Below are 576,716 nucleotides of genomic sequence, written 5' to 3' on the forward strand. Positions count from 1 at the left end.
CAGCTGGCCAGTATACAATATTCCATGCTCTATCCTGCCAGGTTACGGGTTCTCCATCGTGGTAAGTCCCATGTTTTCCACAACAAGCCCAAGACTTTTTGAAAACTGCCCTGCGGCGCACACCTACGCCTCGAGATGAGAGTAGGTGATCTGGAGGGTCATCTCCATTTCTGGACGAAGAGTGAGAGTAAAATGCAACCAAGAAATAACTGTTTTGTATAATTGATTGGTTAGTACGAGTTGCTGAACTGCACGACGACACACATGGGGGCATATGTATCAAAATCTCCATTTGCGATTCTCAAATAGCGATTTTTTGAGAATCGCTATTTGAGAATTGCAAAACGGGATGTATCTAAAATTTCGCACAAATTTTGCGAATTCTTAAAATTCCTTAATTGCGATCAGCAAATTGCGAAATCGCAATTAAGGAATACCTTCCCATTCATTCCTATGGGCCAGGAGGCCCATAGCAATGAATGGGAAGTCTTTCTCAATTTGCGAATCGCAATTTGCTAATCGCAAATTGAGAATATTTTCAAAGGTGCAAGGGTGTCATGATGACACCCTGATGCACCCCTGAAATCAGCATGTGTGCGCATATGGCGCACATACATGCCCTCAGGGCATGTATGTGCGCCACATGGCACTTTGAAAAATGCCAATAAGGTGCATTTTTCAAAAAAATCGCAAATTACCACCAACTTGAAGTTGGTGGTAAGTTGCGATTTCTTAAGGAGAAATCGCACAACTTGGGTGCGTGTTACATAGCATTTAAGGAATCGCAATTTGCGATTTCTTAAATGCTTACGCAAACTTAAGAAATCGCAAAATTAGTGATTCCTTAAGAATGCGCTGCTGAAATGCCTCATACATCTCATATTGCGATTTTGTATTCGCAAACGCTGTTTTTTTGCGATTCGTAGCGTTTGCGAATACAAAATCGTTTGATACATATGGCCCATGGATTCTTGGACATATATGATCTTGTGCATGTACATGATGATATGCCAGGCATGATTACCAATTGATATGCTATGTGTGTCTTATAATAACGATCTCCCGGGCTCCCTCGCTACTGCGAGGTGCGATTACGGTCCCTCTGGCGTACATCCCTTGTGGGAATGTCCCCCCCATGTTTGAGGTCAATTTACTATAATATGTCACCTTTAGTGGCAATTTGTATCTTGGTGGGTGTCTTTTTCAGACTTAACAATGTTGGGAAGTGTGGGTATGTATTCACCTGTGGGGTTGGGTTGTAGGTGTGGGTTGAGGGTGGGGTAAGGTTTCTTGTTTTTAATGGGAAGGTACTGCACTGCAGAGCACTAAATGTATATGACTGTATATGCTTGATTTCACTGTCTAGTTATAACACATTGTGGCTATTAAATGTGTTCTCGTCCCCACTGTAATTCCCAAGGGGTGAAGGCCGCTGATGTTCCAGACAAGGTTCCCATAATTCACTGTCTGACATAGAATGTGCGCGGACTCTGGGACCCACGTAAGCAAAGGTTGGTACTAGGATATTTAGAAATGCACAAGGTGCAAATAGCTATGATACAAGAGACGCATCTCAACCTGCGGGTTCCGGCTACATTTGGGAAAAAATGGGCCGTTCATGGCTGCTTTTCTTCTTTCTCCACATACGCCTGGGGTCTGGCTATACTTATTAGATCAGGAGACTATTGTCCACTAGGTCAAATGCAGGACGCCCAAGGTGGATACAACATTATGTGGGGTAGGCTAGCTGGTCACACAGCTACATAAGAAACTGGCTCTATATATACTGCACCAAAGTGAGGTACAGTGTGTATAGAGTCCAAGGGTCTCCAGAGGTTTGGCAGAGGTTAAAGTTAGATAGAACCTTACTCTCTAAAATGGTAGCTTGGTCGAGCAGTAAAGCAGTATCAGAGGACAGTGTAAAGCATTTGATGTACACACTCAGTCAGCCAATGAATTCACACACTCAAGAACTGAACTCTAGGCCAATTGTTTTGTATAAAAAATATACTGTTTTATTTCTAGAACCAAGCAAGCCTGGCACAGGTAAGCATATAAATACTTTGCAGTAGTAATTGACTTGTTTGAACACAGTTCAGAATTGCAGTATAACTGGTACTCGTTTTAGTTACAGTTTTAAGTAAGCAGTTTGCAACACATTGCAGGTATAGAACATTCAATTGAATGGGCTTTTGAAGTAAAATGCAGTTAATTACTTTTTAGATTACTTTTGCTACCACAGGACTGGATCCTAGATTCAGCCTTGGGACATTTCCTGAAAACAGATGAGTAAATGCATTTTGGTTAAAGGTACGATTTTTAAGGAATATTATTGCATTTCAAAAGTTGACAGACACTTTTTCACATAGAATAACCAATGTCATCCTATGGGAGGAAATTCACTTAGCAGGTAAGTTATGTTATTGTTACTTTTTCTTACTCAGTGCTGGGTCCTGGATTCAGCACTGGGATATTTCCTGAAAACAGTTGAGAAAATGCATTTTGGTTAATCTGCTGGTTTTTAAGGAATATTTGCAGTTTTCAAAAGTCGACACTTAGAAACTTTTTGGGAGAAAAAGTGTCAATGTTATCCTATGAGGAAAAATGAGTTATCGGTTTCAAGGTAAGTAATCGGTCTTTTGAGATAGGGTTCTGGGGTTAGACTCAGGGGTCTCCCAGGGTCAGTGATGCACTGTTGTTGCAGCTTGGAAAGTGAATGCAGGCAGGTCCTCCGGGGTTTTTGAGGTTGCTGGCCGCTGGACACGCTGGGGTTTCGCAGGAGCAGGTTCGAGGGGAGACTGGCCTGTAGGGCTGGGGCCAAATCAGTGGGCATCGTCCTCTTGTTAGCTCTGTACGGCGTCTCGTCCTTCTTCCTCTTTTCTTGTGGTTGCTGGATCTGAGGAAGGAAGGTTCAGGGTGCCCCTAAATACAAAATTTAGGGGCGTTACAGGTAGGTAAAGGGCAAGGACTAATGGGTCCCTTCCCTGGAGTGGGTACACCCCCTACTCTGCCACTCTCCAGTGGGAGGGGGGCAGGAGCCTGTCCCTGGTTGGCTGGGTCCCCCATCCTCAAGATGGCGGGCACTCGAGGTTGTGCTGCACCTCGCCTCCCCCACCTTAGGGGTGGAGTTGGCAGAGGTGGGCACACCTCTCTTCCTCACTTGTTTTTCCCGCCGGTTCTCCCGTCCAAAGTGGGGGGTAGAACCAGTGGGGACCAGTTGCTGAAAACAGCAATTGGTCTGGAGAAGCTCACAAAGGCTGCATGCCTTTGAAGCTTCTCCTTCGTGAAACCTGCCCATCCTGGGGGAGGAGGCATGGCACCTCGTTCCAGGATGTGCATTGTTTCAGGCCCCCGAGAGCAGAAGGCTCTCGACCCAGGGGTCCAGAAACATGTCTGGTGGTGGCAGCCTGCGCAGCCACTCAGTCAGGTCACTGGGAGTTGATCGAGTTTCAGGGGGCATCTCTAAGATGCCCTCTTTCGTGCATTTTACATTAAATCCCACACTGGCATCAGTGTGGGTTTAATGTGCTGAGAAGTTTGACACCAAACATCCCAGTCTTCAGTGTAGCCATTATGGTGCTGTGGAGTTCGTAATGACAACCTCCCAGCACCATACACTCTTAATGGCAGCACTGCCCTTACAGGGCCCAGGAATGCACCTGGGCACTGTAGGGGTACAGGGCTCATGCACCTGTACCCTCACCACTGGCATAGAGCACCCAGCTAGAGGGGTGACTGATGTATGCCAGGGCAGTGGTTTGTGGGCATGGCACACAGGGATGTGTGCCATGTTGTCTCTTTGTTTTGTTCTGCACCCAAACACTCAGCCTGCAAAGGCAATGTGTGTGTGTCAGAGTACAGGGCCTCTAAGGGTGGCACAATAAGTGCTGCAGTCCTTAGGGGTCTTCTCTGGTCACAGTGCCCTGGATTTACCAGGGGCTGACATGTGGTCAGAGATAACAATGAAAAGATATCTCAAAAATAGAGTAGGGGGTCTAGGGGACATAAGTTTAAAGACTCAAACAGTAAATAATCCCAATCCTACATATCAATACAAAGAAAACTGTGAGTCTGAGACAATAAGTGACCTTAGAAAAGCTACACCATCAATACTAAACAACGAAAGTGTTTATACCAAAATATCACACTGAATATATACATGCATTAAAGATCTACAAATGCATCAAAGGTTCCCATCACCCACTTGAGGTGGCTTGCTTCATCATTTGGGAAACCAGGGACTTGTCTGAGAACCAGACACCACCAGGTGAACGTGGATCAGGGTTCAAAGTTTGTCCCGGATGCAACTGTGAAAATGTTGCTCCAATGGAAGAAACCACTCTGGAAAATGATATGGGGTGATGTGTGCAGTGCGAATAAAAATAAATGTGATGCGATAAAATTGGAAAACAAGGCACAGAAAAATTTATTAAAGTGCTGCCTTGATACCAAATTAAAACAGTGCTTGTGACAGTTTTAACAAATAACTGTGTTGCAACTGGTCTACATGTTTCAGCTATGGGTAAGTTGTGCCCCAGCTTTCGTCAGGACCATTATGAGCTACTGCATCTTATACGTGAAAAAAAACAGGTAGATCATACAACCTGAACCTGTAATAGGTATGGGAGAAATTACCCGAACAAGTCTGGGTATGCGCCTCGCCTCACCTGGCAACTGCTCAGGCTTCAGGAGGCACCGCTCTCTCCGTCGGTACCTCAGACGGCTGCTGAGCCAGAAGGGGTATTTTCTCCCATACCTATTACAGGTTCAGGTTGTATGATCTACCTGTTTTTTTTTTTTCACGTATAAGATGCAGTAGCTCATAATGGTCCTGACGAAAGCTGGGGCACAACTTACCCATAGCTGAAACATGTAGACCAGTTCCAACACAGTTATTTGTTAAAACTGTCACAAGCACTGTTTTAATTTGGTATCAAGGCAGCACTTTAATACATTTTTCTGTGCCTTGTTTTCCAATTTTATCGCATCACATTTATTTTTATTCGCACTGCACACATCACCCCATATCATTTTCCAGAGTGGTTTCTTCCATTGGAGCAACATTTTCACAGTTGCATCCGGGACAAACTTTGAACCCTGATCCACGTTCACCTGGTGGTGTCTGGTTCTCAGACAAGTCCCTGGTTTCCCAAATGATGAAGCAAGCCACCTCAAGTGGGTGTTGGGAACCTTTGATGCATTTGTAGATCTTTAATGCATGTATATATTCAGTGTGATATTTTGGTATGAACACTTTCGTTGTTTAGTATTGATCATGTGGTCAGAGATGCCAATTGGGTTTAGGCTTCAATGCAGTTTTATGGAAGGAACACAGGCCCTGGGTACCTGATTGGCAGGAGCCCAGGGCACACTCAGTCAAAGTACATCAGCTATTCAGCAAAATGTGGGGGCATACCATGCAAGAAAGAGGGCACTTTCTCACACATTGGTCTGCTGCTATGCACCCAACATTGACGATTCAGACTTTTTTGAGAATATCTGGGGGCGCATCTTAGAAATAGGACCCACGTTCATTATATGGGGTGGGGATTTCAACTTGACATTGGACCCCGGGCTGGATCGCTCCCCTACACCAACACATTCACATCCCCAGGTGACCAAACACCTCTCGGACCTCATGGTCGATCACCAATTATTTGAAGCATGTAGGGTCCTCCATCCTGCCCACAGAGAGGGCACTTTTGTATCCAGTGTACTTCCAGCTGGTTGAGGCTGGACTTCGGACTGCTCTCGGCGGGGCTAAACATGTGGCTCAGGGAGGTAACGCATCTCGCACGGACCCTCTCCGATCACTCCCCGGTTCTTTTGAAACTTTCCCCACCGGGTGTTGCCTCCCCTTATCGGTCATGGAGGCTCCTGCCCACGGCCTTGCTTATAACAGCTTTTTGTGAGGAGATACATCAGGAGATCATTGAATTCTTTCAGCGCAATGTTTTTTTGATAATCAGATTTTTATTGTTTTTAAAACACATAAAACAATTCAGCAGATACACGGAAATCATTAGTTTGGATCCATTCGCAAAAGCAATGTAACCCCCAATCACGAACCCCATTTAATCTTACACAGACGGGATATGGAACCAGGTTACCCGGGACCCTTCGCATTCCCCAACCACTTCTACTCTACGGTATTTCTTAACGCACCCCTTGGCCTTGTAAAGGGCTTTCTCCTGGGTCGTGCACCAGTCCACCCCTCTACGCCACTTCTCCAGGTCAGGTGAGTCTGGGCTTTTCCAAGCCGCTGCCATGTCCCGCTTGGCCACCATCATAGTTGTATTAAAAAATAACTTTTTGTTTCTGCACACATCCATCCCGTCTGTGATCCCCAGCAATGAGTGATGTGGATCGTGAGGAACCTCCCAGCCCAATACCTCCGTTAGCTCCACTTCAATAGATACCCAGAATTGCTGCAAGTGGGGGTACAACCAGACCATGTAGAAAGTCAGCCGTGGCATGGGTACATCTCGCACATGATGCATCTGGGCGCAAGCCCGCTCGATAAAGGCGCAGGGGAGTGAGATACGCAGCATGTAGATAGTAGAGCTGAATCAGCATGAGTTTGGCGGAGACAGTGACTATTCTGGGGGACATAAGGGAATCGCGCCAATCCACATCGTCGAGGGGGCCAACTCAATCCACCCATTGATCCCTCAACTTATCTAGGGATGTGGGGGTGTTGTTAACTAGGGTGCGATAAATGCAGGAGACCCCCCCTTACCTAAGTCTTCCATCATCGTCTGAGCCTCAGTGGGGCTATATTCGTCCGCAATATGCATATGGAGGGCATGTCTCAACTGCAAATATTTATAAAACTGGGACGAATGTAGGGAGTAGCGGGTTTGGAGCTCCGGGAATGACAGCATATGGCCTGTGGCCCATACATCCCCCAGCTGAGAGATGCCAATAAGGTCCCAAGTTTTAAACCCCCTGTAGTCCACTAACCTCCCGGAGCCAGGCCCCATGCCAGAGGGGAGTACATTGGGTCAGCTCGCCCGTCCATCCAGTGTGTTGCACCGAGGCCTGCCATGCCAATAACACGGCGCGCGTCACATCAGGCAGTCGGGTTGGAATGGGCCCCCCCTACATCATGGCCTGGATGTCAGTGAGACCTAGTTCGCTCAGTTCAAGCCTGTAGGCTGGGTCAGACCAGCCCCCATTGACCCAGTCATGGACTACCAAGAGACGTTCCGCCAAGAAATACAGATACAAGTGCATCATCCCCATACCCCCATCATATGAGGGAATCTGGCAAGCAGACAGAGCCACGCGGGCCCTTCCTCCGCTCCAGAGAAACTTGGTGATTAGACTGTCCAGTTCCCGGAACCTAGTCCTGGGAAAACAGAAAGGTTCAGCGCAATGTTGATAGCGTTGCGACACTGTCATGTGTGTGAGAGAGCTTCAAAGTGACGATGAGGGGACTGTGCATGGCCAAAAGCGGGGGGAGTCTTAGATCTATACGGGCACTCTACACAAAATAGAGACGGATATAAAAAACAACAGAAGAGGCAATTGCATCCTCCCCTTATCGATCGCTTAGTGCTAGGCTCAGGGAACTCCTTACAGAATATGCAGACGAAGCAGAGCGTGAATTCAAGTTTCGTTTGAAATACCATGTGGCCCGGGCTTATGGAGAGGGGGAGCACCCCGGCAGGGCTCTCGCAGCAGCTACCAGGGCTCCTAGATTTGTCAACCAAGTATTGGAGGTAACAGATAATGAGGGTAACAGGCTTACCGACTATAAAAACAAGCATTGGGATAGCCAATAGGTCTCGCTTTTGGGACCTTATAAGTATTTAGTTATGCAACTGTTGCATGGCTAAACACTTATAAGGTCCCAAAGGCGAGACCTATTGGCTATGCCAATGCTTGTTGTAACTGTTTTTTGTTACTACGTTCAACACGTTCTAGACTGCGTTGTAGAATTTTGAATACTGATTTGCTGGCAGACAATATGGTAGATGTTTTAATCAAGAAACTTGTAATAGATATACATAATATTAGTGTTTTTTTTCTCTTAGAAAAACAAAAGTCTTTCTCCTTATATTGATAAACGTGTGTCCGCGAAGGAGAAATCTTCTAGTTTTAGGAGGGTTGTGTTGCTCGCAGAGCGAAATATAGTCTCTTTTCTCTCTCTATCAGAGACAGGGGTGTGTGTGCTGTGTAGGTGGCGCCGACGCTTCTTTCATGTTCACGGATCTGAGTCTCTGGAATTGAATGGTATGGAGTTGCTTTACAGAATCCCGTTTGCGGTGCTAGAATGCCCCAACATGAAGCTCAACAAGGAAGAGTGTTCAACATGGGAAAGCGAGGCAGGGTTGAGGAGCAAAGGAGAGCTGACACCAGCATCAAAGAGAGAAGAGCAAGGCGGGAGAGCAGGGGCGAGGTAAAGAGCAGAGAATAACAAGCCTGGGAGTTGTGGAAGATGCGCGGCCGCGAGGCACACTCTGTGGTGGGGGAGAAACGTTGAAGCGCGCGCTAGGGATAGACAGCTCCTCGCGCTATAACTAAAACAAGCAGGAAGTGGGATGAGGGAGGGGGTGGCAAATGGTGTGCACTTTCGCGGCCGCTTTGATGTTCTCAGTAGCCGCGAAAGCTCACTGAGAACATCAAAGCGGCCGCAAAATGATCACGCAGGCTGCCAAATGGTGCGCGCGCCCGGCACACATGCACTGTAGTTGGCGGCCTGAAAGCACTAGTTTGCACTTCTAAATCCCCCATTTACAAAAGCTCATGCGAGAGCAGCGCTAAAGCGCTGGCTCAGGCGAGACCTAAAAATACTTGAGGTATTTTCCAACTACTACATGACGCTCTATTGCACTAGGAAAAGTGGCACACCTGATGTAGAATCCTATTTTGAGGTCACCGCGCTGGGGTGGATAAGTGACTCTCGCAGAGAGTTTCTATATGCTGAGATTGAAGAAGATGAAATACGTGTAGCCATAATGGGTCTGCGCTCGGGCAGGGCCCCTGGGCCTGATGGGCTGCCTGTAAACTTTTATAAATGCTATATCGAGCAGCTGGTCCCGATACTTAAACAAGTTTTTGAAGAGGCTAGGGAGTTAGACGTCCTCCACCCGTCTATGCGCCAGGCCATGATCGTATCGCTACTCAAACTGGGTAAAGAAGCCTCCAATTGCGGCACCTATAGGTCATTATCGTTAATTAACTCCGACACCAAAATTCTGGCCAAGGTCATTGTCAATAGGCTATCATTGCTTATGGAAGGACTGGTCCTCCCGGACCAGTTGGGATTTGTGCCGGGGAGGGCCACCCGACATAAATTAAGAACCACCTTCGCACTGTTACATGACATAGACTCAGGTATCTCGGCAGTGGGAATTTTCTTGGATGCTACGAAAGCGTTTAATTCCCTTGAATGGGGATACATGTTTGCCATATTGAGCAGGATGGGGCTTCCCCTGCCTATGCTGAAATGGATAAGGCTACTATATACTAAGCCTGAGGCAAAAGTTCAGGTTCACGGATTATACTCCGATCCGATCAGCATTACGCTGGGCACGTGGCAGAGATGCTGGTTGTCCCCGCTGATTTTCGCTTTAGCCATTGAACCTCTAGCGGCCAAAATCAGACAACGTCATACGGATTATGTCGTCCAGTATCCTTCGCGGCAGATTTTGATATCGCTATATGCTGATGATATCACTTTATATCTATGGAATCCCAGCATCAGCCTCAACCCGATTCATCGGGAATTTATAAAGTTTGGTAATATTTCGGGTGTAAGACTGAAATGGAATAAATCTCAAATATTTCCACTCACTCCCACTACTGTACAATTTACCTCTGATTTTCTGCTGAGCTGGTGTGCTCAGGAAATAAAATACCTAGGTGTGGGCATCACCAGAGACAGAGAAACAACCCTCCGAGCCAATTACGGCACAGCGATTGAGACTATTACCTCATGGATTGATGGTGGGTCACGTTGCCACGGTCTCTGGCAGGAAGGGTGGCGCTAATGAAAATGAACATCTTACCCAAACTTTTAGACTTGTTCGTCAACATTCCCTATAATCCTGGCCGTCCTTTTTTCAATACTCTCGGATCATTGCTCATTAAACTTGCATGGGGTGGAAAGCAACCCCGGGTATGATGGAAAGTTCTGACACAACCATTCTCTAGAGGGGGTTTTGAGGGTCCGGACATGCTGCTTATTGGCTTCATCCCTCCCCTTTCATGCCGCACTTGGCTATTAAACAGGGGTACATGTGACCCAAGCCTCTAAATTCTTTTTGGGAAACACAGTTCCAGGTGAGGATGTCGCTAACTATACTGTCAGCTGCACCAACCTTTTGTGGAAGAGATTGTCCAAAATGATGGAGAAATCGGGGATGTATGACGTTACAACGCATGCTTTTACACCGCATGCCGTTACAACGCATTTTTTACACCGCAAGATCTGTTACAACGCCAGCCTTTACAACGCATGCTTTTACAACGACGTACACTAGATGGAGTGCTGACATTAGAAATGTATAATTTACTATTCTAACTCCAGTCCACGTTGCAGTAGGGAAGGTGTTTGGATAGTAAAACTACACTATTTCTAATGTTAGCACGCCATCTAGTGCATTTCGTTGTAATAGCATGCGTTGTAATGGCATGCGTTGTAACAGATTTCGCGTTGTAATAGTTTCGTTGTAATGGTAGTGCGGTGTAAAAGTTGCGTTGTAAAGGTTGTTCACCGAAATCGGTGCTATACTCTCTATTGTTGCCCCTCCCATACTTGTACGCTGTGCCGGTCACTCAGGAAGCTGTATGCCGCGAAATGTTTCAAAAGTGAAATCTTATAGTATGGTGGGACCTATACCATGAGGGGCAATTTAAATCCCAGCAGGAACTGCTATTCGGGGAAAGGATTACTTCCTTGGAAGTGTTTCTATATATAAGACTCAAAAACGAGATCAGGGCCAGTGTCTCTGGTTTCCCATTGGTACTGTCCACACTTGAGGTCCTCCGTTCGGCGTTGAAAATGTCGGGGCTGGTACATGCCGTATCCCATATTTTCCCAACAGCGCTGACTGAACGGCCACAAACGTTGCATGGTGTCAGAGAGGAATGGGATTTTTACTTTGGGGAGCCACTTGGTACTCCTGGGATTCACATCTAACATACAACAATTCTGTAGGAAATTCGTTGCATTGGGTTTGCTATTAGCTAAGCGCAGACTCGCGTGCTGGTGGGTCAGGGGGTGAGCTCCTAAGTTTAAAGAATGGCTCTCCGACTTCATATACTGCAGAGATCAACTTACGACATATGCTGATCTCCTGCCGGCATCATCCAGTCCTAGAGACATATGGGAACCATTAATGGAGTACTTAAAGGACACTACTGAATGATGTAATGTATAGTCGTATATACCTATGTCTACATACTGGGGTATGAGCAGACCTAGAAGGTGAAATGGGCGTGGGACAGATAAGAGCCCCCACACTGCTTTATGTTCCATGTATTATTAGGCATAATAGCCAAAGGTAGATGCCCTGTGTTCAGTCCAGTGGAAATCAATGCTAACCTATGATTCCGATTTACAATATGTGTCATTACCTTGGCTTGGGCCAATGTATAACCAGCAAACAACTGTGTCATCGTATATTATGCTCCAACCTTTGTATTACTTCTTCAATATGTAATATGCATGTATGTTTGTTTGAAAATTTAATAAATAAATTAAACAAAAACCTGATAAAACTACATTCCAACTGATGCATTCTGGGTGACCTCAGCATTTGGTTTGACAAACTCAATGCGCCCCATCCAAAAACCGTCATCACTGGCCTTGACACACTGAACCTACATCAGATCGTCTAAAAACCCACACACATCTCTGGACACATCCGAAATGTCATTTTTGCAAATCCAGAACTAGTTACCTTTCAAACCATTACTCCATTCATATGATCATACCACCATTTGCTAGCTTTTCAACATAAGACCCCACAAAGCAACACATCTAAAACCACCATACATGCATCCACCTATCGACCGTAGAACAAACTCAATTTTGAATACTTAGAAATGCAACTAGCATCCAACACAGACCTAGACGCAATAAATTCCATTAAAAAACCACATGAATGGCCACAGGAAGCTTTTAATATCCTGATACCACTCAGAGTAACAAAAAAAGGACCAAAAAAACAGGCACCTTGGAGAAATACAGAACTTAAAAAGATAAAACAGCCCATTAGAAAGCTGCAACGCATCTGGCTCAAAACAAAGAGCAATCCAGACAAACCTCACCTACAGAAACTTAATAGATTATACAAGTCAGCTATCAAAAAAGCTTTTTTAAAAAGTGCTATTTAAACAGAATTAAAAATGCTAAATGTGCAAATAAAGAATTTTGCCAAATTCTCACAGAATTTTGTAATCCTAAATACATGTTATGTTAATTTGGATTGATTGAGCGCTTAATACCGAAAGGTCTCTAAGCGCTGCAAGAAGAACAGTGATGGATCCAGGCAATTAGGCGACAGTTATGCCCAAGCTTCTGTGAAAATAATGGTTTTTAGTTGTTTTCTGAAAGGAAGAAGGCGGCTTTCCGCGCGCAGTTGGCTTGGCAGCCTGTTCCAAAGAATGGGTAGGAGGGTGGAGAAGGCTTGTCCTCCTTTGGTGACGTAGTTGGAACATGGGCATTGTAGGCTCCCCGTTGAGCCGTGACTGGCTTTGTGAACGATACATAGGCCCTTAAATTTGGCCCTTTGTTTTATGGGCAGCCAATGGAGGCGTTGCAGGAGAGGTGATGCTCGCGTGTGCCTGGGTAGTTTGAAGATGAGCCTGGCGGCATCATTCATAACTATCTGGAGTTTTCCCACTAGGGAGTCTGGTAGTCCAATGTAAAGTGAGTTGGCATAGTCAAGGCGGGCCAGGATCATGACGGTAACAACTGTTCTCATAGTGGAGAATGAGAGGATAGGGGAGAGTCTCCTTAGTAGCCTAAGTAGGCCCACGCAGGTACCAAATACCGTGGAAACTTGATTGGCCAATGTAAGCTTGGCGTCCACTTTGATTCCCAGACTTTTATCCACTGGAAACGGGGCTGGAGTGTCGCCCAGCTCCTGAGGCCAAATGAGGGTGTTCCAGGGGTTGTGAACATCAGTCATCGCTAGGACCTCGTTTTTTTCTGGGTTAATCTTAAGTGAGTTGGCCGTCATCCAGTTGACTGTGAATCGTAGAACCTCTTTCGCCCGGGAGTGTGCTTGAGGGGAGTTTTCAATTTGCAGGATGATCTGTGTATCATCTGCATAATTGAAGACTTGGCACTCCATAGCCGTGAGGGCATTAATTAAAGGACTGAGGTAAATGTTAAATAGGAAGGGTGAGAGCGCTGACCCTTGTGGGACTCCACAGGGAATAGACCCCTTCTCTGAGACCCAGTCACGCATCTGAATTCTTTGGGTGCGGTTCGTCAAAAATGAGGTGATCCATTGTATGACAGATACCCCAATTCCAAATGTTTGTAATCTTTCCAGGAGTAGGGCATGGTTGACCGTGTCGAACGCTGCCGACAGGTCAAGGAGGACCAGCACACAGGGTTTTTTGTTGTCAGCAGTCAGCCTGATATCGTCCAGCACCGATAGCATCACCAATTCAGTGCTATGGTGAGCTCGGAAACTGGCTTGCCTGTCCCCCTGGAGATGGTGATCCTCTAAGCACCTGGAGAGATTTTGCAAGACATGCTGCTCTAAGATTTTTGCGAGAAAGGGGAGTTGGGAGATGGGTCGATAATTTTTCATATTGGATTTATCCGCACCGGCCTTTTTGAGTAGGGGGATAATTCTGGCTTCCTTAAAATAGCTTGGGACCTCCCCAGTCTCTAGGGAGGAGTTCAGTAGGGTGAGGATTTCCTCCTCGATTTCTGGGAGAGCTAGGTTGAAAATTCTGGGGGGGCAGGGGTCGGCCGGTGAGCCAGATTGGATCTTCTTGGCCAAGCGTCAGAGGGTTTCCAAGTCGAGGAATTGGAAGGATGAGAGGATTTCTACTCTCTTTCCCTGAGAGGCCTCATCTACGTTGGGTGGTTGCTTAAATGGGGAATTGTCAATCTCAGTCAGTATGTCCTGGATTTTATTGGAGAAATATGAAAGAAAGTGATCGCATTGTTCTTGGCTGGATGGCGTTGACAGTGATTGTTTTTGGCTTAGTTCTTTCAGGATTTTAAACGTTTCTTTTTGTTTGTTGGTTGCTACTAATATCCTGTTTTCATAATATTCCGCCTTCCTGCAGAGCAGCGCTTTTTTATAGATGGCTATTTTTACTTTATATTCTGCAAGGGCCTGAGGTTCATAGTTTTTGCGCCACTGTCGTTCGTGATGGCGGAGCACACATTTTAAGGCCCTGAGTTCTTCCGTAAACCATGGGGCACCTTTACCTTTATTGCCAGTTTTTATTTTCCTTTCTGGGGTGATTTTATTGATGGCAGAACAAAGCCGTCTGGAAATGGCTTTGGACCCACTCTTCAATGTCTGCTGTCTCTGGCTTCTTGAGTGGGCAGTCACGGCGGGAGCTTATTAGTGGCGGGCCCCCTATTTTTGATCACATATGAATGTGTTTCCAGTCCGAGGGGGGTTGAGCGTTGCGCTTGGTGAAGGGAAGTATCAGATTGATACAGAAGTGGTCAGACCAGGCACAAGGGGTGATGTCTTTTAGTGTCATAAGGGGGGTGGTGGAGGAGACCAGGTCTAGGGTATGTCCTCGCACATGTGTGGGAGTTGTTACTAACTGGGAAAGCCCAAGATTGGTGAACGTCTCCTCCAGTTGTCAGGCCTGAGCCTCTTTGGGTTGTTGATCCCAGTAGAAGTTGAAATCTCCCACCACCAGGAGTTGTTGGAAGCGTGAACAGAGGTTGATATGCATTCTGTCAGGAGATCTATAAAGTGTGGGGAGCATTTAGGTGGGCGATATACAATGGTGATAGTTACACTTGATGAGTGGTGACATACCTTGATAGTCAGAGTGTCTGCCCCTTCTAGAGATTCACCAGACACTTTTTCCATGGTCAGGTGCTTTTTGAATAGGAACGCTACCCCACCTCCTCTTTTTCCCGCTGGTCTGTTATGCCAGAAGGCGTCAGCCATCGGCATAGCAGCCAGTATAGTGGGGCCGGAGTCTTCCTGCAGCCAAGTTTCAGACAGGGCTAGTATGTCTGGGGCCTCATCTTGTAGGAGCGTGAGGATCTCAATGGCGTGCTTATGAAGTGAGCGAGTATTCAGGACCCCCAGTTTCAAGGTATCAGTGCTGTTGGGGAGAGGAAGGCCAGGGATGTGAGCTGCGTTGGAATCAGGCGTATTACCCTTCAGAGGGATAAGGAGACCTTCTCTCTTGAGTGCCGTTATTGTCTCGGTTTTTAAGGGGCAAGGGCTGTGATTGAAGGATCTAAGTTCGATACTTGTGTAAGCCAGTAGTTGGCCAGGGGGTCTGACCCCTGGGCCCGTTTGGGCGTGGACGGGCGCAGATGATCTCGCCTTAGGCGCACATTCGGCACGCCAACGTGCGACTTTTGTGCCCCCGTGACCTCTGGCTCCTCCCTGCCAATCAGCCCTGCTGTGCAGCAGCTGGCACCCTCACGGTCGCTAGACCACATGAGAGCGTGCGGGGAGGAGATCAGGACCGGTCAGGAGAGGCGGACGTGACTCCGTGAGTAGCGCGGCAAAGATATGAACACTCAAATGTTAGAACATTGAAATGACTCATCCTATTACTCCAGAATTCACAGACAAACTGGCAAATCATTATACAACCAAAGCAGACATGTTGAAAGCAAAGGAAAACCAACATCAACCCATTTGCACAATACCCTCCAAGACTAGGCTAACCCAGCCTCTCCATTCCTTCAAATAAATATCACATAGTGAATTTATGGATCTGGTCAAAGCAAGCAGGCCTCCTGCCAACACTTTCTGATCCTTGTCCACCACAGATATTCAAGAACATTCTTCTAACTACCTTTGCTGCCACACCAGTAAGAACAATCATCAATAATTCCTGAACTACGAGAATCTTTCCAGAAGACCTAAAAAAGGCATACATATGGTCCATTATTAACGTAAACTAACCTGAACCTGCTTGACCCCAACAGCTACAGGATGATTACAAATGGACCTTTCCTGGGCAAAATGATAGAAAGAGCAGCATTCGCCCAGATGTCAACATTCATTGAAGATAACTCCATACTTCCTGACTTCAAACAGGATTCTGTCCAGAATGAGGCACAGAATCTGCCCTCATCGCCATCTGGGATGACCTTAAAAACACACTACACCCCCACAGGGTTGCTGCACTACTCCTCTTGGACCTCTCAGCTGCCTTCAATATGGTTGACCATGACACTCCCATCCAAAGACCCTACGAACCCGTCATAGAGGGTGGCTGCCTTTGACCGGATCACATCCTACCTTCAAAACAGAACAAATGTCATCCTTTCTCCACCCTTCACATCCAACTGTACTTTACAAAAGCAGGGGTGACTCAAGGCTTTATCATCTAACGCATGCATTTCAACATCTACATGAAGTCATTACCGGCACTGATCAATTAATTTCATCTCACCTGCTATAACTATGCAGATAACACACAAATACTCCTTAAACTGGAAAGCCCCAAAGATATTGAAAACTCACAAATCTTCAGTTGCCACTGAGCTCTTGATCAGTGGATGACATGACGCCATCTGAAATTGAATGCTTCTAAAACAGAAATACTCACATGTGGCGACTGAAAAAATTATGATTCACTTTGCACCTGGCCTGAATATCTGGGACCACCTTCTAAAATATTGAAAAAAGTAAGAAACCTTGAAATCACCATGGGCTCCAAGTTATCAATGAATGCCCATGTGTGCAAATTAACAAGATCCAGCTTCATTACTAGAAAATTCTGCAACACACCTTCCACCCCACCTGGGATTTCCACTCAAGGTCCAGGCCACTATCTCTCTTGTACTGTCTAAACTTGGTTACACCAATGGCCTCCACCATGGATCACCTTTATCAACTATGAAAAGACTACAACAGATTCAGAACTCGGCTGCCAGACTCCTCTTACATATAAACCCACAAGCCAACATCGCCCCTGCCCTGAAGGCCCTGCATTGGTTTCCAGTTGCCAGAAGATCCACATTCAAACTGCTTTGTATCACCCACAAAGCGATACATGGAACAGGATGGCTCTTCATCAGGAATAAAATCACCAAATACATTGAACAAAGGAACTTCCGGTCCAGATTGGGACCTCGCCTCAAAATCCCACCATACAAGAAAAGTACCATAGGTGGCACATCCATCACTGTTCAAGCAGCCAAACATAAGATCCACCGATAACTATCTTATCTTCAGAAGACTACTCAAGAGTTGGCTCTTTCCTACATAGCTACCATACGCAAACACAAATGTACAACATATCCCTGTGTATATAGCCATTTAATTTGATTATATGTACGTATCTAGATATGTGCATCTCTTGATATAAATATGTATAATAATATGTACTTATGCATCTGTATGTTTCTTACTTTACTCCTACTGTAAAACAAAAAAAACTTTGACTTCCTCCAATGCACCACCCTATACCTCTCTCAACAGATCCTCTACCTCCACTCTGACTCATCCCAAACCTCATTCTACTACTATTATCTCCAAAATAACCCTTTCTAGTCTCTTCCCTCCTCTATCCCCCTCCTTGGATTACTCCAAACCTCATTGTAATACTATGATCTCCCAAACAACTCTTCTAAATTCTTCCCTCACCTATCCCTCCTATGACTCATCCCAGAACTCATTTTACTACTATGATCGCCCTAATCCATTTCTGGAGATTCTTACCTCCTCCATCTTTCCTTATACTTATCCCAAACTTAATCTTACTGCTATGATTTCCCCATTAAAACTTTCTAGACTCCTCCCTCTTCTAGCCCCCAATTATCCTTTTAAATCCAACTAACGGACTCACATGTCATGGACACTTCACCCCTCCCCCACCACCCATCCGAGCTGAGTGCCTTCTGCATGTTAGTAATTTGTTCACTCTTTTGCTACCCCTGTCTCAAGAGGCTCCATCCACAGGTTGAAAGGTTGAGCTCAGTCATGTTTGTAGGGCGTAGCAGGGTACAATATGGTAGCATAGGTCACCGTGACCTGCCAGAGGGTGGCTACCAAGTCCTCTGCCCATATCTCCCACTATGGTATTTCTACAAAGTATGTGTCAAGTCGCAAGTGCAATTTTCGTAGGCATAAATATGAAATGCTGGGTTTTGTATATCATATGAATACTACGCAGGCATTAATATTGTGTGGTGGGGGTTGGCTCGGTGGGATCATGGTACCGCAAAGGACCGGTTTCAGAGGTCAAGATTGCTCAGTAATTCCTTGTTCAACAGGATTCTGTACTCCCCAGACTAAAAGCTTTTAGTGGGTTTTCTGAGTGACGTCACATGCTCTTTGGGGGTGTGAGAGGCTTAGGATATTTCAAACTTGAGGACCTCCACAGCAGTGCAGCACCTTCAGTGCCCTTCTCCCCCCCCCCCCACACACACACAATAGATGAGTAACTTTCTGAACAAGGGAACGTCCCACTGGAGATGAAGCTTTACTTAGAAGCAGCTTCTGTTTTGTGGGTCTGAGCCAAAGCAGCATTCCACACACTGGAATGGGTGAACCCACCAACAGAGCATAGTGCACTAGAAACTGGGCTGACCCCATAGAACCTTGTCTATCTGGTGCAGGAACTCAAGATGCCAGCTACACCGGCCTCTGGAAAACCCTTTCCTTTATTAAAGCCTGAAATGCTATCATACGATTCAAGGTTTACTCAAACTCAGCAGCAATGCATATATTTATCACCCCATCAACCAGCCAACTCCCCCTCGTTGCAGACAGTCCCCCTTGAAATGAATGGTCTTCACCCCATGAACTGGTCTTCTCAAGGAGGAGGGAGAACCCCAAGTGACCATTGACCAAGTCCACGGATGCAGTTTAGAATAAATCTGCTCCCTCCGCTCCTCCATGGGCACAGCGATGACCGCTCGCCTCATACCCAATGCAGCAATCCCATCCCTTGAGGGGACCCTAGTAGAGACGAGCCCAGAGTAGGGATGTGTGGGGGCGATATTGATAAAATATTCCCTCACACAACATCCCTGATCCATTCTTCTGATGTGCTGTTCTCAGACTCCAAAATAGGGGTTCAGACATGGCCCCCAACAGGTTTCTGAACCTCCACTGCACCCTAGTAGTGAGGACTCTGACAGCGGAACAGGGCGATGAGGTTGAGTGCTTCCTTGACTTCATAGATATGTTTTCGCCCTCAATCATGGAGGCCTTGTCCCATGTCAAACCCCAGGAGTTCAAGGGTCTGACACTACACCTCCAGCAAACGCCCAGAGGCGCATGCTGTTACCAACAGACCAGAAAGGGCTGCCTGGAACCCACAGCCGTGAGGACGCTCCAGCCCCCTGGAGTTGTGGGGGTGGGGGAATCTCTTCCTTCAGATCCATTACTGGAAGACTTGCAGCACAGACCCTTTGGCAGAAGCTAGTGTTGCCACATTTTTCAGGAAAAAAAGTTGAAAAATGTGCTTATCTTTTGCTACTCTGGAAGGGAGAACAGCTGGTGGTGATAAAGAGTTGTGGAAGCATGGTGAAGCTGAGATTGCTGATGGTGGACTGTGCTATGTAAGCTGGAGTGTTGAGATGGCCTTAGACTGGAGGAAAGGGGGCTTGGAAGTGGCCACTACTGGAGAGGAGCCGACCTGGTAGCAGCTGTGCTGGTTTGCTCTTTTACCTGGAACTTTGAATGATCAGGATTACCACCACATTTGATGTGTGCGTCCTCCTTACAATAATGGCGACGAGGGTGAACATGGAGCAACCAGCAGTGCGCGTAGGAAGTGTGAGCTCACACAACTTCTCCTTCGATGTCCACCACCCTTTAAAACTAGAGGCGATGTTGGGGCTTCCGTCAACGTGACGATGATGTCACGTACATTCTGCAGTGTTGTAGTGGGCAATTCATGGTGGCACCTTTTGAAGAGAACTTTCTTCACATCGCAACATGCCTACACAAGAACACTAGTCCGATTTAATACAAATAATGGTGATCCCTAGGGAATAAAGCGCGTGATCAATCCATGGATGCTTGTCGTTTCAGGTGACAAACCCTAACTGGGTACATTATCCAGCCCTAACTCTGGAACAAGTGCTGTGCATGTTTTTATGTGAGTTATGGACACCATAGCTGGCGAGGAGGTTTTCTATTTACTGAATTGATGTCACGCTCGTTCATTGACATAGCTCCATTATGTTGTCTTGGGACCCATTGTGGAGAACGTCTTTAGGTTTCACAGTAGTGATTTAAAATGCTTAGTGTACCACCATTCTTACCAGAGCCTCCATTAAAAGGGATATGTGGATTGATTTATTTCAGGCGTATGTTACGTTTTAGAGGGTGGCGAGTGTACTCCGTAAAGACAATTAACTCTAATATCACCGTTGTCCCTTGGAGAGGTTTGAAAGAATGTAAGAATTTACCAGCTTTGGAAAATGTTACAAATTTGAATGTGTCGGATTGCTACTAAGCAATTGCAGGAAAGATATTGAAAAAAAGTGAACATTGTATTGGAAAGATTCGAATTATTTTCCAGAAGTCAGAGGGAGGGGCAGGCTATGGGCCTGTGTGTGGCTGCATTTTATCTTGTAATTTTGAGCATATGACGTATGTGCAAGTCTTACGTGATCAAGTAATACTGAAGACTAAATCTAAACAAGCATTGGCATAGCCAATAGGTCTCACCTTTTGGACCTTATAAGTGTTTAGGCATGCAACAGTTGCATAACTAAACACTTATGATGTCCCAAAAGCGAGACCTATTGGCTATGCCAATGCTTGTTTTAACTGCTGCAATCTTTTGAAGCCTCACAAGAACATCAAAGCGGCCGTGAAAGTGATCGCGATCAAAGCGGCCGCGAAAGTGAAAGTAATCGAGATCAAGCGCGGCGCGCGCCCGCGCACATGCACTGTAGCTCAAGGCTGGCCTGGTAGCACTTTTTGGAGCCCTCACAAAAAAGGTCAGCACCGGTTGTAGGCAGGCACTGATGTGACAACTTTGAAGGGTGCAATTAATGCGCCAAGAGCGATTGAACTCTCAGAGAAATGCGTTCTCTCAGTAACTAACAGGAAGAGAATTCTAACTCACTGTGGGGTCACTTTCCTGTCGCTGGACCTGTCAGTCAATGGGTACGTTATAATGAACTGTTTGAATCAGTAAAGTTTTAAATTACGAAACAAAACCCTTTTTAATTAGAAACCTCGAGAAGTGCAAAATCCGTTCTTATGGCATGTGTACCATTTTCAAGGAATGTCAGAGTTGTTGGTGAGGCTGTGCCTCTGTTACCCTACAACAGTTACTCTGTCAGCCATGACTATAGTCAGACCACTGACCTTATTTTTACTAAAGGTTTGGGTTAGGGTTGGGGCATGGGTGGTTTACCTAAATGTTGTACTAATGATTTCAAGCTGTTGCTAAATCTCTACGAAGGTATTTCATTGTCATGTGTTTAATGAACAATTTGAAATGAACCGAACTGTAGGTGCACCTGGTGAATATGAACCACAAGGGAAAAATGACTCCACTTCCAAGGCACTAGGTTCTGGGCAACCTTTGTGCCACCTTGAAGGAGGCTCCTGAAGGCTTGGGCAAGAGCTGTAAGTCCACCTATTAAGGCGGGCTCGTGGTCTAGACTCCTATCAGGTGACCCCCTTACTACATACATTCAATAAATAACAAGCATTGGCATAGCCCATAGGTCTCGCCTTTGGGACCTTATAAGTGTTTAGCCATGCAACAGTTGCATAACTAGATAATTATAAAGTCCGAAAAGCGAGACCTATTGGCTATGCCAAGCGGCCGTGCGGCCGCGAAAGTGAAAGTAATCGCGGTAAAGCGCGGCGCGCGAGCCCGCGCACATGCACTGTAGCTCTAGGCTGGCCTGGTAGCACTTTTTGGAGCCCTCTCAATAAGTCTCGCCAGACCAGCGCATGCGCTGGGTCAGGCGAGACCTAAAAAGAGGGATAGCTCTGCACCTATATCCGTTCTCAGCACTGCACAATGGGGTTGTGGATTCTTCACTGGATCCTGTCTGATGTGTATCACAAATAGGTGTGTGTGTGTTGTAATGTGTGTAATACATGTATTCATTTGTATCCAATAATCTTATTGTTCCTGTTTGAACAATCTTTCTTTCAGTGTTTTAACCGCCAGGTTTTATCGCCCTTGTATCTTCCTCTTTAAACTATTTTTCACTGTCCAGGAAAAAAAGGTAATTTTATTGAATTTGTGGATGACAGAAACTCATAAAAATGTTGACCATTACCTCTGATTAATGTACAACAATCTGTACGAGCTGCAGCGTTTGATGAGGATGTTGAAGTCCTAGAAAGGCTTAAATGTAATTTTACTGAATCACCACACATTATAATTGAGGGATTCAATTTCTTTTCCTGAATCGAGTTTTCCATCAAACCCACTGAAAACAATCTTGCTGTCTTATGTGTTTTAGCTGCCAATTGTGAATGTGGAGCCCTTGTGGACAGATATATCTGATAGAGACTTCTAGCCGCAGATTTCTTACCATAGAATATTCCCATTGAGTCAGACTGGTTCTGGAAACTTTTGACGAGCAATAACCCTGTGTGCCAGTAGGTGGTGTTGTTTGGCTCTGCGTGGCGACGTCCGCGCCGGAAGTGACGTGTGTGGTGCCTATATAGGCGCGACCTCAGCACGCTAACGTCAGTTCTTTTCTTTCCAGGTCAGTCAGTGAAAATCCGGAGAGCACCTATTGAGACACAACAATCTACTTTGGCCAAGGTTATCGACCTGGACAAAAGAACTGCAAGGTATATGTAGTGTAGCGCTCTAGCATTCCTGCCGCGTCACGCAGGGAATGCTGGGAGCGCTAGCGGCCATGTTGGCCAGCGGGGCGAATAGCGCCGGAGTTGTGTGCATGTTGCTCCCGGCGCTCTGTGGAGCTTACAGTTTATATATAAATAATTTATAATATCACGGCGTCCGTCTCTATATACCCGCCGCAACACTATAAATTGGCGACGAGGTTGGGTAGAGGCGGACGCACCGGCAGCGACATCCGCTACGTGGTCTGCCTGCACACGCGGACCGGAGTAAGCGCGCACACAGAGCGCGGCAGAGGAGCGGCTGCAGCGCCCCGCCCCCGGAGCAGAGATCGGCCAGGAAGGGGCGAAATCGTACTCGAGGGGCCTGGAGGCGGTGGACACCACCCAGAAGGAGTGAGAAGCGCCAAGAAACCGTGCGTGAGGCGTCGCTGCTCCTCCTCCCCCCAAGTGAGACTAAGCACCAGGAGGCAGGGGCTGATAAAGGAGCTCAGTCAACAGAGAGGCAGCAGGAAGGGGTCCTACAGAGGGTTTCCCACACCTCCAACCCCAGACAGAGTGTCCAGCAACCAGGGGACCAAGCCCTTGAACTAAACAGTTCCTAGCCCCGCAATCAAGCACCACATTGAGGCCAGAGCAGGGTGCTGCAGGACTCGAGCCCAAAAAGCACGGGGAGCACTGCGGCCAGCCTTTCCTCACCGGCTTACCCTGAATACCCCAGTGGGCAGTAGGGCCACGCGCCTCACAAGAAGCGACTCTACACCCAGTACTGGTGGAGCAGCGAACTGAAGGAAGTATTGACCTTGGCGCATCAATGACAGGCCAAGGGGGGAGAGGATTTTGTGTCTCCGGCAGGGCTGCAGGCTCGCGCGAGCATAGTGCACCAGGGAGTCCACCGCCCAGGACAGACGAGGAGCCACAGAGATGGCAAGCGACCATGTGCGCCCAAACCTTCTCCCTCACAAATCCAGTTCCCTTCTTACCAAAACCGGGAGAACCAGCCATGACATGGGAAGACTGGAAGGAGTACTTCCGGAACTACCTATCGGCGCTGGAGGACGAAGGAGATGAGTTCTTTCCGAGCAAGCGGAAGAAAAAGATCCTGCTACACAACTTGGGACCAGAAGGCATCAGGGTGTACATGAACCTGGTAAAAAAGACAAGACCCGCAGATGACGACGATGTATTCCAACATGCCATAGAAGACCTGGATAGCCACTATCAACCAGTAGTGTGCACGGCGATCGACCGCTTCAACTTCTTCCAATGGAAACAGAACGTAGGAGAATCGGTGGACGAGTATGTGGCGGCGCTGAAGAAGTTAGCGACCACATGTAAGTTTGGGGTGCTCCATGACGACCTCATAAGAGACCAAATCATCGTGCACACGGTGAACACATCCATACAGGAGAAGCTATGAGTCAGCGGCGGCGCACCACTGAAGGAGATAGTGGCAATGGTCAAGAAAGCGGAACTGTCCAAGAGGTGTGCGGAGGCCGCCAAAATAGGAAAGCGCTAGTAGAGCCACAGTGAGCAATGTTACGGAAGCCAGCACCCAAGAGCGGAGGCCGCCTACACAGGGAGGATCAAGACAGCCCCAGAGAAACAACACGAGAACGGCCACGAATCACAGACCCCAAGGTGAGGACAAGAAAGGCTGCTACAGGTGTGGAAGCGGGACACACGCGGCCAACGACAAAAGGTGTCCAGCCTTCAGAGCAAAGTGTTCATACTGCGGAGTGATGGGGCACTTTGAGAAAGTGTGTAGGCGAAAACCCCGTAAGATGGCAGTCAAATATGTTGCGCAAGACTCAGAAACAGAAGAAGGAGATGAAGAAGACGAAGACAGTGTCCTCTGCATCGATGACCAAGTCTTAGGCATAGACTGTGGCAGGAGACGCAAACCGTTGTGTGAACTGTCGATCGGGGTAGTTCAGGTCTCCATGGTTGCCGACTCTGGGTCCCCATACACCATCATACAACGCAGTATTTGGGACAAAGACTTCGCGGAAATCATAGACACGCACCTCCTTCCTCCGGACATACATCTGGTCACCTTCACAGGTGAACCCATCCCCATGGTGGGGTATTGTCAACTACAGTTTGAATTCAAGGGGCGCAAAGCGGAAGGGAAGCTATACGTGGCGGAGAAGGGACCCTCAGTGCTAGGGTGGGTGGATCAAGGAGAACTAGGGATCCAACTCAACCCAGGAGGCAACACGTAAGTGTTGATGACAGGTGACCCGCGAATGGAGGAAAGCAAAAAGTGGAAGACGAGCTTTCCAAGAGTCTTCGGAGGCAACATCGGCAAATTGACAAAGTTTACTCACAAGATATGCCTCAAAGAGGGAGCCCAGCCAGTGAGCCACAAAGTACGGAATATACCGTTCAACTGTAGGGAGGCAGTGCAACAAGAACTGCAGAGGTTGGAGGACAATGGAGTGATTGAACCCATAGAAAGCGCAGAATGGCTGGCCCCCCTGGTGATAGCCCGGAAACCAAATGGGAAGGTGCGCCTATGCATAGACTTGAGGGAGCTCAACAAAAACATAAAAATTGATAAGTTCCCGCTGCCCAAGATAAACAAAATGTTAGTCCTCACGAAAGGGGTCAAATGGTTTTTCACCATAGACTTAACCTCAGCATATCACCAAATCGCGTTACACCCTACATGCAAGAAATTAACCGCATTCATCACGCCGTTCGGGTGCTACCGATTCAGACGCATGCCCTTCGGTCTAGCCTCCGCTGCAGTGGTATTCCAAAAACTGATGCATAAACTCTTTAAAGGCACGGAAGGAGTTCAATATTTCCAAGATTACATCCTGGTCATGGGAATAACAAAATCGGACCATGATGCCAAACTGCACAAAGTCCTGCACATTCTAGCTAGGAATTGGCTCACAGCGGAATGGGACAAGTGCAGTTTTGGAGTGACATTATTCACGTACCTGGGCCATGAGATAAGCGACCAAGGAGTCACACCCAAACAAGCGAATGCGGCTGCGATAAGGGATGCCCCTACCCCGAAAAGCAAGGAGGATGTTCGTTCCTTTCTGGGGATGGCGGAATTTTATAGTAAATTTGTACCCCACTTTGCCACAAAAACGCACAACATGCGACAATTACTGAAGGAGCAGACTGCTTTCGCATGGTCGGAAATGTCTCAAGACGAATTCCAGCAAATCAAGGAGGACATATGCGACACAGTACCCCTACATGGCTTTGACCAACAGGCTCTGCCCATCCTCACCACAGATGCTAGTGATAGAGGGTTAGGAGCAGTCCTGATGCAACGATCGGTAGAAGGGGAAATGTCGACGGTCAGCTTCGCGTCACGCTCCCTAAGCTCTAACGAAGAAAAGTTCAGTGTAATAGAAAAAGAGATGTTGGCAGTGATCTGGGCAATGGAACGCTTCCGCCAGTTGCTGTGGGGATCTAAGTTCCTACTTCGGACGGATCACAAGCCTCTGGTGAAGGTGCTCACGTCCAGCGGACATGCGAGTGCTACACCCCGCATAGCGAAGATGACGTTGAGGTTGTTGGACTACGTGTATGATGTGGAATACATCCCGGGCTCCAAGAACAAAGTCGCAGATTTTCTCAGTCGTGCGGCGGCAATGGAGAAAGCGCCGGCACCAAAGGACGATGATGTCTACACCATAGCCTTCACAGACGACCAGAAAGCGGTCATAAGCGCTCAGGAGTGGAAAGAAGCATACGACAACGATGCAAGCCTCACCACTCTTAAACAGTTCATAATAGTGGGATGGCCCGAGAAGAAACATTTGGGAACGTAACACCGCAAATTCTATGAAGTTTGAGAGGAACTGTCGGTCAGCGACAACAGTGTCTTTATACTGCGAGGGGACAAAGTGGTTCCACCCAGTCAATTGGTGAAGCGATTGCTCACAATATTGCATGAAGGACATCTAGGCATAGTAAAGACCAAGCAGAGACATCCTAGGCCCCATCTTGGATGAACAAAGTGTACCCAAATATGCAATAGTGCTAGTAGATAGATACTCTAAGTGGCCGGAAGTAGAGGTGTGTGAAAATGTGGACACAGAGGCAGTACTGGCATTCCTCACGGCCACGTTCCTGAAAGAAGGGATACCAAGAGTCATAACCTGTGACAATGGGCCTCAATTTACATCAGACAAATGGAATGCATTTATGGAAAGGAACGGAATACAGATCAAGCACACCCCGGTATATCACCCGGCTGGAAATGGCCTAGCGGAAAGGTTAATCGGGTGATCATGGGTTCGGTACAGGCAGCAATCAATGCAGGGAAGAACTGGGAAGTGGAACTCAAATGTACAGTATGGGCGTACCGGATCACTCCCACCAAGACAGGATACAGTCCGTTCAAAATACTAAGAGGTCGTGATCCCTTTACACGAGACAACGTAGCATGGAAGAGATGAATGGTGCAAAGTAAATAGTCTCCAGCGGTGGTGCGGAGCAATTTGGAAAGGGCGCAAAAGATCTACATAGACCACTACAACAAGCAACGCAACGTCCAGGAGGCATCCCTGGAAAAGGGAGAATGGGTCAGAGTGAAGATGACTCAGCTGAGAAGGAAGGGCGACAGCAAGTACAGCACACCGTTGCAAGTCCAGGAAGTCTACCCGAGGTCGGCCCGGTTAAGCGACGGGAAGATATGGTCCTTGGACAGAATGGCAAGGTGTAATAAAGTGTCGAATTGGACCAAGATTGGAGACAGGCGGTCGGAAGACGAAGAGCAAAGGAACCAGGAGGGAGAGGGAACAACTACAGAAATGGAAGCAACCAACACTGACGTGAGGAACACCATCATGGAGGAAAGTAACACCAATAGCACTCCTAAGGAGGGGGCGGACAAAGGTACAAGAGAGCAAGGAGAGGTCCAGGAAGAGTGCGCTACGGCAAAGGGAAGCCAGACACAAAACCACGCCGTACCCGGCAGCAGCAGTGACGCCAGGGAAAGCACACCAGTGAGACACACCCGAGCTGGCAGGACAGTGGTGCTGCCCAAGAGGTATCGAGAGTATGACATGAAGACATAGACATCCTCAGCAAGAATGATCCTGGGACACTGTATTGTTTGGTCATGTTTATGCAGTGCCAATAAAGGGGGGAGATATGTAGTGTAGCGCTCTAGCATTCCTGCCGCGTCACGGCAGGGAATGCTGGGAGCGCTAGCGGCCATGTTGGCCAACGGGGCGAATAGCGCCGGAGTTGTGTGCACGTTGCTCCCGGCGCTCTGTGAAGCTTACAGTTTATATATAAATAAAGAATTTATAATATCATGGCGTCTGTCTCTATATACCCGCCGCAACACTATAGTATACCAGGTCCTTTAAAGTTTTAAATGCGGAGAAATATGCCCAGAGGGCAATTCCTCTTATTAAAAGCAAAGACAATCAGGTTTAACAAGGTAAGGCAGCACATTTCCCCAAAGAAATAATGCTTGAGGTGTTTTGTCACCTAGAAATGTGCTTTACATGTTTAAATTCATTAAGGACGGCCAGGAAGACAGCGCCTCTAATGACAATATGAGCAAGAACAAAGAATGTGTGTCGCTGAAAAGGACAAACTCTTAACTATACACATGAATCCATGTAAACATCTGAACTGAAGAACTCAGATAGATGGAGTACCCTTCCTTGTAAGTCTGTGTACTCTGCCTCACCATTCATTCATGCGTGAAGTCATTTTCAAGAGGAAATTGAGAGGAGGCATTTAGAGGAAAATTACCTTAACAGACATGGTTATGGCAAAGACTCTATCAATATTCAAGGCTATTTTCTCGCTTCAGCAGCCTCTCATTCACGTACCATCCTTGGAAATAACATTTGACTTCGGATACTGCTTCAGATTTGGCAATTTACTGCATGCACATATAAAAATGTATTGAAAGAATTATTTCTCAATAAAAAGATGTTTCTTATGAAAGAACTGGGAAAAGTTAAAGGATTTTCACATGAAATTGACGTGAAATCAAATTATGTTTGCATTAAACCCAAACTTGTGGATGTATCTTTCAGTGCAAAGAAAGAACCAAGTGTCCTGCCGCTACACAAAAAGGCTGTCATTGAGCCTGTCGACTCACCGGACTGCGTATCCCCTATAGCTTTGCTTTGAAAAAAAATCTAGGTCCCTTAGATTGTGTGCTGAACGTAGATCTTTACACAGACCAACTAAAATTGATTCTATTCCCAAAAATAATGAGCCGTTGTCTTTGTTAGTAGGTGTGATGGTTGTAAGGGATTCTCACCCTCTTGGTAGCCAGTACTGCTGCAGAAACAAATTGAGACCACAGCAGTTGAGCAGGAAAAAATCTTACAAGGAACACATGGCAGCAGTGGAACTCGATAGCGCGTTGAAAAAGACGTTAGAGAGTGCATGGCAAGAGAGTTGGCATCTTTCCCATGCCATCATGTTGTCCTTCACTAATCTGGAGTATGCAGCTTTCCAATCCAAGAAAGCGGAGGCTCCTGCTTCCTAGTTATGTGAGGAAGGGACCGTAAATACGCCATCACAACCATTTCCTCTTTGGCAGGCAACAGTGTTGTAATGCAAAATGATGGGGACCCCTGCAGAATGTCTTGAGTACCCTCTGAGACTGCCACACCTCACAGATACTCATTGGCTTTGAGGTTAAAGGGGGCCCCCTGAAGATTTGGGGGGTCCCCTAGAGTGTTCCCTCCCCCATGCACCTCAGGGGTTGAAGGGGCCTGCGGTACACCCCTGGCTGGCAACTGGTCTTGTCCAGTTCTTTTCCTGCCATACCAGTTTGCAGTCCGCCTTCCATCCATTGGCACCTTTGTTGTTTTGGTCTCCCCCCTTGGTTCCCTTCTTAAGTTCTTGACTCTTGGACTTGACTCACGATGACCCCCCACCTTCACTGCTTCTCCAGCCGTTGAAGATCCTCCACTACTCCTCTCCATCTATTCTTGGTCCATTTGTAGAGTTTCCACTCCTGTTGTGAGTGACATATCCCCTCTAACATACAGTGGTAAGTACTACAATATCAGACATGCGCATATGTTGTTATTGTTTAACATAAGCATAAGACTGGTAATACCATACTTTGTCTCTCCATAGGTGGTGGACTACTTGCAGAGGAAATTCTGGAGTTCTGAAGTGCGCAAGGCTGCCTCAGTGTTTTCCATTCCCTAGTCCTTCTTCTCTGTTTCCCCAGAGTCTTATAGATGGTTCTTGTTCTTATTAAGTACTTGTACTTAGACTCTAGGGGAGGCAAGGGGTCAGGATCTGCATCTATTTTACAAAGCCCTGACAGAGGATTAAGATTTTTACATCTTTAGATCTTGAATTGGCACACCAACAGGTTGAGTTGGAGGAAAGTTGCAAAGAGTTAAACACTTTTATCAACTTGATGTAACATTTCGCTTTGTCAGGATGCCTTTCATTCTTGCATCTCTGGCATTATTGTTTCAAAACCTGATGTGTAAATTCTTTAGGGAATTGGACAGCGTAATCTCCTTCCAAAATAACATACAGATTTTTGCACATACTGCGGAGATGCATAAATACAAATTGTCTCAACCTTTGAAATAAATTGCAAGAGGGGAGGAAGGCCACTCTAGACTGAAAATGCACTTTTCTGAGTAGTGAGGTTGATCAATTGTGGCATATGATCAGTCGATAGGAATGTGTCCCAACATATTTTTACAGGCCTTTCAGAGTATGTGTGCACTTTCTGACAAAGATAAGTGTTGGTCCTATTTGCGATTGTGTGAATTTAATTCATGCTATGTTGACAAATTTGTCCATATAGCAGTCCCTTTGAGGAGTTTCCTCAAAAACTGAAAAATTGTTTAAAAAATCTATAATTAAAGCTCTGCCTCTATCCCCTTTTTATTATGCTGCCTTGTGTGTTGTGTTTTTCTTTTTAAACATATCTATGGGATAAAACATGTCTTAAGACCTGAACACAAACCACCTACTGTGCATTCCCACTGGTAGTGACACATCTAAAGCATCATCATGCCTTGTAAGCATTCACGTTGTATGAATATAACTGAAGTTAATTTCATTCCCAGCTCAGGCAACATGATTGCTGATTGCTTATTGTAAGACATTTGGTTATTGGTTGAGAGGAGTGGATGGGCCACTTAGGCAACAAACACAATCTTTGTCAGGGTGAACCACAAAGGTCACTAAATTAAGCTCTGCTTACGCCTCTGATAGCACAAAGGCAGTCAAACATAACATAGAGGCACTGTGTAAAAAATTCATGCAGCACTCAAACATTAATAAGGTGACAACCCAACACAAGAAAAATCCCAAACTAATGTAGAAAAATAGATTTATTATTTATAAATGAAAAGATACCAGAACAACAACAAAAATTAAATCAGTGGAAGTGGCTATCTGCAAGTTTAGAGTAGGTAGTGAAAATAGCACCTAAAAGCACAAAGCGCCACTCGCGTTCATCTAGTTGTGCTGCATCGGAAGAAAGTCACAAGTACAGGCAGACCACGATGGAGCGTGGGCCAAATATAGGGACCGGTTAGTCCAGCTGAAAAAAAGTTGCCATCGAAGAATGACACAAAGAATTCCTTTGCTGGTGGAGAAGGCCGCGAGGAGCAGGCTGAGCATCGTGGATGGTCCTCGGTGTAGTGCGAAGAGGAAGTCGGTGTCACAGACAGTCGTTGCTGTAGCATGAAGAGATGGTTGAGTGTCATGGATGGTCGTTGCTGTAGCTTCACATTGGCAGCTTCCTTGTCAATCAGCCAGGCATTCCTTCAAGCAGCAGGGCATTCCTTCTTCTGTAACTTCCAGAGGTCCAGGAGTGTTCTAATGAGTGGAACTGGAGGTCCAATATTTATACCTGGTGCCAGCCTTTATGAGGGGGGACTCCCTGTCCTACACACACATCTGGTTCTGGAAAGTTCTTCCCCCTCCACCAGTCAGGGCTCCAAACTGTCTGAAGGCGACAAAAGGCAGAGCAAGGCCGCTGTCAGGTTCCTTTGTGTGTGCAAGAGACAAAGCCCTTTAAAGTGTAAGTGGGGTGGGTATAGCCCCTCCACAGCCATCCTGTCAGGATGATCCATCCTGTCCAAACCTAAGCCCTCTTTGTGTCACTGTTTTCAAGTAATACACAAATCCCAACAGCAGAGCCATTCACAGACATGACTCAGGACACTGGCACAAGACACAACTAGTTGGGACAAGAGAATGCAAACTTTATAAAAGTGCAATTTTTAGAATTAAAATTTATAATCCAGCTCCACCATTAAAGATTATTTTAAATTACAATTTACTTGAGTGTAAACAGCACATCTCTAGCTGCTCCGAATCCAAAGTTAGCACATATTAAATGTAATAAGGTAATCCCAAGTTGGGCAATGGGAGAGATAGATAGTAAAACAGTGAAAAATGACTTGAGGAGTCTTTCACTGCCAGTGCATGTAAAACCTAAGTACACATGCCCTACCGTTTAATTACAGGGCACCTTGCCTTTTGAGCCTTTAGAACCACCTTATTGGATGATTTATAAGTATTAAATAGAAAGGTTTAGGCCTGGCAAAAAAAATTATTTTGGCTGGTAGAAAGTCAGTTTAAAACTGCACAAATAGGCCTGAGACACGTTTCAAAAGTCTACTTTAGCGGGTGCTGCTGGCCCACTAGTAGCATTTAATTACAGGCCCTGGATTCGTGAAGTACCATCTGTAGTATCCTGCTCAGCCTTGGTAAATGCAAAGGATCATGCCACACAGAGAGCTTGGTATTACATGTCTTTATTCCTCAGTGTGGAACCCTTAACTGAACATTCTACATCATGACTTCTGTCACCCACGCCCTCACGTCACTGTTCTACTTAGTCCATCAGGGACAAAAAAGGTCCCGTCCCCTCTAACACGCAAGACACTACATCTCCCATTTTTTACAAATGAAAAGTAACAAATAATACATATATTTATTTTTAAGTTTTACATAGCACTAGCTAGACCCGGGGATATCAGAGCGCTTTACAGAGTCAAGAGCCAGGTTATAATCCAGTCACTTCATAAATGACGCAAAACAAACTAGGATCGAGTACAAACAAACAGTAAATACACAAGGAAATATTTGGCAAAGCGAGTGAAATACATTATGTACACGGACAGCAGCTAGGCCCTGAGGGTGGTAACTGTTTAGCGGGCGAGTCGCCCATTTGAGTCCAGTGAGAGGAACACCTTCAAGGTAGACGGAGGCAGCAACAGGAATAAAACAGCCAGCAGATGAATGGGTTAAAGGGAGACTAATGTAACTGAGGTCCAGAAATTGCTCAAGTGTTCCAGTATTTGTTGAGGAGATGGCGTTTTAGGTCTCTTTTGAAGCAAGTGAAGGAGGGGTTGCATCGTAAGTCCCTCAGGAGAGAGTTCCATATATACATAACAACTCTTCAAAAAGTCGTTATATTGCTCATATCAGTCGCCAAGATCTGGTCATGTGAGGCTGCGGAGATACCAGAGAAGTCTCTATGACTGGCACTCGTGACTGAGACATTGGTACAGCCGTTGGGCTTTCTGGATTCTCAGGTGGAGAAGTCTCACTTATGACATCTGGAGTTGGCGAATGTCGAGGCAAGTACTTGAAATGCGAAGAATCTTGGGTAAAGGACTTTCCAGGACAGTGAGCAGTCACCATGTTTCCTTAACTAGTCACACCTCTCAGTTGGTCAGCATCAAAAGGAACATCAGGCTTGCGTTTATATTTGTGCCTCACAATAACTTGGTCTCCTCTTGTGAACACGGTGCTCCGAGCACAGCGGCATCTGTCTGCATAGGTCTTCATTTTGCATTTGTTAGATGAATCAGTGGTGCGAAGTTGATCAGTGGACTATTGTGGAAGTTTCGTTCTTTTCGCTCTCCCAAACACTAAGCTGGCAAGGCTTTTACCCATGAAAGAATGGGGTGTTGACCTGTATGCACGAAGCGCTGATTTGAGTTCAAGCTTTGAGAAAGTCTTTCATGGTCAACTATTGAAAGGCGGGCCATTGTCAGATTTCAAAATCGAAGGAACAACCCATGTTGCAAAAATACTTTCAAATCTCTCAATGACTCTGTCATGAGTAGTTGACGACAGATCTTCCACAAGGGGAAAACGGGAATATTCATCAAAAGTTACTAGTAGATGCTGTCCGTGGTCAAGAGATCCAAGGAAATCAATTGCAATCTTTTCCCATGCATGCTTTGAAAGAGCAGACATGTTTACCGGATGTGGGGTTCTACGGAGTCTTTCAGGGACCAAAAGGATCCCGTCATCTCCAACTCACTACACCACCTACTAAGGACTTGCAAGCAATTTAAATGTGTCAATTAGGTGTAACTCAATCTTACTGTGTTTGAAACAGACGGCAAAAGTACCTTACCCCAGCACAGAGTCCTAAAGCCAACAGAACAAATTCTGAAAAATAGGAGGGGTGAAGGCTAAAAAGATTGGGGGAATATCATGCCAAGGATGTCCGGTGTAACATTTATCTAGATTACCTGATGCTTTTTCCAATAACGACAGAAGCTATAATTTAGTGGACGATTGTGATGAAGCACCTGTAAGAGGTGATACAGAGTTTTTTGAGGAGAAATTGTGTGAGGCCAATGGGAGAAACAGTTTTTTTATAAAAGGTCAAGGAATTTTGTTGCAGGGGCTGGTCCACGGCAAAGATGATGTCAAGGTAAGGATTACATTTCAGCTTCTGATGATTTGGTATTTAAAGAGCAGCGCATCCGTCCCCAATGGGAGATGTGCTCTCATATTTTTTCATTTGCCTTTAACGGTCGTTTGGAGGAGGTCACGAAAAAGAAAATAATCCGAGAACGTTTTTGGTGGTCTAACATGGATCAGCAAATCGACCATTTTAAGAGATGTAGTGTTATCCAATTTGGATAAACGTTTAAAGTAGTCATCTGTAATTATGTTGAATATGAGTTCCCTAAAGTGCCTGTCAAAAGTCGTCCATAGGTTTATTAGGGCTGTATGATTAATGGTCATGCTGGAAAACGCATCCCTTAGTTTTGGAGGATTACTTTTCAAAGTGGGAAGAGATTAGATGGTTTCATCAACCTAACACTGGATCTGAACCCCCCTCTCGATTCACAGCTCACCTGGGATGCCCATTAAAGTGTCGGCTTAAAATAGCCGATTCAGGCGCATTCTAAAACCACTATGGAAAGGGAAAGAGAACCATCCTCTGATTTTTGGACATCAGCCATTTCCCTAATCTTACATGGACCTTAACCTTACAAATTGGCAGAAGCAGTATTCAGCCCAAAGCACGCACAAGAAGATGATGGATGGAGCGCTGAAACTTTTCAGACACTCACTCCCTAGTCACAGATCTGGGTTGAATCCATCATCGTTCTTTAGCTCCCTTCGCCACCTCAGTTCAGACCCAGTTATATGCAAATCAGACTTGACCCTGTGCCTCATGGGTACCGTCCAGCCCGAACTGCCAAGCCATGTCTTCCCTGGACCGGAAACAAGCATCCTGGGACCGGTTTCTGGCTAACAGCCCTCATCAGCCAGGCTTGCTTGAATCCAGTGGCAAAGTGAGCAAGGGAACCACGTCTGGGCATACCCTGCCAACTTAAGGCGAACAAAGCAAACATAAGGAGATGATGGATGGAGCTCTGAAACTTTTCAGACACTCACTCCCAATCACAGATCTGGGTTAAATCCATCATCGTTCTTTAGCTCACTTCGGCACCCCAGTTCCCACACAGCTATATGCATATCAGATATGACCCTGTGCCTCATGGGAACAGTCCACCTCGAACTGCCAAGCCATGTCTTCCCAGGACTAGAAGCAAGCATCCTGGGACCAGTGGCAAAGTGAGCAAGGGACCCACATTTTGGCATACCCTGCCAACTTAAAGCGAAGAAGCAGGATTCAGCCACACAACTAATAGAAAGTGAAGGAAGACTAATGAACAACCATCCCAGGAACAAAAACAGGACTGCAAGAAAGTGATCTCCACATAGAGCAAATAAGCAGCCATATTGGACTGGTATCGAGGTCAGGGAGTTTAGCCTAGTTGGTGTGCCCATTTAATTCTTTGGGGCCTAATCATTAGGGAACCCTGACACATTCAATCAGACACTTATTGGCCAATCATTATTAGGGTAAGAAGGACGGTCGGTGCCTAAATAAATAAATAAATGCCAGGAGAGCTGAAATTAGCAGAAAGGAACTTCTATAATATGATATAATATACCTCTGCAACCCCCAACACATCTCCAGGAATACAGCCAAATGTTTTAAGCACAGTTTACTGAGAAAAAAAACATAGAGACACGAATCTCCGACCCGTACTTCAACACAAAAAAGGCATCTCAGTTAATGACCTAATATTCTTCAAAAGAAAGCCGGCAAAATGGCGTGAGACCATAACAAAGCTACTGAACACCCAAGAAACAAAAAACATTCTATATGGCATCAAGCTATCCATCACTTCCTCTCAGAGACTGGGAGCTGAACTAAATATAACAATCTATATAAAATGGTACAGTACTTATTCAAGCTAAGGATAAGGTTCTAAACAAATTTGATGAATACTTCGACTCTCTGAAAGAGCAAGTTTACAACATCACTAGCCAGAAAAACCAACAAAGTCCCTGCTCGCATTCCAATGCACTACACAAACAAGTCACACGAGAGCTGTCCATATGAAAGCACAAGATTCTGAGAAGTCAAATCCCTCCTCAACAAAATCAGCAGCACAGATCAGGGGCTCTTCACAATTAGATTAGAAGACAAGACTGTAAGCACCATAAACCCTCCAACACAAATCCACAACGAAAGACAATTCCCCACATGATCAAGCACGACGCCTCCACGTTCATAGCTAGTAGTCACAATCCCCAAGAAATAGACAGTGAAAAGACGAGACAGCCTGCTATACCACAAAACAAAGGGAATTATTCTACTACATCCACCCAACCAGTACACACAACTCCTTTATCATCCAACTCCCCGGACATCTGGAGCGCTCCAAATAATCTAATAAATGACCCAATAGGACCCTCACAGGGTAGAAGTAAAGCTAGAGGTGGAAACAAAGCTACTCCTAAAATATCTGTCACTGAGATAACAGAAGGTGAATTACCAGGCAGTCAAACCTCAAATCTACAGAGCCCATCCCTCATCCCACCTGCATCAGCAGCGGTTCCAGACTCTCTAAATCCACATTCCAGCGACCTACTCCATACACTTACCAACTCCATACACTTACCACTCGATCTGAAGAATATTGCGCGCCTCACTGAAAACTTACTATCCAAAGTCATGAGTATTCAAGAGGTAGTACTCTCACTACAGTACATTACAAAGATGACACAAATGCTGCTATCAAAGAGACAACATAGGCCACGCAAACACCCCAATTATCTATCCGATGTGGAGACGCAAGCCCTTCTTCAATCCTACGATCCAACTCAGACTGCATCCAATCTACCTATCATGAGCGATGAAAATTTAATCAGCTCGTCGCAATCAGAGAACTCACACCCAGTAATAGAAAGCTAAACATGTATAACCTGAAGAGTATAACTCTCTACACCCTCTATCCCGGTTACTCAGAAAAGGATCCCAGGACTGCTAATCAACTGCCACTCAGCAGTGAAACACGTGTCCGACATCGCTGATCTTAGCTTGAGCCAGGAGAAGACATAGCGATCTTAACAGAAACTTGGCTCACAGAATCATCCTCGCCATGTTTGAATCAAATAGTGCTCCCAAACTATAACACTGAGACTAGACCGGATAAAGAGAAAAGAGGAGGGTATTGCATACATTCATTGCTCTGACCTCATGGTTACTCCATTACTGGCCGACCCTCTTGAATCGTGTGAATACTTCGCACTTTCCATTAAAAACACAGAGAAACAAGTATGCAAGGTTCATGCATTCTATCACCCACCAGGCAAGAATGAACCTTTCATCGACCACCTAATGGCGATCATCACAGCAAACTCCTTCCCTCACTCCAATGACATATTCCTAGAGGACTTCATCCTCCGCTGGAACGACACTAGTGAAGACCAGGTCAACATCATTAAAGACTTCCTAGCAGATCAAAACCTAGCCCAAGCCTGCACTCTTTCAACCCACATGAAAGGCGCCACACTAGACTGGATCATCTCCAAAGAAATAGCGGTGAACCTAACCTCAATCATGCCTTGCGACAGGTCAGACCATCACCTAATAAATGTCCAAATTCCAGGAATATTAAAGAAAAAACCCATTCAATCAATAAAACCCAAACAAAGGATAAGGGACACAAAGGGTGTGGACAACAAGAAGCTAACATCGCTTTGCAGGAAGGATCTCCCCCCCTCCAAGAAATATGACAAATGTTAGCGAACTTACGGGGGACTGCAATGCTAAGATGTCAGCGATAATGAACGCATTAGCACCTTTAAAACTAAAAGTGAGGAAGCTGTGTTGCAATAAAGAGCCCCAGCAGCATCACACTCCACAGTGCAGCAGGAGGGATGTAAACAAGGAGCGGATCGATGCCTTCCACATAGGCCATCAAACACTGATAGCACTCAGCAGAGGGCTGTGCAAGGAAGGAGCAAGCAAGATGGCGGCGGAATAACAGCTCTAAGCTGGAGCTCCGCCGGGTGAGGACCAAAATTAGCCTGGGGTCGAGCTGGAGGACTAGGTGGACGGCGCTTCCCAATAACACTGGGACTGGAGCTTTCTCTGGAACTATGACGATGCTCCTGGGCAGAAACTTAAACTGTCCGTACTTACCGAGGAGCCTGAGCAACCTTGGCCGATGCCTGGTGGAGCTGTCCTATGCAGCTATAGAGGAGTTTGGCTCTGGTTCACCTCCTTAGCCGTCACCTACCCAGCCAGACATCGGACATTGTTATCCTCATCTCCCGTTGTGTTTCCTTCCCTTCCCCGCCTCCTCCCTCTGCGACCATTCCCCCTCTACCTTTCATTCTCCATATGACATGTGTCTGGGCTATGCTACGCGCTAATAACTCATATTTGTGTTATCTCATGTTTTTCTCCTATGTCTATACATGGTTCCTGTAATTGACGTAACTATGTAACCTGTAACTCGCTGATCCTTATGTAAAGCGCTCTGATACATCCGGGTCTAGCCAGCGCTATATAAAACTTTGCACATAAAACAAATTCCGAACAGAGATAAAAAAAAAACTGGTTTAGCGGAGCACTAAATGAAGAAAGGCGTAAGCTGAGACTAGAAGAACGGAAATGGAGACAATTACCATCTTCCCCTCAGCTAAAACTGCTAAGGAAAATCAGAAATGCCTACAACAAAAATATTCTAAAATCAAAAAAAGAATTCTTCAGGACGTAATTGGAGAACGCTAAAAACTGATCTCAGAGACTCTTTGAATTGGTAAAACATCAATCGAACAAAATGGCCAAAACAACGCTAGAAACAACAAAATCTCACATCAGCTGTGAAGAATTCTCTACTTTCTTCACAACAAAGGCAAATACCATGGCAAGTAAGCTTAGGACAGCAGATGCTACATTGAAGTCATGGCATCAAATCGATTCAACACTACTCCATCAGTCAGTACCCAAAAACGAAACTCATTGGTCCACTTTCAAATTATACGACCACAATGGCATCTTCAAAACCATGTTGGCCATAAAACCAAAAAACTATTACAATGATCCACTCCCAGCCAAGTTTGTGTCATCCATCGACCAGTCTATCATCCCCAGTAGGACATCGATAGTCAATGCTTCCCTATCTCAAGGATCTTCTCCAGACTGCCTCAAGATGGGCCAAGTCATTCCCATCATAACAAAACCAACAGAGAATCCAGCAGATCCTAACAATTTTCGTCCAGTATCAAACATTCCCCTATTAGCAAAAGTGATAGAAAAGTGTGTGCAGCAACAACTAGGCCAACACATATCCAAATGTAATCTTCTAGACGATTGCCAATCAGGATTTAGACCAAATCATATGTTATGTTAAACTTAATTTGTAGGGCGCACGTTCACCAGATTGGTTTCTTGGCGCTACTCTTAGTGTTGGACTGAGATGTTACTCGTATGCCTGTCTAAATAACCATGTTTTTAGGAGTTTACGAAAAGTCATGAGGTCTGTGCAAGATCTAATCTCTAGAGGTAGGGAGTTCCAGTATCTGGGGCCTAGTGTGGAGAACCTTGTTCCACCAAAGCGTTTCAGTCTAAAGGGAGGTATAGTCAGGAGATGCATATAGGCAGATTGCAGGGTTCGGGTCGGAGTGTACCTGTTGATCAAGCTGTTGATGAATTTAGGGTTTTTGCTATTCAGAGATTTAAAGATAATGCATCCCACCTTGATGGCGCATCTCTGGGTTATGGGGAGCCAGTGTAACTTCTTTAGAAGAGGAGTAATATGTTGGCGCCTGTTTCCTGAAAAATCAAACTGGCCGCCTGGTTCTGTACCATTTGAAGACGATGGGTGAGATAAGCCGGGATGCCGAAGTATAGTGAGTTGGCGTAATCGATGTGGGATATCACCATAGCGAGTACTGCCTGTATATTTGCTTCCTGTGTAAGGAACCTACTGATTTTCTTTATTTTTCTTAGTTGGAAAAAGCATGTTGAGATTACGGATCCTATTTGAGTTTTCATGGTAAGGTCATTGTTAATTGTGAATCCCAGGGTTTTGGCAGATGTGGAAGGAATGGGAGGCTTTCCCGGTTCTTTAGGCCAGAAGCGGGAGCTCCAGGGGTTCAGTGAGCCTCCCGTAAGAATCACTTCCGTTTTGTTCGGATTTAACTTCAGGTGGTTGCTGTTCATCCAGTCACGGAAGAACAACACCGTCGTCTGGAATTCGTGAACGGTGGTAGAGGAGTTATTAATAGGGAACACTTGTTGGAAGTCACCTGCGTAGTTGAAGGTTTGAGCTTTCCTTTCTTTCAGGGCGTGGATCAGAGGGAGAAGGTATAAATTTAATAGATGAGGGGAAAGTAAGGAACCCTGGGGAACACCACATGTGTTTTTAATTTTGGGGGTTGTGAAATTTCCTAGGCGAACCGCCTGAAATCGGTTTGTTAAGAAGGAGCTAATCCATTCGAGGGCTGATCCTTGGATTCCCGCATCCTTGACACGTTCGACCCGGATGTTATGGTCGACCGTGTCAAAAGCAGCGGAGAGATCCAGCAGCACCAGGGCTTGCGGAGAGCCTCTGTCTGCCTTTTCTCGCAGGGTATCTAATACTGACAGTATCACTGACTCTGTGGAGTGAGCTGGGCGGAAACCTGCTTGATGTGAATCCAGATAATCAGTCTGCTCCAGAAAGGCAGATATGCTTTTGGCTACATGGGCTTCGAGTAGTTTAGCCAGGTAAGGAAGCAGTGAGATAGGTAGGTAGTTGGCTAGGATTTTGGGATCTGCTCCTGGCTTTTTCAGGAGGGGGATAACAAAAGCCTCCTTAAAGTTGTCAGGTACATAACCCTGGGACAATGACTCGTTTAAAAGGGCCATGGCTGGGTTTGGGCAAGCAGTAAAGGCTTCCCTTAAGATCAAAGGGGGACAGCAGTCCCTGGGAGAGCCACATTTTACTTTTCTCAATAGGTTTGTGAATATTTCTTGACTTATCACTGGGATCTGTTCTAACCTGTGTGAGTTCTTTGGTTTGATTGGACATGTAGGACTCGAGCATATGGGGATACTTGCTTTATTAGCTTTGATTTTGTCAATGAAGAAGTTGTTCAAGGAGTCGCATAGATTGCGAAGGTGTGGATTTTAATGTCACTGTCAGCGTTGGATAGTTTGTTAATTATTGAGAAGATGTCTTTTGATCGGTTTGTAGAGGTGATGATCTTAGATGAGAAATGTTCTGCCTTTGTAGTCAGTATAGTTTTTTTGTAAGTTCTAAGTGCTGCTAGATAGGTGCTTTTGTCATCAGGCAAGTATTTACTTCACCACTTCCTTTCAGCTTGATGCAGAGCAAGTTTTAATTTCTTTAAGTCAGAGGAAAACCATCTCTGGGCTTCGTGGCGACGTGCTCGATGTACTTTCCTAAGTGGGGCATGTTTATTACTGGCTGTCAAAAGCCAGTCCGATAGGTTTTTCTCACTCTGATCGATAGAGGATTGGATGATGGGGATTGTGTTGGTCAGTGTCTCTAAGAATTGACATTTGTCAATGGTGTTCCAGCTTCTAAATGATCCAGGATCAGGTAATTATGTTTTAGGTCTGGTAAGATTGTTTATGGAGAATTTGATGAGATGGTGGTCGGACCATATACAGAGAGTAACTTCTGGATTGGTCATAACCAGGTTGGTAGACCAGACCTGGTCTAGTGTATGCCCTTTTATGTGTGTGGCAGTGGTGATATGCTGACTGAGGTTAAGCTCCGTAAGTAAGTCTGTTAATTTGGCTGAGTGACGTCCACCTGCTGAGTCGTTGGCCCAGTAATTGAAATCACCAATCAGTAGTATTTTTGCGTGATTTGTTATGAGATGTGTCATCTGTTCACTCAGAGACTGTGGGAACTGTGGCATGCTCTGTGGTGGTCTGTAAAGTAGAACACAGACCAAAGGGGCAGAGTCAGATTCTAGTTTAATCACTAGGTTGTCTACTTGTGGTAAGTCGAGGGAAATAAGTACTGTGAATTTAAAATCTTGGTGAACTATAGCTGCCACCTGCCCCCCATTTTTCCCTGAGGGCGGTTGGCTTGGAGGATGTAGAAGTCGCTAGGTAATGCTGCTAGGATGTCAGGGGAGGAATCCTGTTTTAGCTGGGTTTCTGTTAGCAGTAGGATATCTGGTTTCTCGGTCACCAACTATATCTAGTTGGTGTTTGACCATAGAGCGGGTGTTTACCTTGTTTATAACCTGGAAATTTGTGCATTTTCTCGGGTGTGTAAGATGACAGAATTCGGGAAAGGAGGATCTTTTTTCCATTATCCCATTCCTGGCTATGCTAGCAAGAGTGAAACGGTTGACTGCTAGTTCGTTTGAGTGGAGCGATTTTAGTTTGGTCGTGGAGTAGGTTGTAATTTGGGTATAGTGGCTTGCCCCTTGCCCCGGTCGGCCGCGGACAGGCGCAGACGGGCTTGCCTTTGGCGCGCCGCCGGCGCTCCCGCGCTGCTACCGGCATTAGTAGCTATAGTCAGCTTTAGCCCCTCCCCCTCTTCTCTGATTGGCGCTCGGGTGGCGTTTATACCAGGAAGTGCATCAGTTTTTTCAATGTGTGACATAAATTCAATAATAATTTTAAAAAGCAAAGCGGCAGTAGCGGTTACCACAGGCAGCAGCACCTTTCTCGGAGTGATCGCTCCCGCGCTGCTACCGGCATTAGTAGCCGTAGTCAGCCTTAGCCCCTCCCCCTCTTCTCTGATTGGTGCTCGGGTGGCGTTTATACCAGGAAGTGAGTCGAGCCGGTGTGTCGGCGGGTAGCGGTTACCACAGGCAGCGGCACCTTTCTCAGAGTACTGAAACTGCAATACTACACATAACGATGCATTACTCGCCCTGGACCAGAACAAAACATGCCTTTTAATCCTTCTTAACCTATCATCAGCATTCAACACAGTCGACCACGAGCTGTTGCTAGAGCATCTGGAAAACAGGATGGGCTTTTCTGGGAATGTTCTAGAATGATTCAAGTTCTTCTTGAGGAACAGAACACAGATTTCTGGTGAATCAAAACCTATCAGCATCTTCCCCCACTCAGATTGGAGTTTCACAAGGCTCAATCCTCTCCCCGTCACTATTCAACCTATATGTGGGACCACTAACAGATATACTCCGCCTTGCCAACATCTCTTTCCACATGAACCCTGATGACACATTTACATTAAGATTTAATTTTTGTTGGAGGTCAAGTCAATGAGCGAGCCATTAAATGCAAACTATGCTATGGTTAGTCAGCTCAAACTAATCACACAAAAACCAGACTTCCTCCTAATATCCCCCACCAAAAACTCACCCACTATAAACGAATGGACCAACTCCATCACCGCACTTAACTGCACCCCGAACATTGTGGAATCAACCAAATCACTAGGAATTACAATTGGTCGGAGCCTGAACATGCAAGCCCACATCAACTCGTTGGCTAAGAATGCATGATTTCACTTGAATTACATTAGGAAACTGAAACCATTCATTGAAACAGCAGACCTCAAAATAGCAGTCCGGGCATTAGTAATCTTGAGGATTAATAGGAATGCACTACTCTTTCAGGCCTTCTCAAGATCACAACGGCTCCTCTAAAAGCCGGCCCCAATGCAGCAATAAGGCTTATAACAGTTTCAAAAATATTCAACCACATCTCTCCTCACCTGATGGCCCTGACTGGCTACCATACGAAGCCAGAATTCAACTCGAAATAGCGTGTATCACTCACAAAGCGTTACACCTCAATACACTAAGGTATCTAGCTCAGAAATTGGAGTTTTCCAGTGGAATCAGATCTTCCAGGAGCGCCAGAGATCTACTACTGAAGCCACTGATGTTCCAGAAGGTATGACAGAGCATTCTCGGGCAAGGCACCGAGAATCTGGAACTCGCTACCTCAAGCATCAGAAGGTGCCCAAATGCCGCAAGATTCAAGAGAAAAAAAACAAGATCTTTGTAATGAGCAAATTCTTTCTGTAACCATTACCGTTCAAACTCGTTGACTCACCTAAAAACTCTTGCTTAATCTAGTCATGAGCATCTCTTGCCAAAGTCCCATTTCACCTACTATTTATAGGTGTTCACAGTTCGTGGTGCTAACGAACTAATATGCAATATGGATCCGCTAGACTTACATTCTGTGAATGGGCATAAGTCTGTGTTGCTAAGTGAAGTTACTGTTTTAAATTGGTTATAAGTTGTTAAATGCTTTCGGGTGAAATGTACTATAGAAATTAAGTATGTACGGCTTTACTGTGAAGCGCTATGATACCCAACGGGGTCAAGTTCGTGCTATATAAAACATTAAAATAATATTAATAATAATAAGATGGTGATGATGAATCACATGTATGCGACAAAGAAAATCACTTTCTAGACCTCCAGGAGGCCAGAGGCCTTGACACCTCTCCGGACACGGGACTCAGTTCTCCACCTATCGCCCCTACTGAGGAACCGATGTCTTTCACCTTGGTGATTAGAAGGGCGGCAGAAGTTCTTGAGCTTCAGCTTCCCCCAGTAGAGGGTAAAAGAAATGTACTAACTGAGGTTCTGCAGCCAGGGAAGATCTCTTCAAAACAACTCCTTCCATTTAACAAAACCAGGATCCTGCCCCCTGTCAACAGACAACTAGCCTGGATGCAGAGACCAGCTCTGGGGGACCCACTTTCCTCCTGCAGTACCCAGCAACAGAGAGCATCGTAGTTCAGACTTCCAACAGTTGACTAAACCCCGAATGAATTTCCGAACACGCCGCCAGACTGAGAGTCAAAACATACGGAGGCAGATGTTCTCCTCTGCATGCCTTGCCCTTAGATCTGTCCATTTGAGTTGCCACCTGGGGCATTACTTGCATGTGTTGAGAGAAATGTTGAGCGATATCTTACCCGCAGTCTCAGACGCCCTGCGTGCCAACCACCGACAGGTAATTCAGGATGGTCAAGATGCAGCAAAGGACGTGATCAGATCAGGCCGGGACACTACGGACTGTCTGGGTAGGGCAGTTGGTACAAACTTGGTGCTTTGGTGCCATGCATTAATAAGATCCACCGGCTTCTACAGTGATGTCCAACAGTACCTCATCGATATGCCATTTGATGCCACCCAACTCTGTGGAGATCAAGCAGACTCTAGGTTAGAGTGTTTCAAAGAAACCAAAGCATGGCTCTCTTGGTCTTGCAACCCCCATTTGGCAGTTTCCCAAACATTACTGGGCGTCTCAAGGCTTCGGAAGAGGGATGCAGCAGAGGCCACAACAAACTTTGCCTCTGCAAAAACATCCCTCCCAGTCCTTTCAGGGTAATGTCAGGGATCTGGCCAACAGCACCCAACCCCCATGTTATGTTAATTTAGTTTACTATAGTACACAAATCACCCCCAAAGAGGTATCTCAGCACTTAAGGATAAACACAGGCAAACCAGGACATTAGATTAAAAAAGAACTGTCTTAAGCAGTTTCCGGAATATGACATAATCCAGACAAGCACAGATGTGATAAGGCAGGTTGTTCCAATAAAACAGAGACAGATAGGTGAAGGACCTCCCGCCACATCTTGTCAATCGAACGCGAGGAACTGTTAGTAGGGCTTTATCCTTGGAAAGCAAATTCCTAACAGGGCAGGAAGGTTTAAGTCTCTGTACTAAATAGCTAGGACCATTGCTTCTTAATGATTTATATTTGAGGCAGATTTTACAAATAGTCCTTTTCTTGATTGACAACCAGTGAGGGCTCTCAGCAAAGCTTCGGATGCAGACCCGGCAGGCAGGGAGGTTTCAAACAAGCCATGGACCATATGCAGTTTATAGAAACAAAGAGGAGCCCCTTAAGACCAAAGGACTAGGGCTCTATACAGTAGTAAGGGAACGAAATCCTTTGGACCAGTTTCAAATATCCAATAAACAGCCAATCTGCACAGTCCATTCAGCATAAATAGTACCTTTCATACAGTCTCATTCACATCTGAGAGTAAAATGTTAATGATACAGACACAGAAATTTGGGCCCAATCAGGGAATATTCAGGTGAGATTATATCCCCAGTGTTATTCTGTGCCTACAATGTTATTTTAATATACTATGGGCCTCATGTAGGTAGCTAAATACCGGCCGAAATTCGGTAAATTTCCCGTTACCGACCGGTATTTAGTCAAGTGAGATGTAGGAGGCCAAAAACCATTTTCGGTAAATATGAATCGGTAAATACCGATTCATATTTACCGAATTCTAAAATACCGCTTCATATTTTCCGAATACATATTTTACGATTCGGTAAATATGAAGTGGTAAATATGAAGTGGTAAAACGGGAAAAGATATGTAGGTAAATTCGGTAATTAAGAAATCCATGAAATTCGGTAATTAAGAGTCGGTAATTAACACTGATTGAAAGCAGGTGGTAAGCATCAACAGTGCATATAAGCAATCCCAAAATGCAACAGCGTGGACAACATGGCCGCTCTGTATGTCATTGCAAGGCGCCTACGTCTACAGGCAGCAGGACTGAGGATATGGAGACGGGAGGAATGCATTTACAGACAGCGAATCACACTATTTCAACTGACTGACGCTGAGATACATGAAAGGTACAGGCTACACCCCCAAACCATCATGGACCTGAGAAGGGACCTGCACCCACTCCTGGACCAGCCAACAAGAAGGGCGCATGCCATACCACCACATGTGCAGGTGCTCTGCAGCCTACATCTACTGGCATCTGGCAGTTACTAGGGGGTGATAGCTGCGGTGGGCGGTGTATCCCAGAGTTGCCTGTCCCGTTTCTTCAGGAAGTTCCTGGATGCCATGATGCAGAGAATGCACCACTACATCAGCTTCCCAAACACACAGGCTGAACTGCAGAAAACTAAAACTGACTTTTATCACATGGCACAGTTCCCCCATGTCATTGGCTGTATTGATGGCACACACATCCCAATCTGCCCACCAGCTGCCACTGAGCACATCTACAGAAACAGAAAGTCCACCCACTCCATCAATGTGCAGGTAATCTGCGATGCAGGGAACATCATCACTGATATTGTTGCGAAGTTCCCTGGGAGCACCCATGACTCCTACATCTTCCAGAACAGTGGGATCTACACACGACTGCTTGCGGGAGAATTTGGAGAAGGATACCTGCTAGGTAAGTAACAGTGACGCTCCATAGTACTCAGTGCAAATCATAGTGTATTCATGCATGTGACTGATGTTTCCCTTTTACTCACCTAGGGGACAGTGCATATGCCGTGCGGTCATTCATCCTCACTCCCTACCTACACCCATCAACCCAGAGTGATAGACGATATAATGTGGCACACAAATCTACACGCAATGTGGTGGAGCGCACGTTCGGACTATTAAAGAGCAGGTTCCGCTGCCTCCACAAAAGCGGAGGCGCACGCCAGTACACACCCATCCTCTGCTGCAAGATAATTGCCACTTGTGCGATGCTGCACAACCTTGCCACGAAGAGAGGTACAGAGGTCGAAATGACATATATTGAGGACAATGATGATGAGTCTGCACAGCCAGAGGCCAACGCAGCAGGAGTGCCAACAGCAACAGATGGGAGAGTGAGACGGGCAGAGATCACATGCAACTATTTCTGAATGAGTAAGGGGACACAGCCAGTAGTCGGATGCCATAACGTAGATTAATCAGGCAGCACTACGCCACGACACAAAGGAAAACTTATTCCATCAACATAAAGAAATAAACTTATGTCAGTTAAGGGTTACTTCACCCAATGGTGTCATTGTTTTTCCTGACGCATTAATGTTTGCGCCCACGCGCACCAGTGCGGGATGGCATTGAGTGAGCGTCCTCACTGGCTGGGGTACCAGTGACACCACCTTGCCGCCTGCTGCTCCGACGTGTGTCTGGGACAGGGGGGTTATGCTGCTCCTGCTGGTCGTGTCTTCTGTGTCACCAGCATCCAAAGCGCCAGTTGTTGCAGACTGGCTGGTGAGCAGCACTTCTAGTGCACTCGTGACCCTCACCATGCCCCTGGACACATCTGTGCTGCAGTGCGCAAGGCCCTCCTGCATCGCCACAGAGCGCCTGCAGAGCAGCGATGTGGCAGTCGCCAGCCGGTTCACTGCCCTTGAGGTCAGATCCTTTCTCTGATGTCCCCTGCGCCGTGCTGCCCTGTCCTCATCATACTTTGAGCACAGCAGCATGATGGACTGGGACATGTCCCGCATGCCCGCTGCCATCTCAGCCATGCCCCCTGCCATGGCGCTGATGCCCTTGTCTATGTTTACAAAAGTCTCATTGAGGCCAGGCATTTGTCGCTGTACGGACACCATTGCCCTTGCCTGGATGCGTTGGTTTTTCACCATGGTGGCCTCAAGCCCTGAGGAGACTCCATGGCCCAGCCCTAGGGGAGGTGGACTCTGCGGCCGAGCCCTGCGGCGCCGTCTGCCAACTGTGTGTGCTCCCTCAGAGTCGGAAGGCACACTGGCATGGGTTACATCCTGGGGTACAGTGGACGTTTCCGCCCCCCTCGAGTCTTCAGACGATGAGTCTGTCACATCCAACCTGGCAGCAGGACGCCTCCTCAACCTGTGCAATGCAGGTGGTGAAGATGGTGGTGACACCTGCAGGAGTGGGGATGTTGGCAGGAGCGGCGATGCTGGCTGGGGTGGTGTGACTGCCTGTGGTGCCGTTCCCTGGGCAGTACTGGTGGTGGCCTTCTCCGCGCTGTGTTTGTGGTGTGCCCTCTCTCCCTTGTCATGGGCAGTTCTGTGCGCAGTAGTGCCTGTGGACAGAAAAGCGACATCAGCTAAGTGTACCTGAAGCATTGATTTGCTGACATGACAAAACATTTTCTAAACAGTATCTCAATGTCCTCTGCCTGCTTCTCGCTACTGTGTGTCACATGCCCTGTTATTCTGTGCTAATCGTATCATGTTTGGGCTTTCAGGGACTACATCTCCCATGATGCATTGCTAGCATGCACTAACACCTGTACTGGAGTGGGATTCTCATTGCACATTTGGGGAGTTGGGATAGGGGTAGGGGGGTGCACATTGCTGTGCAAGCGTCTTACCTTGTTTGGAGGTGCCTCTGGCGGAGCTGTCAGCGTCCCCAATCCCCACGATGCTTTCTGGCTCAATCGTTGTCTCCACTAGCTCCTCCAGTTCTGTCAGGGCCGGTGCCCTGTTGCGTCCACCTCCTGTCTGGCTGGCCTCTTTTTTTAATTCTGCCACCTTCCTCTTCGTGATGATACGGATGTCGTACCACCGCTTCTTGAGGACATCGATGTCCCGGGGGGTCACTCCCATGGCATTCACCTGTGCCTGGATTCCAAGCCAGATCTTGCGTTTCTCTGACTCAGGCACTTGCTGTGACTGTTTGCCAAAAAGCTTCTGGTGCTGCTTCACGACCTCCTCCACCAGTACTTGCAGCTCCTTTTGGCTGAATTTCAGCTTTCGCTTCCTCTCCCCTCCTTCCCTCTCTGTGTCCTGGCTGGCCATTGTTGCAGTTTCCAGGGCTGAATCAGGCAGTTGCTCTCTTCCTCTCCTCAGCACTCCCAGCCTCTCCAGAGTCTGCTGATTATGTGCACCTGCCTGGGTGTGGCCACTTCCTGGTTGGGTGGGGTTTAGGTAGCACAGGATTGGCTGATTCAAGTCATGTGTTTTTGAACTACCGATTCGGTAATTACCGAATCGGAAAATACCACTTCGGTATTTACCGATTCGGTAAATTCCGATTCATGTTTACCGAATTTTACCGAATCGGTAATGTTTACCGATTGTTGACCTACATATAACTTACCGATTCTTAAATACCGATTCGGTAAAATTCGGTATTTAAGAATCGGTAAAAATTATTTACCTACATATGGCCCTATATGTTCAGATTGGAACTGCTATACTATTATATATTTGCAGATGTATTACTGCTGCCTCAGGATTTGAGAGAAAATGTAAAAGAAACTATCATCACCCTGCAAATCGTCTGCCCAGTATGACTGGAACGATTAGTTTTCACCAATACTAGGTGAGGCACACCGTGTTTTCCCCTTGAAAACAAGAGAGGAGAATGTGTACGAGTGTAAAATGACTAGTTCTCAATATGGGAACTTACCAATGTTTTTAAATATAAAATTTAAACTTCTAGTACGTTTAAGTGTGGATGAAGAGAAGGGCGCCATATAATATTTCAAGGAGAACCCCTGGCGGCTCTGTTACATTTGTTGTTATTCTTAATAATCGACTCTTGCTGGCTGTATCTCATTTTTATATTATGTCAGCACTTTCGATTTGACTCAATGGTTGTATTAACAGCGTACTACGGGACTATCCATGAACTTTTGACTTGAATTTAAAAAGCAAAAATGGGGGGGCCAACTACGTACAGAATACGGGTTTTTCTTAAAAATGCATATAGTTTTGATATAATATGTTAGTTTAGAGATTGTATTTTTGAATGAAATGATTTATATTTATTGTTTTTTTTTCTATTATACAGGTGTTTTTAAATCAATTCAACACGTTTACATTTTATGTTCAAGAGAGTCAAAATATTTGTCTTGAAAAAGATGGCGGCATAATACATCCATCGAAACGCGTCGACGCTCAAACTAGTACACAATCTGTGAAGGGAGATGTGGCCAATGAGTTTTTAAAAAAAGCTAATGATACCGGGATCCACTCTTGTGTTATTGCCATAATAGGGATGTGTACCATGTAAATGACATATTGTGGTTGTCTATTTTTTGTACTCTCTTTATCTTTATTTCTGTTTTCTAGTCAATCCTTTATTAACTTTTGGTGAGGATTTTGTGATTATGTACTAGGTTTACGTGATCACTGTTTAGTAGTCACTTGATGGATTATGTCAGTTTGATATTTTGTTCTTCTTTTTTATCTTGAGCTTGATTTTAAATACGAATAAATCGATTTATATTTTTTGGGGATACTTATGTGTTTTATTACCTTTGGAGGATATATGGCACGCTCCTCTCAGATGTGAATGAGGCTGTATGAAAGGTACTATTTATGCTGAATGGACTGTGCAGATTGGCTGTGTATTGGATATTTGAAACTGGTCCAAAGGATTTCGTTCCCTTACCACCACATGCAGTTTGGCCAATAAAGTCTCATTAGTTGAGGCAAGTAAGTCATTACCGTAGTCTAATTTTCTGATTATTGGAGTCCGGACAAGAGTTTTCCTGGCAGAGGGTGGAAGGTAAGAGAAAGCTTTCTTCAACATAGTAAACGTGTTGAAACAGCTGCCGCTAATAGCAGCGGCGTGGTCTTTCATAGATAATGACTGATCTATTTTCAGGCCAAGATTCTCAGCTGCCTGATTGGGCATAGGAGCAGGGCATAATTCTGTAGGCCACCACTTGGGGGTCCGTAGATGCTGGGCTTTGCCAAATAGCATGATCTCAGTTTTGTCGGCATTCAGTTGTAAACAGTTTGTTGCCATCCATTCTGTGACCGCTTTCATGCCATTGGAAAGCTGACCTTTTGTTTCCTTTAGGTCTTTATCAAAGGAGATGATCAGCTGAGTATCGTCAACATATGATATAATTTTAAAACCAAAGGCTCTGGCAGTATCAGCCAGGGGGCACATAAATGTTAAACACTGTGGGGCCTAGACGGGAGCCCTGTGGTACCCCCTTGCCAACCAGCATAGTGCGAGACTTGAAGGTGCCCAAAGAGATAGTCTGAGTTATATTTTTTAAGAAATCTTGAAACCACTGCAAGGCAGTGCCATAAATGCCAATCTCATAGGGCCTTTGAATCAGCCTACAGTGGGCACGTGTCAACGGCTGCAGATAGATTCAGCAGCACCAGCATAGACGGAATGCATTTGTCCAGATATTGTCTTATGCAGTCAGTAACCGCAACCAAGACAGTCTCAGACCATAACAGGATCTTACTCGAGATTGCGATGAGTGCAGGATCTTATTATCCTCTAGATGGGCTTAGAGTTGAATGTTTATTAAACCTTCAAGTGATCTGCCCAGGAGTGGAAGCAGTGAGATGGGGTGGTAGTTTACAAGGATCCACTTTGTCCTTTTTTTGTATAGGTACCACCTGTGCAGATTTCCAAGCACCACAAACTCTTCCCGTGTCCACGGATATATTAAACAGTGCCTGAACAGCGGGTGGCAACTGGTGCCAAGGTAAGGCTGTAATCCATGGAGGACAGAGACCCAAAGGTGAGCCAGATTTTCCTTTTCCTACGATATTTTGAATCTGCTCAAGAAAGAAATGTGCACACTCAGTAGCGGCTGGCAGGGAACGGGGGTGGTGAGTTGAAAAAAACGATTTAAGAAACTTACCTCTTCGGTTGGCCACGTCTCTCCTCCGCTTCCCTTCCGACGAGTCCTGGAACGGAAGCAGGGAGCACACAGCCTCCCCTAAACCAATCACAATTCTGCAATGCAGTGTTGATTAGTCTGAGCACGTGGTTTGGGGTTAAGCTGGGGACTATGAGCCTGTTCATGTTCCCCACCAGGCTATACATTACAGCCTGCTGGGGAACATGCAAAGTATGCATGACTGCTTGGTTGGCTCAAGACGATTGAACACTTAGAGTGTGCCCACCACTCCTCCCCCTGGGACCCCAGCCCCGTCAAACCCCAACCTAGCCCCGTAGCTAAGAAAAGTAAAATGATTATAACGATATTATTATCATTTCATTTTTTCTTTTTTCACTGCAGTGGGGTAGCGCTCCTTGGCCTTGGCTGAGGAGCTGCCCCTGTGCAAACTTTTCTAAACTGCAGGTATTGTATCAAGGTGGGGGTGGGGGGGGGGGCGTTGTAATTAACCACCTAAGCAGACTGAACTGCAGCAGTGGGGAATTTCAGATACATTTGGTTAACTTTGTCCTCAAAAAGTCTGCTACTAAATTACACAGGTTTTGCAAAACTGGAATAGACTGGGAGCAGGCGAAAGGATTTACAGAATTGTTGAGGATTTTGAACAATTCCTTAGAAGAAATACCAGCTTGTTGAATTTGAGTGACAATATGGGATTTACGGGCAGACGGGTGACATGAGGACAAAGCCAGTCGGAAAGCATCTTTGTCCCTTTGGGATTTGGTTTCTTGCCATCTTCTTTACAGCTTTTTACAGGAAGATTTCTCCTGCTTCAGCTCCTTGGAGTACCAGGGAGAATGGGGTCCAGGCAGCGTTTTAGATCCCATTTTTAGGTCTCGCCTAGCGTTGCAGCGCATGCACTGCTCGCTCGGCGAGACATATTGCGAGAAAGGAGATTTTAGAAGGGGACTTGAAGCCCCGCCCCTCATTTTCATTGGATGGCGTCATCGTTTATGGTAAATGGTGGCCTCCCATTGAAAATGAGGCTTCTTTGTTACCGCCCTTTCTGCTTTTGGGACGGCCCATCCGGACTGGATCGTTTGCTTCACGGCTGTCGTGAAGCAATTTCTTATCTAAAGTAGGCTTGTTATCTAAACAAGCTGTGAAGCAAAGGATCCAGCCCGGATGGGCCATCCCAAAAGGAGACAGGGCGGTAAAAAAGGACGTTCCTGCCTTGCTAGAAATTCCCCAGATCACGCGTTATCATTATCATACTTAACATCTGTTGCACAATTTATATGCTAAATGGGTTGTCGGCTCCGTTCGTGTTCACGTTCTTATCAAGCGGCCCTTGGTTTCGGCTCCCTCACCTCTACAGACTTCAACCACTGAAACGCACAAGAAAATGGAGAGCTTGAACTACTCAACGTCGAGACGAGAATGAAGCTTAATTGCGTCACAATTCGAATTAAGCTTTTGTGCACTTTCTCAACACTGACCGAGTTTGATAAACATCAAACAGCTGAGCCGGTATGCTGAGAAAAATAATTAATCTGAAAGGAAATCAGGTCTGCGTCTTAAGTGTGTTTTACCAAGAATTTCAAACAAGCACACAGAAGCGTAGCCAAGGTTTCATTCTTCAAAAATCCCCAGGTACACAGAAAAACGCAGCCAAGTCGAAGTAAGGTGGGCTCTTACATTCCTAAACACCGGTGCCACTGTACCAGCTGCACTATTTGCAGCTACACCTCGAGTGAGTGAGCATATCAGGGCTGTTATGTCCGTTTATCCGAGGTTAATGAAACGAACACCTTTCCCAAGAAGAAAACTCGGCATCGGAAAAGACCTTAAACACAATAAATACATCAACGGCACACATCGACGATTGTTGTGAATAGTTATAGAAAAATCTCTCAACAATACGGCTATAATAGAAGTTGAATAGAATGAAGCTACGCAGCACCTTGCGTGGGCTGTTGGTACTGCTCTGCCTCCTACCCAGAATCACTTTCCTCCGCTGGGTGAGAGGCTGGTCGGTGCACACCCACTCGAAGTCCTCCCGGGTGCCTGTGCTGCTACCGCCCATGGCTGTCTCGTCAGAAACCACGCTCCTGCTCGCCTTAAGGCTGACTGCCGGCCCAGGGAGGGCTTTATATGACCTTTTGAGACACCTCTGGGCGGGGCAGCCTCCCGCCCCGCTCCGAAGCCGCCTACCACAGCCAAGCACGGCAGCCACGAGAAGCTGGTGCACCACTGAGCCCGACACACCCCTCGCAAGATGGACGGAGACCACCCACATCAAACAACCAAACTCTCCAGGTGCCTTCCAGATAAACTCGCAAGTACTTCTGCAGTTCCCTTTGTTTTCTTTGCGTGATGGGGTCTCAGAACGGAAATACAGAACTGTAAACACATAAAGGACAAAAATGTAAGGGTGCACTACTTCTGCCTGACTAGGCACTACGTGTGATGACTGCCATTATGCCTGAATTGTTTATCTTTCATTCTTACCTGTGGTCAGGGCTCTAAATGGAAACACAGGAGGCGCAGAATAGAATAGAGAGTACCTGTACTCACTATTTAGAGTACCTGTGTACTACTGAGAAGTGCCGGTACTCGCCCATCAAATGCATTGCAGCAGTGCTGAGAAGTGCCGGTACTCTCCCATCAAATGCATTGCAGCAGTGCTGAGAAGTGCCGGTACTCTCCCATCAAATGCATTGCAGCAGTGCTGAGAAGTGCCGGTACTCTCTCATCAAATGCATTGCAGCAGTGCTGAGAAGTGCAGGTACTCTCCCATCAAATGCATTGCAGCAGTGCTGAGAAGTGCCGGTACTCTCCCATCAAATGCATTGCAGCAGTGCTGAGAAGTGCCGGTACTCTCCCATCAAATGCATTGCAGCAGTGCTGAGAAGTGCTGGTACTCTCCCATCAAATGCATTGCAGCAGTGCTGAGAAGTGCAGGTACTCTCCCATCAAATGCATTGCAGCAGTGCTGAGAAGTGCAGGTACTCGCCCATCAAATACATTGCAGCAGTGCTAAGAAGTGCAGGTAGTCTCCCAACAAATGCATTGCAGCAGTGCTGAGAAGTGCCGGTACTCTCCCATCAAATGCATTGCAGCAGTGCTGAGAAGTGCCAGTACTCTCCCATCAAATGCATTGCAGCAGTGCTGAGAAGTGCAGGTACTCTCCCATCAAATGCATTGCAGCAGTGCTGAGAAGTGCAGGTACTCGCCCATCAAATGCATTGCAGCAGTGCTGAGAAGTGCAGGTACTCTCCCATCAAATGCATTGCAGCAGTGCTGAGAACTGCCGGTACTCTCCCATCAAATGCATTGCAGCAGTGCTGAGAAGTGCCGGTACTCTCCCATCAAATGCATTGCAGCAGTGCTGAGAAGTGCTGGTACTCTCCCATCAAATGCATTGCAGCAGTGCTGAGAAGTGCAGGTACTATCCCATCAATTGCATTGCAGCAGTGCTGAGAAGTGCAGGTACTCGCCCATCAAATGCATGGCAGCAGTGCTGAGAAGTGCCGGTACTCTCCCATCAAATGCATGGCAGCAGTGCTGAGAAGTGCAGGTACTCTCCCATCAAATGCATTGCAGCAGTGCTGAGAAGTGCAGGTACTCTCCCATCAAATGCATTGCAGCAGTGCTGAGAAGTGCAGGTACTCGCCCATCAAATGCATTGCAGCAGTGCTGAGAAGTGCAGGTACTCGCCCATCAAATGCATTGCAGCAGTGCTGTGAAGTGCAGGTACTCTCCCATCAAATGCATTGCAGCAGTGCTGAGAAGTGCCGGTACTCTCCCATCAAATGCATTGCAGCAGTGCTGAGAAGTGCAGGTACTCTCCCATCAAATGCATTGCAGCAGTGCTGAGAAGTGCCGGTACTCTCCCATCAAATGCATTGCAGCAGTGCTTAGAAGTGCAGGTACTCTCCCATCAAATGCATTGCAGCAGTGCTGAGAAGTGCAGGTACTCTCTCTTTCAGATTAAAGTAGTGCAGGTAGGTCCTCCCCCCATCCTCACATATCATTAACCTACTCTCCCACACATTGCTCCACTCCTGCTGCCATATGAACTATCGAGCTGGGGGCAACGCAGTCCTCCATGCACGCTGCTGTGAGGCCCGCAAGGTGGTACCTGGGCTCAACATTAGGTGTAGCCACACCCTTTTGTCCATTGTCATTGTAATTGTATACCACTCTTTACCCCCAAAACTCCGCCCACATCCCTGTGTGCCCGGTAATACTGACAGCCCATCCGCAAACCACCTGCGGGCTCTGGCTGCAGCACACATCTCACCTACCCTTTTCCTGTTTAACGGTACTTACATGCTGTTCTACCAACCCACCTCGCCCCTCACCTCACACCATCCGCTCAGCGGAACTGCATCTACTCTCTGCCCAACTGTCCCAGCCCCCCCCGCCTCGTTCCATACCCTGCTACTTTGGAAGGTGACCGTCTGCTCTGCACCACCCGCGCAAACAACACTTGGCCCTACACGCACTTCTCACCGCAATAACACCCCTTCATCCCTCCCCAGATAGTGCTTCACCCCTGACCATGTCTCTCGAGCGCCCGTAGGCACCGCGGTTGACAAGGAACTGCAACCAATCTCACTGACCCCAGAAGGATGAAAGGCAGAGGGCATGAAGACTGGGCCTCGAACCGCTACACAAGGACACCAGCCGCTCCCTAAATCCTCTCCCTATGCGTGCGGGTTGGAGCCAAACCAGCAATCACCTCGAGGGCAGCGGACCGACAACCCTACCTTGTGCCAGTGCTAGGTGAGAAGCCCCCCCCACCCATCCGCTGGCACTGTGATCTGTGCTGCCCCCTCCCTGTGTGCCATGCCCCCAGTACCACCGGCCCCATCAGCACACCCCACTGGCTGCCCCACACATCTCTCCCACCCTCTCCCCCTGGGCAACAGCACCTCCTCCCTCCCAAAGCCCACTGCTCCCCGAACCTATATCTGCAGGAATACTGATCTCACACCTATATCTACAGTGATAGTGATCCCACACCTATATCTGCAGTGATAGTGATCTCACACCTATATCTGCAGTGATAGTAATATCAAACCTATATCGGCAGTGGTAAGAATATCACACCTATATCTGCAGTGATAGTGATCTCACACCTATATCTGCAGTGATAGTAATATCACACCTATATCTGCAGTGATAGTAATATCACACCTATATCTGCAGTGATAGTAATATCACACCTATATCTGCAGTGATAGTGATCTCACACCTATATCTGCAGTGATAGTGCTCTCACACCTGTAGCTGCAGTGATAGTGCTCTCACGCCTATATCTGCAGTGATAGTGATCTCACACCTATATCTGCAGTGAAAGTGATCTCACACCTATATCTGCAGTGATAGTAATATCACACCTATATCTGCAGTGATAGTGATCTCCCACCTATATATGCAGTGATAGTGATCTCACACCTGTATCTGCAGTGATAGTAATATCACACCTATATCTGCAGGGATAGTAGTATCACACCTATATATGCAGTGATAGTGATCTCACACCTATATCTGCAGTGATAGTGATCTCACACCTATATCTGCAGTGATAGTAATATCAAACCTATATCTGCAGTGATAGTAATATCACACCTATATCTGCAGTGATAGTGACCTCACACCTATATCTGCAGTGATAGTAATATCACACCTATATCTGCAGTGATAGTAATATCACACCTATATCTGCAGTGATAGTGATCTCACACCTATATCTGCAGTGATAGTGATCTCACACCTATATCTGCAGTGATAGTTATCTCACACCTATATATGCAGTGATAGTGATCTCACACCTGTATCTGCAGTGATAGTAATATCACACCTATATCTGCAGTGATAGTAATATCACACCTATATCTGCAGTGAAAGTGATCTCACACCTATATATGCAGTGACAGTGATCTCACATCTCTATCTGCAGTGATAGTAATATCACACCTATATCTGCAGTGATAGTGATCTCACACCTATATCTGCAGTGATTGTGATCTCACACCTGTATCTGCAGTGATAGTGACCTCACATCTGTATCTGCAGTGATAGTAATATCACACCTATATCTGCAGTGATAGTAATATCACACCTATATCTGCAGTGATAGTGATCTCACACCTATATCTGCAGTGATAGTAATATCACACCTACATCTGCAGTGATAGTGACCTCACACCTATATCTGCAGTGATAGTGATCTCACACCTATATCTGCAGTGATAGTAATATCACACCTATATCTGCAGTGATAGTGATCTCACACCTATATATGCAGTGATAGTGATCTCACACCTGTATCTGCAGTGATAGTAATATCACACCTATATCTGCAGTGATAGTAATATCACACCTATATCTGCAGTGATAGTGATCTCACACCTATATCTGCAGTGATAGTGATCTCACACCTATATCTGCAGTGATAGTAATATCAAACCTATATCTGCAGTGATAGTAATATCACACCTATATCTGCAGTGATAGTGACCTCACACCTATATCTGCAGTGATAGTAATATCACACCTATATCTGCAGTGATAGTAATATCACACCTATATCTGCAGTGATAGTGATCTCACACCTATATCTGCAGTGATAGTGATCTCACACCTATATCTGCAGTGATAGTTATCTCACACCTATATATGCAGTGATAGTGATCTCACACCTGTATCTGCAGTGATAGTAATATCACACCTATATCTGCAGTGATAGTAATATCACACCTATATCTGCAGTGATAGTGATCCCACACCTATATCTGCAGTGATAGTGATCTCACACCTGTATCTGCAGTGATAGTGACCTCACACCTGTATCTGCAGTGATAGTAATATCACACCTATATCTGCAGTGATAGTAATATCACACCTATATCTGCAGTGATAGTGATCTCACACCTATATCTGCAGTGATAGTAATATCACACCTATATCTGCAGTGATAGTGACCTCACACCTATATCTGCAGTGATAGTGATCTCACACCTATATATGCAGTGATAGTGATCTTACACCTGTATCTGCAGTGATAGTAATATCACACCTATATCTGCAGTGATAGTAATATCACACCTATATATGCAGTGATAGTGATCTCACACCTATATATGCAGTGATAGTGATCTCACACCTGTATCTGCAGTGATAGTAATATCACACATATATCTGCAGTGATAGTAACAGCACACCTGTATCTGCACTGATAGTAATAGCACACCTGTATCTGCAGTGATAGTGATCTCACACCTATATCTGCAGTGATAGTGATCTCACACCTATATATGCAGTGATAGTGATCTCACACCTGTATCTGCAGTGATAGTAATATCACACCTATATCTGCAGTGATAGTGATCTCACACCTATATCTGCAGTGATAGTGATCTCACACCTAAATATGCAGTGATAGTGATCTCACACTTGTATCTGCAGTGATTGTAATATCTCACCTATATCTGCAGTGATAGTGACCTCACACCTATATCTGCAGTGATAGTGATCTCACACCTGTATCTGCAGTGATAGTAATCTCACACCTATATATGCAGTGATAGTGATCTCACACCTGTATCTGCAGTGATCGTAATATCACAGCTATATCTGCAGTGATAGTAATATCACACCTATATCTGCAGTGATAGTGATCTCACACCTATATATGCAGTGATAGGGATCTCACACCTATATCTGCAGTGATAGTGATCTCACACCTATATCTGCAGTGATAGTGATCTCACACCTATATCTGCAGTGATAGTGATCTCACACCTGTATCTGCAGTGATAGTAATATCACACCTGTATCTGCAGTGATAGTGATCTCACACCTATATCTGCAGTGATAGTGATCTCACACCTGTATGTGCAGTGATAGTGATCTCACACCTATATATGCAGTGATAGTTATCTCACACCTGCATCTGCAGTGATAGTGATCTCACACCTGTATCTGCAGTGATAGTAATATTACACCTGTATCTGCAGTGATAGTAATATCACACCTATATCTGCAGTGATAGTGATCTCACGCCTATATCTGCAGTGATAGTGATCTCACACCTATATCTGCAGTGATAGTAATATCACACCTATATCTGCAGTGATAGTAATATAACACCTGTATCTGCAGTGATAGTAATATCACACCTGTATCTGCAGTGATAGTGATCTCACACCTATATCTGCAGTGATAGTGATCTCACACCTATAGCTGCAGAGATAGTAATATCACACCTGTATCTGCAGTGATAGTAATATCACACATATCTGCGGTGATAGTGATCTCACACCTGTATCTGCAGTGATAGTGATCTCACACCTGTATCTGCAGTGATAGTAATATCACACCTGTATCTGCAGTGATAGTAATATCACACCTGTATCTGCAGTGATAGTGATCTCTCACCTATATCTGCAGTGATAGTGATCTCACACCTGTATCTGCAGTGATAGTGATCTCACACCTATATATGCAGTGATAGTTATCTCACACCTGCATCTGCAGTGATAGTGATATCACACCTATATCTGCAGTGATAGCGATATCACACCTATATCTGCAGTGATAGTGATCTCACACCTATATCTGCAGTGATAGTAATATCACACCTATATCTGCAGTGATGGTGATCTCACACCTGTATCTCCAGTGATAGTGATCTCACACCTGTATCTGCAGTGATAGTAATATCACACCTGTATCTGCAGTGATAGTAATATCACACCTATATCTGCAGTGATAGTGATCTCACACCTATATCTGCAGTGATAGTGATCTCACACCTGTATCTGCAGTGATAGTGATCTCACACCTATATATGCAGTGATAGTTATCTCACACCTGCATCTGCAGTGATAGTGATTTCACACCTATATCTGCAGTGATAGTGATATCACACCTATAGCTGCAGTGATAGTGATCTCACACCTATATCTGCAGTGATAGTGATCTCACACCTGTATCTGCAGTGATAGTGATCTCACACCTATATATGCAGTGATAGTTATCTCACACCTGCATCTGCAGTGATAGTGATTTCACACCTATATCTGCAGTGATAGTGATATCACACCTATAGCTGCAGTGATAGTGATCTCACACCTATATCTGCAGTGATAGTAATATCACACCTATATGTGCAGTGATAGTTATCTCACACCTGTATCTGCAGTGATAGTGATCTCACACCTGTATCTGCAGTGATAGTAATATCACACCTGTATCTGCAGTGATAGTAATATCACACCTATATCTGCAGTGATAGTGATCTCACGCCTATATCTGCAGTGATAGTGATCTCACACCTATATCTGAAGTGATAGTAATATCACACCTATATCTGCAGTGATAGTAATATCACACCTGTATCTGCAGTGATAGTAATATCACACCTGTATCTGCAGTGATAGTAATATCACACCTATACCTGCAGTGATAGTGATCTCACACCTGTATCTGCAGTGATAGTAATATCACACCTATATCTGCAGTGATAGTAATATCACACCTGTATCTGCAGTGATAGTAATATCACACCTATATCTGCAGTGATAGTGATCTCACACCTATATCTGCAGTGATAGTGATCTCACACCTATTGCTGCAGTGATAGTAATATCACACCTGTATCTGCAGTGATAGTAATATCACACCTATATCTGCGGTGATAGTGATCTCACACCTATATCTGCAGTGATAGTGATCTCACACCTGTATCTGCAGTGATAGTGATATCACACCTGTATCTGCAGTGATAGTAATATCACACCTATATCTGCAGCGATAGTGAGCTCACACCTGTATCTGCAGTGATAGTGATCTCACACCTGTATCTGCAGTGATAGTGATCTCACACCTGTATATGCAGTGATAGTGATCTCACACCTGTATCTACAGTGATAGTAATATCACACCTATATCTGCAGTGATAGTAATATCACACCTATATCTGCAGTGATAGTAATATCATACCTATATCTGCAGTGATAGTAATATCACACCTATATCTGCAGTGATAGTGATCTCACACCTATATCTGCAGTGATAGTAATATCACACCTATATCTGCAGTGATAGTGATCTCACACCTATATCTGCAGTGATAGTAATATCACACCTATATCTGCCGTGATAGTTCATCTCACACCTGGAACTGCAATCGTAGTGACAATACATGGGCATATGTAATATCCACTCAGAGTCCTTATTCCAAAATGCGTGGGTATTAAAAATGTTAATGCATTAGATTAATGTGATAAAAAAAAAAATTTAAAAGCCAGTACCGTATACAATACAAAACTCACACTATTGTAAATGCTTGTTAAGGATGCAATACTGTCACGTGCCAGATTCAGGGACTTCAATTGAGCTAAGAGGAGCTAAGACTGAATTAACGTCTGAGCTCAGGGAGGGCCCAGAGTATACAAAGGCATTAGAAAAGAGGTCAGGGGTCACCAGTTAGCACTGTAGCGAATCTCTGTGTCCACCTGTTTTAGGTTTAGTTGTCCCGTCGGTTTTTGGGATCTGGAACTGGATCAAGAAGTGATCCGTCCAGGTAAGTGGTAGTGGAGAATCAAATCGTAAATTGTTGGAGTTAGTAAAAATGAGATCTAATGTGTTCCCTGTGGCATGAGCGGGGTCTCTGATTTCCTGATGTAGTCCCAGTAAGCCCAGGTCGGAGGACCCCCCAAGTGCAAAGCCACAATCCAATGTCCCCTAATCCCGCTGCTTCAAACCCTCTCTAGTGTGCCCTTAGGGGCACACTGCCACCCATTTGGAGACATCATATCAGTGTGAAAAAGCACACATCAGACAAATGGGTTTTCAAATTGTCCACAGCGGTTGTGCCCTGCCCTTCCTGTGCACCTCTCCAGAGATGCCCCCTACACCCCAACAGACAACCACTTGCCCATTCTCCGACAAGAGGTTCACACTCTTGGAGAAAGGAGCAACAGAGGGTGCTGGCATCAGAGATCGTGCCTGGGTGCTACTCCCACTACTTTCTGGTGCCCCAGGAGGATGGCGTATACTTTGGCCTATTCTAGGCCTCCGCCCCTTGAACTTCTTCCTGAAAAAGGACAAGTTAGTCCAAGTTCTGTCTGGCATTGGATTGGTGGGGGCCTCTTACCGCATCCCTGTCCTACAACCCCACAGGCAGGGCCGGCTTTAGCGCTGGTGGCGCCCTGTGCGCCAATGTTTGTTGGCGCCCCCCAATGACCACCTCCATCATGGATTCCCTCACTACCACCCATCAACAGTGCCCCTCAAGTCTCCATAACTACTCTCCCATAGATACATTCAATTCGTTTTACAGCACCACTGATGCCAGTGTCGGGTGTCAGAGCCTTCTACATCACACATATTACACAGAGACCATCAATCCAGTAGAGTAGCTAGCCCTATGGCCGCCTGTGGCGGTCACTGCGTTTGCCGCCCCGCGGTGGACAATTGAGGAGTGGGGGGGATTGCCACGCCGAGACAACAGGTAGGAGCGGGGGAGGCTGGCGCTGCCAAAACTGGTGCGGCCTGGGGCGACAGACCACCTCTCCCCTTGCTTCGCCACTTAATCAATAGTACGTGTGTAAATCAGTGTATGGGAAACGTTACATAAGACAGAGGACTACAATAGGAGTTATGTCATCCATACTCGTAGGCACTATAGTTTAAGAGTGCTTGGTCTGCAGAAGCACAAACTTAGAATATAAAACTTAACACCATGTGTAGGGGATTCTCCTAAATAATAACAATTAATTTCTGAGCAAATGAACCCTTTTTGCAACATTAGGATAATGAAAGACCGGGGATAAAATCATAAGTCTATAATCTATACATTATGGTTTACATGCAGCTCTTTGATGACAGTTAATTGCTCACTGTTCTACATCAGGATTTTAAGTTATAAACTGCAAGTAACAATAGGATCGCTCTGACAAAAGCAGTAGCCTTTTGACTTATTTACATGATATGCTCTTTGTGATGTGCATGGCACACATTCTTTGCAGCAGGCACATCAACCCTCAGTGCTACCTTAGGATGAACCAAAACTTCTACTTGACAAAGCTCCGAATTTATCGTGACATGTTTATTGTTGCCTGAAAATTGCTGGAGGCAAAGAATGCAGCAGCGGGTGCTTTTAAAACCAGAATATCTGTTGCTCTGCCACAACTTACTTTATTTAAATTCACAAACTGAAAGTGAATTGCACAAAATTAAGCTGGCATCGAATGTCTCTGATAATCAGAGAGGTAAGAAAGACATACAGATTATGTGAGTAGAGAGCGGAGTTCGGCTCTATGTGCCTAGATCAATTAAATGAAATCCCCGAAAGTTCACACTAAACCTTTTATTTTATTTTCTGACTCCTAAGCCAAACATATATTTCCCTGCAGCGCATGGATGGCAGTGCCGGACTGGCCATAGCGGGCACCGGGCAATTCCCCGGTGTGCCGCACGGGTGGGGGCCGATTTTGGGCCCCTGGGGGCCGTTTTTTGTTACAGGGCCGTTTTTGCAGCATAGCTGCAAAATCGGCCCTGTAACAAAATCTGCCGAAAACCGTCCCTGGCAAAGAGCTTGGTGGCACCCCCTCCCCCCTTCTCGGGGGGGGAGGGGGCCGGCCGAGCACGTTGCCAGGGCCGGTTGTGGTTCCCAGTCCGGCCCTGATGGGTGGGCATAAAAGCGTGCCTCCTGACCTGTTTAACATTATCTCTCTTCTATTTCTGCGAATATTAACATCGTGGGAAATAAAGAGAGACAACGGTGTTCACCAGTGCAGGCTTTTGGGCAATGCGACTGGCGCCGATTTCAGACCACAAATGGCACCCCCCTGACCTTGGCACCCGGTGCGGTGGCACCGCTCGCACCGACCAGAAGCCGGCACTGCCCACAGGCATTACCTGCAATTTCAGATAGGCCTTGGGCACTCTCAGTTCTCTGTACTCCCCTTCCCACTCACCAATTCCCTTCGAGTGTTCATGAAAATGATGGTGCGGGCTGCTGCATGTCTGAGGAGGTTGGGAATATCAGTCTTCGTGTACCACGACCACTGGTTGCTGAAAGATGTGAGCCACCTGCAGACATTGTCCAACCTACAGACATCCCTGGGATTTACCACCAATGTGCTGAAGTCACACCTGACCCCTTCATAGAGGCTCCCTTTCTTTAGACACATCCTGAACACTCTGCTGTTTCGAGCCTTCTCTCTGTCTCATTGATGTCCAGGATATTTGGGCTGTGATCCTGATGTTTCAACCCTTGACCTGCGTCTCAGTGGGAGCGGCTCTGAGGATTCTTGGCCTTTTGGCGGCCTGCTAGTGGTAAAACGCCAGGTGGCACATGCACGCTCTGCAGTGGGATGAGAAATCTCAGCGGGCTCAGCACCAAGGAATCTCTCACAGTCCATCCAGGTGTCAGAGGAGCCTGCAAAAGATCTGCAGTGGTGGTTGGTGGGCCTCAGCTGGACCAATGGTAGCCCCCCCCCAGTCAACCCAGAATTAATGGTCTTGACAGACGCATTGTTCCTGGTTGGGGAGGCCGTATGGGAGAGGTGGAGATCAGGGGACGCTGGTCTTTGGTGGAAACCCACTTCCATATCAACCTGTCGGAATGCAGGCGATACGCTTGGAGCTAAAGGCTTTCCTCTCGTCCATCAGGGGGTAACGGGTGCCGGTTTTGACAGGCAACACCACTACCATGTGGTACTGCCAAACGCAGGCAGAGTGGAGTTGTGGGCCCGGTGCCAAGAGGTTCTAGACCTTTCCACCTGGCTGAGTGCAGTGTCCAAACTTTTGTGCATTGGAGTTCCAGAAGCAATTCTTCCTCAAAGATGCATTTTGGTTAGATTGGAGCTCAGGTCTCTTGTGCATCTTCTCTCTCTTACCTCAAGTTCAGAAGAAGATCAGAAACGGCCAGGCCCAAGTTATCCTAGAGGTGCTGGATTGTGCAGGTAGAGTATGGTGCCCAGAACTTCTGGCCATAAGCATGTCCTCTGATCTGGACACCTCTTCTGGGGGATCTCCTATGGCAGCCACAGGGCAGGGTCTACACACCTTGCACCTCCATGCTTGTAGACTGAGCAGCAACTACGAACTGCTTTTGACTTTCCCAGAGGTTGTAAATGTCCTTCTGGCAGCCATGCAGCCAAGCACCAAAACCACTTATGCGGGGCGCGGTGAGACTCTTGTTGTGTGGGGTGCTTCTAGGCGTATCCAGCCCCTGCAGGCCCAAGTATCTGACATCTGTTTTTCCTTTTCATTGGCTCCGCGGGGTCTTGCGGTGGTGACAGTTAAAGGTTATTTGTCGGCCTTCTCAAGCTTCATACAGTTAAATGATCAACAATCTGTCTAAATCACCTGTTGTGATGTATTTTTATAAGGGATGACCCACGTTTTCTAAATTTGGTTTTCACATTTCTAATATGCACCCCTTTTGAACTGATGAGCGGTTGGCCTCTGAGGCTGCTTACCCTGAAGACAGTGTTCCTCATAGCACTCACGTCAGCGTGTCGCATGAGTGAGTTACAAGCACTTTCTGTCCAACAACCGCACATCACATTCGTTTTGGACAAGCTAGTGCTATGGACTAAGGAAGTTGTCACACCTTTCCACAGTGGGCAGTCTATCATCCTGCTGGTAATCTTTGCACCTCCTCATCTATCCAAGGAAGACGACAGACTCCATCGCATGGGGCCAGATGTACTACCATTATTTGCGGTCACAAAGGGGATTTCGGCCCCTTTACGACCACAAAATAGGCCAGCCTAATGTACTAACCCTATTTTGCGAGTTGCTAACCTATTAGTGACTCGCAAAATAGGGTTAGCATCGCGCTATAAGGAAGGGGCGTGCCAAGGGCGTCCCTTTCTTATAGTGAGTCCTTACCCAATGTATGATTGATTTGCAACTGTAATTGCGGTCGCAAAACACTCGCAGTTTACCACCCTTCTCAGAAGGGTGGTAAGGCACTCGCAAATGGGAAGGGGTCCCCAGGGGACCCCTTCCCCTTCGTGAATGGATGCGCAAATATTTTTTAAGAGAGGCAGTGGTCGCAGGGACCACTGCCTGCCCTTATAAAATGAAACTGAAAAGTTTAATTTTTCTTTTTTAAATGCATCCCATTTTCCTTTAAAGTAAATGAGCTGCATTAAAAAAAAAATGCTTTATTGACAAAGCAGTCCCAGACATGGTGGTCTCCTGAACCCAGCAGGCCACTATCCGTGGAAGTGCCAGCCATTGCCAATGGGGTTGCAAATTGCAACAGCCTCCTTAATATTCATGAGGCATGCAATTTGCAACCCCGTTGGGAATCGTAAACAGTGTCTGAGACACTGTTGTATATTTGAATTTTGCGACTCGCAATTTGTCGCAATTTGCGAGTCGCAAAATTCAATGGTCATACATCTGGCCTTTAGACTCCAAGCAAGGTCTGAGCTTCTATATTGATCGTACCAGGGACTATCGGGTGCACAATCCATTCTTCCTTTTGTTCTCTGGAACCAGGAAAGGAAAGCCCGAACACAAACTGACCATCTCCGGGTGGATTGTTCTTTATATTAAGATTTGTTATGGATTGGCTAAGAGACCGCCTCCGGAAGGCCCGCGGGCTCAATCCACCAGGCCCAAGGCTGCACTACTCTGCCACGTGAAGTGCCTGTCTCGGACATCTGCCAGGCTGCTACGTGGGTGTCAGTCCACACGTTTCGAGGCACTATTGCTTGGATAGGAGAGAAGGGCATTTTGCCCATTTGGTCCTACTGGATTTTCTGGTTTGACCCATTCCGCAGACTCCCCTGGTGGAAAGGTAGTGCTTTAATATCTGGTCACAAAGTGAGAAATCTGCCGTTGGAAGTGCCCATTGGAAGAACAAGCTGCTTCTGTTTGGTAACGCTCTTTCTGGTGGATACTCTGTTTAAACGCAGTTTCCTCACTGACCAATCCCCCTCTCCGCTCTGTGGAATGGACTCGTCTGGTCCATATTTGAAAGATTCCAAGTTGAGATCTGCACACTGGCACAGTCTGATCATTGAAGGCTCCACACCCGACAGTGCTGACAGATATCAGAAAGAAACTGACGTTGACGCGTGGAGGCATTGAGTGGTTATATTGTGAGGCTGACATCACTTCCGGGGCGGGACGGACCCAATGCGAAGCTGTATGATGCCACCTACTGGTGCATGATGGAATTCCTGAGAAGAAATCTCTGGACTCAGTCTGGTGCCTTGGAGTATTCACATGGTGGAGAATGTGCGGTTAGAGTATTCACCGCAAAGAGTGTTACCAAAGGTAAGGAGCTAGTTTGTTTGACTTGAAGACCACCGGATCATTTTCAGTGCCTTAACAATCTTCTTGGAGCAGTTGGCTGGCAAAAATGGGCGTGCTTTGAACAAAATTTGGTTAAAAAGTGTGTGTTTTACTTTTGAATTAAAAAAATAGGACTTGGAATAGGTAAATCGTCATGCTCGGGCTTGAACTCTGAAGTGGCGTTGGGACAGTACCGGCCACCATTAAACTAAAGTTGGGAGCGGGGGACGGACGGGGGGGGGGGCAAATAATAATTTTTGTAAACGTACCTTTCCTTTTGCTACCGCTGACTCTGACGCCCGCGTCAGTGCTCCCCCAGCAGTCTCTGGGAAAGCAGTCTCCCTACCCAATCCAGACACTGCTTTCATGCTATGAGAGCAGCGCCAGGATTCGTCTGAGCAGTCTGCTCTGCCGCTCAGACAGTCCCTGGGAGCCTGCGACATTTATCCAACCTGACTGTGAACACAGCTGGGTTGGAGAAATTGAAATGCGCATGTCTGTGTGGACAACATAGCACGGACGGACAAACTTACATGCACACTTCGAAGTGCCCACCACTCCTCCCGGCCCTGCCCCACACTACACGCATGTGTAAGGCAGTCACAGGAAGATAAAAAGATGTTTCATTATCATTTTATTTTTCTGTGACTGACGAGTGGGGCGACGCTCCTCCTCCATTACGGAGGAGCCGCCCCTGCGTTGGGCATGTTGCGAGCAGTTAACTGTGTTTATAACTCACATTACTGTCTCTCTTGACCAGTGCTTTAAATGGAAGTACAAAAGTTCTGATACTCACTGCTCAGAGGCCCTGTTTGATCCTGAAAAATAACTCTCACATTTAAGGTATTGCAGCAGTGCTGAGGAGTGTAGGGACCCTCCCTCTCAAATTAAAGAGGTCCAGGTACTCATACCGGACAGTGCCTTGCCCATATAAAGCACTGCTCTTGGTGCTTTGTCACAAGGTCCATTGGATCAGGACACCTCTTTCAGGCCTTTAGTGTTCATATGACAGAGCAGTGCTTTCTGGGAGTTGTAGTCTTTGGCCTTCATTGGACTAACACCTCATAATATTGATTTGCAACAGCCAGGCTTAGCATGTGTCCTGCGGACAAGGGGTGAGGTAGACACTCTAACCGCTGCCAAGCGGCCATCTGTCATGTGCGAACCCTTCAGCCAGCCCTGATTCCTTCTTCTATAACAGGGCTCTTCAAAGTCGGTCCGGGAGGGCAGGATCCATGCCAGATTTTTAAGATAACTACCTTTATCTAAATGGGGATATGCTAAAAATCTGGCATGGATCCGGCCCTCCAGGAGAGACTTTAGAGAACCCTCTTTTATGGCAACAGCACTTCCTATGCGGGGATGCTTGGATCTCATTCTTCTCTTATTAAATTAGCACCGGAAGTCATAGATGTACCTTAATGATGCTGCAGAGGCGTCTGAGCTGGTGCGACTACAACTCCCATGATGCTCTAGGGATCTGTCAGCCGTTGCAAAGCCCAAACGCGCTTGGGACTACAGCTCCGATGATGGTGCTGGAGAAGGCGACAGCTAGCAGGTGCAGGGACCACCCTGCTTGAAACTACAACCCCCATGATGCCTTGCTGCCTGTGAGCAGGGTGCATTGATGGTGGCTGTCCAATCGGGTGGCTGCTGGAGGGGGCCGGCTGGGAGCTCTTTTTTTTCCAGCCTTTATTTGGCGAGGCTGGAGCTGGAGCTGCAGCAGTGTGCGGGTGATGGAGCTGAGCATCGCACGGTGCAGTCACAGCGCCCCTGCCTTGCATCTCTGAGCCCAGGCCCCCTGCAGACACCCCCGCCGCCCCCCTGAGCCCTTCTTCTTTCCACAGGGGGACATCTCCTCAATGAGGTACTTCAGACTCACCTTCAAGTGCTTTGTGGACTGCTTCTGAGCTGACAGCCCGGCCTCCCTGGTCCCCTTTTTATAGACAGAATTTAAAAAAAAACTGTAATTTTTTATTTACCGAGAGGAGGCAAAAAACCGACCCCAGAGGATGCCCTCGGCAGCTGCAGAGAGAGGCCCAGGTACGTCTGGTTCATTGTCATCCGTCATATATGTTTCTATTGTTCGCTCTTTATGCATGACTCAAACTGCTATGTTACAGCCTTCCCTCCAACGTGCAGAGAGAGGTCTGTGTGCAACTGGTCCCGGCTGCGAGGAGGCGGCTGAGTGGGTCCGGGCACCTGCTGCAGAAATGCCTGTGCCCTGCTCGCTATGGCTTTTAGTCTTAGAAAGATAGCTCTACGGGTCTGAGTCCCTGCTGGAGAGAGCTGTGTACAGCTTAAAGGGGCCACTCGCTGAGCTCATTTAACGAATCCATGCGCCGTCCTCGGAGCGCTGTGTGTAACCTGCCTGCTTCCAGCTCACTGAGCTATCCCAGGGGTTCCAGTGCCTGCTCCAACAGCGCCCAGATTCCCAGCTGCAGTGCCTGTCCGGTGGATCCGCGGCGCTGCACCTGCTGGGCTGATCTGTTTCCACGGGTTCCGGACCAACTGTCAACGTTAAGGCGCCTGCTGCCGAGCTCTGTGTGTTCTGCCAGTCACAGAGTCACAGAACCATATCCTGGCACGGACAACTCATACACCGGTGCTTCCGACCGACCTCTGTGGGATTAGGGTAATTCATGGCCCCTTGTGGCAGGAACAGGTTATCCATTCCGGGATTGTTAGACCCCTTACAGCACTCTGTTTCTCGGAGTCTGTTTTCCGTCTATCGAGTGGAACCCTAAGTAGCTCTGAATGTATCTATGTAGCAGCCACATCCAGTGCCTGGAGCGTGCAGTTCCTGCAGTAAGGCGCTAGCAGGAGATGTTCAGTGAAATGGTCTCTGACACGCGTTTCTTAGTTACTTATTGGGCACCGTCCTAAAGATGCGAAGGGCCATGCCCTGCTGTTTTCCTTGTGGCAACATCTGTGGCATCTTTATATATTCTGTTCATTCTAATAATGTGTATGTTTTTTTTTTTTTTTTTTTACTAATATGGTGGTGTCTCTCTTACTGATCTAGAAGGGAGGATCTTGGCGGGGCCAGTTCAGCTTTTATACTTCCAAGGTCGGTCGGTAACAAAAGTACCAGTTAGCTGGTTAACAGCACCGGCAGCGCTAGCTGGTTCCCCTCGCACTTGGCGCTGTAGAAGTGGCCTCCGCTTCCTGCTAGAGGATGAGGCTGGTGGACCCGGGCTGTCGACAGTGAGGGTGCACGGGTGGCACCAGTGCTGGGCACTGTGTCCTGCGGTGGTGCCGCTTGCCGTCACTGGCACAAGCGGGCCTCTCATCGACTCAGGGGGGCACTGGCTGGTTGAGCTGAGAGCCTACGACGACCTGTTCTTTCTACAGACCAACCACAGACCGTGTCTGTTAAAGAATGCTTGTAAGATGTTCGAGGGACAGCTAGAAGTAGGGTGCCAGGCAGATCCCCAGTCTGTTTAGAGAGACGACCAGGGTCGGGTGTGAGGTCAAGGACCCGAGTGAGGTGAGCGAGGGCTTCTCAAGAGGGCCCTTGGCAATAAGCTAGCGCCTAGCGAGGGTGTCTGTTGATGCTAGCAGCGCTCTCCCTCTCACAGGGATTGTAGGGGGGTTGCGAGTTTGTGTCCGCTGTAAACTGCTTCTGTCGGTGCCCCTCCCCACAATCGGCCACAGATTGTGTGCGTCACTTATGCTGTGTGCATCCAGGTAGACCTCTGAATCCAGGGTCGGCAATAGGGTGCCACTGCACTGGGAGCCGACTTGTGTGTGTGGGGGGGGGGGGGGGGCATGCTTCCACAATATATTGTGAATGCAAAAACATCTGCTGCAGATTCTTTGCCTCCAGCAATTTCCAGGCAACAGTAAAAATGTCAATCCAAGGCTGTGATCAATATTCATGCTGGAGAGAGATCGGAGTGTTGGCTAATGGAAGTCTTGATTGCTCACAAGGTCGCGCAGAGGGTTAATGTGCATGCTGCAAAGAACGTGTACCTGCAGATCACAGAAGTGCATAATGTAAATAGGTCAGTGTGTTACTGCGTTTGTCACAGAGATCCTTTTGTTACTTGCATTTATGAGTTCAAATCCTGATATAGCGCAGCGAGCTATCTACTGTCATCATGACCTGCATGCAAACTGCATGATATAGGTTAGAACATTGTTTTCTGACCCAGCCTTTCATTATCCCAATGTCACAAAAAGGGTTAATTTGGGTAGAAATTGATTCTTATTATCAAAGAGAACCCCAACTATGGTGTTCTGTTTTTAAATCCTGAGTTTGTGCTTCTCCAGACCAAGCACTCTAAAATATACTGCCTACCAGTATGGATGACGTGTGACTCTTGCACCTTGTAGTCGTCTGTTTTATGTAACATTTCCTATACACTGATTTACACACGTATGATTCATTGTCTCTGTGTAATTTGTGTTTATGTGTGATCTCAAGTGCTCTGACACCCTACACTGCAAAAGACACAGAATTGATGGAAGGAATACAGAACACATCGAAACATTCACCCCCAGTTAAGAGATCTGGGTTAAATCCATCATTCTTTTGCTCCTTGCCACCCAAGTTTAGACCTGGCCATATGCAAATCAGTCTTGACCCTGTGCCTCATGGGAACAGTCCAGCCTGAACTGCAAAGCCAGGTCCTCCCTGGACCGGAAGCAAGCATCCTAGGACCGGTTTTGGGGTTTCACCCCTCTTCAGCCAGGCATGAGTGGTGCTATAAAACAAATGAAATGCATGCAAGAGAATGGATATGGAAACTTGAGGGGCGCTGTTAAAGGGTGGTAGGGAGGGAATCCGTAGAGACAGAGGTGTTTGGGGGGCGCCAACAAACATTGTCATGCCTTCAGCACCAAAGCCGATCCAGCCTCTGAAAGCTCCCACCCGGACTCCATGCCTCTTGGCATCATGACCTATGGGGGTAGAGGGGCTCTGTTACAGACCTCCTGGAAGCTACCACCTGGACCTCATGGCTTGGGTGGGGGGGCTCTCTTACAGACCTCCTGAAAGCTACCACTTGGACCCCATGGCTCTTGGCATCATGCCCTATGTGGGGGAGGGGGAGTGGCTCTCTTACAGACCTCCTGGAAGCTACCACTTGGACCCCATGGCTCTTGTTACAGACCTCCTGGAAGCTACCACTTGGACCCCATGGCTCTTGGCATCATGCCCTATCGGGGGGGGGGGTCTCTCTTACAGACCTCCTGGAAGCTACCACATGGACCCTATGGCTCTTGGCATCATGCCCTATTGGGGGAGGGAGGGTCTCTCTTACAGACCTCCTGGAAGCTACCACTTGGACCCCATGGCTCTTGGCATCATGCCCTATTGGCAGACTCTCTTACAGACCGATGACAACGAACGCTTGGACCCCTTGTCATGTGGGCTCATGCTCTGTTAGGGTACTCTCTTGCACACCTCTAAAAGGAGGGAAGAGGTGTGGCGCAGTGGCCAGGGCGCCTGACTCTGGACCACGGGATTCACGGTTCGATCCCAGGTGCCGACGGCAGGTTAGTCCAGCACCATGTGACTCTGGGCAATAGCTTGCGTAATCTTCCTGACGGCCCCCAGGGCCTTGACACCCTTGGGTAATTGTGCGCTTTACAAATACTGGATTTCATAAAAGTGAATGGTTTGATCCCACGCTCCTTGCATTATGTCCTCTTATTCATATTTTCGGGTATCCAGGGATTGGCTGCAGCACCCCCCCCCCCCCGCCCCCAACATTCTGCTTCAGCACTTGGAAGAACATTTGCGTCCTTCGTTCAACAAACGCCATCACTTAAACCAATTCCGGAGTAGGGGCATCGGTGGGCATTGCTCTTCCGTGCCTCCTGGTCATCTCTGGGTGGCATACACTCTGTCCCCTCTGAATGCAGGTTCTCACCTATGCACCTGGCTTCTTTGGTGTAGGTATACTGGTTCCTGGGGTATTCACCATTGGGGTGACTCTACAACCTTCTGTCCTCCACAGGGTTTCTTCAAGGTCCTCTAGAAAGGGTCCCCCTTCTTCAAAACTGCAACCGCGACTTCCCCATTGACTTCTGTTGAGTACGCGCTGTGTTTCCACTCTGCACACAGCCTCTGTTGGGGTTCCTGGGTACTTACCGTGGGTGGTTCCTTGTGTCCCCAGCTCCCCTGAGTCTCCTGGTCCAAATCCCGACTTCGGACACAGTTTGCATTCCACTTTTTTAGTATATGGTTTGGTCTCCCCCTGGAGACCAATTGCAAATAGGTAAGTAAGCACAACACACAGTGAAGGATTGTGTATTTGTGTCGATCTCTCCAGGTAGGAGATATACCAATGTTTTAGTGTGTATAATAAATATAACTATTTTTATAACTACGCTGTGTGGTTCTTTTTCGTTTAACCCACGCTTTATGATTCGTTCTGGTAAAACAAGCTGCTTCGCACTCCTTCTGGACTAAGCCTGAAGGCTGCTCTCCACAGCTACCACTTAGAGAGCTTTCTAAGGTTGTCTAAGACCACTAAACATCACCATAAGGGTTGTCTGGATTAGTGCAGGGTGCTTCCCTTACATAAGTGTGCACCATATACTAAGCCAGCCTCCTACACCTCCTGTGTCTGCCTCCAACCAGGAACTAAAACCCTGTCCTTTAGGCCCTGCACATCAGACACCGTTAGTCCTCCAATTAGGGTCACGGTTCCGTATAGCCCTTGTTTCTACCCATCGCCCCGGTTTCTATGAACCCTCGACCACGAAGCCCCCTCCCCTCTTTCTCTCTGTTTGTGCCACCGAGCTGCTAGGCCTGGACGAGTCGGGCTTTAATAATTCAGCACCCTCAGTCGTCCGTTGTGGCCAGGCATTGATCTATGTGCCAGTCTGCCCGGGAAGGCATCCCCCCCCCCCCCCCCCGGGGACAAACACAACAACTTTGTGTCACAAGGCCCCTGAAACCTTGATCTTGCCTCCTGTAAAACATTTTTGTGTAAAAATGCCGTTTGGGTTCCCGGCGCTGCCTCCCTTTTGGGAAAAGCGATGTTGACTTGTTGACAATACTAGAAGGGAGCAGTCGTTGGCACAATTGTATTGCCTTTCTCCTTTTTTGACAAAACTAGCAGCTCTTATAGCGCTGACATTAAGCGCTATAAACCCGCCCAATGGCAGGCTCATGAAGTTTACCAGCATTCGCAGCAGTAACCACCTTTTGGTCAGAATTGTTTTACAGCAGGACATATGTTATTTTCGTACCAACGACAGTTAGGGGTTGGATGTCATTTAAGAGCCCGAGCGGTTGTCAATGACGCGTGAAAATGCTGTGGTGTGAAAGGGCCGTGGCTGTCACTAGTGCAGTGCACCAGGCCCGGCCGTGTGGGGTGTCCGCGGCGCCAGGTAGGGCCCTGGTGGTCGCTTCATGGGGCCCTGACACCCCTCAAGTTTAGTAAACGGTAAAGTATTTAGAGTGACGCGCTAGGGGCGCCCCCACCCCCAATCGGAGATGTGTATATATTCTATACAAGGTAAAGAAAGCCTCTTTACACACGGTGTTCAGTGACGAGCTCTCGTTTCTTGAATATCCCTATATCCTACGTTTCTGGATTGGAATTGTAATGGGTGCACGTCCTTCCGGTAACCTCGGGTCGCGCGGTTACCGCCCAGCAGTATTTCTTCCTCCTGAAATTGCCCCCCCCCCCCCCCCACACACACACACGCGCCTGCCACAGCGACACCCTGATGGCGAACGACGCCTCGGGGGCCTATGTGATGGGGGCACGCAGACCCCGCCTCTTTGACAGTCATGTGCTGTGTACTACAATATACGACAATGTTCGTGTTTATTTGTTTTTGTTGGTGGCCATGGAGCAGCCGTATCGTGTTTGTGACGGTGACACAAACTATCACCTGTTCGGATCCGACCTCCTTCCCAGACCACCCTGAAGTTACTGCCCCCTTTGTGTTAGATCGGAGTTTGCATGCAGCGGCACCATTTATGTGTGGGGGACAAGCCATCCGGGGGGACAAGCCATCCGGGGAGCCTCCGAACTGGCAATGGTCAGGAAAATGTCATTTATCGAGCTCTGCTGGGCGGGACCCTCTGCCTGCCATGGCACCGTGGTGGTCTAACTGGCACAGAGCCGGTACCCTGATGTGTGCCAAGTCAACCCAATTACTTACCTCAGATAACCAACTTCCTAACTGTGCACCTCTCCCAGACTGAGCCTGGCCTCCTGCGAGCTGAACGAGACGGCCTTGAACTCTCACTCGCATGGCCTCCCGTGACACACTGAGTGCATACAGCAAACCTCTCGCGCGCACTTGTGCAGTAACAAAAGGTCTCGCGCGTTGAGCGTTGATGCTGTCTTTAGGCAGAACTAATAAATGCAGCATTCCTTGGTGGCGGCTCCTCTTGTGAAGGGGCTCAATGCAGCTTTCCTTGGTGGCGGCTCGTCTTGTGAAGGGGCTCTACTGAAGAGAGAGGGCACGCGTGAAGGATTTTCAGCAGTAAGAGGAGGGCGCCAGAGCACCGTTTCCAAAAGAGCGCCTTTATTAAGGTTTCATCCACACAGCGCACTCCAGCCCAGCCAGGGGGTTCGTTCGCTAAAGGACTTCATCAGGGTTGGCGTCTTCGGTACACATTCTCTGAAGCTGGGTAGAATCTGTGTGAGGGTGGCCCTGAGTGGGCAGTTTCATTCATTCATATACTTTATTTCGGCCGAAAAGGCCATAAAAGCAACATAGATTATTACAAGTCACAGTTTCTCCCAGTTAGGATTCTGCGTCATTGTGTAAATCACCTGGCACTGGGTTGACCCGGGGTTGAGGACAGCATCGCCCCTGTAGGGTCTCCCGAGTGGGTTCTCCAGTGATGCGGTGCAGCACGCGGCGGCGCTGGTGCCGGATATCGCTTCCTATCCACATGGCTCGAGGCCCCGATGGGCAGGGCTGTAGGCGGGCGCCATGGTGCCCGCAGCTCCCTCCCTTGGAGGGGTGCCCGCAGCTGGTATGACGGGCACAAGCGGCAAAGCAGGCGGGCACTGCGCGTCCAATCACAGCGCCAAGGAGGACCTGGGTGTGCGCTACGTGCCAGGGACTCGCGCTGTCGACGATCGGAGGGCGGGGTCTGGCACATGTCTCGATGAGGGGGTGCCTCTGCACAGGGTGGCATCGCCTGAGACCATCAACGTCTAGCTGACTGTATATTGTAATTTTCTTTAATAAAACTCATGCTCTGCGCCCCTTACAGGGGATGCCCTGCTGCTTGGCACCTCAGGCGCTCTGCGCCCTCTCTCCGGGCTCTCCTATTTTAGAACCCTCTAGTCTCTCTCTCCTCCTCGCCTCTCCCCACCCCCTCTCTCTCTCTACTCCTCACACACCTCTGTGACTCCCTGCTTCTATCTCCCGCCTGCACCCGCTGCTTTCGATGTTTCTCTGCACCTTCTCTTGAAAATGATTGTTAATGCTGCGTCTAGCGCACAGAAGCCCCTAATGGGGCCATTGCAGGCGCTGTATCAGGAACAAGATAAGATACATGTTTGTATGTAGTCGCGTGGAGAGCAGCTCGAGCGGTCAGGGCCGGACTGGCCGCCTTGTACCGCGCATCGGGCGTTCCCGGGAGCCTGGAAGGGTGGGGGGCGCTCTTGTAACTGGGGGCCGGTTTTGTAGCGCTGCAGCAGGTTTAAAAGCGCCGCAGAGCTCCTTGTAGATTCAACAGTTTCCAGGCAACAAGAAAAGTGTCAAGATAACTCCGATGATTAATGTCCCTGCTGGAGAGAGAGAGCAGAGTTTTGTCTCCTGGCAGCTTTGACTCCTCTAAGGTAGCTCAGAGGGTTGATATCCCTGCTGCTAAGAGCCTGTACAATATAGATCACAGAACAGTATTTTATGTGCACAGCTCAGTGGGTTACTGCTGTTGTCACAGAGGTCCTTTTGTTACTGTGCAGTTCACAAGTTCTAATCGTAATCTTGGTTACAAAAGTTTTTTTTTTTTTCCCCTCCGTCTTTAATTATCCTAATTTTGCTGAAAGGGTTTGCTTGGGTAGAAGTAGATTCTTGTTTGTGTGTGTGTGAATGCATGTATATACCTGGATTTGTATAGTGTGGCTAATCGGACTGGAGGGCCTCTAGGCGCTGTCCATTGGTACTGGGGGATTAAGTGATTTGCCCAGAATCACAGGAGGTTGAGGCAAAATGACGAGACTCAAACCTGGACCCCCTGCTCCGAAGTCAGAAGCTCTGGCCGTTAGCTACACCCTCTCCTTTAGTTAGCAAAGACCACCCTAACCACTATGTTTCGTTTTAAATCCTGAGTGTGTGATTCCCCAGACCAAGCACTCTTAAAAAATGCCTCCCAGTATAGATGGCACGTGAATAGTCTCCTTTGTCCTATGCAACATTTTCTATGGACGGATTTACACATGTATGATTCGTTGTCTCTGTATGGTGTAAAGTGCCTCGACACCCTACGCTGGTATGAGAGGCGCTATAAAACAAGTGAAATACATGTGAGAGGGTTTCTGGAGAGATGAGACTCTGTCGGAGGGCGATAGTGGGGGAATCGTTGAAGATTCCCAATAAAGATTGCCGTATCCCGGTGTGCGCTGACGTCATTGTTTACTATGCTTTAAGAACAAATTCAATTGACTACATAATGAAGAATGTGTTGCAGAATGCACCATTTTTTCCATTTATTATTCCCCACCCCACCCTTTGTGGTGGTCAGGCTCGCTCGCTATGCATCGTATGGGGGATGGCCTGACAATTTGCCAGGGTTACTTTGGGTTCCCAGTCCGGCCCTGGCCATCATGCTCGCCGGAGGGGCCATGAAGAGTGGCGTCACTGTCTGTCAGACTTTTATTTCGTTATTTAGTGATGGGAGCTTTTTGGGTTCTTCGCAGCGCTATGAGATTTGTGGCTGTGGGTTCTCTGGTGCACAGAGGCTGAACCTGCATGTATGGAAGGAGGTTCATGTGTACTTTGGGGTTTCCCTGTGCATGTCTTCCTTATTCGGGGGGGGGGGCGATGGAAATGACAGGCCATACACCCAGGATATGAACCCATATTCTCATCTGTATCCGAGCTGTCTCCACCCTGCTGGGGTCCGGAAAGAGAAACTGATGACACAACTCTTCAGCTAACACTCCACCTCCCGGGTGGAGCCTTGCGCCCCCCCCCCCACCCCCCCCACCTCTGGGTGCCTCACTGTAGTTCAGCGCTCCACTGCTCTCTAGCGCAGTCGCGTTCCATAGATACTCTCCATCAACTAACACATTCTGCAGCTTACACTACTTTTTATCACTTTTAGACTGACTTGCAGTAAGGGCGTCGGCCCATAGGTCCATTTTGCATTTAAAAAATAGCGAATTCTAAGAAATCGCTTTCGGAAATCTAAAATGGAATGTACTAAAATTGCGATTTCCTAATAGTGATTCCTACAGAGTCGCAATCGCTGTTAGGAAATCTCTATTTTGGAAATTCAATCGATTCTATGAGCCTTAAACCTAAAAAAAAAAAAGTGCTGTGTGTAAGTACACCAATGCGGGAAACATCCTTTACAACAAGTATTTTTTACAACACAGGACATTTACCACGCATTTTTTTTAATCAAAAATGTATTTACAATGTATATACCTTTATCACACATATAAGGTTAGTATGAATGTGTGTGTATATGTATGTATGTATATATGTGTGTGTATATATATATATATATATATGTAGATCTTATATATCCAACAATTATTTAGTGATACAAACCGCACCACTTGCAATGGCGGGCCGTGGCAGGGTCACCAACCCTAGTACATCCAAAAGTGAAGTGCCGTCTCAAGGTTTCAAGGACAACAAGCCTTGGCCCATAAGTTCTTCAAGGGTGAAATTAATTTACAGCAAAGTCACCCTACGTGTTCGGAGCGTCCGCTCCTTGCTCACGAGTAGTGTGTATGAGAAAACAAAGTTGTATACAAAACATCATGTGACATTCAAATCATAACAAGTGAAAACAGACTTCATTGCGATTGTCTCTTACTCTATACAATCAAAAGCAGAATGAGCTCGTCTGCCATAGTCAAATTGTAGCATGGGCATGTGTTTACAATTCTAATATGACATATATTTACACTATAGACAATTTATTGTCGCACGTGTGACATTCCCTCTTTAACGAGGACTGCAAGTTCCATCATGCACTGGGATACGCAAACACGTAAGCCGGCGGCTCAATCTTTCCAAGTGACGCCATAAACAGCAATACATTAGTGTGCTGTACCGGGTACTTAAATCAAGCCCAAGTGGGCATAAGGATTCCGTGTTCCGAACTTTGGAACAAAACAATATAGGTACTTATCACTGCTAAGTCAGATCAATCAGGCCCAGCCCCTGAGGGCATGGATGATCCTTATCACATGTGTAGGTTCCCCACTTTGGCAGGCGAGGGGATGTATAGGCACAGTTATTACGGCTGCCAATTAATATTTTTAGCAATGGGAGCGCCATAGACATTGCATTAGGCAATAAATAATGAAAACGGTGACGCCCCATTGCCGGCCCTTCAGTGGCCAAGGATCCACCAACCATCTGGCTGAACCGTTTAAATGACTGTCGTTTTATTGACGGCTTTTCCGCACTGATGATGGCAAGAGCCAGAAACGCTTCTGCGGATGTTTTATAGCCGACACATACCCTGTGAGTGCACCGGACAATAGGAGTATCATGAACTCCTTCTTTTTTTTTTTTTTTGCTGTTTCATAGGCGGTTTCCACCACCGCTTCCCGGTTGTACCCGCCACGAGTTCGGCTGGCCTCAGGTGGAATACTGTGTTTCGGATATATATTAGCTCCAACTGCACCTAAAACCAGCACACTCGTGGACGGGTGCTCCGTGACGCGGAGGTGCAACTGCGTATAATGTACGCGCTCGTTCTCTTCTCCTCTACAGTAGAGAAAGCACCTCATTGACTAAGGCGTTAGCCGAAACGCGTCCTGTTGATTGGGAAGCGAATGAATTAAAAAGCAACTTTGAAAAAGGCAAAGACCCCCTGGGAGTGCCTTCTCTACTGTAGAGGAGAAGACAATGAGCGTGTGTGTGTATATATATATATCTCTATCTTACCTACTGGCAGTCGCCAGTAGGTAGTTATAGTTAGGACCAGGTTTCCATAGCAACAGCATTTTTTGTTTTGCTTATAACTTTGGTGTCGTTTGATGAATCTTCATGAAATTTTCCAAACAAATTCTTTGTTCATGTCCGCTCCTATGTTGAAAGTTTGGGAGTGATTCGTCAAGGGGGGGGGCGAGAAAATAGGGGGTCCCAAAACATGTTTTCTCCATGCAATTTCTATAGGAAACTTTAGACAAGGCTACAGGTCGAACGGGTGAACGGTATTACCCCACATTTGGCAGGGAGAAGGGTCTTGGTCTAGAAAGCATGCTTTTGTTTATTTGGTGTAAATCTGTTCAGTAGTTTTGGAGAAATAGTGAAATTTGCAGATATCGATATTTGGGAATTCTGCCATCTGATTGGCTGAGGCCTTACGAGCATGAGCTTACTGCTTATTGGCTGTGAGATGTTGCAACTAGGCAGTGTTGGCAGCCATTTTGTGATTCCATTGAAACGAGGAAGGGGGGGAAAAAGGGCGAAAAGAGTAGGAAACAGGAGGATAGGAGCACTGTAACCTCTGTGGGGGGAGTGCGAAGCGAAGTAGTCACTCCTACCGGTCTGAAAGTGCGGTTTTGCTCAGAGTGACATGGTGCTGAGATGAGATGCTGTTACACTAGGGTATGAAACCGAGAGCCTAAGCCGTGAGGTCATTGCCGTAAAGTGATGTGCTCTGGTCTTTGTAGCATACCTGTGCAAGTAGTGTTAGTAGGCGTTTATACCATACAGGGAGTGGGAAGTGAACTACTGACCTCTACCGTGCGTTTATACTATACCGGAAGTGGGAAGCGAAGTACTCGCGCCTACCGGTGTGAAGACTCTGGGATCAAACCAAGCTGATTGCTGTAAAGTGATGGGCTCTGGGCGCTGTAGCATACTGGCCGCTGTAGTATAACTGTGTAAGTAGTGTTAGTTTGCGTTTATCCAATACAGGGAGTGGGAAGCGAACTACTCCCCCCCCCCCCCCCCCCCCCCACCTACCGGTCTCAAGACTCGTGGATAAAACCATGAGCTCATTGCTGTAAAGTCATGTGCTCTGTGTAGTATTCCAATGTAAGTCATACTAGAATGTAAGTATGTAATGTTAGAATGTAGGGCTGTCATGAGGGGAATCTTGGAGTTTGTACACGGTGCTGGAGAAGACGGTTGCCTTGCAGTCTGGTCCTGTTGGTGGCTGTTAAAGATGTCTTCTTTTCCTGCAATAAATCTACTTATCGGATCCACTGCTGTCTTCCTCTTCACTACATAAATTTGGCGACGAGCGGGAGAAGGTAAAAAGAAGGCAGCCCTCACCAGGATTTTGAGCTTGCTTGCGTTCTGCTGAAGACCCGTTTTCTTAGTGAAGCTGTTTCTACTCATCCCAGGGTCGTCGGCTCATCGAACTATGTGATCCTACCTCTGGTAGGATTTATATTTTTTGATTTTGGGCTTCCTCTACCTCTTCACTACACTCTGGTCGCTGTACAACACGTGTGCAAGCAGTGTTAGTATGCGTTTATACTAATTCTGTAGTTATGCATTAACCAATGCATCATGGCCCTATGGAGCGCCACCTCCCAGGCGCAGTTCATACTGTGTCCCGGGGTGTGCATCAGCGGGACATTCATGAGTGATGTAATATGTGAAGTCATCACCAGTGCATTGTGGGTGCGCAAGTTATAGTTAGCTCAACTAACTATAATGTGCGAATTTCTGTGGTTTTATATGAGTCAAATGTCCAACTAACTATAACGTCCCTGAAACCTATAGGTTTTTTTCAGTGAGAGAAAAAAAAATATATATATAATCTCTATCTCTCCATTTAAGGTTTAGAGATGTGATGGGGTTTATGTGTGGTACGTGTATTTTTAGGGTTGGGTAAGGGTAGGTTTAGGGTTGGGTATTGGGGCAGAGGTATAGGGAGGTAATGGTATTTTTAGGGGTATTGGGTGGTGCAGGTATTTTTATGATTTGGTAAGGATCTTGGGTGGTAAGGTTATTGGGTAGAGGTATAGGGAGGCAATGGTATTTTTAGGGTTTAGGATTGGATAAGGGTATTGGGTTGTAAGGGAGTTTTTAGGGTTCAGTGGTGGGTGAGGGTCTTGGGTGGTAAAGGTGTTTTTGAGGTTTAGGGGTTGGTAAGGGCATTGGATATGATGGGTAGGGGTATAGGGAGGTAATGGTATTTTTAGGGTTGGAAAGGGGTATTGGGTGGTAAGGGAGTTTTAGGATTTAGGGGTGGGTATGGGTAGCGGGTTGTGAAAGGGCCGTATGTTCTAGACCTGATCTAGAATCGCAATCTGATGGTTCTATTTAGCAGCATGTAAGCGTAGAGGGGAGAAGGTCTTTTTTAATGCCAATCAATTCACCAGGAATTTCTCTGGACACTTAGTAACCCCAGACACTACATAAGGTGAGTTAATTTATTACAAAGTCAAAAATAACTGGACATAAAGACACCTCCAAACGAGAGTCTAGAAATACTTCGGAATCAGCATATAGCCAAATCTGCGAATCCAGTTTAAGCGATTAAGAAAAACAATTATTCAAGAAATAGGATGCAGAGGCTCAGAAGTCATGAGTCCAGGGTCAAGGGTTGTTGAATAAAAAATATCAATCTATCCCTACACTAGCACTAAAACGGCATCCCTACTTGGGCGTCTTTAGGGACAAGAGATAGAAGGTGTCCACATGTGGAGTCTTCCTAAGAAGTCTCTCCATCGATGAGTACAACAGCATAAATGTTATCGAGACAGAGCTGTTTCCAAGATGCTCTCTCTCTCCGAAGGCAGGAAGAGAAGTGGGGCACTCTCCCTACTTGTAATGTCCCTCATTGTTACAGGTATACTTCGGAGGAGTCCTTGCCGGTCTCGCCATCTGCTCTGGATATCATCCTAAAGGTAATTTTCCATGGGACCGCAATCTTCTTCTCTCAATTTCTGTCCTTGTTCAAGCATTCTCCGATGCGAAGGGCATCCTTCCCGTATCGATTCAGACCAAACAATGTAACTTTTTCCCTCCTTGCCTGACTAGTAAAACAAAGACATTATTCTAGCTAGCATGAGTGCTTCTTTCACCTGCATCGAAAAACATGAGAGCAAATTCCACAGCACACATGAAATTCAGCTATTAATTCTAAAGCTAGAGTTAACAGGGCAAAATACATTTCATGCTTACAAAATTCCTTTAACATAAGGAAGTGTCATGTCCGCTATACAAGATTGCATAAGGAACTAAGGCATGTTCAGATAATCTTTCTACCTACACGTAAAGTGACAAATTAATTTTTGGTAAGGTGCCTTTGGGTGCATTGTGGCTGCTGGCATTACAGCGCGCTGCGCTAGCTTTATTTTAAAATCTATCCCGTTTTTTGTATTTTGTTTGTAATTATTTTGTACTGCCCTGTTTTTAACTTCCATCGTGTTCTGGCCCTATACTTGCACTATAATTGTGCCCCCACCGCGTTTTGGACGGATTGTCTCACCTTCTGGTTGCCTGCTTGTGGCGCCGGTCGCCATCTTGGGGGGGGACTTCGGAATCACGCGCCACTTGCCTGAGCGTTCTAGCGCTTTGCGGGAGTTCAGGTGAGCTCCTATTTAAGGCGAGCATTTCCGCTGCTCTGCCTTTGGTAAGGTGCCTTTGGGTGCATTGTGGCTGCTGGCATTACAGCGCGCTGCGCTAGCTTTATTTTAAAATCTATCCCGTTTTTTGTATTTTGTTTGTAATTATTTTGTACTGCCCTGTTTTTAACTTCCATCGTGTTCTGGCCCTATACTTGCACTATAATTGTCCCCCACCGCGTTTTGGACGGATTGTCTCACCTTCTGGTTGCCTGCTTGTGGCGCCGGTCGCCATCTTGGGGGGGGACTTCGGAATCACGCGCCACTTGCCTGAGCGTTCTAGCGCTTTGCGGGAGTTCAGGTGAGCTCCTATTTAAGGCGAGCATTTCCGCTGCTCTGCCTTTGGTAAGGTGCCTTTGGGTGCATTGTGGCTGCTGGCATTACAGCGCGCTGCGCTAGCTTTATTTTAAAATCTATCCCGTTTTTTGTATTTTGTTTGTAATTATTTTGTACTGCCCTGTTTTTAACTTCCATCGTGTTCTGGCCCTATACTTGCACTATAATTGTGCCCCCACCGCGTTTTGGACGGATTGTCTCACCTTCTGGTTGCCTGCTTGTGGCGCCGGTCGCCATCTTGGGGGGGGACTTCGGAATCACGCGCCACTTGCCTGAGCGTTCTAGCGCTTTGCGGGAGTTCAGGTGAGCTCCTATTTAAGGCGAGCATTTCCGCTGCTCTGCCTTTGGTAAGGTGCCTTTGGGTGCATTGTGGCTGCTGGCATTACAGCGCGCTGCGCTAGCTTTATTTTAAAATCTATCCCGTTTTTTGTATTTTGTTTGTAATTATTTTGTACTGCCCTGTTTTTAACTTCCATCGTGTTCTGGCCCTATACTTGCACTATAATTGTGCCCCCACCGCGTTTTGGACGGATTGTCTCACCTTCTGGTTGCCTGCTTGTGGCGCCGGTCGCCATCTTGGGGGGGGACTTCGGAATCACGCGCCACTTGCCTGAGCGTTCTAGCGCTTTGCGGGAGTTCAGGTGAGCTCCTACTTAAAGCTCACCTGGCTCGCGCAGCGGGGACGCGCAGCGGTGGCGCCTGACTCGCGCCGGAGTCAAGCCAGAGTCCTGCCCGTCTGCGCCCGTCCGCGTCCCGGAGGCGTTCTGGCGGCGGGTGGGGCCCTGGCCACGGGAACTGAGCTCCCCGGGCGCCCTTTCGATGCGGTACTCCCCCCTGGAGCTGCACTCCTTGCATGTCAGGGAGAGCTGCTGCCGCACTGTTTTCCCGGCCCGCCATAGGGGCAAATGGCGATGTCCGGGTTGTGGCTGGCATCCTACCCGGGTGCTGTCATCTACCCCGCCTACGGACATCGCGGGCGCTGAGTATGCCTGCATGCTGTTAAACACCAGGTCGGCTAGCTGCCATGCGCAACACATTTTTGAGCTCCTTGAGACTGAGAGGCCACTCTGTCTTATGTTGACGGAGACTTGGTGGGGTGAAGCGTCTAATCCCGATGTGGCTATGGCCATTCCGCCTGATTTTGATATCTTCAGGAAGGACAGAGCAAAGGGCAGGGGTGGCGGGGTCGCATTGGTGGTAAAGAAGGGCACACCTTGTACCATCTTGCCTTCTGAGGACATTCGCGGCTCAGAATCGCTGGCTTTTTCTATCGTGCTAGCGCCGCACCAATCAGAGAAGGGACTGCTAGTCTACCGCCCCCCCGGTCCGCTTGGGACGTTCTTTGCTGACCTTGATGTGGCGATGGCGGGTCTAGCCTTGAGAGCAGAACACTGCTTAGTGGCTGGGGACTTTAACATCCGGGTGGATGATCCATCGGACCCCGCCGCTATCAAGCTCTTGGAGGCTATGACGCCGCTGGGCCTGATCCCACATCTATTGGGTCCGACCCACGAGAAGGGGCATACCCTAGACCAGGTTTTCTCGACTTCCCCGCTGGTAGTGAAAGAGATCCTCCCGGTCCTGTGGTCGGATCATTGGCTTGCCAAATTTGCAATCAATGGCAAGCTTAGGGTGTCGAACCTTATCTCACAGCAGAGGGGACGAGCCTGTAGAGCATTTAACAGGGTGACCCCTGAGATGCTGGCCCAGGCGGCTGCGACTCACCCTTGCCCTCTCTCTGGCGAGTTAGAAAGCGACTTGGAGGCCCTGCAAAAGTGGCTGACGGAGAGGCTGGATGACCTGGCCCCTGTTCTGCCCCCCCGCTCGACATCTAAGCGGGTTTCGGCCCCTTGGTTTACCACGGCTCTGCGGGCTACGCGGCAGCAGTGCAAGGTAGCCGAAAGGGCCTGGCGGGCACATTATGACAGCAAGGACAGGGCTGCCTACAAGGCTGTGGTCAAAGCTTACCACCGCGATATCCGCCTCGAAAAGAAAGCCTATTTTGCGGGGAGAATCGAAGCAGCTTCGAACTCCAGTAAGGAGATTTTCACTATCGTCCGAGAATTCATTTCACCTCGGACCATCGCCTCGGAAGAGGGCCCTGTAGAATCCTGGGCAGCAGATCTGGCGAGCTTCTTTACAGGCAAGATCCAACTTATCCAGGACTCCTTTCCTTTGAGTGGACCGGTCACGTTGCCGGTGCAGGAGGCGGGTATGTCCCCTCCAGTTATGCAGGGCGCCATATTGGCTGAGTTTCCATCTTTGCCAGCCCCCGCCTCCCTTGCGCTCCTGGGCAATTTAAAATCTGGGTCTCCGCTTGACCCCTGCCCAGCTAAGCTTCTGGGTAAACTGGCGGAAGTGGTTAATCCGCTGGCCCACCCTCTTCTCAACCTTTCGTTGAGTTTGGGAGAGGTGCCGCCATCATGGAAGCAGGCAATGGTTATCCCGTTGCTTAAAAAGCCGGGACTTGACCCGAAAGCCCCAGCTAATTACAGGCCTATCTCGCTGCTGCCGGCTTTCGTAAAAATCTTGGAAAAGCACGTTCAGTCGGTGCTCTCCAATTTTTTGGAGTCTCATGAGATCTTGCACGACTCCCAGTCAGGCTTCCGCTCAAACCGCAGCACCGAGACCGCGCTCCTTGAGGTTTCGGAAACCATCAAAGGGGTGCTGGATTCCGGGGGCAAAGTCATGCTGGTGTTGTTGGACCTGTCGGCGGCCTTTGACACCGTCCCCCATGAGGGCCTGCTCGCAAGACTCTTTGAGATTGGCCTGCGGGGGACGGTGCTCAAATGGTTTTCTTCTTTCTTGGCCGGCCGCCGGCAAACGATCTGGACATCATCTGACTCCGGTGTAATGCCGCCGTTGGGAGTTGGGGTCCCTCAGGGCTCTATATTGAGCCCGACCCTCTTTAATATCTATATGACCCCTTTGGCGGCGGTGGCGGAGTCTTTTGGTGCCCGGATCGTGTCGTATGCCGACGACACTCCGCTCCTTTTCTCTTGTGAGAGGGGTGCTGACTTTGACGGAGAGAGCATCCAGAATTGCCTTGGGGCTGTATTCGCATGGTTCCAACTGCACAGCCTCAAGTGCAATTCGGACAAATCGGAGGTTCTCTTCTTTGGGTGCGACTCGGAGCCCAGCTGGCAGGCCTGGTGGCCCATCGACATGTTCCCTCCGTCCGGCTCTTCTCCCATGGCTAAAAACCTGGGGGTTAAGATGGACAAGGGGCTGACGATGAAAGCCCAGATTCTTGGGGTAACCGGCACTTGTTTCGGGCTGCTAAAAATGCTGCGGAAGTTTCTGCCCCTCCTGTCCGAGGAGCACAGGAGGCTGACGGTGCAGGCCCTGATAGGCTCTAGGTTGGATTATGCCAACAGCCTGTACCTGGGCCTGCCAGAGTATCTGCTGCAGAGGCTCCAAGTGGCACAGAACGCGGCGGCCAGGGCCATTTTTGGCCTAAGTAGACGCATCAGCGTCTCTGGGTTGTTGGTGACGCTACACTGGCTACCCATCCGCAAACGGATTGCCTTTAAGGCTCTGACCTTGGCCTATAAGGCTCTCCATGCGGTGGGAGCTAAACACCTGCAAAAAAGACTCTTTTTTTACCATCCCACGCGCGCGTTGAGGTCGGAATCTTTACTACTTGCGGCTGTTCCGCGTGTGAAGAGGGCTCGCCTAGGGGGCCGCTCCTTCAGTCTGCTGGCCCCACAGATGTGGAATTCCTTACCGCTCGCTTTGCGGGGGGCGACTACTCTTCTTGATTTTAGGAAAGGCCTCAAAACCTGGCTGTTTTCTCAATAGGTTTGCGTGTTTGCCCCGTTTCTTTTGTGGACTTTTGAACTGTTTTCTCTGTGTTATGTTATTTTGGAAACTGTTCACCTTACCAAAAGCGCCGGGATTCTCTTTTTGAGTAACCGTTGCGCTATACAAAAAAATTAATAACATAACATAACAATAACATTAATCGCAAATAGGAAATCCCTATTTTCGATTTCCTATTTAGGTAATCGTAAAATACGATTTCTACAGGGTAGAAAACACCATTTGCGACGTGATCTTGCATTTGTACATGTGGAAAGCCCATTTAGCATTTCTTAAGGGGTCGAATTAGTGATTCGGTCTGCTAAGAAATGTTAATGTCTTCGTACATATGGGCCGGGGTGTACTAAACAAACGGTGCGATTCGCAAAATCACTGGGTTTGCAACACTAGTTCTGGGTCATGTACTAAACCTGTCTCCAATTGCGAAAAGGTTTCGGAGGAGGCTTGATATGGGATGCCCCCACCTAACTGAGTAGCAATGGCTAGTGTCAGTCGTTTGCAAACCATTCAAATATCAGAGCACCATCACCCCACCCCCCCCCGGTCGGTGGCAACTGGTTTCCAAAGGGAGACCTGTCCCTGGCACACGGCTTCCCTAGTGGAACCCTGGCCAGCAGCTCTGCACGTGGGGACGTCTGGTGGCCTCGGCCGTGTATGGGGGTGCTACCCACACGTGTTCAAACAGGAAACACGTCATTTTATATTTTTCTTTGAAAGAGGCTCCTGTCCGTTTAATGAACAACGACTGAGAATATTTCTGATTGGGGAAACCAGTTGCATTATTGATGTCTGTTTTCCTTGCAGGCATTTAAATTCACCAATGTGGCCTGCCCAATCAATAGGGGGTCGGCTTGCAGCCTCCCCTCCACCTCCGTAAATTGACCGAGCATTTTACCATGCGACTACTGGTATATAAATCACATTCCACATTGCACGCCTATTGGCAAACAGCTGGTGTGTAGATTGCAGAGTCTGGTTTGAGCATGGGTCTTAGTGGGATCTGCTGTCCCCATGCTGACTGGCTTCTGAGGCCGCGCGGTACTCCTTTTATCAAGAGATGAATCGGTAAGTGGGTGCCTGTGACAGAGGAGAGAGGGGTAGCCACAAGGAGGGAGGGCAGCTGGCGCCCTGGGCACATTATACATTCGCCCCTGCTCACCTCGCATTGTTGTCTTTTCTCAGCCCCCCCCCCCCCTCCAAGCACCCGTCTCGCCCACCCCTCTTCCCTCCGCACCACTGTTGGACTGGGGGGGGTGTCTCTGACTCGGAGGACCTACACACAGGGCTGAGGGACATAAGATCTCATTTACACAAAAGAGCTGTCCAGCTCACGGTGTGTGCGGGGGAGGGGCGGGAGCTGCACTCACGCCCCTCTGATTCACGCACCCACTCACACTGATTCACTGCCGGCTTCATCAAAGCACGCCAGGGGACCTTGAGAGTGCACACGCCCCCACACGTCCGCACCATGCGCCTGTGCCTGCACCCCTCCCGGTCCCCGCACCCCTACCGACCCCTCCACGCGTACGCTCGTAGACCACGTGCTCTGCAGACCCCCACACATGGGCTCTGCTCCTGCGTGCGTGCGCGCGCGCACCACACTCCTATCCATCGCACTACCCTGCCTGCCAGCCCCCCCTCCCCCTCCGTGAGGACCCACATATCACCTACAAATACACACCCAGGGAATCCAGACATTGTGTCACTACACCCCCCCTTACACAGGACAACCAGGCATGGCACATCACTACTTAACCCCTTCAAACACACATGACAAACGCACATTACATGTCACTACACCACCCCCTTCACAAGACCACCTCCTTCATACACCGGACAACCAGACATGGCATGCCACTACATCACCCCTTCATACACAGGACAACCAGACCTGGCACGTCACTACATCACCCCCTTCATACACAGGACAACCATACAGGTCCGTCACTACATTACCCCCTTCATACACCGGACAACCATACAAGGCATGACACTACATCACCCCTTCATACACAGGACAACCATACAAGGCATGACACTACATCACCCCTTCATACACAGGACAACCATACAAGGCCCGTCACTACATCACCCCCTTCATACACAGGACAACCAGACATGGCACGTCACTACATCACCCTCTTCATACACAGGACAAGACATGGCCCCTCACTACATCACCCACTTCATACACCGGACAACCAGACAAGGCCCGTCACTACATCACCCCCTTCATACACAGGACAACCATACAAGGCCCGTCACTACATCGCCCCCTTCATACACAGGACAACCAGACATGGCACGTCACTACATCACCCCCTTCATACACAGGACAACCAGACATGGCACGTCACTACATCACCCCCTTCATACACAGGACAACCATACAAGGCCCGTCACTACATCACCCCCTTCATACACAGGACAACCATACAAGGCATGACACTACATCACCCCTTCATACACAGGACAACCATACAAGGCATGACACTACATCACCCCTTCATACACAGGACAACCATACAAGGCCCGTCACTACATCACCCCCTTCATACACAGGACAACCATACAAGGCATGACACTACATCACCCCTTCATACACAGGACAACCAGACATGGCATGTCACTACATCACCCCCTTCATACACAGGACAACTAGACATGGCATGTCACTACATCACCCCTTCATACACAGGACAACCATACAAGGCCCGTCACTACATCACCCCCTTCATACACAGGACCACCATACAAGGCATGACACTACATCACCCCTTCATACACAGGACAACCAGACATGGCACGTCACTACATCACCCCTTCATACACAGGACAACCAGACATGGCACGTCACTACATCACCCCCTTCATACACAGGACAAGACATGGCCCCTCACTACATCACCCACTTCATACACCGGACAACCAGACATGGCACATCACTACATCACCCCTTCATACACAGGACAACCAGACCAGGCCCGTCACTACATCACCCCCTTCATACACAGGACAACCATACAAGGCCCGTCACTACATCACCCCCTTCATACACAGGACAACCAGACATGGCACGTCACTACATCACCCCTTCATACACAGGACAACCATACAAGGCCCGTCACTACATCACCCCCTTCATACACAGGACAACCAGACATGGCACGTCACTACATCACCCCCTTCATACACCAGACAACTAGACATGGCCCGTCACTACATCACCCCCTTCATACACCAGACAACTAGACATGGCACCTCACTACATCATCTCTTCATAGACACAGGACAACCATACCTGGCACATCACCACATCGTCCCTTCCTTCATACAAACAGAGGAACCATACATGGCATGCCACTACACCATCCCTATACACACAGGACCATCAGACATGACACTACATCACCCCCCTCATACACACAGGACAACCAGACATAGCATGTCACTACATCACCCCCTCATACACTGGACAACCAGACATGGCACCTCACTACATCACCCCCTTCATACACCGGACAACCAGACATGGCACCTCACTACATCACCCCCTTCATACACCGGACAACCAGACATGGCACCTCACTACATCACCCCCTTCATACACCGGACAACCAGACATGGCACCTCACTACATCACCCCCTTCATACACCGGACAACCAGACATGGCACGTCACTACATCACCCCCTTCCATCATACACACAGGAGAACACAACAGTCTATTACCATTGTGCCACATTGTATCTCTACGATCACGAAAATCCGAGCCTGCAACCTTGCTACGGACATGTGCAATTCACACTCTCCAACCCAGCTGTCTTTCTCAGCTAGGTTTGAGAGCAGGCTCAGGACTCCAGTGCCTTTCGAAGCGCGGAGGCAGCTTTCTCCAGCCAATCAAGATGCTTCACACATGCTGCATGAGAGCAGAGTCTGGATTGGATAAGTTAGTTGGCTTTGTGAGGTCACCTCGCTCTCAGAGTCTGGATCCCGGGACTGGAGAACATCAAGGGTGTGCTGCAGGATAAGGTAGGTGAAAGTTTATTTTTCTCTTTTTTAAATTGTTTATTGTAATGAGTTTTTATGTAATTTTGTAATGTAAATATATGTAGCGCCTCACTCTTTTTTAATACCACCAACCGCCACTGGCAGAAAGCTGCAGCATCTAACCCTCCGTGCGTCCGGCACCAAATACATCATTCTGCGCGATGTCTCAGCCAATAAGAGGTGCCAGGAAACCTCTTTATCTTTGTACATACAATCTCGCTGGCCATGTCTTCCGACAGATAAACAGCTGTGCAGAAAATGAAGACTTCTCCTGCATGTCCTACATTTATAAACAGCTGCTAAATTTAGGACGGGCCTCTCCTAGGAATGTAAACCTCCCGGACAAACACTAGTTTCTGAGCAATGCCTCAATTTGGACAGATCTGCGACAGTTCTTTGTTTGTTCAATAAATCTCTCTACGATAGCCACATGAGTGCCAATTCCTAACACTTCCACATTGGGCACATAGGGCCACGATAATGAAAGTTACTTGTAGTGTTAAAAACAGCAGTCCTTGTGGAGAGGGGGAACACGCTGCGGTGGCAGGGATGGATGAAACTGGTCTCCACTGGGACCTTTCAAAGATGTTTAGACCTTTTTCCATCTTTTTAAAATGTGTTTCAAATACGTTGACAAATAAATTTTGGTGTTATAAGAAATGTGCCGGTCTCTTAAAGGAAACACGTCACTTCCAGTGCAGGCCATGAGAGGGCGAACACACGGGGGTAAAGAGGATGGCCAACAGACCACTCTGAGCATGCGCAAATCCATTCAAGGAATTGGAGCTTGTACAACAAGCAGTGTGTGCCTGCAGCCGTGCGAAGCGCGTGGCATCGTGCCCTCTGCATACACTGCGCTCCTGGGCATTCCGGGAGCAGAATCCAGTGCACCCAGGGCTGGCTTTTGAAATGCGACTTGTAAGGCGCACGGCTACTCCATGGAGTGTCCGGCGCTATGCTTTTTGGTCACCTACAGAGTGCAGTTACATCATCTACTCTTGTGGAGAGAGCCACGTTTCCATCCTGTTCTTGAACAGTGAGGTAACGTCCACTGAAGGTAGCTCAAGAGGAAGTTTGTTCCAAGCTGTTGGTCCAAGATAGCAGACGGTCCGTCCACCAGGCCTCATGCGCCCAATCTCTGGGATCCTCGCTAGAAGGCTGTTGGCTGGCCGCAGGGTTCAAGAGTGGGCATAGAAACTGATTCTGGCCCTAAGATCTTCGGTACCTATAGGGTGCAGGGCATTGTGGACCAAAACAAATGTTTTGAAGAGAATTTTGGAGACAAGTTGGCCTAACTGCTAGGGCGGTCGACCTTGAATCTGGGGACCTGGGTTCGAGTCACGGTAATGACGCTGAACATCCTGTGATTTTGTCCAAATCACTTAATCTCCTAGTGCCTAACAAAAAGGAATGTGTCCTCATGTAACGCAACTGGTGCTATGTAAAGCGCTCTGATACCCGATTCGGGTCAAGTTCGCGCTATATAAAACTGTGGGGGGGGGGAAAAAATCCCTGCATTGAGAGCCATTGAAGGTCACGTAGGTGCAGGGACACGTATGTTCTTTGGGGCAGGCTAAGGAAAATGTGGGCTGCCGTATTCTGGATCACCTGAAGCCTGTTGAGCAGATAGCCTGGGATACCCAGGTATAGGGCATTTCCATTATTAGGCCTGGAAGTTCAGTGCCTGGACGACCGCCGTTCTTGCAGAGAAAGAGAGGAAATGTAAGAACCTTTTAATATATGCAAAAGCCCGAATCATGTACCAACCACTGACTTGATTTGTGGATGAAAAAAGAGACCTATCGGATTTAACACCCATGTTCTTAACTATTGCCCCTGAGGGCCTGGGGTGGGGCATCTTTAGGCCACCGGGTCTGCCATGTATCTGGGGCCCTGGAACTAAAGACTAGTATTTCACTCTTGTCTGCCTTACGTTTTAGTTGGATCGTCATCCAGTGAAACACACATGAGAGGCCAGTTTTAATGGACTCTCCCGCATTCTCCACTCCCCTCCCACAGGTACAGACGCCAATGACACTCCGCTGATGTTCAATCACCTTTGCAACCAAGGCCTCTGCCAGCTGGGCTAAAGGTGTGCGGTACACTGCCCGCTCACATGCTCTTTAGGAGAAAGGAGGGACCTATGCTCCCTGTCCTCTATCGTCCAGAAAGGAGGCTAGCCAGCTCGGGCAAGTCCACCTTTACTGATAGCTTGGACGCTTGTTAAAGGCCTGGAGTGAGGGACTGTATTGAAGGTCACTGACATGTCTAACATAATCAGAGCAGCCTCAACCCTTCCCCCTCCCCCCCCCCCCCCCGCATCCGAGGTGACTCTGATATGTTCGGTAACTTCCATCAGCGCTTTCTCCGTACAGCAGTTTGTCCTGAAACCGGACTGGCTGGGATGAAGCAGATCCTTGATTTCAAGATGCTGAGAGAGCTATTGATTTACACATTTTTCAGTACCTTAGACGGGGCCGGCAGTAGGGATTATTATTATTATTATTATTATTATTTATTTTTGTAAAGCGCATAGTCACCAAGAAGTATCCCAGCGCTAGGAACCCTAATTCAACAGTTCGGCGGTACCGGTACAGTGCAGAGGTGGGGGGGGGGGGGGGGCGGATGGGAAAAACAAAGACTCCGATTCGTGGGGGGACTTAAGACCTTAGGGAAAGAGATGAGTTTTTAACTGCTTCCTGAAGGGCAGGTATTGCGATTCTAGTCTCAGGTAGCGGGGGAGCGAATTCCAGAGGCGTGCCGCTTGGACCGAGAAACGTCTTCCTCCAGATCGGGCTTTCTTGAATCTGGGGGTGTTGATGAGGTTTTCTGAGTCTGAGCGTAGGGATCTTGTAGTTTTATAACGGGTGATGAATTTGTTAAGGATCGGGGGGCCTTGATTATGTAGTGATTTATGGACTAGGCATAGAGCCTTGAATTTGACTCGCTCCCTTATGGGGAGCCAATGAAGAAGTTTGAGAGCAGGTTTAGCAGAGGTTCTGGCAGGGGTATTTGTGATAATCCGGGCAGCGGTGTTCTGGATTCTCTGAAGCTTGTTGAGAGTCGCTTCCGGAGCGCCCAGATAGAGCACGTTGCTGTAATCAAGCCTTGAAACTATTAGGCCTTGGATTAAGAGTTTTTGGGAATTGGAGGGTAGCAGGGGCAGGACTTTCCTCAGAGATTTCAGGAGACTAAAACAGGTCCCGGCGACCTTCTTTGCCTGTATAGTGAATGAGAGGTCAGTATCAATCCACACGCCCAAACTTTTTACCTCTGTTTTTGGGTCAGGGGGGGGACCCAGACAAGCTGGCCAGATGTTAGGGGAGAGTGAGATACCTTTTGGGCCAAGGAGGAGGACCTCCGTTTTTGTCCCATTTAATTTTAAGGATGACCTATTCATCCAGTGGTGGACCTGCGTGAGGCAGTTGTATAGGTCAGCTGATTGTTGTCTGGGGTGGGACAAGGACACCACTAATTGCGTGTCGTCAGCATAGCTGATAACACTCACTCCGAATGGGGTGATGACCTCCTCCACTGTGGACATATAGATATTAAATAGTGTGGGACTCAGGGAGGAGCCCTGAGGCACACCACATTGGAGGGGCATTTCAGAGGAGCGGGCATTCTTCTCCCAGATCTGGTAGGTCCGTAGGGCCAAGAAGGATGAAAGCCAGGACAGGGCTGTGCCTTCCACACCAACTCCTTTGAGTCTATCAATAAGGAGTTGGTGGTTCACGGTGTCGAACGCCGCACTTAGGTCGAGGAGGATCACTGCCACTGATCCTCCTCCATCCAGTAGTGCTCTGGCCTCCTCCACCGCAGCCAGGAGGGCGATGTCCGTGCCCTGCCCTGGTCGGAAGCCCGTCTGGGAACTTTTTAACCTGTTATTGGCCTCCAGATATTGCCTATACTTTGATTTGCTCACTAGGATCCCCGAAACCTCCCCCCTTTTTTTCGGACTCGTGTAGCGTTGCAGCGCGAGTGCGCTGCCATCGCTTTGCGAGGCATGCTGTATATACTGTAGCGTGGAAGCTTCGTGGAAGCTCCGCCCACTCTCTGCCCATTGGCTTTTGTCTTAAATGCTGCCTTCCGATTGGTTTGAGGCTTGTTAGTCCCTCCCCATTCATCATTTGTATCCTTCCATGGCTATTGGCCCCTTTACTCCTGACACTATTTTCTTTTAGGTCTTGCCTAGCGTTGCAGGGCGAATGCGCTGCCATCGCTTTGCGAGGCATGCAGTATATACTGTAGTGTGGAAGCTCCGCCCACTCTCTGCGCATTGACTTTTGTCATAAATGCTGCCTTCTGGTTGGTTTGAGGCTTGTTAGTCCCTCCTCATTCATCATTTGTATCCTTCCATGGCTATTGGCGCCTTTACTCCTAACACTATTTTCTTCCCTGTCTCCCCACCACACCGCCCCCCTCCCTCAGTCTGTGACTTCTCCCCCCACCCCCCGTTCGTGTTTTCTTGCCTGCCGGCACTTCCATTGTCCTCTTTATTATTGCCACCTTGAAATATGCGAGTTCAAGATGCGTGCTGTACGAAAACTTCTCATGTTTAATTAACTAGTTTTTAAGGTTACTCTAAATATACTAATACTCTAAGCAACATTCGGGGTATGCATGGCAACTGACGCCTCTTAGTTCACAAATGGCATTGTTGTCGGGCGGGAGGAGCGGCAGTGTTTCAACTCATGCTTAATACGAGCACTTAATAACTTCCTCTCATTTCAGTGCTATAATCTTGTGTATTGAGGTGACACGCTAAAGAAATGCACTTTTTTTTTTAATTCTGAAGAGACATTATCGCACATTTATATCATGTTTACTGTATGATTAACATACCGATCATTTTCACGGTTCGCCCACTGGCTCGGATACGCTTGGCTCGTCTCCGGCTGGCTCTACCTGTTAATTAATATATTGGCTCGCACACCTCTAACAAAGAGAGATGAATGGATACATGACAGTGAGCCCGGTAGATGGTAGAGAAATAGACTGGTGCAGACAAACAGACAAAGTCAATCTCCATTGCCTCATGTCAGAATCCTCACTTTCAATAACCTGGAAATCTGCCAGCAACTCCCGCATGGCCCAACCTCATCCCCCTCACCTATTAGCAGAAGCAGCAGATTCTGAGATGTGACCTGCTGGTGCAGAGGAGCACGGCAGAGTCTGTAGAAGTGCTGGGATCCCTAGTCTCTCTGTGCGAGCACCTAAGCCATCCGGTTGCCTTCACACTCAGAATAAATTTTGTTCTGTGCTTAAGTCGCCCCTCTGTGAGCACTGTCTAGTAGATGAAGCTCTGTGTTAATAAACGCATTCAGAGAGGTGGTTGTGTACAAACAAACAGCCACAGTACCGTATGTTTTGAACGTGTAGTTAAATACCTGCTCATCGAGCACCCCATTGGCTGATCATTCCATGGCACTGCCAAAATTACATTTGGACACATTTGCTCAACTGTAAAACACTCCCTTCTATGGGTCATTTAACAACTTGGGGCTTTGGGGTTAGGTAACCTAATTTGGATGCTGTATAAAAGAGTAAATACAAAAATGAATGCACCGAAATTAAGCAACCAGTACTGTCTAAAACACTGAAAACTGACACGCATTCTGGCATTTTGTTTAGTTCATGTCAATTTTCTCATAGATGCGAGTAAAGTACTCTTAATATCTTAATGAAATCTGCACACTTTTAACTAATGGCACTGGGTGACCTTTGACAACTAGGCAATGAATACATTTTCATGTACCCCCGAAGCCCCCCGCCCCCTTGGCAAACTTCATTGCCTCCCAGTGTTTGGGGGATGACCAAGACGCAGGAGAGTGAGTCAAATAGTCTAGAAAATGAAAGAGAAGCCGGGATTCGGATTCACATGCTCCGATCGCGTTGGTTAGTCTGTAAGCGCTACTTTTATTAATGAGTTTTGCATTAGTAAAGCACCACGGTGTGCATGTGTGGCGACACTTCACCCATGAGGTACGTGCCAAGCAATTGTTGACACAATCCACACTTTGCTTCTTTTTCAATATATTTATTACAAAGTGCAAGACCTTTCCAAGGGATTTTGCACACTACATACATTCACTCCAAAAATAAAACGTGTAGGTAAAATACATTGCCATTTACAATGTCAATAGCTCTAACTCACAAAGGCGAGACCTATTTGCATTACAAATGCTTTTTTTTTTTTGGGCAGGGTTATTGCTTCAGGCAACAGAGCAGTGAGCACCATTTTTACAAATGGGCTAATGGTGGTCGCCCCAATGCTAGCAGGTTCGGAAGACAAGGATGTGATGGCGATCCTGATTGGACGCCTCGTATAGCTGCCAGTGATCCCTCCAAGGGGATAGGCTGGAAGTCTGAAAGTGTAACCGTATTGGAGCATACTCTATCCACCAGACTCTCCGCCATTTGAAAGGCTAGCTGGAATGTTTGTGGTTGGCATGGGTGAGCTGGACATGGGCACTGATTTACAGAGGGCGCCCGCAGCGATCTGCATTAAAGCAGTGGGCAAACCGCATCAGCTCTCCAAACTGAAGCCGTGTGGAAGTGCTTTTAATCATTTTTAACACACCCCAGATGCTGTCTGTAACGCCACTCAGTCCTCTTCCATACCATCCTCCTCCCCACCCCACAGCGCACCAACCCACCTGTCCCCCAACAAACGACTCCGAACCTGCCCGAGATGGTCAACCTGTGAGTGATGCAGGTGAGTGGGGGGAGGTGCAGAGATGTTTGTTTTCAGAGTCCAGTCTCTGATGCAATCAGCCAGGGGATCCCTACTTCCTCATTTTTATTAATTATACATATTTTAATTCAGCAGCAGCCAGGATGATATCCTAGCAGAAGGAGCTGCGAATGCAACCCTGACTCACCGTAAGATGCGGTGCAATGTGCACGTCGCGTCGGCACAACCTCAGTACTCCAATGCTGCAGAAGAGGTGCAGTGAAAACATGGAGCAGAACTGTCCCCTGCCTCCATTGCCGACCCATACTCCGGGCCATTGCAATTATGCGACAGGGTTGACTAAATTATGCGGCGGGGTTGTCTAAACTATGCGGCAAAGAAAAGCAAAGTATGCCACTAAAAATTGCAGATTTTGAAGCAATATTATTGTCACTCTTACATATGAACATTATAAGATAAAATGTTTCACCCTATTAATATCAGTTGAACTTCTAAATACAGCAATCGGCAACTAACGGGTGACCTGGCTCTGTGCCAGAAGGCTGTGTGACTACATGCAGTTTGATCTAGAAACAATATTTTTGTTAAAATCAGCGTATTATGGAGAAAATTGTGAATTATGTGGCAAGTGCGGCAAATACATAATTATGTGGGAAACGCAGCAGCCACAGACTCTCATAAATCAAGTGGTGCGTGCAACCCATACTCTACCACATGCAGAGGAAATATAAATCTAGGGTTTGACAGGAAACGGTACTTTAAGGGCCATACCTGTCATCCCTACTTCCAAGGATGACGCGGGTATGGAGGTGGGAGCCTGCTGACTTCAGAAGCCCCTGCAGTGACGGCCACCACAAAATGAAAGTGGGAGGGGAGGGGAAGGCGGGGACTTTCAGGGAAAATAATAATTTAAAAAACGTACCTGCCTCAACCATGACTGCCGCCTCTGTGCTTCTCACCCAGCAGTCTCTAGGAAAGCACAGGCTCCTCACTCAATCCAGACGCTGCTCTCATGCTATGAGAGCAGTGCTGGGATTGGTCTGAGTGGCCTGGTCTGCCGCTCGTACAGTGCCTCGGAGCCTACAGCTTTTCTCCAACCGGGCTGTGCAACCCAGCTGGGTTGGAGAAATGGAAGTGCGCATGTCTGTTTGACCAGCCTAAGACGGCCGGCCAAACTGACGTGCACGTTTAGGTGCCCACCACTCCTACCTGTCATGGCCCGGCCCAGCCCTACACACGTGCCTTAGCCACAGAAAAATAAAATGATATTGTTTTATTATCGTTTTATTTTTCTGTGACTGACGGACGAGTGGGGAGATGCTCCTCCGCCATTACGAAGGAGCCGCCCCTGTCACGTTACACGAGGCTCATGGGACCAATCCATAACAAGTAAGGGGTGCACGCCCCCCTTTGTGGAAGGAGGGCCACGTGAGGCGTGCGGGCGCAGCTTCTGCACTGGCCTTGCACTCGCTGACCCGTCCTCCCAATGGCGGCGTCTCTCTAGTTTCTGGGTCTGCACCTTTAACTGACCATTTCCAGCACATGTGTGAGCTGTTCTGCCCTTCTGGAGTGTCCAACACTGTGTTGGAGTATCTGACCCACATGGCCTAATGGCCCGAGCATTTTCTACAACTAAACTCCAACATAAGCTGGGTCTGGTGGCTTAGTTGACTAATGTGTCCACTGTATGGGCCTGATTTTGACCTCATGGTCACAGACTCGAATTCCAGTGGGTCCACTTAGCCTTTCAACCTTCTGAGGTAGATGAAATGAGTACCATTGAGGTGGGTAACAATAAACATCTGTTATTCAACACCATGATTCCCTTCTGGGTGAATGTGCGGTTTACAAATAGCATGTTATGTTATATTTTAGGCCGTAAGATGTCCACTTCGGTGCCTGGAATTTTAATACCCGGACATGGAGAGGCTTTTATATATGCGGGGCGCCATTGCATCATTTCTGCCTCTGGTTGAAGTGCTGTTGTTGCACAATCGGGGGTGAGTGGATGAATCTGGGGTTTTCTGTGGAGATGGAGGGGCTGGAAGTCTACGTGTAAAAGTATGTGAATTTGCGTACCCTGAAAAAGATTTGTAAATGTACTCCTTTGACCAGCGGTTGCATTTGTGTCCCAGGGGCTAGTGGGAAGGGAAACCTGTATCCAATGTTAGAGACTGACTGGGCCGAGAAAAAGGGATTCCTCCATGGCAGAGAGGTGTTCCCTCTGGAGAAACAAAAGGAACATACCCAAGCAGGTTTGCTTCCACTTTTAGCGAGCTGGTTTGTATCACTGGGTGAAGAACTCCTGTGCCCCCCCCTCCCCCACACACACACTTCGAGTCTCGCAGATAAAGCATTTGTTCCAAACGAGTAATCCCTCCTTCAGAAGCAAATCTTAACAAGCATTGGCATAGCCTTTGGGACCTTATAAGTGTTTAGCCATGCCGCGCTGAGTACTGGATTATTCTTGGGTCTTGTAGTCCTGGTGCATCACAGGGAGTCTGGGGTAACGGAGAGCCCCAGATTTAAGCATGTGTCCCTAGTGAGGCGCATGGTGATTGCCTTTGCCTTGCCATCCTCAGCTGTTTGTGGGATGCACATGCCCCAACTGACGTCAAAAATAGCCAGTACAGTGTATTGGTCTCTTTGACCTTACAAGCTGTGAAAGTTGCGTGAGCGCCGCTATGATGTCACAAACAATGTAATGCAACGTTTGTCTGGGTAATACCCAACTGCCGGTACAATACACCATGCACCTCCTCTGACATCTCCAAAAGCAATGGAGGGCATCGTTCTAAGCTTATGACATCCCAAACCGGCGTGGTAATTAAGCAGTCTAAGCTTGTGACATCACAAGCACCAGTTGGAATGGAGCATGTTAAGATTGTGACATCCCAAACAAACATTACAATGAAGCGTGTGAAGCTAATGACATCACAAACAGCCGTTGGAGTGATGCAGTCTAACCTCATGACATCACAAACAACCATTACATTTAAGCGTTCTAATATGAAGACCTCACAAGCCGCCGCTGGAATGATTCATTCTAAGCTCATCAAATCTCAAACAACCGTTGGAAGGGAGCGTTCTAAGCCTATGACATCACAACCAGTGGGCAGTACACTGCAAGTCTGATATCACAAAGCCAGTGTAATGCAGGGTTGTGAGATATGACTTCAGTCTTTGGAATGTAGCGTTCTAAGCCTACGACATCAGTCATCAGAATGTAGCGTGAGGAATGCCAGGAATGAGGAGTGAGGTGGGAGGGAGCGAGAGCAAGGGAAAGAGTGAGAGAGCGAGAGAGGGGGGAGAGAGAGAGAAAGAGGGGTGGGAGAAAGCTAGAGGAGAGAGAGAGCGCCCGGGAGTGCTGTGTGCGTGCGCGCGCAGTCTGCTCCTTTTCAAGCACTGCACTCGTGCTTGTGGCGTGCCCCTACTCGCTCCCGCAGGGCGGATGCCACCACAAGCACGAGTGTGCTTGAAAATGACCAGAGCGACGGCTAAAGGTCCTCCTTTGCAGCGTGTGCGTGCTGCGTAGGCGAGACCTAAAAATCCAAGGTGGGTGTGTCGATTCCCCCCCCCCCCCCCCCCCCCCCCCAAGTTTTCCTAGGATCGGCCTTCTTTTCCGGCTTTGTTTTAAGGTCTCTAAATTTAGTGTTTTACTTCGTAATTGCTCCATTAGACATCGGATTCAATTTTAGTTGTCTCTAAACAGAATTCTCAAGCGCTTTGATCTTGTAGAGTTTGCATGACCAGCACTAAACTCCGTCCGCCACTTTGACTACCACGAGACTTCTTGGGTCGAGAGACTTCATCAGCACAACTGTAATTACATTTAAACTGGTTCCATTAGTGAAAAATCCATGCAAGTCTCCCACCTGATGCAGCAGCTCTTTCGGCTACAGCTTGAGGCAAATGGGTGCATGGATACAAGTAATTTACAGGCGGGGCCAGTGTAACTAGGCGGTAGGGGTGGGGGAAAAATTATATGGCGGGGTTGAGAAAGTTATGCGACAAAGGAAAATTATGCTGCACAGAATGTGATAGATAGTATTACTTCATTAGTAGTTTTAAAACTTGTTAACAACTTCTGGGCATTAGTTCAACCTCATTAGCACCAGTTTAACACCCAAATGTAGCGATAAGCTACAGAAAGTTGACCAGTCACCCTTGCACTGTGCATCAACGCGTGTTGCTGCATTTTTGCTTACTTTTGAGCTGTTTGAGCTAGAAACAAATTGTTTTTTTAATTTAAAAATCCACAGATTATGCGGTAGATGATGATAGATTATTTTACAAATGCGGCAAAAACACAACAATGTGAAAATCGCTGCGATCGCACAAATCCAGTGGCCCTGCTTACAGGCTAAACAATCAATGGCTCTGTGTTTATTTGAAACCCATGACGTAACAGAAATGAATTTGCTGCCAAAAACACTTGCTGAAACAATCCGCATTTCATAGACCAGACTGTTGTTTCATGTAACATGGTGGCAGGTCGGTGCTTAATTTGAACAGGTGGTTGCCAGTGGGGCCCACCGGCACTTATTATTGGGGAATGGTACATCTTTTCCGTCATTAGTATGGCTGGCAATAGCGCTGGTTGTGAGCGGTGAGACCATCTTTGTTGGTGCCAGTCGAAGACCTCCTCCACGGATTCTCTCCCCACCACTCTTCAGCAGTTCCGCTCCATGGGGCATATGCATGAAGCCTTTTTCCGGTTCGCAAACGGGCCGATTCTCAGAATTGCGATTCTTTAAATGGATTTCTTGAAGCAATAAAGTTGTGTGATTGTTGTCTTTAGAAATCGCAAATGACCACCAACTTCAAGTTGGTGGTAATTTGCGATTTCTTTGAAAAATTCACTTTTTTTGCATTTTTCAAAGTGCCATGTGGTGCACATACATGCCCTGTGGGCATGTATGTGCGCCACATGTTTACACATGGTTATTTCAGGGGTGCAACAGGGTGTACTTTTGACACCCTTGCATCCTTGAAATTGTATTCGCAATTTGCGAGTACCTAATGGGTACTCGCAAATTGCGTATATCTTCCCATTAGTGGCCCATAGGATGAATGGGAAGTTATCCCTTAATTGCAAATCTCAAATTGAGATTCGCAATTAAGGAATATGTAGGAATCGCACTTAGTATTGCGAATCCTACATACATTGCCTTTTGAGAATCTTTAATAGTGAATCGCTAAAATTCGCTATTAAGGACTCGCAAAACGCTTTCTTGATACATATGCCCCCTTGTCTCCATAGCCTCCTCTCTCACGGATTCCTTTTATTCTATATTGTTACTCATACCTGTGTAGGGTGTTGGAGCACTTAACATCTCACACACATTATACAGAGACCATGAATCATACGTGTGTACAGCAAATGTTACATAAGATAAAGAGGACTGCAAGGTATAGGAGCCACATGTCATCCATACTGGTAGGCAGTATGTTTTAAGAGTGTTTGGTCTGAGGAAGCTCAAACTCAGGAGTTAAAGCATAACACAGAGGTCGGGGTTGGCTTTATTAATAACAATTTCTTTTTTGGCAACATTAGGTTAATGCAAGACTCTGGGGAGCCATAACATTTAAGCTATACCTAGCAGTTTGCATGCAGCTCTTTGAGAGTTTATAGCTCGCTGTGCTATATTAGCAATGTTACTCGTGAATTGCAAGTAACAAAAGCATCCTTGTGACTAAGCAGTAACCCACTGAGCTATCTGTGTAATATACAGTTATATGATTTGCATTGTACACCTGCTTTGCAGCAGGCATGTAAACCCTCTGCGCTACTTTATGACGAGTACAAAAGGCCCCGAGACCTCCATCTGATCTCTCTCCAGCAGGGACATTAATCAGCAGCCTTATCTTGACCTTTTTATTGTTGCCCTAAAACTGCTGAACATACAAGAAACTCTGCAGCATGTGTTTATAAACTAGGGTGACCACCCGTCTGTAATTTTCAGACGGTCTGTAATTTCGCCCCAATGTCTGTTGTCCGTGATTAATGGTTTAACAGAGGTCATTTGTCCTAATTCTGGTTATAAATGAGAATTCCTTGGCTGAAGTGGAAGGGAGAGAGTCTCGTGTGCTGTGCGCCTGAGGGAGGGGCAGAAAGCTAAACCAGCCTTCCTGCCAGGGTGCCTGCTTCCCGAAAGAAATACAAATGTCTGCAGTTAGTTGAATCTGCCCTTGTGAAAGCTGCTCTGGCGCCTCTATGGGTGTTAATTGATGCAGTCCCTTGAAGATTCCTGTGACAGATGTAGTTTCTTTTTGAGCGGCACTGTAAGGGTGCTCCAAACTGAGCTGTGGCGTGCCTGCTTTTAATTGACAGTTATAAAAAATGTTTGCACTGGGTATAATCTGCATGTTACTGAAATCTGTACTTTAGAAGCACGTTTTATCATTAACCTATATGTGTGTGTGCGTTTTGTAGAAGCCTATATCGTACTATGTGTAATGCACATTTGAAGTCCTGACTTGCACGTTCGCAGTGGTGTCAGGGACCTTGTAGCACTAGAAACACACCCGTCCCTCCCCCTGCTGCATTCCACGGGATTCAATCCTATGGGCCTCTGGTAGCCCACACGGGTAGCATTGGCGATCGCAATTAGCAACAGAGGGTTTGTAACGTAACATTATGCATTTCCCACTGATTGCTTTAACCGTAGTTTATTTTTCATTTGTTTTTAGATGTGCTTACTTGATGGTGAAAGAGCAACGGAATATTTGGTTCTTTTTAGGCGCGCCTTTGATTTCTCCTCCACGTTCACTGACCCCCTCCTCACTTCAGTTTTCATCCTTTTTTAATGCAGCTCGACTGCTGCTGTGAATAGTTGTGTAGGCCCAGATTTAACATATTTCCACACAACGCAGCAAGACAACTTGTTGTGTGAAAGGGAGAGGGAAAAAATGTATCGTATCTATCAAGATATGGCTCGTTCCTGTTCTGGTGCGCAATCTGCAGCCTAGCATCAACGCAGGCACCCTCGCACCGCGGTGCGAGGGTGCCTGTTTTCACTCGTGAGAGGCACTTACCTCTTTGAGTGAATGCAGCACACTCCAAGAGGAAACCTCAAGCAGAGAAAAGGCTATTTCTGTTTGTGGCACCTCGCCTGGGAAGGCGTACAACTCTGCCGCATTATCAAATCTACCACTGTTAGAAAATCTGGGAATCCTGAAAACACATGGGTGGGCATGGAAACAACCACGCTCCACCCATGTAACGTCTTCCCACATAGTGTAGTGCAAGGCAATGACTTGCGCTGCATTGTGTTAGAACCGATTTCCCTGGCCGTGCAGGGTGCCTCTGCGTGGCATGGCAAATCTAATTCTAGGTTTTGCGCCGCCTTGTGTGGCGCAAGCGGGGACGCAAAAACTGGATAAATCTGCCATGCAATGTCTGAAAAAGCCAGTGAAATTAGCATATGGTGTCCTGCCCTCCTTACCTCAATGATGTACCTTTTTTCTTTTATGGATAGTGTCCGATTATCCTGTGATCTCTATTTATTTACCGCAGTGTGCTATTTATCTTACAGCATTGTACAAACATATTGCCTTCTGTTTTGAAAGGGGATTGAGGAAAAATAATGTAATCTAGTCAGTGGTTTAAGTGCAATATGTACGTCCAGGAAGCCTGGGTTTAAATCCTGGATTCCCTGCGTGAGTAAAGTGTGTAATGTGAGTCAAATCAATTTACGCCATGAGTCTGAATTACTTGAAAGTGCTCTCAAATGTCACTACCATGTAAATTAGTTTAAGATGACTGTGTTAAAAAAAAAGAGCCATTGTACGACATGGACAGAGTGGGCGATTTCCCAGCACAACCTTCCAAGGGGACTGGACCCTGCTCACACCTCAGAAGCATCATTGTACGACATGGACAGAGTGGGCGATTTCCCAGCACGACCTTCCAAGGGGACTGGACCCTGCTCACACCTCAGAAGCATCATTGTACGACCTGGACAGAGTGGGCGATTTCCCAGCACAACCTTCCAAGGGGACTGGACCCTGCTCACACCTCAGAAGCATCATGGTACGACCTAGACAGAGTGGACGATTTCCCAGCACGACCTTCCAGGGGGACTGGGCCCTGCTCACACCTCAGAAGCATCATTGTACGACATGGACAGAGTGAGCGATTTCCCAGCACAACCTTCCAAGGGGACTGGACCCTGCTCACACCTCAGAAGCATCATTGTACGACATGGACAGAGTGGGCGATTTCCCAGCACAACCTTCCAAGGGGACTGGACCCTGCTCACACCTCAGAAGCATCATTGTACGACATGGACAGAGTGGGCGATTTCCCAGCACAACCTTCCAAGGGGACTGGACCCTGCTCACACCTCCGAAGCATCATTGCACGACATGGACAGAGTGGACGATTTCCCAGCACAACCTTCCAAGAGGACTGGACCCTGCTCACACCTCCGAAGCATCATTGTACGACATGGACAGAGTGGGCGATTTCCCAGCACAACCTTCCAATTTAGCAAAGAATCCTACCGCTGTCACGTGCGCCCTAGCATAAGAAGCTGGCCTGCCCTGGTCTTTTGAAGCTTGCAGAAAACTGCATAGAGCCCCTGTAGAAAAGAGGGTCACTCGGCCTGTGCGTTTAGCAAACATCCTGTATGACTTGAACTGTTGCTGGTAAGTTCTTCTGGTGCATTCGCTCAATGAAGCACCCACCAGTCCCGCTAAAGCGGGGCTCCAATCTTCCACAGAGATGTCGGGAACACTGTCATCTGATCCTCTGCCTGTGGGTGATGCCTCCAGAAATCCTACAACGCATAGCGAGACAAAGCATCAGCAGCCTGATTCTCTACCCCCGGAATATGCGCTGCTTTGAACAGCAGATTTAGCTTTAAGCAGGCCAGAGCTAAATGCTTTAACAGCCTCAAAACATGTTTACATGTAGCTCCGCGCCCATTGATAGTCTCCACCACTGCCATGTTATCTGACACGAAAATCACTGATTTTGTTCTCAAAGAATTCAGCCCAAATTGTTACTGCTACTACAATTGGGAACAATTCCAAAAAGGCTATATTCCTGGTCAGCCCGCTCTCATGCCACGCTGTCGGACAATCTCCCCTGCACCAGCGTGTCTCCAACACTGCTCCAAAACCCACGCTACCCACTGAGTCTGTGAGTAAGCCCAAATCCGTGCTGGATATTGTCGGCGCAGGCCATATTACCTTACCATTGAAATCCCTCAACTGCGCCACACCCTCAGGTCCTCCCTCACATCTGACTGCAGTCACACGTGATGGTGCTTTTGAGTCAACCCCACCATCGCCCGTGCAATTGACCTTGAGAAGGGGCGCCCCATCGGAATGATCCTTAAGGCAAAGTTCAACTGTCCCACCAGCACCTGGAGCTGATGCAGCGTGACTTTGGGACCTGCCAATGCAGAGTCTATTGCTTGTGAGAAGGCCTGTACTTTGTCCATTGGTAACCTACGTTCCCCCAACACTGTGTCCATCTCTTTCCCTAGGAAGTACATGCATGTCGCCGGACCCACCGTCTTACCAGGAGCCAGTGGCACTCCCAACTCTTCAAACATGACAACTAGTTCACCCAAAGCCTGGCCACACTCCTCTGATGCAGGGGGGCCCATGATCATAAAATCATCCAAGTAGTGTACAATGTCCCTGTGCCCTGTTCTGAAGACAAACAGCCACTGAAGCATAGAGCTGAACATCTCAAAGTACCTGCATGACACCGCATAACCCATTGGCATGCATCTGTCATAGTAAAATTGGCGGTTCAGCTGGAAACCTAACAGATGATAATCGTCGGGGTGCACAGGCATGAGCCGGAAAGCTGACTCAATGTCTGTATTTGCCATGAAGGCGTTGGGGCCCTAAATCACGCAGCTTCCGTAATGCCATGTCAAAGGAAGAATATGTCACCGAGCACAAGGATGGGTCTATGGCATCGTTCACCGATGCTCCCCTTGGCGCCGATAAGTTATGTATCATCCTGTACTGGCCTGGCTCCTTCTTGGGAACCACTCCCAGCGGTGAACACACATATCCTGGCAGCGGGGGAGCGGAGAATGGGCCAGCCACCCGCCCCAGCGCCCTTTCTTTACCGACTTTCTGCAACACTACTGTGGGGAGCATGCGTGCTGACAATAGATTATTGCAGTACTCAACAGGAGGCACCCCTTGAGCTGGAATGTGGAAGCCTGTGGAAAAACCCTGATGCAATGTCCTGGCTGCCATCCTGTCCGGGTACTCATTCAGCCAAAAAATCAGCCTCCCTTTCTCAACTGGTGTGGGTAACTTACTGCTGGGATGGCTTGGGCTCCCTCCCTCTCTTTTGATTTTTTTAATACACTTAAACTCGGGGTGGGAAGGGTGACCTATTTTTAAAATTGTGTTTATTTCAAAAACCACTGTAATTACTTACTTCTGTGTGCCTTGTAGCATCAAGCAGCGGAGTTAGCGATGCCTCGGGACCTGTCCCTACACTGTTTTCCCGCCGCCATCGCCGGTGAGGCCGCTGGCCACGCCCACTTTTGAGGCCACGCCCCCCAATTTACCTTCTGGCACTTATATAAATGTGCATTTTCAGGAAGCGCAGCGGACGAGCGCAGCGGGAGCGCCGTTTGCGCGCCGAAGGCGCGCATAAGGCAAGCCCGTCTGCGCCCGTCCGCGACGGGCCGGGACTAGGCGCTAGGACCCCTGGCCGCATACCCCCTCTACCATCACTCAACTACACTAAGGAGGCTCTCCTTAGACTTAGGTCTTCTCATCCTGCATGTTGAACTATTCTAAACCCTCACCATGCTCCTTGCTCTTGCCCTGTGTGTTACCTTCCCCTTACCTCCTTCCCCTCCATAACCACCACTGCTTCTTTTGATGTTCCTTTTTCAAGCTCCAATTATATAGCCACTGACCTATCTCATATCTGGACTCTGCTCAGTCTGAACTGCAGATCCTTGGTCAAACACAAGAGTGAAATCTTTGATCTTCTTGTCTCGGAGGAACCTGCGGCTCTATTCCTTACTGAGACATGGTTAAAGGATCACTCTGGCCCGGATATTGCAGCTGCCCTACCAGACAACTACACCTATGTCGGTAAAAACAGGGGTATGAAAGACGGTGGAGGGATAGCTATAATTTACAACAGACGTTACTCATGTAAATGGGAAGACTTTACACTACCTGACAGTGAGGCAGGTCTTTTTAAGCTCTCGTTGTCCCCTAACTTCACTCTCTCCGGCTTGCTTATTTATCGCCCCCCCCCCGGCTCAGCGAGTTCATGGGCCTCCTCCCTCCCTGAGCATCTAGCACCCTTAATTCTGAACTCTAATAACTTTTTAATTATTGGTGATCTCAATTTACATCTAAATAATCCCTGCTGCTCCATCAGCAATAATCTTTTACAGGACCTGGCTGCTCTTAACATCACTCTACATAATTCGGGCCCCACGCATAAAGCAGGGAACCTCCTGGACCCCATCCTCTCTAATTTAGAAATTATCCAATGTAAGCCTTCCATACCCATGGTATGGTCTGATCACTTTCTGGTAACTTTCACCATCACCATTGATCATCAACCTAACACCTTTGTTAACCCCACTGAATCGAGGCCATTCAGAAACTGGAACAAGCTTGACATTAATAAATTCGCTTCCCACCTTGAGAATACCAGACCCTTCACAGAAGTCACCAATACTGGAGCCAATGAGGCTATAAACGTTTGGCTAACACAGGCTGCCGATGCATGTCTACCCCAACGCATGCAAAGGCAGAATCCCCACCGCCCGCCCGCACCATGGTTCACAGACACCTTAAAAACAGAAAAAACTATTTGCAAAAACCTTGAACGTAAATGGCGCATCAAATACGATCTATGCTCCAAGCAAATTTACAAAGCTGCCCTTATCAAATACCATTCCTTATGCAAAATAGCTAAAGTCGAATATGTCAATACAACCATTCTCGAAGCCCAAAATCGTCCCAAAGCTCTTTTCAAAACTGTACAGACTCTGTCAGGTGCACTGTGTCAGCCCAAACCACCTTGCCTCGACTCCAGTCAGTGCAATTCACTGGCTGAATTCTTTATCGCCAAAATCGACACCATTTACTCTAATTTTGAGAATCCCTCCCCCACCCTACCCGTCTGCCCCATGTCCCATAGACTGCGTGACTCCAGTGGATAAATCCCTTACTTCGGCTCTACCTTCCCCCTCAACTTCTCCCAAACTCATGATCTCATGTGATCCCAGGTCCCCTCGCGAAATCTGTCCCACTCTCGTACAGTGGGTTGACACATGGGCTCCGCTTAACATCTCCACTCTCTCTAACATTATCAGCAAAATTAAATCCGGCTCCCCGCTGGACCCTCTCCCCCCTCAAATACTAAAAAGGCTGGATAATTCTTCCCTTGCACTCATCATGGACCTTCTTAATGCCTCTTTGAGAGACGCTACTGTACCATCTGCATGGAAACACGCTATGGTGGTGCCTCTGTTAAAAAAGGCTAACGCTGACCCTAATATTCCATCCAATTTTCGTCCTATCTCCCTTCTCCCGGTTTTCTCAAAAATTTTGGAAAAACATATCTATTCTCTATTGTCTACTCATACTGAAGCAAATGGAATTTTACACCCTTCTCAATCGGGTTTCAGATCTGGCTTCTCTACAGAAACCACTTTATTAGGGGTCTCTGAAAACATCCGATCCCGTGTAGACAGAGGGGAAACCGTGGCACTCATTCTGCTCGATTTGAGTGCCGCGTTTGATACGGTCTCCCACCCGATTCTTATCAACGCCCTCAGATCTTCTGGTATTACCGGCATGGCTCTCAACTGGTTTACCAGCTTTCTCTCCAACCGCACCTTTCAGGTCTTCTCTTCTTCCTCCATTTCTCACACTTTTACATCGGCGTACGGTGTTCCGCAGGGTTCCATCCTGAGCCCCTTGCTCTTCAATTTGTACGTCAGACCTTTGGCAACTATTGCGGAGCATGCGGGGCTCACTATTTACTCGTACGCCGATGACACTCAGATCCTCTACTCTCTTTCCGCCGACTCTCACTCTTCCCTTTCCTCCCTCCGTACAGGACTCAGTAACATCGCAGTCTGGATGTCAGACAACAAATTACAGCTGAACGGGGGCAAAACAGAACTCCTTCTGTTTGGTCACAACACCGCCCTTTGGAGACCCCAACATTGGCCCTCTCAAATGGGCACCTCTCCCACCCCGTCTAAAACAGCACGCAATCTTGGTGTCATCTTTGACGACCAATTATCCATGAAGAATCATGCGACTAAAACCTCCTCCACTTGTATTACTATCAAGTGGCTGCGTAAAATCATATGGATGCTTCCCCCTGACACTCAGAAAACTGTGGTCCAGTCTTTAATTACATCCAGACTGGACTACGGGAACATTCTTTTTCTGGGAGCCCCCAAAGAGGTGATACGCAAACTCCAGACTGTCCAGAATATGGCAGCACGACTACTGTGCAACCTTCCTGCATCATCCTCCACTTCCAAATCCCTACGTACCTTGCACTGGCTCCGCATTGAAAACCGTACTAAATTTAAGGCCCTTTGTATCATACATAAAATAAACTCCGGCCTGGCTCCACCCTATCTCAATCCCTTGATTGAACAATACTGTCCCCCTCGCAATCTGCGCTCCTCTAGCCAACACCTACTCTCAGTCCCTAGGATTAAAAAAGCTAGAATGGGTGGCCGCTCTTTCGCCTGGCTCGCTCCTGCTCTTTGGAATTCTCTTCCACTTCAGCTGCGACTCGAACCTAACTATCTCAGGTTTCGCAGACAGGTTAAAACCTGGTTATTTAACATCTAACTGGCTTTCCCCTTCCCCTCCTCTCTTTGGTTTTAGCGCCGGGAAACCTACGGGTAGCTGAGCGCTCTACAAATTTAATTATAATAATAATAATAATAATGCACAGGCGTGTTTAAACTTACATGCCTCGGTTGGCCAAGTACACGTCTTTCGGTTAAAAGCCCAGCACTTCCCTTTTTTGTCACCAGCCCCCCCCCCCCTGTGAGATCCGAAAGGGCTGTTTCATGGGTACTTTGTTATTGACGCTTTCTAACCATACATTCACCTCTGTTTGGTCCCACCCCATGTCAGGGTCTTCAACTTTGGCCCATCTGAAGTCCCTATCATAATCCAGCCAGGCTATACCACCGTACATTGTCTGCACCTTCAGAATCTTATTCACATAGCATATCAAAGGTATCGCCAGTTCAGGCTTCTTTTTTAACATTACTGTTGCGAAAACGTTGAAACCAAACAACCAGTTAGTAATTGATTCTTCAACTCTTGGTTTACTATCTTTGAAAGAACCCTCTTTCCCGTCTTTCTCTTTAGACTCCACTTCCCTCCTCTTTGGCCTGATTAAGGAGAATATATCAATTAATTCTCCTTTCCAAATCTTCTCTTTTGTGTCAAGAGGAACATGCGCTGCCAATTTACTACGCTTAGATAACACAGCATCGTGGCCCCCGCCCCCCAATTGCCTTAGACCCGCTGTCTACACCTTTGCTTGAGCTCTCAACCGCCTTACCTGTAGCGGTCCTTGCTGTCTCTGGTTGGGCGGGGCCACTTGACCCGCCGCCTGAGGGACCGTGTCCAAAACTTTGTTCTGCGCTTTGCCCAAGAGGGCCACCTGTTTACTAATCTCGCTGAGCGCCATCCCTGTGCCCGTCAGTGGTGACCATGGCGCTAATGTCGCCCCACCGGTCTGATTCCCTACTGCCGGTGCTGCCAACTGCGCCAAAAGGGTTTCTACTGAGGCCAATATACTAGCTGTGGGCTCTTGCGCCCCCCCTGCTGCCACTTCCGGTTGGACTGGGGTGGGGGGAACTACACCACCTAGTGCCGCCGCCTGTGTCGGTAAACCTCCCCTCCCCCTTCCCCGCTCTGTAGGGGATGGCACTATGACTGGCGCTACTTCTGGCACTATGGGATTCGGGAGATTGGGCGCGGGCGTCAAGGCCTTTAATGCTCCCCTGATTTCGGCCAGTATTGTCCCCACATCATCCCGTCCCTCAACCGTTACTGGTGGTACTGGCTCTAGCTGTGGGAGTACATTAGGTGTTGGTTGTGGATGGACGTTAGACATTGGCTGCGGGGGGTGCGCTAGGTACTGGAAGCACTGGTTCTGGCTGTGGGGGTATTATGGGGGCTGCTGGCGCGGGGGCTGCTGTTCCGTGTTCCCTTGGCCCCTCTTATTCACCCTGGGCCTCTTCACTAGGGGGGGGAAATGCCGATTTAGGAGGGACCATGGTTCTGCGAGGGCGGACCCTCTCCCCTGGTTCAGGGACCTCATCACTGTCTGGCACAGGAGCCTCACCCCTTGATCATCCTCGCTCTCTTCGTCCCTGCTCACTTTAGCCAATACTAGTTTTAGTAGCTGTGCTAGGTCAGGGTCGCCATCCTTCCTCTTCTGGTTGCGCCCCCTTGCTAGCATTCTGCTCAACTAACTGAGCCTTGAACTTGAAATTGTAATCTCCCTCCAATCGCATGCTGGAATGTGCTCAAAATACTTGTGCTATCCTAGCACGCCTGCTGACTCACACCTTTAAAGCGAGGCCTACCCAGCGCAGTGCTCGCATTGCCGAGCGCTCAAACCCCGCACAGAGCGCACCAATCTCAAGGCTGCCTTAACTACGCAGGCAGATTTGGAAAGAGCTCTACCAACTGAGCTACCCAAGGCTCATCCCCTGAAGCGCAGCCTGTACTATGCTGTGCTTGCGTACGCTTTAATCGGTTGCTCGCTCCTCTGCCTGCCCGCGTGTGCATCAATCCTTTCCTCGCTAGTAACGCGCACTTTCCAATTACCTGCGCTATTCCTCTCTAATCGGCCGCTCGCTGCTTCGCCACCCTGCGTGTGCAGTCAATCTTCCTCTCCTTTAACGGAGCTGCCCGCCACGCGCGCTTGAGTAACGCGCACTTCAAAAATGCCCGCACTACTCCCCGCTCCGAACCCCGGATCCCAGGAGGAAGGTGTCGCCTGTTGCAAGTGCTTCAATAGAAGCGCGCTGAATGCTGTGGGGACTCCGGGCAGCCGCAGGTGTCCAATAGGGGGCCAAACCCTTACCCTGATTACCACCCACCAGCCACCCACGGCTGTCCAAAACACCCCCAAAACCCCGGCACCTTACCTCCAGATCCGCAACGCCCGCCCGATACCGTGCTAGCTTCCAAGATTCTGCGATTGCAAAAGTGGATCGTCTCGTTGGTCCGCTCGTCCACCCGGCACAGACTCCTGCTCCCTGACCGCTGGGGACACCACGAACAGCAAGTCCTCGCCGACGAAGATTGATGAACCTCGATTAATCCTGGGGCCAGGCGTGGAAAAAAGAGTACGTTCTTGGTGTACCCCCGGCTCAAATAGCCCCCTGGCACTACCCCTCCCCATGCCTGTCCCCCGCCGGAAACGCGTCACGGCTGACCCGGAAGTGTTTAGTAGGGCCGGTAGCCAATCTGGCTACCCGGCCGGACTATGGGGGCGGGGCGTGGGTCCAGGAGGCCGGGCCCTAATGGCGCGCTCGTTAAATCTCGCACTTTCCATTTTTAGGAATTGGCCCACAATGTTCTTCTTTCTTATTTATCAGTTTCTTACCAACAACCCTTTTAATCAGTTGCCATGGATATCCTATATGATCTTGATTTCATCTTGTTCTTTAATTCTTTTTGAGAGATAGACCAGACTTCCAGTTCTGAGATCAATATAGGGTCCCGGACGCATTAGTGCTGTGAGACTACAGACAAGGTGTGGGTACCTCATATCCTGACATTCGGTGTGAGTCTGTCGCCCACACCATCCACTCTGCCTCATAAAAACATTTTTTGTTTTAAAGTCCACTGGAGGTTGAGGGGAGCCAGCTGTTTGTGCTCAACTTGTCTAACCTGGCAGAAGGTCACTTGCTTTAATATTTCCCAAACTGTTTGCATAGGTGTTAAAATGTTTAGAAAGCTAATCAAAATGTTGCTGTTGCTCTCTCTTCAGGAAAGCTGGGGGGGGGGGGGGGGGGTTAGGGGCTATGCCCTTGACATCATGCTTAAGGGCATTCATTTACTATTGAACAAGGACATAATGGGCAGTCTGAATGAAGCATACCTAGAGACAATCACATGAAGCCCATAATGAACAAATAGTGCGTTTATTTACTATTTTCTACATAGCACTAAGTAGTGGGGTGTGGCCTCTCCTTGAATTAGTTCTGAATTTTCACCCTTTGTCCTGAATTGTTTACAGTCCTGTCCAGAATTTGCCTCCATGCCGGGTGGTCACCCTATTTTAAACCCATAGTGTATATCGCAGCCATCTTCACACCTTCCCCCCCAGCCCCTCCCACCATAAAGCCAGCCTTGCTCACCAGAATTTAACCCAATTCAAGTGCCGGTAAACCACTAATGGAGAAAGGAGGAGAAAGACAAATGTGACAAAGGGAGAAAGTAGGTATAAAAAAGCACCTGCTGGAGTGAGAAAGAGCCATGGATGGTGGCTCAGAGGCGCCAGGTGGAATCCGGACTATACCGCCTTGGTATTCGGCCCGCCGATCTTTGATTGCGCCGGCCGCAGCACTTGCTGTTTTACAAATGAGGCACTGTGGCCAATGGGTGTTTTGGACCCAAAACTATGTAATAAGTAACTACTGAGACCAATAAAACACAAATTAACATTTGAGTAATTAACATCTCAGTTAAGTGGCCATAATTAACATTTACGTTCGATAAATATTTGGAAGGAGTGAGAAGGTGATGTGATAACAGTTGTACTGCATGACCAGTGAGGATGTGCACAGGCGTTTAGTGAGCGCTTCGAGGCACCTGGGCCTTGCAGCAGGAGCCGAGCTTCGGAGGCTGCGGGAGATCTTCTTTCAAGGCGCTGGTGTGACTGGAGCTCTGTTTCTTCTAGCAAAATCTATGGGGCAGAGAGGGTGGGCTGAGATTTAAAACCACCAGTCTGAACGGGGGCTGGGGGCGGAGTCACTAACGGATCCTCCCAATGAGCCTGTGTCTGACACCACCTCCCCCACCCCTCGTGGTCACAATTCGAATCCTGGCAGATTCAACCAGCCTTTCATCCGTCTGAGGTTGTTAAAATGAGTACCACTGAGTTTAGTAATGGATTGCAGCATCATTTATTGGAGGCAGGAGTGGGGAGCAAGGCCTGAAACTGGCTATCATGATTCTTGAGGGATCAACCCCCCTTGTTGCCCCTCTTGAACATTCAACCTGTCCTTTGTAGAGCTACTTGGGGCTCCCCCCCCCCCCTCCCCCCCGTGCCCAACTCCTTTTAATCTTTAGTTGCATTGCGCCAACACTGTGATCTAATGCACTTCACTGATAGGGAGCTGGCAGGTGGCACCAGTCCTCCTACACATTTCCCGGGTACGGTCCTTGTTGGTCCAGAAGGGGGGGGGAGACCAAGGCTTTCGGGAGCTAAAGGTTCTGGGAGACAGGGAAGTCCTTTCTCATGGGTTTGTGACCTCCTAAGTAGACTTTGTTGAGCCTGCTTTTCATGTACCACTTGCACATTTCAATGCAACCCCCATTTAAGTCCGCTGAGGAGGCCCTCTTTAGCTTTGCAAGACTTGTTTAGGGAGGGCGGCGCTATGCAGGACGGCCCCATAGGATTCAGAGTCCATACCTCTCTCCAGTGTGTGACATCGGAAAGGGAGGAACCCTGCTCGGAATGGGAGGAGCTCCTGGGTTGCTGATGGCCCAGTCTCCTGTCTCTGTAGACCTGAAGACCTCTGGTCCAAATCCTGTCCACCTTGCCTGGGCCTTTCCTCTGCCTGTGGAAGATGACTTTTACTATTATAGCGCTTTGGAGTTTTGTAGGGCACTTGGGATGAGACTCAACGGTGTGCAGTTTATCCACCTGAGGAACCACCAAAACTATGTGAGTAGACCTCTGTATCAGTTGAACCTAGGACTTCAGGATCAAAGCGGCGGCGAGCCCGGAGCGGTCTCGTTTGCAATGAGCCCTACTTCTAATTGGAATAGATGATTGTATGCAGAGAAGATGGCTGCAGAACATGGCCGCCTCGGGAGCGGTGCGGAAGCCATGTTCTGTCCATTGTAGTGCCTAAGAGATTCCTTAAGTCTCTCACTACACTAGTAACTGTAGACTGCGATCTTTCACGTCTCTGCCCAGTTGCTTCTGTCCCTCTCCACGTACTGTCCTCCTGAAGAGCACCGGCTTGTCACTTCTTATCCTCCTGACCCGGCCTTCCCTGGTTCATCTTCTGAGCCTGTCATGGACCTGGTCTTCTCTGGCCTTGACAAAAAGCGTGACTTTGCACCCACTAATTATCATTGTTTCTGATAATGTAAAATCAGTTAAAGTTATGGAGTTAAATCGCAACTAAATCACATACTGTCGATAGTAATTTTTCTTTAAAAAGTCGATTTCTTTATTCATGTATTTATTTATTTTTTCTCTTTATTTTGCCCCAACCAGCATGTTTCGTCCCAATAGGACTTCTTCAGGGCTACAAAACACCCACAATATATACAAACTTTAAAATCCATATACAAAACAATTTGACATAATACAAGAAACCACAAAAAAATGCATACCGTGAATCACCTTATCGGATCACAAGTGTGCAAACGTATGCAGTAAATAGAATGTTATAAGAGGAAAAGAACCAGGTCTGTTGGACTGTGTTCACTGTGCACTGGCGTTGAATTGACACCCGTGATGCCTGGCTGCTCCTGTTAGTAACTCCCGACAGCCACTGCGCTGGTGGAGGCCGGGGTCTGATGCGGGGAGCCAGGCCTGCAGTGATCTTTGGATGCAGAACGACAATTCTCTGGGCTTTTTCCCCGCCAAAAATGGTTTAGTGGCGTCCTCTGTGTCCAGGGAGGAAAGGGGCGCGAGCTCTGCTCTCTGTGTACACAGAAGGTAATCCTCTAGAGAAGTGTCGAACCTGCAAACATGAGAGCTAGTGAGTGGCCCTGCGGACCTGGGCGGCCAGGATGGGTTCAGCAGGCACTGGTTCTGCATGGGCACTGACGGGGTGATGCCCGACTGGCAGCTGCTGGGGAGTCCAAGTCCACCCTCTGTTTGTATCGTTTTGACCTTGGAAAGCTGGCTGTCATCCCAGGGACTGAGTTCCAGGGACTGAGGGCCTGGCCTTGCTGTCTTCTACCGAACAAACACATAAAGGTTTTCGGCTCCGATCTGATGATGTATGGGACAAAAGGGGAAGAAAATTAGTAATCAATTAAAAAAAAAAAAACACACAAATTCTGATGTACGAGTTGTTTTGTGGCAGAACCCTGCTATTGTGCGCGTGCAGCACGCGCGCAGTCCTGGGCATCCCTGGCTTCTCTATTCTGGGCTCCCATCGCCTGTGGGTTGGAATGTTTGTCTTGGCACAAACTTTTATAGTGGTGGCAGAAGTCCCAATATACAGCGTAAATGGAAATGTGTTCCCACATGGGCACACATTGGGGGCATAATTCCAAGTCATGACGTAGCATTTACTCCACCCTGTCATCCGGTCCACCAGGCCAGCGCCTACCTGAGCCAACTGGGGGCCTTGCACTGAACCTCCGTCACAGAAAGCGCTTGGTGAGATCTTTGGCGCCGTGAAGGTTCATACGCTGTCTCTGATCCATCTGTGCACAGCGCTTACCACTGACCTCTAGGTGCTGGCTCTCGAGGGCGAGTGAGGGGCTAAGGCATGGGTGCTCACAAACTTTCTGTCAAGGGCCAAAATTATAGTGTGGTTTGTGGCCAAGGGCCTTACCGGTAGGGGTGGGGTCAGGGGGGGCGGGGTCAGTGGGGAGGGGTGGGCCTAGAGTAAAAAAATCAAACCCGTTTCAAAACATTCGACAATGCTGTGTTTCAAAAGCAGATGGGACTACAAAGAACGTTATGATAATACATTTTATTAGCAGACCACAGCAATCTTAAGAGACATTGCATAGCTTTATGCATACTTTGACTCCGATTCCATCAATCTCTCTCTCTCTGTCAGTCAGTCTCTCAGTCAGTCTTTCTCTGTCAGTCCATCTCTCTCTCTCTGTCACTCAGTCTCTATTTCTGAGTCCGTCTCTCTTTCTGAGTCCGTCTCTCTCTCTGTCAGTCTCTCAGTTTCTCTCTCTCTCTCTCTCTCCGCTGTCTTTCTCTCTGTCTCTCTGTCTCTCTCTCTGTCTCTCTCTCTGTCTCTCTCTCTGTCTCTCTCTCTCTGTCTCTCTCTCTCTGTCTCTCTCTCTCTGTCTCTCTGTCTCTGTCTCTCTCTCTCTCTCTCTCTCTCTCTCTCTCTCTCTCTCTCTCCTGTCTCTCTCCTGTCTCTCTCTCTCTCTCTCTCTCTCTCTCTCTCTCCACTGTCTCTCTCTCTCTCTCTCTCTCTCTCTCTCTCTCCACTGTCTCTCTCTCTCTCTCTCTCTCTCTCTCTCTCTCTCTCTCTCCTGTCTCTCTCTCCACTGTCTCTCTCTCTCTCTCTCTCTCTCCACTGTCTCTCTCTCTCTCTCTCTCTCTCTCTCTCCACTGTCTCTCTCTCTCCCCTCTCTCTCCACTGTCTCTCTCTCTCCCCTCTCTCTCCACTGTCTCTCTCTCTCTCTCTCTCTCTCTCTCTCCACTGTGTGTCTCTCTCTCTCTCTCTGGGGGGCCATGAGTACATTACTTGCAACGCTGCAATGGAGCAATGTGATTGGTCTGAGCGTCGTAGTTTGGTGCTCAGCCAGGGAATGGAGGCCTGGGCATGTTCTCCCCCCCCCCCCCCCCCCAGGCTGTAATGCACCCCCAGGCTGTAATGCAGCCTGGGTGATGAACATGCAAAGTGCGCATGTTTGGTCGGCCCCAGATGGCCGGCCCAACATTAATGCACACTTTAGGGAGTGCAAACCAATCCCCCCCTCCCCTGCGCTGTCAGCAGAGCAGCCCCGTCCCGCCCACATTGCTGCCATAAAAAGGAAAAAAGTTATCATTTTATTTTTCCATTGGTGACAGACCCTGCTTAAAAGCGGTGGGGTGACGCTCCTCCACCTTAGCGGAGGAGCTGCCATCGCAGGCGGGGACTCTGTGTCGTGGAAGAGCTGAAGGCCAGGTCTGTAGTGGGGCCTTGGGACCCTGTCTCTAGTAAGAACTGAGGACCAGGTCTGTAGTGGGTCTGGAACCCTACGTCCTGTAAGAGCTGAGGACCAGGTCTGTAGTAGGGCCCTACAACCCTGTGTCTAGTAATAGCCGAGGCCCAGGTCTGTAGTGGGGCCCTGGGACCCTGTCTCTAGTAAGAACTGAGGACCAGGTCTGTAGTGGGTCCTGGGACCCTACGTCCTTTAAGAGCCAAGGGCTGGGTCTGTAGTGGGGCCCTGGGACCCTGTCTCTAGTAAGAGCCGACGGCCAGGTCTGTAGTAGGGCCTTAGAACCCTGTGTCTAGTAATAGCCGAGGGCCAGGTCTGTAGTGGGGCCCTGGGACCCTGTCTCTAGTAAGAGCCGAGGGTCAGGTCTGTAGTGGGGCCCTGGGACCCTGTCTCTAGTAAGAGCCGAGGGCCAGGTCTGTAGTGGGTACTGGAACCCTATTTCTAGGGGCCAGGTCTGTAGTTGGCCTTTGAACCCAGTGTCTAGTAAGAGCTGAGGGTCAGGTCTGTAGTAGGCCCTGGAACTCGGTGTCTAGTAAGAGCTGAAGGTTAGACCCGAGTATGGCCCTGAAACCCTGTGCCTAGTAAGAGCTGAGGAACTCACCTGCAGGCCCTGACAACATCCAGAATCTTCACCAGCCTCACTGGTGAACTTCTTTCTTCTGGAACCTGCAGGTGCACTGCGGTGTGGGTCCCAGTCTGGCCAACGCCAGCGCACTGCAGTGTCTGCCCCGGCCAGGGCCTGCGGGTGCACTGTGGTGTCTGCCTCGGCCTGGGCCTGCGGGCTTGTCTGCCCCGGCCTGGGCCTGCGGGGTTGTCTGCCCCGGCCTGGGCCTGCGGGGTTGTCTGCCCCGGCCTGGGCCTGCGGGGTTGTCTGCCCCGGCCTGGGCCTGCGGGGTTGTCTGCCCCGGCCTGGGCCTGCGGGGTTGTCTGCCCCGGCCTGGGCCTGCGGGTGCACTGTGGTGTCTGCCCCTGCCAGGACCTTCGCGTGCACTGCGGTGTCTGCCCGAGCCCGGAATTTCAGGCGCACTGTGGTGTTTGCCCCAGCCAGGGCCTGCATGTGCCCTAAAACACTTGAGATATGGGGAACTTCAGTCCATGCATCTCGGAGAGGAAGTTTCAGCGCTTGTGCACAAATGCAGCACTGAACACTAGGGTACTGAGCAGTGGAATGTGACTGCTTCAGGTGTCCTTCTCAGTGGTGTCTGGAGGACATTTTACTTCTGGCACGTTTATGAGAGCCTGCGTATAACTTTTCGAAGGCACGTTCTATCTTTTGCTTAATCTGTAATCTTGCTGTGGACCTACTTACCTGCCCACTTTCATTTGCTTTGTTGTTATAACTGTAACAAGATGGTTGCAAGCCCAACTCGTGCTATTTTGTTCTGATGGGTGACTTGTAGTTTTGATTTTTGGCTTCCAGTGGGCCTGTGATCAGTTATCCTTCAATAGACTGTACCATGTCTTATTGTTTAAATGCGTCCACGGGTGATTTGCGTCATGACCCACCAATGGACCTAGTTCATGAAGATCCCTCATTGGTCTGCAATGTGTTAGTTTGTTGCAGTGGTCCATTGAGAGCCTTCATTGCTTTGCACCATGTCCAATTGTTGCTATGGTCCAATGAGATCCTTTGTTGTTCTGCACCATGTCCAATTGTTGCTATAGTCCAATGAGATCCTTTGTTCTGTACCATGTCCAATTGTTGCTGTGGTCATTGCATACAATCTTCCCGATTGATACAAACAATACAAACAGAGTGCTTCGGTGCACTTGGGCATTACACAGAATTAACTGAAATGAAAGATTAAACAGTGTAAATCAACGAATGATTCCGACTTTTAGCGGTTTCAGAGTTTATTGTAAAAAAGTCTATAGTGCGAGATAAATGGGAATATGAACAGGAAGAGGTGTTAGAACCAAATTCCAAGAGTGAAAAATAGAACTACCTCAGGAACAAGAAAAGTGCACAAAGGGATGTTGCAAGGAAAGAAATAAAAAAATAAAAAAAGTGTGAAGAAAATATGAAGCGGCCAATAATCCATTACATCAAAAACTGGTCATAAATAACAGTAGAATTCCATTTGGTCATTAAGACCCCGTGGTTTCATAGAATCTAAGATGGTTATCCAATAGTTTTCCCTCTGTAACAGGTTGTTGTTGTCTCTACCTCCCACTTTTTGTACAACTGGCTGATGTGATTCTTTTCAAGAAAATGAGCAGCCACCACAGATTTCATATTTTTGGTTCGAATGTTGCTTTTATGTTCATGGATGCGGGTCTTGAATAAGGTGATTTCAATTGCTGCAGTTGTGACTAGGAACCACTCCTTTATAATTAGATGTTTGCAAGTCGGTTGAGGCTGGTTGAGTATTCAGTTCTTGAATGTTCTTGCCCCTCTTGTAGGCAAACCGGGGAATTGTGCGTAAAATACCCTTGAAGTCTGGTTCCAAGGCTAAAAGAGGCCAATGTTTGCAAATGGATTTCTTGAAGTGGTGGCTCATTGTTGAATATTTAGACACTACTACCATGCGTGCTTGTTTAGCAGTATGTGTCATAAGTTCTGTTCTGGATTTGTCTGTGCTTCTTTCCCTAGCTTGTTCAAGGATTTTTACGGGGTACCCCCGTTGTCGGAATCTGTGTATTATGTTGTTTGTTTGTATTTGTGACTTTGTAGGGTCTGAAGCTATTCTTTTCACTCTGAGGAGTTGTGAATATGTGATTTTTCAACGAGTATTGGTGGAAGCTTCGATAATGTAACATGCTGTTCCTGTCCGTGGACTTTCTATACATAGTTGTCTCCAATCTTTCATTGACTCTGATTGTCTGTACATCCAGATACGATATGGTAGTTTGAATCTCAAAAGTGAATTGTATACGGTCCTTGAAAGTGTTTAGTGTGTTCAGGGCTGTAGTAAGATGTAAAAATAAATGTAATCAATATATCTCGGGGGAATATCCTGGCATGCTTTTTCCAAATTTCAGAGCTGAGAATGTGTTTTTCTTCAAATTTTTGCATGAAGATATTGGCATACGCTGGCGCAGCGCAGTTGCCCATCGAAGTGCCAGGTATTTAGAGATAATGTTGATCATCCCACTTAAAATAACTGATATAGGGTGAACTGGAGTAATTCCATGAGAAAAACTTGAAACTCAAGATCTAGATTGGATTGTAATAAAGTCTCTTCAATAGCTTCCATGCCAAGGTTGTGGAGGATAGAGGTGTAGAGTGATTTGACATCTACAATGCATCATTGACATGGGGGAGGCGGGGGGTGTCACAGATTTCCTTAGTTGATGGCACAGTGTCCCATTGTTGCTGTGGGTCCAGGTATATCTTCCATTGCTCTGCTCCACGTAGATTGTTGCAGTGGTCTGTGGAGATCCTTTCTTGATCTGCACCATGTCCCATTGTAGACCTGGATCCATGGATATCTTTCATTGATCTGCACCATGTCCTGTCATTGGGCAGGATCCTTGGACGTCCTTCGGTAATCTCTCACATTCAATTTTTTGCACTGTCCCGTTGTTGTAATGAGTCTGTGGTTGTGTTTCAGTGATCTGAGACTTGCCCCATTATTGGCACAATATCCCATCATTGATAGAGTCCAGGGACATCTATCAGTGATTTAAATCCTGCTCCATGTTGATCAGGGTGTCCCATTGCTTTTATGGGTCCATGGGTGTTGGGCGATACCTATCCTGGCGCTATCTTCCACCGCTGGCATGGGTCCACAGATGCACTTCGGTGACCTGCGACACATCCCATCGGGACCAGAAGGCACTTTACTGTTCAATAGCTCATAGGACATGGATCAATTTTAATTGCAGCTTCTTGGGCACTGAGCGCTCACTTGAAAGGCTAATTGGCACCTTGCTGGCATCCTTGATCGAAACACCAATTCGCAGATCAGCCAAAGAAGACCAATTATCCCAATGCCAGGCAGCGAAGAAAAGTCTGTCTTCCTTCTGATTGTAGTCACATGAGAGGCTTATGGCTTTACTGCTGGCCAACCTTTGAGAGCTTGAGCCGGGGTGGTTTCGTTGGACATTTCTGACCTTGTAGTGACCTGCATCGAAGGGAAACCATTTTTATCTGGAACAGTGAAAAACCCACTGCAGGGTAAGAAACATAACACACAGACTCCTGATGTAATTGATAAAGTTGGATTCTGTTGACCTATTTTTCTAACTTTTGTGACGACTACTCCCTCTGGGCCTCATATATTATACTTTTGGTGCTAAACTTTACTAAACAGATTCACGTTCTGGACCACGTGCTAGGTCTTCGTTATTTTTTTTGCAGTTGTTTATAGTGTGAACTTGGGCCAGAGGTATTGGAGTGCTTTACATGAGCACCAGATTACTTCACACATTTTAATAGCTCACGGAGATAAAGTAATTTGACCAGAATCACTTCACAGGATGTTGAGCCGAGGCTGGGACTAGAACTTGTTCTCCGGTTTCAAGGTTGGCAGCTCTGGCCTTTAGGCGACATTCACCGCCCGCCCTGGTGCCCTAAAAGAGCCCATCTAGGGCTGTCACAGTAGCAACGGTGACTGGTCCTTATACATGGGAGCAACGCAGGAAGGCTCCTGGTGCCATAAACGAGCCCATTGAGGGTTGTCACAGTAGGAACAGTGACTTTTAAAAATGTATTTATTTTTAAGAGTTTTACATAGTGCGAACTAGACCCGAGCCATCGGCTTGTTGTTTGTCCTCCACACAGGAATGTGCAGTTTGCAGAGACATGTTTACTCTTTTCTTCATGTGTGTTGAGGACAGATTGACGTGCGGATCCTGGGAGTCTGCCGGCCAGTGGCTCAAACCTAGCCTAGTACCAGGCCATGCAGACCGTGCATTCTGCAGGGTTCCACACTTCCTTCAAGTAGGGCCCCTTTTTTCCTCCAGCAACCCCCTGGAAGCTAGGAAAGGCCAATGTCCTGTGAGGCTGCCCCTTTCATGAATGACCTATGAGTTACTTACACAGTCTCCGAAGTCTACAACTTAAACGATCTTGGAACTTTCAGTCCTTCTGTGTTTTAGGTCTTGCATACAGCTCTTAGCTGTCTCGGTCTCCCCCCCCCCGCAGCTCCGTCTGACTGCGTTCGGCTTTGGTCCCATCCAAGGCAGGATTCGAGTCTCCTCTCCTGCTGGGTCCCGCTCTTTTTGGATCTTGGCTTGGGTTTTTTCGCCTGTTCCCTCGCAGTCCATAACGCTGATCCCGCGTTATTTTCCCGCCGCATCCTGCCCCGCTCCCACCTCCCAGCCGCAAGCCCCTCCCCTACTTATATGGTGACCGCGCGCAACGGGTGTGCCTAAGACAAGCCCATCCGCGCCCGTCTGCACCTGGACCGCGCCCAGCGCCAGACCACCTGGTCCTTGCAAGAGCCACAACACCCTATGACGCCAGCTTCCTCCACCGACTCAACACCGGACGATCATCAAACTGCTTCCGGGCTAGCCAGACACTCACCCACGGAGCCATCACCTGCCGTAGCTGCAACTTCTCCAGCCGCAGAACACCCACACGTCCCACCCCACCCGTCAGAGCAGAATGCAACCACCTCAGATGCATATTACTCAACACCCGCTCCGTCCACAAGCACGTCATCGAACTCTGGGACCTACTCGACTCAGTCTCCCCAGACGTCGCCTTCCTAACAGAGACCTGGATGAATTCCTCCTCGGCACCAGACATTGCCATACCGGACGGCTACAAGATCACCAGAAGGGACTGCACCAACAGACCAGGAGGAGGAATCGCCATCGTCTACAGGAATACCCTAAGAGTCTCCACCTGCACAACAGACACCTCCAGCACTGCCGAACACCTGCACTTCCAGATCCACACCGACCCCCAACACCACCCTCAGAGGTACTCTCGTTTACTGACCCCCCCCCCCCCCCCCCTTGACCCCGGCCACAGTTCATCCACACCATCTCCGACATCGTCAGCACGCACGCCCTTGCGTTCACAGACTACATCCTCCTCGGAGACCTGAATTTCCACCTCGAACGCTGATGACAGCAACTCCATCGCCCTGCTCGATAACCTTGCCAACCTCAGACTCCAACAGCTCGTTGCGACCCCCACACACACACACCGCCGGACACACGCTCGACCCTATCCTCTCCGCCAGCAGCCACGTCCCCTTCGGCCACGCCACCTTCAGCCACGCCACCTTCAGCCACGCCACCTTCAGCCACGCCACCTTCAGCCACGCCACCGAACTCCACTGGACCGACCACCACTGCATCCACTTCACCTTCAAGAAACCCACCACCCACAACGGATCCCCTACCGCACATGGAACAAGGTCTCTGAAGACCAGCTGATCACCCCCCTTGCCCGAGACACACCGACAAACACCACCGACGCAGCCGCCAGCAACCTCAGGCAATGAATCGACGACTGCGCCAACTATCAAAAAACCCTCAAACAGATAAACCGACAAAGGCCAGCTGGTTTACCACCAACCTCCAGGGATCCAAGCGGACCTGCCGAAGACTCGAGAGAAAGTGGCGCCAAGAAAAGACACCAGACCACCACGCAGCCCTAAAGAACGCCAGCCGCAAGCACCACCCACTCATCCGAGCCACCAAAAGGACCTCCTTCAAGGAACGCATCGACAACCACGCTCACGACAGCAAAGAGCTCTTCAACATCGTGAAGGAACTCTCCAACCCCAGCTCCAGCGACATCCCGCTGTCGCAAGACCTTTGCAACTCCCTAGCCACCTTCTTTCACCGCACGATCGTAGACATCCACGACCGCTTCATCACCCAGACCCTCCCTACAGACACCGACACTGCAGACTCATCGCCTCCCAGTCTCACCAACCGCCTGCTCTCCTGGACCCACGTTAATGACGACAACACCATCAAGATCATGAACACCGTCCACTCTGGCTCACCATCTGACCCCTGCCCTCACCTCCTGACCCCTGCCCTCACCACATCTTCAACAAGGCAAACCGCATCATTGCACCCCAACTCCAGAAAATCATCAAGAGCTCCTTTTGAGACCCCCACCTTCCCGGAAAGCTGGAAGCACGCTGAGATCAATGCCCTTCTCAAGAAACCCACAGCGGACCCAGAGGACCTCAAGAACTTCCGGCCCATCTCCCTTCTGTTCCCGGCGAAAGTCATCAAAGATCGTCAACAGGCAACTGACCCACTTCTCGAGGAGAACAACATCCTGGACCAGTCCCAATCCGGATTCCGCAGCAATCGCAGCACCAAAATCACCCTCATCCCTGCCACAGACATCAGGACCCTACTGGACAACGGCGAAACCGCGGCCCTCATCCTCCTGGACCTCTCGGCTGTATTCGGCACTGTTTGCCACCACACCCTACACACATGCCTACACGATGCAGGAATACGCGACAAAGCCCTGGACAGGACCACCTCCTTCCTCACCGACAGAACCTAGAGGGTCTGCCTCCCCCCCCGCCCCTCCCCCCCGCATTCCGTTCTGAAGCCACCAAGCTCATCTGCGGCGTGCCCCAAGGATCATCCCTCAGCCCAACCCTTTTCAACGTCTACATGGCAGTGCTTGCCAACATCGTCCGCTCGCACAACATCGTCTCCTACGCCGACGACACTCAACTGATCCTCTCACTCAACAATAACTCCACCACCGCCAAAACCACCCTCCACGAAGGAGTGAAGGCCGGCGCCAGCTGGATGCAGACCATCGCCCTGAAACTCAACTCCGACAAGACAGAGGTCCTCATCCTCGGATCCACGCCCTCCGCCTGGGACGACTCCTGGTGGCCAGCCACCCTGGGAGCCACACCCACCAACCACGCACGAAACCTGGGGTTCATCCTGGACTTATGGCCCTCAAAGACCCAGTAAGGCAACGCCGTCTCCTCCTCCTGCTTCAACACCCTCTGCATGCTCCGCAAGATCTACAGATGGATCGCCACCGGAACCAGAAGGACGGTCACAAAGGCCCTCGTTAGCAGCAGGATGGAGTACGGCAACGCCTTCTACGCAGGAACAGGCAAACTCCAGAAGAGACTCCAACGCATACAGAACGCCTCCGCACGCCTCATCCTCGACATACCCCGCCACACCCACATCACTGCCCACCTGAAAGACCTGCACTGGCTCACAGTCAACAAGAGGATCACCTCCAAGCTCCTCACCCACGCCCACAAAGCACTACACAACGCCGGACCAGCATACCTCAACAAACATCTCACCGTCTACCCTTCTACACCCCGAACCGCCAGCTTTGCTCCGCCGACCTCGTCCTCGCCACCGTCCCACGCATCCACAGGACCTCCTCCGGTGGCAGATCCTTCTCCTTCCTCGCCGTTAAGACATGGAACACCCTCCCCACACAGCTGCAACAAACCCAGGACCTGCTGACCTTTAGGAGACTTCTCAAGACCTGGCTGTTCGAGCAGTAGCTGCACCCCCCCCACACAGCGCCTTGAGACCCTCACGGGTGACTAGTGCGCTCTACAAATGGTTGATTAATTGATTGATTGTTGACAAAAAGACATATTGTGGACAATACCAAAACTTACAATGGGCTGTGTGCCAGGCAATGTCTTGTGATTGGTTGTCTTTCTCATCAGTTTCATATGCTTGCTTCCTACTTTCATCTTCTTGTGTTTGTGCCTCTCATTGGGCATAGCTTATTTAACATCCTTTTGATTGGATGACTTGCATCCTTCCACTTCTATTGATGGAACTATTTTTCTTTCTTTTTGCACTCCATTTGTGTTTTTGTTGCTCCCTAACTCATGAGCTGCTTTTCCAACAAATACTCGACAGTCCCATTGTGCTCTGTGTTGCTCCCCCACCCCTCTTTTTCCCCGGGTCGTCCATTGCTTATCCCAACCCTGGCTTTTTTTTGTTTTTTGAATTTGTTTCCTCCAACCCAACCCGCGGCTGCAAGCTCCTCCATTGCTCAGCACCCCCCGGCTTACTACCCCCTGCAACCCCCTTCCTGCATAGACTTCGCCCACAAAACCTACTATGTTGCTCTGAAGAACCTTCTGTTGTGGTCTTTAAAAAAAGTTTACGTTTTGGAGGGCCCAGAAGCTACCACTATGTAAATGACAGCCCGTCAGCTTATTTTCTTAAAACCCATTTGTTGCATGTTTACCTTTCCTTTATTTACGTATCCAAGACTGGTGTCCGCCATATTGAAACAGTAAATGAAACTAAAAATAAACACAATGGTGGTGGCGTCTTGCTGTATGCACACGCAGGTGGGGGGAGATGTATGCACATCCATAGTACTGGGCTGCCATAGGGTTATGAGCACATGACATGCACATAACACGTGTGCAGATATGCACATAACACGTGTGCATGTCCAAGTCCTTTCAATGTTTGTGTTTGATTCTCTTGCTGTTGCTGATGCTGCAAAGCATTTTTGCAATGCGGAGTGGCATCGGCAACACCAAAAGTTTGAAAAGGCGAGACCTGTTGGCTTTGCCTATGCCTGTTCTTAGCTTGCCACTCCCCCAGCACAAAAGGCCCCCTCCTCCACACTCCAGCATGTGTTTTTTTTCTACCCTTCTCTCCTGAACAGACAGATGTGCTCTTTCTTTCTCCAGCTGCTCTTCAGCTCCTGGATGGGGCTCGACCCATTCCTGCCAGTCCTGACCGCAAGAATACTTGGATTCCCGCTCATCTCTGGTCGTTTGCAAAATCCTGTCCTCTTCATCCTGCTCCTTCTGAACCCTTTTTATTGCTGAGCAATTAAAACAAAGGCTCTTGAATTAAATGAACCCGTAGCAGTGATGCGCCGGTTGGTCTATTACTTTTCGGCGCCCTTGTAATTAAATTTCCTTTGCTCAAATGGATTCTTTGTATCCAAAGACCAGATACCTGGGAACCCTACACTGTGCCCACGGTCAGGTTCCCAAGCACCAGCCTGGCCCTTCATTCAGCCCTAAGCCTTGTGCACACTGGAGACACAGTCGTCCAAGAAACTCCGCTGTTGTCGGTTTGGTTTGTTTCCTCTGCTTCCCACACATGAGTGCGCAACACCCATGTAATGCACTTTTGTGTAATTATCACGGATTGGCAGAACTCGCGGAGCTTCACTTTGGAGCTTTGCATAAAAGCTCCGCGATTCAGAGGAGTTCCGCGAGCATGTGGCATCAGCACTTCGTCTGATTGTTAGCACCGGGGGGCTTGTTTTGCGCTGCAAATTCATTGCGAACGGCACCATGCGGTATGCCAGAGGGCACTGCTGCTTTGTGGTGAGCAAGCTGCAGCTCGAGTAGAAAATCTACTCGAGCTGCAGCAAACGGTTGCGACTGCCCGCACGGAAATAATCTCACTGGGTGCCATCCTAGCGCTTGAAAATCATTCTAAAGGATGCCAATTCTCACTCACCAATTTAACATTGGCGATTTGTGTGTGAGAAAAAAAAACTCACCCATGCGGCAGTTGGCAGAGTTTTGCCAGAACTCCGCATTTCAAGCATAATGTGGAGTGGGCAAAACTCTGTGAAACTCGGCCGGCGGAGCGGAATTTATCGCCCATCCCTAGTAATTATGTGAAATATTGGAAACAGTTAGTGAAATGCAAATCTAGCATTTTGTGTTTCTTATATTTTAGTGCAAAATGTATTACCACCCATCCATGTTTGCCGTTGGGACCATTTTCGCCCTGAAAATAGCAAAACCAATACAAGTGCAGCCATTCTTCCGCCTTCCATAGAAATGCTGTACTGGAGCTTGTGAGACCTGATGACGGGCATCTATCACGACCAGTGAAGCCATGGTCAACCGTCTGCCACCGTTGCAGAGGGAACTGCCACTGTTTTGTTAAATACCCCTTGATGCTTTGGAACAAACTGTGCAAAAAACATAATGGCCATTGACTCAATGGCAACGTTTCCAACTGTTATTCACTGTAGGTGTCAAGTGAGGAAAAATGAAGTTTAAACGTGGAAGTGAATAAGCTATGTTCTTGTTTATGAATTCATATTGCATGAAGAGCAGACAGCCTGCTGTCTCTTGAAGGCCATGGAGGCTGCAATACTTCAGTTGAGTCGTGAGAGAGAAGGGAATGTGGGGAAACTAATGCCGAGAGGAGGGCGGGGGGACGAATGCCGAGAGGAGGGCGGGGGGGACGTATGCCGAGAGGAGGGCGGGGGGGGACGTATGCCGAGAGGAGGGCGGGGGGGGACGTATGCCGAGAGGAGGGCGGGGGGGGACGTATGCCGAGAGGAGGGCAGGGGGGGGACGGATGCCGAAAGGAGGGCGGTGGGGACGGATGCCGAGAGGAGGGTGGGGGGGACGGATGCCGAGCGGGAGGGCTGTGGAGGCGGCCGCCGAGCGGGGAGGGCTGTGGAGGCGGCCGCCGAGCGGGGAGGGCTGGGGAGGCGGCCGCCGAGCGGGGAGGGCTGGGGAGGCGGCCGCCGAGCGGGGAGGGCTGGGGAGGCGGCCGCCGAGCGGGGAGGGCTGGGGAGGCTGCCGCCGAGCGGGGAGGGCTGCGGAGGCGGCCGCCGAGCGGGGAGGGCTGCGGAGGCGTCTGCCAAGCGGGGAGGGCTGCGGAGGCGGCTGTCGAGCAGGAGCGGGGAGGCGGCCGCTGAGCGGGGAGGGCTGGGGAGGCGGCCGCCGAGCGGGAGGGCTGGGGTAGCAGCCACCGAGCCGGAGGGCTTGGGAGGCAGATGCAGCAAGAAAAACAAGATGGCAGAAGGAGGCCATAAGGAATAAATAAGGAAAGAATATAGGAAGTGTATTTGGTACAAGGAGGGAAGGCAATTGTTGTAATGAACAGAACAGGCTGGGCTGCTGCACGGGCTGAAGAAAAGCTGCATTACTGTTTTATTCTTTGATAGCACGATAATGTAGATTTTACGACCAACTCGGGGCTATGATCTGGTACTTCATGGATTTCAATAATTGTTTTGGTGATTCAAACTCTTTAGATAGTCCCAGCATGCAGTGCTTCTCCAACATTTATGCAGCCTTCGAAAATGAGACATTCCTTTTCTGCTCATCTTCAACTAATCCCGCCAATTTCCCCTGCCTCCTTGCTTGGGCAGTCCGGTCTCTGGCCTCCTGGACACCCCGTGTGTTCCTGGCTACCAGCACCTTGCATCAGCTTAAACTCCAATGTCCTCAAGACACCTGCATGCTTAATCTTGTTCTGCATTTTTATCAGGACAGTGTTTTCTGATGCTCGGTGTTGTCTTTGGATCTGTGTCGATTGGAATGGCACTGCCAATCACAAGGATGAACATCCTGTGCATGCCCCCTGTACACAGATTTAGGAAGGGTACATACATGGGTAAACCAATGATGGCTCAAGTGCCTAATGTATCCAATAACAAAATGAGTGCAGGGGGCCAAATGCCGGTGCTGACGACGTTGCTGAATAGGCTGCATGTTCCTGATTCCATCTCCTGCCTCTCTCTTCCGCCACCCTACACTTCCTGTTTCTTCATCTCATGGATACTTAGGCTGTGTGGTCTTGATTCCATCTCCTGCCTCTCTCTTCCGCCACCCTACACTTCCTGTTTCTTCATCTCATGGATACTTAGGCTGTGTGGTCTTGATTCCATCTCCTGCCTCTTTTCCACCACCCTACACTTCCAATCTCTAAATCTGATTTGTAGAGCCATCCACATTGGAGATGGTTTTCAGTCCCTGGCTCTTGACTGTTTGCCAGTGGTGTCATGTATACATTGACGAGAGTTGCGCTGAGGGGTGAGCCTTGAGGTACACCGCGGGAGATGTTCTTGGAGAGAAAGCGGTAGGGCGGATGGAAGACCTGCTGCATTCTTCCTGTGAGGTAGGAAGCGATCCATTTGAGGGCGGGTCCTCGGATGCCGATCTGGTGGAGTCTGTTGATCTATGTGTGGTGGGATACGGTGTTGAAGGCTGCTGAGAGGTCAAGGAGGATGAAGGCAACTGTTCTCCCATGGTTCAACAGCATCCTGATGGCGTCCATGGCTGCAATCACAGCTGTCTCTGTGCCGTGGTTTGCTCTGAAGCCTGATTGGGAGGGGTCCAGAAGGTTGTAGTTTTCCAGATGTCTGAGCTGGATGTTGATGGCTTTCTTGATGACCTTGGCAGGAAAAGGGAGCAGGGAGATTGGTTGGTAGTTCTTGAGTTCCCCTGGGTCTGCGGATGGCTTCTTCAGTAGTAGTTTCACGTCGGCATTTTTCCATTTCTGGGGGAAGTGGGTTGTGGTAATAGAGCAGTTGAGTAATTTTGAGTTATTTGCTTGTGGGTTGATGGCCGAGGTTGAAAGTATGATGTGGGTCGGGGGTCTGCTGGGGCTCCGGAGTGGATGGATCTCATGATGGGCGCACTTTCCTTCTTGGAGGATGCTCCACGAGGTGAGCTGGTGTATGTGGGTTGGTGTGTTGCAGAGTTTGTGATGCAAGTTATTGGGCTGACACTGAAGAGGACCCCTCTCCACCAGTTAACATGTGTGGTCTGTGTGCAGCATCTGTGTTTTTAGTTTTGTGATTAGCTGTTGCTTTGTGTTGTGTATTGTTGTTTTGGTTTGTGCCAGGTCCTTTCTGATGGGTGGTGAGCTGCTGTACATAATAGCTGATTCCAGATTAACCACTCACTTCCATATTGAAGTGGTGAGCCCTAGTGACGTCTGTTGGGGGAGGGGCGATACACTGCATTGGCAGTGTGTGCCTCGTGGGTGGTGCAGTGAGCCCCTGCAGGGGTCTCTGGGCCGTCTCTGGTAATGAGTGCCTGTGATTGGTGGGTGAAGGAGTTGACAGTAGGGAGCTTGTTTTAATGAGCCCGATCAGAGCTATAGGGTTCGCACCCCGGGATCCAGAGGTGCCGAGAACTACACATGTAGGCACTAGGCCTTCCTAGGTCTAGGGAGGGGTCTCCCGGAGAGCGCAGCACCCCCTTCACCCCGACTGACGAAAGCTGACCCGAGCATGGAGGCCAACAGGTGGGCAGCAAGTGGGCACACATTCCTTGAGCCGCACATGGGGTGGTATCATCTTAACGATGGGGTAGCTGGGTGTAAGCTGCTGTGAAAGCGCCTCAATGTCGTCTGAGCCCGAGGATCATGGCACCCCAAGAAGTGAGTAAGGCACATCTCCGCGGTACCGTAAAGATGCCGTCATGGCGCCCTTGCCCTCGGATTCCATGGTGCTGTGATTCTGGGGTAGGCCAGAGTGTCTGGTGCCTTGCTTGACACTTGAGGGGGGAGAGTTCATCCTGAGAGAGATCCTGACCCCCCCAACATCACTTCAGCTGTGGGGGAGGGGTGCGGATGCCAGTTTTACCTGGGGTGGTGCCACAAAGGACAGGCCTGAGTGGGGTACAGATGAACCCCTCGAGTGACCCCTGGATTAGGGGCTGGGGAGGTGGCATCTCTGTCCAGGGACTCTGGCTATTTCGAGGTGTCCCGTCTCTAGGTGTTTGTGGGGGCGCCCCTCCTTCAGCGTGGGCACTGCCCTGATGCTCCTTAGTGTTTCATTTCTTCTTGAGCCCTGGGGGGGGGGGGTACCCTTGTATGCATGAAACGTGCTAATCTTTCCTGACGGCATTTGTAAATATCTCCAGAGCTCGAGCCTTGACGTCACTCAGCCAGGGTCCAGGCACTGCTTCACCTGGCCCAGTGCCACCCTTCCTACTGCAGTCCAAGGCTGGGGGGCGGCATTCTTGGCAAGAGCCGCTTCAAAGACGAGGCGCTCATAATAGCCTACGAGGCCTCGGACAACGAGTGACCTTGGAACGGGGAGGGTGTGTGGGGAGGGATGGGGGATGGGGTGCTGTGTCTGCAACAACAGACCTCATTCTAGACCAGACACCGCCTGGACAGGGGGCGTGCAGAGCTCTCCTGGTGCCACGTGGCCCCTGTGAGGGGCTCATGCCCTCCATTTAGTTCTGTTTGGCCACCACAAAGGACCAGATCCTTCAAACTGAAAATATTTTACTTGCCAGGGAGGCCGAACAATCCTCCGTTTCACTAGTGAGTTCAGGCATCTTGCCCTGGTGGCAGGTGTCTTGGGTCCAGGCCCTGGAAGATCTTGGATCTGAAAGTAAGGCATGGGTGACCTAAGGGCCAGTGCAAGGGATGACCCATGTCTCCTTCAGGACACCTGGAGGCGAACCAAAAGCCGCCTGGTGTGTAATGGTCCCTCGGACCCTCAACCTTGAGTCATGAGACCTTGTGGCATTTTGAGAATGTCGCCTCACTTCCACGGCACTGCAGTGCCCCAGTTTAGCGCCTTGACTTTCACCAGCGATGGCAGCCAGGGGTTGCTGGGAGAAAAGGGGCGAATTATCTTCAATCGTTTCTGATAAAAGGAGCGGGTTCCAGGACTGCATGGACTGAGGCCTTTATATTTCGAGATGGACTCCCGGAGCTTTACTCCTGCAGACCACACATGCTTCGTCCTGCTAGAAGCCTACAATCTGAAGTAATAAAGTCTACATCCCGGCATCGTTCAGGTTCAGCCGACTGTTTCACCAAACGCCGACTCTGGCCACTCTTTTCTAATGGAATTTATAAGGTCTGTTGTTAGCGAAGAACTTTTAATTTCACTAACATGAAATATACAGCGTACCTTTGGTCATGGGTCAGCCCACTTCTGCCATTGGCTAGGGTTACTGTGAGTGAAGGCCTCCTGCAATCCACACACCGTGCCAGGGACTACTATAGAAAGGAAGAATGTTACTTTTAGCATTTTTTTGGGGGGGGGGGGGCGAGATTGGCCCAGAAGCTTCCCCCAACAATAATCCTACTGATAACATAAGATAACATAAACCAAAGAGGATGGCTTGAGATGTGATGTGCTCCAGTGATCAGGCCACAGAATAACCACCCTGCGCTTGTGGTTTGAGTTCTCAGCAGGTTTTAGATCTCAAATTGCTGCTGGGTTTGTTGGTGGTGACTCTGCTGCTGGGGTAGTCTGAGGAGATGCCTTGGGCCACTGTCAGGAGGTTGTAGATGGCCCTGCTCCTGGTAAAAAGCCATGCCGCTTGGCAGCAGCTGTGGGCCAGTGCACTTGACGGCAGCTGTGGGCCATGCCACTTGGCAGCAGCTGTGGGCTATGCCGATTGGGGGCAGCTGTGGGCCATGCCACTTTGTGTGCTATGCCGCTCGGTGGTAGCTGTGTGCGAAGCAGCACAGCAGGAGAGATTAAAGAAGTGAACTTCTGTCCCCGTTTCTAAGAGGTCCCGTCGCAATGTGAGCCTGCAATGCATAACCCTGTGATTAACACGCAGGTTCACCCGACCCTCCCTTAAAAAACGGGACAATTCTTTAAATAACCCAGGACCTGCCCAAAAACCAGGACATTTCTTTAATTTGGAGAAAAGTGTCAGGACACCGGGACACTTCTCCAAAAACCGGGACCGTGCGGGGAAATCCAGGATGTCTGGTCACCCTAGCCATGCCGCTTGGTGGCAGCTGTGTGCCATGCCGCTTGGTGGCAGCTGTGTGCCATGCCGCTTGGTGGCAGCTGTGTGCCATGCCGCTTGGTGGCAGCTGTGTGCCATGCCGCTTGGGGGCAGCTGTGTAGCGCGTCACTCAGGGCAGCCTTGTGCCACCTGGCGGCAGCCGTGGGCCGTGCTTCTCGGTCGCAGCTGTGTGCCATGTTGCTCGTTTGGAGTTGTGTGCTGTGCCGCCTTGTGTGCCATGCTGCTCAACGAAAGCTGTGTTCCACTTTGCTTGGGGGGTGTTTTGGGTGCCGTGCCTCTTGGGGAGGGGGCCTTTTTGGTGTGCCGTGCCTCTTGGAAGGACGGTTTTGTGTACCATGCTGCTTTTGGACAGCTGTGTGCCGCGCTGCTCTGAGGCGTGCTGTGTGCCGCGCTGCTCTGAGGCGTGCTGTGTGCCGCGCTGCTCTGAGGCGTGCTGTGTGCCGCGCTGCTCGGAGGCGTGCTGTGTGCCGCGCTGCTCAGAGGCACGCTGTGTGCTGCGCAGTGGCAGCTGTGTGCTGCGCTGCTCTGTGGCAGCTGTGTGCTGCACTGCTCGGTGATAGCTGTGGGCCTGGGCAGGTTGCACAGTTCAAAAGAAAGCCCTATCCAGTGGGGAGAAGGGATACTCTGGGAGTCCTGAATGTTAATTGCTGTAACCCAATTTGCTAAGCTACCTAAGCAGTTTGGAAAGGGGGCCACGGCAAATTGTTCTGCTGTTTAGTATTTGCTGTGGTGCCACAGTGGGCGTTGTGACAAATGATTCAGTGCTCATCAATGGTTTCGAAAATAACCCTGTGGTTTCTAGTGAACCAGTCAAAGTCAGGACAGGACTCGGCAGTGACTGGCATGTAGGCAGAGTGGGGGCGCATTTATAGTGTTGGTGTGTGCATGCATGCAAGGTGAGTGGTGTGTGTAAATAAAAAGAAAAAAACACTTCCCTTGCTTGCTGCTCTACCTCTGATGTCCTCCGCACTCTGGTCTCCTCGGGCTCCACTAAATCCCCTTAAGCAACCCTGGCGCTGCTCTGATGCTGTTAACCAACATGAGAAAAGTGCCACGATTGGAGGGAGTGGCCTCTATCAGAGCTCTAAAGAGCACTTTGAGGCCTGTGCTTCTCTAACCCCGCTGACACCCGGCAGACCTGCCCTGCACTCCTCTTGAAGACTGTTTGTCTCCTGTGAGCACCGGATTTGTTCAAAGACTCGCCAGGCGGCTTTGAGATTTTGAACCACTCTGCACCCGACGCCTGCGGCCCAAGTTTGAGTGACCCAACACCACGAGATGGTCTCCCCAGTCATCCTGACCTGGGATCTGGTGATCACCATCCTCCTTCAAGCTGCAAGAAGACGCCTGTAGCCTTGAAAGGTCCCCCCGATCACGACCCGAGCTGGTAAGAAGACCCGATGCCAAAAGACACCCTTGCACCTGACGCCCCACGGCCTTCGGTATCCCCACCGACGGTGTCCAGGCATTCCCCCCCCCCCCCCCAAGAACCCAACTTGTCTCTCCAGCCGGTGGTCACCTTCAGGTAGTCTCCCTGCTGGAGCCTCCAGCATCTTTGCCAAACTAAGGTCTCCATTGGAATCAACGGGGTCTCCAGAGTCTCCTTGGCACACTGCCGCCCCTGTGCAGCTAGAGGTGCCGTTCCTATGCTGATAGTCTGCCCCTGCATTGCTGACGTTAACCCCAGGAGCTTGGCTCCTACACCCAAATGGCCTGCTGCTAAACCGCCCCTGACCGAAGGCCTCTTAAGCCCCATTGGCTAACGTTTGGCCCCTGCACCAGGCCACCCCAGTGCCGCTGGTGGTGCAATTTGAGTGCCTACCTAGACCTTGGGTAACTTTTGTCCTAGCCCCCTAAATTACCTCTCATAAGTAGTTTACTTACCTGAGAACCGGTAATCCTTTTTTCGCCCATTGGAACCAATGATACGAGTTTTGTTCCTAAAAATGTTCTGTGTGGAGTTGAACTTTTGTATGAAAGGGAACTAAACTGAGAACCTTAAAGTCTGTCTTACCTTGCATTGTGAGATCTCTGGCATGGTATCCAGGCACACCACCCGAGTAACTGATGTAATCTAAAAGTATTCGAAAAATAATTACTGTGCAACTTAACCCCTTCAGTGCCCGCCCCTTTCCCCGCCCTGTGCCGGCCGTTGCATTAGCGGGCGGGGTCTATGACGAGCTGGACTCGTCATGGGCACAGCGCAACCGCGGCCCATGACGAGTCCAGCTCGTCATGGGCACTGAAGGGGTTAAACTGGTTTTGAATCCTATACAAACCTGTAATGATTGCAGTATTTGAGAGTCTATTTCACTCACCTGCGCCAAGTCCTGCTTGGTTCTAGGAATAAAACTTAAGTATACCTTCTTCATACTTACCCAATTGGTCTGGATTCTGCCCCTGAGTGTCTGTAATCAGTTCTTGAGTGAGTGAATACAATAAATGCTTAACACACCCTCTGGATAAGCCTAACTGCTCACCCGCACTACCACAAAGAGAGCTGTAAGAACTTACCTAATTTAGCCTCTGCTAGACCTCTGGGGTCTCCCTGGACTCTGTGCACACTATACCTCACTTTGGTATAGTACACACAGAGCCAGCTTCCTACAAACAGACCCTGTTGATACACACAACACAAGGTAGAGAAGACGCCACTGATGGACATGCCTGTGGTGTCCACGTTGGCCAACCCAAGCAGCGAGGAAACCACCCACAGCGCCATGAGGCCAAGCAATGGCGACCACTGCGCTTTACAAACGCACATAATAGAACAAGGAAACCGTTCTTAATATCTTGAGTGACGCACCATGGGGAATAAACCAGTTGGTCGCAAAGAGAGATCCGTAAACCTCCTCCTCCGATTATATCTTGATGATAACTAAAGAGAGTGGGAAATGGGAGGGACACGAGTTGCGTAATATATATATATATATTAATTTATTTTATTTTTTTAAATATACACGTTCCTTCTTTTCCTCCAACTCCACATTATCGAACACATGCAGTTCGCCCGTTCATTAATCCGCTTGTACGATCGATGAGGTCATCATAATTCCTAACCTGGATGTAGATCGTTTCCTGGTGCAGCGCTGTGAATACTTTTAATACTTGTTTTTGACACTCCCTGACGATCTGTTTCGTGGTGTCCCTGAACACAGAATGGAGCCAAACCGAAGCGTGTGCCAACATTCCAAGCGCTGTGATTGGCTGAGCCTATCCCGGCGCTCTGTGATTGGCTGAGCCTATCCCGGCGCTCTGTGTAGGGTGTGAAGAGCCAACTGGGTGTAAGGTGCTCATATCACCAATCTGTGATGGAGAAGAGGCGGAGTCTCCTTCAAGTGATAAAAGTGATCGCGTTCTCGGAGGGTAATCTCTGCAAAGAGCATGCAACCCGCTGCGCTATCTTACTGGCGACCTAACCAAGGCTAGATTGCAGCATAGGTGTGAAAGGGGCGATTCAAGGTTTGCAAGAACTTGTTTTTTTTTGTGTTTTAACTTTTAATGCTTTTCAAAAACACTGTACACATACTGCCAGGGGCTTTGAAGCAGAAGCCGTCGTGTTTCAGTGGTTTCAGAGCCCCTGTTCACTCTTAGCACATCGGTTATAGCGCTTTGGAAACTTTTCTCCAAACCCTCAGGCGGATTAAACCCACCAATTTGTTCCTATTTGAACAGAAAGGCTTTTAAACGTGGACGCAGAAGAGTCTAAACACAATAGACCTTGTAAGTGTGTAACATGGTGTATGGAACCCTTTGTCCATTGAGACAACCTTGCAATAGTAAAACAGAAATGTAAAGACTGGTATGTACAGGTAGAACATACTTCATTTTTTTTTTTTGTTTCTCGAGAAAACGATGACGTTTTGACTGGGCCTTGAGTTTGACTGGAACTTTTGTGTCCAGCTGCACCTGAGCCCCAACCCTTCCATCACCACCTGCAGCGACATGAAACTGTTCGCCTCAAGTTAAGTCTACAAAGGGAATCCTTTGATGGCCCGCTGTCTGCAGCAGCACCTACGGCCATGGTGTACCGGTGGCAGCCGACAGACACCGCGGCCGCTGCCCGGTGCCCATGGATTGTTTCAGGCCCTGGAGATGAGTTTTTGAGAGGGGGACGAAGCATGAACCTGGCTGACTGAGGGGGTGGGGGTGGTGGTGGATTCTGCCAAGTGCCCACATGAGTGGGGTGAGAGTGTCCGCTCCCCTTAGTATTAGTGTAAATGGTGACCCGTAGATTGATTGGATTCATTCCAGAATGTGGCTGTGCATCTTGTAGTGGCACCGAAGGAGGTGTTAAAGTGTTCTGTTGTTACGCGCAACCGGACGGAGCGCGAATCATGTTTGCACGCCAAAACTATTTAAAAGAGTACATGCCTTCAAGTTTCGAGTACGTCGGTGTGCATCTCACTACTTTATTGATATTCACAAATTGACGCCGTCCGTCTTGTGAGTTGGCACCCTTGAGTAAATCAGAATGAATACAAGTAAAATGAAGAAAGCATCAATGGGACTGGAAAATAAGACACTGAACGCAGGAGTGGGTTTTCGGCCACAAAAGAATTTTCATTTAGATCTAAAACGAAATCATTCTGGGTTGTGTTTATTATCCGCGCATACACAGCAAACAAAGTTTAATTGCTTATGATATGGTGTGCACAACTTATTATCTGATACTTGTGACAAGTATAAATGATCTTGCTGGCGAAACACAGGCTGGTAAAACGTGAAAAAGACCCTAGGTGGGAGGTTATGGGAATTGCAGTTTAATCTTAACACCACAAGTGAGGGTTTGAAATGCTAAACACACTAGTCTGTTTTCAGTGTTGGGTGGGTTTTCAGAGCAGTTGACACGTGATTATGCACCTGTGGAGAACCAGGGAGGTGAGATTAAAACTTCACTAGTCATTAGCAGTTGATTTGGTCCAACGCTAAAGGAAATCGATGCTGCGGCGTCTTTTCGAGAGATTTTGAGAAGCATGGCTTTTCCGAGTGAGCCTGCATTGTTTTAATACGCTAGATTATCCGTGTGTCACGGTAAGCGCATGTTTACGCGTTACAGCGAAAGGCCCACTAAAGTTTAGGTTTAAAAATTAATAACCCTCAACATTGTTGATATCCTAAACTTGTTGCAAGGAGTGTTATGTCAAGCTGACAGATCATTTACTGTCATGATGATGATGTCAGATCGATAGATGCAATGCGCAGCTGTAATGGGTATGCAGATAATAGATTGATCATTTTTGCTTTATTGTTTAAATTAGTAATGATGGAGTTAACGATCACTTATCTATGTAATTTTGCATTCTAGATACCCCTGACGAAGGGATTTCTTTCCCGAAATGCATTGGGTGATTTTAATAAATAAGTGGCATGTGGAAACCAGTACGCCTCCTACGTTTCTTTGGAACGAGTAAAATGGATTGAATGAAAAGTAAAAAAGAAATGGAGTAAATTATGGATAAACTGACAAGCAAAGAATATGCAATTTTTGATTGATTGGATTCATTCCAGAATGTGGCTGTGCATCTTGTAGTAGCACCGAAGGAGGTGGTAAAGTGTTCTGACCCGTAGAGGGACTCATCGACCCTGGGAAGAAAAAACAAAATGGAATAAAAAAAATATAATAATTCTAACGTTAAACATGTGTGAGGCATCCCAGTGCACTACCATTCACTATTAGTCGAGAAACAAGCAAGCAAAGCATGTGCAAGTGAGGGATTTTTTAATTGGCATCATATAAATTACCACCACAAGCAGGTGTAATTTACAGTATGGTGAAGCTGCACAATCTGAGGCCTTATTGGCAAGTTCTGCACTTGGAAACAAGCCTGATGTTGTGCTACCGAGTTCGCCTATACACTGTCACCAGTGGGATGTGGGTAAGCGTGCACAGATCTGCGTGTGCATGACGTATTTGTGACCTAGCCCGGCTGTGTCCTAGGCAAACCCTGCTTCTTTCTAGGCAAACCCTGCTTCTTTCTGTGCATGAAGTTTTTTTTCTGAGATTGTGGAGTGTGAATGAGATGAGTAGGTGTAAATTAATGTTAAACTTTACACCACCTGTTGGATTTTACTCCTCCTCCATGGCTAGGACTGGATGGGTTTCCTGTTGTGAGCCCTCCGTTTCCGTGCCCGGCCTCACCCTGGCTGGTGAGTTTTTAGTACTACTTTTTGCAAGCCATAACTAGCACTAGATGGGTTTCCTGTTTCTGTCCCTGTCCTCACTCAGGCTAGAGAGCTTAGTCACTGATCATAACCCCAGCATCCCTAAAAATATTGTTCAGAGATTTTCATTTTTGATGTGTTTTTGGATCATTAGAGAAGTAATTTAGCTTGAGTAGACATTGCTGATCCCTGCTGAATGTTTCTGGACGACATTTTTAAAAATGGCGGATGTGTTGCAGTGATGTAATTTTTCAAGAACCATGAGACCCATATGCTTTGTTTTGGTGTCAAAACATAGGTTTTGGGGTCAAGTACTCGTATAGAGATGGAAAATAAAACACCTCAAAACAACCCTTCTGCCATTTTCCAAAATGGCAGCTATAATAGAGGAAGACGATGCCTATAGAAACTAAACAAATAATGACTTTTAATCCTTTTATGTATACACCAAACTATGCTTCTTATCTGAATATAAAACAGGAACGATAAACATTACATTTTTTTTTTCAGACATATTTTCATAGTTAACTTTATTTATTTCAGTCATCGCTTGTGGTACATTTACAGAATGTTGAACATTTGAGACGAGCATATTAACAGGGACATTTTTTGTAGCCCAGGTTTTGCAAGTACATGTAAGTGTAAGTTCTGTTGGTAGATGCTTTAGACATTTCATAGGTTTTAGCACCCCATCATTATCTTCCCCAACCAAATTCACATGGATCTTTCTCTAAATATGCACGATACAAAACACTTGCACACCACCTGATCAAGTAGAACGCTCTTTTAATGTACCCACGCACAGAATGATGTCAGTGGAAGGTCACTCAGTGGGACTGATCTCTTGAGCTCACTGTACCGAAGATCGGCAAATGTGTGACAGTCCGAACTTGTTTTCCACACGCGCACTAGGGATTTTTCTACGTCTTTAAAGTTACAATCTTCTTCTGTCTCAGCAAATCCTTTTTAGAACATTTACCGGCTCAACAGTTAAAGCTCCAAGCTTTGCTCCAATATTGCTCATAGTGTTATTATCTGTAAGACTATGTGCCTTGATAAGAACACTGAGCTTCTCGGAGTCAATTTCTTATACAGAATATGAGGTGCGATTAAGTGTCTTTTCTCTCCTGTTCCATAATGTGTCCATAACTCTTGACTTAGGAACATTGTAGCAAATCCAAGTAGCACAATAATAGCATCTGTGTCATTTGACAATACAATGACTCAATTGGAACCACTTCGAACAGCTCACTCGACATGTGGCACAACACAAAGGTCAGCTTCCTTCAATTTGCTGTTAAGTTCTTGAACAATATGGCCCGTACCCTTTGAATATCTCTCTGCGGGCACCGACTCCTCCTAGACCATCATTCCACTTGCAATAATTGGAAATTCAGTGTTCACTGAAGCATCAGCGATGTTTTGGGAAGTTAACCTCTCCAAGTTCATCTTGTTCGATGTTGATGGCCAGACTCTATCAAGTTGCACAGGTATAGCTGTTGAATTTTTGATGCACGCAAAGTGGATGGTTCCGCTTGTAGACATTGGTCTGATTCTCTCACGTTTTTTGATGGATAGTTCAAGATAACTATCAAAGACAATCTGCAGTTCTTATAAGGTGCACTCTGACTTTGATATCTGTAGAACAGTCTGAACGACCTCTCCGTAGTTTTGCATGGATGAAATCGTGACCTAGTCCACAACAGCAGTTTTCAATGAGGCCTTTTTGAATTTAAATTCTTCAGGTGAACGTTTTTTTTCGAGCTCTTGTGAGTCTGTGCTTTACTGGTTTGGTTGCAGCATCCCCATCACATAATGTGTTTGTTGGAAGAAGACCCCTATCTTTTCCTACATCCATCACTCTGTGCTTGTAAAAGTTGTTTTTTGTAACCTGTTTTACAGTGGCTGGTTGGACGAAACTCTTACTATGGCAATTAAAAGCATGGAAGTTTAGCTTTTTTGATTATATCAGACCGATTTTTCTCTTTCAATACAAATCTCTCCTGCTTCAGTTCCGCGTATAGTTTCGATCCATGCTCCAGGACATCTAGTAGACATGTCTTAATATCGTTATCCACATATTGTTTGGTCACGAAGTTGTGTAGTCGCACAGGGTCCGACATTTAAAGGGGTTTCCTTGCTGCTGCATGAAATGAAGAAGGGGGTCAACTTGTTTATTAAAATGCACCCCTCTCTTTTTCACAAGTTCATGGTGAGGAACAGTTTCATGATAGTGAATGTGTCATCTCTCAGAACACATTGCAAATAGGAAGGACTTTATGGTAAACTAGCTGCCCTCGAGCATCATATGCAGTTTTGTGTGTCTGACCAGCAATTCCCTTGGTGCTTTACTGTGATCTCCTGAATCGTGTTTAATAGTTTCATATCTGGAGCCACAGTATTGACCCTTTCCTCTCTCTTTCACCACAAAATGTCTTTGGATGAATTTTCTGTGGAGGTATGGTTGTTCCACCTCTAGCTTCTTCACTCTTTCCAAATACCAGGGCCCATATCTCGGGTAGTTTATGCAATCGAATTTGTGAAACCCAGAAATCCGTGAATCCACTGTCTTCACGTGCAGCTCCCGATCACCTTCCTGATCAGCATCTACCAAGTTCTTCACTAGGGCTGTCATGTGAGAAACATTGCCACAGTACTTGCAAAGGTCTGGCTTTTCTTCACATTCTTTTTTTTTTTTTTTTTTTTTTTTTTTTTTTTTTTTGAAAAAGTTTTTATTGAACAATAATAAGGTTACAAGTATGGGCCTACAACCACCCGGGCCGGCCGCTAGGTACATAAGGAAATATACACATATCAAGACTACAATCAGTTCCCAGGGCACCGCCCCGCAGTGGCTCAAGATAGTTCTCGAAGAGCAGCAAGCATCAGTCCAACAATAACAAAAACAAAAAGAAAAACAATAAAAACAAAAGGCGAGTTATGAGGGATACCAGTGCGGATCAGGCTCCCCCCGGGAGACTCCAGACAGAACATTTGAGCAATCCACGAAAGAGAGGAGTACCGGGAGGCCGGGGACGGAGGGGGAGGGGGGGAAGGGGGTCAAGGGAGATGAACGTCCATATGTAGTTGTTACAGAAAGCGCCAGGAGCCATCAAGGGTCAGGGGGACATGGCGATGTCAGTGTCTACCAGGGGGGGCGTACAGATGCCTCCGCGATACGCATTCCATTGACCCCAAATTCTACCCCATGCCCCCGGCTTGCCACGGGCCACATACACTGTCTTCTCCCGAAACATACACCAGTCCATATTCTCCTTCCATACTGACACGGTGGGCGGCCGGTGAGCGCCCCAAAGTTGCGCTATATCCCTCTTGGCAATCATGTTCCCTAGGGCCGCCCACCGAGTCTGAGCCGCGCTGTAGTCATTGGGCTCCCACACATTCAGGACACAGCGACGCACCTCCGGCAGCAGCACAACCCCGGTGACCCGTCCCATAACCGTGTGGACCCGGCGCCAGTAGTCCGCCACCTCGCGGCACTCCCAAAGGATATGAAGAAAGGTGGCGCTGAGCCCACAGCCTCGCTTACAGAGCCCATCGTCGGAAAATCCCATCGAGACCAAGCGCGGACCCGTCACATACACCCGGTGGAGAATCTTGAGCTGTACCAACCGGAGACGAGCCGGAATGGCAACCTCCTTGGGGGACGACAGTGCAGACTGCCAATCTTCGTCGTCCAACTCGACCCCATCCCCAGTCCAAGCCTCCCGAAGGCGCACCAGGAGATCCGCCCGGTGATTAATCAATTTCTTATAAATTAAAGAAATAGTACTATCAGGGACATGTCCGTCAAGTATGCGGTCCTCGAGGGGCGAGGAAACAGGGATCTTAGTCCCCTCCCCGAAGACCGAGAGCAGGGCGTGTCGAACCTGGGCGTAGCGGAAGAACTCCCTGTCGGTCAGCTCGTATTCGGCCTGGAGCACCGTGAAAGTCTTGACCGCGCCCTTGTGCCACAGGTCTCCCACTTTGCTGATACCAATCGTGTCCCACTGGTCAAACCCCTTGGTGGTCCACAAGCTGCCCAGGCGGTCGGAGGCAAACAAGGGAGTAGCACATGTCATTCACTCACTCCAGCCCATGGCCGCAGTGGCAGCCCCCCAGGTCCGCACAGCAATCTTAGTAGGACCCGTAAGGGTCCGGCCAGCCAGACGGGAATAAAGTGCCCTGTTGTAGTTCCCGCCGGGAAGCAGGAACTTGTCCATCTCATACGCCGGATTCAAGCCGGGCGCATACGTGGCGTGGTTAATGGCAGCTAGCTGCGAGGCCCAATAGTACCTGCGAATGTCCGGAAGCGCGATGCCCCCGTCATACCAGGGGAGAGTGAGCTTGGCAAGAGCAATACGCGCCCGCCCGTTCCACACCAGTCTCCTCTGCAGGCTCTCCACCTCCCGAAAGTAGGCCACCGGGATAACATCGAAGGAGTTCTGGAGGGCATAGAGGAACCTGGGAAGGGACATCATTTTAAACAGCGCGGCCCGACCCAGCGGGGACAGGGGCAGCCTGCACCACCGGGCCGTGTCCTCACGCAGTCGCCGAAGTGGACGCAGGAGATTCTGCTCATAGCGAGCCACCGGGTCCAGCGAAACGTATATCCCCAGGTACTTGAAGCCGCTCAGAGATATTTGAATCGGGAGCCGAGGCGGCAGGAGAGGAGGACCACCAGAGATGGGATAAACGCAGGATTTAGACCAATTGATCGTGAGACCCGAGTTGTTCCCAAAGGAGGTCAGAACGTCAAAGAGGACGTTGAGTGACTGCCGCGGTGAGGTGAGATACAGGAGAATGTCGTCGGCATACAGCGAGACCCGATCTTCGAAGCCCGGGCCCCACCGGATCCCTCTAAGCGAGGGCTCCCAACGGAGCCAGGCAGCGAGTGGCTCCAGGGCGAGAGCAAAAAGCAACGGGGACAACGGGCACCCCTGCCTCGTGCCCCTGCCAAGGGCAAAGGGCCGAGAGACCCGCCCATTCACCACCACTTGAGCCATGGGTCCCGTGTAAAGGAGCCTCACCCAGCCAATAAATCCCTCTCCAAAACCGAATTTATCCAAGACGGCCCAGAGGAATGGCCACTCAATAGTGTCAAATGCCATCGTGGCATCCAAAGAAGCCAGCACGGCCGGTTCGGAGAGGAACTCCGCCCTGGCGAGGACACCGTGCAGACGCCGCAAGTTAAGAGCGGTGTTGCGGTGCGGGATAAAGCCGCATTGGTCCGGATGAATAAGGTCGCACACGACACTCAACAATCGATTGGCCAGGACTTTCGCCAGGATTTTAGGCTCCGCATTGAGCAGTGAAATAGGCCGGTAAGAAGTACAGCGGTCGCGCGGCTTGCCCTCCTTGGGGATAACGACTATAGTGGCCAAGCGCTGGTCGGCCGGAAGGGAACCCGCCGCAAGAGAGTCGCGGAACATGCGGCTGAGGAAGGGCGCAAGCTTATCAGGACGCAATTTGTATAGTTCAATGGGCAGACCGTTAGGACCCATAGCCTTGCCCGAGCGAAGGGAACGAATCGCAGTCGCTATTTCATCCGACGATAAGGGGGCGTCCAGCCGCTCCCGGTCCTCCACGGACAGGCCGGGCAGAGCAATATCTCTCAGTAGGAGGCGAGAGTCATCCTCATCCCTGTCAGTCACCGGGGAGTACACCGCACGGAGGTGGTCCGCGAAGCATTCCACAATCTCATCCGGCTCAGTCACACACACACCATCCGCAGCACGCAACTCGGGGACAACACGATTCACTCTCTCCTTTTTGTCCAGCCACGCAATCAACTTTCCCGCCTTATCCCCCGCGTCATACAATCGGCCCTGCTGCTCCCTATACATAGTTTTGGCCGCGTCAGTGACCAGGGACCTATATTCGAACTGTTTCAGGCTGAGGGCATGTAGCCCGTCCGGAGTAACATTCGCCTCCAAGGCCGACTCCAGCCCCGAGATGTCAGTCTCCAGCTTCACCACCGCCTCGCTCCTAACCTTCTTGGCCACCACTATCTGGGCGAGGGCGTGTCCGCGTATAACAGTTTTAAAGGCTTCCCAAAGGGACAACGCAGACGACACCGACCCCTCGTTTTCACTGAAGTATTGGTCCATGGCCTTAACCAGGCTGTCACGAGTCACAGGGTCCCGCAGGTACCAGGGGTTAATGGGAGCTATCCGCCCCGCGGACCGCGACCCGGTGTCAAAGAGAAGCCACAGCGGAGAATGGTCGGAGATACCACGCGCCAGGTGTCTGACCTCCCGAATCCGACCAGTCTGCGCCGCGGGCATAAGGAAGTAGTCTAACCTGGAGAGACTCCCATGCGCCCCCGAATGAAAGGTGAACTGGCACTGGGTCGGATGCATTAGTCTCCAACTATCCACCAAGCCGAAGGTCTCCAACATCCCACCCAGCCATGACTGGGCAGCGGGGAGGGTCCTCGGTGGGTGACGATCCAGTTCACCCGAAACCACAGAATTAAAGTCCCCGCCCATGAGCAGGAGGCCGTCCGGAAGGTCAAGCAGCATTCGACCCAAGTCAGTAAAGGTGGAGTTCTGGAGGCCCGGGGGGACGTAGACTGAAACCAGGGTAAGGGGCTGCCCCTCCCACCTCCCAATCAAACTCACATAACGCCCTCTGTCATCCGAGACTATCCTCGTGATCTCCAACGGAAGGGAGGTTCGCAGGAGAATGCCCACCCCCCTGGAGCCAGTTGTGAAACCAGAATGGGCTACGAGGCGGTATCCCCCCCTGTTCATCGCATGGCAGACATTGCCGACCAAATGCGTCTCCTGGAGAAACACCACATCAGGAGTCAAACGACGCAAATATTGCAGTACAACACCCCGCTTAATACGGTCCCCCAACCCATTGACGTTCCACGACATAAGCCTCAACCCGTCTCCCCCCATCCCCTCCAATAGATCAAGAGGCCCCCAGCCCGCCGCACAGTTCCCAAATATGGACAAAAAACAATACCTCGCCCTGTAAACAAAAAACACACAACAAAACAACCCCTCTTCCCCCCCAACCCCACCCCAAGTCCAACTCCCCCCACCCTGCACCCCTGCGGGCCTAAGACCCCCCCCAACTTGCAGTGTGCCTGTCGCCCCACTAACCCCATTCTACAAAAAGACCCCGGAGGAGGAAAGGGACCCGAACCCGCCCGCACCCCTCACGGGTCCTGGTAAGACACAGTATGCAAAAGAGTAAGACCCAACTGTACAGTGCAAAACCGCAAAAACAAGGACCAAAGGTCAGTCTAAGGGGACCCGTCACCTGCGGTGCCCCCCGAGGGCCCGGGCCGGCCACCCCCGTCCGGCAGCGAGTCCAGCCAGTCACTTGCGGCCACAGGAGAGTCAAAAAAGACTGTCCGCTCTCCATGCTCCACTCGAAGTTTCGCCGGGTAGAGCATCGAATACTTCAGGCCCAGCTCGCGGAGACGGCGCTTCACCCCTTGGAATCCCATCCGCTGTTTCTGGACCAGTTGTGTGAAGTCCGGATAAAAGTTGATGGTCGAGTTCTCGTAGCGGACCGGGCCACGGGTCCGTGAAGCCTGCAGAATAGCATCGCGGTCCCTGTAGTGGAACAGTTTAGCCACAATAGGCCTCGGGGGGGCCCCCGGCCGCGGCCGGCCGCCCGGAACCCGATGGGCCCGCTCCACAGCGAAGAATTTGCTTAGGCCAACCGGGGACAGCTGTTGCTGGATGAGTTCCTCGACCACGAGGTCCACCGGGCGGCTGCCGGAGGACTCCGGTACCCCAATGATACGGATATTGTTGCGTCGGGCACGTCCCTCGAAGTCCTCAAGCCGCCGGGCCATCTGGTCGTTGACCACTCTAATGTCCCCAAGCGCGGCCCGCAGATCCGACACCTCCGCACCCAGGGTGGAGGTCCGTGTATCAAGGGCCTGGACCTTCTCGTTGGTTTTAGAGAGGTCGGCCCGAATCAGGGTGACGTCGATCGCGACAGTGTCGATCTTACGGGCCAGGGCCTCATATTGCGTCGCGATAGTTTCCCTGATGCCCTCGATGGCGCCCATAATGTCCTGTAGGGAAGGTTCCGCAGAGACGGTCGTGCCTCCCCCTGCAGCATCCGGGGAAAGGCCAGCCGCGCCAGGGGACCCCCTGCCCTGGGTATAGCGGTCCATGTTGTTGCTCTGGACCGCTCCCCCGCGCAGTGAAGCCTTGGTCTTGCGCCCCTCCGAACCCCCTTTGCCCGCCATGTGAGCGCAGTCTCTCAATGGGACCTCTGATCAAGGGGTGTGCGGGCGCCAGCGAAAGGACCACAAACTGTCGGCGTAGGGGTCGGAGGCGTTAGGCCCACCAGCAGCAAATGGAAGCAAGCCTCGGGCAGAGGCCCAGGAGGCACCTCGCCACCTTGAGCACGCACGCCAGCTGATCTCCTGAAGGCCAAAACCGAAACCGAAAGTGCTGAATCGGTAACTGGCACCGCGCTGAGGCCGCTGTTGTTCGATTGCAGCCCGGCCCCACGGGTCACCTTCACCCCGGCCACCTCCGTCGGGTGGGTCCCAAAAGTTCCGACGACGACAACTCAGGATTCCCAGGTCCGATTAAAGTTTTGAAAAGAGATATATGTTCAGCTGGTCTTCATCTCCCAGATTCCGTACACCAAATCAGGATAGTCTCAGGATATATTCCGAGGAGCAGAAAGGGTCCGGGGAGCCCTGTGCTCACGCGACCATCTTGGATGCGCGCTAGGCTCCTCCCCCCTTTCTTCACATTCTTTGACAAACTCTATGAACATGGTTTTCTGATTTTGGACTGTGTGTTGAACACTTCCTGGCTTTGTGTTATGGCTCTTGAAGGATGAGCGCCATGTGCCTTGTTCACTTCTGAGATAAGATATGCAAAACCTAATTTGTCATTCTTGTTCCAGAAAGCTTTCCAACACGATGTTTCTATAGCCTCCGATATGATGAGCATACCCTGTAACAAACGGACATAATGAGTTCCGCTCAATACTGACTGGACAGTTTTGCTTCCAATGATTTCAGCCTCAAAATGTGCATCGCCAATGCCACATCCGCTGAACTTCCTGCACACCGCAACGCAGCTTTGTCATGCGGAAAACGTACTTCATACGATAAAGATCATCCGCTTCTACTGGATCGCTCATAAAAATGTCAGCTACAATACGGGAAACACCTTAATCGCAGAAAACTGGCAGGATAGGCTGGTCCTCAAGCTGAGCACGCACATTTTTGAATTTTTTAGAGCTGTGCTGTGTATACTGTTGCATAGGTTGTGATTGGAGATGGTATTACTGGTAAAAATCCAACCTTCTTCCGTGGGATAGTATTCTGGGAGATCAGAGCATGAATTCCAGCCCACTGAGGAACTGGCTTGTCTTCGTCCTTCAGTCTGCACCAAATAAGCGATATGATAAATTTAGTTAAATCGTCTTTGCGGACCACAGCATCAGGTAGAAGAAGATCCGTGTCCTCGGCCGCTTTGAAACTTTCTGGTGGACTGGGACGTGTTCATGGCTTGTACTGATTTTACACACGTTGGCAAGGCAGTTGGGTTATGAGTTTGCAGCTTCGTTTGTTTATGCCTACAGCTTGTTTTCCAGCAGCTACTTCATTGGTACGGTCTTGAAAAAGCACTATGGCAGTATCATGTGAACTGGATGTTTCAGACAAAGAAGAGCCGTCTTCAGGACCAAATTATCAAGAGCAGCAATTGTAAAACCTTTCCTGGTAAAGTGACTTGGAAGTGGTGTGCTTTCAGATTCACAAGATTTTCCAACATGAACTACTAACAAGTTCCTGTTCCGTACTATGTCATTATAACTTGTTGATACACCAATCCTAGTTATTGAAGTGATCAGCTCTGTACCTTTGCACTTGTCATAGATTGCATGGGTAGTCTTCATGTGTAGCTGAGGTTTTTTTTCCGTGATGTAATTCACAAAACGTGATTTGGAAAAGACGGTACGTTTTTGTGCTGCATAAGCCCGTCGGTTCATGGGATGGTCTTCCACTTCTTCCCTTATATCTTCAAAGCCATCATCAATGTTGTCGGCTTCTGTTCCGAACTGAAGAACTTTAGTTTGTAATAGTTTTGCTCTGTCATTAAGTCCAAAATCTAAATCTTTCAGGACATTTCTTTAAATGGTTCCTGCTGACTTTACTGCAACCTGTGATCTTATTTTGCCAGCAGAAACTTCAGGAGTCAAATAAGCTGAGAACATAATAGACGTGGGTCCCGTGCTCTCCATGCCACTGAAGTCAAGCTATCCTGGATGAAGAGGGGTGAAACCCCGAAACCGGTCCTAGGATGCTTGTTTCCAGTCCAGGGAGGACCTGGCCTGGCAGTTTTGGCTGGACTGTTCCCATTGGGCACAGGGTCAAGACTGATTTGCATATGGCTGGGTCCAAACTGGAATGGCGTGGGGAGCAACAAAACTATGGATTTAGGCCCAGATCTCTGTACTGGGGTGAACGTATGACATTGTTCTGCATTCTATCCATCAATTGTTCGTTTTTTTTTTTTTTTTTTTACATTAAAACATATTAGTGGCTCATTCATTTTGTTGGACTGACAAAAAACAAATTCTGTCATTGTACATTCCCACCAGAAAAATCTTAATTTTATTATTGTGGCTCAATACAGTTTCATCAATGTTGGCTATTATTGCTCTGATCTCATTGAGTGCGAACCCGTAGTCCGCACTCGAGTGGCTTTAAAACCCAATTTTCTTTTTCAAACAGTGCAAACTGAACTGAAGGCTGGCGGTTACGTTGCTGCTGGGAGCTCATTGTACATTAATATTTTTGAGTGTACGCATGCATGCAGTTCGGGTGGCAATACAAATCTGCTGCAAATGCTTTCACCTTGTTGTTTAGATCAGCTACTCGGCAGAAAACTTCATCTTTGAAGAAACTAGCTGCAGATATTACATGTTTGCCCTTTGAGACTAGACTTCCATACTTTGTACGTTCTTCTTTTGTCAATCCCTTTGGCCCTTGTTTTGGCTAAACCACAGACTACGCATTGAAGCTCCTATGCTTTCTGATCAGTTGATGAAGGTGGACGAGGGGCAGCCCTCGATCTTCTAAGTGGATGGACACTGGGTTTGGTTGTCGTTGCTTTCTCAGAAGACTCAGATTCTTGTGATTCACTGATTTCTGCTATTTTTTGACAAACTTTTTTTCCAGGCTTTTTCCCATTGTATATGACTTGTAGCACTTGTTACAATGATAAAATATTTGTCTTCACCCATCAGTTTCAATCTTTTGTGAACTTCGTCTTGCCGTATTTCTGCAGCATCTCAAACTCTCTTCTGTCCGGCAGCAGTTGATAGCATTTCTTTCTGATTATTATGGCATATGACACATTTTTTTTGTTGGAGTCCTCAGATTTTGTAATAAGCAACACTCTTGTCAAGAGGTAAAGATCCTCTGCTCCCACATGCTTTACTCATGTTTATGAATTTAATGGAACAAGGCGAGCAATGGCGGACCGGGATAGCCACACTTCCTGCTATATTTCCTGTCTGGTAGATCCAAAGGTCCCTCGGGTTGGTGTGCACATACAACTCCTGCACCTGCCGTTCTTGCGTGCCAACTGCTAAGCAGAGAGAGAACTACACCAGAATTTGGAGTGGTGCACTACCCAGGTGGTCAGTTCAATAAGTATGTTCACTTGTAGAGTTGTATCAAAAATGAATTCTTTATTTTCCAAGCCATCCGACAAAACCAAGTTCCAGCCAACGCATTTCGTTCATTACACAATGAACTTCTTCAGGGCAATCGTTGTTCGGTGGGACGGCGAGGATAGAGGTTCTTCCTACAGCCGTGTCCTGTAATGCGCGTGGTGCAGATCGGCTCCGTTGAGCTAGTCTTGAAATGTTACAACCACGCGTCAGTACCGCAGGTTGTCCGTGGTCGTGGATCGTGTGTCGCCTCCTTGATAAGGGCCAAGGTCCTCGGGTCTGAGAGAGCAGTGTGCCTGGGTGTGTCCCGAACCGGTTCAGTCCATGACTACGGACAACTCAACGGAGCTGACCCGCAGGCGGAATGTGAATAAAGCCTCATCTGGAAACATTTGAGACCAAGAGTGACTTTGCCAACTAATGCTCACTGCCCATGGCCTCCGTGGTTTCAAACCCAACTCACGAAACCTATCACTGCACCAGCAGGAAAACAATAAAAAAGAACAAAGCAGCAAATGCAGCGCATGGTATTATGGGTATGCAAATGAGCCCAGGAACGGCTTCTTTCTCCACATTGCAGTAACCGACCAGCAATAAGTGAAGCCCATTTACAAGTGCAGTGAAATACAATTCAAGATTTTGCAGCTATCCTCGCTTTTATTCAAAGGCAGGTAAAAAGTCTCCTCACGCTGTATTTGAATTTTTCAGGACAGGCACACAGTACTATTATTCACTGTTGAAATTACATTATGTTGTTTTGTGATAAAGTAGAAGTGCTCCATGGGCAATGTTTATCCATCCCTGAGATGAAAGTTACCGTTAAAGTGCTTAAAGGTAACTTTTCAATCTCTAATGTTGCTGCATGGGGCGCTCTTTGCTGCTGGCCAGCAGACACCTCTGAAGTTTGTCGCCACCATCTGTATATTTCTAAAGGGTGCCAGCAAGCAGAACCTGTGACATTGTATAAGGTCATGAGGGCATCCATCCCACCTGCCAAGTCCCAGAAATGTACGAACCCAGTGGCTGCAAGTAGGTCTCCAGACCCGACCCCACTGGGGGGTGTTGGGCATTATTTGGGTGTGGGGGTAATTTTCTCTCGCTCCCCTTCAGAAGGATCGTTTATGCTGATTTGCGATGATCTAAATAAACACTGTCGATCTCCGTGTGTGTCCGAGTGCGGAGAGGTCGCTTTTCTTTGATCTCTTTATATAATTGACAGTAATGGTGGCCAGGTACAGAAGTGATCCATTTCTTTCTGGACGCTATAAAACGTGAACACCCACTACGCTCCAGACCAAAACACAGAGGTAAAAGACATTGTCATTTACAACACCAATAGCTCTAACTCTTCCAAATGCGAGACCTATTGCATTGCAAATGCTTGTTCTTTCATGGCTAGTAACTAGTCAGCGACCACGAAGAGATTTTGAGCCCGTCGTAATGATGGACTTTGATTATTTCTCAGTGAGAATTTCATATAGACAGACCCATCTTGTCTCACCGGCCTGATGACTGACGTGCATTGATTTCAGTTATATCATTCTCCCGTATCGACCTCATGAGAATAAATGATGGAGGTGGCCCACCTGGGTCTAACCCGCGAATCCCCCCTAGAGGCATCAACTGCGCCTCTGCAGCTCATATATCCCCCAGGCACTGGCCCCATGGAGGGCCCCCCTGTTTCATTCATTTAAAGATTAGCTCTCTGAGAAGCAGTGTAAGCCACCCTGCTTCACACACTTCATCGACGTGGGTCACTCTGGTGGAGCCAGCCCTCTGCTCTTCATACCCCTCAGACACCGGCCCTCTGAAGGCCTCCCCTGTTTGATTGATTCATTCATTGACAATCTCTGGACAGAAGTGCAACTCCCCCTGCCTGCACTCTTAATGTGGGTCACTCCGGTGTGGCCAGCCCTCTGGTTTCAGGCACCGGCCCTCTGGAAGCCCCCTCCCCTCGCCCACATTTCATGCCTTCATTCATTTAAAAACTAGATCTCTGATCTCGGGCAGCAGTATAAACTCCCCTGCCTGCACACACTTCATTGATGTGGTTCACTCCTGTGGGTCTAGCCCTCTGATCATACGCCCCTCAGTCACCGGCCCTCTGAGGTCTTCTCTCATTCATTCATTCATCCTCTGAGCAGCAGTGTAACCCCCCTGGCTACACACACATCTCATAATGTGGGTCACTCCTGTGGGTCCAGCCCTCTGATCATACGCCCCTCAGTCACCGGCCCTCTGAGGTCTTCTCCCATTCATTCATTCATTCTTTGAGCAGCAGTGTAAACCCCCTGGCTACACACACACACACACACACACACACACCTCAGTCATGTGGGTCCCTCCTGCGGGGCCAGCCTCCGACAGCCCGCGTGCTCTGCGCCTCCGTCGTCTCGAGCCAGCGCTTCTAGGTCACACACGAGGCGGATAAGGCGCTTGGCGCGCACAGGGACAGGCCTGCTTTTATTCTGTGAAAACGGCCTGTTTTCTCCTTTCAGTAATCCAACCCTGTGCTGTAATCTGCGGCTCGAGGCACGGCTTGGCCTAGATTCCTCTCGGGTGCGTGCTGTGGTGCACTGCACACGTGCGGGGAGGGGGAGGGGCGGGTCTCCTCCGTCTGTGCACCCAGGTTCTGGAACCCTATCCCTTTGCCCGCCACGACCACCCCGACGCTGCTCCACTTGAACCCTCGTTTCTTTGTGTTGCAATAATACACTCACCAGCCACAAACCAGCCACCCCTCCTATCACGTGGATTGCGTTTTAGCCTTTGACCCTGTATAGCGCTCCGCTCGCTTCAAGATGGGTTTGCACTATATGAATATCCCTTGCATGCCAATGGCAGCATGGGCACAGGACTGGCACTGGTAAGTTTTCTGGTCCATGACCCCAAAAGCCTCTGTGAGATGCACAAAGCAGTACACACACACACACGCCCTTCTTGGAGTCCTCCGTCACCGACCTCAGGAGTCTACTCTCAGTGCAGAGAGTCCTTTTGGGGGGTGGGGGAGGAGGAGTCCACCTATGCCAGGCACCTTCTAGAGAGTCCTGATAGGCTCTCTCATCCCAGTCTGTCCGTCTAATCCTCGTCAGGGGCCTGGCCTCTTCCCAGTGTGTCAGTCTCATCCTCTAAAGGGTTTCAGGGTCATCCCAGTGCAGCCATCCAATCCCAGTGCAGCCATCCAATCCCAGTGCAGCCATCCCCTCCCAGTGCCGCCATCTCATCCCAGTGCCGCCATCTCATCCCAGTGCCGCCATCTCATCCCAGTGCCGCCATCTCATCCCAGTGCCGCCATCTCATCCCAGTGCCGCCATCTCATCCCAGTGCCGCCATCTCATCCCAGTGCCGCCATCTCATCCCAGTGCCGCCATCTCATCCCAGTGCCTCCATCTCATCCCAGTGCCTCCATCTCATCCCAGTGCCTCCATCTCATCCCAGTGCAGCCATCTCATCCCAGTGCCGCCATCTCATCCCAGTGCCGCCATCTCATCCCAGTGCAGCCATCCCCTCCCAGTGCAGCCATCCCCTCCCAGTGCAGCCATCCCCTCCCAGTGCAGCCATCTCATCCCAGTGCCTCCATCCCATCCCAGTGCCTCCATCTCATGCCAGGGCCTCCATCTTATGCCAGTGCATTCATCTCATGCTCTAGAGAATTCTGGCATCATCCCAGTGCATCCAACTCATCCCAGTGCATCCGTCTCATCCCAGTGCAGCCATCCAATCCCAGTGCAGCCATCCAATCCCAGTGCAGCCATCCCCTCCCAGTGCCTCCATCCCATCCCAGTGCCTCCATCTCATGCCAGGGCCTCCATCTCATGCCAGTGCGTCCATCTAATGCTCTATGGGGATTCTGGCATCATCCCAGTGCGTCTGTCTCATGCCAGTGCGTCCATCTAATGCTCTATGGGGGTTCTGGCATCATCCCAGTGCGTCCATTTCATCCCAGTCTGTCCGTCTCATTCTCTACAGTGTTGATCGCCTGAAGAGGTGCACATCTTGTGACTCTTTTGGACTTCTTCAGAGATCGTAATCCTGTTTCCTTCCACACTCAAAGGTTGACTCTCAAATAGAAACTTTCCTCCGGGCTGTGGATCGTGGACCAATAGACAACCTCACACCTAGATGGTGATCAAGCGGTTGCCTCCACTTAGTAACCCTGTCACTTGATCTCCAAAGGTTTTCTATTTCTGTGGGAGTGACTGTGTACCAGGGTGGATGCTCAGCACAAAGTGTTCCTTACTTTACAGCCGTGGGTGCTAGGGAGCACTTTGCAGAGTAGTAGGGTGTGCTTAAACACACCCTCAAAATTCAATGGAGCTATTCGCGGTCGGTTTTGTTCTTTGACTATTCTCTGCGGAGAGGCCACAGTCTTGTTCTTCGACTATCCGCCTCAGGGAGGTCACAGTTTTGTTCTTCGACTATCCGCCACAGGGAGGTCACAGTTTTGTTCCTTGACTATCCTCCACAGGGAGGTCACAGCGTTACAGTTTTGTTCCTTGACTATCCGCCACAGGGAGGTCACAGTTTTGTTCTTCGACTATCCTCAACAGGGAGTGTAGGAAGGTGGATATCTGACTATGGTTACCCCCAACTTTTTGCCTAGTGTCTAGCTGGTTTTTCGACTTAGTTGGCCTGAGATCCTGCCATTCAGGGTCTCAGGCTGTCTGCTCTCTCTGTAAAATGGACTCCATGTACCCTAGGTACATAACCAATTGGTAAGGATCACCTTATTGGACCCTGTACAGTGTACCCTAGGTACCCAGGGCATAGGTGTACCCTAGGCCTCCCAGGGGCTGCAGCATGTATTATGCCACACCTGGTCTGGCCTTCCAATCAGACACAACTGGCTGATCACTCAGCTGGGGCAAGGTCGTGTAATCACCCCTTGCTTAGGTGTAGTATTCCTATACCTACCTTATGTATAGACACATGTGTACCTATCAGTCACTCCTATGGCAGGCCTTAACAATCCTGGAGGCAGAGTGCTTGGTAACATGTGAGATGGTGCTCTAGCATGAGCTGAGCCTGTCTGCAGCTTTCGGAACCATGTCCTTATAGCTGTTCTATGATATAGCCTACCATATACTCTTAAAGTGCCTTATAATCTTAAACGGTTATGGTAACTATGGTTGGGCTGTATCAAAACATGTCGTGTAAGGTGTCTAACACTTTGGAATAATACCCCCATACCATTTCTGGTGATGAGGATATTATTCCTCCCTTCTAGAGGGAGAGACATGTTAAAATCCTACTTTGCTGTTTATCTCTAACCAAAGCCTCAGCATCACAAAATGGATGCTGCTGCCACAGACACAAGTCTGACCTCCTGCTGCTGGGAGTGATCCCAGCCAGGGAGGCCTGGACAATAGGTTTCCTGCTTGGGGAGGTGCTAGCACCTCCCCAGACAGCCTTTAGTGTATTGGGGCAGGGTGGGCTGAAAGGAATGAGACATGCCTGGGGCACACAAGGTGTTCCTGGCATAGTCCAGTTCAAACCGGCGCTGGGGCACTCCAGCCCCAGCTCTGGCGCGAAACTGGACAAAGGGAAGTGGGTGTAACCACCCCCTCCCAGGTCCCACCCATAAGGCGTGACCTAGCAGGTATCCCAGCCCCCCAGATTAGTATAAGAGTGGGAGTTGGGCCTCAAGACTTTAGATTATCCTGAACCTGCAAACTTGAACAGAAACTCTGGACCTTCGACATTCGACGAAAGAAGAAGACTGAAGAATCTCCCTTGTAGCCAAGGAGTGGCTACCCTGTGCAAACAGGCACCATCAAGAGACTACCCTTTGCTTTGCGACCGTTCTACGAGGAACCGACTGCAGAGCCCGACCAGAGCCTCGACTTCCAGACTTCTCCGACCCTCATCCACATCTGCAGCAGAGCTGAGATCCGTGGAGGCGACGAGCGACGTGGGACCGGCTACCTGGGAAAAGTGGCTAGTAACTTACAGCGCAGCTTCTGAGGTACCCTCGAAGTTGTGCACCGGGGATTGAGAAGCCCCAACCCCAAGCACCATCTGCACCGAAGACCAGCCCCCCACACTCCACGAGTCCTGCGTGGGGCCCTTCAGCATTTTCCTGCTTGCCGCGTCTGTCCGGTTGCTTGCCCGCTGGCTAGTGGCCTTTGTGACGACGCTCCCTGAAATCTTCTGCGCTGGTTTGGCTCCTCCAGACTGGCTCCCGCTTCTCTGCAAAGAAGAAGCACCCCAGACCTTCCTGGTCTGCACCAGAAGCAAGTCCCTTGTTCTTCGTGGGTTCCGCTTGCCAAGGCTTGGTGAGTCCTAGTCCAACTTCGACGCCGCCGACAGCAAGAGCCTTCGTGGGACAGCTCGCCTCCTGGTCCTGGTCGTCCTCGACGCTTCCTGGTCCTCCTGGCTGCAGCGACAAGCTTCACCTTCACCTGCAACTCTTCACGACATCGCCTGGTTCCTTCCTGGTTCCACGTGGTCACTGGCTAGTGACCTTGACTCTGTCCGCTCTGCTTGCAGGTTTCTTTTCTTCTTGATCCCAGCCTTGGGATCCACCGGACACTCTTCACTGACTGCCTGTCAGCATCTTTCTTCAGGCATCCATAGGAGTCGACGACGAAAACGACGCATCTTCACCCCTATGCACCCGCAGCCTGTGGGCTAGGTAACTTGGGTACTCCGGTGTTTATCAGGATAGTGACTATCCTAGTGTCTAGTTTTCAAGTCTCAACTTCCTAGCTACTCCGGAAGTGTCCTAAATCTATCTATTTCTAAACTGTAACATTGCTATTGACTTTTACGCATTACGCGTGAGTGTTTCAACTCTGCACACGAATCCCGTGGGCCTCCCACTTCCTAACTAACGCTAGTGTAGTGTAGCCCCAGCGATTCCCTAGGCCTAGGCCTATTCTATTTCCGTGACAGTGGTTCTTATACCACTTATTTAGTATATGGTTTGCGTGGCCCCTAGGGCCTAACTGTATTACTTACCTGTGTGACTTACTGTATGCATTAATAAGACTGTGTTGTACTTACCTCTAAACTCATAAAGAGTGCTGAGGGTTTGCTTAGAATAAATACACTTTATTTTATATATATATCTGTTGTGGTGTCCTTTCATTTGGTATTCAAGGGATTATACATGGTATCACAGCTGGCTTCACATGCCATTCAGAGTTTAGCCTAAGACTGCTCTTGTCCATGTTACCACTAGGATAGCTGGTCTATAAGGTTGACTTTACAACCAATCACCATAAGGGTATTTGGACTGATATAAGGTGTACACTATAACTAGTGACATCATACATCAGGCCAACTTCTCACAGGGAGGTCACAGCGTTACAGTTTTGTTCCTTGACTATCCGCCACAGGGAGGTCACAGTTTTGTTCTTCGACTATCCTCCACAGGGAGGTCACAGCGTTACAGTTTTGTTCCTTGACTATCCGCCACAGGGAGGTCACAGTTTTGTTCTTCGACTATCCTCCACAGGGAGGTCACAGCGTTACAGTTTTGTTCCTTGACTATCCGCCACAGGGAGGTCACAGTTTTGTTCTTCGACTATCCGCCACAGGGAGGTCAGTTTTGTTCTTCGACTATCCTCCACTGGGAGGTCACAGCGTTAGTTTTGTTCCTCGACTATCCGCCACAGGGAGGTCACAGTTTTGTTCTTCGTCTATCCGCCACAGGGAGGTCACAGTTTTGTTCTTCGTCTATCCTCCACAGGGAGGTCACAGTTTACCTGTCACAGTTTTTATCTTCGTCTATCCTCCACAGAGAGGTCACAGTTTTGTTCTTCGTCTATCCTCCACAGGGAGGTCACAGTTTCCCTGTCAGTTTTGTTCTTCGATTATCCTCCACAGGGAGGTCACAGTTTTGTTCTTCGTCGATTCTCCACCTGGAGGTCACAGTTTTATTCTTCGACTATTCTCCACAGGGCGGTCAGTTTTGTTCTTCGACTCTCCTCCACAGGGAGGTCAGTTTTGTTGTTCGTCTATCCTCCACAGGGAGGTCACAGTTTTGTTCTTCGACTATCCTCCACAGATGGCTGCTACTCATTGGAGAGTGATGCCCTTGTGTGCGATGTTGAGTGTGTAAACTGGTATTACACCATTACCCACCTTGGTCTCTTTGGGTATTCCAGGGGTGGCCAATAGTCTCTGGTTTATGGATAACTAATCATAGGATCTGTCCTGGTGAACCCAACCTCAAGATACTTACAACCGACATCAACCACTAACCAAAGTTACCAGCTGCCAGGGGTTGTGCAGAAGTTTGTTCTTGAGTAGGATGAAGTAATATGCCTCTGGCTTCTTCTAATGGGTTCCGGGCACCTGTATTTCCTAAGCCCAATCGAGGGGACATTGGAAACCTGTTGTTGTCGCGCACACCTGACTGTCACCATTCTCTAAGGGTTTGCTTGTGTGTGACTATTAATTTTCTTGTGGCCGGTCCTGCAATCGGGACACCTCTCACCAGGGGCAACTCATGCCTGACTTGTGGTACGACACTGAGGATGGAGAAGGGTGCTGGCCACTAAAATCACTGCATCAGCATTTCGTGCGACGGGTCTCGTAAATTCTGGGACCCTCATTTCATGTCCATCTGCTCCTTCCCTGCACTCAGTCTCTCAGGAGATTCACACATGTCCACTTCTCCAGACCCGCTAGTGACCTAGCCTCCATTTAGGTGGCGTTCAAAAGGTGAGAATGTTTCATGTTGGTGTCCTACAACATCAAATTTTCTGTGGGCCTCTGCTCAGGACCACATCATGTTGCTCTGCTCCATCCCAGAGAGGTTCTGTTAGCGAAGCAAGTTTGGGGATAACCCCCCCCCTGCAGTAGGTTTCATTCTGAGGGAGCTGTGGATGGCTGTGACGTTTTTAGGCAGGCTGTGACAGTGGGAACCTTGCACCTTCTACAGGTTGGCATGAAAACAGTCCCGTTCAAAGATCTAGCCAGGATGTCTCCCGGGTTGACAGAGCGTTGGCATAAATCAAGTTTAACCCCGTCAAACGAGCTGATTTTTATCCAATTGTGTTTTGATCACTTCTGCTGCCGTTGAGGTACCAAAACGTTGCCGGTGATCTCTTCATATGCAGATAGGTGTCGGTATTGAGGTGCTCAAGCGACTTCCCTCTTCCAGAGGCAGTTAATCCTAGCCAGCATTCAGAAGTATCTTGGAGAACCACCTTGAGCTGCATAGGTCTCCCATGAGTCGTCGGGTCGGCAAAAAATGATGGACTGGGATGAAGCACGCGTAATCCCCAGTGGCTGAAATTAATTCAAGCATTCCATCCAAATATATATATTTTTTAACTTTGGTGGGTGCCCTAATTGCTATGCCTATGCTCAGAATGGGTTCCCTGTTATACTGTGCCACAAGACCTAAGCTGCATGCTACTGATTAAGCCCAAGGAGACCAAAACTGATCTGGGGTTGATTGTGCTCTGGTCCAGAGACGACCAGGCTTGGCAGTTTAGGCTACGCTCTTCCTATTGAAGCAGGAGCAGGACTGATGTGCATATGGCTGGTTCCTGTCTAGGAAGGCATAGTGGGCAAAATAAAATGATGGCCTGTAGGTGGTCCTGAGGAATTAACAGTGGCTGGGGTGAATTCAAGCATTCCAACCATCACTTTTGTTTTCATCGGTCTGCCAATAATTCATTATGCCTGGGCGTCGGGTGAGTTTCTATTTTTCGGAGCCTTCTGTCCATGCGGATTCTTACTTCACATGTAAACTTTCAGGTGCTTACCATTTGCGAAACTCCGGATTCTGGCACTGTCCAGCTTCCTCGAGCATGTATGTGCACATTTGTATTCTACTTGTGGTCTGATATAGAAAGCCACCCTTCTGTGTTGCAGTAGTACGCGGCCAGTATGTTTTCCAGCTCCAAGGAGGGCAAACTGAATGTAAATTGTTTCAAAGCCTCAGCGGTGTTGCTGCTACTAATCTGCTTTCTACTGCCAGCATCAGTCACATTTCTATGTGCAGTCAGTGACCTCAGTGTTCATGTGAAGGGAAGGGGTCTGGGGCCCCCATCTGATCAACATCTAGTGTAACCTTGTACCATCTTTGGTCATGGTCCTAGCTGATGTAATTGTTTGCCAATGCCATTGGCTAATGGTTCTGTGTCTGATGGTTTAACATTTGCATCTTCACCCTGCACTTTCTGCCCTCCTGGATAGTGCCATTTGGCCTGTAAAGAATTTCAGGAATATTTATCTCTGCTTTTCAGTCCACTGCAGGGGCTCTGGTACCTCCAGTCGGCCTCCTCAACTACCAAAGGCCAGACCCTTCTGACAGATGGAGAACTGCATGGTCCTGTCAAGGTAGGGCGATTGACCCGGCAGTGGTTGGTCTTCCCATATGGTTTTCCCACTCTTTACCAGGCACCCTTCGTGTTGACTGGCATCTCCACCAAGGTACCTGCACACGTGTGGATGTAATGTCACCTCACCGTCCTCTCCACACAGTCCATCACATGACCCTTCCTGCATGTCTCCATCAGTTTCAGATGACCTTGGGTGCCAAAGGAACCTCTGTTTTGGTGGTTCAAGCATGAGCCAGTTCATATGTGTCATGGTTGAGGATGACATTTCCTCCGGCCCTCTCAAGGAAGTGGCCACAGTCCTTCCTTCCCACCACCAAGTGATGCCATGCATAACCCCAGCAAGCCCAGACACTCCACCCACCCAACGTGTGATCATTAGTGTAACCTGAAAGGGTACAGAGGCAAGATTACTTATCACATGGCCTCTTAATGCCAGCTTCACCATCCCAAGGGGGCTGCACCCCTCTGATTGAAACAAAATTCAGCTGCCTGATAAAACATGACTGGGGGTAAATGCCATTATTTGTTACAGAAGTTCAATAATTTATCTGTTTGGCATCCTTTGTCAGTAACTCTGCAATTAAATCTTGAAGAAAAACACTCTAAGAAATTGCCTGATATCTGTCGCAGACTACCACTAGAGAACTTTTCGGGTTTAGTTAAGCTACCATCTATAAGCGTCCTAAATCATGACCCACACTGTAGTCTGTTTTCAATGAAACTGCAAACAGACTACATTGTGTGAACTGGAGTTCAAGAAGACACACAACTGTGTTGCAGGCCTGGCATAAGACCCCCTTCCCCCACACACTTCACACCTGCTGCTAGAAACCTACCCTTGGCATTAGTACTTTCTCTTGAGCATTTAACTCTACCCAAGACCTCCCATCTTACAAACCTAATAACCAGTTGAAGACTTGTTGGATCTCAATGGGCACCGAAACATGTGCATCAATTTATTGAGAGGCTTGAAGTCTGGTTTTCTTTCAGCGCGCATACAACAAGGGGGGTGAGCATCGTTCCTAACCCAAGTTGTAGCATACCAATGGTATCCACAATATATACCTTTGCATCAGCAGCTTTTAACCAGCCTGAACACCACACACATTCATAAGCTGCATGCCTTTACTTTGTCTTTGCACTTTAGTTCTGGCTGCAGTTGCGAGACCCCCAATAACCACGAGGGACGAACTCTGCAGCAAGCGTGTCCTTGATTGTGAAAGGCTGGCAGAGTTGCCCTTCACTCAAACCTTTCACAGACACAGTTGGTGTTGGGCACCTCTCTTATTCTGGGTGTGGGAGATGGCGTATAGGTCTTCACCAAGGAGCGCCCAGACTTGAGAGTGCAAGGGGCATTACACTTCTCTAATCCATCAGGTTCTAGGGCACATGGAGAGCATCATAATACCAGATCCTGGCAGAAGCCCAGAGTCTTCAATATCTCACATGGGAGCAACGTCTCCTGCATGACTGGTCCAGGAAACTGGCTCCAAGAATGGGCCATTGGGGGGGGGGGGGTGGGGGGGGAGTGAAAAGGGAATGAGAAAGATGTCTGTTCCATCCACTTGGTGGCCAGATGTGTGTGTGTGTGTGTCCAAGGGCTTCTCACCATGCGACCTCCGTGGCTTACCAGTGGTGCACGTGACCCTGCAGCTGGCGATCAGCTCACTGAGCTAACCTGCTTGCATAACTGCTGCACTTCAAACCTAGCCTGCCAAGCCCTGAGCAGACGCCTTACTATAGACCTGTGATGGCCATTATAGTGAACACGTTGGGGTGTTTCCGGCCGTGGCCATTTGCAGAACTATCGGTTTATTGTTTCTATCCAGTCCTTGCTGCCAAGGCCGGTCCAATGAGCTGCAGGCTACAGATGACGCGACAAACCGTGCCACCCTGGGCGACAAAACCAAGCGGGCTGTCCACAATATTTCTAAGCCGCCCCCCAATGAGTAGCATCTTGTGCAGAATGTACATACATTTCAAACCACTAGTAAGGGCACGGAAGTGACGGATGCTGGCCCAGGTGTGCTAAATGCTAAGAGGTGGGTGCACAGCTTGGGCGCACAACAGGCCGGTGCCTAGACTCAGAGTGAGGGGGTGAACTCTCACATGCCAGAGAGTGCCACAGAGCCCAGGCCACAGCTGAGGAGCTACACCCGCCCCACCTCTGCCAGGGCAAAGGCAGGACTCCTAGTGAGACATTGGAAGGGAGACTGGGGGGGGGGGGGGAGGAGGAGTAATCCTTAGCTGGTGTAGACGGTATTATCAGATGAGGGCTCCATGAACAACAAAGGATTTTAATTGTATATGGTCCCCAGACTGCATCTTTCATGAGAGGAGACAGCGAAAAATAACAAGAAATGGCGCAAAAACCTGCCCTTGGGGAAGGGAGGGCTCCGGTGGCAAAAATATTTAGCTTGGATCATTGCAGACCCTTGCACCATACCCACTTTTAACCCCTTCGGTGCTCATGACGGAACGGTTCCGTCATGAGCCACGGTTGAGCTGTGCTCATGACGGAACCGTTCCGTCATGACCACGCCCGCGCAGGAAAAGATCAGCACAGCAGGGGAATCCGCCCAGCATGGAAGGGGTTAAAGCCACGTTGGCAGAAATGAGAACCCACAGGTGATGACCAAGCCTTTCTGCTTCGTTTACAGTTCAACATATTTCTTCAAGATGATAATGAAATTATACCAGCATTTGTAAAGCGCACAGCTACCTCCAGAGAGGTGTCCCGGCGCTGGGGGCCGCCGAGAAGATTAAGCAAGCTATTGCCCAGAGTCACATGGTGCTGGGCAGACCTGCCGCCGGCACCGGGGATCGAACCGTAAACCCCGTGGTCTGGAGTCAGACACCCTGGCCGCTGCGCCACACCTCTTTCACATGATATGAGTGAGGCTATCCAACTTATCGATTTATAGGGCTTCAAACTTTATGAAATTTCTGCTGCTGAGAATCATTTGGTATGATCAATGTTTAAATGGGGTTTCTGGTTTGCCGATGTATGCACCCTGTCCAAGCAGGTATCACCCCCCTACTCTTAGTAAACTAGATAAACACTAAAAGATAACCTGTGCTTGCCCTCTGGCAGCTTGGCAGAGAGCAGTCAGGCTTAGCTAAAATCCAAAAGGGAGTGAGATGATAATAGGTGGAGGCTTATAGGGGGGCATGTGCCTGTAAAGATTCAAAAGTTCTGGCTCCTAGTGACAAGGAGAGATTGTAGTGACCAGGTCAGGACACGATGGAAAGATGTAGATATATCTTTATTGATACATTGGATGCTGCGCAGCAGCCGGCTCCTTCAGCTCCTCCAGATAACAACAGTCCCATATTCAAACCTAAACATTCCACATAGAATTCTTGAGTCCAGAACAGAGTGGACTCAAGAATTCCAAGTTAAAGCAAACACTACAGAGATGCTAAGAGGTCTCCCCAACCAATGAAGAACATTCCAATATCCGCTTGGTATGATCCTTTTAAGTTTCTGTATGAGGGACCGAGCCTGCTTGACCTGGAAACAACTCCGCTAGAATTACCCCTTACTTATTTTAAGGAGCTCTTTATCAGAGGTGAAATACAGTCCTGTATCAATTCAATTGCCCAAGCTACGGCTCCAGGCCTTGATAGCATCCCTGGCGATCTGTCCCTACATGACAGCGAAAATTGGTCGGCTTGTATACTGACCCTGTCCAATCCCACTGCAGTAGGTGCAGCAGTTCCTCTGTCATGGAAGGGTGCGAGGTGATTCCTATCTACAAAAAAAGGTGACCGGTCATTATCCAGTAACTCTACCTATGATCCTTATTTATTTTTTTTATTTCACCTATTATCCTTATTGATTCTGTACTAAAAGGGGTATGTCGAGCACTCCTGGTCAAGATACAGGACTGGATCGATAAACTACATCTTAACTCCCTTTCAAGCCGGCTTTAGAGATGAGATGGGAACAACAGACCAGGCGTTCCGCTTTCTCCTTCTTTTCTGGAAGACTGTGATCATTGGCTTGGGGAGCTTATATGTAGCTTTCATTGATTTAAAAACTGCCTTCGACCCTGTCCCCAGACAGACTGTGTCAAGTACTAACAGATATGGGGTAGCCGCTGGAGATTTTATTCTTAGTTATTCGGCTACTGAGGCAAATTTTTCCAAAGTACGATGGGGTGACGAAGGCCAGCCCACAACGTTAGCAGGGGCGTTCACCGAGGGTGTGTTCTGGCCCCCACACTCTTTTCGCTCTATATGAATAATGCTGTTCAGTTTTTACAGCAGGTGTCGGCAGACACAGCTATGCCGGGGAGAGTAAAGATTGTGGTGCTCCTGTCCACGGACGACACCCCGACACCCTGTTAGTGTCAAAAACCCCTGGGGGGGTGGGGGGGGGGGGAGGAGGGGCGGGGCTGCAGGTACTGCTTAACCGATTGTATGATTTTTGTAGCTTGCATGATCCAATACACAATTTTTGACAATTAATCCCCACATCCTATAAGGTGAGACCGACTCTGGGTGATACCCCACTTGCGAGAGTTAGTACCTGCGACTACCTGGGTATAACCTTTAGCGAAGATATGTCCTGAAAGCCCCATGTGGCCGAGTCGACTCTGAAGCTGACGCAAATAGCCGGGGCCCTGAGCATAGTACTATCTACGGAAACCCAGTGGCCGCGGCACTGCAGATATACAAACCTAAAGCGGTGAGCTCGGCGCCATATGGGGCTGAATTGTGGGGCTTTGAAAGGATGGGCGACCTCTCCAGATGTAAGAATACATTTTTGGAGGGGTTTAGTTCAGCTGCCCCAGAGCACGCCCCTTCATCCCTTAAGGCAAGACTTGGGCAGGAAATCGATTGTAGATGAGGCGAAGCTACGTCTGCTATTGTTTTGGCGGAGGATCAGGTCCACCCCCGAGTTATGCTCATATGCCCAGGCCCTCGAGGGAGGTATTTCCCTAGACAAATAGAATAAGATAGGGTATCTCAAACGTAAAACACTTATTAGCCAACATAAGGCTTGAGGGATACTGGGGAAAAAGGGACTCTGCATTGTTCCCCACCAAAGATCACATCAAAGCGCAGTACTGGGACTGGGTAGCTCAGTCGGCAGTCGTTAACTCCGATGGGGACGGCTAACCTCGGAATTCACAGATTTTAAATCCGTTGGCTCCTTGGAAAACTATGTAGACACCATCCAGGCACCCATTGATAGGAAACTACATTTGCAATTCAGGTTTGGTTCGCTTGCTCTCTCTGTTCGGTTTTATTTGCACTGCTGCAACTGAGTCGCCTGTGCATGTACTATGAGCTTTCGGGCATGAGCAGGTTGGGCAAGCAAAGTGGCTCACACCTGCCTGCAAGCGGTTGGGTCCGCGCAATTACGGTGAAGCTCTGCAAATACTTGGATCGGATCCAAGACCAGTGGTAACTTGTTCAGTCGCAAAGTTCTTAGGTCATATGTGGGGCATCAGGAGGAAGGTGTCGCAATCAGGATGAGGAGAATTGTCTTTTTAATTGTTTTTAAATGTTTAAGGCATTGTCTGTATAGCGTTTTATTGCGGATGAATGTAAGGTTTTGTATTGGCAGCATACGAGACGAATAGTGGCAACATGGCAGAGCTTGGTAGAAGATTGGGGTTTTTTCTCTAGGTTCTGTTGTTCTTGTTTCATTCGTACCAGATCGAGGATTGTTTAGCATTCAAATTACAAACCCGGCTCTAGCCTCATGTGCTCTGGCCATGCAACTCCAGTATGGCTAGAGCGATCGACTTCGGAGCTGGGGATCCGGGTTCGAGTCTCTGCAACGACGCTCAACATCCTGTGATTCTGGGCAAATCGCTTCATCTCCCCGTGCCTAACAAGAAATGAATGTGTCCATCTGTAACGAAACTGGTGCTCATGGCAAGCGCTCTGATACCCGATGTCTCGGGTCTAGTTCGCGCTATATAAAACTTTATTTAAAAAAATATATATCTTTTACGCATGAGCCGTCTTGCACATTGCATTTTTAAGGTCCCATGTTTCATGTTAATTTAAATTTGTATTTATGAGTTGTTGTACATTGCACTTTTATGGTTGTACGACCAAAATAAAAGTTTTGTTTACCACTCGTTTGTATCAAGGATTTTTCTGGAGATAAAAGTTGGGCAGAGAAATTCTTGATAAATACAATGGAGAACCAGTTCTTGGAGGGACACTGAAAGACTGGGGGGCGAAAGCAAGAACCGAAAAGCCCCTCGCCTTTTTGCCACTGGGTTATAATGGAACCAAGGCTTTAGATGTGCGATCACACGCCCTCTGGTGGGCTGATGTGTGTTTACATAAAGAGTGCAAGAACTCTTAATCCGGTTAACGGTGTCTAATGAGGCGCGGTCCATTACCCTGCGTTAATGACCTTTCAATTCCAGCTGATCACACACAGGTGAACACTAGCATGCTGCACGCTCACTTAGCAACACAAGGGCTTCTCTGCACTGAGCAGAAACTGAACCAGAAAGTGAGGGGTAACCATGGACTGGTCCATGGAAAACGGAGAGATGTAACAATTGCACACCGCCTCTGAAATGATGACCGGGACGGGGAAGAGTCAGTCATAGCCTGACAGGTGAGTGGCTGCCCCAGCCCTGCCGGCCTGTTAGGGATGCAGGCCTTGCATGTATATGTAGCCGCCATACCAGACCCAGTTTGTTGGGAAGTTATGGGAGAGGAGGGTGAGATGCGTATGAGTGAACTAGGGGTGGGTGTAGAGAAGTGATGAAGGGTGAAAGACGAGTGTGTGATGTACCAGAGAGAAGACAGCGAGTGAACAAGACTGAGACGAGGAAGATGGTATGTAGAGCATGAGACAGCGAAGGGGGAGGTGGGAGAGGGGGGAGATGTGTGGTACCTGGTGGAGGACCAGGTGTCATCTGCAGGGGGGTCCACAGACCCCTCCACCTAGGTTGGCAACATCTGTCCCCAAGCCTCCGAGTGGAGCAGGTGAGGGGTGCAAGTATTGTGTTGTATTGTAATTGCATTCATATAGCGCTTACTACCCCTCACAAGGCATCAAAGTGCTTTTTCAGCGAGTAGCGCGCTACTCCGGAACCCATAAAGGATTAGTGTTAAATTAGTATAGTGAAATATGAAAGTAATTTGAGTGGTAGATAGCTTATTCAGTTATTTGGATTCAGTAGGATAGCGAGGGATAGAATAGGGAAAAAGGTTTGCATTTATATACCACTTGTTACCCCTGATGGGGTGTTGAAGCGCTTATTTCGGCGAGTAGCACACTACTCCGGAACCCATAAGGATTAGTGGTGAATTAATGTAGTGAAATATGAAGTAATTTGAGTGGTAGATATTAATCAGTTATTCGGATTGAGAAGGATGCGGAGGGATAGAAGAGGGGAAAAAGGTTTGTATTTAAAGTACGGGGCAGGAGGAAGAAAGAGGGAGTAGGCAGTAGAAAGGGGGGTCAGAAAGGATGGAAAAGAGAATGGTGGGAGAGAACAGGTGTAAAATGAGGGCGAGACTGGGAGGGTGGCGAAGAAGACGCGCCGGAGTGGGTCTGCAATATTAGAACTTTTTTTGAAGGCCCATCTGCTCCTGGAGCTCGGGGATTTGTCACAAATTCTGATTAAAACAGACAATGTTTGTTTCCTTCCCCCCAGGACCTCGTGTCGCTCGTGTTTCCTTCGCCCAAGGCCCTCATGATGCTCGTGCTCCTCCCCCCCCCCAGGCCCTTCTATTTCCTTTCCTCCAGGCCCTTGTGTCGCTCGTGTTTCCTCTCCCCCCCCCCCCCCCTGCCCCCAGGCCCTCACGTTGCTCATGTTCCCCCCCCCCCCCCTCTCCTAGGCCCTCATGTCACCTGTGTTTCCTACCCCGTGGCGTTCGTGCTTCGTTTCCCTCTAGGCCCTCACGCCACTCATGGTTTCCTTCCATCCCCAGCCCCTCACGTTGCTCGTGTTTCCTCCCACCCCCCCGCTGGCCCTCAAATCGCTCGTGTCCTCTCTCCCCCCCCCACCCGCCAGGCGCTCGTGTTTCCTACCCCTGGGCTGTATATTTCTTTTTTCTCGTCCCTGTTCGCAATCCGCTTCTCCTTCCTCCGTTTCTTCCCGCTTTGCTCCAGTTTATGAAGCTCCGGCCTCATCACTGCGCTGGTTTCTCACCTCCCGGGGGCTCCCCGCTCCCCGCTACCCTGCCATGCTCGGCTTTGGATAAGAGGCGGAGTCTGCAGTGTGCGCCAGTGTGAAGATGCGCGATCCTGTTAAACACCTCTGATAACTCCTGAATCTAGCCATCTCCTCGCACCAGCTGCACCTGGGCCCGGGTACCAAGCTCCTCCCATAAACGCGCCGTGCTGCCCGGCTGAGCCAGGGCTGGAGCGGGAGTACTTGGAGAGGATGTTTTAATACCAGCCTCATCTTGCACGAGTGAGAGGGGTGCCCACAGTCGGACCCTCCACCAGGGGGTTTTAAGAAGGGGTGGCTTCCCGTGCATCCCCCTTCCTACTGTGGTGCGAGTTGGAAAGTTGACCTCCAAAGCTCCTGGACTCTAGGGGAGCTTGGCTGCCCATACAATCACAGGCTCCTTACAGGAGGATTGAAGGCTGGGCTGGATACAGCGAAGTACACTTTTATACACAGTGCGTTCGGTCAGTTATTACTTAAAAGAAATGCTAGTAAAGTGAGGGAGGGGGGTAGTAATGTTGAGCTCTGGGGGCTAAGCATTCTAGAGACAGCAGGGGGTGACCTTTAGGTTACGGCCCTGGGCGGGCCAGCTCGGGCACCAAGGACCAGTGGTATCCTATGATCCCTGGAGCTGTCCGTGGTGCTGAAAGTTGTCCTCGGAGTCCTTGGATGTGCCCAAGGGTCGATGGGTGGTGTGGGTGGATATCAAAGCCCCCGGGAGGACCTCCCTCGAAGCCTCTCCCCAAATACCGCCTTCTGGAAATAGCTAAAGAGGGCGTATAGCGGGTCAGAACACTGAACTCAAACTGAACCCGAGTTGGTAAAAAGTGGAGTTATGCAGGTTCCTACTGTAGTTGATTAAAATGTGTCCCTCCCACCCGGAGTGGTAGGGTCCGTGTTCATGACAGTCGTGACACTGGCAACCTAATATTTCAGTCTCCACCTGGGAGAAAGGTTTCAGTTCTCCTGGGATACTAGCATATCTGGATGGATGGATGGATGGATTGATTGATTGATTTATCTATTGATTTCAGTTAGCACATGTTCATGTGATACATCTCCAGGCACAAAAAGACCACCCCAAACCTTTACGTTTGTCAGTGCTTGTTTTGTCATTGCTTGTGCAGAACTTTGTTTGGGAAGCTGCCAGACTCTTCAATCTATTTAAAGAAATAAAATAAAACTGGCTGACAGCAACATTATTTTTATGGTCTCACAGAACACACATTGGAATAGTAAGTTGCCCCCGGCCCTGAAGGGAACTACTTTGTGGGTAGATGTGCTCCTTGTGAAAGGGCAGAATGCCATTACTTATGGTCAACTTAGCCAATGGCTAAGGTGGGCTGGCCCATTACGGTACAAAAAGGGGTGGTGATGGACGGAGCATCAGAACCAATCAAACACTCACACCCAGTCAACAGATCTGTACCGCTTTGTTCGCCATAAGTTGTCAGGGTATGCTCAGACGTGAGTCCCTTGCTTACTTTGCCACTGGATTCAAGCAAGCCTGGCTGAAGACGGCTGAAATGCCATAAACCGGTCCTAGGAAGCTTGTTTCCGGTCCAGGGAAGGCATGGCTTGGCAGTTCGGGCTGGACTGTTCCCATGAGGCACAGGGTCAGACTGATTTGCATATGGCCATGTCTGAACTGGGGTGGCAGAGTGGGCTAAAGAACGGTGATGGATGTGTGAGTGTTTGATTGGTTCTGATGCTCCGTCCATCACCACCCCCTTTTGTACAGGGCTGGCCCATTACCCCATGCTGTTTGCGTAAGAACAATGTGAATGACACAATACCAGACCAATGGATGAAGAGAGCTGGCTAAAAGTCCCTAGAAGTACATAAATACACATAATTTTAGTAAAATCAAAAGTTCTTGTCTCCACCACCAGGTTCTTCCTGCCCCTTGTAGACATGCCCTGGTTTCCCTTCCGCCAACCTCTCTCTCCCTTGCACCCTCAACCTTGGTACAGCCTGGGACATGCAGCCGTGTCCGAGGGATGGGTGACTCCGTCTCACTTGGAACACATTTTTTAGATGGACCCCAGAGGACTGTGCACTTAAGGCGCTGCTCGGCCAGCCACCGGACGCACGTAAAGCGCTGCTCGGCCAGCCACCGGACGCACGTAAAGCGCTGCTCGGCCACCCACCGGACGCACGTAAAGCGCTGCTCGGCCACCCACCGGACGCACGTAAAGCGCTGCTCAGCCGGCCACCGGAAGCACGTAAAGCGCTGCTCGGCCAGCCACCGGACGCACGTAAAGCGCTGCTCGGCCAGCCACCGGACGCACGTAAAGCGCTGCTCGGCCAGCCACCGGACGCACGTAAAGCGCTGCTCGGTTGGCCTCCGGGCGCACGTAAAGCGCTGCTCGGTTGGCCTCCGGGCGCACCTAAAGCGCTGCTCGGCCGGCCTCCGGACGCACCTAAAGCGCTGCTCGGCCGTCTACCGGGCGCACCTAAAGTGCTGCTCGGTCGGCCTCCGGGCGCTGCGCGGCCGGCCACCGGATGCACCTAAAGCGCTGCTCGGCCGGCCTCCGGGCGCACCTAAAGCGCTGCTCGGCCGGCCTCCGGGAGCACCTAAAGCACTGCTCGGCCGGCCTCCGGGCGCACCTAAGTGCTGCTCGGCCGGCCACCGGACGCACCTAAAGTGCTGCTTGGCCGGCCACCGGACGCACCTAAAGTGCTGCTTGGCCGGCCACCGGGCGCACCTAAAGCGCTGCTTGGCCGGCCACCGGGCGCACGGAAAGCGCTGCTTGGCCGGCCACCGGGCGCACGGAAAGCGCTGCTCGGCCGGCCACCGGGCGCACGGAAAGCGCTGCTCGGCCGGCCACCGGGCGCACGGAAAGCGCTGCTCGGCTGGCCACCGGGCGCACCTAAAGCGCTGCTCGGCCGGCCACCGGGCGCACGGAAAGCGCTGCTCGGCCGGCCACCGGGCGCACGGAAAGCGCTGCTCGGCCGGCCACCGGGCGCACGGAAAGCGCTGCTCGGCCGGCCACCGGGCGCACGGAAAGCGCTGCTCGGCCGGCCACCGGGCGCTTACATATTTCCTTATTCTTTCTTTCTTCCTTCCCTGTTCTGCCTTTCTCCCTCGTGCTCGAAGTCTGACAATTAACTAAAGCCCCCCCCCCCCCCCCCCCCCCCCAAACGTGCACTGGTGCTCACCACCTGCAAACACAGGCACAATTTAACCACTGGAGATCAGAGGCCCAGGGGCACCCTAGAATCTTACCAGGACACTAACTTCTTGGACTTCGGGGTTGTGGTGGTTTGCTGACCACCTGGGTCTGGCAGGATCCTCTAAAGACTTGCACTTCCGGGGCTGTAGTTCAATCCGTGGCCCTTAACGTTGGGGACAGAGTGTTCCCACTGGCATCTTCTTTTTCCCCTTTTCAGTGACCCCTGGGTGCCCTCAAGAACCCGCATCTACCGAATTACACGTGCTGTCCTCGTCGTGTCAAGTGCAGGAGGCAGAAGCTTGGAGCCGGCCTCCCATCACCGGAGGGAGCTTAAAGGGGACATAGCGCCTAGCAGCAGCGCTTCAGGGCGGCCGGAAATGCCCCTTGGGATGTTGCATGTCAGTTTATTATGTAAAACAGCGAGTACAATACCGGTATATCCAGCTTGTAGGCGCAAAAAAATAGCTTTTCAAAGAAAATAATAAAACAGCGGACAGCACGGAGTATTCTGAGTGTGGTGATAAAATACAACCTAGGTTGCATTAAACGAAACCAAGACTATATAAACTCTAAAACGGGAGTTATAACTTACGGAGCCTGCAAAGTGAGAAAGAAATGAAGGAAGCATCTTTGTAATTAGAAAAGTATCAATCGACAGTGAATACAGTCAATTACCCAGGAAATCCCCTCGTTCGCTTAGCCCCGAGACCAAACCAGCGGCCTGTAGAGGTTGGTTGTAATGACCTCTGAGTTGTTATCATCTTGGTCTTGAGCGTTTCATCATATCTTAGAAACTGTCACTTTAACCAGTCGTTGTTTTTCCAAGTTTTTCACTTGGGCGTTTCATGGTGGAGTTAAATCTAAAATTATTTGTGATGATCTGTACATTATTGTGTGAAAGAAGGTCGCTCCTTGGCAGGTGTCCCTGTTTGTGAGCCGCTGCCCTCAGTTATGATCGACTTCTGTACCATACAGAGCGTTTGTGAGCCGCTGCCACCGTTATGATTGACTTCTGTACCGTACAGAGCGTTTGTGAGCCGCTGCCCTCAGTTATGATTGACTTCTGTACCATACAGAGCGTTTGTGAGCCGCTGCCCTCAGTTATGATTGACTTCTGTACCATACAGAGCGTTTGTGAGCCGCTGCCCTCAGTTATGATCGACTTCTGTACCATACAGAGCGTTTGTGAGCCGCTGCCCTCAGTTATGATCGACATCTGTACCATACAGAGCGTTTGTGAGCCGCTGCCCTCAGTTATGATTGACTTCTGTACCATACAGAGCGTTTGTGAGCCGCTGCCCTCAGTTATGATTGACTTCTGTACCGTACAGAGCGTTTGTGAGCCGCTGCCCTCAGTTATGATCGACTTCTGTACCATACAGAGCGTTTGTGAGCCGCTGCCCTCAGTTATGATTGACTTCTGTACCATACAGAGCGTTTGTGAGCCGCTGCCACCGTTATGATTGACTTCTGTACCGTACAGAGCGTTTGTGAGCCGCTGCCCTCAGCTATGATTGACTTCTGTACCGTAAAGAGCGTTTGTGAGTCGCTGCCCTCAGTTATGATTGACTTCTGTACCATACAGAGCGTTTGTGAGCCGCTGCCCTCAGCTATGATTGACTTCTGTACCGTAAAGAGCGTTTGTGAGTCGCTGCCCTCAGTTATGATTGACTTCTGTACCGTACAGAGCGTTTGTGAGCCGCTGCGCTCAGTTATGATTGACTTCTGTACCGTACAGAGCGTTTGTGAGCCGCTGCCCTCAGTTATGATCGACATCTGTACCATACAGAGCGTTTGTGAGCCGCTGCCCTCAGTTATGATTGACTTCTGTACCATACAGAGCGTTTGTGAGCCGCTGCCACCGTTATGATTGACTTCTGTACCGTACAGAGCGTTTGTGAGCCGCTGCCCTCAGCTATGATTGACTTCTGTACCGTAAAGAGCGTTTGTGAGTCGCTGCCCTCAGTTATGATTGACTTCTGTACCGTACAGAGCGTTTGTGAGCCGCTGCCACCGTTATGATTGACTTCTGTACCGTACAGAGCGTTTGTGAGCCGCTGCCCTCAGCTATGATTGACTTCTGTACCGTAAAGAGCGTTTGTGAGTCGCTGCCCTCAGTTATGATTGACTTCTGTACCGTACAGAGCGTTTGTGAGCCGCTGCCCTCAGTTATGATCGACTTCTGTACCATACAGAGCGTTTGTGAGCCGCTGCCCTCAGTTATGATTGACTTCTGTACCATACAGAGCGTTTGTGAGCCGCTGCCACCGTTATGATTGACTTCTGTACCGTACAGAGCGTTTGTGAGCCGCTGCCCTCAGCTATGATTGACTTCTGTACCGTAAAGAGCGTTTGTGAGTCGCTGCCCTCAGTTATGATTGACTTCTGTACCATACAGAGCGTTTGTGAGCCGCTGCCCTCAGCTATGATTGACTTCTGTACCGTAAAGAGCGTTTGTGAGTCGCTGCCCTCAGTTATGATTGACTTCTGTACCATACAGAGCGTTTGTGAGCCGCTGCGCTCAGTTATGATTGACTTCTGTACCATACAGAGCGTTTGTGAGCCGCTGCCCTCAGCTATGATTGACTTCTGTACCGTAAAGAGCGTTTGTGAGCCGCTGCGCTCAGTTATGATTGACTTCTGTACCATACAGAGCGTTTGTGAGCCGCTGCCCTCCGTTATGATTGACTTCTGTACCATACAGAGCGTTTGTGAGCCGCTGCCCTCAGCTATGATTGACTTCTGTACCATACAGAGCGTTTGTGAGCCGCTGCCCTCAGTTATGATTGCCTTCAGTACCATACAGAGCGTTTGTGAGCCGCTGCCTCCGTTATGATTGACTTCTGTACCATACAGAGCGTTTGTGAGCCGCTGCGCTCAGTTATGATTGACTTCTGTACCATACAGAGCGTTTGTGAGCCGCTGCGCTCAGGTATGATTGACTTCTGTACCGTACAGAGCGTTTGTGAGCCGCTGCGCTCAGTTATGAGTGACTTCTGTACCATACAGAGCGTTTGTGAGCCGCTGCCCTCAGTTATGACCGACTTCTGTACCATACAGAGCGTTTGTGAGCCGCTGCCCTCAGTTATGATTGACTTCTGTACCATACAGAGCGTTTGTGAGCCGCTGCCCTCAGTTATGATTGACTTCTGTACCATACAGAGCGTTTGTGAGCCGCTGCCCTCAGTTATGATTGCCTTCAGTACCATACAGAGCGTTTGTGAGCCGCTGCCTCCGTTATGATTGACTTCTGTACCATACAGAGCGTTTGTGAGCCGCTGCGCTCAGTTATGATTGACTTCTGTACCATACAGAGCGTTTGTGAGCCGCTTCGCTCAGGTATGAGTGACTTCTGTACCATACAGAGCGTTTGTGAGCCGCTGCCCTCAGTTATGACCGACTTCTGTACCATACAGAGCGTTTGTGAGCCGCTGCCCTCAGTTATGACCGACTTCTGTACCATATAGAGCGTTTAGATTCTAAATTTAGATGTAAATTCTCGGAATGGTGATGGCCAGTCCTAGCTCTTGGCGGCCATTTTGAGTATGCTTTTTGCAGAGTCCCGGGAATGGACAGCACAGTATATATTGATTTATAGCGGGCCTCCATCTTAAGTGAAGGCCGAACCAGAGGGGCGCGGGAGGGGCTGTTTTCCAGCCGCCCTTAAAATGCCTTGGAATAGTGGAGAGGAAGACGAGTGACTGACATTTCGACAGTGAACTACAAGAAAGGTTGTGTAATTAAACACCGGTTGGTGGTAGGCTTACTAAAAGGTCATTTCTCTTCTGGAAGCAGCGGCCTCCAAGGCTGGGCGACCCCCAGGGTCCAGCACAAAGGGCTTCATTAAGTGCAGTTTCGGCTGAGCGCGCGCCTTGGAAAGGAATGCTGAAAATGAACTAAGTGTTGACAGTGGGAGCTTCGGGCTTCCAAAACCGAAGGCTGTAGGCAGAGGTCCAGGGAACTGAAACTGTTTGCAGGTCCGACCCGCAGTGCACCGATCGAGCGGTACCTCCGAGAGCGAGGGGCGCAGGAGGTCCGGGCTGAAGAGCTTTGGTAGAGCGGTCTGTGGCCCTCTCCTTTGGGGGGCAAGGGGCACGGGAGGTCCGGGCTGAGGAGCATTGGCAGAGCGGCCGGTCACTCACTTGCTAGTCAGATGGAGTCCAAAGAGTTCACTGGGCGCAGTCACACATGAGGGCTACATTTATCTACGCCGGTATCAGTGACGCGCTTCCTGTAGCCACTGAGGCATGCTTGTGCTATCACAGTGACGCGCTTCCTGTAGCCGCTGAGGCAAGCTTGCACTATTATTGACGCGCTTCCTGTACCCGCTGAGGCATGATTGCACTATCAGTGACGCGCTTCCTGTAGCCGCTGAGGCATGCTTGTGCTATCACAGTGACGCGCTTCCTGTAGCCACTGAGGCATGCTTGTGCTATCACAGTGACGCACTTCCTGTAGCCGCTGAGGCATGCTTGTGCTATCACAGTGACGCGCTTCCTGTAGCCACTGAGGCATGCTTGTGCTATCACAGTGACGCGCTTCCTGTAGCCGCTGAGGCAAGCTTGTGCTATCACAGTGACGCGCTTCCTGTAGCCGCTGAGGTATGCTTGCGCTCACAGTGACGCGCTTCCTGTAGCCACTGAGGCAAGCTTGTACTATCACAGTGATGCGCTTCCTGTAGCTGCTGAGGCAAGCTTGCACTATTATTGACGTGCTTCCTGTAGCCACTGAGGCATGCTTGTGCTATGACAGTGACGCGCTTCCTGTAGCCGCTGAGGCAAGCTTGTGCTATCACAGTGACGCGCTTCCTGTAGCTGCTGAGGCATGCTTGCGCTATCACAGTGACGCGCTTCCTGTAGCCACTGAGGCAAGCTTGTACTATCACAGTGATGCGCTTCCTGTAGCTGCTGAGGCAAGCTTGCACTATTATTGACGCGCTTCCTGTACCCGCTGAGGCATGATTGCACTATCAGTGACGCGCTTCCTGTAGCCGCTGAGGCATGCTTGTGCTATCACAGTGACGCGCCTCCTGTAGCCGCTGAGGCATGCTTGTGCTATCACAGTGACGCGCTTCCTGTAGCCGCTGAGGCAAGCTTGCACTATCACAGTGACGCGCTTCCTGTAGCCGCTGAGGCATGCTTGCGCTCACAGTGACGCGCTTCCTGTAGCCACTGAGGCAAGCTTGTGCTATCAGTGACGTGCTTCCTGTAGCCGCTGAGGCAAGCTTGCACTATCAGTGACGCGCTTCCTGTAACCACTGAGGCATGCTTGCACTATCAGTGACGCGCTTCCTGTAGCCGCTGAGGCAAGCTTGCACTATCACAGTGACGCGCTTCCTGTAGCCGCTGAGGCATGCTTGCGCTCACAGTGACGCGCTTCCTGTAGCCACTGAGGCAAGCTTGTACTATCACAGTGATGCGCTTCCTGTAGCTGCTGAGGCAAGCTTGCACTATTATTGACGTGCTTCCTGTAGCCACTGAGGCATGCTTGTGCTATGACAGTGACGTGCTTCCTGTAGCCGCTGAGGCAAGGTTGTACTATCACAGTGACGCGCTTCCTGTAGCCACTGAGGCATGCTTGTGCTATGACAGTGACGCACTTCCTGTAACCGCTAAGGCAAGCTTGCACTATCAGTGACGCGCTTCCTGTAGCCACTGAGGCATGCTTGTGCTATCACAGTGACGCGCCTCCTGTAGCCGCTGAGGCATGCTTGCGCTATCACAGTGACGCGCTTCCTGTAGCCGCTGAGGCATGCTTGCACTATCAGTGACGCGCTTCCTGTAGCCACTGAGGCATGCTTGTGCTATCACAGTGACGCGCCTCCTGTAGCCGCTGAGGCATGCTTGCGCTATCACAGTGACACGCTTCCTGTAGCCGCTGAGGCATGCTTGCACTATCAGTGACGCGCTTCCTGTAGCCACTGAGGCATGCTTGTGCTATCACAGTGACGCGCCTCCTGTAGCCGCTGAGGCATGCTTGTGCTATCACAGTGACGCGCTTCCTGTAGCCGCTGAGGCAAGCTTGCACTATCACAGTGACGCGCTTCCTGTAGCCGCTGAGGCATGCTTGCGCTCACAGTGACGCGCTTCCTGTAGCCACTGAGGCAAGCTTGTGCTATCAGTGACGTGCTTCCTGTAGCCGCTGAGGCATGCTTGCACTATCAGTGACGCGCTTCCTGTAGCCGCTGAGGCAAGCTTGCACTATCACAGTGACGCGCTTCCTGTAGCCACTGAGGCAAGCTTGTACTATCACAGTGATGCGCTTCCTGTAGCTGCTGAGGCAAGCTTGCACTATTATTGACGTGCTTCCTGTAGCCACTGAGGCATGCTTGTGCTATGACAGTGACGTGCTTCCTGTAGCCGCTGAGGCAAGGTTGTACTATCACAGTGACGCGCTTCCTGTAGCCACTGAGGCATGCTTGTGCTATGACAGTGACGCACTTCCTGTAACCGCTAAGGCAAGCTTGCACTATCAGTGACGCGCTTCCTGTAGCCACTGAGGCATGCTTGTGCTATCACAGTGACGCGCCTCCTGTAGCCGCTGAGGCATGCTTGCGCTATCACAGTGACGCGCTTCCTGTAGCCGCTGAGGCATGCTTGCACTATCAGTGACGCGCTTCCTGTAGCCACTGAGGCATGCTTGTGCTATCACAGTGACGCGCCTCCTGTAGCCGCTGAGGCAAGCTTGCGCTATCAGTGACGCGCTTCCTGTAGCCGCTGAGGCAAGCTTGCACTATCACAGTGACGCGCTTCCTGTAGCCGCTGAGGCATGCTTGCGCTCACAGTGACGCGCTTCCTGTAGCCACTGAGGCAAGCTTGTGCTATCAGTGACGTGCTTCCTGTAGCCGCTGAGGCAAGCTTGTGCTATCAGTGACGTGCTTCCTGTAGCCGCTGAGGCAAGCTTGCACTATCAGTGACGCGCTTCCTGTAACCACTGAGGCATGCTTGCACTATCAGTGACGCGGTTCCTGTAGCCACTGAGGCAAGCTTGCACTGTTAGCTGTGATGGCAACAAATATAGCTGCACAGTGATCATTTATGGCATGTGTAGAATGCAGCTCTCCTCTCCACTAGTGCAACCAGCGCCCCCTAACGAAGCAAGCCACAATTGCAGAAAACGCAATATTAAACGGGCCATTTAAACTTTCAGGAGCATTACAATGTTGTCGCTTACTGTGAATCTAACAGTGCGGGTGCAATGCACCCATGAGGTGCAGGGTCTGTACTCCTTGCGTAGCACAGACCTTTGTCTAGTGTGGCATGATGGGTGAAAAATGATGGACTAGAATGCAGCCGAGGAATCATCAGAGCGGAGATTAATTCAAGCATCGTATCCACCACTTAGTCGTTGCAGCTGATGCCATAAGGCCGCGCGCGGGGTATGCTGATGCTCGCTATCCCACAGGACTCGAGCTGCACCCGAAGGCCGCGGGGTATGCTGATGCTCGCTGTCCCACAGGACTCGAGCTGCACCCTAAGGCCGCGGGGAATGCTCATGCTCTCTGTCCCACAGGACTCGAGCTGCACCCTAAGGCCGCGGGGTATGCTCATGCTCGCTGTCCCACAGGACTCGAGCTGCACCCTAAGGCCGCGGGGTATGCTCATGCTCGCTGTCCCACAGGACTCGCGCTGCACCCTAAGGCCGCGGGGTATGGTCATGCTCGCTGTCCCACAGGACTCGCGCTGCACCCTACTGATGAGGCCAAAACTGGTCTGAGGCTGCTTCTGTTCCCATCTGGGAGCTGCCTCACCTTACCGTACGGGGTGGGCTCTTCCCATGACGAGCAGGGTCTGTACTGATTTGCATAAGGTGGGTTTCTGTCTAGAGTGGCATGGTGGGTGAAAAATGATGGACCATAATATGGCCCAAGCTGTAGCCGGTGGTGGGGATTAATTCAAGCATTCCAATCCACCACCTTGTTGTTCTTTGCAGTTGATGCCATAAGTGCGACAGGTATGCACAGACGTGGGTCTCGTGCATGTGAACTGATGCCTAGGATCTAGCATAGGTTATGAGGGTTAGAAGTGAATGCTGGGTGCCCCGGGGGCATCAGAGGTGATGTGCAGCTTAAACGATATCTCCCTCACAGGAATATGCGATCTGAGGTCAAAGAGCTACTTGCTGTTCCCAGCATTCAACGTTTATGGTGTGGAGGCAGGTCTTTTTCTTACTCTGGCCTACCTACTGGAATCGTTTACCTTTTCATATTTGTATGTTCTGAATTCCCAAAATGTAAGAAATTATTGAAAACCTTCCTATTTTAACTCTGCTGTCTGGTCTTGTTGTGTCCTCCAGCAGCACTGAGATACTCCGTTGGGGTGATTCGTGCGCGATATCAAATTAAAATACTGTAAAATAACAAAAAACATGTGTTGACAAAAATGTAAAAGACACACAATTGATGGACGGAATGCAGAACCAATCAAAACATTCACCTCCAGTCAAGAGATCTGGGTTAAATCCATCAATCTTTTACTCACCATGCCACCCCGTTTAGACCTGGCCATATGCAAATCAGTCTTGACCCTGTGCCTCATGGGAACAGTCCAGCCCGAACTGCCAAGCCAGGTCCTCCCCAATAATGCAGCACCAATTGAAATCTGCTGACTGCGGTGTAAGCGATGGCGTGACTCCTAAAGTGCAGCCAACCCCTCGCCACTTTTCCAGGTGATCTAGGAGGGTTTGGTGGTTGGCCACGTTCCAAGCTGTCAAAGGGTCAGGAATGACCACGATTCTTGGATGTCGAAGTAGAGCAGGTCTTCAGTGGCCTGGTCCTTTGTGTTTGCACCTCTCCTGCCATGATCTACACAGGAAGTGAAGGACAGAGATGGACTGCAGTTTACCATAGCTGCTGAAGATGTTTACTGTGAGTGATAGAGCGATACCAAAGGGGATGATGGACGGAGTGTTTGAGCTAATCAAACACTCACCCCCAGTCAACTGATCTGGGTTTAATCCATCATCATTCTTTAGCTCACTCCACCACCCCAGTTCAGACATGGCCATATGCAAATCAGTCTTGACCCTGTGCCTCATGGGAACAGTCCAGCCCGAACTGCCAAGCCATGTCTTCCCTGGACCGTAAACAAGCATCCTGGGACCGGTTTCGGGTTCATAACCCTCCTCAGCCAGGCTATCTTGAATCCTGTGGCAAAGTGAGCAAGGGACCCACGCCTGGGCATACCCTGCCAACTTAGGTTTTGTTTTTTTTGCATTTGTCACCCCGAGTGGTAAGGGTATGCCCAGACGTGGGTCCCTTGCTCTCCATGCCACTGGAATCAAGCTATCCTGGATGAAGAGGGGTGAAACCCCGAAACCAGTCCTAGGATGCTTGTTTCCAGTCCAGGGAGGACCTGGATTGGCAGTTCAGACTGGACTGTTCCCATGAGGCACAGGGTCAAGACTGATTTGCATATGGCTGGGTTAAAACTGGAACGGCATGTTGAGCAAAAAAATGATGGATTTAGGCCCAGATCTCTGTACTGGGGTGAATGTATGACCTTGTTCTGCATTCTGTCCATCAACTGTTTTTTTGTGAATGATAGAGCAGCATCATTTAGGGTGTTGGTGTGCACAGCCGGAGTGGGTGATTGATGCGTGTCCAAAAGACATGCAAGGATAGTTCACCAAAGTGCTCCTCCAGCGGATGCAGAACAAGGCCCTTGCAGAGGATGAAAGCTTCGATTCTTCCCACCCCGTCCTTGTTTCCAATGTTTCTCACTGACGGGAAGAACTTTTCTGACTGTGGGAGATTGATTGAGGTGATGGGAATTCATGGATTAACCTGGCTTTCTGTTTATATCCCTAGGATCCTGCTCTCTGAGAGGATAAATACTTCTTTGCAGTGCTGAGTTGGATGCCAGGGGAGAAGTCTTAATTGCTCCTGGTTCCTTTAGTAAATTTTAGATGGCTCATCTGCTTGTTTGTTGCCTCAACATTCTCTGTCCTCTGGACCATCTGGTGGTGCCCAACAATCTTTGTTGGATGCTTTCTAGGCTTTCTCCCATTTTGTGCCACCTTCCATCTCTGCCTTAGCATTGTAAATCAGCAAGTCTACCCGATACTTTATTGGCTGCCCTCCCGCCTGGCTTTGATTGGACACGATCAAGCGAATGTATCGAGCTCTGAACTTTATGCTGTTGAACATTGAGGGGAGACTCCTCGTATAATTGATGAATGTGCCACTTGATATAACTACTAGTACTACCAGTGGTAGTGGTACTAGTTGTACAAGCAACAGTGTTTGCTCTTTCACTACAAATTAATAGTGGTTGTACCATTGGTACTCATAAAATGTATGTATGTGCCACTTGGTATAACTACTAGTAGTACCAGTGGTAGGGATAATAGTAGTACAAGCAATAGTACTTGTACTTCCACTACTATAAGCCGTCGTTTCACCAGTATTACCCGTAGTATGTTTGTGAGACTATTAATTTTTCCTGAGCCTAGCTGGGAAGCAATAGAGCACAGGACACGGAAGGCCGGGAACACTCTTGTATGATCGGGGAAAGAAGATGATTGAAGATCGTGTGCACCCAACCAAGAGGTGGAATGTGGGTGTAGTAGTCCTCCCAGAGGACATATAATCCCAGGGATTGGCAGTCCTTTAGTAATGACGTCGGTGATACTTGATGAGCTTTGCCTTCTAATGTGTTCTAAACTGCAGGCCCAATCTTTGGATGGATCTTGTTCTACCTTGATGATGATGATGATGACTAGGTTTAAGGTTATTTTTCTGCATGCGTAGATGGAGAAGCATAGCGAAATACTGTGCAAGGGTTTCTTGATACTGTTTAGTTCTAGAGGGTGAGTACGTTGTTGGGATGGTGTTATCAACCCAAGTTAGGTGTAGTTTTGAGACTTGGAGGTGATACACCTGTTTGACAGATTACAGAAGGATATGGACAGAGAATGTGAGTGAATTATAATCTAATGTTTTTCTAGAAAATGTGGGAAAGGTTAAGTCCTTTAAACAAGAAATACTTTTTTAACATGTTATACAGAAAGTAAGGGAATCCAGATTACTGCTGAATAACATTTCTAGATGGAGCTCAATAAGGTACTCTGTAATGATCGAACCAGTAGAAGCACAGGAGTGGTTACCTCCACTTGTGACTGCCCTAAAGACAGATCACTTATTGAGAATGTGTGTTGACTTGCAAGATGTGAATTTGACAAATGAATAAACAAGTATATGTTGAATATTGGTAATATTTTGAAGAAATTGTGTAGAGCACCGAAGTCATCCACATATCACCAAGTGAAGTTGAAGAAGACATCAGGGCACCTGATATAATTTATAACGGCATTGGGGCCTTTGGCACCTCATACAGCTGTTATTTGGTTGCCATCCTCACCTTCGTTTATTCAATGTGTGATGGGCAATTTGGTTTCCAGTGGGGGTAACATGTTTTACGATGATATCTTGGTGAGCGAATTGCTGAATTATAACACCATGTATTGGCTATGTTGAAAGAAAATGGACAATGAAGAGAGAGAGAAGTGACGACTAAACAAAAATTCTATGACCTATTTAGATCAAACTGTATGAAAAGATGGAAGTGAGCTGGATAATAAGCTTTTAACATTTAAGTACTCCTTCACAAGAAAAGTGGAATAAATAAACTGTTTTTTTTAGGTTTTACAGAGTGTTATGCTGCATGTATACTACATTTTTCAAAGAAGACACTCCTGATGTGTGAATTGTTTAAAGTGGGAAATGTTTAGAATTAGGCAGCTGTGAGTGCTTTGCACAGGCAAAAAATACACCGGGCACCCTGCAGACGCTTCATGTTTAGAGTGAATCATTTCTAACCACAGGTTCAAGTTTAAGGGATTGGATCCTGTAATCTCTCATTCAGAATGGTGACGCCTTTACTATTCTACATATGCCTCGACTTGACCAGTTTGGAACAATATTTTTGGGTGGAAAAGAGACACAATCTTACGCCCATGGCTCTCAAATCACTTTGGAGAAACACATTCAAGGTCTTTAAATTCCACAGTCCACAAATAGATCAGTTGAGCCGCTCCAAGATTGTAAACTGAGTGATAAAGTTGTGCCGGATAATTTCCTGGTGGAGTGCGTTGATGGTTAGCAACATGTGTTTGCAGACTATTTGTCCAGGAGCTTTTCTGATGAACCGTGATCAGAGGTGGCCAAATTGGAACACAGTGTGTAGAGGTCGGGACCAGTGCTCCAGAGAGGAGCTGGAAACCAGAACCTGGGTATTTTTATTTTTTTTAAGGCTTGGGTGGATGGCTTGTTGGTGCTGTTCAGCCAGGGGTTTGCGTGTGTGGAAGGGGAGTTGTATGCTGTTGGTGTTGTTCCAAAGGGCCGGGGAAGGGTGAAGCCACCAGTAGACTGATGGAAGGGGTTCATGGAGACTTCACACACGGATCTGGGGTAAGAAGTATGAAGACCCGGCCGCGAGGGGGTAGTTTGGTGGCCATGAATGGATGAACAGCTCGAGGATGCATGAAACATTGTGTAGAGTGCACAGCTGCTGACAAGTTGTTGAAAGGAGAGAGTTTTCTGTTGCAAGCAGTGCAGGTTCTGGAAGAGAAGGGATCTGGTTGTGTTAAACTTAACGGGTCCGCTAGAGTTTTGGGGCAGATTAAAGTGTTTTGTGGTGGCGTTGGATTGTTTGACATGAGTGGGAATGGTTTTTCTAGTGCATCTGCCGAGGATGAGGTCTAGAGCCAGAGGTATTATGTAGGTATACGGGGATAAGGTTAGCCCTCAGCTCTGTTCTGCATGCAGTGAGCGATGCTAGCTTACATGAGACGGCTAGCATACAGTTTTTTGTGTGAGCCTAGATGGAGACTGCACGGTTACAGGAGGAGGCTAGATTATTGGAGAAGACCAGCGTACAGATTGTGTGTGGGTGTGTGTGTGTGTGTGTGTCTCTGTGTCTAGATGGAGATGATAAGGGTATTTTTTGGTGTGTGGATCGAGGCTGCTTGCAGTTTTTTCTTATTGCAGACCCACAGAAACATTTACATTTGGAGTCCCCTTGGTCACTGCTTTGTATGTAAGGGATGAGGTCGACCTTGTGTAAAGTCTTCAGATGGTGAGCACGTAAACTACTCCCAGCCCCCCCCCACCCACGCCCTTCACCCCCTCCTACCTCCGAGTTACCTTCCTAACTCTGACCTTACGGCACTGTGCCTGCGTTATCAGCGAGTTCATGAACACCGACTCACAAGGCCCACGTCCTGATGAGGAAGTGGGTGGACTCATTCATGAATGCAACTACGCCACAGGAAGTGACGTCACAACCCCACTCTACTGCCTGTAGCAAGAACTGACCTCTGTTCCAGTCCACAAGCTGATAGTCTGTGTGCGTCCTCATAAGGTGCACCGAGGGCAGGTTTATACGCTTCACCTTGCAGGATTTTATCTCGAATATTTTACGTGTCACAGCTTGGCACTGAAGCCATGCATGCTATTCGACCAACTCAGTGGGTTAAGCACTTACTGCTGACATCAGTAGGTTACCAGGAGGTCACAGCTTTAGATCCTTTGAGTCAGTACCAGGTTAGATGATTGCGCACATATGAGGTTTATATTAAAAAGCAAACGTCCTCTTATAAAAGGACGTCATCTCTTAAATGTTTAATGCTTTTACCCTGGGCCAAAACACGCATGTTCCTCCCCCATTCAGGGGTAACTGGTGGGGAGTTTCCTCTGCAGAGTAGCGTTGGCTGCCCCCCTGCGGTGCCAGTCTCCGGCACAAAGCTTGGCTGCCAGAGGGGTGAAAGGCCCCTTGTGATGCCTCGTTCAAAGGGTTTCCCACAGCACAGCCTCATTACACAGGCTGACTGGAGCTGCCGAGGAGCACAAGGTGAGCACGGATCTGCTGAAGTAGGCCTTTAATGAGAATAAACTCGGAGTATACTCTGGTGCCACTTACAGGGTGTTGAATAGTCTTTAAATAGTCGAACCGGAGCACACAGGGTTAAATCTGAGCAGTGACATGAAATGTCAGGGCTCAAAATTGCCAGTCTGAGCTTAAGGGTAGGTGAGGGAGGGGGTGTCACCTCTCTATAAATAGGGCAAAGCCATCCACTCACGTCACTCGTGCAAGGACTACAATAGGCCAGAACCAAGGGAGTAGCTAGAGGGGAGCGGGGGGGGGGGGCAGCATCCCCCCCCCCCCCCATTTCAAGAGCAGGACATTTGTGTTCAGATGAGCACCGAGTCACTGAGGGTGTGTTAAGAGACCGGGTGCACTGGGGTCTAAAGATGAAATGTGGAGTGTTTGAAGACCAGATGAGGTGCTCTTAAGAGCAGCTAGTTGAGTCTGGAGGTCGCTCTGGCGTCCAGCAGAGGGTGGACGCCAGATGGTGTTGTGGGACCATCTGGAGCTGCTCCTGGGTGAGTGTTCGGACCAGCTGGGGAGACTGTAGACAGACGAGTGTTCCTTGAGGGCAGGTGTGAGGTATCCGAGGTGTCTGAGAGCCTCCGAGGGCCGACTGTAAGCCTTCATGGTCCAGCTGATGGTATGGGCAGTGTATCTCTGAGCGCACGCGCTCGTGGCCTCTCAGGGCATGCTGGGCCTCTGAGAGCACATCTTTGTTGGGGATGGGTTCAGTACCTGATCCCAAATCTCGGCCTTTGGGTGGAGGAAAAACTGTCTTTACTGGCAAATCACTCCAGCTGCAGGAAAATGCTTCGGACTTCTCAACATGTTGAGGAAAACCTTGTGCTTCTTGCCCGAGTCCGCAAGAAAGACAGTAGTTCAGGCCTTGATCGTGTCGAGGCTCGACTACTGCAATGTTTTAGATCTTGGAGTCACTCAAGGTAGGATGAATAGACTCCAGAGAGTGCAGCACGCGGCAGCCCGGCTCCTACTGAATCTGCTATGGTATGCATCGATGGGGGTCCATTCTAGCAGCCTCCCTGGCTCCCAGTGAGCCAGAGACCCTCTGCTGGAGCCTTCTGTCACTGCTACAAAGGAGCTTTGAATAACAAAGTCCCACGGTACTTGTAATCGGTGGTTAGACCTTATGTACTGCCCAGGAACCTGAGATCGGCCGGAGAAAGGATGGCTATTGTTCCCAAGTCAAGAAAGTGCGCGTGCGCAGGAGCTCGTTTGGCCACCTAGCGCCGAAAGTGTGGACGCTCTGCTCCGAACAGTTCGTCAGGCCCCTTTGGAAGCCTTATCGGGGAAAGGTTTAAAACCTGGATTTCAGCTCGGGATGTGGAGAGGTTTAAAAACTATATTGAGACTGGTGGATACCTGTACCTAGCGCTCCAACACCTCAATAAAAAGGTAGCTATGCGCTTCAGAAATCGCATTATTGATGTCCGATGATGATGAAGTCACAAGGCAGGTAGAGGGCCCGCTGGGCATGTCTGCGGGTCAAACGCAAGCATCTATTTGTCAGGCGGACAACCTGAATGTACCCCGAAGGGTCTTTCAGGAGTGTTTTTTTTTTAGAGTGCTTTGGGAGTGTCTTATGTGGACGTGAAGGTGTCTAATAGATGGTCGAGGGGTCTCTGAAGGCCTGCTGGCAAAACCTGAAGCCAGGCTAAGCGTCTCTAACCGGAGTTGTATGACGGAACCCTGCATGCATTTACCACGCATGCATTTACCACGCACGCCTTTACACCGCAGTCAGTATCATTGCATCGTTACCACGACTTGCTTTACCACACAAGTCGTTACGTCGACTCACTTTAGGGATGCGCTGGACTTTGGAAAAGTATAAATTACTATTCCAACTCCAGTGGGTGTATCCGTAGGGATGGTGTTGGACTTAAAATCAAACACCTCGTTCCCTAAAGCAAGTCATAACAACTTTCAGGGTAAAGGAATGTGTGGTAATGTTGCAGTTGGGTAGTGGCTGCGTTGTAAAGCCCGGTCGTGGTTCTGCCTTCGTGGTCAAGAATGTTTCCCTCTAAGGGCAACTGATAGTCTGCGATGATGTGCAGAGGGTCTATAGTGTGACCCCCTGTGCCCTCGCAGGCGGTCGCTCCCTCCACGCTGCTCTGCCGCTCGCCTGTCTGCCTGCTGACTTACCTGCTGCCTGGCCGCTCCCTGACTGCTGAAGACCTCCGCTCACCCCTTCTACGCCGCTGCCCTCCGCATCTTCCTCAGGTTCGCCTTCTGCCCGCAGCCTGCCTCCTCTGCCCCCGCTCCTCACCGGCCCCGCTGCCCCGGTCACCTCCGTGCTTCCCGCCGCCGCTGACCCGTAGCTCCGCCTCCCCTCCTCTCCCATTGGTCCTCCCGCCTCCCGGCTGACCCTCCCTCCCGGCTCCTACTTAAGGGGTCCCTGCCGGGTCACTCACTGTGACCCCCTGTGCCCTCGCAGGCGGTCGCTCCCTCCACGCTGCTCTGCCGCTCGCCTGCCTGCCTGCTGACTTACCTGCTGCCTGGCCGCTCCCTGACTGGTGAAGACCTCCGCTCACCTCTTCTACGCCGCTGCCCTTCGCATCTTCCTCAGGTTCGCCTTCTGCCCGCAGCCTGCTGCCTCTGCCCCCGCTCCTCACCGGCCCGCTGCCCCGGTCACCTCCGTGCTTCCCGCCGCTTTCCCGCCGCTGCTGACCCGTAGCTCCGCCTCCCCTCCTCTCCCATTGGTCCTCCCGCCTCCCGGCTGACCCTCCCTCCCGGGTCCTACTTATGACGCCCCCTCAGCGGAGGCGCGCAGCGGGAGCGCCGATTGAGCGCCGAAGGTGCGCCAAAGGTAAGCCCGTCTGCGCCCGTCCGCGCCTGGACCGCGCCCAGCGCCAGACCCCCTGGTCCCCGCGCCCGCCAGCCCCCCCGCAGGACCTACGACTTCGCCACGCTCATCGCACTCAACACCGCCCGAGCACCTGGATGCTACCAAGCGTCCCCGCGACGCACCCATGGACCCTTCGTCTGCCGATCCTGCAACTTCTCCTGCCTCCAAACAGGCACTACGCCCACCAAGACGGACAACAGCAACCACCTCAAGTGCATCCTGGTCAACACCCGCTCCGTCCACAGACACGCTGTGGAACTCTGGAACCTCCTCGACACCGCATCTCCAGACGTCGCCTTCCTCACGGAAACCTGGATGAACGCCTCCTCAGCCCCCGACATCGCCATAGCCATCCCGGACGGCTACAAGATCATCAGGAAGGATCGCATCAACCAGACCGGAGGGGGCATCGCCATCGTTCACAAAAGCACCATTCGCATCTCGACTGACTGCATCGACGCATTCAACGCCGCCGAATACCTGCACTTCCAGATCCACACCGACCCCAAGACTACCCTCAGAGGCACCCTCATCTACAGACCCCCGGGACCACGCGCACAGTTCAGCGAAGACATCACAGACTTCATCAGCCCTCACGCCCTCCCCTCCGCCGACTACATCCTCCTCGGGGACCTCAACTTCCACCTGGAGAACAACAACGATCGCAACACCACCGCCCTGCTGGACAACCTCGCCAACCTCGGACTCAAGCAACTGGTCTACTCCCCCACCCACTACGCCGGCCACACGCTCGACCCTCTCTTCTCATCCAGCAAGCGCGTCACCTTCAGCCACTGCACCGGACTCCACTGGACTGACCACAGCTGCGTCCACTTCAGCTTCAAAAAGAACACGGTCCACCACCACCCGAAGCAGGTTCCCCACAGAAACTGGAGCAAGATCACCGTCGACCAGCTCACCACCTCCCTCAGCCAGAACCCACCTATCAGGACAACGGACCCTAACACAGCAGCCCTCGACCTCACGCAATGGCTGACCTCCTGTGCCGACGACCTCGCCCCACTGAAGAACCCACTCACCAGGCCCAGAAGCAAGAAGGCCCCCTGGTTCACCAACGAACTCAAGGACTCCAAGAAGGCCTGCCGCACCCTCGAGAAGGCTTGGCTCCTCGACAAGACCACCGACAACATGACCGCCCTCAAACTCGCCACCCGCAGACATCACCAGCTCATCCGCACCACCAAGAAGAAATCTCTGAAGGACCGACTGGACAAGAACGCCCATGACAGCAAGGAGCTCTTCAACATCGTCAAGGAGTTCTCCAACCCCAGCACCGGCAACAACGACATTACTCCCTCGCAGGACCTCTGCGACTCCCTCGCCTCGTACTTCCACCGCAAGATCGCCGACATCCACAACAGCTTTGGCGTTCCACCCCCACACCCATCGACCGAACCTACACACCCCGCCGCCATCCTCCAGACATGGACCGAAGTGACCCCCGAAGACACGACACGCATGATGAACACCATCCACTCCGGATCTCCGACCGACCCATGCCCCCACCATGTCTTCAACAAGGCCGCCTCTACCATCGCTCCCCACCTCCGAGACATCATCAACACCTCCTTCGACACAGCCACCTTCCCGGAGAGCTGGAAGCACGCGGAGCTCAGCACACTACTGAAGAAACCAACAGCGGACCCGACCGACCTCAAGAACTTCCGCCCCATCTCGCTCCTTCCCTTCCCTGCCAAAGTCATCGAGAAGATCGTCAACAAGCAACTGGCCGCCTTCCTCGAGACGAACGGATCCCTCGACCCATTGTAGTCCGGATTCAGAGCCAACCACAACACCGAGACCGCCCTCATCGCAGCCACCGACGACATCCGAGCCCTGCTCGACAACGGTGAAACAGCGGCACTCATCCTCCTTGACCTCTCCGCAGCATTTGACACTGTCTGCCACCGCACCCTAGTCCAACGCCTCACCGACACCGGCATCCAGGGGAAGGCTCTGGAATGGATCATCTCATACCTTTCCGGCAGAACACAGAGAGTACGCCTCCCCCCGTTCCGATCTGAGGCCACCAAAGTCATCTGCGGCGTCCCGCAAGGATCGTCGCTCAGCCCTACTCTCTTCAACATCTACATGAAACCCCTCGCTGCCATCGCACGCCAACACAACCTCAACATCATTTCCTACGCCGATGACACCCAGCTGATTCTCTCCCTCACCAGAGACCCCGACACCGCCAAAGCCAGCCTACATGAAGGGATGAAAGACGTCGCCGAGTGGATGAACATCAGCCGCCTGAAGTTGAACACGGACAAGACAGAAGTCCTCATCCTGGGACCGTCGCCCTCTGCATGGGACGACTCCTGGTGGCCCCCGGCACCGCACCCAAGCCAACGTACCACGCACGCAACTTGGGCGTCATCCTGGACTCCTCCCTTTCGATGACTAGACAAGTCAACGCCGTCTCCTCATCCTGCTTCCACAACCTCCGCATGCTCCGCAAGATCTTCCGATGGATCCCAACCGAGACCAGGAAGACTGTCACCCAGGCCTTCGTCACCAGCAGACTAGACTACGGAAACACCCTCTACGCCGGTACAACAGCCAAGCTACAGAAAAGACTTCAGCGTATCCAGAACGCCTCCGCCCGACTCATCCTGGACGTCCCCCGTCGCAGCCACATCTCGAGCCACCTGAGAGACCTGCACTGGCTCCCTGTCAACAAGAGGATCACGTTCAGACTCCTCACCCACGCACACAAATCCCTCCACGACCTAGGCCCAAAGTACCTCAACGACCGCCTGACCTTCTACACGCCCACCCGCCTGCTACGATCCGTGAACCTCGCCCTCGCCGTCGTCCCTCGCATCCAGAGAGCCACCGCCGGAGGAAGATCCTTCTCCTACCTGGCGGCTAAGACATGGAACTCCCTGCCCGTCCGCCTGCGGCTAACCCAGGACCACCTCGCCTTCAGGAAACAGCTCAAGACCTGGCTGTTCGAGCAGTAGCAGACCCCCTCCCCCTAGCACCTTGAGACCCTTCCGGGTGAGTAGTGCGCAATATAAATTCCATGATTGATTGATTTAGGAATATGCAGGGTTCCAGGGCAGGTCAGTAGGATTCTCGCAGGCCTCCTGGAGGTGTAAGAGGACATGTAAGGGTTTCTGGGTGTAAGTGCCATAGGATACTGAAGGACCACCTGAGGGTGTCCAACGGTGCTTAATTTGAGCCTGTGCTTTCCGATGCCGGCACTTAATTGGCAACACCAGCACTTATGGCAGTCTGCCACATGGTGGCGCTGTTTGTCTAATTTAGAGATACGCACAACAGTTGTTTATCAATTCAAAATACTTAAAAACTGACTCAAAACGGCACCCAAGCTATTCTTACAGCTTTGAGGGCCAGGAGTAGTCTGTTTTGTCACACTTGTGTGCGATGGTTGGTAGTTGTGCTCGTACTGTCGTTGGAAGCACCGGCAGGGACAAGGAGTAGTGCGAGCTGCAGTGGCCTCCTGAAATTGGGCCCTGGCGCATATATATATATATATATATATATATATATATATATATATATATATATATATTACACGCACACACAAATGAAGCACTGGACTGTCCAATAAACTGGTAAGTACTTCTAATTATGATATGATGACCTCCCATAGCAGCAGCATAGGACGAACTCATTCATGCACCTCAGTCTGACCCGAATGATGATACCCGGTCACCGTAGCCGCAGGTGAGGCTGCCGTAGGGTTGGGAATACCCTGAAGTGTGGAGTGGCGACAGTCCCCAGGCAATGTGCCAGCTTTATTATGGGTACCACAGATCGTTCTAAATCCCAATTTGTGCCAACCCACATCAGGGCAGAGGCTCGAAGTTGTTTTTTCGGACTGTTCCAACCTCCAGAGTTCAAATTCTGAAAGGACACCCACATACACTGCTTGCTGAGTGCGTGATGTAATGATGACAAAAGTGTGCAGCCGCTGTGTGTCTGGTGCTCTGTAATGCTATACAACTCAATAATGATGGTTTGAATAAAACAATGGTCTGAGGGCTGCCTGGAGGTCCCTGCAAGCCAGCTGGGCGCCTCTGCCCTTCGGTGGTAGGTGCCTCTGCCTTCTGCACCTGAGCTGGTGGGGGGGGGGGGGGGGGGTTCTGGAGCTGGCGGTGTCTGGGGCTGGGTGTGTCTGGAGCAGGGAGCTTTCACAGAGAACAACCTGATCATTTTAAGCTAGGCCCTGCTCCTCTGATGCCCAAAGTTCTGTGATTTGTTTCCAGGTTCAGAAGCGCAGCAAGAGGCTAAAAACCAAACCAATCTCCTTTTCCTCAAGCCTGGGACTGTGCTGCAAAGGAATGTATCCTAAAAGAACACTTTTTCCTTAAGGTGTGAGTGACTCTGGCTTGGATCTGCTCCAGCCTGGGCGCTTCGGTTCCGCTTCCCACCCCGAGTACTCGTGATGGAGCCCTGCTGCTTGTAGCTCCAGAGCCGCTCCTTGTGCCCTGCTGCTTGAAGCTCCAGAGCCGCTCCTTGTGCCCTGCTGCTTGAAGCTCCAGAGCCGCTCCTTGTGCCCTGCTGCTTGAAGCTCCAGAGCCGCTCCTTGTGCCCTGCTGCTTGAAGCTCCAGAGCCGCTCCTTGTGCCCTGCTGCTTGAAGCTCCAGAGCCGCTCCTTGTGCCCTGCTGCTTGTAGCTCCAGAGCCGCTCCTTGTGCCCTGCTGCTTGTAGCTCCAGAGCCGCTCCTTGTGCCCTGCTGCTTGAAGCTCCAGAGCCGCTCCTTGTGCCCTGCTGCTTGAAGCTCCAGAGCCGCTCCTTGTGCCCTGCTGCTTGTAGCTCCAGAGCCGCTCCTTGTGCCCTGCTGCTTGAAGCTCCAGAGCCGCTCCTTGTGCCCTGCTGCTTGAAGCTCCAGAGCCGCTCCTTGTGCCCTGCTGCTTGAAGCTCCAGAGCCGCTCCTTGTGCCCTGCTGCTTGAAGCTCCAGAGCCGCTCCTTGTGCCCTGCTGCTTGTAGCTCCAGAGCCGCTCCTTGTGCCCTGCTGCTTGTAGCTCCAGAGCCGCTCCTTGTGCCCTGCTGCTTGAAGCTCCAGAGCCGCTCCTTGTGCCCTGCTGCTTGAAGCTCCAGAGCCGCTCCTTGTGCCCTGCTGCTTGTAGCTCCAGAGCCGCTCCTTGTGCCCTGCTGCTTGTAGCTCAAGAGCTGCTCCTTGTGCCCTGCTGCTTGAAGCTCCAGAGCTGCTGCTTGCAGTGTGCTTGTAGTCTTATGCCATGTGCCCAATTTCATAAGTTGATTTGATAATATTCCATTTTTTTTTTTCAGCCGAGGAGCATTTCCAGGGCCGTATCTTGGACAGTAAGATGAGCGGTGGGGGGGTTCAGATTTTCCAGAATCACCTAGTCATATAATGTTAAAATGCATTCTATGGCAAGCAGGGTGCATGAGCGGGGTCTAAAGGGGAGTGGAAAGGGAGAGGGGTGTGGATTGGTAGGGGTACTAATTGAGGGAAAGCACAATAATTTGTAAACCTACCAACATTTTTGAAAGAGAGAGAGGGAGAGGAAAAAAATCACAGTGTAAAAGAAATGTTATCCACCAGGTTAGAGAAAAAAAGCATTTGCAATGCAATAGGTCTCACCTTTGCGAGAGTTTGAGCTATTGGCATTGTAAATGACAATTCCTTTCATTTATGTGTTTTGAAAACCTGCAAGCGGTGCGTAAACACATACTTTGTACTTATAGTTGTTGCTTACAAGAAGCAAGGCTGGCAGTAACTGCACCTCTTTTACTGCCTGCCTTGCTTCTCGTAAGCACAGACAATTAGTACAAAGTGCGTGTTTACAGACCACTTACAGGTTTTCAAAACACATAAATGAAAGGCATTGTCATTTACAATGACAATGGCTCAAACTCTCACAAAGGGGGAGACCTTTTGCATTGCAAATGTTTGTTTGGGTAGGCACGGGGATATTAAGTTATTTTCCCAGAATCACAGGATGTGGATGCAACCGCGAGGCTTGAACCTTGGTTCCCAGCGCTAAAGTCGGCAATTTTAGCCGTCAGACCACGTCCTCTCTGTTGTGTACACAAGCTATGAATGGCACATGTTTCACAGCAAGGACTGCAGCCTTGAACGTAGACATAGACGGTATACGCTGACACATAACTATCCTTAAAAAGAATGCATCTTTCTAAAAGAAACAGAAGTTGCGGGTACCATCTTCTTGTCGAAAGTAGAAAGCCTAGAATGTAACCGAAGTGGGCAGCACAGTCTCCACATTTACGCATTGCATTCAAACTTTAGAAACCGTAGGCATTAAAGTGCTGTTGACGACCTTACACTGCTAGACGAAACAATAATCCCACACATGGGAAATGATATGTGTATTTTGTGGCGCTGCACAGAAACATTTGAAAACACCCTAATGCATATGCATTTTCACCCCATACAAACGCAAGTCAAACATACATAGAATGGGTGGGTCAAATGTTGAGAGCTCGTCTTAGAGACGCTCCTCATTGCCTCATTCTGTGAACAAGTCTCTATAGGCAGCAGTCAGTGGCTGAACATGAAACATTCACTGGCCCGGTTACATTTAAAAGAATTCCCACCTTCTTACATTTTTACGTCGCAGGACTTCTCGTGGTTACAGAAGGGACAGGTAAACTGAGTATCCAAATTCCCTGTCATCTTCTTGGGATAGGGGGCTTTCGTTTTGATTTACGGCGACCCATCTTGACCTACTAAGAAAAAAAACAGAAATAAATCAAACATGCCACCCCTTCCCTCCCCACGCCAACAACACTCCCTTCTCAGACGACCCTTCTCAAAACACTTTACAGCTTTACTGCCTCAGTTTCTCCACACACTCTCAAACGCATCACCATGTCTCAAAACAAAACATTCTCTTGCTTCACGATGACCCACAACCTCTGGGCCTCACGTGTGATTTTCTACGCCACTGGGACTCCAGAAACAACAACAAGTCCACGTTCCGTACAACGCGATACAGGAACCGGAAACCGAGAACATCGCAAAGACCACGCTCACTGTTCGCCGAGTCACCCATTGGCCGAAACGCGGGCCGTGGATTGTGTTCGTCTCTGAGATACGATTGGCTGAGGGGCAGCTTTTTTCAATATGCCCTGTGAGTGGTTCAAGTAACTAACACGTGATTGACGGCGGCCCAATACAAGGGGAGGAAGAAAGGTTGTGTAAGATCCGAATTCTATTTCGTATAACGTTCAAATCGTACCTGTGCCTGAACTCAATAAATAAAATAAAACTAGCCGTCTCCCAAGGGTGGGCGCCATCTGTAGGAAATGGACAGCACTGCACTGCCCCCTCTAGTGACTCAAAGTATGAGGGATGAACGGCCGAGCGCCATCTGCAGAGGTTTTACTCGATAACAAAAACCAAGCGGACGCCATGACGCATTTGCTCGGCTTTTTATGCCGATCCACTTGGACGGCCTCGGCTGCGAAAAGGTTTTGCGACGAACGCAAAGCAGGCCAGGCCGTCCAAATGGGACGGCTCAGAAAGCCAAGCAAATACGTCTTGGACACCTCTTTTCCAATGGCTGGCCACCGTTTAGCATAAACGGTGACACCAGCCAATGGAAAAGAGGGGCGGGGCTTAATACCCCTTCTAGAAAATACCTGTTAACACTAAATCTCGCCAGCGAGACTGCGCATGTCTGCGCAGTCTTACGCCAGGCGAGACCTAAAAAGCGAAACTGTGAAAGCACCAGAGAGAGGGAGATCAAGGGGGAAAGATTTCGAGTATGAGATATAACTTCCTGGTGAAATCTGACAGATCCATCACCAAACCCGACTGAAGGCACCTATGCCCAACTATTTGCCAGAAAATACATTTGTGTGTGTGTGGGGGGCTGTAACATTCCCCCCCCCCCCCCCCAACTACGCCCTTGACTATTTCAGAGAAGTCACAGAATGGACATCTGTACATTAATTGTCTATTTCACTGTGGACTTTTTGCGTGCAATTTAAACCGCTTCAGTGCACTCCTTTTCATGTCCAGGGTTCCATCATTTTTGTGTCTTCTCTTTTTTTATTGTCTTTCTTGGTACCCCGTTTGATATGGCTGCTCATACATGCTAACCCTCCCGCCATAGGCGGGTGATCTCCTATTGTTATTTTAGCGTTCTCCCCTTAAACTTCACCTACTCTACTGCATATTAATTGGGGATCAAATCCCCCGCCCCTTTTAATCTCTAATCTCCGTTTTGCTGGTCTCAACTAACGTGTATGAGGCCTTTACTTGTATGGTGTTGCTCTGACCTACTTTGACTTGCCCCCGCATCTGTTAGTCTATTTCACAAAAAAACACAACATGCCTATTATGAGTGGCGGCCACTGACCGTAATGAAGTGTGTATTTACTATTCGAGCAGCACGCGCGCTTCGATAGTACGGTGGGTTACAAAGCGCACCGAGGCAAATATAACTGCACTTTTAGTTTTTTGATGCACTCCCGCGAAAGTACATAAAGACATTACTCGGACCTGCCCTCCTATGCACCGGTCCTCACAAGCAGTGTTTGGATCTGTGGGGGTTTACCCACTCTGAGGACTGGATGGGGGTCAACAAACACATGCGCACACACACCACGCCCCGCCAAGAGGGTACATACCATTTGTGACGCTCTTAAACCTGATGTTTATATTTAGATTTTTTTTAACCTCTTTCCATGCTATGATTATTTTCGGCCATGCTTGCAATATTGAAAGTGAAATGGCAAGTTCTGGATTCAGATCTTGTTGTCTGAAAAGCCAGAAACAATGTCCTTACCTTCTCTACAGATGTCCTTCACACCTGGAGATCTGTTTGTTTTTGTTGCTCTGTGCTGCCTCCTGCTGGCGGGATCTTAGCTGCTCAGGTGTGGGTATAATGGGCCGGAACTGATGCACTTGTTCAACGGTAGTGGAGGGGTTTGTGGGAGCAGAGACCCAGACTGAGGCTTGTGTGTTCATTCTCCAGAATGAACAGTTGCAAAAACAGCACAGTAGTTTCCACACAGCTTTTATTTCCTGGACATTGGAGAAAGAAATGTGAGAAGGCCTCTCCCCTCATTAAATATGCATGTTTTTAATCTTGATAGTAAGATTCAAACATTCTAAAAATGGGATGTAATACTGTAAAGGGTAACCTATAGCTAAAACTAAGTAATGTAAAGGAATGTTGTCTTTCTCGGGCAATTCCCCCAAAATCTGAAACTCCCTCCCAGTTCATATCAGGACGAACCCCTCGTTCATGAGCTGCAAAAGACAAAAAAAAATCTTCTCCTCAATCGGCACCTCAACACTTCGGATACTAACCCCTAGCCCCCAACTGGAATTTCTTCCTCGAATTATATACTGTAGGTTTGTTCCTCTCTAAGAATTGCTCTGAATCGACTTTCAACAAGTTTTTATTTTGTAAAAAATGTTTTCTAACCCTGCCTTGACTAAGTTTGTAAAGCGCTCTGATACCCTTGGGTCTTACCAGCGCTATATATAACTCTTTAAATAAACATACAGTGTTTACATATATGCAAATTTTCTGTACATCTGAACCAACTCCTCCTGATTAGGCCCCCAACAGCACCAAGTCATATATTTTACAGCTTGACACCGCTCACCCACTCCCCCCCCTGGCAATGCTGCTACAGCTCTGAGCAGAACCCTACCATTCCTCTAAATATACAATACTGGCTCAGAATAATTTAGTTATCTAAGACACTTTAGTAACATTCCATGGTCGTGTGTGCTCCTGAAAGTTCACGCTCAAACAGCTGCATGAGTAAACAAAATGATCGCCGCTGCGTGGAGGGCAAGCACTTTTTTTTGTGGAAGGACACAACTTCTGCCCAATCAAAACGTGTACTCTTGTCTCCTAAAATATGGGCGGAGCCACAGCCCCTCTCTAGTGATGCTCACACAATTGTCTGACAGCAGCTGTGCTGTGCTGTCAAGCCAGACCATAAAAAGGCAACCCGAGTTGATGTTCTGATGTTTAGAATGGTTCCATATCTTGGCAGCTACTTGAGACCATACTCTGCCTTCAGCCCTCGCCCAGCGCACACGTGTGGTCAGGAGGTGTGCTGACACTGGCCTGAGATGTCTGGATGGTTTATCTTGTGAACTGTGCATCCAGTGATATCAGTTGTGAGTTTGGGACACATTCACAAGTTACCGAACATGATTCACCTTAGTGAACTTTACAAATGTCCATGTATGTGCTTCTTTTGCGGGAGCACAGGTGAGCTCCAGAACGTTTCTCCTCTCCAGAGGTCCGTCCTGGTAATGCTTGCTTTCCAAGAAGGCCATTGGACCATCTGAGAGCCGAGGGGTCAAGCATGCAATATGGGTGCGGGCATTCCCTGAGGGTGGCTATGTTGCTTTAAAACTGTGCCCTCAGCGGTGGTATCAGCTGAGTTCTAGCCCTTGATATCCACCCTCGAAGACCACAAGATGACCATGGCTGACTCATCTCACCGCGCATGGTAAACCTTGGTGCAAGAGGCGGGGCTCTAAGGTGCAACGTAACCTGGGGCTCATGGGCAGCCTTGTGGAAGTGCTCTCAGCCTGTGTGGGAATGGAGGACTGACCTGAGGCAGGAAAAGGGTCCCCTCCATCCAAGCCCAATGACTGTGAATCCTCTCTAGCCATTCCCATAAAGGGGTACAGGTAATTCCCAAATTTGAGGGATGGATGATTGCTTTCGAACAGAGAATACATGAGGGAGCCGCCCTAACTGATGGATATGTGCATTGGAGGAAGATGGCCCAATCTGAAGGGGAGCAGAAGATAGCCTCCACAGACACCCCTACCAGAAGGAAGAGAATGGAATGTTCCCATGATGCCTCCTTCCTGTCCTAGCTGGACACAAGGGGGAAGTACACGGTGGCACTGATGCAGAGGCAGGTGTCTCCACGGATCGCCTCACACTGGGGAAGAAATTCTTGTGGAGCCCTTAAACAGATTACATTGGGCTACGGATGGAATGGCCGACATGTTATTGGCCGTGGATGCGAGGATGAGTGTTTAGGCGGCAAGAATATTTGTGACTAAGGCATCCATAGAGAAGGTGAGTGGTGAAATGGGTGGAACTTAATACGCAAAAGGTGGTCTGGATTCCAGGATTGTAATATCCCATCTTTGTAACAAATAAAGGAGAGATGGGAAAATGCAAAAAAGAGCCCCAAACCTGAGGCTACTTGGATGGCCAAGCTCAAGAGAACCTATTAATGCAGAGCGCTTGGTAAACCATTGGTGAATCCATCTGACCATTGGCTAACCGTACAGCTGCAAGGGGTACGTTGTTTAACAGGAAGGGGCACAAAAACATGGGCTGAAAACACAAACCTACTCCTGGCCGGCCTGTAGGGCGAGACAGTCTGCGGAATGTGAAAGGAGACCTCTGCACAGCTGGTGATCAAAAGAGGGGTATCTTGTGTCGAACAGAATACGGCTCTATCCTGGTATATGCCGAGCAACAGCCGAGAGACTGCCACGTGGCAGCATTTACTGATGCGGATACTGCGAGGAGCTCTGATCACAGCATTATAGATGTTCTTGGCGGAGAGCTACAGGCTTTCACCGGCACCACTGTATTCTTGGAAACACTGGCTCACTTAGCTTGCTTGCTGGCTCTTTAATGGCCTTGAGTTTATCCCTCTTCCAGGGGAGTTGGTACGGGTCCAACTTAGAGTCGTCTTCCACACAGATCGTATGATCCATTCACTGTGAGGATCTGTGAAAGGAGCTATCGGCCTCAGTAGGACCTGCACTGAAGGCTGGAGCGGCAATATCCAGGACCGAGGAGGTGGTAGGGGCTTGATCCAACGCCGGCTGGAAGTGATGGAGGGGCTCTGGTAGAGTAGCCTTGGCGTGGGAAGCCATAGTGATGGCTCGGTCATTCCTTGGGTCGAAGAGCCCAGGCTGTACAGCAAGAGAATGATAAGATGTAAAGCATGAAGTCAAGTGTAATGAATCCCTGTGTGTACTGAAAATCAGTCCATGTGCAAAGGGGGCAGACCAGCAGCCCTACACTGGGAGGAGGCTAAAATTAAATCTTGGCTGCAGCGGATTAAATGAAATGCAGTGCATCTTAATTCAAGGTACTGTCCCTCTCATGACGTCAGACTGCATGTTCCCTGCTCGTTTATATACCTCAATCTTCCAATCCAGCCATCTCAAAACAGTTTACAGAACCAGTTGCCGAAATATGTATCGTATGGGAGTGCAAAGACCTGGTGATCTGAGTGGTTGCCTCTGTATTTGTGCACGTCCATCTCAACTGAAGGCCAGGAGATGCTTTCTGTTCAGCCTGCCTGAGACCTTCTTTAAGTGGATGATTTATTTTTACAGGTGTGTAGCATGAAAGACCCAGAGGGGTACCAGAGCGCTTTACATAAGAACGGACACTACTGCATTGAAGCAGTTTGCAAAATACATTTTACCTAGATTTTATTGGATTATAACAGTTTACAAAACAGCATCAGGTCAAACAAATGTCACACGAAATTACTTATTCCTACAAAACATTGCCTGTACAATGAACATTTGTGTGATGACTGCAGAGTTAGAAACAAAACAAAGAAAGACAGACGACCATCTGTACTTCCAACATGACTTAGATTGAATGGAGTTGGTTGCAGTGAGTTCGCAGACTAGTTGTTGTCAGGGAGAGGAGGGCACATCATGGCAGCCCCACAGGTGTTGGCATCCTCAGCTCTAAGGGGATCCAGGCAACCCTATGTGTGATGGAAACGACTCCTAATTTAGGACACACCTTCAACCTGCAGCTTTGCAGAGCTGATCAACAACCAACTTTAGTTTGTTTGCCTCTCTAGTGGGACGCTCAGACCATCGGTGGTATATGGTCTGGGACTACCGAATTTCCCCCTCCCCCTGCGCGTAAACCACATTTTCTAATGAGGGACATGAGAAGGTAATTACTTTTTGGAGGCGGGGGTCGTACAACCCCCGGCCGTATTTAATAAAATATGAAAACAAAATTAAAAATTTTGAAATAAACAATATTTACACAATTATACGCAGAAACATAACAACATTTGATTACAATTCATATGCACAGATATCAGATGGCTAACCTTAAACTATCTCTAATACATAGTTTTTCTTTCCGAATCTAACATCTGGACATAATCATACATTAATTACTTTCTGCGTATCCTATTTGGGCCTACGGCAAGGTCGCTAACCGGTGTCAGATCCTTATCAATTAGCCACGCCCTCCCGTAGGAGTTGCGCATGCGCAGAGGGCCCGCTTACCGAGAGGGTATGTACAGTTGATATACCCAGGCAGAAATCTGCTCGGCACAAGATCACACTGAACTGAAGTCTAAAGTGCATGAGCATCAATTCATCATACAGTCGCCCTCTCGCGAAGGGACCAACACCCTCTCTCCTCGCCTTCTACAGCGATATTGCTGAACTTAAACTAAAAATTTCCGTTAGACCACAGAAATCAACATCCAAAAGCCGACATAGTTTCTTTTGTTGCTCTCAAGGTCTCTTGCAGTAAACCGATACTTAAAGGCAAACTCTACTAACTACAGCCGGGAACGGAAACGTGTTTACCTTGGACAGTTGCGTCGTTCCACTAATTTCCTGAAATGGCGAAAGATTCCATTTTTCAAACTCCTTCTCTCTGTCATCCTTGAACAATCCTGGACGACCATAGACGTGTTCCAAAGACCCGAGTACATGACTTCTCACATTCGGCCAGCCTAAGAGACCTTCTGAGAAGTCCTCTACAGTGGAGCAGAACTCCAGGTCCATCCAGATATACACCATATACTCCACCAACCATTGCATCACGCCATTGTGAATACATGCTCTCTGGGGCTCCAACCATTCTTGGTCCATCCAGATATACACCATATATTCCACCAACCATGGCATCACGCGATTGTGAATACATGCTCTCTGGGGCTCTAACCATTCTTGGTCCATCCAGATATACACTATATACTCCACCAACCATGGCATCGCGCGTATTGTGAATACATGCTCTCTGGGGCTCTAACCATTCTTGGTCCATCCAGATATACACCATATATTCCACCAACCATGGCATCGCGCGTATTGTGAATACATGCTCTCTGGGGCTCCAACCATTCTTGGTCCATCCAGATATACACCATATATTCCACCAACCATGGCATCGCGCGTATTGTGAATGCATGCTCTCTGGGGCTCTAACCATTCTTGGTCCATCCAGATATACCCCATATATTCCACCAACCATGGCATCGCGCGATTGTGAATACATGCTCTCTGGGGCTCCAACCATTCTTGGTCCATCCAGATATACACCATATATTCCACCAACCATGGCATCGCGCGTATTGTGAATGCATGCTCTCTGGGGCTCTAACCATTCTTGTCTCTGAAACACCAGAGGAAAATATCCAATGTTTTGTTTGCTGTTGGGTCCCAGTGCAAGTTATCAAAGAGATTTTGCTTCAGGTCTGTTCATGTCTAGAAGGTCCATGTGATGGTGCTATGTAAGAGCAGGGTGAGTGAGAGGGAAGCAAGTAAACACTTTTGGCATGTGGCCGCGAGCAAAGAGGGCCGGGGACAAACAAAAGGAGGGTTATATAAATCAGCTAATGGAACAGCGTCGTGGGAGAAGCAACAGACGAGCTGGGGGTGGGAGAGCAATACAGAGCACTGGAGAATTGCGAAAGGGGAAGATGCACAAAGGGGATAAGACGACCGAGCAAGAAAGCACATTGACTCCCATGAAGTGCTAAAAGGAAATTAAACCCAGGCTGATTGGCTTAACCAGTGCTTGTTTCATGTGCTAACACAGGCAGCATAAGCACATTAGAGAAAGGTATGTGAGGGAGTCAGAACGGAGAGGGCAACTGTTGTAAAGTAGTCCCTCATGCAGTTCAGGACCAGCACTGGAGTGGAGGTGGAAGGATACCCCCAACAGCATGAGAGGGAAGAGTCCATGGGCTGAGTCAAGACATGAGTGTCTTTCATCTATTGGCTGAAGGCTTTGCCAATCGTTGCAAGAGGCTGTACACATCCCACTCTATGTAGACGGTTAGCAGTAAGTGTGCTGACTGTAACGACTCCAAAACCCAGACCTCAAATAAGTTCCCAGATTGTGAGCAGTGAATGTATGCGGGTCATCCAACCAAAATGATTGCAAAGAAGCGATTCTGTAGGGGAGGGAATCGAGGGATTCACACAAGGAGAGGAAGGAATGGTGCGGGCTAAGAAGCAAGTGAATTAAATCAACCAATGGTAAGCAGGGATTGCCCCAAAGTGCACCGTATGTACTGATGCGATCGATAGCGGGTCAGAAGTTGTAAAAGGGAGAAACAAGATGTACTAAAGCGACACCTGGGGCTCTCCCACTGGCCTCATACGGGCATATATTCGAATTTGGGGAAGGCCCTTCTACTGCCATAGTTTTTTTAAAAGTCTTACATGAATGTTTCTTCCAGAGCTTAATATTTACTGTACTGATTTGTATGCTGCTCTGACGTAGACAGTGGCTTGGTCTGTGCTCTAATTTTTTTTTTTTATATATGTTCACAATGTATGAAGCGCAGACACTGGAGAGCATATTCCTCGTTGTTTTCATTTTATTATTAATATTTTACTAAATTCTGTCCTGCTTGGCGGTGGTGAAATGCAAACATGATGGGGTGGGGGGGGGGCTACAGAATGTGATGAGGGGCACCGGAGTCTACCAGCTATTCATTGATCTAGGGCTCGATGGTGGCCCTCTGAACCTTTCGGGTCACCCTAAGGGGTTGGGGCCCCTCTGCACCGCGGGGCCCGCAGGAGCCTGCTGCAGCCTGCTGCTTGCTCGTGGCTCCGTTTTATTAAAGGTGCTGCCCTGCACTCGCCCCTCCCCCTTCAGGAAGCTGGCTCTGCGTGCAGCGTTCTGACGTCACCCGGCGTGGCACGCTTCCAGGAGATAAGGCCTGGTTGAAGGTTTATATCCTGGCTGAGGCAGTCTGTTCTCGCTGTGTAAATCACCTTGTACGCTCTCTCCAAGGCCATCTCGGAAGAAGCCTTCCTACGCAGAGCGGGTGAAGGGCAGTTACATGCCAGCCACGTCTGCTGCCAGCCCAGCTCCATGAAACTAAAACTGGCATTAGCTGTCCAGAGGCGGCTAAACCCCATCCCATCCCAGGCTAGACTTGAGAACCCCTGACCGCCTCCTGACCTGGAAGGCCACTGAGGCTGTGGTGGCATCCACCCTATTCCTGGCCAGCACCACTCTGCCCTCCGCCCTCAAAGACGCTGACCGGTGGGGGTACGCTCTACCCAAGCTCCATGAATCTAAAACCGGCATCAGCAGGCCAGAGGCGGCTAAACCCCATCCCATCTCAGGCTAGACTTGAGAACCCCTGACCTGCAAGGCCACTGAGGCTGTGGTGGCATCAGTCTTATTCCTGACCAGCAGCACTGTGCCCACCGCCCTCAGAGACGCTGACCGGTGGGGGTACGCTCTACCCAAGCTCCATGAATCTAAAACTGCCATCAGCATGCCAGAGCCGTCTAAACCCTATCCCATCCCATGCTAGACTTGAGAACCCCTGACCGCCTCCTGACCTACAAGGCCACTGAGGCTGTGGTGGCATCCACCCTATTCCTGGCCAGCAGCACTCCGCCCTCCGCCCTCAGAGGCGCTGACCAGTGGGGGTACGCTCTATCCCTGTCGCTGGGTGGGCCCACCACTTCTCTGTAGGCCAGTCCACCTCGGCCACCAACCTCGTACAGAGCAGACTCAAAACGGGCGAAATCTACTCATTGGGGATGTGCACCTGTGATTTGTTCAGTGGCTCTCAAACTCTGATGCAAGTGAACCTCGAAATGTTGAGGTGAACCCTGGCACGACGCTGATAAATCGCGGTATTTAAAGCCAGTTGGCAGATACTTGCCCGAAATGTTCTAGAGCGCAATCTGTGTCCTTGGGGTTTAGGAGTGGGCAGGACGGGCACACTCCTAAACCCCACATGTGAAGGGCGGTGCCTTCTGGTCCTCCTGGCCTTGTGGTTGTACGCCTGCGGATCAGTGTTTTGCGCCAGTATTTCCACTTGCCGGTGAACCACACTTTGAAGTCGGCCTGGAGTGGCACTACGTGTTGAAGGAATCCTCTGTTAAGGCGTGGATCCAAGAAGGGCTCTTTTGTTTGGCTCTCTACCCTCCCTGCTTTATTTCTGTGTCTCTTGTCCGGTTTTTCTATTTTGTCCTGGTGGGGTACCCGCCCTCTGCTGCCCCTTGTGTTGTGTAGGCTGCTTGAGCCAAGTTTACGTTGTTCCCCTACCAACTAGCTATGTACCACACTGTAAAGAGAACCAGCGTATTTCTCGGTCTGCTCCATCGACATGCAGTGTTTTTTATATATATGTTTTTATATGCCTTACACCAGGCTTCTCCAACTAGTAGCTCTCCAGCTACCTGTAAGTAGCACCCTTGGGTGCAGCCATACATCGTATTTTACACGTTTTTGCTTGGTGAATAATGAAAGTATACCAAAATTTAAAAATGTACATTCAGGACAAACGTGTATTTTTAGAACTCCTATACTGATGTTTAGAGAAAAATGGTTTACATTCCAAAATATATTTAAAGTTTATATTTGAGTGCTAAATCGTGCAGCTTTGAAGACCTATTATTAATATTATCTTGGTGCCAGGAGCATTGCAGATATGGCTGTTATATATATTGCACCTACAAAGGCAACAAACATTGGCAAAGCCTTTTTACGTTGCTGCTGGAAACCATGCCGGATGTAGCGAGGTGATCATTGCTGATCGTCTTGTATATGTCGGCCGACCAGTGCTTCATTTGAGCCGGTGGTGCCCAGGGCTTGGCACCGGCACTTAATTGTCAACACCCACTCTTGTGACAGTCTGCCACAAGGTGGCGCTGTCTGGCTACTTAGAGATGACCACAACAGTCAATTGTTCATTTAATATACATGAAAAATAACTATTACCTGCCGCCCAAGTCATTCTTTTAGCTTTGGGGGCCTGGAATAGTCCGAATTGTCGCACTTGTAGAAGCGCAATGGCAAGTAGTTGGGTGTTACTGTCGGGGCCGGCTTTAGTGCTGGTGGCGCCCTGTGCGACAATGTTTGTTGCCCCCCCCCCCCCGACCACCTCCACCACGGATTCTCTCACTAACTCCCTTTAACAGTGACCAAGTCTCCATAACCACACTCTCTCAGATGCATTGAATTAGTTATATAGCGCCACTCATACCAGTGTAGGGTGTCCGAGCACTTTGCATCACACACACATTACACAGAGACAATCAATCATAGGTGTGTAAATCAGTGTATAGGAAATGTTACACAAGTCAAAGGACTAAAAGTGTAGGAGTCACACGTCATCCATACTGGCAGGCAGTATAGTTCAAGAGTGCTTGGTGTGGAGAAGCACAAAATCAGAGTCGAAAAATAAACAGCATAGTTGGGAGTTTTCTTTAATAAGAAGAATCGATTTCTATCCAAATTAACCCTTCTTGCAACATTAATCAATGTTCTAATAATGTATACTTTGCAGTGTGTATGCAGTTCTAGGATGAAAGTTAACAGCTCACTACTCTATATTAGGACTTTAAGTTATAAATTGCAACTAACAAAAGGATGTCTCTTTTGAAAGCAGTAACCTGCTGATCTGTGTACATCATACGCACTCTGTAATCTACTTGGTACACGTTCTTTGCAGCAGGCACATTAACCCTCTGCACTAACTTCACCGAAGTCAAAACCCCAACTATACAAAATGCAGATCTCTATCCAGGAAGATAATTAATCACACGAGTTATCTTGACATTTATGTGAGGCCTTTTATTGTCGGGGGGAAAAACGCTGCAGCAGTTGCTTCAAAAGCATAATAAACTTTCAAATACTGCGCCCCCAGGAAGCCAGCACCCGGTGCGGTGGCACCGGTCGCACCTACCTAAAGCCGGCCCTGGTTACTGTCATTGGCAGAGGCAGTGTGTGAAGCAAGCTGCAGCAGCCTCTTGACCAGAGCCCTGGCACTTATTTCTTTTACAGATTAAGCACTGTACCACTAATGTGATGTGGTCACTATTACAACTCAAAAAGTACGAGTAGCTAGGGAAAATTTTCACCGAACATAATTGCCTCATCTTACAGAAAAGGTTGGAGACGCCCAGGGCTTTAAGTGGGCCGGGTCCTGCCGGTGCTGAGCACCGGCAGTTCTATAAAGCAGGTGCTGAGGCGGGCCTCTATCGGGCTCTTCATTTTTGCCCTCACCGAAAAAAAATCTTAGCTCTATAACTTCAAAGAGACTAGTTACAGTTCCTTTACAGCCTCATCATTTCAGAGCTGAAGCATTTTCAATGTTCTATACAACGAAGCCATAGTTGTTGCGTATTTATCTTATGCAACCAACAACCATCGGCAAAGCTGATAGTCCTGGCTTGTCCTGGGTGTAATGTTACCTGTAGTATATATCTGGATGCAATGACAGAAGCAGCAAATTACCAGTTAAGTGGCACGCTATGCTAAGCACAGATTCTTTACTTACTTTTTAAGCCACGCCCCAATTACATCGGCCACGCCCCTTTGAGAGACCCCTCAGTTTTATCATCCCACTTAAAGCCCTGGAGACGCCTGCATTACTCATTTATTGTCGAAGCGCACAGAGGGTTCTGTTGTCGCCGTGTTTAGGCATCCCTGCCTGTTTCTGGTCGGACTGGTACCCATGACTGCTAAATCCAGCCAGCACCTGGGTTTTCGAATTTGTGTAGATTTTTGCACCACAACTTAAGTACTTAAAAAAATAATTTATGGACTTAATAAAGTTTGCATATTTCCAGAATACACAAATCTAGAAAACCTCCTCTTTGAAAGAAGCTGTGATGTAGTAGGAAAACTTTTCTTCTTGCAATAAACTTCTCGCACACGCGAGTTCGGGAACCTCTGCATAGTACGTGCTTCCGTCCCTGGAGGGAAGCCCCCGGTTCTGAGTCAGACTTCCCACCCACGGATTCCTCGCCCAAACCTTGCAAGTCCCAGGGCGAGCCGCCCTTTCATGCGCTCATCCTGGTTTCCATGGAAACGGCAGCGAGCAGCGCTCTGATGAGTCGATGCCGCATGGACCACACTCCATGGAGTTTCTGCCGCAGCGCGACGAGGGGTATGGTAATTCCGACGTGACGTGCTTTGCCATTTCTTTAAATTCTTGTCGGGCTCTGCGACCACTGCCCCTGGGGCGCCCATGCCTCTGATGCTCGCCCCCTCCTGCCGCCCCAGCGGGGCCTCACTTCACCAATCCGTAGCTGTGCTTCGGGAGTCCACATATGGACACAAATACAGGAGTATATGGAATTGGGATAATTTATAGATCATCCCCCTCTGTTTCCTCCTCCATTTTTAAATCTTTGAGGGACACCCTCGCCTTACAACAGCGAATGGCCTCCACTTTTCCGCTCCTCCACCCAGATGACCCCGCCCTTCCTTCCCCCCACTCGATGCTCTGCCCAGACCATTCAATGATTTCTGCCCGAGCACCCTTCACCACCAAGGCCTGACTGGCCCTGCCGGGCAGCAGTGGCGTAAGCAGACTCGAGCTCCCCGCTGCAGAGTACATGGAGCCCCCCACAAACCAACCCTCAGTACAGGGGCGCCGAGAGCTCCTGACTGGGCGTGGTTTGTAGCACTGCAGCAAGTATAAAAGCGCCGCAGAGTTCCTTGTAGGTGCAACAGTTTCCAGGCAACAAGAAAAGTGTCAAGATAACTCTGGTGATTAATGTCCCTGCTGGAGAGCGAGTGGAGTTTTGTCTCTTGGCACCTTTGACTCCTCTAATGTAGCGCAGCGGGTTGATATCCCTGCTGCAAAGAGCGTGCATGGTGCAGATCACAGAACAGTATTTGATGTGCACAGCTCAGTGGGTTACTGCTGTTGTCACAGAGGCCCTTTAGTTACTGTCCAGCCCCCTTTCAGTGGTCCGTTCCCACGCCATGCACTGTATGGGGCTGGTATGACAACTGGCCAGGGCTGCTGTGGGTTCATTCCGGCCCTGTTCACCTCAACTTTACATCATATCCGCTCCCCCCTCCGTCTTCCGCACCCACTGCTCACGCACAGTCTTCAGTGTGTGTCTTCCCCATGTGCTCTGTCTTGGAACGCATGTCGTGTACGGAACACACGGGTGATGCCTTCTGTATGCCCGTCCAGTGATGTTACAAGCTTTGCCAGAGGATGTTTGCGCCATTTGCTCTGAGCGCCTTATCTAACATATCATTTAAATCTCTTTCGTGTCAGTGTCAAATGATGTCATCTCTGCAGCTCCATTATTCACCTCAGTTGGGTCATCGTTGCCTCTGTCATTCACCATTGAATCGGTGTTGATTTTCCACCATAAAAGCTCTTTTAAATCACCTTCAACTCCCCACCATAGGAGTCTTTATCAGTCGGCCCACCTGAGGGTCACCTCTTCTCCTCCGTCACTAACCACTCCTTGGGTTATGTTATTCAGATTTGTAGAGCCTGCTTGACGCCCGAGGGGTATCCAGGCGCTGGAGTAGACGAGTCACCTCTTCTCCTCCGTCACTAACCACCCCTTGGGTTATTTTATGAGGATTTGTAGAGCCTGCTTGACGCCCGAGGGGTATCCAGGCGCTGGAGTAGACGAGTCACCTCTTCTCCTCCGTCACTAACCACCCCTTGGGTTATTTTATGAGGATTTGTAGAGCCTGCTTGACGCCCAAGGGGTATCTAGGCGCTGGAGTAGACGAGTCACCTCTTCTCCTCCGTCACTAACCACCCCTTGGGTTATTTTATGAGGATTTGTAGAGCCTGCTTGACGCCCGAGGGGTATCCAGGCGCTGGAGTAGACGAGTCACCTCTTCTCCTCCGTCACTAACCACCCCTTGGGTTATTTTATGAGGATTTGTAGAGCCTGCTTGACGCCCGAGGGGTATCCAGGCGCTGAAGTAGATGAGTAGGCCGATCGGGCTCCCTCTTGAATAGCCAGGTCTTCCGTCTCTTACTGAATGCGAGAAGGGCTGGGGAGGTCCTGACGTGGGGCCGAAGGTCGTTCCAGGATTTGGCAGCAATCCAGGGAAAGGAGCATCCGCCGGACTTGCTTCTGCAGGTGCAGGGTATTTGCGTGAGGTGTAGTGAACCTGAGCGCAGTTACCCGGTGGATTGGTGGAAGATGGGCAGTGGTTGAGGTAGGCAGGTCCGACATTGTGGCATCACTTCTGAATTGTAGCCAGTTTATCTCTCTTAGGGGGGCAGAGATGTGTGCACTGCGTGGGATGTTGAGGATTAAACTGGCGGCCTCGTTCTGGGTGGTCTGGAGCCTTTATACGGGTTGATTTGTGATGTTGGCGTAGAGTGCGTTGCCGTAGTCTAGTTTGCTGGTGATGAGGGCCTGGGTAACTGAGCATTGGTGAGGAGTAATGTACCATCCTGCAGACCATGCGTAGGATGAAGAAGCAGGAGGAAGTGACGGTGTTCACTTGTTTGCATTATCGTGGATGACAGACTCCTAATTGCCAAAGGTTTTTGGTGTGTGGGTGGCCGTGGGTCTCTAGTCTGTTGGCCACCAGGAGTCGTCCCATGGAGAGCTCTTGTTGCCGAAGAGCTGGACTTCAGTTTTATCTATGCTGTGCTTTAGGCAGTTCGGTTTCCTATAGACTTCTGTCACCTCTTTTGATCTAGAATCTTTCACACTCCCCATGAGGGGATGATCAGGAGCTTCTCAATTTCTTACCATACCTAGGATGATGTCTTTCAAGAGGTCAGCTTGGTTTAGTTCCTCAGTAGTTCGATATTAGTCTTTACAAATGCAGACACCCCCGATGCTAAGCCAAACAAACACGTGTCAACTGGTCCCACCCTGTTGGGGTTCTGTATCTTGTCAGCTTCCTGCACTTGATATGTAAGAGCACCTGGTGAAATGCCACAGACAGGTCTATCGTAGAGGATATATATGTAGATCTGAGATCCACACACTGTCCCGTCTTGACATTTGCGCATCTCGCCACCAGTGGTAGTGGAACTGTCCATTCGGGTAACTCAGTGGGTTATGTGACCCCAACACCCTGTGATGTCTTCAACTCTAGGGTTACTTCATCTTCTATAAACATAGAAACACTCCCGACTTTTTGAATTTTTGGCACTGACTCGTCTTCCCGAATGCCTTATGGAGAAAGCCCTCTAACCTTCCAATGGTACCTGGGAAAACTCTTGAGTACCATTTGCCCTTCTGCCTCGAGTGTGACGGGCACTCGATTGGCTGGTGGAGTCTCGTATGGAAAGCAGTTTGGAGGCTTATGACATCACACCCACTGATGTGATGCTTTTCAAGCAGCTGTGAACATTAACATCCAGAACGCGTCCATTCAAGCACCTTGTAACGCTTTCCATTAGCAGAAGAGACCTGTCCATTGTGCACATCTGAGTTTGACTTTCTGCAATCCAGAAACTCACCAGTTCCACATCTGTTAAAATTTAAATTAGAAAATTCATTGATAAAAGCAGCCTTTGAATCCATGGTATAAGGATGCAGTGACAGTGATGGATGTAGTGGGGGTTCAAGATATTTATTGTAGCATCAGGGTACATACAGAAGTGGAAGATGCCCAGTGCCTGCAGGAACAAGGAACCACAACTGGCCTTGGTGCGCGTCACCAAGGGTTCTCCAACCGCTCCCTCAAATCCACCATCTCACTCCCTCCTACGTTTCAGAGACATGTGCAACACTCCACAGTAACCCCAAAGGTAAAAACAGCTCTTCGTCACTTTTAAACAATTTAGAGTTAGCTCTAAGTAGACGAGTTTAAAAAAAACATGGAACTATACATAGCCTAAGGAAACAAGCATTGGCAAATTCAATAGGTCTGCTGTGGTGCCGGCAGCCAGCCTTTTGGCTTTGTGAGTGCTTGTGGTTTTTATAAAGCTCCATTGTTGGGGAAACAACTGGGCCCTTGCCAATATAAAACAAATGAACCTGGCCTAAAAGCAAAACATGTTTTTGGTCTCAAAAACCACGTTTTGCCATAGTAGTCCCTGGCACGGAAGTGAACTAGTTTGTGCTCCTTGTGAAAGAGCCAAAGACTATCACTTGCAGTGAAGTTAATCGATGACTGAAGTAAGCTGACCTATTGTCCCCGGTGCTCACTGTAGAGGGTGGAAGAAAATGTGAATGACAAAACAGACCAAAGGCTGCAGCGGGCTGGCCAAAGCCCATCAAGTATTTTATATTATATACATCAATTTAAAAAAATCAAAACATCTTGGCTAAAGCATTCATGTAAAATAATAATCTGCAACTAGTGCTCCCTTTGACTGACGAACGCCGACTCCAGGTGTGATCCTGGCTGCTCCTTGGTTTTGGGTCGAGCCGAGGCAGCGCGCATGCGCTGTCTGCAAGACCTGTTATATCCTCTATCGGCTTTTGGCATGCCCATGAATTGACATTTGTTTGTTGTTGTGCCATTTAGAAATCTGGGGTTTTTATTGTTGTATTGGGTCTGATTCTCCCGCCTTTGCGTGCTTGGGTCATGCCCATATGATTTCACTCATTGTTTGCTTGCGTTGGCAATCCCAATACGTCCGCGGCTCCCCCTGGTCATCCTGATCCGCCTTTTTATTTTGTAGGCTATCAACATCATTTTAGGCTTTCAGGACGTTTCCTGGAGCAATGCTCTGTTAGGCACCTGCAAAGTGGCAATTTCTGTCCGGCAGCTGTTGAGCTATGCCAATAGCTCTAACGCAAAAAAATGCAAGACCGATTGCATTTCTAATGCTTGTTATTACTTTAGCGTTGTCATCGGCAGAGCGCAGGCGGAAAGAATTGCCCACACCATTAGGTCAGACTTGGGCTCCGTCAAGAACATGGAAAACGATAATTTGTTCCTGAGAGTAACTCTGGACGCATGACTAGAACTTTCCTCCCCTCTGCAACGGTATTTCCTCCTAATGTACCTTTCACAAGCCCCAAATGCACACCGTGCACACTCCCTTCACAAACTCCTCCTGTCCATCCAATGGTCACGTGCGCTCGACAGGGAGCCCACCTGCGCACCATGGGGTGAGCAAATCTTTTCCTACTTCGAACTGAAGTGTATGGCCGAACCCATCGGTTCTGGGACGGATCTTCTGTCAAATCATTCACTATTTAAGTAGAACATCCCATAAACTACTTGATCCCCAGGCTGGCCTTTTAATAATACTGTTAGTATCCAGTCTGGGAAGGATGAATGCTTATCTTTACCCTGTCATGGATTCAAACCTGTGCCCTGTGGCTTACACAACCTGTTTTATTGTGCGCTGTGCAGATTAAGTGCTTATTTACAGTTTAAGATGCGGCTCTACATAACTCCACATGGCTTCAGAGCCCTTAATTTATCAATTTCAGATTGAGGGAAAAAGACAGCCGTTCATTTTCACTAAGATGGGCCTACCACCTTTGACAAGGGGGAGTAATCCTGAATCATGGTTAAGGCTCCTGGTATTAGAGTATTCATTGTTTTAAGATTACCCTCTGTATTTATCCATATTTATTTACTGGCCATTCTTTTGGTATTTTTCCATATTTATTTTGTATTTTGAAAACAAATGAAATTGTAAAATGATATATTTCCACCTTTATTTAACTGAAAAAAATGCACTTGCACTTTCATGCCTGCCGTGTTTTAGGAAATTAGGCTGACAAATATAACAGAACCCTACACCCACAGATAAATATTAACATTATACTACAAATATATGTTAACATATGCCTGTGTTTAAGGAAATCTCACCCTGTTTAACTCCCCATGCTATCTACTCGGCGGTTGGCCTGGAATTTATGCAAAACAGCTTGGAGTCACTCAGAGGCCTAATGTTCTGTCTTTTTCACATTTAAATATATGTACAGACAGGAAACACATTGTTTTCTGTCTGTATTTATCTGTAAAAATCAGTAAAAACTGAGCGCCTTAATCATGGTGTACAGGAGCGGAGCCGTGCAGGAGCACTGCCAGAAAGTGTACGACCAGGGGGTGGCACAGGTGTAGTAAGTGAGTCACTTTACGGTTTAAGGATCTGGAGAGGTTTAGGCTTTACATTGGAGTTTTTAGAATATAGACCTAGATGAGAAGCAGCAGATCACCAAGTCTAGTAGTGTGGAGGTGCAGTTCACTCTTACGTGCAAGTTCTTTTAGGTCTCGCCTGGCGTTAGCAGCGCGCATGCGCTGCCCTCACCATGCGAGGGCTTCTTGGAATCAATACGATTCCAGAAGCTCGCTTCCTGCTCCGCCCCTGTTTTGCATTGGAGCGCGTCATTTTGCATCACCAATTATGCAAAACCGGGTGTTGCGATTGTCCAAGAGGCTTTTTAGTCCCTCCTGGTTACCACCCTGTCCACTTTTGGCTCTGCCCACCGGGACTGGATCTTTTACTTGCGGCGGGAGACAGTGTCTCTTAATTAGCTGCTAAGCACTTTTTTCTTTTCTTTGTGAGCCACTCTCACTGCCAGCACGACGTGTGTTTTTTTTTTTTTTTAAATTAAAGGAGCATTGCGCTTTAATGCGCTTTGAATTTTAAATGCAGTACTGGGCTGTACAGAGCCCTCATTGCTGTGCATGCGCTACATGAACAAATATAAGAGGCTCTTGCTCTACAAGGTCTGCTGGCTGTTTGTTTTACAAATTCATACAGCGCAAACTGAACTCAAGAGTAGTAGAGACCTTTACAAGACACGCAGTTACATTACACAAGAGCACATTCACACAGGAACACATTGCCTTTTAGAAAGCACGGGAGATTATCTAATTTGCCCAGAATCACACATTGGAAAGCCAACGCCGTGACTCGAACAACACCAGCTTCCGCACACGATCATCATGCGTGAATAATCAATTCATCTCCCCATGGTCCCCCTGCTTACTAAAAATGGGGTGCTAAGGAACTTTCACATAAACTATAAGAAATCTATTTTGTGTTCTATCTACTCGCCGTTTTTTGTTTCTAATATTCGGCCTCTTTCTGCTCTCCCATGTGCCCCCTTCGAGATCCTCCTCTCCTTCCACATTCTGCCAGCACCCTCCTACCCAATAGTCATCCACCACCACCATGTCCACCACCACCACCACCATGTGCACCACCACGTCCACCACCACCACATCCACCACCACCACATCCACCACCATGTCCACCACCACCATCACGTCCACCACCACATCCACCACCACCACCACATCCACCACCACATCCACCACCACCACCACATCCACCACCACATCCACACCACCACGTCCACCACCACCCGTAACAGGTAAAGTGTCACTAGAGGGCAAGGGTAATAGGAGTGTCAACCCCGGCTGTACATGGGACATTTAAGGATGCATTGGGTGTGAGAAGACAGAAATAGGGGCTAGAACTTCATTTAGTTAAAGCCATTTGCTTTGCTATACAATACAATTAGCAAAGCAAATGGCTTTAACTTAATCAAAGGAGAGACCTATTGCATTTTCAATGCTTGTTTTTTTGGGCGGTGGTCTGTGCAACATTAGGTTTGGGGGAGTGGAGGGCTTGGAAGGTCCATTAAAAATGGTGAGTAAGATAAGCCTCCTCTTGAAGAGCTGTTTTCAGACAGAATACTTTCTATTGGTGTATTTATCTTCAAAGGTGCAAAATGCTATTCTGCTATTTAGTTTTTTTCTGCAAATGTGAATTTGCAACTTACCTGCAAAAGCCTTCATTTAATTGGCCTTAAAACCACCTTCTAGGATTTTTGCAGATTTTATTTGTCCTGCAATAAAAGAGGAAACCTTGCACATTTGGAAGGTTAAGGCTATATTTAAAAACCTTCTAATGATGGTTGAAGACAGAGTGTGGAAAAGGTGCTTGATACTTGGTTAATATTTTACAGTTGGCTTTTGCAGACGGGTGAATACACTTTTAATCGATTTTGCATCTGGTCACTCACACTCTTCATCATCGGGCCAACTAAAATACTGTTATGGCCATTGATTCTTTTAGTTGGCCAGCTGGCTACAGGCCAGTTCTGAGCCATTTGTTCTGCACCAACTGATATTTTAGGCTGGTTGAAATGTTTACCTGAGGAAGATGACGGCGCTCAAGATGTTATTTTAATTTGTAATATTTTTTTTCTCCAGAGGGTGGCGGGTGCTTTGATGCCCCGGAGACGGAAGGAACGGATTTGGTGGGCGGCAAAGACGGAGTTCCCGATGAAAAGGCGGTGACGACCCCTCTCGTGGTTCCTTTGGGGTCTGTGAAGATCCCGATCCCAGAGCGGGAAACATGGACGCGACAGATGGACTTCATCATGTCTTGTGTCGGCTTTGCGGTGGGGCTTGGAAATGTGTGGAGGTTTCCGTACCTCTGCTACAAGAATGGAGGAGGTAAGGAGGATTTGGGGTGTGTGCGTGTGTGTGTGCGTTCCATGCACAAACTAGTAAAAGTAGCACTTTTTTGGAAAGTTTTATGGAGATTTGTCCAAGTTATTAGCATCACAAAAAGACGCATTTCCGGTGGAAATGCTGACCTAACTAGAACTACCCATTGGGGACTGCCACTGCGTAACATATATATAAAATGTTACAAACACAAGTGAAATACGGCATACACAAACAATACACACAACCCCCTAAAGTTAGAACTCAATAGGTGACGTTCAGGCTAGGCCCCACTAGCGGTCCAAGTCTCGGGAGTCCCACTCCAACTCTGTTAGAAAAGTCAAAAGTGTTCGGGTGCTGAAGCTCTATCTATCAAACCAGTTCCACCGAGGCCTTCTGGCTCATTGATCAGTCTTACACGCACCAGCACGGATTGCCTGACTGGAGTCTCCAAGAGCGTCTCTCGCAGGCACAGTGGGACAGCGACTGCCTCGTTGGCTGCTGGTCACTGTTCTCATTTGGTGCTTGGGCCCTCAAGAATCACACAGCATCGTCTACGCCCCAAACAGGCTACGATACTTGTCTTGTCTAGTGGGCCCCACGCTGCGGTACAGTTTCACCACAGCTGCTTCTAACTCAGGCTATGGCCTGATCGGCACAGAAGCAGGTTCCTCTTAATGGCGGCCCTCTATGGCATACAAGGATCCCAACTAACACGTCACACACAGACAGCCCTGGCCCGATTGGCATAGCTAACGTCTGGCGGCACCCCGGGTCACCAACATAAACATTGCACACAGGCAATGGCCTGATCGGCACAGCTAACTTCACGGTGGCCCCATCTGGCATATGGGTTCGCCGACTTACAGATCACACACTGGTGATAGCCTGATCGACATGCCCGTGATGCTGACCATAGCTACTTTGCAGTGGACCACTCTGGCGAACGGGGTCGCCCACTTGAACCTGACTCGGGCAACGCCTCGATTGGTGCAGCAACAGTCTCCTCACACCTGGCTACAGAGATCCACTTGCTAGTATCCCCCACTTGTCCTCTTCCTCACAAGGCTCACTGGTTTTGGCAGGAGCTGTGGCTCCAGGCTCCTGGGGCCGGTGGTCTTCGATACCCGACGTCTTGCAGAGCTTTTCCTCCTTGCTTTGCTCAACTGGCTGCTTGACAGATTACATTTTTGGGGGCATCGAACTCCCCTTCTTATAGTCCATTTCCAGACACTAACTGCGATCTAGGGAAGTGCCCCTTCCTCCAGTAAGCTGTCTGTAACAGCAGGAGCAGCTCCAAACCTGCTAGCCCCTCAGCCCAGGCCCTGGGAGTGAGTAGAGGTTCACACCCATATGTCCGCCACAGTGATGTGTCCCAAAAGGTTACCCCAGATTGCCACCTCTCTTCTTCATGATTCTCTTATCAGCCCCATTACATTCCCAAGATGTGTGCAACCCCTTTTTCAGTGACCTCCCTGTTTCAAAGTGCACCCTTTGAGATGCACTGAAGAGCCTGGCTGTCCCTTACTCCCGTGTGCCCCACACAGCTGACGGGAACGCAGCGATCATCGGGTCTTTCTGGGGGATTCCTCTACCTCCTCAGCTCCTCCAGTCAGTCCTTGGTTTCCCAAAATGGAACCCAGTCTCTTCATGCCTTGTACCATTCACAGGCCCACGTGCAGCCAGCACATGCATACAACACATGCACCCACTGCACAGCTCTACATGCTAACTTGATGTTGGCCAGAGGTGAGTTAAGAACACAGCTGGCTCTTGCATGAGTGAGCGTGGAGGCCTCATTCCAGTGACACCAGTGAAAGGGTCTGTTCACTGCTACTGATCACACCACAGTATGCGGCCACCACTGCGCTTGTGCTACTTTACTCCTGGTAAAGGCAGTGGCCTTTCACCACTCGGCGGGTAGCGCTTTGGGCGCTCCTCCCGGTCCAACAAGACTGCGATCCGCGAGACAGGCCTCTGCACACGCATGATCTGTGTTTGCACATGACGACAAGAACCAGCACCAGGGATCCAGACATCCTTGCCCGTGGGGCACCCAGGGCAGGGGCACACGTCCATCACCATGCGGGGGATTTTTCCATCCCAACATTAACACATGGAATGAATTGTTGGTGTATAGAGGCCGACTCTCCGCGGCACGGGCTTCGATGGGCGGGTCCTGCTTTCAAAGACTACAAGGTGTATGATGGGCCACCGTTGGGAGCGATTTACGTTCTAGACACATCGTTGAAATTACAGACATTAAATTGTGTATGTTTATGTGATATTATATGGTACTTGTGTTGCACACAACTGCATCTCGTGAGGCCTGGTGGGCACAGTGATTGTCACAGGGATTGCACGTGGACATGCAGATTTCCTCAGAGGTGTGTGGCTGCAGTGTTCGGTGGACGTGACGTGGCTCCTCGTGCTTAAATGGTATGCGAGATACAAATTGTGCTCCACGCAGCCTTACTCCGCCAGGCACTTGTTGAGTTTAGTGTCTGAATGATGGATTGCCCTGTTTTGCGTTGCGCTGGCCTCGTTCAGGGTTGACTGGCGTTTTCTTGGCGGCGTTTCGGTGTCACTTAGACAAAAGTTTCTACAGCCGTCTGAAAAGTTAGGTGATTTTCGAGTTTCCTTCACTGGACTGGGAGGGAGTTCAACAGCCTGTCATGAAGACCTTTACTTTTAGTATTTCCTTTTTAGTTTATTCGTCCTGTAGCCATGAAAGATTACTCACATAGTCCACAAGGACGAGCAGGAAAATCCTAAAATGAGCGCTCCTGGAGAGGGGGTGGGGGGGGGGGTGTCAGAGTTACGTCTTCAACCAGATCTATTGTCTGCGTGTCTCGAGGCCAGATGGACTGCTCCACCTGGTGGTACTGAAACCGTATTACAACTTTAACGTGCACGGCAGGACCCCGGGGGTACCCTGAAGTAGGTCCTGGCATCCAAGAGGTAGGCACTGCGGGGGATGCGCATTTGGGTTCATTTCCAGCCCCAGTTTGTAGAGCTCTTAAATACTGAAAGTTGGAGGAAGGACTGTGTCATTTATGTGAAATAAATACCCAATAGAAAGTACCCATGCAATGATTCCTAGTTTCTTCTAAAACGTTTTTGCCTTGACACTTAATATCCTTCCATGGATCGGTAATTGGCATGCTTGTGAAGAGTTTAGGAAGCAGGTCTTTCATTTTCAGGAACATGCCTGAATTATCACATTCATGCCTAAAAATTAAAAAAGCAACCTAACATTCGGTTCGGTTGTAAAGCTCTCTATAGCCCTTGGGCTAATTTTGCAAAAATAAGTGGTTGTGTATGTGTGTGTGTGTGTGTGTGTGTGTATATATGATTACGATCGTCACCAATGTTGAAAAACAACTCCGCTGGAAGGACGAAGCGAACCCAAGGTAATGGTGCAATTTTGTTTATTGTGAGCCCAGCACCACCATCGCCATAACGCGTTTCAGCCCACATGGGGCCTTGATCACACACACACATACATATATATATATATATACACACACACACACACACACACACCACTACCGATATAGCAAGTGTGATAGATGCTCATTTGACTGGGCACACGCTGTTGCTGGCGCTGCTGCAGGCGCTTCGCTGCGCTTTTAACGCTTTTAACTCTCCTCGTTTGGTATATTGTTTAAATTTTATTTTCTGCACTTATTCCCTGATTTTAGCAGGGTCTTGGCCCCCTCCTCTTACCGCACATAATTCGGCTCCCTCACCGCCGTTTTGGCGGGTCTGGATCCCGGGGGTGGCTCATTGTGGGCGCCATTTTGGGTAGGGAATGGGAAGATAGCTTTGGGCGCCATCTTGGAGCGTCCTTGTGCTCGCGCTTTAATTGGCGAGCCTACTTAAGGCGAATCTAGTTTCAGGGCAGGCCTTGACAGATGCTCATTTGACTGGGCACACGCTGTTGGCGCTGCTGCAGGCGCTTCGCTGCGCTTTTAACGCTTTTAACTCTCCTCGTTTGGTATATTGTTTAAATTTTATTTTCTGTACTTATTCCCTGATTTTAGCAGGGTCTTGGCCCCCTCCTCTTACCGCACATAATTCGGCTCCCTCACCGCCGTTTTGGCGGGTCTGGATCCCGGGGGTGGCTCATTGTGGGCGCCATTTTGGGTAGGGAATGGGAAGATAGCTTTGGGCGCCATCTTGGAGCGTCCTTGTGCTCGCGCTTTAATTGGCGAGCCTACTTAAAGCTCCCCTCTCCCGCGCAGCGGGACGCGCAGGTGGGGACGCCGTCGCTTAGCCGGAGTCGTGCCAGAGTCCTGCCCGTCTGCGCTCGTCCGCGTCGAGGCAGCGCGAGGCGGGGCAGGCTCTGTACTTCAACACATCGTGGTTTAGCCGCTCCTGGCAGGTATGTTGTCCTACACACGGTCAGAGCTGCTGGCCATAGGGCAAATGTCCAAAGGAGGTGCGTGTAAGCCTGTGGACCCTTTAATTGGCCCATACAGCTGCGCCTGTAAAAGCTGGTCTCTGATGAGCCCTACTAAAATACGCTCCTTGGACAATACCACCCCAGTCACACGATTACATGTTGCATTGCGAGATCTTCGTATCTGGTGCCTTAATGTTAGATCACTTGTAAAGCATCATTTGTCTATTTACGACCTGATAGAGAAAGAGGATCCCGATGTTTTCTTAATGACAGAAACCTGGCTTCAGGACGCCGACTCCGCCATATTGAATCTTGCATTCCCCCAGAACTATACCATCTTCACTTCTAATAGGACCACAAGAGGCGGTGGTATTGCTATGGCAGTCAAGTCCTGTTTTCCGGCGGAATGGAAGCCGTCAGAACTACCCGCATGTGAAAGCGCTATTTTTAAAGTCGCCTTCTCCCATCAATTTACTTTCAGTGGCCTACTTGTATACCGTCCCCCCGGCAATGACTCGGTTTTTAGGTCTGCGCTGGCCGATATGGTCAGTCCTATAGCACTCGGCTGTGCCAATTTTAATATTTTGGGTGACCTCAACATCCATTTCGATAAAGGGTCTTCCACTACCGTGAGTTCCTTGTTGGCGGATTTGGAAGCTCTCCAACTGATTCAGCTCGTTACCCTTCCAACCCACTCGGGAGGCCATATTCTTGACCCCTTCTTTTCCACACTAGATGGGTTAAGGCTGTCAGAACCGAGGTTGATGGGGTGGACTGATCACTTGTTAGTAGAAGCTTTCTGTCCGGTCCTTGATAAACCTTTTATACCCACAGACAGGCCTATTCTTAAAAGGCCTTGGCATAAGCTTACGTTGGAAGAATTCTACGGCCTATTAGAGCGAAAACCTCTGAGAACCTTTACTAATGTGGATCAAGGATATCAACAGTTCTGCGCTTGGATCACAGATGCCTTGGATTCTCTTATACCTCTGCGGTGGTCGAAAGGCCGGACAAAAACACCGAGCCCCTGGTATAATGAGTCTCTCGCAGAATTGAAAAAATCCTGTCGTAAAACAGAGAGGGAATGGAGACGTTCCTATGACCCTGCGCTGAAAACTCGGTATTTCACTGAGTTGAAGCTCTATCATAGAGCTATCTGCAGAGCAAGAGCTGCATTTTATGCTCATGAATTTGCTACCAGCCCCAATCCTTCAAAATTGATTTTCAAGGTACTGAAGCACCTTATGAAAAACAGATCCTCATCAGAGGTGATTTGCACAGATTCGCACTGTGATAAATTAGCCTCCTTTTTTGTGGAGAAGGTGGCAAAAATCTATCATGGGTTCGACACACTCCACCAGGACCGACTGGCTTCTACCTCTGTTACGACAGATCTTGAGCCTTTGGCCATTTTACCTGAACTGTCTATTGAGGCCTTTGACAGGTTCAGCCTTAAGGTCAAGTCAGGCTCTCCTATGGACCCGTTAAAGCCAGCCTTCATTAACACACTTTCCCCGCTGTGCCGTGACCCCATATTGAATCTCATCAATATGTCATTGTCTTGTGGAACGGTACCCGCGGCATGGAAACAGACAGTGGTCACTCCGATATTAAAAAAAACCAACTCTGACCCCCGATTGCCAGAAAACTATCGACCTATCTCCCTGTTGCCTTGGATTGCCAAAGTAACAGAAGCCCATGTCAACTCTGTTCTGTCCGAGCATCTGGTTCGTAACCAGATTCTGGATTCCAGTCAGAACGGCTTCCGGTCAGGACACAGTACCGAGACGGCATTACTTTACATCACGGAACATCTTCGCCAGGTACTTGACTCAGGTCATACTGCAGCGCTTATATTATTAGATCTAAGCGCTGCCTTCGATACTGTGTCCCACCATATACTTATCCAACGCTTACAGGAGGCGGGAGTGACGGATGTCGCCCTCCAGTGGTTTCGGTCTTTTCTGGCAGACCGCTCCTTTAAAGTGGCTATACCACCTGGTCAATCTGCCACCTATCCCTTGGAGCTCGGGGTACCACAGGGATCTTCGTTGAGCCCGACAATGTTCAACCTCTATGTGAAACCGTTGGCTGGTGTCGTCAAACAGTGGGGTCTCACGATGGCCTCATATGCGGACGACACACAGCTAGCGGTGACACTTAGTGAAGACCCTGAGGTGGAGGCCCCCAGATTCCGTGCGGGTCTCTTGGCAGTAGCCGGTTGGCTTCGCACCAACTGCCTTCAGTTGAATGCCACCAAAACGGAGGTGTTGGTCCTAGGTAAGCATGCGGAGTTATGGGGAAATCAGTGGTGGCCATCGGAGCTTGGTGTCACTCCTATTCCAGCCGCTGGACTGAGAAATTTAGGAGTATGGGTAGATTCTGCGCTGACCTTCAGAGATCACACTAAGAAGGTGGCTGCTACGTGTTACGGAATTCTGCGTGGTACTAGGCCGGTCTTAAAGTACTTTGATCCCCCTACCAGACAGCTTGTAGTCCAGGCCTCAATACTTTCTCGGCTGGACTACGGCAGCTCATTGCTGTTAGGGGTGAATCAAGCGGAGGCCTCTAGGCTCCAAAGAGTACAAAACGCCGCGGCACGTGCCATTGTGGGCCTTCCCAGACATTGTTCAGTGTCTGGCACCATCACGGCCTTGCACTGGCTCCCGGTCAGACAGCGAATTAAGTTCAAGGCGCTGTGCCTGGCCTTTAAAATTCTGAAATCTTTTTCGCCGCCGGCACTTGTTCCTCTTCTTACACCCTATATGCCTTCGAGATCCTTGAGATCGGAGGGGCTTCATCTGGCCATCTGTCCGCGCTTTAAGCTGAGCAGAATGGGTGGCCGCTCTTTTAGGGTGCTAGCGGCAGGCCTATGGAATTCGCTCCCTGTACACATTCGTGCTCTTGAAGATCTGCTCACCTTCAGGCAGGCGATTAAAACCTTCCTGTTCCCGGTATCTAGTTAATCTCTTTCCTTTTATTGTGTGTTATGTTATAGCATCTGTCAAAGCGCCAGGACGCCCCTTTGCTGGGGCAGCTGTGCGCTATAAAAATACCAAATAACATAACATAACATAACATAACATAACATAGTATCCAGGGGGAGGAAAACCGTTTCTGTCGTAGACTCCTGGGTGCCCCCATCTCCTCATCACTGTACGCTTACCATAGTGAACTGAACCTGCCTTGTATCGAAGATTATATTAAGGCGCGCCCTGCTACATTTTGGCTTGCAGTCTGGAAGAATCCCGCAGCTCATCTAACCAGGGCAATAATAACAGACTGCCATAACTGTGATAAGGGAAGGGAAATACCCTGGCTCGCCGCTGTTAGGATGGGCTTGAACAGTGTGCATCTTGGGAACTTATTCTTAAACCCCACTGATTCTGAAAGCATAAGCAAAAAAACCCTACAGATGGCACTATATGCACTTTATAGTAAAGCCAGATATGAAACAGAGGCAAAGAAATCCTCTGTCGCTAAATATGTGCTGATCGAGAATACCTCCCATTTACCATCAAGTTACCGTTTAAAACCTATTGACCGTTGGGAGAGGAGTTTGCTTTTTTCGATTAAGGGCGGGCACAATGAAATTTTCGCTCTGCTTTCCTGTGGGCTACAACTCTAATCTACATCACTTGCTAAGCCCCTGCAACGATCAATGTAATCAATCAATGTTGCATTTTTTATTTTTGTGTAATTTATGCAAAATACACCAAATGGTTCTTGATCCCATTTTTTTAAGGCCATACCTTCGATTGATTACAAGGCAGCCCACAGGAAAATTATCATTTTGGAAGAGGAAGAACTAATCTTCCTTGTAGGTTCCATTTTGGAAGCTGCAGTGCATGCTCGTAATTCCATGTGTCCCCCTCGGAGCTTGTCTCGTTGACCTTGTTCTTTTAAAATTGTATTTTTTAACTTGGTAAAGATACAGTTGGCTGATTACTGTTTTTTACATATTATTTTTGTAATTCACATTGTAACTTTTGTTGGAAATTTCTTTTTTATGATTTGCTTCACTTCTAAACGTTCCCCTCTTTTATTTGATCTATGTATTACTGTTATATGCTGCTATTTTTATTGTGCTTTTATGGATACATCGTATCCGAATAAAGATCTTGATTGATATGCTGTAATATTGCGAAGTTGTTTGTGTATACCTGCGAAATGCCACCGTTTTTGCCTCTTAAAAGAGCTATAAATAACATTTGTTACTAGTATGCCTTCTTCCTGCTGCCTTAAAGCTCCTATCGGCGTTAAAGACTTCTATAATAATTCAATATAGTTAACAACAAAGGGCCCGATTTAGATGTTGGCAGACAGTGTTAGTGCAATTGCCTTGACAGAGTACTTTACTTCCGCCATGTTGGGCACTCCGCCCGCCACATCTAGTGATATCCGCTGGCCCAGCTTACATCGCTTGCATTTACAGGAACCGCAGTCACGGTGGTTCCTGTAAATGCAATGAAAATGTGCCTTACTGCTCCATCAACATGGCGGCGCCGCACGGCACAGTTTCAATTTCTTTTTTTATTTAAAAAAAATAAAACCTACTGAAGGTCTGCCAGTCTGTAAACCAGGTTGGCAGAAAGGGTACTCCATCACAACACTTTCCAGCAACCTCTAAATTGGGTCGAAAGTGCCTTTATCTTATATTCTGGAGACCGTGTCCTGCAACAGCTCATCCTATGGACCCCCAATTCCCCAAAGGGATTAGTACGAGCATCACCATATGGGCGGAGCTGTTTTGGTTTTGAAAAAACATTAGTTACTTTAGGATGTGCGTGCTGCAAAAGTAGCGGTGGGAGGCGGAGCGCTCCATGGGGTTGGTAACAATGGAACCGTTAAAGATTGTCAACACTGAGGGTAAGGAGACCGGGTTCTTACCTTAGTTGATCCCATAAACGCAGATGCAGAGTTTTCTTAGAGTTGTTTGAATAGATGTTGAAGTTCCAGAATACATTTGCATTTCATACAGGATGAATCCTGTAACTTTTTACCAAATGCATTAAGTTCTGGATTACATGATTCCTTATTTCCACACAATGAACATGCATGCATGCATGCATTTTATGTTAGGTTATGGAAACCGCTCCTTGCGGTGGCAAGAGCTGCATTCCAGCAGCCCATCTCCAGATTCTAAGGTAGCCCTCCGCTACTGTGATCGGTCTGACATGAGCCAAAGTCCAAGCCAGAAACCAACCAATCATTCATAATCTCGAGCAGGGATCCCACTCTTGGTTAGGAACAGTCCTCAGAGAGTGTAGCAGTAAACCCTGTACTTCCAAATTTGAAAGTAGAAATAGTACCCTTTAATAAGATTGCCAAGGAGACCGCCATAATCCAGTTCCAAATGAATTTGGGACCCAAGGAGCAGTGCAGATGTTCTTCAACTTGTTAACTTTGTTTCTTTTTCAGCTACACAGTCAAACTGTTCATCTTTCTCCTAGTCCAGTAAGTCTCACTATGTTGCTCTCAAATTAGGTGGACTCCTGAACCTGTTCAAAGCTCTGCATAAAAGAAACGTTTCAGCCATTCCAACCACCGTGTACCTTGCCACTGGCCTTGAGTTGGGACTACAATGCCCCGGGGTTTCCACTGATGGTGACAGGGGGATTTAGGATTACAGGAGAACTCCAACACAGTGAAACTGCTCTCGCTTAGTGACTATAGCGCTGCAAAACATACTGTTAATTTGTAACCTCACACAATTTAACCAGGAGGAGATTCTTCCACCTTCCAGTGCCCATGTATGTACTCTACACATGCTTGGAATGTTTGATTACGCAGGGCTGACCACTCTGTTCCCTCTCATGGCTGTGTGACCCAAGAAACAAGAATAAACACAGCCAGAAGGTTTAGGGGGAAAAAGGTCAATGTCACTTGTATTGACTCTACAACAGACCCTAATCCCACCGGCCATGACAGGGTCCCTATGTCCCTTCTTTGCTCATAGACCCACCATAGGCCCCTGAAATCCACAGCCCCTCTTGCTCCACAGAAGTGGTGGCCATATTCATCAGGCCACGCCAAACCACCTGTGTCTTCCTGGTTACATGCCTCTTCACTGCTGCCCCTTACCTGCCTGCAGACCACAGCGTCTCAACCCAGACTTCTAGGGAAGAGCAAAAAAAGATGAGCAACAATTGTGTGGTCCCGTCAGGCCCTAGAAAGGATCAACACCCTTGTGCTACACACACAGGAAGAAATGACACCATGTGCCTAAAAGCGCCTGTCCCTTCACTGCATCCCACAAAGGAGTAATATGTTCATCATCAATGTGGCAACACACCAGTGAACCCTCTTTGCATCACCCTGTAATCCTGCCAATCTCCTTCCTGTCCCTTACACTCCGGCCAAACCACTCTTCAACCCTCTACCTGCCTGTTAATCGCCTCTCCATTGCTCTGTTCTTATCTCCATGCACTGCAAATACTCCGTTCATGACCCTTCCTCTCTCTATCCCACTGAACTCCTTCCATTCCCTTGTTTGCCCTCGCCACCTCCGTACTCCCCTCAACCGTTTCTCCAACCTGGCACTCCTTCTTTCTCTTGCACATCTTCCTGCACTCTTACCAATCCCCTTTTCAGTCCCAGAACTGCTGTAAATCCAATGTATTCAATGCAAGCCTGCCAGTCACTGCCACTCCACTCTTTGCCACCTTGCACTCCTACCACCCTCTTCATTACCCCTTGCATGCTTGCTAATCTCCTGTCCATCATGCTACAATCCCACCAGTACCATATCCACCTCCCTGCAGTCCTGTGAGTGTTCTCCTATAGTCTCCACCCCACCCCACTGTGTCCCTTCCAATTCCCCCGCTATACTCCTGCACACTTGCCAATTCCCACTCCATCCCACTGCACTCCTGCCAATCCCCGCTCCATCACAATGGACCCCTGCCAATCCCCGCTCCATCACAATGCACTCCTGCCATCCCCCTCTCCATCACAATGGACCCCTGCCAATCCCTGCTCCATCACAATGCACTCCTGCCAACCCCCTCTCCATCACAATGGACTCCTGCCAATCCCCACTCCATCACAAAGGATTCCTGCCAATCCCCTTTCCATCACAATGGACTCCTGCCAATCCCCTCTCCATCACAATGGACTCCTGCTAATCCCCTCTCCATCACACTGCATGTTTGCCAATCTCCTCTCAAAAGCAAGGGCACTCCTGTCAATCCCCTCTCCATTGCACATCACTCTTGCCAATCCCCTCTCCATTGCATTGCACTCTTGCCAATCCCCTCTCCATTGCACATCACTCTTGCCAATCCCCTCTCCATTGCATTGCACTCCTGCCAATCCCCTCCTATCACACTGTGTTTGCCAATCACCTCTCCAAGCAAATGCACTCCTGCCAATCCCCACTCCATCACAATGGACTCCTGCCAATCCCCACTCCATCACAATGGACTCCTGCCAATCCCCTTTCCATCACAATGGACTCCTGCCAATCCCCTTTCCATCACAATGGACTCCTGCCAATCCCCTCTCCATCACAATGCACTCCTGCTAATCCCCTCTCCATCGCACTGCATGTTTGCAAATCCCCTCTCCATTGCACTTCACTATTGCCAACCCGTCTCCATTGCACTTCACTCCTGCCAATTCCCACTCGATCGCATTGCACTCCTGCCAGTCCCCTCCCATCGTACTGCGTTTGCCTATCACCTCTCCAAGCAAATGCACGCCTGCCAATCCCCACTCCATCGCGCTGCACTTCTCTCAATCCCCTCTCCATCACACTGCATGTTTGCCAATCCCCTCTCTGTTTCATTGAGGCCAGTACATTAACAAACTCTTCCGCTCAAGAGACCACGCTCACAAGTACGCTTGTGAATATGGAGGTCACGATCTACATGCTCTGTTGATCACAAAAGCGGATTTATTCTAATCCCGCCTCCACAATATCCAACCTACTCCTTTCGGATGATTCCTTCACACTGCAGCAGAAATGCGCCTATAAGCATGTGTTTATTTATTAAGGAGTTGTATGCACTGTTCTCACTATCAGCTGAGAGTCCCTGGGAGTGGAGTGAGAGGTTCATGATCTGTCAGTCCTGCATGACCAGGTTACCTGCTCGAGTTCAACGCTGCACACACCACGTGTGACAGGGTCACCTCACTGTATTAATGCATGACAGTCACCCCTAAGGTAGGCCTCCTATAGCCCAGAAGGCAGAATACATTATATTATATGTGTGGAAATATATGTGCAAGCATATATTGCCCTGTGGTAGCAATCTAAACACCCTTCTACCGCAAGTGACAGGTGGTCCATCGGAGAACATGGGCTGGCATATGGGCATTACCTAGATGTCCAGCTCCATGATGGCCAGGCCAACTTATTTTGTGTTTGGTGTCAAACACCATGCTTTTTAACCCCTGACATGATGGTGGTGGCGAGGTTTAACCAGCATGTATCTAAGTGGCCAAGTTAACCCAGTGTTCTCATGCCTTTTCAAAGGTTTGCCGCCAAGACAGAAGTCTGACCTCCTGCTGGGGAGTGTGTGCCCCTCTCAGAGGTCAGAGACGGACCTGTGTGAGCAGGAGGTGACACCTCTGCCCACTCAGTATAGCTAGTGAGCCGTGGCATGGTGTCTGTGACCTCAGCATTTATGACTGTCAACCAAAATTCTTCTTGCATGCGCACTGGCCTTGTCTGCTAAAAACTGCTGATGAAGTGAGTCGCAGCAAGAAGTCTGCTGTGCCCGCGTCTTTCATCCAGAGTCTTCCTGTGCAGACGACTGTGAAATCAAAAGAACCCTCGGGTCACGTCGTTTCCCTCTCTGCCCCTGCCAGTCTGCTGTTTAGATGGGCTCAGACAGAAGCAGAGGAATAAAACATGGAGGCACAAAGTGGCACGTGCTAGAGGTAAAGTTCAAACAGCTTTGAAATGGTTAGTAGGATTGCAGGTGTGACATGGAGGGTGCGTGTGGAGGCAAAGGGGAGGTCTGTGCAGATCTTGGCATCTCCGAGCCACACCCGTTTCCAGGGTTGCACTTTTTAAAAGGCGCATGACTTCAGCTAACACAACTATGAAAAAGAACGAGCAGTCGAACTAGTCTTTTCGCGTGCATGTATCGCAAACTGCAGGCACGTCACTGGGATACGGGAGGTCAGACAGTGGGTACATGAAGTCTCTCCCCGTATTTAGGAAACTCGCTGATCGAAGGTTTCATGGACACATTGCAGGAAAGCTGCATTTTGATTCCACTAAAATTAGAGTGAAAGGGGCAAATGTGCGAAATACTGTAAGTAAACGCTTTCATGCATAGATAGCACGGTCTCGCATAATTACTACGTTCTGCTTTGGTCTTGTATCTTAATACAGTCGCTTCACTTGAAAAATGAATGCATTTCAGACATTACACACAGCTCCTTGGAGCAGTAATAAGGCGCTTTTCCTTGCTTTCTATCCCATGGATCCGGCCTGTGCATCTCTGTGCAATGCTGCAGAGGGAGGTCCTTGCTAGTGAAGTGAGCAGACGTGCATTGCACGCTTCATGCTGCCTTGTTGCTCTGCATAATGACCGCTGCCAGCTCTCCGGGGTGAGCACTGTGTATGGTCCTTGCTATGCAGAGCAGTGAAATAGAGAAAGTATCGCACAGACATTCATTATTGACGTCTGTCTGAGTAAGGGGCGTCTGTCAAAGTTGTAACAAGAGCTCCTGAGTCTTCCATTGGACAATAGAACCTGTTCTTTCTCTGCTGCATGTAGTGATGGTTGGCAGTGGCCACCACAGGAAACCCTGGCCATGTCCGAATGTCTTATGTAATGAGCTGTCAAAGATGATACAAGTTTCCGCATAAGATGCCAGTGGACATTTCTCATTGGTAGAGTTTTTATCAACGTCCTCACACCATGGAAACCATGCTCAAGGAGTCTGTTTCTCCCTACTCGTTGTCAGCTACTGACTGCATCCGTAGGAGCGGGTTTAGCGGGGTTTGTGGCATTATTTGTGTTGAAGGTTTTTAATGCATCTCTGGTGCAGTGGGATGTCCCGTTAGTAATTTCCCACCCACTCACATGACCGCATTTGCTGTGATTTCAGTTTTGCTAGAAGGTCCTACAAGGCCACTTCCAGTTATTTAAACAGCTTAAAGGGTCATGTGCTGTCACTTTCTATTATCCCATTCAGGGGTCAAAGATCACGTCAGTTCTGCTACCCCTGGCATTTTGGTGAATGGACGTCCATGCTCCCTGCCCCAGGAACCGTTTTTGGAGGGCAGGCAGGAAATTAGCTATGCAGGAGGCATCCGCCTCCACAAGGCTGACCACAACTCTAGGGTGTTGCAGCTGAGGTGTACACCCGAGGATGGTTCTGGCCATCTCCGAATTTAGGCTGGAAGTCAGGTTCTGACCAGTATTAGTGTCATAAACCTGCAGGACGTCGTCACTACTAAGGCCGGTTAGACGCAGGGCTAGAAGTCCATTGGCTGCTAGTCCTCACAGCTACTAACACCCCCTAAATCCAGGATTTAAGGGGGCACACCAGACACCACAACCTCAAATTCGACGTGAAAGAAATGCCCGTGTCTGCACAAGAGCAGGACTGCACAATAGGCGTGAAGTACTGCACCTGTGGCAGCCACCCTGCACTCGTTGGACTACGACTCACCCAGGGCCAGGGACCAGTGAAGGTGAACCGCTCTGCAACCTAAAGACTTCACTAGAACGCCCTAGGACTAGAGGTACTACTCAGTCGGGAGGCACAAACTACTAAGTCCACAACTTCGAAGTCCTCTTCCCCCAAAGCCATCCGGCATGGCCGCTCAGTCCTTGGGCAGATGGCTTCTGGGAACTGTAGTCCTGACGTTCATCAGGGCTCAATTTTCTACAATGTTACCCTGGTCCTCTGGATAAAGAATCCCTCAACCGCAGTGCTTGCAGGTACCAAGGCTTGTTGGTGGCCAGTCTGACTAAATCCTGCTTTACTCGGTGCTTCAAGAAAAGAATCGCCTGAATGAATAACCAACCACCCCATGGCTCCATCGTAAAGATCGTGTATTTGTTTTCACCCTCTTGGCACGCCTGCCAGCTCCTCTGGCGGCAGATCCAGTTCAGCACCATGGATAGCCAGGAGCACCTCTGCACCAGAGTCCCCGGGCCAGGTAGATTCGATCTGTCTGGAGACTCCTGGTCCAGGGCCAGCTCCTTGCTAAAGTTCCAATTGGTTTTCTCAACTCGCCCCTCAAGTACTTTTTGCAAGGTAGCCTTTCCAATACCGTGAGCCTGATTGACAGCTCCATTTGACACCCAAAGTGCACCTCTGCACCGAGCTCCCCTGAGCCAGGTAAACTTGTGCCCGCTGTTGTGAACTGGTCTAAGGACTCCTGAGACCTTAACTCTGAGTGGGCTCCGTTGAACTCACTCTCTAACCGGTTGCATTTATGTATTTTTCCCATTGACCACAACATTAATGTTTTCACATTGAAATGTACTTGTTTATTAAATGCTTTAAAATTGATAACTTTGGTTATATTGTATGTTTTGTTTTCATTTTGGTGTCTAAAATATATAAAATTCAGAGCTATTTTTATTAATTGGTTTTGGATTCCTCTTGAGTCGTGCCAATTACTTAACGCTTAACGCGTGTTCCTCTAAGTAGCCTGTCTGCTCTTTGCCACTCTACCAGGACTGAGAGAAGGTGTACTGAGCGAGTACCCGAGGTTCATCTTTGTGTATTGTGCTAGTATTCCATTGTAAGGCACCCCTGGCATACCGCATAATACTTTCACTTTGCAATACCAACCCTACCATGAACCCACACGTCCTTAGAGTAACCCAATCCGTAGCCCTTTATCCTCATTCTTACAGCAAACTTATCCATATCCCTTCCCCAAAACTGGGCACTATCCCCAATCGCGTTCTCCCATCACTAATTTCAACTTTAACCGCTTATTTCTCCTCCTTCTTTGTCTCATTTGGCCTCGCTTCCTTCTCTTTAACTTTCCCATTCTTTTTCACTTTACTTGTGTCTTCATGTCAATTTTGTCTTCTATTTCCCTTTTTTCTCACTCTTTGTCCCTATTCCTCTTTCAGGTGGCTTTCTTTCGCTCTTCCTCTCAATTTTCTTACCCAACCTCCTCCACCCCCCATGATCCTGTTTAACGGCCTTCAGCCTGCAGCATCTTTCTGTATGCATAGATGCAAGCATCAGTCATTGCTCGTTCCAAGAATTACCTTCTCCGAGACTCTAGTCTTCTCGGAGATGCTGCCTTCAGAGCCCTAAAGACTTGTTTCCTGGAGCGTCTGCCATCACTTAGCCTCAGCATCAAGGGATGAAGGGCATCTCATCCCTCCGCTCTTGTGACTGAGAGACCACCAAGCAATCCCTTTTCACATCAACGGGTAGACACACCCCGCAGAAGACAACTAAACTGTACGTAGGTTATTCTAAAACTTCCTCATGGATAAGCGTCAGCGCTCTTGGTGCTCGAGAGGCTGCCACACCACATCGTAGCGCCATGTCAGGCTTCCTATCCAATATACTACTCTGTGCTAACAAAACCATCAAACACGGACCCTTAGTTCCCTGGTACCAACATGAGCTACAGAAGAGCAAAAGAAAAACCAGAAAGCAAGAAAAGCAATGGGACCAAATTCAACTCCATGAAACTGCAAATCCAAGATGACCAATCACCTGAGTAACACGACTTCAACGCTGTGTGGAAGCGAGGAGCTTGTTAAAGCCGTATACTACTGCACACTACCCAAGTTCCCTCTCTTCAATATCATCCTACTGGGAAATGGCCTGCAACAACCATCTGTTCAATCTTAAACAATTGCTATTAGAGGCATACCTTCACAGGATATCTTACTGATCATCGAAAACCCGTCCACCATTCTGTCCCTGAACCCAATGGCGTTCAAAGGATCCCTCCCTTAGCATCAAAATATCTACGCGAAGAAGCACAATTCTGAACACAAAGAAACTCATCCTTAGCCACTGATGGCTCTTGCCCTCAAACAGCCCCCAGTCTGCCCTGCCTGGAGAAACCCCATTGGGACGATGCCTTATGAGGCCACTGGGGTCGAATCTGATGACTTTCCTAACTAGGAAATTAGTCTGTAGGGCAATTGCCTTACAGGTCCAAGCCCCATTCACTCAACACCTGATCCAATGTGGCCTCCGTCCTAGATTCAACACAGAAACTGGCCCTATCACGGATGTCTGCCTGACTCCGGAGTTACGATGAATGAGACCACTGCCTTCTCCCTACAGGCAACTTTCAGCCCCATCGATCACCATGTTCTCCTCACCTTCATACTGTCCACACCACCATCATCCCACACACTTTTCTGTGTTGATTCATTTGATATCAACCATACACAGTGTTCTAAAGACCACACCATCACCCCACATGCGCTGTGATCACACTGTCCTCAAACATACAGAGTTCTATGGACCACACCAACATCACCCCACACATGCAACAATCACACTGTTCTGTGTTAATTCGCTTGATTTTAACCATACATAGAGTTCTAAAGACCACACCAATGAACCGTCCTCTGCCAGTCTCTGCAAGAGTCACTTACGGATCCATACTGACCCTTGTGAGCTTTAACACCTATAGGAAGCTCCGATTGGCTGCATCAACCTCACACACGGCCTGTCTGCAAAATCAATGAGCTTCCATATTGATTTCCATCAGTCCTTGAAACGCGGCCCTTCATCTTTCCAGTAGCTTCCCTTGCTCTCATCACACATTTGTGTTGTCGCAGTTGATTGAGGCTGTGCATTTCCCTTGCTTCCAGAATGGATTTTGGGGTGAAGTATCTCTTAATTCTCCCATGCAAGTATCCTTAGCTCTCTCTTGCCTATACCCCCTCCCCCAAAGTTATTTTCCTTTCTGAAGGTCCCCATAAGGATGATGCGCTGCCCCCAGGCTCTTAGGTTTTCATTTGTAGGCTTTTTATGAATATTTATTGATTGATTTCTCAAGGGAGGGCTGCTCATAGCTCCAAGGCAGCACAAGGACCTCCGCAGACAGCAGAACTGATGGTATGTGACGGCTGACTATTGATAAGTAGAAAGTACACAGCATGCATTTACAGAGATTTACCCGTGTGCTGGGTGGGCAGTGAAAGGCAGAGAGGAATCTTGCCAGGTGTATGGGCTTTCAAAATCAAAGAGGTGAGCTAAGAATTTCTTCAGACAAACGGTGGGGTGGCTATACGTTGCTTGGTTCGCTTTTGTCAAAAAGCTTCGACACCCAAAAGGTCTGGTTATGCCATTGAAGGGAGCGATCGATTGGCTTTGCCAATGCTTGTTTGACTTCTGTACATAATCTGGTGTGCATGATTGCATCTAATGCGCTTCTTTCATCTTGCTCGCCTCTTTCATCTTTGGTCCCTTCAGTCTTCTCATTCCTTTCATCGATGAAGCAGTGATCCCGACTTTTAAGAGCGAAGAGTATTCGCCTCACTTCCTCGCCTTCCCGAGGCTTTCAATCCACTGCACCAAACATCAAGGTGACGCACAAACACACGCGCACACATGCGGATGAACACACATGCACATGGAGACGCACACAAAATGCTATGTCCACCCCGCTTATCTAGCTTCAGACTGTACCGGTGAATTGACGAATGGATTGTGATACATTTGTTTCTGCTTACTGAGCAACCGCGTCTCTAGGCGCTTGCTTGTGCGTTGAATAGAGCGTCTGCATATTGTAACATTTATATAGCACTTACTACCCCTATGTGGGATGCTGAAGCGGTTGCCTTCATGGCTAGCACGCCACACCATGCAGGGTGTATGTTTGGAAGGGTCTTGTCTTGATCCAGAAGATGTGGGCATGACGCAGCCAAGTGCACCAGGTGTAACCACACTGTGTCCGATAGAAAGTAATTGTGTTAGAGTTGTGAGGGCAATGCATTGTGAAACTGAGCATCATGTATGAAGTACGGTCATGGAGGAGGGGGTGAGTGGCACAGAATCCCAGAGGCTGCTACAAAGAGCAGGAGGAAAGGGGCAGTAATCAGGCAGATGAAGGTGCTTCTCCATGGATATGATTCTAGATGGTGCTTGAAGGCAGAGATGGATGCACGGGAAGAGTGGTCCGGATTGTGGAAAGCTTGCGGGAGGAGAAGCTGCACTCGTTTTTGGAAGGTGCGGTGAAGAGAGCTTTTGTTTCTGGATCACAGTTTTTGAGAGCCTGGATAACTTTTGAATGAGGTGTCCAGAGGTGCTGAGGGGTTAGGCAAGCAGGTCCCTTAATTAGGAGTCAAAAGGCATCCAACTAAGGGTGAAATGTTAACCTGTTTTTGAGTTGATCTGAAATTCGCAGAAGCCTGTAGATCCGCTCCAGTGCGACCAGTCTGCTTTGGGGAGGTAGGTCGGTGGGTAGGTGAAGGCTGCTGAGCCGCAATGAAGTCAAGAAATTACCTGAGCAATTACTGTCTGCACAAGACCTAAAATGAGCAGTAATTACTTTAGGTGTTTTTACTTCTGGAGTTGATGTGCCACCTCAATATGTTCCCTTTAGGGAAGGGTTTCGTCCAGGAAGAAACCAAGGGATTAGGGCATGATCCCATTTTTTGAATAATCCCGGCATTCTATTTTTTTTTTTTTAAACAAACTTTATTGCCTTTTACATGGCATACAGCAGGTCCGCTTCCCGCGGCGCCAGTAAATAAAAGGCATGATCAGTTTAATGCATCACATTGCAGTCCCTGCTTGGTCTAATAACCCCAAGTCCTGATTTTATCAGTCGCATATTCAGTCTGATATCGCTTCAGCATACAAGCGGGAAGATTCTCCCCTCCCTCCCCCCCCCCCCCAACAAATAACTGAACCCCTCCCCCCTCCTGCCCGCACTGCTGTCTCCCTACTACATCTATTGAGCTCAGATAGGAGCCTCTCCTGCGCTTGAGATATGGGTGATGGTGCTTCGCCGGAGCCCCTCTGTCGCATCTCTGTCCTCTCCTGTGTAGTTCTGTTAAACGTTCCCATCTCTCGGGATCTGTAGAGCAAATCCGTCCTAACCTGGCCCCTGGGGGTTCTCTATTTGTGGGGGTCTCTCTGGGATGGAAGCTTCAGATGCTCTGTCATCTTTCTTTAGGTCAGCCATCAGCCCCTCCCATGCCTGAGCTCGTTCCGGCTTGCCCACTCCCCATCTTGAATTTCTAAGCAGTACTCTGCCCTCACACTCTGCCCATTTTACCAGCTCTCGTTTCCATCTGTGCACGTTGGGACCTTCCGGTTTCTTCCAGCTACTAGTAATTTCCCGTTTCACGAGGATAAATGCAAGGTCCTGAGACCTATCTGTGTTCTTGGTTTTGGCAGTGTGTGGGAACAGGTTGTGGAATACATGGGCTGTTGTGCAGGGAACCACCCTCTCCGTTATTGTAGCCGTCTCATGTGTGATTTCCTGCCAGTACTGTTAAGGAGGTGCAGCTCCACATCATATGGGTAAAAGTCGCCCCCTGCGTGTCACATCTCTGGCATCTAGTGTCTGCGCCATCAAAATAGCAGTTGATATGCTCTGGGGTCAGATATGCTTGGTGAAGTATATAGAAACTTATCAGGCTAAACCGGGGGTTTCAAAATACTTTGGTGGTCCGTTCTAGAATATTGTCCCAGTCCTTGTCGTCTAGTGGTCTGTCAATGTTGTCCCCCCGTTTGTGTCACATTCGTTCCAGCGGTTGTATGGAATCTCGCCCTACAGCTCTGTAAAGGCATGCAACAGCCTTGATAGTGCCCCCAGCAAGGCTTATGTAATCACAGGTGGCGTGGCGGTTCCGTCGTACCTGTTCCCCAGTGTCGTCTCATGGCCCCCGTGACCACCCCATAGGGCAGAAGGTGCCCCTGTGGTATATCTCGGTCCGCGCTGAAGTCTTCAAAGGAGAGAAGCTCCCCGTCCCGGAAGAGATCTTTCGTTGCCCCTGCTTGTACCCAATCGTCTAGTCCCTGCCACTGTCCTCCGTGGGGAAGGGCCTCCAACAGCGACATTGCCATTTCTGGTGAGAATGGGAGTTTTGTTCTGGTTTTCTGCACTCATCTGCCCCAGCAGTGACGTATCACTCTATGTTCATTACTGCGGACCTGCTAAGGCTTGGCAGTCCGGAGCAGGGTGCGGAACACACCGGCTTTATCCGGGGTGACAGGTGGCACCCCCCTGTCCGGCTCCCTGCCACCCACTGCGTGAGCCTCTGCAGCTGGCCTGCCAAATAGTAGGCCTCCATATCAGGCACAGCCAAACCACCACCCGACCTAGGCAGTTTTAGAGTATTAACGGCTACTCGTCTATGCCCTGTCCCCCATATGAACGCCGACAGGCAGGAGTCAAGCTCCCGGAACCATGCCGCCGATATCCACACAGGAAGCGTGACAAAGAAGTATAGCAGCCGGGGAAGAGCCACCATTTTGAGCAGTGAGATGCGGCCCATTACTGAGAGGGGAAGCCTACCCCACAAAGCCATAGTGTCTTTGAGCGAGTGCAGTGCCCTCCCTATGTTGCCTTCCTTCACATCTTCCATGGTGTGGAAGATGTGTACTCCCAGATAACGGAAGCAACGGGGCTCCCACCGCAAATCACCTAAGTTCCAAGGTGGCCGCATGTCCCTCACCAAAGGGAATAATCTGGACTTCAGCAAGTTCACTCGCAGACCTGACAATGACCCAAATCGTTCCATCATAGCCTTTGCTCCTGGCAGTTCTTCCTCCGCGTCTTTCAAGAATAGGAGGAGGTCATCCGCATATAATGCTATTTGATGCCTCTGCTCCCCCAACTGGAGCCCCTGGTAAGCCCCTCCCGATCGCGCTACGCAAGCTAATGGCTCCACCGCCAGGGCAAAAAGCAGTGGGGAGAGAGGACTCACCTGGCGCGTTCCCCTCTTCACCCAGTACTGCTCTGATATTGTGCGTCCCGTGCGGAATCTTGCCACCGGATCAGTATATAGTAGCTGTACCCAAAGTACGAATCCCTGTCCTAGGCCCATTATGTTCAACACGGCATATAAGAACCCCCATTCAAGGCTATCGAATGCCTTTTCCATGTCAATGGCGAACACTGCCCCTCCCTGGTCCGCTGTCGCCCCAAGTTCGATAATGGACAGCAGTCGACAAATATTTAAGGTTGTGTTCCAGCGAGGAATGAAGCCTGCCTTGTCTTGGTGCACCAGAGGTATCATATAGGGGAGCAGCCACGTTACCAGCACCTTGCTTAGAATTTTAAAGTCGAGATTTAGCATCAACAAAGGTCTGTATGCTGCGCACTCCAAGGGGGACTTGTCCGGCTTAAACAGCGGGACTACCACGCCTCCCTAGTGGTACCTGGTAAGTGACCCTTCTCCCTCGCCTCTGCATACATCTCTGCCAATTTGGGGGACAGCTCTTCTGCGTATGCTGCATAAAACTCCTTGGGGAGCCCATCCGTGTCCGGTGTTTTCCCCCTTGCCAGTTCCTTAATAGCTACCCGAATTTCGCGTTCTGAGATTTCAGCTCCTGAGATCTGTGTCCTTATCGGTTAGGGTGTGTAACAGGAGGTCTGCCACATATTCCTCAACTTCCCCTTCCCCTCTTGCCCTGAACTCTTAAAGTCTCTCATAGTAGCTGCGAAACCTATTGTTGATGTGGTCCTGTTGGTATCGATAGTGCCCCTCCGGATCTGCCAATTCTATAATCGTATTCTCCCTGCGGGTGGGATTAGCAAGCCACACCAGCAGTCTACCCGCCTTGTCTCTCTCAGCAGGAGTCCTGTCCATGTACGCTCGATAATCAAAGCACCTCAGTCTCTCTTCCTGCACAGCCGCCTCCTCCTTCACCTCAAGCAACTCCTGGCAGAGTTCTGGATTGTTCGGACTTCGGTGTTCTACCTCCCTCAGTGCTTGATCGGCTCGTTCCACATCCGTTAGTAGTGTACGTCTTACCCCTATGGACAGCGCCATGCAACGCCCCCTGATCACTGCCTTAAAGGCCTGTCACCCTGGAGTCTGTGGATTGTGCATTGTCTGCAAAGTATGTGATGATTTGTTCCTTAATCTCATGGTGGAACACTTGGTCTTCTAGTGCCTCCGGCTTGTGGCGGCAGGTGGGGATGGGCTCCCGCGTGATTCCCCACTGTAGTCTAACCAATAGGGGGCTGTGGTCTGGCACTGTTCGAGTGAGGTATTCCACGTAGTGGAGTCGTGTGTGCATGTCCGGGGAGCATAGGAAGGTGTCCAGGCGGATGTGTAAGTCCTCTACATGGGAAAGGTGAGAGTACTCCCTATCTAGTGGATGCGTGCGTCGCCACGTGCCCACCAGGCCCCAATGAGACCGCCATTCCCTGAACTTCCTGGCTATCCTATGTACCGGGGCATCCCGAAGTGGTGGGTGGGAACGGTCTAGGGCTGGATCTGCTATACAATTAAAATCTCCCCCCATAATAATTGACCCCGTCATGTGTGGAGCCAGAGAGCCAGATAATTGCTCAAAGAATGTTCCTTGGTCTGTATTCGGGCCGTAAATATTTATCAGTGTGACGTCTTGCCCTTCTAGGTGCCCTGCGACCACCACGTAGCGGCCCTCTGGATCTACCTTGGGGCCGGTGTGTTGAAAGGGGACGCCCGCCCTGATCCAGATCAAGACCCCTCTGGCGTATGCCAAGAACGTAGTATAGTATGCCTGGCCTCTCAATCTACGGTGTAGTGCTGCCCCTTCGGAAGCCAATGTGTGCATTTCCTGCAGCATTGCTATGTGAACCCCTTGCCTAGTCAGATGTGAGAAGATTTTGTAGAGATTGTGCATAGAGTGCATTCCCCGGACATTCCAGGAAAGGAGATTATATTCCCTCTGATTGGGCATTACAGATCAGCCTTTCCACCTCCGCCTGGCCTCCTTGGCCCCGCCCGGCTCCCTGTGTTGCATGGTGGGAACCGCTGTGCAGAGGCTCTTAACCCCACGTAAGGATAGACAGCAGTGCCCCCAACTTAAAACAATAGAACTCCCCCCCAACTTTCCCTTCCCAGGACAAGTGAGCAACTCTCTCCCATCCAAACTGCACTCTGGCATACAAACAGGCTAAAGCCCAACTTGCGGGTGGTGGCTAGACTACAACTCGCTGAGAGGAAGACCTTCCCCTCCGCCCCACCGGGTTCCCCCCTTCCAGTGGTTAGCTTGCATAGTGCTCATCCTGAGCCCTCTAGCTCTCAATCCAGTCTCTAGTCCTTGTACCCTCTCTCACCCCGAACCCCAAAGTCCAGCAGGTACTTGCGTGTCAGGCTTAGGTTAGATCAGGTCATCCGCCGTTCTGGGAGTTACCTCCGGCATTGTCTGGCTGGTCTCACCCACCATGCTTGAGCTTGCATCTGAGCCAGAGTCTCTCTGTTCCTCCCCCGATAGGGAGGAAGCACCCTGCAGGTCCGCTGCACTCAGGGACGCTATCGCTGCCACCGCTCTTTCCCTGTCCCGGCGTGCCTCCTCCAGGTTTGGGTGGCCTTTGGGCTCCCCCCCCCCCCCATCCTTCCAGGGGATCGCGTGTGATTCGCCTGCGGCTGGTCTCTGCTTTCTCGCCTCCAGTATTGTGGCCTTAGCCCCTCGATCCAGTCCCAGACGTCTTGAGGTGTCGTAAAAAAAATGTGGTCTTCTCTGCATGTACTATCCTGAGTTTAGCTGGGAACACCATTGAGTACGACACCCCCATTTGGCGCAGTTTCCATTTGGCCGCAGTGAAGGAGGCTCGCTGGTTCTGCACATCTCGGGAGAAATCTGGGAAAATCCGTACAATGCTATTTTCAATTGTTAGTTGTTCTTTGAGTCGTGCTTGACTCGGCACATGATCTCTGTCCTTGTAGAAGAGGAGGCGAGGTTAACACTGGTCTCGGCGGCCTCCCAGGTGGGAGGGCCCGTGCAGGGACTCTGTGTGCCCGTTCAAGGGCGATGTATGGCGATAGACCCTCCTCAGCTACTTCTGTGCAGATCCAGTTCTCAAGGTAGGCCACCATATTGTTCCCTTCGATTTTTTTTCTGGTAGCCCAGTGACTCTAATATTGTTCCGTTGTGCCCTATTTTCAGCGTCCTCGGCGCGCAGTTCTAACACTTAAACTCATTTTTCAATATCTGAATTTGCGGGTAGACTCGGATACTTGTGGTTTCAGGTCTCCGACGTCCCCTTCCACCGATGTGATGCGGTCCGCCAGCTTCCTGTGGTCTGCCTGCAGTAGACCCAGATCCTCTCGGAGTGTGTCGATTCTAGATTCCACTGCTGTACTCAATGCCTCTATGGCCTGCAGGCTCATCTTGGGCCGTCGTCTTTTCGCTATGCGCCCCTGCAGCCTCCTCTCCCGCTGGGTCTTGCTGCTGCGCCTCCCGCCTTTTGTTAAAACGCCCCATGGTGATCGTAGTCCCCCGGAGAGGGCCCTCGCTCCTCCTGCCCCTTTTGGTCTGTACGCGCTCCGGGGTATAAGTTCTCCCTGCGTCCGCCAGTCGGTCCCAACCGTTATCTGTGGTTTTGCTTATGTCCCTCCTTTCGCCGGTAGTACTCTGGTATCCACCGTGCCCTCACAGTGGCTCCTCAAGAGATGGGCAGCGGGGGACGCAGGCTACAAGGTGGGTCGCTTAGGTAGCAGTACTGGCTGGGGCGTCCCCCTTCACTGCCGGGAGTATCCTCGGCTGTCACTGTGGGACTCAGTTGGGCACCGGTGTCAGCTGAGTGGATATTGTCGTTCCGGGTTACCTCTGCGGGTATCTGTGGCAGCCGGGGCAGACCCTCACAGGCGGGGCGCTCCTCCGGTCCCAGCAAGCAAGTGCAGCCCGCTCCGGTATCGCCCTCTGGTATCGGTAGCAGTGGTCTCGCCGAAGCCGGTGCTGTGGGTGGCTGGGCCAGACCCCAGGCAGGGGGCCTGGGCAATAGCGATGGGGGCCAAAGTTCCGCAGCCCTCCTCCAAACAGAACCCAGGATCCCGTAGTAGTGGTGTGGGTCGCCGGCGAGGCGTCCCGCCTCCCCCGACGCTGCAGCCCCAAAGGAAAAGCAAGTCGGGACGCAGACAGCAGCCCTCTGGCCCCAGGGGGCACCCCACCTTGTCCCAGGCAGCCCTCCTTACCAGAATGGGACACCGCTCCTGCGGCGAGAGGCGAACACTCCCCGGAGCTAACACAGTCCGTGACCGCAGGGGCCCGCAGGTCGCAGTGTTCTCAGTGATCAGTTGTTGACGCTGAGTTGGGGAGAGTGGGTAGGTTCTCCTGCACCTCCGCCGTTAGGGCCTCCTACAGCGGTACTTCCCTACGCCGCTTGGTGCTCTTTTCAGGAGACGGCCCGGCTCCCGGTCTTCATGCGTCCGCCTTTGATCTCCGCTAGTGTTGTAGATCGCGGGCGCCATCTTGGCTGGCCGCTTCAATCCCTCAATATTGCTGATCCTTTCTCCCAGGCTGGCCCTGTCGCCCTGGAACTCTCTAGTCCGCGCCAGCCCTATGCTTTGCGGTCTCGGGACCACTCCTGTCACCGTTGTACAGGTCCGCTAGCATCTAGTCCGGCTTTGGAGGGCTGCATCAGGTTGCGTGCGCCATCTTAGTGAGCCATGCAGGTCCACCGTCTGGAGCGATTATTTGGCGAAGACGCACCTAATCTTCCCTTTCACCCGTCTCTGCCAGTTTTCTTGTCCTGCAGGGGTCCGGGGGTGGGCAATCAAATGTTCGCACTCCCCAGAATCGGGCAGGATGGGCTGAATTGGGGGATCGCCCTTGGGAGCTCCGGTTGAGGCACCCTGTTCCATCGGCGTCCGGCCACGCCCCCTGAAAAATACCGGCATTCTTAACAGCTTGGAGCCAGATAAGTCTGCTGCCGCATTTATCCTTGGTGTTCGAGCTGAAGAAATTAGGTTAATGAATTTAATTTTATGAACTTCTGTTTCATCTATCTGTGAATGCAGTGCCAGTTGTATGTTGGAGTCGGGAGATTTCAATTTAAGGTTCATTTGGGTGTCATCAGCATACTGGTAGGAGTGGAGGTATGGGGTCTTCAGAGGACGATGAGGGCTTCTCGGACAGCGAGAAAAGGCCTTCTTCGGGGATTACAGAAATTAGATCCATGTATTTGCCACTTTTCTGTCTCGTTTGAGATGCAATTGTCTCCACAGTTGTACTGACTATTTCCTCCCAGATGTTGCTAAATTTGTTTGAGTGAGAGTGATTTTGTTGGAGAAAAAGTAGAAGCAAAATCATTGCATCTGGATTTCTGACCCAACAGAGAAGGAGTTGTTGGTTTGTGACTTCATGATTTCAGGAGATATTTTGGTCTGTTCTTAGCTGAGTTGATTTGGGAGGAGGCTCAAGGGAAGAGGGTAGTCTATTTGCATTTTTTTCTTTTCAATTTCAGTTGATTCAGGTGTGGCAGAAGGTGTGACCCTGTGCTCCTATGTGGCAGGGTGGCCCATCTAGCAACTGGATCCCCTACAGAGATCCACCCTAGATGAGCCACTCATGATAGCGGAGATACGCACAGCGGTAGATCAGAGGGTGCGCAAACTAAACCCGAGCGCCAAGGGGCTCCTGGTGGAGTTCTGTACAACATACCGAACAGAACTTGCTCTGAAGCTTCTCCAGCTATACAAATGTTATGGAAGCTTGTAAAGCGCGCAGCTACCTCCAACGGAAGTGTCCCGGCGCTGAAGACCGCTGGGGAACCCGTCCTGGCTTTCCCTGTGAGATGGTCCCTATCTGGGTATCTCCAAGGTGAAACCAGGCATCCCCGGCGTCTGTGGGGGGCCGTTGTAGAGATGAGGCAAGCTTAATGCCCAGAGTTGCCGAGTGTGTTCCTGGTTAGAGTAGGTACCGAGGCGAGAATTATCGAGTCCGTTTTGACCCTGGTCCACGACCCTGCCGCGTCGGGAATTGAACCCTGGTCCCTGGCCGATTCTCTGCATGCGGGTCTGCCGCCTCTAACCAGTGAGCCACACCTCTCTACCTCTAATAAAAACACACTTACCTGTCCTGCGGCGTCTCCGGATATGCCCTCCTCCTCCTTGCCGTCTGTCTCTCTCTCTCTCCCTACGAAGGGGCACATCTTGCGCATTTCTCACAAGACCTCTTGCAAGCAATAGGAGATAGTCGGAGGGGAGGAGGAGGGCAGCTCAGCTCAGCTCTCCTCTCCCTGGAAAATAAACTTGATTCTCTCATCTCTTCCATTTCCCAGCTTGTAGCCTCCATCTCACTTTTAAGCGCCAAGATGTCCCCCTTCCCTAACAACCTCCCGAGGAGTTCCTTGCTCCTGCGCCCCTATAAAGCCAACCACAGTATGTTCTCTGCAGACATCACCAACTTACTGGCCAGCTACAAGACCACCAACGTCACTCCCCCTCCACCTTCCTCTCCTAAAAATTCTACGCAGTTCACTATTCAGACCATCTGCTCTGTCAGAACTTACCAGCCTCCCTCTCACGGGGCACCCTCATTCAAGAATCTCATCCCCATCTCCCTTAACAGCCCTAACACCCCCATCACCAAAACATCTGCGTCAGAGCTGCACTGCTTGCTCCACAGCTGCAGATCCGCAATCAAACACAAACTGGAAATCTCTGATACTATCACCCACCAGAATCTTGACATGTTCTGCCTCACTGAGACCTGGTTTAATGACCCCCCTCGTACTTTGTTTGATCTTCTGGTACCCACTGACTACTCGATCCTCAGAAATGACAGAACAGACAAAATCGGGGGCGGTGTCGCTATCCTCTTCAGGAATTAAAGGCCAGCCCTTCAAATTAAAGCCTTCCCTACCACCCTTTTCCGTACATTTGAATGCCTATCCGTAGAACTTCAAATACATCGCGGATCACCCTTTAGATTCCATGGCATCTACCACCCGCCCGGTAACTGCTCTTCCTTTGTGGAGGAACTCACTGACTTCATCAGTGACCAATTTTCTCCTAAGTGACCGACAGATCTTCCTGGGTGACTTTAATCTCCATTGGGGCTCTTTGGAAGACTGGGCTGCCAACAAGCTTGCCACCTTTCTCTCAGCCAATGATCTCTTCCAACATTGCTCGGAAACCACTCATTCCAAGGGCTCAATTCTGGACCTTGTTATATCCAAAGCAGACCTGCTGACCACTGCTCCCCCTATCCATGTAGACTGGTCTGACCACTTCCTCATTCCCTTCCGTTTTCACCTATCGCACGTTATAACTCTCGGCCAACATAAAAGAGCTACTACCTGGTTCCGCAACACTAAAAACATTGATTTTTACATTTTTTGTGATTCTGCTATGCGGGCACTTCCTAGACTAGACCCTAACATGGATGTCAACGCTCTCACCACTCAGTGCCTCTCAGTCCTAGCAGTTGAAATCGACAATGTGGCTCCACTCCAAAGCAAAAGGAAAAGACACACCCCCTCAGCACCTTGGTTCAATAAAGCTCTCTACGATGAAAGGAAAAACCTTAGAATCCTGGAGAAACATTGGAGAAAATCTCCTTCCACCTCCAATCTCTCTCTCTTATGCTCAGCAAGATCCAAATACCACAAGCACATCTTCCTTGAAAAAGCATCCCATTTCAGATCCCTCCTCGACTCCGCCAAAAACAGACCCAAACTCTTTCACCTCATCAAAAACCCAAACTGTTCTCCCCTAACTACTAAGCCCGAGGACTCCACAAAGAAAGCAGCCGATTTTGCCATTTTCTTTGATGAAAAGGTCAAAGCACTGGTGGATCAAGTCGCCCACCCCACCCCCTTTGAGGAGCGGAAATCCTTAGTCACCTGGCAATACTTTGACGTCATCTCAGAAGATGACCTCCTCAAATGCATCCTTGAAACCAAACCATCCAACCACTCCTCTGACCCCATTCCTAGCATCATCGCCATCGATTTCTACACCCATACTCTCGCTTACTGGCCCGGGCAGGTTAATCTCTTCCTCAGTCAAGGCTCCCTCCCTGTTGCCCTTAAATCAGGACAGGTTACCACTCTTCTAAAAAAAAAAAAACCTCCGCTGATGCAACGGACCTCAACAACTTCCGCCCTATCACCAACCTCCCTTTTCTTTCGAAAATCACTGAAAAATGTGTTGCGAAACAACTTTCCTTACATATTATGGACAATAATCTCCTCGATGTTTTCCAATCTGGCTTCATCCAAAATTGCAGCACTGAACCAGCCCTGCTGCAAGTAATCGATGATGAGCTGCATATACTCTACTCCGGGGAATCCTGTCTTCTGATTCTTCTTGACCTCTCTGCAGCCTTTGACACTGTTAATCGCAGCACCCTCCTCAACACTCTACAACAGAGAATGGGATTGGATGGCACAGGGCTTAAATGGTTTGCCTCTTTCCTCTCAGACAGATCCCAAATGATTAAGATAGCGAACAGTCTTTCATCTCCATTGGCTGAAGGTCAAGGTGTCCCTCAAGGTTCTATCCCACTCTGTTTAATCTCTACCTGGAACCATTAGGGAACCTCCTAAGCAAATCTGGGATCCATTACCATCTTTATGCGGATGACACTCAAATCTACCTCAAGGTGTCTTCCGCACACGATCTCTCTTTACTCGACTCTACTCTCAACTCCATCCACAACTGGATGTTAATTCACCAACTCATTCTCAATCCTGCCAAAACTGAATTCCTCCTCCTTTCGACCTCTCTCTCACCTCCGCCCGTTCAATCGTGGATGGATCAGCTGAACCTGCTCAACAACAAACCCATCATTGTCGACAGCGCTAAATCCCTAGTTGTCATTCTTGACAAAAGACAACCTAATCTCCCACATCAACTCTATTGCTAAGAACCCACGTTACCAGTTGCGCCTTCTATGGGGGATCCATCGGTTCTTACCGGAGAAAGACTTACAAACCTTGGTACAATCTCTAGTTCTCTCAAGGCTGAATTATTGCAATTCTCTTCTGACGGGCCCACCCAAATCCCACCTCTCCCCTCTCAAATCCATCCTCCATTCAGCAGCTCGCTTCATTTCAGGGTCCAAACGAAGCAACCACATCCCTCCTATCCTGTCTTCTCTTCGATGACTTCCCATCGAGGCAAGATCTATTTACCAAACTGTCTGCATCACACACAAAGCCTTGCACCTGTCCTCCCCTCGTTACCTGGCGAATAAATTGAAATTGTCCGGTGGCTCTCGACCTTCTCGCAATGCGGAAAAGCTTCTGCTTGAGCCCCCCTCCTTCAAAAGGGAAAGATCGATGGCGCAATCCTTCTCAGGTAATGCGGTGAGAATCTGGAACTCACTTCCCCCATTGCTCCGTGCCACCTCCTCCATCCGGATCTTCAAAGCAGACCTCAAATCTCTTCTCTTCCAAAGACACTTTGAGAACTAATACCTTCATTCTCAGGCCCCTCTAGGAAGTTCGCTCTTCATTGTAAATTACTACTTTTTCCTGTACATTCCTCACCCATGCGTGCTGTGTTGGATGTTGTGTTTGTGTACCCTTCATTTTAAGTCTCCTGTTTCTCTTTGTAATGTTCTTTTAAGTCTCCTGTTTCTCTTTGTAATGTTCTATTGTGCAACACTTTTCTCTTGTAACGTAACTGGCTCTATTGTACAGCGCTCTGACACATTCGGGTAATGTCCGCGCTTTATAAAAATGCACTAAATTAAATTAAAATAAAATAAAAAATCGCTGCCTCCCCACACAGCTTCTCCCTCGTATACACTTTCCGTCTTCGCACCCACATACAGCCTGTCCCCTCCCCTTTGACCCAAGCACGTACCCCCTCCCATCCACACACACCCATCACCCCCGCCTTCCTTCTTCTGCCGCCAGACGGCCCCTTTACTCCTCCAAACACTCTTCTCCGGTCTCCCCCCCCCCCCTCACGCTGCCAGCCCCGTCACCCCCCAGGCCAGACACCCACACGTTTCTGTCTACACACAATAAACGCCCCCCGCCCCTCACTTCACCCGTACAGATCCCTCTCCTACCCCCCTCTATACGGCCTTTCATCTCTCCTTTTACAAGGGCCCCCGTATACCCTGTCCCCGCTCTCCTCCTCACACAGCCTTCACCCCCCCTTCGCTCTCTCCCCACTCTGCCCCTTCATTCCTCCGTGCACCCTCATCCACCCCCTTCCCACGCTGCCACCCCTTCACCCTCACATACCCCAATGATCAGTTCTATAATCCTTTTCCCTCATCCATTCAAAGCTATCACCTCCTCCATGCCTCCGACTCTCTCCCTTACACCCTGCCAGCTTCTTCGTCCGCCCCTCCATGTCTCCTCTCCCCTCCGCACACATAACTCCTTGTCTTGTTCACGGTCACACGGTTTATAAATAGAATCGTGCTGCAGAGGTGTCAGGAAGGCGCGGGGTGGTGGGAGGGGGATGCGTGTGAGTGGGAACAATGACATTAATGGAGAAGTTGGAGGGGGCTGGGGTAGTGAGGGGGAGGCTCCGGGGTGCTGAAGACAGCAGCCAGTGATGGAGTGCGCATGCGCAGTGCAGTCACGCAGCGCGCAGCACCGCCCCAGGGCTAGTGAGGAGAAGAGCCTGCTTGGCACGCTGCTCATGCCCCCTGCTGCCACCTCCCACGTCAGAGAGCGCGTGGAGCCAGGGAGGCGGGGGTGATGAATATAGAACGCATCATCGCACCGACGTGGCTGGCATCCTTCATGCGCCCTGCCAGCGAGCTGCAGGACACCCAAGGGCAAGGGATGGCGGCTTGGGGGGGGGGGGCTGGTGAAAGGCCAGGCTCCCCCCCCCCCCCCTCGGCGGCATAGCAAGGGTGCCATAGACCCCAAGGGAAGAAGTGAAAATACCCCTCGATCCCGGCTGGGTAGTAAAATCCACCATCGGGCCACAGGTCTGGCTGCGCTGAGAGCCACTCCTGGTGTGGTCTGAGGACCGTGGCATCCTCTTTTGTAAGACGATGGGGACTGTCACTGACCTAGGTTCCGAGTGACCGTTCTTAAATGTCCCTCTCCACCCCACGCAGAGGGGCCACCTCTCTCCATGTCACCACGGGCACTGTCTCCGGTCCTAGGCATTTTCAACTACAAGTCTTCATCTGCTTTGCTAGTGTAATTATTTCACTGTAAACAAACTAATACTATAACACCCAGAATGCATTACGTTGTCACACGGAAACACAAAAAAGCAGACACTATGCGAATATATGGATCCCCGTATAAAAAACACAAAGCAGTTTGAGAGTTGGATATATCAACTGGGGATCGGCTCGGTTGTGGTCTGGGCTCGGGCTCGGTTTTGGTCTGGGCTCGGGCTCGGTTGTGGTCTGGGCTCGGGCTCGGTTGTGGTCTGGGCTCGGGCTCGGTTGTGGTCTGGGCTCGGGCTCGGTTGTGGTCTGGGCTCGGCTCGGTTGTGGTCTGGGCTCGGCTCGGTTGTGGTCTGGGCTCGGCTCGGTTGTGGTCTGGGCTGGGCTCGGTTGTGGTCTGGGCTCGGCTCGGTTGTGGCCTGGGCTCGGTCTCGGCTCGGTTGTGGTCTGGGCTCGGCTCGGTTGTGGTCTGGGCTCGGCTCGGTTGTGGTCTGGGCTCGGCTCGGTTGTGGTCTGGGCTCGGTCTGGACTCGGTTGTGCTCTGGGCTCGGCTCGGTTGTGGTCTGGGCTAGGCTCGGTTGTGGTCTGGGCTCGGCTCGGTTGTGGTCTGGGCTCGGCTCGGTTGTGGTCTGGGCTCGGCTCGGTTGTGGTCTGGGCTCGGGCTTGGCTCGGTTGTGGTCTGGGCTTGGCTCGGTTGTGGTCTGGGCTTGGCTCGGTTGTGGTCTGGGCTCGGCTCGGCTGTGGTCTGGGCTCGGTCTGGGCTCGGTTGTGGTCTGGGCTCGGCTCGGTTGTGGTCTGGGCTCGGCTCGGGTGTGGTTGTAAGGTGGTCTTGTGCTTATATTGGATGGTTATGAAGATGGACACGCACCCTTTCTTCTATTCTAATTTTCCCAATATCACATACTTTCCTAAGGATGGCATGTCTTTGGGTTTCCACTCCTGTTGGTGGGATTGTGTTGTGAGTCACAGAGATGGTTGTTCTCTCTGTTTACGTTCAACTTGAATTCTGTGTTTTGACATCAAATATCTGTATTATTCCCAGCCCTGGAGAGTCGTGGGATTACCTTCCCTGACGAAACACGCGTCGGCTGGTGTTGTTTCCGAAAGGAGTAAAGAATATCCAACATTTTTGAAGATTTTGATTGGTCTCATTGTCTCCACTTCAGCATCTACTGGATTTACTTATATGTGTGCACAGGATTACTTTGTTTCGGTTGTGGTCTGGGCTCTGCTGTGGTCTGGGCTCTGCTGTGGTCTGGGCTCTGCTGTGGTCTGGGCTCTGCTGTGGTCTGGGCTCTGCTGTGGTCTGGGCTCTGCTGTGGTCTGGGCTCTGCTGTGGTCTGGGCTCTGCTGTGGTCTGGGCTCTGGGCTCTGCTGTGGTTTGGACTCTGCTGTGGTCTGGGCTCGGCTTTGGTTGTGGTCTGGGCTTTGGTTGTGGTCTGGGCTCGGCTTTGGTTGTGGTCTGGGCTCGGCTTTGGTTGTGGTCTGGGCTCGGCTTTGGTTGTGGTCTGGGCTCGGCTTTGGTTGTGGTCTGGGCTCGGCTTTGGTTGTGGTCTGGGCTCGGCTTTGGTTGTGGTCTGGGCTCGGCTTTGGTTGTGGTCTGGGCTCTGCTGTGGTCTGGGCTCTGCTGTGGTCTGGGCTCTGCTGTGGTCTGGGCTCTGCTGTGGTCTGGGCTCTGCTGTGGTCTGGGCTCTGCTGTGGTTTGGACTCTGCTGTGGTCTGGGCTCGGCTTTGGTTGTGGTCTGGGCTTTGGTTGTGGTCTGGGCTCGGCTTTGGTTGTGGTCTGGGCTCGGCTTTGGTTGTGGTCTGGGCTCGGCTTTGGTTGTGGTCTGGGCTCGGCTTTGGTTGTGGTCTGGGCTCGGCTTTGGTTGTGGTCTGGGCTCGGCTTTGGTTGTGGTCTGGGCTCGGCTTTGGTTGTGGTCTGGGCTCGGCTTTGGTTGTGGTCTGGGCTCGGCTTTGGTTGTGGTCTGGGCTCGGCTTTGGTTGTGGTCTGGGCTCGGCTTTGGTTGTGGTCTGGGCTCGGCTTTTGTTGTGGTCTGGGCTCGGCTTTTGTTGTGGTCTTTGCTTGGCTTTTGTTGTGGCCTGGGCTCGGCTGTGGTCTGGGCTCGGTTGTGGCCTGGTCTGGGCTCGGCTGTGGTCTGGGCTCGGCTGTGGTCTGGGCTCGGCTGTGGTCTGGGCTCGGCTGTGGTCTGGGCTCGGCTGTGGTCTGGGCTCGGCTGTGGTCTGGGCTCGGCTGTGGTCTGGGCTCGGCTGTGGTCTGGGCTCGGCTGTGGTCTGGGCTCGACTTTGGTTGTGGCCTGGTCTGGGCTCGGCTGTGGTCTGGGCTCGGCTCGGCTCAGACCAGGGCTCGACTCTGCTCAGACCAGGGCTCGACTCTGCTCAGACCAGGGCTCGACTCGGCTCAGACCAGGGCTCGACTCGGCTCAGACCAGGGCTCGACTCGGCTCAGACCAGGGCTCGACTCGGCTCAGACCAGGGCTCGACTCGGCTCAGACCAGGGCTCGACTCGGCTCAGACCAGGGCTCGACTCGGCTCAGACCAGGGCTCGACTCGGCTCAGACCAGGGCTCGACTCGGCTCAGACCAGGGCTCGACTCGGCTCAGACCAGGGCTCGACTCGGCTCAGACCAGGGCTCGACTCGGCTCCGGTCTAGGCTCCAGCCTAGGGTCACTTCTCCAGCTTCGGGGGTTACTCGGCAATGTGTTGGTCTGCGCCCCACTACTTACACTCAGTGGGATTCAAACAGATCAGGTGGCTCAGTGAGTTAAATGTCCTCTATTGTGATCTGTAAAACACCAGTCATAAATAATCCGAAGAACGCCAACTCCATCATTCCATGGGGTGTACACGGAACACCGTTTGAACTGGTCACAGGAACACCTGTTATTTGTAGCGCCTTGAAGAGGCTGGTGTTTACTGAGATGATTATCCTTGCAGGGGCGGGGGAGCTCGGCAGGTATGCCCGTCTCTATCTTGAAGCATCTTAAATATGGATGTCTTCGGAGTGATGCTGGCGGTGCTGCGTGTAGCCGTTGCCATGGCACCCTTCACTTTGGGTGATGATGGAGGTCCGGCTCCAAGAAACACTTCAGACGTTTCTTCCTTTACAATCAATCAATCAATTATAGCATTTATAAAGCGCACTACATATCCGTGAGGGTCTCAAGGCGCTGGGGGTGGAGGCTGCTACTGTTCGAAGAGCCAGGTCTTGAGAAGTTTCCTAAAGGTTAGGAGGTCTTCGGTCTGCCGCAGGCGGATGGGGAGGGTATTCCATGTCTTGGCGGCGAGGTGGGAGAATGATCTGCCGGTGGCGGTCACTCTTCGGATGCACGGGTAGGGTGGCGAGGGCGTGGTCTGTGGAGCGGAGCTGGCGGGTGGGGGTGTAGAGGCTGAGTCGGCTGTTGAGGTACATTGGTCCGGTGTTGTGGAGTGCTTTGTGTGCGTGGGTGAGGAGCTTGAAGGTTATCCTCTTGTTGATGGGGAGCCAGTGCAGGTCTCTCAGGTGGGGTGTGATGTGGCTGTGGCGGGGGATGTCGAGGATCAGGCGTGCGGAGGCATTCTGGATGCGTTGAAGCCGTTTCAGGAGTTTGGCCGGGGCTCCTGCTTAGAGTGCGTTTCCGTAGTCCAGTCTACTGCTGACGAGGGCCTGGGTGACAGTCCTTCTGGTTTCGGTGGGCATCCACTTGAAGATCCTGCGAAGCATGTGGAGGGTGTTGAAGGAGGAGGAGACGGCATTGTCCTGCTTCGTCGTGGAAAGGGTGGAGTCGAGGATGACCCATAGGTTGCGTGCGTGGTCAGTGGGTGTAGGGGTTGCTCCTAGTGCCGTCGGCCACCAGGAGTCCTCACAGGCCGAGGGGGTGGATCCGAGGATGAGGACCTCCGTCTTGTCCGAGTTCAGCTTCAGTCGGCTGTTTCTCATCCAGTCAGCGACTGCCTTCATTCCTTCGTGGAGGTTGGTTTTGGCGGTGTGGGTGTCTTTGGTGAGGGAGAGGATCAGCTGCGTGTCGTCGGCGTAGGAAATGATGTTGCAGTCGTGCCGTCGTGCGAAGTGGGCGAGCGGTGCCATGTAGACGTTGAACAACGTTGGGCTGAGAGATGAGCCTTTGGGTACGCCGCAGATGATCTCGGTGGCTTCGGAGCGGAAGGGGGGGAGGCGGACGCTCTGTGTTCTGCCGGAGAGGAAGGAGGTGGTCCAGTCCAGGGCCTTCTCTTGGATTCCAGCGTCATGGAGGCGTGTTCGCAGTGTGTGGTGGCAGACCGTGTCGAAGGAGGCTGACGGGTCCAGGAGGATGAGGGCAGCGGTTTCTCCGTCGTCAAGCAGGGTCCTGATGTCATCGGTGGCGGCGATGAGGGCAGTTTCAGTGCTGTGGTTGCTGCGGAACCCGGACTGGGATGGGTCCAGGATGCTGTTCTGCTTGAGGAAGCTGGTCTGATGTTTGTTGACGGCATTTTCAATGACATTCGCCGGGAACGGGAGCAGGGAGATGGGTCGGAAGATCTGGAGGTTCTTGGGGTCCGCCTTGGGTTTCTTGAGTAAGGCGTTGATCTCTGCGTGCTTCCAGCTCTCTGGGAAGGTCGCTGTCTCGAAGGAGATGTTGATGGTTTTCCGGAGGTGGGGTGTGATGGTGCTGCTGGCTTTGTTGAAGATGTGGTGTGGGCAGGGGTCTTCCGGGGATCCGGAGTGGATGGTGTTCATGGTCTTGATGGTGTCTACGTCGTTTATGTTGGTCCAGGCGAGCAGGTGGTTGGTGCGGGTGGTGGTCGTGGGAGCGCGGGGGTCTCGGTGGTTGCCGGGGTGGTGACGGCGTTGAAACTATCGTGGATGTCTGCGATCTTGCGATGGAAGAAGGTGGCCAGCGAGTCACACAGGTCTTGTGACGGTGGGATGTCGTTGGTGTTGGAGCTGGGGTTGGAGAGTTCCTTCACGATGTTGAAGAGCTCTTTGCTGTTGTGTGCGTTGTTGTCTAGGCGGTCTTTGAAGGAGGTCCTTTTGGCGGATCTGATGAGGTGGTGGTGTCTGCGGGTGGCGTTCTTGTGGGCTGTGTAGCTTTCCGGTGTTCGTTCATGAATCCAGTTTTTTTAAAGTTTTCGGCAGGTTTGCTTGGAGGCCTGGAGGTGTTCGGTGAACCAGCTGGCTCTCTTTCTGGTGTGGGTGTTGGAGGGCTCCTTGAGCGGGGCGAGGGTGTTGGCGCAGTCGTCAATCCACTGTCTGAGGCTACGGGCTGCGGCGTCGGGGTTGGGTCGGCAGGTGGGTTCTGGGCGAGGGCGGTGGTTAGTTGGTCCTTAGTGATTTTGCTCCAGTGGCAGCGAGGCATCTGTTGGGTGCGGTGGAGTGTGGTGGGTTTCCGGAAGGTGATGTGGATGCAGCGGTGGTCGGTCCAGTGGAGTTCAGTGGTGCGGTTGAAGAAGACGTGGGAGCTTGCTGAGAAGATGGGGTCAAGCGTGTGGCCGCCGGAGTGGGTGGGTGTTGTGACGAGTTGTCTGAGTCCGAGGTTGGCGATCAGGGTGGAAGAGTTGGAGTCGTCGTTGTTCTCGAGGTGGAAGTTCAGGTCCCCGAGGAGGATGTAGTCCGTGGAAGCGAGGGCGTGTGCGCTGATGAAGTCGGCGATGGAGTCGCTGAACTGCGGGCGGGGTCCGGGGGGTCTGTAGACGAGGGTGCCTCTGAGGGTGGTGTTTGGGTCGGTGTGGATCTTGAAGTGCAGGTGTTCAGCGGTGCTGAGGGTGTCGTCGGAGGCTGTCGATATTTTGAGGGTGTTTCTGTGGACTATGGCAATTCCTCCTCCTACTCCGTTGGTGCAATCCTTGCGGGTGATTTTGTAGCCTTCCGGGATGGCTATGGTGATGGCGGGTGCCGAGGAGGGGTTCAGCCAGGTCTCCGTCAGGAAGGCGACGTTTGGGGCGTTGGTGTCTAGTAGGTCCCAGAGTTTGACGGCGTGTTTGTGGGTGGAGCGGGAGTTGAACAGGATGCATCTGAGTAAGTTGGGTTCTTCAGTAGGTGGGTTGGCGGGCCGGATGCTGGTGAAGCTGCAGTTCCGGCAAGAGAAGGGTCCTTGGGTGCGTTTCTGGGTGGCCAGGCAGCAGGTGCGTGATCGTCCAGCGTTGAGTGCATGGAGGGTGCTGGAGTCATAGCTGAGCGGTACAAAAGGGGGTGGTGATGGACGGAGCATCAGAACCAATCAAACACTCACACCCAGTCAACAGATCTGGGTTTGATCCATCACCGTTCTTTAGCCCACTCTGCCACCCCAGTTCAGACATGGCCATATGCAAATCAGTCTGACCCTGTGCCTCATGGGAACAGTCCAGTCCGAACTGCCAAGCCATGCCTTCCCTGGACCGGAAACAAGCTTCCTAGGACCAGTTTCTGGCATTTCAGCCGTCTTCAGCCAGGTTTGCTTGAATCCAGTGGCAAAGTGAGCAAGGGACTCACGTCTGAGCATACCCTGCCAACTTATGGTGAACAAAGCGGTACAAAAGGGGGTGGTGAAGCCTGGCTGAAGACGGCTGAAATGCCAGAAACCGGTCCTAGGAAGCTTGTTTCCGGTCCAGGGAAGGCATGGCTTGGCAGTTCGGGCTGGACTGTTCCCATGAGGCACAGGGTCAGACTGATTTGCATATGACCATGTCTGAACTGGGGTGGCAGAGTGGGCTAAAGAACGGTGATGGATCAAACCCAGATCTGTTGACTGGGTGTGAGTGTTTGATTGGTTCTGATGCTCCATCCATCACCACCCCCTTTTGTACCGCGGAGTCATAGCTGAGGCAGGTGATGTGGCGTTCGCGGGGGCCAGGGGTCCTGTCGCTGGGCACGGTCCAGGCACAGACAGGCGCAGACGGGCTTGCCTTAGGAGCGCCAGCGGCGCGCCCGCTGCGCGGCCTCCATATGAGGAGATGTGAGAGGGAGGAGCAGCTGGGAGGCGGGAGCGGGGCGGCGAATGGGAGATCAGGGGGCGGGGCCGCAGGGGGTGCAGCGGCGGGAAAAAACGAAGGGTGGAGTGGGCGGGGGATGCAGAAGTCAAAGTGGGGGACACAGAGGGGAAAAAAATACAATAAATACAGTAAATACAATAATCCTGGTACTGAGGACTGGTCACCTCCTTGGATGTCTGACCCCTGACCCCAGGTCACCGCTATTTTGTCCTTCTTCAAATGTATTCTGCCCTCTCAGGGTTTCACAATGGGTGATTGGCTGGACCTAGCAGGCAGTTTCCATGGAAGCTGAAATCACCAACCATCTCTTTTAAATCTCGAGCCTCGTACCCTTTGCTAAAGTATGAATTTTAGCTCAGGGCACCGTTTCCAGCATTCTGTGAGAATTTTGTGAGCATTTTGAGCTGCAGAAGTCGACCATGTTTTTTTAGGTCGAGCCTGGGCAGCACATGTGCTGCGCTGCTTGAGTCATACTGTATTCAGGTATAGACTTGAAGCTCCGCCCATCTTTTCAATTGGCTCCTGTTACTGTCCTTTCTAAATCATTGCTTTTGATTCATGAATAGACTTAGTAGTCCCTCCGAGGTACCGCCTTGTCTGCATTTGTAACCTTCCATGAGGACTGGACTTTTTACTTGTGTTACAGTCTGTTGAGCCCTATTTTCTTTAATGAGTTTCTCCTACTGTAGGCACAATGTGCTTTCCTGCGACGGGCCCCCTTTGCGCAAAGAGTGGCAAAGAGCATACCAGCTACTTAGAGGAACCTGCGTTTTGATGCACCGGCATCACTTAGAATTCTTTTTCTTATAAAGAAAAAAAACATTACTAAGATTGCCTCCTATGCAAGTGTTGTGGTGGACAGCCTCTGGACAGTGTGTGGGCACAGGAATTTGAGATCGAATGAGCGGATCGGACCTACCTGCTTAAGTGGGATGATGCATTAATTACCTTTACTCTCATGTCTGTTTTATTTTATTCTCTGTCATTTCTTTTCTTCAGTTCATAGTGAATGTTTTTATACTTGTCCTTGTTTCATGTTTGCACCCTGTAGCTAGGGTTTGTATGCATTTATGACGCACGCCCTAAATAATAAAAACAAACGCTCCCATTCCTATGCCACGTCATAGTATGCGTATGCAACTGCCTCCTGCTCGCACAGATAGGCTAGCAGTAAATTAGAAAGGAAACTGAGTCAATCCACTGGTACTTCCCCAGAGAATATTCCATTCCATTGTTATTCAGCTCGTCTATGCCATACTACCAGTGGCAGATTGTGTGCTACTCAAGTGATAATTAATTGTTATTGATTCGGACCTCCATCAACCATATGCAGAGCAGTTTTAGCCTTGGCTGCGCCCAGTTTAATACATTCATGTGGCCTTAAAAGTGTATAATTTGTACATACTTTTTGTACTTTATGGACCCATAGATTGCACTTACTCATGGTCTGTAAGCTGAGGTAAAATGACACTTAATTTACAACTTGTGTGCAAGTGAGCTCCACTTGTGCATGGAGAAACCCCACAAGCTGGTCCCTGGTGTTCAAGACGGCGCAGTTGATCACTCACGCAATCAATCAATCAGGGTTTGTAAAGCGCTGCTACTCACCCGTGAGGGTCTCAAGGTGCTGGGGGGATGATGGGGGAGCTGCTGATCCCTCTGGGTGCTAGGGTGCAGTCGATGAGCCAGGACTTGAGGTCCTTCCTGAATTGGGTCAGCGACGGGGCTTGCCTGAGGTGGAGAGGCAGAGTGTTGCAGGTCTTGGCGGTGAGGTAGCAGAGCAGAGTTGCAGGCCATGTGGTGTTTGGGGGACAATATTGGGATGGTCTGCTTGCCATGTTTATAGCCTTTCCTCTAGTGTTTCCGAATCTGTGGTATTGGAGAACAACAATGTGCTCCATCTGCTCCCCCTTTATTGCGACCCCTTACTATCGACTTGCCTTTTCAGGGAGGCGCACAGCTACTCCTGAGATTAGGCGCGGCTCTGGGTTGTCTCCATTCACTTCACTGTTGCAAGTTCCTCTTACCGTCCAGTGATGGCTGTTCTCAAATCTTGCAACTTCCTGGTGAAGTTCTAGGTTTTACCAGCAGAGCTTCATGCCTGTACAGTCACTCGAGCTCAACCTTAGAACAAGTCACCATTCATAGCCCTTTGGAGCCACGCTGCCACTCTACCATTCTCACTGCAGTACGTTTGTAGACTCTGGGCCTGATTACAACTTGGTGGATGGGATACTCCGTCACAAATGTGATGGTTATTCCATCACAAATGTGACGGATATTCAGTCTGATGTATTACCAGTTGCATCAGATATAATGGAATTGTAATTTGGTGGGCGGGATATCAGTCATGTTTGTGACGGAGTAACCTTGTCTGCCCTTTCCATTGCAGCCTCTTTCTTTATGGGTGGAGGTGCCAGGTTTTGGCTTTTGCTGACAGAGGGGCTAAAATGCCTAAGTCAAAACCTGGCTCTGCAGCAGATCCGTTCTGCTAGAGTAATCTTTGCTCCCGCTAATGGAAAGCAGTCCATGTTTTAATTCAATCCTGAGGACTCTCGGAAGCTCCCCAAAGTGGCGTTAAGTGAATGATACTCTGGCAAGTGAGGGCAGTTCTACGGCAAGCATGAGGCATCTTCATGCCTTGTGAGTTTTATGAAAGAGTGACATTGCCTCGGGAGCGATGGAAGACTGGTAGATCCGCGCCTCGGGCTGGACTCCGGCTCTTATGTTGTCACATCTTTAATGATCACGCTTTTTCCTGTGGTTCAGAGCTCCAGAGTGGTCATGGTGAAGTGTAGAGCTGTACAAAACCCCTAAATGAATAAATGATAAGTACATCATGTTGCAGACGTTTGTCTCTACATTCATCGGCTAGAACAGGTCTTGTTCAGATGCGGGGGACAGGCAATTGTAATTCTATTTATATTGCACTTACCACCCCCGACGAGGCGTTGAAATGCTTTACGGCGAATAGAATGCTACTCCAGAGCCTAAGGTTGGTGATTCATCAAGTGGTTACTGTGATTAGCGATGTGCTCTAAAAAACAAGATGCATTCATGTCCACCAGTTACTTTGTGATAGATTATATTAATACTAGGTAGGTGTGATCATTAGCTGGGGCCATGTGGTTTCGGGTGATTGGTTGGTGATGTAGCTAGATCATTTTACTACCAGTTATGTGTGATCATTAATGGGGAGTTATGAGGGTTCAGGTGAATGGCTGGTGAGGTAGACAGACTGGCAGAGATCTGGTAATGGTAGGATACAGGGATTGGGTTTAAAGAGCCGAGCAATGTTCTCTGCAATCAACAAAGAAAGGCTTCAAGAATGGAAACTCTGCCATGAGGTTGGTGCCTCTGACATCTCTGTGGTCTCTCCCTACACAGGTGTGTTTCTGATCCCGTATTTGCTGATTGTCTTTGTGGGAGGAATTCCAGTCTTTTTCTTGGAGATTGCGCTGGGCCAGTTCATGAAGCAGGGAGGAATCGCGGCATGGAATATCGCGCCCCTCTTCAAAGGTAAGCAACCCTCTTCCCCACGCATTAACCTCTGAGGACCAGATTGTTTCTCCTGGTTGTTCTCCTCATCCTTCAGGGTTTAAGGTGACTAAAGGTTTTTAACCAGTTGGTGTACCCAAGTCAAGCCTTTCCAGTGCAGGAGTTGAAGGGATTAACGCAAAGTTGTCCAAAAGCCCACCTCTTCGATATGTTTAAAACATTAAATATCCTACATAGTGAAGTGTGACCCTGAAAGGACCTCCCGTTCCACTTGGGTCAAAGACCTCTCCAGTTCCACCTGGGCCAAAAAGGCCTGGGCTGGTTCACATTGGATATAAAGGACTTTGCATGTCCATCTGGGCTCCAATAGCCTGACTGTTGCCCTATGGCCCGAGCACCCTGCCCCTATAGCCCTTCCTTACTCAAAAAGGGGCTTCCCCAGTAGTGAGAGGGTCATCAGTCGAGCCCACCCCTTGAGCTCCTTCGTTCTCTAAACTGCAAAGAGCAGGACAGACCCACCCAGTTTTCAGTTGGCCAAGGACAGTCTCTCGCCACTTCCGGGTAGCTGCTCTTAGGCTAACAGAGCACTACTCCAGCACTGACCAGCGCCTGGACCTGTGAGTGGCCATTACTTCCATATCCGACCCAAACCTTAGACTCCAAAGAACCGCTCTCCAAGATGGAGACTGGTTTTGGACAATTTTCTGCAGCAACAGTTTGAGGAAAGATATGGGGATGCTTTCTCCTTTTTAATCGGAGGCTCTTCTGAAGTTTCCAAAATGCCCCCAACCCTACCCAGCTGCCGTAGCACTAATGTTCATTTCAGTGTGGCGTGCAGCAGCATGTTAAACTATGGTTGTACTTCACATGTGGTCATGCATGATGACTGGGTGAACTAGGAGAGGTGTGGAGGTGCCTGGTGGTGAATTGGGCTAGGAGCCTATAGTGCATGTGGCAGTTCAGAATAGGTTGGAATGATGGTGTGCGGTATGTGTGGTGCAGGATATGTTAGAGTAGAGGTTAACGTGGTGATGCAGAATAGAAAGGGCTAGCAGTATAGACGAACGTATGGTCGTGCAGGATAGATGGGGCTAGCAGTGTAAAGGTAGATGTGGTAGTGCAGGATAGATGGGGCTAGCAGAGTAGAGGGATGTGTGGTAGTGCAGGATAGATGGGGCTAGCAGTGTAGAGGGATGTGTGGTGGTGCAGGATAGATGGGGCTAGCAGTGTTGAGGGGTGTGTGGTAGTGCAGGATAGATAGGGCTAGCAGTATAGACTGACATGTGGTGGTGCAGGATAGATGGGGTTAGCAGTGTAGAGGGATGTGTGGTAGTGCAGGATAGATGGGGCTAGCAGTGTAGAGGGGTGTGTGGTAGTGCAGGATAGATGGGGCTAGCAGTCTAGAGGGATGTGTGGTGGTGCAGGATAGATAGGACTAGCAGTGTAAAGGTAGATGTGGTGGTACAGTTAGATAGTGTTAGCAGAGCAGAGGGATGTGTGGTAGTACAGGATAGATGGGGGGCTAGCAGTGTAGAGGGATGTGTGGTAGTGGTGGTGCAGGATAGATGAGGCTTAGTGTAGAGGGAGATGTGGTGGTCTAAAGTTAGATGATGTGGTACAGGATAGGTTGGACCAGAGCTGTAGAAGTAAATAAGGTGATGCAACATAGAATAAGTTTGACTATAAGTTTGACCTAGCTATAGGTAGATTTGCTTGTGCAGGATTCGGTGGACGAGCGATGGAGTGGTGACGCAGAATAAGTTGAACTAAGTTTCTGGAAGTGAATGGCGTACAGGATAGGTTGGCCTAGCAGTGTTGAGGTAGATGCTGTGATGCTATGTGTATAGATGGATGTGGTGGTGTAGGATAGGCTTGTGTGCGTAGTTTATAGGTGGATGTGGCACTGAAGGGAGGCTGGACTAGCAGTGTATAGGTAGATGTTGCGGTGTAAGATCGGTAGGACTGAGGATGTAGATGTTCATGTAGATGTGGTCCAGGATAGGTTGGTCCTGGCTGGAAGGGGCAGATGGTGCATGAATCTTTGCATTACAGATGTAGAAGTAGCAGCAGTTCTGTGGAGACTGACATTTGCTGGAGAAGTACTGTAGCCTTGTGGGTACTCGCTGTGGATTGGAGACTGCCTTGTTGAGACCGGTTGAGATGGAACATGTTTTTTCCCGGCAGGCCTTGGCTTCTCATCGATGGTGATAGTTTTCTTCTGCAACACCTACTACATCATGATCCTGGTCTGGGGACTCTACTACCTGGTGCACTCCTTCACCAACACGCTGCCATGGGCCACTTGTGGCCACCCCTGGAACAGCCCGGAGTGCACTGAAGTCTTCCGCCTGGACCAGTGCCGCAACAGCACACTCGGCAATGCTACCAGCGCCTTCAACATCAGCTGTGAGGCATTGGAGAAGAAGCGCTCGCCTGTCATCGAGTTCTGGGAGTGAGTATTGTGCTCTTTAACACTGCATTCTGGCCCTGGGAGACCTTCAGTATGTCTTAGACTGGTGTAAAGCATTTCTCAGGATCCACTTTATCCTAGAAAATTAAATCTCCCTTAGCCATGTGATCCTCAATTTGAATACACATCACTCCCTCAAAGGGCTAAAATGATGATGAGCCATTGTTCCTCCATGGAGGAAGGGGTGTCCTCCCTCCCCACCCTGTTAATGATATTTGTAGAAGGCAGACCGAGCCGCATGTGGTGCGGAGTGTTTCACTTTGTGGAAGGTGGAGTGACAGGGATCAGTTCTGGGTAGAGAAGAAAAACCAGCACTAGGCCTTTAGGCATCAAGCCTCAGAAGGACTAAACTAGCATAGCTTCATCCATGGGAATGTTGCAGTCCTTGTTACATGAAGTACAGGTGGGACACTAGCATTGATGACATCCAACTGAACGGTCTCTAGGCGCGGTTATCATAACCAGCACCAAACATGCTACATGGAAAGATGACCGACTGAAGGACTAGTGGGTGTAGTCGTACCCACAATGACCCTCTGTTGCACATGGTGTAAGTGTCTGCAGAGCATATTGTTGCTGCAGTGGAGGGGATTGTAGAGCAGCCCAGGGAAGGCGGCTTTGCTGGGATGTTTGTAGAGCATTGAGTCGATTCATGTACTTTGTGCTCAAGATGGGTGCTGTAGTTTTATCATCGGTATAGTTGGAAGACGATTCGATGTCCATCGAGTGGTGATTAAATGAGTTACATCCCATTGCGGAATTTGCCAGTTGTGTTCCTAACCATGACCACTGACAGCACTTCCTGTGTGTTGGTGTTAGGATTTGAACAACGACTTACAATCTCCTCGTATTGCTTGCAGTGATGTTGTTAGCCTTGCCTGTGAGAGAATTCGCCCAATGTCGCCATTACCTACCTCTAGTTATGCAGGCACGGTGTTTGTTTAGGAAGGGTGGTGTGGTCAGTCTGGAAACTTATGACCTGCTCTCTTTTGACTGTGCAGGAACAAAGTGCTACAGATCTCGGGGGGCTTGAGCGAGCCGGGCAACCTCAACTGGCAGATGATCCTGTGTCTACTGGTCACTTGGGTGATCGTCTACTTCTGCATCTGGAAAGGGGTGAAGTCCACGGGAAAGGTAAAGCAATCCTTGACTATCCTACTCTGGTTCCATTCTGCGATGAGCCTGATGAAGAGCTTGGGCAGCACCTTGGAGGCAACACATTGGCGCCCCAGCAGCCAGTAAACTTTGCTCCGGTTATTGTAGATGTGATAAGTAGCAGCTGCTATGGGACAGTAGTAGTGTGGCGGCAAAGTAAAAAAAGTAAAGTAAAAAAAGAAAAGGAAACAAAAATGAAACTTACCTGCTGGCTGCTGCTTCTCCTCCATCCTCCTCTTCTTCCGTTCACACAGAAACAGGAAGCATCGAGTCTTCCAGGCTCCCCTAGCCATCAACAGCTGCGTGAATGGTCTGAGTGCCGCGGTATGGCGCTCTGATGGGGACTGGGAGCCTGGGCATGTTCTCCACCCAGGCTTTGCATTACAGCCGGTGGAGAACATGCCAAGAGCGCATGATGGCTTGGCTGGCCCAAGACAGCTGGCCAAACCGTCATGTGCACTTCGAAAGGAAAGTGTCTACCACTCCTCCCCCTGCTCTGTCGGCAGTCCAGCCCACCACTACAGAGGAGTATTGAAAAATAAAATGATAACATGCTGTTATTGTCATTTTATTTTTCCTGAGGGGCAATGCTCCTACGACTTAGCAGAGAGCCTTCCCTTGAATGTGATTCAGGTTGCACAGGTTATTGAGCCTGGCATTTGCATTCCACGCGCTGTCGATGACGAATGTCTTTCTTATGGTAGATCTTTAAAGCCAAGCATTCGGTGTCCTGTGTGGGAGAAACTAATGGCATCTTGCTGTTCTTGTATACCCTGGGGACAGAAACCTAAGCCTCTTCCAGACTTGCTTGAAGTTGAAAACAAGTAAAATTTCTATGCAGTCATAGAGGGCTAGATTCACAGCGGCTTTGCCATACTGGCGTCTGCTCTGCCCTCGTGGCGGCGCCTCCACCCTCGTGGCGTCTGCTCTGCCCTACTGGCGTCTGCTCTGCCCTACTGGCGTCTGCTCTCGCCTCGTGGCGGCGCCTCTGCCCTCGTGGCAGCGGCTCCGTACAGCGTTCTGCATAAAGTGTGCAGTGCTGAGAGTCCGCCATGACTGCGGCTATTCTTTGTGAATCGAGCTCTATATCTGTTGGAGAGTCTTTCCTCTGCAAAATGAAGCTAAACTTTAGTTTTAGCTGGATTTGCTGCTTGCCCAACTCTAGATACCACGAGTGCTCGGCCTCTGTAGCAGTAGCTCAGCTGCACTGCCTAGAAGCTTTTCGTTGGTATTTTTAAGAAAGTCCTACAGGTGAGCACCCCATTCGTTTTCTTGGAGAGGACCAACATAGACAGTTCCCCCATGGGGATGTCCATGAGCATGAATTGGAGGGCAGGCGAGTTTCACACTTGTTGCCTCTGGGCGCTGTCAGGGGTGACGGGAGGTCCCTATTTCATGTCACGAATCATAAGCGACAGGTAGATCTGATGTCGCTGAGCAGGCTCCACAGTTCAGGTGAGATTTTCCGCTTCATGCTGTGAAGAAGAGATGAGGCCTTTTCAAGTGGTAGTTCTTGAAAAGGTTCTATAGTGTGGGTGAGATCTGATATCCCATAATTGAGTGTCTACAGGGCAGGTTATCCAACCTTTTGATCTAATTGAGAAGGTGATGCAGATGAGGGAAAGCTTCATTCATGGTCTTTGACTGATGCCCACCTGGTCCTTCCTTTGGGCTCCTCGGATGCATAGGTAGAGTCTTCAGATAACTTGAGCTCCAGTTCACTGGCACGGAGCCAATCACCTTGGTCAAGAGCGATCCCTATCTCTGGAATGAAGCATGCTCTGGGACATGGCGAAGGGTAAAGTAACAGGATCTGATGGTTTAGCATTAGAATTGTATTCAACTTTTGTCGCTTACCTTTACAGCTAAATTAGTAAAGATGTACTCCGCTGCAAGTGAAATGGACTAACTACCGGATACAGCTGCGGTAGCCCTGGTTGCCTCCCTTCCCTAACCGCACCGCAAGCTGCTAGAAATAAGGTTTTATAGACGATTGTCACTGATAACTTCAGATTATAAAATTCTTAGTAAAACACAAGCCTACAGTCTCTTGCCCCACCTCACTACATTGGTACACAGAGATCCAAATGGGTTAGGTTCCAGATGCAACGCATCACTCCACATCAGACGGTTGTCTACAATACTAGATAAGACACCGCATGATCTTCCAAGATGCCATAGTATGATCAGTTGGTTTTTCACCTTGAGTTTGACCTAACTATTTGCTGTGTTGTGGCACATAGGATGGGGCAGGGACTTCTTTTAATGGGTACCCCTATTCTGCTCTAACCCTCTGGCTAGAGTTAAACCTGTGATATAATCTCTACTGCGTATAAAATGTATCTCGCTGCCAGACAGGGATGTCCGCTATTGCAGATGCTATTTGCGTTGCCGATGCAACCACTAGCTATACAAACTAAGAACAGATGGCAAGGATTACAGTATCTCCTTGGAGCAGGGTACTCTAAAGTCCACCCTGGAAGGCCGGATCCATGCCAGATTAAGATAACTACCTTTATCTAAATGGGGGTATGCTAAAAATCTGGCATGGATCCGACCCTCCAGGACCGACCTTGGAGAACCCTGTCTTGGAGGAAGACATGTATCCTATCATTTTATGAGGATTACCATTTACTACTCCTGAAGAGTGCCTAAAAAGGGATAGGGTCGACCATAAGCATCCTAGAATAATTTGGGGGCCTTACTAGCTGAAAAGTAAACTGGTCAAAAACATGCCCTTTTCTAATCCGATCAAATGCACCAATCTAGTAAAAGTTGGGAACCGTTACCGTTTAAATTCCTCGGAGTACGAGTGCACCACTCTGATGAAGACATACTGCCAGGCAACATAGACGGAATGGTGAGCTCACCGAGAGGAAATATAATGTTTCAGAAAATGCTCTTGCGATCTGCGGTCAGGATAGCCTTATCTAGAACGGTAATGCTGCCAAGACTGTTATAGCTCTTCGGGAACTTGCCAGGACTACGCAACATTTAAGGATCTTGATATGGTGCGAGTGGATACATTCAAATAGCAATAACAGAAGAGGGACTGTCTTCTCCCAGATTTGAACTTTACTTCCTTGCGGCTCAATTAGGGTGGGACACCAGACAGCTGGACCCCAGTAGACATACGGAAAATGGGAGTACATGCGGTTAAAGTTGGTATGAGGCTGTTGTCTACTCTGCTCATCCGAGGAAGCCCAGGTGGAACCAAGGGCCATATGTACTAAAGTATTTTCCCATAGAGACAGAATAGGAAAAACCCTTTGATCCATCAGGCCCTAACAATCCTCTTGTCTCAGAGTAGCCATGAAAAGAAGGAAGAACAGTACTCGTACTGATCACCCGTATCTTTACATTTCAAAAGTGGCACTCCTGAGAGGGCAGGGTCTCCTTGGATGCAGACAGATGCAACCCTGGACTGAAGTCGGACTACCGACAGTAGGAACTCTTACTCTTCAAGTGAAGCGCTAGCTAATGGATGTGTTCAGGACAGTTACTAATATTGAGCAGTAAAGAGGGTGATACAAGGGAGTTGGAGCAGGGGTGATGTGGAACCCCAAATGCAGGAGATTATGCTATTTTTATAAATGTTATACAGCACAAACTGATACCAGAAGAGTGTCCAGAACTGAAAGACCAAATCAGACCGAGGTTAATTAACAAAGGCTAATGAAGTTTAGGTGATTTTCTGGAGGAATGGTAGCCCATTACTTTGTGAGCATGGGGGAGCATTCTATTATTTGGTGGCAGGAAGGCTAAAAGTGTGGATCACTGACATAGTATCAAAACCAGAAATATTGTTGTACAAAAATATAGATCTCAAAAATATTGTTTTGCAGCGTGAATCTTTCTGGATTCACTATGCTGTGCATTATTCCGCGATCTTGTGGTTGGGTCCGGATTCGTAGTCTTTTCTTTTTTTTTTTTTTTTTTTTTGTAGCCCAGGTGGGCGTCGACGTCCACCATTTGGTGCACCTCCCGTGACGTCGTCGTGCTTCCTGCGGAAGTCCCACCTTCGGGGCGCCATCTTCAGATTCTTTTTTCCGCCGTTGGGTCTGGATCGACATCGGGAAGCTCCAGAAATTCACTCGGAGGAAGAAGGAAGAAAAGCGAGTTTCATCGATAGAATCAAGAGAAGACATCAGGAATAGAACAGATTTCATCAGGAGCGCGAAGAAAGAGGACCAGCGAGCCTTTTCTTCGACAGCCTTGGAGAATGCACGCTCAGAGACCCTGAGCGAAATGGACAAGACGCCATTCAAGTTCTGCCCAAACTGCCACCACAAGTTCGCGCAGAAAGACCAGCATCCGGTCTGCAACCTCTGCCTACCGGTGGTTCACCAGAGTATCGACTGCAACGCCTGCTCAGCCTTCGCGCCGAAGACACTCAGGGTGAGAGAGAGGCAGAGAAGAGCCAACGCCAACATGGATGGCAAAGGGAAACCCCCGACACTCTACGAGCTGGGCCTCGACACGGACGACGAGGACAACGTCGCCGAGACAGCCGAAAACTTCACGGTCGTAGAGACCGACAAGAAAAAAGAAGACGAGGTAAGAGAATCGTCGAGCGCAAATCAAAAAACACCTCGAAAACACGAGGGGGACTCGAAGAAAACCGAGTCAAGGTCCACGAAGGGAGCCCCGGCGCCGAAAACTTCGACGTCCAAAGGGGGAACTTCGGACAAAAGGCCCAGCGGATCCTTACAAAAGGACTCCCTGGTGCAGAAAGACGCCGAAAGGCAAGGGTCGTCGAAATCATCCCATGAAACGGGCCGATCGACGCAAAAAGAACGTTCGACGTCGACGCAAGTTTCATCGAAAAGACCCGCGGTCGACGCCGAAAGCATCTCCGAAATGGAGAAAAAGAAGAGGCGGCTCGAGGCCGAAATGGAGAACATCCTTCAAAGGAAGAAGGAGTTCGACGCCAGGATGAAGGAATTCAAGATTCCAACGGTTTCATCGGCGGACGTCGTCGAGGTCGAAGAGGAGTTCGACGCCGAAGGGCTGACAAGGGATCTCGAAGAAGAAGAGGAGCCCTATTATGAGGAAGAAGCCGAGGAAGAAGACCAACAGTCGTTCTTCGAATCGGCGGCATCTACCAGCAACGACGTCGAATGGCACGATCTCGACACCGAAAACCCGGAAGAGCCCGTGGACACGTACCCCTCGAGGCCTTCGCCACCCGACGACATCGGGGTATACAATATGGTGGTGAAGAGCGCAGCACTGGCCTTCGGCGTCAAACTCGACGAGGAGAGGCCGAAAGCCGATTTTCTCGTCGAAACACTGCTCCCCATCCAGACTAGGAGCCAGTTCCTCCCCATGCTACAAAGCGTGATGAACCAGGGGAGAGAAGCCTTCAAGGAGCCTGCCACCTGCCGGTCGATCACACCCAGGACAGAGAAGAAATATAAGCACTCCTCCCTGGACCCACCTTACATCAAGGGTAGCGTCACCGCAGACTCCATCATAGCCTCCACGGCCAGGAGAAGGGCCAACGTTCCAGCAACTTCGGGCCCACCTCCGGATAAAGAGAGCAGGAGGATCGACCTCACAGGCAGAAAGGTCGAGAGGAACGCCGCAATGCACTGGCGCATGGCGAATTCGAATGCACTCCTCAATAGACACTAATACCAACACTGGGATGAGATGGGGGAGCTAGTAAAGCACCTCCCCGAAGAATACCGCCAGAGAGCCTCCCACCTGGTGGATGAAGGAAAGAACATCGCCAACTCCTGTATAAAGACGGCGTTGGATGGGGCAGAGACTTCAGCAAGACTCATGGCCATAGGGGTCACAGAGAGGAGGCATGCATGGCTAAGAATCTCGGGATTCAAACCGGAAGTGCAGAACAACATCCTTGGCACCCCCTTCAACGGAGAGACACTGTTCGGAGCAACGGTGGACGAAAAGCTCACACAGCTCAAGAAGGAAAACGAGACAGCGAGGTCCATGGGGGCCCTACAGCTGAGGGGAATGAGACGAGGTAATCCCTCGAGGAGACCCTACGGTAGGGGTGCAAGCCAACAAGGGACATCGCACCAGGCGTTCCAACAAGGTCAGCAGGGCGAAGGTCACGGTCAAGGTCAGCAGAAGCAAAGCTGGCAATATCAACCTCGGGGCCAGTCCTTTCGCGGGAGAGGGAACGGACGCGGCCAAAGGAGGAGAGGGGGCGATCAGCCCTCCTCGAAGTGACTCAGCACGCAAGAAGACGCCTACCCTCGTCAGGTCCCCAAGGGTGAGGCGCAAAAAAGTGTCATCAGGGGGAAGAGAAGATTCAAGAGCCGACGAGCATACGTCACCAGTAGGCGGAAGGCTGAGGTTCTACCTTCAGGAGTGGCGGCGTATAACCACAGACAAGTGGATACGGAACATCGTGCAGTACGGATACTGCGTAGACTTGGAAAAAAGACCTCCAAACAGGAAACCGAAGGGAAGACAGAGATCTGCCCAAGAACTGGCAATACTCAGAGAAGAAACGCGGAAACTCCTGCAAAAGGAAGCCATAGAGGCAGTGCCGCTCGGGGAACGCAACAAAGGGGTCTACTCAAACTACTTCGTGGTTCCGAAGGTAGACGGAGACCTCAGGCCCATACTGGACCTCCGTTACCTAAACAAGTTCATAAGAACGCAAAGGTTCAAAATGACTTCACTGCAGGAGGTACTGCCACAGATAAGAGAAGGGGACTTCATGGTCACCGTGGACCTCAAGGATGCCTACCTTCACATCCCAATAAACAGAAGGCACAAGGGCCTTCTAAGATTCAACATCGAACAGGAACACTACCAGTTCACAACCCTGGCCTTCGGATTAAAATCAGCGCCAAGGGTCTTTACAAAATGCCTGTCGGCGGTAGCGGCACACCTACGAAAGCAGGGCATACACGTATACCCATACTTGGACGACTGGCTGGTGAAGGCAAACTCACGCGAGAAGTGCGAGAGGCACGCAAAACGCGTAACAGACACCCTCACAAATCTGGGATTTTCCATCCACTGGGGAAAATCATCGCTGGAACCGGAACAGGTAAAGATTTTCCTGGGGGCAAAGATCAACTCCCTCAACAGTACAGTAGTGCCCAGCGACAGGAGGACAGATGCCCTACTGAAGGAGACGCAGCTCTACCAGAAGGGGCGAGCTCTGACAGTGAGGGCGGTGAGCAAGATGATGGGGATGATGGCGTCCTGTATCCAGCTGGTGCCGAATGTACGCCTGCACATGAGACCATTCCAGGAATGGCTGCAACAGCAATGGTCACAAGCAAACGGAAGTTGGGAGGATCTAGTGGTTGTTACGCACGCAGTGCAGGAGGAGATAACTTGGTGGAACAGAGACAACATAACAACAGGGAGAAGCCTGACACCACCAAGCCCAACAGTGACCATTACCACGGACGCATCGCAGATGGGATGGGGAGCGCACATGGACAACCTCAGAGTGAGGGGTCTATGGGCTCCGGCAGACGCGGTCCGCCACATCAACTACCTCGAGTTGAAAACGATACTGCTAGCCCTGAAGGCATTCCAGAGACACCTGTGCGGCCAGAGGGTGTTGGTACAGACAGACAACACCACGGCGATGTTCAACATCAACAAACAAGGGGGGACACAGTCGTTTCCCCTCTCATCCCTAGCTCAGGAGATTTGGAGATGGGCCATACCTCTCAAGATAGATCTACTGGCAATTCACCTACCAGGGAAGGACAATGTGGAGGCAGACTGGCTGAGCAGGCAAACGTCAGCATCGCACGAGTGGGAGCTCAATGGCCAGGAAACGGAGAAAATCTTCCGGAGATGGGGGACTCCCACAATAGACCTATTTGCAACACGCCACAATGCAAAATGCCAAAGCTTCGCGTCCAGGCTACCAGATCAGCAATCCAAGGGAAATGCCCTATGGATAAGCTGGTGGAGGACATTTGCCTACGCCTTTCCACCGATACCCCTGTTGCACAGAGTGCTCGACAAGTGCAGAACCAGCAACATGACTCTGATCCTGGTGGCCCCACAGTGGGCGAGGCAGACATGGTTCTCACAGATTCAAGAAATGGCGCAAGGCAATCCGTACAGGTTCGAGAGGAGATGCTAATGAAATTTAGGTGATTTTCTGGAGGAATGGTAGCCCATTACTTTGTGAGCATGGGGGAGCATTCTATTATTTGGTGGCAGGAAGGCTAAAAGTGTGGATCACTGACATAGTATCAAAACCAGAAATATTGTTGTACAAAAATATAGATCTCAAAAATATTGTTTTTCTATACATATAATGGTACGTCCAAAAATATCGGGAAAACATATTTACATTAATATCGAAAATGTATATATAAAATATTGTTTCTTTATATACATATACAAATAAAAACTATTATTAAACTGATAAGAACTTTTAAAACATTGCCAATTTAATAATATAAAAAAGTAAATAGAAGAAAGTTTTACTAAAATAGCTTAATAACAAATTTCTTAATATAAAAAATATCAAATTAAATGCACAAACTCCTATATATTTAACCAATACTAAAAAAAATTACATTTTAGAAATTATTATTATTATTATTATTATTATTAATATTTATCAAGCGCGACAGCTACTTCCAACGGAAGTGTCCCGGCGCTGGCATCCTAAAGGCAGAGAGATGAAAAAAGGGGAGAGGGTCGCAGAAGTCTCTAGGGCAGCCCAAATAGCCAGGTTTTCAGAGCCTTCCTAAACGGTAGTTCTTTGTCAAGCTGTCGAAGATCATTAGGTAGTGTATTCCATAGCATTGCTGTTTTAACTGAGAACGCGCGTCCACCTGTCCTCGTCTTCCTAAGACGTGGAATAACCAGAAGATTTCGACTATGAGATCTAAGAGTTCTCGCCGGAAGGTATTTCTGAAGCCTCTGTTTGAGATAGCGTGGACCTACCCCTCTAGTTGCTTTATGAGCCAGCAGAAGAGCTTTGAACTGAACTCTTTTCCTTACCGGCAGCCAATGTAGGCTCTGCAGATGAGGAGTGATGTGATAGCGTAGAGGTACATTTCTTAAGAGCCTAGCTGCTGAGTTTTGGATACGCTGCAGTCTTCTCATCAGATAATCAGGGAGGCCGATATACAGGCTATTAGTCAAGTTGAGATGTGATAAGAGCATAAACGACTGCTTTCCTACAGTGCATTGGGAGGAAATGTAGAAATCTACGTAATGCCTTTAGTCTCCAGAAACACTGAGAGGAGACATGCATAATTTGTGCCTTGCCTGACAGTTGCGAGTCAAATCTAACACCCAAGTTCCTTGCCACCGTTACAGGTATCGGAGGAGGATTCAGTTCTACTGGCCACCACAGCTCAGTACGTGGTGGAGTGGGTTGATTAAAGAATAAAACCTCAGTCTTATCAGTATTTAGTTTTAGGCAGCTCTCAGTCATCCAAGAGGAGATATTTAAGAGGCATTGCCTAAAATTGATGTAAGCTGTCTCGCTATGTTCTTTAAAAGAAAAGACCAGTTGCGTGTCATCTGCATACGAGACCACACGCACACCCCATTTCTCTACAATTGCAGCAAGGGGCGCAAGATAGACATTGAAAAGTGACGGACTTAATGCCGAACCTTGTGGCACCCCCTGCGACATAGGTCTAGAGCTGGAGACATGAGGGTGCAAAAAAACCTGTTGTGACCTGCCTTCCAGGAATGACTGAAACCAATGCAACACGGTCCCCGTCACTCCTAACCGCTGTAATCTGTACAGGAGGATCTTATGGGAGACCGTGTCAAATGCTGCAGATAGATCGAGTAGCACCAGCATTGCGCAGCTTCCTAGGTCAAGGGTTTCACGAATTGACTCTGCAACCAGGGACATTTAAAGGATTTTGGGGGCCCTGGGCCAAACATATTTTGGGGGCCCCTGTTCATAACAGCTTTGAATATATATGATCCAATTTGGCCCGTTTCCCATGCAGTTTCCTCTTCCTCAGCTGCGTTAGCGATCCAGTTTGCATCATAGGCATTAGCCTATAAATTCCCGATGTAAACGGACGCGCGCAGCTGACAGCGGTAGGATTTAGTGTTTCCTGCCCTGCTACTAGGTTTTGAATACTTTTTAAATTGTATATGTGTGGCTGAATTACTCTGTGCTTTTTAACAATTTCTCCTACCTACGCGCACTGCACTTTACTTGATTCTGCTTGCCTACACCTCCTTAGCTGCTCCGATTCGCATCTCGATTTTCCTCCAGTCCTTGTCCGCCGTGTCTCATACTCCGATTGTGCGGAGGGCTGGGGCTACTATCGCGCTCCTCACTTCCGCCCACGCAGTTTCCGCTTCCTCCGCTGCATTAGCGATCCAGTTTGTATCATAGACATTAGCCTATATATTCCCGATGCAAATGGACGCGTGCAGCGGGCGCTCTGCTGGCGCACCAAAAGCAGGCCCATCAGCGTCCCGGAGGCATCCGGTGCCTGTCATGCTGCCCAGTTCCCCTCCGGTGAGTTTCTTCCACTATATCACAATAGGGAAAACTGCTTAGCCTTAGGCGGCTACCATTATGTCAGTGTACCGCGACTGATCCAAGTTTGTAGGTAGACTTTCGATGCAATAAGTGCAACTGGTCTCTCCTCCAGCCCAGGAAACTCGCACCCAAGATCCTCTCAAGCAACAATAAGTGTAAAAACAATAAGAAAACAGAGGACTTAAAGGCCACCCTTTTAAATTGTCGCTCTATGCAAAAGAATGAACCACACATTTATGACGTATTTTTAGATGACCAGCCTGATCTTTTATTTCTCAGTGAGACCAGGCTGTCAGAAGCCTCCAACCCTACTATCACCTCAGCCATCCCTACGGGTTATAAAATCCTTAGGAGGGACCGACCGAGTGGGAAGGGAGGCGGTGTCGCCATAATTTACAATCAAAAACTAGACTGCTCTCCCATTCCGATGGAAAACATCGAGGGCAGTCTTCCGCTGTACATTATCCCCTCATCATAGCATAGCAGGTTTTCTGATTTACAGACCTCCCGGTGCAATTTAAATTTGTATTACTACACTTAATACAGCCACCACCTCATTGGCCTTAAAATACAACAACTGCCTTATTCTGGGAGATTTCAATATACATTTGGACAATGGAAAAGACCCTCAAACAATTTCCTTGTTGGAGACGCTGCAGGCCTAGAACATGTTTCCATCTGTTTCTTCGGCCACCCATTAGAAGGGCATATCCTAGACCAAATCTTTCACAACTTTGACATATCAGTAAGCCTACCTCTTCCAATTACCTGGTCTGACCACTTCCTTTTAAAATTCGTCATTCCCAACTCTGCCACAGCCCCTCAGGCAAACGCAGGACAGAGGGTCCCAAATTACAGGAAGTTACATAAAATATCTATCCTGATGTTAGCAGACGCCCTCGGTCGTACATCACCGGAGCTGTCTGGCTGCCCAGACTCGGACACCTTCTCAATAGTTGCATGGCTCCGAACCAACATTGGTGCTGCAGTACTGATTGTTTCCCGCTCCTCAAAGAGGTCGGCCTCACCAGCTCTATGGTTTAACGATTTCCTCAGATCTAGCAAAAGAAATTGTAGAAAAATGGAACGGAAATGGCGTAAATCCTATCTACCTGAGGACAGGAAGGTGTATAAAGACACTTTAAAAGCTCATTACATTCTCGTGAAGGCAGCCAAGAAAAACTTCTTTCAAACCAAGATAGAAAATGCCCAAAATAAGAGTAAGGAAATCTTTAGCATAGTTAAATCCTTAACCGCCCCAAAACCCGGCACAAAGGAAGGGCCATGTATGGAAGAATGGGCTAAGCAAATAGCTCAATTCTTCCACAAAAAGATCTCTGTGATCCAACAAGCCATCACTAACATCTCAGAAGAAGAACTGACCTTCTACCTTAGTTCTACTGATAAATTTCACCTCGTGGATCCTCCATCTTTACTAGCTTTCCCTGAGTTTCAGCTTGAAAAGTCATTGACCCTTCTCCAAAGCATTAAGTCTGGCTCTCCTCCCCACCCATGTCCAGTGAATATCCTGAACCTATTAGCTCCCACCATAAACCCCACGGTAAACCAGTTCTTTAATGCTTCCCTCCCCTCAGGCAACATACCGAAATTATGGAAGAATGCTAAGATTCTTCCACTGATAAAAAAGGCTAACGCCAAACCAATGGACCCTGCTAACCACAGGCCAATCTCCCTTCTTCCGGTCCTCTCCAAAGTATCAGAGAAGCATGTAAACAAGGCCGTCCAAAAACACATTGAAGATGGGAAACTCCTTCATGAGTCCCAATCCGGTTTTAGGGCTAACTACAGTACGGAGTCCGCTCTGCTGGAAGTGACTGAATTTCTCAAGGGTAAGCTGGACGAGGAAGGCAAGGCTGTTCTGATACTGCTTAATCTGTCGGCGGTCTTCAATACGGTCCCACATGAGAGGCTCCTGAAGAGACTTGCTAACATCAGCCTGGGGGGGACTGCCTTAGCATGGATGTCATCCTTCTTGGCAAATAGATCTCAGGACATCTGGCTCCCCCTTTCTCATCCCCGGTTCCGGCCATGAATGTAGGTGTCCCTCAGGGGTCCAATCTCAGTCCTACCCTTTTTAATATATATCTATCCCCTCTTGCATTTCTGGTAGAGGAAGGGGCCCCAAAATTGTTTCCTACACTGATGACACTCAGCTGAATTTTACATGTGAAAAAGGAACTGACTTTGACGGGGCAATGATTAGGTCTTGCCTCACAAAGGTTTTTAACTGGCTTAAGATCAATCAGCTGAAGTGCAATCCTGACAAAACTGAAGTTGTTTTCTTTGGTAATCCAGAAACGCCTGACTGGAGGTCTTGGTGGCCAAAAGATCTGCCGCCCCTGCCCGCAGAAAAGGAGAAAGTCAAAAATGTAGGAATTGTCATAGACAAGACACTCTCCATGTGCTTTCAAATCCAAAATCTAACTGGCACTTGCTTTGCCATACTACAATGCTAAAAAAATTCCTTCCACTGTTACCGCTTGAGAGCAGAAAGATCGTGGTGAAGTGCCTGGTAACATCAAAGCTTGACTATGTCAACAGCTTGTACCTTGGTCTTCCCAAATCCCTTATCCAGCGCCTACAAGTGGTACACAACACGGTGGCCAGAGCCATCCTGAGACCAAAACCTAGATCTAGTATGTCCCCTATTCTTAAGTTTCTACACTGGCTCCGCATAAAAGAACGGATCGACTTCAAAGCGATGACCATCTTCTTTAAAGCTTTCCACGGCTAAATAAGTGTGTTTATCACTACACAACATCTAGACCCCTAAGATCTTCCAATGCCAACCTGGCCATCGTGCCTAAGCTATGCCGTGCCCACATGGAGGCAGATCCCTCGGATTTCTAGGTGCGAAATTGTGGAAAAACTCCCTCAGTCTGAGACTAACCACATACCTACTCTCTTTCAGGAAGAACTTAAAAACCTGGATTTTTAATAACTGATGGGTCTTTTACGCACGTTTTCCTCCTGCTGTCACGTGCCAGGACACTCTAGTCTGAGTAGCTGCATGCTTTATTAAATACACTATTTCATTTCATTAGGTCCGACAGTGCAAAGGAACACTCGTCCAAATTCTAAGGGCCTTATTTATGAGGCCTTGCTTCACTTTTATGCCACCGGTGCGTCACTTTTTGTGACGCATCGGCAGCGTAAAAAATGTGCCATGTTGCGCCCTATTTACAAAGTGACACATCTAGGTAGATGCTTCACTCTGTAAATCCCTGCACCACATTATACCTGCACCAGGTATAATGTATGTAGGGTTGGTGTTCCCCCGCAAAAAGCCTTGTAGAAGTTGTGCATTGAAATCTATGAGAACTCAGTGCGCCACTTCTAGGACGCCATTGTGTTAATATCTTACACCTGCCTCACAGCAGGCATAAGACACATTGCGGAAGTTGCGTTTATTTTCAGACACACCCCAGCAATGCATCACTTTTGCGCCTACAGATACGTCAGAAATACTGACATATCTGTAACTCCTTCCGACATGATGCATCATACAGTAAATATGACGCATCCATCATGTCGCAAGGAGAGCACACTAAGAAGTGAAACATCCCTGTTTTCACACAGCGATGCATCACTTCTCATAAATAAGGTCCTAAATGTGTTTACATCTAGTATTCAGGGATAGTTATGTGTGTTTTCAATATTGTAACACAGCAGCAGCTCACCAATATTACTGCAAATAATCTCTGTGACGCCCTCCCCCTTCTTATATGTTAGGCCTTGTTTTGATCTCAAAGAAACTTTTATTATGTATATTGCATGAAACATAAACACAACATTTCTCTGCAAAATGGGTGTACTAGACTCTCACACATCAGGTACATAAACAATAAATTAAAGGAAAACAGTATTTAAAACAATCTGTTTAAGAAATATTCAAAATCATTAGGGCAAAACTCTGGAGAACGGAGCTGACTGTGTCAGGGGGCCCCCTGAAAGGCTGGGGCCCTGGGCCAGAGCCCCCTTTGCCCATGCATTAAAACGTCTCTGTCTGCAACCTCCAGGAGGGCAGTCTCTGTGCTATATCCTGCCCTAAAACCTGATTGAGAATCATGTAGGTGGTTATTAGATTCAAGGAAGTCTGAGAGTTGTCTCTGGACTTCCTTTTCTAAGATTTTTGCTGGGGCTGGCAGTAAGGATATTGGCCTGAAATGTTTTAGTTCTGAAGGGTCGGCATCCTCTTTCTTGAGGATAGGCTGGACCAACGCCATTTTCCAGTCAGATGGAAAGATACCTGTCTCCAGAGACGTGTTCCAGAGAGAATTCAAGGTATCATTGAGTAGAGGCGCTAAGAGTTTAAAAACTCTGGCCGGGCATGGATCAAGAGGAGATCCTGACTTGACTTTCATGAGTTCCTTCAGAGAGGCTTACTTCTCAAATCGACGGAAGGTTGACCATTTGTCTAATGTACTGACAGTGGTCATATCCTGACTTTCTGTCGGTGAAAAGGCAGAGTATATGGTTAAAATGTTATCATGAAAGAAGGCAGCCAGTTCCTCACAGAGATTCAAAGAAGGTAAAATAGTACTTTTTAGGGTCTGGGGTTTCATAAAGCCCTCTACTATCCTAAAGATCTCTCTGGAGGAATTGTCAGCATTCATAATTTGTTTTGCCATATAGTCTCTCATGACCTTGCGTTTCAACGTATGGAATTTTTTTAGTGCTGCCTTGTATACCCCTTTGGCTGAGGGTTCATAGTCCTTTCTCCAGACTCGCTCGAGTCTCTTGCATCGGCTCTTTTCGCTCCGGTGCTCCGTATTAAACCATGGTGCTGATGGTTTTTTCCTAAACACTTTACACGATCTAATTGGTGCTGATTTATCCAGGGCTGTATTGATCCATGCATTGAAGAGCGAAGTATCTGAATTGGAATTGCCTGACAGTATGGGGGAGGTGTTATGTAATTCGTCCCTCATAGATTGAAGGGTAACCTTCCTCCAGTTTCTCCTGTTCTCTGTGACAGATCTGCTATGATTGCCAACGCGCTTCCAACTCATCCTAAACATGACCATCATATGGTCCGACCATGTTACAGGAAGCAGCTCTTCCACCTTAATGACAGGGTCATTAGTGAAAAGAAGGTCCAAAATATGGCCTGCTGCATGAGTAGGAGATAGTATTTTTTGCGTTAGGTTTAAACTTTTTAGGGAATCTTCTAATTGGTTGGCTAGAGGGCAGCTTGCATTGTCCATATGGACGTTAAAATCATCGAACGGTGAAGTTAGAATAACGTATGGAAAGGTTTGCAATACAGTCAAACAGAGCCGGCCAGTAGGTGGCCAGGGTGTTGGGGGGCCTATAAACCAGAAGTCCCGCCATCGAGGAACTATGGGAAAATTTGATGTGAAAGGCCATGGCCTCAATGGGCCCCAGGCCTTCGATTTTCTTATGTGTGAATTCCCAGCCTTCCCTTAGAATTATTGCAAGCCCTCCTCCTAACCTATTGTCTGCCCTGTTGACTGTAATCAGTCTATAGCCCATAGGAATCGCCAGGCAGATATCCGGATTTGAGCACTCTCTCAGCCACGTTTCTGTCAGAAACAGCAAGTCCCAATCATAAGTTTTTAATAGCAGCCAAATGTCTGCAGCGTGTTTAGAAAGGGATCTGCAGTTGATCAAACCGGCCCTGATCTGTTGTCCGTAACTTGGGCTGTAGGGGGGACCATCATGAGGCAATTCCTCATATATATCAGGGTCCATAGCCTCCTTCCTGAAGTGTCTATTTAACTCAAACCCACAAGACCCACAATGAAACGCTGTGTGTCCTCTACCTCGAATTGATGTATTTTCCGGTTCAAAACACATAGGCGTGACACAGTGTGGCTGTGCAAGAGCAAGCAGCTGGTCTTTAGTCCAAGACCTTCTCATCTGAGGGGGGGTTTGAGCAGCATGGCTGGCGCTGAGCGTGATCCGAGCCCGGACGGGCGCAGACGGGCTTGCCTTAGGCGCGCCATCGGCGCGCCAGCGGCGCGCCCGCTGCACGCACGCGCCGGCCTTTGACCTAAGTACTGCCCCTGGAGCAGCGTGATTGGTCCTCTGTTCTCCCTCGCAATTGGGTGCCAATGGTGTAGTGTCAGCGCGCATGTGTCAGGCACAGACACTAGCCACTCAAGCCTGCGCTTTTCCAACCCAGTCCAAGTTAAAAAATAGAAATTTCCCGCACAACTACTAGAGCAGCGTTTAAAATAATTAAAACCAATGTGCAAAGTTAGCAAGGTAAAAGTAACTGTACCGCTTCTCTCCCGGCTCACACCTCAGGAGGATGCAGTGGGCGCGCTCGCGCCAGCCTGTGACCTAAGTACTGCCCCTGGAGCAGCGTGATTGAAATAATAAATATACTATTCCCACTCCAGTCAGGGTAACAGTAGGGAAAGTGTTGGACTCGGGAGGGGTAACATTTATTATACCCACTCCAGTCAGGGTAACAGTAGGGAAAGCGTTGGGCTCGGGAGGGTTAAACATTCCTATTCCCACTCCGGTCTGTACGACAGCAGGCAAAGTACTTCACTTCAAACACATACCAAATTTTAATACATGTATCAATTGAACAAAAATATAAACTATTAATATAAAAATAAATATATACATTTTAAAAACAAACCACGTACATAATTATATATTTTAAATAATGAATATCAAATTCAAAATGGCATTAATAATTAAATTCACACACTAAACTCCCACATACCTAGCAGCCCAAATTTAAAATAAAAAAATAACTCCATTAACATACTATGTAATAAAATAGTAAATGAATAATTAATTCATTATTACTTAATTTCCCACCTTAGCCCCCTAAAAACACAACACATACTTGATATATAACGGAAAAAATATATTTATTAAAAACATTACTTAACAAATTGCATATTTTAATTGAAAATATTAATTAAAATGTAATATTTACTTCCCACCCTTTACCCCTGCAACCCACCAACCCGCACCTATAATAGTTCAAAAATGATAATTACACAATGTATATAATCAATGTAATAATAAATACTTCATACTTAATTGTTACTTAATTAACTTCCCACTCCATGCTTCTACAAACCAAACAACCTGAACATAAAACCTGCACACTGTAACTTTAAAAAAAGTTAATTACACAATTTACTTAATGGACAATTAATTAAATAATTATTAATTAATCAATTATTCTTTAACTTCTCACCCTACAAAACCTAATAACCCGCACCTACAACATAATTACACCATTTACATATTTATCACTTAAATAATTAATATTAAAAATAATTAATTATACTTAATTAACTTCCCACTCTGTACCCCGATAAACCACAAAACCTGCTATGAAACTATAAATTACTATTAACAATTAAATTAAAATGATAAAGAAGTTAAAATTGCAAATTATATTTAAAAACATTAACAATTATACAAACAACATATACAATTACAATATTACTTAAAACACAACAATTAAAAAACAATATTTTTTTACGATATTATTGTAAATTATATTAACTACGATATTCTTGAAAATTAGATTACGTACCTTAGAAAATCTATATTTTTGTCAACGATTATTCCTGCATCACGATATTTCTGTGACACGATATTAAAAACTCTTATTAGTGTTACTCGATACTTATGACTATATATTTTTGGTCCGAATACTTCAAAGCATGGCCTCATAGCAGAATCTCTTAAAAGGGCTACTTAAGATTGTTTTCTGATGCAGACTCTGTGGTATTTATAAAGCCTGTACCGCAGGTGAACTGGGTCCAAATTGTGCAAAGCTTTATGGACCAGGCAGGAGAATTTAAAGGAAGTCATCCTTTCAACCGGAAGCAGTGCTTTAAATGGAAAAGAAAAAAACATAGGTGCAGATGCTAACCAAAAGAAGCGATGGACTGGGGGTGCAGTTTGGTGGGGGGGGGGGGGGGGGGGCAGGGGGGGAGGCATACAGGCAGTGCTAACGGCGGGCTCGATTTTTGACTTTTCCAAGCCTTGTATGCCAGAAATCTGCATGCCTTGTAAGGATGTTGGATGGGTCTGTCCATGAGTTATTAAACTAATGGCTATTTTATTTAGCGCTTACTAATACATGTTCATTACCTTTTAAGCGCGGATCTGATCGATTTAGTGGGGATACAAAGTGAGGTTTGTCGGGCTGCGCCGGTACCACTTGTGGCCGTCAGGTGGAGCTGGAGGGCAGGCGTGAGGTGCCTCAGCAGGGCTGTGACTGTGAGTGAAGGGCCAGTCAGTGAGGACTGAGCACCAGGAGACACTAGCAGCAGAAGAGGGGTGGGGGATGCCCGGATCTGATGGAGTTAGTGGGATACAAAGTGAGGTTTGTCGGGCTGCGCCGGTACCACTTGTGGCCGTCAGGTGGAGCTGGAGGGCAGGCGTAAGGTGCCTCAGCAGGGCTGTGACTGTGAGTGAAGGGCCAGTCAGTGAGGACTGAGCACCAGGAGACACCAGCAGCAGAAGAGGGGTGGGGGATGCCCTGATCTGATGGAGTTAGTGGGATACAAAGTGAGGTTTGTCGGGCTGCGCCGGTACCACTTGTGGCCGCCAGGGGGAGCTGGAGAGCAGGCTTGAGGTGGCTCAGCAGAGCTTGGGGGTGCCTTCGGTCCCTAAACTGACCTGCAGCCTTAGAGCCCCCGCTGTGAGTCCAGGGCTGCACATCCTGGGCACAGGCAGCCTCTGAAATGACATCAGTTAGCGCACGCCCGACTGGACCCCTCCGGGCCCCGGTGCACTGCACCAGCTGCAACAAGGGTAGCTACGCCCCTGGCAGTTTCCAGAAATGTTAACCGGTGCAACACCAAGGCTGGGTTGCGTTTTACAAGACGTGCGAGTTCACACTCGAAACTTCTTCAGAGACAGGCAGGGGTGAGTGTCGGGGGAGCAGTCACCCAGTAAGACATTCGGCTGGTCCAAGTAACAGATGTTTACATTTCTATAAGAAGCCTTGATCTATAAATGGCACCCTGAGGAATCCATACTAGTCTTGCGGATTTTTTTTTTATTAAATCAATGCATTGATTTCAGACTAGCTTCCTGCATAATATGTTCACTTCCGGCCTAAGCAGGCCTCTGGCGTGGCGGATGTAGTCTCTGCCAGGCAGCCAGGCTGGCTCTCGTCACTTATCTAAACAGGTGCCAAGAGATGGAAGGATGCACTGACAGGCCAGATGGATGCTTACAGCCAATGCCGGGAGCAGGGCCCTGGAAGGATTCCTTGCTCACTATAAAAAGCCCAAACTACGGTCCTGGCTGATGTGTTCATGCGCATGATGTGCTGGACTCTCTCCAAATGCACGGACAGGGGCCTGGCAGCTTCCAAGTGTCTGTGTGACGTGTCCAATCACAGACCAGCCAACTCACACGGTGCCACCGTGTGACCCAGGATATCAGGCCCCCTTAACACGGTCACCCGGTGAGGAGCCGAAATCACACGGTGCCAGGGAAAAGGAACTGAAAACCACTGTAAACACTGTATTTTTAGCTCTTTTTTGGAGGCTTTGAAGTGCTGACGCCTATTAAGTGGCGTGAAAACACCCCAGGACATCGGCACCAGCCTCAACAAGCTTTATTTATTTTTTACTTTTTGGAGGGGGCTTGAGGTACCGGTGGGGGCAAAAGTGCCTCTTGGGCACTGCTCGGCACGAGGCCTGGACCCTCCTCACATGGTGAAATCTTTGTTTTAGTTGGCAGGTATGCATGGTTTTTGCCATCCACGTGCCAGTCGAGTCGCTTCCTACACATTGATTAAATCCGTGCAAGACGTGTAGAAGGTGCTGTCGAGATATGAGTTGCATGACTGGGTGCCACCCACATCAAAGCCAGGCCTCTATGAGCACCAGTGCTCTCCTCATCTGGATGGAGTCCTGTTCTTGAAGAACGTGAGCTGGAAGAAACCAGTAGATAGTCTTGTTTTGAGTAGATACAAAAGCTTATCGTCTAAATAGAAGGTGAGATTTTAACCACATTTGTGGGACGTGATGAAGGCCTGAAGTCAGAAGGCCAACCATTTGGCCGCAACGTGTTCATCTACTCCAGTATTTGTCTTAACACTCCTCTTTCTTAAGGCATTGCACTGAATTCACTTAGCAATGGCCATCCGGCATCTCTGTTCTAATCCTTAGCTCCATCCAAACACATTATGAGCTGGGTATCGTCCGCTTGCATCATGAAACAAGCGGTGGCAAATCCAATAAGCCTGGCATTTGCTGCCAGCATTTTGGCTTTGACAATCTTCTCTCTAATGTTTTTGTAACTCTTTATTATTAAAACCTTTTCGAAAATTAGCTGGCCGTGCATGCACAGGGTGCCTTTGAATATTTTTGTCATTAAGTTTACAAAAACATTGAACTATGTCTGCCTGTGTGTGCAGAAGCAAGAGTTTCCATTTTGGAATGGGTCAAAAGCTGTGTAGGTCCCTCCTGGTGTGCTGAAGCTTCCATGGTGCTTCAGAAAGATGGAGCCATGTGGGCTGAATGAGCACTGCTGCAAGTTCTGAGACTGCATGGGATCTCTGGTGCCTTGTAAATGCACAACCTGGAGAATCTCGTACTATAACACAAAATATTTGAGTAATTTGGAAAACCAAAGTTCTCCCAGACCAGGAGCAGAAATACTGACCATCTATAAACGTTTGGCCTGGCTCTGTTGGGAAATTGGGACTGGAAATGTGGCTAATGGAGAGGACAAAGGAATGGATGTTTCCAGGGAAACTGAATAAAACGTGTGTTCCAGAAAAATAGTTGCAGGCAAGAAGCACGCCTGTCGCTCACTGTCACAATCACGCATGTCGCTCACTGTCACAATCACGCGGTCAATCACGCCTAGCAAATGAACAAGGAGGAATGATAGAAACCCCCGCAGTCTGATCCAACAGCCACACTGGGAGGAAAGCGCAGCGGTGGAACACAATGTGATGGACATTGTCCAAACATCCGCTTCTCACAAGAAACAAGATTAAAAATTAGCTGGAACTCTTCTAAAGCAAAGGCACCGACTTCATCACACCCGGCAATCAGGTCCTGTTTACAACCTTCTGAGACGCGTAGCTCCTCCGAGGACAGCGGAATGGATCTCTCCAGCGTAAAATAGAATGAAAACTGGGGTTCGCATGAAAATACAAGCAAGCAGTGTCCTCTCTCTCTGGCTGACCTTCTTGGGGTACTGTGAGTGGTCCAGCCCTTTCATGAAATGTGCCCATTCTGGAGGCCAGTGAAGGTCGCAGGGTTCCTCTGAGATCCTCTTCTCCACAATAGTTAGCCTACCATGTTTTAAACGATTCATCTTCTTTAAAGGCCTTGGAACTGTGTACTTCTGTACTTTGGGGGGGGGGGGGGCAGGGGACTAATGGATGTTCCCCTATACCCTTGAGGCATAAGCTGCATCGTCCCAAGTTATTTGAATTGAAAACTCCCTGTTGGTAGCAGTGGAACCATCGGTGAATGAAGAGTGAATTCAGTATCATTTGAGGAGCTGATTCTGTCAGTCTTTCAAATATGCATAAATACCCAATTAAAAGTTCTGATCACCCAGCTCCCAGTACATGGCTCTTTGCCCTGGAACCTTTCCCATAATCCTATTTAGTGCTAAGCCTTCTGTGAAGTTCAAAGAAGCGAGTACAGCCGGGCCAGAGAAAGGGAATCCAATGTATTAAGAAGATATCTGCAGAAACCCCATCAAGTCCAGGAAGCAACGGACATGGAATTTACTCACAACACATTCCACAACAACCACCACCCTACATTCTAGTTCTCTGGATCACGACATAGATACAGAGCATAGCTACAGAACCCCACATCACCTCCCTCACCCAATGTTACGTCATCAAAGAACAAATGAGAACCCTTGGGTCCATATCAAAGCACTCCATATCATTAACACAGTTACTGTAAAGGATTCCACCAAACACAATATACATATATACAACCAGACTTACAAAGAGTATCTAAAACACATTCTTTACACAATCCTGTAGGCGAAGAGGCACTCTCCTTACACACTGGGGACTTACAATGTGCTCATGTTCATTTAGTGTCTCACCCCGATATGGAGCGTCTACCTCATTGGGATGGTACTTAGCCACCCTGTTCAAGTTCCAAATTCTTAAGTCACTTATTTTCACCACATTTTTTAACACCTTTATAACTTTAATTGTTTGACCAATCTTAGATTCTTTACCATTCTACCTCGGAGACTTGAATTTCACCCAGTCACCCACATTCACCACAGTGCTTTTGACAGACTTACTCTTGTCATACCTCTTCTACCTCTTCAACATTTTCTCTTTCTCCTTCCATCCTTCAGTTTTCCCAACTTGTAATCCACCACCATCCCTTTCTCAGAAACCCACATAGGGATCAACTCAATAGTATCCATTCTGCCTTTGAATAACTGAAAGGGGGCACCCCTGTTGAAGAATGCGAGATGAAGCGATACTCATGCACCTTTTTCCTCGTTGCTGTTTCCCAGTTTGCACCAGACACAAAGGCTTGTTGTAAAGTTTCTTTCAGCACTTTTAGAAACCTTTCCACCACATATTCCTCTGTGGGTGGCACAGAGCTGCTGCTCTAGTTTTCTGAAACTCCTCAACCACTCCAAAGGCGAGTTGCGCACTGTTGTCAAAAAGCAGTCAAAGGATAGCCTTCTTTCTCCAACCGTTCCATCCAGAAATGTATGACCAATCTTGCTTCAACGCAACTCACCACCTTAATTTCAGGCCAGCGTGAAAACATGTCCACACACAGAAGCACATACCTATCATAGGCCTTTATCCACACCGGACTCGGAATGTTAAGGGCAATATCAGACCCGGGAGCACTCGCCATGGGTTGTGTCCTACACTTCAGTACTTAATCGCCGTGTGAGCTCTTCACACATTTCCTTACCTCTGTCTCAATACTCCGGTCCATTGCCCGCCACCCCAAGCTTTCTCAGACCCTCTCCTTTGTTTTGGCAATGCCCTTGTGGCTAGCATGAGCACTATCAACTAACCTCTTTCAACGCCTACCTGGGGGGGACTAGCTTACTACCCCTCATCCGCAAACCATTCACAACACCAAACTCGTCTTTGACCTACCAGTGGCATTTTACTTTACCACATTCTTTTTTCTCACACCAGCCAGTCAAAACCTTCTTCGTGACTCCCTCTCACTGTCCCCCATTCTAGGCAAACAGTCTGCCAATATATTGTTGGCACCCGGCAAATAGGGAACCACAAACTCAAATTCTTGCAGGGCGACAACCAACTTGTGTATTTTGTGCGAATCAAAGTCTATACCCTTCCTCATAGACATGGAATGCACTCGCAACACAGTCCACATTAGCAACCACCCTACATTGTAGATCTCTGCATCACAACATAGCTACAGAGTATAGTTACAGAACACCACACATTCCCTTGGCATTAAACTTCACATGCCATCTTTCTTCTTCTGATGGAGAAATGGCCAGCTGTTACCTTTTTTCAAGGCTTTTGCTTTAAATCCAAGATAAGGAGAACCAACAAGGTGAGAATTTACTGCCTGTACTAATGCTGAGAACACTCCAGGCTTCTCTGACAAGGAGATGAAGCTGAGGAAGAAAGCCTTCTTCCAAAATCCCAAACTTAGGTGAAGGTGTGGCTAGCTAGAAGCTTGGCGAAGAATCCCGGAGCAAGCAACAGCTTCGATGGGTGTGCGGCTGATGTCCAATAAAGGCCATTTGCAAACTTTCTTTCATGGCACTGTGGCCTGATGTCATCCATAAATGAAACAAGGCCTTCTTCTTTTAGTAAATGGCCTGATTGTTATACTTGAACACACTGGGGGTTGGCATAAGGAGATGGGGTCACACCCCTCGGTGTTTTCTTCGCAAACCATTCTCTCGAGGGGATTCCTGGAGAAAGAGCGGTGTCCTCATGGCCCCATTCCAGGCCACTATGGAGATGGAGCACGCTGTGTGGGTCGAGAAAGGGACCCATTGCAGGTCACTGAGCAAAATGCACAGGTTTGGTGGTCTGTATTCTAGCTTAACAAGCGTGTTCTACCGACCTGGCGGGATCCCCATTCCATAACTGCAAAAAAAGTAAACATGCCTAACTGGGAAATTAGGGTGCTTCCTTATTAAAGAGTTGCAAAGATATCATATATATTAACATTTGGGATAACATTCAATCCTCTTAGCGTAGGATACTTGGTTGATAACATTACGGTTTGAATGGCGAGTGCCTTATCTTTTTCACATACATTTTTTTCTTAGGAGGACAGAATCAACCACTGTTGTAGAGCAAACATGCATAAACGTATAGGCAAAGTAACAAGACAGATATTTGACCAATTACCAAAATACATATATATTTTTTCAAAAATAAAAAATTATATAACCAAAGAAATATTTAAAAATGCAAAGTTGAATAAAACCATTGAACCCTTCATCTAATGTCGGGTGAATTACAAGCCGTATTGTATTTTCATGCACAAGTCAACATGGATTTCCACTTGAGGACAATGTACATACCACTGCCTCTGAACTTCATCATGCATAGGTAGCAGAACTAAATTCTTTACATAAACTATAGAGAAACATTAATTCATAAACTGTGGAAGAATTACCTAATAGCATGGGTCACACGACGAAACAATGAGAGCGGTGTTTTGGCTGTGGTGAAACTAACACCAGCCTTCATCAGGACATCTACACAGTATCAAATATGGCAGAACTAATACTGTACTGCATAAACTTTGTTGGTGAAGAAACATCATGCATAATTGAATGGTGGGCTCATCAGTAGGTATTACAAATCACAGTAAATAGGAGTGTTACTTTGAACCCTAAACATGGGGGTCACTTTTACCGTTCATATCCCCAACTAGAGGCCTCTCTCTTCTGCATCTTCCATCCCCTCGAACACTCAGCCCATCTGCTAGAGGGCACATCTAGAGAGGGATAGGTGTCACTGATGTTGTAACAGGTTGAGCTCCCCTGGTATGTCTGCACCACCGGAAGTAACAGTAGTTTGATGCATTCTCTAAAGAGAGGAGGAAAGGCCTAGGAAAGGCACCCAAATATTCAAGGACCGGATCATTCGCTTTTCTTGCTCCAGTCTTTGTAGAAAGTGTATCTTTGGGTGCCTTTGTCCTAGGGTTGCTAAGCAGAGAGTAAGAACATGGGTTTGTAATTTTGCTGCACATGGCGGTGGCTAGGCTCGCGGTGGGCTAAAGAGACTGCGTTATTGAAAGGCAGATAGTCAAAGGGACAATCAATGGCCTAATCAGTGAATATTGATAATGATTTCCGCCCCTTCGCAGCGGACACTTTGATTATCGTGTCCTGCCTCCCACTTGAAGTGCACACGAGCAAGAGATATATAGGTCTTGGAGAACTATACTATATATATATATATATATATATATATATATATATATATATATATAATCTACTGGCGGTCGCCAGTAGATAGTTATAGTTAGGACCGTGTTTCCATAGGAAATCTGAAAATTCTATTTTGAATAACTTTGGCGCCGGTTGATGAATCCTCGCGAAATTTTCAAAACTAATGGGGCGCTCCGCTCAGCTCCTACCCTGAAAGTCTTGGGGTGATTTGTCAAGTGGGGGCCGAGAAAAAAGGGGGGTCCCAAAACGAGTTTTCCCCATGTTATTTTCCATAGGACCTTTAGTCGAAGGTACAGCCCGAACGGCTGAACACAATTACTTGAAATTTGGCACAGAGGTAGTCCTCAGGTCAGGCATGTGCCTTTTGCATATATGGAGTCAATCTGTACAGTAGTTCCTGACAAAATTGCAGTTAAAAGTACATAAATATCTATATGCGCGCACGGTGCCGTGCGCAAGCGTAATTCTGATTGGTGGTTACATGTCAGTCAACATTCGAATCGGTCGAAATCAGGAAGTATTGTCCGACATTTTGTTTGTTTTGGGTGCGACACTGAAAAAGAGAGGTGGCGAACGGGAAAAGGGGGCAGGATAGAGAGTTCCTGACCCCCTAGCCTTTGTCAGGGGGTCCCTGAAGGACCCCGAAGGGTGAAAACATTTTTTAATTTATTTTTTAAAAATCGCGGGGTGCGCGCACAGTGCGTGCACGGTGAAAAACCTTAAAAAATATATATTATAATAATACATACATAACTTAGCATTAAAAAACCGTACACATTCACTTAAAAAACCATAGGTTTCACACACGTTATAGTTAGGAATTAGCATTTAAAAAACCTTGCAAATTCACTTAAAAAACCATAGGTTTCACACATGTTCTAGTTAGGTGGACATTTCACTCGTAAAAAACCAATGAAATTCCCCCGTTATAGTTAGTTCAGATAACTATAACTCGCGCGACCGCCACTCTATCACAAGGATGATGTCATGAGTGATGCCACTGACCATGTCATGAGTGATGTAATATGTGACGTCATGAGCAGTGGATTGCGGGCGCGCGAGTTATAGTTATCTGAACTAACTATAATGGGGGAATTTCATTGGTTTTTTACGAGTGAAATGTCCACCTAACTATACATACATCTATGTTTACACTAAAATAGTGGGATTTTTTTAACGCTGAATTTATTTCTCAGATTTTTGGGTCAATATTTTTTACTTTAAGCATTATTGTCCGCTGAAAAACATATTGAGACAGCAGTGAAAAGAGAACCTGCTTGAGGAGACCCTGGAACTCTTGGCAATGTGAAACGGGAGAGATTAAAGATAGTGTTAATTGGAAAGAACAAATAAGCCAGATACCAAATGTGGAAGAAATCGATTCAGTTTTAAATACTAACCAGTGTGATGTCAGTCTCTGGTCCTGTTCCAGTAAGAGCCGGTCAAGATTCACCTGCCAGAGAATAAATCCCCAGTGGGCGCTGTACATGTAAAGTTCCAATGGCATGCAGTATCCACAGTTGCCCCTATCATGTTGTAAAGTTCTGCAAGTATCCACAGTTGCCACCACTATTCTGTAAAAGACTATTGCCATGCAGGAATCCACATTGGGTCTCAGTATGCAATGCACCATTGCCATGCCAGTTATCATGATTGCTCCCTAGCAGATAAAGCCACATTCCTAAACCTCAGAGCACAGTTGCCACCATTATTCTGTAAAAGACTATTGCCATGCAGGAATCCACATTGGGTTTCAGTATGCAATGCACCATTGCCATGCCAGTTATCACCATTGCCCGAGCAGATAAAGCCACATTCCTCCACCTCAGAGCACAGTTGCCACCATTATTCTGTAAAACACTATTGCCATGTAAGAATCCATATTGGGTCTCACTATGCAATGCACCATTGCCACGCCAGTTATCAGGATTGCTCCCTAGCAGATAAAGCCACATTCCTAAACCTCAGAGCACAGTTGCCACCATTATTCTGTAAAAGACTATTGCCATGCAGGAATCCACATTGGGTCTCAGTATACAACGCACCATTGCACCGCCAATTATAACCATTGCCCGAGCAGATAAAGCCACATTCCTCCACCTCCGAGCACAGTTGCCACCATTATTCTGTAAAAGACTATTGCCATGTAAGAATCCACTTTGGGTCTCAGTATGCAATGCACCATTGCCACGCCAGTTACCCTCATTGCCCCTAGCAGATAAAGCCACAATTCTCCGCCACTCACAGACAGTCCTCTGGAACCTCGGGCTCCTCCTCGTATGCTTGTGATGACTTGTCCACAGGACGTGTGCCGGTCCACAGGGCTGTGAAGGATGCCACTGCAGCTCAGCAGGATCATAAACACATGGCCTGGGCCACTATCCTAGAACAGAGTGCACACCTGTGTTATTTTGTATTGTGTGGCCCATTGCAAACCCCTTTTCTGCTATACATATGCAGGTATTTGCATAGTAAGAGGGGGCAGCTTGGTTTCATGGGCAGCTTGTTACTGCCTATCTTTTCATGAACCGGTGCTCCTTGGGTGGAGGCAGTGACTGGATGTTACAGCTTGGCCAAAAACTGAGAGCAATCTGGTCTCCGACTGGAGCAAGGCCCATACAGTTCTAAGCACAGCATTCCCCCTGCCAGCTTTCAGGGAAATACCACAGTTGTCAGATAGGCCAATTAAAAAAAAACTGTAAATAGAAGAACCATAACCATGGTAATGATAAAGAAAAAAGGGACTGCAGCGCAGAAAGCTTGGTTCAGAGTGATAAAGATATCAGCCGTAACAATCCTTCTTAAAAAGATTTATAGTCACTATATTTATAAAAGCCGGTCCCAGATGACTTGCAGGTATCATCAGTGGCACCAGGCACAAGTACTCAAGGTACTGCCTCCAGCCTCTATATAATATGTTTTAGGGAATAAATTCGAGGTGTAGAATGTATCATTTCTGTTGTATGACCATTGAACTGTAGGCCACCTTTGAACTTAAGAACGGTGAGTAGACGTATGTAGGACAACTGGTGCCCAACAGCACCAGGCTGAACATTGGATTCCGCAGGGAGTGCCATCTCAGATAGGATGACCGACTCCTAACAGGAATGATCTCCATTAGATGCCATTGAGCGTGGCCTACAGAGCAGACCAGGGTCCCACTTGGTGCACTCTCAGGTAAGAGGTGCGTTGACCTCTTCAGTAAAACTGAGGAGATTCTACAGGATAAATTAGCTCCCCATGCAACCTCAATGGGCAGGTGCAGCAGGTTACAGAACTTCGCTGTCCGCCCTCATTGAGTGGACTCTACAGGTTGTATAAGCACCTTTTCCAAACTCGTTGAACGGCTTCTACAGGTTGAATGAACTTCCATTCTCACCCTGTTGAGCAGATTCTTTGGTTCAGCTTTCCTGGACAGAGTTTCAGCTGGTGCGAGCCACCTAGAAATGTACACTCAGCAGGAGAAAAAAGACTCAACCTTCCCAATTTTAAACGTTCTTCTTGGGGAGGTAAAGGTTTTGTGTTAGGTACCGCTAAAATCTGGAATTCACTAACTTAACACATCAAAGCCATGCCCAGTCTCATTGCCTTCAGGAAAGCATTGAAAACGTGGCTTTTCACCAACTATTAGGTCACCTCCTTCGGTTCAGCAGAGCTAGTGCAAAGACATCCATGGGCATTCGGGCGCTCAATAAGTATTTATAACATAACAAACATGTTGACTGAAGTCCCCATCAAGTCTGATGGAACTGGTTCTACAGGTTGGGTGATATTCACATTCAGCCTCATTGGACATGTTCTACAGGTGGGATGAGCTCCCCACTCAATCTCACTGAGCACATTCAACAGGTTTAATGGGATCCCCGTCGTTGATCAGCGTACATGTAAATAATATGCTTATGCAACCCTAGTTCTAATTAGCATGAAGCCTCTCCGTATCACCCAACAGATTGTTCTGTTTTTACTCTGAAGGATGAAAGGCAGAACCACCTTCCAAGGCTTAACCTATTCCATCCGCATGTGACTAGCTTTATCAGTGGTGCTTGTATCCAAAGGCATAGCTGAGGTGGGGGTTTGCGGTGTTACACATCCCTAATAAATGTATTTTCTGATGAATAGTTGGGTACAGGTGCCTTCAGTCGGTTACAGTGATTTGGCTGTCGGATTTCACCTGGGATTTTTCAAGCACACGCTGACAAAAACACACACATACACTCTCTCTCATCTGTTTTGGAAGCCCGAACATCTTGATTATTTTACACAAAATATTGTGTTTCTCTCCCTTAGTACTCCTACCTATCCTCATTCCTTTCCCTTTCTACTGTCTCTTGAACCTCTCTCATGAGCTCTGCTTTTCATATAATGTATTTGTTGTAAATAAAGGATAGTCCTGTAGCCAAGTCAGGTATAAGTACATTGTAGGTTTATTCATAAGTACAGCTTCAGATAAGTTACTGGAAGATGTATAGTCCAAGTGATGCCCCACCAGGAGCAGCCTCCCTGCTGCTCAGCCTGCTCACTCCAACTGACACTCACAGCCTCACCAGGCACCCATGCATTCCACGACATCACCAGTCACCCAGGCATTCCACGACATCACCAGGCATTCCACGACATCACCAGGCACCCAGGCATTCCACGACATCACCAGGCACCCAGGCATTCCACGACATCATCAATCATCCAACATTCCAGACATCTCAAAGCACACTCACTCTCATTCTGGCTGAGCAGTAGGGAAGACATACATAGGCAAAGGGGAAAGGCAAACAGTAGATCATAACAGTATTTTAATAGTATATGCCAGAGTGAAGGTCGGAAAATCTGAAGCTTGCACCCCCCCCCCCCCCCATGATACTGCCCAAGCTACGCCCCTGCTTGTATCCGCTGAACTATTGCTCCTCTGTCTGTCCTTTCTCGTTGTCAGTTAGTCTGCAGTAGAGAGAAAGCAGCTCTGGTGCTGGGTGAAGGACCAGACATGGGAATTAAAAGATGGGGTCCAGGTGTGGTAAACAAAAATCTTCTTTACCGGACTGAATTTCATACGGGATCTTGAAATAAAATAAAATAGCTCAGAATAACAAGAGGCAGAATCCGTGGTATAAGAGTTTCTAAATGGGCTTTATTCCATCAAAAATGGCCGACTCGAGTCGCGGCCTTCAGGTTCCGTCACCACGAGGGTTCAGGAAGTGAAGTACAATACTTTATTGACAGACATGCATTTTTATAATAAGTACATTACAATGAAACGAATGTAGAAGGCGTAACATTTGATAAGAAAAGTGACAAAACAGGTACGTAATCGAAACTAGGCGTAATAAGGAATAAAAGAAACATGATTGGTTAGGATTATCAGACATAGGTGGATCTATAAGATAATACTTGGCATAGATGCGCGCGCAGCAGCATGACGTGTGATTGACGTGCAACTAGGGGGTGAAGGGGACTTGACATTTAGCTCTACATGTGGAGACGAGAAGTCTGGGGGGTCAAGTCAACCTAATCCCAAATCATATCTAACATCCTATGTTTAAAGAACTATGTTATCCACAAGGAAGGACTCTCGGACAGAATCTAGTCTATACTGACTGTGTGTGTGCACAAACGCCTAAGTGTCTATATGAGATGCGAGGGGCAGAAAACTTTCCATGGCAGCAGGGCTATGAATCACTTGCAGGAGGACGGAAAGGCTGAGTCCTTTGCTTGTGAGCTAAAGGAAATGTTTACCTAAATCACTAGACAGGAATGCATCGGTTTAAGAGCAAAATAGATAATTCGAAGGTGAAATACAGCTTCTTGGCAGGCAGGCGAAAACTGGCCGAGGCAGGCACCGTTAGCTGCACAGGGAGTAGGGCAAAGTTCATGGATACAGATGCGAGCTCAAGCTGAAGCTGTCAAAGACAGAGAGCAGGGAAAGGCTTTGAGGACAGAATCGGGCCTACTTGCCTGAACTGTAAAAATGGAGTAACTTAGCCATATAAAGTCGGTGGCCTTTCATACTTAGGAATCGAATATCCAGCCCATCGATGGCGGATCTGACAGAGAACATGTCGACGGTAGACACACATATGTTTGCGTCTTAGAAACTGGAACTAGAGGGAACATACATGTACTTGTAACATGCATATAGAACCGTTGGGGTCCAAGATAGGGGACATAACTGATCAGGAAAATCCACATTTCCACATTCCCTCCTTGTCCCCTACTTGCCCTTCAAGAGATATCAATCTTCATCATTCCATCGATTTGCTCATGGAGCATCATTTCTTCTTCCTTCTTCTTCCGGCATTTTGAACGAGAACTGTGATATGGAATGCATGATGTGGCACACAGACCACAAATCGCTGGTCCACATTGCAGGCATAAACAACAACTGAAGAGCATAAGAAGGCCAATACCTAGGAAGGATAGAACTCTCCATCCCCAGGCTGATATCACACTCCAAAACCACCCGGACCACGTCCAAGTGCCTGGATTTTCGTGTATCTGGCTTACAATCTTATGAAGGCGTGTTATAGCTTTATATACAGATGGCGAATTTTCTGGTATGAATATGCAGCAGCTGGATCCGATGACCCTGCAAGCTCCGCCCCTATCGGCCAGGATGACGTCAAGGACAAGACGATTCTGGAGAACAACAATTCTCATCACTGATTGTTCCTCTGTCAGATTGCCTAGGGCGGCTATAGTCTCATTTACTACAGCTTCAAGAGTCTTGGTGAGTCTACGTATCAGCTTACTATTTGATATTGTACCTATATAGGGAAAGATACCTTTATTGAAATCTGCATACTTGTCCCATGCCGTCTCAGTATAATCGACAACTGGGAGATCTCTTCGCTCTTTATTGTGTACTAAATGAACATTTCGATAATAATCAGGGGGAGCTAGAAAAACAGGTGGCAGAAGGAATGCTATGTAACAGGTACCATCCCAATCTAGAGGCAAACGCATATATGCAGTCTGACCACATATAAAGTAAGAATGGCGAGAAGCTCTAAATGAAGATTTACCTTGATCACGATATTCTACTGTAGTAACGCATTGGCTATGGCCCATGTGTATGGAACCAACTTTTCTCACACATAATTCACCCTTAACTGGAAATACTGACATAGTGGGCAGAATTAGTTCAACTTCGGATTTGACATTCAAAATCATAAGATTAGGCGTAAAATTACCTAATTTATACACTTCATTTTCTAAATCAGTTCCTGTTCTACTGGGGTGACCCTCCTTATTAGGGTGACAGACTTTGAATAAAACTAGATTCAGATTTCCCCATATCCAATGTTGTTGATAAACTGCTGTGTCTGGGTCTATGGAATTTAATAAACTAAACCATGCTCCACAGGAGCCATTGTGTGTGAACGGATGTGGAAAGAAAGGCAGAACTCCTTTGTTATTCTGATAGGGAGGGAGTCGGCCACACACCCAACAATTGGTGGCATTACTAGTCTGATGGGAATGATGTAACATACTAATGAATGTGTTATTGCGCAGCGCAAGTCTATAGGACAACTCATGTGGGGGGAATTCACTAAAAGAATGTTCATCAGTTATATTGAAAGCACGTTTAGAAACAGGATAATACATATGCAACAATATACTTGCAGTAACTAAAAAACTCAAGAAAAACAAAATTAATAAAGTCACAATACAGTGGTTACGCAGTAATTTACAATAAGCATGTCGTTTCATTATGATTCTGGACTCTACATGATTCAGACCTAAGGGATACATGTCGGGACAGATTCAACCGCTTCACCTTGGAGAGGACTTAAACAATCAAATCGTCCGACAGTTTAGATCTGGACCTGAGTTTCTGCTTGTAAAGTTCGGTGCTACTGGCCTCAGCCAAAGGTAGCTTTGAGTCAATGGGGGAAGACACACGGGGAGTACTGTTTGTGTCAGGAGGAAGTCCATGAAATTTCTTTATATGGCTGGAATGCACCCAGCCTTTTCTCCCTTCGATCTTCACAGCTGTTCTGGTCGTCAGCAGGACCAACTTAGGACGCCTCCACCTTGGCTCCAGTTGGGTTTTCCGATCAAAATTCCTGACGAGAACATAATCGCCGGGAATTACATCATGAGGTTTCACCTCGGTGTTGTCGGGAAAAGCTGCGACTACCTGTGAACGACAAGATTGTAGTGCAGACATCAAGGAAGCCAGGTAATCTGTCAGCATATTACAATCAACATCAGTTATTTTACGGGGTATAGGCGTCCCCCACATATTCGGTGGTCTACCAAAGATCACCTCATAAGGGGATAGCCCTGTTCGAGAGTGTGCTACCATCCTCATGTAAAATAGCGCAACTGGTAAAGCTACTATCCAGTCCACACCTTTCTCCTGACATATTTTAGACAGTCTGATTTTTAAAAGTTGATTATGTCGTTCCACGAGACCTGCTGCCTCGGGGTGTCGGACACAGTGGAATTTCCACTGATATCCCAACAAAAGTGAGACATGTTTCATTAATTCGGATGAGAAAGGCTGGCCGTTATCTGAATATACAACACGTGGTAAACCGTACCGTGGGAAGAATTCTCGAACTAGCTGCTTGGCAGTAGTCGGGGCAGTGTAATCTGATACGGGATACGCCTCTGTCCAACGGGAGAGAGCGCAGACAACTACGAGAACATATTTGAATCCTCGACAACGTTCCATCTGAATATAATCCATCTGGAGGACTTCAAAAGGATGGTCAGGAGGCTGAAATCCACCCTGCTCTACGGGAACACTCTTTCCTGGATTAAACTGACAACATATCATACAGGTACGAACCTTTTGTTTAGCTGCTGCTCGTAAATGTTTGTTGAACCAAATGTGCTGAATGCTGTCTAGCATAGCCTTCTCTCCTAAATGTGCTGGACTGTGAACTGTAGCTATAATGACTTGAACCATGGAATCAGGGAGAAACCATACAGATTTCTCCTTCGTCATCCATCCTTGATCTGTCTGGATCCCTCCTAGTTCAGTCCACTTCTTTATTTCTTCTGCTGTGGCATGTGTCTGTATATCAATTACGTCAAGTGCGGGATCCTTAATTGTCATACACTGTGTTGGTGTCTGAACTATTGGCTTTGTCATGTCTAATGTGCGATTCTGAGCAGTCTGTTTAGCTGTTCTGTCAGCTAAATCATTGCCTTGAGAAATGATATCAGTAACCTTCGTGTGTGCTTTACATTTCATAATCGATATAGCAGTGGGTAGATGTATTGCGTTTAACAAAGCATGAATGAGGGGTCCGTGCTGAATGTGGGCACCATGGGAAGTTAAATAACCTCTCTCTCGCCACAACACGCCGAAGTCGTGTACAACTCCGAATGCATAACGTGAGTCAGTGTATACATTAACTTTCTTATTTGTGGCTTGAATACAGGCTTGTGTTAGAGCAATAAGTTCTGCTGCTTGGGCGGACAAAGTATCTATACAATTTGTCTCAATAACTTCAGTGTCTGTTGTGACTGCATACGCGGCCACTAAATCTCCTGTACTTGTTCTCATGCACGATCCGTCTACATACAACGTCAGGTCTGGATCTAACAACGGAACGTCTGTCAAGTCTTGTCTAGGTTTCGTCTTTATTTCAATGATTTCAACACAATCATGAGCTAGTGGGTCTGTTCCAATTACAGGTAATAGTGTAGCAGGATTCAATGTATTACACCGTCGGATCTCTATGTGTGGTTGAAACAATGTCAATTCATAACCGGTAAGTCTTGCTATGGTCAAGTGTTGTGTTTGTGTTCGGTTCACAAGAACCTCTACTGCATGTGGTACTTGTACTGTCAATGGATGTCCTAATACTATGGCATCGCTTTGTCTGATTGCTAAAGCTGTCGCTGCCACTGATTTCAGACATGCAGGCAAAGCCTGAGCTACGGGATCTAATGTACTGGAAAAATAAGCACATGGTTTGCGTGATCCTGCTTGATCCTGAGTGAGTACTGACAAGGCAGTACCTTCGCGTTCTGTAACAAAGAGTGTAAAATGTTTGCTATAACATGGTGTTGCTAAAACAGGTGCTTGACATAAAGCTTTCTTTAAGCTTTCAAAAGCTTGTGTATGTTCCTGAGTCCAAGGGAGAACAGTCGATGTGGCTGCCTCCTGTGTGGTTAACTGAATGAGTGGTTTTGCTAGAAAAGCGTACTGAGGGATCCACTGCCTACAATATGAAGTGAGGCCTATGAAAGCTCGCACCTCCTTTTGTGTCTGGGGTATTGACATGTTAGCAATTAACTGGATGCGATCTGGTGTAAGCTGCCTTCCCTCCTTGGACAGCGAGTGACCAAGATAAATAACTCGCTGGACACAGAATTGCAGCTTAGAAGGAGACACCTTGTGCCCCTTGTCGGCTAGGAAATGTAAAACTGTCAGAGAAGCTTTTTCACATTCTGGCTCGCTTCTCGCTGTGATCAGCAGATCATCGACATATTGAAGCAGTGCAGTATTGACTGGCATGTGGATACTGTCAAGTTCTCTCTTCAGTGCTTGGCTGTAGATGCTGGGGCTTTCTGTGAATCCTTGGGGAGCGCGTGAGAATTTAAAGCTGCGCCCATTTAAACTGAATCCGAACAAATATTGGCTTTCCGGATCTATTGGGACGCTGAAAAAGGCATTCTTGAGATCGATTACAGTAAAGAATGTTGCTTCGGAATCAATTGCTGTCAACAATGATGATATATCAGGGACCACAGGGAATTGTGGTACAATGCACTTGTTTAGTTCACGCAAATCAATAACCAATCGGTACACTGGTGGGGCAGTAGGATCAGTTCGTTTAAGAATCGGAATTATCGGTGAATTACATACATTGGAGTCTGTTTCTACAACTACTCCCTGGACAATCAGCTCATCAATGATTTTCAGCAAAGCCACTACAGCATCATGCGGTAACTTGTATTGTCGCATTCGTGGTAGTACCACTCCTGCTTTCAGGGTGACTCGATAGGGTGTAATGTTCATGCAGCCAACATCCGTAGGGCCTTGTGCCCATAGATGTACTGGTAAAGTCTGTAGTCGGGGGTCCATGTCTCTAGACACATAGTGACCTTTAAAATCACGTAAAAACAACCTTACTCCTTCCGGAGAACAACATATTATGGCTCCTAGTGCTTTCAGAGTTTTAATTCCTAACAGATTTTCTGGGCATGATTTAGTAAGCAATAAATCTGTAGTTCGTGTCAAAGGTCCTATCGTAAGTGGTAGAGGCTGTGATACTTCATTAACAATAGGTTTTCCTGAAAAACCAAGGGAAATATTTTGAGAGCCTGAGAGGGGTGCCCCTGGAACTTCACTTCGTTTTATGGTTGTTCGACTTGCCCCTGTATCGAGTAAGAATTTTCTATCTTGACCTAATAATTCACTATGTACATAAGGTCCTTCTTGATCTACAGGAATCTCGATAAGCGGTAAGTCAACTTCCCTCTCTAGGCTTGTTCATGCGTAACGCTGATACTCAGGGTATTCATACTGTGCAGTCTGATACATTTGTCGTGTTGTGGTTTGTGTGGCAGTAGCAGGCAACGGCGGTGCAGCTGGCACAAACTGTATGGGTTGCTGTGAGGCTGGCATGGACTGTTGTTGAACTGGCATGGACTGTCCATGCTGCATAGCTCCTTGTTCATTCTGATCTTGTCTAACTAATCGTGGTCTCTCCTTTGCAATACCTGTAGCTATATTACGTTTCAGGACTGGACAATCGTGTACATAATGGCCCAGTTGTTTACAGTAATTGCAGCTTCCTTTTACAGGAACTGCAGAATCACCAGAATGTGTCACACCCTTTTTGTGACCATCTGCTGGTACTGTCTGAGAAACTAGCATTTTCATTTTTGTATCCTTCATGCGTCTATGCTCGTGTTCTTGTTCATCCCTAATTCTATTGTGATGATACTGTAACATTTGTAGCATTTGTGACGGAGTGTTACTTTGCCAGGTACTCTCGAATTTCAATATTCTATTCTTTACTGGAGGCAATGCATTTTCCACTAATTTTGTCACAAATAAATGTGGATATGAGTCACTACTTGCTTTTATACCACTATTTATACCAAAACATTTTTCAAATCGAGCATAATAATCGCTTGTGTCTTCATCTTGCTTTTGTTTGCAGGCTGTGATTGCACCCCAATCTTCCTTTTTTGTAGTTAATAAACGTGGCAGTACCTGTACTAGTAAACCTGGTAACAGTTTAACTTTATCCCCGAGCCCTGAACCTGCAGTTCGGCCCCTTTCTTCCTCTGCTAATGCTGTCCAGTCTATCTTTTGGTCACCCACTTCCCACTCTTTTTCTTTCAGTTTTTCATAAATGCCAGCAGGCAAAAGCACCTTTAATATCGTCATAATATCAGGAAAGGTGTACTCTCCCATCAGTAACATGTCTTTAATTTCTCGGTGGAAACCCGCTGGGTCTTTGTCATGACTAGGTACTACTTTCTTCATTTCCAATAATTCCATTTTTGATATGGGTGTGTAAACAAATACACGGTGAAACTCATTGTCTTCGCCTTTTATTGGGTGCACTTCTCGTAGGGGATTTTGTCTATCCATATAGTACGGCGCTCTTTCTCTGCGGGGCAGCGAGAGAGAATCCGGACTTACAAAAAGGACATACTGCTTACGTGACACTAATATCTCTTTAATTAGCTTGTTACTAGAACCTCTCCATCTGTTTGTGAGTAGTTCCGTTAATATATCAGGTAAAGGACCAGGGTCAGCATGTTGGCTCTTATATAATATGAGGAGTTGCTGAATCATATAGATTCCAGCTAAACGTTGTTCATCTGTACTGAGATTAAAAAACGTGTGTGCTACGGTCTCATCACCGTATTTTTCAGGACTGTCAATCCAGTGAACGGCTGATCTGGCTAACTCTTGCTCATCCATGGAATCGAGGAAGTGGTAACCCCTTCGTTCTCGTAATATTTTATCTGCGGCTTGAAACGAATGTTCAGGAGACTTCAGATTTATTATAGGCGTCGGATACGTTCTGCTATTATTTGGGCATACTGAGTGTATGGGATCAGAAAAACATCTAGTATTTTCACAGGATCTTCCTCTGCCTACATAAGCTATGGTCTCTGACTGTCTTGCGGAATTCCCTGATTCGGACATTTCATCTTGCTCAAACTCGTCTGTTCCCAATCTCTCTTCATGAATACGCTCTATTTCTTTACGGATTTTTCGGCACATGGCTATTATACAATTTTGCTTATCGTGTCTCCCTTCTGATATATTCTGACTCCATTTTGTAAGAATAAGCATTGCATTCGGGTCTACCCCCGGGCGGTCTTGATTTCTGATCACACAGTTTATGAGGAAACGTAACAGTTCCCCCTGTATTTCTACTTTCTGGAATTCCATAGCTCTGTTAATACATCCTGGATCTCGTCCTGTTTGAACAAAATGATATATGTTATCTAGATGCGTAGTCATTCCTGGTAACCTTGCTAAATACTCTGCGGCTCGCCTGATACGTAATGATGCCAGGACCATTTCGTCCTCTTTACCAACCACTGGGTCATATCTACAATTTACAAGGAGTTCCTTAAGCGTACGTTCACTTACGAATTTAGGTGTACGTGAATGTGCTGACTCTTGAAAAACAAGTTTATTTATTCTGGGTGGTGTAAAGGTAATGCTAGCACCTCCCGTGGCCCCATCTGGGGCGTCGGGTGTGAATGGGTTCGTTGAACGTGACACAGCAACTATGGGTGTCGATACCCCTGTAGAATCGACTGCGGAGACAGATGCGGAAACAGATGTGCTTGCTGACGCTTGCGTCGGGACTTGCTGTTGCACGGGGACAGATACCTGATCCTGACGTTGAACCCCTACACCAGACGGTCTATGTGGTGCGGCGTTAGCATATTCGGGAGCTGCGTCGTCTAGATATGAGGAAAGAAAAACATCTTCTGCGGTTCTGGGATGCCCCTTTGGATGTACCTTAATTGGAAATAATGGGGGTGGCAAGTCTTTTGGCATTTCTGGAGCAGCCTTAGGTAGTCCTTCGGCTAGAAGGGGATACATACCATTCATAAGAGCATTTCTTTGTCTATTTACTTGTTCTGATTTCACTCGGATACCTTCCTCAATTAATAGACTTTCTTGAGCTTTATTTGAACTTTCTTTACTCCTCTCTTCTTGTCTACGTGCTTTTTCTGTTCGTCTATGAGATTCTTTACGCCATAACTCAACAGCGTCTTTCTGTGACTGTCTGACCTTTCTTTTCCATAACTCTTCCTCCACTTTCATGATGCACTCTGCATCCCAGGTTCCCGCTACGGGCCACCTTTGACTTTCCGGCAATCCCTTGGTATAGTCTACCCATAGATCAAGAAACAATATGGCATCTAAGCCATGCTTATGGTACATAAAATGCCCTGGAGTGTCCCTAGGAGGAATAGGAACTGCTTCTTCAAGCACCCCTTTTCTGGTAGTAATCTGTCTTAACTTCGAGAAGAGCGGCATATTGACAACTGATCTGATACTTACTCTTGAACTCACTTAATACGAAAAACACAATAATGAACAGTGAACAATGAACACTCATTCATACCACAATATTTGAACACTTTAAACATTAAACATTAAACATTTTAACAACGACCGACAATGATGACAGTCTGCCTAACTAATCACCACGCTGAATTCTTGACAATAACTGCATACTTCGGAATACTTGATATACTGCTAAACAGTACATATACACTGCTAAACAGTGCAGACCGGATTTGTGTACCCAAATCCGTCTTGACCGGCACAACCTATGTGCGCGTCAACACGCCTCCCCGGCGATGGTACTCACCGAGTAGCTCCTTGAAACGGAAGGCCTCAGAGAATGGACAGGACTCGATGACTGCGGACAGCGGACCCTCTGGACATCGGGGTTTCGAAATAACTGGTGGGCCTCTGTATACCTCGGATCTTGCTCTCTCAGCTAGGCTCTGGTCGGGATACTTCGCACTTCTCACCGCCTCGTCTGGGTTGATCGCAGCCTCAGTCGCCCCCGCTTGACCGGAGGGAGCTTACAGGAAATCCTGCTGGTACGCGTTTATGGTCCGTCCAGCTGTGGCAGGAGACCGGGCCTGCAACGCACCGCCGGCGCGTGAGATGAGAAAGTGTCCCTGTTCGGGCGCCATTATGTGGTAAACAAAAATCTTCTTTACCGGACTGAATTTCATACGGGATCTTGAAATAAAATAAAATAGCTCAGAATAACAAGAGGCAGAATCCGTGGTATAAGAGTTTCTAAATGGGCTTTATTCCATCAAAAATGGCCGACTCGAGTCGCGGCCTTCAGGTTCCGTCACCACGAGGGTTCAGGAAGTGAAGTACAATACTTTATTGACAGACATGCATTTTTATAATAAGTACATTACAATGAAACGAATGTAGAAGGCGTAACATTTGATAAGAAAAGTGACAAAACAGGTACGTAATCGAAACTAGGCGTAATAAGGAATAAAAGAAACATGATTGGTTAGGATTATCAGACATAGGTGGATCTATAAGATAATACTTGGCATAGATGCGCGCGCAGCAGCATGACGTGTGATTGACGTGCAACTAGGGGGTGAAGGGGACTTGACATTTAGCTCTACATGTGGAGACGAGAAGTCTGGGGGGTCAAGTCAACCTAATCCCAAATCATATCTAACATCCTATGTTTAAAGAACTATGTTATCCACAAGGAAGGACTCTCGGACAGAATCTAGTCTATACTGACTGTGTGTGTGCACAAACGCCTAAGTGTCTATATGAGATGCGAGGGGCAGAAAACTTTCCATGGCAGCAGGGCTATGAATCACTTGCAGGAGGACGGAAAGGCTGAGTCCTTTGCTTGTGAGCTAAAGGAAATGTTTACCTAAATCACTAGACAGGAATGCATCGGCTGAAGAGCAAAATAGATAATTCGAAGGTGAAATACAGCTTCTTGGCAGGCAGGCGAAAACTGGCCGAGGCAGGCACCGTTAGCTGCACAGGGAGTAGGGCAAAGTTCATGGATACAGATGCGAGCTCAAGCTGAAGCTGTCAAAGACAGAGAGCAGGGAAAGGCTTTGAGGACAGAATCGGGCCTACTTGCCTGAACTGTAAAAATGGAGTAACTTAGCCATATAAAGTCGGTGGCCTTTCATACTTAGGAATCGAATATCCAGCCCATCGATGGCGGATCTGACAGAGAACATGTCGACGGTAGACACACATATGTTTGCGTCTTAGAAACTGGAACTAGAGGGAACATACATGTACTTGTAACATGCATATAGAACCGTTGGGGTCCAAGATAGGGGACATAACTGATCAGGAAAATCCACATTTCCACACAGGGATGAACTGTTTGTGATGCTGCTGCCATAAGGTGTTACACAGAGCCCAGGACTCATGTAAAGAGACTGAACTAGTGTGAAACAGCATCACAAGTGATGAGACTGATCTGTCACACCAATGAATACAAAACAGCTGTCTGCGCCTCATCTGCAGAGCCACTCGGCTCCCCTAGTCGATGGTCACTTACTAAGTCAGAGACCCAATCACAATTAGGGTACGAGCAGTTTTTGTACATGTGCACTGCGACAGACATGAAAAGGCTACTGTTTTACCTGAAACAAACTCCAGAAGGGCTTTTGTTTTAGTCATATTAGAACAGTGGGTGGAGCTACCTGCTAACACGCATGGGGTGTTTGAGGGCCAATGGAAGAAGGTTCTTCTAGTGGTGGGTGTGGTCTCAACAAGCCCTACTGCAGCAATGTGTTCACTAGTACCCCATAAACTACAATGAAACCAAAGTCAAGCATCCAGACCCTGTCCTAAGAGTAAGAACATCGAAAACCCAAGACCTGCTTCTTAAACACTCTTGTGGAGGTGAAGAGAAGATAGTTTCCATGCATCTTTTATAATGGCTTCAGGGGCTTCAGGCCAAAGTACCTAAATAAACCTGTTGTCCATTCGCACCTTGACCCACAACACAAGGAAAAAGGATACCAGAACAATTAGCCAAACCTACTCCAGGTGTATGTAGCACTAAGAAAGGCATCTCTCACTTAGGACAAACACAACTCCCTGAAAACAAGGAACTGTATGTTTGATGGAGCTGAAGAGTCACAGAAGGTATTAAGCCACCCATGTGTTGCATTCAGGATAGATGAACCGGATATTTAAAGATATGTTAAACTGAATAGAGTGTACAGCGGCAAGCAAGTACTCAACACAACGCCTTAATAGCTAACCACAATTAGATCCAGCTTTTTGGAGGTTCCCTGACCCCCTAAAATGTTGATTTTGGACTCTGGAGAGACTGGAGTTTTGGACCCTTTGTAGTTTGTGTCGGCCACAATGATCCAAAAATGTATGTACACTTGTGTAAACATGGAAAACATTTTCCTTTTAACTTGTCGTATCTTACATTTTTGGAAGTCAGATGTAAAGAGTGCTCAAACAGTGCAGGCTGTCTATATGTCAAATTCCATATGTGAGCTGGCTGAGGATATGACTCCACTCACATTTGGAGCAAACCATGCGACAAACACTTTAGAAAAAGCTGTATAACATTCCAGGATAGGGATGGATGTCAGAAGTATAGAGAATCTGGTTTTTACATTTAAAATACTAGATGTAACAAGGAGTAAAGCCAGCTGGAACTGTGTTTCAAAATTTAGACTCATCTGCATAGTGCCTAAATCTGAAATGTATGGTATGGATAAACTTGTTTAAAACAGGTAACATGAGCTTAAGTGCTATGTTATAGGTAGGCTTCCCTGTTTTCAGTTTCTATTTTTGGTAAATTCTGGTGGGGTTTTTTCAGTGTTTTAAATACCTTAACCCCTTCGACACGCATGACGGAGCGGTTCCGTCATGCGCGTCGGTTGCGCTGTGCACATGACGGAACCGCTCCGTCATGGCCCCGCCCGCGCACAAAACCTTCAGCACAGCGCGGAAATCCGCGCCACGCTGAAGGGGTTAAAAAACACAGTGGTTATCAGTGGTTACACATTTTTGCCCCATTAAAAACAACAGAAACCATGTGCGTTTTCCCAGTGTTTATGGAATATTTTGCTTTTATTATTGCTTTCTTTCTGCACTGAAAGTGCATGGTATGTAGAGAGGGTACGTACAATGTATATGGGGTCAAAATAAATGTTTACAAATCAAACTTATTGTAGTACACCATACAATACTTCTTCAGTGAGTCTTTAGTCATGTTTGCTCGCTCTATCCTTCCCATGTAAACTTTTATCAGTGACAAGGCCCTCTCAACATTGGCACTTGAGATGGGCAACGCCAAAACAGCCAGTACACAATTTTCTAACTCTGGGCACTGACATAGCTTTCCATGCCAATACTGGTGCACCTGAAGATTGCGATTCTCTGAGACAGGTTCTGCAACATATGCATTGAACTGGGTGCATATGCCCCAGAGTTCTTGAAACGGTCAAAAATCAAGCGGTACTTTTCAAAGTCCAGAGAAAATTCCCCTTTATGGAAGGGATCTAGAACTTGTGCAGAGTACCACAGTGAGGCTTCATTGACTTGAGATGCCATGGTTGGTGAAGGGACATGTCCATGCATCATTGCAAGCCATTTCTCATGCATTGTAAAATTCAATTTCCTGAATTGCTCCTCAACATTTCTTTGCTTACCAAATGGCAAGCATTCTAACATGAAACATCGGGCAGTGCTAAAGTCACTAACAGTGTTGCTCAGACTACTCTCAAGGAGACGTTTCACTTCTACACCAATTACGTTGAACTCTTGGTAGACAAGGGTATATTCAAATCTAGTTCTTTCATTATGTCCACTACAGCAGTCATTTTTTCCTATAAAAATCTAAGAATGCAGTAGAGTTTACTTTTTTTCACATCCCTATCAATATGCAACCATAGATCCTCCTATTTCTTGCCTTTGGCATCATCACTAAGCAAACATTCTGTAAACGGTCGCCACATGAATAATATAGCATTCACAGCCTCAAGGACTGAGAACCACTGGCTAAATGACACAGTTGTAATGACTTTCTTTGATGCAGCACAAAGTACAAAACAAGTAATATTTGCGTTTTAGTGCACCTGAATGGACTACAAAGTCAATAGCATTCCTCATTAACTCTGAAGCTCGTAAAGATGCTTTCAGCATACCATCTAGCAAGTCGCAAGGATCTCTTACAGGGAAGCACTTCAGCTCAGGTATCGATTTTGACAGATCATCACACAACCTTTTCATATACGTAACAATCACTGCAAATACAAACAACATCACTTTTAGTTTGTGGTTGTGCAGGTGTGTTTTCAGTATTTATATGTTTACACTGGTGTGGGTTATTTTCCTTCCGGTGGGGTTTTATCAGTTATTATATGTTAAAACCTATAACAGGAAAGCCTAGTTATAGGTTTGCAGCTGCATGCTTTAAGAACTAGTCTATGAACACTTACTCCACCTACTTCCCAACTGTATTTAGTGAAAGAGTCCGCATAAAACTAATTCTGAAAAAATAAAAATCATTAGTCAACATGAATTTTTGTTCTATGTGCTGCAAAGATGACTTCTAGAAGTTAAACTTGTCACATTTTCGAGCTGTAAGCTGACCTGTTTGTGATGATAGCCCAATCACGTTACTGTGGCCCAACCCCCTGGACCTCACAGGAAACTGGTGCCATAAATACCTTCTCCATGAAAGTAATGGAACTCCACCACTTTTACCTGTAAAAAGCCTTTCCTGTCCCGGTACACAACAGTTGCCTCCTTTGTTGGATGGAAGTCTTGCAGACACAATGGAGCCATTGCTTGAAGTCGGAAACAGCAGAGAAGCCTGTCTTTGTGGGGAGTTTAGAGAAGAGGAATTCTAGGTCAAGCTCTGTCCGTTCTCCCATTTTGAAATGCAACAAATTGAGGAGCTATGAGATTGCTTTTGCTGTAGGGCACTAGGTTGAAACAAAATATTCACTTCAGTAAGTTTAATATTTTACAATTACAGTTGAGTTCATCTCATAAAAACTCCTTCTCAAGAGTGTTTGGGACAGAGGAAAAGAAACTGGATGGCCGAATGCTGTAAGAATTCCCTTCTGCCTGATCAGTGGATTGTGGGGCAATTGACTGCAGCATCTCCTTGAATCTCTGGACACAACAAACTTCTCTGAAGAATGGAGAGCAGGCCTCCTGCTGAAATGCAAGGTTAGCAGGGTAAAGGCCTGTCAAGGAGCGGCCACCCTGCTGTGCACCTCATTTCCTTGCGACTGGGAACTGTGGAAGCACCAAGAAAAAGCAAGAGCTATGTTGCTGGCAGGAAAATCAGCAAGATTGATCTAACTCGAGTTTTTGCCATGATTTAATTGGAAATTGGAAAGCAACGTATTTCCACTTGAACCAGGTAGGGACAAGATTGGTCCAACTGTGTAGATACTCAGCCCTAGGTTACCTCAAGACTGAGGGCCCTCGGTAGCATCTGATTTCCTACTCTGGTTATCAATCCTTAGTACGTAGAGGTGTGGGACCATTCATGTGTACACATACATGCATAGAATATAGAACTTCATCTGCTCATCCTTGGGGTATTGATCATCTGACTGTAGATGGCCCTGAGGAGAGCCCTGGGGAAGGTAAGCAAGTGAGCGAGATGGTTTCCCTGGATGGTTTGGGGAAATGGTGTGGTCCGCACCCGGTGCTCTTGGCCATGGTTGCCCAGGGGTGAGTTTGAGGCAAGAAGTGTTTTAAGGGTGCAGTCATGTTAGATGGCCCCATTGCCAGTGTGTTTAAAACAAGAAGTGAGCAGGTTGTCAAAGGGAGAGTGAATGCAGGACAGGTTAAGCCAGGAAGGTGGAAATGACGTGTTGGTGGGAATTGAAAATAATGGAGCACCGGTAGTTACAAGAAGGGGGAGACGGGATAAGGATAACGTACAAGGCTGGTAGGATAGGTTTCTAGCACTGATAGCAGGAACGTGGGGACTGGTCGGATGGCCCTGGTGGGGAGTGGGTAAGTCACTTACCGGAGGGAAAAGAGTTGATCTACATTCATAACTTGTTTAGGTTCAGTATGTAAGATCTGTAAGGTTACGGAACAGGGTGTTGGATTTTGCTGTATCGTGCAGACCCGTCTAGTCAAAGCGGCCTTTTCTACAATGCCCACAGTCTGTTGTCGCAGGACGCGCTGTACCCCACGCAATGCGGTTTTTCTCTAATGGTCTTAGACCTGAACTCCATGAGAACCCACCGCAGCTCTGAGCGGCTGGTTGTGATGGCGCTCACGAGTGCTCTCCGCTCACTTCCACCGCCACGCTTGGCTGCAGAGGACTCTGGGATTAATCACAAGCCTCAGAGCCTGATAATCTCCCGCGCTCAGCGGCGCAAGAACAAAGGCCCGTTGGCAACGGAGCCAACTTCATCTTCCAGCGACCACAGGAGTCATTAAGGAGTTGAAATGGGCGCCAAAAGAACACAAGGTCTTCAATTGACCTTTCCCAGTGTCCAGCCAATCGTGAACGATTTTGATCTCTACGTTCTGTTTTAAGTGTCCTGCCCGGGAGGACTGGTAATATTACCCTGGAACGTGTAAACCTGGTGTCGATGTTTATAATAAAAAAGGGGGTTGCAGAGGGGGGTCGAAGCAGGGTTCTGGTGCTTGGAGGGGCTGGGGCTAATGGCACAATGCAGATCTGGAGTGGGGGAGGGCTAGGTAGGTGGTCTTTGTCTACTGCTGTAAGCTTAGTACCTATAAAGGTCTTAGATTGAAATTACTTTGCGTTTTGAAACTTTCTAGTCTTTTTGAGCCTTATAATCGTTAAGGTAAAAATATACAACAGGGGAGTACTATTGATGAAAGTAGGTTTTGCTGGAAAAAAATTGCATTTTTTTTGTGGAAATTTTCACCAGCAAGAGATTTTTTGCAAAGATGCCAAACTTTTCAAACTGCGCCCTTCATCAAATTAAAACAACAACTTCCCAGTGTAAATGTTACTTTCATACCCCCGTCAACCTGAGATGAACTTTCACTCAGGGGACAACCGTTTGCAAGAACTGAACAGTCCACTGACCTGGAGGTAACTAGACCCAAACCGCCTCAGTGACCGAGGGGAAACGCCCACGGTTGAGCCTGCTCCTGGTTACTGCATGCGCCTCGAGTCCGGGGTGAAAGCACTACAAATGGCTGCTGTGCTTGCTATGTGGCATGGAGATTGGCGGGATGATCCTACACCTCTTATTGCATCAGTTACATCCTTCCACACTTATGTAGGCTGCAGAAGTAACAAAAGAATGGTGTAGTGTAATCGAAAATTAATATAATGCATGAATGAATGAAACGTGTACACCAGACCTCTACCCCAAGGGGTGCATTGGCCCTGGGGTCACATGGAACAAAGTTCCACTTATTAATTATTATTTAGCCATAATAATGCATGGCGTTTTATTAGCCTTTTAGCTTAGGTATTTTATCATTTGCATAAATTAAATGTTAATTAACCATACCTTATTACTGCCCAATTTAGTTTTATGCTAATAAGAAACCTTTATAATGTATAATGATAAAAAAAATCTGATTTGGGCATTTTACCTACAATTCTTGCACTTGCACACTTGTTACTTGTACAAGACTTCCACCAGAGGTTTGTGGCCGTCAAAGCCAGTGGTACCCTAGAGAAGAAGCCTATTGACAAGCGGCAATAAAGATAGAACCGGTTACTTGAGGTGTGCCCTCCTGTAAAGATTAAAATGCTGCAAGAACAAGAGAGGGAGGAAGGGAGAGAATGAAACACAAGAGCAAGTCTAAATGCTGGGTGTAATCTGCGCAGAGTATCCGAACAGACTGAGCCCTTAGAGGCGAAGGTGCCACGAAGAACTGAGGATTAGAGCAGAGACCGCAAGAGGGCAGGGCGAGAAGGAAGGAGAAACAAGGGCGAGTGCATCTTGAAAGACCATGAGAACTGCAGAAGAGAAAGAAGGAATGGAAACTGGCATGAATAAATGGAAAGATGTGCACGCAGAGGGCAGACATTGACCAGGCAGGTGGGCAACAGCTTTCAAGATCAAGTGTAGGAAAAAACCCAAGAGGGGAGGAGAAGAAAGCGCCACCCTCGAGGTGATGACATTGGCACTAACTACAAAAGGTTACAAAACGGATGCATTTTACAAACATTACAGATGTGGGAATACTGTGTCCAGCTGCCAGTAGGAATTCAAAAGGAAGGAGGACCGAGGCGGGAGGGAGGAGCTTGGGCTTGGATGACCGGACAATGGAGTAATGCCATTTACCTCCAGGTGTAAACTCACAAAACTAGTAAACATCTAAGTTTCACCACATCTTAGACGGCTTGTGACTGTTGTGGTGAGAATCAGAAAAGGGAAAGAGCAAAGTTCCCAAGTCCTCTGTGTAAAAAGGACTGGATGGACCCAAAGGAACCAGAGAAGGAAAGAACAGAAAAGCATAACCAACGAGATAAGATGAGAACCTGGCAATGAAATTCTGAAACACTGGATGAGAAGGAAAGAATATTAGGGCGAAGAGTGCATCAACCACATCTACTGCTGCTTCCAGAGGAGGGGACCAAAGGCTGACACCTGAGGATTGCCGTATGGAAGTGACGAGGAAGATAAAGGTCTCCGTACACTCAAGAGGGAACCTAGATCCAACAATAGTCGCCTTTTGCCGATTCCAAAAATGCTGAAGTCTTGTCGTGGCAGCAGCTCCTTTACCGTACGCATGGCAAAATCATGGACAGCAGCGGCTGCTACCAGACGAGGGTGGTGGGGCGAGGGGTGGCGAGGGGGGAGAGGAATTACATTTTAAAAAGGACTTGCCTTTAACAGCCGGCTGCCGCCTCTCCTCCATCCTCATTCTCTTCCTGTCCCCGCCGGCAGCAGGAAGCACCCGGGCAGACCGGCTCCCCTGAGCCAATCACAACGCTGCAATGGAGCATTGTGATTGGTCTGAGCGCCGTGGATCGGCACTCGGAACAGGGAGCCTGTGCATGTTTCTGACCAGTGCGCATGAACTGTTTGGGCAGCCCAAGAGGGCCGGCCAAACAGTTCATGCGCACTTTGGGAGTGCAAATCACTCCTCCCCTGCTCTGGCCAGCCCCACCTGGCCTCTGACAAATAAAAGGATAATAACGATACGTTCTCATTTTTATCTTTCCTTTTCAGCAGTGAGGCAACGCTCCTCTGCCTTGTGGAAGGAGCCGCCACTTATTATGGAATAGGATTGGTTTTAAGGTGCAGCAAGTTGAGTCTCTGTCAGCCTTCAAAAGACAACTTAAAACTTGGCTGTTTGACTCCATTTAGTTTCTTGTTACTTTAGCTCACCTTTACTATCTGCTCTTGCGCCGGGACACTTCCTTCGAAGCAGCTGTGAGCTTTAACAAGTGTCATTTGATCGAACAATGGGATAAGAATATATAACAAGGTAAGACGAGAACCAGGTGATGAGGCTCTGAAGTACTAGATGAGGAGAAGAAAGTGTTAGAAAGCACAAAGTGACTGACTGCAGCAAAGGCTCTGGGTCCTGACTGACCTGAAGTGAGGAACTCCGAGGTTGTTGGCCAGGAAGAGCTTCAGTGCCGCAAGCACGCCGGCGGGCAGGTTGAAGGTGGGAACACAACATCGGTTGAAGAGAACAAAAACCTTGGACTAATCCCATTCTGGCCTAATCTACAAACTTGGTGGGGATAGATTATAATGAATATCTCGATCAAAGTGGGTGTAAAGGTATCTGGGAAATAGACCACTAGACAAAGAGTTTAAAAAGGGGAAAGGAAATGTATGAAGAATCTGAGCTGCTCAAAATGATGTACCATGAGGAAAGTGGTCATAGTGGGGTCATAGAACAAGGCAAGAAGTCAATAGGGTACAGGAGCCCCTGTAAACAGGTATGTATGGAACAGATGCATGTAGGTACACACATGCACGTGGACAATATTGGGCAGAAATGTATACATTCCCTTCAATATTCATGTGTTAGGCTATAGAAGGTAAAGGTTTGCTATTCTAATTACTGTTCTTCATTCATCTATCTCTTTTTCAGTAATACTTTGTTTTGCCTAATTTGTAAACCTATAACTTCCTGTTGAACAGAGCCACCACCACTTTAACCACAAAGCATCTCTTTTAGAGAAGGGGCCTTATTTAGAGCTTAGCAGAGGGGAATATTCCATCACAACCATGACCGGTATCCTATCCCCCATATATGATCCCATAAATCCAAAGGAGATCGTAATACCGTCGATGGGATACCCATCACGTTTGTGATGGTGTACTCCATCTGCTGAGATCTAAATAAGGCCCAAGATCTTCCACCATCTTGTCCTCCCCCCTGAAACTCCTGATTGCCATAATTGGGACGCCCACTCTTCTACTCTACTGTAAAGTTAGCCATCTGCTGACCACCATTTTTCAAGGCCTACTGGCTTTATCAACGGGGGGAAAGGCTGCCTTGTGACTCTTTAGGCTTTTTAGAGGCAGTCGCCTCTCTTCAAATCTACTTACATTCACGGTCGCCCGCTTCCGATGCCATGTGCTACTGCTGGCAGCTGGTTGGTACAACATGGTTACAGCTGCTTGGGTGGCACAGCTGATTCATGCTAGATGGATTTGAAACAGTAATTTTCTATCTTCTAAGAAAAAGGTGAGGATAGCTGGCATACAGCTTGTCAAATTAACATCCAGCGCTTCTCCCCACAGATTGTCTACTTCACTGCGCTTTTCCCTTATGTGATTCTGATCGTCCTGCTGGTTCACGGCATCACGCTTCCAGGTGCGATGGATGGCATTGTTTACTATCTGAAGCCGGACTGGTCCAAGCTTGCAGAAGCCCAGGTAAGGATGCTCTCTCATTGACCCACATGCAGTCCTTTTTCAATAGGCCACATTCCCAAAGAATAAAAGTCCACTGTGACCATGAATAAAACAGCCTCCCACCCCCCAGTCAGCACACCAGTTCTCCATTTGTATAAGAAGGAATCATGACAGGACGTACTCCTGTTCTAATCCCTCATCTCCATGCTTTCACCTGGGCCTTTCTCCAGAAATGGGATACCTGTGATGGGTCGATGGTTTACATTGTTGGGTCAGAGTTTTGTTTCTCGATGATGTGCCTCACTTGACCCATTTTGAGACCATCTGCAGATTTATCGAGGGACAGGCGGGAGTTGTTCATCTTAGATCTATGAGGTAAGCAGAGCTCTAAGCCAGAGTGGCTACTGTAGGGTCAGATGAGTAGTATGCACAGCGCCAGACTGTTCATTTATCCCATCGGGCATCTCCCCAGTGGCCGGTCGCCTTGGGAGGCCAGTTCCTGAAGGCAGAGGCTGCTGTTGGGGTCTCTACTGCTTTCTCCAGATCCCCCGGTATAATTTCAGAAGGCAGAATGGGGGCTTTAGGACACATGGAGAAAAGAGAGAGGAAAGACAAAATGAGAGAACGAGAGAGACCGAGAAAAGAAAGACAGGAATGACAAAATGAGAGAGAGAGGGAAATGAGAAAAGGAGCAGGGCTAGTGTGATCAGGTTTGCCCCTGTTGCTTTTGGTCCACAATCTGGCCAGAGTGTAAGGATCTGAGGCAATGGTCTAGGCAAGGTCACTGACCGCGTCTATGCAAGGTCACTGACAGCGTCTATGCAAGGTCATTGATAGTGTCTAGGCGAGGTCACTGACAGTGTCTATGCAAGGTCACTGACAGCGTCTATGCAAGGTCATTGATAGTGTCTCGGCAAGGTCACTGACAGCGTCTATGCAAGGTCATTGACAGTGTCTAGGTGAGGTCACTGACAGTGTCTATGCAAGGTCACTGACAGCGTCTATGCAAGGTCATTGATAGTGTCTTGGCAAGGGCACTGACAGCGTCTATGCAAGGTCATTGATAGTGTCTAGGCGAGGTCACTGACAGTGTCTATGCAAGGTCACTGACAGCGTCTATGCAAGGTCATTGATAGTGTCTCGGCAAGGTCACTGACAGCGTCTATGCAAGGTCATTGATAGTGTCTAGGCGAGGTCACTGACAGTGTCTCGGCAAGGTCACTGACAGTGTCTATGCAAGGTCATTGATAGTGGCTAGGCGAGGTTATTGATAGTGTCTAGGCGAGGTCACTGACAGTGTCTATGCAAGGTCATTGATAGTGTCTAGGCGAGGTCACTGACAGTGTCTCGGCAAGGTCACTGACAGCGTCTATGCAAGGTCATTGATAGTGGCTAGGCGAGGCCACTGACCGTGTCTAGGCGAGGCCACTGACCGTGTCTAGGCGAGGCCACTGACCGTGTCTAGGCGAGGCCACTGACCGTGTCTAGACAAGGCCACTGACCATGTCTAGGTGAGGTCACTGATAAGGTCTAGGTGAGGTCATAGTGTCTAGGCGAAATCACTCATAGTGTCTAGGCGAGGTCATTGACGGCATCTAGGCGAGGTCATTGACGGCATCTAGGCGATCTCATTGATGGCGTCTAGGCGATCTCATTGATGGCGTCTAGGCAAGGTCATTGATAGTAACTGCAGTTAATTCATGCCAAGTCCCAACATATTTGCTAGTTGGTGTGATTTGAGTGGAGGGGGTGGTCGTAATGTCAATCATTTCTGAGGACCATGAGCAGTCCTGTGCTTTCTTAGACAAGTGTGGTCAATGGTGCTAGTAAAGAGGTGTCTGCTTCACTGAGAACTTTAAAATGATCATTTATTTCATATTTATTTGTAATTTGAGATATGGAGGCCACTTGGGGTGAGTTAAAGTATATTTTAAAATCTCCTACCATCACATAGGGTGTTAAGTAAATTAGGATTCTCCTTTCTAAGGACCTCTGATCTTTTACCTCCATGTTTCCTTCATCCGCGAACCATTAAGCTGACTCTTCTTTTAATGCCCTGTGGGGCAAATCTATCAAAAATGTTTTAGGTGGATCTCACTGGAAGCCGTGTTTGCTGTTCCTAGAATCAGTCGAGCTCTTTATTGTGCTGACCTGTACATTTTGCTTTTCTATTTTTATTGCTGAAGCGACTTTCAGACCAAATAACTCTGATAGGAACCACTGCTACTATGCGGCCAGGTTTAGGATAGGAACCACTGCTACTATGCGGCCAGGTTTAGGATAGGAACCACTGCTACTCCATTTTGATCCTGCTGTTGTTGTGTTCCCCTGAGCCCGCCACGCCTCCCAGCTGAGCCGCCCTCGCCCCTCCCCCTCCACTCTCCATATATGACAGTAGTTCCCGCGCGCAGCGTTTACGCGCAGCGCCTGCGCCCAACCCGCGCCGAAGGTGCGCCAAAGGTAAGCCCGTCTACGCCCGTCCGCGCCTGGACCGCGCCCAGCGCCAGACCCCCTGCCCCTCGAGCTGCCCAGCCCTCCCGCATTACCTACGATGCCGCCTCCCTCCTAGCCCTCGACCCCGGTCGCGCCCCCAACTGCGTCCTTGCCGCTCCTGGACACACCCATGGCCCTTTCTCCTGCTACTCCTGCAAATTCAGCGGCACCGACAACATCTCTGCTACGTCCACACCACAGATTCCCGACCCCAACCACCTACAATGCATCCTTCTCAACACCCGATCGGTCCATAGGCATGCCATTGACCTATGGAATCTACTAGACACCATTTCCCCGGACATCGCCTTCCTTACGGAAACATGGATGAATGCTTCCTCCGCACCAGACATCACCATTGCCATCCCTGAAGACTATAAGATCACCCGCAAATACCGTACCAGCCACACAGGAGGAGGAATCGCCATCGTCCACAAGAAATCTATCCGCATCTCAACCAGCTCTGACGTCAATCTCGCCAACTCCGAACATCTTCACTTCCAGATCCACATCGACCCCAAAACAACACTCAGAGGCACTCTCCTCTACAGACCACCAGGACCCCGCGCAAAATTCAGTGAAGACATCACGGACTTCATCACCCCACACGCGCTCCCCTCCAAAGATTACATCCTTCTAGGAGACCTCAACTTTCACCTTGAAAAGACCAACGACCACAACACCTCCACCCTCGTGGACAACCTCGCCAACCTCGGACTTAAACAACTAGTCACTTCCCCCACCCACATCGCAGGTCACACACTCGACCCCATCTTCACATCCAGCAATCATATCTCCTTCTGCCACACTACGGATCTCCTCTGGACCGACCACAGCTGCGTTCACTTCATCTACAACAAGCCGAAACCCATCATCCACTCCCAACCTACCCTGCAAAGAAACTGGAACAAAATCACCACGGACCAAATCTCCGCATCGCTCCTTCGAAACTCCCCAGCCCTCTCTTCTAACGCCAACGAAGCCGCCGCCAACCTCACCCTATGGTTATCCAACACCGCCGACACCTTAGCTCCACTGAAAAAACGTCAAAGCAAACCTGGCAGCAAGAAAGCCTCATGGTTCAACGATGATCTCAAGAAATCCAAGAAACTCTGCCGCTCCCTTGAAAAGGCCTGGAAAAAAGACCCAACCACCAGCACCAAGGACGCCTTCAAAAGCGCCACCCGCACCCACCACCAACTGATCCGAAAAGCCAAGAAAACAGCTTTCAAGGATCGACTTGACAACAACGCCCACAACAGCAAGGAACTTTTCAACATCGTCAAGGAATTTTCCAATCCCTCGGCCAACTCCAACGACATCACCCCCTCTCAAACCCTCTGCGACTCCCTAGCCTCTTTTTTCCACAACAAGATTGCAGACATCCACAACAGCTTTGACAACCAACCCGGAAACCAACCCACCCTACCATCTGCTGACCACCTTCCCCCCGTGAACACCCTTAACGCTTGGAACCCAATCTCCACTGAGGACACCATCCGCCTGATGAATTCCATCCACTCAGGATCCCCCACAGACCCATGCCCTCACCACATCTTCAACAAAGCAGACTCCGTCATAGCACCGCACCTCCGAGACGTCATCAACTGCTCCTTCAACTCCGCTACCTTCCCAGAAGACTGGAAACACGCCGAACTCACTGCCCGTCTGAAAAAACCAACAGCGGACCCCACCGAACTCAAAAATTACCGCCCCATCTCGCTTCTTCCATTCCCGGCCAAAGTCATCGAGAAAGCCGTCAACAACCAGCTCGCCGCTTTCCTCGAAGCCAACAAATCCCTCGACTCCTCACAGTCCGGCTTCCGAGCCAAACACAGCACTGAGACCGCCCTCATCGCAGCAACAGACGACATTCGAACTCTACTGGACAACGGAGACACAGTCGCCCTCATCCTCCTCGACCTCTCTGCAGCATTCGATACAGTCTGCCACAGCACCCTTCTACAACGCCTCAATAACATCGGAATCCAAGGAAAAGCACTTGAATGGATCACCTCGTTCCTCACCGGAAGAACCCAGAGAGTCCGCCTTCCTCCATTCAAGTCCGAGGCCTCTGAAGTCATCTGCGGCGTCCCTCAAGGATCCTCACTCAGTCCCACCCTCTTCAACGTATACATGAGCCCCCTCGCGGCCATCGCACGCCGACACAACCTCAACATCATCTCCTACGCGGACGACACTCAACTAATCCTTTCTCTCACCAATGACCCTAGCACCGCCAAAACTAACCTACCCGAAGGAATGAAAGAAGTTGCCGAATGGATGAAACAAAGCCGTCTGAAACTGAACTCAGACAAAACTGAAGTCCTCATCTTAGGTACATCCCCCTCTGCATGGGACGATTCCTGGTGGCCTGAAGCCCTCGGAAAAGCACCCATCCCGACAGACCACGCACGGAACCTAGGCGTCATCCTGGATTCTTCACTCTCAATGAACAGACAAGTCAGCGCCGTATCCTCTTCCTGCTTCAACATTCTTCGCATGCTCAGAAAAACATTTCGCTGGATCCCCCTCGAAACAAGGAAAACAGTTACCCACGCTCTTGTCACGAGCCGACTGGACTACGGAAACACCCTCTACGCGGGTACTACCGCAAAGCTCCAGAAGAAACTCCAACGAATCCAAAACGCATCAGCCAGGCTCATATTAGACATCCCTCGCAACGAACACATCTCTGATCACCTTAAAGACCTCCACTGGCTACCCGTCAATAAGAGGATCACCTTCCGACTGCTTACCCACGCACACAAATCACTCTACGACATCGGACCAGATTGCCTCAACTCTCGACTGTCCTTCTACACCCCCTCCCGCCAACTACGATCTTCCAGCCAAGCCCTCGCCACTATACCTCGCATCAACAAGACCACCATGGGAGGCAGATCCTTTGCATACCTGGCTGCTAAAACATGGAACTCACTCCCCGCCTACCTTCGCCTCACCCAGAACCACCTAGCGTTCAGAAAGCAGCTTAAAACGTGGATATTTGACAAATAACCCTCCTCCCCTTCCTAAGCGCCTTGAAACCCTCTGGGTACGTAGTGCGCTATACAAATTCTATGACTTGACTTGACTTGACTTGACTATGCGGCCAGGTTTAGGATAATTGCATCTAGAGTAGAGCACTTAAAATGTGTGGGCTCAGACAAGGGATGCAGTAGAGGTGGTCTACTAATGGGGCTACTGTTAGGTTGGGGAGTCACCCAGAGAAAGTTAGTCTCACATGAAAATCCTGGTACTAGAGAGCAGGAGAGGAGTTGGCCTAATGGCTAGGGCGGTCGACCTCGAATCTGGACCGCCAAGAGACTCTGCATTTATTATACTTGGGAAGGAAAGACATAGAGTTCAATAAAGGTAAAACATAGGGCTGACCAGAAAAAAAACAGGGTAGTGTCTGACCTATCCCGATCAGCCTTTCACGGACACAGTTGATGTATCCATAGTCCCTGAATGAGGTTCCACCTCTGTGCAGTGAAGCTTGGTTACCTAGTGCACTTCCATGTTCCACTTCACGCGAAGGCTTTGATACTAGGCCCAGAAAGGACTCCATTTGAATAACATCTCAATATTTTGCCAGGTCTGGATCGATGCTGGGACCCAGATATTCTTCTCCTATGCGATTGGCCTGGGGGCGCTGACCGCTTTGGGAAGCTATAATCGGTTCAACAACAACTGCTACAGGTAAGTGGCCATGCAAGGGTGCAGGGGTACTTGTAATACAAGAGGAAAACATGGTAAAGGCGAACTAAACTGTAAATTGTTTTCTCTCCAGATCTATCCTACTTCTACAGAGCTATAAACCAACGTTGTACCCTCTGGAGATTGATAATGCACTTTGAAAGTTCACTTGGTGGCCTTGTTTGCTCGACAGAACCCTAGTTAAAAAAAAAAAGAAAAGTATTGTGGATTTGAACTTGCCTGACATTGCACTTTCTTTGCACTTTGTGAAAGAGAAGGGTTTGTATCTGGGTTACAGGCTTATAGGGGGCAAGAGCACACCGAATCGAATCGCATTCACACTTGCTATCATATACATTAAAGCTGTACACTTTAGGGATGGTCAAAAGTAAAGATAGACTGAAGAGTACCTGTAAATCCTAAAGAGATTTACTGGGACTAAACCTGAAGCACTTCAAGTTGTTTAGACTGAGGCTGGCCAGCTGCATCCAGTATTGTCCGCTCAAAAGGCAGACATTGTAACTTGTAGCGGCTTCGCACCCCCGTAGGGATAGTGGCTTTCGGAAGGAAAACATCTGCACTGGCAGATCAGAAGCCATTTGGTGGGGCCTGTTGGCATGCATGTTCTTTCCAAAGTCAATCATCGGATTAACAAAACTAATTTACCACTGAGACAATCGTGTGGGTACTTGGGCTGCACTTTCCTCCATTGGGTGTCTCTAGAAGAGACTTTTCAGGCCACAGAAATGGCTACAAATGATACCGCTGGGACTACATATAACTTGCATGAATGCAATGAATGAATGTGTGTATCTATCTATCTAGATAGATATAGACAGGGAGAAAGTAATTTAACATTTGATGCAAAACATTACTAAGGTCTGTGGAAGGGGTAGTCCTTAGTGGAATGTCTCATTCATTCCGGCTCTCCTTTTCTCTCCACTTTCTGTTGTCCTCTCTCGGTTAAATACGGATGTCCTTTTTCTCCTGCTTTATTTCTGAAACCACCATCTGCATATCTCTCCGCTCATCTCTTTATTCTTCAGCATGCTCTTTTCACTCTCTCCTGCACAAACTTCCTTGCTTTTTTTATACTTCACCACCACTCCACACACCGTAAGCACTACATGTTCTTTCACTTTTGCCATGTCAGTATTTCAACAGCTGTGTACCTCCTTCACACACTTCCTCCTAGAATCACAATTTGCCCACGTGATCATTGCTCTGTGTGCTCTGCGGAGAGGCCAAGGATTGGATGAGCTTGTAGTCTGGAACATCTTTATAACCAACTGACGGGCACTGTGAGAAATGATCACAGCCTTTTGCCTGAACTCCACATCTCTGAATTGTAGCCCATTATAAACACCCACCCACAACCTGAACTCACACAGATACACAGAGGCGACTCTTTTCACAGTACACACTGTACATAAGTAATATGTTGCACGAAAATAACCGCAAAAACACACCATGCTGGAAAAAGCAAATGCTCTTAAGGAATGCACGAGTACGTTAAACGGGAAATGAAAACAGGAACAACATGGCTGTTCCCGACTTAAGAGGGAAGTGTCTGTTTCAGCCAGCTGCGGCTGCCACCTGATGTGGAGGAGCTCAAGGTGGGGGGCACTGGCCCCAGAAGACGGCCTCCTGAGCGACACCAGTATTTGGAAACCACCACCATGTGTACTCTATATGGGATGACGGATGCAAGAGGTGGGCGAATAGGACCACAGCCAATTTTTGGTGGCAGCTCCATTACTTCCCTGTTCTAAATCGGATAAATCAATGACTATTATAAGTGCTCTAAAGCGCCTGCAAAACATTACAAGCTGCACATCAATACGCGGCGCCTCTGCTAGCCAACTGTAGTGTCCTCCCCAGCCCAGGAGCAGGTAAGAGGCCACCCCACACACGGAGCTCTGGTTTGCACGTCTTTATTCCTCAGCATGAAACAGTTCACTGAACGCACTGCATCACAAATTATATTAACCACACTGAGTCACACCCACCAGATTACGTAATATATATATAAAGAGTCTGCAGAGGCCCACTAGAGGCCCCGTACACATAAACACAGGACACAACACCTACAACATTGGAGTCTACTAATGGCCATAATGTCTAATCCATTTATGGACATTTATGGTAAGTTAAATTTAATTATAAACTGCGAGTACGCAGAAGATTCTTGAAACTCAGAACTAACACTACAGACAATTAAACTACTGTAAGACATTCCAGCTGGCCAGACAAGTAATAATTTTATAGGTATGAACTGGATGCAAGATAAATGCTCCTTGCCACCTAAGGACCTATAATAAATTACATAACGAGCATTCCCTTTTTTTGCTTGTTTTGCTAGCGGGAACTCTGCTTCAGAGGGCGCTAGACACATTAACAGAGATGTAGAAAATGCACATGAAGTGCATGGATAGGGGAAGTGTATAGTGTACGAATCTAATGGCTCGTTGCACGTCAGAGTAGGGAGAAATGGTAAGAACAGGCCTCCCATGAACTGGAAGAGGTATATTTCACCCACACATCACCTTCAAATGATGAAGGTACGGTAGAAGAGGGAACGCTCACTTCTGTTTCCATATTCAAACTTGAAGACATGACAAAGGAAAAAAAAACTGGAGATCCTGAACCAAGTAAAGGAAAAAACAATGGGAACATGGGGCAAAACCACATCAAAAGCATTAGATCGACAAAAGTTACAACAAATTTCACCTGACCACATGTGTAATGGAAAGTATAGGATAGTGCACCACGGGGAGGGGCTATATGGAGTAGAAACTAAACTAAGTGTAGGGATGAATTATTGAAGCCCAGGGTTGTGAACTGAAACTATGATGAATGGTCATTTTAGCAATTTCTATGAAATATTATCACCCAAGTCCATTTGGTGCAGTTGTATTTTCCGTGATCTTCGCAGTAGACTATAGCTTTGTAGCATACGGTGATCTCTTAATGCCCCCTGATTGACAATCCGATTACAGGATAGGGTGAAGTACCTCATTACCCTCTGCGCTAGTAGTACCAGGAGTGGCACAACTTCTGGTGTGGACAACAAAGGCTTTTGGTGCCTGAGGTGGTATTTTTATTCTGAGCCATGTGCCAGGGATGTGTGCTACCCTGTCCATTTCCCACATGGGAAGGACTGCACCAATCAGTCTCATCTTTGTTTCAGGAACAAATAAACTGATGTGATTCACATCTGGGCCAAAAGCAGAATCGTGTGACTGGACAAAATCCATATCCATTCCGTCCTGCAGGTTCCCTTCTGGGGTGTGATGAGCCCCATTAGCAGCAGTTTGGGGGTTTCTTGCATCATAAGTTAACATTACCAAGAAGGGTGTGCTTTGAGATGGATATCAATTGGGCCATGTCCAATAAATTAGCCGGAAATAATTCAATTGACTTTTTCGGAGAATGGTGCAGGACTATATTGGTGAAGAAGTTAGGGCTTACGTTGCCTTTCATAAGCATGTGTTCAAAGGACTTCTAATTCTGCCCTTCAATTCCCTGCAGGTGAAGTTTTTACAAATGGATCAATCATCATCAGTTCTCTCTAGACAGATCTTTAATTTCTAATGAGGTTATTCCATCTTTCCAAGAGTGTTGTGTTGCAGTTGTTTCAATAAAACATCTGAGTGCAGATAGGTGGCGGTCTATTTCGAAGTCGTGGATGCTTGTGGTGGTTTTAGAATCCACATCTGCCATCGACAGGAGCTACCCGGAGAGTGTTGTACTATGAATACTCAATTGAGGCTTCCTTATGGTGTGACTGGAGATGTGGCAGTCCATGTTGGACAGGCCGCCTGACAGTGGGACATGAAGATGGTGGTGTTTGGGCTGACTGGAGGGAGTAGCCACCTACTCGGCTGAAGGTGTATAAGAAATATAGGGTTCTATCTCCTTTATGCATCGTCTTCTAGAGTAGCACCTTGGCACCACCACCTACATTGCTTCAGTAGTGCTTGTAGTCCAGACAGTGAAGCCTCTGTTTAGAAGGTGGTGAGGCCTAGGTGCAGAGGCCACTATCCGGCCAAATCGCTACTGCAAACACGGAATACTTATGGAATTTGCTGGAACAGTAAAAAACTGCCAAAGATCTTTTTTATGCTACTGCATGATTCAAAAGCTGCTCTTTAAGGGACTGTTATCCATGGTATAGTAGAGCTTCCTGTGCTCTGGGATGATCCATTTCTCTGGTCATCTCGCCTACTGCAACCTCATGTCTACTTTGCTGGTACTGCTCTTCATCCTCACTGTGACATGATAGGCAGTTTATTACCCTCTATCATGACTTCTTTTTAACCTGTGAGTTTCAGTCCTTTGTGACGTCCTCATGGTGTTGGAGTCTACACCTGAGGTCTCTGTTAAGCTACGGAAACCGGTATGAAGGTGTTCGTTTGTCTCTCCCTCTCATAGGGGATATCACATCACTTGGTCTCTATAGTCAGAACTACACTGAAAACGTGATTCAATGGTGTGGCCGTTTCCTCACAAATGACATTTTCTGGACTTGTCACATAATTAGTGTCTCTGACCTATTCAGCTTCTTAACAAATATTTCTTGGGAATCGCAATTCAGCTTCAATTTCCCCAATTTGTTTGGGCCACGTGCGCGATATTCCATTCCGGCATCTGCAGTGGGAGCACGAAGTGGGACCTGTACTTGAGTGCTCGCCCCAGGTTTTTTTTTGTTTTGATTTTTTTTTTCATCACCGCCTCGGAACATTAGCATGTCTTAAATGCGTTGCATCTGCAGATAACATCTTGTGACTATGAGTTTAGTATGCATATGGGAAGCTTCACTTTGACAGCTCAGGAAGGGTATAAATGTGCTGTGTGTTCTTGTCCCTGTGGGTTGGTAAAAATGTGAAGTGGTAGTGCCTGTTTTATATTACTAAACCTTTTATCTCCCTGCGTACCAGGGAGGACGCCCCTTCATAGTGTGTGCTTCCATGGCCACTGTCTGTGAATGTCCTTTTATCTGTGAATTCTGCACTATATCAGTAAGTGCATGTCCGAAGCAACCTTGTGATACGGAAGCGCTACAAGTGCCTGTAAGTGCCTTTTGAGCAGTGTGTCGTAAGTGCCCCATGAGCAATGTGTGGAATCTTTTCTCCTGGTAGCTGGCACTGGAATCTGACAAGAGCACGCAGAATGCAACCGTGCATGTGATTTGCATACATGCCAACAGAGCCAATTCAGGCGGGAGACTCATGATTTTTTTAAGCCAAAAATGAATTTATTTTCGCTGTCTCCCGACTAAAATTGCCTCTGCCTTAACAGAGTCAATCGGGAAAATACGTTATCCCAATGTAACTTTTTTTTATTTTCAAAATCTCCCACTTTCCTGTTCTAAAATGTTGATATGTATGGCTTTGTGCAGTGACACAAGAGAGGAAGGGATGTGGTCTGTTATTTCCTCTAATTTTCCCTTTTAACTATAGGCATATGTTTAATGCGTTTTATTTTCCAACCTACCTAAACTTCTAAACTGGACCTGACATACATGCCAACATTTTCAAACTGGGGAGATTTTTAATAAAAACCGATGGCATGTACTTTCCCTATTGGCTTGAGGCAATAATGGGCGGGAGATGTTTAAAATAAAGCACTTTTTGGCATGTATGATTTTAATCCAGCTAAAACTGACTATAGCCCAGCCGCACTCTCCTCTGGTCTCGCGAGACCCGTTGCTTGGGATCCATAACCACGCTGCCTCGGCTCACGCACGTTCCACTTCCACAGACCTGGCACGTGGGGGGTGAAAGGCTTGTCCCATAATGCCAAGCGGCAGCACCAGATAGCGGAAAGTGATGCTCCCGAAGGTGTGTGGATTCAGCCAATCGGGAGCGGGCACCACAAACCGGAAAGGTATGCTCCAATGTGAGTGATGTGGTTTCAGCCAATCGGGAGCGGGCCCTTCAGCCTGTCCATCTCGTGCAGAGTGACGTGACCTCTGCACAGACCTGGCACGCGGCCGCTTCCTCCCGTCTCTTGACGTGTTTTCTTGCCCGCTCTTCGTTGTTCTTCTTTCGAGCTTGGCTTCTCTTTCAACCGTTTTCATCGCTCCTCCGAGCCAGTATAAACACGAGCTCACCGTGGGTATCGCTAGCTTCTCATTAAGGAGCCTGAAGAGAAAATACTCCGACTGTGTCCGCCTTCAGACACGCAGCAGGCCCGGCGTCGTGCTTTTCCATTTTCGAAATGAGAGGAATGCTCTCATCCTTCGGGGCTTTCTTTGAACAGAAGTCTCACGGTTCTTGTTCACTAGAAAGAGGTGACTGCCCCTTGCGTCCCTGTCTTAATACATGCAGCACAGGGACAGTGCTTTATTTGAGCCGATGGTTGCAGTTGTGCCAGTCATTTTTGGGGACATGTCCTTTTTTACTCACTTGTCATTTCTCACAGAGGTAAAGAGTGGAAAGGAGGAAGAGAAATATTGAAAATCTGTCATGGAGAGACCGCAGGAACCTGCAGGAGTGCGATGAAATACCAGCATTTGTAAAGCGCTCAGCTACCTCCGGAGAGGTGTACCGGCGCTGGGGGCCGTCGGGAGGATTAAGCGAGCTATTGCGCAGTCACATGGTGCTGGGCTAACCTGCCACCAGCGATCGAACCGTGAACCCCGTGGTCCGGAGTCCGGCACCCTGGCTGCTGCGCCACACCTATTCCACTAAACGTCATAAAACAACCTCACATCATCAAAATCCGCCTTGAATTCAGGAAGGTTAAAAATATGCCAAAGGAAGTTTCACTAATGTGTACTTGATGAACAAGCTTTTTAAGTTTTCGAGATCTACAGGTTACCACCAGGACCAGAGAAAGCTGAACAGATTAAGAGGGCAGGTTGAAAACTCCATGCAGCCAGAAGGTCCGTGTGACATTGGGGAATAGTGCAAGATCAGAGGCCAGTAGGTTGCTAATGTCCAGCTGACTAATCCCTCTTCTAGCCCAGGCGAACTGAGTATGAGTTGGCCCCATGTCAGACAAGCGTGTCGTGGCTAGCACTGCTCCATTTTGACGAGCTCTTCTGACACCAGCCTATTGGGAATGTTCTGTTCTCTCTGCTTCGGCGCTTATTGCCAAGCTCTTTCTCCATCACCCTCCTGGCTCTGATTCTGAAAGGGTGCTCTGCGCCAATCTCTCTGATGGGCCATGTTCCCTCTCATCTCCCTGCTGGACTCTTGCCAGCTAGACTGCCTGCCATCCACAGAGCTGAAACGGAGCCAGATACTCGGGAGTCTAATGGCCTGCACTTATTTTAGATCAGGCCTCAAGTACTCTCTATTTCACAGAAAACACTACACAGTGCGGTTTGTGAAAAAAGAAGATTGAGCAAGTCCCACTTGACGTGAAGCTAAAAGTTCATACCAAAATTCAAGACACAAGATTAAAGGCCTAATTTAGAAATTAGATTTTGCAGATTAAGTGGTAACTTCTCTGGACTATTCTCAGGCAGTGGAAAGTCTTCTGAATGCGTTTACAGTTACTGTGATATTCCTGTGACAGGTAATTCTGATCGGTAATTCTCCAAATCTAATGCTTTTTTCAGATTGGCTTTCTCTATGTCTAGTTCCACATTGGCAGCACTTTAAAGATGTTAGCAAAAATCTTTTGCTTGTACATTTGTCCAGTAGTGCTGGCTAAGCTAGGAGAATGTTCCATTCAGGTGCCAAAATCGAGCACAACTTTTGCCTAGTCACACCCATAACAAGAGTCCATGTCATTTTTTGTTTTATATTGTTGTGCAACGTAGATAGGTAGAGAACACTAACCAAGTACAGCTGCCCAAAATCACACATCACATGAATCCAGATGTGACAAAGATTCTATTACGAGAGTCATGTCCACTTGGAGTCTTCATTCATCAAGAAAAGCCTCTTAGAGGTTGATTGGCATAGTGATTGGCTTTCATGCAGAGTGCGCAAGATAGTGCGTAATTCAGCACTGTTTACTGTAAGTTGTAGCAATAGTCTGTCAATGCGGGCAACCTACTTTGAAGGCCAGTTCCTATTTAATGACCTCGAAACCTGGGATGATTTACAGCGTGGTGTTTAACTTAGGGTCCAAGGACTCATGGGGATCCACGAGACCGACTCTGGGACCGCCACTGCTTTACAAAATCAAATATTAAATTAATAGAATAAAATACATATAAAAAAAGACGCAAAGTTGAAAAATCAAATCTGTTTCTAGATTTATTTGTGAATTAAATATATTTTAATATTTGAGCATTTGTTTCGTGCATACTTGTTTTTGGATTTTTGTGTATTGTTTAGAGGTTCAAAACATTGAAAATGCATAGGCCGGTGGCCCCCAGTTTCCAATAATGATGCAGTGGGGATCCCCAGATTCCAGTAACGCTTTAGTGGGGTTCCACAGAATTCAAAAGGTTAAGAACAGCTAAATTACACTATTTTTATAACGTACATTTGGGGATTTTGTTTTCCTTATATAACAACGGTCACACCATTGCTTAGCCCCATTCCGCCTGTGCCATCTTGGAAATCCTCTGTGTCATGCATCCTCTGATGTAACAGAATCTTGGAATGCAGATATGTGGTGCAGAAACTTTACTAACCATTCATACGTTGCTTGCTATTTTTTGCATTAATAATATTAAGACATTTAATGCAAGTTCATCTTGAAGCCAGCTTTCTATCTGAAAATGTTCTGTTACACATAGGCAGATTCACGTTGTCCTCCAGATAAGTACAATAAGATGACATAGCAGCACAAATATTTCCTTGGGAGCTAATTGTTGCACCTCAACTGTTACACCCTAGTTATTAGTTGGACGGTGTAGCCATTTATCTTGCTACAGATGAGTAGTGATTGCACACCTATACTGTAGTAGGAGAATGTGGTGAATATATAGTTATTGCCAGCTTCCATGTATTTTAAGACTATCACATACACATTTTAGGGGCTGGTGTGCACAGCACTCTAACCATTTCTGTAATAAGCGCTACATATGCTCAATGAAAATTACTTAGAGCTACTTAAATTATTAGTGTTGTAATTATGACCACATCAGACTAGATGACATTGGTGAGTGCCCTGTGGAACATTACCTGCAGCAGTGTAATATGTGGTAACGTATTCTTATGTTGTGTTTTCTTTAAGGAATCTTTGTAAGGAATGTTCTATGTAATATCATTCTCTTTCATAGAATGTTGATGTGGGCATTATTTGAGAACCTGCTGTGGAGCTGTTAGCAGGTGGTCGTGGGTCCTGTTTGTTCATTAAACTATAATTAAACATTTGAATATCTCGCGTTGGATTTCTTCATGAAGAGCATACTACATTTTATGGCGACGATTTGGGATTGAATTTGGACCCACCGGCACTGGATTTAATCGAGACTCGTAATATTTACCGCAAGGAAAGAAAAGAAAATTGGATATTTTTTTTTGTGTTTTTTTTTTTGCTGAACTTTCTTGAAGACCAGGATTTGCATGGTAATGTACTTTCTTCAAAGTGAAGTGGCGCGTATAGCCTAATTTTACCAAGCACTTACTTTGTATGTTGCGCGGAAGGTGAAAGACTTGAGCGATAATATGAGCAGCTGTCCGGCGTGTGTGTAAACAATTGGATTTCTGGTATCGAGTGTCTGCTTTTTCAAAGTTTCACCGGCACTGGTATTTGGATGCTTCTAATGCTCAGGTGTGTAACGTACCTTAACTTAACCGTTGTCAGCAATTCAGCCGCATTATTCGAGCGGCGTTCCTTTGCCTGCATTCTTTGAAAGTTGCTGCGCGCGCTTTGAATGATCTCCGTCTCTGTGGAAGCGTAATTGACGTGTGAAGTCACACGCAAGATCACGCAACGTGCCTCCATTTTGTAGGGAATTAATTTTGGTAACCTAGCAACTGCAAAAACATCGTAATAACGCGTTTTTGCGCATTTATCAGCTTTTAAACATTTTTTTTTTTAAATAAATGCTTTATGCAGAGGCTACATGAACAATACTGATATATTTGGAGAACTATAGAAAAATTCATACAAGGTATTACAATTGAAGTGTACATTGGTCATTCTTACCCTTTTAAAGTGTCATGGCTTCTAGTAGCAGTAACAATGTTATGCAACCACCTCCATTTTTAGAATTACCTGGCAAGCCTATCAAACCTTGGCATAAATGGTTTAGAATTTTTGAAAACTATCTTGAAGCAATAGATGCTACCAAATATTCTGCATCACGTATAAAAGCATTATTATTTAACCATTTGGGCAACGCTGGTCAAGAAGTTTTTGATAATTTGCCTATAGTTCCTGCACCTTCACGAGATGAATCTTGGGATGTATTTAAAGAGACCTTAGCACGTATTGGAAAGCAATATGTAGATGAACCGTCGGGTATGGTTGAGAGACATAAATTCTTCAAACGTAAACAATCTTCTGAGGAATCCATTGAAGACTATCTTGCAGTATTGCGTGTTTTAGCCTCTAAATGCGTTTTTGGAGATTATTTAGATACTGCTCTTCGAGATCAGTTAGTTTTTAATTGTTTCAACAAGAAAATTCAGGAACGCATTTTGACTTGTAAGAATCCTTCTCTAGATGAAGTCATGGACATTGCCAGAAGTATTGAACGTTCTGTGGTCTCTTCAAAATTTTTATCTGAATCTGCTATGCCTACGAACTCTTCTAATGTGGCTGTTGTAGAAATGACTTCTGGTGGTAATGAAACAAATGTAAACTTTGTCTCGCATAAGAATGTAGTTAAAAAAAGTAGTGATAAGAGAGTTGGTGGAACTTGCTATAGATGTGGTTCTAAGTTTCATTTGGGTAACTTTCCTAATTGTCCTGCTCAAGGTAGGCGATGCAACAACTGCAAAAGAATTGGACATTTTTTTAATGTTTGTCATGCTAGAAAAAACAAAGTTTAAAGTCAGTCAACTTGATGTTGAAAATGATATATTGTCAGAAGCCATTAGCAACGTATCTCTATCATCAGTTGAAGTCAATGCAGGTCCCTTGTGTGATGTTAAAATTGGGGCTATCAATTTAGATGTCATGGCTGACTCAGGGTCTCCCATAACAATTCTAGCTGAAAAAACATTTCACAAATTTTGGTCAGGAAAGTTATTGAAGTCTACTACCATTAACCCTAAAGCCTTTGGGGAATACGATATAATTATGAAGGGTTATTTTGATGATAGTATTTTATTCAAAGGAAGAAATATTTATACAAAAATTTATGTGGCAGTCAATGGACGCGACATCTTGACCTTTCACTATCGGCGAAATGCCTATTCTTGCAGTTCAGGACACTATTTTGGATGATAGTTTTGCCCAGAAGTTGCTAGTTGAATTTCCTGATGTATTCTCAAACAAGGTTGGTTTAATTAAAAATTTCGAACACACTATTAAATTAAAAAGTAATGCTATTCCTGTGATACAGAAGGTTAGACCCGTTCCCCTTTCAGCCAGGGAGGATCTTAAAAGATTACTTAATGATATGTGTTCTCAGGGAATAATTAAGCAGGTAGAGTCCTCTGAATGGATTTCTGCAGCAGTTGTCGAACAAAAAAGCTCAGGGGATATACGCTTGTGTGCGGATTTGAGAGTCCTCAATCGAAACATCCTTGTGGATTGCCATCCCCTCCCAAGTATGCATGAAATGTTGGCTAGAATAGGTAGAAGTAAGTTCTTTTCGACCATTGATTTACATACTAAGTATTATCAGATACCTTTATCTGAAAGTTCTCAGCATCTCACTACTTTCGTAACACCTTTTGGTGTATACATGTACAAGCGGATGCCGTTTGGATTGGCATCCGCAGCCAGTGTTTTTCAACGTTTAATGGATGAAATTTTTGGAAATTTTGGTGGTATACAAACTTTCCAGGATGACATTTTAGTGCACACAGAGAGTTTGGAACAACATGTTACATTGTTAAAGGATGTTTTAAGAAAACTAAGTTTGCATGGGATGACAGTGAACATTAACAAATGTAAATTTTTAGCACAGGAAGTTAATTATTTAGGACATAATATTTCGGCAGAAGGTATAAAACCGAAGGTTTCCTTGTTGAAAGGTATTAATGATGCTAGTATTCCCAATGACAAAGATTCACTTAGGTCTTTTTTAGGCTTAAGTGAATATTATGCAAGGTTTGTTCAGGGATATGCTCTCATTGTTCAACCTTTGAGAGATCTTTTAAACAAAAAGCCAAATATGTTTGGTCTGACGAGTGTCAACAAGTTTTTGAATCTGTGAAAAGATTAATTATTTCAGCTCCAGCTATTAAACCATTTACACAAGGAGCTAAATGCATAATTACTGTAGATGCAAGTGCTAAAGGTTTGGGGGCTGTTCTCAGCCAAATGGTTGGAGGTCAGGAGTGCACTATTGGTTTTGCTTCACGCACACTAAATGTCGCTGAAAAGAACTATAGCACTATTGAGCGTGAAGCACTGGCATGCTCTTGGGCATCAGAGAAATTCAAAATGTACATTTGGGGAACAAAGTCTGAGCTGCACACCGATCACAAACCTTTAATATATATGCTGGTATTGGTTTTGCTTCACGCACACTAAATGTCGCTGAAAAGAACTATAGCACTATTGAGCGTGAAGCACTGGCATGCTCTTGGGCATCAGAGAAATTCAAAATGTACATTTGGGGAACAAAGTCTGAGCTGCACACCGATCACAAACCTTTAATATATATGCTGGGTGATAGTTGTTCTAATAAGGCTTCTTCAAGACTTATAAGGATATTAGCTAGGTTACAGGAGTTCAATTTTGAGATAAAGTATATTCCAGGTGGAAGAAACGTAAGGGCTGATTGTTTATCAAGGTTACCCGTGACAGGAGATGGTGTTGATGATGGTAGAAAAGCGGAATGGGAAGATGTGGAGTATGTATTCACTGTTAATGACATTAATGAACAGTTCAAGATATCAGAAAAAGATTGGTTGGAGTGTTGTGACAAAGATGATTGCATGGTTCAAGTAAAGAAGTTTCTCATTGATGGTTGGCCAAGTGATAGGTGCATGTCCACAGATTTAAGATGTTTTTCTCAGGTTGCATCAGAATTAGCCCTAGTTAATGATATCTTGGTAAGACAAGATTTATTTGTTCCTCCTGTTGGTCTTAGATCTAAGATTGTTTCATTGGCTCATGAGGGACATTTGGGAATATCAGCTACAGTGAAGAAAATCATACAGATTTATTGGTGGCCAGGAATTGACGGACAGGTTAAGAGATATGTGGAAACGTGTGCGGAGTGTTTATGTTCTGACAAACATTGGAGAACTTCAACAACTCCATTATGTCCTGTTACTTGGCCAAACAATGCATGGGAAAAAATTGGTCTTGATTTCACAGGTCCGTTTAATGTTTTTGGTGGTGACAAAAGATTTCTAGTTGTTGCCATTGACTACTACTCAAAGTGGTTATATTTTTCTTTTGTACGTTGTGCAGATCCTTCTTCTGTGGTTTTATTTTTGAAATATCTGTTCAGCATTGAAGGTAGAGTTAAGGAAGTAGTTACTGATAATGGGTCCCATTTTATTTCTGAGGAATTTACTAATTTTCTTAGTAAACATGATGTTAAACATATTAGCGTACCATTGTATAGTCCAGCTTCTAACGAACTTGTAGAAAGGGCCAATAGGTTAATTAAAGATGGGGTTCAAACAGCAGTTGCTAACAAACTAGATGTTGTGGATTATTTACATTTCAAGGTTTGGAATTACAATATCACTCCACAAAGTACCACAGATGTCGCTCCTTTTATTCTGTTGAGAGGGCGAAAACCAATTTTTTCCATTAGTCCAACTTGGTTATTGGACAAAGCTGATCGCTATCATAATATTGACTTACATGTTGTGAGAGAACATGTCAAAGAGAAACAGAATAGTTCTAAAAGGAATTATGATAGGAGAATGCATGTAAAAGAAGGAACATTAAACATTGGAGATTGGGTTTTAATTAAAAAACCTAGGAAGGTTTGTAAAGGACATTCCAAGTTCTCTGAACCTGTAAAGGTTTTGAAAATTAATAAAACAGCTGTTTTACTACAGGACAGAGGATGGTGGAATAGTAACGCTTTAGTGAAGGTAACTGAAGAACAAGCTAAAATCATTTTACAAAAAATTGATTTCTCTAAAGGGGTGAAAGACTTGATTGGTTTGATCTAGATACATTAACACATTTTAGTCAAAGTTGCGATAACTTTGACAGAGGTGATTTTGTAAATAATGCTGAAGTGGTTGTACCACCATCTAGTACTATTCCTGGTTGTGGTGGAGACAATTTGATCAGAAGTAGTTCAAGAGTAAGATCTGCTCCTATTCACTCCAGAGATTACGTGTACTATTGATTGGACATTCTTGATGTAAATATGTTTTTTTTTTTAATTACATTGTGAATTTTATTGTATTTTATTTTTATTAAGGAAAGGGGGATGTGTAATATGTGGTAACGTATTCTTATGTTGTGTTTTCTATAAGGAATCTTTGTAAGGAATGTTCTATGTAATAGCATTCTCTTTCATAGAATGTTGATGTGGGCATTATTTGAGAACCTGCTGTGGAACTGTTAGCAGGTGGTCGTGAGTCCTGTTTGTTCATTAAACTATAATTAAACATTTGAATATCTCACGTTGGATTTCTTCATGAAGAGCATACTACAAGCAGTCACCTCCTTTTAGAGTTGCTAGCTGTGATCACTTCAGTGCATCATGCAGGTTTGGCCAAAAGCAATGTAAAACCAGCATTTGCAATGCAGTAGGTCTTGCATTTACGCGAGTTTGAGCTATTCATTGCAAATGACAATGCCTTATATTTTTGTTTTCAAAACCTAAATGAAAGGCATAGTCATTTACAATGCCAATAGCTTAAACTCGCCTAAATGCGAGACCTATTGCATTGCAAATGCTTGTTTTTTAATGGCAGTGATCGCCACTAGGTGGGGGCATTACGTCTGAGCTCTTTCTGTCACGCTCACAGTCGCAGAGGCTGACGGGAGAGAAACATTATCTCCCAGCCCCAGCAAGGCCAGCAGGCAGGTTACCATCTACAGGGCCACATGTCGGCGCGCTCTCCTCTTGCCCGAGTATTAAATTCCAGGCTGCGCACCAGCCCAGAAGGCTTCGACTTGTTTTCTTTGCTCTGGTACTTGCAGCCACGGGTTTCTGAAGGCTAATCAGGATTAAAAACACCAGCAGGCGAATAAACTAATTTGAACTGGACAAGTTACTCGGGCACGGAATCGGGAAACACGAGCGCCCTGTAAAATCCCCAAATATCCAATGTTATGAACCGTCCCAAGTGTTGAAATAAAGGGTCTTCTATTTACAAAACGAATGAGTAAATGATCTGTGGTAGGAGTGAGATATGCCTCTAATCTTCCGATTGCTCTTTGTAAACTGAACATGTCAATTAATGCTAATTTGCCTCTGTAGTAAAGGAAAATAAAGTGTTTTCAAAAGCACTGTTTCATACATTGCGATCAGTACTCACAGTTAGCCTTCATTGAAGCATTCACAATTTAGCAGATACTGGGATAACTGAGAAACTGGAAAATAAAGTAGTCTGCTCAGGATCGCACAGTTCGCAGACCTCGCATGTGCTGGTGCCATAGCTCATGCACTAACTAACCACTGGTTCAGATCTCTTTCACCGAATACAAAACCTCACAGTCTTGATAGGCTCTGTCTACACCCATTATAGCCTTGCAGCGGCATCAAAGGCACTGGGGTGCTGGTGGTACATTTGGGGCTTACTGGGGTTCCCGCTTTGGGGTGCCTGTCAGGCAGCATGTTGGAGGAGAACTCTCTCGTGATGGCAGCCTTGGTCCAGCTGTAGAAGTTGTAGGTTGGGAGAGGTTTTCCTGTGGTTGAGGACAGGCACAGGGAGGTGGGTCTCATGAGATAAACTTCCCCACCTCCTGATGGTAAATATACTCCAAGACCGAGCAGCAGCAGCAGCAGCAGGGGAAGGGCACGGGGGAGCCATCATTTGATCAAAGGAACGAAGAGAAGGAAGCCCTTAGCAGCCCTCAGCAGCGGTGCTTTACTCAAAGCAAACATTTTAGTGCTGACATTAACTAATGTGTGTGAATACCGAATGCTTTGTACTGTTGCCCTCGGTTATTTCTGCTCCGCGTGCCGGATTTCACTGACAGGGACCTTGTGTTCCCTATAGCCCGGTATACCTAGAGTCATAAAAGAGCAGGGGGTGGTACGATGATAAATCGTATATTTGCGTTCTGAAATTGATGCTGGACTCTGAGTCACACCGGATTTGGTCGCACATTTGTAAAAATAACTTATGCTTATTTTCTGGTTTAGAATTGAGTATTCTCAATAACTGATCGCCGGGTGTACACGTATGAAGTGTCCCTCGCACAAAGTGCACAAACACAGATGTAAGCTCAGTCTTTTAACCAATCTGTGCTTCAGTTAGTCGGTGTGAGAGTGGAACTGCTGATCTCGGTGCGCTGATGCAGCTTTATTTCATAATTATGGTCTGTTATTATTTTTATTGTTTTTATTTTTTAAATCCTATTTTTTATAATCTTCCCTATTACAGCTTCATATTGTGGGGTATTTCCGAATGACAGTGTGTATGCATAAGTAAATATCATTTAACCACGAACACCAAGGGGAACAAAAAATTATTTGTCTAATGCAATTTCTTGTAGCCGCCGTGCAACGCTCTTTGGTTAAGGGCAGGATTTGCACTGTGTGGAAGTGAGATAGGGAACACAATAGGCACGCTTCGCGCAAGCATACGTGTGTACCACTGCCATTCTGGCACAATTAAACAAGGCGACAGAGTATGTGGAGAAGCAACACCGAGGCACATCCACACAAAGGGTAAGAGTTGCTATAATAACTATGGAGGTGCTGCAGCTGCTCTTTTACTCTTTTGGATCAGGGCACAGAAATATTCTCAGAACACCTTTGCCGGTGCACTAAGTAGACGCTACAATATCTTTGTCACTCACACAGTCTGAAGTTGAAATTTGGTAAGTGTCTGCTGTGTATTTCCTGAAGGAAGAGTACAGGCTACAGCAGGTAGTGATCCATGTTTCCAGTCTTAATTTTTTTTGTCTGTACTGCTCTCCACAGATGTCACTTGTTCTCTTGGGAGGGGTAGGCGGGGGGGGGAGGGTAGGGACTACTGGCGGCGTTGCCGATAGTGGCACCAAGCAACGAAAATGACAACACTGGCTTCTCTACATGAGCAGTGTGTGTGGTCGAAGTAAATGTCTGCTGCCTCAGACACCACAGGTTTTAACACTGGAGTTGGCTAACCCTAGAGAGACACCAGTTTCACTTAGCCTTTGCTCGTGCTTTAATCTTTGGGTGCATCTTCAGTGAGCTAGGAAACCCCACTAGCCCTGCAGTTGGAACTATCCCACGAATAACTATCTGACAAAGAACACTTTGATGCCGTTCAACACTGCAAACTTTTCTGTACCATAAATTAAAAAAAAAACGAGTGCACAACTCTTTGCCACACGATGGAAGCAGAGAACAGCACATAAAAGCTGAGAATTCGCTGCATGACTAACTAGGCGCAACAACGGCATATTTAAAGGGACTGTTTACAGGGCAGGCCTATCTTTCTCCACTACGGTCATGATAAACAATTCAAAGATCCAGGCGGAAACAAAGCACCAGGAGCTCAGGAGGAGCAGAGTTCCTCTCAGCCCTGCTTGGTGAGCTTTGGTTTCGTCTTCGATCTCTTATCTTTATGAAACCAAGATTTTTTTCCTTTGAGAGGTCGGGGGCAGTGCGCGCCTCCACGCTAATTAGAAACACATGGCCCCATAAAGTTAAGAAAGTGCTTCACGACAGCCGTGAAGCAGACAAGCCTGTCCGAATGGGCCGTCTGAAAAGGAGAAAGGGCAGCGTCTACAAAACACCATTTCCAATGGCAGGCCACTGTTTAGCATAAACGGTGATGCCAGCCAATGAAAATGAGGGGCGGGGCTTCGAGTCCCCTTCTGAAATCTGCTCTCTTACAATATCTCTTGCCCAGCGAGCAGCGCTTTGCGCTGCAACGCCAGGCAAGACCTAAAAATGCTTTGCTGATTTGGAATGCCTTTACATGGATAATACATTGCAGCCATATCTGCTATGTCCATGGCACCAAGGTAAATAATATTAGTAATAAGATCCCCCCACGCCAATTGATTCATCACTTAACTATCAGCCTAAAATATATTTTGGAAATTCAAGCATTTTTCTCCGAACATAAGCGTATGATATCTGAAAATACACACATTCTCGTCTCAAATGCACATTTGTCAATTTTAGTATAATATATATTAGTTCAGCTAAACAAAAGCTTACAATTTAGTAAACTGGAATGCATACTGGAGAACTACTTACAGGTAGCTCACAAGCAGTGGCGGCTCGCATAGGGCATGCTGCGGGGAGGTGCGGGGGAGGGTAGTAAACTCTGTCCGAGTTTACTGCCCCCACCTTCCCCCACCCCACCCTATCGCCACCCTGCACGCGCTATGCGAGAAGCCACTGCTCACAAGGTAAGCCCGTCTGTGCCCGCGTGTTGCCAGAACCCCTACCAGTTTCTAGGCCTGGGCTAAAAATCAGTTCCGCTCGCGGAAATTGCGATAATTTGACATTTTCGCATTCCGCGGAGAGCGCGAAAATGTCAAAATTTCCGCAATCCGCATTTTACCGGAAATATTTTGCTTGCTCGCGCTGTAAAATAATACATTCTTGCGTGCGCGCGATCACCTTACCTGAATCCCCGCGTTCGCCGACAAGTTTTCCCGATCCGGTCGCGTTCTCCACGAGATGTTGGATTGTTGGTAGCCATTTGCGCTGTCTCGCGACAGTTCGCGCCCGCAGTAACATTCGTCGCGCGATCACGTCTTTCTTCTCGCGATCATGCACCGCGAGACAAGTGAAAACAAGATGGCCACGCCCGCGAGCAACCGCATGGGTAAGTTGGCGAGCCGCGACCACGCAGAACATACCGCGAACGGGCGGGAAAAAAAAAACTTCCGCATCTTCGCGATATTTCCGCGTGTTTGCGGAGATTTTTTAAATTTTCGCGATAGTTTGCGAAAGTGAACTTTGCAAATTCTGCCCACCCCTACCAGTTTCACCCCAGAAAGACAGTCACGGGAAGCTCTTCTTACACGATCCTCAAACCAGTTTCCAACATATGTGTATCGGGGCACAGGGCATCTAGAGGGCTCTTTCTCTTGCATTAATTGTAAATGGGAAAGCTGGTTTCAAGGACCCTCCTATTAAAAATGAGAATCCAGAAGGTTTTAGCCTGAAATGCTTGTACTTCAACACTAGGTCGCACGCTTGATCTCCTATTCTCAAATATTGAAGCAATTAAGCTACACTATTTATTCATTACTTACTTTGGTCAGATCATTTTATAAATAATTTCTTGTTCACAATACCAGAAATTCTGAAAAAAACCCGACCCTTCCTCAACACTAAAAAGACCTAAAATTAATGCAGAATCTTTTTTAAGTCACTTCGGGCCTCCAGGTCTTGGAGAAGACGTGTCCTTAGTAGTTACCTAGATAAATTATACTTCGCCATCACCAATGCCATAGTCAGTTGTGCGCCTTGGAAATCGGGCAACTCATCCAGACTTTGTTCATTGGAGAAAGGGTATTCCTCGGAATTAAGGTTAGGGAAGAGAAAATGCAAATTTCTTGAGCACAAATGGCAGTGCTCAAAGCGTGCAGAAGATTGCCAGGCCTACAATACAGTACTGAAGAATTATCTTAAAGCACTCCAAAAAGCAAAGAAAGTATTTCATCAAAAGATTAGAAGAAAAAAGTGGCTCTTCCCAATAATAATTTACGATAGTAAAAGAACTGTCACAAACCTCCAGCCTGACTCAGACTTTCAGATGAGACTGGCCAACATTCAAAATACCTACATTGGTTCGAAAAATAAATTGTCAGTTCAGCTGAACACGTACAGATTGATTCCCCCCCCCCCCCCTCCATATATCGAAATGTGGGGTCCCGCAGCGTTCTTAGCTCAGCCCGACACTTTTTAATATTTGTCTCTTCCGTGGCCAACATCGTAAGAACCTGTGGCTTTGAGATATGTTCTTAACGCCAATGACACCCAACTCCTCATCTCCATTGATGAGATGCTCAGGCTCAGTAGTCTGGGAGGTAGGTTAGTGTGTATGGTCCGTGCACTGCATTTCCATTTCCTGTATCAACTGATGAGTGTTGAGCCTACATAGTAGCTAATAGAGTTTTAGATGTTTTAATGCTTTAGGATTGTTGAATCAGCAGCATTTCTCTTTTGGTGTTGAGGGTGGTTCTTTGTTGCTTTCTGATTTCGTTCAAAGCCAACAGTGTGCCATCTTTTGGAACTTTTTACTGTGAGCTTTTTGTTTGATTTATTTTTTTAGTTTCAGAATCTTCCCCTTATTTTCTTGGGCACAGCTCTGTGACCGAGGGTTGCCCGCTTTGCCTAACTGTTAAGTAGTGTGCTGAAGTTGGCACAGACATACTCAACCGTCACCTGATCTGTTTTTTCTACCTGTTCTTATATTGTCTCTGAGTTCCTACCTCCAAGTTCAATATTTATTTATGGGGTTTTGTTGAGATTGGACCATGCCTTAGCAGATGTCTGAATGGTGAACAGAAGAGGCACAAGTCAGGAAAGGACGGGGTGTACCAAAGATGTACATCATAGAGAGAACTGGGTCAGAAAGGGCATTGTATGTAGTCTATGCAGTGACAATTGGAAATATACATCCACTGAGAGACCTTTAAGGTACATTAGAGAAGATATGTAGCCAGTGTACAAACAAATAAAAGATAGACGTGGCGCAAGTGTGTCAGGGCATGTGTTAAAATAAGAAGGCAATGTAATGCAGGTATGGGTTTCACGTCCTGAAAGCGTTGAGAGTAATAGGGGCCACTGTGGTAAGGACCGGGCATATCAGCATGAAGTGTTGGCCACATAGTAATGCCAGGAAGACCTAAGGCATAATATAGGGTCAATAGGTTTGGTCAAGAAGTAGGTGTACGAGTAGAGAGGCATTGGGTTGGGGGGGGGGGGAGTTATGCAGCTGCAATGGATGTTTGGGGTTCTGCAAGGTTTGGAATCGAAGGGGCCAGTCTGCAATCGAGTGTGAAGGTGTGCAAGATTGTAGGTGCATCACCTAAGAAAGAACAAAACTGATTTCGAAATCGAGGAATTGGCAGGTGGAAGTTTTATTTGCTTTGGATTAGGTTCTGAGTACTAACTTGCTCAAAAGCCTGCCATCTCTGGCAGTCATAACTATGTTTTGTGCAAGGTATTTGAAAGTACTCTATTGGAAAGCCTTCTGAGTCTTGTAGACAGAACAGGTATCTTTCTACAGACAAGACAAAGTAGTTTTCTGTTCTTTGATTAAAAGGACACCGGTTTCTTGCATCTATACTGTGCCCTCAAAGGCTGACCCATGTTTTCTTTTCCTCATTGTGTTTTTTATTTCCTTCCTGTTTCTTCCCTTCTCCAATAGGGATGCCTACATTCTAGCAGCGATTAACAGTTCCACCAGCTTCTTCGCCGGATTTGTTGTGTTTTCAGTTCTTGGCTTTATGGCTTCTGAGCAGGGTGTTGATATCTCAAAGGTCGCAGAGTCTGGTAAGTGTTCACAAAGCACTTTACAAATAATACAAACGATACTTTTTGAACTGAAGAGGACACACTGCTCTACTGTTTACACCTCACTACTTAAGTATGTTTGGGGCATGATCAATTTAACCATGGTCTCTTCTCAGATTCACTGTGTGCACGTGTGCCTGTGACTCCATGTGTGGTGCTGAGGAGCTAAAAAAAAGGGCATGCCATGCAAATGCAATCGGCATGCAACTGGTACTGATGAATTATTTGATGAATTCCAGCAGTCCCGCTTAATCACAGAGCCCTGACCACTGCCTAATTACTGACTGACTCTTTGGAATATTGGGGTGACAACTGGGGGCCTCCAAAGGCTGGTAAGTTTGTGGTGAGCCAATCAGATGGCAGGTGAGTCATGCCAGTCTTTCGGAGAGACTGGCCCATCAGAATATCTCCAGTTTCCCCCAGACTTAACTGCCTATAAGGTAAACCTATACTTATTGATATTAAATATGATCTTTCACTTCCTAATGGGCTTAGATTTGCTTTACCAAGGACAATAATGGGGAAGGTGCAAGAAGACACCCCAGATGACCGGTCTTGCTGCTGTGTTTGCTGTTAATAACAGCAAGAGTTGTGTATTGCATGAAAGTGGAACAGAATTTATCCAGCACACCAGCATCCAGAAGGGTTTGTGTAACTAAGCAAGATGCCACTTCTGCTTGGTCCTGGACAAACACTCCAAATTAGTTTATTTTGAAAAAGTTGTTTTTTAGTTGGTTACTGAGCTACAATTAACTAAATGCAAGCATCCACCCTGTAGGGAGTGCCAAGGCTTTGGAGCCAGGTAGAAAAGTGTCAAGTCTCATCTGAGGCACTGGACCTTGAACGCATTTATTTATTTATCACTAACTTCCACACAGAAAGTGCAAAGCCCTTTTGCCTTCCTCCTCCCCTTTTTGCTGAATTTGTTTTTGCTGACTTTAGGACTAACCAGTGCTAAAGCGTTTGGGCGCTCCTTAAAATATGGTAGAATTGGCTTATACCCGATTGGCATGTTTCATTTTTGTATATGTCCCTAGTAAAGTGCACTACATGTGCCCAGGGCCTGTAAATGAAATGCTACTAGTGGGCCTGCAGCACTGATTGTGCCACCTACTTAAGTGGCCCCTTAAACAGGTCTCAGGTCTGCCATGGTAAAGCCTGTGTGTGCAGCTTTAAACTGCCATGTCGACCTGGCAAGTTAAAACTCTTACCAGGCCCAAACCTTCCTTTTTAATAAATAAAAGTCCCCCTATGGTGGCACTGGATAGCCCACTGGGCAGGGTGCAATGTATTTAAAAAACAGGGAATGTTCTTTTAAGTTTTACATGATCTGCTAGTGAAAATCTCTTAAATTAGTTTTTCACTATTGGAAGTCCCAAATCTCCCATAGGATAACATTGAGATTACCTCATTACATTTTAAAAGTGTCATTTCCAAATGGGAAGATATAATTGGTTTATGTTTGGTGTCTCTGGGATCCTAATTTAAAATCCTAAATTATGGTGTAGTCTGATTTTAAATGACAGTGCTGAAAATGCCACTTTTAGAAAGTTGGCATTTTCTTGCCTTTTCCATTTGGCGTCTGCAGCCTGTCTCTGAACACATGACTGGGTCTAGTTGGCATTTGGGCTTTGTGTATTCCACCTAGACAGCCACACACACAAAAGGAGCTTGGGTGTGACTGAGTATGCTATCCTGACAGGATGGGAGGGAGGTGCGGGACCCAGCCGCACTTACACTTGAATGGGCTGGGTCGTGTAGCCAAATAAAGGGCTGCCTACCCCCTGTGTTTAGTCTGGTGCCAGGGCTGGCAGAGCAGGGCATCTGTGCACTTGAATGGCATGTCTCCAGCAGCTTCACCCCACTTCAGAAGCACAACTGTGTATAAAAGAAGGAGCTCAGACACCACCACTTCAGTACACCTCTGGACCTATGAATACTCTGCCAAGAAGGAGGGTTGCCCTGCTGTTAAAAGTACTGCCACTCTTCTGGACTTCTAATCTGTTGGACTCCTGCTTTGCTGTGCTGACATCCTGACCTGCTGCCACATGGCCTGGGTGAGAAGGACTGAACCTCAATTTCTTGACTCCAAATTGATTACAAGAGCTAGTTGTCTGGTCTCTTGATCTGAATCTTCAGGTTCATAACAGGCATCCAACAATCTTATATCTGCACCTGTACTCTGCCATCTGTGAGTCTACCTTGCCAAGTGGTTCCACCCCAGTCCTGAACCCTAGGAAGTTGGCCTGGGTGCTTACCAGCAGAACGAACACATCTTCTTTGCTGAACGGGGCATTCTGTAGCCGAGCAGACGCATCTCCTCGACTGAGCCGTGTACCCTCGAGCAGAACTGATGCATCGCTGCTGTTGCGTAAATTGGGCACGACACAATACATCTGCATCACCCTCTTATTCTCAGAATCTATGCTTTGCCAGCGGTGCATCTCCAACCCAGGTCCTTGCATCTCTCATTGACCTCAGCTCGAAGACGACACTGATCACAGCCTCGCAGTTCACTGGAACTGACACATCACCCCAGCTGTGCGCTACATCATCAACGTCCGGACTTTGCATCGCAAGCCACCGTCAACAGGATCCTAAACATCAATGCAGTAGGACCTCGCATGGAAGCCTTACAGCATCTCGGAACCGACTCATCGCTTCGACTGAGCTACGCTTCTTGCCTTTGATCCACACAATGATCGGCAACCAGGATTTAAGGAACTTTAAATGAGGGTAACTTGTTCCCTGGAACTGCACCGCACTTCATCGCGGTCGGCCTGAACGTGTGACTTTGTCATGGTCTGGTGCGACCAGAGATCCCTCTGGATCACTTTGTGCTTTTTGGTGCTTTTTGGTGCTATTTTACCCTAAAACTGTAAAAAAGCAATATCAGTTTTCCGTGATTGGATTTTTGTCCTATTGGTCTTCTTTTATTTAATAAAATCTTCTCTATTTTTCTTAACCTGGTGTGGAATCTTCTTGTGAGGTGTTTTCAATATTTTTGCTGCATCACAGTTAAGCCTGACTGCTCTGTGCCAAGTTACCAGAGGGTGAGCACAAGTTAGTTTGGGGCTTACTTGTGCCTTATCCTGACTAGGATTGTGGTTGCTGCTTGACCAGGGCTCTCACACCCCAGTCAACCAGCAACCCAATTTCTAGCAATAAATATTGTAACTTTGTGATAGACAATATGACACATCACAATGACAAATAGTTAAAACCACGGTAAAACATTTACACAATGTGAAGCAAATATTTACAGAATCTGCCTTTTCCTAACACTTGCATCAGTTAATGTAGAAAGTTTTTCCCCCTGAAATATTGGTGACAAATTGTTCTCTAGGAGAAGCAAAACCTGAGTATGAAAATAAAGCATACGTCATGTCCTGTAGTAGACAACCACATAGTTTGCGTACGTTGTCACAATTTTCTATAAACCAGGCATGTTCTCCTTTCAAAAAGTCTCCCTTCTAAAGTTAGCATAATATTTTCTAAATTTGATCTTGGCTACCAAATAATACTCCATATGACCCACGCTTGTACTGTGAGAAGAGAGAGATGGGCATCTAATATTTTGGCATTGATTGTAGTCATGATACTAACCTGCATTTATGTGTGCACGTGTACTTGTTTAAAGAATCTAGCGTAGAGGACTCTTCATAATCGGTGTTGTTTACAGAAGTACAGCTAGTAAAATAGAATGGCTTTATAGAAGAAAATATTAAAATCCAATACACAAGCAATGTATTACTGTGTACATTGGTCTGATCCCAGTGTGTATTGGATAATTCAGCCCATTCACAAAGGTAGATATGAAAAGACAACAAAACCCAAGATTTGAGGGAGTCACTATTAACAGTGTAATGATAACAAATTCCTTAAATGGTTTATAGCACTAATTAAAATGTAAATCTTTGCCTGCCAACCACTTTTTTGTGTTAATTACACCATCAATTTATTACAGCTTCACACGCGCCTTAAACTGTTTTATGACCTCAATATTACTTATTGTGGACTAAAAACAACTTCACATCTTATGTTGGTTGAACATGTATTAACTTCCCGTTCCCTGAAGCTTTGCGAGCGAGGCGAGGGCACCCATTTTTTACCCAGGTTATAGTGATTCCCAAATTTAAAACAATGTAATGCTTACTGCGTCCTCCGACATTTTAAAAATTATATAGGATCATCTTCATTGATTCAAACTGTATTGCATGTTTTTTATGTTGCTAGGAAGCGTAATAGCACATGCCAGGCTTTGGCGACTGTTTCCGATTTATGGGGTGTGGTAGGACAAGCCATGATGACCAACAACTACTGATTTTCGACCCCGCTGCAACATGTTCTTCCTTTTTGGTCATTACTAGGTTTGTCTGAACACATCGAACTATTTTTTTCAGCATGTTATGATGGTTAGATTGATACCTTCCGAAATTTCCATGAAAACAAATGTGAAAACTAACATTTTCATAAGCCGTTTACATCGTCGTTTAGAATCCTCTACATTTTATGAAGAGAAGGATGAGACTAACTCATACATATCACTTCTGAGTGAGCTCCCAGCAGCACTTAATATCCGAAAAGAAATGCCGTCTCCATAGCAGCAGGATCTTTTTTTTGGTGCTGACGAAAGACAAGACTATTTTAAACCTCGAACAACAATGTGAAACTACTGGAGACGCGTAACCAGGCTCAGACCGGAAGTAATTCGATTTCTCAGTCTCTGATGTGCTGAAACAAAGCAAATCTGGGATCCAGATTTTTGATGTGTGATGCACTAGGTCATGAGTCCTGCATGGAAATCACCACCTGCTGTGTACGCTGCATTAATAAAGTACCCGATGAGGTCATTTAAAAGAGCACAGAGGTAAAGAAACGTTTATTGATTGAATAAGGAGGGTGTAATGTCTCCGTTCATCTGTAGATCATAATCTAAGAATACTACCTGAACGTAAGACCCAGATGGAAGACTATAAGCAAAATGAGCAAGTGATATCACCCGAATGAAGCACAGATTGCAAAAGGGAGGCTATAATAACCACCACCACCATGTCTTTAATAATGAGATTTATTTTGGCGCAGGTGGTGGTGGTGGCCCATAATTTGAGGTAGTGGTGGACACACACTCATCCACATGCCCACTGGCACTCATTCATTCACAAGCGCACACATACACCCATGATTTGTAAGCTTATCCTTGCACTCAGTCATTCACAGCACACGCGCACATAGATATACAATCTTGCATACATTCACCCACATCTTTAAAAAAAAAAAAAATAATAATTAAATTCTGGTGACGACAAATCCAGCGGTGGCGGTAGGTGAAGCATAAGGCTTCGGAAGTAGCTGAATGCTTCGAGGAAGTAGGGGAAAACAGGATGATTCAGCCATTTCCTCTCATTGGAAGACCTTGTCATGGGTCAACCAAACAGAGGAGGACACTTCCCTCTCTCCTCAGAGTGGGATGGGGTCAGTGAGTTGCTGATTACTCCCCGCTCAGGGACACAGGGACAAGGTGTCATGATAGACACTTCAGGGATTAAATCTGAAGTGCCCTGGTCTGATGCTCCCCCTCATCATGAGCAGTAGGACCTTGCAGCGCTTGCCAGGTTGAGGAGGCCACACCTCCTTGTTAAGCCCGGCAAAGTTTGCCTCAGGATGTCAGTCGCCTGTGCATGTACAGCAGCACCTGGCTGCCTGACCCGACCATAGAGAGTGTCAGGATGACCTTTGCTCAGCCTGGCAAACACTTTTCATGCTTTGCAAAAGGGGGTGAGGCCCCTCCGCCTTTAACGACGAGCCGCCGCTGGGCACATGATAGGAAAATCCTGCTTTTATGTCCAAGCAAGGAGGATCACATTACATGCAAGTTCAAGCCTCTCAAGCACATGACTGTTCTTGCTTAAATGATTTAGAGTAAATGGTCATGAAGCGGTGGGCAGAGCCAGGATCATCGTGGCCGCTCGGAGCTTCTGCTCCGCTAAAGCCCCCCGTTCAACAACCAGCACTGCTCTCAAACCCCATTCTAACAGATGTTATGTTATATGTTATACAGGTTTTTTGTATAGCGTGCGGCTACTCGAAAGAGTGTCCCGACGCTTTGAATTGCACACTAATCTCAAAACACAACAGGAAAAATGAACAAAAACAGAAAAAAGAGGAAACCGGATAGGACCTGAAACTAAGAAGTGAAAAGCCAAGTTTTAAGCCCCTTCCTAAAGGCCAACAGGTTAGGGGTGCTGCGCAGGGACACAGGCAATTTGTTCCACAGCTGAGGCGCTAATAATTTAAAGGAGCGGCCACCGATGCGAGCTCTCTTCACGCGGGGCACTGCAGCAAGAAACAAGGCTTCAGACCTGAGCGATCTGGCAGGACGGTAAAAGGACAGCCTTTTCTGAAGATATTTTGCTCCAGATGTGTGCAAGGCTTTGTGTGCCAGGGTGAGAGTTTTAAAAACTATCCGCTTCCGGACAGGAAGCCAGTGCAGAGCCTCCAAAAGGCCCGAGGCTCTGGCACGGCGAGAGAGTCCAAAAATAGCACGTGCTGCCGAATTCTGAACAACCTGTAATCGTTGAAGCAGGTATTCTGGCAGGCCGAGATAGAGGACGTTGGAATAGTCTATTCTCGAGCCTATCATCGCCTGCACCGTGATCTTCCTGTGTTCCTCCGATAACAAGGGAAGGAACTTGCGAAGCATCCGGAGTAAGCCAAAGCAGGTGCCTGTGAGACCGATTACCTGCGAGCGTAGTGTGAGGTCATTGTCGATCTTAATCCCAAGGTTTTTAGCTACCTGGGACGAACTTGCTGGTGGAAACATGTTCTCCGGCCACCACACTTTCCAGTCCGGGTCCGAGCTGCACCCAAAAAAGAGGACCTCGGATTTATCCGAGTTGCACTTGAGGCTGTTATGATGGAACCACTGAAACACAGCCTCAAGGCAACCCTGGATCCTACCTCCATCGAAGTCCGCACCCCTCTCACAGGTGAAGAGGAGCTGGGTGTCATCGGCGTAAGAAACGATCTGGGCCCCGAAAGACTCCGCCAGGGCCGCCAGAGGGGTCATGAAGATATTAAATAGAGTTGGGCTCAGGACAGAGCCCTGAGGAACTCCGACACCCAATGGCGACATCTCGGCGGAGCAAGCAGAAGCCCAGACCGATTGTCGACGGCCTGCCAGGAAAGATCGAAACCACTGGAGCACCGTCCCTCGAAGACCAATCTCTGAGAGTCTAGCAAGCAGACCCTCATGAGGGACGGTGTCAAAGGCCGCCGACAGGTCTAACATCACCAGCATCGCTCTCCCACCCGAATCCAGCACCTCCTTTATCGCCTCCGAGACTTCCAGGAGGGCTGTTTCGGTGCTAAGATTGGCGCGGAAACCCGACTGTGTAGGGTGCAGTAGGTCGTGGGCCTCCAAGTAATCGGTAAGCACCTTCTGCACGTGCTTTTCAATGACCTTCGCCAAAGCCGGCAGTAGCGAGATAGGTCTATAATTCGCTAACACCTCCACATCCAGACCAGGCTTTTTAAGCAGGGGAATAATCATTGCCTGCTTCCAGGACTGGGGAACCACACCCTGTGCAAGAGAACAGTTCAACAGGGGGTTCACGAGTGGATTAATAACAGCTGCCATTTTAGCCAGAAATTTTGCGGGGCAGGCATCCCGAGGGGAACCTGACTTTAGTCCCACCATCAGGTCAAATGAAGCTGTCAGCGAGAGAGGAGGGAAAGCTGCCAAGGCCACACCGGCGTTCGGTCGGGTAACAGCGGCATTCTCCGCCCGACCTGGTACCTCAGGATCCAACACAAGGAAGGAGTCCTGGATCCGCTGGATCTTAGAGGTGAAAAAGTCCGCAATCGCCCTGACCCAAGGCGCAGGAGGGGGGGGTCTGGGCAGGCGCTGCGCGAGAGGCTGTAAACTCCCGCACAATGGCGAAAAGCTCCTTACAGGAGTTGGAAGCGGCTTCAATTTTTCTGGCAAAATAAGCCTTCTTCTCCGCGAGGATGTTCCGATGGTACGCTTTCGCCAGAGACCTGTAGGTGAGTTTCGCCGTCGCGTCGTATTTCACGCGCCATGCTCTTTCCGCTACCTTGCATTGCCGACGAGAGGCCGCCAATGCTTCCGTAAACCAAGGGGCAGAAGCACCTTTTTCGGGTTTGCGGTGGGGTCTCAGAGGAGCAAGATCATTGAGCCTCTCAGAGAGCCAGACCTGCAAACGCTCCACATCCTCCTCTAAGTTCCCGGTTAAGGCACAGGGGTGATCGGCGCAGGACTGTGCCAACAGTTCCGGAGTAATCCGGTGAAGTGGCCTGAATCCCACGGCAGTCTGCCGGGGGACACCGGCAGGCTTCCCAGCATCTGTGAGATAAAATCTCACCAGCCTGTGGTCAGACCAAAGCACCTGGGTGGGGGCCAACATCTCTATAGGGGTCGTAGAGAAGGTCAAATCCAGGGTATGTCCCTTCTCATGGGTCGGCCCAACATGATAGGGAACCAGGCCCATAGGGGCTGTGACCTCCAACATTTTCAACGCATCGGGATCCGTTTCCACGTCCATATGGACGTTGAAGTCCCCGGCGACAATGCAATGTTCTGATGTAAGTAACAAAGAAGAGGTCACCGACTGGAACTCTTCAAAAAAAGAGCCCATGGGCCCTGGCGGCCGATAGACTAGCAGACCCTTCATCAATTGGTGTGGTGAAATGACAATGGCGAAGGCAAGGGATTCGCAATCCTTGATCGCGTCCGATGGAATGATGGTGCAGGTGACCATTTTGTTGACTATTAATGCCACCCCACCTCCACGCCCCTTCGGCCTATCCTGCCTGAAGATGTTATACTCGGGCGGGATAGCAGTGGCAATATCTGGGTTGGACGCCTCGTCGAGCCACGTCTCGGTGAGCATTAGAAACAGGGGTTTTTCTGACTCTAGCAAATCAAAAACATCCAGAGCGTGCCGGCCCAGAGATCGAGTGTTGAGCAGTAGGCCCAGATGTTTAGCGCAAACCGCCGCCTTCTGTGGCGCATCGCCAAGATGTTTCTGCGGGCGCCAGCCACACCCAGGGCAGCAATGCTTGCCCTTGTGGCGAGCAGGAAAAACCGTCCGGCAGAAACCATTTGTGTACTGCCAAGACCGAAGTTCCGGACCCGAGTAGTGTAGCATAGTGCTCAAAAAAGCAAGCTAACTCGAGCCGAATGGCCGCGTCCTGCCCGTCGCCTCAAACGCCTCCGGGACGCTGACGGGCGCAGACGGGCAGGACTCTGGCACGACTCCGGCTAAGCGAACGGCGTCCCGCTGCGCGATACCGCTGCGCGGACGAGTCCGCCTTAAATAGGCGTCTCCCACATCCACTCAAGCGTCGGGACGCTCCAAAGATGGCGCCCGCGCCCACACACACTCAGCCCAACCAAAGATGGCGCCCGCAAAAGAAATCCACCCCGGAACCCGGACCCACCAAATGGCGGTGTGTTTTCCTGATTTAAATGCAGGTAAGAGGACAGCAAGCCCAATATAGCGGCAGTAAAAGCAGGGGTTAAAAACCAAAATGAACAAAGGTGGGCAAAAGGGAGATAAAAAGACCAGTTGTCCGAGCTAGATGATAGCGCGACCAGCGCTCGTGTAGCAATCAGCAGAGAGCCTGAAAAACGAGTCCGCCTTAAATAGGCGTCTCCCACATCCACTCGAGCGTCGGGACGCTCCAAAGATGGCGCCCGCGCCCACACACACTCAGCCCAACCAAAGATGGCGCCCGCAAAAGAAATCCGCCCCGGAACCCGGACCCACCAAATGGCGGTGTGTTTTCCTGATTTAAATGCAGGTAAGAGGACAGCAAGCCCAATATAGCGGCAGTAAAAGCAGGGGTTAAAAACCAAAATGAACAAAGGTGGGCAAAAGGGAGATAAAAAGACCAGTTGTCCGAGCTAGATGATAGCGCGACCAGCGCTCGTGTAGCAATCAGCAGAGAGCCTGAAAAACGAGTCCGCCTTAAATAGGCGTCTCCCACATCCACTCGAGCGTCGGGACGCTCCAAAGATGGCGCCCGCGCCCACACACACTCAGCCCAACCAAAGATGGCGCCCGCAAAAGAAATCCGCCCCGGAACCCGGACCCACCAAATGGCGGTGTGTTTTCCTGATTTAAATGCAGGTAAGAGGACAGCAAGCCCAATATAGCGGCAGTAAAAGCAGGGGTTAAAAACCAAAATGAACAAAGGTGGGCAAAAGGGAGATAAAAAGACCAGTTGTCCGAGCTAGATGATAGCGCGACCAGCGCTCGTGTAGCAATCAGCAGAGAGCCTGAAAAACGAGTCCGCCTTAAATAGGCGTCTCCCACATCCACTCGAGCGTCGGGACGCTCCAAAGATGGCGCCCGCGCCCACACACACTCAGCCCAACCAAAGATGGCGCCCGCAAAAGAAATCCGCCCCGGAACCCGGACCCACCAAATGGCGGTGTGTTTTCCTGATTTAAATGCAGGTAAGAGGACAGCAAGCCCAATATAGCGGCAGTAAAAGCAGGGGTTAAAAACCAAAATGAACAAAGGTGGGCAAAAGGGAGATAAAAAGACCAGTTGTCCGAGCTAGATGATAGCGCGACCAGCGCTCGTGTAGCAATCAGCAGAGAGCCTGAAAAACGAGTCCGCCTTAAATAGGCGTCTCCCACATCCACTCGAGCGTCGGGACGCTCCAAAGATGGCGCCCGCGCCCACACACACTCAGCCCAACCAAAGATGGCGCCCGCAAAAGAAATCCGCCCCGGAACCCGGACCCACCAAATGGCGGTGTGTTTTCCTGATTTAAATGCAGGTAAGAGGACAGCAAGCCCAATATAGCGGCAGTAAAAGCAGGGGTTAAAAACCAAAATGAACAAAGGTGGGCAAAAGGGAGATAAAAAGACCAGTTGTCCGAGCTAGATGATAGCGCGACCAGCGCTCGTGTAGCAATCAGCAGAGAGCCTGAAAAACGAGTCCGCCTTAAATAGGCGTCTCCCACATCCACTCGAGCGTCGGGACGCTCCAAAGATGGCGCCCGCGCCCACACACACTCAGCCCAACCAAAGATGGCGCCCGCAAAAGAAATCCGCCCCGAAACCCGGACCCACCAAATGGCGGTGTGTTTTCCTGATTTAAATGCAGGTAAGAGGACAGCAAGCCCAATATAGCGGCAGTAAAAGCAGGGGTTAAAAACCAAAATGAACAAAGGTGGGCAAAAGGGAGATAAAAAGACCAGTTGTCCGAGCTAGATGATAGCGCGACCAGCGCTCGTGTAGACGGTCCTGACGTCTGAACGTCAGGACCGTCTGCCACTGTGGCCGCTGTTCAAAACAGACACTGCAACACCGGGATTTCAGCAAATGACCTTCCCGATGATATTGCCTCAAGATGGCGCCTAGGATTGAACGGACCCGTCTTTGAAATACCGGAGCTGTGTGGCCCGTCCGCTGCGCGTTGAACACATCCCTTGGCTGCAGCGGACATGCCGGTTTGTTTGCCCTGAGCCTTGATACACCTGTTTGCCAAAGATCGAGGCCTCCCTCCCCCACCGCAACCCCGCACTACTCTGGCATTCCCTGAGGACACATGATCTCTTTCTTGACTGCGGAGTCCGAGTATTATGTCCGATGCCCGGTGGAGCTGCTCTGTTCAGCTAATGAGGAGATCGGACTTGGTTCACCCCCTGACCGTCACCTGCTCAGCCGGACTTTGGGCACAGTTTTTCTCCCCTTCTCACTTTCTCGCCCACCCTCCCTCTCTACTGATCTGTCCTTCTCTCCTGTTATTGTGTCTCATATATTTTGATGTTACGTAAATTGTTATTATTGTTGTAACTTTGCTGAACTTATGTAAAGCGCTCTGATACATAAGGGTCTAGCCAGCGCTATATAAAACTCTTTAAATAAATAAGTTAGATGCTTTTGACCAGTGTGCCATCCAGGCCACGGTTGAGTATCTAGCCTTCAAAGGCCATGGATGGTCTGTATATAATGTCTGCTTCCGTGTCTAAACAGTTCAAGTTTTGTAAAACTCTTAAATTTCTGTTTTTTAAAAGATTGGCTTTAATTCCTAAAACTTTGTTTTTATAAAAATTGTGGATTGTTCCCAAAAGATTTTTTTTGTGGCAGTGATCATTTCTGCTAATTGTTTTTGTGGGAGACTAGAGTTCATTTGAATGAAATTTGCTGATGCTGTGAGGAGAACTGCACCTCAAATATTATCTGAATGGTACATTTGTAGTGTGCACTATTCTGAAGATTGCTTATATTTGCGGACACCAGGATCCCTGGCTCATATCCTTCCGAGGGTACTTTTCAGCATCAAGGTGCCACAAAGGGTGAACTTGCGTTTTACAGATATACCATACTTTAGGTTATGAAAGGAAACGGGAGTGATTATGACAGATTCACTAAAGCCTTAATGTGGATTTGACTCCAAGATAATTTACTTGTGTCTTCATTTTGTGTTAAAATCACGTCCTAATAAACTGCCTGGGGAAAAGATGGCCAGGGCTGGTTTTAGAATATCCTGTGGAATTCTCCTTTTCTTTTAACAGTAATACAATGTTTGCAAAAATAAAGGTGCAGATAAATATGCAATCTTGCGCCTGTTTGTAGCCAAGCTTGTGCGCCAGCGTGATCTTGGCGTAAGACTTAGTGTAATCACATTATAAAGGCAGGCCACTTGCTTTCTTATTACCAACGAGTTGCCTGTGACTGTCACGGGGCGCCCAGCACCAGCGCACAGCTTCCAGCTCCCTGTCTGGCCCTTACTGACTGGATGTGAGATGACAGGCAGGCAGAGCTGCGTTTCTTTAATTCCCCCTGGGACTGCATATAGAATATAGGTTATGTAAAAACGCCCAAAGCAAAAGTAAGCACTCTGCTGACATCTCAGTAACTTCTGTTACTGAAGCGGCTTTACAAACCCACAGCAGGAGCAGACGCCTTGTCTGGCTGCTCTGGGTTTCAGGCCCCTGGTGTGTGGTACATTGAAGAGCAGCGGTGGTGATGGGCCATCTGTGTTCAATGCCAAGAGAAGCCTATACTGTAAAATGGTTTCTTTGTGTCGTATGTTTATATAGAAAATCAACCTCTACGTCCAAAGAGCAGCGTAAAGCTGTCATGTGTTAGCACAGTGGTCCTCAAACTTTTTCGATCTGCGGCTCCCTTGACCCTTTGGCCATTGCACGTGGCTCCCCACTGTTACTTTTTTTGGAGGGTGGGGATGTAAGCCTGACCTCGGGAGTACTTGCATATTTGTCTCCCTGAAAATAATGGGGTTGAAACTGATCAAGGTATTATAATCATATACGCAGGGTGTTTCGTATTACCAAGGCGGTGCCTCTAATAAAATATTCTTAGTTACACTTCTTTGCCCCGGCCTTTTTTAGAGTTCCCTCGCAAACTTTTTTTATCCCACTTACAGTGGAAGACCGCACCCCTATGCATGTATGCCCCATTGCCAAGTGTTTCTGCGCTTGAAGAATATTTGCATGCACTTCCATTTCATACGGGCCAGCACACCTGTCTCAGGAGGGTGACACACGATTTTAAAAACCATGTACAGCTTTATTTTCACTTTCCCCTCCCTAAAATTGCCTCCTAATCAATGCAAGTCAAATAAATTCCTCAGATTTTTTTATTATTTTAAAATGTCCCTTTTTTTTGTTTCCAAATGTTGGCATTATGCCGTATATGGTGTTTTACTTCCCTGTGCTCAAGGAGAGAGCAGGCCTGTCTGGAAATGTGTGTGTACTGAAAGAAATGTGTACTGGAAGTGCCTATGGTTCAAGTACAAGTGTCAATACTTATTAATACTTAATGTGTTTAATAGACAGGACAACTGTACTTTCCTGATAACTTGCATTGGTGTAAAATGCATTTGGAAATAAACAAAACTATTAACAAGTCTAACAAAACAAATCAGGCTTCTTCCACTTACTTAGAGAGTGTTGGGATCCAGTGAAATATGGAGTTCGTCTCCCTCAACATGCCATCAATTAAGCACTACGTTTACACTACAGCTTTAGGCATGTCACTTACAAATCATTAGCATCATGCGTTTAAGTCTAATTAGTTTAACTGAAGCCAATAGACCCTTCAACATTAAATGCATGAAAATGCTTGGTGCGTGGCTCCCCTGGCTAGGTTTGACGTCTCCCAAGGGAGCCACGGCAGACAGTTTGGGAACCACTGTGTTAGCGCAAAGAGGGCCCTGAAGGAAGCTTGAAACATGGGTAATTGTGCAGAGTGCACGATGCTATTTCTTGTCATTATTCAGTGTGGGGAGGGGCCATGACTCATGAGAGGAGAAGCATATTCGGGTTATGCTGTGGCGTTTTATTCATGTCTGTTTGTTTAAACTGGTATTTAATCGAAACCTAGAGGCAAAGTGCCAAATTTGTGCATTGAGATACAAATCTCATTGAAGAAGCATTGTGACTATTGGTCATTTCAGTGGGTTAATGAATTGTAACATACAATCTGTGAGGTACCAAACCTGTGTTTTTCTCATGTTATTTTCACTCTACTGTGCTGAAAAAAAACTTTAATTTGACTTTTGCACTATAGTCCTAAACATATTAATTGATATAGTTGCTGTGAATGTTATTATCTGTATGTGTGTGTATATATTTCTTTTCTTTTCTTTTATTATTTTGTATACTGAAGATTGTCAAACCAGGAGTACATTATGGTGAGGGTTTTTATACTACATTTAATAGCTGTCAGTTATAGATTGCAGAGTTTACTTTCCTTTTTTTTCCTTCCTATGCTCATGATGCACTTGGGGATCCTTCATTAAAAGGACTAAATCACCCTAAATGTATGTAATGAGGATAATGTAAAACATTTCTATTGGTTTGATTTGGAGTTTCGTGGAGTATCTTCTCCCCCAAACTGAAGGGCCACCTCCCTGATATACAGGCGGGCGGAAGGACCGAAGTATGTCCACGATGGGGGTTACTTCGGCACCGTTGCTGACATGTTTCTCTGACGGAGTAAGGGAACTCGGAGGTTTACCATTCAGCTGCATGCACAATTTAGAGTGGGCTGTCAAATTACCAGTTTTTAAATTTCTTGGCTGCTGTGAAATACCTGGCGGTAAGGGGCAATAAAAACATTTAAATGACCCTCACACCATGGGAGAAAACGTCCATTGTGTGGGTGATACTAGTTTTGGTTTTTTCAAAAACAAAATTCTGCTTTTGGATTTTGTTTTTGAAGAAACAAAAACAAGTGAAAAGTTTGACAGAGCTGGCCGCCCAAGTTTTAATTCCTTGACCGAAACCTCTGTGCTGGCGGTTCCTGTCAATGACTAGAGTTTTGTGCAGGTCTGGTGGACAACTCCAAGTTGACAAATTATTTCACTTCATCGCCCTGATGGATCAAATATTGTAATCCAATCTCTAAATCGGGCCTTAAGGTCAGTACCCCTATAAAGACACTCATCCTGCAGGTTTTGTGCAGATCTATTGTGATGAATCTCCTGGGTGCCTTGCGGTGTCCTGATTCCATTTGTTGGGTACTTTATCCCGTATCTAGCGATATTTTTTCAAAGTGTCCTCTTCTAGTGCACATTACACCGTAGCCCCCCAGTGCTCTGTTGTCGCAATTAATTCATTTCTAGCATAGAAATCTGCACAGCTAGTGTTGTGGCGGATTGGTGGAAGATTGGCGTGACTGGAGAGAGTTGACTGGTATGTTGGACCTGGTTGGAGAGAAGATTGTGTCTTCACAGTGCGACACCCTTCACGTCTACCCCTTTCAGGCCTTCTAGTGGGTAAAGCACTGATTATCTAAGGCTTGTTATTCACCGATGAACCCTGCGGTGTCTTTAACTGCTACAAAAATGATGTACTTATTTCTGAAATTCGGGCACTCATGCCTGCCACATGCATCTTATTGTCTGTTCATTTGTAAACAACCAATAAAAACAGTTTCCAGAAAAGAAAAATCCAGTGAATTCACTAACCCCGGCACCTTTCTTTCTGCTCACTGTGAAATGTAAAGGCAGCACTGATTCAATCAGGTATACACATAGTTTTTTTGGGCTAATTTCTTTCCGCATGAAATGCTAGATTTGTAGAGGTATCCATTATTCCAACCAGTGTATGGGCTGCAGTCTTTGCAGCAAAGAAACGCAACAGAGGGCACAAAAAGATTGCGGTTGGCAATCTTGCCATTGGTGTGCCCTTTGGTTGTTGTAGCAACCCGTGCCCTTATGGACGTACAGGTCGAAGCAGAGAAAAGCCATAGAAAAATGCAGTTCATCTAATTTACATGGAATGGAAATGATAATCTAAGGTTTTTGAATTTAAATTATGTGCCAAAGTATGTAATTGAAAGTTATGCTACTAATTAAAGTAGTATTTGGTTGCAAAAGTTTGGTCCACATTTATAACTTCTAGATCTCAGTATGGTAGGTTGTGAAATAGGGAAAAAGAACGTCTTTTCCCCATTTGGTCAGCGCCAAAAATTGCCCCCTTACCTCTTGCGCTCAGTCACTTCTTTGAATATATTCCGCACCCTATTGCTGATGGCTTACAGGGATAGCTGGGGAGATCCAAGTGAATTTCTCTCTTGCCCCCTCTCATCACCAGATGTCTTGTATGAACATTTCTACCATTACCGCGGCACTCTGAATCTGGGAAACTAGGAGTGGGTGCGTGGGAAGAGAGGCTGTTGGATTTCTGGTAGTGGTATTAGGATAAAAGTGAAAGTCTCCCTGGTATACCATTCCACCCTTCTCGTGCCGCAGGACTTTTCTTCAGTCCCTCCAGCTCACACTAAACTAATGCTCTGTTCTTCAGGTCCTGGACTGGCCTTCATCGCATATCCTAAAGCAGTGACCTTGATGCCGTTTGCTCCAGTTTGGGCTGCACTCTTCTTCTTCATGCTTCTTGTCCTGGGACTCGACAGCCAGGTATTTATGAAAAGCCACTTTGGTATAATCCACATCGTAGTCCTGAGAAGACCAAGAGAGGTGTAGAATCTTAAGTTGGAGTATAAACCTACAGACCAAGACATGGTCTTGTTTTTAAGGCTGCGGTTTGGGTTTTGCTTACATAAAGGTCAAGTCCCACACCCAAAGTGGGTTTTTTATGTGTTTCCGGGGGAGTGTTCTGTCTGAATTTCTCCCTGGAAAATTGACAAGAGATGGTTGCACCTATCTGGAGATAACGGTGTAGGTCAATCCAACCCCAGAAAAGATCTATGGTGGCGCGCTGCTCAGCCCATAGCTTCAGCCCATGACTCGAGGCCAAACACAGGACACACAGACCTAGAATACTGTGTACATCATATAATATGATTACACCACAGGAACATGAGAATGTGAGGCATCTGTTCTGAAGATCTTTGTCCGGTCTGGAGGTAGAGCATCCTGAGGAACAGCTAAGAAATTGTTTCAAATGGAAAGTGTGGGAGAAGCAGCAAAAGTACAAGTATAAATATGTAGTCAGGTCGGTGGGGCACTGCAGAGCCAGAAGTGGGGGATAGGTGGGGGAAGGCAAAGAGTAGCCACGTCTTCCTTATGATGGGTGCAGATTAGAACGACATGTCTAGAAGACCGTAGACATAGCATTTGGAGATATAACTTGTTGATGTCACTAATGACCCAATTATAGCTTCAACATTGTGATTTGACTTCTATGGCGTTCTCCAAGCGATCTGTGCATCATAGTCATTCACTTTGATGAAGATGGTGCCCAGAAGTCAAAGTAGGTTGTGATAGTGGAGCAAAAACCAGGACCAAACGTCAGTTCCACACAATAGAAAGCAATAACCTAAAAGAACAAGCATTTACAAATGCCATAGGTTTCTTCTTGCCCAACTGTCTCTCCAAAACATTGGCACTGGCAAATATGGGCCTGTCCTGGGTTTTGGAGAGAGGGTTGGCTAGGCGAGTGCACTTGTTTTCATGTTACATATGCTGATTTGCACTGGTTACTCTCTTCTCTGGGCCTGCTTGAACATTAGTCTACTCAACATTATTACCATTTGTGACTTGGCAACATAGTACTTTGGCTGCTTACAATTGGCCAATAATTACCCTGAATCCACTAGAACCGTTCCATTTGTGCTCCAGTTCATGAAAGAGCTGAAGACACACTTACTTTAAAGGACACTGCATTACAATAAAGTACCAGTCCACCTCCATGGTCCGCACCAGGTTCTGCTCCAATCATTCATTGGCTGCATCTTTCCCTTTGTTCGTGTACAGCGCTTCGCTACCTTATGGCTTGGCTTGCAATATACAAATGCCACATGCATACATATGTACAGTACCGCCATTGATCCAGGGCCATCATTATTCCACTGGAGCGGCAACACGCCATGTATACCCACATCGGATCGTGAATTGCCCCCCTGGAGCATGGCACAGCATGATGGCTGGTGTGGGGTTGTTAATGCCCTCAATATTTAAAGAATTAACACTAAGATGCATTTAATTCCCACGTCCCTCCATTATGCTAGAGAGAACTTTGTGAAAAGGTTGAGTACAGTCGTGTAGTGGATGCCCACAATATACCAAAGCGTAACACCAAACTGAAGAAACTGCCTTTATGCCAGTGCTTCGCACAGTATGTCAAGAATGACAACCATTCTGTCAGGATCAGCGTTATGCCAGAGATGGGCACCATTGTTAGATGTCCACTGAGTGCTAGGGATTACAGTCAAAAAGCCAGAGCCAGCATTATTTCAGACGCTGATGCCATCATAATATGGATGCTCACACTATGCCCAGAATTAGCACCATTCTGCCACGACCAGCACCGATGCCCACATTGTGCCTAGAAACTTCATTATTATGCAAGGACCAACATTTTACCACAGGTGGGCGTTACACGATGGATATCAACAAGCAGGTAAAGAATACAACCATTATGCAAGAGCAAGTAGATTAGGAGGAGAAGGTCATCCTATGAATATTTTAACACTAGTAATTACCGCCATTGTGCCAGGTTTTACATTTTACCAGGTTGGGCATTGGGCTCAATTGTCCTGCACACGCCTTTAGCATTGATGTACAAGCATCCTTGTACTGGCAGACATGTTTCAGTGCATACCCATGCACACACAGCACTTGAGGCATTTTCATACTGACCTTCCTCTGCCATTCTCTGGACTGCCTTTCCTTGTCCGCTCATGGTCAAGCTGCTGCGCCCCTATCAGCACGGGGTGAGTCGGATGGGATAAAGGGAGTGGCCTGGGGAGGAAAGGCTGGAGTGGTTTGGGAGAAGATGGGAAGGTGGCACTGCCAAGGGAGGAGCAGGACTGCCTTGTACAGTTAGGGAACAGATGGATCTGCCTCAGTTGGGGGGGCGGGGCACTGTCGTTATTTGATGGCCATGAGAGAGGGATGATGTCTTAGTGGTTCCTGGGTCCTTCCGTTGGGGGGATTTGAGGGGGTGGGGTGTTGTAGAATTCTTTAAAGTGGGAACATATGTGGCTTTGTTGGCAGCTTACTTTCTGGGGTGGGATTCCCCCCCCCCCCCACCCCCATTCGAAATGCAAGCGTTGCTACTTTTTGCCTTTGAGTGCATGTGAAAGATGTTTTCCTTCCTGCGCAAAGCAGAAGGTACTTGATTTTCCGTATTAATGTTGCTTTGGTCATTTCTTCAAACCTAATTCTTCACTTCAAGGGACCACGCCATAGAACCACTGAGGGGCGGGAAGACTATGGTTTCCAGTGGTGCACTGGGCTATTGCCTTGGCGGTCTAGTCTGTACCATTGATGGTTTAAGTTGTGGCTAATCGGGGACATTCTACTTTATGGCTGGTTGGTGACAGATTATGCTTTGCCAGACTGTTTGGGTGAGAGCTAAATTAACAGGAAATTAGAGACCTTTTACTAAATGCTCATTGTATTTTGCAGATCACTCTGAGCAGTCAGCAGGCTTTGTGCGTCGGCAGCACTTGTACATTTATTACTTGGCAGATATTTCTATAGACAGTGCTGGCAGATTCTTCATTAATTTTGTGTTTTTCTTTCTTTCATCAATCTCTCTCTAGTTTGTGGGTGTGGAGGGGTTCATCACTGGTGTACTCGACTTGTTCCCACACCCCATCAACAGCTTCGTACGGAGGGAGATCATTGCTGCGCTTTGTTGTTTTGTGTGCTTTGTTATCGACCTCTCCATGGTAACAGAGGTAAGTGGACACTTCTACTATGAATGACATCTCCTGCATCTCCCACAAGACATTTTTTCCTGCATGTCCACCCAAGTAAAGGTATTTCCTTCATATCTAAATTCTACGACGCAGATTCTTATTCAGTATCAGTCACAAAGAAGACATTTTCTATTTCATCTCCTTACCCAGCTGGCCCTGCTTTAGGAAAGTATTGCTGTTTCTGGTCTTCCATATAAAACATGTTCTGTCATATCTTCACTCTCTAAAAGACCTGGGGGCTGATTGGGAGTTTGGTGGAGAGGGTATTATGTTGCATCGGCGATGGAGTTCTCTCTCTGCCAAACTCAGTCCAATTTCGGGCAGGGCAGACCAACTGTATTTTGACGATGGCGCATACTCTGGCGCCAACGTAACCCTCAAACAGGCTGTCGGAGGTAAGCTAGCCGACTCTCTACCAAATTCAGTGGGCCATCGAATGGCTTTCTTATGCCGTCTGTCACCACCAGGCAAAACCTGCTATTGAGGGACAGTAAAAATAAAAAATACCCACATACATGGGAGAAAACTCCCATTGTGTGGGTGCCATGAGGTGCACGTTTTTCAGAAACAAACTCCCAATTTGATGAGGTTTGGATGTAAATGTAAAATCTAAGCCAAGGGATTCCGTAAGAGACTTGGGCCCAAGCATACCCCCTCGATCTTAGCACCTTTAAATTTGAGGTCATGTTTGCTTATCCACCTGGTGTGCGACTCCAGAGTCTCTGGCAGTGGGGCAACACTACTGCAAGTTAATGACACTAAGCTAAAGTATGTTCCCATGTGAGTGGAAGTGCGGCCCCTCTGTCCAAAGCAGTCCATGGTATCAACCTTGGGTAATGAGAAGGCACAGGCTTACCTCAGCTGAAGTAAATAGTGTCTAGTGGAGCCGAAACAGCACCTTCTTGATACTCTGGATGCGGACCAAAAACAGCTGTCCTTACCTGTTGACAGAAGTAGCAGTCTGGGATGTCCACAGAGGCAGGATTAAAAGCTGTCCAAACTAGTTGGGAAAACATGCTCTCAAAAGCAAAGCCAGAAGACCATTTACAGCAATTCATGAGTCTACCAGGCGAACAGAAGCCCATGGAGAATGGGTCAATTTGTTAGGACCCAGATTGTAACATTCCAAGCATGACCTGACCATGCTCAATGAAAGTTGCTTTGGATTTTGGCAAATAGCTTTCATCAAGAGAGACTGTCTTGGTCAGGACAGAACTTCAATAGATACTATCAGTCCGCATTTCCTTGTGGAAGAGCAGCACACCCGTGTCCTTAGCAAGTATCTTTGGCACAAGTAAGTGTGGGTGTCAGAAACAGAGCTCTGAAAGTGAGTCCAATTTCTCACTGTGCATGCTCAGGGTTCAGCTCCTCTATAGCATTCATGAGCAAATAGGACCATGGTTAGCCACCAATCAAAGCATGAAAGTAGGTGTGAGGAGCCCGTGGAGTGACATGGAGGGAAGGGTACTGCATATGATGGCAGTTTGCTCTCCGACTGCCTGCTCAGATTGTCCCCAGGCAGGTAGACGACTGAAGATCTCCCAAGAGAGTGACCCCAAGAGCTCAATCTTGGAGCATCTCATCATGTGCAAAGAAAAGATTTGCCTCCTCCTTTACGTGTTGAATCTCAGTACCCAGGCGGGAACACGTTACTAGAACCTGCCAGACGTACAGTTGATGGCTGGAGGTTCCAGTTGAGTCGAGTTCACCGTGGTCCATGCTGAGTGTCCCAATCTGGTACACCTGCCCAAAATGGCAGAGATGTGGATTGTTGCAGGGTGCCTCAAAGATGCCTGGAAAATGAGCTGTTTTGCTGCTATTTTTCAGACCTTGATTTTGTTACTTGCGAGATATTGTGGTCACATCTCGGCCCTGAAAGGAGCTACCATCAGTTAGATCACAGCGGGACTTGCAGACCTTGAACACTGATGTTAACCAACAGTATCCTCCACTCATTTGATTGTCCTAAGACTTAAAGAACAAGCCTGGCAATGTGAATGAACTCTGAGTGGACACTCACCCGCTGACATTTTTTACACACATTACTGACAGATGGTCAGGCTTGGGCCTATAAACCTTGCTCAATACATGAGAATGTAGTGAATGCACCCGTGGATCAAATGTTGTGAACAAACAGTGGATATGTAGTTTGTGGTTGTGATTCTCCCCCAGCACTACCTGGAGTAGTAGCAGGAGGAAGCAAATGATATCAAAGCCAAAATGTGGCCCATATTTTTCAAAATGCAGCAGCTCGCATGATAATGTCAGTTGAACTAGGCATCTGTGGGGGTTAATTTCAAGAGAGGGAGAGGAGGTAAGGTTGCTGTGTGGACCACTAGGGGAATTAAGGGGTCAGGTGATTTGTGAGAAGAGGATCCTGTTGTCGAAAACCTACACCTTGCCTAATACCGACTTTTAGAATATCACCACAAACACACACTCTCACACTTTCTATATTCTAATTTCTCTCTCTCTTTTAGAATGATTCTTCTTCACAGTGCGCATTGTTCTGTTTTCTTAATGGTGTTGTTGGCTGCCATCTGTAGAATGCGTCTTTGCCCTGCATGTGGCAGCCGTCAATGCCTAAACTCTCTAACACTGCTTTCAAAAACACAAAGATGACATCTCATACAATGCTTTGTTGTTGGAAGGTGTTTAGAGGAGTTTGTAAGGAGCCCAAATAGGAAATGAGCCCTTCCAAGTGGTCCTGGAGTGGGTCCTGATGTTTGCTCAGTGCGAGTGCTGCATTCTTTAGAAGCATTGTAATAAAATTTAGTAATGTACTGCAGGCTAGTTCTCACGTTTGAACCAGTTTTATAAGAAGACATAAATCTACACGTCAAGTATATACATTTTCTGTGGATTCTATTGACATTCACAAATATATGCAGCAAGGTATTTTACATGTTGAGACGTCTTTGAATATGGTCTTGTTTTATCATGTAACCACAGGGTGGAATGTACGTCTTCCAGCTCTTTGACTATTACTCAGCCAGCGGTATCACTCTCCTGTGGCAGGCCTTCTGGGAGTGCGTCGTTATCGCCTGGGTCTACGGTAAGGAGGCTGCTGGTTAAACTTCAGTGGTGAGAAAACTACTGTAGGAAAGGTGGTTGGTAGGCCCATGACCAGGGTGGAAACAAGGGTTAAGTTTGGGAATACAGGAGAACAGGTTTAGGAGACACTGGAGCTTTGTCCACTGTACAGACCGGGAGCAGCTCTGAAATGCCAACATCCTCTTGCACTGATACAACCCATACTTCTCGTTTAGTGGAACTGCTCTCTGCTTCCTTCCATCTGAAGAGAATCCCTTCAGTTGGCCATTTGTAATCAATACCATCCATGATTTTTCGTTCATGGAACATCATCCTTGATTCCTAATGCAGAAAACTCATGTGTGAAGCATGTGTGGCTGTAGATTCACCTGCTTTGCGTATTTCTGCCATTTTGTGTTGGACTCTGACGTTTGCAACTTGTTTTTTTCCCAAAGAAGTCTTTTGAGTCACAGGGTATAGTGACTCCACCCTTAGTTAGCAATGCACATGGGCACCAGCTCCATTGTTAGATTGTTCTTTCTGCATTTGGGTTCGGACATGAACTGATTGGGCTCAGTGTTCAGTGCATATTTATGCTTACCACCAGTCCCTCTCAATCGTTTGACTCCTATACCTACGGAAAAAAAATCACTGCAACGAATGTTCGACCTGTTCTTCGTCTATCCAAGACTTTCACAAAGACTAATCTTCTCTCTACGCTTTACCACCGGGGTCCTCTGCCCCACATCTTGAGAATCTTGTTTACGAGAATGAACTGACTGTGATGGGCTGGACGCCCTTCCGAATACTGCTCCCGGTGCCACTCCCAAGTTCCCCGGCACCAACCATCATCAAGTCTGAAAATCTCTGCCTCTCTCCCAATCACAAATAGTACATCAAGTACCACAAGTCCATCCCAAAGAAGCCCTTGTAAGAGCACGCTGCAAGTCCATCTTGAAGAAGAACGTGGAAGTGTGTGCCATGAGTCTATTCTGAAAGAGAGCTGGAAGAGTATGGAATGAGTCCATCCTGAAGAAGACTTGGTAGAACATGCAACAAGTCTGTTCCTGGCAGAGTGTGTCATGACTGCGTCCTGAAGAAGGCCTGGAGGAGCGTACCTCGAGTATGTACTGGAGAAGACCTGGAAGAGCGTGCCACAAATCTACACTGAAAAAGAAATAGAAAAGTGTGCCAGGACACCTTCCTGAAGAAGACTTTGGAAGTGCATACCACATGTCCATTCTGAAAATCTGGCAGAAGTTGCGGCTACTCCATCCTTAAGAAGGTCTTGGAAGAGCATACCACAAATCCATCAAGAAGAAGACATGGAAGAGAGTACTGTGAGGCTGTTCTGAAGACAACCTTGGAAGAACATTACACTAGTTAGTTTTGATGACTGTCTGGAAGAGTGGGCTATGAGTCGGCCTTGAAGAAGATCTGAAAGAGCGGACTATGTATCCAATTTGAAGAAGACTTAGAAGAGCGAACTATGTACAGTGGTGGCTCGCAGAGAGAGTGCGGTAGGGCAGGGGAGGGTCAGAGTGGGGGGGGGGGGGGCATTGTGGAGTCGGACATAGGACGGCCAGGAGTAAAGTAAGTAAATAAATAAAACTATTTACCTTGCGCTCCCTGCATCACCAACTCGTTCCTATGTCGTTCACGGCCAACTTTGAGGATTTGGCGCAACCAACCCTCAAACGGTTGCAGGAGGAGCTAAATGCTCACCAAAAGCTTCTGTTTACACATCTGCAGACAGGAAAAATCTTCAGACTGCCACCAAAACCACTGGAGATTCTCCGTAGGAGAAAGAAATTGACTTATAAAGAGAAGATTGCTTTGGAGCCTCCTACACCTCCAAAGCAGAAAAGACGCAATGAGATGGGCAATAGCACTTTCACTCTCAACCTTCTCTTTCTACTGCTCTTCCACCATTTTCTCTCCCACCTATAACCACCTTACACCTCTCCTCCTCCATACACACTGGAGGGTTCACCACACTCATCTTACGAGGAGGGTAGCCTACTTCACCCTGCTGACCCCTATGATATATGGATGACCTGTTGGATGGCAAGAACAAACCTAACTATGTACCCCTGGACTCGCTAGTAGTCTACATGGCGTGTAAGCGTGTGAAGGCCCGGGATACAGGATACTCTCCCCTCCATATATGGACAGTAAAAGGTTGGACGCAGCAGGCAAGAGTAGGCATGTAAGTAGCCACACACTCGAGAATTGCCACCTCTGATGGCCTGCTCTCTCGATGTGACGGGGCGCATGAGATGCAAAACCTCTTCTGCACTTCCCCGAGAAGTATATGAAGATATGGCAAGCGCTAGTAACAGGGTAGAAACCCATCTCTGATGCCGCGATTTGATCCTCCCTGGATTCGGTTGTATCTGGGGCCCAAGGGATTAACACCAATATTCTGGGCTGACCTCATGCCTAGCTCTTGTGTCTCTGATTTTAAACCAGTGGTACAACAGCATCTGCTAAACTTGACATTCATATCTATGGACTGCAGGTGGACCAGATGCTGGAGGAAATTAAAGAAGACACGGCCAAAGCCACGGGTTCCCTCCCTCCTTATCTTTCGCAGGCAGCAGTACAGTACAGGTCAGGCAGTAAGACCACCTCCCTAGACCCTTGCACTTCCTATTAGTAGCAACAGCAATCCTACCACCAGCAATCACCGCGGGACACTCCAGAAGCCAACAGGGGCAACAGCACCAGGCATAGGGACAAAGGAGACTGCAGCAAAGGAACTGCCTCCTCCAACCAGTGACCCTTCAAAGCACACTAAACATCTGACCCAAAAAACACACCCTTAGCCCCAAACACCAGCATCTTCCAATACAACTACATCTTGACAAGGGTGTCTCCTCCCTCTGCTTCCTAATCCCCAAAATGAGCGGAAACTTTGGGCCTTTCTGGACCTCCGGCCTCTCAACAAATACGTCCTTTCAAGTAATTTTCACTTGGTAACTGTGCATGATGTCATCTTGCTGCTGCAGCAAGGAGACTTCATGACTGCACTCTATCTAAAAAACATCTATTTATACATACCCGTACATTGTGTTCATCGCCGTTATCTACACTTTGTGGTACATTATCAAGTCAAGGTTTTGTCGTTTGTAACGCCACAGCTCCAGGGTATTCACCAAATGCTGAGCTGTGGTAGCCACCCTTCTCAGAAAGGGGGCACTCGCATGTTCCCCAACCTCAATGATTGGCTGATCAAGAGTGCAGCCAAGAGTATCTCACTCACACCCAAGCCACCATATCCCTCTCCACAAGTTGAGATTTACCATAAATGCCGCCAAGGCCCATTTCAGCCCCTTCAGATTCAGCCCCTCTTTGCGGCTGTCCTTAATACGGCCACTGGCAGAGCGTACCCCAGCCTACCAGTGGTGCAGACATTTCAGCCGCTGCTGCCTCTTTTTCAACCAGATCATCACTCACACAGTAATGCGCCTCGTAGGACCCCATGCCAGACTGCACATGCGTCCGCTTCAGTGGTGCCCATCAGCACAATGGTCACAAATGGAGGGTTACTTGGAACATCTAGTGTTAATACGGACAGCACCCATCACTTTCTGCATTGTTGAAACTGCTACAATCTGCTACAGGGCTGGCCCTTCACACGGACCATGTTCCATAGGTAGCCATCGCCACAGACTCCTCACCGTCCAGACCAGGAGACATCTTCAACACCCAACTATTTAGGGTATATCATCACCACATGGAGATTCAGTGCAAAGTAGTCCTCATAAAAATGGAAAACATGACCGTCATGTAATACCTCCAAAAGCAAGGCGGCACACACTCACCACCGTTGTCAACATTGGCGCAGAAGATTTGTCATTGGATGATTCTCTACTGAATAACCTACCGATGGAGTATTTTCCAGGAGTGGAAAACTTTGCAGATCTCCTCAAACCGATGCAGCTACAAGTTCGGGTGGAAACTTCATCCAAAAGTCAAACTGCCGTTCTCCTCCCCTTGGAGGTCCCTAAGGTCGACTTCTTCACATCCGCACAAAACGCAGAATGGAAAAACGTCCCCTCCAGATTCCCACAGTACATGGGCAATGATCTATGGATGAATTAGTCCTGGATCTTTGCCTACTCTTGTCATCCTCACCCGCTCCTTCCATATGTTGCCTGGAAGCTTTGGCAAACCTCCCTCACCCTCATCCTGTTGGCTCCCACATGTGAGAGACAACTCTGCTTCTTGACCCTCCTTGAGATGTCCTTTGGTATGCACGAGAAGCTAACCAACAGGCTGGATCTTCTCACTCGGAACCAAAGCAGAGTCATACATCCCAACCCCAGGCTGCTTAATCTAGTCATTTGGGTCCTGAGGTCCTATAGTTTATCGCAACCCTACCTCAGGAATTCACTTCCACCCTGAAGGAAGCATGCAAGGGCTCTATATGAGCTTGGTATGCTGCAAAGTTGAAAATGGTTGCTCATTTCTGCATTTCCAAGCACCTGGAACCTCTTAAACCTACAGTTCAGGATATTAGTCTGTTACCTCTTCCACTTGAAAAAATCTGGCCTCACTTATACTTCTATACACCTTCACTTGGCCGCTATTAAAACCTACATAATGAAAAAGGAACACTCTTCTTTATTAAAAATCTGTGTCTTCCAGGGTTTCTTGAAAGGACTGAAACTGGTTATTACACTCAAAATACCCCTTCTTCACCAGCTGGAACCTTAATAGTGTTCTTACCAGCTCATGGGTCCCCTCTTTTTGAACCACTGCCCTTTGCAGTTCCTCTTATGAGAAGGGCACCTTCCTTGTTTCTCTCACATCCTTAAGATGTGTTAGCGAGCTACAGGCCCTTACTTTAGAAAACATTTTCTACCCGATTCCTAAAAACAGGGTTGTCCTTAGGACTAACCTGGGGTTCTACCAAAAGTGGTGGTATCCCCTTTCCACCCCAATCAGACCATGCAGCTCCTTGTCATTTTTTTTCAGCCGTACTCCGTAGCAGAGACTGCCCATCACACCTTTGGCATCGAGCTTACCCTTGTATATTACATTGACTGAACCAAACCCTTTCACAAAATGAAGCAACTTTTAGTTGCTTTTATTAAACCTCACAGAGGACCTGCTTTGTCAACGACTGGCGTAGCCGGATGGATGTCAAATGTATCCAAGACTGCTACATGATGGCTAAAAGAACTTTGCCTGCCACTCCAAGACTGCATTCCACACGCAAAAAAGGAGTCACGATGGCTTTGCTTGAAATATCCTCATACTGGTACTCCACACACTTTTGCCTAGCATTACTGTATGGCTGTCTTAGCACGCCAACAAGCTAGAGTTGTCATACTGTTATAAGAACTTTGTTTCAATCATCTGCACTATCCAGTGGCTTACCACCTGTTAAGGGTGTGCTGCTCGGCAGTCTATGCAGAGCATGTTTGTCTACAGCCACATATGCTACAAATGGAATTTATTACTTAGACCTGTAAGCATCTGTTCATAGTATGTGGTGCTTAGATTTACATGCGCCCACATGCCTCCCTGGAAGCCAATGGTTGCTGCAGATGTCCACTTCTTATTCTGTCCTATCTACTACTCCATCTTTGCTCTCAACCTCATTGTAAGAAACAAACTAACAATGGAGTCAATGCCTATGCACATTGCCAACAAAGGGTGGAGTCACTATACCATTGTGACGTGAAAGACTTCTTTGGAGAAAAAACAACGGTTGCATACTCCCGAGCCCAACACTAGATGGCAGGAGTTTGCAAAGCATGTGAATCTTCAGCGCTATACACTACGAATAGATGCTTACAGGGTAAGTAGCATATTCCTTATTCATCCATCTACAGGACAACTCACCAATCTATCCATTACCGATTACCCTAATGTAAAGAATCCATGCAGCAGCATTACTGTAGCAAAACCCATATGCCTGCAAGGAAAGGTCCTCCATGATTCATTGTGAAGGAATTCTCAATCACTTCTTCTGCATGGAAACTCATACAACCTTACTTACAGTGGAAATGCATCCACTTTTCCAGCCCCTGAGCCCCGCGTCTGCTGGAGCATTCCTTATTTTTCCATAATCTACCTGGTTTGAGCCTATTAATTCTCCTAGCTTTTCACCTCCTGGACATCCCTGCTTCATCCAGGCTGCCATCTCCCGGTGGTATCTTCCCTCTCCCATATGTTGCCTGCCAGACATTCCAGCCTCCTCCAGCTCATCATCTTAGGATGATTTCTACCTCTTAAGTCCGTCAAATGCTTGGCTACTTCCGCCTTTTCAGGCCCATGGCTCCTGCCTCCCTTGGGATGTGATACCCCTCTAGCGATACGTTCACTGAAAATTCCTCTCAGCCCCTGACATTCCCTACCTCTGCAGGGTACTCAACCCAGTGTGGATTCCGAGCCTCTTCAATCCACCCACTTGCTGAAAGTCCTGCTTTCTGTGCTCCTTGTTTGCTACGCAGACTCCTTCTCCCCCCCCCGCTGGGAATTTTAATTCCACTTCTCTGCCCTGCACCTGCTGAGACGTTCCCCGTTCATAGGTACTTACCTTTTTGAGGAATTCCTAAATTCTCCTTCTCACTAAGAGTTTCTTCCTTCTTTAGACTCTAGCTTGTTGAAGGATTCGCTAACACTCTTGCTGAAGGATTGTTTTCTTCTCTGAACCCTCGTTTTTTGAGGGATTGCATAACTCACTTATTGAAAGATTTGTTCCTTGACACACCCCCGCCTGTTGTGGTAAAACCCAAACCTGTTCGAAGGATTGCTTCCTTCTCCAGACCATGAATGCTTGTTCTCCAAAATGCCTGTGGTAGCAGAAGTTCACTTACTCTCTGACCCCTCTCTCTGGGTTAACACCTCTCCACCTTTTAAACCCTCCATAGCCTCCTATTTGCTGCTGAGAGGTTAAGGGCAGATCAGCAGATAGTAAACATGGCTCTAGGGCCCGTTTACTTTTCCTTTCATCTGTTGCATTCATACCGAAGAGGAAGGTTAGTATGGTGAGTCATTGGTTTCAAAGGACAAGCAGTGACTTCTCCTGGTTGCATCAAATTGATGTCTGTGCTACGGAACGCATGAAGAGTAGCCTCTACTGGGTCCAACCTTCCACCTCGTGGTAGAAAACTGTCCACTCCCCAATGTAACATTGCACGACAGAAACCCTTAATGCTAGCCCTAATAATAGCTGCCTGTCTCAACTAGGTTATAGGGAATGACAGGATCTCTTCTTGGACTCATTCTACGTTGATGAAGTTTCCCAGAGAAGTGAGAAGCAAGAATGCAGACAGGCTATCCTACTGCTGTCGAACTGCCGGTTCACTACAGGAGGTCGGCAGCAGCGACATCTGCTCTGTTGTACCTGGCCCTGCTCTGTTTATTCATAGCGGATAGATAGGAAATGGAAGGTCCCCCACAGCCCCTGCTCACGGTTTAGGTTACTAATGGCAATATTTTGAGAAGACTTTGAATCCCACTCTCCGACAAATTCTGAGCACTCCATGCAATGGTGATCCAACACAGCAGGATATGCCGCGGCTCCTGGAACGGAATGTGGACAATTAGTTTGACTGTGTTGGGCCCACAATAGTGCAGAATGTTGAGTGAACAGCAAAAATGTGCCTCTGGGTCAAGGAGCAAGACTGTCTCGGCACCGCCTGAGTGGTGATTATGTTGGCAGCATGTATGGCTGGACTTGAGACGTGGGAAGAATGTCCGTGTCCTGCAGCGGTGCACTGCACAGTGTGCGATCACTTAAGAGTTTGCTGTTCCTAATGTTGCTCTTCACTTAGGACTTGTGACCATTGTGCGCAGCACGTGTGTTGCCCAGTCTGGTGCCCACAGTCTTTTAGGTGCCCTCTGATAATTCGATGTTCAGTGATGAGGAGTTGACTGATTGAAGACACATTTCTAGTGCACCAGCATGGGTGCTACGTTCTAGTGGGTTGCCAGATGGTGAGCACTTGGTGGAACTTTGGACAGTTGCTCAAGCTCTGTAATAGCTATGGAGGTCCCACTTTCCTCCTAAGGACTGTGTTTAGTAGTGTGGTGCTTGTAGTAAGGGCTGAGCCTTGCTAGTAAGCATGCTTGGAGATTTGGGCTCCCTTCTTTTTCATTTTTTTTTTTTTGAATTTCGATCATTAATACAACCATAAGATTAGTAACAGCAGTCTTACAAGTTAAAAAAACAAACAATAAAGAGGCTCAAGAACTAAATATTTTGATCCTGCAAACAATTCTCTATAGTCAAAAGTGCTGATGCCGCAACTGATTTTAGAATAGCAAGTAATCCTTAAAGTACGTTTACAAGTTATTCAAACAGAAGCGTGTGCAGCCAGAGAAATCGGACAATAAAATCCAAAACGAAAAGCGAGGGGATCTAGATTTTAGAGCTGTATTCTCCTCTTCAGCCCAGTTTATGTAATTTTATCAGTGAACATTGTTGTCTGTCACAAAGTTTGTTTGGCTTATATACAGACTTAAGTCCGTTTAGGTGCTGTGCGCCTTTCTTTAATCCTAATCCAACACTCTGCAACCTATGTTAGGCACCTTCTGTGGTCTGCAGGTGTATCTGGGCCTTACGCAGCCCAACAGTAGACGTATTCTACTATTTCTTTCTCATAGTTGTAGAGTTTGACTTTGAAAGGACCGTCCAGTGTTGGCACCATGGTGTAATCCACTATTTTCCTAAGCACTCCCCTGCTTGGACCAACAGGATCTCATCAGACGAGAGCTTTGGTCTTTGTCTCATCCATAGGCAGCAGCAGGTTCTCACGGAAATGGACGTGAGTTCTTGTTTCATTTTTTATAACTCTTTTTATTGATGAAAAGAAAAAATCAGCTCAAATTAAACACAGTTGACAATAAAATGATACAGTGCACATAACATTCACAGTCTTATCAGTTTGCTTGATCAACCCGATCATACAATACAGCGTAACCTCTCAGTTTGCGACCACCCTATGGGGACATGAATTCTTGATCCAGAGGTCTGTTTGTTTCTTTAGAACCATCTCCTGTTTTGGAAGGACTGTATTTTGTTTCACAACTCGCAGGCAGGCAGCCAGATGCGCCGTTGGTCAACCTGGACCTGCTTCTATTTACAGCACAGTCATCAGTGAATATGTAAAATAGGAAACCCATTTATAAAGGTAACTGAAGCAAGAGTGGGGGTTTAAAAGAGGGCCTGTAAGCTCTTCAAGCAGGTTCCACAGGTTTCTGCCTTGGGCAGACAACCGAGAAGTGAGATCCTTGCCTTTTTCATTCTCCTGGAAGGGCAAGAAAGGAAAGCAATTGACCCTTTGTAATCACAAGATTGGACCTCGTGTTGGGGCTTCTGATCAGTGAAAGTGTCAAATGCCACTGATTGGTTGAGACTCCGGTCTGGACATGATATCTGGGTCATCTAGCTGTCATTAAGTGAGGTTAATCAATTGGGTTCCATAGTCCTTGACTGGGCTAAAACCCAAAGGTAAAGAATTGGCATGTTTAAATTATGTCAACACTTATTACGTCTGCATGGTAGCCTTTCCAGTACTTTCCAGTACTTTAATATAATGAGAGGAAATGGATATGTGTTAAACTTTAACAAATCCCCTGTGTTTAAAGAAGGTTTGTCATTAGGAATCCTAAATTGGATGTTTTATTGAAGTTGCAAATTTCCAACGTTTTGTACTTTTGACTCTGACTTAATGACCAACCTGGACTCGGGGATTATACAGTTCTTTTCCTCTAGTAACAACTAAAGAAGACACACCTGAGAAGGGAAATGGATACATGGCATGTACAGGTATGCCGTTCTTGTAGTACTGGGACTGATACGTTGGGTAGTAGTAGAGATTCCCCCCTCCTTCACCCTGGCTCTGGTTCTTCACACGTTACCTTAACTGTGTTAGTAAAACCAGATTTTAGAGACACTATTTGTTTAGTGAGAAACACAGAGCTCCCCTTAGTGCAGCCCTTTGACGCCCATTCTAGGTCTGCCTGTTAAGTCAGTGCCATGGTGGGCATCACCGTGGACCCTTTTACATAGCCTCATCCCTTCGAGACCCTCTTGATAGTCTGTTTACATCGCAGAATACGCCATCTTTAACAGTCACTTTGGGAGTATAGCATACCAGACTCCTCCAGTATTGCATTAACACCCTGTGTAGTGGCAACATACAGGGGCATCAACCTTGTGGGGTTTCCGTCTTCAGTTGAGCTCTTAACTTAACACAAGTCCCACAATCTGGAGGACACGAGTCAACCAAGGGACAGTAAGACAGTGGCCTTTCAGAGACCGGATACTGCATCATCCATGGGTGATAACTGACAGGGACTCAGACCAGGCTGGTGCTTCCCAGCCCAGCCCAGGGATGTGCCAGGAACCACCCGGGGAGTGTGATGCCAGTGCTTCAGCACCACAATACAGACCGTTACCCCTTCCCAGTAAAACAGACATACCAGTCGGTGCAGAAATAGGAAATATTCCTCAAAAAACACACAAACGTATCAAGGCTACATCAAGCTTAAAGGTCGCACTGACTGTCTCTCCAACTCCCTGAAGAGACCCCGGCTTATTCGGACCTGCCACTGGCAGGTCACCTCTCAAGCTTCTATAACCTTGGAGAGCAAGCATCCCTTAGACAGACCTGTATTCTCTTGCAACACATTCTATGAGGAGGACTCTTCCTTAGCAATGATTCCAGGAATGAGTGGAGGCCTAATAATCTCTTAGAGAATGAGACAACAGTCTAAATGTAATCATGCCGCCTAGTCAAGAATACAGTGGGGCTCTACTGGTTCTCAGGCAGGTAGTAAGATGACAGTACATCTTGGGATGTGGGGGAGGAAAAGTGGGAAGTGTCGGAAGGGGTGTGGCAAAGAGTCTTCTGAGCAGAAGTAGCACCAGAGGAATGGCACATATTTCTTTTAAAAAAGACTTCCTGCATAATTGGCAAGTTAGTATAACTATTATATATCTGAAAATGGTAGGTGCATGGGTAACCTTGATGGGGAAAATGTGAAAACCCTCTGTGGTTTTAAATACACCCTGGCAGGATACAGGTTTGTACATCCCTGCAGTGGTAGGCCCTGAAGAATGTTGGGGGGCGTTAAAGTCATTCAAAATATCAACAAATGAGGACTTTGGACTGTCTGTACTTAGGTTTCATGTGGTAAAAGGTTGATCACCAAGGGTTCTGCAGTAGTTGTTCATTGTGAGAGGTATCCCTTTGAAATATTCTTCTTTACTAGGATTGCTTTGAGGAAAAGGTATTCTCTCCATAAAATATTTATAGAAACAGGAAAACAGTACAGTTTTAATGCACGTTTTCCAAATATATTAATTAAGGGGTGTCTTGGAAGGGAGCTGATGAGATAATCTAATAGTTTGTGGGCTTCTCCTGTACCAAGGTAATTGTTTTCTACAGCAAAACATACATTCCATCAGAAACGTTCTGTAAACTCCAGAAATGGTGGATGCACAGTAGGAAAATACAGTGGCGTAGCATAGCAAGGTCAGGTGGTACCCGGTGCGGAAAATTTCTTGTCACCCCCACAAATTAAAATTATTAAAAGAAAGAATTTTTATTTTATTTTAAAAACACTTATTTTTGCCATTTTGTCACCCCCCTCATTGATGACACCTGGTGCGGCCCGCACCCCCTTCCTACGCCGTTGGGGAAATGTATGTGCCACAATAGATGCAGTGCCTGCTAGCTATATCTGTTCCCTTCTGGTTTCTTCAGGATGCAGAGCATCTCCAAAAGCATCTTTCTTTACAGTCACAGGGACCTGAAAATGAAAGAACTTATTGAATAGGCTCAGGGTTACGCACATCAAGCTGGTCTTGTGGTTGGTAGAGCGCATAGGTACACATTGAGGACAACAAACAAACCCCAAACAGTGCCTTTGATTGTAGGAGTTGCCACCATATGTCTTTAAACTCCAACAACTAACAACTTCGGGCGTATCCTGGAAATCATATCCACTTGTGACATACTTTTACCATGTCAAAGGGTTCGAAACCCATCACTGTGCTCCACCCTCCTGGCACAGATCAAATGGAATGGTGGTGAGGTTTGAGTACCCACAAGCCTGGGCTAGTGTGCCTGTGGAGTAGATTACTCACTAATGTGCTCTGTGATTGGTTCCCTGCAGGTGCAGATCGATTCATGGATGATATTGCTCGTATGATTGGTTATCGCCCGTTACCCTACATGAAGTGGTGCTGGTCAGTTTTTACCCCCTTGGTCTGTGTGGTAAGTCCCTGTCTTCCTTTCATTGTTCAACCAATAAGAGGAGCTCTGCAGTTGTAAACCAAGCCTGAGGAGCTATAGCTTTATCCAGAATTGTCTTAAGAGGTGATTAAATATAATCAAATATTTGTTGCCGGAAGATGTACAGCTTGATAAAATGTGTTTTGGTGCCTCACATGTTGATTTCTGGACATTTAAAAAACCTTGATCTGCCCAATTATCCTTTGTAATGTGACTGAGGGGGGTCTACATTTGGGTTAAACTATTTTGATAGACATTTTGTAGACACAAAAAATTGAGAGCTGTCAAGTTGTGCATTTTTGCTAAATACAAGGCATTACATCTAGATCAAATCAATTTGAGAGTCATAATTGTTTAGTTCAGCCACTATTGTGAAAGCAGCTAAAATTATACAGAACTGATTTGCTGTATTTCCTTCACTGCTGAGAAATGATTTTAAAATGTCCCTGCGTCTCCGAGTAGCATTTGGCCAAAGGAAACATTTTAATAGAAAGGACATGCTTCTGAAGAGTCTGCCACTGTACCAGATCATCCATCCACTACGTTTTCACATTCTTATTTGGGATACTTTGCTCTGATCTGTCCTTCTTTTTGACATATCAATTGGGTTTTATTTGTACAATATCACACTGAGTACTTTATCTCTTCTGTGTTCGCACTTCTCATTGCCCACCCCAGCGAGAAACCAAGCGTTTTGCATGGTTATCTGCATAACAATTCCTCCAGCCCCTGTCCAGATGTTTGCGGATGCTTCAAAATAATGTGATGTTACCAGCCTGTAGTTTTACCAGGGTTTTCCACTGTAGGTCAATACCAATGTTTCAGGACATTGACATAAAGCAAATATGCATACGGTGATTATATATATTTATATATATATATATATATATATAGCTAATTTTGTAAAAATCGGGCATGGAACTGGCCCTCCTTGGACCCGCCCTCATTTGCGCACCCTAGATTGGTTGTCCACAAATTAATATTTACTCCAGTATTGGAGCTTTCATAGATTCACATGCCTGAATCATTCCCTGTCATCGAGACGGGAGTCTCCGGTACATAAAAAAGCATTGCTTAGTAGTATAGCAAACTGAAAAAAGGCCTAGGCCCATTTTCCTTTGCAACCCATAACCTTCGTTATGTAAAAAAGGACTAAATCTGTCTCTGAACCAATCAGAGCCTCTCACCCTCTAGAACACTCCTGAGAGAACCTTCTCCCCCTCAGATTTTCTACCGCACGTTGTGCTAGGGAGTCTCTTTTGAGCTCTGCTCAAATTCTACAGTTGGTTCTAGATTGAGGAGATTTTTCAACTGATTTTTCTTCATCATCTTTTGGAGAATGGCTGATAAGGAGAAGGGTTTGTTTAGAGCCTGTGCCACCTGTTCAAAGAAGAGGTTATATACTGACGACCCTCATAAAGATTGTATATACTGCCTTTACCCACACCATCAGGCAAAGGAGTGTAAGGTATGTCGTACCTTTTCTAATAATACTCTGAGGGATCGTGAAGGTAGACTGATAATTTGGCTCCAAAAACTTAAGACCAGGAAGGACGTCGTGTCTAGTGACAGTGATGAGGCGTCAACTGCTTCAAGGAGGTCTCAGAAGAGCGGTAGATCTCCTCAGGCTCATACCTCAGGGGAGAAACCTGAGAAGGCTCTTAAAAAGATCACATCTGGGTCTTCAGAGCGCAGTCCCTCAAAATCTCCTCAAATTAAGGAAAAGGAGAGTTAGGGTCATGCTTCAGGGGTAAAACATTCAAAGAAGACAAGTTCAGAGCCTTCAAAATCACCCCTTAAAATTAAACATACGCTTAAAAAACCAGAATCTACTTCGCCTGAAGGGAAATTAGAAAAATCTGCATCGTCGACGGGATAGTCGACGAAGAAAGTAGCGTCGTCGACGAAGAAAAGTGAGATAAAGGTCATTATTAAACCTGTACACTGCCGTCGACGATGACATCGTTGACGGCAGTGTCGACGACGAGAGCGTCGATGACGACAGCAGTGACAACGACCACAACTACGTCGTCGACGGCACCGTCGACGACAGTGACAACTGCATCGTCGACAACGGCAACGATGACTACAGCGTTGACGGCTGCATCGGCGACGACGGTGTCATCGGCGGTTACGATGGCAATCTCGTCGACTGGCTCATCGATGAGGGAAAAAACCCCAGAAAAATTGGATTTTGCCAGGAAAAGAAGGATTACCCCGGACATTACATCTCCTAGTAAGGTAACTCCTCTGGTTCCATCCCACTTGTTGGAGGAGGAAGACTCGCAGGAGGAAGATAATGAGGGTCCTTTTGGTTATGCAAGTAGCCCCTCTCAGTTACACGTTAAATGTCAGGAAGATGACTGGGAGGATGATTATGGGGGTTATCAAGACCGCCCCCGACAACATGATCAGGAAGAGATGGTGAGTGTTCCAGCTTCTCTACTGATGGACTGACTATAAGAGGAGGTATCCTTTACCTCATTCTACCCAAAGGATTCCAGTGACTACGTCGCATTCTGTTCCATATACACCGGTGCGAAGACAAGAGGTACCGGTTCCTGTGCCAATATCACCATTGCCGCAACCGGTTCTAGACACATCTGACGATGAGGAGCAGGAGGAGGGGGAGATAACGGACCCTAGTAAGGAATGGGATGATTATCTAATTCCGTCCCCTTCATCTCCTTCACCAAGGCCTGTGGATTCTCCTCCGGAGGACATCGGAGGGTTCCATAATCTTATGGAGAGAGCTGCACAGAGATTTGCGCTCAATATGTCATCGGACAAAGCAGAATGCTTTTTATATGATTTCAAGGAGCCGTTTCGCAAGACGGTTAGATCTCTTCCAATTGTGAGTCATCTATGGGAAGAAGGTCTCAAGGTTATGGAGACTCCGGCAACGGTTACGCCAGTGCTTGCTAGACTGGACAAGAAATACAAAGCACCTTCGGATGCTCCGGCTTGTTTACTAGGTCACCCCAAACTGGACTCCGTTATAACTCAAGCGGCGCAACAAAAATCGAGGAATCCGTCTGCTCCAATTTCAACGCCACTGGACAGAGAGGGTATGCGCTTGGATAATGCAGGGAAGAGGTTTTCGTCCATGTCTGCCCTTCTGGTCAAGGCAGCAAATGCCCTAGCCATCCTGGGCAGGTATGATAGGCAAATGTGGTGCGACCTATCACCATACATAGACAGCATACCTGAGGCTGACAGACAGGAAGCCAGGAAAATCCTTGAATAAGGTGAAAGGACTTTGGCTGAAGTCATAGATTGCGCAATGGACATTGCGACCACGGCCTTCAGATCTTTGGGAGGAGCGGCTGTTTTGCGCAGACAAGGATGGTTGAGGCAACATCTTTTAGGCCTGAAGTCCAGAATAAGATCTTGGATCATCCTTTCAATGGAGAAGATCTGTTTGGGAAGCATGTTGATGAGGCCTTACAGAGTATCAAGAAGGATACAGAAACAGCGAAATCTCTTGGAACATTGCAATATAGAAATGTTCCTTTTCATGGCTCAAGAGGTAGGGGCCGATCCTCTTATAGAGGGGGTTACCAACAAGGCCGTTATTCTTCCTACTCCACATCATCTCAGCCATATCGTCAACAATATTGACAGAGACAAACAGGAGGTTTCACAAAATCTACTCCTAGAGGTCGAGGAGGTCGCCAAGGGAAAGACACCACCCGGAGGCAATGACAGTCTGGTGACACCTATTCCTCATATGTCGCATGTTCTCCTGGGTGGAAGAATTTCCTATCATCTTCAAAATTGGCAGCAAATAACGACGGACCAATGGGTCCTCAACATAATACAATTCGGTCATACTCTAGAGTTTCTGGAAATCCCCCCCTTGTAGGTCAAGTATTTGCATCAGATGCATCAAGAAATTCGGACAATGCTCCGAAAGGGAGCAATAGAACCGGTACCGAATTCCCAGAGAGGAAGGGGATTTTATTCCCGTTTTTTTCTGATCAAGAAAAACGTTCTTCAATGGCGCCCCATTTTGGATCTCAGATCCCTAAATACTTACCTCAAGGATCAATCCTTCAGAATGATCTCCCTTCAAGATATTCTGCTGCTATTAAACCCAGGGGATCATATGGCCAAACTAGACTTACGAGATGCGTATTTTCATATCCCAATCTATCCTTCACACAGGCAGTACCTTCTTTTCGTGGTGGCCGAAGATCATTACCAATTCAAGGTACTTCCTTTTGGTCTGAAATCAGCCCCGAGGATTTTTACAAAATGCCTGGCTCCAGTGGCAGCGGTTCTAAGGAGACAGAAACACCAAGTATTTCCTTACCTCGACGACTGGCTAGTCAAGGCTCCATCGGCAGCATCAGCCCGGTTGTCAACAGGGGCTTGCGTGGAACTGTTTGCCAGATTAGGTCTGACTCTAAACGAGGAAAAGTCAACTCTTCAACCGTCAAGAAATATCACTTTCTTGGGAGCAATTCTGGATACGGAGGTAAACGGAGCGTTCCCCTCCAAGGAAAGACAGCGGGGAATAATATCTCTATCCCAGGCTTTTATAAAAAGAAAGTCTCTTTCAGTACGCAAGTACAAGTCATTGCTGGGAACGATGTCATCTTGCATTCCCCTCGTACCTTTCTGCAGACTAAGGATGCGTCCGTTACAAGAGCAGCTGGATCTTCAATGGCATCAAGCGACGGGATCCTTCGAAGATATACTCAAAGTAACGCTGATCATGATCCACGTGGCAACATGGTGGACCCGGAAACGAAACATCTTGCAGGGTCTTTCTTTCCTGACTCAACCAGCTCCATTAGTGGTTATGACAGATGCGTCCTTGGAAGGCTGGGGAGCATTCCTTCAGGATCTGCAGGTCAGCGGTCGCTGGGAATTGAACGAACAGCAATTGCATATCAACCTTTTGGAGCTCAGAGCCGTCCGCTTAGCATTGTTGGCGTTCCTGCCAAGGAGTCAAGGTGCAGCCGTGTTGGTAAGAACAGACAACACAACAGCAATGCACTATTTGAACAAACAGGGAGGAACAAGATCACTCTCCCTGTCTCGAGAAGCCCAGTTGATATGGGAATGGGCTCTACAACACGACGTATCCATTACAGCGGAACATCTTCCAGGGGACCAGAACACCAAGGCGGATACTCTAAGCAGACTAAAGTCTGTCTGTCACGAATGGGAGATCGACAACGAGATTTTGAACAACATCTTCCAGAAATGGGGAACTCAAGACAGTAGATCTTTTTGCGACAAGGGAGAACAGAAAATGCCAGTTCTTCGCAAGCTGGCTTCCCCAACGGGGATCTTGGGGGAATGCGTTTTTGATGGCATCGTCAGGCATCTTTGCCTACGCCTTTCCTCCAATTTCCCTCCTGCCGCAGGTTCTTATGAAGATCAAGAAAGAGCCATGTAGGTTAATCCTGATAGCTCCGTGGTGGCCCAGACAACATTGGTTTGCGGAGCTTCTTCTACTGTCAGAGGAGCGCCCGATTTGCCTGCAGCCGATACCGTCTCTGCTGACAATGTTCCAGGGGGAAGTTCTTCATCCGGATCCGAAATCTCTGCATTTAGCAGCCTGGCTCCTGAATACTGCGAATTTCAACATCTGAACATCCCTGCAGAGTGCAGGGAGATTCTATATAGAGCCAGAGCGGATAGTACAAACAAAACATACCGGATGAAGTAGAAGAGGTTCTGTTTATGGTGCAAAAGGTCTAACATTCATCCGCTGCATTCGGAAGCTCACGAGATTATTCCATACATCTTGCTTTTGGCTAAGTCAGGTTTGGCTCATGCATCTATAAAGGTACACCTAGCTGCAATCTCACGCTTCAGAAGAACTGCCTCTGGTCCGTCTCTGTGGTCGGCTAGAGTCATCAAACAATTTATGAAAGGACTGTTCCGAGTTTTCCCTCCAATAAAACCTCCACCACCTCTCTGGCAATTGAACGTTGTTCTTTCCCAGTTAATGAAACAGCCCTTTGAGCCAATTCACAGGGCAGAGCTGAAATTTCTATCGTGGAAAGTTGCGCTTCTCATTGCGCTCACTTCAGCCAGGAGAGTGGGAGAGATTCAGGCTCTCACGGTCCAGGAGCCTTTCTTGCAATTCAAAGAGGACAGAATAATACTCGAACTAATCCAAGATTCATTCCAAAAGTTCCAACTGACTTTCATCTGAACGAACCATTAATTCTCAAACGATTTTTTCCACAACCATCAACAGCGGCGGAAAGAGCTCTCCACTCGCTGGATGTCCAGCGTTGTTTGAAGTTCTATTTGCAGAAAACTAAGCCTTTCCGCAAGTCTTCACAACTTTTTGTTGCCTTTAGCGCACCCAGGAAGGGTTTCCCTTTGTCAAAAAGGGGTATTGCCAGATGGATTTCCAGTGCCATAGAGTATTGTCATCCGGCAGCTGGTCGACCTCTGAATGCACTAGTCCGTGCACATTCGACAAGAGCAGTCTCCACCTTTACTGCTCTATTTGCAGGAGTACCGATCCAGGATATCTGCAGGGCGGCGACCTGGACGAGTACGCACACCTTCACCAGGCATTACTGCTTGGATGCAGCCACAGGGAGAGATGTGGCGGTGGGAGAAGCGGTGCTGAGGAACCTTATCCAGTAACGGTGAGTCTTCTCTACCATCCCTCCTTCCTTTATTATCTACTTTTGCACATTTTATTGTTGTTTATTGTATTGGATGCCATTTGCAAGGTATTTTTGATATGTTGAATTTGGTTTTACAGATACTATCTTTATCACACTATATATGTTCCCTTGTTTCAGGTTCTGGGTAACAAAAAATGTGCATTTATTTACTGCTCGCTATTCTGATTCAGGCATGTGAATCTATGAAAGCTCCAATACTGGAGTAAGAAAACAAGTTACTTACCTGTAACTGTAGTTCTCCAGTATTGGACCTTTCATAGATTCACATGCAACCCACCCTCCTCCCCTGAGAGGCTCACCTCGGATTTAGCACAAAGAGTGTTATTGCAAAAGTGCACGAAAATCTGAGGGGCAGAAGGTTCTCTCAGGAGTGTTCTAGAGGGTGAGAGGCTCTGATTGGTTCAGAGACAAGTTTAGTCCTTTTTTACATAACAAAGGTTATGGGTTGCAAAGGGAAATGGGCCCAGGCCTTTTTTCAGTTTGCTATACTACTAAGCAATGCTTTTTTATGTACCGGAGACTCCCGTCTCGATGACTGGGAATGATTCAGGCATGTGAATCTATGAAAGGTCCAATACTGGAGAACTACAGTTACAGGTAAGTAACTTGTTTTCTTATAGGAGGTCCAAAAGTTCCTTAAATATAAAAATACGTGACTCTCCATGGAATTGCTCATGTTTGGTTGTCCTCTCCCAGGCCATACCATCTCCATGCGTCTCATTCTTTCCCTGTGTCCAGATGCAGTATCTCCTCTCCCACCTTCTGTCCAGTACTTGATTGTGGCAGGATAGCACTGAACTTCCAGTTTCACTGTCCCACAGTTACCAATACATTGATCTCTTATTCAAACTGAGTGCACATTACTGTTAAGACTGACCCAAAATGAACCAGGTGTCTGAATCTTCGTCTCACTTGAAATCCTGTAGATGGGCTTAAATCGGGAAACTTTTGAAGCCTAAGCTAATCTGACCACTCCAGAGAACTCCTTGTCTAAGACTGGAAAAACACATATTGCCCGAGCAAACAGTGGATCTTTATTATGCCAAACTAAAACGAGCAATCACACATGAAGCTTTCAGAAACAGTTATGTGACCTTTCTCAACCAAATCAGCTTTCTTCTCGTACTCTTTCTCAAGTGTGTGGCTACAGTGAGGCGGGACAAGATGTAGCCTCTTTTATACCGATTTCCCTCTTGGCATTAGGTTACTTGAAGTTTCACTATTTTTTATTCAGTCCTTTTCTTTTATGCAATTCCTGACACATTTCTCTTTCTAGGAAGGATGATTGCAGATCTTGCCCTTTTGTAGCTCGGAAGAAGTAGGGGGTATGTGACACTATGGTTTGACAATGCCTACTATGAGGGTTATGAGTCTACATAGTCCAAAAGTTTAAACTCTACCACAAGGGAAAGAAGAGGCATACTTGGCCATTAAGAGTGCACACTAATACCCCCTTTATGTATCTTGAGTACAGTGTTTTTTAATGATCAAATAGAACATAGAACTGCTAGGATTATTGGAAATTGAATTAGCTGGCACCCATGTCAACAATTTTTGACCCATAGACTAGAAGATCATTTGCAGAAACCAGGGCGCACACCACTGGTGTATCCATAGTTGTTGGACTGGTTTGAGATATTCCCAGAATCAACACCGATCTAAAATCAACCTGTAACCAAATACAAGGCTGACTACAGCATCTCGTTTATCCTGCCGATGGCTTATGTTTTATTGCTGAAGTTTGTAGATACTTCCGGAATAGGAGCAAATTTACAGACCTGGTATTAAACATCAGATATTTAAATCTTTTATTAAAATCAACAGGCCAAAGACCGAATACGAACATGCTCAACCTAGAGTTTATCCCATGAGACAAACATCTTTCATGCAGAGTGCCTCACAGTAGAGTGATCTTTGCTCATCAGGGTGGATGACCCGAAGTGATTCTGAAGTTCACCACAGATCACTTCCTGCACTGAGCGAAGTACAGTCTTCTCCATGGTTGCATAAAATATATAGGTAGACTTCTCCCAAAGGGTGTCAGAAATCTCCCCTCCCACCCACTTGACAAATGCTACCGAGACAAAAAATGGTGACGGATTTCTTGCCAAAATTGAGAGGACATTTTCTATGAAAGCCAAGTCCTGACCATTAACATATGTTTCAAGAAATAACAGAAAAAAAACAAGAGGAAGTAATTCTGGATACTAATATGTGATCTACTGTCTGAATTCTGAACCCACAAGAGCAACACAGACCCCATTTAATGCCTTCAAAGAGGACCTACTGAAAACCTTAAAATACAACCAAGTATCAACCCTAATTGTATTGGAGCTCTAAATGGCATACTGCATAGCAGGTGGGACAACTTACTCTGTAGGGTACTGAAGCCCATGGAAATGTAAGAACCCCTCTCGCCCTGATGATGCCCTTTCCTGGGTTCCACAGAATAAGTGAAGTTGGACACATTCCTATGGGCAAAATCAACGACCTGCAAGGTTCAACATTTGCTGTGCCTACATATCAAGTATTTGCGTACCCACCACCATAATGAAGACATCGGACTTGGCCTTTCAAGTTCATGTTGGCGGCACACAGATGATTCTTGAAAGAGGAAACAACAAAGGTCTGACAAAGGACTAATGTCATTCTCCTAGTCCTGTTTACAGAAGAAAAGTGGAAAGGGTCGTCTTATGGGCATGTTGCTGAATCAAAATAGTTCTCTTTGGCAATGTCTGACAAAACCATCCCACAACACCAGTAGGCAAAGCCAGAAACCTGTGGGACCACGTCCAGATCCTTGTTATGTTTTTTGTGTTAATTCCTCATATAAATATTGTATCCGAGAGAGTACACCTCGTGGTCCGTACAATTGTTACCCAAGCACAAGGCAATTCCTTTCACACACAGGTCTTTCTAAAGGCAAAACAAAAACCGCATCACTGGGTCTCCAGACTACTCCACATCACAGCTGTCCTTCCACAGATCCCACAGGAACATAGGGTTGGAGATGGTTTACTTCAACTAGGAGGCATGCTGGTCACAAGGCCCCAGATACATAGGCAACTTGATGCACCCTTGTAGGGTTACCAGCATCTTAACCAAAAATAGAAGGAAAAGTAGAAAAGGAACATGAAGTCAATGGTACTGCAGAAGAAGGATCCCAGAGGCAAGCAATAAACTTCTATTTTAAACAAAAGTTACAACAATGCTTCTGCAGACTCAAAAAGGAGCTGAAATGTCAGCTGGTCCACAAAGCTATGAAAACTGGAACATTAAATCTACTTGTACCTGAAAAGACGCTATATACTTGATGTATGTGTCATTGCTGTCTTTCCTCAGTGTGTTGGCCTTCCATTCTATGCCTCTCATCTCCTGGTGCTCTGGAGTAGCTTGCCAGCGCCATGTAACACCTAAGAAGTCACTAATACCAGTAGTATGTTTACAGACCTCTTCCTCATTCACCCGTGGTGTGTCTACTGTAATTATTAATTCTTGCTGTTATTTTACTTTTTCTCAAAATGTAAACATTTCTGAGGTGTTCTCCACCAGTTGCTGTTTCGATGTGTCCTTCATATTTGCTGGTTATTTTACATTAACTATCTGTTTCCCCCACTCTGCTCCAAACCTACATACCCTAGAGGATCCATTTTTGGTTATGATGGCGCACTTCTGATGGATACATCTGCCTGTGGATTCCTCACCTAATGAATATCCCCTGCGCCAGCATTCCGCGGACACTTTTTCCTAGCTCTCCAAGCCGACGAGGTCGTCACAATGCTATGGTTCCGCACGCGGCTCCACATGACGTCACTGGAGCCATAAGAGGGCCAAGTCGGCATGATGACGTCAGTTCCCTTTTTTCCGCGCTGTCGACGCTAACGGTTTTTCTCGAACTCTCCATACTTTCTACTAGATACTTTGTATTTTGGCTTGTTTCCTTCTGTGGTTTTGCCATGTCTGCTTCAAGGAAGTCCGGTTTCAAGCCTTATAAAGAGTGTGGGGGTCATATGACGATCACTGACCCCCATGAGAACTGTCTGTGGTGTTTATCAGATCACGACGTGGAGGGCTGTTCTTGATGTAGAAAGATGAACCCGAAGGCCTTGAAGGAACGAGAAGCCAAGCTGTACATGCTAAAGTGAGAAAAGAAAAAAGGGGTTGAAAACGTTCGAAGTCGAGGTCGTCGACTTCACATGACTCGAAGAGGAAGCACAAGATGAAGAAGAGGCATGGATCTCGGTGCCGTTCGTTGAAGCCTGTGGTTTCGAGTTCGCCTTCTCCAGCTCCTCGACGTCGTGTTAAGGACTTTGTCTCTCCTTCACTTTCAGTGTCTCCTCAAGTGACTCCGACCCATTCTCCTTCGTACATGGGGACTCCAGCGCAGTCACCGACGCCGAGATTTTCTCCGACTCCAGAAGATGTGTCGAATCGGGCTGATGCTGAGGCTCCTTCAGCTCCTGTGGCTCCGCCTGTGGCCCCGGTGGTTCCGGCTCAGGAGGTGTCTCGATTGGATCTCGAACCGGCTCAGTATCCTCAATTTCCGGCGCCGGGATCGGATCTCTCGTATTTTTTAAATGTGATGTATGGTGTGTTTACCAGGGCCTCATACCCTTCTGGTGCACCTTTGGGTCCCATGGATCCTCTGGCATTTAATTTGGGTGTGCCTCACCAATATCCTCAGGCCCCCTTCGTGCCATTCATGCCCATGACGCTGTCCTGGCAGCTTCCGGCTCCGAGGATGTCGACACCATATGGGCAGTCCCCGGCTCCATCCGGCGAACCTTCTTCTCGGATTTGTTCGGCGCCAGTTGTTGCTGCAGATCCTCCTTCGACGCCGCTCCCGGAGCCGTCGACGCCGTGTGTGGCGCCGCCGATGCCACAACTGAAGATGCGCTCGAGGAGAGAAGCACAGAGGTTGATAGAGGAGGAACAGTACCAGGCTGAAGAAATGGAGGAAGGTGAAAATTATGAGTCTGAGGATATGTGAAAAGGTCTGTGTGAGGCAAGTGGACTTGACACCTCCCCAGAGTGGGACTTTGCTTCACAGAAAACTTCCCCCTCGAAGGAAGTTGCATCTTACCATACTGTGATAAGGAAGGCTGCAGAGCTCTTGGATCTGCAGCTCCCTATGGCTGAGCATAAGCCTAATTTGCTAACAGAGGTGCTTCATTCTCCGTCCTCTATGGTTGAACCACTCTTGCCGTTCAATGATGCCTTGACTGAGCCAATCCTTGAGGTGTGGCACAATCCTCTTTCTGCTCCTGCAGTTTCAAGATCGGTGTCCAGAAGGTACAGGCCTGCCCCAGGGGATCCTATGTTCCTTTTGTCTCATCCTTCGCCTGAGAGTTTGGTGGTGCAGGTTTCATGTTCAAAGCGTCCACGGGCACCTTTCCGCAGGCTCATGCTGACAGATATTCCAAGATACTTGAACAATCTGCAAAGAAGGTCTTCTCTTCTGCCAGTATGGCTTTGAAGTCCACCAACGCTACCGGTTTGTTGGGTAGATACATTCATGCCCTTATGGACTCTGCCAAACCGCTTCTTCCAAAATTATCTGAGGAAGACCGGGGAAATTTCAGTGAGGTACTGGCAGACTCACAGGCTGCGTCTCTCCAAGTCATCCAGTCTGGCCTGGACACGGCAGATTTGGTTGCCAGGGTGATGGGCTCATCCATTGCTACGAGAAGGCCTGCATGGCTAAGGTCTTCTGGGTTTTCTCCTGATGTACAGGCTGCCCTTCTTGATCTTCCTTTTGATGGATCTAGGTTTTTTGGAGTAAAAGCTGATTCTGCTCTGCAAAGGTTCAAAGACCGTAAGGCCACAGCCAAATCCTTGGGTCTACAGTCTCAGGCAAGGGGTTATGGCTATAGAAGATACCGTGGCTTTGGAAAGTCTTCCTTTCATGGTTCCCGTAAGCCACAGCAGCAGCTACAAAACCCCTTGTACAAGTCCTACAGGGGTAAAGGCAGAGGTTGCCTTTATGGAGCGGGTCGTCAGCCTTCTTCCTCCTCCTCCTCTACCTCCCCAACCCCTCTGGGTAATGCAGGAAAGCAGCCCTAGATCCGCCATCCTGGATCATGCAGGTTCTGTGGAGGACCGGCTTACCCATTTTCTACAGGATTGGAAATTGGTCACTTCGGACCTTTGGGTTTTAGATCTAGTAGAAAATGGGTACGCCCTTCCCTTCAGGGAATTCTCTCCTTCTTACCCCCCCTGGCAAGGGTTTTGAATGGAGGATCATTTACTTCTTCTTCAGAAGGAGGTTCCGGTCCTGTTACAAAAAGGTGCGATAGAGGTGGTCCCGGAGCAGGAAAGGGGTCAGGGATGCTACTCCCGGTATTTCCTGATTCCCAAGAAGGATGGCAGGTTATGACCCATCCTGGATCTCAGAATCTTGAATCTGTTTCTCAAGCAGGAGAGGTTCAAGATGCTCACCATAGAGCAGGTTCTTCAGGTGCTGCAACAAGAGGACTGGATGGTGTCCATCGACTTGCAGGATGCGTATTTTCACATCCCAATCCTGAAGTTGCACAGGAAGTATCTCTGGTTTACGGTTGGATTGCAACATTACCAGTTTGTGGTCCTTCCGTTTGGTGTTACTACTGCACCTCGAGTCTTCACCAAGGTTGTGGCTACCCATCTCAGGAGGTCGGGGATCCCGGTTTTCCCCTACCTGGATGACTGGCTTCTGAAGGCAGAATCGCCAGAGATGGTGCTTCGTCATCTGCAGGTAACAACTCAGCTGTTGTTCAGATTGGGTTTTTCGATAAATGTGCCCAAGTCTCACCTGGTGCCCTCTCAGCGCAACCTGTTCATAGGGGCTGTACTGGATACCACTGTGTGTTGAGCTTTTCCTCCTCCGCAAAGGATTCTCAACATTTAGGAAATTATCCCTTTGTTTCCCACTAGAGCGATTGTTCCAGTTCTGAAGGTCCTACGCCTTCTTGGTCTGTTCGCCTCCTGCATTCTGTTGGTCAACCATGCATGCTGGCACACGAGGGCGCTCCAGTGGTGTCTCCGCAGGTAGTGGTATCAGCACAATGGAGATCTCAGGGAGTCGGTCAGGATCTCCAGAGAAGCTGCAGCGGATCTGTCTTGGTGGAGTGTGGAGGGCAATCTGCTCAAGGAAAGCCCTTTCATCTTCCTCCATCGGTGGCCACAGTGATAACGGATGCTTCTACCCTAGGGTGGGGTGCTCATCTGGGGGATCTGGAGATCAAGGGTCTTTGGTCTCCAGAGGAAAGATTGCTGCATATCAATCTTCTGGAATTGCGGGCGATACGTTTGGCGCTCAAGGCCTTTCTCCCTTCGCGGTCAGTCGGTTCAAGTCCTGACGGACAACACTGCCGCGATGTGGTATGTAAACAAGCAGGGAGGAGTAGGGTCGTACTGTCTCTGCAGGGAGGCGTTGCGGCTTTGGTCCTGGGCTCAGGACCATCTGATTTGCTTTATGGCAAATCATCTGGCTGGGGTGCTAAACGCGCGTGCTGACAGTCTGTCTGCAGTTCTCCGATGAGTGGAGGCTTCATCCGGAGGTAGTTTGACACATCTTCCGGATGTGGGGGACTCCTAGGGTGGACCTGTTTGCCACGCTCTAACGCGCACTGCCCGTCATTCTGCAGTCTCCAGTTTCCGATGCAGGGGGCATTGGGGGACACGTTTCTGTTGAGTTGGAGCTCACAACTCCTTTATGAGTTTCCTCCCATACCCTTGATTCCTCGAGTTCTGAGGAAGATTTGCCAAGACCGGGCCCAAGTTATTTTGATCGCCCTGGATTGGCCAAGAAGGGTGTGGTACACGGACCTTCTTCACCTCTCGTTGCACCCTCCGCTCCATCTCCCTCTTAGGGTAGATCTCCTCTCGCAGTTGGAGGGGCTGGTTCTACACCCCCACCTCCAGAGCCTTCACCTTCATGCCTGGAGATTGAATGGGGCAACCTGAATTCTTTTTCTCTCCCGCCTGACGTGGTGGATGTTATTTTATCGGCCAGGCGACACTCCACCAAGTCCATTTACTCCTACAGGTGGTCAAGATTTGTTAAGTGGTGTGGAGAGAGGTCTATTGTTCCCTTAAAAGCTCATCTTTCTGATGTTCTCTTTTTTTCGCTGCATTTGGCCCAGCAGGGTTGTCCTGTGGCTACTGTTAAAGGTTATTTGTCGGCTTTATCTGCATCTCTTCGTTTTTCTGATCAGCCGTCTCTTTTTAAATCTCCGATTGTTTTAAGGTTTATTAAGGGCCTTACTAATGTTTCCACCTACTCCCTTCATTATGCCCCAGTGGGATTTAAATCTGGTTTTAACTTTCTTAATGGGTTCCCCATTTGAACCTATGCATAGTTGTCCTTTGAGACTTCTGTCATTCAAAACAGTCTTCCTTGTGGCTATCACCTCAGCCAGGAGGGTGAGTGAGCTTCAGGCTTTGAGTTCTAAGCCTCCTTTTCTGACTATTCATGCTGAAAGGATGGTTCTCAGGGCTGCTTTCCTGCCTAAGGTGGTAACTCCCTTCCATCTAGGGCAGTCCATTACCCTCCCTACTTTCTATCCTACCCCTCACCCTTCAAAGGAGGAGGAGAGGCATCACCACTTGGATCCTAAGAGGGCGGTTAGTTTCTATCTGGATAGATTGAAGGACCTGCGATTGGACGATCAGCTCTTTGTGGGCTACGTAGGATGCATGAAGGGCAAGGCAAGGGCAAGGACAAGCGCACTCTATCCAGGTGGACCATCTTGTGCATCAAGATCTGCTACGCTCTAGCTGGTGAGGAGCCTCCTGAAGGCATTAGAGCTCGTTCCACCAGGGCTAAATTATCTACTTCTGCCTTGTCCAGAGGTGTTCCTGTGCTGGACATCTGTAAGGCCGCAACTTGGGCCTCCCTCCAGATTTTCGTGAAGCATTACTGCTTAGATTCCGAAGTGAGGAGGGAAGGCCATTTTGCTATCTCTGTCCTACAGGACTTTTTGGTATAGAAGGGTGGACACCCTCCTCTGGGAGTGGGACTGCTGTGGGAATCTATTCATAAGGTGAGGAATCCACAGGCAGATGTATCCATCAGAAGAACAAGTTACTTAACTTCGGTAACGCTTTTTCTGGTGGATACAGTATCTGCCTTTGGATTCCTCACTGACCCACCCGCCTCCCTGTTGTCCACCCTTTTATACCTTAAAAGAGGTATTGGTTAATATGTTGTTCCATATTGTCATTTTGTATTGCCTCTGTTTGCCTTTGTGTAGGCTCATAGGAAATGCTTGCTTTCTTTTGCTTTCCTTTTTCACTTTACACTGTGTGTATTTGTGTGAATACTGTGTACTATGTATGCATTGTCTCTATGGTCGGTCCACCCGTTCGCCTCGGAGGCACGGAAAAAATGGGTGGAACCGACGTCATCACACTGACGTGGCCCTCTTATGGCTCCAGTGATGTCATGTGGAGCCGCGTGCGGAGCCATAGCATTGTGACGACCTCGTCTGTGTGGAGAGCTAGGAATAAGTTTAGCGCAGGGGATATTCATTAGGTGATGAATCCACAGGCAGATACTGTATCCACCAGAAAAAGCGTTACCGAAAGTAAGTAACTTGTTCATCTGCCTTGTCTTGCCGGATTCGGAAGTGCTCCATTGCCAGTCTTCCAAGACTGTAGTATAGAAATTGTGGGGTTTGGGTGTTGTGTGTCATCTTTATGCCAAGAGAGTTGTCTGAGTGATGTGGGTATGCTGTGTGTATGATGGTGTTCATTGCTCAGAGTTGGAATGTATGGAATAGTGCTACCAAGAGCCTGGCACAGTGGCGAGTCTTCTGTGGCAGGGGTCTTCTTCTGGTGCCAGTGGGAGAAGTTGGTTGACCTACGAATCTGGACCTCAACTTGTAAATAGTTATTACAGGAGAGTAACTGTTACTGAACATTAATTCTGTATTTTCCACTGTTTGTATCTCTTGTCACCACTGTAGTAGTGGCATTCGTTGTGTTGTAGGGAATAGTTATCATTCTTTAATAACATTGTTACGGGTGGTCCCTATAAGACTAAAGGCCTTCCCTGTTCTGGACATTTCACTTGACTCCTCCTGCTCTCACCACTGGAAGCCTCTCCATCAGGAAGCACTCCATGAGCACATCTACAGACACTCCAGCCCTGAGCAGGGTATGCACAGCCACAGACATAGACACATACACACACCCACACAGACGCATACACCAACACAAATACACACACACACACACACACACACACTCACACACACACATACACTCACACTCACACACACACACACACACACACACACACACACACACACTTACACACACACACACTTACACACACACTTACACACACGCACTCACACACACATACACTCACACACACTCACACTCACACACACACTCACACATACACACACACATACACTCATACACACAAACATACATGCACAAACACATACTCACACATACACATAAATACACTCACTCACACTCACATGCACTCACACACACATGCACTCACACACACATGCACTCACACACACTCACATGCACTCACACACACACACTCACATGCACTCACACACACACACTTGCATGCAAACACATACATACACAAACACTCACTCACACATACACTCACTCACACATACACTCACACACACACACACACACACCCACACACACACACACACACACACACACACACACACCCACACACACCCACACAAACAAACACATACATTCACACACACCTCAACAGAGAGGGAACGGGCGAGACAAATGTAGACACACTCAGACTAACACTGCTCTTTGCAAAGGAAGGACATGTATCAAACACTACCTACCACTAAAACCTTGTAAGTAAAATAAATATTTGTAATACATAATTTTCTAAAGTGTTTCAAATTTACATTTTATCACTGTGGAATTGCATATTATATTGATAATTTGTCTTCATTGTAATATATTCCTCCAATGTATAGCCTTTGATCATCCCTGCCTTTAGTGCAGAGTTGGAAGGCTTACTATGAACAACGTGACTCCATGGACGCAATGTTGTTTATGGACCAATACAATAAAAAGGTTGATGTTGCATATTTCATTAGAAGCAACCAGGCCTTTACTGAATCCTTCATACACACAGATCAAGTGAGTTTGCTAAGTATGCAGGTTGTATCAGCCAGAGGATGCTGCAAGATCGCACAAGATCGGGAAATGTAGCGTGTAGAGGGAAATGCAAAATTGTGGTTTGTGAAGAATGTTTGTCTGGCACACTTATTCCTGAAAAGCGGCAAGAGGTTCATGTATCGTACAGAAGACTCAAACCCACCAAGACAAAAATGATTGTATTTGCTAAGAACAAGCAGCTTGTCCAAACCTGATTGAGTGGCATGAACTCTTGACAGCTGTGCACCCCAACTTTCATCGAATGTCAAGTCACTTGGAATCACCCTGGACAGAAACCTTATCATATAGGAGCATATTGGCAAGAAGAAATGGCGACCTGCTACCAGCTCCCTCTTCTAAAGAAAGAGAAATGGTATCTTCGAGAAAGCGACTTCAGAACTGCTGCTCAAACTGCCCTACTTTTGCATTTGGAAGATGGCAATTCCCTGCTCCATGGCCTCCAGGACGCCACACAGGCTTCGCCCGCTGCCTCCTTACAGGCATCCTACACATCGTAGCGTGTCTCACCTATGACTTGGATAAATATCACCACATGCCTCACATGCTGATGAAGCTCCACTGAATCCCCTTGCCAGCCCACACTATCTTGTAAACCAGCTGCATCATTTAAAAACCATTGCAACCTACACCCTGCCTAGCTGGCTGGCAAACTCGCCATTTCTGGTGTCTCTCTGCTCACCCAGAGCGAGGAAAACAGAATGGAAACAAGGAAATGTAAAAAAGAAATTTAGTGTAAAAAAGAAAAAAACAAGGCCCCAGGCCTTCATCAATGCACCAAGCATCCAGAATGATAACCTTGAATTCATCAGGACCACTCTAATCCTGCTTCAGTTTAGGAAAGAACTGAAGATTAGTCTCTTTAAAGGACCCTACATCATGATACATTAACAATCCAAATTGGCTGGCAATTCCTAGCTACCTCTTCAAACATTTGTTGACTGTATCTTTGTCTTAGACGCTAATAGTTTCCATTGCACGTGCATCGCTGCCTTTAGCTGTATCTTATCCTAGTCCTGCTTCATCAAAAGGTGTTGGTTCCCCTTCATCTGCTGCTTTCTTGGCTAGGTATGCCTGGTAGGGTCACCAAATGTTTTCGGGTCTGCAACAGACTGGGATTAGTGCATTATAATGATCTGATTGTGTTGAGCAGCATGCTAGGTCTGTGTGCCATTCAGCTAGCGTGGATAATGGGCCTTACATCCAGTGCATTGCAATACTTCAATTTGCGGTCTGCCTTATGAATTTCCTTATCATAACCAAGCAGCGCCACCAGTGGGGTTTCGGGTACTTGGGACTCTTTAACTGTTGCAATTACATTTGAGTGCAATTTATACAGACTGAGTTTTCTTTGTGTGGAATCGTTCGTTCAGATGTGGTAATGTCTTGAATCACTGCAGTCCTGATGAGCTGGTTGAACAATGGACAGATGTGAAATGCATGACCCATGAGCTCCTCCTTTTCCACTTTGAAGTTGTAAGTACCTGTGTCTTCAGAATACTTCCACAATGGATGGAACAAAACTAGGAAGAACTATTGTTTAATAAAAACCGACCATGCCTGAAAGTACACCCCTTCAGAAAATACTTCATTGGAATATCTATCGCTCAAGTCAATCTAGTGCTCTTTGTCACAGTGAAGCACTATGTCCGTCCCCTTCAACAAACACTACACCATGCTCAGAAGTCCTGTTGCTCAGAAAACAGAAACATAGCTGAGGTCAAACCACTAAATAAAACCAAACTCGGCCCGAAGGCATCACTCGCAATCATGGGTCTCCTTCAAGGAGGTAAACCCTAGCACAATACTTACAGCCCCATCAGAAAAGAACCACCCTTCTTTGCCATTGTTGCTGTCCACTTCAGCTTGAAAATAGTTATTGTCTCCCTCAGCCAAAGAGTCTTTTCCCCATGTCTAGAACTGGGTACCCAAAAATATGAAGTATGATAAACTAAGACCATTTTTTAAAGCACAGTTTCAGCATCATAGTATTTGCTGAGAACCATTTCCTGAATAAGATGAGCCTGCCTCCTGGTGTTGCAGGACCTCTCAATGTTCAGTGACGCTGTTGAATATAAAATACTCAAACACAAATAAGTAAATCGCTCTTTATCAATAGGGATCTTGCACTCCTATATCTTTTAAGGACAATGTCTCCTGATGACACCATAAAGTTGAACGATGTCCTACACAAGCGACAAAATAAAAATTTGATTGCTGTGATCTCACTGAAGCTAAACCAGCAATGTATATTTAGTTTTCTAAGCAAAAGAGAACCAGCCAGATAGCCAAAAATGGCTAAGTGAAGCTTCTAGGAATCACTTTGAAGGTTACACCAGTAACATTTCTGCCCCTTAGACTCTCATCTCAGTCTACAGAATCATATTTCAAAGTGAACTAAAACCTTAGAATACCAACTGCACTCATAAAATCAAGTTGTGTAGTTCTTTGTTTCTTTTGGGAAAGCCGGTGCAGCGGGAGAGGAGATTGTATGCCTCGTCCAGGACTAGTATTTCTTGATGGTCTGACCGCTCTAGTGAACACATAGGTAATAGCCACAACAGTTGTGATATCAACAGTCCAAACACTTCTTCTACTCATTGGAGTTTAGTGGGAGTCAAATACCTGTCATGTATGATTTTTAATTGTATAAGTTTAGGACATACCTCTCTGCCTTCAGTAGGGCTGATGATCCAGTCTATTGGTCATTTCTGCTCCAGCAATATGCTACCCTAGAATGGTTTCTATTCTGTACGGTTGAACTTGATGTAATGTACATTTCCTCTATTTAGAATGTAGAATCTAAACCAGAGTAATCGCTGTAAAGTCTTTACCTTAGAGGCGTCATTAGCATTTGCAAGAATGGTGGGTTATATCCATGGACATCTCTAGATTTCTATGAATTTGTACGCATTCCTATCATTTGAAAACAGGAAGATAAACGTTATTTATTAGCCATTCAAAGAGGACAAGCCTTCGGTCCCTTTGGACCTTTATTGTACATCTCCTATTTTTCTGATCACATGTTTTCAAGACTTTCGCCTTAAACCTGCATAATAAAAATTTGGTCTATCCAGCGACGGGGTGACCATGACTATAGCAGTGTTGAATTGAGGTATAATTTAATATTCCTCTCTGACTATCCAATTGCATTGTGTATTATAGGTTTTACAGGCTGCTTGCAGATGTGACCAAATTCCAATGGTTGGCATTCCTACCTCTTCTCCTCGTAGACGTGGTTTTCATTTCTTGTTCAATTTGTTAAGAACCAATTTTAGATTTCTTACTATGTTGTGCATGAAATCTAATGCTATTGTATGTTCCAGCAGACTTTGTGCTTAGTAAGGTAACTGATGGAACATCAAAAACATGGGTGAAGTCACCTGGATATTTTAGTTTACTCATTGTTTGTGTGACACTACAATCACCAGGTCTTTGTTTAATTTGAGCTGCTAAAACACAGCACTTTCTCACCCTCCCTCCCATTGCTTTTGCTAAAAAACGGATATTGTTGATTAAGTACCTTTTATCTTATGTTTTATTTTGCTTTAGAGAACATTTTCGGTTTCTGATGAGGATGAATGCAGGTAACATCTGTAGAGCTGGTAGGAGAATAAGCAGAACCAAAGGCTAATTTTACCATTGCCTCCCAGGAAAAGACTGGTAAATCTGTTAAACTGTGTCCTCAGTTGGAGAAAGCTTTAAGTGGAGGTGTCCTCTCCTGGTCATGAATTGTGAAACCAGTAATCCTGGTTTCTGCAGAGTCTCTTCCAGGGGATACTCATCAATAGTCATAACCACTGAATAGTCGGGCACATGTGTGGCGACCCTGGAGCAAATATCAAATATAATCTATATATGTTTGTTTAGATTTATCAAAGTATGTAGTACCCCAAGAATAGAAATATGTATATATATGCAGCCTATAGAGAAAAATGGCTAAAAAATGCTCGAATTACATTGAAAATCTTTTAATTTAAAACGACTTATAACCACTCAACATTTCTGCAGCACAGAACATGATACTTTAATGTGTAAAACACTGCTTCTATTTGAAAGGCACCAGAAATGGAATTTAAAGCATTGTTAGCCAATAGCCTGCATTGGAAACTCAATAGATATAAACTGGCACCGTGCCTTTAAGACCCCAGAGTACCTCCTGCATCCCAATATGCCCCACAAGCGACCGTTGGGTCAGTTCTTATTTCTGGCTCCTTCAGTAAGTATCCTGGAGCACTGAGCCCATCAGTTTTGACATTCCTGTCAGAATTTTTACTTTACTTGACGGTTTTAAGTATCTCCTGTACTTTTAACCGTTTTTCTGACTGAAATTTAGTTTTTCTCAGTCACAAACTGCCATCTCTTGATAACAAATGCCCTTTGTGTGGCAAAAAGAAGGGACAATCTGATCTACACTCAGTTTGTATTGTGTGTTTACCTTCTTTGCATCGTCCAGAGACATGCTATTACTGCCAGAAACATTCCAAGGGGACATTGAAGGACAGAGAAAATTAGACTGCAAGCCCTTCAACATAGTGGAAAGGTGGAAACTTCAAGTGGCCTGGGGGCGGGGGGGCCTCATGCCCCTTTCAATGTGCCCTCCTCTCAGGACAAACCTGCGCACAGCGAGAACGGAAAAAACACACAAAAACGTTGTTCCCCATACCGTCAGCAGGTAGGAGATCAACAGCGAGAGAAGTACATGTGTGATTGCCATCTGCATCACTGTCGATGTCGAACGGGGTCTCTTAAACGTGCATCTGCGTTGAAGCGTCCACTGAGAGGGACCGCCATCAAGGCAGATGCTGACAGCCGCGTCTACCCAGAGAAAGTCCACGTCAAGGCTGTATTCATTAGTCGGTAGAATTGACATCAAGGCATTTGCCGACGCACCACCAGTCGACGTCGGCACCAGAAACCGCTAGCCTGATATTTAAGGAGGTACGAAACCCGTCGACATCTAGGTACATTCTGCCACAACTGAACCAGAGAGATCATAGTCAACGTCTAGGGGAAGAAGATCGGCATCCAGAAGTGGGTCTCCCTTTTCAGAAGTCAGTATCTTGTCAGGGGATCAGGTGTCTTCTATGGCACAGAAATCTCACACTGACACGATCAATATCTCTCCATGTTGGCTGGAGAGTGTAAAAAAATGGTTTGTACCACTGCAGAGTCCAAGCTTGGAATACTCCCACACCTACTCCCCATCTAGGGTCTCTCAAGGCTTCTTCTCCAAAAAGCAATCCTCCTTGTACTTTTTCTCCTGAGGCTCCATCATCTCTTCTTCGGGTACAAACATGACCTCCGCGAAGATCTAAGTCCCCACAGTGGAGAAGATCACCATCCTGGACCTCACAGAGTCGGAGATTGAGATCTAAGACACCTCACAGAGGTACACCATCCAGATCTTAATGATCTAATCGATCTAGATCTCAGAGACGCACAGGTCTCCCTCATGGTCCACTTCCACTTCTCACTCATCGGTGAGAGATAACTCACCAACATTGTCGGCTTCACCTCCATCAAGGATCTTGCCGGTGGATAACCTCATCACCTTCAATGATGTCCTAATCAGAGGGCAACAAAACTAAATATTGACAAACCTGCACCTGCTCCTGTCACGTCTGCTTCAGTGATATTCAAAACTCTCGATCACAGAGCGGCATCCAGACCAATGCTGCTTCTAGTTCCTGGTCTTTTAGAACCAGCACTGCAGACTCTTCTCACCCCAGCATCTGTGGGTGCTGCACCTTCACTTATCTTGAAGTACAAGGCACCTGGCATCAAGACCCTATCTTCCTCAGACCTGGCTCATCTCCAGACTCTGTTATAATAGCTGCCGCTGAAAGATGCATCAAGGGGCATCGTCATCTACAGTGCCCTCTGATAAAGACAGTAAGTAAATGGACTCTGGGCAAAAAGATGTGCAACATCTTGACATCTTTTATGAAAGTCACTGCACCTCCGCACTCTTATGGAGGTACGACAGATCGCTCTGGGACTCACTGTCCAGATTCACTGAAAGTTGCCAAAAGAGGACAGGCACGACTTTCAGGAGATCCTGCAAGTGGGTGGCCTGGTGGAAAAACCAAGTCATCAATGAAGCTGCTGATGCATCTGATCTCACAGCCCACGGATACTCTCATGGGATCTGTGCCCGACGGTCCTCCTGGCTACGCCTTACAGGTCTTAAACCTGAGGCTCAACACAGAATACTCAATCTGCTATTCGCCCAGCAATTCATTATTCGGAACACATGCGGCTAATGAGGAGGCGAAAATCAAGTCTGACCCAGATACTCTTAAGGCAGTAGGCATTGAGAAGCGCATAGAACACTGTTGCAGGTTCTGTCCCTATGATCATCACTCTTAACAGCAAAGGGTTCAAACCTCTCACTTGGCAATTCAGCAGCAACACCATGCCAGGTCGCATTACCATCCTCGCCGACCGACTCGTGGAAGAGGTGCTCCTCGTCCTTCGTTGTTTTCTGCCCAAACACCAGCTAAACAATGAGCGACTGCTCCCCCCCCCCCTCCATTTTTCAATCCAATGGGGGGGGGGAAGTATTATAACACACCTGGACGAGTGGCGTAAAATTACAAGAAACAAGTGGGGCTTGAATAGTGTGCAAAATGGTTACTCCATCAGGTTCAAGTCTCCTCCTGCTGTTCCACTGAGGAGAACATCTTGCTATCAACAAACCTTGCCACTAAACAGAGTCCACACTCTGCTCCAAAAAAGAAGCCATTGAGGAGGTATATACTAACGCTATTTTCTGGTTCAGGAAAAAAAGGTCCAAATCGAGAGTACAGACCTATTCTAGACTTGAGGCTTTTAAGGAAGTTCATCCACAAGGAGAATTTCAAGATGCTTGCCCTTCAGATCTACCCCCAGGTCCATTGGGGGACTGGATGTGCGTCATCGATCTTCAGGATGCGTACTTCCAAAACCTGATCGCAAGAAAACACTGGAAGTTCCTGTGTTTGAGTAGCATCCACCCACTACCAGTGCAAGGTTCTGCCCTTTGGGCTCAAGTCAGCACTTCGCTCTTACTCCACATGCATGGCGGTGATCACAGGAAAATATTTGTCTGCCCATACTTAGAAGACTGGCTGATAAAAAGCTCCTCTCCTGTCCTAACTCAGGAACATTTTGTTGCAGGGATTCTGCTCATGCACAGAACTATGCACAGGAAACCAGGACCTCAGTGAATTGTGGTGTACCAAAAAACTCACCTCAGTACCCAGAACCCCTATCCGACTAGCATCAATGTCTCATTCGTTCTCCATATCATTTCGAAGCTACCAATGATTAGACAACCCAGAACAAGCGACTTGGAGTACTCTCAGGAATGGTGGGAAGCAGAAACACCTTTTCGTTATTATTCTCAAATCCGTCCACAACAAGAGTAATCAGAGACACGGAAAAGTTTAAAATGTTTATTTTTGGCTACGTGCTCGAAGGTGCAGTACTATGGCTAATATCAGCAGGCAAATGATTACAAATAAAACCATCAGCATTGTTACAATACCATAGAAAATGAAGGGAGAAATCATATTACAAATGATAGTGGAAAACAAGTCCTATAATAATATGAACCACCCTCCCTTGGCTAGTGAACTAGTTTTATAAAATAATAGAAGGTCTCTAGGTTGGAATGGGGAACCCCATTCCTCAAAGATCAGCTTAGGTGAATCACATCACAGGATCAGCTCTGCTCTCTGTGTCTGGGAAGGTTTTCTCCAAGTGTCTGAATCATGCATGCAAATGCAATATTAAAGGCGCCCGAGTTTCAGATATTTGCAGCTGTGTGTGTGTTGTGTCTAGAGCGTGGACCTTGACGGCTTCTGCACACAGTGTTCAGACTAAGGTTGCGGTGCACGTCTAGGGATGTGAACAACAGACCGTTCTCATGTGAAGAAAAAAGCAAGCAAGCAGTTTTACTTGTAATAACAGCTACCTGTAGTGTCTTGTGCAAAAGCAGCAAAGTGGCAAGATGGTGTTTCACATCTAAAGCGCTCATGCTAACATAGCAATGTGTGCACATAAAACCTCGTCTCCACTACAAATTTCAGATATGCCTCTAAACTGTATAACATCTGAGATTGCAAGTCAATTTCAAGAAGTCAACGCAAGTCCCAACTCAAAACATACACTACTTAGAAGCGATCCTGGCTACAAAGGGCACAAGAGTGTATCCTTCGGAAGAGAGGTTATCCGCCATCAAGACGAAGTGTCACCCTGTCTTCGCACTCCTCATGCATCGGACAGACAAGTAGCCTCTCTCCTGGGTTAGATGGCGTCATTATTGTGCCTAATGCCAGACTACACATTAGACCGCTACAACAAACGCTGGAAGACCAGTGGTCTCAGTTTTCAGACCTCTGGGAGGACAGAGTGGTTCTCTCACAGGAGGCCAAGCAGTCGCTCCAGTGGTGAATGTAGAGTGATCACCTTCGCATAGGAGTTTCTTTTTACCAGGAACTTCTCACACAGACTCTGATCACAGATGCTTCCCTCCTGGGGTGTGGGGCCCACATAGGATCTGTACAAACTCAAGGTCTGTGGTCGGACAAGGAGCACCTGCACCATACCAACATGCTGAAGCTGAGGGCAGTCCACTTCACCCTCCAGTCCTTTTATCTCTCAATAAAGACAAGCTCCATCCTGATATTAACAGACAACACGACTACAATGCACTACTTGAGCAAGCAAGGAGGAACCCGGTCGCGCCCCCTGTCTCTGGAGGCGCAAGCCATATGTAAGTGCCTATTTGCTAGGTACCTGACAATTTTCAGCTAACCGCCTTCCAGGAACACTAAACGTTCAAGCAGACTTTCTCAGTCGCAACTTCACTGAAGCTCACGACTGGATACTAAACGAAGACATCACACAAGACATCTTTGAGGAATGAGGAATGCCGCAAACCAACCTTGTTTGCAGACGAATGCTACACATCCATCTTCTTCTGGCCAGGGTTGAAAGGGAATGCCCTTTTGATAAACTGGTCAGGATTAATTTCTCTACGCATTTCCCCCAATCCTGTTGATTCTGGCAGTGATCAACAAATGTTACAGGTCCAAAACCAGAATGATCCTCATAGCACCGGAATGGTCTCGCTAATGGTGGTTTCTGGACCTGCAACATCTATCAGAAGGAACACACAGGAGGTTGCCATACAGACAGGATCTCCTCTACAAACTTGGGGGGGGGGGGGGGGCAGATCTTCCATCGCAACCTGCCCTCGCTGAGCTTGACAGCATGGCTCCTGAATTTCTCCAGTATGGGCACTTAGGTCTTTCGCAAGACTGTATGGAAATTTTGAGAGAGTCCAAAAGACCTTCCACCAGGAATTCATATACTTTCAAATGGAAGCAATTCTATTTGTGGTGTGCCCAGAATGGTCTTCAGCCAAGAAAGTATTATCTTGCCTTATCTGTTGCATCTAGCTAGATCTGGCCTACAGTTTTCATAAAGGTGCATCTTGTGGCCATTTCTACCTACTGAAAGGCTCCCACGCAGGTTTCCTTCTTTCAAATGCCTGTAGTCAAAGACTTCCTAAAAGGTTTTAAGACTGTCTACCCCCCCTGTAAGGTCACCTTCTACTCCATGGGAGCTTAATGTCGGTCTCTAAAAAGCTAATGGGGTCCCTATTCGAACCGATGCCCGAGGCTTCCTTACAACACCTTACATGGAAGACTGCTTTTCTAGTTGCCATTACATCAGCACGTAGAGTCCGTGAAATCCAGGCTGTATGTGCTAAAGAACCTTATCTGGTTTTTAATGCGAACAGGGTGGTCATGATAACACTTTCAAGTTTCCTGCCAAAGGTGATCTCTGATTTCCTCATCAAGCAGACCATTTCTCTTCCAACCTTTTCCCCTAACCCTTCCTCCCCAGCGGAGAGAGTTCTACATTCTTTAGATCTTAAGAGAGCCTCAAGTTTTACTTGGACAAAAGAAATTCGACAATCTGACCATCAGTTTATCAACTATGGTCCAGTGAGAACAGGTATGACTTCTTCCAAACAAACCATCCCCAGGTGGTTAGTATCTTGTATAGTGCTTTCGTACCAGTTAGCCAATAAGTGCCTACCTTCCAGACCCAAGGCTCACTCTACAAGGGGTAGCGCGGCTACTACTGCTCTTCTCAGAAACGTACCCATCGCAGAGATTTGCAAGGCTGCAACATGGAGATCAGTACATACATTTGCTAAGCGTTACTGTCTTGACTCAAACACTGGCAGATGCTCTTGTAGGACATGCTTCTTAAAAAATCTCTTTGCATAATTTGCCTTCAGCTGCTATCAAATGGTTTTGTTTGTGCGCAGGGTTATGGGATGGGCTTGCGATTCTGTTCAGTGCTTATAACTATTGATGAGTATCCCTGGAAGAGAAGAATGAATTGCTTACCTGTAATCCTAGTTCTCTTCCAGGGGAATACTTATCAAAGTCATAAGCAACCCCCTTCCTCTCCAGATGAATTTTTAATGCAGCTGCTGTTTTATGTTGTTCTTACTCGAGCTGTTTATATCACTTTAAAGACCTGACCCAACTGTCACCTGTGTTGTATGATGGGACGTAGGAGGTCCTCTGGGGTCTTCAAGGCACAGTGCCACTTTTTTATCTATTGTGTTTCCATTGCAGCCTATTGGCTAACAATGCTTTACATTTCGTTGCTGGTTCCTTTCAAATGAAAGCAGTGTTCTGCACATTAAAGTCTAATTTGTTGTGCTGCAGAAATGTTAAGTGGTTATGGGTCATTTGAAATTAAGGTTTTTTTTCCAATGTAATTTGAGCATTCTTTAGGCTTTTGTTCTATAGGCTGTGTGTCTGTATGTGTGTGTATATATATATATATATATATATATATATATATATATATATATATATATATATATATATATATATATATATATTCACTGAAAAAACCATAGGTTTCACACATGTTATAGTTAGCTGTACATTTCACTCGTAAAAAACCAATGAAATTCCCCCGTTATAGTTAGTGCAGGCAACTATAACTCACGCGACCGCAATCCTCTGCTGATGCTAATACTGTATTTAGACACTTATTTGCCCATGTCTTCTTCCATTAAATTTTAGCTATACATATATTACAAATATTTTTTTTTCATAAAGACACATATGTCATCAGCAGAAGATTGCGGTCGCGTGAGTTATAGTTGCCTGCACTAACTATAACGGGGGAATTTCATTGGTTTTTTACGAGTGAAATGTACAGCTAACTATAACATGTGTGAAACCTATGGTTTTTTCAGTGAATTTGCAAGGCTTTTTAAATGCTAATTCCTAACTATAACGTGTGTGAAACCTATGGTTTTTTCAGTGAATTTGTACGGTTTTTTAAATGCTAACTTACTTTACGCCATTCGTGGCGTGCGCGCCCACTTTACGCAGTTAGTGCCGTGCACGCACGGTGGTCACGCGGTGCCGTGCACGCACGGTGGTCACGCGGTGCGCGCAGCGCACCGCGTGCCCACGTTATGCGGGATGGGCCATGTACGCACGATGCGCTTCGTGCACCGTGCGCACATGGGGGACATATTATGCGCATCGTTGTGAAATGTATTCTTTATTATTTTCATATGTTTGATATGCCATGCGCAAATGGTGCCCTTCGGGCACCATTTGCACACGGGGTGGGGAGAGTGTGGATAATTTTTTTTTTTGTAAAAATTTTTTACCGTACGCGTACGGTAAGCGTAATCGGCGATTTTTCGAAAAAAAAAAATTTTTTTTTTGGCCTTGGGGGTTGTTTGGGGACCCGTATATCACTGCTGGGTGGTTATGATCTCAATATACTGCCCCTTTAGACATTTTTTGGCTTCATTTATGCTGCCCCACTCAGAGTGCGAGAGAGAAAATGGCGGCCGCCGCGTCCTGGTTTCGACCGATTCGAATGTTTACTAAGATCTAAGAGCCAATCAGAATCGCGCACGTCACCGTACGCGTACGGTAAGCGCACCGTAAGCGCACCGTAAGCTGGCTCAGATATATATATTGATTTAAAGGCTATTTTCTCAGAATCTACTGAACAGATTTACACCAAACCTACAAAAGGCACTTCCTTGACCTGAGGACTACCTCTCTGCCAAATTTCAAGTAATTCTGTTCAGCCGTTCGGGCTGTAGCTCTGTCTAAAGGTCCTATGGAAAAATGCATGGGAAAAACGCGTTTTGGGACCCCCCTTTTATCTCATCCCCCGCTTGACGAATCCCCCCGAGACTTTCAGGGTAGGAGCGGAGCGTAGCGCCCCATTAGTTTTGAAAATTTCGCGAGGATTCGTCGACCGGCGCCAAAGTTATTCAAAATAGAATGTTGCGGATTTCCTATGGAAACGTGGTCCTAACTATAACTACCTACTGGCGACCGCCAGTAGGTAATATATATATATATATATATATATATATATATATATATATATATATGTATATAAATATATATTATTCTTAGGGTACTATGTACTTTGATAAATCTAAACATATATATTAAATTTGCTATGTGCTCCAGGGTCCCTGCATGTGGGTAGGACTGTTCAGTGCTTATGACGTTGAGTGTTCCCGGAAGAGCACTAGAATTACAGGTAAGCAGTTTATCCTTACTTGGCATGATTTGCATATTTTATAGAACGACATGGCTTGCAGTGTTTTTGAGAAGCAAAATATCTGGATTTGCAGGTGTAAGATCTAATTTGAGGATTTCCTTTGTTAGAGGTCTTGATGAATGTGTCTCCATACCCATCAGCGTGATATGTATTTGTTATTTCCACATGGGATGACTCCTCTTTTTTGAAGGGGAAAGTTCACCTATTTATTACCTTTCAAGTTGTAGTAGCTACTTGTTATAAAGTACAAAAAAAACATACATTCCATCCCAGAAGAAAGGAATCTGTGTAGTAGGAACCAGTTGCACAACTTGTAACAGAATGAGTAATATACTTTTTTGAAAGGAATAAGGCTGTGCACTATACTCATCTGGGGTTACAAGTGAGTTTTCACATTCATTAATTGCTTAGTGTACCAATTGCCTTTCCCAATTTTCCAGTATTAGTAGCTTACATCTACATTTCAGTTATGTCAAAAACGCCTTTATTACGAAGTCAAAGAACAGCAGAGTTGATGTTTTGCGGGACATGGACTTGTATTCAAAGGCCAAGCTGAAACCAGTAATACATTTCCCAGTCAATATGGTTTCCTTAGGATTTTGCCTTGGCCAGAGATGCAGTTTTACATACTTGTCCCTGGTGTCCCCATGCCTAGACTGATGACTGAGCTCACTAAAACTGGTAAATGTATCTCTTGGATCAGCTTTTCATCATTTCGAAGTGGTTTCACAAAAGTTCTCATAATCATTGTTTTACAGCTTGTGCTTTATACTCCACTTCCAAGGTTAAGATTGAGGAAGACACTATACTGAAGAAGAAAGTTATGTACCTGTAACTGTGGTTCTGCAGTGTATGGTATCTTCCCCTATTGATCACCTTTCAACCTGGCAAGAGGGGTTTATAGATTTAGACAGTGACAAAGCTTGGTCTCCTTTATGCAAAGTTTTTGTTTTTTATTGTTTACACTCTAGTTCTTTTTAGAAATAGATTTTCAATGCGGTTTACCTCATATATACATATGCCTATTTTTCACAAGAAATTATTATAAGGCTGGCAGAGCAAAGGTTAAAGTGTTGTACTTTCTTCCTATTGATGGGGACACTTATCAATGTAAAGCATATAAGGAAGATATCCTTAATGGAAAACAGAGTTAGAAGTAAGTATTTTATTTTATTAACACGGTGCTGGATTACAACATGCAATCCGTATATTCTGTAGTTTTCTGCTGCAAGTGTGTTTGGTAGTGGGCAGCTTTGCTATTCTCCTTCTATTTATTTGTCATACAAACATTGTTTTGATATGGAGGTGATTTGCTGATTGCACCTTGGTCAGTGCACATCTTGCTGCACCTCCTAGGTTTTCACTTCCCCTACCTGTTGCTAAAAGAAAATGTCGGTTTAGATTTACCTGTCATTACACTGATTTCATGACAGACCAAGACCAGATACATACACCAAGGAGGCGTTTAACAAGACAAGTAAAACATAGGCCTTATGCCACTCGGTGCAAACACTTCACATTATTCTTAGGGTGGAATACTACATCAGTGTTACCACTATCATTAAACTTGAAGAACAAAAAATAGGTGCATATAGTCATGTATTTTACCTGGGTACATGTACACAATTCCGCATGTCCGACCTGATAAAATGGCATGAACACCTCTCTGTGCTGCACATTTCAATTAGACTGACTAAAGAGCCGCGCTTATTGAAATAGTGGAACATGCACCACCACTTCTTTTCACACAGCCTAATATTGTTTAAGTGCCTCTCAATTTTAGCTGATAAGATCCCAGTGTCCAGGAGAATAATGAGCTGTATTTAAAATGGTTTCTCCACAGTCTGCATATTACCTACTAAACCACACATCTTCAATGCAGGCAAGGAACTTTGTAGAAATCCAGACCGCCTCATTTCCTGACTAATGTAAACTTGTAGATGCGAAGTGTTCTTTATGTATACACATATACTTTAATGTGACTAGTGTTTTTCTGTGCTCGGGCTTTTTAAACACCAGTTTCCTTTTTTGTCTCCACGTCAGTTACCATGCATGCAAACTGCTCTTTTTGCATAGAGATCCATGGATTAATGCAGAAACTTCAGCATGTATTCTGTCCTTTGCAATACAGTGCAAGATATAACTTCAGATGTAGGATTTACAGAAAGCGCTTTAATCCGGGCTAACCATTATTGGTTGAGCATCCATTGCAAGCAACTCAAGAATGTAAAGGCTTCTGCAGTTCTTCTTTCACTCTGTTTGGCAGTATACTGGTGCTCGGGACTGGTCTGCGAAGGCCTCCGTAAAGTGAAAGAATGAGTATGTAATCTTTCTAGCCCATAATTATTTTTATTGCAGACTCTTCCATGGCCTATGGCCCCATGGATTCGTATGCCTCCATTTTGAATTGCAGTATTTTACAAATCTGAAACTCCTATTTGGTTTTGCTAGAAGATAATAAATTGAACATGTGTAATTTTGTGCTGAAGAAGGCAGCGGATAGAATTATGTAATGGGACGAAACATTGTCAACATGACCCTGTACTCAGTATATAGGAAGTCCTATTTCTTCATGTGTCATACCTATAAATGTATAATATAAAAATTATTTGACCTCTTTGTCACAGTCTGCTTATACAGTCTAGTGCATCACACACTGGCATGTAGTTGGTCCTAATCAAAACGAAACCATTCCATGCCTTAGTATTGTTGATTTCGCACCTATTAATGTGATCTTTATCAGAATTTTCAGATCGTATGAAAATTGCATAGTATTTAAAAACATTGTTTTTTACAAGTAGGCGTAACTCAGAATTCTCATATGTTATAGAATATTGTTCCAGTGGGGATATAACCCATTTGTGTATAATGAAATATATATATACACAAGCTAAGGTCATGGTTATAAAAAAAGTAGAACTCTGTACCTGGCAGTATTTTCCACTAGATATTTTTTTGTTAACAGTTCTGTTGCATAGCCAACAAACAGAGTTAATTATTTTGGTTCAGTGTATGGATAGTTCAGTAAAGTGACAAGTTTCCAGCGTTGTGATGGAGAGTTGTTTTACTTTATTTCGCTTTTCTGGTGTTTGTAAAATTCCAATTGCAGAACCACTCACACCATTGATGAGCTCTCCTTTGCTGCCACGAGCACATCCCGCGCTAAGCAGCTACTGTAAGTCCCTGCAGCAACCCGCAGTTGCACTGTATACATGTAGTACACAATATGATTATGTATTTGGATTGGGGCAGGGCATGTAACTGATGCAGTGACACAGTTATCTAGTTAATGGAATGATGGTGTTGATTGTGGATGCGATGCCCTTTGCACTGTGTTCACTGAATGAGGCTGAATGTACAGTGTGGCTGTGAAAGAACGGTTGCTTGTGTACTTAGCTGAGTAATGAATGGACCATCTAAATTTATTTATTTAGACCCGCCATCATACTTTGGTGACTGTGTATCAGTGTGTTTTAAATGTGTAGTAACAAATGATTAGTACATTATGGGTGTTGCGACGTAGTGTGCGGAATATTGTGTGAACTGTGCAGACAACAGTCACGTTTGTGTAGAAAGCCAGAGATCAGTTTGAGTGTGTTTTCCAGTATATTTCTAAAGCAACATAATTTTTCTCCTAAAAATCTTATAAAAAAAATTACATGTGCGTAGCAACCTGAAGATATTATCATGCTAAAAGTGGGGGGACAAGGTTGTAAATGAAAATTAAATACATTAAAATACATTAAAAATACATCTGCAAACAAACAAAGCACTTCTACATGTGTATATATACAGGTGTACACACAAGTTCTGAGTTTGTTCCAGAGCCGGGTAGAAGCAATGTTGAAGCTCAGTTTTTGATGACGATGTTCTTTTAAGTGCATCGTATTTACGTTGAGGTTTTTTTTTCATAAACCCTGGGATTTTGTAACATTGCAAGTGTTTTGTTGGCAGGCCTTCTTAAGAGTTTTTCTCTATGTATTCAGTTTGAAAACTGATATTTGGTACAAGTGGTTTAACAAATGGAATTTGGTCTTTGTGTTTCATAAAGAAATGTCAAATGGAAGGTATTGCTTTTCATCAGCAGAATTGAGTGGAATGATGCCAAGTAAATGTAGCCATGGGACCTGGTGATTATGGACAATATACAGGGAGGTGTTTGTAGAACTTGAGCAAAGTAAAGTCGCATGTGCTCGATATAGCATTGACACTTTCCACAACAGATCAGGGACCACATCTGCTAGGAAGGAGTCATGAAAGGCTTGTCTGTTGCATCTGTTGTGGATGGTAAGGCTGTTCTGCTTGGTGTTAGGATACAGTTGAATTACTTTCATGATTACCACATGGTGAAGTGCTGCTTGTATAAACTAACATTGCTGGTGATTTATGCCCGGTCTCTCTTATCCTATCTGCACAAACCTCCAGGTGGATGAACCTTTCACAAGCCGAGCACCCTACAAGAAGGGTTTTCATCCACACACCGTTGTAATACTTCTACTCGGAGGCAAAGCCTGGGTGGCTTAGTGTAATTAAGAGCAGAACGTCTGAGATGGTTTCTCCAAGTGGGCCACCAGTTCTTGCAGACCCCTTGACATATTTCACTTGAAAAAAAGGGCTTTGCTGCTTCTTGTACTGTTCTCAGTATCAGATGGCGTTTTGTTACCATTCATTCATAAGTGCGTGCTCGTCTGCTGCTGCACAGGTTACAGAACGACCCTTTCAGTGGGAAAGGAACTAGCGGCGCTTTACGAAACTCCCCAGCACAGCACAAAGTACCACAATTCATCTTCCTTATTTATTCCACTTCTTGATGCAGGTTGTGCTCTGGGTTCTTGAATGGGGCAAGGACTGTTCATTTATTGTGTTTGGTTGTTGTGTATTTAGTGTATTCCTTTGGGATGGTCTATTTGTTAAATTGCACGAAATATTATGTATCACTGAGTACGGTTTGGTGTATTTAGTGAACTGGCTAGTTTCTGGTTTGCTTAGTTCATTGGTTAGACGTGGTGTATTACATAAAATGTTCACAGTGGATTTACTGCATTTGTAGAGCTCACAGATAATTACTCAAGGTGCATCTACTTGGCGTCATTCACTTTGGCTTCCATGGACTAAAAATTAACAGTTTTGTAAGTAAAGGACATCTCCAGCTCTCTATGGGATATAAGCCCGACGTACATAAAAGAATTGCAGACACCATTGTCCGTCAGCGACCGTCATTATTATGTTGATCCTGATCTTGAAGGCAATGGTTTCTCCTCCTTGCGCGGATCTAAACAACTTTGCCAATGTTTGGTCCAATTTCAACCTTTCTTGTCCTACTAAGATATTAGTCGTCATTGTCCGAGAGCAAGCCTGGTGGCTAGCCCGGTGAGTGCCTGTGGTCCTTTAGATAAGTCTGTAGTATTCGACCCATTTGAACACCTCATCCTTCTCAATTGATTAACTAACCTCAGAGTTGAATCACAAAACGTAATTTCGCCACTTCTTTAGCTGCAGGCTACAAGTGCAACCTCCTCTATCGGCCTCTTCGGCAATGTTGCTGTCCTTTGCGGTCCCTTAATGTCCTCTCTCACACCAGTGTTCTTTAATGTCCATCTATGCCCTTAGAATAAACTTATTTACAACTTTTGTCCATAGTGTTTTTCATGTTAACATTGCCCTTGAATGTCTGAGGCTAGAAACCTCAAACTTAATAGCAGTTGCAATTCTTAGGTCAGCCCCTTCGTATGACCCATAATTGTATGTAACATAATGTCCTCACCATAAAAGAGGGGCCGGTTTGTCAAGAGGAAACACTGTGGAGACTCCTGTTTTGCTCTGAATATAGAGTTTCATTTCTTACCCCATCTACAAAAGTAATTCTGATTTACTATAAATTCTCCATCAGTTCCTAAAGCGGAGCAGGATTCTTTGTTGCATGCTCCCTCTTGTGCTGTTGTCTAACGGGTTGTGATCGCCTCACACCTCCAACTTGTAATGGTCTTTATTTGGGTCTCCTCAGTATGTACTGAACATACTGCTGTTAACAGAATGTGACATCTTGGACAACCAGGGGAACTCTTCAGCAAAAGCACATCTCCTAGATGCTTCCCCAGCTGTATTGAATTCCAATCCTCCAACAAAAACAATTCTGTCTGTTGTATGTGGCACAGACTTATCTTGGAAGAGATACTTTTTTTGGACAATCCCTTTAAACGCTACATACTCCACCAGTTTGGCTCATCTTGAAATAGTTGGTTAAACTTGCAATTCCGGAAGACAATTTTGCTCTGGAAGCTACACCTTGGCAGTACAAGCCACAAACATGTAATATGGGTTCCCTTCTTCGCAAACGGAGTGACCTTCACGCCTGGTTATCCGGACCAAGAGGTCCTGTGTAATTCTTTTGTGCTTTCCTGACCACCATAGTGGGTTTACTCAGCACTACAATCCAACATTAACAATAAATACACAGTAACCTGGTGTCTGTAAGGCCTTTTCCCTGGGTCTGGTGTCAGTCACTGTTTCTTGGATATGAATGCTGATGTTTATCACTGGGATCCCAGGATATTGGTTTTGACTGACTGCATTCTAATTGGAATGCAATAACATCAGTTATTTGCTTTGTACACTTCATTCTCTGTGTATTGATCTGTCCTCCACCCAATGCCATGTTAAGTTTCCCACGACAAATTTACCTACTCCAGGGAAGACCACTCAGGCCATCAACCAGCCCACCTGTTTAAGGCACCACAGCAGATGGCAACTCTCCTGCACACTCATCCTTGAGTAACGCAAGCAACTGCATCTACAAACACTGTAAGGTCTCCTCTTGGTACCTATCCACCCCACACAGGCTATTAAAGATGGTGACAAATCCTTTGATGCGTTAAGTGACAGACCCTTAGTAAAAATGTAAAAACATGTCTGACATATTTTGCCCACTACCACTCACTCCAGAGAAAAAACTACAATGACTGACCTTCAAGTTAAAAATAGAAAAATAGAAGCCGGCCGCGTACTTGAGTTGTTGGAAATAATACCTGTGTATTTGCATGGGTGTGTGAGTTTCATTATTGCAGCAAAATATTGCATGTTTACTTCAGTGGCTGGTATGGTGTGTTTAGTTCCTTGAATTGAGTAAGTATGTTCTGTTCGGTTAATTGAATAAGGTATGGCATGGTTAGGTATTTGAATAGGGTGTGTTTTGTTTAGGTATTTGAATGTTGTGTGTTCATGTTATGTGTTTAGTTATTTGAATGGGGTTGGTTTCTTGGTTAGGTTTTCACATCATTAGTTAGGGTGCGTTGTCTTTAGGTAATTGACTGAAGAGTGGTGAATTTGTTTATTGAAACATGTATAGTGTGTTTAAGTATTGGACCGGAGTCTGGTATATTTACTACCCCAGATAGGATTTGGGTTATTTCGTTTTTTCAGTTATACACAATCCATCTACCTCTTGGTACTAAGTGTGGTGAATTTACCTATGTTGGGAATCTGTGCTGTATTTAGTAGTCTGAATGAACAGCAGTTTTCTTATTTAATGAGACCTAGAGCAGTTTGTTTGAATGATGTGCAACATATTTAGTTTTCTGAAAGAACTGAGCAATAGGTATGCCCATATCTTTATTGGAATGAGATTGTATATGTAGTTCTTTGAATACATTATGAACTAATTTGTGCTTAATTATTGCTCTGAACAGGGTGTGGTGTATTCAGCTCTCTGAATGGGTTATGATGTATGTCATTCTCTAAAGGTACCAAGATGTATACACTACTCTAAATGAGGTTTCGTTTTATTTCTCTGAATGAAGTTTGGTTCTCGGAATAACACCTATGGTGTGTTTAGTGCTTTGTAAGAGGATCATTTTATGTAGTGCTCAGAATAGGTTATGGTGTATTCAGTACTCTGAGTAAGGTAGGTGCACTTAGTGCTCTGAATGAGGTATGCTGTATTTAGTTTATGGATAAACTACAATACTTCATTTAGTTCACAGATTACAAGCTGGTGAATTGCATTTTCAGAATGTAACGCATTTGTTATCTTCAGTGGTTCTTCCACAGCAAATTTGAACTGCATGAAATGCATCTGGTTTAATTTAGTGAATGAAGTATGGTTCTGTGCAGGTGTGAGAGTGGGGAGGAGGTGTTTTGTAAAATAATGTGCCATATTCTTTTTACTGTATATGGTAGTGTCCTACACAACCCCTCTGAATAATGCATTTGGTGGACCGTGAAGGCCATTTCATATATCAAGTGGTGTGTGGAGTAGGTCCTGTATTCCTTTCTGGCACAATCCACCGTGGAAGGAAAGATAATATTGCGGTTATACTTACTTTTAATACTGAAAATATATTTCTTATGATGGCACTCGTGTTCTTTTGATCTTCCACTGTATAAATATGATTATTCACTCGTAATTCAATATGACTGGTTGTACCGTGGTATATTTTGTTCACTGTGATTTCTTCTGCTGTTATTTTTCTGAATGAGCTATGGCACGTTTAGTTTACTGAATGAAGTCTACCTCCTTCACAACTTCATTGGATGGAACATGTACAGCGTTTAAGATGATGATATACATTTACTTAATGTGGGAGGATGTTTTCAGTGCATTGAGTGTTTCACATTGGTCCTGTTTTACTGAGTGGTGTCTGGTGTCCATTTTAGTGTTCTGAACACATATTGGGATCCATACATTATCGAATGAGGTGTGGAGTTGTAGTGCCCTGAATGTGGAATGAATCCTTCAAGTCACAGAACATGGTTTGGTGGTGTTTGCTATCTGGGATATAAACCTCTTAGTTCAATGTTTTATGACATTTAGTAGTGAATTCTAGCGTGTCCAGTTCAGTGGATAGTGTATGTTGCATTGGGTTCATTGAATGCTGGCTGTCGGTTGTTATTGCTACTTAGTGTGGTGTTTTTATGGATGGTGGCCATAATGCTGTTTGCTCGATTTTGTGTCATTGAAAGTTGTCTGATGGTCTTGGTTGCTAAGTTGGATGTGGTTATCTCACTAAATGAGGTACTGGTTGATGAGTTTGGCTCATTAAATGTGATGTAGTCTGTTGTGTGTTTTGAATGAAGCCTGATCGTGACAACTAATAGATCGGGATATTTGCCTATATTTACTGAAGTCAATTGAGTGGTGTAGAATGTAAAATGTGCCACCGACTGTTCCTTACCTCTACCTGTATTTCGGTTTCATTGCAGGGCATTTTTCTGTTTCATGTGGTGAACTACAAGCCGCTGACGTACAATAGCACTTACGTCTACCCATGGTGGGGCGAGGCCATCGGGTGGGGGCTAGCCCTGTCCTCCATGCTGTGCATCCCGCTGACCATCGCTTACAAGCTGCTTCGTTCTAAGGGTTCGCTGCGAGAGGTGAGTGTGACCCACCACTCCTGTATTGAATGGACCCACCTCTGCTCCCTTTGATATGAAATGTGAATTTGTTTTGCAAAAGTGAGTAAATATTGACTTGTCAGATTAGCTGCCCAGAAGTCAGTTCAGTTGCCAATTGATATTTGTGCTTTCTCAGAATAGTGAACAAGCCACCCTGCAAACTCAACTCTTGTTGAGCCTCATCAGTGGAGTACCGCTTGAGCTGCTACAGACCGCGAGCTCAGGAAATATTTCTGGGTTGACCCATATCTTGTTTGATAACTTTGCTTGCACAGTACCAAAGCGATGGCTTGCAGTTGGTTGAATCTTTGTGAATCACTGGTAATCACTTTGGGTACATTCTACTGTTTTTTAGAAACTCTATGCTATTTTAACCAGGTACTAAGCATATACACAGCAATCTTTGATGCACTCCAGATAGTTCAGCCTACACTTTCCTCAAAACCTGTGCACCGCTGATCCTGTCTGTGCCAAGAGGACAGTGGCAGCTATATACACCCACTCTATACCTTGACATCTTTATGTCAATCATCTGTGGAGCTGGGGCATATCGGTAGATGAGCGGACTATCTCAGAGGAACCCAGAACAGTACACACACATGCTGTAATGCTGGCTTTACTCAGAATCACAGATCTGTTCTTTTTCAGAAAAGGTGCAAGGGTCACTTTAAGTCTTAGAAAGTGGAATCATGTTGAAATGCTGAGTGACTCGGAGACTTCTCTGGCCGGGGCCTTCAGAGGCACTGGCCTCTAAAAGGAGTCTTCATCAATCTGGAACTTTCTTCTTTGAGGTGACTTCCGTTCCCAGGCCATTAGATGTGAAGGGTGTGAACTGGATTGTGATATGTAATGCATCAACACATAACACCTACACAGGATTGCACAAGCCCTTGTGGATCACTGATGTACACAGTTCAAAGAAATCACGGTTTAAGACCGTGAATAGCGGTCTTCTCCTCCATCAGGTGGCTCATAATCAATTTGCAGAGTAGCCAGACAGTCCAAAGCAAGGCTAATTGAATTATACTGCTATTTGCTGGAGATCTTGTTAGTTAACTTTTTGTTGTTAGGTCATCCAAACATAGAAATTACGGATCAGGCTGATGGACACAGGATTTCTAATGAGGAGAGACTGCTTGGCATTAAGACACTGTTTAACGATGAGGAAATGTGTGTCCTGGACACTGTGGACAGCTGCAAAGCCCCATGAGATCGTTCATGCCTGTCTCTACGTACTCGCAGTTAAATGTGATACCCAGGGTCAGATAACATGAATCTCCTTGTGACCCAATGGCTAGAAGTTGCACCCTATGGAATGCAAATATGTGTGCAAATGTCACAGCCCTAGTCCCTGCAAAGCTAACAGAGCATTGCAGCCAACCAGAACGTAATCCATGACATTTCTAGAGTATGTCACAAACAATTGCTGTGATGTGCTGCGACCAGTGACTGATCTCTGAGTACCAGCTGCTGCATTTTGGACTAGTTTGCGCCTTCTAATTGGGTTCAAGATGTACAGTGAAGTTGCGTTGTGTTGCCAGCCAAAGGACGAACTAGTAATTCAATAAGGTCCAAACCTTGTAAGAATCCTCCAGTAACGTGACCCAAGACTGGCACCTACAAGGTGGTGTGTGGTCCTCATTGTACTACTTTTATTTGTAAACCTCAAAGTTTGATTGCCCGTCCTTCCAAAAATCAGTTGAAATGTTTGTTCTTTGCATGCACCCTTCTTTTACTGACGGGGCTTTGAAAAGTAGAATCTGCATCTCATTTGAGCAGACCATGGTCATTGGGTCCATCAGGTGGTAGCAGATTTAGACAAGGGTGTCGAACGGTTTCCACTTTTCCATAGGAGCTGTTCGTTTGTTGGACAACCTAAGTGTTGAGATGGTGCCAGACTGATTCTACGCTCCTCCTCAAAATATGTTGGCCTATAGACCAGTTAGCTCATAGTGCCACCATAAGTACCCTAAATCGAGTTAGGTAAAAATGGTTTGGGCCGCCTCCCTTCCAGGAGTCGTAACAATTCGAGAACCTTTTCGTTTAGTCACTCGTGCTCTCTAAGAGATATATAAAGGGGCGTTTTTCGATATTTATGGAACCATCAGTGATACTTATAAAAAATATATGTGCTGCAATGATTATTATAAGCAGATAAGTGATTAGCAATATAAGGATAGTGAAAAGAATAAACAATTCCACCATTGTGCTAAAAAATGTAATATATGCTAGCATACGAGTACTGGGCATAGTGTACTCCTACTATGCGTTCCCTAACTTAGTTGTCTAGCGTGTCTGTGTTCTGCCAAGAATCCCCTATTGGATTATCTAACCCCTATCACCTGAAGGCTAAGTATGTAGGTCTAATCTTGGTCACAAGTTGGACATCCCTCCTCTCAGACGGAGTGAACAGGAACCAACTAGGCTGAAATTTTGGCACAGCTGCGACCTCGTAACAATAGAGTGGGCCTCTGATTTTAGCATGGAAATATGTGCGTTTATAACAGTGATCATGCTTCCGTGTTGATGCTCCAGCTGAGCTGACATTTATTGTCTCTTTGGATAGCAATGCCACGCCTCATGGATGAAAATAACAAACATTTGCACAGTGTGTGTCGAGGCCTTGTACGAAATGTTCAAGCTGTCGTGATAGTGTACTTACAAAGGGGTTTGGTAAGCCATGTGGCTTCAGAGAAACGAATTCTGCACTGTCACGCAATCAAACATGTCAAAAGGCATTGTGTCAAAGAGAAAGCAACTTAAGAAACGTACATGTAAAATGGCAGTGTTTCTCCCTGGTCCTAACTGAACCACGTGATAAGGGAAAGAGTTGCCCATCAAAGGAATTGGTGCCAAAGTTGAAAATGAATTCTAGGAAATGTTTTTGTTAAAATGGAACTAAAAACTGTCCCTTTTCTCCCTTCTTTCAGCGCTGGCAGCACCTCACTACGCCGGTCTGGGGTCACCATCACCTGGAGTACCTGACCCCTGAGGCAGAGACCAAGCTGCTTCCACCGGACACCCTCATCCCAGTCAGCAGCGAGAAAACCACTCTCTTCGAGACCGTGATCTAAGAAGCGGGTGCCGCTTATGTCCAGGGCTGTAACCAACCCATTGCTTCCGCAAACCTTCCATGACTTTAATTGTGCCAGTTTGTGATTCCGTTTCAGTATGAAAGCTCAGAATTGTGATTGGGGCCTAGATCCCTTTCCATGCGGGGAGGAGGTTGTGCAGCACCCAGGGAACAAACTAATCAAGCCTTTTTATTTAGTTTGTTAAACAGGACAGTTTGAGATATATAATTTTTATGAACAAAGAGCAGAGAACTTCCACTCTTTTGGCATAGGCCATAAGCCTTTGTGGAAATCTTACGATTTCCCAATAGTTTCATTTACCTTGGGTGTCACGAGCAATGGGGCAAAGTTGCACAAGTAAGGCGGGACCTGAGTCTGCCCCATCTCCCGGGTGTTTCATAGTCCCTTCTGACATGACACTACTTCTGCTCTTCAAAACCCTTAGAGGTCCTGCCAGTGAGAAAATCAGTCTTTTGACTTCCCCAATAGTCCAGTCTGCCTCTGTGCCTAGCTCAGGAGTATGGTATGCCTACAAGTGGATCATAGTGTTAATGACCTTGCTGAACAAAGTATATGTTTACAAAAATAGGTCCACCCACATATCCAAGACAATAGTTCCAGCCTTCTAACTCAGTAAGTTTCTCAAAATCACCTCTGCCTCCAAAATCACCCGTTTTAAGTAATGTTTTGACCCCTCTTCTTAAAATGAGAAGCCATATTGCAAACTACTTCCGGAAACCAGAATCGTTTTTTTATTCTTTCTGTTCGTTTAATTTTGCTGTAATAAAAAGATAGGGGCAGATTTACAAGCCCCGTGCGCAACTTTTGCGCCGCCGTTGCGTCACTTTTGTAACGCAGCGGCGGCGCAAAGCTAGCCCCATGCTGCGACAGATTTACAACGTGACGCATCTAGGGAGAAGCGTCACGTAAAGCCCTGCGCCACATTAAACCCACGTCAGGTTTAATGTATGCAGTGTGGGCGTTACCTCGGAAGAAGCCTCGGAAAAGTGACGCAGTGAAATCTACAAGATTTCACGCAGTCACTTTTCCGACGCTGGTGCGTCAAATCCTTCCGCCTGCTTCAAGCAGGCATAAGGCATAAGGCACCATGTTAAGGATAGCACAGGTTGGAACAGTGCTGGAGTTGCGTCGCGCTTGCAACACAACTTCAGCACTGCGCCAACCTTACGCCGGCAGATGCGTCACACATCTGCTTGTCCTTGCACCATGATGCACCGCATTGTAAATGGGCCGCATCTGCTGTGGCGCAAGGGCAAACGTGCGTGACGCATCTTCCCTGGCGCATCCCTGCTGATTTGCAGGGATGCGCCAGGGAACGTAAATCTGCCCCATAGAATTGACTCTCCACTCACAGCATCAGCTGCCCAAAAGACACCTATTCTCCAAGGAGGATGGTACTGTCCGAGCGAGGACCTAAGTGACATATCTTGGAAGCATTTTCTGCTTATAAAAACAAAACACACATTTTTTAAAAAAAACTTTGGGAACTGTGATTTAAATCACTGTAAATTAACAAAAAAAAGCACAGATGTAGGAAGGAGAGGTGTGATGGAGGGCGATGATGTAAATGTGTGCAGTGGATCATGAATCCATTGCTCCTCATATGTGTAGCTGTATCATGTTGTGGGACAGGTGAGACTAGGTCAGGGTGGGTTAGCTCATGGCACCAAGTGAGGCCAGCGAGAATTCTTGCTTCAACCATCATTCGGAGAGTGGACCACTGAGAATGTCTGGAAGCTTGTTTTGCTCCCGGGAAGCTGTTAAGACGGTGCCTTGGTTTTAGTCCCTCTTTGGAGGTCTGCGTGTAGCCTACAGGTGAGGTAACACATTGAATCTGGACAGTATTAACTCTTTTGGAGTACATTAACATGAGCTCCTCCTTTGTGCTTGGCAACAGTATGTATCGGCTATATAATGCAGAGGCATTATTGTACGGTGTGCAAGTGCGAAGTTACTACAATACTGTATTTGTGTAGTGGTGCCTACTTCCTGATTAGTAACCTACAAACTCTCACTTTCGTTTGGAATCATTACTATAACTATTAATTTAATTAAAATACCTTATTCTGATCTCTCAGTTTTAGTGTCGTAAGAATGACATTAAAATGGGATTTCAAGAAAATGAAATTCTAATTTAAGCCAAAAATAGTAGGTACAGGATGGCTCAGCACACACCTAAAAGTCAAAATATAATAACAGGAAATACAGTACAATATCCTGATTAGTAATTAACAAGCAAAAAATAATCTCCCAAAAGAATAGAATGAGTCTTCAGATTATTTGAAAAAATATCCTTCTATTATTCCTTTATATGATATTTCTTCATCAGACTTCGTTCGTTTTAAAAACACAATACAAAATTAATAGCCAATGCGGTGCGTTTCGTCCCAACGGGACTTCTTCAAGGCTGTTTTTTTTTTTTCGTTCACAACAGTAGTGCACAACATCAATTCATGGCATATCAAGTTGCATTGCAGCAAGTGAAATTCTTGGTCAAATTTAATAGCACGTCCCTGTTTTTAATTGTAAATATTCGTGCGTTGGCGGGTGTTGGTCACCCAACGTTCTTATAATAAAAAGCAAAACTCTCATAAATTGTGTGTGCTGTTACTTCTAAGGGGTCCTGACGCTATTTTTCAGACACGGACTTCGGATCACACACTTATCTGTATCTGCACAAACCGAGGGCAACTATACCCCTTAGAAGTAACAGCACACACAATTTATGAGAGTGGTACTTGTGTACCTTGTGGTTTTGGTTTTTCAAAATTGAGGAAGGTCAAGTTCCCAGCTCTGTGCACTACCATTCTTGCCCAAACTTTTAAATATAAAACTTACTGGTGCAGGCATTGAGTGCCCTGACCTTCTATCTCGTGCTTTGTAAGCCAAAAATAGTGGTTAAGAGCGGGTATACATCCGTCTTTGGTGGTCATGGGTGGAAAGCAGGCATGTGTCCTTGAGTGCTTTCCTCCATTTGAAGGCAGTTCCACCCATCCAGGCTAACTACTGTCTGCCCAATCAGACGCTTGCATCCCTGCCAACGTACAAATTAATGTCACCATTTGAGGAGGGGGTGGGGCCTTGGAGGGGGTGTGGCCTAATGCCGAGAGCTACTCAAGAGACACACTATCCCTCACCAAACCCTTCATCCCCTCTCAAAAAAATAAAAGGGTCGTTGAGGCTGTTGCCGCTGTCCTTGGGTCTGTCAGACCTCTTAATGGATATTGGCTGCTTACTGCTCCCAAAGACAAGCCACTCTGTGCCGTAGTTTCCAGCTCTGCTTTTCTGCCACTGTGTGATTTTTGGCTCCTTGCCGTGTGACAGTGTGAAAAGAGATGAAATTGCGTGAACCATGGTGAAGCCATGCGAGTTGGCAGGTCTGCGCTTGTCTTGTAAAATCCTCCTATTGGATGAGGAGACGCTTCCAACTGCCTAAAATGGCGGGTTCTGCCATTCACACCACATATTTCCTGATCCGAGCACTCCCAGCAGGACTGCTGCCATCAGTCGGTGCTAAAATGCTTACCTCTGTAGCTTTCTCAATGATTGGACCCCTGAGACATTAGACTTTATCATTGTTTTCTAATTAATTCTTTGAGCGCTCACATAGTTTCCTGAAGTATGTATGGACAGCCACGCGTAGACTGACCCCTACGCGGCTGTCTTTGTAACACTATGTTAGACAGATAGGACTGTGGTAGAATCAATCAAAAGACGGGAACTGGACAGAGAACTTCCCTAGAAAATCAACATAGTGTAGATAGGATGTTGACTAAGTACTGGAAATATTTCTATTAGATTTGAACCCTATAAAACATTTTTTAGCATTCTAATTAGATTTAGTATACACACACACATTTTATGAGATGCAGTTTTTTTTTTTAAAGTAATGAGCTATTGAATATAGATACCAATCCTGTTACCTCCCTGAAGCCTTCCATTACACTGCAGGTCAGCCTATGGTGCTGCAGGCAGGGGTTCTGTCGTGAATGGCATACCCTGAAGAAATCCACGGTTTCATTTCTTCGACATGGTCTCTTCACTGTTAGAGCTCTGTCAGTATTGGACCTCATTCCAAGTTGACATTTTTTAAAATAATTTTAAAAGTATTTGGACGTTTTGCCTGCAGGCAGCTACAAGCCACGATGCACGACTCTGCCGCCTCTGACTGTTTCTATACTGGGATATTTCCTGACATCCTGGCACCGTCAGACCTTGTAAAAGGCGGATAAAGGACCAAAGAAAAGGCAATATATCTTTTGATAGACAGAGGACACAGTGACTGCAAAGTTGACTGCCCTAGGCTGACTCCGCATGTGTGATCACTGCGGAAGATCGATTAATGGTGCACGAGACATTGGCCTGAAGCGGCTGCTTTCAGGTGTGTCGGGTGCAGCAGGCAACCCAGTTTTTCTTTACCAGCAGGAGGGCATTTGCTAGCACCTAGTCTTGGAAGGCTCAACCCACTTCTCTGTGATGTTCATCATAGGCAAGCACTTCTCATGATGAGGAGTTGTAGCTGCTTGAACCAGAGTCCTAGGATTTCTGTATGTATATTATCAGATTTCTTCCTGACGTCTGGATGGTGTAGGGTCGATATGCTTGAACCGGCCTCGTCTCCAGATGGAAGGAGGAAGCATCACAATCGGCACCCACAAAAGAATGAATTTGGTCATCGAACATGAAGACATATTCACATATTCTGTGCTTGATAAATCAACACTCAGTGCCTTCTTTTCTCTCCCTGACATTTCCCGTACTCTTAGTAGGTTGCCCACATTCTCCTGAAAATGTTCCGTTCACTCTCAGAGACTAATGAAAGACATCAGCATCGTCTAGTTATGTTCACCAAGGAGAGGGTGTTTCACCACTGACACTTCTGCTGAGAAGCTCTGGACGGTGCCGGACCAGCATGTCTTGGACCGCTTGTATTGTAGAGAAAAGCGATCCATCTGAACATCTGTGACTGTAGTTAATTTGCCATCCGGAAAGTTGCACACTACAGCTTCCCTAGCTACCCCATGTCGGAGGGATCCAGATGAAAAATGTTGACTGATGAAATGTGGACTGGTAGCAGTGCATTCGTTTTGTATTCTGCCTGGAAATCTCACTTTAGTTGAGGGGGGATACCTCAATAGAACCTGTGCTGCCACCTATATCACATAGGTCATAAGAGCCCAACTATCTAAGAGACTTCCTCACTATCATCCCTCTAGAACTTCTGCTGATGCATTGCTGGTGGTGGTGCCTGAGATGAACAGGAAGAGATAGGGAGGCTCCTCCTTTTCTGTGTCGACTGCTGCGCGCTGGAATGCCCTCCCCCTGCACCTGTATGCTAACAAGGATGTTTCTTTTAAGAGCAGCTTGAAAACTTGGCTACTTAGTTGTGCCTTTTAATTCCTGTTGTTTGCGAGATCAGTGGTCAAATAACCTATAGCACTGGGACACACTGTATGAGTAACCCCACGCTTTACAAGTGCCATTTGATTTGACAAAACAAAGAAAATTATGGTTTTCCGTAACCTACAAGTTCCAGATGAAAACCAGCTTCTGGTGCCTGGACAAGACCAGATCCAATTAAACCTGATGTGAGAATTTAGTAGAATAAGAGGTGGAAAGCTGCCACCCGTACCAGGCTGATGAAAGGTGCACGATTATAAACAATTTTACTATTGATCAGTACATTCTTAGATTACAGTAACTTAGTATATTTAGACTTTAGAAGAATAACCAATCTGTGCATTGCAAGAGGTCTACAGCCCCTCTACATGTAATGCTAAAATCGTTGAGGTTGTAGAGTCCCCATGTGTCCTAAACCATGATTCAAAACCAAGATCCTAGTTTAGGATTTTTAAAGTAGTAACTTTCTATGGTGGCCAATCCCACACGTTATAGAGTTCTAGTTTAATACTAGAGCATAGACGTCGTACAACACATGTCTCTGGTGCAGTTTATAATCCTAACATTGAAGCGGTAAATTCACTGGAAACAGTATCGTGAGCCTATAAATTATTAAGTGATCCATTTAGAGATCTACCGTCCCATAAACCTGCACTTCTGTGCCCAGAAATTACCTAAGTACTCAGACAAATTACTTCCACATCTAATCCCAACGTTTTAAGGGTTCTGTGCAGAGCACATTCTCCATATATATTTCTCAGCTCTTGGCCTGAATTTATTATGGTGCAAGTTCCATTGAGAGGAAGATAATTGGATAATCGTTGAGTCATGGGCCCCATCTAAATCTTAGGACCTGCTGGTGGGATCTTCAGTTTGTGTGGGTTGAACTGGCTACTGCAGATTTTGTGCACAAATAGACATCCACCAGTACCTATGCATCAGAACCTGGCCTGTATATAATGGCATGTTAGACTCCAAACGCATGCGTTCACTTCGGTGAAAAAACTGGGATGCACACATGCTCCCTCTCACCTTCTACAGCACTGAACAAGATCCACAACATTGATTTCATATCTAAATGTTTTTGTATTTGTCTGCTAATGGGGTTCGTGAAGCACACTCTGCATTGTCCGTGTGCTGGATCTGCACAGCAAGCCATAGAACCATCCTCTGTAGCAAAGCACCATAGGATATGCCCACAGTGTTGTGTAGTGTTTTAGTGTTAACTTGTGCCAAACGTCTCCCTGCTTCCCCTCTTTGGAGGCTGCTTTGCCAGAGCTTCTCCCCAAACTCTCCTCTTGTCTCTTTGCTCTGCTGGACCTGCCCTTTTACCTCTCCTGTTCAGTATTCACCTCTGAAGTGTAACAATGACAGATATTTTCTGTAGTCCTATTTTCTATGGATAAACTGACTGTAAGAAGCGAGTGAATATGGCAATAAAAGTGTTATAGAAAAGCGGGTTCTGATTGGTCTGGAGTTATTTATCCAGTGTACTAAGATGAATGTATCTCTAAAACACAGGTTGATAACATAACATACATATTTGTAAAGCACAGGTGCACCCAGAAGGGTATCTTGGTGTTGAATAACAGATGTTTATTGTTACCCAACTCAATGGTACTCTTTTAACGACCTCAGAAGGATGAGGGGCTGAGTGGACCTGCTGGGATTTGAACCTGTGACCATGAGGTCTACCACAGACCCGTTCAGTCTATGTATTTGTCCACTAAGCCACCTGATAACAGGTACTGCATAAGAAGGTTCAAGTAAACCAATATACTTCATATATGCATTCTGTAGGTTAAACAAGGGTATCTATGCAACCCTCCACTTAGAGCAGCCACTTGTCCTGAAGAACAAAAAATGCAGTCACACATCCATGTAGTACAACCATTAAAGCTTGCACAAATACACAGATCTCAACACTTACACCTACTTGCCGTCCTCAGTGAGGAAAACATCTTGATACAACATTGCCTGAACACTTTACATGTACATCATTATCACCACATACTCGGGTAGAGTGTGGACTGCCATGTTACAGCAACCTTTACCTTCCCCGTGTGCTTTTAATAGGGACACAGCCTGCAAACCTGAGGGGATGGCTCATGGACATGAACCAAGCATTGACTACTCTTGCCTGCCTCTCCATAAGGTATCTCACTCTGTCAACCTAGCTTTCAGTGGTTGGATATTTCCTACTGTTGGCTCGTGGGCGTTCTGCTGATGCTGTCTAGAACGGGGATCTCCAACCTTTTCTATAATAAGAGCTTCTTCTATTCAGTGAAAATCATCCAGAGCTACTAGCGCAAATGATCAGTTTTATAACAGTGACCACTTCAGACAAGATTCCGTTGGCCCATTGCGGTCAAGATTACAATCAGTGACCATCTCAGTGCATTTGGCAAGATCACCAGCAAGAATGCCTGAAAGAAAAGCTTTAACAGTTTTAATTTCAAGTGCCTCTACATGCCATAATAGTCATATACACAATACCGTCTGGTACCTAGGAAAGTACATCAGTAATACATCTCCCCAAAGCTGCACGAGTTACCATTTACATCTTAGCCTTAAATCTGTTATTTGTACAAATATCAGCTTATCAGTTCTGAAAACACACTCACGTGCTATCAAATACATCCTTTTCTATTTTGGAAACCTACTTAATTCAATCAAACAAATGCTTTTTATTTACTAGGTTGAGCTGCAAATAGGAGAGTTACTCATATGTAACTGGAGGGCTACAGTAGCCCCCAAGCTGCTTGTTGGAGAACCCTAGTCTATAAAATTTTCAACACAATTCCTGGTATCGGATTCTTAATACTGTTGTTGCGTGTCCCTCTCAAGGAGTTTACTGAAGTTGTCTTCAAGATGTAAGTCGTCCGGGGCATTGGAAGTGTAATGAATTGGCCAATGAGCACTCAGTTGTAGCTATGAGTATCTCTGAGATCCAGGTACTATTCTCTTGGTTCATGTGTTGCATGAATGGCTCCTAAACACGTTGACTGAATTCCATGGGACAAACTGCATTGGCCTCCAATGTTTGGTTTCCCTCACAGTTAATGTCCGATCATGTCTTGCTGAATGTTTTGTTCTTGGTTGCCTGTCCAATCGTAGGCGCTTTACAACTGCTCTTTCAGGTTTATACCGTAAACCATGCAGATATCTGGTCCCATGCCATTGAGGTATTGAGCCTCTTTGTCCAGTATCCTACCCAAGATATGAATGATGATTCTCCCATTGGAATGAAGAGTCAGGATTTCAGTGAAGACACGGAGGCTAGCATTATGCATTACAACCTTTTAATTCCAATCCTGCAGCACTTTAAAGAACTACAGAACACGAAAAAGTAATCTAGAATTAGGATCTTCACATAAATACACCCCACTTCGAATGTTCTTCCTCTTTTAAATGCGAAGTCCTTCAACAAACTTTAGTCGTCGTCTTATTCTTCCAACCCAGAACCAGTTCCAAACTCCGATATCTGCAACATCGCTGATGAATCTCTAAAATAAATAATAAACAAAATAACCACTTATTCATACAAAACAAAATCATAACAGTATCCTAGAACAAAATCACTACCAAAAGCATCTCAATGACCATCTTATATCACTATGAACTAGCTTCCTTATCTTTTATCTCTTCTCTTTTTTGTTTTTTGCATATCTGAAAGAGACACGTTCCTTACCTTAGAATATCCCCAGGCGTCCGCCTGGATCCGAAAAGTTTTTTCGTTGGCAGTACCCCTGCACGTCAGTAGGTGGCGTCGTGCGGCTCCACGTCCGTCGCTGGCGTCGCATGCGCTGAGATGACGTCACGGAGACTACTTAGACGCCACCCATGCGCGCTGGCATCAGTTCTTCCTTTTTCCGTGCCAGTAAGCGCAGATCCGGTTAGAGCACGTACCTTAGTCACTTTTTTTACTATCTTTTTGAGACTTTTTGTCTCCTGTAAGTTTGAGTTTGGTGCCGTAGGGATGCCTGGTTTTAAGTCTTGTGGGGCCTCCCGGCGCAATATGTTGGTGGTGGACCCCCACGACGTCTGTCTCTACTGCCTGGAGAGCGACCACGACTCCCAGGCCTGCATGGACTGTTTGGCCATGGCCCCGAAGGCCTTGAGGGAGCGGCACCGGAAGCGGTTTGAGGTCCGGTACTCGTCTCCACGCCGTTCGCGGTCCAGGGGCCGCTCCAGGGAACGCTCGCGGGGCCACCATCCTCGCTCCTCGGGCTCCAAGTCTTCACCCTCGGATTCGGGTAAGAGACGACACAAAATGAAGTCGAAGAAGCGTTGTCGCTCTCTGACGTCCCCCCGTCGATCCCTGGATGCAGACGAGGGGACAGGAGTTATGCCCCTGCGGATCCTTCGGCGCCCGGGAGTCCCGCGGCCTACGCACCGTACCTGGGTCCGTCTGCGACTCCTGCTGAGGTGCAAGAATATCTTGCCAGCTTGGACCGCCTGTTTAGGCCTCGGGCTCCCGCCGGCGTGCCCTCTGGCCCCCCGGTCCCGTGTCAGGATTCTGTTGGGCCGTTCGTGGCCCCGGCGCCGCAGGACCCTGTGCCGCTGGCTCCGGCCACGGCGCCACAAGGTCCCGCACTGCCGGCTGCGGCCCCAGCGCCGCCCTCTGCTCCGCCTCCGGCGCCGCAGTGGGTACCATTTGTCCCGCCCAGGTTCTCGGACACTTTTGTCCCTACCTGGGATCCACACTGGGACACAGCGCCGGTTCGGCCCCGTCCAGCGACGTTCCCGGCACAGTTTGTTCCTTCCCCGGTCCCTGCCCTGCTGCCGCAGCCTGTCCCGCATGCGGCGGAGGTGGAGGATGACTGGGAGGGGTCTGAGGACCCTCTTGCTCGTCGGTGTGACTGCGAGCAGGACTGGGCGGACGAGTTAGAGGAGACTGTCAGCCTCGATCTCTCACTGACCCGAGGTTTGCCTCTCCTCCACCTACCATGGAGGAGGGCGCCTCGTACATGATGGTGCTTCGTCGGGCCGCTGAGGTCCTCCACTTTGATCTCCCTACGGTGTCCCTGAAAACTAATGGCCTCACTGAGGTGCTCCAGACGGCCTCCACTTCGTCGGAGCCCCTGCTGCCATTTAAAGACGCCCTCACTGACGTCTTGCTGGGCACTTGGTCGCGGCCTGCCACGGGGGCCCCGGTGGATAAGAATGTCGCCAGGCGGCATCGCCCAGCGCCGGGTGACCCTGCCTTTCTGACCACTCATCCTACGCCCGAGAGCCTGGTCATCCAAGCTTCAACGTCCCAGAGTACCTTTCCCACGGCTCCACCGGATAAGGACTCTAAGAAGCTGGAGCAGTTCTGCAAGAGGTTGTTTTCTTCAGCCAGCTTAGGGCTGCGGTCGGTGAACACCGCTTGCCTTTTGGGCCGCTATTCCCACGCGGTGTGGGATGCCATTGCACAGGTGTTGCCTCAGTGTCCTGAAGATGCCCAAGCTGTACTGTCTCAAGCTGTTGCTGAGGGTAAGGATGCGCCTAAGTTCGCCATTCGGTGTGGTTTGGACACCTCGGACTCACTGGGTGGAGCCATTTCTACGATACTGGTGCTTCGTCGCCACGCCTGGTTGAGATCTACCGGGTTCTCCCCAGATGTACAAAGCTCCCTCATGGATATGCCCTTTGAAGGCACCCGTCTGGCGATAAGGCTGACAGTGCGCTGGAGCGTTTTAAGGACTCACAGACTACGGCCAAGTCCTTAGGTCTTTTCACTAAAAACCCAGCCACTTCTGGTTTTCGTTCCTTTCGTGCCCAAGGCAGCGGCGCCCAGGCACGTTCCTTCAGCAAGCCTGTACAGAACCAGCCTCAGCGGCTTCCGCAGGGGCGGGTCTGGGAATCAGCGTGGGGGTCAGACTACCTCCGCCCCAGCTGCTTCTACCTCCAAACCTTCCTAATCTGAGCTTTGGGGGGGCACCCCACGCCAGTGGGTGGCAGGATCCGCCATCACCACCCCCACTGGCACGTTATCACATCGGACAAGTGGGTGTTGCAGATCATCCGCAAGGGTTATTCCCTTCCATTCCACCCCTCCAGCCATGCCACCTCAGTACCACCGCATGTCGGGGCAACACTTGGCAACTCTCCAGCAGGAAGTCACGACCCTCTTGGCCAAGGGGGCCATCGAGTGTGTTCCTGGGCCAGAAGTAGGGAGTGGTTGTTATTCCCACTACTTTCTGGTCCTCAAAAACGACAAGGGGGGTTTGCGCCCCATCTTGGACCTCAGGAACGTCAATCGCTTCTTCCGGAAGGAGAAGTTCAGAATGTTGACTCTGGCTCAGGTCTTTGCTGCCCTCGACCCTGGAGACTGGATGCTAGCGTTGGACTTGCAGGACGCATATTTTCACATCCTTGTCCTGCCGACCCACCGGTGTTACCTGCAGTTCACGGTAGGTCAGGAGCATTTTCAGTTTCCCGTGCTCCCCTTTGGCCTTACCAGCGCCCCTCGGGTGTTCACGAAAGTGATGGTCGCAGCTCACCTGCACAGGTCAGGGGTGTCAGTCTTCCCTTACCTCGACGACTGGTTGTTGAAGGCGGGCTTGCCTCAGGCAGTCGTCAACCACCTTCAGACTACGGCTGACCTCCTGCATTTGCTGGGGTTCTCCATCAACATGCCGAAGTCGCACCTGAGTCCCTCTCAGAAGCTCCCCTTTATCGGAGCAGTTCTGGATTCGATGCGGTTTCGGATTTTTCCTCCTGAGCAGCGAGTCCGGGATATTCAGGTTCTGATTCCAATCATTCAGCCTCTATCCCGGGTTTCGGTCAGGATGACCCTCCGGCTCCTGGGCCTGATGGCCTCCTGCATCCTGCTGGTGCCACATGCCAGATGGCATATGCGGGCTCTGCAGTGGGACCTGAAGTTCCAGTGGGCGCAGCATCGGGGCAACCTGTCCGATCATGTCCAGATCTCGGAGGGTACTGCACGACAATTGCAGTGGTGGCTCACGAATCGCGATTTGGGTCAATGGCAGATCCCTCTCCCTTCCTAAACTGGAGCACACAGTGGTGACAGATGCGTCCCTCCTGGGATGGGGAGGCCACTTGGGAGAGGCGGAGATCAGAGTACTCTCTGAACGCCAGCACGGACAAACTCAGCCGCCGGTGCATGATGGATCATGAATGGCGTCTGAACTCGGACGTGGTGCAAGGTCTCTTTCAGCAGTGGGGAGAGCCTTGGTTAGATCTATTCACCACTGAAGAGAACGCGCAATGTCATCAGTTCTGCGCGTTGGAATTTCCAAGGCGGCCCTCTCTCGGCGACGCTTTTCATAGCAAGTGGAGTTGCGGTCTATTGTACGCCTTTCCGCCTATACCACTTCTGCCCAGCGTGCTGAAGAAGATTTGGCGTGACCGGGCCCAAGTCATCCTTGAGGCTCCGGATTGGGCATTGAAGATACTGGTATCCCGAGCTACTCAGCATGGTGATCGATTCCCCGATCCGACTGCCTCTTCGGGAGGATCTTCTGTCACAGCAGCACGGGACGGTCCTTCACACTAACCTGTCCAGCCTCCACCTCCATGCATGGAGATTGAGCGGCGACAGTTGACCGCTTTCGATCTTCCTCCCGAAGTCTGTGATCTCATTTTGGCAGCCAGGCGTCCCTCCACTAAAACGGTATACGCCTGCAGGTGAAACAAGTTAGTGGCGTGGTGCACAGCTAGGGCTGTGGATCCCCTTTCTGCCCCTCTTTCCGAAGTCCTCCTGTTCCTTCTTTCTTTGGCCTGGCAGGGCTCTGCTCTGGGCACTATCAAAGGTTACCTTTCGGCCATCTCTGCCTGTTTACGGCTTCCAAATCGGCCTTCTCTTTTTAAGTCCCCAATTGTTAACCATTTCCTAAAAGGCATTACGCACACGTTTCCTCCTGTGCCGTTCATAATACCTCAATGGGACTTAAACCTTGCCTTGACATATCTGATGTGCGCTCCCTTCGAGCCCCTTCATACTTGTCCTTTGCGTCTTCTCACTGTCAAGACAGCTTTCCTGGTAGCTATCACCTCTGCCAGAAATGTGAGTGAGATCCAGGCTTCATCCAGACAAGGTGGTTTTAAGGATCCGGCCTTCGTTCTTGCCAAAGGTTGTCACGCCCTTTCACATCGGGCAGTCCATCACTTTGCCCACCTTCTTTCCGCCTCCGCATCCTTCGAAAGAGGAAGAGCGGCTCCACTGTCTGGACCCAAAACGTGCGCTTTCGTTCTACCTGCAGCGCACACAACAGTTCCGGGTGGATGACCAGCTCTTTGTTGGCTACGTGGGCGCCAAAAGAGGTCGGGCCTGTGCACAAGTGGACCATCTTTCGGTGGGTCGTTCTCTGCATCAAGGCCTGTTACTCGTTGGCTAAGAAGGAGCCTCCTGTGGGGCTGCGTGCCCATTCTACCAGGGCAACGGCGGCCACTACTGCCTTGGGACGCCGGGTTCCCCTTGCAGGACATTTGTCAGGCAGCTACATGGGCCTCATTGCACACGTTTACCAAGCATTACTGCCTTGACAGTCCAGTCTGGAGAGACGGCTTCTTTGGCCGTTCTCTTCTCCGTGACTTTCTGGTGTAATCTATTCGCAGACCCACCACTGGGGTTGGTATTGCTGGGGTATCTATTCTAAGGTAAGGAATCTATCACTAACGTGTCTCTTTCAGATGCACAAGTTACTACTTGTGTAACAATATATCTGTAAGAGACATTAGTTAGTGATAGATTCCTTACCGCCCCACCCATCCTCCCTGTCCTGCGAACAGATTTCTAGGGTTAAGGTCATCCCCTTTCAGGGCCCTAGTTTCATGGCACCAGTGGTCAGTTTCTTGCATGGCTCTGCGTTCCTGGCACGGCATGGGTGGCGCCTAAGTATTCTCTGTGATGTCATCTTGGCGCATACGACACCAGCGACGGACGCGGAGCCGCACTACGCCACCTACTGACGCGCAGGGGTACTGCTAACGAAAACTTTCCAGATCCAGTCTGACGCCTGGGGATATTGAGGTGGGCAGGATAATGCTACCCTCCTTGTCTTTAATGAAATCCTCATTCTCTTTATTACAATTGGAGAATCGTCATTTAATTAAAAGACCAGAGGCTATCATTATGCATGTTGGAAGCCTCCCAACACCTGCTCTATCCATCTACAATAATGCTGTGCAAAAACACTAGCGTTTGAACAGTCAGCAGCCTTCATAATTTCCTCAAATCTCCCGCCATACCAAAAAACCTTCCTTGCTGTTACTTCCCTCAAAGAATAAGCCTTAAATATTTCTAAATCAATTCCTGCTTGGTCCATAGTCCATCTGATCCATCTTGCAATAGTAGCAGAAGACAATGCCTTAAACAACATCACAAACAAAATCAATAACTCATTCACACCCTCCGATCTATACTCAAACTAAGCTCTCATACTCTTTCGTACAATTAACCACACAAAGTTTCTTACATTGATCAAATGTACGATAAAAAAACGAATCTGACATGGTCTTTGTTATTTTCTGTACCTCAAATATCACACCACCCGGACCATAAGACCTACTACTTACCTCCAATGCTTTCACATCTGAAACCCTACGACATGGAAGCCAACAGAGCAAAAAAGCCAACTTCATTGTATGTCTTTTCAAATCCAAAAATGTATCACTTGTCCGGGAACTCCATAATGACGACACCAAATTTACATCCTACAACACATCATATCTTGCTCTAGGTAGTCTTCTCAACCTAATACTTTTCCTAATTATGCATACCAAGACATGCTTTTCCACACACTTCCCATCCACCTAACCATGACCTGCAGACATTGCTGACATACCAATTCAAATTCCTGTATCTAAGTCCGCTCTGAAATTGTTTCTCCCGAAATCCACTACAGGAGCCTCCACTGTACCCAAACTCCTCTCCATTCACTAACATACCCAAACCTTCAAATTCCTCTATATTTGCACCTCGTACATGGGTGCCCATGACTCCTCGAGCGCACCCCCGAAAGACCTGAGAAACAAGAAGATCTGACACTTTCCGAAGAAGAAGGTTTAATACTCTCGACACCACTGACAGATGATCCTCTCCATCCCCGTTGCTTAATAGTCCTTCTCTCGCTGGGATCAAGAAAAGTACATTACAAGCCAGTTCCATGACTTTTGGAAACCATGCTTGAGATAACCAAATTGGAGTTACCAACACCACCTGACACTTCTCTCTACTTACCTTTTGCAAAACCCTTTAAATTATTGCAAGCGGAGGAAGCACAAAAGCTTTTCCCTCCTTCAATTCTGTTGAAAAACATCCACTGCTACTGCACCCAGATCTGGCTTCCAACTGCAAAACCTCTCTATTCGCAAAAAGATCCACATCCAGAGGACCCCATTCCCAGTCTATTCTCCTGAATCAATCCTGATCCAACTTCCAATCATTAAAATCACTCAAGAATCTTGAATTCCAATCCACACTAACATTTTCTTTCCCACCCAAATAGCCCACCCTTAGACTTTTTTGTGCTCCAAACAAAAAAAATCAAAAAACCTTCGCCAGATCTGACAAACATTGGGACCGTGTCCATTTTTAACACTGCACTCTCCTTCAAAATGTTCTTGAAACTCATGAAACCTATAACCCTGCCAACAGTTCTAGGCACTGTGCTGATTCCTCACCACACATGATCACAGTCCACCAGTCTCCTAAATACCTTATTGTACACCCCAACCTGACAAACTTATGTCTGTCTCCAATGCAACATCTGGAATGCATCCAAAATTGGCTCACACATTCCATCCCTCCAGATTCTCCGACCTCCACAAACAATTCCTTAGTTGCTTCTTGATCTAAACGTATCTTGTCGACATACCATAAGCCCTATCTCAAGGCTTCCACTTTCACCCTCTGTAGAGTTTGGTAATGTAAAGGTCCAGGAGAAACAGCCTTTATTAAAGGGGATAACAATCCTAGTGACCTTGCAAGATTGTGTAAAGTCGAAATTCCTTTCCCAATGCATACCATATCTCCTTCTTTATCATCTTTTCCTTTTTCCCAGGTAACTTCATCATTACATTGACCGCATCTTTGTTAAAAACCAGAAACTCCAATGTTTGAGTCGGCTTCATAAACCTGTTCTCCTTGTTCACAGTGAAACCCAAACTTTCCAATACTTTCCTGATCAACCACAACTTTCTGCAATTCCTCCACACTGATATCACCAAAATGTCATCCAAATAAATAACGATCCAAATACCTCTCTCTCAAAAAAGACACGCACACCCTCATTACCCTGGTGAAGCACCATGGAACAGAAGATAGGCCAAAGGGATGACACTAAAACTGGTTCGGCTGATTCTTCCATCTGAACTAAAGAAATAATTGACCGTTCCTCCTCATTAGAATCATAAAATATGCATCTTTTATTTCCAGTTTTGCTAGCCAATAGTCCTTCAATAACATATCTCTTAAAAGGTGGATACCTTCCATCTTGACATGCCTGTAAACAAAACATCTATTCAACTCTGAGATTGATCACAGGTCTCCATCCCTTGTCTTTTTTTCTCCACCAGAAACCAGGTATTTACACATCCCTTACTCTCCTCCCCCCAACTAACAAAATTGTTCCTTTTAGCAACATAAACCTTATCTCTCCTCCTACCACAGATTGTTGATCTCTGCTTAAAATCAATTCTCTTAACTCTCACACTTGTTTTAGTACTTCCACAAATTCTGACCTGAAGCCCTGATTCATCTCCAGAACCCATGGATCTCAAAAATACTCTCCCACGCGTGGATAAAATGTTTCAAATGACCACCTACTGTTCCTCGGAAAAAAACTAAAATAGGCACTGTACTCACTATGGAATCCAGAACTTCCTTGTCCTCTTTCTCCTCTAGTTGTCCAAGTCCTTCCCATCTGAAGATAGTAAACCGTTCCAGCCTAGAGGCCTTTTCCATATCTCCTTTGGTTGAAACTACGGTGCGACCTTTGTAAACCTCTGCCAGCGGAAAGTCCCCATCTGACAGCCCCTCTAAAAACACCCCCACCACCAAAAAGTCTCCTCGTATTATTTTGAGCCTTAACTAAGGCAGTGAAGGTAGACACAAATTTACTCAGACTTTTAACTATATCTTTTCCAAAGAGCAAACTCTTGCCTTTTTTCCAGCCAAGTCACTCAACTTAGGATTTATTTTCATAAGCACTGCCTTTCTTCACTCTGCATTTAGTCCAGCGTTGGCAATGCCCAAATGCACTACAGCCCTCTGACTCCATCCCCTTAACAAATCCAAATCCACTTGAACTTCCTTCAGATATGCCTCCATTGCCATATCCAAGATCCGTGCCAACAGGCCTTAAACATCTAAGAGTTTATCTTGACGCTGTTTCAAACATCTTTGCAGACCTTTATGCGGATTTCTTCCCATCTTGAACAAAAGTTATCATTTTAGGATCAAAATTAGTATTGTTATAAACCTTATCATCTAAAACAGGTCTTGAACACTCGGCTCTTAAAACACCCCTTACTTCCTTCTCCAATGGCTTCCTTATCCATCTTTTGATAAACTTCCCTACTTTCTCTTGGGCCACCAGTCTGCATTTATAGGATGTCTTAAATTGTTGTACGAAGTAAACATCGCCTCTCCCAAAGTATTTCTAATCATCTCCTTAGAAGCTGACACTTTCTTAGCCTCACCAAGCAAATCTTCCCCCTAAATCCTCATCTTGCTGCAAGTCCAGCTCATACTCCTCAAAATTCAGATCTTCTCCCCTTTTATTACCGCCGTCTAAGAACTCTTCCTCCTACTCCTCATCTGTCATGCCTTGCATGCTGCTAAGGGCACCTTCCCCCTCTATGGTGAGTGGGTCCACTTTATTGTTAAAGCGGAATTGCTTTTTCATCATACATTTGTCTCTTTCCTTTTCCCCTTCTCATTACCATCGGCATCTTCATCAGAAAAATACCAATATTCGTTATGAGATCCTAGATCTTTCTCCTATAATATCCATTGTTTCCTGAACAGAAGCCTTCAGTTCATGTTGTATCAATCTCTTCATACTTTCCTGATTGAACGTTCCCTCCGGAATGTCCTCAACCACATTATCCTTTTCAGAAGTCATCTCCCCTCAGACATTTTTTCCCAAACTTGCCAAAAAAAGAAGCATTGCAGCAAAGCCTATTTCTGCTTTAAAACTGCCCAACGTCTACCTGCTTGACGGTGCCTTGGTTTTAGTCCCGCTTTGGAGGTCTGCGTGTAGCCTACAGGTGAGGTAACACGTTGAATCTGGACAGTATTGACTCTTTTGGAGTACATTAACATGAGCTCCTCCTTTGTGCTTGGCAACAGTATGTATCGGCTATATAATGCAGAGGCATTATTGTACGGTGTGCAAGTGCGAAGTTACTACAATACTGTATTTGTGTAGTGGTGCCTACTTCCTGATTAGTAACCTACCAACTCGCACTTTCGTTTGGAATCATTACTATAACTATTAATTTAATTAAAATACCTTATTCTGATCTCTCAGTTTTAGTGTCGTAAGAATGACATTAAAATGGGGTTTCAAGAAAATGAAATTCTAATTTAAGCCAAAAATAGTAGGTACAGGATGGCTCAGCACACACCTAAAAGTCAAAATATAATAACAGGAAATACAGTACAATATCCTGTTTAGTAATTAACAAGCAAAAAATAATCTTCCAAAAGAATAGAATGAGTCTTCAGATTATTTGAAAAAATATCCTTCTATTATTCCTTTATATGATATTTCTTCATCAGACTTCGTTCGTTTTAAAAACACAATACAAAATTAATAGCCAATGCGGTGCTTTCGTCCCAACGGCACTTCTTCAAGGCTGTTTGTTTTTTTCATTCACAACAGTAGTGCAAAACATCAATTCATGGCATGTCAAGTTGCATTGCAGCAAGTGAAATTCTTGGTCAAATTTAATAGCACGTCACTGTTTTTAATTGTAAATATTCGTAGGTTGGCGGGTGTTGATCACCCAACGTTCTTATAATAAAAAGCACCACTCCCATAAATTGTGTGTGCTGTTACTTCTAAGGGGTCCTGATGCTATTTTTCAGACACGGACTTCGGATCACACACTTATCTGTATCTGCACAAATCGGGGGCAACTATACCCCTTAGAAGTAACAGCACACACAATTTATGAGAGTGGTACTTGTGTACCTTGTGGTTTTGTTTTTTCAAAATTGTGGGAACTAGGAAGGTCAAGTTTCCAGCTCTGTGCACTACCATTCTTGCCCAAACTTTTAAATATAAAACTTACTGGTGCAGGCATTGAGTGCCCTGACCTTCTATCTTGTGCTTTGTAAACCAAAAATAGTGGTTAAGAGCGGGTATACATCCGTCTTTGGTGGTCATGGGTGGAAAGCAGGCATGTGTTCTTGAGTGCTTTCCTCCATTTGAAGGCAGTTCCACCCATCCAGGCTAACTACTGTCTGCCCAATCAGACGCTTGCATCCATGCCAACGTACAAATTAATTTCACCATTTGAGGAGGGGGTGGGGCCTTGGAGGGGGCGTGGCCTAATGCCGAGAGCTACTTAAGAGACACACTATCCCTCACCAAACCCTTCATCCCCTCTCCAAAAAATAAAAGGGTCGTTGAGGCTGTTGCCGCTGTCCTTGGGTCTGTCAGACCTCTTAATGGATATTGGCTGCTTACTGCTCCCAAAGACAAGCCACTCTGTGCCGTAGTTTCCAGCTCTGCTTTTCTGCCACTGTGTGATTTTTGGCTCCTTGCCGTGTGACAGTGTGAAAAGAGATGAAATTGCGTGAACCATGGTAAAGCCATGCGAGTTGGCAGGTCTGCGCTTGTCTTGTAAAATCCTCCTATTGGATGAGGAGACGCTTCCAACTGCCTAAAATGGCGGGTTCGGCCATTCACAACCCATATTTCCTGATCCGAGCACTCCCAGCAGGACTGCTGCCATCAGTCGGTGCTAAAATGCTTACCTCTGTAGCTTTCTCAATGATTGGACCCCTGAGACATTAGACTTTATCACTGTTTTCTAATTAATTCTTTGCTCACATAGTTTCCTGAAGTATGTATGGACAGCCACGCGTAGACTGACCCCTATGCGGCTGTCTTTGTAACACTATGTTAGACAGATAGGACTGTGGTAGAATCAATCAAAAGACGGGAACTGGACAGAGAACTTCCCTAGAAAATCAACATAGTGTAGATAGGGTGTTGACCAAGTACTGGAAATATTTCTATTAGATTTGAACCCTATAAAACATTTTTTAGCATTCTAATTAGATTTAGTATACACACACACATTTTATGAGATGCAGTTTTTTTTTTTAAAGTAATGAGCTATTGAATATAGATACCAATCCTGTTACCTCCCTGAAGCCTTCCATTACACTGCAGGTCAGCCTATGGTGCTGCAGGCAGGGGTTCTGTCGTGAATGGCATACCCTGAAGAAATCCACGGTTTCATTTCTTCGACATGGTCTCTTCACTGTTAGAGCTCTGTCAGTATTGGACCTCATTCCAAGTTGACATTTTTTTAAATAATTTTAAAAGTATTTGGACGTTTTGCCTGCAGGCAGCTACAAGCCACGATGCACGACTCTGCCGCCTCTGACTGTTTCTATACTGGGATATTTCCTGACATCCTGGCACCGTCAGACCTTGTAAAAGGCGGATAAAGGACCAAAGAAAAGGCAATATATCTTTTGATAGACAGAGGACACAGTGACTGCAAAGTTGACTGCCCTAGGCTGACTCCGCATGTGTGATCACTGCGGAAGATCGATTAATGGTGCACGAGACATTGGCCTGAAGCGGCTGCTTTCAGGTGTGTCGGGTGCAGCAGGCAACCCAGTTTTTCTTTACCAGCAGGAGGGCATTTGCTAGCACCTAGTCTTGGAAGGCTCAACCCACTTCTCTGTGATGTTCATCATAGGCAAGCACTTCTCATGATGAGGAGTTGTAGCTGCTTGAACCAGAGTCCTGGGATTTCTGTATGTATATTATCAGATTTCTTCCTGACGTCTGGATGGTGTAGGGTCGATATGCTTGAACCGGCCTCGTCTCCAGATGGAAGGAGGAAGCATCACAATCGGCACCCACAAAAGAATGAATTTGGTCATCGAACATGAAGACATATTCACATATTCTGTGCTTGATAAATCAACACTCAGTGCCTTCTTTTCTCTCCCTGACATTTCCCGTACTCTTAGTAGGTTGCCCACATTCTCCTGAAAATGTTCCGTTCACTCTCAGAGACTAATGAAAGACATCAGCATCGTCTAGTTATGTTCACCAAGGAGAGGGTGTTTCACCACTGACACTTCTGCTGAGAAGCTCTGGACGGTGCCGGACCAGCATGTCTTGGACCGCTTGTATGGTAGAGAAAAGCGATCCATCTGAACATCTGTGACTGTAGTTAATTTACCATCCGGAAAGTTGCACACTACAGCTTCCCTAGCTACCCCATGTCGGAGGGATCCAGATGAAAAATGTTGACTGATGAAATGTGGACTGGTAGCAGTGCATTCGTTTTGTATTCTGCCCGGAAATCTCACTTTAGTTGAGGGGGGATACCTCAATAGAACCAGTGCTGCCACCTATATCACATAGGTCATAAGAGCCCAACTATCTAAGAGACTTCCTCACTATCATCCCTCTAGAACGTCTGCTGATGCATTGCTGGTGGTGGTGCCTGAGATGAACAGGAAGAGATAGGGAGGTTCCTCCTTTTCTGTGTCGACTGCTGCAGGCTGGAATGCCCTCCCCCTGCACCTGTATGCTAACAAGGATGTTGTTTCTTTTAAGAGCAGCTTAAAAACTTGGCTACTTAGTTGTGCCTTTTAATTCCTGTTGTTTGCGAGATCAGTGGTCAAATAACCTATAGCACTGGGACACAATATATGAGTAACCCCACGCTTTACAAGTGCCATTTGATTTGACAAAACAAAGAAAATTATGGTATTCCGTAACCTACAAGTTCCAGATGAAAACCAGCTTCTGGTGCCTGGACAAGACCAGATCCAATTAAACCTGATGTGAGAATTTAGTAGAATAAGAGGTGGAAAGCTGCCACCCGTACCAGGCTGATGAAAGGTGCACGATTATAAACCATTTTACTATTGATCAGTACATTCTTAGATTACAGTAACTTAGTATATTTAGACTTTAGAAGAATAACCAATCTGTGCATTGCAAGAGGTCTACAGCCCCTCTACATGTAATGCTAAAATCATTAAGGTTGTAGAGTCCCCATGTGTCCTAAACCATGATTCAAAACCAAGATCCTAGTTTAGGATTTTTAAAGTAGTAACTTTCTATGGTGGCCAATCCCACACGTTATAGAGTTCTAGTTTAATACTAGAGCATAGACGTCGTACAACACATGTCTCTGGTGCAGTTTATAATTCTAGCATTGAAGCGGTCAATTCAATGGAAACAGTATAGTGAGCCTATAAATTATTAAGTGATACATTTAGAGATGTACCGTCCCATAAACCTGCACTTCTGTGCCCAGAAATTACCTAAGTACTCAGACAAATTACTTCCACATCTAATCCCAACGTTTTAAGGGTTCTGTGCAGAGCACATTCTCCATATATAGTTCTCAGCTCTTGGCCTGAATTTATTATGGTGCAAGTTCCATTGAGAGGAAGATAATTGGATAATCGTTGAGTCATGGGCCCCATCTAAATCTTAGGACCTGCTGGTGGGATCTTCAGTTTGTGTGGGTTGAACTGGCTACTGCAGATTTTGTGCACAAATAGACATCCACCAGTACCTATGCATCAGAACCTGGCCTGTATATAATGGCATGTTAGACTCCAAACGCATGCGTTCACTTCGGTGAAGAAACTGGGATGCACACATGCTCCCTCTCACCTTCTACAGCACTGAACAAGATCCACAACATTGATTTCATATCTAAATGTTTTTGTATTTGTCTGCTAATGGGGTTCGTGAAGCACACTCTGCATTGTCCGTGTGCTGGATCTGCACAGCAAGCCATAGAACCATCCTCTGTAGCAAAGCACCATAGGATATGCCCACAGTGTTGTGTAGTGTTTTAGTGTTAACTTGTGCCAAACGTCTCCCTGCTTCCCCTCTTTGGAGGCTGCTTTGCCAGAGCTTCTCCCCAAACTCTCCTCTTGTCTCTTTGCTCTGCTGGACCTGCCCCTTTACCTCTCCTGTTCAGTATTCACCTCTGAAGTGTAACAATGACAGATATTTTCTGTAGTCCTATTTTCTATGGATAAACTGACTGTAAGAAGCGAGTGAATATGGCAATAAAAGTGTTATAGAAAAGCGGGTTCTGATTGGTCTGGAGTTATTTATCCAGTGTACTAAGATGAATGTATCTCTAAAACACAGGTTGATAACATAACATACGTATTTGTAAAGCACAGGTGCACCCAGAAGGGTATCTTGGTGTTGAATAACAGATGTTTATTGTTACCCAACTCAATGGTACTCTTTTAACGACCTCAGAAGGATGAGGGGCTGAGTGGACCTGCTGGGATTTGAACCTGTGACCATGAGGTCTACCACAGACCCGTTCAGTCTATGTATTTGTCCACTAAGCCACCTGATAACAGGTACTGCATAAGAAGGTTCAAGTAAACCAATATACTTCATATATGCATTCTGTAGGTTAAACAAGGGTATCTATGCAACCCTCCACTTAGAGCAGCCACTTGTCCTGAAGAACAAAAAATGCAGTCACACATCCATGTAGTACAACCATTAAAGCTTGCACAAGTACACAGATCTCAACACTTACACCTACTTGCCGTCCTCAGTGAGGAAAACATCTTGATACAACATTGCCTGAACACTTTACATGTACATCATTATCACCACATACTCGGGTAGAGTGTGGACTGCCATGTTACAGCAACCTTTACCTTCCCCGTGTGCTTTTAATAGGGACACAGCCTGCAAACCTGAGGGGATGGCTCATGGACATGAACCAAGCATTGACTACTCTTGCCTGCCTCTCCATAAGGTATCTCACTGTGTCAACCTAGCTTGCAGTGGTTGGATATTTCCTACTGTTGGCTCGTGGGCGTTCTGCTGATGCTGTCTAGAACGGGGATCTCCAACCTTTTCTATAATAAGAGCTTCTTCTATTCAGTGAAAATCATCCAGAGCTACTAGCGCAAATGATCAGTGTTACAACAGTGACCACTTCAGACAAGATTCCGTTGGCCCATTGCGGTCAAGATTACAATCCGTGACCATCTCAGTGCATTTGGCAAGATCACCAGCAAGAATGCCTGAAAGAAAAGCTTTAACAGTTTTAATTTCAAGTGCCTCTACATGCCATAATAGTCATATACACCATGCCGTCCGGTACCTTGGAAAGTACATCAGTAATACATCTCCCCAAAGCTGCACGAGTTACCATTTACATCTTAGCCTTAAATCTGTTATTTGTACAAATATCCGCTTATCAGTTCTGAAAACACACTCACGTGCTATCAAATACATCCTTTTCTATTTTGGAAACATACTTAATTCAATCAAAAAATGCTTTTTATTTACTAGGTTGAGCTGCAAATAGGAGAGTTACTCATATGTAACTGGAGGGCTACAGTAGCCCCCAAGCTGCTTGTTGGAGAACCCTAGTCTATACAATTTTCAACACAATTCCTGGTATCGGATTCTTAATACTGTTGTTGCGTGTCCCTCTCAAGGAGTTTACTGAAGTTGTCTTCAAGATGTAAGTCGTCCGGGGCATTGGAAGTGTAATGAATTGGCCAATGAGCACTCAGTTGTAGCTATGAGTATCTCTGAGATCCAGGTACTATTCTCTTGGTTCATGTGTTGCATGAATGGCTCCTAAACACGTTGACTGAATTCCATGGGACAAACTGCATTGGCCTCCAATGTTTGGTTTCCCTCAGTTAATGTCCGATCATGTCTTGCTGAATGTTTTGTTCTTGGTTGCCTGTCCAATCGTAGGCGCTTTACAACTGCTCTTTCAGGTTTATACCGTAAACCATGCAGATATCTGGTCCCATGCCATTGAGGTATTGAGATTTGAGCCTCTCTGTCCAGTATCCTACCCAAGATATGAATGATGATTCTCCCATTGGAATGAAGAGTCAGGATTTCAGTAAAGACACGGAGGCTAGCATTATGCATTACAACCTTTTATTCCAATCCTGCAGCACTTTAAAGAACTACAGAACATGAAAAAGTAATCTGGAATTAGGATCTTCACATAAATACACCCAACTTTGAATGTTTTACCTCTTTTAAATGCGAAGTCCTTCATCAAACTTTAGTCGTCATCTTATTCTTCCAACCCAGAACTAGTTCCAAACTGCGATATCCGCAACATCGCTGATGAATCTCTAAAATAAATAATAAACAAAATAACCACTTATTCATACAAAACAAAATCATAACAGTATCCTAGAACAAAATCACTACCAAAAGCATCTCTATGACCATCTTATATCACTATGAACTAGCTTCCTTATCTTTTATCTCTTCTCTTTTTTGTTTTTTGCATATCTGAAAGAGACACGTTAGTGATAGATTCCTTACCTTAGAATATCCCCAGGCGTCAGACTGGATCCGGAAAGTTTTTTCGTTAGCAGTACCCCTGCGCGTCAGTAGGTGGCGTCGTGCGGCTCCACGTCCGTCGCTGGCGTTGTATGCGCTGAGATGTCACGGAGACTACTTAGGCGCCACCCATGCTCGCTGGCGTCAGTTCTTCCTTTTTCCGAGCCAGTAAGCGCAGATCCGGTTAGAGCACGTACCTTAGTCACTTTTTTTACTATCTTTTTGAGACTTTTTGTCTCCTGTAAGTTTGAGTTTGGTGCCGTAGGGATGCCTGGTTTTAAGTCTTGTGGGGCCTGCTGGCGCAATATGTTGGTGGCGGACCCCCACGACGTCTGTCTCTACTCCCTGGAGAGCGACAACGACTCCCGGGCCTGCATGGACTGTTTGGCCATGGCCCCGAAGGCCTTGAGGGAGTGGTGCCGGAAGCGGTTTGAGGTCCGGCACTCGTCCCCGTGCCGTTCGCGGGCCAGGGGCCACTCCAGGGAACGCTCGCGGGGCCACCATCTTCGCTTCTTGGGCTCCAAGTCTTCGCCCTCGGATTCGGGTAAGAGATGACACAAAATGAAGTCGAAGAAGCGTTGTCGCTCTCTGACGTTCCCCCGTCGATCCCCGGATGCGGACGAGGGGGACAGGGGTTCTGCCCTTGCCGCTCCTTCAGCGCCCAAGAGTCCCGCGGCCTACCCACCGTACCCGGGTCCGTCGGCGACTCCTGCTCAGGTGCAAGAATATCTTGCCACCTTGGAACGCCTGTTTAGGCCTTGGGCTCCCGCCGGCATGCCATGGGGCCCCGCGGTCCCGTGTCAGGATCCTGTTGGGCCGTTCGTGCCGGCGGCTCCGGCGCCGCAGGACCCTGTGCCGCTGGCTCCGGCCACAGTGCCACAAGGTCCTGCGCTCCCGGCCCCAGTGCCGCCCTCCGGCACCGCAGTGGGTACCATTTGTCCCACCCAGGTTCTCGGACACTTTTGTCACTACCTGGGATCCGCACTGGGACACAGCGCCGGTTCGGCCCCGTCCAGCGCCGTTACCGGCGCCGTTTGTTCCTTCCCCGGTCCGTGCCCTGCCGCTGCAGCCAGTCCCGCATGCGGCGGAGGTGGAGGATGACTGGGAGGGGTCCGAGGACCCTCTTGCTCGTTAGTGTCACTCCGAGCAGGACTGGGTGGACGAGTTAGAGGAGGCCGGCAGCCTCGATCTCTCACTGACCCGAGGTTTGCCTCTCTTCCGCCTACCATGGAGGAGGGCGCCTCGTACACGATGGTGCTTCGTCGGGCCGCTGAGGTCCTCCACCTTGATCTCCCTACGGTGGCCCTGAAGACTAATGCCCTCACTGAGGTGTTCTAGATGGCGTCCACTTCGTCGGAGCCCCTGCTGCCATTTAACGACGCCCTCACTGACGTCTTGCTGGGCACTTGGTCGCGGCCTGCCACGGTGGCCCCGGTGGATAAGAATGTCGCCAGGCGGCATCGCCTGGCGCCGGGTGACCCTGCCTTTCTGTCCACTCATCCTACGTCCGAGAGCCTGGTTATCCAAGCTTCGACGTCCCAGAGTACCTTTCCCACGGCTCCACCGGATAAGGACTCTAAGAAGCTGGAGCAGTTCTGCAAGCGGTTGTTTTCTTTAGCCAGCTTAGGGCTGCGGTCGGTATACACCGCTTGCCTTTTGGGCCGCTATTCCCACGCGGTGTGGGATGCCATTGCACAGGTGTTGCCTCAGTGTCCTGAAGAGGCCCAAGCTGTACTGTCTCAAGCTGTTGCCGAGGGTAAGGATGCGGCTAAGTTCGCCATTTAGTGTGGTTTGGACACCGCGGACTCACTGGGTGGAACCATTTCTACGACTGTGGTGCTTCGTCGCCACGCCTGGTTGAGATCTACCGGGTTCTCCCCAGATGTACAAAGCTCCCTCATGGATATGCCCTTTGATGGCACCCGTCTGTTTGGCGATAAGGCTGACAGTGCGCTGGAGCGTTTTAAGGACTCGCGGGCTACGGCCAAGTCCTTAGGTCTTTCCACGAAAAACCCAGCCACTTCTGGTTTTTGTTCCTTTCGTGGCCAAGGCAGGGGCACCCAGGCATGTTCCTTCAGCAAGCCTGTACAGAACCAGCCTCAGCGGCTTCCTCAGGGGCGGGTCCGGGAATCAGCATGGGGGTCAGACTACCTCCGCCCCGCTGCTTCTACCTCCAAACCTTCCTAATCTGCGCTTTGGGGGGGCACCCCACGCCAGTGGGTGGTAGGCTCCGCCATCACCTCCCCCACTGGCACGCTATCACATCGGACAAGTGGGTGTTGCAGATCATCTGCAAGGGTTACTCCCTTCCCTTTCATTCCACCCCTCCAGCCATGCCACCTCAGTACCACAGCATGTCGGGGCAACACTTGGCAACTCTCCTGCAGGAAGTCACAACCCTCTTGGCCAAGGGGGCCATCAAGTGTGTTCCTGGGCTAGAAGTAGGGATTGGTTGTTATTCCCACTACATTCTGGTCCTCAAAAAGGACAAGGGGGGTTTGCGCCCCATCTTGGACTTCAGCAACGTCAATCACTTCCTCCGGAAGGAGAAGTTCAGATGTTGACTCTGGCTCCAGTCTTGGCTGCCGTTGACCCTGGAGACTGGATGGTAGCGTTGGACTTGCAGGACGCATATTTTCACATCCCTGTCCTGCCGGCCTACCGGTGTTACCTGCGGTTCACGGTAGGTCAGGAGCATTTTCAGTTTGCCGTGCTCACCTTCGGCCTTACCAGCGCCCCTCGGGTGTTCACGAAGGTGATGGCGGTGGTCGCAGCTCACCTGCACAGGTCGGGGGTGTCAGTCTTCCCTTACCTCGACGACTGGTTGTTGAAGGCGGGCTCGCCTCAGGCAGTCGTCAACCACCTTCAGACTACGACCGACCTCCTGCATTTGCTGGGGTTCTCCATCAACGTGTCAAAGTCGCACCTGAGTCCCTCTCAGAAGCTCCCCTTTATCGGAGCAGTTCTGGATTCGACGCTGTTTCGGATTTATCCTCCCGAGCAGCGAGTCCGGGATATTCAGGTTCTGATTCCGATCTTTCAGCCTCTATCCCGGGTTTCGATCAGGATGACCCTCCGGCTCCTGGGCCTGATGGCCTCCTGCATCCTGCTGGTGCCACATGCCAGATGGCATATGCGGGCTCTGCAGTGGGATCTGAAGTTCCAGTGGGCGCAGCATCAGGGCAACCTGTCCGATCATGTCCAGATCTCGGAGGGCACTGCACGACAATTGCAGTGGTGGCTCACGAATCGCGATTGGGTCAATAGCAGATCCCTCTCCCTTCCTCAACCGGAGCACAGTGGTGACAGATGCGTCCCTCCTGGGATGGGGAGGCCACTTGGGAGAGGCGGAGATCAGAGGACTCTGGTCTCCGGCGGAGTCCCGGCTTCATATCAACCTTTTGGAGCTTTGGGCAATCCGACTTGCACTAAAGGCATTCCTTCCCTCTGTCCGGAGAAGTGTGGTGCAGGTGTACATGGACAACACCACCGCCCTGTGGTATTGCACCAAACAGGGCGGGGTGGGGTCCTGGACCCTATGTCAAGAGGCTCTGCGCCTCGGGACATGGCTGTCACATTAAGGCATTACCTTGGTGGTTCAACACCTGGCGGGTTCTCTGAACGCCAGCGCGGACAAACTCAGCTGCCGGTGCATGATGGATCACGAATGGTGTCTGAACTCTGACGTGGTGCAAGGTCTCTTTCAGCAGTGGGGAGAGCCTTGGTTAGATCTATTTACCACCGAAGAGAACGCGCAGTGTCATCAGTTCTGCGCGTTGGATTTTCCAAGGCGGCGCTCTCTCGGCAACGCTTTTCGTTGCGAGTGGAGTTGCGGTCTATTGTATGCCTTTCCGCCTATACCACTTCTGCCCAGAGTGCTGAAGAAGATTCGGCGCGACCGGGCCCAAGTCATCCTTGAGACTCCGGATTGGGCATGAAGATACTGGTATCCCGAACTACTCAGCATGGTGATCGATTCCCTGATCCGACTGCCTCTTCGGGAGGATCATCTGCCACAGCAGCACGGGATGGTCCTCCACACGAACCTGCCCAGCCTCCACCTCCATGCATGGAGATTGAGCAGTGACAGTTAACAGCTTTCGATCTTCCTCCCGAAGTCTGTGATGTAATTTTGGCAGCCAGGCGTCCCCCACTAAAATGGTATACGCCTGCAGGTGGAACAAGTTTGTGGCATGGTGCACAGCTAGGGCTGTGGATCCCCTTTCTGCCCCTCTTTCCGAAGTCCTCCTGTTCCTTCTTTCTTTGGCCAGGCAGGGCTCTGCTCTGGGCACTATCAAAGGTTACCTTTCGGACATCTCTGCCTGTTTACGGCTTCCAGATCGGCCTTCTCTTTTTAAGTCCCCGATTGTTAACTGTTTCCTAAAAGGCATTACGCACACCTTTCCTCCTGTGCCGTTCATAATGCCTCAATGTGACTTAAACCTTGCCTTGACATATCTGATGTGCGCTCCCTTCGAGCCCCTTCATACTTGTCCTTTGCGTCTTCTCACTCTCATGACGGCTTTCCTGGTAGCTATCACCTCTGCCAGAAGAGTGAGTGAGCTCCAGGCTCTTTCTTCCAAACCCCCTTTCCTCTCTGTTCATCCAGACAAGGTGGTTTTAAGGATACGGCCTTCGTTCTTGCCAAAGGTTGTCACGCCCTTCCACATCGGGCAGTCCATCACTTTGCCCACCTTCTTTCCGCCTCCACATCCTTTGAAAGAGGAAGAGCGGCTCCACTGTCTGCACCCAAAACGTGCGCTTTCGTTCTACCTGCGGTACAAAAGGGGGTGGTGATGGATGGAGCATCAGAACCAATCAAACACTCACACCCAGTCAACAGATCTGGGTTTGATCCATCACCGTTCTTTAGCCCACTCTGCCACCCCAGTTCAGACATGGCCATATGCAAATCAGTCTGACCCTGTGCCTCATGGGAACAGTCCAGCCCGAACTGCCAAGCCATGCCTTCCCTGGACCGGAAACAAGCTTCCTAGGACCGGTTTCTGGCATTTCAGCCGTTTTCAGCTTGCTTGAATCCAGAAACCGGTCCTAGGATGCTTGATTCCGGTCCAGGGAAGACATGGCTTGGCAGTTCGGGCTGGACTGTTCCCATGAGGCACAGGGTCAAGACTGATTTGCATATGGCCATGTCTAAACTGGGGTGGCGTGGTGGGCAAAAGAACGATGGATTTAACCCAGATCTCTTGACTGGGGGAGAATCTCTGCATTGTCAGCATTCAGTCCATCATTTGTTTGTTGTAACGCTTTTCGTTCTACCTGCAGCGCACACGACCGTTCCGGGTGGGTGACCAGCTCTTTGTTGGCTACGTGGGTGCCAAAAGAGGTCGGGCTGTGCACAAGCGGACCATCTCTCGGTGGGTCGTTCTCTGCATCAAGGCCTGTTACTCGTTGGCTAAGAAGGAGCCTCCTGTGGGGCTGCGTGCCCATTCTACCAGGGCAATGGCGGCCACTACTGCCTTGGGATGCGGGGTCCCCTTGCAGGACATTTGTCAGGCAGCTACGTGGGCCTCATTGCACACGTTTACCAAGCATTACTGCCTTGACAGTCAGGTCTGGAGAGACGGCTTCTTTGGCCGTTCTCTTCTCCGTGACTTTCTGGTGTAATTTATTCGCAGACCCACCACCGGGGTTGGTATTGCTGGGGTATCTATTCTAAGGTAAGGAATCTATCACTAACTTGTCTCTTTCAGATGCACAAGTTACTACTTGTGTAACAATATATCTGTAAGAGACATTAGTTAGTGATAGATTCCTTACCGCCCCACCCATCCTCCCCATCCTGCGAACAGATTTCTAGGGTTAAGGTCATCCCCTTTCAGGGCCCTAGTCTCATGGCACCAGTGGTCAGTTTCTTGCATGGCTCGGCGTTCCTGGCGCGGAAAGTCGTGTACAGAACTGACGTCAGCGCGCATGGGTGGCGCCTAAGTAGTCTCCGTGACATCATCTCGGCGCATACGACGCCAGCGACGGACACGGAGCCGCACTACGCCACCTACTGACGCGCAGGGGTATTGCTAACGAAAAAACTTTCCGGATCCAGTCTGACGCCTGGGGATATTGAGGTGGGCATGATAATGCTAGCCTCCTTGTCTTTAATGAAATCCTCATTCTCTTTTCATTACAATTGGAGAATCGTCATTTCATTAAAAGACCAGAGGCTATCATTATGCATGTTGGAAGCCTTCCAACACCTGCTCTATCCATCTACAATAATGCTGTGCAAAAACACTAGCGTTTGAACAGTCAGCAGCCTTCATAATTTCCTCAAATCTCCCGCCATACCAAAAAGCCTGGCTTGCTGTTACTTCCCTCATAGAATAAGCCTTAAATATTTCTAAATCAATTCCTGCTTGGTCCATAGTCCATCTGATCCATCTTGCAATAGTAGCAGAAGACAATGCCTTAAACAACATCACAATAAACAACATCACAAACAAAATCAATAACTCATTCACACCCTCCGATCTATACTCAAACTAAGCTCTCATACTCTTTCGTACAATTAACCACACAAAGTTTTACATTGATCAAATGTACGATAAAAAAACAGAATCTGACATGGTCTTTGTTATTTTCTGTACCTCAAATATCACACCACCCGGACCATAAGACCTACTACTTACCTCCAATGCTTTCACATCTGAAACCCTACGACATGAAAGCCAACAGAGCAAAAAAGCCAACATCATTGTATGTCTTTTCAAATCCAAAAATGTATCACTTGGCCGGGAACTCCATAATGACGAAACCAAATTTACATCCTGCAACACATCATATCTTGCTCTAGGTAGTCTTCTCAACCTAATACTTTTCCTAATTCTGCATACCAAGACAAGCTTTTCCACACACTTTCCATCCACCTAACCATGACCTGCAGACATTGCTGACATACCAATTCATGTTCCTGTATCTAAGTCCGCTCTGAAATTGTTTCTCCTGAAATCCAAGAAGGTTTAATACTCTCGACACCACCGACGGATGATCCTCTCCATCCCGCTTGCTTAATAGTTCTTCTCTTGCTGGGATCAAGAAAAGTACATTACAAGCCAGTTCCATGACCTTTGGAAACCATGCTTGAGATAACCAATCTGGAGTTACCAACACCACCTGACACTTCTCTCTACTTACCTTTTGCAAAATCCTTTGATTTATTGCAAGCGGAGGAAGCACATAATCGTTTCCCTCCTTCAATTCTGTTGAAAAACATCCACTGCTACTGCACCCAGATCTGGCTTCCGACTGCAAAACCTCTCTATTCACAAAAAGATCCACATCCAGAGGACCCCATTCCCAGTCTATTCTCCTGAATCAATCCTGATCCAACTTCCAATCAGTGAAATCACTCAAGAATCTTGAATTCCAATCCACCGTAACATTTTCTTTCCCACCCAAATAGTCCGCCCTTAGACTTTTTTGTGCTCCAAACAAAAAAAAACAAAGCTCCTTCCCCAGATCTGAATAACATTGGGACCGTGTCCGTTTTTAACACTGCACTCTCCTTCAAAATGGTCTTGAAACTCATGAAACATATAACCCTGCCAACAGTTCTAGGCACTGTGCTGATTCCTCATCACACATGATCACAGTCCACCAGTCTCCTAAACACCTAATTGTACACCACAACCTGACAAACTTACGTCCATCTCCAATGCAACATCTGGAACGCATCCAAAATTGGCTCACACATTCCATCCCTCCAGATTCTCCGACCTCCACAAACAATGCCTTGGTTGCTTCTTGATCTAAACTTATATTGTCGCCATACCACAAGCCGCGTCTCAAGGCTTCCACTTTCACCCTCTGTAAAGTTTGGTAATGTAAAGGTCCAGGAGAAACAGTCTTTATTAAAGGGGATAACAATCCAAATGACCTTGCAAGATCGTGTAAAGTCGAAAATTCCTTTCCCAATGCATACCATATCTCCTTCTTTATCATCTTTTCCTTTTTCCCAGGTAACTTTATCATTACATTGACTGCATCTTTGTTGAAAACCAGAAACTCCAATGTTTGAGTCGGCTTCATAAACCTGTTCTCCTTGTTCACAGTAAAACCCAAACTTTCCAATACTTTCCTGATCAACCACAACTTTCTGCAATTCCTCCACACTGATATCACCAAAATGTCATCCAAATAAATAATGATCCAAATACCTCTCTCTCAAAAAAGACACGAACACCCTCATTACCCTGGTGAAGCACCATGGAACAGAAGATAGGCCAAAGGGGAGACACTAAAACTGGTACGGCTAATTCTTCCATCTGAACTAAAGAAATAATTGACCGTTCCTCCTCATTAGAATCATAAACTATGCATCTTTTAGTTCCAGTTTTACTAGCCAATAGTCCTTCAATAACATATCTCTTAAAAGATGGATACCTTCCATCTTGACATGCCTGTAAACAAAGAATCTGTTCAACTCTCTGAGATTGATCACAGGTCTCCATCCCTTGTCTTTTTTTCTCCACCAGAAACCAGGTATTTACACATCCCTTACTCTCCTCCCCCCAACTGACAAAATTGCTCCTTTTAGCAACATAAACCTTCTCTCCTCCTACCACAGATTGTTGATCTCTGCTTAAAATCAATTCTCTTAACTCTCACACTTGTTTTAGTACTTCCACAAATTCTGACCTGAAGCCCTGATTCATCTCCAGAACCCATGGATCTCAAAAATACTCTCCCACGCGTGGATAAAATGTTTCAAATGACCACCTACTGTTCCTCGGAAAAAAACAAAAATAGGCACTGTACTCACTATGGAATCCAGAACTTCCTTGTCCTCTTACTCCTCTAGTTGTCCAAGTCCTTCCTATCTGAAGATAGTAAACCGTTCCAGCCTGGAGGCCTTTTCCATATCTCCTTTGGTTGAAACTACGGTGCGACCTTTGTAAACCTCTGCCAGCGGAAAGTCCCCATCTGACAGCCCCTCTAAAAACACCCCCACCACCAAAAAGTCTCCTCGTATTATTTTGAGCCTTAACTAGAGCAGTGAAGGTAGACACAAATTTACTCAGACTTTTAACTATATCTTTTCCAAAGAGCAAACTCTTGCCTTTTTTCCAGCCAAGTCACCCAATTTAGGATTTATTTTCATAAGCACTGCCTTTCTTCACTCTGCATTTAGTCCAGCGTTGGCAATTCCCAAATGCACTACAGCCCTCTAACTCCATCCCTTAACAAATCCAAATACACTTGAACTTCCTTTAGATATGCCTCCATTGCCATATCCAAGATATGTGCCAACAGGCCTTAAACATCTAAGAGTTTATCTTGACGCTGCTTCAAACATCTTTCCAGACCTTTATGCGGATCTCTTCCCATCTTGAACAAAAGTTATCATTTTAGGATCAAAATTAGTATTGTTATAAACTTTATCATCTAAAACAGGTCTTGATCACTCGGCTCTTAAAACACCCCTTACTTCCTTCTCCAATGGCTTCCTTATCCATATTTTGATAAACTTCCCTACTTTCTCTTGGGCCACCAGTCTGCATTTCTAGGATGTCTTAAATTGTTGTACGAAGTAAACATCTCCTCTCCCAAAGTATTTCTAATCCTCTCCTTAGACTCTGACACTTTCTTAACCTCACCAAGCAAATCTTCCCCCTAAATCCTCCTCTTGCTCTAAGTCCAGCTCATACTCCTCAAAATTCAGATCTTCTCCCCTTTTATTACCGCTGTCTGAGAACTGCTGAGAGCTGCTAAGGGCCCCTTCCCTCTCTATGGTAAGTGGGTCCACTTTATTTTTAAAGCATAATTGCTTTTTCATCATACATTTGTCTCTTTCCTTTTCCCCTTCTCATTACCATCGGCATCTTCATCAGACAAATACCAATATTCGTTATGAGATCCTAGATCTTTCTCCTATAATATCCATTGTTTCCTGAACAGAAGCCTTCAGTTCATGTTGTATTAATCTCTTTCTACTTTCCTGATTGAACGTTCCCTCCGGAATCTCCTCAACCACATTATCCTTTTCAGAAGTCATCTCCCCTCAGACATTTTGTCCCAAACTTGCCAAAAAAAGAAGCATTGCAGCAAAGCCTATTTCTGCTTTAAAACTGCCCAACGTCTACCTCCGCGGGTCAGTCCAACCAGTTTCAGTCAAAAGAGACCGAATCGAAGCACGCGACATACATGTCACAACATCTCCATTACCTTTCCTGCTGTACTGCCCAAGCCAACACGGCCACCAAATCTTGTGGGATAATCATGTGAGGGTGTGCCTCAAAACATGTCCCTAAGGCTGTAATTTACTCTCTCCTTGACCATTAACAGAAGGCTCGAGCAGAAAGCTTGTCGCGCGCAGCTTCAGAAAGCTGCACGTGAGGCAAAATGAGCACGAGGTATGTTACGAGGTGCTCAAAAATATCCTCGTGAACACAGTCAAGTGCCCGATCAAAATAACTAAGTGCAATCACATTCTTAAATGCCCTCACACTGTGACATATCGAAGAAACCTCCATCACACTGTAGCACGTGTTAAACCCCTCCACAACATTTGGCATGTAAAAGAAAACTTACACAAGCTGCTTCCATAACTTGGAAACAATTCAAAACAACCCACTTCTTCATGCCCAACTAAATCTGTCATGAAACCAAAACAAACAGCATGCAGATATTTTACCTGTCTGTCACAGGAGCAGCATTTAAAAGAGGAAGAACATTCTGAGTCCCATTGACCTTTTAAATTCAGAGAAGGACTATACACATAACGTAACAGAGACTGATGCTTTTACAGGGTTTAAAACACCTTCTTCCTTTTACTCTAATAACACATGTGTAAAACAAGCTTAATGATTTTTTATGACGGAAGATTTTAACATTGTAAGTTTTAATTAACTGCACAATAAAGCTATTCTATAAACATGAGTGGGTGTATTTCTGTGTTGAGAAGACTCTAATTCTAGATTGTTGGGCTTTTTATGTTCTGTAGTTCTGTAAAGTGCTGCAGGAGTGACGTGGAGTGGCCTTTAAAGGTGGTAATGCACGGCGGTAGCCTCCGGTCTTAGCCTAGGCATGCCCCTAGGCATGCCCCTAGGCATGTCATTTCAGGATAGGTGTTTTTTGTGGGTGAAAACCTTGGGATACAAAATCTCTAGTTGAAAAATCAGTAACCTAGAAGGATACACATTGGAACGGGCACAGTTAAACATATGGTTAAGGGCTGACTGTAGGAGTTAGGATTTTGTTAGGTTAATGAGAAGAATGGGGTGAGGGAGAGGGTAACATAAAGGGATACAGTGCACAGCATTGGTGTAGGTAAAACCAAAGGGAAAGCGCTGGGTAAGAGTAAAAGGGAATCTGCCTTTGCAATGCTGCCTTAGCCACACGTGCCATTGCCCCACAATTGGAACCAGGCTTGCCTTAACCACACATATGCCTTAACCACGCATAAGCGTGGTTAAGACCGTGCGCGGTCTAGATGCTTGGATGGGTGGGCACAGGAAGAGGAAGGTAAGTGGGGCTGGGTTTTGGGGAGGTGGGATTGTTTTTAGGGGTTGGGTTGTTTATAATTCAGGGTGCCAGGTTTTAGGGCTCAGGGCAGGTTGGGGTAGTTTGCAGGGGTGGTGCGTCAGTTATTAGGGCACAGAGTGGGGGCTGAGTTTAGGGTCGTTTTTAGGACTTGGGGTTTAGTGTTTAGGGCGTGGGCAGGGAGGAAAGTGACAGTTTTCAGAGCTGAGGGCAGTTTTAAGGCTCAGGGTGGGGGGGGGGGCTGGGCCAGGGACGTTTTTAGGTCTCGGCTCGAGGGCTGCGCTTGCGCAGTCTCGCTCCGAGATTTAATGTTTCGGAGTGGGGCTTTAACCCGCCCCTTTTTTTTTACCTCTTCTCCATTGGCTGGCCTCTGAAGTACTGGTCAGCCATTGGAGAAGAGCATTGTCTCTCCAAACAAGCCCCGTCTTTTTCGGATTCGGGGGCGTGTTTTTTGCGATTCTTTCTCTCCTCTGAAATGTAAACATTCCAGCCAATGGCAAGAGGAGAGAAAGAAAAACACGCCCCCGAATCCGAAAACGCCCCTGCCTTTCTCCGAGGCATTTCTGCTTGACTTCGGAGAAAGGCGGCGGTGTTAATGGCGTCCTCTCCCCCTGCTCTCGGTTCCCGTGTTCGGCTGCTGCACTGTCTCCCGCTTACGTCCGCGAGCATCGCATCCACGGGCCGTTTGTTGTTGCCGGGCTGGCGCCGCTGCTTCCATTCTCCTCACGTAGGTTGTGGCGCACTTGAGTTTTTTTCCCTCTCTATCCCGCCTCTTTATCCCTTTCTAGTCTGTCCCATTCTTGCTTCTGCAAAGCCGAAGTTTTCAATACTGCCGGACAAAGTTTTGGGCTAGGCAGGGCTCTCCGAGAAATCGAGCACACTGGTGGACGTGGAGTGTAGGTCCTGCAGCTGGAGCGGGTGGATTTAGTATGCTCCTGCTGATTCTTGGGCACAGACAGGGTATCTTGGAGTTGGAGTGACCGTTCTTTTACTGCAGTGTCCGTGCTTTACTGAGACACCTGGACAGTCCGGGATAACAGTTGTGTTAATGAGGTGCACTCTGTGCAGTACAGGAAGTGGTACTGTTGGGGTGCTGAAGCATAGTCGGTGTTCTTCATGTACACAGAGGTGGGGCTCCTAAGTCGCATGAAGAGGTGTTCCTTCAATTAAAGAAAGGGTTGCCAGAGGCACAGAGAGGAGCACTTATGATTTGGGCTGCTAGGGCAAAGGGGAAGATTTCCTTTTAATTAAAGAAGCTGCTACGGAAGAAAAAGTGAGCCGATATGTTGGACTTTGTGATTTTTGCTATCGCGTTCCTTCTGATCTTGGTGGGAGCTGTGCTGTACCTCTACCCTGTGAGTATGAAAGGAGTACCAGAGCGTTGAAAGTGGGGTAAAGGCGGACCACTGATGTATTTGGTGAGCTCCTGCTGCTGGTGCATTTACAGAGGCCGAAATTCACCAAGCTGAAGCACGTGACCGCTGTTTGCTGTGCTGCGGGGGTGGCCGCGGCTCGAGGTCTGCCTCAGTCATTTTCAAAATCAATACTTGCTCTCTGAGCATGGGATAATTTAGAGAACATAATTCAGAATTCTACCTTTCAGCATGCATCCTCCATCAAAGAGGGGGGTTTGTTTGGAGTCAGCACAATGCCGACATGACACGAGACTGCACAGACGGGGCAAAAATAAGAACGACCAAAGCAAAGCTGCCGCCTTGAAATATACCTGAGGCCGGCAGCCGCAGTCTGACTTCTCTTGTGTTCATTGTTTACTGTGAGAACAGCTGTTTATTTTTGGTCTAAAAATATCCATTTTTATTATATTTATATACCTATGTAAATCCACACCGACACACTGACACTCACATGCACAGACATGCACAGATACACACTTGCAGGCATAGTCACACGCATGTGCACAGATTCACAAATGTACGGATATACACATACTGACTCACACATGTTTAACGCATGCTACATCCTTCTCTCCGTGTTTTTCTAAAATAAATAGAGCTGCGTTGCTTCAATTGTAATGGTATATTTTTAAATTGTCAATTTGTGCAAAATAACAAACGACATAAATATGCAGTTGAATAAAAAAAAGGATACATAAAGAATAAAAAGGCAACCAGCATTTACCCGAACAATGCCCCTTAAGTATGAAAATCAAGAATTTCTCCGACAGCTTTAGGAGACTTGAAAGGGCTTTATGATGTGCTACCCTTGACAATTATTGGTAAATATTTTTGTATAAATGGCAGTTGTCATGCAGAGTGACAACCCGATTTTCCCTGATACTGAAAATGTCCTTTGTCCACACGCTCTCAGCCTTGGTTTCATTTCAGAACATTTGCAGACCACTAACTGTACAGCTGCAATCTCTCAAGAACTAATTTTGCTTTCGGAGAACACTGAATAGATTGCTGTAGGTGAATAGAGAATCGAGACACCACTAAGTTCCAAGATGTGTGGGGCTTAAAGTGGCAGTATCTCTCGTGCCACCTGCCTGTTATAATTGATAATGAGCTACGTACTCGCTGCTTTTGGGGTGGGGGTGAGGGGGGGTGTCATCTGCTCCGCTGTGGTCATTTGGTCAACGCGCTGACCGGTGCAGCCCGAGGCTGCTGCCGGCCATTTCTCGTCTTTTGTTTCCCTGCCCCCGCCGGCCATACACAATTCCTGCGACCCTGGTCTCAGGGCGTGCTGCATTCACGGTGGGAGCAGGGCTGACCACTGTGCTCGCGAGATAATCCTGCCTTTACTAGGAAGTGTTCAAATAAACAGCGTGCGTGGCGGTGCCAATACACGACAAATGTAAGACAAAGGCATAAGGGGCGCATCAATCTATGCTCTACATTTCTTCCATTCAAGAATTAGTTTAACTCTGTTGCTTAGGAAGCAAAACTAATGCTCTTAAAAACAAGGGACAAAGTCATTGTAAATGTATGTAAGTCCACTTGTTTAACCAAGACTTCAGCAGTGAGCTACAGGCAAAACACACTTCAATCTGCTGTGTGTATGTGGCTCTGTGTATGTGTGTGTGGCTCTGTGTGTGTGTGTGTGTGTGTGTGTGGCTCTAAAGTCTCAAGGGCGGGTTTGGGTCCGGTAGTTTTTGGTACGTGAGGCCGGGTTTTAGGGCTTAGAGCTGGGGTGTGATCTTTACCATGCATATTCCTTTAAAAATCGTGCATTTACCACAAAATTGCATGGTAAAGGAATGCGTTGACGAATTTGTCGGGGCAGCGTGGTAAATGCACGCGTGGTTTAGCCATACGTGCTTCTATGATATAACTGAGTAGAAGGTGGCAGAGGTCTAAACATAGAAAAAAGAGTAAGTGGGATCATGAGAGGTTACTTCCCTGTAAGTAAAGTAAAATAGAAGCTATGTCTGAAACTTTCTGAGAGAAAATAGTCTGAGATTAACTCAAAATAGTGTTACAAACTCCTGGTAAAGCTCTCCTAGACCAGTGGCCAGCATGGACCAAGCTGGTGACAGGGTTTCCAGTGTTTCTTTAGTTGCAAGCTCTCATGTCCCTAAAACTTCCCAGGTACCACTGCTTGAGTCGGCTGTAAGGGGCAGTGTGGTTCTTTATATACCTTCCATAAGTAAGGATTGTACCTTAAAAGATTATGCTTAAGGTCTCTGTTGTACTACAGAATGCAGAGCCCAAAAATATTAACTGCAAAAATATCTTGGACAGAATTTCGAGGCACAAAATATCGAAAGGTAAGTTCATGTAGGGAAGTACAAGTTGACTTATTTTTAATATATCTATGTACCGTGAAAATATATGCGTCACCACAGTACATATGTGAAGTAGGTATACAAAATCTATATTTACTTACCATTAAGTATTTAGGATTCGATAATTTGCCCTTGATATTTGCACGTCTCAGTATTCTGGATTCGATATTTAGAGTACACACATCTCTCTGCTCTGGCATCTGCCAAAGCACTTTCCAATAACAATTTTTTTTATCCTTCTGCTTTTTGGTCTTCGGTAGAATTTGCCCAAGCATATTGCATACCGTGGTCTGTTATCAAAATTGTATCAGTCCACTTGTCTTTTCTACGGAGAGGAAGTCGAAACACCCCAGTATCATTGATGCACTACTCGGCGTGTGAGCTGAGTGTCGCATGCTGGAGATACAAGACTTCAGTTCATCAAAATCACAGGGCTATGGGAAGTGACATCATGGACTACTTTTCAAACAGACCCGATGTTCCTGGTGGATTTACCGATGAACAGAGTGTAAGCACGCATACTATTGGGGAAATACGTAATGTTCATTGCCCCATAACCATCAATGAAGAGGATGATGTAGATATTCCCACACTACTTAAAGATCTTGATATAACACAAGAGCGGACAAAGTTCCGGGCTTCACCCTAAGTCCAAGTGAATACCGACACATTCTTATCACCACAACATTGACATCTTTCATGATAGGGTCACTCAAGATCTCTATGACCTTGAAATGCCTAATATGTTTACGTCCAAAGTGAACCATAACATTACTAGGGGTGAAAAAGTGGCCCTAAAAAGACTTAACAACGACCCTAATATTGTCATCAGGGAAGCGGATAAGGGCGGGAATATTGTCATCATGAATCATATAGACTACATGAAGGAAATAGCTAGACAACTGGATAACCCAATATACTATCAAGAGGTTTTTAACAACCCTATTCCCAATAGTACGATTATGATTAATGCCAAGTTGACCGAATGGAGGGAGACTGGACTATTAACTTTGGATGAATACAAGTTCTTGAGGGTTGATTGTCCGTCCTTTCCGTGTATCTACGTATTACCTAAGGTACATAAGGGAGGACAATTTCCACCTGGCAGGCCCATAATCTTGGGGGTGGGTTCACCCACCGAGAAACTGTCCCAATTTGTTGATTTAAAACTCCAAAAATATGTCCCTAACTTACCTTCTTACGTTAGGGACAGTAAAGATATTTTGACAAAATGTAAAGATTTTGAGTGGTCCAGTGACCTAATGTTTGTTACGTTTGATGTGGAAAGTCTTTACACATGTATTAACCAGGAATATGGCATCAGAGCAGTGCAGTCAATTTTTGGACAGGGATGACGCGGGCCAATATGACTACAATGAGATGATAATCTCTATGATCAATTTCATTCTTACCAATAATTATTTTCTTTTTGATAACCGCTGGTTCCATCAAATACACGGAACGGCGATGGGTTCCAAGTTTGCTCCCTCTTACGCCTGGCTCTTCATGGGGTGGTTTGAGAGGGAGCATGCTTGGGGCAGAGGTGCCTCCCCCTGGATCAATAACATCGTATACTGGGGGAGGTATATTGATGATGTAATCTGTCTTTGGTCCGGGTCTGTTCAACAGCTGGATCAGTATGTGATGTACCTTAATGCAAATACCTTTAATGTCCAGTTCTCCATGGTATATCATAAAGAGCACATTAACTTTTTAGATATCCAGTTTTATATCAAAGGAGACCAGATACACAGCACCCTGTATAGGAAAGAAACCTCATGCAATGCAGTGTTGCACGCCAAGAGTGCACACCCACGTTCTGTAGTAAATAACATCCCATATGGTGAGATGATAAGAATCCGACGCAACTGCAGTGAGGAGGATACATTCAAGATCCACATCAATGACACCATTGGGAGATTCAGTAAACGGGGGCATGAAAAGGAAGTCCTAAGGAAGGCTGAACGGAGAATTTACAATGTAAACAGAAATGATACACTATTGGACAAGCCTACTAGGGAGGGTACCAACTCTAGAATTAGGTTTGTCACTCAATATACCACATATAGTAGTGCCATTTTTAATATTTTTCGTAGACATTGGTCCCTCTTGACGGAAATTTCGGGATTGAATGAGTCAATTGAAAATAAACCCTCTATCACCTACAGAAGAGGGCGAGCCCTAAAAAGCACCCTATGCCCGAGCTATGTTACAACACCCAAAATTACACATTCCTGGTTGCCTGAGAAACCAAAGGTTTTTTTTACTTGTGGAATGTGTAATGTTTGCCCTATGGGCAAGAACAAGACGTTTGATTTTTGTTACAATACCAGTAGGAATTATGTGATTAATTACTTCTTGAATTGTAATACTACGTATGTGGTTTATGTTCTTGGTTGCAGTTGTGGAATTATCTATGTTGGTAGCACTATTCGTAGTCTTAAAATAAGAATGCAGGAACATCGACGTGCGATCAAAACGAAAGATACGAGATACCCTATAACGAATCACTATGCGCAAGAACATTCTTGTGACCCGTCTTTCTGGTTCCATGCCATTGATCATGTCCCGGTACCAACGAGGGGTGGTAACAGGGAACTATTACTGCGCCAGAAGGAGTCAAAATGGATATGTAATTTAAGGGCCACTAGTCTTGGGCATAATACGGATGGCGAAATGCACTATTTTCTTTGAAATTTATCTATGACAAATCTCAGTATAAATAGGAGATATCTCAAGCAAACATAACGTTTCTTTTTATAGTTACACAAATTGCTCTTTGATTTACTCTTATTTAATACATTGATTCAATATCTCCCAAAATGATTAGGATATCTATCGTTTTGGTCTATGTGAGTGAGCTCATTATACTAATCTTTTTGCTTTTTTGGCAAATTGCTTCATATATAGATGATGTTCGTCTTACTATTGTCATGGTTTCGTTCAGGTTTTTGGTCGAGTATTTGTCGTATGGTATATCTATATACACAGATCTTTATTCTGCTATAGGAACGTATTTTTGGGTCCTATATGGAGATATATACAAGATATAATCTGCCACATGACTTTCCGTTTCGGTCCTTCATATGTTATTAATTTAAGAATATTGCCGTCCTTCGCTAAAATATAAGTTTTCCTTTTCCTTTGAGTTCACGGTATGTTGACCGGTTGGATTTATGGACACTCCTTTAGATATGTCATTCCCACTGACTACAACACTACAAGATGGCGCGTGTGTTCCACTCTTGTGTCCTATTTGTGATGTCAAGCCCGCCGGGTTTATATCTGGGGGTGAGACTATACCTCTTTGAAATTGTGACGTTCCATTTTAATACATCGGACGTATAACTAGTTCGGAGACCCCTTTTTTTTAGAATAGGAATATGTTACGCTTCGGTTCTCTAAATGGAGAGTTTTCTTATGACACTTCTTTGCGACTATATTGCGTTTGTTTTTATTTGGCATATATTCTAAATATGTGTATTTGACATATAATTGATTTAGACTTATTATGAAGATGTTTTTTTTTACTAATATTGACCTTATTATGGGTCCCAGGTAACACTGCAATATGGCGCGCTATTTGCGCTTCCACTCACTAAGCATCGACGAGATGTGACATGTGACCCGGGGGAGAGGCATGACGGGTAATTTGAGGGATATTAGAACGCGAAAGTAGCGATGGCGGGTTGCACGAATTCGCCTGAAACTTTGCGATTGGACCGTTATTATGGCCACCATGGAGACTTACCAGGTTAGGATACGGCGTTCTTTGCTTTTTGCTTTTTATTTATCCCGAAGACGATACTTTTGCTTAATGACACTTTGTTATGCTTGGGGCGATATCATGTATATACAATTTTTCGGTTTGGTATTTTAGAAATGAAATTTGCAATTGGATAGGACCGAATAATTGTTCTATCGTGGGGATTACGTTCACCCTGTTATACTCGGAGGTAAGCGGACACCGATTTTGCCTAAATATTATTTATCGTGTTCTACCGTTGTCTGTGCGCATGTATAAGCACGTATATGTTTTTTTTTCCCTTAAACCTGTTCCAACTAATTTGATTGCAATGTACATGCATCATGATACTTATGAATACTCTGAGTTGAGTTTTTTCGTATAATGATGGTCGCTAGGACGGCGGCAACTGATTAATAATGTATGCAAGACGCCATTTACAAATACCTTGTTTCTCTGACTTTTTGATGTGGATAGAAAAGTGTTTCCTCACTGGTTTAGTCATTCGACACTAGGAAAGGGCAGTGATTAGTAATTATTTATGGTAACACTTTCATTCTAATATGGCTTGTTGGTTTGAGGCGATTGAAACCGATACTCAGACGGGACTGACACACTGACTCTGTGTTAGTTCTTGATTCTATGTTTTCTTACTCGTACTTGAATTTTAAATCGACGTATCTCTTGACTCTTTGCTTTCCCACTCTCGCTTGAATTTTAGATCAATGCATTTCTTTGTTCTGAATACCAGGAAATTATAAAGAAATGGACATATAGGATCTTTCGTAATCGAATGCATTAAAAGGTGAGATTATTGCCTAGTATGTATGTCCACGTGTCAGGATACTAGAGGTACTTTCTCGCTATTGCAATTCGCGATAATTATGGTATCGCTTTTGGATCTAAAGGGTTATATGGCCCATTTTTAAACAAACAACTTTTTTATATTTTGCTACAACAATGAGATAGGACTTTAGAGATTCAATTTTTGCAGGTGTTTTCTATGCACGTATATAGGTCCTTATGGTATGCCGTTTAGATTATCCCATCATGTATATTTGCCTGCAATATTTTGGCTTTCATACCCTTATGATACTTGCATATGTCTCTAAATATGTTTTATATGTTCTTTGCTGCTCTACATTTTTGTGCGTTTTTGGTAATTTTGTAGGTATAAATGTGGGTTCTTTTTAAAATGTGTTGTGATATATGTCTTAGATTGTTTTTATTTTTGTTGTGCTTCAGTTATGTTTTTCTAATATGTGAAGAATTTCACGTTTGTTATGGTGTATGTTCTTTAACCATCCTGATGTTAAGTATTGTCTAGAGTATTATATATGTGTTGATGTAGATGTTTAAATGTATATGTTTAATAGTTACAGTGTTTGTGTGTCTTGCCTACTGTTAGGTTTTTATTTGTATATATATTCTTTTCAGCCCTGACGAAGTTCCGTAGGAACGAAACGCGTTGGCTGTGCCGAACTGTAAAAAGAAAATAAAGATTTTGTCACAAGACTGAAACTACGTAAATTGTGCTGCATTGTGCACCGTCCTTATTCCTCAACGTTTTCGTATCTGCGATTGCAGTGGAGCATAAGTGTAGCACGCTCTGGACGACTCTGAAATGTGATGTGCTTAACCATGGTCAGCTACACTGTTTTTCTCTATTAACATCATGAACTCTACTTCATGGCAAGTTGTAATAATGATCTCTGATGACATCACAGTTCTCAGCAAGATCTGTTCATTTTCTTTTATTAAAACCATCCTTGTGGTTTCGGAGTCCTGCAGTCCAGAGCAGTGCTAGATGCAGCGTGGGGTTTTCTGAGGTCACACGTGCAACCTTTTTCAGCCCCTAAATTACATCCCAGCTGGAGCTGTGTTTTTCTGGCTATGCACCCAATAAGATTTCCAAATCAGACTTCCACATCAGTTAGCAGCAACTGCATGACCACTTTGCCCACTTAAAAAAAAGAAATTGCTGTAGAGTTTTGTAAACTACTACACATAAATTGTCCTTGTAGAGGGATTGCAGAACAAATCCAAAACACTCTTGTGATGGAACTAGGGGGCATATTACAAAGAATTGGCATAGGGCAGTGCCACAAGTGATTTTACTGCGCAGCCCTACGCCAACCGAAAGGGCAGGGATGCACCGTATTTACAAGATGCGATGTTCTTTCAGCCAGTGTCAGCGCACAATTATCCGTTGATTCCCATTGGCTCTGCTCCCGGGAGGGGCTTGGTCCCAGGGATACAATGCTTGATGCTTCATCTAGCTCCCTGAAGTGCCCATTCAGACCACACTCATCAGTGTGCGATGATTGGCAAGTGATCCTGACTGATCAAGCGTCTTTGGTGCATCAGCTGTGTGTGTGCAAATACCAGCGACCAATATACACTCGTCCTTAAGCCATTATGCATCTTTCTTATGGGTGACTGCAATCCTTTTTAGGTCTCGGCTGCGAAAGGCTGTGCTTGCGCAGTCTCGCTCCGAGATTTAATGAGTTTGAGTGACTTTGAGAAGAGGGGCTTGCACCCGCCCCTCTTCTCTCCTGTTCTCCATTGGCTGGCCTCTTAAATGCTGGCCAGCCACTGGAGAAGAGGTCCAGTCACTCCGTTGAAGCCCCGTCCTTTTCGGCGAGAAGTCTCAGGGAGGAGACAACAGCAAAACACGCCCCCCAATCCGAAAAGGACACTCCCTTTCTCCGAGGCATTTTCTGCTGTGCCTCGGAGAAAGGCGGTGGTGTCTTTCGGTCGCCTGCACCAGAACCACAATTATATTTGGTAACTAATTAAGCAGGGTCTCCTGGCGTGACAATCAGAACCGTCACGAAACCGGGAAACGGACGGGTCCATAGTCAGCAGCCCAATGTGCTATCGAGTGTTTTTCCAGTACCACAAAGCAGCCGACATTTAGTGGGCAGGCGGCCAAGAGAGATCAGACTCCACCTAGGTGTGGGTAAATAATTACGCACCCGTCGGTTCCCACAGACGCACGCAGCTCATTGCTAGACCTTGTTTTCCTCTCTGCTCTCCCGGGAGGAGAGATCAGCGCTAAGGATGACGACATCGGGCAGCAAGACCCAGCTGGGCGGCTATAATGGAAGAGCTGGGTCTCGTCGGAGGGCGCTTCAGGAACGGCTATACTCTTCGTGAAACACTTCGTGAAAGTTACAAAGACTCTGCTGGACTCGCATCGGTTTAGGCAGGTTTCGCCATCTCGCACCCTAACCTACTTTTATGTCCCACTGGTGAGCAGCTTTACTCCTGCAGAGCTGTCAGAGGGAATCTGTCTCCAGGGATACACGTCTGGATTGCAATCTACGTGATCTAGTGCGTGAGGTTAGCCGCAGTAGACTCAGGAGGAAGCTCTGAACGGGATTTTGTGCAGAAGTAGCACAGGACGTATGCCTGCGTGACCAGCATATCCCTCCAGCACGGAAAGGAGGGCTTTCCCTGCTCCAGGCCGGCTCTGGTAGGGAGGGTCTGCCAGGGAGTGCCGAGGGCGACACCGGCCCGCTGTTACGCCTGAGCGAGTCGCGGGTAGAAAGGCGCGCCTCCGTCCCGTTAGCCGGCTCATTCAGTTGGTGCGGGCTCTGGTGGCAACAGGCAGCTGGGGACGCGGATATTGAACTGGCACCACTGCAGCTCGGACACATCGCGGGATAGGAGCGGAGGTACATGTCAGCTCATGGCTGTGAGGTCGCTGGGGTTCGTCGTAAACACCCCTCGGTGGTTTGGGGCTTCTGTGGGACATCTGCAACTACGCCCGTTTGTGCCTGGGGTCTGGAAGGTGCCTCATAACTATCCATATGGATGCGTGGACGGGGGTTCTGTGAAAACCTCACAACTACCCCCTCAACTGGCAGGGTGGGTCGGTGGGGTGCCGCATAACTGTTCGTGTAGATGTTATGCTGAGGGTTCTGTGGAAACCTCATAACTACCCCTCAATGGGCAGGGTGGTTCGGTGGAGTGCTGCATAACTGGCCCTGTAAAGCGGGAGCTCTGGCTTCCGTTGAATACCTCATAATGGACTGTGCATGGGGGAGCTTCTTCAGAGTACTTCATAAGTATTGCCTCTTTGTGGAACAAGCGTGCAGTGAGTGCTTCATAAGAGCCTTTCTCACTGAGGCGAATGGCGTCTGTGGACTACCTCATAACTGCACCTATCTGGAGTGGAGGTTATGTTTAGTGGGTCATAAATAATTATCCCTTTTTAGTGGAGCTTGGGCTAAACCTCTCAGAGCTAAACCTCTCTGGTGGGCTTGTTTTTTTGGTTTTTTTTACGGACATTCTCGTGTTTATTCGGGAGGAAGGCAGGCACGATGCAGCCTCGGCTTCCAATTCCCGACGACGAACCCGTAGTGGAAGTTGCTGCATTCCAAAAAAAAAAAACCTCTCCCTCCTTACATAATTAATGCAATTGCTTGTTTAAACAAATTTTGAGGAGAGCAGGCGCACTTTGGTTTGTTGTTCGGCGGTGTTTTTCTGCTTTCAATCTTTCTCTCTGCGAGAAGTCGTACGGGTGGGCTCAAAGAGGGCGACTTTTGGGAGCAAGCTGGAAGCAGTCAAGAAGAGTCTCCCCTCCCCCTGCTCTCGGCTCCCTCGGTGCTCCTGTGTCCAGCTGCTGCTCTGGTCTCCTCCCCCTGTCCTCTCCGGCTGGTGCTGTTCGCTCTCCTCCCCCTGGCGCTCGCTCCCTCTTCTCGGGCTAAAGATGGTGATGTTCATGGCGGGCCGAAGCTACCCCGTGACGTGACGCGCAGCTCTGACGGATGCATCATAATGCGGTGCATTTTGTGATGGTATTGCTTAATTAGTTTGTCATTTTTACATGTTAAAACTGCATGGACAAAGGTTTTACACCATTAGTACCAGTTTAACACGAGCTAAACCTCTCTGGTGGGCTTGTTTTTTTGGTTTTTTTTACGGACATTCTCGTGTTTATTCGGGAGGAAGGCAGGCACGATGCAGCCTCGGCTCCCAATTCCCGACGACGAACCCGTAGTGGAAGTTGTTGCATTCCAAAAAAAAAAAACCTCTCCCTCCTTACATAATTAATGCAATTGCTTGTTTAAACAAATTTTGAGGAGAGCAGGCGCACTTTGGTTTGTTGTTCGGCGGTGTTTTTCTGCTTTCAATCTTTCTCTCTGCGAGAAGTCGTACGGGTGGGCTCAAAGAGGGCGACTTTTGGGAGCAAGCTGGAAGCAGCCAAGAAGAGTCTCCCCTCCCCCTGCTCTCGGCTCCCTCGGTGCTCCTGTGTCCAGCTGCTGCTCTGGTCTCCTCCCCCTGTCCTCTCCGGCTGGTGCTGTTTGCTCTCCTCCCCCTGGCGCTCGCTCCCTCTTCTCGGGCTAAAGATGGTGATGTTCATGGCGGGCCGAAGCTACCCCGTGACGTGACGCGCAGCTCTGACGGATGCATCATAATGCGGTGCATTTTGTGATGGTATTGCTTAATTAGTTTGTCATTTTTACATGTTAAAACTGCATGGACAAAGGTTTTACACCATTAGTACCAGTTTAACACGAGCTAAACCTCTCTGGTGGGCTTGTTTTTTTGGTTTTTTTTACGGACATTCTTGTGTTTATTCGGGAGGAAGGCAGGCACGATGCAGCCTCGGCTCCCAATTCCCGACGACGAACCCGTAGTGGAAGTTGCTGCATTCCAAAAAAAAAAAACCTCTCCCTCCTTACATAATTAATGCAATTGCTTGTTTAAACAAATTTTGAGGAGAGCAGGCGCACTTTGGTTTGTTGTTCGGCGGTGTTTTTCTGCTTTCAATCTTTCTCTCTGCGAGAAGTCGTACGGGTGGGCTCAAAGAGGGCGACTTTTGGGAGCAAGCTGGAAGCAGCCAAGAAGAGTCTCCCCTCCCCCTGCTCTCGGCTCCCTCGGTGCTCCTGTGTCCAGCTGCTGCTCTGGTCTCCTCCCCCTGTCCTCTCCGGCTGGTGCTGTTCGCTCTCCTCCCCCTGGCGCTCGCTCCCTCTTCTCGGGCTAAAGATGGTGATGTTCATGGCGGGCCGAAACTACCCCGTGACGTGACGCGCAGCTCTGACGGATGCATCATAATGCGGTGCATTTTGTGATGGTATTGCTTAATTAGTTTGTCATTTTTACATGTTAAAACTGCATGGACAAAGGTTTTACACCATTAGTACCAGTTTAACACGCAAGTACAGCCACAAGCAACAAAGAGACCCGTTAACATTTGAACAGGAGGTGAAGTGGGTGCCACTTCTGCTTTGGCTCCCAAGATCAATGTGTATGTGTCTAGATCTATGTGTGTGTGTGTGGCTCTCTATGTGTGTGTGTGGTTCTGTATGTGGGTGTGTGGCTCTGCGTGTGTGTGTGGCTGTGTGTATGTGGCTCTGTGTGTGTGTGTGTGGCTCTGTGTGTGTGGCTCTGTGTGGGTGGCTTTTTTTGTAGGTGGCTCTATGCGTGGTGGCTCTGTGTGGGGGTAACTCTGTGTGTGTGTGTGTGTGTGTGTGTGTAGGTGGCTCTGTGGGTGGCTCTATTTGTGTGTGGGTTGCTCTATGTGAGTGGCTCTGTGTGTGTGGGTGGCTCTGTGTGTGTGGGTGGCTTTGTGTGTGTGGCTCTGTGTGTGGGTGCAAATGCAATAGGTCTCGCATTTGAGAGTGATTAAGCTATTGACATGTAAATAACAATGCCGTTTCTTTAAATGTTTTAAAAACAAAAACATAAACAAAATTAATGTCATGAGCAATGCCAATAGCTCTAACTTTAACAATGCCGAGACCATTGCATTGTAAATGCTTGTTCCATAATTGAGTCCTGGTTCAGGAGTCTTCGTGCAGTTCTAAGAGGAATAATAACAGTGGCACAGGGACACCTCCTGCCACCATCTTAATCCTCGTTCATTTTCTGTCCACCAAATCAATAGCTGTGCTTGGATCAGTTACCCCACATAAATGAGTTCTGTGAAGCATTGTTGTCCTCCTGCAGTTTCAAGAGCAGGTTGAAAATTCGAAGGCTATCGGAGCCCAACTTGAAATTTGGAGAGTATATCATTTTTTCCCCCCCAAGACTTCCAAACACACAAAATGTTTTGCAAACAATTTCCAGAGGTGACAATTACTGTGATGGCCCTATAAATTCCAGGTGAAGTCTAATGAACTTTCTTGTAGGTTGGCGCCCTAATGCTTTCTCCCTACGTGGATTTCTTAACTGCGCCTATAAGATGTTTAAGGAGTGATGCCCGGAGTTCTATTGGATGGGTTAGTATCTGTGCAGCTTTGCAGTCAAGGACCTGAACTCTTGATATCTTCATCGATCTAATAATAGAATTCAGTTCAATCCTTGGGAGGAACAGGAACCAGTCTTTTTATGTCCTGAAGATTGTACTGGAATTTTATTCATGAAAAGAGTTTTGAATAAGTTTTCAATATGTGGCAATTTTCCTTCTTACATGCTCAGACTTTTCATCATTTGCACACTTGTCCTATTCCTTTTTCCTGTCCATACCCGTAATCTAGTCCCTGTTTCAATGTCCCGATGAGGCCGCAGAACTAATCCAGGGGCCAAAATGTGTTGAAAGTTTAAACACACGAATATACTATTAATGAACTCAGAAAATGTATTTAATAATCTGGAAAAAATGGAGAAACAAGAAACACGTTTACATGCAACCTAAGGACCTACTTGCACAACTAAAGGCAGAGAAACAGTGTCCTGCCACAAACTAAACAAAATAAATCTGTTACCAACATGATTAAAAGCATGAATTTTGTTTTTAACAATTATATCTGAATCATTAAAATTTGGGAATGTATGCAAAAAATTCAAGTTTTTTTAATGTTAGTGTAATAATGGTTCCAACTTGTTATCTAGATCCAGAGTCTCTCTAGAGTTCTGATTTTTGTTTTTCTATAATGGATTAAGTTCCTGACTCACATCTTATCCCCTGCCTTGATCTTTTCGACTGAGATTTCTTTGTAACCTTTTATTAATTGATCAATTTTCTTTCCCTTTGCATCCCTGCATTATTCTTTGATTATCCATTACACTCCTTGACTTATATCTGCTTGTATTTTAGGTCTAACATATCTTGATTTATGAATATTTTGTTTGAGTTCTCATTATCATAAATAGAATTTTCAGTTGCACCAACACCTCTTCCTAATATATACTAGGGATTTTGAGAGTTTGGCTAATAATTCTCTATTGTGTTCATAATCAACCCAGTGTTTCCAATAATAATACAATGAACTCTTCAATGGATTGTTTTGCAGCTAATAAGATTACCCTACAACTAGGTTAATTACTCTATGAGATACTCCCTTTACCACAAGAGCAGCTCCACTACACGGGATTAGAGAGTTGGAGAATTATTAGCAATAGATAGAATAGGTCTGGATTGGGAGAGTATCCGATTAAATTTGTGACCTCCTCTTTGACTTAATTTGTACTGGGCATCCTAAATAAATACGCTCACACTTTTCTGAAAGTTTTCCAATTTATGTGACCTCATTGTCTCTCAAATATAAAAGCATGAGCTGCTGCTTTCAAAAATATTTATCCTTAAATAATTCATTACATTCTTAGTGTTTTATGCTTTGAGAATTCCTGCGTTGTCGATTTCATTAAATATACAGCTAGTAGCTCTTTTGTCTGATGAATTATTTAAGATTTTTCTTCTTTTCTATTTTCCAGCAATATATGTATTCTGCGTTACATATGAATTTCAGCCATAACTATTATGTCTTTATCTACCTTACGGTTTTATTGCTGGTATTCCAGCCATTTACAAGCCCTATTTTATAATATTTTTACAATAGCCTTTATTTGGCTTTGTGTTCTTCTACAGCTATTACCTACTAAGCCTAGACCATCTTTTTTGATAATCAATTTTATTGTTTTAAGAAAATGCAGCAACGAAAAACAGTACCAGCTCTTGAGACAGTGAGCAGTGCATTGCAGTGACAAAAAATTCAGACCCCAGTATATGCAATTCAACATCTGAAGAGCAGCAACAGTGTCCTCACCCTTGTCCGTAATTGGTTGTCCGGAATGTTTAATCTTCCACCACCCCAACCCATTTGCCCCATACCCGTCTGAACTTTTTGGGACAGCCCCGGGCCACATACATCGGTCGCTATTGTGCAGCGCACCAATCCACCCCTCTGCGTCAGCGCGCCAGTGAAGGAGATTTTGGGGTCATCCAATTGGCCGCGATGTCCCTTTTAGCCACCATCAATGCCGTATTTACACATAGCTTCTCGGCTCTGGTTCCATCCAGCCTCTCGGTTACGCCCTGGAGTATGTTCATCGGACTCAGGGAGATTTCCCAACCCAGGACCTCCGTAAGTTCCCGAGCCACCAGCTCCCAGTAGCTCGTGTTTGCAGGACAAAGCCATATCATGTGGTAAAAGTCAGCTTGGGGGCACGCACAGCGGGGACAGGAAGCATCAGATCGGAGCCCAGAGCGGTGAAGTCGCAATGGCATGAGGTAGGCCGCGTGTAAGTAGTATAGTTGAACTAATCGGAGCAGCGCTAAAGCAGTGAAAGTTTTGGGGGCCATCAGCGCATCCCTCCAATCAGCATCATCCAGGGAGCCAAGCCAGCCCTCCCACTTACCCTGGAAATGGGAGAGGGAGTTGGGGGTGTTATTCGTGAGGGAGCGATAGATGTGGGAAATCCCCCCTTTCCCCAGATCGCCATTCATGACCTGGGCTTCAGGTGGGCTGTATTCGTGTAGGGAGGTGCTTTCTGGGATGTGGGTGTGGAGGGTGTGGCGCAGCTGCAGGTAGTGATAAAACTGTGAAGTGTGGAGGGAGAACTGAGCCTGCAGATCCGGGAAATCACGTATGTGGCTCCCACCCCAGACATCCCCAAGCTGTGAAATTCCAATGAGATCCCAGGTTCTGAAGCCCGAAAGGGCAGCAACATCTCTGAGCCACGTTCCGCACTATAATGGGGCGTAACGGGTCAGTTTGCCCGACCAGCAGGTATGGCGCAGGCCAGGAGCACCCCGCTCATAACTTCAGGCAAAGCTTGGGGTATAGCGGTCCCATATAGCATCCCTTGAATTTCGGAGAAACCCAAGTTATGCAGCTCCAAGCGGTATGCCGGATCCGACCAGCCACCATTAAACCAATCCTGTATGTTAAGGAGCCGAGTCGCCAAATAATATAAATACAGATTAGTCATACCCAGCCCACCGTCAAAAGGCGGTATCCTGCACTGGGTGAGGGCCAGCCTCGATCTCCGACCACCCCCATAGAAATTTAGTGGCCAAACCATCCATCTCCCGGAACCATGACCGCGAAAAGGAGAGGGGTGTATTCTGGAGCATATAGAGAAATCGTGGCAGTACCATCATTGTAAAAAGGGCTAGTCTGCCCATAGGGTTTAGTGGTAGTGTTTGCCATTTAAGGAGGTCAGCACGAACCCGTTTCATCAGAGGAGTGACGTTGAGAGACCAGGTGAGGTCGGAAAGGAGGGCCACCTATATCCCCAATTACTTGAACGACTGCGGCCGAAGAGGAATCAACGACTGCCAATCAAAGCACTCTCTTGATAGATGAAGGGGGATCAGGACCGACTTAGCCGCGTTCAGGCGGAGGCCAGAGACTCGCTCAAAGAGGCGCAGGGCACAGCGACACTGGGGCCCTGACTGAGCTGGAGCCGACAAAAATATCAGAACGCCATCTGCATAGAGGGCGATTTTGTCCTCTGCTAGGCTGGGCCATTGCCATCCAGTGAGAAGTGGATCAGTGCTAATTAGAGAAGCAAAGGGCTCAATCGGTAATGCAAAAAGGAGGGGCGAAAGGGGGCAACCCTGTCTTGTGCCCCTCCCAATAGGGAAGGGGTGTGAAAGGGCACCATTGATCATCACCTGGGCTCGCAGCCTGCAATAGAGCGTCCTAACCAGGTTACGAAAAGGGGCCCCAAAACCCATCCCATAAACAATACTGCCTCCAGATAGCACCAATCAATCGAATCAAATGCTTTTTCAAAGTCCACGAGGAGCAAAGAGAGATAAGGGGTCAGTTGATGTCTGTTTGCAAGGGCGAGGTGGAGACATCTGAGGCAGTGCCTGGTTCCCCAGGAGGGCATACATCCACACTGGTCCAGGTGGACCAATTTATCTAAGTAAGGACGTATGCGGTTCGCCAGGACTGAGGCAAATATTTTGAGGTCCAAGTTAATGAGGGAGATGGGGCGATAATCAGACCATTGGGCCCAGGGAGGCTGAGACTTCAGAATCACCACAATGGTGGCCAGGTCCGCCTCAGGACAGAAGAAGCCACGGTCCGCAGCTTCATGATACATCTCCAGGAGGTAGGGAACCAGCGTATCTCGGTAGGACGCATAAAACTCTTGTGTCAGTCCATCCGGGCCCTGTGTCTTGCCTGCTGCCATGCGGGAGATAGCATCATTAATCTCTTCCGGAGTGATCCGAAGATCAAGGTCTTCCGCCTCAGTGTCAGTGAGCCACGGAAGGGGAAATCACTCTTGCAGGAGGAGCCCTGGGAGTGTGAGGTCTGGAGGCTGGGCAGAGTAGAGAGAAGCTTAGAACGAGGCAAAGCACTGGGCCACCGCCATGGGGGTCCGTTGGGTCTCCCCGTGGGAATCAACCACCTCAGGGATAATCCGATTAGCCATACACTCGCGCCACGGAGAACCTCCATAGCAGCTTTGTGGACTCCAGGGAGGCCTGCTTAATTTCATCTTTCAAAAACGCCAATTTCCGATCTTGGGCCTATGTTCCCTCACCTGGAGGGCAGGCCTCAAGCAAAGCAGCCTGGGCCTCCAGAAGTGTGAGACGGGCATCTTGTTTTGTACGTTGGAGTTTAAGTTGGCCCTTGGCGATGCCACAGATGGTGACCTTACTGGCCTCCCACAGAGTACCAGGAGATGAGACCGAGCCATGATTAGTGGAGCAGTATTGACGGAGTTCGACCCCTATGTGTTTTCGGAAGTCTTTGTCCTGGAGAAACCAGGCATTCAGCCGCCAGATCGGACGCGAAGACCCCGGGAGGCCGCCCATCTGCATGGATTCTGGGGAATGATCTGATAACCCCCTGAGAAGGATGGTGATGGCCTGGATTGACGGACAGTCCAGGTCCAGCAGGAAGAGATAATCCAGTCGGGCATGCATGTGGTGGGAGGCTGATGATTGAGTGTAGAGACGGGAGGTTGGGTGCCAGAGCCTCCAGGCGTCTCGGAGGCCCAGAGACGCAGCCCAATTCAAGAGGAGAGCAGATTGAGAAACTCTGGAGGCCGAAGGGGTCGCAGCAGTGTCAAGGCCCGGGTCCATAACTGCATTGAAGTCCCCGCCGACAAGTCGCCCCCGGAGATAAGGCGGCCACCAGAGGGGCAAGGATTGGTTCCCAATGGTACCTTCCAGGACGACAAAGCAACCCCCTGGGTCAGGAACCACTTTACGCGCCACAAAGGGAAGAGTGCAGCACATCAGGATCGCCACCGCCCGAGAACCATGGGCAAAACCAGAATGCCAAATCCCACCATAGCCATAGTGCGCCAGAAAGGGACAATGGTTGCCTACCAGGTGCGTCTCCTGAAGCATCAATATATCCACTGTATGTCGCTGGGCATAACGGAGGACCGCAGTGCGCTTGACCTTATCTAAGAGGCCAGGACATTCATGACATAACAGGACATTCCAGGACATAACATGAAGTGATGTCTTTCCGGAACGACCATCTGGCATGGGGAGGTCGGGCGAATGATCGAGCACTTGGCACGGGCAATGGGCACGGTGCTGCAAGTGTGCGGGGTAACGGGCATAGTGTTACAATGTCGGTCACTGCCTGCTCGTGTCGCAGCTAGGCAGAAGTGCTGGTGCAAAAAATAGCAAAAGACAAAGAATAGAACCTAACCCACCCCCCACCCTATACTTCAGGAACGGAAGCATCTGTCGCCCTGAGGAAATATGAATTTTTATGATCAATTGTGTCCCCTATCTTAGACCCCAACGGCTCCATGTACATGCTACAAGTACATGTATGTTCCCTCCACTTCAAGCTATGAAGACGCAAATACAATTGTGTCCAACGTTAACATGTCCTCTTTCAGATCTGCCATGAATGGGTCAGATATTCCGTTCCTAAGTATGCCTTGCCACCGTCTTTATATGGTATACTTTTCACGTTTTCCAGCTCTGGCAAGGTAGGCCCTGAATTCTGCCATCGAGCTTTTCCTGCTTCTGCCTCTGAATGCTCCAGCCTGGACCTGCATCTGTATCCATGACCTTTGTCTTACTTCCTGCGCGGCTAACGGTGCCTGGCCCGGCCTGTTGCCTGCCAAAGACTGTATTCAGCCTTCAAGTTATCTGCTCCGCTCCTCATCCAATACATTCCTGTCTAGTAGTTTAGGTAAACATCTTTCCAGCTACAGAGCAAAGGGCCCGGCCTTACTGTCTCCGAGCAAGTAATTCATGACTTTCGTTGCCATGGTAGGCCCATGCCCCCTCGCATCTCATGTAGACACTTAGACGCTTGTACACGCACTAGCAGTCAGTATAGAATAGACTCTGTCCGAGAGACCTTTCCTTTCAGATAATATAGTTCCTTAAACACAAGATATTAGATACGATTTGGGATTAGGTTGTTCTGACATCCCAGACTTCTGTCTCCTCATGTAGGGCTAAATGTCAAGTCCCCTTCACCCTCTAGTTACACGTCAATCACACGTCATGCGGCTGCGCGCGCATCTCTGCCATGTATTTCTGCTGACATTGCAGGATTCTCTTATGGATCCACCCACCTGTGACATCCTCTTAATGACGTTTCTAGTATACGCCTCTATGCACGCCTATTGTAACGCCTTTTTATTACGTATGTGTATTCTTATCTTTCCTATCAGCTGTTACGCCTCCTGCATCTGTCTTTACTGTAATGCATTTATTATAAATATGACAACCTGTCAATAATGTATTGCCGATCCCTTCCTGAACCTTCGTGGTGACGGAACCCGATTGCCTGGTTCGAACCATAATTCCTTTGTAAGGAATAAATTCCCTTTTATAACCTCAAATACCACGGATTCTGCCTCTTATTTTTACTGAGTTATTCTTATTGAATTTTACCGCATAAATTAAGTCTAGGTAATTTAAAATTTACCACATAATTGGCGCCCGAACAGGGACACCTCTCACACCCCACGCGCCGGAGGTGCGTTGCAGACCCTGTCTCCTGCCACAGCCGGACGGACAACTACGCGTACCCGCAGGATTTCCTGTATCTCCCTCAGGCCAACGGGGGGCGACTGAGGCTGCGATCAACACCCAGACGAGGTGGTGAGGAGTGCGGAGAATCCCGACCAGAGCCTAGCTGAGAGAGCAAGATCCGAGGTATACAGAGGCCCACCAGATTCCGAAGTTCCGAAGTATCTATGTCACATGTCGAGTCCAGTCCAGATTGGTCTAGTCCAGTCCAGTTTCCGAGGCCTTCCGTTCCGTGCTTCCCGGTGAGTACCGTTGCTGGGGATGCATCTAGACGTGCACATTGGTTTGTGCCGGTCAAGACGGGTTTGGGTACACAGACCTGGTCTGCACTGTTTCAGCAGTGTATCTGTACTGTTTAGCAGTACATCCAGTACATCTAGTATTATGCAGTTAACTAGTTTTATTCTAATTATTATTGTTCGTTCTAAAATGTTTTGATATGTTTTAAATGTCGTGGTATGAGTGATTGTTCGATCTTCATTACTGTGTTTATTGTATTAATTGTGTTCAAGTCCGAGTGAGAACCAAGTAGCAAGGTTCAAAATGCCGTTATTCTCGAAATTAAGACAGATAAAAACTAGAAAAGGGATGCTCGAGGAAGCCGTTCCCATTCCACCTAGGGACACTCCCGGGTACTTTATGTACCATAAACATGGCCTAGATGCCGTATTATATCTTGATTTATGGGTGGACTACACCAAGGATTTAGCAGAGAGTCAGAGATGGCCCGCTGCTGGGACATGGGATGCAGATTGCATCATGAGAGTAGAAGAAGTATTATGGAAAAAGAAAGCCAGACAGTCACAGAAAGATGCCATTGAATTATGGCGTAAAGAATCACATAGACGCGCAGAGAAAGCGTTCAGAAAAGAAGAGAAAAGTAGGGAGAATTCAGACAAAGCCCGAGAAAACATATTAATTGACGAAGGTATCCGAGTAAAAACAGAACAAATAGACAGACAACGAAACACTCTTATGAATGGTATGTATCCTCTTCTGGCCGAGGGTTTGCCTAAGGCCACCCTGGAGGTACCAAAAGATCTGCCACCTCCATTACTCCCGATTAAAGTACATCCCAAGACCGCAAAGGACATTTTCCTTTCTTCCTATTTAGATGATGCCACCCCCGAATATGCTAATGGTGCGCAGCCGCGCGCACCACCTGTTGACAACGCTCAATCCCAAGATCATCTGCCCCCACCTCCGCAGCAACAAACTCCTCCTCACGTTCTAAACGTTCCACCTGTTTCCACAGTCCTTCCTGCATCTACACTCTCTACCCTACATCCAACAAATCCTTTTGGACTTGGCACCTCAGGAGGTGCGACAGGAGGTGCGACAGGAGGTTTTTCCACGCCACCGCCAGCACCTAGGTTGACTTATAGGGATTTAGCACACCAACGTACACCCCAAACAGCTAATCATAATATATTTAATGAGCCTCTTACAGATTGTAGATATGATCCAGTGCCCGGTAAACACGACAGAATGTTGCTATCATCAGTACGTTTACGACGAGTTTCGACCTATCTAATGACGCTACCAGGAATGATTGGTCATCTAGACAAAATATATCACTTTATCCAAACAGGGCAAGGTCCTGAAAGTATTGGCGAGGCCATGGAATACCAGAAAGTGGACATGCAAAAATTATTGTTACGCTTCTTCATAAACTGCTTGATCAGAAACAGAGATAGGCCTGAGGTAGATCCGGAGGAAATGCAAGTACTTACCAGATGGGGTCAGAATATAGCAGACGGAAAACATGATAAACAGAAGAGTATAGAAGTTATGCACCGAAAGATCAGAAAAGAAGTAGAACGAATACATGAAAGAAGATTAGAGGCAGATAAAACTGAATCAGAGGGAGAGGAGGAGGAACAGTCAGAAATGACCACAGGACAAATAGAATTACCAGCTAGAGAAATGATAGCTTATGTAGGTAAGGGAAGATCTTTTAATAATACAATGCGTCCGATACGTCCAGAATGTAACAGAATTTTTCAAGCTGCTATCTCAAATCCAAGGACCCCTGAACACTTGTTCCAGGCTACTGATAAATTACTCCGAGAACGAAGGGGGTACCATGTGCTCGATTCTATGGATGAACAAGAATTAGCCAGGTCAGCAGTACAATGGGCTGACAGTTCTGAAAAATACAGTGATGATGCGCTAGCACACACGTTTCTGAATCTCACACCAGACGAACAGCGTTTAGCTGGTATATACATGATACAACACCTGCTTGTATTGTATAAAAACGAACACTCCGATCCTGGTCCCCTACCTGATATACTGATAGAATTACTCACGAATAAATGGAGAGGTATGGGTACCGATCTAATTAAAGAAATTCTAGAACATCGGCATCGATACAGTGCCTTCCTATGTTCAGAGCATGATTCAGCTCCCTCCATGGAAAGAAAAATGTATTACATAGACAGACAGAATCCCTTACGCGAAGTGCACCCAGTTAAAAATGTGGATGATTCTTTTTCGCGCGTGTTTGTGTACACGTCCATAACTAAAATAGAACTATTGGAAATGAAAAAATTAGTGCCCAGCCATGACAAAGATCCAGCAGGTTTTCACCGTGAACTAAAGGACATGTTACTCATGGGTGATTATACCTATCCTGACATTATGAAAATATTAAAAGTATTATTGCCTGCCGGTATTTACGAGAAACTCAAAGAAAAGGAATGGGAGGTGGGAGACCAAAAGATTGATTGGACCGCATTAGAAAACGAAGAAAAAGCCCGAACAGCAGGCCGAGGGCTTGGGGACAAAATTAAAGCATTACCAGGATTATTAGTACAAGTATTGCCACGTTTATTAACTACGAAAAAGGAAGACTGGGGAGCAATATCAGCCTGTAAACAGAAACCCGATGAAGACACTAGTGATTTCTATTCCCGATTTGAAAAATGTTTTGGTATTAATAGCGGCCTAAAAGCAAATAGCGAGTCATATCCACATCTTTTTGTAACAAAACTAGTCGAGAATTCCCTGCCGCAGGTTAAAAACAGAGTATTGAAAGTTGAGAGCACTTGGCAAGCTAACACTCCTTCACAAATGTTACAAATGTTACAGTATCACCAGAATAGAATTAGAGAAGAACAAGAACACGAACAAAGACGTATGAAAGACACGAAAATGAAAATGCTTGTTGCTCAGTCAGTTCCAGCTGACGGTCATAAAAAGGGTGCGACACAGTCCAGTAATTCAGCGGTTCCTGTAAAAGGGACATGCAACTATTGTAAACAGCCAGGTCATTATATAAACGATTGTGCAGTTCTGAAACACAATATCTCTACGGGTAAAACGAAGGAGAGACCACGTCCGCCTAGACAGGATCAGATCCAACAACAAGCACCTCAGAATATACAGCCTATGCAAGCTGCACAACAGACCGTAGCGGTACCACAGTCACAGCCTATTGCCGCAACACAAAACACGACACAACAGATGTACCAGTATGCACAAAATGACTATCCAGATTATCAGCGATACACATGAAATAGCCTAGAGAGGGAAGTTGGCTTACCCCTTATTGAGGTTCCCGTAGATCAAGAGGGTCCTTATGTACAGAGTCAAGTATTAGGGAAAGACAGAAAGTTTTTACTTGATACAGGGGCAAGCAGAACAACTATAAGTCACGACGAGGTTCCAGGGGCACCCCTCTCAGGCTCACAAAATATTTCCCTTGGTTTTTCAGGAAAGCCTACTATTAACGAAGTATCGCAACCGCTTCCATTTACAGTTGGTCCATTGACACGGACTACAGATTTATTACTTACTAAATCATGTCCAGAAAACTTGTTAGGTATAAAGACATTGAAAGCTCTAGGAGCTATAATATGTTGTTCTCCGGACGGAGTACGACTATTTTTGCGTGACTTTAAAGGTCACTACGTGTCAAGAGACATGGATCACCGGTTACAGAATCTACCTGCACATTTATGGGCACAAGGCCCCACTGATGTAGGTTGTATGCACATTACACCATATCGAGTCACACTCAAAACAGGAGTGGTATTACCACGAATGCGACAATACAAGTTACCTCCAGATGCTGTAGTGGCTTTACTGCAAATCATTGACGAGCTCATTGCACAAGGAGTGGTTGTGGAAACCGACTCCAACGTATGTAATTCTCCGATCATTCCGATTCTTAAACGAACTGATCCAAAAGCACCTCCAGTATATCGATTAGTTATTGATCTGCGCGAATTGAATAAATGCATTGTACCACAATATCCCGTGGTCCCAGATATCTCTTCATTACTGACAGCTATTGATTCAGAAGCAACGTTCTTCACTGTAATTGACCTCAAGAACGCCTTCTTTAGCGTCCCAATCGATCCGGAAAGCCAATATTTGTTCGGATTCTGTTTAAATGGACGAAGCTTTAAATTTGCACGCGCACCTCAAGGATTTACAGAAAGTCCTAGCATCTACAGCCAAGCACTGAAAAGACAACTTGACAGTATCCACATGCCTGTTAACACTGCACTGCTTCAGTATGTCGATGATCTGTTGATCACCGCCCGAAGCGAACCCGAATGTGAAAAAGCATCACTGACGGTTTTACATTTTCTGGCCGACAAGGGGCACAAGGTGTCCCCTTCGAAGCTACAATTCTGTGCCCAGCAAGTTGTGTACCTTGGGCACTTGCTGTCCAAGGGGGGGAGACAGCTCACACCTGACCGCATCCAGTTAATTGTAAACATGCCACCACCCAAGACACAAAAAGAGGTACGGGCCTTCATAGGCCTCACTTCGTACTGTAGGCAGTGGATTCCCCAATATGCATTTCTAGCAAAACCACTCATTCAGTTGACAACCCAGGAGGCAGCGACTTCGACTGTCCTCCCGTGGACTCAGGCACATACACAAGCTTTTGAAGGCTTAAAGAAAGCCTTATGTCAAGCACCTGTTTTAGCGACACCATGTTACAGTAAACCTTTTACACTTTTTGTTACAGAACGTGAAGGTACTGCCTTGTCAGTACTCACTCAGGAACAAGCAGGATCACACAAGCCATGTGCTTACTTTTCTAGCACATTAGATCCCGTAGCTCAGGCTCTTCCTGCGTGCCTGAAATCAGTCGCAGCGACAGCTTTAGCGATCAGACAAAGCGATTCCATAGTATTAGGACATCAATTGACAGTACAAGTACCACACGCAGTAGAGGTTCTCTTGAACCGGACACAAACACAACACTTGACTATAGCACGACTGACGGGTTATGAACTAACATTGTTCCAGCCACACATAGAAATCAGACGTTGTAGTACATTAAATCCTGCCACACTTTTGCCATTAAGTGAAACAGACCCATTAGCACATGATTGTATTGAAGTTATTACTATTACGACGAAACCCAGACAAGACTTGACAGATATTCCATTATCAGATCCAGACCTGACATTTTATGTAGATGGTTCATGTATGAGAACAAGTACAGGAGAGTTAGTGGCCGCTTATGCAGTCACGACAGACACTGAAGTAATTGAAACGAATCGTATTAACACTTTGTCAGCTCAAGCAGCAGAGCTCATCGCTCTGACACAAGCCTGTATTCAAGCAAGAAATAAGAAAGTTAACATATACACAGATTCACGTTATGCATTCAGAGTTGTCCATGACTTCGGAGTCCTTTGGCGAGAGAGAGGTTATTTAACTTCTCATGGTGCCAACATTCAACACGGTCCCCTCATTCAAGCTCTATTAGATGCAATACATCTACCTACTGCGATATCTATCATGAAGTGTAAGGCCCATACAAAAGTCACCGATATAATTTCCCAGGGTAACGATCTAGCAGACCGAACAGCTAAACAGACAGCTCAGAATCGGAATCACGCAACGGACGTGACAAAGACAATAGTTCCGACATTGACACACTGCATGACAGTTAAGGATCCCGCCCTTGATGTAATTGACATACAGACACATGCTACACCAGAGGAAATAAAGAAATGGACTGAATTAGGAGGGATCCAAACAGATCAGGGATGGATGACGAAGGGAAAATCTATATGGTTTCTCCCCGACTCCATGGTTCAAGTTATCATTAACACAATACATAGTCCAGCACATCTAGGAGAAAAAGCTATGTTAGACAGTATTCAAAACATTTGGTTTAATAAACACTTACGAGCTGCAGCCAAACAGAAAGTCCGAACTTGCATGATTTGTTGTCAGTTCAACCCCGGTAAAAGCATTCCTGTAGAGCAAGGTGGATTTCAACCTCCCGATCACCCTTTTGAAGTCCTCCAGATGGATTATATCCAGATGGAACGTTGTCGAGGATTCAAATATGTCCTCGTAGTTGTATGTGCTCTTTCCCGTTGGACAGAGGCATATCCCGTCTCAGATTACACTGCCCCGACTACTGCCAAACAGTTAGTTCGTGAATTCTTCCCACGGTATGGTTTGCCCCGTATCGTGTACTCAGATAACGGCCAGCCGTTCTCATCCGAGCTAATGAAACACATTTCACTCTTGTTAGGCTATCAATGGAAATTCCACTGTGTCCGACATCCCGAGGCAGCAGGTCTCGTGGAGCGTCATAACCAAACTCTGAAAATTCGACTTTCAAAAATCTGTAGAGAGAAAGGCGTCGACTGGATAGTAGCCTTACCAGTTGCTCTCTTTTACATGAGAATGGTAGCACATTCTCGAACAGGGCTATCTCCGTACGAGGTGGTCTTCGGTAGGCCACCAAATATGTGGGGGACGCCTATACCTCGTAAAATCACTGATGTTGATTGTAATATGCTGACAGATTACCTTGCTTCCTTGATGTCTGCACTACAATCTTGCCGTTCACAGGTAGCTGCAGCCTTTCCCGACAACACCGAGGTGAAGCCCCATGAAGTGGTTCCTGGAGACTTTGTCTTCATAAGAAATTTCGACAGGAGGAGCCCGTTGGAGCCTCGCTGGCAAACGCCAAAACTGGTACTTCTGACCACGAGGACAGCAGTGAAGGTCGAGGGTCGCAAGGGTTGGCTACACTCGAGCCATATCAAGAAATTTCATGGACTACCGTCTGATCTGAACTCTCAGCCCTGCCCCCTTCCACAGACTGATTCAAAACTCCCCCTGGTTGAGAAAACAGAATCACAAGAATACAAACTGAAACTAAGGTCTAGCAAGTCAGACAATTTGATTGTTTAAGTCCTCTCCAAGGTGAATCGGTTAAATTAGTCTCTGACATGTATCCTCTGGACCGAATTAGAGAGAGAAATAGACAGAAACAGCTCAAGAAACATGCATACTGTAAATCACTTCGTAGTCACTGTGTAGTGACATTATTGATTATGTTTTTTCTAAGTTTTTTGATTATTGCTGCAAGTATACTGTTGCACATATACTACCCTATTTCCAAGCGTGCTTCCAATGTTACTGCCGAACATTCTTTTAGCGAATTACCTCCACATGAGTTGTCCTACAGATTTGCGCTGCGCAACAACACATTCATTAGTATGTTACATCACTCCCATCAGGCCAGCAATGCTACAAATTGTTGGATATGTGGCCGATTCCCTCCCTATCAGAAATACAAAGGAGTTCTGCCTCTCTTTCCGTATCCATTCACACATAATGGTTCCTGTGGAGCATGGTTTAGTTTGATTAATTCTTTAGATTCAAACACTGTAGTTTTCCAGAGCAACTGGGTATGGGGAAACCTGAACTTAGTTTTGCTTAAAGCCTGCTACCCTAACAAGGAGGGACTTCCCAAAAGGACAGGAACTGACCTAGAAAATGAAGTATATGGATTAGGTAACTTTACACTTAACCTCATGATTCTGAATGTTGAATCCGAAGCTGCACCAGTCTTGCCCGCTATGTCAGTATTTCCAGTTAAAGGTGAATTATGTGTAAGAAAGAATGGTTCAGTACACATGGGTCATAGTAAATGTACCACTGTGATCGAATTCCGTGATCAAGGCAAATCTACATTTAGAGCTTCTCGTCATTCCTACTTCATATGTGGTCATACCGCATATATACGTTTACCTCTAGATTGGGATGGTACCTGTTACATTGCATTCCTTCTGCCACCTGTTTTCCTAGCCCCTCCTGACTATCATAGGAATACCCATTTAGTACACAATAGACCCCAGAGAGATCTCCCGATTGTCGACTACACTGAAACGGCATGGGAGCAATACACAGATTTCAATAAAGGTTTCTTTCCCTACATAGGTGTTGTCACCAATAGTAAACTGATACGTAGATTAACAAGAACCCTTGAAGCAGTAGTGAATGAAACTACTTCCGCCCTAGGCAACTTAACAGAGGAGCAGTCTGCGATGCGGATTGTTGTTCTTCAAAATCGTCTTGTCCTTGACGTCATCCTAGCCGATAGGGGCGGAGCCTGTAGGGTCATCGGATCGAGTTGCTGTGTTTTCATTCCAGAAAACGCGCCATCAGTATATAAAGCCATAACTCGTCTTCATAAGATTGTAAGCCAGATACATCAGAATCCAGGCACCTGGACTTGGTCCGGTTGGCTTTGGAGCGTGTTGTCAGCCTGGGGATGGAGGATCTTATCCTTCCTAGGTATTGGCCTTCTCATAATATTCAGTTGTTGCCTGTGTCTACAATGTGGACCAGCGATTTGCGGCCTGTGTGCCACATCATGTATTCCACTTTCAAGTTCTCATTCAAAATCCCGGAAGAAGAAAGAAGAGCAAATGATGTTACATGAACAGATTGATGGATTCCTGAGGATCGATATCTCATGAAGGGTCCGTAGGGGACAAGGAGGGAATGAGGAAATATGAATTTTTATGATCAATTGTGTCCCCTATCTTAGACCCCAACGGCTCCATGTACATGCTACAAGTACATGTATGTTCCCTCCACTTCAAGCTATGAAGACGCAAATACAATTGTGTCCAACGTTAACATGTCCTCTTTCAGATCTGCCATGAATGGGTCAGATATTCCGTTCCTAAGTATGCCTTGCCACCGTCTTTATATGGTATACTTTTCACGTTTTCCAGCTCTGGCAAGGTAGGCCCTGAATTCTGCCATCGAGCTTTTCCTGCTTCTGCCTCTGAATGCTCCAGCCTGGACCTGCATCTGTATCCATGACCTTTGTCTTACTTCCTGCGCGGCTAACGGTGCCTGGCCCGGCCTGTTGCCTGCCAAAGACTGTATTCAGCCTTCAAGTTATCTGCTCCGCTCCTCATCCAATACATTCCTGTCTAGTAGTTTAGGTAAACATCTTTCCAGCTACAGAGCAAAGGGCCCGGCCTTACTGTCTCCGAGCAAGTAATTCATGACTTTCGTTGCCATGGTAGGCCCATGCCCCCTCGCATCTCATGTAGACACTTAGACGCTTGTACACGCACTAGCAGTCAGTATAGAATAGACTCTGTCCGAGAGACCTTTCCTTTCAGATAATATAGTTCCTTAAACACAAGATATTAGATACGATTTGGGATTAGGTTGTTCTGACATCCCAGACTTCTGTCTCCTCATGTAGGGCTAAATGTCAAGTCCCCTTCACCCTCTAGTTACACGTCAATCACACGTCATGCGGCTGCGCGCGCATCTCTGCCATGTATTTCTGCTGACATTGCAGGATTCTCTTATGGATCCACCCACCTGTGACATCCTCTTAATGACGTTTCTAGTATACGCCTCTATGCACGCCTATTGTAACGCCTTTTTATTACGTATGTGTATTCTTATCTTTCCTATCAGCTGTTACGCCTCCTGCATCTGTCTTTACTGTAATGCATTTATTATAAATATGACAACCTGTCAATAATGTATTGCCGATCCCTTCCTGAACCTTCGTGGTGACGGAACCCGATTGCCTGGTTCGAACCATAATTCCTTTGTAAGGAATAAATTCCCTTTTATAACCTCAAATACCACGGATTCTGCCTCTTATTTTTACTGAGTTATTCTTATTGAATTTTACCGCATAAATTAAGTCTAGGTAATTTAAAATTTACCACATAATTGGCGCCCGAACAGGGACACCTCTCACACCCCACCTCTCACACCCCACGCGCCGGAGGTGCGTTGCAGACCCGGTCTCCTGCCACAGCCGGACGGACAACTACGCGTACCCGCAGGATTTCCTGTATCTCCCTCAGGCCAACGGGGGGCGACTGAGGCTGCGATCAACACCTAGACGAGGCGGTGAGGAGTGCGGAGAATCCCGACCAGAGCCTAGCTGAGAGAGCAAGATCCGAGGTATACAGAGGCCCACCAGATTCCGAAGTTCCGAAGTATCTATGTCACGAGTCGAGTCGAGTCCAGTCTGGTCTAGTCCAGTCCAGTTTCCGAGGCCTTCCGTTCCGTGCTTCCCGGTGAGTACCGTTGCTGGGGACGCATCTAGACGTGCACATTGGTTTGTGCCGGTCAAGACGGGTTTGGGTACACAGACCTGGTCTGCACTGTTTCAGCAGTGTATCTGTACTGTTTAGCAGTACATCCAGTACATCTAGTATTATGCAGTTAACTAGTTTTATTCTAATTATTATTGTTCGTTCTAAAATGTTTTGATATGTTTTAAATGTCGTGGTATGAGTGATTGTTCGATCTTCATTACTGTGTTTATTGTATTAATTGTGTTCAAGTCCGAGTGAGAACCAAGTAGCAAGGTTCAAAATGCCGTTATTCTCGAAATTAAGACAGATAAAAACTAGAAAAGGGATGCTCGAGGAAGCCGTTCCCATTCCACCTAGGGACACTCCCGGGTACTTTATGTACCATAAACATGGCCTAGATGCCGTATTATATCTTGATTTATGGGTGGACTACACCAAGGATTTAGCAGAGAGTCAGAGATGGCCCGCTGCTGGGACATGGGATGCAGATTGCATCATGAGAGTAGAAGAAGTATTATGGAAAAAGAAAGCCAGACAGTCACAGAAAGATGCCATTGAATTATGGCGTAAAGAATCACATAGACGCGCAGAGAAAGCGTTCAGAAAAGAAGAGAAAAGTAGGGAGAATTCAGACAAAGCCCGAGAAAACATATTAATTGACGAAGGTATCCGAGTAAAAACAGAACAAATAGACAGACAACGAAACACTCTTATGAATGGTATGTATCCTCTTCTGGCCGAGGGTTTGCCTAAGGCCACCCTGGAGGTACCAAAAGATCTGCCACCTCCATTACTCCCGATTAAAGTACATCCCAAGACCGCAAAGGACATTTTCCTTTCTTCCTATTTAGATGATGCCGCCCCCGAATATGCTAATGGTGCGCAGCCGCGCGCACCACCTGTTGACAACGCTCAATCCCAAGATCATCTGCCCCCACCTCCGCAGCAACAAACTCCTCCTCACGTTCTAAACGTTCCACCTGTTTCCACAGTCCTTCCTGCATCTACACTCTCTACCCTACATCCAACAAATCCTTTTGGACTTGGCACCTCAGGAGGTGCGACAGGAGGTGCGACAGGAGGTTTTTCCACGCCACCGCCAGCACCTAGGTTGACTTATAGGGATTTAGCACACCAACGTACACCCCAAACAGCTAATCATAATATATTTAATGAGCCTCTTACAGATTGTAGATATGATCCAGTGCCCGGTAAACACGACAGAATGTTGCTATCATCAGTACGTTTACGACGAGTTTCGACCTATCTAATGACGCTACCAGGAATGATTGGTCATCTAGACAAAATATATCACTTTATCCAAACAGGGCAAGGTCCTGAAAGTATTGGCGAGGCCATGGAATACCAGAAAGTGGACATGCAAAAATTATTGTTACGCTTCTTCATAAACTGCTTGATCAGAAACAGAGATAGGCCTGAGGTAGATCCGGAGGAAATGCAAGTACTTACCAGATGGGGTCAGAATATAGCAGACGGAAAACATGATAAACAGAAGAGTATAGAAGTTATGCACCGAAAGATCAGAAAAGAAGTAGAACGAATACATGAAAGAAGATTAGAGGGAGATAAAACTGAATCAGAGGGAGAGGAGGAGGAACAGTCAGAAATGACCACAGGACAAATAGAATTACCAGCTAGAGAAATGATAGCTTTTGTAGGTAAGGGAAGATCTTTTAATAATACAATGCGTCCGATACGTCCAGAATGTAACAGAATTTTTCAAGCTGCTATCTCAAATCCAAGGACCCCTGAACACTTGTTCCAGGCTACTGATAAATTACTCCGAGAACGAAGGGGGTACCATGTGCTCGATTCTATGGATGAACAAGAATTAGCCAGGTCAGCAGTACAATGGGCTGACAGTTCTGAAAAATACAGTGATGATGCGCTAGCACACACGTTTCTGAATCTCACACCAGACGAACAGCGTTTAGCTGGTATATACATGATACAACACCTGCTTATATTGTATAAAAACGAACACTCCGATCCTGGTCCCCTACCTGATATACTGATAGAATTACTCACGAATAAATGGAGAGGTATGGGTACCGATCTAATTAAAGAAATTCTAGAACATCGGCATCGATACAGTGCCTTCCTATGTTCAGAGCATGATTCAGCTCCCTCCATGGAAAGAAAAATGTATTACATAGACAGACAGAATCCCTTACGCGAAGTGCACCCAGTTAAAAATGTGGATGATTCTTTTTCGCGCGTGTTTGTGTACACGCCCATAACTAAAATAGAACTATTGGAAATGAAAAAATTAGTGCCCAGCCATGACAAAGATCCAGCAGGTTTTCACCGTGAACTAAAGGACATGTTACTCATGGGTGATTATACCTATCCTGACATTATGAAAATATTAAAAGTATTATTGCCTGCCGGTATTTACGAGAAACTCAAAGAAAAGGAATGGGAGGTGGGAGACCAAAAGATTGATTGGACCGCATTAGAAAACGAAGAAAAAGCCCGAACAGCAGGCCGAGGGCTTGGGGACAAAATTAAAGCATTACCAGGATTATTAGTACAAGTATTGCCACGTTTATTAACTACGAAAAAGGAAGACTGGGGAGCAATATCAGCCTGTAAACAGAAACCCGATGAAGACACTAGTGATTTCTATTCCCGATTTGAAAAATGTTTTGGTATTAATAGCGGCCTAAAAGCAAATAGCGAGTCATATCCACATCTTTTTGTAACAAAACTAGTCGAGAATTCCCTGCCGCAGGTTAAAAACAGAGTATTGAAAGTTGAGAGCACTTGGCAAGCTAACACTCCTTCACAAATGTTACAGTATCACCAGAATAGAATTAGAGAAGAACAAGAACACGAACAAAGACGTATGAAAGACACGAAAATGAAAATGCTTGTTGCTCAGTCAGTTCCAGCTGACGGTCATAAAAAGGGTGCGACACAGTCCAGTAATTCAGCGGTTCCTGTAAAAGGGACATGCAACTATTGTAAACAGCCAGGTCATTATATAAACGATTGTGCAGTTCTGAAACACAATATCTCTACGGGTAAAACGAAGGAGAGACCACGTCCGCCTAGACAGGATCAGATCCAACAACAAGCACCTCAGAATATACAGCCTATGCAAGCTGCACAACAGACCGTAGCGGTACCACAGTCACAGCCTATTGCCGCAACACAAAACACGACACAACAGATGTACCAGTATGCACAAAATGACTATCCAGATTATCAGCGATACACATGAAATAGCCTAGAGAGGGAAGTTGGCTTACCCCTTATTGAGGTTCCCGTAGATCAAGAGGGTCCTTATGTACAGAGTCAAGTATTAGGGAAAGACAGAAAGTTTTTACTTGATACAGGGGCAAGCAGAACAACTATAAGTCACGACGAGGTTCCAGGGGCACCCCTCTCAGGCTCACAAAATGTTTCCCTTGGTTTTTCAGGAAAGCCTACTATTAACGAAGTATCGCAACCGCTTCCATTTACAGTTGGTCCATTGACACGGACTACAGATTTATTACTTACTAAATCATGTCCAGAAAACTTGTTAGGTATAAAGACATTGAAAGCTCTAGGAGCTATAATATGTTGTTCTCCGGACGGAGTACGACTATTTTTGCGTGACTTTAAAGGTCACTACGTGTCAAGAGACATGGATCACCGGTTACAGAATCTACCTGCACATTTATGGGCACAAGGCCCCACTGATGTAGGTTGTATGCACATTACACCATATCGAGTCACACTCAAAACAGGAGTGGTATTACCACGAATGCGACAATACAAGTTACCTCCAGATGCTGTAGTGGCTTTACTGCAAATCATTGACGAGCTCATTGCACAAGGAGTGGTTGTGGAAACCGACTCCAATGTATGTAATTCTCCGATCATTCCGATTCTTAAACGAACTGATCCAAAAGCACCTCCAGTATATCGATTAGTTATTGATCTGCGCGAATTGAATAAATGCATTGTACCACAATATCCCGTGGTCCCAGATATCTCTTCATTACTGACAGCTATTGATTCAGAAGCAACGTTCTTCACTGTAATTGACCTCAAGAACGCCTTCTTTAGCGTCCCAATCGATCCGGAAAGCCAATATTTGTTCGGATTCTGTTTAAATGGACGAAGCTTTAAATTTGCACGCGCACCTCAAGGATTTACAGAAAGTCCTAGCATCTACAGCCAAGCACTGAAAAGACAACTTGACAGTATCCACATGCCTGTTAACACTGCACTGCTTCAGTATGTCGATGATCTGTTGATCACCGCCCGAAGCGAACCCGAATGTGAAAAAGCATCACTGACGGTTTTACATTTTCTGGCCGACAAGGGGCACAAGGTGTCCCCTTCGAAGCTACAATTCTGTGCCCAGCAAGTTGTGTACCTTGGGCACTTGCTGTCCAAGGGGGGGAGACAGCTCACACCTGACCGCATCCAGTTAATTGTAAACATGCCACCACCCAAGACACAAAAAGAGGTACGGGCCTTCATAGGCCTCACTTCGTACTGTAGGCAGTGGATTCCCCAATATGCATTTCTAGCAAAACCACTCATTCAGTTGACAACCCAGGAGGCAGCGACTTCGACTGTCCTCCCGTGGACTCAGGCACATACACAAGCTTTTGAAGGCTTAAAGAAAGCCTTATGTCAAGCACCTGTTTTAGCGACACCATGTTACAGTAAACCTTTTACACTTTTTGTTACAGAACGTGAAGGTACTGCCTTGTCAGTACTCACTCAGGAACAAGCAGGATCACACAAGCCATGTGCTTACTTTTCTAGCACATTAGATCCCGTAGCTCAGGCTCTTCCTGCGTGCCTGAAATCAGTCGCAGCGACAGCTTTAGCGATCAGACAAAGCGATTCCATAGTATTAGGACATCAATTGACAGTACAAGTACCACACGCAGTAGAGGTTCTCTTGAACCGGACACAAACACAACACTTGACTATAGCACGACTGACGGGTTATGAACTAACATTGTTCCAGCCACACCTAGAAATCAGACGTTGTAGTACATTAAATCCTGCCACACTTTTGCCATTAAGTGAAACAGACCCATTAGCACATGATTGTATTGAAGTTATTACTATTACGTCGAAACCCAGACAAGACTTGACAGATATTCCATTATCAGATCCAGACCTGACATTTTATGTAGATGGTTCATGTATGAGAACAAGTACAGGAGAGTTAGTGGCCGCTTATGCAGTCACGACAGACACTGAAGTCATTGAAACGAATCGTATTAACACTTTGTCAGCTCAAGCAGCAGAGCTCATCGCTCTGACACAAGCCTGTATTCAAGCAAGAAATAAGAAAGTTAACATATACACAGATTCACGTTATGCATTCGGAGTTGTCCATGACTTCGGAGTCCTTTGGCGAGAGAGAGGTTATTTAACTTCTCATGGTGCCAACATTCAACACGGTCCCCTCATTCAAGCTCTATTAGATGCAATACATCTACCTACTGCAATATCTATCATGAAGTGTAAGGCCCATACAAAAGTCACCGATATCATTTCCCAGGGTAACGATCTAGCAGACCGAACAGCTAAACAGACAGCTCAGAATCGGAATCACGCAACGGACGTGACAAAGACAATAGTTCCGACATTGACACACTGCATGACAGTTAAGGATCCCGCCCTTGATGTAATTGACATACAGACACATGCTACACCAGAGGAAATAAAGAAATGGACTGAATTAGGAGGGATCCAAACAGATCAGGGATGGATGACGAAGGGAAAATCTATATGGTTTCTCCCCGACTCCATGGTTCAAGTTATCATTAACACAATACATAGTCCAGCACATCTAGGAGAAAAAGCTATGTTAGACAGTATTCAAAACATTTGGTTTAATAAACACTTACGAGCTGCAGCCAAACAGAAAGTCCGAACTTGCATGATTTGTTGTCAGTTCAACCCCGGTAAAAGCATTCCTGTAGAGCAAGGTGGATTTCAACCTCCCGATCACCCTTTTGAAGTCCTCCAGATGGATTATATCCAGATGGAACGTTGTCGAGGATTCAAATATGTCCTCGTAGTTGTATGTGCTCTTTCCCGTTGGACAGAGGCATATCCCGTCTCAGATTACACTGCCCCGACTACTGCCAAACAGTTAGTTCGTGAATTCTTCCCACGGTATGGTTTGCCCCGTATCGTGTACTCAGATAACGGCCAGCCGTTCTCATCCGAGCTAATGAAACACATTTCACTCTTGTTAGGCTATCAATGGAAATTCCACTGTGTCCGACATCCCGAGGCAGCAGGTCTCGTGGAGCGTCATAACCAAACTCTGAAAATTCGACTTTCAAAAATCTGTAGAGAGAAAGGCGTCGACTGGATAGTAGCCTTACCAGTTGCTCTCTTTTACATGAGAATGGTAGCACATTCTCGAACAGGGCTATCTCCGTACGAGGTGGTCTTCGGTAGGCCACCAAATATGTGGGGGACGCCTATACCTCGTAAAATCACTGATGTTGATTGTAATATGCTGACAGATTACCTTGCTTCCTTGATGTCTGCACTACAATCTTGCCGTTCACAGGTAGCTGCAGCCTTTCCCGACAACACCGAGGTGAAGCCCCATGAAGTGGTTCCTGGAGACTTTGTCTTCATAAGAAATTTCGACAGGAGGAGCCCGTTGGAGCCTCGCTGGCAAACGCCAAAACTGGTACTTCTGACCACGAGGACAGCAGTGAAGGTCGAGGGTCGCAAGGGTTGGCTACACTCGAGCCATATCAAGAAATTTCATGGACTACCGTCTGATCTGAACTCTCAGCCCTGCCCCCTTCCACAGACTGATTCAAAACTCCCCCTGGTTGAGAAAACAGAATCACAAGAATACAAACTGAAACTAAGGTCTAGCAAGTCAGACAATTTGATTGTTTAAGTCCTCTCCAAGGTGAATCGGTTAAATTAGTCTCTGACATGTATCCTCTGGACCGAATTAGAGAGAGAAATAGACAGAAACAGCTCAAGAAACATGCATACTGTAAATCACTTCGTAGTCACTGTGTAGTGACATTATTGATTATGTTTTTTCTAAGTTTTTTGATTATTGCTGCAAGTATACTGTTGCACATATACTACCCTATTTCCAAGCGTGCTTCCAATGTTACTGCCGAACATTCTTTTAGCGAATTACCTCCACATGAGTTGTCCTACAGATTTGCGCTGCGCAACAACACATTCATTAGTATGTTACATCACTCCCATCAGGCCAGCAATGCTACAAATTGTTGGATATGTGGCCGATTCCCTCCCTATCAGAAATACAAAGGAGTTCTGCCTCTCTTTCCGTATCCATTCACACATAATGGTTCCTGTGGAGCATGGTTTAGTTTGATTAATTCTTTAGATTCAAACACTGTAGTTTTCCAGAGCAACTGGGTATGGGGAAACCTGAACTTAGTTTTGCTTAAAGCCTGCTACCCTAACAAGGAGGGACTTCCCAAAAGGACAGGAACTGACCTAGAAAATGAAGTATATGGATTAGGTAACTTTACACTTAACCTCATGATTCTGAATGTTGAATCCGAAGCTGCACCAGTCTTGCCCGCTATGTCAGTATTTCCAGTTAAAGGTGAATTATGTGTAAGAAAGAATGGTTCAGTACACATGGGTCATAGTAAATGTACCACTGTGATCGAATTCCGTGATCAAGGCAAATCTACATTTAGAGCTTCTCGTCATTCCTACTTCATATGTGGTCATACCGCATATATACGTTTACCTCTAGATTGGGATGGTACCTGTTACATTGCATTCCTTCTGCCACCTGTTTTCCTAGCCCCTCCTGACTATCATAGGAATACCCATTTAGTACACAATAGACCCCAGAGAGATCTCCCGATTGTCGACTACACTGAAACGGCATGGGAGCAATACACAGATTTCAATAAAGGTTTCTTTCCCTACATAGGTGTTGTCACCAATAGTAAACTGATACGTAGATTAACAAGAACCCTTGAAGCAGTAGTGAATGAAACTACTTCCGCCCTAGGCAACTTAACAGAGGAGCAGTCTGCGATGCGGATTGTTGTTCTTCAAAATCGTCTTGTCCTTGACGTCATCCTAGCCGATAGGGGCGGAGCCTGTAGGGTCATCGGATCGAGTTGCTGTGTTTTCATTCCAGAAAACGCGCCATCAGTATATAAAGCCATAACTCGTCTTCATAAGATTGTAAGCCAGATACATCAGAATCCAGGCACCTGGACTTGGTCCGGTTGGCTTTGGAGCGTGTTGTCAGCCTGGGGATGGAGGATCTTATCCTTCCTAGGTATTGGCCTTCTCATAATATTCAGTTGTTGCCTGTGTCTACAATGTGGACCAGCGATTTGCGGCCTGTGTGCCACATCATGTATTCCACGTTCAAGTTCTCATTCAAAATCCCGGAAGAAGAAAGAAGAGCAAATGATGTTACATGAACAGATTGATGGATTCCTGAGGATCGATATCTCATGAAGGGTCCGTAGGGGACAAGGAGGGAATGAGGAAATATGAATTTTTATGATCAATTGTGTCCCCTATCTTAGACCCCAACGGCTCCATGTACATGCTACAAGTACATGTATGTTCCCTCCACTTCAAGCTATGAAGACGCAAATACAATTGTGTCCAACGTTAACATGTCCTCTTTCAGATCTGCCATGAATGGGTCAGATATTCCGTTCCTAAGTATGCCTTGCCACCGTCTTTATATGGTATACTTTTCACGTTTTCCAGCTCTGGCAAGGTAGGCCCTGAATTCTGCCATCGAGCTTTTCCTGCTTCTGCCTCTGAATGCTCCAGCCTGGACCTGCATCTGTATCCATGACCTTTGTCTTACTTCCTGCGCGGCTAACGGTGCCTGGCCCGGCCTGTTGCCTGCCAAAGACTGTATTCAGCCTTCAAGTTATCTGCTCCGCTCCTCATCCAATACATTCCTGTCTAGTAGTTTAGGTAAACATCTTTCCAGCTACAGAGCAAAGGGCCCGGCCTTACTGTCTCCGAGCAAGTAATTCATGACTTTCGTTGCCATGGTAGGCCCATGCCCCCTCGCATCTCATGTAGACACTTAGACGCTTGTACACGCACTAGCAGTCAGTATAGAATAGACTCTGTCCGAGAGACCTTTCCTTTCAGATAATATAGTTCCTTAAACACAAGATATTAGATACGATTTGGGATTAGGTTGTTCTGACATCCCAGACTTCTGTCTCCTCATGTAGGGCTAAATGTCAAGTCCCCTTCACCCTCTAGTTACACGTCAATCACACGTCATGCGGCTGCGCGCGCATCTCTGCCATGTATTTCTGCTGACATTGCAGGATTCTCTTATGGATCCACCCACCTGTGACATCCTCTTAATGACGTTTCTAGTATACGCCTCTATGCACGCCTATTGTAACGCCTTTTTATTACGTATGTGTATTCTTATCTTTCCTATCAGCTGTTACGCCTCCTGCATCTGTCTTTACTGTAATGCATTTATTATAAATATGACAACCTGTCAATAATGTATTGCCGATCCCTTCCTGAACCTTCGTGGTGACGGAACCCGATTGCCTGGTTCGAACCATAATTCCTTTGTAAGGAATAAATTCCCTTTTATAACCTCAAATACCACGGATTCTGCCTCTTATTTTTACTGAGTTATTCTTATTGAATTTTACCGCATAAATTAAGTCTAGGTAATTTAAAATTTACCACAGCCCTATCAGTGGAAAACTAACAAAGGACCAAACAAAAATGCTTGGGAATGGGGAGACGTGGAGGACCCATCCTCCGAGCAGGATGTGCATAATCAAGTCCGTCGGGGGTTGAAGCAGTGATGAGCTGATGTGTCGCTTGCGGAGCCAGGCCCGGCAGGCAGAGAAGAGCTCATGCGGGGTCCCTGAGAAGCATCGGGCTACATGATAGATCTGTGTCCGGGAGGTCCAGCAGCGAAGGCCGAGGCAAGGCACCCCCAGGGTCCAGGCGGCTGGAGGAGCCAGACCGGCTCACGAGCAGGGGCTCTCCAGGGAGCGTCGTCGTCTGCCAAGTGGGGCCCAGCAGGGAAACCGAGCGGGCTCGCCTCTGGCCACGGCACCTACATGAGCGATTGCGCTGAGACAGGGGGCCAGGAATCTCTTGGCGGGCGGACCCACCATCTGCACCACTGGGTGATGGATTTTGGTAGTTGGCCCGCAAGGGACGTTACTCCATGGCCCAAGTCCAAGCTTCCTCAGGAGTGTCAAAGAATAGGGTCCTGCTGGAGAACACCACTCGCAGGCATGCCGGAAAGAGGAGCCTGTATTGTATGTTAAGGGCACGCAGCTGTTGCTTGACTTCGCCAAACGAGCGGCGCGAACCCTGGACCTCGCAAGTATAATCAGGGAAGATCATGATTGTGTGATTATCATATCGGAGACGCTGCTGCTTGCGGGCCTCGGCCAAGATAGAGTTGAGGTCTTTAAAGTTGAGAATTCGCATTATGACTGGCTTGGGGGCCGCTCCCAGGGGTGGTTTAGGAGCAAGAGAGCGGTGTGCCCGCTCGATCGCGAACCACGGGGAGAGGGAGCCCTCGGGGATCCACGAGCGCAGCCACTTCTCCATGAAGTCCGCTGTACGGCCCTGTTCCACCCCCTCCGGAAACCCCACCAGGTGAAGGTTGTTGCGGCAGGACCTATTTTCCGCGTCCTCTGCCCGCCAGTGCAGTTCCTGGGTGTGAGATTGGAGACGGGCGACTTGTCCCTTAAGCTGCTGGACGTTGTCTTCCACGTTGGAAATTCTGGATTTGATCCGGGCCGTGGCGTTCCGAAGATCTTGCCGGATGAGGGTCATATCAACCCGGACTTCGGCAATCTTGCCTTCCACAAAGGATTGAGAGGCATGGATAGGCTGAAGGATGGTAGATAGGTCCGCAGCCGGTGGGGCTTCTCTATCCACGGTTCCCCCGGTCTGGGTGACCGGGGTCTTCTGGCCTGTCTCAGCCCATGTTCGCCACCCAACAGGGCAGGGGGCCCAGATGTTCCTCTTATAAGGTCTCTGTAGCAGGGGACCAACGATCAACTCCGGAAGGCACAAAAGCAAGACGGCAACAGGGGCAGAGGAGGAGACCCTCCCAAGACCTCATGCTTCTCAGTATATGCAGCCGGTTCCACTTCCCCGGGCGAGACTTAACACCGGAAGCAACGGCACCGAGGTCCGATCCCAGGGCAGCAGCAAGGCCTCTACGCTAGGGGCCCATGTACCATGCTAAGCGCCACCAGAGCAGTTCAGAGGCGGGGGGACGGCAGAGGAAGCGCCCTTTTTGGCCTCTCGCCGCTCGGTATTTGTGGCCGATTCCACCTCCCCAGGACTCTGTCCCCAACCAGAAGCAACGTGGTGGAGGGCCGGTCCGAATACTGCAGCCAGGGCCTCTGTATGGAAGGATCCACGATCCCCAGCAGGCGCCACAAAAAACCAGGTCAGGGGGCTTGGGGGAGGGCCTCACACAATTCCTCGCACCACTCGATGCATGCGGCCGAACACCCACTCCCCCGGCGCCACAGCCCCCTGGAGGTGGAGCAGTCAAGGCCGGATTTCAAGGCCAGACATAGGGGATCTCCACGCTAGGAGGCCCAAAGACAGCACCAAGAAACAGGTTGGGGGCAGGGGGTGGTGGAGGGTCTTCTTCGGGAACCTCTTGCCGCTTGGTGGACGCGGCCGGCACCACCCCTCCAGGCCTCCTCCAGCCAGGAGTACAGAGTCAGCCCCAGCGCAACATCGGGGAGCAGCTCCAGGGCCCGGTAGGCTGGATCGGCCGCAGCGGGACACAGGAGGTGAGGAGATATAGCGGAGCAAGATTGCAGGCAGCACCACTCAGGGCCCGGGTCTCACTTCCAGCAGGCAGCCCACGCGTGCGGGAGGGCCCCACTCAACAGTTCCAGGACCCCCCTGCCGCCGGGACTCACCAAGTCTTCGGGTCTGCCAATCGTCGGGCCTCCAGTCACGCAGGCTGCAATGCTGCAGCCAATCCCCGACCCCCGCCGCCCGAAGTGGCAGCCGGCACCACGGCAGCGCCACAGGGGAGCTGGGGCGCGGCTACAGGTGTCTCCAACAGACGCAAGCAGAGGCACAGCCTCGCATCAGGTGCACCGATGTCAGCACCGGCAGGCAGGAACCGGCATCAGCACCCGCCCTCGCAGGACCGCAGGGTAAAGGAGGAAGATGCAGGTGGCGCCCAAGACTCCGCAGCTCACCACCAGTTGCTCTATCCCCAGGGGCCTCCTCGATCGGCACGAACACCCAGGTGGGAGATCAGGCAGCACAGTATGAAGGTGGCAGACATCGCGGCTCAGAGCAGAGAAGCTGCAATTAAAGGTAAGGGCACTGGCAGGCCAGCCGAGCCCGGCGAAGCGTTGATTCACTGGGCTCCCCATGACTAGGGACACTGCCAGGGATGCAGCAACGGAGCGGCGATAGTTTCAAGGCTGGATGGCCATCAGGATGGGCGGATTGCGGGCAGATAGCGGAGGGGTTGGGAGCACTCTCAAGGTGCGACCGCCATCTTGGCTCGCTAAGCCACGCCTCGAACTTAGACCATCTTGTACCTCAAATGTCACCGAGGATTCCAAGACTTCCTGCAGATCAGGAGCTTTAAGCAAATCTGTTTTCATTTCTGGTGTGCGATTCATACCCTGATTTGATAGGTAACTTGAGCCATTCTCTAACCTTCCAGTAGTTTCCATACTTCATTGGTCACTGAAATACGTTGTTCGATTTTGTGAACTCTTATTAAACTGTTTCCATAGGGAGCATTTTAATGATCTACTTTTAATCGTATGTGATGGTAAAGCTCTACTACTACTGCTCTTCTTGCTTCATTTTAGTTCTTCAGTGTCACTTATTTCAATTGTTTCCTTTTTTATGTCTCATAATGTGAGTCAGATCAGTCTGAACTTCTATGAGGTATAATTCACGCCTCCTTTTTTAGGTCCAGCCTAGGCAGCGCACATGCTGTCTGCAAGACCTGTTGTTATCTTCTCTATCGGCTTTTGGCATGCCCATGAATTGCCATTTGTTCCTTGTTGTGCCATTTAGAAATACAGGGATTTTATTGGTGCATTGGGTCTGATTCTCCCGCCTTTGCGTGTTTGGGCCATGCCCAGGCGATTTCACTCATTGTTTGCTTGCGTTGGCCATCCCAGTACGTCCGCGGTTCCTCCTGGTCATCCTGATCTGCCTTTTTATTTTGTAGGCTATCCACATCATTTTAGGCTTTCAGGCCGTTTCCCGGAGCAATGCTCTGTTCAGCACCTGAAAAGTGGCAATTTCTGTCTGGTAGCTGTTGAGCTATGCCAATAGCGCTAACTCAAAAAATGCGAGACCTATTGCATTTCTAATGCTTGTTATTCTATTGCTTTAACGTTGGTTCAGTTAGTTGGCACAAAATATGCAGAAGGAATTGCCCCTGAAATAATATTACTGTTAATGCGCTTATATTGGCTCGCCGCGGCAAATGGACATTTTTGAAACAAGAAAGGAGGTTATCGATACACTTTAAGTGGCAGCTGTGCCCATTCACAAGATTACAGACACCTTGTCATCTACTGTACAATTATATGCCACATATATCCAAGCCTCGAGTTTCCTCAGAATGTAATTACAGCATCTAGAGACGGTTGCCGAGAGTCCTGTGTAAGCAGATTTGAATCAGGGTGGCCCAATACCTTTGGCGGTGTGGACTGCGGAGAGTGGTGATGTAGATGTCTGACATCGTTCCAGTATGTGAGGTCTTTCAACTAGTTTGGACGTGTGCCCTTGCCAAAGCTCAGTGTTATGTGACTTTTTGCCAATAATAATGGAAGAGCTGTGTGTCTGCACAACTCCGGTTGAATGTCTCGCACATAGCCCAGCAGGGCTATCAATGGTTGGTGCCACAATGACAACCCTAACATAAGGGACAACAATCTAAGTGGTTCATGGAGTACTCTGATGTCTGTGGGCAGCCCCAGGACAGATGACCGAACCTTGCATCAAGAGCACCACCTACCTAAGTAGCCACCCTAGCACCTCTCCTTCCGTGCGCTCTGAGTATAGTCCATGCAGTTTCTGCCCAGGTCTGTCTCCCATTCATGTGCTACTGCCAGTGTGCCCAGTGTCACCGTACACTGCATAGATTTGCAGATGGTCCTAAGGAAATTGCGTCCATGCAGACCAACCGAAAAAAGTTTCCGGTGGAGGACATGACGGCTGGAAGCTAACGGCCGTGACGAAGCTCCTCCCCTCATGTATGGCGGAACACTGAATGCAGAACGCTGACACGACATGCTGCCAGCTCCCTCCGCATCTCTATCTGGCAAGGTTTTTGTCAGAAATTTGACACGCACCGGAACAGGCATGGGGATGAGTAAGCTGTGAGAGAGGGTGTTTTTTTCTTGGAGGCTTGTTAATTCAAATGCCGATTGCTGGATGCTGGATGCCGCTTCTCTCCCGGTAGGTTATGGATATCGGATTCCGGATGTTGCGCTAGACTCGATAGAGGAGCCGACTGCCCGGGACTGTGTTAGTGCCCTTTTCTTTCGTTTTTTTTTTTTCCTTTGCCGATCTTGTTGATTTTTAGCGTCCTCTTCCCTGTATCCTACATTAATCAAGAGTGGTGTAGTTAGCGGAATGGATGGTCGTTACCAGGAGTGGCGGTGAGACAGTTCCACCGGCATGGTGCAAGGAATTAGGTGCTGCTAGATTCTGGCGGCATCTTTTCAGGAGAGTATCTTTAAGGCTTGGGGGGATATGCATTGGACGGGAAGGTCGTGAAGGATACCAGGTGCTCAAAACTCCTGGTAAGGTGACTGATTTGAATAGTTCCCCAAGCAACAGTAACTGTACGTACTCAACAGTCCACCTCATCCAGGGTGAACAGGCAATATATATACACTATAGCTACCTGGATCAGGCTCAGGCACAGGCTCAGGTTCAGGCTCTCTGTATGGAGGAGGGGGGAACACGGTGAACGTGACACAGCCACAGCTACTGCCTCTACTGCCTTTACTGGTCTACGATCAAGGAATTGCTGGTCTAATCGCAGTTGCAACTCTGGCACCTTTCCCCCTCAGGCCGGGTTGTCTCGCTATACACTGCGAAATCGGGGTGCAAGCGCTGCCACGACAATCTCTCCGCCAGTAATATTTCCGATGGTGAGAGTTAAAAAAGGCAAGATTAATCTCGGTGAAGAGGCTACCCCCCCAGGAAAGGGGAAAACCAAGAAGGTGAGAGCCGGCGTTTCTGGTAGAATATCTGGTCTCCCTAAGGTCACACCATCACTGAAATCATATTATAAAGTGCTATCTATCAGTGGTATAGATCAAGGGAGAGAGATGGCGGCAGTCGGTACGGCAAATAATATCAGCACTGTATCCTCCACAGGAGATGGGGGTACTGCTAGTAAACCCTGTAGAAACAATTCTGCCAGCAGCGCTAAAAATACTACGAGTGCTATAACGGGGATTAGCGGTGCAACTAAGGAGAACCTAACTACCGTCTGTTCACCCACTTTGGCTCTTATTCAAGGCATCTCTGATTCAACAGACCTTATAAATTTGCTACCTCATCCTATGTCCTCACCTATACAGGATATAGTACATCCAACAATAGTACTATCTAATAGCTTTTCAGCATTGGCCATTCAAGAGGAGGATCAGAACGTGGAGGCTGAGCAGGACTGCCGAGTAAATGGGGAGGTAATGGTGGGTAAAGGGGAGCTAAGCGCGGCTACTGTTATGCCAAAAGCGGGCACGTTTGTATTGTCTCATATAGATAATACCTCAATAGCCGCTGATGTAACACCCGCCCCTGGAACATTGGCAGATTTACTCTTAGGGCTAAAAGAAGACATTGGCAAGCGCTTCACTATCTCGGAGGCAAATCAAAATGCGATTCAGGCCTCATGCGAGATGCTCGCCCAGAAGGTGGAGGAGGTTGCACGGAGGACTGATGCTCTAGAATCGGAGTTGCCAAGAATCAGGGAGGCAGTAGGAGCCACCACAGCGGCCTATGATAAACTCTCTCAGCAGAATCGGGAGATGCGAGATGATATTGAGAGATTAGAAAATTATACAAGAAGGAATAACTTAAAAATTATGAATGTACCGGAGGATATTGAAGGTAGCGATATCAAGACATTCATAATAACCCTTCTCAAAACAACGGTGCTAAATGAATCTCCGGAAACAGATTTGGATCTATCAGCAGATATTCAGCGGGTTCATCGTGACCCTTACAGGAGGAGACCGGGCAAAGACCACCCAAGAAAGATACTGGTTAACTTTTTAACATATGCCGTTAAAGAAAAGATACTAACTTTGGCTTTAAAAACAGGTCATGTAAAATCATCTTCTTTCGCTAGTCCATTCTCATTTACGATACGCTCAGATGTATCATCTATAACAGCTGTTAGACAATGGGAGTTGGGTAAGCGAGTGGCAATATTCAATTCTTTGGGAGCTCGGGCTCAGCTGAAGTTCCCAGCTTCACTCCGTGTGATGTGGAGTAACCACATGCATATTATACGCCAGGTGGAGGATGCCGATACTCTGATTGATAGTCAAAATGAAGATCCGTTTAAGATACTTCTTTAAACAGTCCCTGTCTACTTTACCACACTCAGTTACAGGATTGAGGATCCCTTCCACCTTTGTTCCACCCGCCAATGCAATGACCAGCAAAATCTTGGCGTACGAGAGCATGGTACTAACTGATGTCATGAAATTACTAGCCACTCACAAATATACCATCCCAAATACTACAAAACTGGAAAGGGCGGCTCTTATTAAATTGAAGAACAATAGAGACATTGTCATAAAGGCCGCCGACAAAGGTGGAGCCATCGTCATCCAAAATACATCAACATATAAAGATGAAATTTTGAGACAGCTTCAGGATGGAGTCAGCTATTCCAAATTACGATCTGACCCGACTAATGCCCTAGCAGAAGAAATTCTGAAAGTCACTACTGAAGCGTATGGGCAAGGTATTCTAAGTAAACTGGAGTTTGACTACCTCAACCAGAGACATCCTCGTTTACCCACCATATACACCTTGCCCAAAATACATAAAGATCTCCAGAAACCGCCTGGACGTCCTATCGTGTCAGGATGTGGTTCCATCTTGGAACCTTTATGCAAATATGTGGATGTTTTCCTGAAACCACTGGCGGAAAACACGGAAGCCTACTTAAGGGACACGATGCAGACAATCAACCTGGTTGATCAATTAGCCTTTGATCCCAACGTCCAGCTACTAGTGACCTGTGACATCGTGTCCCTCTACACAAGTATTCCACAGATACCTGCTTTGGCTGTGATTAGAGAAGTTCTGGACAAACGACCAACCCCGATGAGAGTACCAACGGAGTTCATAATCTCACTCTTGACGATTGCTATGAACAAAAATTTCTTTGTTTTCCAAGGAGAATACTACGTCCAAACCAAGGGCGTAGCCATGGGGGCCGCCTTTGCTCCAGATTTAGCAATACTCTATATGGATCACTTTGAACGGTCGTTCATCTTCAATAACAATCCATTCTCTAACAAGGTTGATCTGTGGAGACGTTACATCGACGATATTCTCATGATTTGGAATGGGAATGCGGCGGATCTGGCGAACTTCCACGATTGGCTTAATCATTGTAATGACAATATTCAGTTCACCATACACTCCGATGCCAATGAGCTTCCTTTCTTGGACATTAAGATTTACAGTGAGGACAATAAACTGCACACAACACTGTACCGCAAACCTGCCGAACGAAATTCCCTACTAAGATACAACAGCCATCATCCACGTGGCCTAAGGGATAATCTACCTTTTGGTCAGTTCTTGAGGATCCGTAGAAACTGTACCAAAAAGGATGACTATTTCAGAGAATCTGAAGATCTCAGTAACCGACTAACCACTAGGGGTTACCCGAGGAGGCTGATCAAGAGAGCTCGCAAGAGGGCTTGGTACAACCCGAGAGAAACTCTCCTAACACCCAAGGTTAGACAAGACTCGGCTTTGCAAAGAATGATTTGTGTTACTACTTTTTCAACACGTAGCAACGCAATCAAGAAAGTGATTAACCAACACTGGAAATTGGTAGCGGATGACATCGACCAACACACCCCACCTATGCATTCCTTCAAGAAAGCCAGAAGTGTGAAAGACTATGTAGTTCGGTCTTTTCTTGAAACAGCTACAGTGCCAACCATCCAAGAGATTTGGAACTTGCCACCGGTGTTGGGGCATTTTAAGTGTGGTCATTGTAAGGCCTGTGAATCCACTGTTGTCACCAAAACTTTCTGCTACAAAGAACACTCAATCACATTGAGCTCATTTACCAATTGCAACTCTACTCATGTTATCTATGGCATCATGTGTCCCTGTGGACTCTTATACATTGGACAGACACAACAAAAAGTCAAATCTCGCATTCTGCAACACCACAGCCGTATCAGGTGTAATGTAATGGGTGCGCCCCTTGTTGAACACTGTGTCCTAAAAAATCACAAGCCTGATGATCTCAAATGGTTGGTTTTGGAAAAGGTGAAAGTGGGCCCCAGAGGCGGTAATCTCTCAGCTATTCTAAATGTAAGAGAATCTAAATGGATGAGTAAAATGGACACTGTAATAAATGGATTAAATGAACTTGATGGTAGCTATGCCCAGTTAGCAGTCCTCAGAATTTAACTCCTTGGGCCAGCCTATGGATTTGCCATTTCTTTCCTGTATCATCTCATTGTTTGTCTACTAATACTATGAATATTTAGTTCATTTACTTTCTGTAGGAACTATTGTCATATGCGATATGATCCGGTGATAAACTTTACTTGATATTTGACTGTTATATTTAAACTACCTATGAACATCGTTTACTATTTGCCACTTTAGCGTGTATATACATTCAGTTTCTCTTTGTTGGAACCACAACAGGACAATTTTCACCCTATAGAGAATTTTGCCAACCACAGAATTACGTCCACCGCTCCCGTTAATCCTTCCAACCAAAGTCTGTTTTCTATTACACTGAGTCACCGGCATCTAGCGCCAGCACGGTAACGGAGATCACGTGTTGATCTCGCGTCTTAATTTAACCTACGATCACTCGGCTCGCTTCCCCTTCTATCCATCACACGGGACCGGAGAAGCAGGGTAAGAGCATCGCTGAAACTGCGCTCAATCTGATTACGGCAATGCTCTATACAGTTTGCCTATTCAACTCCCTGACAATTGTATAGAATTTTGCATATAGTGCTGTGTCCATCTTTGACTTAAGCCGCTTTTTCTAACTTTTGATCATACCTTTGTTTGACACGGTCCTACCTTCCGTGGTGACCGGCCCCCCCCCCCCCCCCCTTTTTGTTATTATTTAACACACTGTAGAACCCTCGGGGTCCTTTTTCTTAGATCACGATGCCTTTGTGATTCTGACAGCAACGCGCACATTATGGGCGCTCTTTCATGTTTTTTGATATATGCAGGTCCTGTCTGACTTCTGGTTGTTAATTCCTCTCCCTCCCTCCCTTCCCTTTACTAGATTAATTCCCTGATGGTGAATCAGTGGTGACTCATCCCCATTTGCCTTACTCACAATGGATTTCTCTCCGGGAGTGCTGATCAATAGGAGCCTCCTGATGTAACTCGACAGTAAAGCTCTTCTGCGACTCAGTAAGTTCTGCGCTCACTAATGGAACGAACCTTTTTTGAAATCTCTATCTCCACCGTATCCATTAACTCACATATTCATTGTAGGTGGATACGTCTCATTTGTCCCGCTTCTGTCGTTACCCTTGAGGAGTCTACTACCCTCTACCTTTGATGATCCTTTGACATCTCAGAGTCCTGTCTTCCGACAGATTGGGTAACTTGTTTTTAAAACCTTTTGATTAGAATCTTTTTCCTATTTATAGATCCAGTAGCCTTACGCATGTTCAACTTTGTTTTTTAGGTGCCCACACACACCCCCCCTTCCACACGCACTCCAGTCCTGATGAAGACCCCATCCCGTAAGGTCACAATGAGTACCTACATGCCTTAAGGGGTCGAAACGTCGACACAACATCTTTGCCAATATTATCACCAGTTCAGGATGTACTGTGATTTTCTTCATATATATGGCTTTTTCTAAAAATTGTCGATATTTGATTTATGATTTGATCGGAATGTAAATACGGCAGTGAATTAATTTTGCCTACAAATTTGATTTTGTTCTCAATGCATCCAATTTTTTGTATTCACTTCCTTCCAAATCCTACACTTCATCACCCACCTCCCTACCCCCATTCCTCCTTCCTGGGCACTGTTATGATATTTCAATATTGTCTGTACTATGGAGCTCAGTCATAACTATTAATTTGTGTTCAATGTGATTAAATAGGCATTTGAACCTCCCCGAAAAGTTTTCTTGGTACATTGTTTGTTTAATTGTTTCATATTGAATGATTCTGTATACTGGGACCACTGTTCTTATGATACTCTGATTGATAGCATAAGGGCTGGTAGCGAGGGAAGAAAGTAGTGGAAATCTAGAAATATAGGAAGTAGTTGGAAGCATGTTAAGGCTGTTATTGACATATGGTTGGAAAATATATGCCAGCAAATACCACTACATAATGTATAGTAATTAGTCCAGAGCACATTTATTAGTTAGGAATTAACCTATTTCCTCTTTTTTTTTTTTTCTTTTCTCTTTTTCTATTCAGTTATTTCATTCACCCTGCACGAGTGGGGGGGGGGGGCCGTCTAAGGGCGTATGCCCAGGAAGATTGGGAGGGTCCTCCAGGGAAGGAAGTGGGGTTTGGGGGGGTGTAGGTTGATGGGGGGGGGAGGGGCGGAGGAGGGTTGGGAGGGGTAAAAAAAAAAAAGTTTGAATCCTCATCATAACAACCACGTTCTCCAATGGCGGTATTATTTATCAGTTATATGGGGGTATGGACGCTCGGTAAGGAGTCGAGTCAATGACTAGTGGTAAAGCTCTATTTATCTCCTGGAATGTTAACGGGCTACATTGTCTGCGAAGAAGTAGGTTAGTGTTGAAGTATATAGAGCAGTCTCAAGCTAAAATATTTCTTCTTCAAGAAACCCATCTCAGCTTTAGTGAGGGCAATGAGTTATTCAGCAAACTTGAATGGGTTGAGGCGTTCTGTTGTTCCGGACAGTCAGTAGCAAGTAAGGGGGTAGCAATTTTGATAAAGATTGGAGCAGGTGGTACTATTAGATCGACAATAACAGATCATACGGGAAGATGGATTATGGCTGCAGTAGATCTCAGCGGGGAAATGCATACCATTGTCTCATATTATGGTCCTAACACAGATGACCCTACTTACTTGCTTAAAGTGCAACCCCATTTGGTAGAGGTCAGTTCACCTATCATTATGGGGGGGATTTTAATATCCTTCTCGATCCAAGACAGGATCGCTCTAATCCCTCTAAGTGTGTCACTGCAATTCGGTCCAGGCGTGTTATGGTCAACATGATGAATGAGATTGGGCTTATAGATGTGTGGAAGGTCAAAGGGGGGGCAGCTCCTGGATACACCTATTTTAGTAAAAAACACGGCCACGCATCGAGACTGGACTATATTTTAGTGGACAGGCAATGTTTAGAGACTCTGGAAGACGTGAGAGTTCTACCTATTATTATATCAGATCATGCACCTATTATGTTCTCTATAGCTCTAAATGGAAATCTAAAAATGGCACGCCCTAGATGGACCTTAAAAAGATCTGCATTAGGTAATCAAAACATAGTCACCTCTGTCAGTGCATCTATAGATAACTATTTTACTGACAACGATGGTTCAACTCTCCCAGAATATGTATGGGACGCTTGGAAAGCAAACATAAGGGGTCATCTCCATAGTCTAATATGTTCAGAAAATAAGGAGGAGATGAGGAAGTTTAAAACTTTGGAGAACAAAATAACCTCGCTTGAGAACGCTCTACTGGGAGGACAACAAATAAACTCAAGTACTTGAAGAGCTAGAACTCCTTAGATTAGAGTATAGAGGCTTATTAGATTCAAGAATCAAGTCACAATGGGATGCTCATGCCATGGACAATTATGAATATGGTGAGAGAGCTGGTGCAGTTCTGGCAAGGAAGATCAGGACGGATAGGGTCCGGAATAATATAGATAGGTTAAGACTCGACGACCAGGGGAATATATCTTGTAAACAGAAAGATATGGAAGATCATTTGCTTTCTATGTTCTCTAAACTGTATGAGGAAGAACCAACACGGGAAGACTCAATACAATGGCTGACGAGCAAGGCCCTCCCTACCTTGACTGACGACGGTAGAACCATTCTTAATAGTCCCTTTACAGAGGAAGAGGTTAGGGATCATATTAAAAAATAATAAAGCAGCGGGGCCCGATGCTCTCCCGGGTGAAATATACAAAATCTTTGAGGAGAATCTGGCTCCCAGACTGTGTGAATTATTTAACTATATATATTGTAGAAAGGGAAGGATACCAGCATCGTGGAGGAGATCTATTATCGTGCTCATTTTAAAGCCAGGGAAAGACCCCCTTAGTGCAGATTCATACAGACCAATCTCCCTGCTGAATGCTGACTATAAAATCTTCACTAGTGTTCTAGCAGGGAGGTTGGCCAAGTTAGTTCCACAACTAATTAATGTTGATCAGAAAGGCTTTGTGCCTGGTAGATATATCCATGAGTTGAACTTACAGCTGATTGGCTGTATAGATTTAGCAGTAACACGGTCAGAGCCCCTGGCAGTGGCTGCATATGATGCGGCAAAGGCTTTCGATCGTGTCAACTGGGGATTTTTGTGGGACACACTTGGGATAATGGGGTTTGGTGAGACTTTTGTTCAAACTATGAGAGGGTGCTATGAAGGAGCCTCAGCGGAAATCCTTCTGAACGGTCGATTAACATCTAGCTTCAAGATAGGGAGGGGCACTAGGCAGGGGTGCCCTATTTCTCCTCTCCTTTTTGATATTTATATTGAGCCATTGGCACAGGCACTCAGGATGGATGAGACAATCACACCCTTCAAATATAAGGATTATAGCTGTAAGCTTGCCTTATATGCGGACGATTTGTTGATCTATACAAGAAATCCGGTGGAAGTACTTCCTAGGGTAGAGGCGATAATGGAGGATTTTGGTTACCACTCGGGTTATCAAATAAATAACCTAAAAACAGAAATCATGTGTTGGGGGATTGATGACTGGGTAGGTCCTTGCAGCAGCCAGTTTAGATATTTAGGAATTATCATCACCCCAGACATTAATAATATAGTTCAAGTTAATATTAAGAAATTAAGTAAGGATATCGATCAGCTTTTTTCTAGATGGCAGAACCTTCCCCTCACAATTTATGGTAGAGTTAATTTGGTCAAAATGGTTATTTTGCCTAAGTTGACCTATTTGTTTAATTCAATCCCCCTTTCATTTACTGATAAAATTCTTGCAAAAATCCAGGGGAAGATTGGTAGCTTTATATGGGAAAAAAAAAAATCTAGGTTATCATAGAAAAAGTTAAAAAGAAGATTATTAAAAGGTGGGCTAGCACTCCCAGATATAAATTGGTATGCTCTATCTTTCCAGCTCAAAAATTTTAGGTGTTTATTGTCATGCCCCGACGACTCCAATTGGGGGAGAATCTTGAATTTAATGGTAGGTTTAGAGGGTGGAGAATCCGGGTTCCTGTACAAATTTGGAGCGGTCAAATTTTATAAAAAAGTCCGTCTAAAGGTATTAACATCAGCCCTTAGAGTCTGGAATAAAGTTAAAGAGATATGGGGGATTAAGTATTATTCTGAGTCTGCCCCAATTTGGGAATCCCCAGGCCTACCTCTATGTTTAAGGGACAGTTTGTCCCTCCCTATTAGGGGAGCAGGAATTAATATATGGTCGGATCTGATAACATCGGATGGAGTCCTCCCGTGGGAGGTACTGAAGTCCAGGATCGGGGACTCCTTTTCTAGGTTTAAATACATCCAACTGTGCTCTTAGTTTAAGGCTGAGGAAGAGAATATCGGAGGAAATTGGGAAATTGAGAGCATTCTTACTTCTCCAGGGCCCAGGAAGAGAGAAGTTGGGTTCTGGTATAGGAAGATGTTAGAAGCGGAGGAAGCGAACTCCCCCGCATCAAATAGGGTATGGAACTCAACGAGACTTGAGGTAGACTCAGCCACTCTTTATGATTATTCCTTAAAAATACTATATAAATATGTGAGAACTGTTTCTCTTAAAAAGAACCATTTTTTCACTTTAAATAGATTATGTTACACACCAAAAAAACTTGCGAGGTTTATAAATCCACCACCCTCCTGCTCTAGATGCGGGTTGGTAGAAGCGGATGATATCCATATATTTTATGAATGTGTGACAATAGGACCCTTTTGGAGTAGAGTGGAACGGGCTATAGAGGGTATCTTCAAATTAAAGCTTTCTTTGAACCTAGTTAGAGTCATGTTTGGGTTGGAAGTAGAACTTATTTATGAATTGGGAGAGTCACATGTTGCATTATTCTTTTGTTTTATTTTGATTGCTCGCAGAGAAATTTGCAAGATGTGGAAGGATCCTAACCCCCCGCTGTATGATAATTGGTTGAGAGCTACACTGAGAATTGCACGATTAGAAACACTTTTAACACACAGAAGGAATAGCACTATTTGGGAACCTTTTTTTGAATGGCGAACTGCAATGAGGTTGTAATAATATATGGTCCAATGATTAACACCATGCCTTGGTATAAAAAGGCAGGCCAGGTTGGCCCCAGGCGATAGCAAGAACTCCGGCCTGGGCCCCCAGGATAAGATTGGGCCACAGGAGACAAGTTGCATTTGTTAGTGGTGAGATGAGGATAAAAAAAAAAATTTAAAAAAAAAAAGGAAATTGCGTCCATGCAGCATGGCCTATAGCAGAGACATATCTCCAGTCGGTTACCATTCGTGTTGGGTGTTATTGATTGAAGGAGTAGGACATTGCCCCCATACAAATTGAGCAACCGTAGTCTTGATAATTGGTTCTTGGTCCAGTTACAAGTGTGGGAGGACTTGATGGCCCTTCTTGTGACCCACCAGCTTGTCTAGTCACTGCCAGGCACATCTAATACAGGCCTCAGGGATGACCTTGCCTAGGGGTCATTTACCAGTCGGGCACAGCAGTGCAGATGTCCTATTCCGCCACCAAATGTAGCAAGGATGGAGGAGGTTGGACCTGTCCTGGGAGCCCGTGCATACAAATAATATAGTTTGTAGTTCAGGTCGTAAAGCCTTCTATCAGATACTGTAATCTTTGCTTGTTCCATTAGATCCTGCTCCTTGCCCAAGCAAACATATTCACAAGGCACTACAAACTGGTGCCAAATGTACTTGGCAGCAGGAAAGGGACCTTGAGGAACAGATAAAGGAGTTTTGGGAGTACAACCAATCTCATCAGGATTATTCTACCCATAATTGATAATGGTAATCGAATTCAGTGCTCAACCTGTTATGCTATTTTGGTATAAACCACCTCCTGGTTATCTCTGATCACCTGGTGAACCAAGGCACCTAGACATTTAACAGGTGCTTCAGGCTACTCCAGTGAGTAATCAACATAGCTCTGTTGGACTAGGAGTCGGGAGAAAACAGCAAATACTTCTATCACTTTAATATCATTTCTGACATCCATCTGAATAATTAGGGTGAGGGTTGTGAGGATTTAGCTTTTCATCTACATACATTAATATGCATAAAAAACAGGCCTCGATGGGTGTCTGATGACTTTCAGCATATAATCTGCAAACATGAATACAGATAAAACCCAGGCCTCGATGGGTGTCTGATGACTTTCAGCATATCATCTGCATACATTAATACACCTAAAACACTGGCCTCAGTGGGTGTCTGATGACTTTCAGCATATTATCTGTATACATTAATACATCTAAAACACAGGCCTTGATGGGTGACTGATGACTTTCAGCATATCATCTGTATACATTAATACATCTAAAACACAGGCCTTGATGGGTGTCTGATGTCTTTCAGCATATCATCTGTATACATTAATACACATAAAACACAGGCCTCAATGGGTGTCTGATTACTTTCAGCATATCATCTGCATACATCAATACACATAAAACACAGTCCTTGAGACAAATGATGCTGCCTTAGTTGACATGTAAGAGGTTGGCCAGGTATCTACAGCAGTGAGGGGATTGGGCGCCTCTGTCTTACCCAGCTAAGAATAGGTGGGATCCCGTGCTGAATAATGATTGCGGACTATGCTGAGTAGGGTGCAAAGTATGTCTCTGCGCTTCATTTGTGTGCAAAATACTGCTTGTTAAATCTCGTCAATTTGCTGTCCTGAAGTAGCACAATACGAACATTGGGGCCGATTCACGAAGGTAATCTGAGACAAAAGTCTAACTTTACGACTTTTGGTATTCACAGAGATCATTTACGAGTCGTGTCTTTACGTCCGCAGTCTAGCCGGAATCTCCGCACCCGGGCTGTACCCGGGCCGTACTCTCCGGCTCGGGCCGGATGAAGTGCAATCAGTGGGCCAGAATACAATTTTCATAAAAGGGAACAGTAGGAACATGTGATAAATGGTAGAGGAGGTCATGAAAATTTGTTTGGGCAGGGAAAAGGGTGTGGCCAGACACTACAATTTATCCCAGAAAGGTTTGCTCCTTTGCACAATTTGCGCTCCCCTCAGTAGTGTCAACACTACAGTCAACACTAAGGGGAGCGCTCTTAGTGTTGACACTACAGTCACCACTGAGGTGAGCGCAAATTGTACCATGATGCAAAGGAGCAAACTTTTCTGGGTTATGATGTAGTGTCTGGCCACACCCTTTTCCCTGCCCAAACTGTTTTCCATGACCTCTTCTTCCATTTATCACACGTTCCTAATGTTCCTTTTTCTAAAAATCGTATTCCAGCCCATTGATTACACTTCATCTGGCCCATGCCGGAGAGTACGGCTCGACCCAGAGAGTATGGCCTGAGTTGGAGAGTTTGGCCCGGGTGCGGAGATTCCAGCTGGGCAGGTACGTTAGAGAGGAGGGGACTCTGACACTGTTGCAACAAAGATCCCATCCCGCTAACATAGAAATCGTCCACATCATCAGGTTCCTTCCTCTCTTATGGTGAATCTCCCAGATGCAGTGGTTGTTTGCGAGCACAGGCCGTCCTAGATTTACATGTGTTAGTAGTCGGCTTTGGTTGTTTGACTTGATTACTCACACATGTAAAACAGAGTAGAAGAACGACATATTCAGCAGTCATGACACATGGGATCAGTGGCATCCTTTTGGGGGCGGGGGCCTCTCCCCAGTCTTACATGCATTTGCCACGGGGGGACAAATGCAGGAAGGAATCTCCAGCACCCCCCTGCCCCGCTATTCCATGCGGCTGCTTCGGGTGGCAAAGGCAGGGACCACCACGGGTGGCAAAGTGTCTGTCTATGCCACTGCATGGGATTGCACGTTGAGGCCATTCCCCAATCTGTATTTCGTTCTCTTCCCCCAGGCACTACATCAAGTTACAACAGGTGCAGTACATTACCACCAACACCAGCCATCATAGGCCATCGAGGATACATTAGATCATCATCAGCGAGTGTATGAGGGCCATCATTAAAAAAAACTCCAGTCATTCTCCCCTGACAACCATATGAATGTTTGGTCCACTGTTCCAGTCAGGCATATAATTCGCCTGCGTCAACCTCACCTACTCCGCCTCGAGTTGGGTGGTATGGACTTGCACATGCCAGCTGTTCCCTTTTGTGCCACCCCTTTGGGCCCAGCCTCAGCCTCACTTCCTATGTGGCCTTGTCCTCCAGACCGTTAGCGCTCCAACGGGTGACACAATTTCCACAACTGGTGGTGGCAACAAGCTGCAGGACACATCTCCTTCAGGCACTACTCACTCCACGGGTACACAGCAGGTAGGACATTCAGATCTCCACATGCCAGACTGGAAGGCGTGGCCACCCCAACCATGAAACGATGCTAGAGAGACGTTCACAAAGTTGATCTCCTTTTTTCCCGCTTTATTATCATGAGGCCTGGGCGGAATTGGAGAAATTTGGTGACTGCATTACTCTTCCAACGCATAGTTCCATCCAAATTCTACCAATCTCCGCTTGGCAGATTTTTTCCCATTTGAGCACTGCGATGGCAGCGGGAACAACGCATGGCTCCAGCAAACGAGCAGAAGAGCGTAAACCGAGATTTGGTACCCCTAGTGCGATTTCCAGTCGCTAAGAAGGCTTCCGACATAATTTTCGAATGTCAGCAGTCGCAAGAGCGGTCAGAGGGCTGCTTCTTGAGAAGACTTCCTACTTGAATAGCAGTAAAATCAACGTGAATGGCCGCGCGCTCTTGCGCACCGTGTGTTGCCGTTCTTGATAATTTGTCAGCGGGGAACATGCTACCAGTGCTAAATCGCAGCGCAAGCAGCTGAACATGCATTTTTCTGCCCGATGGCGGAACTAGGCAGAATCTTGTTGAGTTCATGTGTAAATCTGTGGAATTCCGTGGGGTGAAATGCCACAAGTTCTGTCTACCCCTAATTATGATATTGATAGCGTTCATGACCGCATGATAATGGTGGATACGTTACGCTGCCATCTTGGAGGGTAGCACTTCAGCCACCTCATTCATTCTTCTTGTTGCTTTGTGATTTTTTTTATTCCATATTTTAAATCACTTAGGCTAATTAAAATGTGATGGTAGTTGAACAATAAAACCACTAAAGCCACTTATTTAATTGCATTCATCCCCAGACCTCGGCCAGTAGTCCAGGGTGCGAGACAAACCAGTTCAAAAAGATTAAAAATGTAAAACGCCTCTGTTCAGCAGAGCCGGTGATATCAAAGTAAGTTTCCTTGGCTGCGGCATTGATCTTGCATCATCGCCACAGTGTGGTCACCACCCAGCCTGCTATATCAAATCAGTGCAATTAAGTGGTAGAGCACGGCAATATCAACATTTTTTGTGTGTGTGGCATAGATAATCAGCATTCCAGCATCAAAACACCTCTTTCTCCTGAACCAGGCGTGGATCGAATCGCTGGACAGCTGAGCAATGCTGTAAAGCCTTTCAGGCAGCTCTATGGGCAAAGTGAACTTTAGAGCATCCACTCTTCCAGGGTCAGCCCAGGCCCTCTCACCGGCCGTCCTTAAACACGCGTTAGATAACCTCAAGAGCGCACCTACAATTTGAAGCGCTCGACACCCCCTATCTGTGCCCTGCCTAGCAGCCTGAAGCCCCCCGCTCCAAGATGGTTGATACTCTGTGTACTGTGAGACTGAATGGGGCGGCGGAGGAACAGCTGCAGATGCCACCGAGTGACACTCATGGGCAGGCACGTACAGCCTTTATCTTCAGCTCACCATCATAATCAACACAGGCCTACTTAATTGAGCATACGCCTTCACACAATGAAACAAGCATTGAAATGCAACAGGTCTCGCCTTTGATTAAGTTAAAGCCATTTGCTTTGCTAATGGTATTGTACAGCAAAGCAAATGGCTTTAACTTAATGAAAGGCGAGACCTATTGCATTTTTAATAGATTACACAATCAAGTAAGCAGAAATAGACATGCACATAAAACACACGTGCAAACATATGCACGTAAAGACATGTAACCATTGTACATGTAAAGATCTAAAGCATGGACGCAGCCCTGCTTCAGACACAAGCATACATACCTGCACATGTGCAATGCACCCATGAACAGCCGGCGATTCTGCACAGGAGAGGCGCCCTAGGCAGAGACATGCAGAGAATAATTCATCTGAAATCACTTCTCTGCGCTCTCCTGAATCGTGCCCCCGGGTAAGAAGAGAGGCGAGGGGCTGCCAGTAGCAGAAGAGAGGCACACTTGGAAGAGACTCACGCTCTGGACAGACCGCTCACTCTGAAAAGATTGAGTAGATAGCAGAGTCTGAAGAGACCGCACGCACGTATGAACACATAGGCACACAACAAACGTGCACACACACACCCGCACACCACAAATACATGCACACAACTACCCCTTTTACGCACCTCAACGGCTTGCTCTATTGCAACTGTAATTTCAATTATATAGCGCTTACTACCCCTGATGAGGAGTTGAAGTGCTTTCAATAATGGTTCCATTTCTGTGGACAATAAATTACATCTGCTCAGCACTGTATTTTACTCTGTAGATGACACGCAGCATGTTTGTGTGTCGTGATTGCCAGGATTTTGTGAAGAGCTTTTCGGACCATGTGTCAGAAGGCTTTTATATTTTTTAGCATTCGTCCACCCACACCACTAGAGGTTATTTCGGAGACCCGTATCTCAAAGGTCTGTAGAAAACATGAGCGGTCTATAGGAAGGTGCGACACTGCGGGATAGACTGGTGAACATGGAAGCTAAAAGAGTTAGCCTTGTCTTGTAGCTGAAGAACAGTATCCCAACTGTACCAGCCAATCCGGAAACGTTCTCAATCAAGATGTCAAGATGTCCGACTATAGCCCGTCAGATCTGGGCAGCCTCTTTGGTCAGCCACGGCCCGCACATGAGGCTTAACATGGCTGAGGCCCTCTGAAGATGCAAGTTTCTCACATGCTTCAACATGGTTCTCATTGTGGTGCGTGGCAGCCTGTAAAGATCACGCTGTGAGATTTGACGCCATGCATTTCCATGTGTCAGCCGCATCTTCAAAATAGTGGCAGGTTGCTTCACATTGTCTCAGGAAGCCAGTAAATGTCATGCAATCAGATGCCAGTGCCGCAGCGCCACCTTGCGGCCATCTGCAGCATAACACTTGCGTTAGTAGTTAAGAAGGGCTTTAACACTGCTGAAAGCGCTACATACATTACAGGAATTTTATTTGTTTATTTATTTCGCCAGTGTTCTATAGCGGGAACGTGGACCAAGAAGGGCGTTAGAGAGCTTTACAATGAAAAAATAGGTTATTAATAATAAACATGATCAATTTTCATAGCAGGCACACTGGTAAAAGTTGATTGTGACACGTAAAAAAGGCACAATAGGTGACCATCAAATAAGGGACGAGGCCTGGACAAACAGATAAGCGAAGAAGAAAAGAAAGAATGAAAACAAGGCAGCGTGGCCAAGAAAAGTTACAGCCTTGTGTAGCGCAACTGGTGTTCATGTAAAGCGCTCTGATACCCGATACCTTCGGGTGAAGTTTGCGCTATAAAAACAAGGCAGCGTGACGAAGCTTCTGATAAGAAGCTTAGTTCCCATGACAATGGAAAGCTTGGAATAAAGATGGCGTTGGACTGTCCGTACGTGCACACGCATGCTGTTATGTTTGGACAAATGGCGAGAGCAACCATCTTTGTCCATCCCTACGCGTGCATGAAAAGCCTTCCGAGAATCGATCGCAAAAGGTATTCGCATGGCGAGACAGCGCATGCGCTGCTATCGCTAGGTGAGACCTAAAAAGTGCTGAAGGACTATTTTTCAGTGAAAGCACATACCTTCTGTCCAATCAAAAGTTTGTAGATCGGCGAAGCAGCATGTGGGTGGAGCCTAGACCCCTCTCGCAGCACCGCTTCTTGCAGATTGCTTTGTAGTCAGGCGAGCAACGCCCATTGGGATCAAAGGGCTTCAGTCCCCCCCCCCTCACCCCGTCGTGTGTGTCAGCCCGGCTGAGACAGCTTCCCGGGCACACACACAGCAGCACCCGAGTACTTAAAAGACCATTTACTTGCTAATCAGACTTAGTTGTGTTTTCACCCCTTCTTAGAACCCCTGCAACTCCACTCTATCACTGAAAGAGTCAGCCCCCCCGAAATTTTTAGTGCCCCCCCCCCCGAAATTTGGCTCTAGTTGCGCCTCTGTTTGTAGTTGTCACATAAACCCCAGAGACAGATGCGCTGTCTATTTAGACGAGCAAAGGCTGTGCCAGACATTCACCAATCGGATTTCAGTCTTCGTAAGTTTGAGGTTTGCTTAGAGAAGCAAGACCCCTGCTTTTCTAGGAACCTCAGATAATGGAATGCAGCAGATCATGGTAGGGAAGTGGCAACCACCACTTTATTGTGCAAGGTTAATTAAACGTTAGAACACATATTGAGAAAATTAGTTTAACAGCGGCTTAGCGGAAAATGGAAAAGAATGTCTTAAGAGCTCTGACACGTTATTCTTAAAACCATTCATAAAGGACATATTTTACCCTTCTAAAGAGGTAGCGAATAAAACCAAATTGTTTAGCATATTTTGTAAAACATGACATTTGATTAAAAGCAGTGATTTGGTGCCTCACAATTTGTTTTTTGCACCAAGCCCATAAACCTATAACTGGGTGTTTTGTCCACTAAAGCTCTCAGTCCAACCCTGACCACAGGTCCCTAATTGAAACTGGTTACAATTTTGGGGCAAAATCTTTCTAATGGCGCCCAGCAAAGAGCAGAAATGTGTAAAGAGTCTCTCCTTTGTGTCTGCAGAGCCTACAGTTTGTATCGGACCACGTTTCTTTCCACCTGGGAGCTATGTTTTTGTGGGAATACTTTCAGATATTTTTGGCATGCATGCTGGCTGCTTAGGATTCAGTACTTTCCAGGAATGTGGCATTTTGGCATTTATTTCCATGTCACAAGATTACATTTACACGTTTGTTAACGAACTTCTAGCTCCCAGAGATCCTTGCGGGTTAGTGACATTAAGGCTGTGTCTAAATATATCCGGCAAGGGTTGCTAGCTCCAGGGTGTCTGACTTCAGGCCATATCTGGTGAGTTGGCCTCTGAGAGAGCCTCCTCTGTCCCACAAAAGTCAAAACACACCTGCCTGCCAATGCAGCTCGCATTAAATGGGTGAAGGAGGGGCCCTACTCTTAAGCCTATTATGTCTGTGATGAAACTTTCTACAGTAAATGAACATATTTGGTGTTTTCATTTTCAGGTTAATGAGGCAATGTATTAATTGTAAGACATAGCCCCACGCCCCCTCTCTCTCCTGTCGCTTCTGCAGGGTACACTCGGAACCTGGCGCCGATGCTGCTAAATTAGTCTGCTGGCCGCTCTCCCATGCTTCAAACATCCCGAAACTTTCTACTTCACCAAGTAGGCAGCCGAAAAAGGAATGAGAGGGCGCCCTCTGCTGATTGAAGATAAAATAACTGACAGAAGCTAAAGCTCTTTCTAGACCCAGGTCCCGCAGAAACTCCAAATACGGTGGACGAAATTGGAAGTTGTTTTAGTTCGTAAATTTCACAGTTCTGGAGCTTCAGATATCAGTCTCTCAAACTACAAACATATCCTGGTCTCGAGCCTCGGGGCTGTACACAAGTTGCAGAGATGACGTGGGTGCAGACTCTGGCAAGCAGCGCCATCGCTCAGATTGCAGGAACGTGACCGCCCCGGGTTCAGAATATGCATCTGCCCCTCATGTTCCACAGATGTTAGAAGCTCGTGGCTCAAACAGGGGAACTGTACATCGGGCTGCACAGATTTTATACTTTCAGAGCTCATGGGTTTTTGGGCTTTGGCCTCAGACGTTTCCCTCCAGTTGCAGATCTTACAGCCTCAGGCTTTGAAGGATAGAAATGTTTGGGTCACAGAGATTTACTTGTCTTTGATTTAAGACAACAGAGCTATCTCTCTCATTGCACACATACAATAGGCTCAGTCTTTGCACAACAGATATCTCGCTCTGTTTACAAAGAGCACACTGAGGTCTTCTGCCGGAGGTATCCATCCAGCAATGGATAACTTACTACCTCGCGGCTCAGAGTACATGTATCCCTCAGGTTACAGAGATCACACATGCCGAGGTCTCGCCAGGGGTTTCCATCCAGGGCTCAGAGTACATGTTTCCCTCAGGGTACAGAGATCACACGTGCTGAGGTCTCGCCAGGGGTTTCCATCCAGGGCTCAGAGTACATGTATCCCTCAGGGTACAGAGATCACACATGCCGAGGTATCTGGCCGGGGGTTTCCATCCAGGGCTCAGAGTACATGTATCTCTCAGGTTACAGAGATCACACATGCCGAGGTCTCGCCAGGGGTTTCAATCCAGGGCTCAGAGTACATGTATCCCTCAGGTTACAGAGATCACACGTGCCGAGGTCTCGCCAGGGGTTTCCATCCAGGGCTCAGAGTACATGCATCCCTCAGGTTACAGAGATCACACGTGCCGAGGTCTCGCTAGGGGTTTCCATCCAGGGCTCAGAGTACATGTATCTTTCAGGTTACAGAGATCACACGTGCCAAGGTCTCGCCAGGGGTTTCCATCCAGGGCTCAGAGTACATGTATCTTTCAGGTTACAGAGATCACACATGCTGAGGTCTCGCCAGGGTTTTCCATCCAGGGCTCAGAGTACATGTATCTCTCAGGTTACAGAGATCACACGTGCTGAGGTCTCGCCAGGGGTTTCCATCCAGGGCTCAGAATACATGTATCCCCCAGGTTACAGAGATCACACGTGCCGAGGTCTCGCCAGGGGTTTCCATCTAGGGCTCAGAGTACATGTATCCCTCAGGGTACAGAGATCACACGTGCTGAGGTCTCGCCAGGGGTTTCCATCCAGGGCTCAGAGTACATGTATCCCTCAGGTTACAGAGATCACACGTGCCGAGGTCTCGCCAGGGGTTTCCATCCAGGGCTCAGAGTACATGTATCCCTCAGGTTACAGAGCTCACACGTGCCGAGGTCTCGCCAGGGGTTTCCATCCAGGGCTCAGAGTACATGTATCCCTCAGGTTACAGAGATCACATGTGCCGAGGTCTCGCCAGGGGTTTCCATCCAGGGCTCAGAGTACATGTATCTCTCAGGTTACAGAGATCACACGTGCCGAGGTCTCGCCAGGGGTTTCCATCCAGGGCTCAGAATACATGTATCCCTCAGGTTACAGAGATCACACGTGCCGAGGTCTCGCCAGGGGTTTCCATCCAGGGCTCAGAGTACATGTATCCCTCAGGGTACAGAGATCACACGTGCCAAGGTCTCGCCAGGGGTTTCCATCCAGGGCTCAGAGTACATGTATCCCTCAGGTTACAGAGCTCACACGTGCCGAGGTCTCTTGCCGGAGGTTTCCATCCAGCGATGGAGATCTCAGTACCTCGCGGTTCAGAGTACACGCATCACTCAGGTTACAGAGATCACACATGCCGAGGTCTCTAGCCAGTGATGGATATCCTAGTACCCCGGAGCTCGGAGTACATGTATCCCTCAGGGTACAGAGATCACACATGCCGAGGTATCTGGCCGGGGGTTTCCATCCAGGGCTCAGAGTACATGTATCCCTCAGGTTACAGAGATCACACGTGCCAAGGTCTCGCCAGGGGTTTCCATCCAGGGCTCAGAGTACATGTATCCCTCAGGTTACAGAGATCACACATGCCGAGGTCTCTAGCCAGTGATGGATATCCTAGTACCCCGGAGCTCAGAGTACATGTATCCCTCAGGTTACAGAGATCACACATGCAGAGGTCTCTAGCCAGTGATGGATATCTTAATACCTCAGGGCTCAGAGTACATGTATCCCTCAGGGTACAGAGATCACACATGCCGAGGTATCTGGCCAGGGATTTCCATCCAGGGCTCAGAGTACATGTATCTCTCAGGTTACAGAGATCACACATGCTTAGGTCTCGCCAGGGGTTTCCATCCAGGGCTCAGAGTACATGTATCCCTCAGGTTACAAAGATCACACGTGCCGAGGACTCGCCAGGGGTTTCCATCCAGGGCTCAGAGCACATGTATCCCTCAGGTTACAGAGATCACACGTGCCGAGGTCTCGCCAGGGGTTTCCATCCAGGGCTCAGAATACATGTATCCCCCAGGTTACAGAGATCACACGTGCCGAGGTCTCGCCAGGGGTTTCCATCCAGGGCTCAGAGTACATGTATCTCTCAGGGTACAGAGATCACACGTGCCGAGGTCTCGCCAGGGATTTCCATCCAGGGCTCAGAGTACATGTATCTCTCAGGTTACAGAGATCACACATGCTTAGGTCTCGCCAGGGGTTTCCATCCAGGGCTCAGAGTACATGTATCTCTCAGGGTACAGAGATCACACATGCCGAGGTATCTGGCCAGGGATTTCCATCCAGGGCTCAGAGTACATGTATCTCTCAGGTTACAGAGATCACACATGCTTAGGTCTCGCCAGGGGTTTCCATCCAGGGCTCAGAGTACATGTATCCCTCAGGTTACAAAGATCACACGTGCCGAGGACTCGCCAGGGGTTTCCATCCAGGGCTCAGAGCACATGTATCCCTCAGGTTACAGAGATCACACGTGCCGAGGTCTCGCCAGGGGTTTCCATCCAGGGCTCAGAATACATGTATCCCCCAGGTTACAGAGATCACACGTGCTGAGGTCTCGCCAGGGGTTTCCATCCAGGGCTCAGAGTACATGTATCTCTCAGGTTACAGAGATCACACGTGCCGAGGTCTCGCCAGGGGTTTCCATCCAGGGCTCAGAGTACATGTATCCCTCAGGGTACAGAGATCACACGTGCTGAGGTCTCGCCAGGGGTTTCCATCCAGGGCTCAGAGTACATGTATCCCTCAGGTTACAAAGATCACACGTGCCGAGGACTCGCCAGGGGTTTCCATCCAGGGCTCAGAGCACATGTATCCCTCAGGTTACAGAGATCACACGTGCCGAGGTCTCGCCAGGGGTTTCCATCCAGGGCTCAGAATACATGTATCCCCCAGGTTACAGAGATCACACGTGCCGAGGTCTCGCCAGGGGTTTCCATCCAGGGCTCAGAGTACATGTATCTCTCAGGGTACAGAGATCACACGTGCCGAGGTCTCGCCAGGGATTTCCATCCAGGGCTCAGAGTACATGTATCTCTCAGGTTACAGAGATCACACATGCTTAGGTCTCGCCAGGGGTTTCCATCCAGGGCTCAGAGTACATGTATCTCTCAGGGTACAGAGATCACACATGCCGAGGTATCTGGCCAGGGATTTCCATCCAGGGCTCAGAGTACATGTATCTCTCAGGTTACAGAGATCACACATGCTTAGGTCTCGCCAGGGGTTTCCATCCAGGGCTCAGAGTACATGTATCCCTCAGGTTACAAAGATCACACGTGCCGAGGACTCGCCAGGGGTTTCCATCCAGGGCTCAGAGCACATGTATCCCTCAGGTTACAGAGATCACACGTGCCGAGGTCTCGCCAGGGGTTTCCATCCAGGGCTCAGAATACATGTATCCCCCAGGTTACAGAGATCACACGTGCTGAGGTCTCGCCAGGGGTTTCCATCCAGGGCTCAGAGTACATGTATCTCTCAGGTTACAGAGATCACACGTGCCGAGGTCTCGCCAGGGGTTTCCATCCAGGGCTCAGAGTACATGTATCCCTCAGGGTACAGAGATCACACGTGCTGAGGTCTCGCCAGGGGTTTCCATCCAGGGCTCAGAGTACATGTATCCCTCAGGTTACAGAGCTCACACGTGCCGAGGTCTCGCCAGGGGTTTCCATCCAGGGCTCAGAGTACATGTATCCCTCAGGTTACAGAGATCACATGTGCCGAGGTCTCGCCAGGGGTTTCCATCCAGGGCTCAGAGTACATATATCCCCCAGGTTACAGAGCTCACACGTGCCGAGGTCTCTTGCCGGAGGTTTCCATCCAGCGATGGAGATCTCAGTACCTCGCGGTTCAGAGTACACGCATCACTCAGGTTACAGAGATCACACATGCCGAGGTCTCTAGCCAGTGATGGATATCCTAGTACCCCGGAGCTCGGAGTACATGTATCCCTCAGGGTACAGAGATCACACATGCCGAGGTATCTGGCCGGGGGTTTCCATCTAGGGCTCAGAGTACATGTATCCCTCAGGTTACAGAGATCACACGTGCCAAGGTCTCACCAGGGGTTTCCATCCAGGGCTCAGAGTACATGTATCCCTCAGGTTACAGAGATCACACATGCCGAGGTCTCTAGCCAGTGATGGATATCCTTGTACCCCGGAGCTCAGAGTACATGTATCCCTCAGGTTACAGAGATCACACATGCAGAGGTCTCTAGCCAGTGATGGATATCTTAATACCTCAGGGCTCAGAGTACATGTATACCTCAGGGTACAGAGATCACACATGCCGAGGTATCTGGCCAGGGATTTCCATCCAGGGCTCAGAGTACATGTATCTCTCAGGTTACAGAGATCACACATGCTTAGGTCTCGCCAGGGGTTTCCATCCAGGGCTCAGAGTACATGTATCCCTCAGGTTACAAAGATCACACGTGCCGAGGACTCGCCAGGGGTTTCTATCCAGGGCTCAGAGCACATGTATCCCTCAGGTTACAGAGATCACACGTGCCGAGGTCTCGCCAGGGGTTTCCATCCAGGGCTCAGAATACATGTATCCCCCAGGTTACAGAGATCACACGTGCCGAGGTCTCGCCAGGGGTTTCCATCCAGGGCTCAGAGTACATGTATCTCTCAGGGTACAGAGATCACACATGCTTAGGTCTCGCCAGGGGTTTCCATCCAGGGCTCAGAGTACATGTATCTCTCAGGGTACAGAGATCACACATGCCGAGGTATCTGGCCAGGGATTTCCATCCAGGGCTCAGAGTACATGTATCTCTCAGGTTACAGAGATCACACATGCTTAGGTCTCGCCAGGGGTTTCCATCCAGGGCTCAGAGTACATGTATCCCTCAGGTTACAAAGATCACACGTGCCGAGGACTCGCCAGGGGTTTCCATCCAGGGCTCAGAGCACATGTATCCCTCAGGTTACAGAGATCACACGTGCCGAGGTCTCGCCAGGGGTTTCCATCCAGGGCTCAGAATACATGTATCCCCCAGGTTACAGAGATCACACGTGCCGAGGTCTCGCCAGGGGTTTCCATCCAGGGCTCAGAGTACATGTATCTCTCAGGTTACAGAGATCACACGTGCCGAGGTCTCGCCAGGGGTTTCCATCCAGGGCTCAGAGTACATGTATCCCTCAGGGTACAGAGATCACACGTGCTGAGGTCTCGCCAGGGGTTTCCATCCAGGGCTCAGAGTACATGTATCCCTCAGGTTACAGAGATCACACGTGCCGAGGTCTCGCCAGGGGTTTCCATCCAGGGCTCAGAGTACATGTATCCCTCAGGTTACAGAGATCACACGTGCCGAGGTCTCGCCAGGGGTTTCCATCCAGGGATCAGAGTACATGTATCCCTCAGGGTACAGAGATCACACGTGCCAAGGTCTCGCCAGGGGTTTCCATCCAGGGCTCAGAGTACATGTATCCCTCAGGTTACTGAGCTCACACGTGCCGAGGTCTCTTGCCGGAGGTTTCCATCCAGAGATGGAGATCTCAGTACCTCGCGGTTCAGAGTACACGCATCACTCAGGTTACAGAGATCACACATGCCGAGGTCTCTAGCCAGTGATGGATATCCTAGTACCTCAGGGCTCAGAGTACATGTATCCCTCAGGGTACAGAGATCACACATGCCGAGGTCTCGCCAGGGGTTTCCATCCAGGGCTCAGAGTACATGTATCCCACAGGTTACAGAGATCACACATGCCGAGGTCTCTAGCCAGTGATGGATATCCTAGTACCCCGGAGCTCGGAGTACATGTATCCCTCAGGTTACAGAGATCACACATGCCGAGGTCTCTAGCCAGTGATGGATATCCTAGTACCCCGGAGCTCGGAGTACATGTATCCCTCAGGGTACAGAGATCACATGTGCAGAGGTCTCGCCAGGGGTTTCCATCCAGGGCTCAGAGTACATGTATCTCTCAGGTTACAGAGCTCACACGTGCCGAGGTCTCTTGCCGGAGGTTTCCATCCAGCGATGGAGATCTCAGTACCTCGCGGTTCAGAGTACGCGCATCCGTCAGGTTACAGAGATCACACATGCCGAGGTCTCTAGCCAGTGATGGATATCCTAGTACCCCGGAGCTCGGAGTACATGTATCCCTCAGGTTACAGAGATCACACATGCCGAGGTCTCTAGCCAGTGATGGATATCTTAGTACCTCAGGGCTCAGAGTACATGTATCTCTCAGGTTACAGAGATCACACATGCCGAGGTCTCGCCAGGGGTTTCCATCCAGGGCTCAGAGTACATGTATCCCTCAGGTTACAGAGATCACACATGCCGAGGTCTCGCCAGGGGTTTCCATCCAGGGCTCAGAGTACATGTATCCCTCAGGTTACAGAGCTCACACGTGCCGAGGTCTCTTGCCGGAGGTTTCCATCCAGCGATGGACATCTCAGAACCTCGCGGTTCAGAGTACACGCATCACTCAGGTTACAGAGATCACACATGCCGAGGTCTCTAGCCAGTGATGGATATCCTAGTACCTCAGGGCTCAGAGTACATGTATCCCTCAGGGTACAGAGATCACACATGCCAAGGTATCTGGCCGGGGGTTTCCATCCAGGGCTCAGAGTACATGTATCTCTCAGGTTACAGAGATCACACATGCCGAGGTCTCTAGCCAGTGATGGATATCCTAGTACCCCGGAGCTCAGAGTACATGTATCCCTCAGGTTACAGAGATCACACATGCCGAGGTCTCTAGCCAGTAATGGATATCTTAGTACCTCAGGGCTCAGAGTACATGTATCTCTCAGGTTACAGAGATCACACGTGCCGAGGTCTCGCCAGGGGTTTCCATCCAGGGCTCAGAGTACATGTATCCCTCAGGGTACAGAGATCACACGTGCCGAGGTCTCGCCAGGGGTTTCCATCCAGGGCTCAGAGTACATGTATCCCTCAGGTTACAGAGATCACACGTGCCGAGGTCTCGCCAGGGGTTTCCATCCAGGGCTCAGAGTACATGTATCCCTCAGGTTACAGAGATCACACGTGCCGAGGTCTCGCCAGGGGTTTCCATCCAGGGATCAGAGTACATGTATCCCTCAGGGTACAGAGATCACACGTGCCAAGGTCTCGCCAGGGGTTTCCATCCAGGGCTCAGAGTACATGTATCCCTCAGGTTACTGAGCTCACACGTGCCGAGGTCTCTTGCCGGAGGTTTCCATCCAGAGATGGAGATCTCAGTACCTCGCGGTTCAGAGTACGCGCATCCGTCAGGTTACAGAGATCACACATGCCGAGGTCTCTAGCCAGTGATGGATATCCTAGTACCCCGGAGCTCGGAGTACATGTATCCCTCAGGGTACAGAGATCACACATGCCGAGGTATCTGGCCGGGGGTTTCCATCCAGGGCTCAGAGTACATGTATCCCTCAGGTTACAGAGATCACACATGCCGAGGTCTCTAGCCAGTGATGGATATCTTAGTACCTCAGGGCTCAGAGTACATGTATCTCTCAGGTTACAGAGATCACACATGCCGAGGTCTCGCCAGGGGTTTCCATCCAGGGCTCAGAGTACATGTATCCCTCAGGTTACAGAGATCACACATGCCGAGGTCTCGCCAGGGGTTTCCATCCAGGGCTCAGAGTACATGTATCCCTCAGGTTACAGAGATCACACATGCCGAGGTCTCTAGCCAGTAATGGATATCTTAGTACCTCAGGGCTCAGAGTACATGTATCTCTCAGGTTACAGAGATCACACGTGCCGAGGTCTCGCCAGGGGTTTCCATCCAGGGCTCAGAGTACATGTATCCCTCAGGGTACAGAGATCACACGTGCCGAGGTCTCGCCAGGGGTTTCCATCCAGGGCTCAGAGTACATGTATCCCTCAGGTTACAGAGATCACACGTGCCGAGGTCTCGCCAGGGGTTTCCATCCAGGGCTCAGAGTACATGTATCCCTCAGGTTACAGAGATCACACGTGCCGAGGTCTCGCCAGGGGTTTCCATCCAGGGATCAGAGTACATGTATCCCTCAGGGTACAGAGATCACACGTGCCAAGGTCTCGCCAGGGGTTTCCATCCAGGGCTCAGAGTACATGTATCCCTCAGGTTACTGAGCTCACACGTGCCGAGGTCTCTTGCCGGAGGTTTCCATCCAGAGATGGAGATCTCAGTACCTCGCGGTTCAGAGTACGCGCATCCGTCAGGTTACAGAGATCACACATGCCGAGGTCTCTAGCCTGTGATGGATATCCTAGTACCCCGGAGCTCGGAGTACATGTATCCCTCAGGGTACAGAGATCACACATGCCGAGGTATCTGGCCGGGGGTTTCCATCCAGGGCTCAGAGTACATGTATCCCTCAGGTTACAGAGATCACACATGCCGAGGTCTCTAGCCAGTGATGGATATCTTAGTACCTCAGGGCTCAGAGTACATGTATCTCTCAGGTTACAGAGATCACACATGCCGAGGTCTCGCCAGGGGTTTCCATCCAGGGCTCAGAGTACATGTATCCCTCAGGTTACAGAGATCACACATGCCGAGGTCTCGCCAGGGGTTTCCATCCAGGGCTCAGAGTACATGTATCCCTCAGGTTACAGAGCTCACACGTGCCGAGGTCTCTTGCCGGAGGTTTCCATCCAGCGATGGACATCTCAGTACCTCGCGGTTCAGAGTACACACATCACTCAGGTTACAGAGATCACACATGCCGAGGTCTCTAGCCAGTGATGGATATCCTAGTACCTCAGGGCTCAGAGTACATTTATCCCTCAGGGTACAGAGATCACACATGCCGAGGTATCTGGCCGGGGGTTTCCATCCAGGGCTCAGAGTACATGTATATCTTTCAGGTTACAGAGATCACACATGCCGAGGTCTCTAGCCAGTGATGGATATCCTAGTACCCCGGAGCTCAGAGTACATGTATCCCTCAGGTTACAGAGATCACACATGCCGAGGTCTCTAGCCAGTGATGGATATCTTAGTACCTCAGGGCTCAGAGTACATGTATCTCTCAGGTTACAGAGATCACACATGCCGAGGTCTCGCCAGGGGTTTCCATCCAGGGCTCAGAGTACATGTATCTCTCAGGTTACAGAGATCACACGTGCCGAGGTCTCGCCAGGGGTTTCCATCCAGGGCTCAGAATACATGTATCCCTCAGGTTACAGAGATCACACGTGCCGAGGTCTCGCCAGGGGTTTCCATCCAGGGCTCAGAGTACATGTATCCCTCAGGGTACAGAGATCACACGTGCCAAGGTCTCGCCAGGGGTTTCCATCCAGGGCTCAGAGTACATGTATCCCTCAGGTTACTGAGCTCACACGTGCCGAGGTCTCTTGCCGGAGGTTTCCATCCAGAGATGGAGATCTCAGTACCTCGTGGTTCAGAGTACGCGCATCCCTCAGGTTACAGAGATCACACATGCCGAGGTCTCTAGCCAGTGATGGATATCTTAGTACCTCAGGGCTCAGAGTACATGTATCCCTCAGGGTACAGAGATCACACATGCCGAGGTATCTGGCCGGGGTTTTTCATCCAGGGCTCAGAGTCTATGTATCTCTCAGCATCATATCAGCAAGGGCCTGCGATAATTATCGCTCAGCACTTTTAGCGCGAGGATAATTATCGCAGGCTAACGGTGGATTCTATCACGGAGATAGCCTGTGTTGGAAACCGGGCAACCGGGTTAGCAGTCACCAGGTTCCCAGCACAGTGGTAGCTTGGCTCGAGCGGTTGGGGTCAGGCACCGTGTTAAGCGTACGTCACACCCACACAATAACCATGCGTTCATCCGTTCCAAAAACGACACTACACCGTAAAAATAATGCAAGTCAAGTTGAAAATATATCTGTCTTTATCTTATTTTCTCTTAGTTGCAGGTTTCATTACATAAATACAAGACAATAAGATTTTCCTTAAAGGAGCAGGTCAAATAAATAATACTACATTGGAATTTCAATAAATAGGTTCAGGTCATAAATAAGCAAGGAATAAATAGATGTGCAATAAATACAGATGGCAAATAAATACAGTTAGACAATAAATATAGTGCAGGAATAACTTAGTGGATGACAATAAATAAAGCACCTCCAATAAATAAGGTCAAACAATCAATGACAGTTGCAGTTCAAATCATTTACATGAGGTCACTTGGTCTTACTTTGCCCATACACAACTTAAGGACACTTGGATGGCATGGGGGTGCCCCACCTAGATTGGTCAAGGCTGGGGCCTAAGCTGAGGCAGAACAAGAGTAATCTAAAGATCTGGCCCTCCAAACTACACAGCTCTTTATGTAGGTCACTGTACCAGTCTCAGTTCACCCCTGGCACTCTCAGGCTGGTTCTAACACCCCTCTAGCCCCTAGAATGGTCTTTTAGGGCTCCACAGGGCCTCAGATGACACCTCTACCACTTACTGCCCTTTTCAAGATGATCGGCTCCGCTCGGCACCGTGTCGACGCCGTGAGGCAGCTTAGGATCGATGTCGCTAGGCGGCCTTGACTCAATGTCGCTGGACGGTCTCGACTCGATATCGCTGGGCGGCCTCGGCTCGATGTCGCTGGGCGGCCTCGGCTCGATGTCGCTGGGCGGCCTCGGCTCGATGTCGCTGGGCGGTCTCGACTCGATGTCGCTGGGCGGCCTCGGCTCGATGTCGCCTTCCGGCGTCGCAGGGACTCGGACTCCCCACTTCCTGGTGTCTCCGGAGTGCGATCTCCACTCCCGACCTCCGGCGCGCTTCACCTCAGTTTCCGGCGACTCCGGTGGGCGGACTTCACTCCCCCGTCGATGCCTCACCTCGACCTCAGGTGACTCCCGACTCGACCTCCGGCGCCTCTCCACGACCTCCGTCGGCGCCCTCACTCGACCTCGGGTTACTCCTTACTCGACCTCCGGTGACTCTCCACGACCTCCGTCGGCGCCCTCACTCGACCTCTGGCAGCTCCGGGTACGACGTCTGCTTTCTGTCAGCGCCGCTTCTCGACCTCAGGCCCCAGGTCTCCAGGCTTCTCGACGTCAGGACTCCAGGAGGACACTGCTGAACAGGTCAGTAACTTGCTGTTCTTCTTCTTTAAGGCCTGTTTCAAATGTTCAGTTCCTTAAGATGGTTTTTCTGGACTTGGTCCCACACAGGGCTCTAGGCTGGGCTTGGTCAGTAGGGACTAGCATCAAGGGTGGGTTTCTGGACCCCACTCCAAGCACTGGTTTCCACCCCTGCTGCCTTAAACCGACCTCCTTCTAACTCTGTCCTCTCTCTTCTCCAGTCAGTTGCCAACTGCCACTCTGAGATGGCCTCCCAACATTCTAAACTGCCTCCCTCTGTCACAGGGTTCTAGAATGTTCTGGAAACCTCCAGTGGGTTCTGGTGATGTCACAGGTGACAATGGGTGGCCACCATTTTGTGTCTCAGGCCCTCAGACAGAAGTTCCAGGGGTAGGGAAAATGGCTCCCTGACCCTGCATCAACACTAAAAAGTCTGGTGGTTCCCAAAAAGGAAAAATTATAACAGGGTTTGAGGCAAAAGTGGGACAAAATAAATAATGATGATGAGGTGGGACCACCCAAAGGGCTGACAGGTCTAACACGCGTCCCCCCCAGCTGAAAGTGGGGAGAGCTACCCAACCCCTTGGGAGTTCTCATCACTAAGGCGGAAATACCTTGAGAGACCGTCTGCATTGGCGTGGTCCACTCCAGGCCGATGTTCCACCTGAAAGTCCATTCCCTGTAGGGAGATAGACCACCTTAGCAACTTGGGATTCTCCCCCTTCATCTGCATCAGCCAACGAAGGGGCCGGTGGTCGGTCTGAACTAGGAAGTGCGAGCCAAACAGGTATGGCCGCAACTTCTTCAGAGCCCATACCACGGCAAAGGCTTCACGCTCTATTGCACTCCACTTCTGTTCCCTGGGAAGTAGTCTCCGGGATAGGAAGACCACGGGTTGATCCAGACCCTCTTCATTGAGTTGCGATAACACTGCCCCAATGCCATGTTCCGATGCATCCGTCTGGACAATGAACTCCTTGGAAAAGTCTGGGGCCCTTAAGATCGGGGCCTCGCACATGGCTTGCTTCAGTTTCACAAAGGCCTGCTGACAAGCCTCCGTCCAGACTACCCGTCGAGGTTGCTTCTTGGACGTAAGCTCCGTGAGGGGGGCCACAATGGTCCCATACCCCTTCACGAAGCGGCGGTAATATCCGGTGAGGCCCAGAAAAGCTCGGACCTCAGTCTGAGTCTTGGGGGGTTCCCAGGCCATGATAGCCTCGATTTTCGCCTGGAGGGGCTGCACCGCTCCCCTACCCACCAAGTGTCCAAGGTACACTACCGACCCCTGCCCGATCTGGCATTTACTGGCCTTGATTGTTAACCCAGCTTGTTTCAGGGCCTGGAGAACAGTTTGCAGGTGACGCAAGTGATCTTCCCAGCTGTTACTGAAGACGGCAATGTCGTCCAGATAAGCAGCAGAGAAACTCTCCATTCCGGCGAGGATCTCGTTCACCAGACGCTGAAACGTGGCAGGGGCGTTCTTGAGCCCAAAGGGCATCACGCAGAACTGGTAGTGGCCCTTGGGCGTGGAGAAGGCTGACCTTTCCTTAGCTCCATCAGTCAGAGAGATCTGCCAGTACCCGGATGTAAGGTCAAAGGTACTCAAATATTGGGCAGCTCCCAGCCGGTCAATCAGTTCATCCGCCCTCGGGATCGGATGAGCATCAGTCTTGGTTACTGAATTCAGTCCCCGGTAGTCCACACAGAACCTCAGTTCCGGTTGGGCACCCGGTGGTGCAGCTTTTGGTACTAGTACCACCGGACTGGACCAGGGGCTGCTGGAAGGTTCAATCACTCCTAGCTCCAGCATCTTAGTGACTTCACTGTGAATGCTGGCCTTCACCTTGTCTGTCATCCGGTAGATCTTTGACTTCACAGGTGGGCTGTCTCCTGTGTCCACGTCATGGACGCACAGGTGAGTCCTACCCGGAACAAGGGAGAACAACAAAGAGTACTGCCCCAGGACCTGGCGGCAGTCCTCCTGCTGTTCAGGAGTTAGGGACGGGGAGAGAATCACTCCCTCCACCAACCCATCCTTTTCTTGAGAAGCAAATAAGTCGGGGAGAGGCTCGCTTTCCACGTCCTCTGCTCCGTCAATCACCATTAACAATATGACTTCGGGCCTCTCATGGTGGGGTTTGAGGCGGTTGGCGTGCAGCACTCGTAGGGGCTGGCGAGGGGTCTTCAGATCCACCAAGTAGGTAGCCTTACCCTTTTTCTCCAATACCTCAAAGGGTCCTGACCAGCGATCCTGGAGGGCGCTAAGCTCTCCTGGTTCGATCACCCACACCTTCTGGCCAGGCTCCAACTCCACCGGGTGAGCATTGTGGTCATACCACGCCTTCATCACTGCTTGGCTGGCTTCCAAGTTGTCAGAAGCTTGCTTCCACAACTTAGCCATTTGGCTCCGGAAGGCCAGCATGTAGCTCAACACGTCCTGGGGAAGCTTTCTGGGAGTTCTTTCCCATCCGTCTCTCACCAGGCTGAGAGGTCCACGCACAGGGTGCCCATACAAAAGCTCGAAGGGGCTGAAGCCCACTCCCTTCTGTGGCACTTCCCTGTAAGAAAACAATAGACAGGGTAGGAGGACGTCCCATTTCCTCCGCAGGCTTTCAGGCAGACTTCTGATCATGCCTTTCAAGGTCTTATTGAACCTCTCCACCAGACCATTGGTCTGGGGGTGGTAACCGGTAGGTCACTCCACACTCCTTCCACATCGCCCGCATGTATGCTGACATGAAGTTGGTCCCCCTGTCGGACACAACTTCCTTGGGAAAACCCACTCGGGTAAAGATTCCCATCAGGGCCCTAGCCACAACAGGTGCAGTAATGGTCCTCAGAGGTATGGCCTCTGGGTACCGCGTGGCATGATCCACCAGAACCAGGATAAACCTGTGACCAGCTGTAGTAGGCGGATCTAATGGACCCACGATGTCGATGCCCACCCTTTCAAAGGGGGTGCTAACGACAGGAAGTGGTTCCAGGGGAGCTTTCAGCTTCACCCCTGTTTTCCCACTGGCTTGACAAGACACACACGTCCGGCAGTAGGTGTCGGACGACACTTTCATCTGAGGCCAATAAAAGTGTGGGACAAGCCGGGCAAAGGTCTTGTCTTGCCCCAGGTGTCCTGCCAAGGGGATTTCATGAGACAATTCCAGAAGGAAGGCTCGGTAACGTTGAGGGACAACCAAGGCCCGTGACGATCCGTGCATGGGTGCCTTGGGTTCACTGTAGAGGAGGCCATCCTCCCAGTAAATGTGGTAGTTCCCCTCAACGTTACCTGCTGCCTGGGCTTCGGCCTGTCGCCTCAGTCCCTCAAGGGTAGGACACTCCCTCTGGCCCTTGCAGAATTCCTCCCTGGTCGGCCCTCCCTCCACGTGCCACTCGGCCGGGATGGGTAGGTTCTCCAGGTTGGTAACATCCCCCTCCGCGGACTCCTGGTCCACCACCTCCGGTGGCCTATCCGTCACACGGGGCGCGGATGCCGAGGCAGGCTCCTCCTGCCTTCGGTTCTTCCCTTGGTTGGCAGCCGGCGGTGCCTTTGCTACAGGCTCCCGCCTAAACGAACTCCCCCTCCGGGTAGTCGCAGACCTGGTGCTGACACAGGCCCAGTCAGGTGTACCCAGCATCTCAGCATGAGTCCGGTATTCCACCTCCTTCCAAGCATTATGCTCCATGTCATTCCCCAGCAGACAATCGACTGGCACGGCAGGGCTTACGGCAACTCAAAGTGACCCTGCAACCCCTTCCCATTCAAATGGAACCTCGGCCACCGGATAGTGGCCCATTCTGCCGTCAGCCATCGCGGCAGGGTGGAGTACATGGGGAATCACCTGCTCTGGAGACACCAGTTGGCTACGTACCATAGTCATACTGGCTCCTGTGTCTCTCAGAGCCTCCCCTCTTTGGCCGTTGATGGTGACCCACTGCCCATACTTTGTGGTATTTGCGGGCACCTGGATCTTAGGAACCATCTCCCTTTCTCCCAGGGACACTAAAGTGACACCCGCCCACTCCCTTCCCTTACCTAAGGGCATCTCCTCCCCGAGCACTACACTAGCTACTCCGGGGGCCTTTCCTCCGATGGGAGGGGGTGGTCTTTTCGGGCACTTCACATCTCCCTTATAGTGTCCGACACTACCGCACTCGTAGCAATGGACAACCCTTGGCTGCTGACTCTGGCCAGGATTAGGGTTTCTGGGTGGGTTAGCCCTAGGGGTGAATCCTGTTCCCTTCCCTTGGAAACTATTTTGGGGGCCTTTAGAGAACTCCGTTTTCTTTTCCCCTCCCTCTTTCTTCTGGGGGGCGCCCTGTCCGGTCTTTTGAGAGTCCCCTCCAGTCCCCCTTGTGGACACCCGGGTACTAGCCCAAATGCCCGCCTCCTCAGCAAGCTTCCGGGGATTGGTCAGCTTGCTATCCACCAGGTGTTGACGCAGTTCAGGGAAACATTTTTCGAGCAGGTGTTCCTTCAACATCAAATCAAACAACCCCTCGTAGTCCCTCACCTCGCTGCCCTGTATCCAACACTCTAATGCCTTCTTTGCATAGTCCAGGAAATCCACCCAATTCTGTGTGCCCCGTTTGTGGCTACCCGGAACTTCTGTCTGTACTTCTCGGGTGTTAGTCCAAACTTCCTCACGAGCGCCACTTTCATGGTGGGGTAGTGGGTCTGCTCATCCTGCTCCAGGGCCAATAATGTATCCCTACCAGCTGGAGGCATGTATCTATACAATCCCCCTCCCCAATATTTCTCTGGAACCCCATGGACTCTTAAAGAGACCTCATAGGCTGCTAGCCACCTGGCGATATCATCACCCGCACTATAGCTAGCTACTATGTCTTTTGGCAAATAGGGTTTGGATTCCCTGGTGATTTCTCTTTCTTCGCTGCCACCACTAGGAACAGGGTGTGCCCCGACCCGTAGGATCTGGAGATCTATCTCCCTGAGCCTCAACTCGTGAGCCATCCTCCGTTCCTCCTTTTCTTTCTCCAGCTTCGCCAAATCCCATGTGAGCTGTCTTTTCTCCCTCCGGTCAGTGAATTCTGCTTCTAATAAGCCGTTGCTAGAGACACTGCTGCCCTTCCTTGAGAGTGTTCTGGGCCCCGCTACTAGGTTCTCCACCTCAGGTTGGTACAAACCAGCCTCCTCACTGTCAGGCTCTCCATCCCTGTCCTCCTTCTCAACCTTACTTTCTCGTCGCGCCTCCCCCCAAGCCCTTAAGCTGGTCTGGAATTCACCCTTCTTTGCACCTTGGGGACAAAACACCCCCTCTCGCTCACAAAACTCCCTGAGTTGGGCCACAGTGTAAGTTTCCACATCCTCCAATACAAACTCCATTTTGCCCACTCAGGATAGAAGACAGTTGCTTACAGAAGCTATGCAGGGGGGTACCTTTTGTAATACCTCCTCCCACCACCAGAAGTAAATTTGGAAAAAACAAAACTCAAAATTAGGAAGTCCGCTTGGAGAAAACTCCCGGTGTAGGCCTATGGACTACCCACAGTTATTGTCGAGTAGACGCAAGCACAGCTCTATCCCACCACTGAACACCAATTTTATGTTGGAAACCGGGCAACCGGGTTAGCAGTCACCAGGTTCCCAGCACAGTGGTAGCTTGGCTCGAGCGGTTGGGGTCAGGCACCGTGTTAAGCGTACGTCACACCCACACAATAACCATGCGTTCATCCGTTCCAAAAACGACACTACACCGTAAAAATAATGCAAGTCAAGTTGAAAATATATCTGTCTTTATCTTATTTTCTCTTAGTTGCAGGTTTCATTACATAAATACAAGACAATAAGATTTTCCTTAAAGGAGCAGGTCAAATAAATAATACTACATTGGAATTTCAATAAATAGGTTCAGGTCATAAATAAGCAAGGAATAAATAGATGTGCAATAAATACAGATGGCAAATAAATACAGTTAGACAATAAATATAGTGCAGGAATAACTTAGTGGATGACAATAAATAAAGCACCTCCAATAAATAAGGTCAAACAATCAATGACAGTTGCAGTTCAAATCATTTACATGAGGTCACTTGGTCTTACTTTGCCCATACACAACTTAAGGACACTTGGATGGCATGGGGGTGCCCCACCTAGATTGGTCAAGGCTGGGGCCTAAGCTGAGGCAGAACAAGAGTAATCTAAAGATCTGGCCCTCCAAACTACACAGCTCTTTATGTAGGTCACTGTACCAGTCTCAGTTCACCCCTGGCACTCTCAGGCTGGTTCTAACACCCCTCTAGCCCCTAGAATGGTCTTTTAGGGCTCCACAGGGCCTCAGATGCCCCCTCTACCACTTACTGCCCTTTTCAAGATGATCGGCTCCGCTCGGCACCGTGTCGACGCCGTGAGGCGGCTCCGGATCGATGTCGCTGGGCGGCCTTGACTCGATGTCGCTGGACGGTCTCGACTCGATATCGCTGGGCAGCCTCGGCTCGATGTCGCTGGGCGGTCTCGACTCGATGTCGCTGGGCGGCCTCGGCTCGATGTCGCTGGGCGGTCTCGACTCGATGTCGCTGGACGGCCTCGGCTCGATGTCGCCTTCCGGCGTCGCAGGGACTCGGACTCCCCACTTCCTGGTGTCTCCGGAGTGCGATCTCCACTCCCGACCTCCGGCGCGCTTCACCTCAGTTTCCGGCGACTCCGGTGGGCGGACTTCACTCCCCCGTCGACGCCTCACCTCGACCTCAGGTGACTCCCGACTCGACCTCCGGCGCCTCTCCACGACCTCCGTCGGCGCCCTCACTCGACCTCGGGTTACTCCTTACTCGACCTCCGGTGACTCTCCACGACCTCCGTCGGCGCCCTCACTCGACCTCTGGCGGCTCCGGGTACGACGTCTGCTTTCTGTCAGCGCCGCTTCTCGACCTCAGGCCCCAGGTCTCCAGGCTTCTCGACGTCAGGACTCCAGGAGGACACTGCTGAACAGGTCAGAACTTGCTGTTCTTCTTCTTTAAGGCCTGTTTCAAATGTTCAGTTCCTTAAGATGGTTTTTCTGGACTTGGTCCCACACAGGGCTCTAGGCTGGGCTTGGTCAGTAGGGACTAGCATCAAGGGTGGGTTTCTGGACCCCACTCCAAGCACTGGTTTCCACCCCTGCTGCCTTACTCCGACCTCCTTCTAACTCTGTCCTCTCTCTTCTCCAGCCAGTTGCCAACTGCCACTCTGAGATGGCCTCCCAACATTCTAAACTGCCTCCCTCTGTCACAGGGTTCTAGAATGTTCTGGAAACCTCCAGTGGGTTCTGGTGATGTCACAGGTGACAATGGGTGGCCACCATTTTGTGTCTCAGGCCCTCAGACAGAAGTTCCAGGGGTAGGGAAAATGGCTCCCTGACCCTGCATCAACACTAAAAAGTCTGGTGGTTCCCAAAAAGGAAAAATTATAACAGGGTTTGAGGCAAAAGTGGGACAAAATAAATAATGATGAGGAGGGACCACCCAAAGGGCTGTCAGGTCTAACAGCCTGCTATCAGCAACGCTTATCTCCAAAGCGATAGAGATGCAAGCGTTAGCTGGAAAACAGTGTGATAATCTCACTGTAACTGGCGATACCTTGCTGATAGGATAGGATGGTTTTAGCCATGTAATCCACCTCCCATTGGATTATATGGCTAAATCAGCAAAAAACGCGATAGCGTGTCTTTGCTGATAAGGCAATGAAATTATCGCCGCTTTTCGCCCGAAAACGAACGCAAGAGCAGTGATAACTTCATAGCGCCGCCTTGCTGATATGCTCCCTGGTGTGTGGATTTTGGAAGTGATTCTCCAGCAGCCATACAGGTCTCTGATTGGCTGCAATGTGTTTTATATCATGGAAGGAATCCGATTGACCCACAAACCTGGAAACACATTGGGTAACGCGCCCTCTTCAGAGAGACAACCACTGAACTGGGGAAGGGCTGCATACTCCAGCCCACGTGACTGATCGGTAGGGTTGCCAGCTTTCTTACAAAAAAATCTACCAGCCATTTATTTACATTTTCCTATGCTGCAACAGCCTGAGCCAGCAGCTGGTATGTGTAAAAAAAAATTGAAAATTGTCAGGATTCTTCGTAACATGACAAGTCTCTCTCTAATAATATTTCTGAAACAATTTAGTCAAGTCTCAAATGCTACTTTAACTCATTTCTTTGTTTCTTTGGTACATTGCGCTTATGTTACAGAAGGGAAAAATACCAGATTTCATTGCATTTCCCATTATTTTTACAGCCTGGTCTTAGAAATACAGGCCACTGTAATATAGTCAGGACTGGAGCGAATCTTCTAGAATTTTCCAAGAAGCTTGCTTCTGATAATTGGCTAGTGCAGTAGTGCTGGGGAGAGGTTAAATACGAGCCAGGAGGGGGTGGGGGAGATGGGGGCCCGTCCTGGGCACAAGATGGCGGCTCTTGTGTGTGGTGCCCTCGCCTGATGCTGCAGGAGAAGGACGTGAACCAGAGGCCACTGAAAGACTGCCCGATGCCCGCCCCAGGGCCTCAATATCCGACTGAAAATGACCCGGAAGTGACCCCACTCCAGAGTCTCACTGGCGATGCTTAACGCACTCATTTATTAAATTAATTCAGCCCCCCCCCCCCCCCCCCGGACACGTATGCTCCCTACCTTTGACCTAGAAAGTGGGGGTCAGCAGTAAATATTTGCTGGGGAGTAATTAGCCGTGGCAAAATAAAATTTTACTTCTTCACAAAAATACATGTCACAAACTTACCTGCTATTCACTTGGTCGGTTTATTTTCTAGTCAAAGATGAGGTTCAGACTACTTCTGCTATGAATCCTCTGAGCCATTCTGTAATACAAATTAAATATTACTCTGCATTCATACATAAAGCAACAGGTAAGATCAAAGGAGCAGACACTGCTACAGCCTACGGTCATTTGAAACATCAGCATGAAAGTTCATCTAAAGTTTGATCACATTTGAAAAATATGAGGAATTTGTGCTTTAGGGGTTTTACGAAAGACTTGCTACACTAATCTTTGAAAACAGACTTCAAAACACATCTTTTTACTTATAAAATCGTTGCTGTGTCATTGCAGATTAAGGGAATTTTATGTTTGGTGGAAAATCATGCGGGAGAAGTAAATAAAAACCACATACTTCTGTGCCATTTCTTCTCTGAATGGCTCCTTAGTTTTCCTCATTATTGTTGTGTGCTTGCCCAAAACACATAACGGTATGGTGGCTTTTGCAAAGCTAAGTTTATCAGCGTTATGGTACAAATCACTGATACCTAAACTACCAAGATTCTGGTGTGAATGGGGTAAACTGAAATGGAGAAGAGAGACCAAGCTTATTGGAAGAGGAAGCTTCACAGACCTTACAGTGCCAGGCTTCATCATAGACAACCCCTTCTCACCCTGGTAGGACAATACCACCAGGGCGGACTCGACCTCCTAGTGAACCCTATGGAGGGAGTTCCTAAATATGCTAATTTCCTGGACACAACAGGGGACCCAGATCAAGTTAAAAGTACCTGGAGGTAAATGGGTTTTCACCTTTATTAGTGGTGACCTCTGGTGCATCTAAAACCAGCTACGTGATGGAACGAGAACACCATGGCTCGGACTATGGTCTTCATGCCAACATGTTTCTGCCCTATCTTAAGTCACCTACATCAGTTGGGGGCATTCAACAGGGCTAAGGGCATGTGGTGATGTGCACTCACCCTCCACCCCCTCTTTCTTTGTGTTGAACAGTGTCCAACCAACATGGGGCAGGCAGGAGAGACAGAGGGTGAACTGGAGCAAGATGAAGACAGGAAGGGACGGAGCAGAGACCCAGAGAGAGGCGCTGCTTTAGAGAGAAGAAAGTGCTGACTTGCAATTGTAGTTCAAAGAGACTTTGTGTTTTGTTGATTTGTGCACCTCTTTGTACCACTATAATGCGGTATGAAAGCACTGACAAAAGGGGGGGCTCAAGAAAGAGAGGCGAGCGGTGAGGAAGGGATGGCATAAGAAAAGGGAATTGAGGAACGAACCTAACGCCGGATGTATATTGACTAGGATTAGCGGTTTCCAAATAGCGTTTCCATCCAAATCACGATTTGGAAATCGCTACTCATGAATGATAATTGTGATTCTTAGTGGGTTGCAAATCGACCTACCTCATGAATATTAATGAGGGAGGCCGCAGTTTGCGACCCATTAGGAATCGCAGTCATCACGGGGATGGTGACCTTCTGAGGTCAGCAGACCACCATGTCTGTGATTGCGTTTTAATAAAGATTTCTTTTTGGTTGAAATGCAGCCTGTTTTCCTTAACGAAAACGGGTTGCATTTCGACAATGAAACATGAATTTTTTTTTGAACATTTTAAGGGCAGGCAGTGTTCTGTGGGACCACTGGCTGCTCTGAAAAAATGTTTTCCCAACATTCACAAAGGAGGAGGGGTCCCATGGGGACCCCTTCCAATTTACGAATGCATTACCACCAACTTTGAGTTGGTGGTTAAGTGCGAATGTTTTGTGACTGCATTTTGTTCACAAAACATTCGTACGTGCTGATGCAATTCGGTATTTGGAAGGGACGTCCTATTCCCCCTTTCAAATACAGAATCACGAAACCTAAATTGCGTTTATCGCATTGTACATTCCCAAATACATTTTTGTGGTCGCAAACTGATCAATTCTGCGATTTGGCTAGTTTGCGACTGGAGAATTGCTTTGTACATATGGCCCCTAAAGGATAAAGTTGGCCTGCCCTTACGCACGCACGCACGCACGCACGCATGTACGCACGCACCCCCCACCATGCAGTCCTTGGAAACATTCCACAGGTCTCAGTAGCTCCTCCCATGCTGCTGCCGAATATATCCCAGAGGAGTGTTAATATATTATTGAAAGGCCCCCACTGGCATTCACGGCAATCTTGTAAGTTTGGGTGTCGGTTCTGTGCCACTCTGGGGGTTCACTATAATGTAAGGAGAGAAGTGACGTCACAGGCCGGTGACCTCCACTGGCACTACAGGTCTACCCTCTGCCCAATGCTTAGCTCTTCTTTAACCCCTTCTTTGATTGCCAGAGGATGGGAGGAGGCGAAGGAGGGTAAAGAAAAGAAAACCCCTCTCTGATCCCCCTGCCACTATCGTCAAGACCGTGAGGCGAGGGGGCAAGGGCAGTGCCGGGGGCACCAAGGGCAAGCTGGAGGCAGCACCTGCTAAACCTGGGGACCACTAATTACCATCCAATGTGGGGTCACGATGGATAGCACCACCTCTGTGCTCAGTTGCTGCTCCTGGTGCGTAATACGGCACTTCTTTCCTAGACATGGCTTGCATTTCTGGCACTGTGGCTACCGAGGCATTTCAAAATCAAAAACGTTTGATGGAGTTGGACCATGAAGTGTCAAAGAATTGAGGTTCAACAATCTTTGTGTAATAAAACCAGGCTCTGAGGCATCCTCCCTCAGGCAGCAAGAGTTGTCTATTATGCCCACATTCTACTCTTCAAATAACAAAACTATTGTTTTTATCTTACAGAGTTTTATATAGCGCGATCTTGATCCGAATCGGGTATCAGAGCGCTTTAAATAGCACCAGTTGCAATACACGAGGACACAATCATTTTTGTTAGGCACGGGGAGATTACCTGATTTGCCCAGAATCACAGGATGTTTAGCGTCATGGCCGAGACTCGAACCCAGTTCTCCAGATTCAAAGTCGACCGCCCTAGCAGTTAGGCCAACTCCTCTCTTGTGTCCCTGCAAGTAGAATATGAACAGAATAATAACTAAAGAAAACGTCTTCCAACACTTCCTTTGAAGGTGGGCGGATGAGCTTGTAAACATTGTATAGTGTGGTAACATCCTATTCTGCAAATAAGATGAAAGTACTGTGTGCCGGAAAATGCACCAGGAACATAAACATCTCTGCAGAAATGTGCACAATTTGGTGCCAGTCTTCTAAATCTTCCATTAGGGGAGCCTGTGCAAACATCTTCTAAACATTGTCTTCCCCCAATCCCTGTCAGGTTGTTGTAGCTGGGACGGTGTGTTTAGAACGTCCCATTTGCCATGGATGGACCCCTAAACTGAAACCTGGCAGTACACGTGTTACTGGGTCTCCTGTCTCAGTGTGGATTACAATAGAACGTTTACATTCATTTCACTAAAAGGAGAACTCCAAATCCCCTGTATATGATTAAAAATCCTGCCAGACTGAGAAAATGTTACTGCCTCTGATGCACTGTCCGCCATACAGCAGTGAAGAATGACTTCTGGTGCTATGCGTAGCAGCCAAGGGACCACCCAACTGACTCGTTTTGTCATTGTGATGATAATGCCCCCCCTCGGGCTAGGCTGATCCTATTGGAGCAGGGTCAAGGCTGATTTGCATATGGCTGGGTCTAATCTGAAGTGGCATGGTGGGCAAAAGAATGATGAGTTGTAATGCTGCACAAGAGATTGCCAGCGGTTAGACTTGTTGCATGCATCCTCCCATCACCTTTTGTGTTTTTGATGTAACACCCTGAGTGGCCAAGGGTATGCCCAGAGGTGGGTCCCTTTCTCACGCTGCCACTAGAACGAAGCTACATCCAACAAAATAACCCCAACTAAGCCTTGAGTTGCTTGTGTTCCGGTTCAGAGAGGGCCTGGCTTGGCAGTTCGGGCTGAACTGTCCCTTTGAAGCAGGGTTGAGGCTGGTTTGCATATAGCTGGGTCTAATCTGAGGTGGCCTGGAGGGCACAATAACTTCCCCACACCACTCTGTACGTGCAACCTATGCTCACCCCAAAGTTTGAGTCTTGTAGCTCCTCTAGAAGAGATTGCCTGCCTGCAACAATTTCACTCTAGTTAAAGTTGCACCTTACCATACATCTAACTTCACACAAGTCGCGTTGTAATGCTAAATGTTGACACTAGGTGGCAGCAGAGGATCTTGTTTCAGGCCCTGCTAAGTACTGTAGACATTAAAGGATACTACACAGATTAATATATTTGCGGCAGGTTTACGTAGTGCACACATAGTCCGAAAACGTCTGAGAGCTTAATATAGGAAATAAAGTTTTATGAGAAAAAGAGCCGACCACAGCAAATACAATAAGAACTGAAAGTAAGCGCAAAAGAGGCAGGGGACAAGGTGGGGTCTAAGCTAAAAACCAACAGCCATATGCAACACGTTAATTCAATAGAATGTTAACAAGCATTTGCAAGGCAATAGGTCTCGCTTTTTTGAGAGTTTGAGCTATTGGCATTATAAATGACAATGCCTTTTATTTATGTGTTTTGAAAACCTGCAAGCGGTGCTTAAACACACACTTTGTACTTATATATTGCTCGCTTATGAGAAGCAAGGCTGGCAGTAAAAGAGGCGCAGTTACTGTCAGCTTTACTTCTCGTAAGCAAACTCTGCATTACTGCCCAAGTTAATGATGTCACCACCTCATGCTTCCATACCCTGAAGATTCTGAGGAAGATTTTCAAATGGCCCCCAATCAACACCTGGGAAATCGTCACACACACCCCTATCATGAGCAAGAGGGACTACAAGATCACACTCTATGTCAGGGTCAACAAAAAACTCACCCGCAGGCTGCAGACCGTTCAGAGCTTGACGACCATCACTGCTGTCTACCTCCCACGCTGCACTCACACCACACCTGAAGGAGCTCCACGGACTCCCCATTCAGAAGCGAGCACAATTCAAACTCCTCACCCACACTTTCAAGGCGCTACATAACACTGTCAGCCTACCTCAGCAGTGACATCTAATTTCACACACCTTGCAGACACCTCCACTAGTGCGGACTCCTACTTGCACACATCTCACACATATAGAAAACCAGATTTGGTGGTCCAGGGTTCTCCTACTTTGCTCCTAAAGCTTGGAACGACCTGCCGCTACACATACGAGCATCCTGCTCACTTCTTGAATTCCGCAAGAAACTGAAGACCTGGCTTTTTGAGTAGTCTCACTATGCCATAGGTTTGTCTTCACTCGTACCTACTCAGGGTCAGGATACCCTCCGCGGGATACTGCGATCTACAAAATAACATAACATAACAAAACATTACATAATAGAACAGAACGGAACATAAGATAACATAAGATAACATAACATAACATAAGATAACATAACATACCATAACATAACATACTATAACATAACATAACATAGAGGCACCGATCTGCCAGAAACACTTCTGATTTCTGCCTAGTCGAGTCCAGCTACTAATTCTGTAACATCTTTTGGTTTTCACATCAGTGACGCACCATTTCATATCCATGTTTAAATGTTAAAAGCATTCTAAGAACAGGGCCAAGCTCACATTAAGCATTTATGACACATCAAATTAGAAATCATCTTCAGATCTCACTGGGGACCAATCTGGAGACTGTCTGAAGTGTTTTTATCAACAAACTAGGTGGTTCAAGGGCACAAACAAACTGAACATCACACTGGTGTCTGCACAGAGGGCTTTATGAAGGGGGTTAGGGTGGAAGGTGGGAGTAACAAGTTTCAAAACACATACAAGGAGCATTGAGAGAACTGTGTGCATTCAGTTAGGTAGCTCAGCGGGTTGAGCACCTGCTGTAGATATCTCTATGTGACCTGACAGTCAGTGGCCTCTCGGTCCTTGTCTTTCCAAGGTTGATGAAATAAGCAGTCTATATAAGACCAATCATTTAAGCGGCATCCTGTAATCTGCATGATGTTGCGCTCTCAGGGAGACGCCTCTTCACTGAGCACACTGCATGCTCTGCACGTGATATCTGCACGGAGAGCACCATCCACAGACAAGGTCTTCATGTTCAGACATGGCGGATGGGCCAGGGGCACCATGTGGGCGCTGGTCACAGCCACTCTAGAACCCTGGCATAGCGCACAGCGACTGCAACTGCTGGCATCTGCACAGCACCCACTCACATTGGAACCTTCACCCCTGGCACCTCCACTGCACCTGCACAGACTGACACCATCACCCACTGGCATCTGCACTGCACCTGAACAGACTGGCACCTTCACCCACCGGCATCTGCACTGCACCCACATCCATGGAAACCTTCACTCCCAGCCACTGGCACCTCCATTGCACCTGCCCACACTGGCACCTTCACCCACTGGCATCTGCACTGAACCCACATCAGTGGGAACAGTCACCCGGCCCCTGGCAGCTCCACTGCACCTGCCCAGATTGGCATCTTCACCCACTGGTATCTGCACTGCACCTAAACAGACTGGAACCTTCACCCACTGGCATCTGCACTGCACCCACATCCATGGAAACCTTCACTCCCAGCCCCTGGCACCTCCACTGCACCTGCCCAGACTGGCACCTTCACCCACTGGTATCTGCACTGCACCCACATCCATGGAAACCTTCACTCCCAGCCCCTGGCACCTCCACTGCACCTGCCCAGACTGGCACCTTCACCCACTGGTATCTGCACTGCACCCACATCCATGGAAACCTTCACTCCCAGCCCCTGGCACCTCCACTGCACCTGAACAGACTGGCACCTTCACCCACTGGCATCTGTACTGCACACACATCCATGGAAACCTTCACTCCCGGCCCCTGGCACTTCCACTGCACCTGCCCAGACTGGCACCTTCACCCATTGGCATCTGCACTGCCCCTCCACTCTTATCTGGTGTAAAACAGTAGCCATTCCCACAAAGTGCCACTATGAACTGGTGTAAAACACTAGCCATTCCCACAGCGTGTCACCCTTAACTGGTGTAAAACACTGGCCATTCCCACAACATGCCACTATGAACTGGTGTAAAACAGTAGCTTTTCCCACAGTGTATCACTTGTAACTGGTGTAAAACGCTAGCCATTCCCACAGCATGTCACTCTCAACTGTTGTAAAACGCAAGCCATTCGCGCAGCGTGTCACTCTTAACTGGTGTAAAACAGTAGCTATTCCCACAGCGTATCATTTTTAACTGGTGTAAAACGGTAGCCATTCCCACAGCGTGTTACTCTTAACTTGTGTAAAACACTGGCCTTTTCCACAATGTGCCACTATTAACTGGTGTAAAACACTGGCCATTCCTGCAGCGTGTCACTCTTAACTTGTGTAAAACACTGGCCTTTTCCACAATGTGCCACTATTAACTGGTGTAAAACACTGGCCATTCCTGCAGCGTGTCACTCTTAACTGGTGTAAAACACTGGCCATTCCTGCAGTGTGTCACTCTTAACTGGTGTAAAACACTAGCCATCCGCTCAGCGTATCAATCCTAACTGGGGTAAAACGCTAGCCATTGCCACAGCGTGTCAATCTTAACTCGTGTAAAACACTCGCCATTTCCACAATGTGCCAATATTAACTGGTGTAATACACTAGCCATTCCTGCAGCGTGTTACTCTTAACTGGTGTAAAACACTGACCATTCCTGCAGCGTGTCACTCTTAACTGGTGTAAAACACTAGCCATCCGCGCAGTGTGTCAATCTTAACTGGTGTAAAACCCTAGCCATTCCCACAATATGCCACTATTAACTGGTGTAAAACGTTAGCCATTCCCACAGCATGTCAATCTTAACTGGTGTAAAACACTGGCCATTCCCACAATGTGGTACAAAAGGGGGTGGTGATGGACGGAGCATCAGAACCAATCAAACACTCACACCCAGTCAACAGAACTGGGTTTGATCCATCACCGTTCTTTAGCCCACTCTGCCACCCCAGTTCAGACATGGCCATATGCAAATCAGTCTGACCCTGTGCCTCATGGGAACAGTCCAGCCCGAACTGCCAAGCCATGCCTTCCCTGGACCGGAAACAAGCTTCCTAGGACCGGTTTCTGGCATTTCAGCCGTCTTCAGCCAGGCTTGCTTGAATCCAGTGGCAAAGTGAGCAAGGGACTCACGTCTGAGCATACCCTGCCAACTTATGGCGAACAAAGCGGTGCAAAAGGGGGTGGTGATGGACGGAGCATCAGAACCAATTCCCACAATGTGCCACTATTAACTGGTGTAAAACGCTAGCCATTCCCATAGCGTGCCAGTCTTAACTGGTGTAAAACACTAGCCATTCCCACAATGTGCCACTATTAACAGGTATAAAACACTAGTCATTCCCACAACGTGTCAATCTTAACTGGTGTAAAACACTAGCCATTCCCACAATGTGCCACTGTTAACTGGTGTAAAACGCTAGCCATTACCACAATGTGCCACTATTAACAGGTATAAAACACTAGTCATTCCCACAGCGTGTCAATCTTCACTGGTGTAAAACACTAGCCATTCTTACAGCGTGTCACTCTTAACTGGTGTGAAACACTAGCCATTCCTGCAGCGTGTCACTCTTAACTGGTGTAAAACACTGGCCATTCCCGCAGTGTGTCACTCTTACCTGGTGTAAAACACTATCCATTCCCACAATGTGCCACTAATAACTGGTGTAAAACGCTAGCCATCCGCGCGTGTCAATACTAACTGGTGTAAAACGCTAGCCATTACCACAGTGAGTCAATCTTAACTGGTGTAAAACGCTAGCCATTCCCACAACATGTCACTCTTAACTGGTGTAAAACACTGGCCATTCCTGCAGCACGTCACTCTTAACTGTTGTAAAACACTTGCCATTCCCGTAGCGTGTCACTCTTAACTGGTGTAAAACAGTAGCTATTCTAACAGCACATCAATCTTAACTGGTGTAAAACACTAGCCATTCCCACAGTGTGTCACTCTTAACTGGTGTAAAACACAGGCAATTTCCACAGCATGTCACTCTTAACTGGTGTAAAACACTAGCCATTCCCACAGCATGTCAATCTTAACTGGTGTAACACACTAGCCATTCCCACAGTGTGTCACTCTTAACTGGTGTAAAATGCTAGCCATTCCCACAATGTGCCACTATGAACTGGTGTAAAACACTAGCCATTCCCACAGCATGTCAATCTTAACTGGTATAACACACTAACCATTCCCACAGTGCGTCCCTCTTAACTGGTGTAAAACACTAGCCATTCTTACAGCGTGTCACTCTTAACTGGTGTAATACACTAGCCATTCCTGATGAATACAGGCCCCAGCTAGGCCCGCAGGACACAAGGGTTCGCTCTCCTGCAATGGAATCTATAAGGAAGTTGGCACGGAAACTGCAAAGTACAAAGACAGCATTTATTAACCCTTAAGGGTGGTCCTACAATCCACACAACACTCTTCAGTATTGCATAGAGTAGCACAAAGAACTTACGTACATGGTCCCCTTTTATACACAATAGAGGGGTTCATAAGTGGGTGGATACAAGATGAGGCCGAAGAACATTACCATTTATGGTCATTTTTGGTACTGAATCAATATGTGGGCGGAGCTAACACACTCCTTGAGCCCGCGAAAACATGGTCAAGCAGGGTTAAGTGATAACAGATGTGGTCAAGTCTGGGCATGCGCCAGATGGACAAAGGAGCTATTTATAGACTGTTACTAGGCAGATTACAAGAGCAACTAACACAGAGGTTGGACTCTTCTCGTGGGGAACACGTGGAAGCATGACAATACAAAATGGAGTCCGAACTCCGGTCAACATAACAGAGAAAACATGATCTAAAGTAAGGGAATTAATGTCTTTAGTAAATGCTTAATCACATCGTTGTTTCAATTTACGACAGACGACCCTTTCAGCATTTACTGAAGACATCCGGTTTGTTAGGATAATCATCATATATGTCAATTGTCATCATTTCTTCGACCTCTTTAGCTAAACGTTTCTGATGAGCCACATTGGCAATAGCTTTCTTATCGGGGATACAAAATGATACACATACAGAACAGAGCAAGGGACCACACTGAACACAGATACAGCACGAGAACAGAACTGCTACAATAATACAGAGACCAGTTAAAACCTTCCATCCCCAGGCAGTAATTAACGCCCAAAACCATCCAGAAAAGGACCAAGTGCCGTTTTCTGTATGGATTTCAGCTGCAATTTTATGCAGTTTATTGATGGCATTATAAACTGATGGCGTATGATCAGGGATAAACACACAACAGCTACTTCCAATAATTTTACATGCTCCTCCTCTGTCAGCTAGCATAACGTCTAATACCATACGATTCTGCAATGCAACAATTCTAGTAATTTGCAATTCCTCCGTAAGATTCCCAAGAGCAGCAGCAGTCTGATTTGTCACAGCCTCTACCACTCTTGTTAATCTTCGGATCTTCCTACTGTTCAGGGCAGCTCCAACAAAGAAAAACAGTCCTAAATTAAAATCAATATACTGTTGCAGACTGGTATCAGTCTGATCTACATCATCAATTGATAAAGTACGTTTATACCTATTTACAGTCACATTATTCAATAATTTCAGATCCTTATGATAAGATGCGGGTGCTAGGAATACAGGAGGTAATAGGAATGATACATAGCATACCCCAGACCACCCAGCCGGCAGACGGTAATAACCTTTATTTCCACACACAAAGTACGTATTATGGGAGGCTAAAAAGGTACTATTGTTCAACCCATCAATGTTCAGAACAGTAATACAATCACTAACACCAACAGGAATAAAACCCACACTCTGGACACACAGGTCCGCTTGAGCTTGTGCTACTTGAATCACAAATTTGTCCTTTCCCACAGTGTCTCTTGTGTTCGTGAAGATGTAGGGAATGGATTCATTGTCTGGTCGGTACTCTTCCCACTCCCAAATTGTCCCATTCGCTTGCGGATACCCATTCTTATCTTGGTGACATTCTTTATTGAGTCTGAAGAGCAATCGTCCCACTGTCGGTTTCCGAGTGGCAAAAAGCAAAGTATACCATGCTCTACAAGAGCCATTATGAGAGAAAGGAAGTGGTATAAATGGCGTTCCTCCTTTCTTCTGATGGGCTGGCATCATCCCACATATCCAACAGTTCGTAGCGTTCGTAGCGTTCGTAGCAACGTGGGTATGATGCAGCATCTGGATGAAAGTGTTGTTCAAGTAAGACTGTCGATGCTTCAACTCTTGATACGGTAATGTATAAAAGTAGTGCTCCTCAGGCACCGGAGTTGTCAACACAAGTATTTTCCGAGCGGGAGTTACATCCTCCACAAACCATGTGGTTATCCCAACAATGGCTACTGTCACCATGAACCCTAATGCACAAAGGATTTTCTTTTTCTCCATGTCAAAAATAAAACCCAATATCTTCCTGAAACTAAAAGTCTGTCAGAACTCTTCCCCTTGGGCAGCCGTCGATTTCTTCACCAGCGGGCCAAGACGGGTGTCGCTACACTAATGCAGGGCTGATCCCCCCCCCCCTTGCCTCATCGGCTCTCCGTTTCACTAACCCAAGGGCCGTTCTGACAGTATGTCCCGGTACTGGAGAACTCACTTCCTTGGCCGGAGATGATATCGCCTTCCTCCAGGAGTTGCGTGGTCCGGAAAGAGCTCCTCAGTGGCGTTTGGCTCCGCAGCACGGCCTGTCTCTGCAGCCAAGATTTCTCGTTGATCGGTCAGCACGGCAGGTTCCACCAATCCGGGCGTCACCTTCCTACAGTGCAGGGAATGGATCAAATTCTTTCTGTTGGAGACTCGCACAGCCGTCCTCGTTGCGAGGAGGACCTGCTCAGGACCCACCCATCTCGGTTCCAAGCTGTTTGTTCTGTCAAAGGTTTTCACCATCACATGGTCACCAGGTCGGAGACCATGTCCTTCACCGGTGGACCGATCAGGGAGCGCCTCTCGGACCTGTTGATGAATAGAAACCAAGTTGTCCGTTAACTGTGCCAGATAATCGTTCATCATTACACAAGGTACATCATACACAGCTTTAGGTTTTGGTGGACCCCAAATATTCATTGGGCGTCCAAAGACAATCTCATACGGTGTAAGGCCAGTTCGAGAGTGTGGTACCGATCTAATTGACAATAACACCAGCGGTAGAGCATCTGGCCAAGTCAAAGACGTTGAAGCTTGAATTTTAGCGATCTTGAGCTTCAGTGTACCATTATACTTCTCGACTAGTCCCGCAGACTGAGGGTGGAATACCGCGTGAAACTTCTGGGTGATGCCCAGGCCCTTCAAGACATACTTTATAACATCCGCTACAAAGTGAGGCCCATTATCACTCCACAGAAGTCTACAGACGCCATATCGAGGGAAGAACTCTTTCAGCAGCAGCTTCGCAGTAGTCATTGCAGTATTGTCTTTCGTAGGGTAGGCCTCAACCCATTTGCTAAAGGCACACACCACTACTAGGACATACTTCAAATTGTTACAACGCTCGAGCTGGATGTAATCCATCTGCAAAACCTCAAAGGGTGCAGTAGGCGTTACGAATCCTCCTGCTGGGGTCCGAGTCCCCTTTCCTGGGTTGTACCGCAGGCAAATCATACAGGTCTGTACCACCCTCTTTGCCGTGCTAGCAATCTCTGGATGCTCCCAAACTTGGGTAAGCAATTTTACAATTGCGGAAGCTCCAACATGTGCTAGCCCATGTGCCATCTGAACCATAGGTTGTACAAAAGCTGTGGGTAATTTCCATCGATCCATCTGCTTATTTCTCCAGCAACCCTCATCATCCAATTCTCCCTCACTGGACCATTGCTCCCGTTCTTTGTCAGAAGCGGTCCTCTGTATTTCTCGCACTTCTTCCTTCGCATCATGCCATCTTTCTACTTGTGACTTCACTACATACATGGCAGTAGTACCGGGCTGCATCGCAGTCTCCCGCGCCACTCGGTCTGCTAACGCATTCCCTTCTCCAATTTTATCAACTACTTTCCTATGGGCGCTACATTTAACAATGGCAATTTTCTTCGGATATGTCAATGCAGTTAAAAGGTTATGAACTAACTCCCCATGCATTATTTGTACTCCATGCGACGTTAAAAACCCTCTCTCCTTCCAGAGTAGGCCGAAGTCATGCGCTACTCCGAAGGCATAGCGGCTATCTGTATAAACATTCACACATAATCCTGTACTGAGCTCACATGCTCGTGTTAATGCTATCAGTTCCGCTGCTTGAGCTGATTTCTGTGGTATGCGTGCAGTCTCCACTATCGTTTGCAACGTGGTAATTGCATACGCTGCTGAAGTCGTACCATCTGGTAACTTCAGACATGATCCGTCCACCCACAGTTCTCCATCTACATCTGGAAAGGGCGTATCCTGGAGATCAATACGACCCTTTGTTTGTTCCTCAGTCACGAGAATACAATCATGTGCTCTCCGCGCCTCAGGCTGGGTTTCGGGGTATGGCAACAATGTTGCCGGGTTTAACGTTACGCACCTTTTCAACGTAATATGAGGAGCCAAAAGCGTCAACTCATATCCCGTTAAGCGGGCACTGGTCAAATGCTGCGTCTTTGTTTGATTAAGCAGGGCATCGACAGCATGGGGGACTAATACCAACAACTTATGAGATAACACAATTCCCTCACTTTGGCGTATTGACACAGCTGTCGCCGCAACCGAGCGAAAACACCCTGGTAATGCTCGGGCGACAGGATCAAGTACAGCCGAAAAGTATGCACAAGGGCGCTGCTTGTCGCCGTGCATCTGCACTAAAACTGACAATGCGCATCCATCTTTCTCATGCACATACAACGAAAAGGGTTTTGCATAATCAGGGGTCCCTAACACTGGTGCTGAACAAAGGGCCTGTCGTAGTTGCTGAAAAGCAGTATCACACTCATCTGACCAAGGGATTGGGATAGGCGTGTCCTTTGTCAAGAGGGCTACCAATGGCTTAGCTATATGTGAAAACCCCAATATCCACTGTCTACAAAAAGAAACAAGACCCAAAAATGCACGCACGTCCTTCTGCGTGGACGGTCTCGGTGTGTCCAAAATTACTTGGATACGATCCGGTGTGAGTGCACGCCCCTCCTTAGACAAAAGGTGACCCAAATAAGTCACCTTTGGTCTACAGAATTGCAATTTCTTCCTAGATACCTTATGATTGTGGGATGCTAAAAAGGAAAGTAAGGATAACGTACTTTTTTCACACAACTCCAGGGTGTCAGACGCCAGCAAGATGTCATCGACATATTGAATGAGGGCGACCCCCTCGAGCAGAACAAAGGAATCCAATTGTCTTTTCAAAGCCTGACTGTAAATGCTAGGGCTTTCTGTGTAGCCCTGGGGGATCCTACAAAAACGATAAGATCTATTATTTAATGTAAACCCAAAAAGATATCGGCTATCAGGGTGAATGGGAATGGAAAAGAAGGCATTCTTCAAATCGATCACTGAGAACATAGTCGCCGTAGGCGGGACCAAAGTAAGCAACGTCGTGATATCGGAAACCACTGGGTACTGCGGTATCACAATCTTGTTTACTTCTCTCAAATCAATTATAAACCGATAAACTCTGGCATCCGTATCCTTTTTCAGTATTGGAAGAATCGGACTGTTAAAGATGTTGTAGGGAACTTCCTCCACTACCCCTACCGCAATCAAATCCTGCACTATCTGTATGAGAGCCTCCTCGCCCTCCTGGGAAATACGGTACTGTGGGAGGCGTGGTAACACCGCCCCCTCCTGGACACTAATGTGGACCGGTGGAATCACCATTTGTCCCACATCAGTATCCGACGTTGCCCACAAAGCACAAGGGAGGGTAGCTAACAGCGCATCCTCTGACATCGCACACATCCGTTCAGACCGGGGGTAATTGTCATTCAATATTACCCGCACACCAGCAGGGGAGCAGCGGATCGTAGCCCTAAAATGCTTTAACATATCAAGGCCCATAATGTTGTCCGGTGTGTACGGGGCAAGCAGAAACGGACAGGGCGCAGAAAAAGAATCAACCTTAAACATGAGGGGCTGCGAAAGAGGGCTTCGGGAGAGTGTACCGTCAAACCCTACCGATGTGACCATTAAGCCGGATGGGGGAGCCCCCGGAACCAATTGCTTAGACAGCGCACTACGTGTCGCTCCTGTATCCACTAGGAACTGATCAGTAGAGCCCAAAACCTCAGCCGATACATAAGGACCCTTCTGATCGACCGGCACCTCAACTGATTCTAACCCCCATCCAACGCATTCCTATGCATGCTGAGAGTCATGGTACCCCGATCGGTCAATCCCCGACACTTGATACTGATGCTGGCGATCGAAAACATTTGATCTATCTCGGTGCTGCCCAGCAGAGTCAAAACGAGCCTGTTCGTTAGAATTCCCTCTAAAGTTCGAGAAACCCCCTCTACCTCGCGGGCCACCCTGAGTATGCCCCTGACGCGATGCATGCAACACCGGGCAGTCCCTAGCCCAATGACCCGATTGCTTACAATACGCACATTGGTTCCTATTCAAATCAGATCGGCCCGAGGGAGGACCGTAAGATCCTCCCCTACCTCTATTACTACCCCGTCGGGGCGGGCCATATACTTGTGCCAACATCACCTTTGTTTTTAATTCTTTCGATTTCTTTTCCTCCTGGCCCTTTGCTTCTTGCTCCTGACGCTCATAATACTGAGCGATAGTCAGGAGGGCCGTCGGTGTTGCGGAAGACCAAGAACTTTCACTCGCCTTCAAACGGGTCGCAACTGCCGGCAGCAGATTAGCCACATATTTATCCGCAAAGAGGTGGCGACCCGTATCATCAGTAAGCGACTGGCCACTAAAATCATGAAATGTCTCCTCAAAACGCGTAAAGAAGTCCGCAACTGACTCGTCAACTTTCTGTTTACATGAAGCTAACATATTCCAATCAATCTTTTTAGGGGGGATAATTGTCTTCAGCTTAGTCAGAATAGCAGCAGGGAGGTCTAAGATACTCTGGGGTGGTTTCTGCGCGGGCTTCCGTTCCCTATCCTCATCCTCAAGGTCAGACCACCGAGCCTTAAAGGCAACGATATCATCTACCTTGCGGACAGATCGCCACATATCCGGTGGTAGAATAAGGCCAAAGAACAGGTCTATATCTGCTAAGGTCATAACGCAAGAATTCAAGGCCCCCTCGACTTCTTCGTAGAAGGCCGCTGGATTCTTGCGGGGATCAGGCAACGCATTCTTTAATGCCATGACGTCAGCCCTGTGCCAGGGAGTATAAACCCAATTATACACAAAATATCCCTTAGCATCGGCGGAGGTAATATCCGAGCTAGTCCCCGCTCCTTTAGGAGGAACATACAAAGGCGCCGCCTCGCGCATTGGTTTAGCATGCACTGGATCGCTCTTATCTGATTGCGAGGTGGATGAATGGCCGCCTCCAGTACGCGAATCCGACCGCTTTTCCTCCTCAAGATGTTGGCGCGCTTTCTCTTTAAGGTCTGCTGCCTCATCCCGCAACGCAAACAGTCGTCGAACCGCCTCAGGCGCCTTAGAGGGAGAGAAAACACCATTACGCAAGGCTTTAGAATCTGATACCACATCAGCAGGTTCAAAGACACTGGAATATTTCCGAAAGGCAGTAATCACTTCATCAGAAAAGTGTCCCAAGAAATACAACCTTTCCCTATCCTGCCACGACTCCCAAGAAGCCAACAGTTCATCAAGGGATAACTTGCCCTTACATGCACGATAGGAAAACTGTCGAAGCTCACCCATTCGCTCGGCCGATAACATGGACCGCGTGTCTACCTTACTCGAACCCGATCCAGAATCTTGTGGCCTCGGGGCAGACGCGCCGACATAAGGAGGCGGAGAACGATCTACTAAATAAAAATCATCGTCATGATTATTAAGGACAGGATAGAGTGGCTGACGAACAGCATATTGACCCGAGACTTGTAACCTATGTTCTTTCTCTTGCTTCTCCGTCTGTTCTCTTTCCTCCCGACGCTTTGCTTCCTGCGCTCTCACATGATCATTCTTTCGTTGCTCTTTATCAAACAGCGCTTTCTCGCGTTTCTCTCGCTCACGCACTTCCTTCACCCATAGTCGCACACATTCAAACATATCTTGCCGCGCACGCCGTTTACACATACACTGTTCCACATACTCAATCTTACGTATATCAAACGACCCATACAAAGGCCATCGCAACTCAGGATCTTTTTTAGTATATTTCCTCCATACTGTGCTGTACATTATGGAAGAAAGACCATGCTTCACATACATATCCCTATTAGGAGTCCCCTCTGGGGGAGCCGGAGCAGATTCCTCGAGGTTCAACCGGTTTCCAAAGCAGCAACACCACTTACGGAGTGCGCTAAAAGCAGGCATGCTCAGAAATAATGCAAAATATGCAATATTATAAAGAAAATGGCACTTAATCGTTGCGCCGTTCAAGGTTACACAGCTCCGGAGAAATCTCTCCACATTACCTGCCTATATGTGTTGCAACGCATATATTTTCACAAAGACAAATACAAAATATGACTAGTCATCACAAATCAAACTCAAATAGCCAGACCAGGCTTCAAAAACTCGGAGCAAGTACCGTACAACGGTTCTTACCAATCAAGAGTCCAGATTCCAACTGCCAAGCTCCAAAATCGCCCAAACGGCTTTCACGGCAGGACCGACAGAAGAGGTCTCAGTCGAGGACCGGCGCCACCCAGACGGTCAGCTCGGAAGGGAAGGAAGAAAAACCTCGGGATGCCAGGGCTAAGACGCCGCTGGCAGTGATCACGTCCCTGGCCAAATTCCTCACCTCCGTCGCGACCAGTCCTTCGAGCATCCGAGTCGCCGATGAGCCCCACGTGACGGGCGCCAATTGATGAATACAGGCCCCAGCTAGGCCCGCAGGACACAAGGGTTCGCTCTCCTGCAATGGAATCTATAAGGAAGTTGGCACGGAAACTGCAAAGTACAAAGACAGCATTTATTAACCCTTAAGGGTGGTCCTACAATCCACACAACACTCTTCAGTATTGCATAGAGTAGCACAAAGAACTTACGTACATGGTCCCCTTTTATACACAATAGAGGGGTTCATAAGTGGGTGGATACAACATGAGGCCGAAGAACATTACCATTTATGGTCATTTTTGGTACTGAATCAATATGTGGGCGGAGCTAACACACTCCTTGAGCCCGCGAAAACATGGTCAAGCAGGGTTAAGTGATAACAGATGTGGTCAAGTCTGGGCATGCGCCAGATGGACAAAGGAGCTATTTATAGACTGTTACTAGGCAGATTACATGAGCAACTAACACAGAGGTTGGACTCTTCTCGTGGGGAACACGTGGAAGCATGACAATACAAAATGGAGTCCGAACTCCGGTCAACATAACAGAGAAAACATGATCTAAAGTAAGGGAATTAATGTCTTTAGTAAATGCTTAATCACATCGTTGTTTCAATTTACGACATTCCTGCAGCATGTCAATCTTATCTGGTGTAAAACACCGGCCATTCACGCAGTGTCTCACTCTTAACTGGTGTAAAACACTAGCAATTCCCACAGCATGTCACATCGTAACTGGTGTAAAACACTATCCATTCCCGCAGCCTGTCACTCTTAACTGGTGTAAAACAGTAGCCATTCCCACAGCGTGTCACTCTTAACTTGTGTAAAACACTAGCCAATCCTGCAGCGTGTCACTCTTAACTGGTGTAAAACACTAGCCATTCCCGCAGCGTGTCACTCTTAACTATTGTGTAAAACACTAGCCATTCCACAGCGTGTCAATTGTAACTGGTGTAAAACGTTAGCCATCCGATCAGTGTGTCAATCCTAACTGGTGTAAAACGCTAGCCATTACCACAACATGTCAATCTTAACTCGTGTAAAACACTAGCCATTCCCACAAAGTGCCACTATGAACTGGTGTAAAACACTAGCCATTCCCACAATGTGCCACTATTAACTGGTATAAAACACTAGCCATTCCCACAGCGTGTCAATCTTAACTGGTGTAAAACACTAGCCATTCCCACAATGTGCCACTGTTACCTGGTGTAAAACGCTAGCCATTCCCACAACATGTCAATCTTAACTGGTGTAAAACACTGGCCATTCCCACAGCGTGTCAATTTTAACTGGTGTAAAACGCCAGCCATCCGCTCAGTGTGTCAATCCTAACTGGTGTAAAACGCTAGCCATTACCACAACGTGTCAATCTTAACTTGTGTAAAACACTGGCCAATTTCTCAATGTGCCACTATTAACTGATGTAATACACTAGCCATTCCTGCAGCATGTCATTCTTAAGTGGTGTAAAACGCTAGCCATTCCCACAACATGTCACTCTTAACTGGTGTAAAACACTAGCCATCCCTGAAGCGTGTCACTCTCAACTGGTGTAAAACAGTAGCTATTCCCACAGCACGTCAATCTTAACTTGTGTAAAACATTAGCCATTCCCACAATGTGCCACTATTAACTGGTGTAAAACGCTAACCATTCCCACAGTGTGTCAATCTTAACTGGTGTAAAACACTAGCCATTCCCACAGCATGTCACTCTTAACTGGTGTAAAACACAGGCAATTTCCACAGCATGTCACTCTTAACTGGTGTAAAACACTAGCCATTCCCACAGCATGTCAATCTTAACTGGTATAACACACTAGCCATTCCCACAGTGCGTCCCTCTTAACTGGTGTAAAATGCTAGCCATTCCCACAATGTGCCACTATGAACTGGTGTAAAACACTAGCCATTCCCACAGCGTGTCAATCTTCACTGGTGTAAAACACTAGCCATTCTTACAGCGTGTCACTCTTAACTGGTGTGAAACACTAGCCATTCCTGCAGCGTGTCACTCTTAACTGGTGTAAAACACTGGCCATTCCCGCAGTGTGTCACTCTTACCTGGTGTAAAACACTATCCATTCCCACAATGTGCCACTAATAACTGGTGTAAAACGCTAGCCATCCGCGCGTGTCAATACTAACTGGTGTAAAACGCTAGCCATTACCACAGTGAGTCAATCTTAACTGGTGTAAAACGCTAGCCATTCCCACAACATGTCACTCTTAACTGGTGTAAAACACTGGCCATTCCTGCAGCACGTCACTCTTAACTGTTGTAAAACACTTGCCATTCCCGTAGCGTGTCACTCTTAACTGGCGTAAAACAGTAGCTATTCTAACAGCACATCAATCTTAACTGGTGTAAAACACTAGCCATTCCCACAGCGTGTCACTCTTAACTGGTGTAAAACACAGGCAATTTCCACAGCATGTCAATCCTAACTGGTGTAACACACTAGCCATTCCCACAGTGTGTCACTCTTAACTGGTGTAAAATGCTAGCCATTCCCACAATGTGCCACTATGAACTGGTGTAAAACACTAGCCATTCCCACAGCATGTCAATCTTAACTGGTATAACACACTAACCATTCCCACAATGCGTCCCTCTTAACTGGTGTAAAACACTAGCCATTCTTACAGCGTGTCACTCTTAACTGGTGTAATACACTAGCCATTCCTGCAGCATGTCAATCTTATCTGGTGTAAAACACCGGCCATTCACGCAGTGTCTCACTCTTAACTGGTGTAAAACACTAGCAATTCCCACAGCATGTCACATCTTAACTGGTGTAAAACACTATTCATTCCCGCAGCCTGTCACTCTTAACTGGTGTAAAACAGTAGCCATTCCCACAGCGTGTCACTCTTAACTTGTGTAAAACACTAGCCAATCCTGCAGCGTGTCACTCTTAACTGGTGTAAAACACTAGCCATTCCCGCAGCGTGTCACTCTTAACTATTGTGTAAAACACTAGCCATTCCACAGCGTGTCAATTGTAACTGGTGTAAAACGTTAGCCATCCGATCAGTGTGTCAATCCTAACTGGTGTAAAACGCTAGCCATTACCACAACATGTCAATCTTAACTCGTGTAAAACACTAGCCATTCCCACAAAGTGCCACTATGAACTGGTGTAAAACACTAGCCATTCCCACAATGTGCCACTATTAACTGGTATAAAACACTAGCCATTCCCACAGCGTGTCAATCTTAACTGGTGTAAAACACTAGCCATTCCCACAATGTGCCACTGTTACCTGGTGTAAAACGCTAGCCATTCCCACAACATGTCAATCTTAACTGGTGTAAAACACTGGCCATTCCCACAGCGTGTCAATTTTAACTGGTGTAAAACGCCAGCCATCCGCTCAGTGTGTCAATCCTAACTGGTGTAAAACGCTAGCCATTACCACAACGTGTCAATCTTAACTTGTGTAAAACACTGGCCAATTTCTCAATGTGCCACTATTAACTGATGTAATACACTAGCCATTCCTGCAGCATGTCATTCTTAAGTGGTGTAAAACGCTAGCCATTCCCACAACATGTCACTCTTAACTGGTGTAAAACACTAGCCATCCCTGAAGCGTGTCACTCTCAACTGGTGTAAAACAGTAGCTATTCCCACAGCACGTCAATCTTAACTTGTGTAAAACATTAGCCATTCCCACAATGTGCCACTATTAACTGGTGTAAAACGCTAACCATTCCCACAGTGTGTCAATCTTAACTGGTGTAAAACACTAGCCATTCCCACAGCATGTCACTCTTAACTGGTGTAAAACACAGGCAATTTCCACAGCATGTCACTCTTAACTGGTGTAAAACACTAGCCATTCCCACAGCATGTCAATCTTAACTGGTATAACACACTAGCCATTCCCACAGTGCGTCCCTCTTAACTGGTGTAAAATGCTAGCCATTCCCACAATGTGCCACTATGAACTGGTGTAAAACACTAGCCATTCCCACAGCGTGTCAATCTTCACTGGTGTAAAACACTAGCCATTCTTACAGCGTGTCACTCTTAACTGGTGTAAAACACTAGCAATTCCCACAGCATGTCACATCTTAACTGGTGTAAAACACTATTCATTCCCGCAGCCTGTCACTCTTAACTGGTGTAAAACAGTAGCCATTCCCACAGCGTGTCACTCTTAACTTGTGTAAAACACTAGCCAATCCTGCAGCGTGTCACTCTTAACTGGTGTAAAACACTAGCCATTCCCGCAGCGTGTCACTCTTAACTATTGTGTAAAACACTAGCCATTCTCACAGCGTGTCACTCTTAACTGGTGTAAAACACTAGCCAATCATGCAGCGTGTCACTCTTAACTGATGTAAAACACTAGCCTTTCCCACAGCGTGTTACTCTTAACTGTTGTAAAACACTGGCCATTCCTGCAGCCTGTCACTCTTAACTGGTGTAAAACACTGGCCATTCCCGCAGTGTGTCACTCTTAACTGGTGTAAAACACTAGCCATTCCCACAGCATGTCAATCTTAACTGGTGTAAAACACTATCCATTCCCGCTGTGTGTCACTCTTAACTGGTGTAAAACACTAGCCATTCCCACAGCGTGTCACTCTTAACTTGTGTAAAACACTAGCCAATCCTGCAGCGTGTCATTCTTAACTGATGTAAAACACTAGCCATTCTCACAGCGTGTTACTCTTAACTGGTGTAAAACACTAGTGATTCCCACAGCATGTCACTCTTAACTGGTGTAAAACACTAGCCATTCCCACAGCGTGTTACTCTTAACTGGTGTAAAACACTAGCCATTCCCACAGCGTGCCACTCTTAACTGGTGTAAAACACTAGCCATTCCTGCAGCGTGTCATCTTAACTGGTGTAAAACACTAGTGATTCCCGCAGCGTGTCACTCTTAACTTCTGTTAAACACTAGCCATCACTGCAGCGTGTCACTCTTAACTGGTGTAAAACACTAGCCATTCCCGCAGCGTGTCAATCTTAACTGGTGTAAAACACTAGCCATTCCCGCAGCGTGTCAATCTTAACTGGTGTAAAACACTAGCCATTCCCGCAGCGTGTCACTCTTGACTGGTTGAAAACACTAGCCATCACTGCAGCGTGTCACTCTTTTAACTGGTGTAAAACACTAGCCATTCCCACAGTGTGTCACTCTTAACTGGTGTAAAACACTAGCCATTCCCACAGCGTGTCACTCTTAACTATTGTGTAAAACACTAGCCATTCGCACAGCGTGTCACTCTTAACTGGTGTAAAACACTAGCCAATCATACAGCGTGTCACTCTTAACTGATGTAAAACACTAGCCTTTCCCACAGCGTGTTACTCTTAACTGTTGTAAAACACTGGCCATTCCTGCAGCCTGTCACTCTTAACAGGTGTAAAACACTGGCCATTCCCGCAGTGTGTCACTCTTAACTGGTGTAAAACACTATTCATTCCCGCAGCCTGTCACTCTTAACTGGTGTAAAACAGTAGCCATTCCCACAGCGTGTCACTCTTAACTTGTGTAAAACACTAGCCAATCCTGCAGCGTGTCACTCTTAACTGGTGTAAAACACTAGCCATTCCCGCAGCGTGTCACTCTTAACTATTGTGTAAAACACTAGCCATTCTCACAGCGTGTCACTCTTAACTGGTGTAAAACACTAGCCAATCATGCAGCGTGTCACTCTTAACTGATGTAAAACACTAGCCTTTCCCACAGCGTGTTACTCTTAACTGTTGTAAAACACTGGCCATTCCTGCAGCCTGTCACTCTTAACTGGTGTAAAACACTGGCCATTCCCGCAGTGTGTCACTCTTAACTGGTGTAAAACACTAGCCATTCCCACAGCATGTCAATCTTAACTGGTGTAAAACACTATCCATTCCCGCTGTGTGTCACTCTTAACTGGTGTAAAACACTAGCCATTCCCACAGCGTGTCACTCTTAACTTGTGTAAAACACTAGCCAATCCTGCAGCGTGTCATTCTTAACTGATGTAAAACACTAGCCATTCTCACAGCGTGTTACTCTTAACTGGTGTAAAACACTAGTGATTCCCACAGCATGTCACTCTTAACTGGTGTAAAACACTAGCCATTCCCACAGCGTGTTACTCTTAACTGGTGTAAAACACTAGCCATTCCCACAGCGTGCCACTCTTAACTGGTGTAAAACACTAGCCATTCCTGCAGCGTGTCATCTTAACTGGTGTAAAACACTAGTGATTCCCGCAGCGTGTCACTCTTAACTTCTGTTAAACACTAGCCATCACTGCAGCGTGTCACTCTTAACTGGTGTAAAACACTAGCCATTCCCGCAGCGTGTCAATCTTAACTGGTGTAAAACACTAGCCATTCCCGCAGCGTGTCAATCTTAACTGGTGTAAAACACTAGCCATTCCCGCAGCGTGTCACTCTTGACTGGTTGAAAACACTAGCCATCACTGCAGCGTGTCACTCTTTTAACTGGTGTAAAACACTAGCCATTCCCACAGTGTGTCACTCTTAACTGGTGTAAAACACTAGCCATTCCCACAGCGTGTCACTCTTAACTATTGTGTAAAACACTAGCCATTCGCACAGCGTGTCACTCTTAACTGGTGTAAAACACTAGCCAATCATACAGCGTGTCACTCTTAACTGATGTAAAACACTAGCCTTTCCCACAGCGTGTTACTCTTAACTGTTGTAAAACACTGGCCATTCCTGCAGC

General features: G+C 47.5%; 1 protein-coding gene and 1 long non-coding RNA gene across 3 annotated transcripts; both read left to right on the forward strand.

Annotated features, from left to right (window-relative positions):
- Positions 1-70,881: 70,881 nt before the first annotated feature.
- Positions 70,882-431,424, forward strand: LOC146797322 (sodium- and chloride-dependent creatine transporter 1-like). Of its 2 annotated transcripts, none has more exons than XM_085624332.1 (14): positions 70,882-71,203; positions 223,599-223,844; positions 267,520-267,651; positions 269,815-270,082; positions 271,102-271,234; positions 322,815-322,949; positions 329,020-329,123; positions 350,630-350,754; positions 367,588-367,700; positions 370,793-370,930; positions 373,904-374,006; positions 386,129-386,229; positions 425,901-426,071; positions 429,023-431,424. In XM_085624332.1, the coding sequence occupies exons 1-14, from the start codon at positions 71,173-71,175 to the stop codon at positions 429,164-429,166; spliced, it is 1,944 nt and encodes a 647-aa protein (XP_085480458.1). In that variant the 5' UTR covers positions 70,882-71,172; the 3' UTR covers positions 429,167-431,424. The 2 variants fall into 2 exon arrangements, with proteins under 2 accessions (XP_085480458.1, XP_085480459.1); XM_085624333.1 differs by lacking the exon at positions 429,023-431,424 and adding an exon at positions 419,812-419,877 and having other exon boundaries at positions 425,901-426,038.
- An 81,497-nt stretch (positions 431,425-512,921) lies between these two features.
- On the forward strand, positions 512,922-519,079 carry LOC146797323 (uncharacterized). Its single transcript, XR_014968979.1, has 4 exons — positions 512,922-513,146; positions 518,224-518,354; positions 518,439-518,547; positions 518,635-519,079. It is a non-coding gene; the product is annotated as an uncharacterized LOC146797323 (long non-coding RNA).
- Positions 519,080-576,716: the final 57,637 nt, after the last annotated feature.

The sequence above is a fragment of the Triturus cristatus genome, chromosome 9 (genome assembly GCF_964204655.1).
Source record: "Triturus cristatus chromosome 9, aTriCri1.1, whole genome shotgun sequence".
Lineage (NCBI taxonomy): Eukaryota > Metazoa > Chordata > Amphibia > Caudata > Salamandridae > Triturus > Triturus cristatus.

Bases quoted from the DNA above. Each gene is read 5' to 3' on its own strand.
- LOC146797322 (XM_085624332.1), top strand. From the start codon at position 71,173: ATGCCCTCGGCAGCTGCAGAGAGAGGCCCAG. The intron at 370,931-373,903 runs GTAAGTGGACAC...ATGTAACCACAG, and splicing joins ACCTCTCCATGGTAACAGAG to GGTGGAATGTACGTCTTCCA. The intron at 426,072-429,022 runs GTGAGTGTGACC...CCCTTCTTTCAG, and splicing joins CTAAGGGTTCGCTGCGAGAG to CGCTGGCAGCACCTCACTAC.